At 44.7% G+C, this 576716-nt stretch overlaps 1 protein-coding gene across 1 annotated transcript; it reads right to left on the minus strand.

Moving 5' to 3' along the window:
- Nucleotides 1-19042: 19042 nt before the first annotated feature.
- Nucleotides 19043-484255, minus strand: ADRA1A (adrenoceptor alpha 1A). The gene is made up of 3 exons (XM_069618859.1): nt 483725-484255; nt 479701-481454; nt 19043-20558 (listed from the first exon to the last, which is right to left on the minus strand). Exons 2-3 carry the CDS (start codon nt 480692-480694, stop codon nt 20044-20046), a joined length of 1509 nt encoding a protein of 502 aa, XP_069474960.1. The 5' UTR covers nt 480695-481454; nt 483725-484255; the 3' UTR covers nt 19043-20043.
- Between the last annotated feature and the right edge of the window lie 92461 nt (nt 484256-576716).

Below are 576716 nucleotides of genomic sequence, written 5' to 3' on the forward strand. Positions count from 1 at the left end.
TCTTCCAAGTTACCTGAGACACTTTCCTGATTAGGAGCAAAGAGCAAAATTCTTAAGATTTTGCTTAAATTTGATCAACACTGGTGAAGCCAACATCACACGTAATACAAGACTTTTCCCTGAGAAAATATATTCATCCTTAGGAAGACTGATCCATCATCAAGTATCACTCATTAAATTCACAAGTTTGTATTGGTCCTGTGGCTGGTTTAGAGGGTGTGCAGGGATCTGGAGTGTACACCAACCGAGGACACTTTGTCTTGTTAGTAGGTCAATGACTTTTTGTGCCAGAGCTGTTTTTTCTCCCCCGCACCTTTGAATTCATTTACTATCTTTGAATCTATACTCAATCATCTTGAAATAAGGTGTGCGTTACCTGAGCCTGTTCTAGTTACATTGTCACAAGACATGGATTGTCAGCAGCAATCGCAGAGAACAAGAGGAGGGATAGAATATCTGGTCAGCAGACTAAATGATATAGAGTTGGAACGATTCTGAAATGTCTTCCTCTGCCACAGTTAAAACACTTGAGCAGACAGGCAAGGAGCTACAATTCAAATTTGAAGATTTGGAGAACTGCCTAAGACAGATAAAGTTAGGATAAAGAATCTAATTGAAGAATCTCTGAGACATGAAAGAATGCATGAGGGCCCTATTCACCTCAATATATGAACACCTGAATGGTCCACTGTCTTCTTGAATGATATTCAGATATTCAATGATATATCACTTATCCACAAGATCTCCGGTGAGTAGAAACCTTAATCCTTTGCATCCAACCCATTTTGAAGTAATTTAGTGCCCCAAGCCGTGTGTAGGCCTTGTTTGCTCGTGAAATCCCTGCATCCCTTCCTGGTTGTTTGTCCCTGCCACCTCCCTGCCCGCCCACTGTGTCGTGATTGGCTGGCTTTGCAGGGTCAACTAGAGTCCTACAGCCCGTTTCAGGCCCCAGCCCCCCACTTATCCACAAGATCTCCGGTGAGTAGAGACCTTAATCCTTTGCATCCGACCCATTTTGAAGTAATTTTAGTGCCCCAAGCCGTGTGTAGGCCTTGTTTTGCTCGTGAAATCCCTGCATCCCTTCCTGGTTGTTTGTCCCTCCCTCCTCCCGCCCCGCCCACTGTGTCGTGATTGGCTGGCTTTGCAGGGCTAACTAGAGTCCTACAGCCCGTTTCAGGCCCCAGCCCCCTACTTATCCACAAGAACTCCAGTGATTAAAGACCTTAATCCTTTGCAACCGACCAATTTTAAAATAATTTTAGTGCCCCAGGACTTTCCTGTTCCCATCCACACTCTATTCCTGACTCCCCTCCTTCCCGCCTCCCGCTCTGATTGGTCCTTACAAGAAGATCCCCACTCAATGCCAGCCCTGCAGGGCAGCCCTCTGCCCGGCAGCCCATCGGCTAAGGACCCAAGGCAAAGGACGGCTCCACTCTGACGGCTCCTGATCGTATCTGCAGGTATCTGCAGGAGAAGCAGGAAGCAGACAATAAGTAAGTGTGGGAAAGGCAGGGCCAGAAGCAATCACTTCACTCCATACTGCCCAACCACGCATCTAACAAGTCACCACCACTGTAGCCTCTCCGCGAATCTAGAAGTGTTCCCAATAGCCTCTCAGTGAATTTAGAAGTGTTCCCAATAGCCTCTCAGTGAATTTAGAAGTGTTCCCAATAGCCTCTCTGTGAATTTAGAAGTGTTCCCAATAGCCTCTCTGTGAATTTAGAAGTGTTCCCAATAGCCTCTCAGTGAATTTAGAAGTGTTCCCAATAGCCTCTCAGTGAATTTAGAAGTGTTCCCAATAGCCTCTCAGTGAATTTAGAAGTGTTCCCAATAGCTTTTCTGTGAAAGTCGCATTTAGAAGTGTTCCCTATGGTCTCTCTGTGAATCTAGAAGTGTTCCCAATAGCCTCTCTGTAAAAGTTGCATCTAGAAGTGTTCCCAATAGCCTCTCTGTGAAAGTGGTATTTAGAAGTATCCCCAATTGCCTCTCTGTGAAAGTACCTCTCTGTGAAAGTCGCATCTAGAAGTGTTCCCAATAGCCCCTCTGTGAATTTAGAAGTGTTCCCAATAGCCTCTCTGCGAATTTAGAAGTGTTCCCAATAGCCTCTCTGTGAATTTAGAAGTGTTCCCAATAGCCTTTCTGTGAAAGTTGCTTTTAGAAGTGTTTCCAATAGCCTCTCTGTGAAAGTGGTATTTAGAAGTATCCCCAATTGCCTCTCTGTGAAAGTACCTCTCTGTGAAAGTCGCATCTAGAAGTGTTCCCAATAGCCTCTCTGTGAATTTAGAAGTGTTCCCAATAGCCTCTCTGTGAATTTAGAAGTGTTCCCAATAGCCTCTCTGTGAATTTAGAAGTGTTCCCAATAGCCTTTCTGTGAAAGTTGCTTTTAGAAGTGTTCCCAATAGCCCTTCTGTGAAAGTTGCTTCTAGAAGTGTTCCCAGTAGCCTCTCTGTGAATTTAGAAGTGTTCCCAATAGCCTTTCTGTGAAAGTTGCTTTTAGAGGTGTTCCCAATAGCCTCTCAGTGAAAGTCGCATTTAGAAGTGTTCCCTATAGCCTCTCTGTGAATCTAGAAGTGTTCCCAATTGCCTCTCTGTGAATTTAGAAGTGTTCCCAATAGCCTTTCTGTGAAAGTTGATTTTAGAAGTGTTCCCAATAGTCCTTCTGTGAAGGTTGCTTCTAGAAGTGTTCCCAATAGCCTCTCTGTGAATTTAGAAGTGTTCCCAATATCCTTTCTGAGAAAGTTGCTTCTAGAAGTGTTCCCAATAGCCTCTCTGTGAATTTAGAAGTGTTCCCAATAGCCTTTCTGAGAAAGTTGCTTTTAGAAGTGTTCCCAATAGCCTCTCTATGAAAGTACCTATCTGTAAAAGTCGCATTTAGAAGTATTCCCAGTAGCCTCTCTATGAAGTACCTCTCTGTGAAAGTCGCATCTAGAAGTGTTCCCAATAGCCTCTCTGTGAATTTAGAAGTTTTCCCAATAGCCCTTCTGTAAAAGTTGCTTCTAGAAGTGTTCCCAATAGCCTCTCTGTGAATTTAGAAGTGTTCGCAATAGCCTTTCTGTGAAAGTTGCTTTTAGAAGTGTTCCCAATAGCCTCTCGGTGAAAGTCACATTTAGAAATGTTCCCTATCGCCTCTCTGTGAATCTAGAAGTGTTCCCAATTGCCTCTCTGTGAATTTATAAGTGTTCCCAATAGCCTTTCTGTGAAAGTTGCTTTTAGAAGTGTTCCCAATAGCCTCTCTGTGAATTTAGAAGTGTTCCCAATAGCCTCTCTGTGAATTTAGAAGTGTTCCCAATAGCCTTTCTGTGAAAGTTGCTTTTAGAAGTGTTCCCAATAGCCCTTCTGTGAAAGTTGCTTCTAGAAGTGTTCCCAGTAGCCTCTCTGTGAATTTAGAAGTGTTCCCAATAGCCTTTCTGTGAAAGTTGCTTTTAGAGGTGTTCCCAATAGCCTCTCAGTGAAAGTCGCATTTAGAAGTGTTCCCTATAGCCTCTCTGTGAATCTAGAAGTGTTTCCAATTGCCTCTCTGTGAATTTAGAAGTGTTCCCAATAGCCTTTCTGTGAAAGTTGATTTTAGAAGTGTTCCCAATAGTCCTTCTGTGAAGGTTGCTTCTAGAAGTGTTCCCAATAGCCTCTCTGTGAATTTAGAAGTGTTCCCAATAGCCTTTCTGAGAAAGTTGCTTCTAGAGTGTTCCCAATAGCCTCTCTGTGAATTTAGAAGTGTTCCCAATAGCCTTTCTGAGAAAGTTGCTTTTAGAAGTGTTCCCAATAGCCTCTCTATGAAAGTACCTCTCTGTAAAAGTCGCATTTAGAAGTATTCCCAATAGCCTCTCTATGAAGTACCTCTCTGTGAAAGTCGCATTTAGAAGTGTTCCCAATAGCCTCTCTGTGAATTTAGAAGTTTTCCCAATAGCCCTTCTGTGAAAGTTGCTTCTAGAAGTGTTCCCAATAGCCTCTCTGTGAATTTAGAAGTGTTTGCAATAGCCTTTCTGTGAAAGTTGCTTTTAGAAGTGTTCCCAATAGCCTCTCGGTGAAAGTCACATTTAGAAGTGTTCCCTATCGCCTCTCTGTGAATCTAGAAGTGTTCCCAATTGCCTCTCTGTGAATTTATAAGTGTTCCCAATAGCCTTTCTGTGAAAGTTGCTTTTAGAAGTGTTCCCAATAGCCTCTCTGTGAATCTAGAAGTGTTCCCAATAGCGTGTCTGTGAATTTAGAAGTTTTCCCAATAGCCTTTCTGTGAAAGTTGCTTTTAGAAGTGTTCCCAATAGCCCTTCTGTGAAAGTTGCTTCTAGAGGTGTTCCCAGTAGCCTCTCTATGAATTTAGAAGTGTTCCCAATAGCCTTTCTGTGAAAGTTGCTTTTAGAGGTGTTCCCAATAGCCTCTCAGTGAAAGTCGCATTTAGAAGTGTTCCCTATAGCCTCTCTGTGAATCTAGAAGTGTTCCCAATTGCCTCTCTGTGAATTTAGAAGTGTTCCCAATGGCCTTTCTGAGAAAGTTGCTTTTAGAAGTGTTCCCAATAGCCTCTCTATGAAAGTACCTCTCTGTAAAAGTCGCATTTAGAAGTATTCCCAATAGCCTCTCTATGAAGTACCTCTCTGTGAAAGTCGCATCTAGAAGTGTTCCCAATAGCCTCTCTGTGAATTTAGAAGTTTTCCCAATAGCCCTTCTGTGAAAGTTGCTTCTAGAAGTGTTCCCAATAGCCTCTCAGTGAATTTAGAAGTGTTCGCAATAGCCTTTCTGTGAAAGTTGCTTTTAGAAGTGTTCCCAATAGCCTCTCAGTGAAAGTCACATTTAGAAGTGTTCCCTATCGCCTCTCATTGAATCTAGAAGTGTTCCCAATTGCCTCTCTGTGAATTAATAAGTGTTCCCAATAGCCTTTATGTGAAAGTTGCTTTTAGAAGTGTTCCCAATAGCCTCTCTGTGAATCTAGAAGTGTTCCCAATAGCCTCTCTGTGAATTTAGAAGTGTTCCCAATAGCCCTTCTGTGAAAGTTGCTTCTAGAAGTGTTCCCTATAGCCTCTCTGTGAATTTAGAAGTGTTCCCAATAGCCTTTCTGAGAAAGTTGCTTCTAGAAGTGTTCCCAATAGCCTCTCTGTGAATTTAGAAGTGTTCCCAATAGCCTTTCTGAGTAAGTTGCTTTTAGAAGTGTTCCCAATAGCCTCTCTATGAAAGTACCTCTCTGTAAAAGTCGCATTTAGAAGTATTCCCAATAGCCTCTCTATGAAGTACCTCTCTGTGAAAGTCGCATCTAGAAGTGTTCCCAATTGCCTCTCTGTGAAAGTACCTATCTGAAAATCGCAATTAGAAGTGTTCCCAATTGCCTCTCTGTGAAAGTGGTATTTAGAAGTATCCTCAATAGCCTCTCTGTGAAAGTACCTCTCTGTGAAAGTCGCATTTAGAAGTGTTCCCAATAGCCTCTCTGTGAAAGTGGCATTTAGAAGTGTTCCCAATAGCCTCTCTATGAAAGTCGCATTTAGAAATGTTCCCAATAGCCACTCTCGAAAGTTTACAAGTGTGCTCAATTGCCTCTGTCTGAAGGTTGAATTTAATTGTTGGCCCAATAGACTCTCAGTGAAAATTAGAAGTGTGCCGAGCAGCTTCCATGTGAAATTTGAATGCACAAGTGTGCCAAATAGACTCTCCACGAGAGTAGATTCTAGAAGTGTGCCAATTATCCTAATAGTATAATACCATGCCGGACCGAACCGGCTAATCTCCCTAAGAACCTCCCTGTGCAAAGTTGATTAAGATTCATGCCTAATACCCTCCCTGTATAAAGCTGAATTAAAAGAAGTGCACCTATTAGCGTGCCCTAACTGAACTGACTAGTGTCCAGAATAGCCTCTCCGCACTTAGTCCAATGTAAAGTGTACACGACACCAGTGAGGTTAAGAAGTATACCTAATTATCCTAATTATTAGTATGCCTAAAAGTATATCTGTGTAAGGTAGAATTTAGAACTGTGCCTAAAAATCCAGTATCCCCTCTATGCAAAATTGAACCTAGAAGTAGACGTAATATCATCTCTATGTACAAGTGAACTTAGGAGTGCACCTAATAATACCAATAGCCAATATCATCTGTGTACAATCCTACTTTGAAGTGCACCTAATAGTCTAGTATCGTCTCTGTGCAAATTGAACTTGGAAGTGTGCCTAAAAGTGTTCCCCACTGAAATTAGTGCTACAATTAGAAAGCCCTGCTAAAATCCACCTAAAAGCGCGTACCAAGCATGAGTGCACCCGCTGCACCAGAGTTCGTCGGAAACGACCTCTGTGGACCGCCCCCACTTCCTGATCTGCCTTCCCTCCCATCCCCTCCCTTCCCAAACCACCCCTCCCTCCTTCGCACTCCCTGCCATTCCCCTCTCCAAACAAGCCAGAGGGGCACGATGGCGAGCCAACCACCCTAAGACCACTCTTTCCCTGAACCTCACCTCTGACCAGCCATCGTTAACCATGCCCGTTCCCCTCACTATCATACCTGGCACACCCTGCCCTGCAATCACCCACCCCCCACCTTGCCCTCACACCCCTACCACCTTCTCCTCCCGACCACACCGTTTCCCCTCCCTAAAAACTGCACGCCTAGCCCTTGCTAGAACCAAGGCTGCATCCGTCTCCCGCTCTGACCCCCCCTACCCTCTCTCACACCCCAATCGCAACAAGGAAACTAAAGAGGAAACGTTCCTGGTCCCCCTCAATCTCTCAGCACTCTTCGCCTCCACTGTCTCGTCCCACCACCTCATTCCCGCAATCTCCTCCTTCCCCCGTGGCTTCACCCTTCCTAAAACCCCTCTCCCTCCAGTTCTCATCAACTGCTACTGAAACACCTAACCGCACACACCCCACTTTCAAATCCCCCGAACCAAACCCATCTCTTCCACGCCACCCGAAACCTACCAATTTTTCTGCTCGCCCTCTATTCCCATCGAGCATCACCCTCCCTACCCCCCTCCCTCCTCCACTCTGTCTGCCCCCACCCCCTCCATCACCGAGACCAACCTCCCCTGCCGATGTGAACTGCATCCTATTTAATGCCAGATCAGTAGCAAAAAACAGACACTGCATCTTTGACCTCCTCGCCTCTGTCAAACCAGACCTAGTTTTCATCACCTAAACTTGGTTCTCTGACGACTTCGCCCCAATCGCTAACAAAGCCTCCCCCCCCGACTACTCCCTCATCCAACTGAACCGTCCCTCCAGAGGAGGGGGAATAGCATTTGTCTTCAAGTCTCTCTTCCACGCCTCAATCATTGCCAACCAACCTTGCATTCCTTCCTGCGAATCTCTCCTCGTTAAAATATCCATCTCCCCATCGCTCTCACGCAACTTCCTAATAATCTACAGGCCTCCTGGCTACGATGGACAATTTGCAAACAACCTCTGCGACTCTATTGCCACCCTTCAACTAAACCATCCCAACCTCACTCTTCTTGGAGACTTCAACATATGGCTCGACAACCCCACGAACCCTATGACACACTCTCTGGTTGACGGTTTGGACGCAAATAACCTCCAACCCCGCATAAATGGCCCGACTCACTATAAAGGTCACACTCTTGATGCCATTTTTACCTCCAACTCTCTGATTCATTTAAAGCCATCCACCCCTATCATCTGGTCCGATCACTTTATCCTCTCGTTCACCTTTCGCTCACCCAACCCCCTTCCCGTACTCGAATCTGACACTCCGAATCTAGGCAAATGCTGGAAAAAACTAATAATCACCCCCGACCTAGCCGAGCACTCCTCCAATCTCCACCACCTACCGACCCTCTCTCCAAACAACTAACCCCTGATGCCTTTGACTCATGGCTCAAAGCATCTCTGATGCGGCTCACACCCCCGTGCAAATTATCAGCCCGCCGTGGCCTCTTCCCCAAATGGTTCACTCCTGAGTTGAAGATCACTAAACAACTATATAAATACCTAGAATGCAAATGGCAGAAAGACAAAACCCAGGAGAACAAGGCCACCTTGGCCCGCCACCTCTATCAGTACAAGGCTGAAATCCGGAAAGCAAAATAAGCCCACTACAACTCCCGAATCCTAAACTGCAAAAACCCAAGCAAAGAACTCCACAAAATCATCTCCGAATTCACCAACCCGGCCTGCGTCACGACCATCCCGACCCCCTAACAATCACTGTGTGGCTCACTCTCCCTCCACTTTTACACCACAGCTCTCGAAAGAACAAAAACTCTAACCACCAAACAGGCTCTCTTACATCCACCAGGCAATTCTCTGCCCGTACTTCCAACCGTACTGGCCAGCCCACCAGCTGCGACCTCTACACAGCCAACATTCAAATCCTTTAGCCCAATATCACCAGAGCAATTTCTCAAACTTCTATCTGCCCGCAAACCATCTGGATCGCCGCTTGACCCTTGCCCAGCCACAGCCCTCAAACAAATTTTCGCATTCCACCGGCGCAGGAGAACACGCAAGATCCATCATACATGCCTCCCTTTCCTCTGGTATCTTTCCCGACGCATTCAAAACGGTTCACGTCAAACCTCTAATTAAAAAATCTTGGCTCGACCCTCTCGAGCCCAAAAACTATCGCCCCATCTCAAACACCAGATTCCTTGCCAAACTCATTGACCGAACCGCCTACTCCCAACTAAATGCCTTTGTCGAAGCCAACAATCTCCTAGACCCCGCCCAATCAGGTTTCAGAGCCCATCACGGAACAGAAACCACCCTAACCTCAATCTGGGAGGACCTTAAAATGACGGCAGACTCCGCGGGATGCGCCGCGCTAATCCTTCTCGACCTATCTGCCACCTTTGACACGATCAATCACTCAATCCTCCTAGACCGCCTCCACTCCCTAGGAATTTGTGGAACCACTCTTAAATGGATAGCTTCATTCCTCAAATAACAATACTCTCCACCTATACCTCCCAAGCCTGACCAGTCCATACGGGAGTCCCACAAGGAGCATGCCTATCTGCCCTCCTGTTCAATCTCTACCTGACCACCCTCGCCCCAATAATCCGTTCGCACAACATCCTGTGTTACAACTACGCCGACGACACCCAGCTAATTCTAAAACTCCTGAACTCAAAACTCAATCTCAGACCTGACCTGGCCTCCTGCCTCCTTGACATAGAACTCTGGATGACCCAAAGCCACCTCCTGTTAAACCCCTCCAAAACTGAATCATGGTATGTGGCAACTCAGAACTTCTTCCGCACCCACTACCATGGCCAGCCGCCATGGGCAACTCACTGATCGCCTCCAAATCAGTGAAAAATCTTGGGTGCACCCTTGACTCTGACCTAACTCTCTCGCGCCAAGTCAACAACGTCTCAAAGTCCTGCCATTTCAACCTTAAAACCCTTAGACGCATCTTTCCATATCTCTCCTTTCCCAACAGACTCTCTGCCGTCCATTCAATTGTTATATCAAGACTGGACTACGCAAACCCCCTATACCTCGGAATCCACACGTACCAACTGAATAAACTCCAAAGGGCACAAAACGCGGCAGCCAAATTGCTACTTGCGCTTGGCCCAAGAGACCACATCTCCCCAGCCCTTAAGACGCTGCACTGGCTTCCAGTAGCCCGGAGGGTGACTTTCAAAACCTTATGCATCTCCCATCGAGCACTGCATAAAACCGGACCTGAATATCTTCAAGAAAAACTAAAACCCTATCATCCCCAATGCACCCTAAGATCGAGCTCAGCCGGCCTACTAGTCATACCGAAGACTAACGCAGTCAGGCTAGGTGGAACATCATTCTCAGCCTTGGCCCCCACGCTTTGGAATTCACTCCCACCCCACATCCGCCTAACTGAAGATTTACCGTCTTTCCGTAAACTGCTGAAAACCTGGCTCTTCCCATAAAACCAACCCGTGCCATACTATCCCAAAACAGACTAACAAGAACTTCATGACACCAATCCAACAAACCACCGATGCGAGAAATTAACAGTTAATAACTCCTACTATAAATTAGAAGGACAAACAGAATTAAACAAATAAAGTAGATCAAAGCAGTACAAGGGTTAATAAGAGTAAATCATACGGAAAGAGTAAAGAAAGTTAAACTGCGGAAATGGACAGATTGCATGAGAAGTGAACAAAGTGAATGGCATGGATGATATAGTTTAAATTGATGAATCCGGTAGAACAGATGAATGCTCCGAGTCGAAGAATGCAGGAATGGAAGAACAGATAGCTATATAGCGAATGAGTGTGGAAATCAAAAGAATAAGTAAACCGGATGAGTGTATAGAATGGATGAACATGTAGAACGGAAGAGTGTGCAGAGCGGACGGGTATGTAGAGCGGACGAGCGTATAGCACGGATGTGCGCGTAATGTTAATGAATGGGATGAACAGATGAGTGTAAACTGGAGCGGAGGAGTGTATGGAGCGGAGGGGTGTATGGAGCGGAGGGGTGTATGGAGCGGAGGGGTGTATGGAGCGGAGTGATGTATGGAGCAGAGGGGTGTATGGAGCGCATAGGTGTATGGAGAGGATGAGTGCGCTGAGCAGATGAAGGTATAGAGCAGATGAGTGTGTGAGATTGAATAAATAGAATAGGATACCGCTGTTGGATGCGTGAAAAGAGTGCTTAAAACGGATGATTGCAGAGAGGGGATGAATCCATGGAACAGATGAGTCCGTGGAGCGGATGAGTGCGTTGGAGCGGATGAGTGCGTTGGAGCGGATGAGTGCGCTGGAGCGGATGAGTGCGTTGCGCGCTGGAGGGGGTGAGTGTGCAGAGGGGTGAGTGCGCAGAGGGGGTGAGTGCGCACAGGCGGAGAGGGTGCAGAGGGGCTGAATGCGTAGAATACAGAGTGCGTAGAGGGGGTGAATGCGTAACGCGGATGAGTGCGTAAACTTAGAGAAGCGAGTAGAATTCAAGAACGCGCAAACCGGATGAGTGTGCAGAATGGATAAGCAAAACACAGAATGAGTGTGTAGAACAGATGAGTATGTGAAACGGATGAGTATGTAGAGCCAACGAGTCTGGTTAGCTGATGAATGCGGAAGTGCGGAGAGTGTGTTTATTGCCGAGCGGACGATTCTACAGTCCTGGCGAATGTATGGAATGAATGACTGTAACTTGTGGATTGTTGCACAGGCCAACCAACGAATAGTGTACAAAACATCAATTTGACCATTGTGTTCTTATATATTTATGTAGAAGACACCTGCTATGTTTTGAGAAAAACAACAACTGTGTGTCCACACGATATTCATTTCACCAATGCAAATTGTGGCATTACACTGGTTTATTACCACTATTTTGTGATTGTTATACATGTATGTTTTTAAGTTGCATTGCTTTAGTATTTTTTTACATAATACATTTATTTTTATACTTTGCTGACAGACGTATAGGTTAGCTTTCAGCAGCTTGATCTGTCATTATCCTGTCTCTATCTCAATGTTAATTGTTAAGTCGACTTCCTGGAAATAGAGACCACACTTAGTTATTAGCTTTATAAGTGCCCACCGGGATTCCTTCAGTATCACAAATATTATGATAAAAGAGGACATATTGTTGAGGTAGGGAGAGGATGAAGAGTGTTATGACACATCTCATTAAACGTTTGCCAAAAAGAGCAACACTGGGCCAACCTGGTCTGTGGCTCAGTGGACTAGTGCATCCATTACAGGAGCCTGTGTTTGACCTCATGTTCACAGGTTTGCATCCTGGCAGGTCCTCTCAGCCCGGCATCCTTCTGAGGTAAATAAAATGAGTACCATTGAGTTGGGTAACAATAAACGTCCGTTATTAGCCCCATGATGCCTCTTTGGGCGTGAACATGCACTTTACAAATACACCTGTTATGTAACCTAACAATGTTTCATTATTTTCACACTCTAAGTCCTTTTTTTTATATGCACGTATGTGGATGCACATTTGTGTGTGCTCTGTGATCATGTGATTTTTATGTGTTGTTTGTCCATTTCCTTTAGCTAATATTTATGTTAAGTTCACAAACATTTTCACTTTCATCGAAAAATAATGAAACTTAATATCACCTTGGTTTATGATTTGAGTGTTACATGTGTTAAATGTTTTCCACTGAACTCATTCTGAAAGTAAGTGCATCATGGAGAAGCAAGGTGTAGAAGCTGCTGATTCATCATGTGGTACGGAAATGTAGACTGAAAAACTAAAGAGGTTTCTACCACTACTACTCTAAACTGACTTGTGTTCGCTTTGTTTTTGCTACACCTTTGATCTCATGCACAAACTCATCATTATAATTGGTGATATATAAAGCGCTTAATACCCATAGGTTTCTAAGCGCGGACCCGGGGATCGAACCCTGTGTTCCTCCAGTCGTCTTGTTTCCAAGGCGAGCACGTTGCCCCTGAACTGTCCTCCCGATACATAAAAGCACAGACACAGACAAAGTGGGACAGGATCCCCCATTACAGCGAGACCAGTTATTATATATGGGACCAACATTGAATCCTATGATGGAACCCCAGGTAGTTAACTGTACCTCATTGCAGTGCCAGCCTTGCTGAGCTTGCTTTGAGAACTGTTCTCTCAGCTGCTGGTTTCTGCAGGAATTACCAGTAATCAAGGCCCACTTTGTGATGTGGACTCTTTAAGCTCTTGTTTGGTTGGCTGGAAAATGATACTCGTTCTACTGTGCTTTATCCTACATTAGTGTGTGATACCAAGAGCAGGCATAAAGAATGAGACAAGCAGGGCATCGTGTGAGATTTTCTGTGTTGAAAATGTCTATGATATGATATGATAGGTTATTTATAACGCGCTTAATACCCAGAGGTTTCTAAGCGTGGACTCAGGGATCGAACCCGTGTTGCTCCTTGTTGTCTTGTTTCCAAGTCGGGCACGCTGCCGCTGAGCTATCCTCCTGGGACGAATGTTGTGCACCAGGCTGCCATTGCAAAAATGGAAGCAAGGGTGCAGCACATTTGGTGCAATTTGACAGTCTCAGTGAAGTTCAAGACTGGGCAACCAGCTAGCAAAAGGTACAGAGTCACTGGTGCTGAAGAGGGTTGAGGCAAACTAGAGGTAGTGCAAGCCAATGGGAATGGCTGTTACCGGTGGGCTCCCAAGCAGTGCTCACTCAGTTATGTTGTGTCTTGTGGTACTATAAAAGTGATCAATGGCCAGGAATGTGTGGTCTGGTCGGTGAGAAAGGTGACAGCTCCTGAAGGACAGGAAAAGATAGCTGCTGTCACGCTAATTCACCTACCGTGCACTTGCAGCCTGACAGCTGCGTCTCAGTATGTTTAAGGAACCTTTGCAAATAATACATGTATGTGGAGATGATTTGCCTATGTGTGATTATTTCCCGAAAACCCAAACAGATTGTACTATTCAGTGGAACAAGCTAAGCCCTACGATTCTATTGGTGCATTGGTGGCCAGCACTGGCAGATGGAAAGTTATGTGTACACTACTGGTGGTCAGAGTGTCCTGGGAGTGTTCGGGGGTCCCGCAAAAGGTTTCTTGTCAGCTCCACGAGAAGCTGAAGTGTTGCAGGAGACATGACAATAAAATGGGAAAAATTGGTAATTCCACTGAAATCCTCACTGAGTCCCATGGGATTAACACCGCCCTACCACCACTTGTAATCCTGCGGTAAAGCCGTGGGACCAGGTAGCGGTAACGGGAATCAAGCTTGTCAGTAATTCTGGGGATTTACCGCTGAATTAATACCAAACACGTAATGAGGCCCTGATTATTTTAACTGTCACTTATTTTGTTTAAACATCTAATCATGATTTGTGATCGTATGGGATAGTCACAAAACGGGAAACCTGGAAAAAACAGCATTATCAGATGCCATACTTTCTATGTGCTGCATGCACACTGTTGCTTCCAAGCTAAATTGGCGCTATAAAACCCCCAATCCAAATGCATGAAGTAAACATCCCAGGTGATTCCAAGTCAGGTGGTATTTTACAAATAGATCCTAAATATAACAGCTTTTTATTGACCATTGCAACTAAACACATAATGGGGCCCTCGGGATATGTGGTGGTCGGAGAGGGGTCGCCTTTTCAGAGGGGCTGCTTCTGTGACAGGCAGCTAGTCCTAGGCTACAGGGCACAGAACTGCAGTCAGTTCAGCATTCATTTGCTCATAAGTATGGCATCCTCTAAGTGTTTATAAAATCCATGTTAGTCAGAGGTCACAATTGATAAGTGGGCCTAGTACAATCGAGCACAAGCCTATCGATGGGCTGTATTGGCAACGTGAATGACTATGCCTAAAATAACCCTGCTATTTGAACGACATAATTGATGACCACTATGACAGGTCAGTTTTGCTTTTCATTTTAAATGCGATTTTACACGACTCCACTGAGCACAATCTACATTGATGCTGGCAGGCATTGTGCTTTATGCCTCGCATACAACCAAGCCGTGTCTGCACCACAGCCTTTTCAGCATACCAGCCCTAATTCACAGCCCCCCAGCCACCGAAGCAGGTTAGACCAGGTCTCATCCCAGTACACAGACCAGGCTGGAGCCTAGCCCAAATCTGATAACATATGTGCTCAGATCCGATAATCCCTGGCTAGGAGGCCTTCTTGCCCAGAATACAGGACTCGGCATGCCTTGGGACATGGAAAGAGTCTAGTCCAGCCTGGAGAGCAGAACATTCTCTAGAGCACAGCGTAGTCCGGAACCAAGCAAGACCAGAGCCAAGTGTCTTCCTGGGGAGATCTCCCATCAAAGCTAACCCCAGAGACCTGCTGGGGCGGGGCTTGTCCCATTATCTTAAGTACATGTCTTTGTCTGTGCAATGTGAGCAGCATCACCCTGCAAGCAAGCTCAGTCCATGGTGGATCCAACCACCACAAAGAACTGCTTTGATCCTGAGATGAGATAATACCGTTCTTAAGGATATATACAAATACTCGATCTGAATATAGATTCCCATGTTACAGACACAGGAGGGAGGAGTTTGCATACACACGATCACTGACGGATCCATAGGTACGGACCCAGTTAAGCTTCTCGGGATTCTCGCCGGCACTAGGTGCCTGGACCTGGGCACCAGGTAAGCTATTATGATTTCTTCCACCTTAATTCAGTGGATGTTTCGGTAGATATTATGGAAAGATTTGACACTTTCTATCCTCACGTTTGCATTTTCCATTTAGAATGATTAGATATCATGCTTTTGAACACATGTGACTGCGTGCATAGGGATGACCGCGGCAAACATTGAACATTAAACATAGAGGTGAGAACAGAACGCTATTGGCTTTATTCTTGTATTCGTGGTTACAACTTTGACGGGTAGTGACCCCCATCATTTACCTTTACAGACACTTTCCGGATAGAAGGACATTTTTGCACCACTATCACGTGGCTCGTTTAGCCGTTCTGAGAAGGAGGTAATTAATCAAACTTGAATCCACTGTATTGGAGATTTGATGTATTTAATGTTGCTTTGGATTTCTGTATATGGATAATGACTGATTGAGTTTTATTATTTGTTATACCATAGATATATGAAGATTTTTGGGAGATACTTTGATCCCCTGATGAAGAGCACTTTAGCTCGAAACGCATTGGGCATTTCAATAAAAAGGGAAATGATGGACATTACAGGACTCAATGCTGAGATATATAATAATAGTGGCTCTTTCTGATCACAATACGGAGTTGTTCACAAACCTGACCTTTTTGTCTTATCTTTTCATTGAATTTATCAATTTTCATTCAACTTTTGGCTACCGTAGCCGTTGACAGTGTGCAGGGGACGGCGGTTCCCCTATCGTTGGAACTGTGTGTGTTTAACCATGAGATAATACCGGACTTGGAAATCATGGTGATTAGAGATCTGAGTAAGAGTGGGCATTATCAGAACAAGAGCACTCTGATTGTTATCAGTAGCAGGACTCTGAGAGAGTGTGGTATTATCAGGAGCCGAGGTCTGAGTGACAATGGTTATTATCAAAGTTAGCAATATTCGTGAGTCTGTAGTGTCATGAACAGTGTCCAGAGTGGGACCTGCTTATTACCAGTCGCAGAGCGCTCTGTGAGTCTCAGTATTTTCTGGAGCAAAGCTCTTGTCATGATGCCTACTCCCAGAGAACAAGTCCAGGACCAGCGTCCCCGGAAGCAGACATCATGTTCCCGGGGAAAAGGCCAGCAACCCCTAGTAGGGGCCCTTTGGACACTGTCCTGGCGCCATTGGCGCCAGGCTCATAAAGGGAGTGTTTATGTGAACTTACCTGATGCAGACCGTGCTGCCAGATCCAGACTTCTTTGAGGCCTGAAGGGACTATTTTACCTGTGGGACTATTTTGCCACTCGGACGTGGCCGGGGAAGAATACGTACCTGGAACTAGTTTGAGGATATTTAAGCCACGCCCAGACAGCAGCTCACGCTTCCCGTTGTTCTGCACCTAGCAGCTGGATGCTCACCGTGTCTGCTCCTGCATCCTGACTCCAGCCATGCCCGCCTCCATCCTGGAACACCTGAAAGGAAAGAAGAGAAGGGAAAAGGTGAACAGAAGAACATTACCTGCTTCTACCCAGAGTCCGGAGTCATCACGCCGGCGATCCTAAGGGAAGACATTTATTTTAAAAACGCATCGCGTTGCTCGCTGCAGCGCCGCGTTCCACTCACCTGTTCACGAGGCATCTCCATGCTCCTTAGCGACCATCTGCACGATCCGCCGCATACCTGCACCTAAGGGGGAAGAGAAGAACAAAAGGTGAGCAAAAGGAACATATTGAGGAAAGCCAGATTTTCGCCATAAGACTTACCTGATTATTGTTGGGAGAATCTTTCCTCATCTCGGGTCGGCGCCGCTTCTTCGGCAGTACCGTACCCCGGTCCCTATGGGGAAAAAAGACACACGCATTAGTGGGTGAATATAAGGACATTAAAGGAACCACCCATCATAAACTCACCTGAGTTTACCTTCGGCGAATTGTTTCCACTACGCGAAATCTTCACTCAGCACCTGTGATAAAAGGGATAAGAGACGGACTACTGAATATAAAGGCAAATAGAAAAGGAGGCCAACTCTTGAACTTTTACAACAGTATACTTACGGCACCTTGCCAGGAAAGTCAAGTAAGCTTGGATCCTCACCAATCCGAACAGCAGTGAAGTACCTGGATATAATGGCACCCGTGCACCAGAAGCAGGATGGAGAGCTCGTCCTTTCAAACCTTAAGGTGAGAGTTAACAGGGAATTTCGGAGGTGGTCTGAGGAGACTGAAAGAGGGAAGTGGGAGGCCGACGCGCTACTCCGCAGGTAGTTAATCCCCTTTCTCCATCTGCAGAAGGATTCTCCTGCGAGTCAGACAAGCGAGATTTGAGGGTCCTGTCCAGTCGGTCTTCTGAGTTCTGCGCATCACCTTAGAAGAGGCCGCAGCAGTCCAGACCTGGTCAGCGTCTCCGTGGGAGTCAGGTGAGCGTTACAGCTCTGTTGGATTCTGCTAATGTTCACAGTGGGTCTGTGTGTTATCAAAGAAGGGCTAGGCATTTTTATGGGTAGAGCTGTGACTGGGTCTGATGTTATTAGGTCCAGGTCTCCGAATGAGTGTTGGACATTGGAGTAGAGCCCAGCATAAGTCTAGATGTTATCATGAGCAGATCTACGAATAGGTCTGCATTATTAGGATCAGATATCTAATTCAGCTTGGGTATCAATAGGAACAGAGCTCAGAGTGACAAAGGGATTAGGCAGCTTTCTATGTATTTTGGGAATTATCAGGAGTAGACCTCTGAGTGAGTCAGGGTATCATTAGGAATTAATCCCTGAGCACTGAGCGAGTCTTGGGTATAATCAGGTGTAGAGTTCCATGTGAGACTATGCACTACCAGGACAGAACTCAATTCTTCCTCCATTTAGATTTCTGTTCCTCATTTTCCCCCTATGGTCAATTATCCCCTCAGTACCTAGTTCTGCCCCCATTTTCATATTAGTGCTGATTTTTGTCCCCATTTGCCCTCAAGCACCCAGTTCTGGACCAACTTGCACCCTAGTACCCAGTCATGACCCTTTTATCCCTCATCCATTGCTGTCTGTATATGCACCTCAGCTACTGATTCTTGCCCCACCTGCCCCTCAGTGTCAATATCTTACCACATATGTCTGCCATTTCTCAGTTCTATCTCCTTTTGCCCTACAGAACCAAAGTCTCACTGTGTTTGCCCTTTAAGGCCCAGTTCTGCCCCAGTACTGCTCTCTGCACCCTCAACATTAATCTTTTTCTTTAATGTCTCCATTAACTATCTCTCTCTCTCTCTCTCTCTCTCTCTCTCTCACTCTCTCTCTCTCTCTCTCTCTCTCTCTTTCTCTCTCTCTCTCTCTCTCCAAATACCTGGTTTAATCAAGAAATGTAAATTCTTCCACCGGGTCCCTTGGCTGCACTCTCCTGCAGCTCCATTCCAGCCGACACAGAAAAAGCAAACCGTGAGGGAAGTTGATAGACAATTTCTCTTCCTGAGACTCTCCTCCAAAGGTCACGTGGAAAGCTTTGAGAGCTTAGATTCGGAGCCCCGGCAAGTGCTTTTCTGCGCATGCTGGAGAACCAGGGCGGACGTCCTTATGGCCTCCTCGGGCCAGTGCTAAACCGTGGTACCTTGTTCCTGCAGGGACAGAGGCCCCCACACTCCCTTCTAGGGGACTACGCCCGGTCACACATAGCGACCTTCAGGTGCGTCGCCATCTTCAGGCACGCAGTGGCATGTCGTGCAGAGCATTCACCTGTCAGGCTGTCAGGTTGACTGACGGGAGACTGCTCTGCATTATTGAACATTAGCAGCTGCTGGTGCATAAAGGAGGAGCGCCACCCCAGTGCCCATTATGCACGTGCCAACACTGATAGATGAACACTTCTCCATGGCAAAGCGCATTTGACATTGGTGCGCAAAGGTTCTCTCACAAGGCACATTTACAGTAGGTGTCTTGAACCTTTTTAGCCTTTATTTTCTTTATGTTTGACATGCACTAGTTTAAATTAACACTGATTGGTCGAGGCAACGCCCTCGCCTGGGCTTCACGTGAACACTTTACAGACACAAGCGTTTTCAATCACTAAGCTTGAAAAGGTGTTTTACCAACATATTTTTTTTATTACCAACATATATTCCTGAGAAACTCAACTGCAAGAACAAATCAGCCAATTTACATACACCATGTTTGCCAAGAATGATATTGCAGTCATGAAATAAGTATTTTAAATAGACACAAATATGCTTCCCCAACTTAACTACTGGCCCCAAGGTAAGACAGGGCTTTCGGATGAGAAAGGTGTGCTTACGCCATCCCGGGACCCCACCTCCACGAATATGAATGCACTGCACACAACCATGGAAGGACCCTAGAAATGGAGAATGTTATGGAGTGAGTATGTGCCCAGAGTAAAAAAAAAAAAAAATCACCTCATAGAATATTACTTTGCAGCAGAGAAAGACAATTGGATGTAAACTATAGCAATAAAATACATTTATTTTTTATTTGGGTGTAATACTGTTGTTTTTAAGGATGTTCCTGGAGAACAGTTGTGCATGGGTTCAACCCCATTTTCTGGGCCGTTATTCTCCTTGGTTAATCGGCTGTAGGGGGGCAAAATACCACCTGGGACATTTATCTTTTACCCTGCGCCAGAGTGACGTCACTAGCAAAGGAGGCACAAGGAATTGTTCTGAAATGTTCACAGAAAAGAGTGGAGGAACTGTTTTGTATGACATGATCCTTCAGAGGGTAGCAAAGCTTGTTCAACAACTCCATAACAAAATGGCGACGGGCAGTCAGCATGCATGATAGATTGGCCACTGCACTGAAAGGAGCTTCACATTCACAGCCGATGGCACGTTGATGAACCTAGAACCATAGTCGTAGAAAAGCCTGAGAGCTGTGGAGAGCGATGCTCTGCCAATCGTCTGCCACTGCCTTTTTTTGTGCCCTAGGATTGTTGTGGATTTCTGCTTTTTTTTCCTTCTGTAGTGCAGTGACGACCCCATGGGGTAGACTGAAGCACCTTTCTGCCAGACATGAGGTTACACTGCGAACACAAACAAGTGCATTGTTCACTTTTCACAGGACTCTACGATGCCTCCTACACAGCCTCCCCGTTCTCGCTCAGGGAGATGGTGTGGATCTTGAGTGAAGGCATGTGATGGCCACCTTGACTGTGGCTGCTGGCCAATCCAATGCAGCAGCACGTTTGCAGGAACGTCTTACTCCTCACGCGGGCCGCACCACCGTTTGGCCTGTCCTTTGAGATAGCATGTTTGGTTGAAGCGCTTGGCAAGAAGAACTTCCATTCACAGACCCCGTCTGACTTGGAGATCCGATAAAACGTTTCCCCGGATCCCACAGGAATGCGCACCATGTCCCGGTGGCCTGCAGGCCTGTGGTGAGCGGAGCTGTGGGCGTTGAACCCAGAGGAGTACTTGCTGCAGGCCTGCTTCCTTTGGGAGCACTGGGCCCGCAAGATGTTCTGGAAAGCTTTCTTGAACTCCTGGCTCGAGCATGGGTAGATGATTGGATTAATGCAGCTGTTGAAGTACCCCAGCCAAAATACTATTTTAAAAACTGTTTCGGAGGGCTTGATTGCTGGGAAGATGGATCCTAAAAAATAAAAAAAAGAATGCACTTTATTAGTTTTTCCTATGAACTATATTACATTTCACTCTGCATTGCTTGTATTTATATATGACAAAAATGTATATAACACATACTGAAAAAGAAACAGATTTGAAATGCCTTTAAGATTGGATGGCTGCCCGTTAGAAACTTACAACATTGCAAAATAACACAATAGAGCAAAGAAAAACAGCATGTTTGGATGCCACTGTGTGGCGTTCTGCAATTGTAATTGGTTATTTATAACGCGCTTAATACCCACCCAGAGGTTTCTAAGCGCGGACCCGGGGATCGAACTTGTGTTGCACTGCATTGTCTTGCTTCCAAGGCCAGCGCATAGCCCCTGAATAGTTTTATTGCAGTGTACATAATCAAATGAAGCACAGTTAGTGTTCCGCACTGTTCATTCTGATTGGCCGTTTTCAGGGAAAGCTAGGAGTAGCCATCGAGCCCTCACACCGCTCCTTACGCCCAGGTGGAGCTCCCTGTGAACAGTATGCCGCACATAGTCTGACCACTGATGGTTTGGGCAAGCATTATTTCCGAAGTCAGAGACTTCGCGAAAGCAGTCACGTGCAAACGTTGCCATTGAATTGTTTATATATAATTCCACGAAATGCAAGCAATAAAAGGAATTCTAAAAACAGATTAACAACCTCCGATAGTGGTGGACTGTCCTGACGCAGTCCTAAGCGGGCTTCTAATATAACACGCTGAATTGGCACAGTTTTCAATAATGACACAAGGCAACCAATCAGGCATTAAGACACTAGTCTCTTCCTCCAAGCAAAGCTTTCAAGATTGTTTCTGATTTTGTTCGAAAATTGAGGTTTACATTGAGAGCAGTCTCTTTCTCCAAGGATGGGTGCTAAGACTGTCGTTCTGATTTTGGGCAGACACCTGAAATGGATGTCTTTCTCCCTACAAGGGGGAGCACATGTACACATCCTCTCACTGTCTTACCCATGACCCCTGGTGGGTCACACAAGGAGTATTTGTGCCAACGTCTCTTGTGCCTGTATATCTGTACATATATACATGGATGCGACTTCTGTTCTGAGAGGCACTGTTTATGTCGTGTTCGGAGACAGGTCTAGATGCAGACTTTGCCTTAACCTCTGCATGCAGTCTGATGACCTTAAAAAATCATCTGCCGATATGTTTACGCATGGTTGCGTGATTTGTATTGGTCTATGCCGGGCTCTTGAACTTCAAATATTACTATATGGGAACTTCCTAACACCTGGATGTAATCTGTTGACCCAAAAATAGGTGCAAGTGCAGCTACACAACCATCTGCTTACAGGCACTCACATTGATGTGTTATCTGTCGTGCTCTATGCTGTGCACTTGAAATGCAAATATTATCACCATGCTACGAAATGATCTCTCCACACATCATCCAACAAACCGAGTTACCTGGCATCTACTATGAGCGCTAGTAGTAAGGGCCAACATATAGATAGAGGCCCAGAGCCTATACAAATATAACACCAGCAATGCAAATAGTTGTTTGTGTTCGAGCAATAACAGTTTAAAAATATTCCCGCCCCAAAATGTTCCTAAATTATAAAATACTTCTCTATGCACCATCAGAGTAAATTTCAAATCTTTACTATGCCATGGAGTGTGGAAATTGAGATCCACCACACAGTGTGTTCTACTGTTTCAGAAATGGGAATCGTGAACAGTTCAATATGGCCACCAGGAGCGCAATTTTCCCATCCTGGTCGGTCCCAATGGAAACTCCATTAAAATGTGCATGATGCCTCCCTTAGAAGCCCCCTGATTATGGTAGAACACTTTGCTAGCTCTGCGACATAGATTGTCTGAGTTTAGACGCTGTGGCCGCTGCAAATCAGTCACCATGGCAACTAGATTTACAAGTCACGCTGCAGACTTAAACATGAAACTGTCTGTACCATATAGACACTTGGTTTATTAGGCACGGCATGGCACCCATCTATTGTTACAGTGTGTATTCACAATGTATAGTCACAAAGATAGACAGTACTTAAACTGCAATTAAAGATTGAAAGACTGCTAGGGATGGCTCATGGCAGAGTGGGCACGCAGTTCTCAGGGACATGTTTGCAATAGAAACCACAAACTGCCCAATTTCATATAAAAGGCCTGGTTTCCATACACATTACCTCTGTTGACTTTTCAGTTAAAAGAAATTACAAAAGAAACAACACAAAATGGAGAAATGCGAACGGGTGATTCCGTGCTTGTGTTGATGCTATTAAAATGCCAGTGCATGGATCTTGCACAATAACGTTTGTCTCATCACACCATGACAGCCTGTACTTATACACAATTATTCCACGGGCCAACATTTCAGCTGGAGCCAGATACCAGTGAATACGAATATGACAATGAGAAAATAGGACACTCGAAGGATACTAAGGTAATCTTCTTCCGTATCCATTACATAAAATGTAGAATGAGAATGTCAGAGGGGATAGATTCCCCAACCTCAGACAAAATGCGTTGTTTTTCAGATATACAACCACACCGAGTGTGGACACCAATCTCATACCAATTTGCCAGACATGCACAAGGCTAAAGGAAAATGCAAGGAATGTGCCCCTTTGCATGTGACAAAAACAATTTTAGCTTGATTGCTAGAGATACAATATTCAGATAAGACCCACATTTTAATTTAAGACCCTTGTTTGTATTTGTATCTGTGCCATAGATATTTGAACACATGATTCACCTACGAAAGAGGTATGAGAGTAAACCATCCTGTCCTGATGAAGGCCGTTTCAACTGGAGCACTATCAAACAACTTTTGAGGCTGCAACACTGTTGTGTCAACAACCTGATAATACAGCATTGGAACACAGAAAACACTGCTCAGCCAGCCCAGCAAAGCAGGCAGATAGATTTTGATTGCCCTAGTGCAGTGAATGGGTCTAGAATTTGTGAATGAACAAAACTGTGCATCAGAAATTGAATGCACATGTAATGTACTATACTTTTATTCCTGTGTAACTCGGCATTGTTTATTGATTTGTTTGAATGTTTTTACATTCTTTGATACTCAATGTTTAATGAATAAACATTACTACTAATTGTATAGATGAAATGAGTGGGTCGCTATTTGTCCAAAATCGCCTTGATCATATTTACCTGGGTGTATCAGGGAATAACCAGGTGCCCCGTTTTTAATATTATAACAACCAGTGGTACATTTCTGCATTAATATCACTTCTTCATATCATTACGCTGCATCTCAAGGACTACAAATGACATTTCTCTGTAAAAAAAAACAGGGTTCAATGTTCATTCATCAACAGCGCTTTTTTCTATGGGAATTTTGCAGATTTGTTCTTTTTCTGTTAAACTCATTGACATATTTTGGGGGGTTTGCCCTAAACTCCTTCCCTATTAATTTTACACTATTCCCGATTCCCCACCCCATATATCCTTAACCACAATCCTCTATATTTTTAAATCAGCCAAAAAACTTCAAAAGCAACACTGTTGATGTCCCCATAACAGACCCTCATTTGAAATTCAGCAAAATATTTAATTGTCCTTTAACTTGAACTCTATTAACGAGGCTGAAATGAGCATAACAAAGTGGCTGGTTACCCATTATCAGATGGGCGAAAGGTAGTCCACTATACGAGTGAGAAGGAAGCGTGTTGAGATTAGAAAAGGGAACAAGTTTTGAGTTTTGTTGTTAAAGAGAATTGGGATAGCTGAATAAGAACACAAGGTCAGCAAGTGAAGTAATGAAAATTAAAAGAGGAAAGAAGTAGAGGAAGGAGGCCTCTCACAGGCAATGGGTCTCCAACCACAATGACCTGAACAAACCATTCACTGACCCTATATTTTTACTTCATTCAAGGGCATAGCACCTAGTATTTAAGCAAACAGTTTTCCTCAAATGAAATTGCTTGCCCATTGTCCGTCTCACCTTCTATATCTGTAAAGTGATCCCTATCCTTACTTATGGTGTGGATATTAATCCGGCAATTAAAACAATACATTGGGGTAGGTTAGAGGGATCCTGTGGAAAAATGTTCTTTCGTTCCAACAGTCATTTCCAATATCATGTGTAAGATATGAATTAGGCCTCCAATCTCTCTGCTCACATGTAGAGTGCAGACTACTGTCTGCATATAGGTTGATCTTGGAAACACGATTAAATACGCTTTATGAGGATGTGAAAGCAGAATTCGAAAACAATGATAATCCCTGTTTTAGGGGATTAGCTCAAAAATGCTCCCAAAATCCTACAATCTTGTGAGGGTGATATAAGTGACCTCTTAGATAATCCCATGTATGTAAAAAAGCACTTCAAAAGAAAGGATTGGATCTATACCATCATGGAAATGCGGACTAAAAGCATGTCCCAATCTCTTCCACAGGTTGAATTGACTGCTTGAGATTTTGGCTCAATATATTACTTATGAGGAAAATCCTCTTCTCTAGACATAAGGATATATATACTGACAATTTGTGCCAACGCTGCGACAATTTATGTACTGAAACAGTCAGACACATCCTGGTGGATTGTGAAGGTACGTATGCTGAGAGGGTAAACAAGTTCACAAGATTTGTTTCTTTCATTCCTTTTGTATTTTAATATTTATGGATAATGAATGAATGTATGTATTTTAATGTTTATCTTCTATTTTTCTGTACCTTGTGAAAAGTCGAATTTGTTGGACTATACCACAATATATATATTTTTTTTAAATGTAAAGAGAATGCAAGATTTTGTATTAAGAGGCAAACAGCATGATGGTGTTGTGCAGAGCAGGGGAAGGATTGGCAAAAGTTGGCGAGCATGTGAGTAACAAAGTTTAGGACTTTGACTAGTAGAGAGAAGCAGCATAGGTGGATACCAAGGGGTAGCCTTGGGCTGTAGTCGAGTTTATTTAGCACAAGAGTAAAGTTTAGCATTTTAGCCAGGTGGTGGGGGAGGAGGTGAAATGATTTTCTGTTCCTAAGAAGGTTGACTCTAGCAGATGTGGCAGTGGCTCTAATTAACTGTTGGAGTCTAAGGTCTCTGTCAGTGAGGAACCCAAGGTTTCAGCATTCAGGAGGATTTCTGGAATGCAGTAAAAAGGGGATGGGAAAGTGGGATTACCTTTTAAGGCAGGGAGAACTATGATTTCTATTTTGGAGGAGTTCACCATCAAGCAGAAAAGTGCTTTCCAGTTAGAGATATTTGTGATGCAGCTGGTGATGCTCTGCAACGTTGCAGGGGCTAAGGGTGAAAATGAGAAGAAGATCCGGGTGTCACAGGCAAAGAGATTTGAGTGAAAGCTAAAATATGATATCAGCTGTCCCATGGAGGTGGTGTAGAGTGAAAAAAGGGGTGGACCAGCGACAGATCCTTAGTGAATGCCCACATGAAGTGGTGTGGGGGAGTAGTTATTTGAGTTCCAAAAGAGGGAGAAGGAGTGGTTGGAGAGGATAGAGGCCACCCACTGATGTGCAGTTTCCTTGAAGTCAAGGGTGGTGAGGGCTTAAATGTGGGTGACATTGCTCACAGCGTCAAAGGCTGGAGAGAGATCGGGTAGGATTAAAATGGAGGAGAAGTGAGAGCAGTGTTCCCTGGTTAGGAAGTCAGAGACATGGGTAAATGCTGTTTCAGTTTATTGTTTTTTTCTGAATCCAGATTGAAGGGGGTGACAGAATGAGTGGTCCTCATAATACCAGATAATGTGGTTAAAGACAACTCTCTCAACCATTTTGGAATGGTAGGGCAGAAGAGAGACAGATTTGTAAAGGATAGCAGTGTGCTCCTTAATAATGGAGATGATGGTGGTTATTTATATGCAGCACCAAAAATGCCTGTGGATAGAGTGAGAGGTTGAAGAGGGAGGGGAGGTCAGAGGAGTTGGTTGGTTTGAGTTCTTCAATTGTTTGTGGTGCAAAGGGGTACATATGCTCAGAGGATGGGTTAGCAGACCAGAGGATTAGTAGAAGCTACGTGAGGAAGTGGGGAAATGTAGGGTAGAGAAGAGTGGGAGGGTGTGATAGGAAGTGTAAAGAAGGAGGATAATATATATAAGAAATTGAAGGATAAGTGGTCATGTTTTGAAGACAAAGGCATCAGGGGAGAGAGAAGAGGATAGAGAACCATTTTTTCAAGGTTAGAGAATAGTCTTTGGGATTGCCAAAGCCTTGTGAGGATTGGAGCAGAAAGATAAAATAAAGTCAGTATAGTAGGATGATTTTGCAGTGTAAAGAGTGGTCTTGAAGGCAAACAAAAAGTCTTGGTAGAGAGAGCAATGGGGGCTGGGGGTGATCTTTAAACCAGGTGCATGGATGGCTTCAGTTAGTGTATGGCAGGGGGATTTCCATGTTTGACAACAAGGGTGAAAGAGTGGGGAGGAGAAAGCAGGGCATTGATAGTTGAAGGCGGCGATGATTGGAGAAGAGAAAGATTGGAGTGAGGAATTGACTTGGTCAAGGTATGGAGCTATGGAGTCAGGCTTGAAGTTCGTCTTGCAATAGGTGAATAGGTGGAGGTCAGTGCAAATGGTGAGGTTAAGGCATGTGAAGGCAATGAGTAAGTTGTCAGAGGGAGAGGAATCAATGGAGAGGGCAGTGGTGTGATGGAAGAAGATATGGTCAAGCGAGTTCCCACACATGTCAAAAGGGAGGATGTGCAGGCGTACCAGGAAGTGGTCACAGAGAGTGTATTTGTATTTGTATTTGGCTTATTCATATTGCGCACCCGGCCCAGGGGCATCTCGGTGCATATCTTACAAAGATTATAGTTACACTGCCTCTGGGTACAATACTTGAGGTACAAAGTACAAGTAAAAACAGGAAAACAGGGGACATAAGAGGCATATATTATGAGAAGTACACAGGAAATTCACAAAACATACACAGATAATTATGACATGTAGGAAAGCTGTTGGCGTAAGATTGTGAAAAAAGCAGACATGACTAGGCATGACAGTATAAACAATTATACTCTAATGGTGGTGATTTCTTGCTTTGTGAGGCAAGATTTGGCTGAATTCTTGAATCTGGTGTATCTGGGTTCAGATCTCAGTGAATTGGGGAGTTTATTCCAGAGTTTGGAGGCAAGGACTCGGAAACTGGACCCTCCTGCGTACTGTAGTTTAAATCTGGGTATAGAAAGTGAGTGAGCTTGTGCAGATCTGAGTAGTCGTGTGCTGTGTGTGCTGTGAAGCGGTTGGCCAAATATTCAGGTGCTTGGTATGCTCGGCACTTATGTGTAAGTGCAAGGGTTTTGAGAGAAATTCTGAGTGTCACTTGGAACCAGTGGAGGTTTCGTCTAGTGTCAGAGATGTGCATATTTTGAGGGATATTGAGTGCCACTCTAATAGCATTATTCTGAGATACATGGAGCTTGTTAATATTCTTTTGGTAGGTACCCAGGTAAAGGGCATTGCAATAGTCAATTTTGGCCATTACTAGGGTTCTTGTCAGGATGATTCAATTAGGGGTGGAAATGAAAAGTCTGCAGACTGTCACCAGTTTGAAGGTGTAAGTTGAAGCTGAGACCACTGAGTTGATTTGTTTTGTGAGGGAGAGGGTTGAATCCAAATGGAAACCAAGAGATTTGGTGTTGTTAGACACTTAATAGTGTTACCGGTGATGTTAAAAGCTTTGAAAGCAGGGTCTAGTCTGTTGAGTTGTGGGAGGGAGCCTAGGGTGAGTAACTCAGTCTTATCGTCGTTTAAACATAGACCATGGTGTGCCATCCACGCTTGGATGACTGAGTAGACCTCATTAAGAGCCTTGGAGTCGGTTGTAAAGTCCCCGGTAAATGATTTTAATCTTTAAGGTTGTGATTTTATCCAAAAGTGCTTTTTGTATCCTAGTACACCAGGCAGCATTAGTATTGTACTTGTCTGTTGGGGTTATGGGAGATTCAAGCTCTTTGAAGATCTTAAAGAGCTCTTTAGTATTAGATTCTGTTGGAAAATCTGTTTGTTATAGGTGTCCTTTGTAGCTGTGAAAATTGCTTCCTTGTAGTTAACTGATGCAGTGATTAATATGTGCTTGTTAGAATCTATTGGATGGCTTTTCCAATGTGATTCTGCACTTCTTTTGGCTTTGCGTAATTCTCTCAACTGCAGTGTGAACCAAGAGTTGAGGTGCGCACACTGCTTGGGTTTACATAATTGTAAAGGAGCTATGTAATTTAAAGCTTTGAGTATAGTTTGGTTGTAAGTATCTACAAGGGCTGTTGGGTCAGAACAAGAGACTGCAGCTTTATTGAGAAGGGGAAGGATAATTGGTAGTAATTTCTCCTTAGTAATGTCCTTCTTGTTACGGGATTGAATAGAGGGTGCTATGCTGGATTTAGGATGAAGTGGCGATGCATTTTCATTGAAGGTTATCTTGTGATGGTCAGACCAAATACAAGGAGTGACTGATATCAGGTGGATGCTGCAATTCAAGTCAGCAGGCCAATCAAGGGTTCTCCGTTTGGTATGTGTGGGCTCATGAATGTGATGGTTGAATCCAAGGTCATTCAATGAGCTGGCCAAGTCAAGGACTTGGAATCCAAGGTTAAGGTGCCCCAGGAGTATTATTTTAGTGTTGGGCTTAGTATGAACAGTAAGGAGGGTAGAGATATCCTCTGCGAATGAAATGGGTCCTGGTGGACGATAGATGAGGCGCACAATGGCTGTTTGGTTAGGGATAACGCTAACTTGACTGATAGTAGCTCAGCAGAAGGGATCGGGTTATTAGGGATTTGTCTAAGCTCACAAGCATTTTTGAAGAGGAAAGCTACTCCCCCACCTTTTGATTTGTTAGTGTCCCAGTCACTTCTGATAATAGTATAGTTATCAGGTATTGCTAGTGTCAGAGAGGGTTCAGAGGCTGTGTGAAACCAGGTTTCAGTGACGGCTAAGAAGTCAAGGTCCTCAGTTGTAACGAAATTGGCAATATCGAGGGCATGCACTGGGAGTTATCTGGCGTTGATCAGAGCCCCTTTGATCAGGATGGTTTTTCTGCTGGGAAGCCGTTAGAATGAATAAAAGGCGCATTTTTAGTAAGGGCGTTAGCGTCATCGATACTACTAGAGGTAGTGGTAGGTGATGTGGTTTTGATTTTGGAAAAAATGGAGTGACAAATTGTTTTTGTGATTCTAGAGCCTAGTCTGTATTTTCTAAGGTTGGTATCGCAAGGTTGGTTAGGTGTTGGTTTACACGCAAAGTGTTCGAGCCAGAGAGCTGGGGAGTTCAAGTATGGATTAATACCTGACATGATATGGTTTGGTACAGAGCTATGCACTAAAGGTATATGTGTAATGCCAGTGGGACGTTCCCAAAGGGGGGTAGGAATGTGGTCGATGTTGTTATGCTTAATTAGGATTGGGAGGTAAGATTGGGCATAGTATACATGTATAAGGAGCGAGCTGATAATGAAGCCTATGGTTGCAAAGGACAGGAGGGATACCCCGTAAAAGTGGGAAGGCCAGTACATAGTTATGTGGGTACAAGCAACAGGTTAAAACCTCAGAGTCAGCTAGCACAATGGTTAACAATAGTTATATGGGTACAAGCAACAGGTTAAAACCTCCGAGTCAGCTAGCACAATGGTTAACAACAGATATGTGGGTGCAAGCAACATGTTAAAACCTCAATGTCAGCTAGCACAATGGTTAACATTAGTTATATGGGTACAAGCAATAGGTTAAAACCTCAGAGTCAGCTAGCACAATGGTTAACAATAGTTATATGGGTACACGCAACAGGTTAAAACCTCAGAGTCAGCTAGCTAACACAATGGTTAACAATAGACATATGGGTGCAAGCAACAAGTTAAAACCTCAAATTCGTTTAGTACAGCGGTTAACAGTAGCGACTGAGAAAAGTTTGTTAAACTTTACACTAAGCATTGAAAATGCATGTCAGCAAGCATGGGAGGCAACGTGTACCGATGCTACAAAATAGTTAAGGTAGGCGCAATGGGGTGATCGATGACCAGTCTGTTTTAACTGATGTCAGGTAGTATAGTTACTGGAGCGTGAGTTGGGCAAAGGTAGGTGGCTCACAGCAGACAAAAGCCACAGATAGCTGAGGGGGACAGACTTGTGCTGTTAATCAAATAGACGTATGCAGTTATAAGCCGTGCGTGATGCAGTGGCTGCAGTGGTACCGTGGCAACGTAGCTTAAGACGACACAATGGCGTATGTAGAACAAAGCTTGACAATACATGCACATTCGGAAATGATTAATGCCCTTACGTGGTGCTGAGTCCTGGGTAGATTTCCAGAGTATTCTGGCAAGGTTGGGAGGTAGAGAACAAATTACGAAGTCCACTACTTGAATGGAGTATGTCTTTGTAGTGTCTGGTGCTGAGTGTCCAGTGTAGTCACGGATAGGCACAGATAGGTGGCACAACAGTAGCCTTTGACTAGTGCCTTCGATGGATGTGCCGGCTCACGCCTTCCGGCAGTGTTCGGGGCCGGAAATGCAGAAGGGCGCCTAACCCAGAGGCAGGTCACTCACGGTTGCTTGGCAACCTACTACAACAACACTTTTTCAAACCACAACGCTTTTCAAACCACAACTCAGAGAGACGCGACACATCTTTTATTATTGGTAACTGTGATAATAAGCATCTTTTTCTTTCTAACATATTTTTGTCACCTTGACAAACCGTACCTACCAAGCCACAACACTTTTCTTCTTATGTTATTGGTATAGGTTTTCGGCAGACACACAAGTAAATCCTAATCTTTTTATTTTGAAGAAATATATTTTTTCTGATTTGGAAATGGCAGAATATCTAAAAAATCCTCAAGAGGAAACGGCGAACCTATTTACTCCAAAAGGCAATACGACTCATGCATTTTTTTATCCAGTAATTAAACAAGAAGATCTGAGAGCATTATTCTTTAAATTGGAGAGACTATCAAAAAAAGAAATAGATAAATACTGGGAAATTGTTTCATTGGAAAACTATATCAAAAGTGAACTCATTCCCAGAGGACTACACATTTTGATATTTCCCAACTTTAGTAATGATATGGACAATGATCTCGCGGACCTGTGGGAAAACAAATTGAATTGCAGTTCTAAAAAGATGATAGAATTATTAGTAGAACACGCCACAAGAGAACATAAAACAACAAATGAATTAATAGACAAGACCAAACAGGAAATCAAGGACAAGAAGTCGTTGGAAATGACAAAAGAGGAAAACTATAATACTATGCACGAAATTTTAAAGAATTATCAGGATGAAATAAAACTAAGGAAATTGCGGAAACATTACAGAGATGAAAGAGACTATACCGAAGACAGAGTATACACTTTTCAAATCAAATATAATCAATAAATAAAAACAAAACAAGTATACCTAAGAATTCTTCTGCAAGTTCTGATGCAGACGCTGAAGGTGAGACAACCTCTATTGACAGTGGAAACACAAAAGAATCGGCAAAAGAAATAAATTATTCAGGATACATGAACCAAATAAAAAAGTACAAAAGAGGTAACAGACATATTACACCTAAGCAGGTCCGTTTTCAGATTCCAATGGGTACGACATCAACAAGTTCTACACAAGGAGGAGAGGAAGGAGGGGGGGCTCAAGACCCCACAAATCAAGAACCACAAGAAAATACCAACAGAGATTCACCAGAGCCAGTACGAAAGACTTCTACAGGAAAAAATAGACAAAGACCTCATTATTAACTTATCGAAGAAAGCATTGACACAAATTGAAATTGATTTATTAAATAAGGGAATCTCATTCGCACCAACTACCAGGTTCAATGACATAGATATACATGTGGATCTTTTCAAATTTGTATGCAAATTAAAATTGAAGAAGTTTTTTGCAACTAAAGCACCAAGACAGTACCAGAAGGCCATAAGGCTTGAACAAAGTGACTTAACAATCAAAGAAATCGAAGAAATACATGTATTGAGATCGATTGGAGAACCCAAAAACATTGATATACCACAAGTACTTCGAGAATTAGACATCCCAACAGACACTTTGCCCAATAAAGAATTGAAACCTGTATCTAAATTTGTACCACAACTACCACCAGACAATGTGATTGACACGTTTTATAAAGCTGTCACAGAAGACTTCTATAATCTTAAGAAAGGGAACAAATCAAGAAGAATGACACACAACCTTTTAGTGGATGAACACAAGGCCTTACACGATCTAGCATTGGATGTATCCATTGTAATAAAGGAGGCTGACAAAGGGGGAAATATTGTCATCATGGACAGACCAGACTATTTGGAAATGGCAAGATGGCATTTGGAAACACCAGGATGTTATGAGAAAATAGCCACCAATCCTAAAAAAATCATTGTGAACAAACTAGAGCAAGCCATCTTAAATTGGCATAAAAAAGGATACGTAACAGATGGAGAAAAAAGCTTTTTGCTAATTAAGGAGCCAAGAATACCAACCATGTATTTTCTTCCAAAAGTGCATAAGGAATATGACAAGATACCTGAAGGCTGGCCCATCGTAAGTGGCATAGGGTGGGCAACAGAGAACATTGCTCAATATTTGGATAACATCTTAAGGCCAAGGGCAAGTGTACTTAAATCATATCTAAGAGACACAACAGATGTCATTTGGAAGCTAAAAACAATTAAATGGGAAGACAATTATAGACTAGGAAGCCTTGATGGTAACGAACTTTATACATCAATACAACATCATTGGGAAATTAAAACCATAGATCATGTCTTTAAAGATGATACTTCATCTGTGTACTATCAAGTGCAAATGATAAAGGACATATTAGAACTAACCTTTGAATGCAACATCTTCACCTTTGACAACTGTTATTACAAGCAAACCGAAGGTGTGGCAATGGGCCTAAATATGCCCCAGCACTTGCCAATGTCTTTTTGGGGTTTTTGGAAGAAAAAGTGATCTATCAAGACAAGGCATATCGGAAAGAGCTAATAAGATGGATGAGATTTATTGATGATGTCCTGATCATCTGGGCTGGCACCGAAATCGAATTCCTAGAGTTCACAAATCGGATCAATCAGAACCCATATGGAATTCAATTCACAGGAATCAGCAACGAACAGTCAATCAACTTTCTTGATCTTACCATATATATAGACAACAGGGAACTAAAAACATGTACCTTCAGGAAACCGACTGAAGCAAATTCAACTTTGCACGCCAGTAGTTGTCACCTTAGATCTACTATTAATAATATACCCTCCGGTGAGTTCATCCGAGCGAGAAGGAATTGCCAAACAAATGAATTATTTAAAAAAGAATGCACACTCCTAGAAAGCTGATTCTTAGCAAGGGGATACACAGAAGAATCTGTAAAACGAGCTAAAAACAAAAGCAAGCTATTAACACAAGAACAGACACTGGTACAAAAGACTAAATCACAAGAACAACCCACAGTAAGCTTTATTACAAATTAGTACCCGGCGAGAGCGAAGCAGAATGCAACACGCATTCTGATTGGCTCTCGCCGGGTCCTTACCTGGCTGGGAATCCCTCTGTCGGGATTCCACGGCCTTTGTCCCCAGCAGGGGGGGTTGGCAGCCCCGCAGCCAATGAGGAGGCCCGAAGCGGGGCCATCCCTGCTCCGAGCCTCCCCGCGGCTGAGAGGCTGCCTTCGCCCCCTGCCGGGGACTCAGGTAAGTCTTTTTTTTTCATTCCCTTCCCTCCCACCGCCCCCCCAACTTACCTTCTTGTTCCTGCATCCCCTGCGGGGGACGAGGGAAGCCTCCAGCCGTGTGGAGACTCGGAGCGGGGCCACCCCCGCTCTGCGCCTCCACACGGCTGGAGGCTTCCCTCGTCCCTCGCTGGGGACGCAGGTAGTTTTTTTAATTTTTTGTTTTCTCCTCCCCATCCCACTCCCACCCTGCCAACCCCACTTACCTTCTTTTTGATCCTTTTTCGGGAGTGGACGCGCTGGGAAGTCTTGTGTTTCCAGCGCGTCTGCTCCTGATGGCTGCCATGGAACGGGAAAACGGACTCTGTTGGCATTTTCTTTTTTTTTCTTCTCCCGAAATGCTGCAGCGTTTCGGGACAAAAAAAAACCTTTTAGTGCCCCGGTCACGCAATTTTTGCGGGCCGTGGTACTAATAGCAATATAACCCTAACGTTGGGGGCATTACCGACTCATGTAATGCCCTGGGGCCCATAGGTAAGGCCCCGGGCAACGCTCGGGTTATATTGCTTAAGTACAGCAGTAACCATAAAGTACTGAATAGGATTCTCTCAAAACACTGGTACCTATTAAGGTTAGATGAAAATATCAAGAACTATGTTAACGGAGAGTAATCTATAGACGGGCTGAAACACTGAGGAACAAATTAAACCCTTCATTATTGCCTGACATGGGAACACTGGAACATACTACCTGGTTACATTCTACCAATGATGGCTTCATAAAATGTGGAGGCTGCACAATGTGCAAATATGCACACGAGAAAGCAAATGTATTTAAGGACTCGCATAATAATGAGGTCAAGATACACCAATCAATTCATTGTAAAACAAAATGTATTGTGTATGGTATTATTTGTATATGCAAATTGGTATATATTGGAAGCACAATAAGAGAGCTAAGAACCAGGATTAGAGAACATTTGGCAAAATTGGAAGCCAAGCCCCAAGGCTCCCACTCTCCTGCCATTGGCAGAAACATCACATAATGGCAAATAAAGCAGAAATTAAATTTATAGGACTCCAAAAAATAACAATGGGCAAAAGAGAAGGAAACTACTGTCCTTGGTTTAAACTCAGACAAAGAAATGGTGTCATTCCTATAACATATTACCTTTCCAACATTATCGCAAAAATAAGGGGGGCCTTTCATTGCTGTCGTACGCTAACTTTAATAATTCTTTTGTGAAAACTGTATACATATCAGCAGTAATGAACTATGATTAGCTTTATTAATGTATCAACAATGCTTTTAATATGAACGTGATATATACAATTCCATCCTTAATTTAGAGGCTAACATCCTTGACAATCTGGCATAAGGAGCACATTTATGAGTCCTGTCCATTTCTTACGAATATTGCCATTAATATTTAAAATTTGATATGCAAATTTTGCTCTTATCATGGAGGATAGCACCTTAGATAATTAGGCAAAATGAGCACAATGTAACAAGCCTCATACAATGGCTTAGTATAATACCAATCACGCAAATCATATGAAAAGGAACAGGCAAAATTAAAAAGGACTCATGTCCTTAGCAGCTTACAGACAGTTCACATTGAGCTATAGGCACACACGGTTTCACCCACAACATGGCGCGCCTGTAGTACAAGGTGAATAAACACTAACAAAGGACTCTGGTGAGTCGGTAACCATGACGCCAGACGAGTAACAAGATATGAATTAGGCTTAATGGCGTCCAGCGTCTCTAGGAAACAGGAGCACGCGATCGAATGCATTTACTGTAGAGCAACAGGTAAGGGACTATCACCAACGTAAATACTTTCAAAGCATTCGCTGATCGGTGCATCAGGCACGATCTTTATCTTTACAATATAGAGCGGTAAATGAGTACAAGGGTGCACAAATTGAAAAATGGGCTATGTTGTGACTAATAAGTGATCCGAGCGTCACAGCTTGGAAACAAAATGCGCGAAAACCAATTAAGATAAGTTATCATGTTTAACGGAAAGACATAACTTGATAACTCAAAATTGTTAAATGAATATAATGTTATAATAACTAAGGAAATTCTAATGAGCAATTTACTATTCACAAACAGAACTAATATTAGTACTACAAGATCTGTTATAAAAAGGAGAATAAGGAATAACGATGTGTAGTAACAGCAAATCCCATTTGATATGCTTAAATGAATACATTTAATTTTGAAGGGATTGAACCCAACAATTGACAGAAGCTAACCTGATATTTTATAATATAATAAGACATTTGGATGTAACTTAAAAAAGCTCAACATCTCAAAAAAACGCAACTAACACTGTTTATATCTTTGTCTCTTTATTATTTTGTCTTTTATTATTTTTTTTCCTTTTATTATTTTATTTTTTCATATCTCATCTGATTTTAAAACGTGTTCTTCTACATGCATTATTCATTGTTATATGTCTATTGTTACGTTGTCAATGGATATAATTGATATTTTCTTTACAAAACCTTTGAATCCTCCCCTTCTCCAACCCTTTGACAATGGAAATTTACTTTCATTATGTTTTAAATTATCATTTGAATAATACAAATCAAATACAATGTTCTTTGTACTCACTGTAAATTTGGTTTTGATAATAGGAACAGTTATAATAACACCCTGATTTGAAAAAGGCTGGTTTTTAAGCCGAAACACGTGTTATCAACAAGGGCAACCTCTAAATAAAACCAACTCTTGGTTTTTGTAATCACTATTTGGTGCAGTCTCGTTTCTGAGTATCTTTTGCACTACTACAACAATGGAGCATCGGCCATTTTGGATTTTGAACGGCAGCATGCAAATTAGCAAAATCTTGCATTTCACTCCACAATGATCCTAAGGCTCCAGGAGGCCTTAATAATATGAATGCCCATGGCAGAGGCTCAGGGATGGCTGTAATGGTGCAGGGGGGTCTGGATGGCTTACCCTACACGATCGGCGGTGCTCGGCGTTGAGCAGCATCAAAGGGTGGTTGGGCGGTGGGCTGTGGGAGGGGCTCCTGCCCTCCTTCCTTTTCCTCAGCGACGATGGAGTGAGTGAGGCACAGATAGGCAGCACACCAGTAGCCTTTGGCCAGTGCCTTCGACGGATGTGCCAGCTTACGCCTTCCGGCAGTGGTCAGGAACAGAAATGCAGAAGGGCGCCCAATTCAGAGGTAGTTCGCTCACGGTTGCTTGGCAACCTACTACAACAAAGGAGCGTTGGCCATTTTGGATTTCGAACGGCTGCATGTAAATTAGCAAAATGTTGCGTTTCACTGCACAATGATCCTAAGGCTCCAGGAGGCCTTAATAATATGAATGCCCAGGGCAGAGGCCCAGGTATTGCTGTAATGGTGCAGAGGGGCCTGGATGGCTTACCCTACATGATAGGTGGTGCTCGGCATTGAGCAGCATCAATGGGTGGTCGGGCGGTGGGCTGTGGGTGGGGCTCCTGTCCACCTTCCTTTTCCTCAGCAATGAGAGAGTGAGTGAGGCACAGATAGGCGGCACAACAGTCACCTTTGACTAGTGCTTGCAACGGATGTGCCAGCTTATGCCTTCCGGCAGTGGTCAGGGCTGGAAATGCAGAAGGGTGCCCAATCCAGAGGCAGTTCGCTCACGGTTGCTTGGCAACCTTCAACAACAAAGGAGTGCCGGCCATTTTGGATTTTCGAACAGCCGCATGTAATTTAGTAAAATTTTGCGTTTCACTGCACAATGATCATAAGGCTCCAGGAAGCCTTAATAATATGAATGCCCAGGGCAGAGGCCCAGGGATGGCTGTAATGGTGCAGGGGGGCCTGGATGGCTTACCATACACGATCAGTGGTGCTCAGGGTTGAGCAGCATCAATGGGTGGTCAGGCGGCGGGCTGTGGGAGGGGCTCCTGCCCACCTTCCCTTTACTCTGTGACGACAGAGTGAGTATCAGGTTGTAATTCGTTATAACAGGAAGGTTAAGGTCACCCATTATTACAAGGTAGAAATCAGAAGGAACATACTTGAGCAGTAAGTCTAGGTCAGTAAAGAATAGATTAGGGGTGCCAGGAGGATGATAGATGAGAAGGATAATGAGGTGGTAGGATCAAGAAGTTAGACAGAGATTTGTTTGAAGGCGATGCAGATATTATGGCAGATAGTGTGCTCTGGCTAATCATGAGACCAAGGCAGCACCTTTCTTTGAGAGTCGAGGTGAGGTAGAGAAGGTAGCAAAGGCATTATTGAGGGCAGCAAGGCTTTATGTGCTGTTGGGGAAGTACAGGTTTCGGTGAGACCCATCACAAAGAGTTTGGGATGATAGGAATCAAAGTGGTGATTGATGAAAGGAGTGTTGTTGCATATGAATTGGGCATTCCAGAGGCCATGCGTGAGGGTGGAAGGAGTTGGACAGTCTCACTGAGATTGGAGTGGGTAGTGCATGAGAGGGAGGAGTTCCTAGGGTGCCATTTCGAGGGAGAGTGGAGGATTATATTTGGAGAGCAAGAGACAGGGGTTGGGAGAATGATGGACCAGAACAGTAGGATAGGCAGGGACCCTGTGAAGAGGGAGAAGGAAGAATGTGAATAGTAGGTTTAGAGCAGGATGGAGCTGGGAAGTACAGATTTCAATAGGCTAGTAGTGACCATAAAACGGATACAGGTTTAATTAGGTCAGTATCAATCAAAAAATGTATAGGTTTGAATAGGCTAGTAGTGACCAAAACATGTACAAGATTAACTAGACAGGTAGTGACAAAAAAAGATACTGGGTTAAATAGGTCAGCAGGGAGAGATACAATGACATAGGGCCTCATTACAACTCAGGCGTTAAGGGATAACGCCACCGTTAACCCTTAACGCCTGATTCTGATTTTAACGCCTGCTTTTAGCAGGCGTTAAAATCCATGGCGCTAACCTGCCATGGTGCTAATTACGCCGCCGTAATTTACGGCGGCGTAATTAGCGCCTTCCCCACTCCCATTATGCCCTATGGGGCAAAAATGGGAATGGGGAAGGGAAAATGGGAAATGGGGATTTACCGCCCCACTCACCTTGGAATGGGGCGGTAAATCTGCCATCCACCATGGTGTAAACGGAGTTTACACCATGGTGGTAAAGTTGGTGCACTTAGCACCAAGGTTGTAATGAGGCCCATATACTGATTGGGGTAGTGGTGATTGTTGGCATTAGTGTAAATCACTGGCGCCATCGTGGATCAAAGGGGGGAGGCCATGTGGAGTGGAGGGTGAGATCAACAAATAGGTGATATGCTACTCAAGTGTCAGGAATAATATCTCTATGAAGGGTGATCACATGACCCTATAGGCAGCCAGCTACATTGTGGGCCTGGTAAAACACAGCCCACATTTAGAAGGTGTGGAACTCATGATAGGCTGTGCTAGAGGACTGCCATCTTAGAAAAGGTCTCTAGCAAAGGTGTAAACCCTGGGGTGGCATGGGAAGGTCTCTTTGCTTCTGCTGAGGGGTGATCAAAGAAAGCACCCATGACCAGATGGTGAGGGGCAGAAGGGCAGTAAACAAAGTGGTCCAGGCAGGTGAGCTCCCTGAAGTCTGTGCAGGACATCCATGATTTGGCTCAGCTCTGTTGCTCCCTAACATGCTATCCCCTGAGCAGCCAATTGTACCTTATCAGACTAGTATCTACATTGATCCCATGACATTGCTTTAACAGTGGCATGCCAGTGAACCCCTGGTTAAGTCAATTGTCAAGATAATCTCCACATTTCCCATAAGATTGGTATGCCAGTTTCACTGAACCCCAGAAAATCCCCATGACTGTTTCACATTTCACATCACAGGTGGTGGTGCCGGTAGCGAGTTTGGCGGTAGCCGTGCCTGTAAAACAGACACGGCTACCGCCAACTCGTAATGAGGCACATTGCCTCCAAATAATGACTGTGCCAATTTCAATAGTGTCAATCCAATCTTGTCCTATCTTGCCTTATCAAATCATAATATCAAGAACATTTCCTCCATACTGTGCCCTAGGAATGACCACACCAGTTGTGCACTGCCTTTTGCACTGCCTGAGAAAAATTGGTATGCACGTCTCACACTGCCACCTGAATATTGCTTCTGCCATTTTCAAATGGTCACTTACAAATTACTAAACCAGTTTCAACAGAGTCGTGACAATGTTTCTCTAGTAACTCCCACTGATGTGCTAATTTGCACATTGCCCCAAAACAAAATGTGCACAGACAGTTTCAGAGCGCCTCTAGAAAATTGCCATGCTGATTCCATAGCCCCCAATCTTTCTCCCAATCCAGTACTCACAAATACTACTTGGCTTGTAGTGGGATCACTGTAAAGTCGGGTGACCTTCACCACATGGCAAACAGTGTGACACGCACAGCACAGATACATATACACACAGACAAAGACAAATTGCCAGAACACACATACACGTGTGCATGTATGCACCCCACATCCACACAATCAAACAGACACACATAACATAGGACCTCAAACTGCTACTTCCCTAATTGAGGGATGATCCATCACCCTTTAAAGACAGCTTCAGCTTGTTCTGGGGTCCACCAGTGGTTCATGCACCGAAAAAGAAGCAGGGATACTGGTGCTAGTCACCCCTCTGCCTAGTGCTGGCTTGTAAACTCCCAACCTTAAGTCCCAGGTCAGCCAACTCCACTGCAGGTTCACACGAATGTGCATCACATGCACCTGGAAGTGAATACACACACAGTTTTTCCGAAGGCTTCTATAGTTTGGGCACATTAAGTGCATGCCCATGCGTGGCTGAACATACACACGCAATTAGAGCATCCTGTTACATTGCTGTAAAAATACCCATTATTACAAAATATTTTGTGAGATATCTTTTAGCAGCAATTTCGCCATTAATATTAGAAATCGATTTATTCAGCCATAAATACACATACATCACGATACAAAATCAACCAGTGTGTGGCAATAAAATCATACATGTTCCATCATATATATTTAATTATATAAACTCAATCTCAACACTCATGCATACAACTCTTGCACACCAACACACGACAGTCAATAGACCACAGTGTATACAACATCCAATCAACTCAGACAATGTACAAAATATCAATTTGTGCAAAAATGTTACTTATTGTATAATCGATATAAATCACGTTTAGGCACTATGAGTAAAAACAACCATGTGTCACATATTTTAATGACTGGCGGCCAATTGCTCTGCGCCTAGGACCGACTGGTGTTCAGACAAAAACTGAAATGATACTAGGGTGCATCAACATTTTCTTCCTAGCCTATTCGAATTTTGGCCTAATGGGGGATGATTTCCAATGACCCAGCCTTCCTCAAGTCGTGACGATGGAGTCCTTTCACATACCTACAGAAAAAAAAAAACATAATAAAATAATATTGACTCATTTTACTACTAAACCCATGACACACAATGACAAAATGAATTCCAAGCAAACATGTACTAATGTAATCCGAAGATCGTAAACTCATTTTTGTTTGAGAAAATCAATTTACTTCAGTGGAAATCCAGTTAGTAAAATTAAAGTTTTCAGGAACAAGTAGACCTCATCACTCTCCCAGGTGCACCACTGTCAAACAAATAACACAAAGTGTACGCCAAAGTCAGTTCACCTCGTGTGTACAAATGAGTTGAACAATCAAAACAAAAAACATTTTAACCATACCCATATACATATGAAATACGCCTGGGGCTCCTTAAACGCCCACAAGAAGTACAACCAATTCCATCCAGCGTCCTAACCATGGGTGATATCTCGTAACCAGTTGCTGTTTCATTATTCCAAATGCCACAGCAGACCTATAGCTTAGAAATAGGGTCATGTAATTATAGATTTAAAACTGCCAAAAATCTAAGTTATAAACAGCGGAAGACATGTCCCTAGTCGGTATCAGGTCTTACCTCGATGTGGTCCAACAGTATACTGCTGCAACCGCTGCTGTAACCCCACTTCCAGAATCTACTATGACAGCGCTCAGCCATATTGATTTCTAACACTGACATCTGGCATGGTGGAACACATTGTCCCATTGTTCAGTATGCCACGATATGGGACGACAGCCATCTTAGTTGTATAAACCCCACTCACTACTATTTAATGCACCATGTTACCTATTTCTAAATATCCATGAGGATTAACGAAGGCTCACCACATTTATCAAGGATGCCCCTGTAGTACTACTGTAACCTTCAAAGAGTACTACACCCGGTCCATACTCAAGGCCAACAACATCTTATACGTACATCTAATGTGACTGAACCATTGTCACGTTGTCCCAAATGCCACGATATGGGGTGGTAATCCTCTCGGGTATAAAACTATACTTGCCATTGTTTCATCCACCATGCTTGATATGTCTAGATGTCCATGTGGATGAGCAAAAAGTCGCCTCATTGATCGAGGTTTCCCATACTGTGAAATTGCTGTTCCACTGCATGGTCAGGATTAAATGAATGCATGAAGCAATGCTCGAACCATGGACCTTGTTTTCATGTTGTTCATAGCAGTGCATATGCAAGGTGGATTCAACCCATTATCACTGCTCATTGCAAATCCTCATTCAGACCATTGATGTGCATTCTTAAATGATAGATCCAACTCTGTTCAAGCTTTAGCAATCGAAACACCATAGAAAAATGATTGTGGACCGTTTGCAAATGTCCTCATTAGGTGCATTATCCAAAGACTGGTGCCTTCTCTGGATGTCAACAGGGCATCCTTATTAGCACAGCGTGCTCTCTTAGTTGCATGTTTGACAACCTTTCAAGCAGAGGCGTTGCTAGGGGGTGGCTAAGGGGGCTGTAGCCCCTGGTCTTTTGGTTGTAGCCCCGGATAGAATCCCAGGAGCTACAACCAAAAGGCTAGCTAGCCCCGAGTCCCGACATTCCCGACATTAGCATAGCCCCGGGTCTTGTCCAGACCTAGCAACACCCCTGCTTTCAAGGATATCCCCTCTGGGACAATCTTGCCACCAGGCCCTGTGCCTGATCATCTAAATCCTCAAAGAAAGTACACTTTCTCTTCAGCTAGAGAAACTATCCATAAGGCAAGTTATCCTTAAGCAATTTTGGATTTTGACTCCCATGTAAAAACAGGGAATTATAATCTCTTGATTTTCTGTATAAATCGGTGTACAAATGACCATTCCTGTGTCCAATATTCAAGTCAAGAAAAGAAACATAGTCTTTGTAAAAGTGATGTGTAAATTTGAGATTACCATTACACTAGTTCAGCCAATTGACACATTCATGTAACAACTCAACAGACCCGTCCCAGATAGAAAAAAATATCATCTATATAATGTTTCCATTGGACTATTCTTGTGGTGTACGTATTATTCAAGAAGGGTGAGTGGGCACCACCTAGTCAATCTTATCAGTTAGTTATGTTCTTTAATCTGTTGAGTTATTGATGGGAACACACTGGAAATAGCTCTAAGCACAAGAGTGAACATGATGCATATGAAAACCCAAGATTGCACTTTGGGCAGCCGTGTGCTCACGCATCGCTAAATCTTAGCTGCAATATTCTGTGTTTTATACTTTCATTTAGCTAAATTCAATTAGTAATTGAGTTCTTACATGTACGTTGTGAATTTTCAAATAAACCTTTCATAAAACCAAATGTATTGTGAAGAAGCAGAGATTTGTATACATAAATTCATGAGGGTCAGTACAGCCAATGCATTTTGGATAGAAATGCCCATCTTCAGGACTGAAACCCCTGTGTATCATCAGAAAATAAGGGAAAAAGACAAAAAATAAAAATACATGTCTGAGTAACAACATTTGCTTCAACAAGTATCAATAAACAAAATCCATTTAGAGTACTGCAATACCTCTGTGTACTCCTTCTAGTAAAACCACTGTTGAAAAAGAACAAATAAGAAAAGGACTACTTAGTTCGCAAGAATCTTCAAAATATAAAATGTATATGCAAAACATTTGCAGAAAACACTGTTAAAGTCACATGTGTTTCTTCTATGTCTGCATGTAGCTGAAATATTGCGTGCCGTTCGCCTATTGGGAAAGGGGTGGAAGTATCTACTGTCAGTTTCTGTAATGTAAGGTCCTTCTTTGCTAAACCTTTACTCTCCTTAGTAAAAACATACTGTGTTGATCTTAACAATCTGCTAAAGACAGTTATTCTGGAGCAGCAGAATGGTGGCGGCCATTATCGCTCTTTGCTTACCTGTCTGAGTGTTATCTACAGTCCGCGTTATGTCATCCACATAACAGTGTCATCATATGTGACGTTGTTAACATGGTGACGTCATGCGCTATTGGGTAAACAAAGGTTACATCATATATCTTGATGCCATATGTTAGCATTCGTATACTGTTTCGTCAGCATCATTGTTAGTGTAAACAGGTCAAGTAAAGCTATCTGTTATGATCATCATAAGACATTCCATTTCGGTGTCCTCAGTCACTTGACAAAATCCTTGTGCCTAAAAGCTTGTGTACAGTGTAGAAATTTTTGACCATAGCACATAAAGTGGCCCTAGGTTGCATTGTGCCACAATTAATGCTTTGTTGTAATGTGTCTCTTAGCTATCTCCCTGGCATGCTGTTCAGTATGTTTGTTTGCATGTATGAGGTAACGAGTGCCCAGAGTACGGGTTGCCGTGTGAGTGCGCTGCTTTCCCTGCACTACTCTACATTCTTTAACACACAGTTATGAACCTTCCCAATGGTATGTATTTTGCCGACCTCTGAAGCCTAGCTGGCCTCCACTCCATCTGCCTCTGAAATACTCAGCACAACTGGAGGAAAACCCCAAAGCCTGACAGTAGCTCCCACATGAACGTCCGAATCGGGATCAGCAGGGACATTTACTGCTCAGTAACGACTACAAGGCTCTCACAGCAATCGATCCTGCATCTACCTGGCACGTGTTCCTCTAACAGCAATTAGTATTTCCGGAATGGAGACGTTCCTATCTACTTGTGAATTCATTTGTTCTAGAGCCCCTCCTATGCTGTTGATTCTCCCTACACTTTCCTTCCTCCCTTACCCCCCTCTTTCTTGGTGGGTCATGAAGAGAACTATTTTACATGCTGGCATGTAACAAATCACCCAAAAAATTAAGACATAAAAAAAAACATGATGCAATCTATGCTCTTGTAAACTTATTATAGTCTTGACGGCCCATGAGCTGTAATCATGCAAAGGACATCCTCAAAATGCTGAAGTAAGGAACTCTACCTCTGGTGACCCTCAAATGGTGTCTGATGTCTGCATAATATTACCCACAACTATGCCTTATATGTTGCCATTGCCAAATCATTCTGCCACTGTTTGTAAAATTAGGTTGCCCATGAATGGCCTATAATGATTAGCATAGTTGACACATAACAACATCATGGAACCCTGGTATGATCCTTACCTGAGCTACACCCCATACAGTATTCAGATGTATCACGATGCTTGTGGTATGAGTGCTGGGGCCCAGGGGACTTCTGTTTTCATCTGTCCTCTCTACTGCAGACTTAAGTTCACCCAAGAGGCTGATGCAGAGGTGATAGATCTCTCCAGTAATGTTCCAATCACTAGAAGCCAGGAAGCCAAGAGAGAATGCCAGACTAGATGCTGGTGGCTATCAAAAGTGGGATGACTGCTGCTCCAAACCTGTCCTGGTTCGTCTCATTGACATCTGATCTATAAAGTAGCCAAGGAAACAGTGAGCAAATGTCCCTGTTTATATGTCACCTTTGCATTATTATTGGTGATTCATATGTGCTTCCAGGCGCCGGTGCCCGAACCTACTCCATCTTGCACAGCATCGCCCTGATCCCAAGGGGCAGGCTCGGACTGGCCTATGGGGCAATAGGCCCATGGCCGAACCAAAAACACAAAATGCTGCTCTGGGCCAGTTTTTGTTTGTCAAAGTCGGCCCCTTTTTTTGGCTTGTGTGGACCAGTTTGATGAGTTATTTGACTATGCGGCTAGTAGTTTTGACCAGTGTTGCAGAATAAATATTCTTTAAAATGCACAATTTGTATCACATTTTATCAAAAAAACTCCCTCTTGGGTACTATTCAAACACTGTCGCAAAGGGAATGAATAGCCGCTTTTTCATTGGTGCCCAAGGCATTTTTATGGCCCACCCCGATCCTGCAAGGTGAGTGTTTCCCCCATGAGCTATCCATGTCGTTCACCTCCCCAGCAAGGTTACGTGCTTAATTTAAAATGGAGGCTGCACTTCCATTGATGCCGCCACAGCAGTATGCAGGCATTGCTGTACCTGATCTGCTTCCAGAGACAAGCTCCCAGTCCGCTTCCACTCTAAAGCACTTAAATTATATGCAATCATAGACAAGACAAGAACATAGCAAGTGACACATATTTGACAACACAGCCGAGAGCCATTTTGAAATGTCATCCCTGTCTTTATATTGCTTGGGCATCTGCATTTATTATAACAACTATAACCGATGTATTCCTGCAAACTGCGTGGGGAGCAATCTGTCCAAAAGATATCATTTGCGCTTTATGGCGGTATCCGCTTTCATATTAAATGAAGCTCCCACGTGCATCAAATCACTAAACCAAAATGCTAGCTGCAAAATACAAAAACCTCAGAAAACATGGCAGCAAGCGCTGCTTTTAGGCACCCCGGGAAAAAAAGCGCGAGGAGGCGCAGGATGATACAGTAAGCCTTGGAATGGGAACAAGCACCTCACACTACTCTAAGTGCAGTGGGACCTCTCGGCAAGCCTCGTGCACTGCAAAGAGGGGCCCGGATTGCATGTCAAATGGATGGAGAAGCGTCGAGTCGACGGCAAGGTGAAATCAGATGAGATTTATAAGATACTGCCCTCCATTCAAGATGCAGGAGAGCAGTGCCAGTCTGCAGGACGAAGACCGCCAAACAGCAGAGGAGTTTAGAGGCAGCTACGGTAGATGAGCGGTAAGTGTCAACTCTAGACTGTTGCGGAAGCCCGCGGAAGAGGTGACACAGTTCGTTTCTGTACAGGAAGGGGAACCACGAACTGGGAAACGCATTGCGAAAAGAAAAAGAAAACAGCAGTTTTGCAGTGTGTACAGGCATTATAAAGATATTTGCCAGGAACTGCTGTCGTATGCCCTGGTACTCAGGGCACATCATATCTCGTAGCATTTTATCCCTGGCACTTCAGTACAAGCAATGCTGGAGTACCTATAGCAACACTTGGCAAATGTGTGAGTACCGGGGAATGTTTAGGGTGTCTGCACCAGTCATATGTTGGCCTTTGCAGGCATGTTACCCTGCGCTGAAGCTATATTGGCAGAACCTTCACTATAGGGGTCTATGGGCATATGATCACATTATGGGGGCGTGCAAGGGTGCCCTTGGCATACGATGTAGCTATGAGGGCATGCCTTACATATGTTGACTACAGCAGAGGTATGATGACACTGTGTGTGGGTCTGAGGCTGCATGTGGCTTATGATGGAGACCCCTGCACATATGGGCTTATGCCTTAACATATGGTGACAATAATAACATTATCTGTGCCTGTGAAGTTCTGACTTTTGAAGGTTGTTGATAGAAAGCATATGATGCGATTGGTTGGGCATTTCCGGCTGCAGTTTGCATATGGTAGCAGGGGCTGCACATGTGAGGGGATACCTTTTACATGTTGATTTGACCAGCTGTGTGAGACCATTATTTTGGAATGTGAGTCTACATTTGGGATTTGATGGCAGTGCTTGCAAAGCTACACCTTGAACATGGTGACCTACCAGGTGCGCCACAACCGTTGACATTCGAACCATGAATGGTGCCTTGCCTAATGTTGCTAATGCCGGGTGTGCCCAAGAGTATGACTCTGCTATGCTTGCTGTGCCAAATGATAACACTCTTTACAAAATGTTGCCTATGTCACCTTATATCACTGCCATGCCTGTAAACAATGGAATGAATGTCTTACCTGGTAACAATGAAACTACACATACTACAGCCCTGACCACCCTTACCGATATAGCCTCGAATGATCATGATGGTGATTAGCTTGCCCTAATTTATACCCTGCCAAGCCTACTTACCTTTGTCACAGGTAAAACGCCCCCCTGCACGCACCTTCCACCCTCCTACCTCCAGCCACATTCCCATTATTACCCAATGCACTCTACTCTGTTACTCAGGACGCTGCCACATGTCCCCTCACTACTTCTCACATTTCACCAGGAAATATGCTCTCAGACCCGCATATCAGGCCATTGCCCATCTTGCCCAGCGCTACCTATCACAACTACCCCCTACCCAAGCTTTTAAGTAACCCAGTCCAGATACGCTGCCACCTAAGCACTTAAGCCCACAAGTGCCCTGCTAACTGCGCCACCTACGCCCATGTGTGCCCTGCCACCTGCGCTTCCTAAACCCATGAGTGCCCTGTCACCTAGGCTACCTAAACCCATGAATGCACTTCCATATGCGCTACCTAAACCCAAGAGTGCCCCGCCACCTGCACTACCTAAGCCAATGAGTACCCTGCCACCTGCACTACCTACGCCCACGAGTGGCTGCCACCTGCTTTACCCAAACCCATGAGTGCCCTGCCACCTGTGCTATCTAAGCCCATGAGTGCCGTGCCGTCTGCTCTACCTACGCCTACGAGTACCCTGCCACCTGCACTACCTATACCAATGAGTTCCCACTCCCCTGCTCTGACCCACACAAGCTTTGCACCCCCACAGGCCCAAACACACAAACACCACCTCCCTTTCCATAGAAGCTCAAAGACTATACATCCTGTGCGCTAGAACATTCTAGTATCCCCCTGACCTCCAACAACTCCTATACCCTATCACTGCTAACGTCAGACTGAATAGGTTACCCAGCCGGACCTTGCAACCCCCACCTCCTGAACACCTTCCTTCTACCACAAGTCTACCCGCCAACCCCACGCCTACCGCCCAGAACAAATAATTAACCGTGATTTTATCAACATCATATCTTTGGGCGCCCACGCAATAGAAGATCCAAACCTCATCATCGACAACCAAATTGGCATACTAGCCATTACATACTCCCTGCTACATAGTGCCTCAGGCCCTATGCTCAGCCTAGCCATCCCACCCAAATACTTGATCCACAAAACCGACCGTGTCAATGACATCAGTGGCAAAGTCGCAGTCATCTACAAATCCAACCTCCAGATCCACAGCCTTCCTCTACACCCCCATGGAGGAATACCAAACACTATTACTTAAGCTTAAGACAAATCCCCAGACATCATTAACCATTCTCTTGCTTTAAAGATACCTAAAGCCTTCCTCAAACCAGCTAGCAAATGCATACTATTAGGTGACTTCATTCTGGGTTTCAATGACCCCACCGATCATAAACCTACCTCTATGGTCGAAGCCTTCCATGATATGAATTGCTCAACAACTTGCCTCCACTCTTACTCACTTGAATAATACTTACAACCCACTGGACCATTGACATATCTCTCATCGGCCCAGTCCTGTGGTCGGATCACCATCTGATTGAGTTTAAATTACACCACTCGAACCGTGGGAGCAACCCCCGCCCTCCACCCACCCAAATCCTAGTGAGAATCACACAGAAGCTCACCTATGAATCTCTCAAACCCACCTTAGCCCCTCTCATTGAATCACAACCTCTCAACTGCAAGAGCTCCACGGCTCTTGTAAGCTACTACCATGCTAGCACCCTAGACATGTTAGACCAACATGTGCCCTTCAAAATCAAATCCCTGAAACCTTTCAAACCTCCTAACATCTGGTTCTCAGATTAATTGGTCCTGCTCCGTAGGCAGAAAAGAGCCATTGAGCATCTACATAAGAAACACCCTAAACCCAAGAATGCCACTCTCCTCGCCTCCACCTCTAAGACCTACATTGATACTATTTTCATGACTAAAGCTTCCTCCTATGATAACAGAATCAGCATGGCTAGTTCCAATACTAAGGAACTCTTTGCCATCCTGCGCGAACTAGAAAACCCGAGCGCCCCAACCACCTTAGTCCAACCCAACAAAGTATGGTGCACCATACAAACTACACTCACTCCCAACATCAATCTACTCTGCAACAAAATAAGAAAGCCCTACTAGCCATGAAACCTGTGCACCACTGCTCAACCATAGTCCTTCCACTTCCCCTCGGGAGCTAGTCCCAAGCTTCTACTTTCACCCTGTATCCGAAGACCATCCAGGCCCTCAAACCCTCCAATTGCAAAGGAGATATTCTTTAAGAATTCTTTAAGAATTCGATTGACTAGAGCTTCACTAGTGAATGTGTATATACACTAAGGGGGCACAAATGGAAAGTGTTGATATACTGTATTATTGAAGATTCCCATAGCATAAGGGTTACTTACCTTTGTGAAGATGTTGGTATAGACCAAACATGTTACATGTATGTATACTACTGGGACCTTGTTGATACATTGTGTGAATTTATAAATGAATAGAACCCTGATTGGCTTCTTTATGTATATTTTTACAGAACTAATTGCTGCTCAAGAAGGGGGTTATACCCCGAAAACCGTTCATCTCCAGATAACTGCACTACCAAGCTTCACACCGAGATTTATAGGGGTCATATGTTTTAGTGCATTTTTGTATACATTTTGTTTAGCTAGCAATAAACTGCATTGTATATCTATTGCCTGTGTATCTAGGCACAATAGAGAAATATATGGGTAACGAATACTAAGATTGTTTACAAAAAATGACTGTATTTTTTCAGTTTATGTGGTGTGCAGGGGACGGAAGTGTCTCAAGTGGTAGACACTTCGTTATTACTGTATGTTGATCAGACCCCGTGTCAGAGTCTGTATTCCTACCCTGCACCCTAAGTGCTTTCATATACTATTTATTCTAAGACATTACCTACCCTAAATTACATTGGGGTGTGCATATAGGCAGTTATTTTATTTTTATTTTATACCTGTGGGTCTGGGCATTACACAAATGTTAAATTGCAATTTAAATACAACAAATACTTTGTTTTGGCCAAAAGGAGGGCCTTTAGGTCAGCAATTAGTTTTAGCTTTTGCGTGGACCTTTACTACCAAATAGAGGGAGCTATGGATTTTGATAAAGATAAATGGCATGTGACATATAACAGAGAGTACTCACGTAATGTCACTGGGGAGGTGATTGGGGCTAGGGCAGTGTAGAAACACTACACACCTCTCGTGTGTCAGCGCTCCTTCTGCAATTCAGACGACCTCCCCCATTGCACTACTGGTACGACCAAGAGAGATCCATTTAGAAAAGGCAAAACTCTTGACTTTGGCAATGCTTGTTTTAAGGATGCTGTAGGTTTGTAAACTCTCCATGCTCAGGACATAACTGCATCCTGGTGGACATTTCTGTCACTACTGCCACTACAATACATCCCACACGTGTCAGATCACGTGACCAATCCAGCTTCCTGGTAGGAACTCCCGGATCCGTATGTATTCTGCATCTGTTCCCATGGGCTGCCAGCATTTTCATCGTGGCTTTGCTGCACCCGGCCCTGCCCTGTGCCCAGAAGCTACACTTATGATCTGCACCTTACGCTGCTCAGCCAACGTGGTTCATGTGATGGATCAAATGATCATCACTCGCCCCTTTTTATCATCCACATTAGGCGTTCTCGCCCGGGTGCACCATGCCCCCTCATGATTCTCTAACTCTCTGTGACTCATCATTGTTCGTACCAGAGCAGCACTGACATTCCGTCATGGGTAGTTTGTCAATTTTTTCTTGCTCTCCCATTTCTCTCCTAATCTCCCATCTCCTACAAGGTCTTCCCTATCTTGTCCTCACCTCGCTAAGGAACGGATTCATGGAATTTTTTGCATGGTTCAAAGTCATTTGCACTGTTGAAAAGTGAATTTGCACTGCCGACACAAACCCTGATTCATAAATGAGACACGCAGAATATTTTGTAAACATTTAGCAGAGAACATTAACAGGTGATATGGTTCCTGTCTTGCAACGGTTCCTGATCCAAAGCAACAGGTTCATGCGTTGCCCTCAACATTAGGATTGTCTGTCGCCAGGCAACGTGCGGTTTTTCCTCATCTCCCACACCTGTTAGCTGTGCCTGAATGACACCTTTCATGGATAGTTTGGATGATCAGGATGGCTTCGTTGGTAAGCAAACAGTCAGTTATACATTTGGACTTGCCTTGTAGTGCTGTTGCAAGTACTAATTTTATTATGACCACGATACATTTTACTTCTGCAGTTGTGTTCTCTCTCTAACTTCAGATGCACTTACTTGCAACATGTTATGTTAAGTCGATTTATACCGCAGCCCGCTGCCATTTCCATGGTCTCTTTGTATTGAATACATGTTGTGTGAATCATGTATTTTTTACTTATTCATCCACCTCCTTACACTGACATATTTTCAAAATATGCCTTCATCGTCTTAGTACCGGGTTGTCCAATACCAGGCTCCGAGGGCCGGAAACCTGACAGGTTTTCATGTGCATACATTTAGAATCATTGTATGCAAATTAATCTCATTAATATTAATGAGGGTTATCCAGAAAATACGACATGGATCTCGCCGTTGAGGCCGAGAGTTGGACAACCCTGTCTTAGTAGAACAGATGTCAGTGGAAGTTCACCTACCACCAGCATTTTCACATAGTACCAATTAACAGCATGTGCTTCAGCTCATCCCTCTGTACAACTTGTAAGATGGGGTCGTTGCTCGATTCCTTCACCAGTTCTCCATGCTCGATTTTCGGGGCATACTTAGGACACACAAAGCAGTCTTCCAGGCTACCCCTGATCCTGAACAGTTCTGTAGGTGCAAACCGTCGTTCAAATCCCGCAGCTATCAGCATAGATGTTCAGCCAGAGGCGTTTTAAGGGTGAGAAAGTAAAAGAAAAAGGCACAATAACAAAGACAACTACTGTAAACATGTGGCTGTTACAGTTTAGTGACATTTTTCCTAGGCAAACTACTATCATGAATTCATGTATCTAAAAACTATTTCCAGGCCCATCAGAACATGTTCCTACTTCTCGTAATGAAAGACGTTTACATGGCTGTTGCCCTGAGGACCAATCCCATGAAAACTGACATTTTATTCCTGATATTCATGCCATGAAATTATTTTGTTAATATTGAACGAGTGATTGAGGCAGGACAGCCACCGCTTTTTCATTTCAACCCTCTATGGGCAGTGCCAATGAAAATATTCCTCTACATTTTGTTCACCTGTGCATTCTTCTGTGCTTACTAACCTGGTATTATTGGTTCTACATTGAAAAGCTGAATAAAAATCTACGTTGAAAAGCTGAATAAAAACACAACGCGGACCAAAACAAAGAATTTATTTTGGTCGAATTTTGAAAATATGTGTTTTTCTTTGCACTTTCCTTACTTTTTTAATGTGGGGGAGACCCCCTAGTTCCCCATACCCTTTTTAATACCTTAACCCAACCCCCATCTATTATTGATTAAAAAGGTGAAAAGACAATTGAAAAATCCACCAAAAAATTTGCCATTTTTGTCCCTGTTTTTGTATTCTAAATTCAGGTTATCCTTTTCATAATCTTTAACTTTCTTTTTAAGAGCAAGGTTCATTTTCTGAACATGAATGATTTTTCAACCAATTTTCTGGCCCCAAAACAAATGATTTAGGAAGGAATCCGCATGGGTGAGTCCTTTCTTTGCAGGGCAAACTATATGGTGAAAATGGCCCCACTACAAGAGGTAGCGAATGGAAGGGACATTTCCTAGTAGAATATATTTAATTGAGTGACATCTGTTTAGGACAATTGAATAACCTGCTCCCAAACAATTGCACAACCACTGGTTTCGGATTCTTGAACTGCAAAGGACAACACCATTTTAATGATTCCAATATATAACAATCCGAACGCACACTCTGGAACATGAAACAAACATCTTTGTAAACGTGTTTTATTTCAGAATTGAGAATCCCATGATATACAGATTACATAGACCCAACATCTAAGGGTCAGACAGCCAGACAGTTTAGGCTGTCCAAGTGTCACACAATTACTTTTATCACATGTACAATTAAACACATAAATATACTCCTATTAATACAAATGTTGTCTAAGTGCCAGCACACGCTTCATGCCCATATGTGTGTTTTCAAGGCTGCCATACAAGTATAGACACAATCAAATGCAACGCTGCATGCCTAATGAAAGGACCCTCTACACGTCTCCCACCCATCCAAATGACATCATGCACATTGCTAGCTTGTCCTTTTAAAATGCAATGATGTAGACTTATGGAGGATTCACACAAACCAAGGCCAAAATCCAGGCTTTATATCACAAAGGCCCCCTCCAGCAAGCCCTGCATCCACACCACATTGCTAATTAATCTATTACACGGCAGTCTAAGGGTACATAAGGACATGGCATATCCTTTCACGTGTGTAGTGTCTATCGTGCCAACTTCGGTTGGGATGATTAATGTATGTATGTTCTCTGCACAGCGCTTTGGATTAAGGCGCTATATAAATAACATATCATTATCATTATCATTATTAACTGCCATATATTTTCCTTTATCGTAAATCTCATTTTATGAGATTTGTTAGAATGGGGTCCCACGTGGCTACAACAATATCTATTATTAGACATAGATACATAATCTCCACGATCTCACAGGGTCAATTTGAACCCCACATTTATTTGTATTTTTTTTAAAAGCTTATGTTAAATTCTATTAGAGAACTTACCATCCCTAATTTGGTCTGGGGCACATAATATGCTTTTGCAAAATCTAATGTGCCAGACTCTTTCCAATAGTTGTTTATCAAGGAAATATAGCGTGATGCGCAGAATAAAAACCTTTTTTTTATTTTTGTGCCAGCCCAGAGAATCACAGCCATGTCCTTTTTCTACAATCTGGGATGGTCAGTCATTTTCTATAACAGGGCTGGCACTTCTCATGGCCATACTATTTTAAATAAAGACACATGTCTTTGCATCTTAACACACATATATACTTCACCCAACAAGCATGGTGATGTACAACTCCGATTGCTTTTCACATGATGTGTCTATGTCAGAACAAATGGGCTGCATTGTTTCATAATATATGGTAATAATTACAGATTTCACGCGATACCTCACAGCTCAATGTCCACTCCTTTCTAAGGTTTCCATATGTTGTATTTTCTATCTTTTCGCAAAGGGTATCTGTAAGATGCTGTTTCACATGACATGTTGCAATTTAAAAATAAAAAGAGACCTGCAGCTGTATGTCAGCTACATGCATATTCAAATGGCTCCTTTTCACACATAAACATGTTTATGAACATATACAAGGCTTATGTGAACTGTTGCATGTTTATATAAAATGCTTACTATTTTTTTTAAAATAAAATATCCACATTAGCCAAGCAAGCACACATATGCAAAAATTGGACAATGCTTTCGCTCAATGGAATGAAACAGGCATTTGGGTTGAAAACATAATGCCCACAGGTTGTATACGTATACCCTGCAAAGTCTGCCTGAGTGTGCTCCGCTAGAAGTGTGCATACTAGGGAAGAGATTAGGCAGAAAGCCTATATTGCAAATACATGGGATGAGGTTGCACCCTGCCGACTCCATTGAAAAAGCTGAGGGGCAAATGTGCAACAGACAGATCTAGGAATGTGACTTTTGTTTATCTATCTATAGTTTTGCAGAATTTATTTTACTGACTTTGCCACTTTATTACATCAAAATGTAGGGGGAGAGTCCCAGCACCCCCTATTATTCCCTCCCACTCCCTACCTTACCGCAACTTACCAACTGCATGTTTTGGTTAAAAAAAAAAATTGCAAAAAGCTATTTGGCAAAAGTGTAGGTCAGCAAAAGTGAGTAACACCCAACAGACATCGGCATTGTGGGGTACATTTACCAGCCCAACAGAAATCCCCTGTATCACAAGACTGCATTTAGCAGTTACAAAAATAATGGCTGCGCTGTGTCTGCTGAGCACATATGGGGCGAGATGCAACACAGACACCCCAAGAATGGCTGCATTTTATTTTCTTCATGTGGATCCAAAGAGAAGAATTCAAAGGCAGAATGGCTCAGCGCTGCTGTGCTGTCATCTCAAAAACTTAAAATTGCACAAGAAAATGTCCTGCATTTAAAATGACTTTGCACTGGTGCTACTTTAATCTTTAAACATCACACAGTTTTGTTCTAGTAAAACTCAGCCACGTCCATCTATTTCAGGTTGAACACCATCAAATGAGGGCCATTCCTCCCTGAATGGCATTGTTTTGTCAAATAAAGTCTGTGAAGAGCAGGGAAGTTCATTTCAGTCTGCATGGCTTGAATTTACTTTTGGAAACAAATTAACCCACACAAAGTACTTCAAAAGAAAGCTCTCTCTCTCTCTTGCTATATGTCAATTACACAGAAACCATTTTCCAAGCATATCCCTGTGTACAAAAAATGACCTGATCTGTAAAAGCCTTTCAGAAAAATGAATGCCCAAAAAAACTGCGTTTTGTGAAATGTACATGAGCTAAGAAGCACACTTGTAAACCCTCTTTTGCAAAGCCGTGAAATGACATTTTGAAAGCTAAATGTAAAATCATCCCAAATACTCTCACAGAAACAATATTATATGTGCGGGACTGGAGTGGTTTACATGTATATTATATTTATTTACAAAAAGACTTTGGTTCTGGGAAAGAAAGAGTGATAAAGAAAAAAAATGTTTCAAAACAGCAGAACCAGTTTGGCAAGGCAGGCACTTCAGTACGGCCACACAAATTCCTGTCCCATCCATTCTACCGCAGATGTAAACTGACCTCTATCTAGTGAATTCGAGTGCCATTTTTCTCCTTTTTCAAGGGTTTTCATTATGTTTTGGCCTCCCATTCTGGGGCGGTAGGTCGAATTTCAAATCTGATTATTGCCTCTTATTTCTGACTCCTTGCTACTTGTTCCCACCCACACACAACATGGTCAGCAGGTGTTTGGGGGAGTGTTGCAGGGCGAATGCATAACAGTTGTGCCATCTAAAAGTATGACAAAGAGTGATCTTGCTTCTATCTCCATTTAAAACTCCTGTAAGTGATGCTATAAAGTTAAAGTAATTGCATCATAACATGTTGTTATGCATTATAACCACACTGGTGATTGCTGCCCTAAAAATGATTTGTTTGGTTTTGAATTAGAATTTTTACACACCGGCCTGGTTCATGGTCCATTGCGACATGGGGTGTTTGTCAAGGGGGTGAGGGGGTGAGACGGGTTGGCTGCCTTCTCAAAGCAGAATCTGAAATTCATAAAATTAAAAGCATTTTTATTGTGCGCCACAACCCTTGCCAGTGGAAAGAGTCCAGAGTGTGCCGTGTCTTTAAATCCTTTACAGCATCATTGATGAAGTGGAATGAGAAACACATTGGCCAGGCTGAGAGAGAGAGATTGATAACCACATGTTTGAAACAGATACAGGGCCTCATTACAACCCCAGTGGTAGCCGTGCCAGTAAAACCTGCCGTCATTTTTTCTGGCGCCTGGCTTCACAGAATAACTGGGGCATTACAGCCCTGGCAGTCTGTGACGTCAGGCGCTGGAAAATGCTACTCCCCATTCCCATTTGAGTCCAATAGGACTCAATGGTAATAGGGAGGACGGAAGCACTGGCACTGTGTGCAACAGTGCCAGTGATTCTGTCAAAGTCTGCCGTCGGGTGCCATCCCACACACCAGGTCGGACCTGGCGGGTGCAACGGCAGCCACCCACAGAACTCGGAGTGTGCCGGGCCAGTAACAACAGTGCCGGTGCGCTCACCGGCACCATTGCTACTGGACCGGCACACTCGTAATGATGCCCATAGTCTCTTCTACAGAACCTTCACATTTTATTCAAAATGGGGAAAGAGCCCTGGGAAATTGTGGCAGGTGCAGATTAGGTAGGGGACCTGCAACATATGACCTGCTCATGCTTAAGACTGGGAAATGTATGAACTGGATATCAGTGACTGTGACTGGGATACTTTGTTGCCTTTTGGATATGGAGGTCAAGCAAATACAGCTATACTTGTGGAGAAGGAAGAGAACCATTACCTGGTGGGGGGGGGAAGCAAACGTGACCACACCGAACACCATGCAGTATCGATTCAGGCTCACAAGAGTTAGGAAGAGAAGGGACAACTTTAAGCTCTGTGGAATCCAGAGGAGGGAGGTCCTTTGAAGCAGCGGAAAGGCATGCCATCTGGAGGGGCAGCGTAGGCCACATCGCTGAGGTGCCACCCGGGACTAGCAGAGAAGCTCAGGTTTCCGGCACAGTCCACTGGGGGCATGCATGCCGTGCATCTAGGAGATGCTGCAGCTGCCTCCTCCCATGCATGTAGCACCGGACTCACCATGGGAGGGCCCAACTTCCATCCCTAAACTTCAGACATGGTCAGACCAACATCCTGCCCATCATCTTGGATCCATGGCGGTTCCACATTTAGAAAGGGGCAAGGCTTAACCCACTCTTAAAATATTCCCCTTACCCATACACATCCCGGGAATGAAAGGAAGAACAAGATTGGGTAGGGACAGCTTCCCAATCCAACAGCAAGGAGGAAGATAAAAGGATCGAACCAGGAAGCGTGAGTTACCTTGGCGAGATCAGCAGAGGTCAAAAGAAAGAGAGATGGAGCAGCAGCAGGTGGAGGAGACTGGTGGAGAGATATTGGATTCAGAGGCTCTGCAGTTAAATGTGTGTGGGTCTGAGATGATTGAGTAGGAGAGGTACTGTAAGAAGTGAATGTGAGATAGCTAGCACTGAGTTTGAGGAGGGTGGCAGGAGTACTAGTAGTAGAGTGTCAGTGGGAGGTTTCTGCACAGAGCAGCAACTCTTTGTAGAACTGGCGGTAAGCACCATGTATCTTTGTTTGCCAGCATGGGGCGCAGCAGTAGAATAGTTCTATTAAAATGAACAAGAATAGCTTCCGGTTTAGTTGGGTACACATTCAAAGTATGTGTATCTTTATTATGCTTAATGTATTGCCTTGTATAGTCCACTTGCATTTTGTGGACGAGGTAGTTTTATGTTGGTTTGATTTTGTAACAAACAATGCCATTAATCTGTATGTTTTCAGGAATGTGTCAAATGTCTTTGTAATAACTATTAATAAATAAATAAATAAAATATTACATTAATATTTATAATATTCTATTATAATAATATAAATATAAATATTTGTAATAAATATCATCATCAATTTGTATGCCTTCTGTACAATTTCTATTCAAGAATTTGCTACACTTGACCTTCCTCCAGTGGTCCTGTATGCCCCAGATCACCACAATATAGCTGGCTAGGTGGGCACTCTGCAGCTGATGTGTGTTGTGCTCACACCCTTCTATTTGGATCTATTCATATTTTCTATGAAATAAGACATCAGATACCTCCTGGATTTATTTCCTGACCCATGTTTCAGTAACAAAGTGTCTACTTTTCAGAAGCATTGGGATGCTGAGAAACGAGAAGAACGAGACATAGTTAAGGTGTGCACAGATGCATGTGCGGAAATTAAATTGGATGATGAATAGAGTCCAGAAGAAATTGCATCAAGCCTCCTACTCCACACACCACCAGAGATGTCAAAACATTCTATTGCTCCTCATAAAGGTGTATATTGGTCATTTCACCCACACCACCTGCCTCAACGTCTGAGAGTGATAGAATAATACAGATATATGCTTGTACAGCCCTGGCTGTGGTTCAGGCATACAAAACAAAATGCCGTTTTATTAATAAACAAATTACAAAATAAAACATTACCGATTATCAAAAACTGTTTCATACTCTGATTAAAAATTAGTGAACAGATTTGGTGCAAAGTAGATGTAAAATAAAAGCAAATATTACATATTTAAACAAGGACAGAGGGTTATCCTGGGTGCACTGTATTTTGCAGAAATAAAAACGTAAGCAGGAATATTAAAACTGGTAAAGAAGTCAAAAACGTCATGCTTTAATAGAGCTATGGCAAAGCATGGGCTGTGTCACAGAATTCAACCCGCAAGGAATGACAGCTAGTTAATGAACCTAGGGCATCTATGCTTTCATTGCAATCAAATACAATCCCAGAAAGCATAGAGCAAACTTTCATTAAGTGCTGGAGGCTGGACAAATTAGGACGAATATACAGCCTTAGTCTGTGGTAAGTATTGAAATAACAGCAAAAGATGTCATCAACATGATAGGAACGATGACATTGTGTAGGATCTCTGGGGCTGACCCGACATGTAATCTTCAGACTGAACAAAAGTCAAATTACCTGCCATATTGTCTGTTCAATCCTTGCAGCACAATTTTGGTCCTTGCAGAGCAATTTTTATTACCGACCAGATTTCTTTGTTTTAGAGGAAACGTATACTAGCGTAGATTCACAAAAGATGAATCGCCATGAGCCGCGTAACTTAATTGACCTATTAGATTCAGCATCAGAAATCTTTGCCAGAATGCTGCTATGGAAACTGAACTGAACTGAACTTGCGAATAGAAGAGGCTTACATATTGTCAATCAGTCAAACTGGATTTAGGGCAGGTATGTCTATCGGTACACATATCGGAGTGCTGTAGAGGTGTGAAAAAACCACTGACACTGAAACAGCATCCTCTTTTTGCTGTATTTATAGATTTCTCCACTGCCTTCAATAGTGTGGAATGAAATATACTGTGGCCTAATCTCAAGAACTAGGGCATTAATCCATCTCTTTTTTATTTTATGGAAGTTCTGCATAACAGAAAATAAAGTGCAAGTCTGGCTGGATGAATGTGGTTGTGTAACCGGAGAGATCCATACTTATCATGGACTTAAACAGGGGTGTGTCTTGGTGCGTTTCCCTTTTTAATTTGTGCAGCCAATCTCTTAGATAATTTTAGGCCAGTGATATGGTTGGCATAAGATTTATTACATTTTACTGTTAGATTGGATTACAAAGACCACTCGACTCTTAATAGCTTCAATGCAATACTAAAAATGGGGAAAGGACTACTCCAACAAGAAAAAAATATGTGACTTTCACATGAATCAAACACATCTAGTTCTCAGTGGTATTTAAGAGGTCGTAATATAGAAGTTATTTCTGAATGTGTTTATTTGGGGGTTGATTTGAGATTACAATTTGCAATGGAACCACCTCAGGCCCAGGTTAGGTTGGAAGCCATGTGACTTCTAAATGCTAAGATCCCATTTGATAAAAACAGAAGCCTTTTCATTCGCGCCATTATTACAATTCATACAAATAAAATGTTTACCTTCAACATTGTATGGAACAAAGGTTTAAGTGTATAGTACATTGGTGTTGCTGACAGAATTAGAAGGTACATCATGCAGGAGAATAGTGGGATTATCCCAATAGACTTCTGTGTCAGCAATAAATGCTGAACTGGGCCAGACCACACAGAAGACCATAGAGAAGGGAAATAGAGAATAAAGCACTGATCTTAGACATAGAAATGGGAAATCTTAGAGGGGCTTTTAGATTACCAGACACAGTAAGTCACGGGGTTAGGTAGAACTAATGTCAGTAATAAAGGAACAGAACTAAACAACACTTAGAGAACATATAAAAATAAAGAAAACTCTAGTGGCGTATACAAATACTTACCCCAGATAACAGATCAGCAATGTGTTTGCTCCTATTTCTATCCCGTCCTGATTTGAGGCAATATACATTACTCAAACTCGATCAATAAGTCACATTAGAAATAACTGAAATCTGTTCACATTTTTAAAAAGACGATAGACATTGTTGTTAATGTCAGGAAGCACAGGCGGAAACCTTTTGTACACAGAATGTACTGAGCTTTATTTGATAGAAAATAGTATGTTTGGTCAATATATTGATAAGTGGATGGTACAATATGCCCCTGCCAAGGGAAGGAGGAACTCGAAACCAGCCCTAGTCACGAGGGCAGGGTCTAGTACAAGAGTCCTGAGTCCTGAACCCCCCTTCTCTGCCAGTATGCTAGTTCGCAAACCATTTTCTTCAGCCTTACCAATTGGCTATATAATTAGCAGTGTTTTTCATTTGTTGCAGGAAGCTTCGGAGCGTGGGATTAGAACGACATGAAAAACCAAAGAAGATCCTCAACGCCTTGTGTTTCATGCATCATCTAGTCAGATCGGAATGAAAAGAGCCACTAGAGCTGCAGGAGAAACTGACCACAATCGCACCGGGGAAGCTGGGAGACCTAGCAATCATGCACATTTCTAGAGCCAAGATCCGGCATAGCAACAGGAGAGAGAGTCCCGCACTAGCCCAGCACAGCTCCAGCGAAAAGGTCCATTCGGCAGAAATAAAAACACGTCCCGAAGGGCTTGCAAACACAGGCCCGTCCACTCTAATCCACCAGAAACAAGAACATAGTGAAAGTCCCTCACCTACTGGAAAGTAAACTGGGAAAACAAATGGGGCCAGTGAACATGCAACAGAACAAAGTAAAAGGGGAACGGCGAGAGCTGCTACAGCCACAGGAAACACTGACCACAGGTGCACCGGGGAAGCAAGGAGACCCAAGCAATCAAGTGCAGTTAACATTTATACATATGTCCATTGTTTTGTATACAGCATTACATATGCAGAACATTGGTAGCACAGGCAGCTTGTGAAGGAGAATTGCACGGCAGCTGAGCTATTGGTTTAGGAGTGAAAGTAGTTATGCATTGTGTGCATGTGCAATACAAGTGCATAGAGGAAGGACAGAGTAAGATGTGGATCTGAGAAGGCTGGTAGTGGGTGACAAGAGGCTGAGTATTAGAGGTGGCCAGTGGAGTAGTAGTGATGGAAGGAGGAGTCAAGCAGGCGGAGGAGGATTAGTACTAGTGGGATTATAAGTATCAGTGGTGGGAGGATGAGAGTATTATTGGCATGGAGGGCGGGTTAAGGAATAATGAAATGGTGTGGGAGAAGAATTCATTTCAAAGGGTGGAGGCATCAGGTAGGAGGAGTAAAATATCACAAGGACAGAGGATTGGTGGGAGGAGTAAAAAGGAGGGTGTGGAAGTAAGAGTAGAAGAGAAGAAGTGAGTGGGCATGACTGAGCTAGCCTCAACCTACAGTGTCAAATCAAAGCACTAGCCCAATTCCCCATTGGGAGACTAACAACTGGTTAGAGCAAGGACAGTTAAGCAGCCGCTTAGGGAGTTTCTAGATAGCTGGCATCGTAGGGTGACACTTGTGGGTAAAGGCAGACATTAGACAGTTTGGGTTATCATTCGGTAGCACTAACCAGGGCTACGGATGCCTGGATTAGGGAGGAATCACACAGAAGATGACAGAGAGGGACGGCCCAAAAGCCCACAAAAATAAAAACCCTTGAGCCGTCCTTGAGACTTTCAGTGGTTTGTGGGAGATGGAGATGTACATTTCATACATGTACACTGCCACACATATGACAACTCACATCAAAATCAGGACAGATTTTTAACACATTTTGTTATATGTATTTAAAGTGGATAGGAGCCTGAAACTGCATACATGCACGAACTGTGAACCTTTTACATGCTTCCTGAGCATTGTAAAACTCACATCAAAATGAAACCTCCATTTTATGAGTTTTCTACCAATAGGGGGCATATTGGTCATGTGTTTTTCATATTACTTCACACTAAACACTCATATGCTACTTACTTATTAGGTACACATGCCAGACGCTTACGCACCAACCACTCACCCGCTGTTAACAATTATTATGACACACGCTCTTATGACACAAGCATGTATGACGCACTCTTATGTCACCCAGTCACCTACGTATAAAAGGCTAGAAGACGTGCTAAATGAATGTCCATCTTGTAATCAAATTGGGCGTGTACATGTAAAAAATGCTACGTACATGTGCAGTACTACACGTACAAAAGCGTATTTCAAAATTAGGACTAAATTTGATATAAATGTTCATATGTATCTAAAGCATATACAAGATGTGAATTGCGTACATGTATGGAATACGCGCCATGTCTCATCCAGTGTTCGCTCATACAGAACACACTCATACTACATACAGTTATACGACATTCACTCACTCATTCACTCACTCATTAAGCCATGCACTCATTCATTCGCTATTTGTCACACTCCCCACAAAAAAAACAATATTGGATTTAGATAATAAGATATAACAACATTTTGTTTAAAAAGTGGCAAGCGTAATCTAACAAAAAATAAGCCCTAGAAAATGCGGGAATAACAATGTGAAAGTACAAACAGTCCAGTGAGATGTGCATACCACTACAAATGTAACCATGAAACTCCAAATGTATAACTCACTCTGCACCACTACAAATTCCGACCTTAATTCCCACCTCAAGTATGAGGCAGGCTACATCAGTACCATAGTTGAAGTGAGTGTTAAGATTTGATTTGTAGTGTTATGAAGTTTCATGGTTCAATTTGTAGTGGTATACAGTAAATGATTGCTACTTAATGTTGTTATTCAAACTAATTGTGGAAAATACTTTTGTCAGCTTAATATTAACACTTAAAAAACAAAAAAATGCCATACAAATATATATGCTGTAGGACAAGAGAATAAGGCAGGCCTGCCTGCTTCATCCCACCTTACAAATGGAATGGTGGTAAAAGCAGTCTCACTGCCAAATGTTGATTCTATCGTAGAAAGTAACCCATTTGATCTATTAAGTACAAAAAGCAGCATTATTAATGAATAGGCAGCTTGGTGGAGCCTTGAAAGGGCTGCAAGACAGTGCCAGTCTACTCAGTATATTTTATTGTGACTTTACACAAATATACGCTTAGCGCGGTGGGAAGTAATTTATGAATTAATTTCTTTGCGCAGAGCTTTAGTGGTTTTGTAAAGATATAAACATAATTTGCTGTGGCTCTTGGCTTACTTGGACCGGAATGTAATAGTCCTGCCAAGTATTTTATAAATAGCAAATAACCTATGTCAACGCCAGATTTGGGTATTCCCTCGGGAGTAGGAAATAGAGAAGCAACAATTGTGCACTGTGACTGGTTGTATATGTGTGATGAAGAAATACGAGAAGAGATTGCCTGTCCCCAGACAGCACAGCGCTAATTATAAGAGCACGCTGCCCAGTGGTCTAGTGCAGGGAACACTGGTCGGCCATTGCATGCATTAGGCTGATTTGCTCAAACTGATATTTGCCCTGTTGGATCTCATTTCTAGTGTGACCCATTATCTCACCGTTCTGGTGCTTTCATCATCACAGGCCTGCTGGGGGGCAATCCGAGAAGGGCAGAGGGTGCAACTGGATGGCAATCAACACTCAATCGCACATTCTGGACGCGGGGATCACTGATAACTCGAATCGGCTTCCAGTCTATGCATAGGAAATTGATGTCTGAATGTGCGAGGGGCCCTATTGCGCCTTCCCGCACAACCAGACTCAATGGGGCATTAGCAAAGTAGTGCTCTGGCTACTGTGCGCATGTGCACGAACCAGGAAGCACTTTGGGGTACTTCCAGGTTCCTGCTCTTGTACTGGGAGCTGGAGGGCCCCTGTCACAGGAGGCAGAGTCAGTGAGGAGCAGTATCCAGACCGGTGCTGAGGTAAATGTAAAATGGAATGTTGTTTGTGCATGTTGTTGGTGTGTGTGTGTGTATGTGTGTATGAATGAGCCTCGGGAGGATAGCTCAGCGGCAACGTGCTTGCCTTGGAAGTAAGATGACATGAAGCAACACAGGTTCGATCCCTGGGTCTGCACTTAGAAACCTCTGGGTATTTAAGCGTGTTATAAACATGCAACTAAGACAAACAACTACGCAACTAAAACAAACAATTCCTGTAACAGCGCCTCAAATCCCACAGGCTATGTGAGCGCTTTAAAAATGCAAAATAAATAAATATGATTTGTTGGTGGTTGAGATATGCACGTGTGAATAAGAAAATGAGCGACTGGATGCTGTGTGAAAAAAGGAGTCAGTGCTGCATGAATATGTGTTTTAATGAGCCAATGGATGCTGTTTGAAATGAATGCTGTGTGCATGAGCGAGTGAACTTGAATGAGTGAGTGAATGCTGTGTTAATACGTTTTTTAAGTTAATGCCGTCTGTGTGAATGCTGCGTGACTGTGTGTTTGAATGAGCAAGTACATGTGCGTGTGCTTCTGTTGGGTTTTTGACGGTCCCCGGGAGGCTCATTTGGGCAGGGGGAAGGGAGACGAGAGATTTTGTACTGGGCATTCATGATACTGTATTATAATTGGCCAGTAAAACATGTCATGCCGCAGTACGAAATGTCGAGACTGACTACATCAAATGCCATTCTAGCCCCTTAATAACCTTTAACAAGCTTGAGGGAATAGGCCGTTAACGCGAGCTCCCCTGAAATCCAAACTTTTTGTGTCAACCTCTAATAAGTATCATGTCCCCCTGTTATAAATTATTATCCATGGCCATTACCTCACAAAGTTTTTCCTCCCCTTCAAAAAGGGCAGTGGATTGCTACTCTCACCACGTACTGCCTTAGATCGTTCTCTTCTTTGCATTGAGCTGGGTCGACCCATTTCCAGTTCCCTTCTTTTGCCTCTTTCAATATCCTTGCCATATCCATCTTCAATCAACTTCACCTTCTCACCGCAGGATTGTTTTTCCTGTTCACGGGAAGGGACATTCACACATATGTTCTGGTGGAGAAGCATTCCAACCTGAAGCACCAGCTTGAGCACATCTCAAATCCATCACACAACCATGCATTGAATAATTCTAATACCAAGAAACCAATGTACTAGTAATAACCTTCCTTGATAATTGCTTAGCATCATGGGTGGGTATTATTCCCTCTTTTTCTGGCCAACCTTTACTTTTCTAACTACCAAGAACTACAGACACATTATGTATCTGCAGGCAACTATCCCCCAGGAACCTTCATCTGATGAGTTGCCATTGCGCCACCTCATCCAGTGCGCTATCTCTTACCAGAAATTCAGTGAAATGATGTGGCTGTACGGCAAGAAAAGGGTTGCCAACAAATTGTTCAGTAAATAAACATGTAAGCATTGTTATGAATTAATTCAGTGCAAAGTCAATTGAATTTCAAGTGCCAGATATATATGTTATTCCAAGACTGGAAATCAACCTTCTCTTTTTAGTTGTGGCTGTTAGGTTGGGTGCCCAATTAGAAGGCAACATTATTGCATTTGAGTGTCGCTAGGAGGGAGACAGGACCTGGGAATGGACACACACCCAGTGAGTGCTATTTGCTTATTTACCCACCCATTGACTGCCAATGGCCATGCTAATCCCTATTTCCATTTCCACCCAGTTCTGCCTCCTCAAACACATCCATCTAAGATTTTTTTTCAAGCAGTAATATCAATCTTCATGCTGCAAGTGCCTGCCATTGCTATGTAAAAGTAATCTCCCAAGAGGTGATGGCTTAATTGCAGTTGTACATGTGATACTGTTATAATAAACATGCCTTAACCAAGTGTGCTTCCCCCACTTGATTTATAAGCAGTATGTGTGTCCGGGCACTGAAGTCCTGTTAAAGCAAGCATTGGCAAGCCAGCAGTTTTGGTTTTTGTATAGATATTAGATTGGCATTTGCCAGGCACTGCTGTCACATCCCCATGTACTTGCACCATTTTGTGCTTGTGGTCTTATGGCCAGGTAGTACTATCATGGTCGTCCCTGGCAAATGCTTATCCCATAGCTCCACAAAGGCCAAAACTGTTGGCTTTGTCAATGCTTATATAACATTTGAGACTCAGGACAGATTATGAACAGAAAAACAAATTTCATATTTTAGCTGGAGAATGTTCTTTTCAGCGAGCCAGCCACGTTTGATGCTTGATGTTGCTTCTGTCTATATCGTCCAGAGGCAACGGTGTGACAAAAGTAGGTGGGCTCCTGTCCTTGATGCCTAATAGGTGGAAACATATTTTTTAAGAATTTGTGGGTATACTACAATATCTCTCACCACTTCACTTTCAGACATCTCTTCCAGGGGCCAAACAAAATGGCAGATACATTTGTTTCTTTTAAACCTTAACATTGTGTTCATGTGTCCAGTGTTTTAAACAAAGCATAACATTGGTAGTACATGTGACTTAGATGCAGGACCAGTGCTGCAAGAAGACACCCTGGTATCCTCCCTACGGTGCCCCCTGCACCATTATTACATAGAGTGGCATAAATCCTAGCCCCCACCGTGCTTAAATATGAAAGACGTGTGTGTTCCTTTGCAATTTCTGTTGACGAACAGTACAGTGTGGCAATCCTGGGCTGGCGCCATTTCACTCCCATTGATGTGAGATAAACAGGCCCAGTCCAGACAGTGGAAAGCACATTCTATGTTGCTGCACATTCGGATTGTCCATTAGTTTAGTTTAGTTTAGTTTATTATTTGATAATGCGCACAAAACCCAGGGGTAGCCGGGCGCAACAGTTACAAGAATACTTAAAATTAGGTTACATTAATAGGATACGTACGGAAAGTGCAGTGCATGTATTATTGATGAATTTGCAAACCAGGTATACAGAATGTACAAGCTATGTATACAAGAAACAGAATACGGGTCCCTTACAGGAGATAGTCTATCAGGTATCAGAGGTCTCGAGGTTGACTGTGATAGTCGATCCAGGCTAGCGCGCAGGCGCCGATTGTAGGTTATCATTGGTCAAAGACAACTTTTTACATTAGATCTAAATCTAGTGTAGGGTAGGTTGGCTCTCAGTGCGGTGGGGAGTGCATTCCAGGCGCGGGCAGCTCTCACAGGGAAGCTTGCCCCCCTGCTTTAGATAGTCTAAATCTAGGTATTTCCAGTAGGCGGTGGTTAGAGGCTCTAGTGTGGTGAGTAGAGGATTTTCTCGTCAGTTTGGCTGATATATAAGTGGGCGCAGTATTGTCCAGGCCTTTGTAAGTGAGTGATAGTGTCTTGAGGAGAACTCTGTCACTGATTTTTAGCCAGTGATGGTCTTTTCTGATATTGGATATGTGGGCTCTGCAGGGTATGTCCAGGGCTGCTCTAAGAGCATTGTTCTGCAGTATTTGCATTTTATTTGTGACAGTTTTGCTTGCGCCTGCATATAGGGCATTACATTAGTGTAATTTAGACATTACTGAGGCATTGGCTAGTGTTATGCAATTAGTTTTGGAGAGGTAAGGTCTGCAGGCCCTGATTAATTTGCAGGTGTAAGCTGTGGAGGATGGTAGGGAATTAACTTGTTTTTGAGAGATAATGTAGAGTCGAGGTAGAAACCTAATGTCTTCACCTCAGTTGCCACTTTGATTATATTGCCATCTATGTTGAAGGCGAAGTAATTCGGGCTAAGTTTTTTTAGGTTAGAGTCGGAACCCAGGATCAGTATCTCTGTTTTGTCATCATTCAGGCAGATGCCGTGGGAGGGCATCCATGCCTGAATGATGAGGTAAATCTTGTTTACTAGAGCTGTGTCTTCGACAAAGTTGCCAGATAGTTGTGTGAGGATCTGCGTGTCGTCCACATAATTAGTATAGGTTACCCCCAGTCTGTCCAGTTTGTCAAAGAGTGGCTTAGTGAAGATATTGTACATAGTAGGTGAGACACATTAACCTTGTGGGACGCCACAGGTGATTTGTATTGGGTCCGCTGAGGCTAAGGGGGAGAACACTCATCGTACGGTTGGCTAGGAAGGATTGTACCCAGGCTATAGCTTCACTTGAGAAATGGGCGGCAGACGCTAGGTGGTTACACAACACTGCATGGTCCACCAAGTCAAAGGCCGCCGATAAGTCAAGCAGGAGGAGCATAGCTGTTTTACCTTTATCCTTCAACTCATCGATTTGTGTCTTAAGATCAATAAGGGCTGTTTCAGTGCCATGTAATGGTCTGAATCCAGATTGGCGAGATCCTAATAGTTGGTTTGTCTCCAGATAGTTTTGGATCTGGAGGTAGGCTACTCTAGTAATGATTTAGAGTAGAAATGGGACTGTGGTGATAGGTCTATAATTAGTAGGGATAGCTGGGTCAAGAGTCTGTTTTTTAAGGAGGGGCAGTACCCATGATTATTTAAGGTTCGTGGGTACAGTGCTGGATCTAAAGGAAGCATTAATTTGTTTCGAGATAAAGGGTGCTAAATCTATTGCTGCGTCCTTAATGACTTGTGCTGGGCAGTTGTCGCCTTGGCAGTTAGAAGGCTTCAGTGATGAGATTAGCTTTTCAGTTTCCAGAATGGATATATTGGTGAAGCTGAAGGGTTTGCAGTTGCTTTGGGTAGGTGTTCTAGGTGTGTTGGTCAAGTGGGTGGTATGGGTTCTGGTAGGGCTCAGAGATGCTTTTTTCTCTGCAATTTTGGTTTGTAAAGTTGCAATTTTATTGGCTAAAGCATTTTGGATGCTAGTGCACCATTTTTTGCCCTTGGGGACGTTGTCTGCGGGGGCAATGGGGTTTTCCATTTCCCGAAGTATGGAAAGAAGTTCTTTTGAGTTAGAGTTAGCTTTGCTAATTCTCTCATTAAATGTGTCTTTTTTAGTTTGGATTATTTCCTTCTTATATTTTTTAACAAGGTTGTCAAGAAGGGTTTTTTCTCCGCCGAAGGTGTATGCCTCGAGATAGCTTGGAGTTTATGTTTTTGGATTCGTAATTCTTTGAGTAGCGGGGAGAACCATGAGTTAAGATGAGATTCTTGTTTACTTTTACTAAGTTTGATAGGGGCAATTATATCCAAGGCTTTGGACATAGCGTTGTTAAATGTCTTAACTAGCGTGTTAGGGTCTGGGTTAATATCGCTAACAGTGAGGGCTGGTAGGAGCAGTGGGAGCAGTTTTTCAGGCGTGATATCTTTTTTGCTTCTAGTTGGCATAGATGGTACTATTTCCTGATTATTTGGTTTGGGCGGCTCTATAGTTAATGAGAAGCAGATGAGGTGCTGTTCAGTCCACGTTTGTTGTAAAATGTTAGAAATAGTGGTGGTACAATTTCGGTTGACTATCCAGTTTAGTGTCCATCCTTTTATGTCGTAGGGGCTAGAACTTTCTGGGTGAGGCCATGATCAGTTAAGATTGATTGAATGGCATAAGCATGTTTGTCCTCATTATCATTAAAACCCAAATTGAAGTCACCTAATAGAAGGACCTGGGTAGAGTCTTTGATATTATTGTTGAGGAGGCTAGATAAATCTTCCTCAAAGTTACCTAATGGGCCTTGTGGTGTATACACCAGGAGGACAGTCAGTGTGCTGTTATTAGAGATAGGTATTTTGGCTGAGAGAAGTTCACAAGATGTTATTAAGTCTTACATCTAGCTTAGTTTTGGCAATGATGGCCAGGCCACCTCCCCTGGAGTTAGGCCGATCGACTCTTAGTATGTTGTAATTGTCAGGTATGGCAATCATGAGTGCAGGACCTGCGGCATCATGGAGCCATGTCTCAGTGATTGCGAGGAGATCTAGGTTGTCCATGGCAAGTATGTCAGCAATCTCGGTATTGTGTGCTATGAGGGACCTCGCATTGATGAGGGCTCCTAATAAGGTGGAGGTTGTAGTTTTTTCTAAGGTGAGTCTAGGATTGGGAATGTTGGGCCTCTTCTGGTTATGGAGGAGGTCAATTTGTGTTTTATGGCATCTTTCTGCCTTTAGGGCAAGAGAGTTAAGGTCGGACGCAGTTAGGGTTGAAGTCGAGCCTAGTGGTCTAATTCTTTTGTTTTTAAGGTCATAAAGGCATGGTAGTCTTGCTCTGAGTCGAGTATGTCTCTCTTGCAGGTTGTAAGGTGTGCAGTTGGTGTGGGCCATTGTTATGGTGATGGTTAAAAGGGCCCAGAGTAAGGTATAGAATATGTATGTTAGTTGGGTTTTAGCAGTGTACATGTTGGGAAACAGTTAGCAGGGGGGCATCTAAATTTGACAATCCCAGCAATGACTGAGATGCAAACAGCAGATCGTACCTAGCTTTGGTAATTCCCATCAGCGACTAAAATACGAGTATCAAATGGCACCTAGATTTGACAGTTCCCATCAGCGACTAAAAGGCATACATCAAATGGCACCTAGCTTTGGCAATTCCCATCAGCGACTAAAATGCGGGCATTAGAAGGCACCTAGATTTGACAATTCCCATCAGCGACTAAAATGCATACATCAAATGGCACCTAGATTTGACAGTTCCCATCAGCGACTAAAATGCATACATTAGAGGGCACCTAGATTTGACATTTCCCATCAGTGACTAAAATGCATACATCAGAGGGCACCTAGATTTGAGAATTCCCATCAGCGACTAAAATTCATACATCAAATGGCACCTAGATGTGACAGTCCCAGTAGTGACTGAGATGCAGACAGCAAGGTATACCTAGCTTTGACCGTCCTAACAACGATTTAGAATTAGATTTAGAACTAGCAGTTTGGTTATGTTTACCTAAAGTAAGGTTGGTACAAACATAGACACTGTTAGGCAAAATAGTACAGCTAAGGCAATTTAATCTGGTGATACTTAATGGCACTGCGTCTCTAGACTAGGTAGAAGAAAGTAGAGACCAGGTAGTTATGGACTACACCATGGTCAGTTAATGGCACAGTGGTAACATGATGGAGCAAAATCCTATGTGTTTATCTTAATGCAAAACATGTAGCGGTGCAAATATGGCACAAGGGTGCATTTACACTGCATTAGCATGTAAGTGGACGTCTGTGTATCACATTACACTAGATAGTACATCCCAATAGACTGTCTGTGTTGCCATCATATTCCGTTGCACTCGATGGTCTGCAATGAGTATAGGGTTTAAATCAATGATGGTTCACCATGACTCTAATGGCACATAGTTGTGCAGGCCAGGGTAAGCTTTCTCTGTCAATAATAGCAATAAGCTTGGCGACTTTGTTGCGGTGAGTGGATCTGGTATAGGGTTCAAGATAGTGAGCCGAGGACATAAGGAGTGCAAAGGTTTTGGAGATCAGGATCCAGGAAGTGGTGGAGAGTTTGTGTCGCCGCCAGAAACTGTTTAATGAAGTGGAGGAAATGTACTTACATCGCTTCGTGAACAAGTCGGGCAGGAAGTATGGCCGACGCCGCGTATAGCCGCGGACAGCCGCAGACAGGCCCTTAGAATCGCGGCCCTTCGATTAAGCGGCCGGCTTCCGCCTCCGGTTCGGGAGGTGTTGACAAATATGTGGCAAGAGCCAATTAGCAGCTCGTTAGTAGGCACAGCGATCTCCAGTGAGATCAAGCGAGTATGCTCGCCATTTTAGAATGGCCGGCATTAGTGTAAACAAAGCAGGCTGATAGCTCGGCAACAAAGCGCTCGCCTTGAAAACAAGCCAATGCTGTGTAGCATGGATTCTAGACATGCTTGGGAGCGCCATATCAATGCTCGGTAAAATAAAAGATGCCATCAGATACACAAATGAGGCCCATGGTGCTGTAACATTTGTTCTGATGCAAATGCAATTGCTTGAAGAAAGATAGTTCAGGCGCAGTGCGTTTGTCTTAGAAGCAAGACAACGCAGCCCACCACACTTAAAACCACTCACTATTAAGCGCATTATAAAAGAATAATTATATCAGTTCGCAGTCTGTTAGTGATCTTTTCCACGGTGCCCATGAGTTGTATTTGATTTTTTTTGGAACATAGATGACCCCCCCACCTCCAACACTGTCCAGCTTCTTTTCATAATTTCTCTTTGCCCGTTTTCATTCTCTTTGCATTTATTTTGTACATGTGTTAAGTTGTGCCCACTCACGTTTGCAGGGATGCAAAAAAGACTTGAACTGATGCACAGACACGTCACCATTGTAGCACAGCAATATTCTACAATGTTTGATGCTTGTCTAATAGGGAACAGAGCAAACAGGCTTTGCAACATTCTTAGGGCCTCATTTACAAAAGGTTTAGCGCAATGTAAAGTGACTTTGTGCCGCAAACGTACACTTTGCTCTGCGCTAAATGTCTTTGCCCAATTCACAAATCGGACTTTGCGTTGGCACTTCCTACTTTGTGCTGTGCTGGAGCGCTTTGGTGACACCAAGCTCAATGCCCGGGAAGGGCCAGCGCAAAGAACTAAATAGGGGGCAGAACATGCAAAAACCCATTAATGGAGGAACATGAGGAAGAACATGTGTGTGCGGAGGGAGGAACTGTAAAAACAACCACCACACCCCTATCAAACGCTAAGTAACCCTACTCACAGAAGCTATAATGCAATCATTCCAACTCCATAGGAAAACGATCTTTCTTACCGCCACCCTTCACCCATCTCAAAGCACAAAGTACAATGAAAGGCCTTTTATAAAATGTGCAATTTGTCGGATCTTGCATTGCTAGCACTGATCCTACTACATGGAATTGCGCCTACTACATGGAAGGAGGAGCAGAAGGGAGGGCCAGAAACTTCCTACAAAGAACAACACCATTTGGGATGCTTGCATGTAAGATACTGCTTCCCTCCCAATGTCATCTTAGACCTGGTCAGGGATGGAAGAATTACCTTGTATCACCACCATGTGCTCGCAGGCTGTGACACCAATCACAGCCCACACAATCAAGGTGCCTCCACCAGGTCACATCCTAGCACATGTGCATATGCACATACATATATGATATGATATGATATTTTTATTATATCGAGCCCATACACAGGTGTTTCAGAGCGCGACCAGGCAAAGGGAGGGGGAGCAGGGGAGAACACAAAAACAAACGATCTTACTAGGCCCAGTGACATTGAGAACACGCAAGTGCATGGGAAAGGGAAAGGGGGAAAGTGCAACAGAAAAAGGGAGGGGGGAAGAGAAGTGCAAGGCATAGGATAAATAATAAGTTAGTGGATAAATAAGTGCATAAATAATGTGATGAGAGCAGTGTTAGTGCAGCCAGTGAGGGGTACAGTGCAGGTCAAGTCAGATAGGGTAACATCTGATAAGTGCAGGAGAGGAGTGGGGGGACCTGTAAGGGTACAGATAACAGGCCCCGGTGCAGGGGTGGCCGGGAGGCACTGCCAGAGGATGTCCGGGTGGGCAGGTAACTGAGCCCAAGGGGCCTGTTGGCAGGTGAGGCAGTGCCGAGAAGAGAAGGCAGATCAACAGGGGAGGAGAGTGGCAAAGGCAGATGCGAAGAGGAAGGTCTTAAGGAGCTTCAGGAATCGTAGATGGTTTTTCTCGAGTTTCAGGGTGGCAGGGAGGACGTTCCAAAGGGAGGCTCCAGCTGAAGACAGAGATCTGCCCCATGAACGTTTTTCAAGTGCAACTCCTGGTATGACTCAGATCTCCTCACCCTTAAACGTAATTGCAGGGAGGCTGAGAGGAAATGGTGCGCTTCATTTACATCCTCTGACAAACTGGCCTGCCGCCTGCACCAAAGGCAATACCGCTCTCTGTCCTCACCAAGTAGAGAGCTCATATCCAAGCCTGCATCTCTACAGCATCTAACAACTCGGATGAACTGTTTAAAATCTGCAAGGAACTGGCCAATCCTGCCGCAGTCTCTACCTCTCCTGTCCCCTCCCAGGCCTTCTGCACAGCACTGGCCTCTCACTTCATCTCTATAACTTAGGACAGCCTGACCTCACTCTCCTCCTTTCAACTCCCCCCATACCCACTGCTCCTCCTCTAGCCCTTCTGCAGCTACCTCTTCTCCTCCCTTCTCTGCCTATCCCCTGTTCTCTGCAGACAAGGTTTCTAGTCAAGTCCGATCTATGAAAGTCTCATCCAAACAGGTTCACTCCTGTTCCTCCAAAACAATCAAGAAACACATCGACTCCCTGGCTCCTGCCCTGGCTGACTCCTGCAACCACTCCTTCACCACTGGAGTCTTCCCATCCACCCTCAAACACTCCCTTGTGGACCCTCTTCTTAAGAAACCCTCTGCCGACTCCTCCTGCCCTGCTAACTATCATCCAATTTCCATCACTCCCTTCCTGGGCAAACTCCTATAAAAGCTGGCCATCTCCCAGCTTAATCTCCACACTGAATCTGTTGGTTGTCTTCATGACCATCAGTCTGGCTTCAGAGCTGCTAGAAGCATGGAAACTGCTCTCCTGTACACGAAGACATGCTCGATAACCTTGATTCTATCACCCCGTGTCCTCATCTTGCTTGATCTCTCTTTCCACCTTTGACACGGTCAACCATGCCATCCTGCTCAAACGTCTCTGTGATAACCTGGGTATCACAGGGCAGGCCCTGGCGTGGCTGACTTCTTTCCTCTCTGACCGACCCTCCCAGGTCGAACTGGGGTCCTTCCTCTCCGCTATCTTTTTCTCTACCTGTGGTGTAACCCAGGGGTCTAACCTCTCTCCCTGGCTGTTCAACCAATACCTGGCACTTCTTGCCCACCGCATTGCCACTTTCTGCCCCAACTTTCAGTGCTATGCAGATGACACTTAGCTCATTTCCAGGCTACCTTCGGCCACCTCTTCTCCATCTCTCATCACCGACTGTCTGTCTGCTACCCACAAGTGGTGTGCTACCAATGACCTCTGCCTTAATGCCAGTAAGACTGAGATTCTCCTTATCGGCACACCCAATCCCTCCTTTCCTGTCTCTCTCTGGCCAGCCTCTCTTGGCCCTCTTCCTACTCCTACCTGCAAGGCTAAAAACCTCAGGGTCATCTTCGACTACACACTCTCCTACTCTCCTCACATCTCTGATGTCTCTAAGAAGTCACACTACCAGCTGCAGCTCCTCAGAGGTATTCTTCCTTTCTTCACCATCCCCCAGAAGCTCACTGTCACTAGAGATCCGGTTCTCTCTAGGCTGGACTACTGCAACAGCCTCTTTTTAAATCTGCCTGCCTCCACTCTCCGCCCTCTGCAAGTCATCCAGAACAGGACTGCGAGACTTGTCCTTGGCCTCAAGCCGAGGGATCGTATCTTTCCAGGACTGAAATCTCTGTACTGGCTCCCAGTGGCTGCAATGATTAAGTTCAAAACCCTCTTCATTGTCCACAAGGCCTTCTGGGGCCTGGGTCCTCAAAACCCTCACCTCTCTCTTCCTAAATATCTTCCTTCTCGATCTCTGCCCTCATCCGCCTCTAACTCCCTCAGGGTCAGTTGCTTCTCCAAGCAATGACTTGGTGGCAAATCTATTTCCTCGGCTGGGGCCTCCCTCTGGAACAGCTTCCTTGCCTCCTTGAAACTTGAGGCGAACCACTTCCGGATTCCGGAAGCACCTCAAAACCTTTATCTTTGCCTCTACTTTCTCTCCTCCACTCCCCTGCTGACCTCCTAGCTGAAATTGCACTGGTTATCTGACCACCCTCTGACCTCCCGCCCAGGTCTCTTCCCCACCAGTCATACGCACCTGCACTGCTTGCCTGGCAACCCCTGCACTTGGGACTGTTCCTGTAGCCCTACAGTCTCACCACCAGCACTTGCGCCTGACTTCTGCTCTTACTTTGCACTTGCCACCTGCTGGCCATTACTTATATTGTGGTTACGTATTCCCTTGTACTGCACTGTCCCCTCCCACACCCCCTCTGCACTTTCCCTTTCCCCAATCTCATGCACTTGCGTGATCTGAATGATACCTGGCCTAGTAGGATCGTTGCCTGTCCTCCCTTTGTTCCCCCTCCCTTGCCTCGTCACACCTTGAAACACTTGTGTATAGGCGCGTTATAAATGCCATATCATATCATATCATATCATATCAGTGACCATCACCCAATCATCACCAAACCACATCATCCATACAAACCCAATGAGTGTCACATCCTGCCACAATTGTGATGCATGTCACCTTCCATGTACATCTATGACAGTGTGCAACCTTACCTGGTGATGCAGCTGTGGTGCTGTAAATCCCTCAACACCTTCACCTTACAGTGGTCCTCCACATTGGTGCTAGGAGAGCCAGTGCCCAGTATAGCGAATGGGGACTTGGGTTCAAATATGATGCTGGGGGGTCCTCTAATATAATAATATAATATAATTGCTTATTTATAACACACTTAATACCCAGAGGTTTCTAAGCGAGAACCAGGGGATCAAAACTGTGTTGCTCTGTGCCGTCTTGCTTCCAAGGTGATCGTATTGCCCCTGAACTATCCTCCTGAGACAACGGGACTCTCAGGGAGCATGGGCACTGGATGAGGCAACAAACCTGAAATAATATTGGACATATGTTTGGACCAGCTAAAACAATCTGTCTGACAGACTGCACATTTACACAACAAGGTAGAATGGAATGTTCACTGGTGCGTGGGAGGCTGGAACAACCCACTACATCAGTTGGCTTCACTGAGCAGGGTTTCAGGTGCAGTCCCCATTCCGAAATGGTTCCCACTACTATGAGCAATTGACACACTGCCCTTGAAAAAACAATGGTTCTGAAATAAGGACCAACAAATAATGTAGTCCACCTTGGACAAGGACAAAAAGAGAAAATACAGTCCATCTTGAATGGGGGTAAAAATCAAATGCAGTCCACCGTGAACGGGAATGAAAATCAAGCACAGTCCACGTGGGACTGGGGGAATAGAAATTGTATAAAATCATGTGCACCCTGCAGAGAGGGTAGTACAAATCATAAAAGGTTTAAAGAAATACATGCACCCTCCACGGGCTCATGTACACAAGGGCGCATGAAGAAGGGTTGATGGTGGCAAGAGGCTAGGGTGGTGTGGGAACATGACCAATGACATCCTATGATGGTGGTCTCTGACCATGCAAAGTGAAAGCCTGGTCCTCATTGTCTACAGTCACTCGTATTTTCCTCAGGGTGTACAACTCCTGCTGCTGGTGGTCCCTTGAGGCAAACAACTCATCATGCAGGGATTGTCTCAACGCTGAACCATTATCAAAAATCACCTGCCTCAGTTGTTGCACATCTTCTCTCCTCTCCTGCTGCAATCGAGTTAAGCAGTGTGTGCAGAATTTTAGGAGATGGCATTTTCTACCAGGTGATGGATGTCCCTGGCCATCTCGTGAAGAACCTTTCCCTGTTGGGCACTTGCAAGCAGCAACTTCTCCCGCTCTGGGTGTCTGGCAGGCACACGTTCACCACGAGTTTGGGAACTCCCAAGCCGGGATGCCAAAGCCCGGGCCTGTCGCAGTGAATTGTCATTGGCTAGTGGTCTACCTGTGGACTACAACCCTCCATGTGTCCATGATGGGCAAAGGCAAACTTGCAGGCACTGAAGCCACCATTGATGTAGGGCTTTCCACTGCCAGGCCAAGGATCTCCTGGCTCCCCTCCCCCAACTCAGCAGCCTCAAGGAACTTAAGGAGCCCCATGCCATCCAGACTACTCGTGGTGTACCCTTCTGATGATGGCCTACAACATGGGCTGCATTGGTGGATGGTTGTGCCTCATCCTCCCCCTCCCCCTCTTCCTCTTCCACCACATCCGCTACATCATCACCTGCACAAAGTCAGACAACCATATTCAGAGGGCTACCTTCCTGGCTGAACATGCCCATGTAAATTCTAATGCATACAGACACAATAGGGCCAGCCATGCATACATCATCCATTGAAACTGTGTGCCCTGAAATGTTAAAAAAACAGATGACTGACATTCAATGTTCAGTCCCATCATGTTAGTGCATATCAGGCCCTATGTCATGATTGGAGGAGTAGGCGACCATACATGCATACAGATATGTATGAGAGCGGAAGGCCAAATAGTAGGCAGATGGAGGTCTGTGCCTCATTGCTATGCCCTTTTCTAATTCAACCATGCCGACTTGCATCATGTGGAAGTATAATGTTTAGTCCTGCTGACCAAACCTGCTTGCAGGCACTAGTGTTGCCAAAATCCACATCCCCCACATCCCCCCTTCACCACATTGTCCAAAGAGAAATTCATGGATATCCACGCTCACCTGCATCTCAACTATGAGTAAGGAGAGTGCAAAATGGACATGGCAAGTGTGCACTTGCATGACCACTGAACAATCGACACTCCAAATGTGGAATGGACATGACTCAAATCTCATTTCGCTAACCACTGCAACTCCTGCTTGGAACACAGCGTCATGCGACTTTGCACTGACATAATTGCACATCCCTGTCCACTGGCAGACAGGTCCAGTGAACGGATATCTCTGACGGTGTCCACAGCTTGGTGCAATTCCATGAGAATCATAATGGGCCTCATTACGACCCTGGCGCTAAGTGAAAAACGATGGCGGTAAATGGTTACCGCCATCGTTTTCCACCAGGTCTGATCATGACCCGTGACCGTTAACTACGATGCCATTAGCGGCATCGTAGTTAACGCTGTCGCTAACTGCGCTAAGGGTGCGCACACGCGACCGCCCACACCGTACTTAGCGCCATGGCGGAAAGGTACGCAAATGCCGACCCAAGCGGACATGCACCTAACGCCATCACCCAGCCCGTTAAGTACCTTACCGCCATGGTGCAAATAACGCCATCGCGAACCAACCGTAAAGGGCCATGTTAAGTGAATGCAGCTGCCACAGGTGCACAGAAACAGCACAGGTGAAGGCAATACAGACTCAGGGAAGTACAAAAAGAGCACACCCCACCCCTTCCCACACCCAGTCACACTCCACAATGATGCCAATACGACTAGCAATGTTGGGGCTGGAGGACCTGATAGCAATGCATGTGCTACAACAGCAACAACAACAACAGGCAGCACAGAGGAGACGCAGGAGGAGAAGGAGGGCAAGGCAGGCCCAGCAAGCCCCACCAGCACAGCCAGTGCCACCACGCAGGCAGCCCCCAATCCCACGCATCAGAGCCAATCCATTCAACCTCACTGCTGAGCAGATCCACACCCTGTACCGTTTGGACCGGGACACCATCACTGCCATCGTAGACATGACACACAACGACATCGTCAGCATGATAGAAAGTCCAACCGCCATCCCCCCCCTACTGAAGGTAGTGTCTGTACTCCACTTCCTGGCAACAGGCACCTACCAGCACACAGTGGGGCACCTGCATGGCATTTCACAACCATTATTCTCACGAACACTCATCCAAGTGCTCGATGCCCTCCTCAAGCACACAGACGACCACATCTCATTACCACGGACTGCCCAGGAGATTGCAAACACCAAAGTGGGTTTCCATGCACTAGCCGGCATACCCGGTTGCATTGGTGCCATCGACTGCACCCATGTGGAATTGGTGGTTCCACGTGCCATGGAGGTACCGTACCGCAACCGGAAACAGTTCCACTCAATCAACGTGCAAATGGTCTGTGACTCCAACAAGATCATCACATATTGTTGTGCCCGATTCCCCGGATCAACCCATGATTCTATGGTCCTGAGGAACTCCACAATACCACGCTACATGGAGCGACATGCAGGCCCAGGATCCTGGCTACTCGGTGAGTCCAATGTCATGGAAGTGGGCAGGTGAATGACGTACCGATGCATACTCCACCTGGCAGAAAGGGGGGGGGGATGATGCATACTCCACCTGGCAGAAAGGGGGGGGTGATGCATACTCCACCTGGCAGAAAGGGGGGGGGTGATGCATACTCCACCTGGCAGAAAGGGGGGGGGTGATGATGCATACTCCACCTGGCAGAAAGGGGGGGGGGTGATGCATACTCCACCTGGCAGAAAGGGGGGTGGATGATGCATACTCCACCTGGCAGAAAGGGGGGGGGTGATGCATACTCCACCTGGCAGAAAGGGGGGGGGATGATGCATACTCCACCTGGCAGAAAGGGGGGGGGGTGATGCATACTCCACCTGGCTGTGAGTAACACAGAGAACGGAGACAGAGGATGGGCTCTCACAATGCACACAACCCCTCTGCATACATTGGGTGATGGCATGCAAAACAGGCCATGGGAGCCATGAGCATATACTGGTTGCATTGTGTGAATCAATCAGTGCATGTAGAAGTGAGCCAAAGTAACAGTTGGATGCGAGCCATGGTGGAACATCATGTTCCTGATCAGACAACATGACTGACACATACATTCTCGCCTACATACAGGTGATGCAGGCTATCCCCTGAAGAGGTGGCTCCTTACACCAGTCCGGAACCCGCAGAACCAGCACGAGGAGGACTTCAACCGTGCACATACACGTACTCGTGTGGTCATAGAGCAGACATTCGGCCTATTGAAGGCACGGTTCCGAAGCCTCAGCAGGTCTGGTGGCGCACTCCTGTATGGCCATGAGAAGGTGGCAAAGATCGTCATGGCATGTGTCATGCTACACAATATGTGCGTCAGACGGAATGTGCCCCTGCCCCCTGACGCAGAACTGCAACCACCTGACGATGAGGATGAGGAGGGTGCAGATGGGGCGGCACCCCATGGAGGAGGCGATGCACAGGAGGGGCGTGCAATGCGCCAAAGTATCATCGACCACTGCTTCTAGCACACACGGCTGGTGTTTATCACATGGAGACTGCACTTGGGGCACTGTGTGTCTCTGGGACATGCACACTGTGGACTGTACACCAAGAAAGCACACATACGCAATGAAAATGTCCACACATTACTTTTTTTGAAAGAAAAAAGTGTATTGAAACTATGAAATGTCGTGTCACACCCCCTCCCACCTCCCCCCTGCACACCCCAACACACCCCCTCCTACCTCCCCCCTGCACACCCCAACACACCCCCTCCCACCTCCCCCCTGCACACCCCAGCACACCCCCTCCCACCTCCCCCCTGCACACCCCAACACACCCCCTCTAGGTGTCAACAGATGCCTGTGACAGTGGCCACAGGCTGTTACAAGCCCCCTCTCCCGGCCCCCCGGGCACCCCTGGCTGTGGAGCGCAGGTTATGTCCGGAACGTCGCACGGGGCTGCTCTGTGCAGAACTGGCAGTGGAGGATGTCCCTGGCTGCCCCTGTGCATGCACGTCCTGTAGGGTTTGGGTGTGCCCAGTGAGCGCACGACGCAAGGCGGCAAGTTCCGCACAGATGTCCCTGGACATGGCCTGCATGGCATCCCTCAGGGTGGCAGTGCTCTGTGCTACTTCGGCCCTTAGGGTCTCCGTGGCCTGTTCAATGGCAGACCTAGCCCCCACACATTCCGCGGCATGCTCATTCAGCATCGTGGACAGTTGATGCTGCCGTTCTGTGATGTCCTCGAGGGACTGCTGGCCCTGATGGCCCATGGCCAGTGCTGGTGGAGTGATGGAGGGGCTGCTCCCCTCCTGTGGAGTGTGGACAGGGCATGGGGTGGAAGGCCACTCCTCTACCTCTGTGTGCCCCTGTGTGTGATCCTCATGGGGGCTGGCGTCTGAGAAACAGGGGGAATGTAGTAGGTCAGTGGGGCTTCTGACCTCGTGCTCCATGTCTGAGTCTGAACATGCAGCTGTTGCAGCTGTCTCACCGATGTTGCTGCTGGCCGCTGACCCCGTGCCTTCTGTGGCAGGCAATGTCGGTGGAGGTGGAGCAGCTGCTGCTGGCCTGCTGCCTACAGGGGTGCTTGCCGGTGGGACGTCAGGTATGCTTGCAGTGGGACCTGCTTGTAGTGGGGTCTGCCTCACTGCAGCTGAGGTTGAGGGTGCAGGGACGTTATTGATGACCTTCTTGGCTCTCTTCGGCGCAGGGGTGTCCTGGTCCTCTGGGTGTGAATCTGTGCCTGTGGTGGAGCAAAGGAGGGAGGGCGTTATTGATGGGTCTGCGGACTTTGGAATGACAATGATTGACATTATTCTGGTCAGTAGATGAGGCAGATTTCAGGCAGTGCCATGCAGGTTGTCTCCTATTAGTGTGGAATGTGGATGCAGGTATGTGGGTGCCAGCAGTGTATACAGGGTGGTGCTTGCATGTGGCTATGGGCAGTGTTGATATGTGTTGCATTTACACTCTAGGGCAACCTTGTGCTACACATGATTGGACTGCAGTGACTATGGCATGTCTTGTTTGAGGCACCTACCTTCATCGCCTGATGTCGGAGCTCCCCTTTCCATCCCTCCGACGCCTTCAATGGATTCCATGCCAATCGTGGTAGCACAGATCTCCTCCCACGGTTGGAGTTTTAGGGGGGATTCCGACCCTCCACCGGTACCCAGGGCAAGGTTGCGGTTTGCAGAGATGACGGCTCTGACCCGTATGCGTAGGTCATCCCAGCGCTTCCTGCACTGCTGTGGGCTGCGGGGTACGGTCTCCACCGCGCTGACACGCTCAGCCACCAGGGCCCAGATGGCCTTCTTCTTCCCTATCGCTGTCCTGGTCATTTCCGGGGAGAAAACGACACCTGCGTTGTCTTGCAGGGTCTCCGTAAGCATGCAGAGTTCCTCCCGGCTGAATCTCTCCTGGCGCTGGTGGTCACATGCCTTTTTCACAGCTTTTGGCATTTTCGGGTACTTGGATGGGTGGGTGATAGGTTGGGACAGGTGTCAGGGTTGGGTCTGGTGTTGTTCGGTAGGATGGCTATGGATTGTGTTTTTAAAGATGGCCGATGGGCTGTTTCCCGTTCCGGCGCGATGACGCTATTTCCGGTTCTGCTTTTTACGGCCGCCGCAAATTACGGTGGCCGCTACTTACGGTGGCCGCTACTTACGGTGGCCGCTACTTACGGTGGCCGCTACTTACGGTGGCGGAAGTGCACCTTGCTCGCTTTACGATGCCGGTAGGGGCCTTTTCCGCCATGGCGTTAATTGCATTACCGCCATGGCGTAATGCTCGTGCGCGATGGGTCGTAATGTGGCGCTCTTTACGCCATTGGCCCACGGCGTAAACGCTCATTACGCCATGGCGGTAATGACGGACGATTACCGCCTGGGTCGTAATGAGGCCCAATGTGTGTTCACAATACACTATCCACAAGCATGACACTGTGAACTTGTCCAGTTACACATGTCTTGCAGGCCATTGCCACATGTAGGTGTATTGGCGTCACTAGAGAATTCTGCATACAGCAATTCAAGTGACCACCTCCTAGGATGTAATAGAAGTTACCATGGTAGTACTCATGGATGGGTGAGAAGGCTCCAAGCCAACTTTACCACAACATATGACAGGATATCATGTGTGGATGGCGGCATATATGACACTCACCTGATGAGGCTGCATAGGTGTCCATGCCTCCCATGCAACTACCCTGTAAGTGATTTCAATCCGGCATACACCCAAGTAATGCCCAGCGTGTAGTGCACAATTGAAACCCTTATTTATTTGTAACTATAAGTTCAATATTCTGAACGATATACCACTCTTATCACACCCTTCTCCTGGAACCCCCCGGTCACACTGAACCAGGAATCAGGCTAGTTTGCAAAGGTAAATATTTATTTATGTACTTAGAATTTAATGACAATATATTTTAATAGCTAAAAACAATCACCAATGGGGTGTCAGGACACTGAATAGTATCTTTAATACAGTAAGACTCAAATAATGAGCACAAAAAACAAATGCAGCACAGAACAGAATACTTTTGTGTTGGTTTGTGTTGGTTTGGACAGATGGTACTCTGGTTAGAGGTTCCCCCTGCAACCCCCCTCAACCCCCCAATAGGCAATTAAAGAGATGGGAGGATAGAGCAGATATTCAGGGATAACACAAATCAAACAGAATATCAGTCCCAACTTCCCCCTTCAAACACAAGAGAAAAACGGAATTGACTTTTCAGCTGTCAAAATGGCTTTGTAATTGTCTTTGGAATTGACTGAGCAAAAACACCAAATGTGGTCAAAATACTTAAATTGTTATAAATTTCTATGGGAGCTGCTTTGAACAGTTGCACACAATCACAAGCAATGATTTAGTCAGAAGAAAACAATGGAAATCTCAAAGTCCAAGTCGGAAACAATTTAAAGCTATTTCACACGTGTAAAATCTCTCAGAATGTAAAATTGCGGCAAACATTTCCTTATGCGATATTTGCTATAACAGGAGAATCGCACTGTTTTGCGGTTTTGGGTTCTATGGATAGCTAAGGATGTTAGGTACAAGTAGGAGTTGAAATTTCGTTTCTATTATAAAAACGGAGGGAGTTTCTATAAAGGTAATTTTTGTAAAATAGGCGCGAGAATGGAAAACAGAAATGCACTTTGAAACCGAAAGATGGGTTGAGTACAATAGATTATGACTATGAAAAAGCAAATGCCAAAGATGGATCTTACAGTCACGTGATCAGCGTAACCTGCCTGTTGTGGATACTCTACTTCTTCAGATGAGAAAAGAGTCAGCGCAAAGATAGTTCTAGCAACACTATGGTTCTGAATTAAAATGGGATGGGTTTGAGATAGGGATAATACAATGCAAATATACTGTGGGTCACAGGTCTTCCTATTAATACTCACAGGATAAGTTATTGAATTGGACTGTCAGTTCTGGTCATGGATTTGATCTGGTCTAGGAAGAACAGCACATCAGGCACGGGATCGGATCAGCTAGGCCGGTCACCGGATTTGCATGGAATCAGCCCTCCTACTCTATGGATATTTCAATCAGCTGGATTGCGAGTTGCTCAGGCAAGCCTAGTGGTAGCAAGCTGGAGAATTTCAGTATACTAGTTCAAAAGGCCTTCTCACATCACAGCGCTTCACTGGGTTGCAAGAATAAGTTTGAAGATTTAGGACTTGCAGAAAGTCAATAGTTCTCTACTGCTTGCAAGAGTCTTGGCATCTGGATCTGGAAGTATGTCAAAGCTGGATGTAGAATGCTGGATCAGAGTGCTTCGCCGGAATCAGGAAAGTGAATGGATCAGTGAGTCCCTATGTGTTGTCAACTGTCTCTATTTATCCTTTCAAATGACATCACAAAAAGGGTGTATGGGCCGGCTTAGCTAAGCTTGCCCATGTGAGCTGGGATTGGGTCAAAACCTTATCTCCGCCTTGCAAATGAGTGATTGGATTAAGGCCGAATGATGTCACATTTTATGAATTGCTTTACAGTTCTCAGAAACCTCCCTTTAGCTACTGGTCTCAAAATTGGATTTTATACTAAATACACATTTCTACATTGGTCACTTTTACAGAAATCACACACAAAGATGACATAGTTTCTGTAGCATCTGTTCCTCAAAATCCCACAGCTGTGGGGTCTTGTTTCAACTTTCTACAGAATTTTGCCATTTTTGCTATTAACACAATTTCCAAACTTTATGCAAATTTCCACAAATGTCTGTGTTTAACATAGGGATGTGTGTGTACATTTTCACAATTCTAATATTAATACATTTCACATAAAACCATATTGCCATTCCTGTCCAGAACATGTTACACGGTTCTGCCGCCTCTTAAAACATGCAGCCAACATTTAAACTAACAGATATGTCCTTGGTATATATTTCACCATTTTGAATCACAAGTTATGAGTCTTTTAAAAAATGTTCTTTGTTCATGCTTAACAGCAAATGGTACACCCCTTTTTCTCTCCCTGGAGTCTAGGAGCATCCCCCTCCTTGTTTGTTCCTTCCAGGAGCCATTTACAACCCTCTCACACCTCCGTTCCTGGGCTGAAGGGCCTGCTATTGTTCATTCTTTTTCTATAGACAAGAGTCTGGGTTAACCCACAATTAGCCCTTACCGTGCGTTTCTGCTGAGAGGATATACCTCCCCCGGGGAGAAACCTGTTTGTCCACTTCAAAAGGGTTGCAGCTCAGCCAAGCTAATTTATTCTTAATTAAAGATCCAGGAAAAACCAAAGTTGTTGCATCAAACCTAAATACATTACTTTCTTAGCTTTCCTCTGTGGGATAAAAAGCAACTGGGATTTGTATACTTTTTAGCCACAATCCTTTTTATGTTTGCTAATACGGCAGACTTTTTAGTTTAGATCACTTTGAAGTTTCATCAGTAACTCATCTGATAGCTGTCATTCAGGTAGCCCAGGGTACTGCACCCTAGGGGTGTCACGGTATTAGTTTTATGGCAGTACGATAACCTTCTTGCCAAATGACGGTATATCATGGTTATCGCGATATAGCTGGTGGAGTTAACTAATTTTAACAAATATTTTCTTAAAAATGTCATACATTGTCAGATTTATCATCACAAACAAAACCAGGCACCCAGGGCCAGAATTGGGCTTTTCAACATATTTTCTACTGAAATGCCACCCCTTGCTTCCACCAAACACAAACCCACGTCTGGAGAGGAGAAGGGGGGAGCCCTGCTGTGACAGGCAAAGCAAACTTAATAGCTTTTCTTAAGTGGTCATTAGGCGTTTAGCTCCCCCACTGGCTACTGGTGAAGGTGAACATGTTGCCATATTGATAATCTGTATGCCACAGATCAATGGAGGCTGATTGTTGCACTTGTGCGCATACACACACACACATACACACACACACACTCTCTCTCTCTCTCTCCCTCTCTCTCTCTCTCTCTCTCTCTTTACGTTACAGCCTTTAGTTTACTTGCTGGCCAAAAGATGTTCAGTAATCACTGACATGTCATGTTACCCTTTGGAATACCCACAGAAATTAGTGAATTTCTCGGTGTGACATATTGTATGTAAATTCAATGATAGAACCGGGGAAATCCCCCATTGTCCTATGTTTAGAAAACATTATCCATTATAAATATATAAACCCCAAAGCTGCAACCCAAAGTAAATCCTTTTCCTTCTTGGCACTGTATTTATTCTTCCTATTGCTAACATATTGATTTTTGTGTCAGGCACGTGTGGTTTACGGAATGGCATTAAAAACTGCTCCAACTGAAACTACTTTCCCTTTTTGCATTTGAAGTTCTTTAACTTACCATCAAGTCAATGCTTTTTTTAACTTACGAATACGCAGGCAAGATTTTCCAGCTGTATCTGAACTTGTCTCTGCACATATTTAGCTGATCCTCCAGGAATCTAAGGCGGCTGTAGAATTGGTCTTTCATGGCGCCCACTCGTTGATCGCCTTGAATGAAAGAGTGACTAGTGGAAGTGTTATAATGCACATTTTGAGCAATGAGCTTGCTGCTCAGTCACAGGTCATCATTTTGAAAATTGGCCTCGACTTGCATTTTTTTGGAACCGCATGGCACGGGCATCATGACCCCTCGCTGCGACAAAGTTTGTTTTGACAACTCTTTATCCCATTAAAGGGAGAAAAGTCACTTGTGTGGTCTGAAAGCTCATGTCATTGTTTTTCTTTTCTCAAAATGTCATAGCCAACACAGACACACCGAAAGGTTGCATAGTGATCTAATCACTATAGCTTGTTTACCATCTGTCTGGTGTATTATGAAGATCTGATGTTTGAGTCACCACTGACCATGTAATCCTAACGGGACATCGTTCAGTGGCCGCTGTTGATTTCTTTCTTGATTCTTGTAATACATGTTCATTTACCTTCTTAAAGATAGTGGCAAAAAAATAATAAACTTTGAAAATGACAACGTTAAAATGCATATCGGCACAAATATGGCCTAGAGCACCACCTCACCACAGCCCCATCATTACAGTTTTCCCCAGGTCTGACTGCATTAGGATCCGTGCGATGCGAGTTCAGAGGGATGAATGCTTTCATGCGTGGTGTCACAAATTGAGAATAGACCCAAGAAATATTTCACCCCCATTACTCTGGATACTTCAAATTGAATGTAGAATCTGTCCTGCCAGCTTGAGTCCAGTGCCATATGCAGAAGGCAGGTGGGTGAAGGATCAAGCGAAGCAACAACTCTAGTGCCAATGTGCAAATCTACATAGAGGACAGCAGGTATCAAGTTTATTTACTAGCAAAAAACACTGATAGGCCCAATGTTCACACAGTCTACAGCAGGGTCGGACTGGGGCATACAATTGCCTCGGGCACCAACATAAAAGTGGCCCACAGTTGCAAATGGGAATTCATTCCTTTTGGAACACTGTTTGAATAGTACCCAAGGGGGAGTTTTTGATAAAATGTGATGCAAATTGAACATTTAAAAGAATATGTATTCAGCAACAGTGGTCAGAACTATTAGCCGCATAGTGAAGTCACTCATCAAACTGGCCCACTTTGGCCAAAAAAGTACCCCACTTTGACCCAAAAACTGGTCCACAGAAGCATTTCACGTTTTTGGTTCGGCCATGGGCCTATTGCCCTAAAGGTCAGTCCATGCATCAGAAGGGCATCCAGTTAATTCCCCCCTTTCAATTCTTGGATGTGTAGTTCCCTATCTTTCAAATCGTTGGCAAAACTACAAATCCCAGAATTCTAAGCTAAAACAGAACTGGATGGTCATCTGATCCATGACCATGAGAAAGTTAAGTTCCTTGAATCTAAACCTTGGGGAGAGTAATTCGATATGCATGATTCACTGGCCGTCCCTTTTTTTAAAAAAATTCTTTAACAATTTGCACAGCCAGAGCAAGAGCTGTTCCAATGTGTGTTTGCTCAGTGCAGTAGGACCTTAACTTACTGAATTTATGGCACATGATGCCGGGCCAGGAAGAATGGATACATTTCTGCTCCTGCTGGCTGAGTGGTTGCTAAGCAAAGTGCTCCTGGCTCCGCTGTTTTGCATGTCACTGAACATTTTATTACATTTGTTTACATATGAACAAAAGGAAAAATAAAATGCTCACTTCAGTTCAGGCCCTCAGCTAACCCGTGTGATGTCCCTGTGGTCTTGCTAATTGCAAATTGAAAATCGGGACAATCGCCATAGAAGATCTGACCTGTAGAGCGGAGCAGCATGACTATGTGAAAATGTTAAAGATCTGTATGCTGCCTTTCAAATAAATAATGCCTGAAACAAAATAACTTGGTTCTAATTTGCCCATTAAATCCAGGTCTGGCAGAGTCTATGAACTGGAGTCTCCGGTATGCTTATAGAGACAGTTGGTCAGCTCATCGTTATCAGCTTTGCATGGGGAACACAAAGGTTCAGGCACTGGGCAGCTTTCAACGCAATTCGCACAAAGTCGGCTGATCTTTGACCCGACTCTACTGATCACAGAGAAAGAACGGTCACAGCAGCAAAGCTGCATTTACTAATGTGGCCTCACTTTCCCTATGCTCTTTTCTGCCAAACAAGGCCCCCCGTCAGACGGCACTTCCAACAGTGCAAGAACAAGACTGCACAGCACTTGCTTACTGCAGCCTTTCCAAATCAGATTGAAAAGCACACTTAACGGTATAAACGGTATACCGGTATAAACAATGTGACGGTTATTATTGTTCAATTAAGTTGGTCACGGTATCTTTAACGGTATACCGTTATACCGTTGCATCCCTACTGCACCCAGATTCTGACAGGGGCTGTCAGTTTACAGACAATCCAGTTTTTCTGATGAATGTTTTGCTCTTCACATTAGGACTTTGCTTCTTTAGATTACATGAATTGTAGCGCCAAGCAAGATTTTGAAGTTTGAGAGGTGTTGTGTTATGGGCATTTTGGCGTTTTTAGTACAAAGCAAATGTCATTTATAGGCACCTTTTGAAGTTTCCTTTGCAAAGCGCTGCTTCTTTCTCTGCACCCTGTTTGCTGGTCATGGAGCCCACAGGCACATTTTCTGCAGTGTGTGCTCTATTCCACCACACATGCACCATGGGTGGCAGCTTGTGCATCCCTGTTTTTGCCGTCATTGTTGCTGCTTCTTGCACCATAACTCTCAGACTGATGCTCCATAGCATAGTGGACTGGGTCAATACATCCCACAACTCGCTCACTGCTGATGAGTCTACTGGTGACCTCTTCAAATGGAGTCAGCTCACCCACATGTGTTGCTCCACCTCCGGTGGCCTGGGCAGAGGCCACATTGGTGCTGACCTTCTTCTTGTCCCGTTGCATGAGATCCCCCATAATCTTGTGGATCTATTCCAGATTGTGCATCTCCACACCACAGACATTGATGTGATATTTGACCTCATGCCACATCCACCACCTCTGGGTCACAGGAAGGGTACTGCCAGCCCAAGGGTAAAGGTCGACCTGTTGTTCATAGACATAATCAATGAGGATTTATAACTCTTCATCTGTAAAACACCTCTTCCTTCGTGGCACTTCTCCTTCACTTGTGCCTCTTCGTGGGGTGCTGCGTGTTCATGCGCCCTCTAGTGGGCTTTGGTGGGACAAGGGCACCTGTAGGCTCACCAAATTTAGCTGGTGCTCCCTTCTTCTGTCCTTTTCCCTATCCTCATCCTTTCCCTCTTCGCAAAGCTCTCCCACTCGTGCGTCAAGCAGTGTCCACGGAAAAGTACCCACAAAAGTAGGTGCAAAATCCACAGTATAACCCTTAAATGTCTCTGCCTCTGGGCACGCCATGAACTCTGTGATGTAACCTCTAAATATGGCTGCACCCATGCAAGCCAGGAACTCTGTGGTGTACCCCCTAAATGTCTCCACCTCTGCAAATGCAATGGAGGGTGTGTCATGTCTAGCATTACGCGCATAAGTTCGCTCCTTGTGACGTGCTAAGTGCAGAATGGAAAATACGCACATGGGGTCAGTCCTCTGACTTTGCCACTGCTGCGATGAGTGGAGATACCTGTGCCTTGCTGCTACTCCTGCCCTGTACCATATCTTGCCTCCTCCAGCCTTATTTTGCCTCCATACTTCAACATCTTCTGCTGCCTGTAAGTATGTCATTGGTTGCTCACCACTAGCACTGTCTTGGACTGCCTGGTATTCCTCCATAGCCTGTTCCCCTGTGGCTTGCCAGTCGGGCTCTTCTCAGCTACAGAAGCTGGCATCCTGGCTGAGCAGGTTCTGGTGAGCTTGAATGCCCACTTTCCATTTTGCTTTCACTTGTGAGACTGGAGTCAATGATTTGCCAGAGCATGGGCCTGTGTGCGTGAGATATTTGCTATTTGATTAATGCTGACAGCATGCCACTGATAAAATTGATGTGAGTATGAAGGCATTGGCACTAATGATTGATTACTTATTTCATTTCTTCCTCTTCCCACAGTTAAAGTGACGGAAGAAGAGGGTATCACCAGTGTTGTGGAGCTGCATCTCAGGGGCAAGGGCTTCCGGTACAGGTGCATACCCCAGGCATGCCCTCTTATTTCCACCTCCTCTGAGGGTGAGGTGTCTGTAAGGGTACCGCATTCTGATGTTACTGCTGCCAAGCAGGAGTCTCAGGGTCCCATTGTCGTGTGGACACCTTAGTAGCGGCGGGACAGGGTGATGGTGGTGAGGTTGACACACAGGGGCCCCATTGCATGGAAACCTCGCTGAAGGCCTCTAAGGTGATGAAGGCGGAGAAGGAGGCCATTGTAGGCCTGCTCACAGTGTCAGGTCGGGGTTCTGAGGGGGATGTGCAGGCTACACACCTGGCTCAGAGACAAGACGATTTGCAGTCCACTGTGGAGGGGCCAGCACACCTTTCTGTCCCAGAGCCATCTGCAGAAGCATTGTCCACCTTCAGTGATGCTTCCACCCAGAAAGATCCAGCAATTCTGGCCTATGTGGCCATTCGGGATGAAGTGCTGCCCCTGCTGATGGGTGGCTTGAGGCAGCAGGCTTCTATGCGTGGTGCTGTGCAAGCAACTCATGAGTTGCTTGTTAAGCATCACAGGCAGATGGCCCGCCTCTTGTCATGAATGCCAGCTGCACTGCTTTCTGGTGGCCACTTTGGACAGGCCACTGTACTCTAATGGCTCCCCCCTCCTCCTCCTCTGTGCCACAGAAGACCTCAACTGAGACTTCCATGCCAGCTATCACAATGGGCTCCTGTGCCCCTGTCCCACCATTGACCCATCTGGATGTGCATACACCCCTGGTGGCAGATGAGGTGGTCACTGAGCCAGTCCAAGAACATACAGGGTAACAGGCTGTGGAGGAACAACATGCACTTGATTTCAGTGAAGTTGCTGTACTTCCGAGATGCAGACTGTCATCCAGTCGGAGGGAGTATGTGCACCAAAGACACATTGACAGGCAGTAGAAGATGGTGATGTTAAGGAGGCAAGTAATGGATGGCATCACAACCAGGAGGAGGAAAGCAGGTGCACACATGGTGCAAGTGAGGCAGGAGGCAGAGCACTGACTACAGGCACTGGTGTGTTCACTGGTGTCATTTGTAAGGCAGCAGGAGGTGGAAGGGCAGCATCACATGAGGCGGCAATAGTCATGGTTGGGGTAGAAGAGAGGTTGGCATGGGCGCAGGCTGCTAACCTGGAGAAATCTTGCAGGGCAGTGGAGGAGATTGAATCTCAGATGAGGGAAGCCCTGCACGCCCTCCAGGAAACAACAGAGGCCTGCATGCAAGCAGTAGAGGTGGACAATGAATCAGCCTTGGCTGAGGCTTTGCCAGAGAGCTCCATAGACTAGCCCGCTGACCCTTGTATATAGTTCAGTAGTTGTAGGTTTCCTTTATTTATTTATTATTTTTTTCCTGGACAGATATTTCCTTTTCATGTTTGTACATAGTTTGTCTTCAATACATTTTAATTTCATTATTCAACCACATAGTGTGCCATCTCTTTCTCCATGTGCACCTTTTGTCTGAACATGTTCTCCGAGTAAGTATGCCCTATGGCTGTTATCTGGGTTTAGGGCACACTCTGTGGTTTAGCTGTTTTCTGGGGGACATGTGTGCATGTGTATTTGATGTTTGGTATGTTACGTTCATGGTCGATGAACATATGTGGTATATTGTCTATGTGGGGAGCTGATATGCTTTGGGAATCATGTGTTTCTCATCTTTGTCATGCACATCTGTTGCTTGCCTACTTCCATCCTTTGCAGTACAGGAATGTTGTCAATTTGTTTACATGGTGTGCATGGGTGTGTCAAACATGTATACTGTGGGTGGCATGGCACTTCCTTTCTAAATGTTTTCATGGGTGTTGATTTATAGTAGGGGTTGTTTGAGGTAGGCATTGTGGCATTAGTATGACTGACTTGCCCACATGGCCATATTGACATCTGTTTTGCCATAGGGAAGGAAGCATCACAAGCGTGCGGGTAGCAAACTATGGTTGACTGATGCCATTTATGGTGCAGGGTCATTGCATGTTTGCTTTCAGTGTCTCAGTGGTGATGGAGCATGATTTGAATTGTGGTTCTACTTGTGGCAATGCAGGTAGACATTTTGTGATGGGAGGTATTTTTCTGAAGGTGATTTTGGTCTCTTATTGTGGATGTTTACACATTTGTTTTGTTCTCCAGTGCAGGGATATTTGTGGAATCCTGAGACAGCTCATTCACCTCTGGCCATTGACTTCTCCTGATTAACAATTCATCTATGCATTGTTCCTTTATGCTATGTTTGCTACCACCGCAGTAGAGGGGGGCCTTTAGCACTTGCTTGTCCATTTGGATGTCCTTACACTTCCACAACAATTGGCATTGGGAATGACAAGGAGGGATGTGGTGAAAAAAGAGAGACCGAGGCTAGATAGCCTCCTGTGTGGCCTGCACTACCTACTTACCACTCAAGTGGTTTTCGTAAGTCTTGATGTCTTTGCTTATCATTTACTTGAGCTTAATAGCTCTCATGTGTTAACATCTGGTGAATCTCACCAAAATAAGTTATAAGTGATTTATTTGCAGATGCAGGTTTCTGCACACATTTAATTCCATGAATCGGCCCCCAGCACTATTCTTTGCGTTTACCCCCTGTACTTGTTTACACTAACTGCTTAGCACAGATGTAGCACTTTGTTTTGTAAATTAGGCCCTTAGTTTGGATCATATTCCATCATGCTACCCTCCAGTGCAAAAGATGGGCCGAACTGGTTTTGCACTATTTTATGAATTCCACATATTAAGTGATGGAGCAGACTCATTTGTCCAACCCTTGCAAATGTCCAAAATGGCACCAATTCCTATGCCAATTCAGCTTGTGTCATTTCTTTTTACACAAGCATCAAAACAGGTTCAAGGTAATTTTGTCTTTTTTTTACCAGTGCAAACTCCCCATGATACATGTGTTTGACGAATGTGATAGCCATTGCGATCACTTTGTATAGAAATTCATCAGGCGCCCATTTAACTGGAGCTGATTTCTAAAACTCCACAGTAGCAGTGCCACCTCCCCTGCGCTTCTCCTATCACAGGCATCAGAACATTCCCTGGCAATGCGGTTCTCCCTAAAAGGAGCCATTTTGCCCAAAATATGTTAAAGGGGAAGGTCCAAGGGCATGCTTATTATAATCTGTCTAATTCTGTATTTAAGATAGCGATCAATTAGTCTCGTGGCATTCTACTGACTTACTGGAGCGTCATAGGGGGAGAATGCTTCAGTGCAGGAGGCAGAGTGAAAACAGAGTAAATGATAATCATATTTGGGATGGTTTGAAAGCACTCCTCGACCCCTTTTTCAATGTTACTTATTTTATGGATCATAACGTTCTTGTGCAAAGTTACCCAACGTTGTACCCCATGTTATAGGCCGATTTAGGAACAAGATCCACACCGACACAAAATAGCTGTTTACAAAATAATCTCACTGTATCCATTTACAAAACCCCATTTGACAATGGCATTGACCTAGTTGCATAGAATTTTTGGGGCCAATTCTGTTTTCTCGTCTATGAGATTGAAAACAATTTTGTAAATCAGCCCCATTGACAAAGTCCATCAACTAACCCTGCTAGCCAGTTAAGGGGGTTCCATGTTTTTACAACGACACCCAAAATAACAATATACTTTTAAAATAATGGAAAAAAAGTAGATTTTATTTTTATTTTTCATTTGGGATGCCCCCCAAACTCCCTGCTTCTACTGCCTTTTTACACTCCCCCAACTACCCCCACCCCCTTTAATCCCTTACCCCACCCCCATATATACTTTTACTAAAAATAAATTGTTGTTATTTAGGTGTCGTTAAAAACATGTGTCGTTGCTTTTTTCCATTATAAAGAGTGCATACCTTTAAGGGACATCCTCTTCTCGCTGTATAAGTACCCTCACCCCAATCATTCTGCCACCATTACCTTAATACTCAACAATTGTAAACATGTAAATATGTTTTATGTAGCTATTGGCCCATTGCCCAAAGACACATTGGGCCTCATCACGAGTTGGGCGGTAACTAATAGCCCTACCGCCAAACCCCCGGCGCTATTAGCGCCGGATCACGGGGTCGGCGGAAGGGTTATTGCCCATTCCCCATTGGGCCATTCGGGAATTCCTCATTCCCCATTGGGCCCAATGGGGAAAATTTGCGCTATTACCGCCGGCGGATTTCCCGCCGCCGGTAAGCCCGCCGAAAATCAGCAATTGTGCCGCGGATTTCCCCCCAGCTCAGAGCCATGATCTGGCGGACCCTTAAATGCAGCGGTAATAGCGCTACCGCCACAGTTAAGGGTTACCGCCAGACTCGTGATGAGGCCCATTGTATTTATGTATGTCTCTCTGTCGCCAAGTGTACAGTTTTTATGCCAAAAGGCATTCATTACACCTGTACGACACGGCTTGCCTACAACAACTAAGGGCCTGATTCATTGAATATTTGCCTTGTTCAAAGTGAATTTGCACTGCTGAAAAGTGACTTTGCACTGCCGACACAAACCCTGATGCATTGAACTGCGCAAAGTGTATATGAATCTGGGTTTGTGTCGGCAGTGCAAAGTCACTTTTCAGCAGTGCAAATTCACTTTGAGCCGGGCAAATATTCCATGAATCGGTCCCATAGTCATTGAAAGTACTAAAGGCACTATGAAATGGCAGCCTCTGCTGTTTTTTCTGTATTTACGGCACATCTGGCGCCTGACCACTGAACCAAATAACTGCAAATACTATGAGCACTATCTAGGTAGGGTTTCACGACAACTGCAACGGGCCTGCTATTCCATTGTGACCAAGAAGAGGACAGAAGAGGTTCCCATTCTATGCACAACTGGGCATGAAGCTTTCTTCAATCCTCCTAGAAAACCTTCCCCAGAAATGAAAATGAAAAACACGTAGTACCTCTACACAGAAAACAGCATTGCTTTTTTATAACGATTTTGTTGAGAAAAAGAAAAAAAAAATAGGTGAAAGAATAAACCATGTGGGCATGAAGCAGAATAAATCATTAGCACATAAAATGCCACAGGAGCCTAACATTCCAATATAAAGTGATCATCGATCAATAAAGAGTGGAGATCGAACTGTAGTTCACACATGAACCTAATGGTAGAGAAGGCGGAAAGGGTACGGCATACTAGTAAGATGAATAAGGCCAAGTAGAGACCGAGCATGGGGTGGGGGCTAGCAGGAGCATTAAAAGGTACTAACACAATCCCCGGAAAGGTAAAATGGCATGCATTTCATATGCCAAACAGTCTTCAATGTACATCTACAATATGTAGATGTACATTGTTCTAAACGAGTCTTTCAAAGGGTCCTAGTTTCCCTATGTTGCCAACTAAGGGCCTGATGTACAAAACTATTTCAATGGGATTTTCCATGGTGTGTCCTGCTTTGCTTTTCAATTTCATAGGATATCCCTTTTGATAAAAACAATGGACCTTGTGAACCAGAGGGCATCAGACGTATTTTCCAAGTTGTACACGGGTGTTGCAAGAAGAGTAAAGGAGATGTAGTTGAACATAAACTGGATGTCTGCTTAATGAATCCTGTTTGCTAATACGTATCTTTGAATTGTTTCCCGTACTCACTTGAATACACAATTTCAAGAAGTCTTTTTCTGATCTTGAGGGTGACACGCTATTCTGTATTTCCAATATTATACGTAGCTTTCCTTGTACATATTGCTGACTGGCCATTGACCCTCTATGGGCTTTTGTCAAGAGACAGAACAATGTGTAATCTATAGCATTGCCCCCTCAACTATATACCACAGGAATGCATCTCCTATGGCGATTGTTACCTCACCACCACCGTATACGAGAAATGGTATTCACTGAGACAGCCATATCACCCGTATCCATCAGCGATGCTGGAAGAGATGAGCCTGCTTGAGGAGATGTGACGAAGACAAATATATCAAGCTAAGAATTGACGTACACACACTTATAATAGACATGAAGAAGACTGCACCCCCCATGAAGATACACAGACACAAGGTCAAAAGATGCATTTAGCCATGAAGAATACATACATTTCCATATAAGATGGCATATATAACATAGTGTAGTCGGTGAAAATGCAACATGAAGAAGATACATGTATAAGCTTGCTTAACAAAGAAATGCAATAAGGATAGGAACCCATTTTGGATCAAAAATGCTGATGAAGTTGCACTACACAGAAGGAGAGGTCAGGAGCTGCAGGAGACACGATGGACCGAATTAGCTGAAACAAGCAGAGCTGTGCTGAACGAACAGAAGCCGAGTGGCCCCCGTCAGAAGGTTACTGTGAAACTAGGGGAGGCTTGGATAGCTCTGAAGAAGAAAAGCGATAACAGTCCCTGGGCATCAGACATACTTCCTTTAACATTAAGAGGATAGCAGTTAGTCTTTGAAAGCCAGGTGCTGCAAACAAATAGCGTGTTACAAAACAGCAGATGGATTGACCTAGCCTCTAAAGGTCAGAAGAGGTAATGACACTCGCTTGTATATTAGTTAAAATCACAGCAAAACAGCTAAACTGTGGTCTCCTCACATGTGATCCATAACCTGAGCATTGTCTATTAATTCTAAATACAGACGTAGATAGGCCCCTGCTTGACTCCCTTAAATTCTCAGAAGTTGCAATGCTCGACAAGGCCAACTACAAAGGAGATCTCATGGCTCACAGCCTAGGTGATATGGGATTTTCTTTTCATATTTATGTGAAGCAGCTTCTGGGCCTCTCGCATCCCATTTCAATATCAGCTCATGCGTTTACGACCTGTGAGATGTCCAAGGTCGGTAAGACCAAATGCAACCAATTATTTCTGTTGACAATACTTTTCTGTTAAATATAGCACTGGATAATTATTTAGAATTACGATGATGCTTTCTTATTTTTAGTAATTGAGGGATGGTCTAAGGTGTGGCCATCAGATATATATAATCCAATGAACTGTTTGTCTCGAATATAATCTATATGTAGCCTACCTTACTAACCAATCCTGCCAGTACGTAGGTTTTGTAACCAAGAGTGTAATACGACATCCCTCATAACGAAGATTTATAACAAACATAGCTTGCAACCATGTAACCATTTAGTGCTAGCTGAGACCTTGTGCTTACTGTGATCCCTGCTTTATGTTTTTTTTTTTTAATTAAGCAGGTCCTTTTGCCATTTACTTTGACTATTTATGTTATTGGGTGCGAGATTTCCTAGACTGTCTGTTCTGCTTTGCTAGGGTTTCCCCACCACCTCAATACTTTCCCGGGGGAAGCTATATGTGTACCGCTAGCGCATTTATAGACTGAAATAGTCCAAGACAAATTGAGGACCTCTCTTCTGATGTATGTGAAAAGTAAGAGGTAGGCCACAAAAAGATCTGTAGCTGCTTTTAGTATGTATTCATTTTGAATAATGGTGATTTAGCGAGAGTGATGTGTCACTAGTGTGGCCAGTTTTAGGTGTGATATGTGTAACTAACCACACAAAGCATATTTATTAGGGATTATTTATTGAGGTGAACAAACTTGAAAAGGCTCATTAAATAATTTAGAACAAATGGGTGTGTTAAGTAAGGTTTTTAAAGGAATGCTCTTTAACACAAGTCAAAATTATTGATTGCATTCAGTTCAGAGCTGTTGGCTTAAAAATATATTGGAGGACTGAACAATACATACAAGCGCTGTATGTTGGCATTAATTTGCCGGTGCAGCGCGCCAATGGATTTGAGATGCATGCTTATTTAGCCATGTAGGATGCAATGGGTTAACAGCTTGTTAGGTTTTCTCTGATGTCCGAATGTGTTCAAGCTGGAGACCAGGGCAAGAGAAGGGGATTTTTCCCTATTGTGTTTTTTATGTGTGATGTTCTCTACATCATCGGTATGAGCCCTTTTATCATGGTTATCATATACAATTTTGTATTGTACGGCCGTTGACTGAATGCTTAATAACCATGAAAACTGAAAAGGATTTTGGCAGTGGAGTTTAGATATGGTGTTTAACGTCTTTGTATAATGTTAGTATACAGTGTTTATGCTGATGCAGGTGGGTTCCTATGTCTGAAAAAGTGGCTGGCTCTCTGTAGGTGTAAATTGACAATTCACTTGTAAAGAATCCTGTGGAGTACATTTCACTAAGGTCCTGATTGATTAGCTCCCTGCAACTAACAAGCTTCATGGAGACGTGATCAGCTTTGTGAGCACAATTAGCTGGTAACATGGCCAAGTCCAAGAAACAATGTGGGAGTGTGGGATGTGAGCAGACGTCTTTAGGTTATGCCCTTATGCCAGGGTTGGTGCTCAGTGTAAAGGGTGTTGGGAAATCAGCATTTGAAGTACTGCAGATAGTCGCACGTTGTGGGAGCAATGGGCTTTCCTCAGGTGAACATGAATGAATAGCTGAAGTGATTGAGGTTTTATAGGAAGTGGTGAGAGACGCGGGGCTTGCTATGAGTTCACTGCTTCACTTAGTATTGAGGGGTGCAGTTCGGCTACTCTTTCTCTCTAAACTCTCCCATCAGTGCAATCAATGCACCATGCCTCTGACAGTCGCCCATTAGGGCTTCCCTCCTCCCCTTCCTTCTTTACTTGCATGCCTGTGTACCATCCTGTGTGTGCTTTGGAACACGGGTTTACCCGTTCACAGGCAGTTCATGGGCTCTAGTTCTAGTCCATTCACTGCTCTCTTTATAAGAGCCGCTCTCTCACAAACAATCACCAGAACCTGGCAGGATGATTATGGGCTACCATATTACTGCAGTGCGCCACTCTTGCTTTGATGGAATTGCATGCACATTTCACACTTACCCACATCTAGCATATGTTAGAAGCTTCTGCTTGGCCAACATCCTCTCTAGTGTTCTCCATCAGTCAAACTCCCGGGAAAGGTATACATGAGAGAAAACCCCCAAATGGAAGATCCTTGAGCAGAACACCATAGAAACAACCAGCCCCAAATTGATTATGTAGTCCAGACCTGGAAATCTCCATTCTTGCCTACAATCTCTCAGGCATTGACTAATTGCAGCTGGACGCAGAGAATGATGATGTTTTGGACGTCACAGGGAAGTGATTCACCTTGAAACCAGCGGCCCGGATACTTAATGCAGCATTGTAAGCATAACATATGTACACCAGCGTATTACGCGAATCGCACACCTGAAGTGCATCACCTGAGTACAGTTGAATGCATTTGCGAGCAGGTGATGCTGGCGATTGCTGTTTAGAGTTTTTGGTGAGTGAAGTCTGAATTATATTGTTGTACATGTAACTTTGTTGGCAACTGACGTGCCAACAAATGGAATACAAGAATTTCCATAAAGGAGGTATAATCTGCATAGTAAGTCTACGCTGGCATCAGCATTATTGACAAACGTACCCTGAAGAGAATAACCAGCCAGATATTGATCCTTGTGGGAATACCCCATTAACTATAGACTTAATGAAAGGTGGCACAGTAAAGACTGTGTCCAAAGGATGAGCACAAGAATCACAGATTCTTATCATGTAAGTAATCTGATTTCAATCATCTTGATAAGACTCAACTGTTGATGATTTTTAGAGTTTCATTGACATGTTTTTAGAAGATTGTATTTTATGACTGCACAGGATCGTGTATGATATATCTTTGATTAATTTGATGATGTATATTGTATACAAGGTTTAATGTAAATCATATATACATGTTAAATACTTAAAAAAAATAATTCGCTGGTGATTAGAGCCGAGATACACTTGGACCTCTTCACACCACAGGAAGCTGGGTCATAGGCTGATGATGTAAGTAGCTCTGTGTGCCCACTGAGTGATTTTGATTACCCGACACAGGGGTGTGTGGCAAAATGAATCGCAGCAGTCCTTGTTGGACTGACCTTTGCTTTTTTTTTTAACAACTGTCAGCAAACTCATACCTTGGACAGACACAACAATCCAATAGTGTTCCACTTCCCTCGCTCCCTCTGCTGGACAGAACGTTGAAGGATTCCAATCTGAGCCAAACATTATTATCTGCGTTAACTTTGGTGCCAAAGACCCCCCTGCACAACAACATCAACTGTGAACTGAAGGATCATAAATCAATTCTAAATACTATTCATTTTAAATGTACACAATAATTGGTCAATTATTTGAAGCAGCTCCAAGGTTATGTCTGATAACTCATTTAGATAGGATGGTGCAGTTCACAATAGTTTAAACAAAAAAGTGCAAATGCAGAATCTTTGACCTCATGGGGAAACCTATGAGGACATTTTAAACTGCATCATATTGACTATGGAGCATTAGGTTATTGCAAAGACCCCTGAAAACACAGGTAGGTATAAACACATGGGGGAAAAACGACAGCAGGCTATGGACGAGCTCTCTAAAAAAAAAAACATTAAAAAATGGCTTCAAACTGATTTTTTTTTAACATAATTTAAGGATTGATAACATATTTGACAAAGAATTGCAAATTGATCATGTGGAGGGCACTGGTGTTGTGCTTGATAAAAAAAAAAAATATAAGAAATTGAAAGTGCAATCTAAGTTTAAAAAACAAGGGTCTAGAAACTGCCTCGCAAGATGGTGGCATGCTCCCTTTCTTGACCAGAAAAACTCATTTGAGATCTCAGGAAGAAATGCAAATAAACAGATCAAATATTTTATCATTATTTTATAATATTCCCCATTTAAGGAGGAGTAATTCTAATGATATCTATTTTAACTGATTTTGTTTTAATAATAACATTGATTCTATTATCAGACATGGTACGTGGAGTTTCAGCCCACACCTTTTCTAACAAAGATCATTACTTGCCAACACTGTGGTTAGGTTGAGTGACAGCTCACTCTCACACTCCCCACGAATCCCACCCCCATACACGAAATTCTGATACAAGTGAGTCAGGGAGTATGTATTTTTATAGTGCACTCACACCTCAGCAGTGGCTCCTAATTGCTCTGATCAAGAGATTTTGTCAGTGATGAATACTTACTTACAGGGTCCTAGGCTGTACTACTATCTCCGCAGGATAGCTCAGGGCCAACGTGCTCGCCTTGGTAGCAATACTACATGGAGCACCACAGGTTTGATCCCCGGGTCCGTGCTTAGAAACTTCTGGGTATTAAGCGCGTTATAAATAACCTATCATATCATATCATACTATGCTATTGAAACAAATACGTTTTCATCCCCCCACCCTTGAAGAAAATATTTGCACTCTTACAGGAGATGTGAAAGAATATTGTTCTATAGTCTCTGAACTTCATTAGAGAATGTGTGACCTTCCCATCTTAATAATTGGTCTCAGGGTATCTTAATCAGATTTTAACCTGCAAAGCATAACAACCTAGTGGGTTTATATAGAATAAAATGATAATAATGTGACTTTAGGACAAAACAAAAAGATTTAAAGATTACCTATGTTTCAACATGAAGCCAATGAAGTTGGCAAGGAGCCAGAGTGAGGAAGCTTCAAGAGAATTCTGGCAGCAAAGTTTTGAGCACTATCTTTATGTGGTATGTTTTGGACAGCTCAATATCCGAATTTGTGGTAGTCCAAAGGGAACCTAATGAGTGCATTTATCAAAGTAACTGGAATTGGAACAGCAAACTATATCAAAAGCATTCTTAAAGACTTTATGAGGCCAAAACAGTAAAGAACAACATTAATAATACTAAATTCATAGAGAGGTGTGAATCGATAGTAACACTCAGATTCTTTTGACCCTGTTTAGCTCGAGTCAGGCAAAGTCCTGAAATGGAGGGCCATGATTTACATTACATTTAAGATGATTTTGATTCATGCAGCTGTTACTTGCCATCATAAACTGTTCAAGTAAACATACCACAGACTGGAATCCATCACTCAAAATGTAGAGCACCATCTGCTTTGCACGAAAGTGCTTTTGAATTGCTTTTAAATTGCTTTTAGAATTTTACTTGCTTTAAAAAAATGTAGATTATTCTTTTTTAAATTTGATTTTAGTTATAGATACGATTGAACTCGCCTTTACATTGCACCTTGCACCTTCGTTTTGCTAGCTGTAAGCAGGGTTCCTCCTAAAACCGAATTAGTGCTGCCTTACTGACAAGAACTACATTTCCCAGCATAAATTGTATGGGAAGCCATTGTGTTTAAATATCTTCAGGGGTTTAGTTCCTGCTCTGGATTACTGGAACCTGATAAACTGATTCATCATGAAGGTACAAATAATAAAAATACTGATTATTCAGATGCACTCCCCCTTTGGATAGAAAATGAAAATGTACCACATGCCCAGTTTCTTATAAATACTTCAGATAATGTTAGCAACTGTCTCCTTGAAAATAATACTGATAACCAGATAAAGGAAACAACTAATTTGGAATATGAAAATTACATTAAAACCAAGATGTTTGACCAATTAAGTGAGAATCAAAACCAACATTTGTTTAAAATGGTCTTTCTAAACACAAGATCCCTTAATGCACATGCAATTGATGTGCATGATTTCATCTTAGAACATGACTTAGGGCCTCATCACAAGTTGGGTGGAGCAGTAAAATGTGGCCGTAACGCTATCACTGCCACATTTACCACTCCACCCAATCTCGAGTTGGGTGGAAAATGGGAGTTTTACCTCCAGCTTTTTGTTGGAGGTAAAAATCCCAATTTTCTGCCCGTTTTCAGTGCTAATATCGTGGCGCTAATTGTACCCGTGCTAATAGTGCCAAGGAACCCCCATTGGGTCCAATGGGAATGGCAATTTATCTCCCCACCACAGCTCAGGGTTTGGTTCAAATTGCACCGGACCGAGTTGTGGCAACACTAATAGCATTGGGCAGTATCCCAATTAGTGCCGGGATACCACCCAACCCCTGATGAGGCGCTTAGTCATGATATATCTCATAGAAACCTGGCTTCAAGACCCTTGTGGGCCCATCATGGAGGTAGCTGTACCTGCCAATTATATGTTTATTATAAATAACTGCACCAACACCAAAGGGAGTGTCCATCATTATAAACAAAGAATTACAATTTTAGCAGATCCCTATTACTTTGTCGAGGCTGTGAAATTTTACATTTAAAACTGAAACTTGATTGAACTTACTGTCTTATCCTTTTCCTGCTATAACGGCCACCAAAAGATATGCCCAATTTTAATGATGAACTAATTCAGCTGTTACAAACCTTAAATAAAACCAGAAGTGCCACCCTATTTTTGGGTGACTTCCTTCGCTGGCTCCAGGACATAACTGATCAGGAAGGACTGCAGATGGAGCACAATCTAACCAGTACAGAATGCTTATTCTTGACTGGGTAGCTACTAGAAAACTTCAAGCGTAGATTATGGTGACCAAGCCTTGTATTTGGTTGGACCACTGTACCATAACCATTGAGACTTTTTGTAAATGAAAACTGGCAATTGCACATGCTCCACTTAAGAAAATGCATGCCAGAAATTTAAAAAAATAGTTACTGCAACCGACCTGAACAAGGGGATCATGTTGGTAATGGAATTTACCACTGACGAGGATTAACCTGAGTTCTTAATTGACATGTTCAATTCAATCATGACTACAATGTTTCCTCTTAAAAACCTCAGTGGTGAGAGAGATACCCATCGTAACGATTGGTTAACCAATGAACTAAAGGAAATTAAGACATCCAAAAGACAGGCCAAACGCTTTTGGATGAAAACCAAGTCTGACATCCATAAAATAGCCTCGAAGAAACTCACAAAAACATGTAAGAGTGCCACATATAACACCAAGAAAGGCGCCTTTGAGAACCAAATTGCGAGGGCTAATATTGGAGTCAAAGCACTCTTTAACATACTGAAGAAGATTTAAAATCCTAGGCAACAGCCAATTCCTTTTATACCATCTAAAATTGACTGTATAAGAATCCAAAAAGCCTTTGCTGTCAAAGTTTTAGGGTCTGGAGACAAGATTAAGACCTCTGCCACTGCTGCTCCGGCCAACAACCCTGCAGTTGCGACAGAATGTAATGTCACTACTGACCCTATTGGGAACATTGAGGTTAAAGAACAGGACTTTGCATTTCAACACATAGGTATGGCAGAACTCTTGGAAATTATGAAGAGAATGCATCCCAGTTCTTGTTTAGGAGATATACTTTCTTCCAAGATTATCTTGGCAAATGGAAATAACTTTGTTCCTTTTCTTACCCGCTTCATAAACTCTTCTTTTAGATATGAGGAGGTTCTCAGAAACATGAAGCTAGTCACTGGTACCCCTCTTTATCAATAAAGTGAGTACATATCTTAATGAAATATCCAATTTAAGACCAAGCACTAACACCCCTTTTTCCTTGAACATTTTAGACAAAGTAGTCACAAAACAGTTCCAGGATTTCCTAGAAAACAAACATGTTCTTCACCACAAACAGTCAGGATTTAGGTCTTACTATAGTACAGAGAGTGCACTTCTGGGTTCGCAGTAAGATATGTTAGATATCACTGACTCGGGCAGATGTGGTCTGTTGGTCCTTTTGGACCTGTCAGTGGAATTTGATTTAATGGATCATGACACTCTTTTGGCAGCATTAGGTAAAATGGGGAAGTGCTCACCGAACACCATAAAGTGGAACCACTTTTTTTTTGTCCAACAGGGTTTCGGCCGTACACTGGGGCGATGCCCTCTCAGACTATTCCTCTATTACCTATGGAGGTCCACAGGGGGCTTGCTTGTCCCCAGCTATATTCAATCTCTATATTAAACCTCTGTGTGACTTGTGAGAGGACATAAACATCCATTTTACCAACTACGCTGATGATGCTCAGCTTTTGCTGAGACTGGAGGGTAATTATGATCAGGACACTGTTAGACTAAATGATACTTTTGAAATAGTAAAACAATGGATGGTAAAGCACTGGATGTGCCAACATGATTCTAAATCAGAACTGCTACTCTTCGGCTTTCCCCATCAGAGACTTAAATTAGATCACAGATACACAACTTCTTGCTTGATGGCTGTGTTATTAAAACACATATGAAGAGAAAAACCTTAGCACCTTCCTGCACAGCAATGTTAGTACTGACACACAAGTAACAAGCATCATACATAGTACACAATACAACCTGAAACTCTTGAGGAAAATGAGACTTTTAATCTTGGATAAGTACTGCAAAACATTGGCTAGGTCTAAGGTTCTATCAAGAATGGACTATTGCAATGCCCTGTTGGGTGGCACATCCAAAAATAACTTGTATGCCCTCCAAGTGGTTCAAAACAATGCTGTTCGCAATATAAAACAAGTGTCATGAGGTGAGCACATCACAGTATACCAAATTTCCATAGCGTGGCTCACAATAAGAGCTAGAATCCAATTTAAAATGGCTGTTTTTGTTCATAAGGACGTTTTTGGTGCAGTCCCAGAATACCTAAAGAGAAGAATAACTACTTATAAACCTGTTAAAATGTTGTGTTTAAGCACAACAATGTCACTATACTGTCCACGCCCAAAACGGCTGAAAGCAAATGGCAAATCCTTTTCCTACACTTCGTCCACTGCCAGGAATGCTTTCCCACCTAACCTGGTGTTGGAAAGTAACCTACTTTTGTTCCAAAATGGGCTGAAAGCCCATCTGTTTGAATAGAAATTCTATTTCTACTTTTGTTGCCCTTACTCAGGCCCTGTCTTGTGCTTTTTGTTACGTCCTGGGTGTTTTTGTGACCCATGCCCTGCCAGCCTGGTTTTTGGCGTAACATTTTTGTAATATTAAGTAGAATGTCTAATTCAGAAGGACCCTGCAATTCATCAAGGAAAAATATTGAGAAAAGGCAATGAAAGCGAAAGCTGCCATGGACCCTATTTCGGATGTGCAGTGATTGTGTGGCATGAGGGAGAGTGTGCATGAGTGGGAGCACAGTGACAGTGATGACATGGTTGCAGAGGTTAGCTGAGACAGAGGAGGAAGGGTGGAAGGTGGGGTCGGGGTGAGTCATTGGTGGTTTAGGGGGGTGTCTCCACAGGTTATGAAGTGAGGCAGAGGCGAGGACATGGGAGAAGGGGACAGGTGATGATGGGAGGTGGGGTGAGAGTGAGGATAGGTGAGTCAGTAAGGCGAGGGAGTTCACAGGGGAACTGGGGGAAGGAGGGGCCATCACAGCTACAGACTGGAGTTCTTGAAGGGGGAAAAGCATTCCATGAAGAGGGGAGGCAGTAGAATGCATTAAGGGAGATGTGCAATGCAACTTCCGCAATGATATTCTAATGAAAGGATCAAATAAGAGCGAAACAGACATTCCCAGGATGTTGATGGATGGACAGAATGGCTGTGTCATTAGTCACTACATTGGGAAAAAAGGCCATCTGGAGGCAATGTTTTCTTTCTCTATATAGAATTTTAGTGGGGTGTGAGAGTAAGGCTGGGCACATGCTCATTTCCAAATGAACAGACACCCTAGAATAATTATATATATATATATAGGTTTGGATACATTATTTTGGTTTGATTATTAATGTGCATAGAGTATTCCCCAGATAATGGAATGCATGTACCTTCTTTCTTATACATGTGAGAGGGGACTGACTCCACAGCCATGGCTCATCACCCAGAGACTGCCTAATTGTAACTCACTATCTGCAATTTTGCATGTTTAGCAAGCCGGATAGGGCAAATGTCTCTAGCAAAATGCGAGTCCGAGGTCAATTAATAAGACAAGAATTGGACGCATGGAATCTGGCTCCTCTTAATGGTATAGCGGAGGGAGATATTCCTCCCAAAAATTCTCTTGCCATAATAACCATTGGAGGTCAACTCTGGACTATGTTTTTGTATCTCCAAACCTGCTAGTTAGGGGTGAAAGTCAAGAGGTCTGACTTACAATCTTAAGTGATCACTGCATGGTGGTATGCACACCACCGATAACTAGACCTATAACAAATGTGGCTGTGAACTTAAATGTAGAGACAGACCTAGGGATCATATTGTGAGGTAGTGCCAGAAAATGCCATCATCATTTAATGATCTAATCATGGCACAGTTTAATCGCACTGACAATGGAATATGTACTCCTACTTAATGTGAAACTATTATTCAATCTATTTCAGGAGAATTACTGTCTGCTAGGATTTTGTCCAAAGGGTTAACTGAACGACCAAACATGCTTTTGACCACATGATTCAAAAGCGTAAGAGAGAACTATGCGCTAAGTTAACAGTATTGCAAAGAAAAAGTCTGCTCCCGGAGAGAGAGATATGTAATTTGAAAACTAACTTTAGAAACTGGACAAGAGGCCACACGTATTTGATGGCCATTCATGATGCAGAAAAGATGTTAAGCTGTGTTTTGGCAAACTGTAATGATAAGTTCAGGCATTTAATTAAATCAGATGCTATTGACTCCTTTTTACAAACTGAACATATAACACAGGAGGTTTGGAGTGATCATTTTAAGGAAAAATACACTGTTGATGAAGCTAAGGATCCAGTCGGTTACAATTGTCATATCTGGGCAGGGGAAATCTCCTGGGACAGGGATGGTATTGTAAACCTAAGTAAATGTAGTAAAAAATCAAATGCCCCAGGCCTGGATGGACTGTCAACCCTGACACTCAAATATTGTGACTTTTTATGGTCTAATGTCCTATCCTCACTATTTGGTAATGTTATATTCACCCAGGTGCTCCATTCATCTTACAAATTGGCAGTGCTGATTTTCATTTTTAAGGGGGAGGGGATAGATTCTCCCCCCTGAATTATAGACCAATTTCATTACTGGATGCAACAAATAAAATATTTGCCAATATGTTACTAAATGAATTACAAAACTGGGCTTTAAAAACAGGTAACCTGGATATTTACCAGGCATTTAAGAAGGGTGTTAGAACGGCTATAAACAGTTGTGTAATTTCTTTGTTGGACATACAGGTAAGGGAACAGGGAAGATCTGCGCACCTTGCCTTCCTTGATGTAAGTAAGGCTTTTGATTACGTTACCTGAGAAATCCTCTAGAAAGACATGTCTGATTGTGGTTGACCAATGCCCTTGATTAGTATATTAGTCGCCCTCCATAAGATACTAAAATAAAGGTGAGTTCAGACACTCAGGTAACTTACTAAATGGATAGAAGCAAATTGTGACTTTCGCCAAGTGTGTGTTCATGCCCCTTTTATTCAGTTGTTATATTAAAGATATGGGCCTATGTTGGGGTGCAATATGGACTAACCTGCAATTTATAGGACCAACTACAGTTCAGTATTTAAATTATGCTGACGATACCATTATTTGTGACATGACACCAATTGGTCTACAATGGCCCTTGACAGTATGAATTGAGCTTAATCTTAACATTTTAAAATAAAATGTTTTAATTTTGAATGCAGAGAAATCTAAGTACAAAATGTTTAGATGGAGTATATCAAATCAAGGTTTAGAGGTTGTTAATCATTTTAAATTCTTAGGAAGTTTTAAGTTTTATTTTTGCAAGTGTGACAAAATTGGCTCAATATAGGGATAAAAAAAAGCAATGTTTTCAGCATCCGCCTCATAGTTGTGCCAATTTGATTATAAATATGGTAGATTTTCAGTTCTACCCATTGTTAAGTTTTGTAGGCAAAACATACTTCCCAAACTGATCTATGGTGCAGACCACCTTAATGCAGGTACCCCATGGTCTAAACCCGAGACAATGATACGGAGGAAGGTGTTGAGTCTGCCTAGTTCTGTACCAATGGTTGGAATCAGGAATGACTTGGGTGTACATCCATTGCAAATGTTTGTAGATTGGGGGGTATTGCAAATATTCGCTTCCATTCTGTCACCCCGCAAGCATCTCTATACATTAAACTAAAGGAGCTAAATAGGAGATCAAGTAGGGTACTCTCGTGCCTAGAAACACTTGTCTACAGGCACGTTATAAATTACTTATATCATATACCATATCATTATCATGTCATAATGCAACAGTTAATTGGGTAGAGTCCTCTGCTGAGGAATTGAGGAGATCAGTGCTAATCCAAATAAAGTTAAAATAAAAATGTATCCAAACGAATGGATTAAGAACAGGGATGTTTTAATGAGCTATCTCTGTTTCATGGATCATTTTAATTGCTCTATAACAAATGTCAATAAATTGGCACCTTATTTATAAAGAAAACACCATTCTAGAGAGTTTAGATTTAGGGTACTAAGATTCAAGATGAATCTGCTCTTTACATTGGATGTATTTGGTGCGTGATTGAAGATCCCGAAGGAAAAAAGCTTATGTCGTCATTGTGTTATGAGAACTGAGACTCTAAAACACGTATGCATTGAATGCCCAGCACTTACGACAAAGCGGAATAAGAAATTGTGTAGATTTGTATATAACATAGAGGGGGTATTTGCAGAATTGTTATGGATTCGAATTTTAAATACAAATTACATTTTCGCTTAATTGCAATTTTAGAATTTGTGAATTAATTTTGGTTGATTAATTACAATGAAGAAGATTTTTGTAATGTTTTATAGTGTTTTTATTGTAATAATGGTGTTGTAATTTGTGTGAAAGGTTATGTTGAGGAACTAAAACGTGCAATAAATAAATATTTAGCACAGTGTGCACGGGTCAGCATTTTTACAGCATCTTATTATCCTTTGCAAATGTTATTTTGCTGTTTGGTACTGTGCGCCAGAGAGACTGAATAGGTGAAAGAGTGCAATGATGAAAGGAAAGGGGAGGTAGAGGGAGAGTATGGTACAAGGGTGGGTTTGACCGGAGGAAGAAACATGTGATCCATGTGGGTACCTGCTGCCACTTAGAAGGTGAGCATTGTGAAGAACTGTCGAGGTTGAGAGACTAGAAGAGTCAGAGTGAGGTGGCAAACCCACAGCATAGTGTATGCTCAGTAAGAGGTTTTAAGACCATTGAGGGAATATTTGACACCCAAGAATGCAGGTAACACTTCTATTATATTAGTTCCTTGACCTTTTCTCAAAATAGTCAATTGAAGTATGTCCTGCTATGAAGATTACACTGACAATGCAAACTACATGGCAATGGAACCATAGCATATTCTGTTAGAAAATCAACATTTTCAGGTCCGTCATTTGAAATTTTGAAAATGGAAACCCCAAAACATAACGCAATACCATGTTGCAATCTAGGTCACATAAAGTAAACATCTAGATCCTATGGTTGTGATCATAATTTGAGATTATATGTAGCTTTGAAGGTTACGGATCGATAAACTGATTTTAAGATATTATTACTAGCTTTGCACATTGTCATTTAATGCAGGATTATGCATGTAAGTATGAAAGTTATTGAACCATGATAACAATCAAACTGGCACCAAGCCAAAGCACTTCATGCACATACACAGTACATCCTCCATCATCACTTTTAGAAGGAACCACAAAACATATCTGTTTCCCCACATACAGCACTGCTCTCCTCCACTACTATCATTTGTCTATCCTAATCTCCCTATCCTTTCCTGAAAACATTTCGCAACTTCTTTTTGCATCTCTCACCATTTGAAATTTTGAACCGTGTAAGGTGCTCCAGGACCATCTGATAGGACAAGCGCTAAACAAAAATTAAAATAAAATATTTAAAATAAAAATACATAGAAATGTAACGGCAAAGGGAGAGAAGGATTACATAAAATAAATTGAACTCCATTCTGGATCTCGAAAGTGTGTGCAAAATGATTTGAAACACTTAGAAAAGGTCCAGATTCCATAAACATTTTTACCTATTATGCAGTGATACACATCTGTATCATATCTGTTTTCTGTTTTATGTTTTCAGGAATGGAATAATAAGTAATAATAATTTAATATTTATATAGCGCTACAAACCCTCTGGTATCTGAGCGCTGCTTATTATATTACCCACAGTGTGTGGTGCTCATTTATCGACCTCGGAAGGATGAAAGGCTGAGTTTGGCCCTGACGGGATTTGAACTTGCGTCAACAGGCTCTGCACAGATGTCAAAGTGAGCACTCTACTCTCCTTGCTATCAGACCAGACAATGCATCATTTTTGCTAAATGTTTTTTTGTGAAGATAGGTCGAATTCAATTAGTTATTCCACCTGTGAATATGAAACACATACACCATATTCACATGTGCAGTCACCAGATTAAATGCCACTAGGGCCGACTTGGTTTTTGATCATCACAGGATCTGTAAATTAAGCAATGCTTAATATGTCAATCGAAACATCTATCAACAAGGCTATCAGCCTGATGAAACTGTGCTGTGAAGATTATTGGTTATCAGTATTTAGAGATTCTCAAGGGAGATAACATTGGTAATGGAAACTGTGTAGATTTGCTGGGCCTTTGTCTGTTTTTCAACACATTCTACCATTACTTACTATTGGCAGGCTGTATTCTCATTGATAAATTGGGGTCTGTTAATGGTTTAGAACTTCCATGAGTAATCAGGCACAATGGGCTGGGAATGGACACTACAGATATACACCTGGTATCTCCAGGTACAGATGCAAATATATGAGGACCTTCTGTTTCACTGGATATGGATCTATGGGTGAACCTTTTGTTGTACACAGAGGAAAACAATTTGTTTCTGACATGGTGGAGATATTGATTCAAGAAATGCACACCCCTTGTAAATAGTATCATAAATTGGATAAGTAAGAGCTGGATTCTGCTTAACAAAGCTAAGACTCAAGTAAGGATCATCGGCCCAACATGTACCATCAATAAGAGCAGACCGCAGGAAGATCATCTTCTTCTCCAGGGTAGAGTTGATCCACAAGACAAGTTAAAAGTCTTGGTGTGATTAGACAAGGCCCCCACCCAATCATCCTAGATAAGTCATGGGTGACATGGACCTGTTTTTTGTAATCCAAAAAATCAGGGGTATTCTTCCATGTATCCCAAGTCCTAGTGCAGTCCGTGCTTTGTTTAACTCTTGGTTTGTCTACATCAGTGTGCTATATTTGCAGACCCATATAACACACACAGTGAAAACTCCTGCAGTGGATCTAGTTGTAGGGCTCAAAAAAATATTAGCACATGGAGATTGTTATTGACCACCTCTAGCCGAATGTTTAGAGTGCAGTCAATAACTATTGGTATTGACTGCATTCTGAACTTTCTGACTTCATAAGAAGAAAGGAAAACCACAATGCAATTTCCAGGCAAGGTTTCTTTTAACAAGGCAACTCTTTTCTGAGAGAATATTTTTTTTTGTTAAGCAACATCCTATTAAACTCACCAGAGAGAAAGCTAAACATTGGAATATGTGTTCACTTTCTTATAAACACAATTATTGTGACTCCTAAAGTATTCTTATGTCAAACCCACTCCAGTTTGCAATTCAAATATTTATGAAGGTAACTTCATTATTTAAACACTACAAAATAAAACCACATTTAATTTACTGAGTTTGTCTACTTATTTTACTCACTATTAAACTAACGTTTTTACTTAACCACCAAAACTCCAAACACATTTTGCTACTACCAATATGTGCTAATAGCCTTACAGACCTTGGGAGAGGTCATTACCACTTGGGATAATGACCCTTCCCCAATTTAGGGCCATTGGGTTTGCCTCAAGCATAACCTGGTGGTGGGTCATTACCCCACGGTAATGGCCCCTACCTCCGTCCATAGGGCTTTATGAACATATCACAATCTCCCTGACAAACATTTACTACAGGCTGCTTGTTATTGACAGGATTATCGTCAAGGACATGAATTAAATTTTCAGATGCATAGACAGAGAAGCCTCGAGTTACCTCATGCAGGCATTTGTGAAACATTCCCCAGGTAGAGTACTGAGATCAGTGGACAGTATTTTGTTATACTTAATTTGTTAAGAGACGGTATATGACGTTTTCAGTTTGGGCTGCCCACTTTTTAAACCAATCACCTGCCTCTTCATGAGAAAACTAAAAAAACAAATCGCTGAGACCGCAAATGGTATTTGAGAAAAACATAACTACTGTTAAACTCCGCCAAGACACTCTAATGAACAAAGTCCACGTTGTGTTAGGTTGTGTCATTAAAATTAATACTACACGCAGCTGCCACTTGCATGGTCACCAGGTGCTCTTGCGGCTCTGAAAGAGAGCAGCTGGAGGTTGGTTATTGAAGACGGACAACCTGGTCTCGATTGAGGCAATTCATTTTGCAAAGGCGCAATATAAATCTACGCACGTGCTCATTTGAAGAAATGATGCATGGTCAGTGTGATTTATGTTTACCCAACGTCATGGACCATGGGCCATTCTCCCGTGTTCACAAAGTGTGTGCTCCTAGAAAATGAAAGTAATAGGCAGAGCTCGAAGGGAAATGTTCATTCATATTATTCTAAAACATCAAACAATTTGTTACAAAAAAGAAGCTTGATTTGCATTCTCCTCTGTACGCGGATTTCTTTGTGGCTACGTACATTATTCTGCCTTCCAATATTGCGAAAAGCGTAAAACAATTAGGCAGAAACGTTTGGACGCCGGTCTTGCATGACAAGCCACTCTATTTATCTGTGTTGATTAAAAGTTTTCTCTCCATTGCCAAATAGGCCATTAAAAAGATTTTGATCTGACTTCATCAAAAACAATTGAAGTAAAGTACCTGGAAGGAGGACAAGAAGTGCCAGGTGCATACTCGGTAGTGAGCTTCAGTTCCACTAACATACATTTTCAGAGGAGTTAGTGTAAAACGAAGCTCATGAAAATATGCTTCCTTCATGGTACCCAAAGCAGCTACTAATGTGCAGACAACAGATACCCCAGCCAACATTGAAATAGTAAGTTTAATGGTATTACAAAGTATAAAAAGTCAACACACACGCGCACACACAGCTATATTCTTACAGCTGTCAACTTTCAAGCATAACAAGCCATCGTCAGACTACTGTGATGCAAAGACATGTGTGCCTGGGTTATGTTATGTTAGGTTAGATTTGTAGCGTGCACATACACCCAAGGGGCTCTTGGAGCGAGGAAAGATACAGCAAGGCTGCAGCCAGAGCGAAATCAGCATAAAAGAGTGGTTTTAAGTAGGCGACGGAAGTTCAGATGGTTCTCTATAGATTTTTAGATGGAAACTGTTCCAAAGCTTGCCAGCCACTATACAGAAGGCCTGACCAGCCTCTCTCTGAAGACGGAATCTGGGAACCACGACCAAACGATCACTACCAGAATGAAGAGTCCGGTGGGACATATATGGCTGGAACCAGTGGCATAACACAAAATGTGGGGGCCCCACTGCGAGCCATGCTGAGGGGGCCCCCCAACCTGGCAACAAATCACGGGTCATACTACGCTCTGGGCAGGCCTAGCTTATCACGCTTGCACAATACGCATGAACGTGCTGCTGAAAGGGTATGCCGCACACTGTACTAGGAGAAAGATATACATATGTGTTTTAATGCGATATACAGCACACTTTCTGAGAAAAATTGTCTTAAAAGCCAGAGTGATTGTAATTGTTTTGTAGGGTAACACCAATCCAATACATGGAAGTCACCAACAGTGCACAGGAACATGAATGCTTTGCTATTAAAAATGCCATGCCACATTGAAAACATGTCCCACTGGCTGCACAATGTAGACAAGTGTAGACACGTTATAACATTACAGTAAAGCATGCAAGGCCACATTTAAACATACCTAGACTGGTTGCACAAAAATGCCAGTCGAAGAAGAAGAGAGCACACATTGAAGCCCGGGTCTGTGCTGCCTCTAAATACACAGCCCAACTCTTTAAAATCTGCATGGAACTGGTCAATCTTGTCGCAGTCTCTACCTCTCATGTTCCCTCCCAGGCCCTCTCTATGGCTCTGGCCTCTCACTTCTCCGCTAAAACTCAGGACGTCCTGTCCAATATCTCCTCTTCCTCTCCCTCTTCCTCTCTCGGCCCCCCTTTGGCCATCTCTACCTCTCCTCCTCATTCTCTCTGACAAAACCTGACAAGGTTTCTAGACAAGTCCGATCCATGAATGTGTCGTCCAAACAGGTGCTCCCCTGCTCCTCCAGAACCATCAAGGACAATATTAACACCCTTGCTGCACCTTGGGGCCGATTTCTGTAATCACTCTTTCACCACTGGAACTTTCCCCTCTCACCTTAAGCACTCCCTTGTGCACCCACTCCTCAAGAAGCCGTCTGCCGATCCTACCTGTCTGGCAAACTATCGCCCAATCTCCATCACCCCTTTCATGGGCAAACTCTTGTAAAAGCCAGACATCTCCCATCTTACTCTCCACATTGAATCTGTTGGTTGCCTCCATGGCCATCAGTCTGGCTTCAGAGCTGCCAGAGGCACAGAAACTGCTCTCCTGAACACCTATGAAGATCTGCTCTCTAACCTGGATTCCAGCATTCCTTCTGTCCTAATCCTACTTGATCTTTCCTCTACTTTCAACACAGTCAAACACGCCATCCTGATCAATCGACTACGAGAGAACCTGGGTATCACGGATCAGGCCCTGGAGTGGCTGACCTCCTTCCTCTTTGACTGTCCCTCCCAGGTCCAACTTGGTCCCTTTCTTTCCACCACCTCTCTCTCTACCTGTGGCATTCCCGAGGGCTCTATCCTCTCACCCTGGTTTTTCAACCTCTACTTGGCCCCTTTGGCCCACCTGATCTCTACCTTCTCCTCTAACTTTCAGTGTTATGTGGATAGCAGTCAGCTTTCCTTCAGGCTCCTTTCATCTCTTGCTAATTCCTGGCTGTCTATCCGTGATTCAGTATCGGTGGACCTTCAACGATATCTACCTTACTGCCATTAAGATGGAGATCCTTCATATTGGGACCCCTGCCCCTGCTTTCCCTCTCTCACTCTGGCTGCCCACCTTGGGCCCTCTTCCTTCGCCTTCCTGCGAGGCAAAAAACCTTTTATATCATCTTCGACTCCACTCACTCTTTCTCTCCTCGCATCTTGGACATCACCAAGATGTCCCATTACCTACCAGCTGCTCCTCCTCAAAAGGGACTCTTCCCTTTCTCACTTTCCCCCAGAAGCTCACTGTCTCCAGAGCCCTGTTTCTCTCTAGGCTGGACTACTGCAACAGCCTCTTTCTCAAGCTGCCTTCCTCTACTCTCCGCCCTCTGCAACTAATCCAGAACAGGACAGAAAGACTTATCCTTGGCCACAAGTCCAGGGATCATTTCTCTACAGCCCTGAAATCTCTCCACTGACTCCCAGTGGTTGCAAGAATCAAGTTCAAGACCCTTTGCATTGTCCACAAGGCTTTCTGGGGTCAGGCCCACACTACATCCAACGCTCTCTTCCAAAATACCTTTTTTCTCGAGCGCTTCCCCCTGCTACCTCCAACTCTCTAAGGGCTAGACGCTTCTTCACGCAGAGTATGGGGCGTAGATCTCTCTCCTCTGCAGATGCCTCCCTCTGGAATGGCATCCGTGCCCCTGTCAAACTTTAGCGGACCATTTGGTGTCCGGAAGCAGCTCAAAATGTTCCTTTTCTCCTCTGCTTTGGCTCTCTCCCTCCCCTGCTGACCTACCTGTCTGCTGTATCAATCACGCACTTAGGGACTGTAACCCTACAGTCCCTTGCTCTCCTTGCACTAGTCAGTTCTGCACTGTCCTGGCTGCACTTACTCAGAGCATTACAGCCCTGTTTTCCCTTCTCCCTTCTTCCTTGCACTTCCCCTTGCATTTCTCATTCTCGCACTTGCACGATTTGAATGACACAAGGCCTAGTAAGATAATTCGTCTTGTCCACCCTCAATTATTCGCTCCATTGCTTGTCGCGCCAAGTACAGGCATATCATTTTTATCACAGATGCTCAAAAAAAAATATACAATTGCTGCAGTAAGAAATGGCTAGACTGGCAGCACCCAAAAGCCAATCTAGCCAGTTAATTAAACTTAGCAGGACTGTTTTATCAGAAATGTGCAGTTAAAAAAAGTCATACCAAACTGAGGAATAACTAGACTGGCTGCACCAAAATGCATCTCTGGCCACTAATACCACATAGCATGCCTGCTTAGCCTGGACATGGACAACCATTATGATTTATTGCACAATCCTAACGCCCACACATTCCCTCTCCCTTCCATGCCCTACCCCAACCTCCAAAATCCGCTCCTTGGCCCAGAATCACCTTCAAGTTGTTCGGTGTCCTGACCCACATTTGGACTATTATGCTGCAACATTTGGTGCTGTGGGCTTAGGAAATCCAAGAGGGCGGAAAAAGCCCACAGTTGCGCCAGAATCTGGGAAAACCGCGCAGTTTTGCGCACAACAAAGTGGTCCCCTGACCTGCCACCCACCAGTGCAAGCATGATGGGCCCGGGGTGCCATGAGTGGAATGTGTGCCAAAGGAAAAACAGCAGTGCCTGTTACCTTAAAAGCGCTTTAAAATCACCTTTGTTTCCCTGAATGCAAGCTAAAAATGCCTATTTTAAACATCACAAGATATTTAAAAATCTCAATGAACTCTAGCAGACATTTGGCAAAATGTATTCTTGTGTGCATACACAATCTGGAAAGATGAAGAGCCCAAAATAATGTTTATAACAAAACTGGCTGAGCTGTGGATGTCAGCAGCTTAAGTTAAATGGACAGAAAGCCACTAAAATTGAAATGTTTAAAATAAATGAGTGACCTACTTTTGAGTGTAACATAGGTTGCAACTGTTAAATGTCATAGTTATGAACTTAGAATCGGCATTCTAGCTGCATGTGCAAAAATTGTCAGTTTGATTTGAATGTAGAAAACTGGGAAATAACATGACATTTAGCTGAAGCTTGGCTTAAAGAGAGTGGATTCTGCCTGACAACTACCCCCGACAGGAGTTGAACTGGCTCAACAACTCTTCCCAGGCCTGGCTGCATCCTGCTGCCCCTGCCAAAAGGAGATGACACCTCTCTGATTGGATTAGGGGAGTGGAACCTGGGGACTACAGGAAACTAAACAAAGCACTGTCCCTGTCTCAGGCAAATGTTATATTGGGGGGGTCGTAAAATGGCTTCCTCTTGGGGGAAACTGGGAGGGGCAGTGCCTGTGAGAGCAAGCTGAGCTTGGGGGAAGTGGATAAACCAGAAATTCCACCATGTGCTTTGGAAAACCACACCCCTTTGGGGCCAGAGCATGATTTTAAAAAGATGGATAATTCACAGTGCGGACTTGTCAAAATTATATAAATAACATCATCATTCTTGTGATTTTTCTGTGCACATTTTAAGAGGTGTTAGGACCCTGTGGTATGTTCTTGGGGATAGTAGGAGAAAAATAAGGTTGTTACTCCAAATGTAGGCATGTTAAAAATCGGACACTTTATCATCTGAAACCCATATCCCTGGTGCTTGTTTGTGTAAAATCTGGAAAGGTTTGGAGGTCGTTGTCTGGATGAAAAGGGGAGAATTCTGTCATAAGTGGACACGACATCGTACAAAGACAGGGATCGGATGGTTTAGTGCTACAGAAAATATGTTAACTGGACCTATAATATTAGAAAAATGGTACATAGATAAATATGTATTTGGGTCAGAAATAGATTTGTGTGCAATTTGACAAGGGGAGGTTCTTCTGACCATAAAACCTACAGCATCACTCTGACACTCCATTTCTTTCCCCCAATCAAGGGAGAGAGGAAAGCTTGGCCAATGAGAAGTGAGAGGGGCAGGCTTAGCTAGGCCCAGGCACACACCCATTTTCAAAGCACATAAAAAGGAACATTGAAACCCAGGTAGGGACATTCACTTTCCACTTTCTTGTGGGATGCTTTGCCGGGAGACTTCACATCCAGAGATCCAGACTTCAAATCCATCAATCTCCAGAGACCAGAAATTAACTCCAGAATTTGTAGCAGAGAGGCCTGAATCCACAAGCTGAATCCTCTTCAGCAGGCCTCAAAACCAACCAAACTATTCAACAGCCGGGCGAGCTGTTTGAATTCTTTGCCAAGAACTTTTGCAAGAACCTGTAGCAGTATCCAGAAAGCAGTGCCATATCCGGAACCAGAGAGAACCAGAGACCAGATCGCTGTGAAGAACTGCTAGCAGAAGTCCAGCCAATCCTGACCCAATCGGTGATGAAGTCGCACTGTGCACTATGCCAAAACCAATCTCTTAGTTTAAAATAATCTAATCCAAACTATTTTAGCCTATTAGAACTGCCTCCTAAAATCGTGTCATTCTGTCATTTTTAAAACTGAAAACTGTCATCTGTCATTCTGAGCTTTAAATTTAAAATCCAAAAAACTACCTTTACTAAATCGGCCGTATCTCCGGAACCGTTAAAGCTAAGATTCTAGGCTTTCCAACAAGCCTAGAACGGACTTCCTACTCCTTATAGTGCCTCCGTAATTGCGCTCGACGCATGCGACTAAATTGCCGCGATTTGACATTTTGCTTAATTTCAGCCACGTGTACAAATATTTGTCTTTGCTTTCCATCCCTGAAATCCATTTTCAACCTAATAACCATCCCTGAATCATTGATAGGGCTGGCCTGAACTAATATAGAGTAGCCATCACCTACCCTGAACCTCCTAGAGGGAATTAAAAGCAATTTTAGCACATTTTTCAATTCATTGTTATTACATTCTAAGCATTTTGGGACCTGTGTTTAAAACTCCCACCTGTTTCCTCTAAGCTTGCTAGGGGGGAACTGAATTATATTGTTTGCATTCCTGAGAACTGTATCTACCTCTACCTCATCCCAGTGCTTGCGTATGAGGCATAGTGTCTCATACACAAGTAATGCCTCGTACACAAGTACAGGGACAAGGAAGAGTAGGGCTAGGAGTAATGACAATTACCATAAGTAATTAAGGCAGTAAACAGAAGTATGGGCTTAACTAAATTCAGTTTACTGGGTTGCAGCACTCACCCACAGAAATGTTGGGCTATGTTGACTCAACCTGGCTGACCTTCAGAGCAGTTGCCGGACAGAACGGGACACAGATGTTAAACGGCACCTGGGTTTCACTGTTAACAAGGGCCAAGCAGTTACTAACGTAAATCATTTCACTGTTAGTACCTGCATTCAAATGCCACATTTTTTAGGCAATTTAAATCGTGATGCGTGTTTAGTACTTGCATGCCAGGGAAGTGATTGGAAGGGTAGAAAGGGAACAGGCGACCGTTCATTCTCACAACAGTTCATAAGTGGGTGCTTTCACACTTGAAGGACAGAGTTAACTGCGTGTAACATTGAAGCTGCACTAGAATTCTCATTAAAATGCGTAAAGAAGTTAGATGCCCCCACACAAATAAGTTTGCCTCCCCCACCACCCGTGAAGTTAGCGCCTCTCCCAACATTTGAAGGATCAGCCTCCCGAAATGTAGGTTTTGTTGAGCCCCTGAACACAAGCACAAACACCATTCATCATTACATGCATGCACACCCAGCCATCCTTACATTTAAGTGTGCACTCTTTCACCATACAGGCACACCCAGGCAGCCATTCATACATTTAAGTGTGCACCCTTTCACCATGCAGCCACACCAAGGCAGCCACCCATACATTTAAGTGTGCACCCTTTCACCATGCAGCCACACCCAGGCAGCCACCCATACATTTAAGTGTGCACCCTTTCACCATGCAGCCACACCCAGGCAACCTCATGCAGCCACCCATACATTAAAGTGTGCACCCTTTCACCGCACATGCACACACGCACACCCAGTCACCCATACATTTGTGTGTACCCTTTCACTATACACTCACGCACACACACATGTCATGGGGTTGAGGGGAGCCCTATTACTTAAAAAAGAAATTGTGCGTCAGTGTAAGTTTGCCAGTCCGGTAACAACAGTACTAGTAAGCTTGCCGGTAGCGTTGTTACCAGACTGGCAAACTATGAGTTGTGCTTTCGGGTGCCTTCCCGCCCGCCAGGTCTAACCTGGCGGGCATACCAGCACCCAAGAGCAGAGCATGTTGGATGCACCGGCACCATTCTGAATGGTGCCGGTGCTTCCAAGTTCCCCATTCCAATTGAACCCTATTGGGATCAAACGGGAATGGGGAGCATTTTTTTCAGGCGCCCGCGAATGGCCAATTACCAGGTCCGGCGGGGCCGTAATAACCCAGTAATTGCCTATTCACGGGTGCTGGAAAAAAAGCAGGTTTGGCAGCAGCCTGCCGGTTGTACCGGCAAGACTACTGCCAAACTTGTAATGAGGCTGATTGTTTCTTTTTGAAATCACTCTGACTTCATAAAGAAATTATTACTGTTAAGGACCGAACCATAACGGATATAATTTCTTTATGAATGCAGAGTGACTTCAAAAATAAACTATTTCTTTTTGAAGTCTTAGGGCTCCCCACCCCATGACATGGAGGCCTCCAGCCTGGGGTCTTCCATGTCATGGGGTAGAGGGAGCCCTCAGACTTCAAAAACAAAGTTTATTTTTGTAGTCACTCTGTTTTCATAAAAACATTATTTCTGTTACATCTTTATGAAGATAAATAAAAAAAAAAGATTTTAAAAAAATAGATTTGTTTATTTTTTTCCCTGGTGGGGCCCCCTCCCAGGACATGTGCTAGCGGGCCCCCCCGCACCACAGGGGCTGCGGGGGCCGCTGTTACGCCAGTGGCTGGAACTTGTCCCGAAGGAATTCTGGTCCAACCTGATAGAAGGCTCAATGAACAAGACATAAAGATATAAAAGCAATCCGCTATTGTACTGGAAGCCAGTGTAGACGGCATAGTACTGGACTGACATGAGAACCATACGGGGTTGCAGTAGCGACCCGGCCAAATAGATTCTGAAGCTGTTGCAGCTGGTGGATGAGGCTGGGCTAGATAGAGGGCATTGCAGTACTCAATCCTACTATAAACGATAGCAGCCACCACCAGCAGACGAAGTGAGAATGGAAGAAAATGTAAAATCTTACAGAGAATCCACAACAAGAAATGATCAGACTGACATACTGCACTCACTTGTGTGGCCATGGACAGTGATGCAGACGGATAAACCCTCAGATTCTTTACCACCATCACCGGAGCAGGGAATACACCCAGTGAGGTAGGCCAGAAGGAAGAGGACCAAGAGTCTGAATTAATTGAAGTACCCACCACCAGGACTTTGTCTTGTCCCCGTTAAGCTTAAGCCAACTGGCGCTCATCTAGTCCCCCAGGGCTGATAGGCCGTCACACAAGCAAGACGACACTCCATCCCGGTCAAGATATAATCGGACCAGGATTTGTGTGTCATCCGCATAAGAGTAACACCTAAAGCCATGGGAGCGGATAAGAGCTACCAGGGAGCAAACATAGATGTTAAACAACATTGGGGACAGGGCAGAGACCTGGGGGACCTCACAAGAGGGACAATGAGAAGAAGAAAGAAAAGGAGGTAGAGATATCAACTTGCCACGATAGGTCACGAAAGAGATGAACCAAGCCAGTAAGGGACCAGAGATTCCGAGAGAGGCCAGGCGAGAGAGGAGGAGGGGGTGGTCAACTATATCAAAAGCTTCCGACACATCTAGCAGAATCAGGGCTCCCAAACCCCCACCATCAACAAACCTGGCAATATCATCCATGACCGATAATAAGACACTTTCAGTACCCCTTCTAGACTGAAAGCCAGACTGAAAAGTGTCAAGCACCACATAAGACTCCAGAAAAGAGGACAGAAGAAGAGAAATTATAGCTTCAAGCAGTTTTGTGAAGAAGGCAACTAAAGAAATGGGACAAAAGTTAGAAAGGATGGGCGCATTGAGGGATGGATTCTTTAGTAGAGGGACCAAAGTGGCCTGTTTCAAGTCAGTAGGAATAGAGCCTGAGCTACAGGAAAGATTGATAGCCTGGGTCACCAGAGGAATGACCCTAGGCAGCAGCTCCTTCAGAATAGACAAAGGGACTGGGTCGGACAGGGCTGCCGATTTAAGGTGAGAGATGGGAGTCAAGACAGCCTCGTCAGTGAATACCGGGAAGGTATCCCAGCTGGTGGTAACAGGCGGGCTGGTGTCAAATTCGATGTTGTCAAGAATACTAATGATTTTAGAATGAAAAACATCAGCTAGCACATCACAGCGAGACTGAGATGGAAGAGCAGTGGGACGGAAACGAGCAGTGGAGAACTATTTGACAACAGAGAAGAGCTCCCTAGACTGGTTGAGGGCAGCTTCAATACTGTGTGTAAAAAAAGACTGCTTGGCAGTTTTAATCAACAAGTGATACTTCCTAGGCAGAGAGGCGAACATAGCTTTGTCGGAAGAGCTGTAAGAAGAGCACCTTTTACGCTTGGCTTGGAGAACCCCAAGTTTAGCTACTTTAAGTTCAACAGAGAAACAGGGTTGAGAGGGACTACAGCAAACACTTGCACGCTTAAAGCGTGCAAGTTGATCAGCGGCTTTTAACAATGCTTAAGACTGAGCAGAGAAATCAATGGGGCTATTGTTAGGACAATTTGATATAACAGCAGATGCTAAGTGAGACATATCAAAATTACACCAATTTCTCCTGAAAATAATATGTTTGACAGGAGGCGAAAGGCGGGTCATGAGAGTCACCATGAAAGGGACCAAAAAATGGTCTGTCCAGAAGAGCGGGATAGCTGGAAAAACCTCTATTCCCGAGATAGCTGTGAGAACTAGATCCAGAATTCCCCCTAGCTGATGAGTAGGTTCGCCCAGGTATTGGTGAATACCTAAGTCTCGAAAACTATCCAGAAACTGAGCAAGATTTGGGGCTAAAGGCAAGTTAAATCTGATGTTAAAATCGCCGAGAACCAGTAAGTGAGAATATTTCAGCTTCAGGGAGGCGACTAATTGCAAAAAAGGATTTAGAAATAGTGAACAAGATCCTGGATGATGATAGACTAGGAGAAAATAAACTGACAGCAATGCAGAAATAGCCAAGCTTACTAATACTGACTCCATGCCCAGGGTATGAACAAGAGGCAGCAGGCTATCTTTTAGAAGTGAGTTAAAAATAAGGGCGACCCCACCACCAGGGTGGGAAGCAACTCTGTCCATGTGGAAGAGGTTATAGCCATCAGTTAAGACCTACAGAAACATGGGGGCCAAAGAATCGGTCAACCACGATTCAGTTAATCAAAGCAAGTCAAGACCGCCACTGCAGAGTAGACTGTAAATGTGGCTAGAATACACCACCAACGAGCGGGAGTTAAGTAACTTAACCTTTAAAACTGGTGTAGAATCGATCAAAGCCAACCTAGTTGTAGGAAGAGGTCGCACAAACCCAACCGGAAGTACCGTGTTAGCAGATGCCAGTTCCAGTAGTCCCAAGTGAGTATAATGGGCCCCATAGGGAGCCAGGACTGTGCCCCTGGGCCCGTACGAGTCCCTGAGTGGCCCAGACGGACTTAACGTTGGTGCAACTTTGGCACGCTGAAGGCGAGCCCGCTGCACATGACCGCTGCGCTGTCTGCGCATGCCATATTTAGGGCAACACATTAGTTACCTAGGCCAATCCCGACTCAGCACTGGTAAAACAGGAAGAAAGACTTCTGCCGAGCAATGCGTGCAAGTAAGAAAAAAAGTTATGATGCAGCCACCCTGAGCCGTGCCTCGGTAGCCAGGAGGGCAGGCACCCTCCAGTAACCAAGCGCTCACGAGCACAGTACAAGGAAAATATACAAATGCACTAATTAAAATAATAAATCAAAAAAATGAATGCAGAAATCATGAAAAGTGCAATTGAGGGGCGCCTAGTCACACGCCACAGCCCGTGAAACCCAGAGCCTAAAAGGAAAGCAAATAACAGTAAATAAAGAGCAAGTATTCATAAAAACATAAAATTGTAAACGGAAGCGGCAGCGCAACACAATACCCTGTGGGTTCACCGAGAGATCAGAGGCAAAGGCCCTTAGCTCCACAATGGCCGAGGTGGAATTTCCGGCCAGTAATTTCCCTCTAGCGCAGGGGTGCACAACTGATTTTGACAGAGGCCCGAAAGTACATTACATGATGGCTATAGTGGGCCTAAAAGTAAATGTGGGCGGGATGGAAGGCGGGGCCTGGCAGGAAGCTTTTTCAACCCCCAATTTGTATTAAACACATGGAAAAAGAATGTTTTTGAGGATTAACGATTTTTATTTGTATTTCAAACTTACATTTTGTACTACACATTTTCCATTGTTATATATAATTTAATTAAACAGATGATATATAATAACTAAATAGAAATACATTAGATGTTATTGACCCTTGATTGGACATTCCGTTATCTTGGACTGCTATAGTTTGCTGTTTGGGTTGCCCAAGATGAGTATGGCCTTCGTTGAGTCAGGTTTCCTCAAAAAGCAAAGGATGTACATCTCCTAACTGTCCCTGTTTTAGCTTTATTATTGGGTTCACTCTTGGAGTGCAACACTATGCCCCATGGCTCCCACCCCCAACCAAACACTATGCCCCATGTCCCTCACTCCCAACCAAATATTATTCCCCATGGCTCCCACCCCCAGCCAAACACTATGCCCCATGGCCCCCTCACCCCCAACCAAACACTATGCCCCATGTCCTCCTCACCCCCAACCAAACACTATGCCCCATGGCCCCCTCACCCCCAACCAAACACTATGCCCCATGGCCCCCTCACTCCCAACCAAGCACTATGCCCCATGGCTCCCTCACCCCCAACCAAACACTATGCCCCATGGCTCCCACTCCCAACCAAACACTATGCCCCATGGCTCCCACCCTCAAACAAACAGGATGCCCCATGTCCCTCACCCCCAACCAAACACTATGCCCCATGGCTCCCACCCCCAACCAAACACTATGCCCCATGGCTCCCACCCTCAAACAAACAGGATGCCCCATGTCCCTCACCCCCAACCAAACACTATGCCCCATGGCCCTCACCCCTCAAGCAAACACTATGCCCCATGCCCCTCACCCCAAACCAAACACTATGCCCCATGGCACCCACCCCCAACCAAACATTATGCCCCATGGCCCCCGAACCCTCAACCAAACACTATGCCCCATGGCCCCCACCCCTCAAGCAAACACTATGCCCCATGTCCCTCACCCCCAACCAAACGCTATGCCCGATGGCTCCCACCCCCAACCAAACACTAAGCCCCATGGCTCCCACCCCCAACCAAACACTATGCCCCATGTCCCTCACCCCCAACCAAACACTATGCCCCATGGCCCCCTCACCCCAACCAAACACTATGCCCCATGTCCCCCTCACCCCCAACCAAACACTATGCCCATGGACCCCACCCCTCAAGCAAACACTATGCCCCATGTCCCTCACCCCCAACCAAACACTGTGCCCCATTGCTCCCGCCCCCAACCAAACACTATGCCCCAAACCCCCCACGCCCCAACTCAGCATACCAACTCTGAAACATGCACCCATACAGAACCAAACCCCCACCCCCCAACAAAGCATCCAAACCCTCAAACATGCACCCATACAGACCCAAAACCCCCACCCCCAAATCAGCATACAAACTCTCAAACATGCACCCATACAGACCCAAACCCCCCAACCCCCCACCTCAGCATACAAACTCTCAAACATGCACCCATACAGACCCAAAACCCCCACCCCCCCAACTCAGCCTACAAACTCTCAAACATGAACCCATACAGACCCGAACCCCTCACACACCCAAATCAGCACACAAACTCTCAAACATGCACCCATACAGACCCAAAACCACCACCCCCCAACACAGCTTACAAACTCTCAAACATGCACCCATACAGACCCAAACCCACACCCCCCCAACTCAGGATACAAACTCTCAAAGATGCACCCATACAGACCTAAAACCCCCACCCCCCAACTCAGCACACAAACTCTCAAACATGCACCCATACAGACCCAAACCCCCCACCCCCCCACTCAGCACACAAACTCTCAAACATGCACCCATACAGACCCAAAACCCCCACCCCCCCAATTCAGCATACAAACTCTCAAACATGCACCCATACAGACCCAAAACCCCCACCCCACCAACTCAGCATACAAACTCTCAAACATGGACCCATACAGACCCGAACCCCCCAGCCCCCAAAAACAAAGCACACAAACTCTCAAACATGCACCCATACAGACCCAAACCCCCCACCCCCACAACTCAGCATACAAACTCTCAAACATGCACGCATACAGACCCAAACCCCCCACCCCCCCAACTCATCACACAAGCTCTTAAACATGCACCCATACAGACCCAAACCCCCCACTCCCCCAACTCAGCATACAAACTCTCAAACATGCACCCATACAGACCTAAAACCCCCTTCCCCCAACTCAGCATACAATCTCTCAAACATGCACCCATACAGCTCTGAACCCCCCACCACCCCAACTCAGCACACAAACTCTCAAACATGCACCCATACAGACCCAAAACCCCCACCCCCCAACCAGCATACAAACTCTCAAACATGCACCCATACAGACCCAAAACCCCCACCCCCCCAACTCAACATACAAACTCTCAAACAGGCACCCATACAGACCCGAACCCCCCCAACTGAGCACACAAACTCTCAAACATGCACCCATACAGACCCAAACCCCCCAGCCCCCAACTCGGCACACAAACTCTCAAACATGCACCCATACAGACCCAAACCCCCCACGCCCCCCCAACTCAGCATACAAACTCTCAAACATGCACCCATACAGACCCAAACCCCCCACCCCTCAACACAGCATACAAACTAGCAAGCATGCACCGAAACAGACCCTGCATCTCAACGTACACCGGACTTACACTCCAAAACATTCATGCACACCTGACACCCCCCTGACCCCCGCATCTCAAACACTGCACAAACATACAAAATCAAACATTCATGCACACCCGACGCCCCCTACCCTCACATCTCAACATGCACAACACAAACATACAAAAACAAACATTCATGCACACCCGACACGCCCCCCATCCCCGCATCTCAAACACTGCACAAACATACAAAAACAAATATTCATGCACACCCGACACCCCCCACCCCCGCAGCTCAATATGCACAACACAAACATACAAAAACAAACATTCATGCACACCCGACACCCCCCCTCACATCTCAAACACAGCACAAACATACAGCAGAACAGACCCGACACACAAACACAAACAAACAGACCACTTACCGGACGTGCTGGAAGGCAGGCTAGCTGGAAAGCTGGCGAGGTCTCTGGCACTACGGCTGGCATGGGCGGGGCAAGGCTGAAATGCCTTCTGGCATCAAGCCTTACTGGCCACGCCAGCCGTAGCGCTGGCCCTCCATTGGTGCAGCACACATGCACTACGTGACTCGTAGGAGCCACGTGGTGCGTGTGCCCTGTGCCAATGAGGGCCAGTGTTTCGTACGGCCCGGAAGACAACAAAGACTTTCCTGATGCAGGGCGGCCGATGCTGCTTGCGGGCCGCCCTCCATTAGGAAAGTGTTTGTGCCTCGCAGGGCGGACAAAAAGGCATGGCGGCCCGCAACTGGCCCGCGGGCCGTATGTTGTGCACCCATGCTCTAGCGTAAGGTGATTACGCCACTTCAAGTCAGTTGTGCCCCCCCCATACTCCCATGGCCATTATTGTTATTAGCACCCAGTATCACATTTGGGGTGTAAATAGTGTTTCTAAACTAATACATAGTTTGCTTAGATGGAAGAGTACGCAAACGCTCTTTTCATTAATGGGTAGCAGAGGCCAACTGAAGAGGGCCTCCAAAGAAACGTGAGTGGGGGACTTGGGAGCAAGCCTCTTCTTGCTTTCCATGGCAGTGCCAGCAGGCTCTGACGGGGCCTGGCATGGTTAGAGGAGCGAGGTGGCCAGAGATAAGTGCGTGTGATGGTGATGGGTGGGTGGGCGAGAGGGAGCAGGGAGGGTTGATAGGGGGATGGTTGGTAGAGGGATGCGTGGAGTGGGTCCTAGGAAGTGGAGGGTTGCAATGCACTGGTGGGCCTCCATAAGCGACTTTGAACAAGTAGACATTTATCACTGGAATCGGGCCATCATTTTAGGAAGTTAATAGGTTGGCTCTCTCGCTGCAGATGCTAATATAAAACATGTTTTAATTATCTGGTCATAATTCCATAGTACTTGTGGAGGGGAAGATACCTTTGAATGATCACAAGAAATCCTATGACAATCTTATTTTTGACCCGGATGGCAGACCTCAGATGACCCTTTCCATAGTAGAGGAGTCTTATGAGATGCAGAAGGTGTGCATCTACATAGCTGCACCATCTGTGCATTTCTGTCTACTTATTTATCTTTTTATTCAGCTTCTGCAGATACATTAATGCAGGAGAACCACTCCAGAGTGTGCGCAACATGGCGAAGAGGGGAAGAGAGTTAGAGGAAGGTGGGGAGAAGTAGGGAAGGAAAGACAGGTGGCAGAGTCCAGGTGGAAAGATGGTAAATTTGTTATATTTTTAGGCTTTTATACTTCACCAAATCACCACCCGTTTAGTATAGGAGCGCTTAGGATTGCTTGTGGAAGGGGTGCATTGTGCCCATGCCAGGGGTAGCCAGACCTTGGTCTGCACTAGGGAAACAGCAAGAGAATCGGTAATAGGATGGCAGAGAGGTAATGGGTGTGACAAACAAAAAAGAGGGAGGCACACAGAGGTAGGTAGGCAGAAATGTGTAAAGCTCGACAAATCGCCTCAAAGTATTCATCAAGTCGCTCTGATTACAAGGTCGGGATGCCCTAGAGGGCTGAGTGGGTATTTATCTTGGGAATAACAAGGTCTTCAGATGTGACCTCAACTCAAGAGGGTTCTCTATAGCTTGTTTATGTAACGGAAGTAGGTTCCACAGCTTTGGTGCCAGTACGCTGAAAGAACATCAGCATTTTCTGAAGATTGGCAGATACGGAGCTCAGCTGCCTGCTTGTGAGGTACTATGTAAGAAGGCTGCTAGAACGGAAATAGCTTTTTGATGAACAGCTCTATGGTTCATACATAGAGTTTGACATTCAAACTGTTTGAGCACAGGAAGCCGGTGTAAGTTTTGAAGGGCCGAATAAATATGGTCACGCCTGTATAGATGAAATAGCAATCTGGCAGCTGCATTTTGAATAAGTTGCAATTAGTAAGCTTTTTCTTTGATAAACCAAGATATATAGTATGACAATAGTCAAGAGACTAGATATAAAAACATTCTTAAGTTGAATCCTCATTGGAAAAGTAAAGAAGTCCAAGAACCTTTTTAGTGTTTTTAGATAGAAAAAGCAGCTGTTCGTAGGGCCAGATTCATAGACAGTTTAGGGCCTGAGTGGGCTAGCCCCACCCAAAATGTGTAAATGCCCTCTCACTGTGCAGTGCTCCGTGGGCATTTGCCGATCTCATCAGGAAAACTGAGCAGCAGCTGTCGCTCTCCCACTCCGGTGCTCTGCTTATGTTAGGAACCAGGAAGCTCTCCTTGCTTCCTGGTTCCTGTTTGCATGGAGTCTGTTAGCCGGAGCAGCTGAGGAGGAGGCTCAAGCAAGTCTGGAGGAAAACATCAGGTAAGGGGAAAAAAGCATTTTGGTTTTTGCATGCATTTGTGGTGTGTGAGAGTTATGTATGCATGTGCGTATGGGTGTGTGCAAGTGCGTGTTTGTATGTATGCATGTATGTATATATGCAAAGGTGTGTCTGTAAGTGCACACATATGAATGAATGTAGTGTGAATGATATACATGGGCCGAGCACACATGCGAATGTACTGTGTGCTTGTGTGAATGACAGAGAAGCTGTATGGATGCACAACTGGTGGGTGAATGTGCATGAATGTGTAGGTGTGTATCTCTGTGTGTATGTGTACCTATGTGTGTGCATATCTCTGTTTGCATGTGTATCTCTGCGTGTATACATCTGTGTGTTTGTTTGTCTGTGTATGTGTGTGTGTGTGTGTGTGTGTGTGTGTATATATAGCTGTAAATCTGCATGTATCTGTGTGAGTGTATTTATTTCTGTGTGTATCTCTGTGTGTGTCTATATCTGTCTGTGTGTATACCTCTGTATATCGAGTGATGTGTGTATCTGAGAGTGTGTTCATTCAGTGTATGTGTATGTATCTGTGTCTGTGTCTATCTCTGTTTATGTATGTGTATATCTCTGTGTATCTGTGCATGTGTGTGTATATATCTGTGTGTATATCTCTGTGTGCATATATCTCTGTATATCTGTAGTTGTGTGTGTGTGTGTGTGTATCTGTCTGTGTTTATCTGTGTGTGCATATGTGTGTGTATTTCTCTGTATATCTGTGTGTGTGTATTGTGTGTGTGTATCACAGTGTTACAGTGTTTGTATATCTCTGTATGTGTTTATGTGTGGATGTCTGTATATCTGTGTGTGTGTGCATATGTGTGTGTATATCTGTACCATATATATATCTATAAATCTCTGTATAGAGTATCTGTATGTACGTATGTATCTGACTGTGTGTATCTGTGTGTGTATATATCTGTGTGTGTATCTCTGTGTGTATATCTCTATGTATGTGGGTATGTTTGTGTATATCTGTGCATGTGTATATCTCTGTGAATCTGTGTATGTGTATATTTCTGTGAATGTTTTTCTCTGTGTATCAGGGTGTGTGTATCTCTGTTCATGTCTGTACGAATGTGTGTGTATTTCTCTGTGTATGTGTTTATCTCTGTGTATGTGTATATCACTGTTTATGTGTGCATGTTTCTATGGTGTCCAGTCATTATCTCGAAAACAAAATGTCGAATTACAATAATGTCGAAACAATAATGTCGAAAACAAAAATGTCGAATTGTTTTTTTTTTAATTTACATGTTTTTTTGGGGTTCCGGTGGTAAAAAAAAGGGGTAAAACATAAAAAAAAAATTAAAAAAGGGGGGTTGGGGGGGAAAAAAGAAATTCGACATTTTTGTTTTCGACTTTATTTTTTCGACATTATGACTTTCGACATATTTGTATTCGAGATTATGACTATAAACCTGTTTCTATGTGTGTGCATCTGTGTGTGTATCTGCATGTGTGCATCTGTGTGTGTATATCTCTGTATATCTGTGTGTGTGCATCTGTGTGTGTGTGCTTCTCCGCGTGTGTCCCTGCATGTGTATGTCTCTGCGTTTGTATCTCTTTGTGTGTATATCAGTGTGTGTAAATATCTCTCTGTATGTGTGTGTGTGTGTGTGTGTGTATGTGTACATCTCTGTGCATGTGTGTGTATATCTGTGTGTGTGGGTATATACCTCTCTGTGTGTGAAATATCTCTGTGTATGTGTGTGTCTCTCTCTATATCTGTGTGTGTGTGTGTGTATCTGTGTGTGTGAGTACCTGTGCGTGTGTATCTGTGTATGCCTGTGAGTGTTTGTGTGGATGTGTGTGTCTGTATGTGTATGCAAGGCCGGGGACCGGGCATGGACATTGGAGCATGACATTTATTTGACAGGGGCATGGCATTTACTGGTGTTTTTGAGCCAGGCCAACTTATTATGTGAAGGTGGGATTTGGGCTTGGTGAGTGTATCACAAAGGGAGTGTTTGGGTACTACTGTGGCATGGAATTGTGTACTCACATTAAGGGCAATCCCAAAATGATGAGAGTTCTTACATGGGGGACGGTGTAGCATATTTTCTTACTGTAGCATGGCATTGTTTTACATGTGAGAGGGCATTTGTGCAGCCACAAGGCAGTGTTTTCTTCCTGTGGCATGACATTGTTTACATGCGCTAGAGGGTGAAAACAGCATGATGAGTGTTTGCATATGTTTTCTTAATGTGGCATGGCTTTTTCTAACTGGCATTAAGGCAAAATCAACAGGAGTATGTTCTTACTTGAGGATACTGGTATATATTGGCAAACCCATGCTTTGTTATGGTATCATCACTGGCATTATGGTCAGAGCAAAAATGAGTATGTTCATATGTTCGCATACTTGTATCTGTAGGTGAACCAGAATGGGCACAATCAGTCTGAGAATGTTTTTTACACTTGCAGAGTACTGGCATATAGTGGGCAAAGGAATTATGAAAATGCTTTGGACAATTTTCCTAATGGGCTTTTTTACCTTACAAAACCAATTGTAAACTGTGTGTTTTTTTTAAATCACAGAATGTGATCTGTAAAATGCACTATTTTAACTCACAATTAAAATTACATTATCAGGGGTGAACCCCTGAATACCCCTGGATGGTTTTGCGTGCTCTCTCTCCATGCTTGGTTGCTCCTACACATTCTGCCAGGGGCAGAACAAGCCCCCTTCCCTCTGCAGGCTCCCCTTAGCGTTGGCCAACTACATTAGCTCTAGGCTCCACTTGCTATAAAATCCTGGCTACGTGTAGAGCGGGAAGAATGCACTGTGGTAGCTGGGTGCATGTCATACTTAGGATTGCCGAAGCACATCTCGTGCTCCTCATGCACCCAAACTTTACATACATATGCACAACACCACTCCTTTTTTCTACCACTTGATTAGGCATCCTTCCCTGTTTTAAATAAACATCTTTCCCAGCCACAACACACTCTATTATCTGTCCCTCATGTCACACTAGTTTACCGTCAATGCCTTCCAGAAAAGTAGGGTCTTCTGTTCATAGAAGGATCTGAATGCTCCTGTTATGCGCCTTGAGACCACTATGGTGTTGAACTGGTGCAGTATGCAATACCTAATAATAATTATTATTATTATAATTTCAGTCCAATTTTTGTGGAACTAGCTCAAAATGCAAAAAGAGCACAAGTCCTAAAATGTTGCAAAGTAGTATTGTTTCCAAAGATATTTATTTTATTTTATTGTTGTAGTTGCTTTTAGTTGAAAGAATTTATACAACAGTTACAATTGATTTTATACACAATTAACAATTAGATTAAAACATACCATCAAGTTCCAATACAAAATACAATACAAAGTTCAGTACAATCCAACGTTTTCCTCACAATTAACATTGCTTTTAGATCCTCTCTGGTTTATACACATACAATAATAAACAATGATTAAGAACACAGACCACCAAACACCCAATTATATCTAGAATCTTACTTATCGTACAGTTAACCCTACTCATGCTTCTGTAGCCATCATTCTACCTCAGTAATTGTAAATGAGTAATAAAACATTTGGTGAATCGCTAATTCTTTACAAACAGATAAATGGAATAACAAATCATTCCCACTGTAATGTGGGTAACTTTATGGTAGTTCAAAAGCTTCAAGCCAGACTCTATAAAGAGTAAGGTGCATAGATTCCGAGGTGGTATTAAGGCAAAGGTACCAGAAATGATCCATCTGAATAGTTGTATAATTATGCACATAACATCCATAATGAAGAATGTATGAATTAATTAATTCAGAGCAGCTAGTCATCACATGCCTTAGTGTTTTAAGGGTATTCAGCTTCTTACATATACAACAATAACGTTGAGTTCTCAATAGTTTCCATTGCGCCCCAAATGTAGCCCTTACTGGAAGTTGATTAGTTCTCATGAGTAAACAGAAACCCTGTACCAATGGATCAGGCCACTGTATCAAATAAAATTGAGAATGGAGAAAATGATGCACCATGCCCTCAATATAATTATAATTGTGGCGTTCACTCATACGATTGAAATTATTCTCCCACTCTTTTCTTTTCAATTCTTTTTAAAGACAAATTTGATGGATTTGTAATTCCCACAGCAATTACAGTCCAGTGACCACTCTAGATCTGCGTAAAGTTCCCGGCAGGCTATATAGCAAAGCAGATTTGGCGGTTAGAAGTTGGTAAAAAAAAAAAGGTCTGTGTTGAGTAGTTGTTTTAGTTTCCTTTGGAACAACACATGAACAGATTAACTTCTGATGGTGGCAGAGAGAGTATTTCAGAAGCTAGATATTTAAGCCTCAAACATGCAGGCTTGAAGACAATGTTTATAAAACCTGTGTGCTACTGCAAGTAAAGTGTAATGCAGTGTGACCAGCCTGGCAGAGGGCGAACCATTTTGTTCTGTCATGTAGGTAGATAGGATCAGTCCATTTCAGGGTTCTGTGGAGAGGATTTTCAATATGTCCCTAGACTTGATTGGGAGCCAATGGATGGCTTTTTAAGGTCGATTTATATGGCAAAAGTGTAGCTTGAATATTTAGGAGGAAGAAAGTCCGGTATAAAGAAAAGTTGAGTAACCAAGTCTTGAAATGACTATCGTTCAATTTAGAGAGGCCAGAAACTATGAGAGAATAAAGGCTGGGATTTCTTGGCTAAGTCGCTGTTGTGCTTGTTATATTGGACATGCTGGTTGATGTGCTTCAAGAGGGGAAGTTATGTGTCAAACTGGAAATCCTGGTTGCAAGTGGAATCTACAGATGAAAGGTCTGGTCCAGGGCAAAGAGACCACATTTGACTGTGGGGTGTCAATGTTCAGGATCTGACATATTTCACTGAGTATGCTCGTCCTTTTTGCATAGACTTGCCTAATAGCCTGGCACTTAAGGGGAATGATGTCCCCCAAATACATTTTCACTGATTCTACGCGTCACTAATATTTCATACTGCTTTGCTGTATCTCAGTACAGTTAATCTATTTCAATTTTTATCCAAACGACTTTCATAACAGATTCACAAAAAATGCCTTTTGAAAATAACGTTTTACTAGTTTTTCAGTATTACAATATATGCTACAAGTGCAGGATGAGATATTCTATGCAGGCTGAAAAGGATTAAGCATAATACAAAATCGCCCTTCTTCATACAAACTAGAACAAAATATAGAAAGATAAACTTGGACTTGTATACAAAATGTTCACAACATTTATTTATTTATTTTTCCATTTATAGAGCACACTAAACCCAAAGGCATTGAGGTGCTTGTTACAAAAGTTACATCATAATAAGCATCACATAGGGCAATGGTGTTTTGGTGCATCAAGGCGCTAGTTACAGAAGTCACATCAACTTGTGAAGTAATTAGGTTAATGATAGATTATAAGGGGCTAACAGTGAGACAAACTTTTATTTTACAAAGAGAGTCCCACAATGGACACATCCTGGGCAAATAGCAGAGTCTTGAGGTGCCTACGGAAGGCCCAGTAAGATTGTTTCGATCTTAGATCAAGTGATAAGGCATTCCAATTCTTAGAGGCAATGGCCGGGAAATGTAGCCCTCCAATCTCTGTAATCTGTATCTTGGAATGCTGAGACAGTAGGTGTTGGAGGGTTGTGCGAGTCTCACTGAGTGTGCTTTTGGGGGTTTTTAAGCAATAGATGACTTGAGGCAGTGTTCAAAAGGCATTTGTGGGGTGATGGGCAGTGTTTTAAAGATAATGCACTCACGAAATTGGGAGCTAGTGCGCACTTCTTCTGGTGGCTGAGATATGCTCTCATCTTGGGATGTTCATTGCAGTCCCAAGTGCATTATCTTGTATGACTTGCAGCTTGCTGATGTTTCACACAGATGTACCTGCAAACAGGACATTTCAGTAATTCAATCTGGGGCCGATGAGCACACCAGCAATGTTGAGACGGCTGTCAGTAGAAAGGAAGGGCCTGCATGCCTTGATTCATTTAGTAGTGTAGGCCGCATAGGAGGAGATGGCATTGATCTGCCTTGATGGCAACAATGTGGAGTCTAGGTGAACACCTAAAGTCGTGACATTCCCTGGGATGGTGACGGTGTCAATGGCAAAGGATTTGCAAACTCTTTCGAGACTATTTATTGAGATTTGCGACTCAACCAGGAGAATTTCCGTCTTATCATTGAGGCGTAGCATGTGGGAGGCCATCCAGACTTGGATAGTTTTGTAGACTGATTGCAAAGTGTTTGAGTCAGTGTCGTGGTTGCCAGTGATGTGCTTAATTAGTTGCTTATCATCAATGTAGTTTGTGTAAGAAATACCCTGCATCTAGGAAGTTATTTAGGTCTAATGATAGTGTATACGGTAGGTGACACACAAGAGCCTTGGGGGACTCTGCAGGTGACAGTGGCTGGGGGGGCAGAGGTAGTGGCTGAGAAAACTCTCATGGGTCTGTTTGTTAGGAAGGAGGAAATCCAGCCGATGGCTACAACCGAGAAGTGTGCCGTTGAGTGGAGGTGTTGAAACAAGTTTTGCTGGTCCACAAGATCAAAGGCGGCTGACAGATCCAACACGAGGAGGAGGGCTGTCTTGCCGGTATATTTTATTTCGTCCAGTTGTTTTTTTAAGTGTAATAATGTAGTTTCAGTACCATAGCCTGGTCTAAACCCAGAGTGCTGCAAACCCAGGAGGTTGTTGGATTCAAGTTGCAACTGTATCTGGAGGTATGCTACACGATCCAGGATTTTAAGGAGGAATGGGATGGTGGTGGTTGGGCAGTAATTCATAGGGGTGGCTGTGCAGAAGGTGTTTTGTTTTAGCAATGGTAGGACCCATGCGTTGGTACTGAGCTAGAGATGAATACGGCGTTAATAAATGTTGAGATAAAAGGTGCAAGTGCTTCCGAGCAGTCCTTAATGACTGTGGCGGGGCAGACATCTCCTTGGCATCAGGAAGGCTGACGCCCTTCATGATCTGGATGACCTCAGTTTCTGAGATTTTTCTTCAGCTGAATTTTCTTCTGAAGCGAGGTGATTTCATCTAGCAGAGTGTCTTGTATGTTGGTACACCAAGTGCTCTCCTTAATACAGTTAGCTACAGAGGGTGCGAGCAATTCTAGCTCCTGTAATATGACAAAGATCTCCCGGGAGCTTGAGTTGTCGGTGGTGATCCTTGTGTTATGGGTGGAGCATTTTGCTAAAAGTACCCACTGTTTGTAGGCCTTTGTTAGGGATGTGAAGAGGGCTTTATTGAATTCGGAAGGGTTGTTCCTCCATGTGGTTTCTGCTGCTCGTTTATTTGCATGAGGTGCTTTAAGGTTGGGGGTGATACAGGAATTGAGATAAGCAAAATGTTTATGTTTGTGTTAAGTAAGTGGGGCAACGGTATTGATGGCTGATGTGAGGATGGGTGGCAGGGTCACCGATAAACGTTTGTGTGTGGATGAGCTTGGCCAATAAAGGCAGAATGCGGGTGGATGTTATGCTACAGGAATTCTTTTTTAGTGACGAGGGTAAGGGCGCAGCCAGGGATGTGGCCGGATTTGACAATGGTAATTTAAAGAAAATAATGTAGTGATCAGTCTAGAGGCATGGCAAATTGGAGGTGACCGTGACGTTACAGTTCAAGTCGGCAAGCCAGTCCAGGATACGTCCTTTGGTGTGAGTGGGGCTGAAGCTAAGAAGCGATGGAGAGTACAGTGCTTTAAATGGGCAGTTACTTGCCTGTAAGGGGGAAGCGTGCAGTACATTAAATGGGCAGGTACTTGTCTGTAAGGGGGAAGTGTACAATGCTTTAAGTGGGCAGGGACGTCACTGTAAGGAGGACGTGTACAGTCATTTACATGGGCAGGTAATTGTCTGTAAGGGTGAAGTGAACAGGGGGTTAAACGGGCAGGTACTTGTCTGTGCTGAGTACCTGTGCTTCTCTAATTTGAAAGACATGGTACCTGCACTTTTCAGCAGGAAAGCTATACTTTTCATGTAGCAATACCGGCACTTTTCAACAGTAAGCAGGTGCATGAGCTGGGGGTGGGCAGGCAGCCTTGGGAGCAGAAGGACAGGGACAGCTGGTGAGGGACAGGCTGAGTAACGAGGTGGAGCGAGAATGCCGGGTTGTGCCAGAATGTAAAGCCCGTGTTTCTCATACCTGATCAGTGCCTGAGGGTGATAATAATGATTATATGTGTCACCTTTGGAAGTGAGGAATGAAAACACAAAGCTGCATGCACAGGAAAACATGTTTATACTCAAATAATACTTTCCACATTGCATTTTCTCTCATTTCCATACGTCGTCTGCATGTAATATAAAATGCATAACCAGTAAAGCACAATGTGGCCCAATAACGCCAACTAAGGTGTTTACAAGCAACTATGTTTTTAACCTTCAGGATAATTATACTATCAACAAAAAAAACATACATGGCATTATAGGCCCATATCCCATGTCTTCCCTTTGTACATCATTTTTATTGCACATAACATGTCCGTCCACAGAGAGTATGATATGATATGATATGATATGGCATTTGTAACGCGCCTATACACAGGTGTTTCAAGGCGCGACGAGGCAGGGAGGGGAGGAACAAGGGGAGACATGCAACGATCCTACTAGGCCAGGTGTCATTCAGATCGCGCAAGTGCAGGGGTGGGGGAGGGGGAAAAGTGCAAGGGGAAGGGGAGGGGGGAAGTGCAGTACAAGGTAAGTGGCGTAAAGTAATAAATAAATAGGGCCAGCTGGTGGCAAGTGCAAGGTAAGTGCAGAACAAGTGCTGGAAAAGGGGGGGGCTGTAGGGATACAGAGACAGTCCCGCAGTGCAGAGGGGTTCCAGGGCATCAGTGCAAGTGGAGAGTGGCTGGGCCCAGGACCGAGGCCGTTAAGAGTGGTCCAGTTGCAGAATCAGTGCAGTTTCAGTGAAGAATATTAGCTGTTCAGCAGGGGAGAGGGAGAGAGAAAGCAGAAGCAAAGAGGAAGGTTTTGAGGTGCTTCCGGAACCGGAGATGGTTCTCCTCAAGTTTCAGGGAGGCAGGAAGGCTGTTCCAGAGAGAGGCCCCTGCCGCGGAGAGAGATCTACCCCCAGCTCGTTGCTTCGAGAAGCGGCTGACCCTGAGGGAGTTGGAGGCGGATGAGCGAAGGGCTCGGGAAGGAAGATATTTGGGAAGAGAGAGTTGAAGGTATTTAGGACCAAGGCCCCAGAAGGCCTTGTGGACAATGCAGACGGTTTTGAACTTTATCCTCGCAGCCACTGGGAGCCAGTGTAGAGATTTCAGTCCTGGAGAGATACGGTCCCTGGGCTTGAGGCCAAGGACAAGTCTCGCAGTTCTGTTCTGGATGAGTTGCAGAGGGCGGAGAGTGGAGGCAGGCAGATTAAGATAGAGGCTGTTACAGTAATCCAGCTTCGAGAGAACCAGGGCTCGGGAGACAGTGAGCTTCTGGGGGAAGGAGAGGAAGGGAAGAATACCTCTGAGGAGGTGCAGCTGGTAGTGTGACTTCTTAGCGACGTCAGAAATATGAGGAGAGAAGGAGAGTGTGGAGTCGAAGATGACCCCAAGGTTTTTTGCATTGCAGGTAGGAGCAGGGAGGGGGCCAAGGGAGGCAGGCCAGAGAGCTGCAGGGAAGGAGGGAGTGGGTGTACCGATGAGTAGAATCTCAGTCTTACTGGCATTAAGGCAGAGGTCATTGGCGGCACACCATTCCTGGATAGCAGACAGACAGTCAGAGATGAGGGAAGGAGAGGGGGAGGCTGAGGGTAGCCTGAAAATGAGCTGGGTATCGTCCGCATAGCACTGGAAATTAGGGCAGAGAGCGGCGATGCGGTGGGCAAGGAGTGCCAGATACTGGTTGAACAGCCAGGGAGAGAGATTAGATCCCTGGGGGACACCACAGGTGGAGAAAAAGATGTCGGAGAGGAAGGACCCCAGTTGGACCTGGGAGGGTCGATTTGAAAGGAAAGAGGTCAGCCACGCCAGAGCCTGACCAGTGATACCCAGGTTTTCACGGAGACGGTTGAGCAGGATGGCATGGTTGACAGTGTCAAAGGCAGAGGAGAGATCGAGCAGAATGAGAACACACGGAGTGTTGGAATCGAGGTTCAAGAGCAGGTCTTCACGGATGTTCAGGAGAGCAGTTTCCGTGCTTCTGGCAGCTCTGAAACCAGATTGATGGTCATGAAGACTACCAACAGATTCAGCATGGAGGTTAAGCTGGGAGATGGCCAGTTTCTCCAGGAGCTTGCCCAGGAAGGAAGTGATGGAGATAGGGCGATAGTTAGCCGGGCAGGAGGGGTCGGAAGAGGGTTTCTTGAGAAGAGGGTGCACAAGGGAGTGCTTGAGGGGGGAAGGGAAGACTCCAGAGGCGAAGGAGTGGTTGCAAAAGTCAGCCAGGGCAGGAGCCAGGGAGTTGATGTGGTCCTTGATAGTTTTGGAGGAACAGGGGTGAACCTGTTTAGACGAGACTTTCATAGATCGGACTTGTCTGGAAACCTTGTCAGCAGAGAAAAGTGGAAAGGCAGAGAAAGAGGGAGGAGGGTTGACTGCAGAAGGGCCAGAGGAAGAGCAGGGAAGGGAGGGAGGGAGGTGAAAGGAGGAGACACACACTCCTTAATTTCCCCTCGGCCACTGCCAGCTAAATAACTATCTGTTTGTATGTTTAAACAAAACCTTATTTTTATATATAATGATGATGTTTCCACTAGTATCAGTCATCTTTCCAAGCTAAAACGACAGCCATTCCATTCTCAATAGCAACGGACATGCTTCACAACACTAGTCTCGTAGCACAATCGTTTTTTTGTGTGTTCCAGTTGTAGCAAACATTGCAGATTTATATAATGATTTTAATGATACACTACTATGTAATATTACTGTGCCGAATTACTGTGTATTACTCCTTGGCATAATGGGCAGTCTTGTATAATGCCATTTTACAAGGCGCTGACTAATGCACATTGCCACATTCGCAAACACCCAGAACTGTTCTTTGCCAAGAGTGTATGTCTGAGGTTACAGAACCTCGCTATGTGAATATGTGGGATAACATCATGGCCAAGCTTGCAAGTCGTATAGCCCAGTTGGTTGGCAGACAACTGTGAGTCTTTCTGTTTAAAATACCACAGGTCCGTACAGTGCCAACTCTATCTTGTGTCCCAGGTTAAATATCCAATGTACTGGACAAGTGTCATGCTATGATACAGTGTATGCAAAACACTTTATATCGGCCAACATTATTCCCCTCTTTCCATGGTGATGTCCAAATGAAGGTCAAATGTGTCATATTAAGTGACTCCGTGTAACTCTGAATGTGCATGTTAATATCCTCTTAATTTCAAAATATGCTGGGACATTTCAAAATGGTAGTCGGTTTCACCTTTCCTCTGGTGGTTGCAAGACACAATGGTCAGTCATATCAGGGTTAACTTGCTGGTTTGGGGCATGTTTAAGAAAGAGACAACTCTGTTCCTCCATCTTACTCTGTGTTGACAATAATGGAAGGCAGTGTATTGTGTCTCAGGCACGGTCACATCACTACCTCATGGATTGCCACCTGCCTGGGGGGAAAATGAATGCCACCAATTCCATGAGCTGTGATCACCTACCCTGTCGATAAAAACAAGTTATTCACTTGAACTCTTTTAAAGTCCTAATCGTTAGCAAGTTCATGGTTCATAGTTCAACCTACCTGCACTTATTTTATGGTCAGCCGTTTTGCTAACTACAACCAGAACATTCTTATGTATTAGGTATGATCAACTCGCTTTATGACATAATTAAAGTAGTTATCACAACACAAGTGCTTCACGTTTACTCTTTCCATTGAGAATATAGTAATATGTTCATTATCCTTTGACTCCACTCAAGATGTATATATTTCGCCCTATTTAAACTATTTAATTGTCACAACATTATTTTATGAGTCAGTTTTAAAAGTTATGAATGATTTTAGGGTACCAGACCCGATACTTTCATGACCAATCTGTCCCCCCACCCCCTCGTTGCACCCCAGGACCACACCTAGAATGACTTAATGCAGAACCAACCATATCTCTCGGTGAGCAGATGCAGAGTGCACATGTATAGCTCTTTCCAATAAGGAAATCAAAGGCTATGACTGGGAAACTAAAGAGAGCCCTGGTGCCTTTGCTGTGACTTCGTACATGTAGTAGGCCTGTGATGGAACTTGAACCTTCATGGGAAGGGGAACTTGAATTTACAATGGGAGTGTGTACAGACATTATGAGCGTGAACCTAACCTTCTCACTGTGTCCTACAAGGACCATCGGGCACTAGGAACAGCAATTCAGCTCAACCATTCTAACAAAAAGTGGTAAAGGAAGAAGGATTTGTGCAGAAAGTGGTTGTACTGTTTGGAGTTGAGAGAGTAGAAAACTGATTTAAAAATGATTATTGCCAAGCCAGTCCATGCCTTCCCACAGTTGTAAGGGTAGTTGTTGGTGGGTTTCAGACAATTTTTCAGTAGACTGTGCCAGTTGCTTTGAAAGACTAGAATGCACACAGGATACATCTGACACCATTCAAGTAAGTCCCAGCAAGGAGCGCAAGGATTGCTCGACACGGATTCTGAGGTACACTCCACTTGATGCTTGTTAGTGCGAAGCCTGTAACTGTGGTGGGGATTTCTGCCTCCACGTTTGACACCTTAAAACGAGAACTATTTGAATCTTGACGTTCACAAACATACAAAGCAGTACTCCACTTTTTAGGAGATATTTGCCCCCGCTTCCCCATTTGGTGTTACTAAGGTGTACTGTGAAACGTGGTACGGTACAGGTAACTTTCTAGGTGCTGCACATGTTTTGAACAGAAATGGGGGGACAGCCTGTAGGCACATAGTAAACAGTCTTTCTCTGTTCCACAGGGCTTCCTGTTTTATCATAACCACTTATTTTATTACCATTCCTCATCATCTGGAACCCCTAAAGCATGGAAGACTGTATTTTGCGGCATGTGTTGGTTATGCCGTATGCCGTGGTGGAGAGGCTACCTAGTGCCAAACATATAGCGCTGAGGACCTCCCCCACAAGTAGCATCCCCATAGATGGGCCACCCCCTGGAGCTGGATACCACTGTGGGTGAGACTGGAGCTGAGATGAGCAGGCTGACCATGACACCTTAAACCCCATGTCTGGATGTGTGTGCATTCATGCCGGCACCCTTACACTCATAACTTGAAACCTCAGCCACTGGCAGTGCAGAATGAATAGGGATCACGAGACTGGTCCAGTAGAGCAATCACCAATACTGTTACCTGATGACTTCTCCCCGAGATCATTGAGTACAGGGCGAACACTTTAAAGTCATTGAAGTTACCACTAGACCTGTTAGTGCTTTGCCAGTGTTACTGATCAATTCTACTTTGCTTTCCACAACAGACTTTACTAATTATGTCCTGTTTTTGGCTGTTCTTTAGTCCATCTCTGAGGGAGATACAGTGACAAGAGCCACAAACAGCACAGACTCTTGAAAAAAAAACCATGGCAGCGGACATGGACAGCTACCATATTCTGGGCACATTTGACTTGCACCTTGACTGCAGCGAATTGTGTTTTACCTGTGTGCCTTCACAGTGTACCAGAGAGGGCCTACCTGGGTACCCAGGAGTTGATGGCGAGGTTTCTTATTCTGCCAGAAGAGGTGTTCTTCAGATGTCTATGCAACAGCAGTCTCTGACCGGTTGCCATGCTGGGCAAAGCATATTCAAAGGGGATCATAAGCAATGAGATCATTCTATTGACTTCTCTGACGTGTGAGAAAAGGCAGTTGGAGCCGAGTCCTTCTTGCAACTGTTTAGTGGATACCGCATTGCGGGATAGCTTAAATCCACTCCTGCCCACAAGTAGGGGCTGCTGTCCAGGTGGCAACTGCAACTCGGAGCCCACAATGGGGCCCGTGGATGTCTATTAACAAAAGGTCAGTGCTTATCCTCAATGGTGCCCCAGCCCCCATTGAGTGGCAACCCCAAGGGCACAGAGGACTGATTTCTGACGCATTGCCAACTCATGACGTAAAGCTGAAGGCAAGATGGTCCCCAACAGACCTCCGATCAGTGACTTCATATTTGTGATGCTGCTTTTCTCTTTTTTTGTTTCTACCCTTTCAGGATGTTGAGTCAACTATTTGTATTTTAATTGTGATCCACAATACATATGCATAACAGGGTGTAATTAGTTCATAAATGCTTAAATCTGACGACGTGTTTCAGAATTATTGTCTGCATTGATGGCAAATGCAAGAGCAAATCATGAACATTAGTTTCCAGAAAGGAAGCACTATTTTAAGGCTAAACCCTGCTTCACCAATAAACACTAAAGGTACAGAGGTGCTATGAACCAGTGGAGAAGCCCACTTACATTAAACATTGAAAAAGTAGTGAAAAGAGTGAAAGTAAACAAAAATAAATAAATGAAGGGTAAAATGAGTTTAGGGAACCTAGAACAAGTGTATTTTTTCTATTTCAAAGGACTGGCTGCGGGTTCCTCTCCTGCCTTCAAGTATTTTTATATTGCTGTGATCAGGTGCCTGTCCCCCGAATCCCTAGTGAGATACCTTTCAAACTGGGTCAGTTGGCGACTTGTCGCTTGCAGCATAGTGGGATGGTGAAGCCAGTGCCTCAATAGGAAGTATCTGAACCTTTCCCTTTCGCCTACCGCAAAATCTGCTTTACATTGATCAAATTGTTTCATCTGGCCATCACTGAACATATCCAGTAGCAGCCTGCACCCCTCGTGTTGCCAAGTGTTGAAAAGCAGTTGTGTTGTACCCTGCAATTTAGTCTTACGTTTCTCCAGTAGAGGTGGATAGTTAGCCTGGTACAGTTGTTTGGTTGATTGGGCCAGTTTTACACCCATGTAAGTGATCGAGTACCCGACCCATCTGTAGGGGGAAGGTCCCTTTAAGGCCTCGGCGGCTTCCCTTGGGATGGTAAGGTTGAGAACTTCTGTCTTGGAAGCATTAATTTTAAGACCTGCCGCAGTTCCAAATTGCAGAAGCTCCCTTTCTACCGCTGGTAGGGCTGTATCTGGCTGGGTCAGGGACAATATCATTTCGTCCGTGAATGCTGCTATTTTATGAGTATCCCCGGCTAAAGGGACCCCCTTTATATTCTGGTTGGATCTCACCACTTCCAGAAAAGGCTTGAGGTGGAGAGCATGTAGTAGCGGGGATAGCGGGCATCCCTGTTTAGTCCCCCTCTCGACGGTCACTGGTTCCGTCAGTTGTCCGTTTACCGCTAACTGGAGTGTTGGGTGTCGGTAATTAGCCTTGACTCTGTCCAAGAATTTGGAGCCAAAGCCCATTTTCTGCATAGTTGCGAAGAGGAATGCCCACTCCGCCCAATTAAAAGCCTTCTCGGCGTCCACCGCCATGAAGAGAGCGGGGATTTGTCTTTTATTGACCTTCTCTATCAGATGCACCAATCTTATGACATTGGCCCCGGTCTGCCGGACCCTCACAAAGCCTGATTGGTCCGGGTGGACCAGTTTGGGGATTATATGCTCTAGCCTTGTTGCTAGTATTTTAGCGTGAATCTTTGAGTCCACGTTTTTCAAGACTATGGGTCAGTAGAAGCTGCATTACGTGGAGTCTTTCCCCTTTTTGTGGATAAGGATGACTTTCGCCGCCTTCATTGATCTTGTGATGAGACTGTCCCTGCCTATTTGGTTAAAAAGGGCAGTTAGCATCAGTATCAACAATTCCTTGTGGGTTTTATAAAATTCTGCTACAAACCCATCTGGGCCTGGAGATTTAATGGTAGGTAGAGATTTAATTGCAGCCCTAACTTCGTCCTCCGTAATGTCCCGTTCCAGGGTTTCCCTCTCCTCATCTGTTATGCAGGGTAGGTGGACTCTATTTAAGTATTCTAGCTGGCTTGTATGTGATGGGTTATCCGAAGCCTACAAGGAGGAGTACAATCTGGTGAACTCCCGTTTGATGTCGTCATTGTTGACGCTAACCCTCCCCTCCCTGACTTTAATTTTCAATATTGTTTTGTCTTTCTGCTCCTTTCTAAGCATTCTCGCCAGCAAGTGGTCCGCCTTATTGGCTTTGATGTAGTATTTTTGCCTGAGATGTAAGAGATTGTGTTCCGCCGCTCGGGTCTGGATTATATCTAGTTGTCCACGGACAGCCCTGTAGGCTCTTTTGGTGGCCGGAGTTTGAATAATCCCCATTTTGGCCACCATCCCTTTAAGCTCCTCCTCCAGTCGAGCCTCCTCTAATCTTATTTCTCGGTCCCTTCTCGCCTTGATTGCAATAATTGTGCCTCTCAAGGTAGCCTTAAAGGCATCCCACCTTACTTGGAGAGTCATGTGCCCCACTTTGTTATACACAAAAAAGCATTCTCCCAGATAAGAAGTTGGTCTTTGAAGAGGGGATTGGGGTAGCGCCATTTACACAGTCCCAGGGGTCTCCTATTCTCCTTCACGTTTAAAATCATTGGGGCGTGGTCAGATAGCATTGTAGTGGCGATGGTAATATCAAGCGCCTCTCCCAGTAGGTTTGAAGATAGCCAGATGTAATCTATTCTTTACTGGGAGCGGTGGGCATGCGAGTAAAAGCTGTACCCCTCATTGTCCCCATGTATCCCCCTCCATGCATCAACTAGGGCCAGATTGCTATATTTGTACCTCAGCTCATGTGTTGGTCCACTCTGTGTCCCAAGCGATAGTGAAATCGCCAGTAAGTATACTAGGGTAAGTAGGATAAGTATAATAGGGAATTTGGTGAACCCCTCGAGTTTGTCTAGGGTGTTTTGAATAAAGGGGTATTGCGCTGTATTAGGAGCGTAAAGGGTCCTGACAGTGATCGCCTCCCCACTCCCCTCCAGAGATACCGCCAGAAACCTTCCCTGATCATCCGAGTACTTCCCTGTAATATGCAAATCTAATCCGCCTTTCAAAGCTATTAGGACCACCGCGTTTTTGTTGGGTTGTGTGGCTTGTAGTAGTCGGGAGTAACCCCATATTTTAACTTGCTCTGTCTAGGGTGTGAATGTGGGTCTCTTGGAGCATAACAATTTCCGGGTGCTCACGTCTGATATAGCGTTCTAGTTTTTTCCGCCTAACTGGGGAGTTGAGGCCTTTAACGTTAAGGGAAAGAATCTTCAATGTACCCCTAGTTGGGATGTTGAGTTAGAGAATCTCGATTTTTAACAAATCTCTCAGATTGTGGCTTTGGGTGTTTTGCCCTGGTGCTCCCCCTCTACCCTAGGCCCCTCAACATGGTTGCCATCTTCTGAAAGTCGGACACCCTGGAACCTCCCCTCTCCCCTCTTCACCCCCCCCGGTGAGCCGGAACAACTGGCCAGTGGCCCCACTTGAATCTAAACCTGGAGAGTCTTTCCGCAGACTGTCCCCCAGTGTGTCCAACGTGGGATATCCCCATCCCATTCCAAGAATGAGGACCCTCCCGCCCGAGGCCCCTCGGTCTGGTACAGTGTATGATCTCATGCATGCTTCTCTTCGCTTTGCCATCCCCAGGCATTCTTGTGCTGATCCGGTGGACTCTCCCCCGTGAGCTGTTGATCGCGGTAGCTCTAGTCACCCCTGGGTCTCCTGTTCCTTCCTTGATGGCGGGCCTCGCAGGTATGGTTGAGTGTCACTCATCCTTGATTTTTTGGGCCAGACCATGGACCACTCCCATGATTTGCGCTCTGCCCGCGCTTCAAGACCGAGGAGGGCAATTCCCTGCTCACATGATGTGATTTTCTGAGGTTTCCCCAAAACCGTTGAACGTCAAGCTGAAACAGATGTGTCCATCTATAGCGTATGTCCTGGGACCGTAAGTGAGCCAGGACTGGTCCCATCCTTCTCCTTTTAGCTAAGGAGGCTAGAGCTAACTCTGGTTATATATCTCTGCTCCCTTGTGCGTGATCCGCCCGGCCTTCCGAGCTTTCGTCAGTATTTGTTCTTTTAGGGTGTAACTGTGCATTGCCGGCAAGCCGTCGCTAAGTCTGGTGCAAGGGTCTGACCTTCTGGGGCCCACCCTGTGGATTCTGTCAAACACCATGTCCACCAGAGCTGCAACGTCCAGGAGATCAGCAAAGATTTCCTTTACCACTTGGTGCAGATCTTGGTCTTGGGGGACCTCCATAAGCCCCTTGATTCGAATGTTCGAGTGCCTGGACCTGTTCTCCAAGTCCTACACCTGGAGCTCCAGGTTGTAGGTAGCTGTCGCCAGTGTTTCTAGTAGAGCGTCTGTCTTCCTTGCGCCCTCAGCTAGGTCCTGGATTGCTCTCTTGTTCGTGTCGACTGTTTCCTCTATCTTATTGATATCTCTCTTGATTTCCTGAAAACCCTCTTCCAAGTCCTCTCTGAGCGCGTCCATCTGCTTCTAGCCAGCTTAGGTTATATTTTCGACAATGTCGACCGGGAGGTGTTTCAAGGCAGCCTGTGTGACTGGTTGATCGCAGTCTTCTCGATTTGCTGAGGGTTCCTTGGTAGGCTACTCATTGGGTCGACTCCCCTGGGCCTCCTCCTGATCCTTGGCCCATATTTTGCCCAACGTGCCCTCCTGCACTTTCCTGGGGGTTTTTTGGGGTGGATGCGAGTCCTTGGCCTTGTTTTCCGACATGCCTCCAATTTGTTGTTCTGCTTTGGTCTGGTGGTCTGCCAGTGGGCCGCTACAGAGAGGCTATTCTTCTGAGGCCTCTAAGTGTTCCTGTGCGTCCTTCTTGTGGGGGGGAGTGCCTCCCAGATTTGGATATCTGTGATACCCAAGCGGGGTGGATGAGGGAAGGGAGGGAAAGGTTAACTTGTCGTAGCAGGTCGGATATGCGAATGGCCGCACGGTTCCCCTCCACTCCCCCATTGGCGTGCTGGTGCAGATTCTGTCCGCCCCATTCTTGCCCAGGCCCGTGCTCGAATTACCGGGGAGACAGCCCATGTCCTTGGGGCAGAGGGCCTAGGCGTGGTTCCCCCGTGCTGATGTTGCAAGTCTTGGGTACTGAAGAGGAGCACAGAACGGTTAGGCTGGTCCTGACAGAGCCGAACGGTGGGCAGACAGTTGTTGCAGCCTGACTAGAGCATCCTGCTCCAGAGGTGATCACTGGGGTCGGGCCCGGCGCATGTTCACCAATTTGTATGATTTCCCTTGTTGTGGGCACCAGGTTCTGGGTCCCTGTGCACGGGGCTGCAGGCTATGTCCCATGGTGGGCGCGGGTTGTGGTGGGATAGCCCCTCTATATGATGTGGAGATGATCCCGCAGCTTCCGTGAGTCCTGTGGTGCCGTGGCCTGCTGGGTGTCTCTTCAGAGGGGGAGCAGGGCCCGCAGCAAAAGGGGGAGTGCTGCACGTACCTTCATTGTGTGAGATCTTGCGATCTTGCAGCGGTCTCTCCCCACAGAGGTAGTCCGATGTATGGCGGCTGGGGGAGCTGTCTGGGGCCAGTATCCCCTCTGACGGAGCGTTCCCCGGCATGGCTCTGGCTACCCAAGTTAGCTGTGTTGTGTGAGTAGGGAGCACAGATAATGCGCAGCTCTGCCCTGTATCATGGTCCTCCCGCTGGAACGGGCCACTCCGGATACCCTCCGTTCCTGTTACAAGGCTGCGTTCCCTACACGGCCGGAGACCTCATTTAAGCATGGATGTGGGTCGCCATGATGAATTCCCTCCAGTGTCACCCAGATTGGTCCGAGGTCCAGCACAGCGCGCCCTGCCGGCCCCGGCCCGTGCTCCCCGCAGGTCCTTCAATATATTGCGGATGTCAGTGGGAAGAGTGGCAGGCTCTGCTTGTCTCCCCCGGTGGCTGGGATGCGCGGTGCTGCCGACTAAGTCCCCCTGGAGTGGGGGCTCGTCAATGCTTTGAGTGGAGTCGGTGCGGGCCCCACCGATCCTGGGTTGGGTATGCTGTCCCCGACTCTGCACCACCCGCAGCTTCGCAGATGCTCCTGTGTGAGGTAGCATTCGGCTCAGCGGAAATCAGCGTGGGGGTCCCCCAACGCCTCCGCCGTTCTCCGGGTGCTGGTGAGATCTTTTTCGTTGCCTGGGGAGGTCTTCTTAACACGTATGTGAGAGCTGGGGGGCCTCCGGGGTCGGGAGCTCAGTGGTCGCAATGTTTAGAGGATCGTGGCCATCTTGGAATCCTTGAGTGGGTTTTAAAGGGTAAAAAACAGGGGGTTTAGTTGCAAAAAATTTGATGGAAATGTCCCTCGATGCAAACGTTTTGATGGATAGACCATAAACCATGGTCTTGTATTTAGCCCACGCTTCCCAGGAGGAGTTAATGCCCAAAGAGGGCAGATGACAAATAGATGGATGGGAAACCAATTAAGAGGAATATAAAATAGAAAGTAGTCCACAAGACCCCAAGCTTAGTGATTCCATATAACGAAAGGTAGTGGGAAGAAAAGGGAAAGGGAATGGGGAGAAGGCGAGATATGGAAATAAGAGTAACGTGAAGACAACCCCTAATGCGTATTCCGCACACTAGGTGGTTGCAAATCACTCACTTTGATCCGAATGCAACTACCTGTTCCCCCTGCCCTGACTGTAAAACAGCTGGTTTGCTTTGTCTTGGTGTAGCACAGAGGCACCAGCCATCTAATAGTGAAGGAAAAGCTGGTAATCAGCTTGAGTAAGGGGAAGGTATGATTGAAAGTTAATCTCTTTAGCAACCACCATGCTTTATCTACAGAATGAAGCAGTAAACAGTAAAGCATTCTGTGACATAGCTGGAGTGAATGTACGTGATTATTTCGAATACGAACATTTCGAAGACGAAAATGTCGAATTTTAAATGTTGATGTTCGAAATAATCCCTCCACACAGCTAAATGGCCTTTGTAGACCCCGCTCTCCCCCAACCCCTTACTTATCCGAGTCACTGCAGCACCCGTTCCCTTCACCGGCGCCGCAGGGTCCTTTTCTTTTTTGCTGTTGAAATCTTTGTTGTTTTGGATGCGAGGGACACCCCCACAACCCCTGATTCCTTTATAGCGAACAAGGGTGCGGGCTTGTTCACTAAAATGAAAACCGAATGGTTGAAATGTTCTACATTTTCGACTGTACGTCATTTTGGTAAAGCCGAAATCTGGCAATTTCAACCATTCATTTTTTTTTAAATGATATTTTCGTGTAATCCCGCTGGAGTTAGAGTCCTTTCTGAGTAAAAGTGTATCTAGTAGTGCATAGTTAAATCTAGTGAGAAATACATACCACATGAAACCCTGTCCACCCTACAGTAGAGGTGGGGGCACTATAGTACATGGGACACCCAAAAACCGAGGACATCCATTACAACGGAAGAGAGGGAGAGATCAATTGGGGTTTAGGTGTGGGAGTCTAGGGGAGCATTCCTCCTTCAAGCCGTCTCCTGTTAACTGTTGCAGCTAGCACCTAGAAGCACAGCAGGAAGAGATTGCAGGTAGGTTGTGTATCCCTACCATAATAGTATTGTGACACTACTGCTCAGTGAGGGATGAAGAAAGAACTAGTTCCTCCAACAGAGTTGTACTGGATTTTCGTGAATGCACTTGCCAGAACCTTATAGAATAGGAGAATTATCTTTGCAGAATTATTATTTAGCAAACTAGATAGCTCATTAGTATCTATACATGGACATTTACGGTAGCTGTTCCTGCCTATGGAATCAAGCTATGCCGCATTAATGAAGACCTTACAGGCATGTTAGGAGTTGCTTGCTGTGCTATGCAGAAGCGGCGTTGCATAGCTGCTTGATATAGACTGCTCCCTTTTGAACTTTGTCACCATTGGACCTCTCGCTTAAAGGGGGACTGTCATTATTTATTTTATTTTAAAAGATTGAAGTAATTGGACACATAAAGACCTGCATTATCTGACTTCACCCCCTAGGTTATGTGACGGCCTCTGCACCCCCTAGGTCACCCTACACTCTTACACTTGCAGACCTTTCCTGCTATGTGCTGGCCTATGTACCCCCCCCCCCCCGGTCACCCTACACTGTTACACTTGCAGACCTGTCCTGCTATGTGCTGGCCTCTGTACCCCCCCCCCCCCCCCCCGGTCACCCTACACTGTTACACTTGCAGACCTGCCCTGCTATGTGCTGGCCTCTGTACCCCCCCCCCCCCGGTCACCCTACACGGTTACACTTGCAGACCTGGCCTGCTGTGTGATTGCTTATGCAACCCCCCAGGTCACCCTACACTCTTACACTTGCAGACCTGGCCTGCTATGGGATGGCATCTGAACCCCTTAGGTCATCATACACTCGTACCCTTGCAGACCTGCCCTGCTATGTGATTGCCTCTTCACCCCACCCCAGGTCACCCTACACTCTTACACTTGCACACCTGTCCTCCTGTGTGATGGCCTCTGCACCCCAGGTCACCCTACACTCTTACACTTGCACACCTGTCCTCCTGTGTGATGGCCTCTGCACTCCCTAGGTCACCGTACACTCTTACACTTGCAGACCTGTCCTGCTATGTGATGGCCTCTGCACTCATTAGGTCACCCTACACTCTTACACTTGCAGACCTGCCCTGCTATGTGATGGCCTCTGCACCCCCAGGTCACCCTACACTCTTACACTTGCATACCTTTCCTGCTGTGTGATGGCCCTTGGCACCCCCTAGGTCAGCCTACACTCTTACACTGCAGACCTGTCCTGCTTATTGATGGCCTCTGCACCCCCCCAGGTCACCCTATACTCTTACATTTGCAGACCTGCCCTGCTATGTGCTGGCCTCTGTCCCCCCAGGTCACCCTACACTCTTACACGTGCACACCTGTCCTCCTGTGTGATGGCCTCTGCACCCCCAGGTCACCCTACACTCTTACACTTGCAGACCTGTCCTGCTTTGTGCTGGCCTCTGCACCCCCTAGGTCACCCTACACTCTTACACTTGCACACCTGTTATGCTATGTGATGGCCTCTGCACCCCCAGGTCACCCTACACTCTTACACTTGCAGACCTGTCCTGCTATGTGATGGCCTCTGCACCCCCAGGTCACCCTGCACTCTTGCACTTGCAGACCTGTCCTGCTGTGTGATGGCCTCGGCACCTTTCAGGTCACCCTACACTCTTACACATGCAGACCTGGCCTGCTATGTCATTGCCTCTTCTCCCCAGCCCAGGTCACCCTACACTCTTACACTTGCAGACCTGTCCTGCTGTGTTTTGGCCCTTGGCACCCCCTAGGTCACCCTACACTCTTACACTTGCAGACCTGGCCTGCTGTGTGATGGACTTGCCACCCTCCGGGTCACCCTACACTCTTACACTTGCAGATCTGGCCAGGGGCACCCAGGTCCAATTACATGGTGTTTTCACTTGTTCTCTGTGTATTATCTGTAAGGACTGCACTTTTGTCCTACACTTCCTGTGCAGTAACCAGGTGGCCAATCCAAGCTGTGAAGATCAACTTCCTATTACACTCCCTTAGAACATGGGCCCTACGAAGATACCTTTTCACGAATCACACATTATAAAACACCAATTCATAATGCATACATACAGGGAAATCATCATCCTTCTTTTCCGTTCTTTGTTTTCCTTTCGATTTCCTTCATTCCTAACTCACAATCATTCTCTTTCGTTCTCTCCGTTCTGTTCCCACTTTACTTTAATGGTCTTTCTTTCTTTCTTTCTTTCTTTCTTTCTTTCTTTCTTTCTTTCTTTCTTTCTTTCTTTCTTTCTTTCTTTCTTTCTTTCTTTCTTTCTTTCTTTCTTTCTTTCTTTCTTTCTTTCTTTCTTTCTTTCTTTCTTTCTTTCTTTCTCTCATGCAATCAATCTTTTTCATTCCAACTTTATTATTTGACTTCATTCCAACTGCATCTTTCTTTGTTTCTGGCTTTCTTTCTGTTACTATTTTTTTTTAATTCCAACTTTTGTCTTTAGCACATTCATTTGATTCCTTGTTCTCTTCTTTTCTGTGTTCTCTCTTTTTTCTCTCTCCTTGTCTCACCCATATTCTTTTTCTTTCTTTCTTTCTTTCTTTCTTTCTTTCTTTCTTTCTTTCTTTCTTTCTTTCTTTCTTTCTTTCTTTCTTCGCTCTTTACAATTTTTATTTTCATGAATTCCTACCTTTTTCTTGAATTCATCTTCATTTGTTTCCCTTTCTTGTTTTCTTTTTTCTTTTTCTTTCCTTCCCTTTGCACATTCTCCCTCTCTTTTTCTCTCTACTCGTTTCAAACATGTTTATTTTCTTTCTTTCTTCTTCCTTTCTTTTTTCTCGTTTCCTTTTGTCTTCTTGCTTGCAATTAACTCTGCTGTTTCAGTATTTTCTTCTTTCCATCTTTTCTTTGTTCTGTTTCTTTCTTGCATTCATTCCTTCGATCTTTTTCTTTGTTTCTATCTTTTCTTTCATCTTTCTTTCAATTCCTACGTTTTCTTTAATTCATCTTCATTTGTTTATCCTTTCTAGTTTTCCTTGTTCTCTTTCTTGCTTTCCTTCTTCCTTAATCTCTTTCTGTTTCTCTCTTTGTGGCTCACCCATGTTTACTTTCTTTCTTTCTCTCTTCCTTCATTTTTCAATATTTTCTTCTTTCCATCTTTCTTTCATTCTACATGTATGTCTTGCCTTCACTCCACTTATCTTTCTTTGATTCAGTATTTCTTTTCCTCTTTATTTCTATTGTTATTTTCTTCAATTCCGATATCTTTCTTTAGTCCATCTTCGTTTGTTTATCTTTTCTTGTTTTGATTTTTCTCTTTCTCTCCTTCTTTCTTACTCTCTTTTTTCTTTCTTTCTCATACAGGCAATTGTTACCTATTATCACTGAACACCTACAACCTAAACTCTTCTCTACCTTAGACCTGAAATCAACATCATAGCGTCTCACCACCTTCATAACCATGGAGGAACTGTTCAAATGCATTATAATTACATTTGCTTTGTGTTCATTGTATCATTCTACCAGAGGACCATGTATCATCTGTTCCAAGATGAAAAGGGCATAGACTACTTCCAAGATGCTTTTTCAGTACATGGAAGGAATGCAGGAGAACATGACCAATGCTTACATCGTGCATGTTATATCGTAGCAAGACCTGGGATGACCTTGAGCAAGGATAAGTGCAAGATTATCAGAGAGTAGAGTATTTAGGCGACACCATTTCAGAAAGGAGAGTGGAACTAATAGGAATGGATGAATACTATGCCAAACGTATGTCCAACTTTGCAAATGCCACATGCAACAGGAACATGTAACAAACAGTCTACCTAAAAAGGAGGCTGACTTCTATTCAGAAAAAGCATGTGAGGAAGAATGTATGGAGGTAAAACGTGCTCTGGGAAGGCTGCAATCTTTGAAGAATTACATTCCGGGAAGGAAGACCATCATAAAAACAGATGCTGGCAACAAGGGTCTTGGAGCTGTTCTTATGCAAGAGGAAGCAAGAAAAGCACTTGTCATTGCCTTTGCTTCACTGGTCCTTAATGGGGCAGAAACAACAACTCCAATACTAAGAAGGAGCAACTAGTTATCAAGTGGACGGAGAACTCATTTTGTACGATGCCAGGCCTAGTATGATAGTTTATTGTTATGTATGTGCTTTTCCCTTTCCCCCCTTCTCTCCCCACTCTATGTCATGCACTTGCACTATCTGACAAGTTGTTAGGCATACTACAGTAGTTTATTGATTGTATTCTTTTTTCTTCTCCCCTCACACCTTCTCTCATTCCTTGCTGCATGCACTTGCAGTAGTGGAAATGCCTCTGGCCTACTATGCTAGTTATTTTTGTTAGATCATTCGAAATCTTCAAGGCTTAGAATGATAACTGTATTCCCTTGTTCCCTTCCCGCCTAAAGCGCTTTGAAGTACATCACTTGTGTATAAGTGCTCTACAAATAAACAATTACAATTACAACATTCACAGGGTGCCCCTGATCACAAACCGTTAAAGGACAACCCGACCACCAAAGAACTCTATAGTTTCCTCAGGCATCAGAAAGTGGGTTAAACCTTTACAAGAGTACACAATGAATGTGAACATCCATGAAGATCTGCTCTCCAACCTTGACTCTAACAGTCCCTCTGTCCTCATCCTACTCGATCTCTCTTCTGCCTTCGACACAGTCAACCATACAATCCTGCTCAACCGTCTACATGATAATCTGGGTATCACTTATCAGACTCTGGCCTGGCTGACCTCTTTCCTCTGTGATCGACCCTCCCAGGTCCAACTTGAGTCCTTCCTATCATCTATCTCCCTCTCTAGGTGTGGTGTTCCCCAGGGGTCTAACCTCTCACCCTTGCTTTTCAACCAATACCTGGCAACTCTCGCCCACTGCATTGCCATTTTCTGCTCAACATTCCAGTGCTACGCTGACAACATTCAACTCATTTTCAGGCTGCCCTCAGCCACCTCCTCTCCCTCTCTCACCTCTGATTGCCTAACTGCCATTCAAGATTGGTGTGCCGCCAATGATCTTTGTCTGAATCCCAGCAAGACAGAGATCCTCCTCATCGGCACACCTTCACCATCCTTTCCCCTCACACTCTGGCCGGCCTCTCTTGGCCCTCCTCCTACCCCCACCTGCGAGGCTAAGAACCTCACGGTCATCTTTGACTCCACACTTTCCTTCTCCACCCACATCGCTGATGTCTCTAAGAAGGCAAACTTCCTACTGCACCTCCTCAGAGGTACTATGCCTTTCCTCTCCTTCCCTCAGAAGCTCACTGCCCTACAAGCTCTGGTTCTCTCTAGGTTGCACTATTGTAACAGCCTCTTTCTAAATCTACCTGCCTCAGCTCTCCGCCCTCTGCAACTAATCCAGAACAGGACTGCGAGACTTGTCCTTGGCCTCAAAGCCCTGGGATCGTATCTCTCCAGCTCTGAAATCTCTCCATTGGCTCCCAGTGGATGCAAGGATTAAATTCAAAACCCTCTGCATTGTCCACAAGGCTTTCTGTGGCCTGGGTCCAAAATACCTTCAGCTACCCCTCTGCAAATACCTCCCCTCTCGAGGTCTTCGCTCCTCTACCACTAACTCCCTCATGGTCAGTTGTGTTTCAAAGAAACAAGCTGGGGGTAGATCTCTGTTTTTGGCTGGGCCTCCCTCTGGAACAGCCTCCCTGCCACTCTAAAACTTGAGTAGAACAATCTCTGGTTCTGGAAGCACCTCAAGACCTTCCTCTTTGCTTCTGCCTTCGCTCCTCCTCTCCTCTGCTGATCTGTTCTCTCTTGGCACCGTCCACCTGGCCACCCTCTGTCCTCTGGGCCCAGGTACCTGCTCACCCTGCCACCCTCCTGCACTGCCTCTGAGCCACCCCTTGCACTGGAGTCTGTATGTGTACCCATACATCCCCCCTTTTTCTTCCTGCACTTATCAGACCTACACTGTATGCTGCCTTAAACCCAGCACTTGCCACTTACCTGCCTGCACTACCATGGCGTGTTGCTTTTATTATTTATTTATTATTATTGATCTGTTTTTCCTTTGCTCAGCACTTTCCACTTCTCCCCCTTCCAAACAGTTTTCCCCTCCCCTCTCCCATGCACTTGCACGTTCTCAATGTCACTGGGCCTAGTAAGATTGTTGTTTTGTTCTCCCCTGTTCCTCTCCTGTGCCTTGTCGCGCTCTGAAACACTTGTGTATGAGTGCGATAAAAATAAAATATCAATTCAATTCAATTCAATATAGCTTCCAGATGCAGGAAATAAAGCTGTGAATTGCCTGTTACAATGACGGACTCTGGCGAACGGAGCAATGCTGAAGCAGAAGACCAAGTTCTGTCCACTGAACAATATTTGGCATCAAGGGAGGAGAGGGAAATGGCTATGAACCATGATGAATCTCTGTGTTAGGACAAGGGGTTTATAGTGATAATCTCGAAAGCAAAAATGTCGAAAGTCATTTTTGCGAAAAAATAATGTCGAAAAATAAAAAATCGAATTTCTTTTTAACTACGTTTTTTATTCGAAATGCAACAGACAGTGAGGAGTGTAGTAGGAAAGGATGTGCAGGGCGACAAAAAGTCAGAGATGAACTGTATATAGGACAGGCGTATTCATGAGGGAATATAAGATCATTCCACCATTAGGCATCTTCAAACACATCATAGTCGTGCCCCATGAGGGACACCAATGAAAGCAGTGAAAACTCATGTTCATAACTAACTAGGCCTAGGACTATAATGACTGTGACCAGTTCCCCTTCAGAAAGAACGGGTTTTGACATAATGGGACCAATATGCTATGGCACCACTAAAATATTTTTCATGGTTCTAATAGACTTATAGACAAGATAGGTAGAAGTATTGTTTGCCAGCTACATTTGCACCACAGGTGTTACCAGATTCCTTGAGGAGGTCTCCAGGAAAGAGGGGTACCCCACTTTAATCTTCACTATTATTGGAGTTCTGTTCGAGCCTCAGAAGATGAGCATCTTTCTAAAAAAACAATGGAAATGAGCTCTGAACATCTGCAGTGCATCAACCGCAAACACATTTTTATTTATTTATTCCATGTATGCAGTGCCCAAACCCAGAGGTATCACAGCGCTTGTACAAAAAGAAAGATGAGATAGAAAGATGCACGGCAGTAACAGCACAGTCAGCAGGGGAGACACTGGTTCACACTGCATCAGTCATATTTGTTGAACAGCCAACATTTTAGGAGTTTCCTGAAGATTCGGCACGACAGCTCACTTACTTTTGAATCCGGAGGTAAGGAGAGAAAGAGTGGAGGAGGACCGTAATTGGCAGGAAGTAGATTTTCTGGAAATACAGTGGTTGAGGTAGAAGGGTGCAGAGCTGTGAACACAGCCGTGACTGATAGACAGGATTGTGAAATCAATGCACACTTTGATGGGTAGCCAGTGGGCTTCACATCTGGCCTGGGAGATATGATCAGAGCGACTCAAACCCCAAGCAGCTCTGAGAGCATTGTTTTTTTGCAGTTGAAGTTTGAAGAGGCTCTTAGCAGAGGTGCCCATGAGTAGGGCGTTGCAATAGTCATGTTTGCTGCCTATGAAGGCGATAATGATAAAAATAATAATCGTTTTTTATAGCGCTAACTGGCCCGTAGGCATCAGAGCGCTGGATAACTGTTGATATTATCATCCCACAGCATGGTCCTCAATTTATCGACCTCAGAAGGATGAAAGTGTGAGTTGGCCCTGCCGGGATTCGAACCTGCATCAGCAGGCTACACACAGCTTTCACCAGCGAGCGCTCAGCTCGCTGCGCTATCTTACCGACTTGCTATGGTAAGTGTTAGGCAATTGTCAGGTGAAAGAAAGTGTCTGCTGAGGTTGATGAGTTTGATCGAGTAGGCTGTAGAAGACACAAGGACATTGACATGTTTGGACATGTTGAGCTCCGCATATAAGTAGACACAAAGAGTTTTGGGATGGTTGAAAGATTAATGTCATCAACAGGAGTACAGATGGGTCCCTCGTGATGGAAACAGTTTGGAAACAAGTGGTTCTGGAAACTGTGGAGACATGCCATTTCACACCTCATTCCACAATGGGAGTATCCCTATTTGAGTTATTAAAGGGCAGAAAATCCACTACCAGGGTGTTTCCACCTTGTTTTAAGAGGTTTGGTGTGTCTGGTGCGGTTTTCTGTGTATTTGAGGAGAAGATGCCCAGAGAAAGGAACAATGATTCTGTTTAAGATCATGGCAAGCCTGTATGAGCTAAATAAATAGAGGTAGGGGATTTTATACAGATGAAAATATTGCCCCCTTAGAGAGGACCTGCCCACATGTGGTCACTACACATCAGGGTCATGGGTATGTTGCACAGAGCTATTAGAACAGCAGATGGGAGAGTTTGGAATGTTGACAGGATATGTAAGTGTACTGAGCTCGGTCAAAATGGTAGGTGCACTTTGATGAAAAGACATTTGGGCCTAATTACAAGTTTGGTGTTATTCTGGTGCCAAACCTGCCAAAATTCTGCCAAACGGAATTACCATTACTGCCACTTGGTTCCACCGAGTTACCACAAGATTATAAGTGGTGGTAAATCCACATTTTTGGAGTCCATGGGCATTTTTGGTGAATTTGACCACTGGCAAAATGATTGCGTGGTAAATCTGCGGAATTTCAGATGCAAAGTGAAGGAGTTACCTCCAGCAAGAAGCTTTTTCTCCAATGATCGGTGCATTTACCACATGGCAATACTACCGGCAGTGAATACGCCTACAATTACAAATTGGTGCAGGAAAACTCGAAGTAGCAGAATTACCACAACTGTCTCCATGCACTGATGTACAAAAGACGTGCTGGGAACAAACTAGTAGTTCTACAGAAGGCTGCTTGGGTGTATGGATGCCCTGAGACAAGAATGGGTGTTAGGGAAATCTCAGAAGAAGCCTTTGTGAGAGGCACCAAGACAACCCTGGAGATGGCATAGCTCAGACCCAAAAGATTCTGCAACAGACTAAGTTAATGTAAGGATTAAATGGAATTGTTCAGATGTAACATTTTAGATCCATGAGGTCACCCTCCCGTCCCTTGGACTAGTCCCTGTCCTCTCCTCCCACTTCCCTTTCCCTTAGTTTGTGTTTCTGGCAGGTCCTCACCTCTCTCGCCTTGCAATCCCTTGATTCCCCATTGCAAGAAGGGAGGTGTGTAGTATCACAGCTCACCTCTGGAAGAATTAGGTTAACCTCACATAGAGTGGAACATTTGAGGTCAGAGGAAGAGAGCGAAGAGCGTGAGAGGCGTTTGGGTAAAGGTTGGATGTGGAGTGACTTTAGGGCTCGCTGTTCATTCATGAATCTACAATAAAAGATCTTTTCTTACCTAACCTCTATCCACTTCATGAGGCTATAGATGTTGGCTCTTAAACAGTGTTTTAATCAATTTTGATCATGCACCTGCGCAAACAAATTCTGCAAAATCAATTGACAAATGATTTTCATTGAGTATTTATAAAACCAAGCTTCTGCACTTTATGATTGTCTGCATATATTCATCCAGTTGTGTATGATAATGATTTGCTGTTTATATGGCGCTTTTGCCAAAGAGCTGTACATAGAACTTATTTGCATACAATTATCACCCAACCAAAGTTGGTACTCATTTAACAACCTCGGAAGGATGAAAGGCTGAGTTGGCCCTGCTGGTATTCAAACCTGCAGATCATGCTTAGATCATAGCAGCGAGTGCTCACCCTCGTGAGTTATCTTACAAGCTATCTTCAACCAGTGAGCTATCTTACTGTATGTGGCTGAATTCCGCATTCTAATGCTGTATTTGGCCCCCTGAGTATCCCGATAGCCTCATATACAGTTGTGTATCATTGGTGTGCATGATAATCCCAATCTACGACACTCACACGGTGTCATGCAATTGTTTAACTTGTTATTCCTGACACTGGGGTAAGTAAACATGTGACTCAATGAACCATGTTAAATAATCTATTGATAAAAAGGTAAGTGTAGTGTGTCCTGTGCAAAATCCCACAACACGTGAATAGTCTCACTGCAAGAGAGCACTGCAGTGCTGCATGGAAAGAGCGAATCATTTGAAGTAAATGAGACTATGATTCATTTTTTTAAATTAAGAGCTGTCTCTGAATGAGGCATGATCAGGTGGATGGTGACGTACATGAGATTTTCTAACCAAAACATTTGAAACATAGGGCCTCATTACGCGGATGGCGGTAAGGATTTACCGGTACCGGTATTTTACCAGTACCGGTAAATCCTTACCGCCTTACTACGAGGTCCCTTTGTGGGTTGGGGAATTTAACGCCTGCTTTTTGCCAACCCGCAAAGGGACCCAGGGACCCAGGGAGCTAATTATGGTACCAAAATTAGCACCTTCCCCATTCCCATTATGCCCTATGGGGCAAAAATGGGAATGGGGAAGGGCAATGGTGGAAGGGGGAATTACCGCCCCGCCAACCTTGGAATGGGGCGGTAATTCCCCTTTCCGCCAAGGCAGTGCCGGTATTTTACCGGCATGAACCATGGCGCTAATAGCGCCATGGTTCTCCGCCATCCGTGTAATGAGGCCCATAGTCATGATACCTCGTTACCATATTTTGCATCATAACTATTTCGGGACAAGGGTTAGAGTTTAATGGTACCAGCTCTGGAAAGTTACAAATGATTAGCTGTCTATTGCAGTGGGCAAACATGTGTATTTGTGTTTTATGAAGTGCAAACCTAGCTTGAGAGTCTGAGAGCAACAGAGTGCTGTGCAAGAATTCAAGGGGCAGGAGGGCAGTTTACAGCGGGTCCATAGTGGTGGCAGAAATGGGGACAGAGTTCATGTAGGCATTCCCTGAAAAGCAGGGTTTCCAGTTATTTCCTGAACTGCAGGAGCCGTGGCAGCAATCCTGCTTGCCATCAAGGTGGTGTCCAGAGTACACTGGGGAATGGCAGGAGAAGGACTATTTCCCAGTCCTTTGCCTGCTTGCGAGTTTAGTTTTCAGTCTAGCAAGGAAGGCAGGCGTGTATGCAGTGGTTGCCTTGTAGATGATGTAAGCACTTTTGAAAAGGATCCTTGCAGGGATAGGGTTCCAGGGAAGGTTGCGTAGAATGTGGTTGGTGTGGTCACATTTTTTAGAACAACTGATAAGCCTGGCTGCAGCATGATGGACAGCTTTGAGGGGAGCCAGTTGTACTGTGGGGAGTCTAACAAGGAGGGGGAAACTCCCATTAATGTGGGCATTCACAAGAGCCTATACCATGGTCAGGAGGTCCTGGAGAGGGGGGAAGGTGTTAATATTGCAGAGCTGCATGATCTGGCACCACACAACATGCACCTTTTCCCTGATGTGCCTCACATAACCTTTCATGGCCAATTGGGTGCACCTGTGGCTTCATTTGCATCATCTGAATGTATTTTCTTTCGCCTTTTAGGTGGAGGCAACTGCACTATATTTTTCGTTAAATTGGCTACTATTTTTGGCATTGTGTCATCCAGTATTTTAAGCTAAACATACAATGGAATTATCATTTTTGTTTAATGCGCTAATTCTGCCAGTGGATTTAGCCCTGGAGGAATTATCACTGGTTTTTATTGTTTATTCCTCCAGCACACATTTCTTCAGGGTTAATTCCACCCAAGGAATTAGCATCCATTCTCAATAACCCCTATATCTGCAGATTGGTCAAAGTGGTGGCAATTCCATTACTGCCACGTGTTCTTCTTACCGCCGAACCTGTAATGAGACCAAATTAGTATCAATTAAACATCAACCCTGTGAACATTTTTATATAATCAGACAACATTTTAAGCCAACATTCAATCAATTAACATATCAGTCTATAGACAAGATAACATCAGTGCTCACTATATGTTGTTCACAGTGTGGAATGCAATATAATCACAAACCACCCGTGTGGGGACTTCAACTAAATCATAGAAACATAAGGAAGTAAAGTAAGTCACATTTTGATTGTTTGTTACAAAACTAGCCAATGCTTAAACTGAATCTGCAAGTGTGTTGTGCAATGAGGGAAGATTTACGTTGAGTATTGATTATATACAATTATACACACACAATGCACATAAAACCGCTTCATTTAATTATTTTACAATTAAACACAAAGAGCAAAGGGTTCCGATCATTAAAAACACAATTGAATTTGTGTATACATGGCTCCCATGTATCTGCTGCCTAAGCATTTAGGGCATCCAATTTATGAAGTGTGTTTAAATTCCGACCAATGTGTTGAGGACTGCAATACCACATCTAACCTACAGGTGCAGAGCTGAGAAACAAATCAACACACCAAAATAAACACAGGTCCCCAGAAGGCAATATTTTCAAAAGTTATACAAATTGGCACAGATGACTTTTACGTTGTTTTAAGTCATTTGGGAAGCATTACCATGTGGGGACTTGGGTTTAGGTCCCCACAGTGAAATATAGTCCCCACAGAAGTCCCCACAAGGATAGTAACACACACACACGCACACATACACTTCTACTAAAACAAAGACTAACAAACAATTCCCCAACACATGGTCACTCACAGCTTCACATCAGCACAAATCCACAAGCAAGTAGGCAAGGCATGTACACACACATAACAACCTCATGTAACAGCTGTCTTACTCCAACATTCCCAGTGCTTAATTTGTAAGAAAATAAGTGCCAGGGCCCAAATAAATATTTTCTTGCACGTCACTTTCACATCGGGGCGGGTAGCTCCCAGCCCACTGACACCACCCATGCCTACTCCTTATAGTATCAACATAATTGGTGTAAAGGCTGAAAATACCACTGGTTCATTGAGGGTGATGGATGCATGGTGCGATTTACAGATGCCAATCGACATAACATACTGTGTCTAGAAAAAAATATAAATATTTAAGTGTTTCTTTAAAACACGTTATTGTTAATATTTTGCTCTGATCCTGTCAGTGGGAAGGGAACAACTTAAAAGATCTATCAATAGAAAATAAGAGCCAAGATGCTTTCGTTCTATGGTAAATAATTGAAGAAATGCAGGCAAAATCATACTGAACTGATGAATGTGCCTGTCAAACACTGCACCAATGTCATCTTCCTTGGTTTGGCACTCATGCTAGGCACTCCTCTTTGATATTGGCCATTTCACTGACATTGCCCCTGTGTTCAGGCTTCTGGCTGGTGACTGCCCTTTTGTTGTCAACCAATTTTGCTGGTTAATACAGAAGACAATTTGCAGCAATGTGAAGCAAGTTGATTGGAACAGTGTGCGGGCATGGACAGCATCAATGCCCAACATTGTCACCTTTCAATTAATTGTTATTTATGAATATGGATAACTAGCCATGCCCTGCCAACCTGGGTTATCAAGTTTGTGATTAACAATGAGCAAGCCCAGGATGAAGAGACCCAGGTCAGTGCACACTGTTGTTTTAATATTACTAGGCTTGACTGACAGGTAAAATAATAAAGTTGCCAACACCACAGCATAATCAAGCTAGGATTAGAAATAAGTGCTTGGGGGCTCGTAAATAAGTGCTGGAGCTTTAGCCCTGGCAAGCCCCCAATTCCCACAAATTAAGCAATGGTCATTCCACAGAGGAGGCTCACATGTGGACAGAGGCAGACAGATCAATTCAGGTAGGCCTAAGTCAATGAAATGGCATGCCCAAAAGTGGCCCTGGCGTTTAGGGGCACATGATCTGGAAGAGGAGAGCAAAGTGGTTATCTCTTGCAGTTACCTGTATCTTTCACAGTGCAAAGGCTGAACAAGGCTGAATTAGTCACTGGGTAGAACTCTGAGTTCCCAAGCCTTGCACAAATTAGGGAAACAGTAATGCATAACATGCATGAGAGGGGGCCACTCTTTTCTCCAAAAAAAGAGCAGCAATGCAACCCTCCATCGTCCTTCAGCCTAATTTTTTCTCTGGCACTTTATGACATAGTAACATATATTATATATGAAATACAAATACGACGCAGGACACCCATCTCCTTTCTGTTTGCTCTAACAGGATTGAGCATTTATTTTAATAATTTTATTTTTAAAGATAAAATCTATGCTTAGACTAAGGGCATAGGTATGGGGCCACGTTGCCCTTTAGCAATGCCAATCAAAATATGAAGATTATGAACACATCTATCTATAGCCTTTCAAATTTCAATCCATGCTAAAACAACATTTTATCTTTTTAGAGAAGGTACATAGAGTATTTGCCAATGATCTGGAAGAGGCCTCTTGGCAAATAAATATGCTTTCTCATTTTGGTAAACAGCAGCCTGACAGGGCTAGATGAGCTTAACATCGAAGAAAGTGATTACAGGTATGAGAAAGATTTGTGGGGTCTGCATGAAGATTTCAAAGGGGCCTGGTGAAACACTGCTGAAAGTCCCCACTGTGACAGGAAAGGGAACAATTGCTTTCATCTCAGGAGTGGGCAGAAAAATAGATTGATTTTCTATATATTTGTTTATTTGTTGCGTTTGTTTATGGCCCATACCGGGGGTATCACAGTGTGTATACAGTAGTACGAGGCAGTAGGTATATCAACTGATACATTCATTATATTTGTTAAACAGCCAGAGGTTTGCATGTTTTTTGAAGGTTGGATAGGAGCGCTCATTTCTGATGTGCGGCGGGAGAGAATTCCACAGGGAGGGCGCTGTGACACAAAAATGTAGGCCTCCTGATCTATTATCTTTGTGTCGTGGAGTGAGCAGGGAGAGGCTGGCAGATGATCTTACCGAGTGAATGTGATGTTTCGGGGCATTGCTGTTGTTGAGGTTGAGGGGGACCTCTTTGTAGATGCAGTGGTGTGCAATAGTCAGAGTTTGGAAGTCAATGCAGGCTTTGATGGGTAGCCAGTGGGCCTCTCGTCTGGTTGCTGAGATGTGGTCTGATCGGCGTAAGCCCAGAGCTGCATGCAGGTCTTTTATCTGAAGGAGGTGTAGTTTGGTAAGGTTAGTTGCTGACTGAGAAAAGAGAAATGTCTTGATGCCTTTTCAAGAGGCAAGGTGATTTTTCATTTTTCTGAACTACCCTGGTATATAATTCAAAAGCTTATATGACTGCTCAGAAAATAATTTGCTCCCAATGGAAAGAAAATGAATCTGAGAAACGTCAGGAATACATTTTCTGTGCAATGCAGAGGCTAGTTGGAGCATCATGCTCAAACACTGTGCTCTGAATTCCTTCTCCTGCAACTGCCAGGGGCCCTTCAAGAGCATAACAACTCTGTGCTTACGCATTTATGTAGTTGTCCACCTTAATAGTCTGAGTGTTTCTCTGAAAGATATTTTCGCCTGATTAAATCTAAGTAAATTGTATTGAACATCGAAGAAAGTTTGCAAAATTAGAAAAGTATAATTCTGCAGAGAAAGACAGAAAAAATAAGCCAAGAGTTGCTTTATAAAGGCAGTCACGTTGCCATAATGAAAGGTGGAAATAATGTGAAAGGTTGTTGCTTAACTAATTGCCGCCTTTGCATTCTTGTAGCTGGACCAAAAGGGATACAATGTACATCCCCTCTCATAGGTGATGGGGACAAGAGAGCGAGTCACTGTTGCAGAACCAGGGGCTCATCAGTTCAGTTAGGAAGGTCATTGCACTTTTCTTCTCCAGCCTCTACGGGGGCCTCCCCGACTACCTACAAGGCAGATTACAAAGTGTCACTATTGTGGCTTCAAAGCTCACTCTGGCACTCCAAAGATACAACCACATCACCCCATCCCTCTGAATACTCCAGATGCTGCCAATCAAACGTAAAATACAATTCAAAACCCTAGGCATTGGTCGCTGCACCTTCCATTGTATGGGCCCAGAATCCATCATGAAGAAATGAATCCACTAAAAGCCGAATATAACAGTGACAGTGCCTAATTTCAATCGGAAACCCCACAGAATATTGTCCTTCATGTTTATTTCAAACTAGCTCTGGAACTCTATTCCCAGATGTAGCAGCACAGAAGAAACCACCTAGCCTTCAGAAACTCTCCGAAAACCTAGCTATTCAAATGCCAGAGTAGATGGCACCAGAACAACTGAATCAAACCTAAGCAACGTGAACTACCTCAACAAAAAGCCATGCCAGGCTCTTAGACAGAGTGTTAATAATGAGAGATATGGGCACACAGCCACTTACATGTTTATGTCACTGGCCTGTTCACATCATGAATAAACCCCTCAGCCATCGATCATAAGACAACCTACTACAAAGAAAGACCAGAAGAGCAAACTTGCAAGGCAGGGCGCCACAAACAGAGGACCTTCTCTACTTACTCCCACCAACAAGTCACTCACCAGCTCTTAACACCTCAGCAAAGGCAATTAAGATGTTGGACTCAGTCATGTCAGTCTCCTTTCACCCCCCTCTCCCATTAAAAGCACAAACAGTAATGCAACACTCTCTGCTTTCTCTCACCAACATGCCACACACCTGCACACAGTGCCTCAACCAAGGAAGTTGGGAGATCAGACTCAGTATAGTTCCTTCCTACACCCTCCATTAAATGGAATCGGAACAGTGGGGATTCTTACAATAGGGACAATAGGTCGACAAAATTGCCACACCAGTTGAAATGCAGCATGAAAATAAAAAGGTTCATCCTAGCCCTGACACTCCTAATATGGGAATCCTTGCTAATCCATTATCCTCTCCTAATTCACTAACGGGCACTATGCACACAGTCAACCCTTTCACACTGTAGTGCTATGCCTGTTAGGCAGAATCATATGCACTACCCTTTGGGAACACAATACACAATTAAGACTACAAGTGGCAGTACAATTTCACCTTTGGTACAAGCCTGTACTACACAGTAATGTGGTAGCAGTGGCTGAGCAGCCAGACCTATCTCAAGAGTAAAGTGAGCAGTATCAATAGTTACACAAAGGACCAACAAATATAGTGATTCAAACAAACACTAACTCAAGGTTTCTTGGTAAAAGAATGTACATTTATTTACGCAGTCATTTGGAAAACATCACACTAGCAAGAGCAGCTCAATATCATATACTAATATACTACAAATACACAACCAATAAGTTACTGAACAAGTTCAGCTCCCCTGAGGTGGGAGCAAAATGGCACTTCAGTTACTTTAAAAAGAGGTAAAAAAGACAAGGTTATAAGAAATGAAGTTGCCCAAACTTTCACCGTGGCCGAAAGATTTCTGGACCACATTTGCACAGTACCTTTAAAGTGAAGAAGAGCTGTAACTGAGGCAGTTGTTCCTGGCAGTTCGAGCAGATCTCGCTGTTCCTGAGCTTCAGTCGTGGGGATAAGAAGGAGGACGTCGGGAGGTTCCTGCACTGCCCAGGGAAGAGGCCACAAGCTTGGCAAAACGTCAGTTTAAGGTGTGAGTGCCTTAAAGACCACAAACTGGTATCCTTCCCACTGGCTATCCGGTTTTCCACAGCACTCTGCAGAAATTAAATTCGACCAGGAGGGGACAGTGTCCAGGCAGCTTGCAAGTTGGTTGTTCCCACCAAACTCAAGGGAAGAAGTTAACCTTGAAAGGCTTATCTCTCAATGGAGTTTCAGGCAATTCGGACCTGCAGCAGTGCTTCACCGGTCGTCCAGGAGTTGCAGCAGTCGTCTTGCTTCAGCCTGTCTTTGTTTCTTTCGTTCCAGTGGTCGACTCTGATTTCCAAGTCCCAGAGACCTGCTTTTAAACAGTTTTCCCCCATTTATTCCAGCCTGGCTGTCACTCACACAGCAGGGTGGCTGTCCTTGCCAGACAGAGATCTGGCCAATCATGCCAGAGTGCATTCAGGTCTCCTAGAAGACTAAGCACAGGGAGTTTCGGGCACCTCCCTCACATCCTGTCCACACCAGACACTCAGGCGCCAGAGGAGGGCTTCAGCACTGAAGCCTGACGAAGGCCAACAAACAAAGGGACCACACTTGGTTTGGCACGCAGAGACAAACACAAGAAGGACCTTTCCAAAAAGAAATGGCAAAGAAAGTTGACCAGAGTCTGTTTGTACAGATACGTCTTGGGCGCCATTTTGAAAAATATGGCTGACCCGATTTTTAGCTACTGTTGTTCGCTGTCAGAAAAAAACATGCTAGTTTGAGCTAAACCACTGCCACCAGTCATTTCAAGTAGGAAAGGGTAACATTTGACTGTTACATGAGTGGTTTGACTCACGGGATGCTGGGCAACCCCTCCAGCACTCTACAGGAAGATAGTGTGTGCTGGGTCTGTACATTTAAAAAGACTAGAAAAGTCAATTTAACTTTACATGCTCTGGGAGACAGTAGTCAGAGAGAAGGTATTTAAACCTTGGGAAGTCTGAAAGACATCCCTGTGCCACTGCACTGAAGGTGCTGTGTGACACACAGAAAAAGATGATGCCTATGGAGTTGTTTTAAAACTCCATAATCAAATAACACAAAAGTAAAACACACATCAAAATACATTGAAGAGTGGGAAAAAGGCTCACACTCTTGCCAGGTGGAAAAATCAAATCCTAGAAATCCAGCAAAGTTACTGGGGGTCTCAAAGGGTAAGGGAAATTAGCAAATGTTTGAGAATTCTCCCTAACAATGCCTACAAAATAACAAATGAATGGAGGATCTCCACTGCTTGTATCTCTAGTTCTATCACACCCCATGCCCTCATGCCAGCATCTCCCAACACTGATTACCATTTGATTGCCCTTGGGGTCTCCCCTCTCGATGGAGCACATACCCAATTATAACCACCACAAACCACTTACAGCCATAGCAACAGCCAGGACTCAGGTGCTTCCTGCCTGCATGAATCAGCATTTCAGGATTTGCAAATGCTTTCCCTTCTGTCCCACTTACACCATGCTGCAGCTGTCTTTTCTTGCAGGGCCACATGCAAAGATGCAGTCAAAAAGGCAGAAGTGCTTTAGCAGACCACTTTACACTGCATTATAGTACATATCATGTGAAACTTCCAAAGTCTCCGGCCCATCTTTCTCCTTCCCTTCCTGATGAAGCTTCTGGAATTGATTGTCACTCCCCAACTCAAGAGACTATCTAGGATTAGCAGATGTTATCGATCTGTATCAGTTAAGCTTTCGCCCTCTTTTGGGCACTGAGTCTGTCTTGTTATCGGTAATCGATGATTTGACTATGATTCTGGACCATGGTGGGGTGCCCCACCTTTTTTTGTTGGAGTTCTCTGCAGCATTAGACACTATTGACCATCCCACTCTCCTTTTTAGAATGTGGGAGTCTGGTATTTCTGAGGCTGTGTTAGATTGGTTTGCTCTTTTTCACTCTTCCTGTTCTCAATCAGTTTCTCTAGCTACTTTTCGATCTGCCCATCTAGCTCTTGGCTGTGGAGTGCCCCATGGTTCTTGCCTCTCCTTTTTAAAATGTATATAAAACGTTTGGCTAAACTCATTCATTCCCATGCCGTCCACTTATACACATTTGCTGACAATACCCAGGTTCTTTTTAGGCTCGACCCGGAATGTGAAGGCACTGCTGTCTGGCTCAGGTCTTATCTAGAGACCATTGGTGAGGGGATGAGTTTAAATTGGTTCAAGCTGAATGGTGAAAAAACACAAGTGCTGATAGTGGGCCCGTCCTCTCCTACTTAGCCACAGTGGATGCTTGATTTCTGGCCAACATTACGTGACCCCACCCCCGTCCCTGTACCGGTGTTAAAAAATCTTGATATACAAATCTCATCCTCCCTTTCACCAGAGGACCAGGTTAGCGTTATCTGTAGCACCAGATTTTTTTTAAATTTAAGCGTAAGAAGGTGCTCCGTTACATCCCTTCTAATTATCATGTGCCCACCATTGCAGCTACCCTCAATGGCAGCTTGGATTATTGTAATGCAACTCTACTTGCCCAGCCATCTTACCATCTTAATAGGCACCACGTATTTTCTTACTTTTGTGGGCACTAGGGGAGGGAGACACATGTGAGACATGGTGGGGTGTTTTTTACGAGGCGAGTGAGCATGACACTGTTTTTCTCTTTGCGCCAGAGAGCTGTTGGATGAAGACAACGCACTAGGTATGCCTTTCCTTTAGGGTGGGTAGGGCAGTGGCAATAAGGGGTGAGGAAAGGAGGCAGGATGCCAGGCATATTATCACCCTTTCTTGTTCCCTATTGTTCCATGGTTCAATGCCTGTCTATCCCAGAAACTGCTGATCCGGCGGAGCAAAGCAGGGATTGTTGATGGGTGACGAGGGGGAATGCATAACTATCAACAATGTGGTGATTTTCAACTTGACAAAATGCACAGGTCAAGCTTTACTCTCGTTATCCATCAGATGTCACTCGGAGCCTGTCAGCGAAGTATGAACCCATGGTACTGCTGTAATTCCACATGTACTCGTTGGCTTACATAGTTCTCCTGCTGCTATTAATCTGTTTCTAAAAGGTGCTAGTTCTCCGGGGGCGGCAGGTTCCGAACAGAGGCTGGATCCTTCAGATACAGTTCATCAGGAAGAGTCCATAGTTGAAGTAACATTGGGGAATTCTCAAAGGACCTTAGAACTTCATGATATCTGTTTAAGGAACATGTGCCTTGGCAGAGAGCTAAAGAGTGCGGGACCTTGGACATTAAGGCGTCTTCTGTAAAATATTTGTACCTGAGCTGGCAAATAAAAAGCTGAAATTCTGAGGCCAATCTTAGACATCTGCTTGACAAGTAATCATGCAGCAGATTGTTGACAGTGCATGAGATTTTATTTTGCGTTTATTTACTGATGTTTTATAAGGTGCCAGCTACTTTTGAGTGCCAGGCTGATTAATGTGAAATTGACGCAGCACTGTAACTGGAGCCAGTGGGAGGAATTCATGGCTGGGATACGGGAGTATTGTTTGAGACCGAAAATGATATGCATTGCTTGGTTTGGGGGTTCATTGCTGGTTCTGTGGTTCAGTTGACTAGTGCAATCCCTAGTGGGATCTGAGTTTGAAATCATGCACACAGGTTTGAATCTTGGCAAGTCCACTCAGCCCTTAATCCTTACAAGATTAATACAAGGAGTGCCATTTAGTTGAGTACAAATAAACATCTGTTGTTAGTTCCCTAGTCTCTCTCGATGATTGATTAAAAGAGCAGTCACTCTAGCAACATACTTGTCAGGCTTTCAAATGGTTGTCTAGTATAGGCTATGCATTTGATATACAACCTGTTGAAGTAATTGAGGCTGAACATTGCAGCAGCAAATTCCAACCCGATGCAGTGAGACAGGAGCTGGCGGTGGGTGGATGCTTCTTCCAGAGACACAGATCAAAGACGGCCAACTTTGTGGCAGCATGGGGGAGCACCCAGACAACCCTTTAGAGTGAGCCATAGGCCAGAATTCCCAATGTAAAAGACAAGTGCGATTTTCTGTAAACAAGCAGCCTGTAAGGTTTCCCCTGAAAGGAGAATTGTATGTCAACACAACTTTTCTATCATTAACTTAACAATAGTGTGAAAAGGTTTGTTTGACAAGTCACAGGCAACATCCGGGTGCCAATCTTTCATAACAGGCTACCGTACTCCACTGACTATTCCAGCATTAGGAAAAAAAAGAGATTTCATCTTCTGTAGTGAAAACAGTACGTTTTAGGTACCTGGGAAAGAACACAAAGTCCCAGGTGCAGATTCTGCAATGTGATTGATCTCAGTTTTATTAGCATTTGCAGTAGACTTTGGATTTCCAAAAAGTTCTGGAATGTTTTGAACAAGCGCTGGTCGTAGCCATATGTTTTTTGTTCATTAATCTGCTTCGATCTTAGTCATTGTGAGCCGTGGAGAAAGTGCTATATGCCTGTGAGGTCTTTGGCTTTCTTGGTGAAATATGAGGTTGTAAACATTTGTGCCCGTCCTGCTTGATTTCTTTGCATCCCAGTTCCTGTCTAGTGCCTGGAGGTTGTGGCCAATGTTTTGGGGCACAGAGCCTTTAATTATATGGTGGTGTGGTGGGATCTGGTTTTGGGTAGGGTGGGAGTCTGAACGTTTAGTTGGTTATTATTATTGCCCCCATTTCAAATAATGGAGGTCTAGAGACACCCAGAAATAATTATTCACACCTGACCAGAGACAATTTGAGATCTCAGACTTAATGCTTAAAAAAACTCCAGTAGCCACACTTCATTTTTTTTCATCAGATGTACTAAACTGAGTTGTATGCTGACTCCAGGATAGGATTTATAGCAGGTCCCATACCTCAGTTAGATACACGCTGAAACCAGGCAGGGCCAACACAGACCTGCATTCTTCAGACGTTGCTAAAATGAGTCCCATCAGATGTGGTGATCTAGCAATGCACCTATTATGTATAGCGCTACTAAATCGCAAAAACTCTGGTCGCAAGCCCTATATAACGCACATATTGGCAAATACAAAACCGTTCACTGGCTTGCTGTAGGTGCAGCTGTTCAGTGTATATATGAGTGCATTCCGTGGGAATGCTTACATGTGTGGTTTAGGATGTGTTTTGTGTGTCAGTGTCTGGGTGTGTCATTCATACATGAGTGGGTGTGGATGTTTTTGTGGTTGGAGTACTGCACACATACATCATGCAGTAGATCACACCATATGCACAGTATTGCAATCATACTGCCAGGCAGCGCCATCATGTATGCCAATAGCGGGTATATGCCAGCAGTATATGGACGTTCAAAAGCGAGGTGGCGTGGTGGGAATGCCTGGCCATGAGATGGCAGCACCCGGCATAAGGTGAGAGTACCTTCATTCCTCCAGGTGTGCCAGCTACATAACTGGGATCAGCACCATATTCTCAGGCCTGAGTCCAGATATTATTTTGAAGTGGGGTATTTTACTCCATTCTTTTAGAAGTTCGGAGTAACATGAGAAAAACGTGTCATTACTAGTCTTTTCATAATGCAAACTTCATTGCACCTAGTAATTAATGCACACTAAAAGTTGCATTTTACCTTAATGTTCCTCTTTAAGTCCACAAAACCCAATCCATGCCATTGAGCCCTATACAATTCAGCAACACGCGCTATTTGAAGCATGAGGATCTGAAGCCATCTTTCCTCGTCTTGCTCAGAACCAATGCCCGATCTCAAACATACTATGCACATGACCCTGCCAATTAATTCCACGCTTGCCTGCTTCAGTCCCTTGATCTGCATGCAACGATCAAAACAAACATTTCCAAACCTCACAAACCTAATAACGCCTGGTTCTCAGAGGAACTAGTCCTCTTATGCAGGGAAAAACGAGCCCTAGAACACTTATGCAAAAAACACTAGAACCACTTGGCACTCGCCACAGCGGCCTGTACCTATAAGAAAGAGGGTTTCACCCGCAAATCAAATAGCTTCAATAAAAGAATTTCCAATGCAAGCTTGAACAGTAGAGAACTATTTCTGATCCCCAGGGAGCTCGAAACCTCCATCCCCCCTATCGCTGGTACACACTCTGACAAAGACTGGTGTACCGTGATACAAGAGGCCCTCAGTCACAAAATGGAGTCACTACTCACCAAGATCAGTGCCAAAAGGACTTGCTCGCTCGCAAACTGCCCATGCCTGACACTGATGCCCCCCCCAGCGAGGCCCACACCCCTAAGACCCCCCTTTTGCATTTAGCCAAGTCACAGAAGAGCAAGTAGCTGCCACTATTAGAGTGCTAAAAGCCTCTAACTGTAAAGGTGACTCTTGCCCAGCCCACATAGTGAAGCTCTGTGCTCCTAAACTTACTCCCATAATCACTGAGTTTGCCAACACATCCTGCTCGACTGGCTTAGTGCCCACCAACATCAAATGTGCCTGTGTCACATCCCTATTAAATAATAACATCCGTTGACCCCTCAATCTCCACCAACTACCACCCCATTGCCACAGTCCCATTCTTACTTTAAATTCTGGACCACCTTGCCAATGCTCAATTCCAACAGTTCCTGGAGCTAAACCATCAGCTCAGCAAAAGGCAATTTGGCTTCCGCCCTAAGCATAGCACAGAAACTGCCCTCCTGGACTTAAAAATACAAATGGTCTCCGTCTGTGACTCTGGAAAACGAGCTATCCTCCTCCTGCTAGATCTCTCTGCAGCATTCGATCTATACGACCATAACATCCTTTTCCACTAGCTCAGCCATGGATCAAATCCTTTCTCAGTGGTCGCAGCATGGGAGCATTCATTGGGGAATCAGCAGCTGATCCCATCTCTGCATCGCTAGGCGTAGGGTTGTGTCTCTCTCCCACTCTGCTGTACAACACTTAAACAAAACCCCTTTTTGATCTTCTTGATTCCAGGGAGATCATCTACATACATTTTGCAGATGACACACACATACTCATCCCTCTCACGGGTGATCACATCTATCACACTATCAATATCAACGCAGTATACAGCACAATCCAAAACTGGATGGCCACTCACAGCTTATGCATAAATGATGAAAGTACTGAGCTCCTCATCATTGGCTCTCCAGAACGGCTTAGACACCCAGATGCTACCTGTTCTGCCTTCTGTATTGATGGCACATCCATCCCTGTTCTGAAACAAATATAAATGCTCGGGGTATACCTTGAAGGTGTCCTAGCCATGACCAGGCCTATTAATGCCCTAGCATCATCTACTGCCTGTACTGTAAAACATATCTTTCTGCGCAAACAATTCCTCTCACTGAGCAACTGCTTAACATTCGCACAAGCGTTGATTCTTACGAAACTTGACTATTGCAATGTCCTACTTGTGGGCACTTCAACTGCCAACAAGTCCAAACTCCAACTACTCCAAAATAAAGCATTTAGCTCCACCCTTGGGGTCAAGCGTTCTGACGCATCTCAGCAATAAGACACAAATCCCATTGGCTCCCCATAAAAACTTGTGTGAAATTCGAAACTCTGTCCATCGTTCACCACTGCCTAAACAACTGAATTACCCAAATTGTTCCAGTGTGAGCGCTCAGATCCAGTACTAGCCTCTCACTGTTCACTCCCCGCTTTAAGAGCAAAAGAGCCGGTGGTGTCAGCTTCTGCATCACGGGACACCCTCGCTCTGGAACTCTCTGCCCACTCACATCAGAAATCAACAATCGTTTTCCACCTTCAAAAAACTTGGCAATTCCTTGTTGTTCGATAAATATGAGTAACAGTTGATTTCTGTTTCATGCCTATGCTGTTACTATGTACCTTGTTCTCATGCCTATGTACAGTACAAAATGCTGTGATACTCTTGGGTCTGGGTGTTTCAAAAATGTAACAAAAAATAAAAAATCAAATAAATAAGCATTAGTGAAAGATTCCCATGTCTCCCCACTGTCCGTACTCATCTTTAGTGAAAGTGTGCAGGCAGGGAAGTGGGGGCATTGAAATGGTGGTCAAAGGGGCCGTGCTCGGCATGGCACATTGGAGTGTTAATAAAGGCAATGGCCTCATTACAAGTTTGCAGGTCCTACAAGTTGTGCTCGCGGGTGCCTGTGTGCCAGTTAGGTCTGACCCGGTGGGTAGAGCGGCACCCGCGAGCACAGCATGTCGGATGCACCGGCACCATTCACGTATGGTGCCTATGCATCCGGCTTCCCCATTTCCATTGAGCCCTATAGGGCTCAATGGGAATGGGGAAGAATATTTTCCGACCCCGGGAATGGGCGATTACCGGGTCTGGCAAGGCCATAATGACCCGGTAATTGCCCATTCCTGGGTGCCTGAAAAATTCACAAGTTTGGCGACAAGGCTACCACCAAACTTGTAATGAGTCCCAAAGTTTGCTAATGATCCAAAGCAGACACAAATGGTAAACCGGGCAGTGAAGACTCGCTGGTTATGTTGCACCACTGGGAAAGAGATTCCTGCCCATTGCGTGGTCCTAAAAAGATGTAGACTTGATGGCTGGAGGAAAAAGAACAGGTTATTTGGTGTCATAACAAAGCTTCAAAAGCTTCCCTGACCTTAATCTGAGCAATATTTTATATTCAGGTTGTGGTGTTAGCACTTTTACATTTATTTTATATTCCTGCCTTAATTGAGTAATCTCAGGTTCATTATTAGTTGACTTTTTCAAAACTATCAGGAAGGAAATCTTACTTTAGCATTGTACATGCTGTTGTAAACCAACTTTGAGAGGTTGCAAATCTAAAAGGCCGAACCTTAGCCTCGAATGGATGTTTATTGATACCAATTAATATACAAACACATTTAAATGTCTTCTGAGTTGATTTGCTCTATTAGATAGCACTCAATGTCCTGCTGCATGAGCGAAACAATGAATTCCATAAAAAAATGTATTGATGTATTAATATTCTCACATTGAATTCTTGACCCATTATTGGCCACTAATGACTGACTTGATTCCATGAATCTTATTGCCTTGTGATTTGTCTCCTTATTTTCTACCCAGATATCTAAATTAAGAGGGGAATAATCATTATTTAATCTGGGGACAATTGACATATCATTCCCCTTGTTTCAGTGGCTCACCGTAGTTAGGCAATAATTGATCACAGTTGCCTCTTTACTCTTTCCTATTTTCCCAAGATGGCCAGACAAAATTCTTCCATTCCATTAAAAAAAAATAATGTTAAGCCTTCCTCATCAACTCTATAATCAATCATCTCTGGGGCGGTAATACCTAAGGAATCATCGGGCCTCATTACGAGTTTGGAGGCAGCCATGCCCTTAATAAGGGCATGGCTGCCTCCAAACTCGGGTCCGGGTCCGTGGTCCCTGAATGGGGATATACCAGGCCATTCCGACTTTGGAGGGCTTGGTATTTCCCCATTCAGGGAACTCGGACCATCACCATTCCCATTTGAGCCACCATAGGGCTCAATGTGAATGGGGATGATGCTAACAACGGGCCTGTTAATGATGGGCCCATTGTTAGCATGCTGGTCCCCTCGTGGCCTGGTCTAACCAGATGTCCAGAGCGGGTCCAGCAAGGGGACCTCGTAATGAAGCGGTACAGGGTTAACGGTGCCGACACCTTTACCGTCACTGTTAACCCCTTACCGCCTCACTTGTAATGAGGCCCATTGTCTGCAAAATCTTGAAGGCCTTTTTCACTCTGCACCCACTTGCTCCAGGTGAACTAAATAAGGGCAATGCCTTATGCCACTTAGGGAAGACTGACATTGGCAGGTTCTTGTAGTAGATGCCAATTTTAACATTGATTGATTTGTGGATAATTGATATTGAACCACTTTAGTTTATACCTATTGAGTACCCAGTGAACAATTCTGGCCAGTATAATAATTCCATTATGACACTAGTTTTCTTCCATTATTAAAAAAATAAATATAGAAGCCTGCGTGTTTTATCACAGGAAATGCCTTCTAATTTTGTTAATGCTGCTTTCATTTTATTGCTGATCACCATTCAGTGTTCCCTGCTCAATCAAGCATCTTCTGTCACTTTAGTTCCGGAGGCAAAAAGAGGGATTTCATAGTTGATGATTTAGAGTCACTGCAGGCCATAGCTGCCTGGTGACATGGGCCCAGTTTTATTTAAGCCAGTTGGTCTTTGGCTGGTGCAGTCCTTGCATATCTACGAGGCATCTGAAATGGGAGAGATTGGCCCAGCCCATGTTCCTGCAGCAAAATCTAACCTTTTGAAGCCAAGAGTCTTTCTCTATTCCTGCAGGGCCTCATGTTTCACAATGACTACCATTATTTGTGGAAAGGCTTTCTTAGGACTTCTCACCCTCAACTCAGGATCTTTACAGTCAAATGGCCTTTTTGTCATGTCTTAGATTGGCATCCATGTAGAATAGCTTTTGTTTTTGTGAAAGCTAATGATGCCAACTATTGATTCATTATTGCTGCAAATGTGGCTTGACCTTGATGTGCACTATCCTCATTTGTTTGACAGCATCAGCCGATAGTTAGATCCATCCACATACTATGAGTCACATTGACAAAGTATTCCTGTAGAACCATCCCTTATTGTATAATGGTGGCCAAGATAAAACAAAACAAAGGTAATGATTGCACATTTCGTGGTATCTAATCCATGCCAACATTATATGATATGATATTTTATATGTATCGCGCTCGTACACAAGTGTTTCATTGCGCGACTAGGCAAGGGAGGGGACAGGGGAGAACACAGGACAATATAAAAACGATCTTACTAGGCCCAGTGACATTGAGAACGCACACGTGCATGGGAAAGGGAAAAGGGAAAAAGTGCATGGAAGGGGGAGAGTGGAAAGTGCGGAGCAGAAGAGCACAGATAAATAAAATAAATAGAAAATGACGGCAATAAACAGTGGTAGTGCAGCCAGCAAGTGGCAAGTGCTGTGTTTAAGGCAGCAGACTTGGTAAGTCTGATAAGTGCAGAAAAAGAAGAAAAATGGGGGGGGGGTGTATGGGTACAGATACAGTCCCCAGTGCAAGGGGTGGCCAGGAGGCAGTGCAGAAAGTTGGCAGGGTGAGCAGGTACCTGGGCCCAGGGGACAGAGGGTGGACAGGTGCACAGTGCCAAAAGAGAGCAGATCAGCAGGAGAGAAGGGGAGCGAAGGCAGAAGCAAAGAGGAAGGTCTTGAGGTGCTTCCAGAACCAGGGATGGTTCTCGTCAGGTTTTAGAATGGCAGGGACGCTGTTCCAGAGGGAGGCCCCAGCTGAAGATAGAGATCTACCCCCAGTCCGTTTCTTTGAAAAACGATTGACCCGGAGGGAGTTAGAGGTAGAGGAGCGAAGAGCTCGAGAGGGGAGGTATTTGCGGAGGGATAGCTGAAGGTATTTTGGATCCAGTCCCCAGAAATCCTTGTCGACAAAGCAGAGGGTTTTGAATGTAATCCTTTCATCCACTGGGAGCCAATGGAGAGATTTCATAGCTGGAGAGATACGATGCCAGGGCGTAAGGCCAAGGACAAGTCTTGCAGTCCTGTTCTGGATAAGTTGTAGAGGGTGGAGAATAGAGGCAAGTAGATTTAGAAAGAGTCTGTTACAATAGTCCAACCTACAGAGAACCAGAGCTTGTTAGACAGTGAGCTTCTGAGGGAAGGAGGGGAAAGGCAGAGTACCTCTGAGGAGGTGCAGTAGGAAGTTTGACTTTTTAGTGACCTCAGAGAAATGGGGCGAGAAGGAACGTGTGGAGTCAAAGATGACCCCGAGGTTCTTAGCCTCACAGTAAGAGGTAGGGGGAGGGCCAAGGGAGGCCGACCAGAGAGTGAGGGAAAAGGATGGAGATGGTGTGCCGATGAGGCGGATCTCTGTCTTGCTGGCATTCAGACAAAGATCATTGGAGGCACAACAATCTTGAATGGCAGTTAGGCAGTCTGAGATGAGAGAGGGAGAGGAGGTGGCCGAGGGCAGCCGGAAAATGAGTTGAGTGTCATCAGCGTAGCACTGGAAATGTGAGCAGAAAATGGCAATGCAGGGAGCGAGAGTTGCCAGGTATTGGTTGAAGAGCCAGGGTGAGAGGTTAGACCCCTGGGGAACCCCACAGGTGGAGAAGAAGATAGATGATAAGAAGAACCCCAGTTGGACCTGAGAGGGTTGATCAGAGAGGAAAGAGGTCAGCCAGGCCAGAGCCTGATCAGTGATACCCAGGTTATCACGGAGACAGGTGAGCAGGATGGTATGGTTGACCGCGTTGAAGGCAGAAGAGAAATCAGGAAGGATGAGGACAGAGGGAATGTTAGAGTCCAGGTTGGAGAGCAAATTTTCATGGATATTGAGGAGAGCTTCTGGCCGCTCTGAAGCCAGACTGGTGGTAATGGAGACAACCACCAGAATCGAAATGAAGGTTAAGCTGAGAGATGGTCAGCTTTTCCAGGAGTTTGCCCAGAAAGGGGGTAATGGAAATTGGGCGATAGTTAGCCAGACAGGAAGGATCAGCTGTGGGTTTCTTGAGAAGAGGATGGACAAGGGAGTGCTTCAGAGGGGAGGGGAAGGATCCTGAGGCAAAGGAGTGGTTGCAAAAATCAGCAAGGGTCAGAGCGAAGGTGTCAATGTGGTCCTTGATGGTTTTGGAGGAACAGTGATGAACCTGTTTTGATGAGGCTTTCATAGATTGGACTTGTCTAACGACCTCGGCAGGGGAGAAAATAGAAAAGGAAGAGAAGGACGGTGTGGGGGTGTTTAAAGGGGGGTCTGCAAGCACAGACTGAGAGGGAATAGGAGGAGGAGGGGAGGAAAGGGTGGACAGGATGTCCTGGGTTTTAGAGATAAAGTGCAAGGCAAGGGCATTGCAGAGAGACTGGGAGGCAAGAGGAGTGGTGAGGACTGCTGCAGGGTTGGCAAGCTCCTTGCAGATTTTAAAGAGTTTGGCCGAGTTGTTGGATGCCGTAGAGGCGCAGGCTTGAATGTGGGCTCTCTTCTTAGTGCGGACAGAGACTCAGTATTTCCTTTGGAGCAGGCGACAGGCCAGTTTGTCAGAGGATGAGCAAGAAGACCTCCATTTTCTCTCAGCCGCCCTACACTTATGTTTAAGTGCAGCTAGGTCAGAGTCATACCAGGAATTGTACTTGGCTTTGGACTTCAAGCGGATCCTCATGACAGGGGCAAGAGCATCAAGAGTATCAGAGATAGAAGAGTAGAAAAGGGACAGGGTTGTGTCGGGGTGTGAGTCAGCCAGAGGAGGAGGAGGGGGAGAGAAGGTGGCAGCGAAAGCCTCAGCTGACACATGCTTCATAGGTCGGATGTCCGAGAAAGTAAGTGGCAATGTTGGGGTGGGGTTGGCTTGGGGGGAAGAGAGTGAGTCATGGGAGGAGAGAAAGCAGTGGTCACTCCAGGAGAGAGGAGTGTGCAGAGGAATAGAGAGGGGGAGGCCAGGGGAGATCAAGACATCAAGAATGTGTCCCGCAGAGTGCGTCGCGCCAGAGGGGAGGATAGAGAGGGAGAGGGAATCGAAGAGGTTGCAAATGAGCAGCGATGAGGGACAGGGAAAATGAAGGTGAATGTTGAGGTCACCAAGGAGGAGGAGTTGAGTGGTGAAGCCAGGAGCGAGGAGGAGAGGTCAGACCACTCAGAGAGAAAAGAGGTGATTTGCCCTGGTGGGCCGGTAGAGAGTAGCAACTGTAAGAGAGTGGCTAGGAGAGATTGAGAGCCTGCAGACAAGGCATTCAAAAGAGGAGTAAATCTGAATGGGAATGATAGTGGCAGCAAACCACTCAGGAAATATCAGGGCTACGGCCCCTGCAGGTCTAGTGGATCTGGGTGTGGAGAGGATCTTGTAGCCCTCAGGGAGTAGAGTGTCAAAGCTTGTGACAGAGCTAGCCGTGAACCATGTCTCCGTAAGACCAAGGACATCAAGGTCCAGTTCTTTAAGGAGGTGGCAGATATCAGAGGAGTGTTTGACAGCAGAGTGAGAGTTGAGAGTGGCAAGAAGAAGAAGGCACCTGGCCTTAAGGACCTTCCGGGCAGGGGTAAAAATCAGAGGTACGCCCTGTGGAGTTGGGGAGGTAGCCTGAAGAGTGGCAGAGGAGGAGTAAAAAGTGTGCAAGGTAGCCATGGAGTGAAAGGAGGGGACAGCTGAAGATGAGAGGAAGTTGATGAGGTGAGGAAAACACCTATCGAAGAGGAGGAGATTGGCCTGAGGACCTTGGACCATGACAGTGCCATTTAAAGAAGCCATGAGGACATCCCAGCGAGTGCCACCATTAATGGGAGAGGTGGAGACAGGACAAAGCACAGAGATCTTATGGGGGGTTCGATAGATTCGGCGAAGGAACAACAAAGAGGATGTCGGTGAGGGTCTGTCTGGAAGAGGTGCTGGTATATTTATCAGTGATAGGGAGACCAGCGTTGGTCTCCCTATCATGACAACATGACCCATTACATGTAGGATATCATTTACATTTAATTCTGGGACCTGCAGTTATGACTTTCCCTGTTTTAAATCCAAGATTAGTACTCAATAAGGGGACTGCGGGGGCCTCCAAGCCAATCAGGAGGCTCAGAATGGGGGCTTTACCACACCTTAAAACCCCTGCTCCGAGCCTCCTCGGAGCTGGAAACCACCATCTTCCCTCGTCGGGAATCAACCCAGCCCCAGCACCCTTTTCCACATCTCCAATTCCCCCCACCACTGCCCGACTTACCTGGCACTGCCTTGTCTCTCACCGGTGTCGGGAACACTAGTGTTCCCAGCACGGACCCTGTCACAGCAATGGCCACCATGGAAAGGGAGAATGGACTACATGTAGCTCCCGTCGCCCAGATCCATGGTGGCCATCTTGATTCGTAGTTGTTTCTCAATTTGAGAAAAACACTATTAGTACCCTGGTACAACATGCTGGGGTACTAATAGCAATATAACCCTTGCAGGTTGGGGCATTACCGGTCAGGTAATGCCGAGGCTAAGAGTAGAGCCCTTGCATCGCTGATGCTTCTAACTTATGCCCCACCCCCCCGCTTAGGTTATATTGCTTAATTAAAAAGCTCCAGAATCCAAAGAAAATAACAGGACTGGACAATCAACACTCGATTATGGGGCATGTTGACATATATGTAGAAGTTACATGCTCACCTTGTATTCAGAAATTGCACATCAGCAAGCAATATGGTGATTTCTGCTTGCATATCGTGATAAGGACCAGCCTCAGATGGCCTGTTTATGTGTATTCATTCCAGTATCAGCTTCTTGTCACACAAGCCTACATACTGCCCCTTGTCTGTGCATTCTGTGACCTCTTTCAGTATAATCTTGTAAATTTACTTGATGATGATTTAATCTGTTTTGCAAATGTAGTTAATCCAAATATTATCATTGGTTCTCGCAAATGTATTGGGTAGTTTGCACTAACAGAGTATGAAGAGAGAAGGTGTGGTTCTATCTCAGAATAATTTTTGTTAGGCCCAAGAAGAGGAAAGAGGTCTATAGAACAGTTGAGGAATAGACTTTAAACCAGGGAGAAGAAGGAATGGAATGAGTTGAGGAAGAGTTAGAAATTTAAAATAGGTAGTAGTTGGGAGACAGGTAGAACATTGAAATAGGGTTTAGTTGAGAAATAGGTAGGACATTGTAACAGGATAGGCCATCCTTTTGTCACTTATTACTATTGACTCTAGTACATCCCAGTGGCCAGTCCCCATTGCATAACATAAACACACATGACATGTTTTGTCAGTGTGAGGAAAAGGACTCCAAAGATTATTTGGAGGCAGTCAGAAGATTCAATTAAATTCAGTGGCTTTAAGTAGCGGTTCAGTCTGTTACTGGCCTTAGCAGTTCCAGATAAAAAGTTTTATAATACTTGGTTGACAAGAGGAGATTATAATCAGTGCTTGTAACTGCTTTAATTATCTGTTACTTGCAATAACAAACGTTGCAGGGAAAAAGCTTTACATTTATTGGTAGGCAAGCAGTAGGAGATTATATTTAGTGTTGTACCAGACAGCACTTCCTTTCAATGCGTAAGCTAAATACCAGTATTTAGTAGCCACTAAGAACATGTATTATAATTCTTGAAAGCTAGGAGGAGATTATATTCAGTGTCTATAATTGAGTTTGATGTCATTTAGTCTCTATACCAACTATTATTTGCAGAGAACAATTCTTATATTTCTTGTTAGACAGAGGGGGAGTACATTAAGTATCTGTAAGTGAGGGTGTTGTCTTTTAATTGCCATTCAAAATACTAGCTGCAGTGTTGTATTTCTTGGTAGGCAGGAGGATATTATAAGTGACCTCATTGTCTTCTAGTTGCCACCAAACATCAGTGGAAGAGAAAAAGTCTTAGATTTCCCGGTAGTCATGGGGAGATTATATCCAGTGGATTTTTAACTGAAAGTGTCGTCTTTTAGTTACCATACCAAATATTAATTTCAAGGATATATTTCTTGGTAGGCAGGAGAGATTATATTCGGTGGCTGTAAGTGACTACACTGACGTTTAGCTGTCCTACCAAATACTACTTGCAGAGAAAAGGTGTTACATGTTTTGGTAGAGGGGACAAGGTTCTAATTAGTTGATGCACGTGGCTGTGTTGTCTTTTAGTTGCCACCTCAATACCATTTGCAGAGAAAAGTCCTCAATTTCCTGGTAGGCAGAAGGACATTATAGTCAGTGTCTGTAACATAATGCTTTGTGGTTGTGATTGTGTTGTCTTTTAGATGCCATAATTTGTAGAACACCAGATATGAGTATATTCAGTGTTTGTAACGGGATGCACCAGTTCCTAATGGTACAAACAATTACTATGTATAAGTAGTTGCAGAGAAAATGTCTTAGAATTCTTGGTAGACAGGGGAGATTCTATTCAGAGTCTGTAACTGAGTGCCTTGCCTTTTATTTGTCATACCAAATATTAGTTCCAAGAAGAAGTCTTATATGTGTTGGTAGGCAGGATGAGATTATGTTTTGAAGCTATGACTGAGTAGATTGCCTTTTAGTTACCATACCAAATACTCAATGAAGACAATTTTATTTACAATGAGCAGGTCATATGCAGTGTATGTAACTGATTGTGATACATTTTAGTTTCCAAATTAAACATGACTTCACTAAAAAAAAGTTTTATATACCTTGGTAGGAAGGAGGACCTATTATTCAGTGGCGAGAACTAGTTTGATGTCTTGAAGTTGCCATACCCAATACGAGTTGCAGAGAACACTTGTTATATTTGATGGTAGGCAGGAGGAGGTTACATTCAGTGGCTGCATGTGGGTGCATTGACTTTTAGTGGCCATACCAAATACTCATTGATGAACCAAATGTCTTGCATTTCTTGGTAGACAGGAGATGATTATATTCAGTCGTCATTACAGAGTGAAGTGTCTTTTAGCTGCCGTCCCAAACAATAGTTTCAGGGTAAAAGGCTTACATTCCTTATTAGGCAGCGATGTATGTATTAAGTTGCTGTAAGTGACAACACCACATTTAGAGGCCATACTAAATTAGTTATTAGGAAAAGCAGAGAAGAAATCACAATTCTTGGCTGACATTACGAGATTATATTGAGTGGCTGTATTTGAGTCCACAAGTGCCATCTTCTTGTGGCTATGGAGAAGTGAACATTTTAAGAGCCAGTATGTCTAGAGCACCTAAATGTTACATGGGGAAATAGAGACATGTAGAGGAGGATCAGACTATCACCTATGGGGCAGAAGGGGATCAGAGTTACAGTTTGTACCCATCATGAGCTAGGAGAAACATGTGCAGAGGTGCAGGATGTGGAATGTTCCTGGTCCCCTCTGCCTCTACCCAAAGAGGATGAGGAGTCGGAGGATAATGATGATGAAGATAAAGGTGGTGACTTATCCGAGTTGAGGACCCTATGACAAATAATTTTGGAAACCAGTGATGCAGAGGTGGAGATGCAGGATGACATGTTACAGTGACAGAGCCATAAAGTGCCTGATTCACAGAAACATATTATTAACGTGCATCCCATAGGAACACGCTCTGTGAATCAGATCCAATATGAGGGAAAGGACAGAGCTACTCTTCAACAGCTGACCTTTCAAAAAAAGTCTGTCAGATCTAAGAGTGCACCAGGGACAAATCAGCTTCCAGGGCACTAGTGGTCCATGGATGAATATCAGTTTCTAAACCATCAATCAGCCCCAAACCTCTAGTAAACCAGAAGGTACTCGAACAGATTGGAAACACAAGGCACTTATAAACCTTTTTGTCCAATTTTGGTAACGTGGATGGAACAGCAAACTTATCTCCGCAAGGTCGTAGATCGCTGGTTAGTTGCAATACAGCGAAAATACAATTATTACCCAATGATAAAAGGGACTGGTATCAAAATATCTACTTTATTACAACAGGCAGTTGTAGAACACAACAGAATACAGCCCGCCCTGTAAAGTAACACAGAGGACAGACAGTTTCACAAAGGAAAGGGATGAACTCTGGATACTTACAGGAGGGTTGTCATTAAAGCAATCAGTCTTAACTGTTCAAGGTTATTTGTTTTCAGCACCAAGGGAGCAAGGGGCTGTAAATGTCACTACGGGCCTTCGGAGAAGGACCACGGGGACAGAATCACAATGTATCTGGTGCTTGAGACAATCTTGATGCTCAACAGCATCGAGTTGGTTCCAGGATGCTTTGCCACTCCTGTGACAGAATTTAAGATGGGAGACAGCTGTGCGTAACAGGCGGCAGGCAGTTTGGCAAGTGAGGCTGGACGGATAGCTGTGGAACTCCCCCTAGCTTGTTCGTAGAGCTGTGTCATCCTTTAAGGTGGACAGCCCAAAGCTGAGGAGAATGCTTGCAGGCAACGGCCTTGTCCTTTGTTCAAAGACTCTCTGGCACTTTCCACCTAAGAAGCTTGCTGGCAGAACCTAGCAGGGCATGTTGTGTGTGGGCTGGATACTAGTTCCCGGGGAGATGTTTAGGGGAGGGGTATTGCTTCCCTCTTGGAAATCATGGCTTTCCTTCACTGGTGAAACCTGTAAGGCACACTGTACCTTCAGCCAGGGACCAAATGAGTCCTTCTTCTTACTCATTCCAAAGACTTCAGATGATCTCTATGTGAGGGGCTTTGCCCTTTTTTAAAGCCAAATGGGCCCCAGTGATTGGTGCAGGCTAGGCCTACCTTAATGAACCAAACTTGGGTCCCCACCAACAATCTTCTGTTATGCGTGAGGTCATAATCAGAGTGCTAGGCAACAGGAAATGTAAAGGCTGACACCATGTGCTTCTAAGTCCCACCCATCTTCCTGCCTGTTGTGGATCAAATTGTCTCTCTAGTTACTTGAGGTGTCTGTGACTCTTGATCAAAGCACAGGTCTACCTTGAATTGTGTGCAGAGAACAGACTTTCTGTCTCCCTCAAATCACATACTTCTTTCCTCTGAAAGAGGGTCACCTTGCAACGGTTGCCTACTGTAAACAGTTGCCCCAGACATTACATTCACTGCCCTTCATACTGAGGAGTGGGAGCAAGCTTCAAGCTGATGCATTGTGTTAGGTTTTGACCTGCTCCCTGTCCATGGTATGTGTGCTTGGGTCATGACTGGAGTGTTGATGTAGAATGTTTAGACAAGTAAGTACATGAGGATAATAAGGTAGAGTACATACATGAGGATAATAAGGTAAAGTACATAGGCAGGGAGAGACATCCACCAGCCCCCTAGTCCATTAAGATACAGGTCCCAACTGTTTTTCTAGGAACACTCACACACAGCAGAACACTCATGCAAGGTCCAGTCTAAACATTCTAAATCAACACTCCAGTCATGACCCAAGCACACATAGCATGGACAGGGAGCAGGTCAAAACCTAACACATTGCATATCAAAAATGTTTTGGCATTTCCTACCCTTTGTTAGTTCTGTGAACAGGCCTCTTTGCAGGCCTGCTTCAATTACCTCTCATCAGTATGCGCTGCCACCACACAGAAATTAACAATAGGCAGGACAATCCATGGAGCCTTTGATCTTTTAACTAGGCTGGCCATGGCCGGAGGAAGGTGTTGCCTTCCCCCTTTTTGAGATGGTTTGATGTACCCGTGGCTGTCAGATTCCAGCTGAACATGACACGAGGACTGCGCTAGAAAGATGTGTACCCCAGAGTACACTTGACTATATGTTTGTTGTGCTGTGAGCATTGGGAAATGTGTGGGGATTATCCACACACATTTCCCGGAAGTTTATCTACCAAAAATATCAAAACAGCCCAGGCGAGTGCACACTGCCCGTGCGAATGGTCGAATTCCTCACAGCACAACTTCATTTTGTGGCAGTCACAGCATCACCTTCAACACCTTCAGAAGCACCATCAAACCACAAGCATGTATGAGGAAATACCATTTTGCTCGAGCAAGAAAACCCAAAGTGTAGAATGTCTTCATATTACAGGACAAAGAATGGTAGCATCTCACCACGGGCACTCTGTGTGATGAAACATCATGTTCGGGAAAGTATGCGACCAATTTGGTCAGCATATCTTTGTAGTGCCTTATGATGCAACATCATTCATTGGACTGGGAGGTACCCAGAACACCTGCAACCCTCTTATCATTAGTAGCCAATAACCATGCTGCCCCTATTCTTTTTGTTCACCCCCATCTTGACCTACTACATTCTTTTTTAGTCACAAGAGCACAAAGAACACGTGGAAAAGAATTCATTGAATGTTTGTCATCTGCAGATTTGATGGCAGTGTCCCAGAAATTTACACTTGCAAATCAGAACAATGTGGATCAGCATCTGGGCCAGTAATTGCATTTCAATCAGAGCTAGCTTCTTTATCTGGAATTAACTGCTTAATGGCTTCATCACGGTTTTTCATTGCCTTTTCAACTCCAGACAGTGCTACAACTATTGTTATTGTTAATAATAATAATAATAATAATAATAATAATAATAATACAGTATTTATTGAGCACAGACCTAGCTTTGGAAAGCAACAGAGTGCTTCTGTGACTCATTGTGACCCTCTTGCACACTTAAAGAGTCACTCCTCCAGTATTTGGGAACCATTATTCCTGCTTCAGGGGCAGTGACTTCATCTGGCCATCCCTAACCCTTTTGCCCAATAGCAAATCTGTCACCTAAAGAATGAACGGTGGTGTCGGGGAATATGAGCCTCCATCGCATTCACCACTGCTGTGTTATTTGGATCACATCAATTACGGTCTTCTGACAATTCAGGCAGTACATGCCAGCATGAGACATCATTTGATGTTTCTGTGCCAGCCCAAATAGTGGCATACCCACAAAGTTACAGTCAACACGATGTGATGGAGGTGATAATGGTGAGACCAAGGCCAGAGTATGCAAGGAGGCCACAGGTGCTTGAACCGGCTGATAGGGCTGGGGTCCTGATGACTGCTTGTGCTGGTGTGTTTGTGCATGGTGACGAGAGTGGCCATCCTCACCTCTGCTCCCACCACTCAGGGTGTGATCAGAGAGATGTCATTGAAAGCTGACCTGCATGCAAGATTAGTCAGGTCATTCTTCTTTTCCTTATTGTTGGGCATTGGGGTGGTCCGGAAGGAGTAGCCCCTTGTTTGTGTAACACACTTCACTGGTGTGTTGCAAAGGTTTCATCTGATGGTACAGTGCTTAATTTGTGGGGGTGTTTGCCAAGACTCAGCCAGCACTTATTTTTGAGCCATGGCATCTATTGCCTCAGACTCACTTTAAATATTAAGTGGTGGTAGTCAGTACGTCCATCAACCACAATGAGCAGGTGCGAGCTGTAGTGTAAACCCAAATATGTTGACAATGTGGGGAGCAGCTATGGGTGGTGGCAGCCGTTGTGGGGAAGTGCCCACCCACAGTATCACAGGAGTGCTAGAAAATATTCGGGCCCTGGCACCTATATGTTTTACAATTTAAGCAGTGTAGATGGTACCTTCCTACCCACTCTCTCTCTTACCCTCTGACAACGTACTGCATGTTATCCCAGACCAATGATGCGGTGGGAACTTTGTAGGCTTGTCATAAACACTGTCCCACCTGACACTTGACAAGAAATGCCTGAGGTGCCCCTCTGCACAAACAGTCTCAGGTGCAGATGTCTCATCCTGCTCCTCTTCCTGAGGCATGCGATGGGGGATATCGCTGGGACTTCCATGTCTTGCTCTTCTGTCTTGCCCTGCAACAAAGCCTATGCCCTCTCCTTGCAGGCCCCATTTAGCCCAACACCTCTGTTGCGCCCTACCTATCTCCTCTACAACTTAAACATTTGGTAGGCCATTTTCCTGGAATGCTTCAAGCGGACCTGCAACTTCAATGCCCTCTCCAACTTCATGACAACTATTGACTTAATTGTCAGTCTTTGTCCGTCATATCCAACACCTATTGCATAAGACACCCTGCACCGATCCTTCCTCCTCCACCTCCCCGTTCTCTGCCTCCTTCTATGGCAGTGGCAAAACCTTATTTTTTCTCAGTCCTACTTCTTCCACCTCCCCCTCAGATATTTCCTCATTTGGCAGAGGCAAACCGTCCAATGTGTCAGCCCTGACTTTTCCATCTTTTCTGCCTGTGGAAATGGAAAAACCTTCATTAGCCATGCCTCCTCTTCCTGAGCTATTTCCCAATGGCCCTCTCTCCTCTTTCAACACCTGATTAGGATGTGGGTCTCTGGCACATGCATGGCCCATAAGCATAAGGGGCACACCATTCTCCTCGGAAACCTCCACCTTGCAATTAATATCCACGTCCCACAACAAGCCAACTTCTTCCTCCTCCTCCCAATTCCTGCCTCCACTTCATCAGTTCATGTCCCTTCTTCTAATGAAGGACTAACACACAATGGGCCTCATTGCAAGTTTTCGGGTCCGGAAACAACGATGCTGGGAAAGCTTACCGGCACTGTTGTTTCTGGACCGGGAAACTACGAGTCTGCTGGCGGGTGCCATTTTGCCTGCCAGATCCGATGGGACTTGAATGGGAATGGGGAGTAACAATTGCTGCTGCCTGATTTACCGGACCGCTGGGGCTGTAATGCCCCTGTTATTCCGGCAGGTCAGGCGGCAGGAATTCATCACGAGTCTGGCGGCAGCCTGCCGGTTTTACCGGCATGGCTACCGCCGGACTCGTAATGACTGTCAATGACACTAAAGGCAAGTAGCTGACTGGGGTTCCGAGACACATAAAAGTGACAGTGACTAAAACAGGAAGGGTTTTCTTAATCACACGTTTTTGGGGGTTTTCACAAAGGAAAGTGTTAACAGCAATGTAAGGAAAAACGATGGAACATGTCACTTGTGGCCAAGTCAGACAGACAGCCACAAGGGATTACGAGTACACAATGAACACGCACTTTATTTTACTGTTTTCATTTATTTGGGCCCCAGAAAGAGGGAAAATAAGAGGTCTAATGACAGGGAAACCATTTTGGTTTTAGGGAAAGTCAGGATTAAAGGGAACGTTGACAGAGAGAGCGTAATAAGCACACAGGTCGAAACCATTGATCAAATAGAAGCCTAAAAGCTATCAAATATAATTCACTTTCAGAAAAGATAACCAACACCTCCAAAATATGACAAACCTCTCTAAAACGCAAGTTGTGGGCTTGCCCTTTAAGCTCCTACTCCAACAGCCCAGCAAAAACAACGAAGAAACAATTACATTCATTTGGTCCTAAACCTCCCAGAGCACAACAAATATCACTGGGTGACACAGAGCCCCATCCGTCAGCACCCACAGAACTGGTTCATGGACTATTTGTAGCTGCTGGTGGGTTCTGCATGCTCTCGCGGTATTGACGACCATCAAGGTGCATATTTACTTTGCGCCATTATCAAGGTCAGATGGATGTTCGCCTAGTCTTACTTGTGAATCATGTGCATAATGACATGTGTCTGAATACTGTGATAACTGTGAGCATATTGTGATCTGTGCTTGTACATGGAGATCTACAACACCTACCTTGTGATTACCTATGTGAGCATTTTGCGGCCCAAATGTACATATTTCAATCTATATCTGCATATTGATAAACTATATCTTCTGATATGTCTTTGTGCATGTGTGCATGTGTGTTTTTTTAAATCCTTTGTGCCAATATTCTGAACCATGTTTGCATTTTGTGATTTGTGCACACAACTCATGTCCCGTGTGCATGTTTTCTGGCCTATGTGCAAATCCTGTGCTGCTTGTGACTTTTTGCATTATCAAAACATGGCATAAATTTAGAAAGAACACATGTACCTAAACACACTTGCAGAACCATGTTAGGATGCCATATCATGCCTAACATCAGGGATGTCATTTAGGGTTTGCCAGGGGTCGTGCATGCAACCCCTGTGGTCTCCCTTGCTACGTGGTATCCCTTGCTACCCCTAAATGGAAGCTCCTGAGCCGGGGCCGTGGCCAGCACCATGTGGCTCTTTGTTTCTGGAGTGGCTGGCTTTCTTGTTCAGGCCTCCTAAAAAAAAGGGGGGTGGGGGGGTTCCACAAGTGTACTACTTTGAGCCATGACCCTAAATAAGAAAGAATAGGAAAAACAAATAATGTGTCTTTCTGGAATTCTATACAATAATTGCTTGACTCATTAAAGATTTCTTTCAGGCACACTTCAGGGGATGAGTCACTGATTTAGTCTGTCCTTGAACACCTCAAATTCACAATGCAGACAAAAACCTGCAAAAAGCATTTAGTAGAATAAGCACACATATCGGACTATGTATTTTGCTTTTCACAAGTTGCAGTTATAGCATGATCTTTTCTGCCGTTGTCTCTGTTAGGATCATCACAAGACATTCCATCTCGGTGTCCTCGGTCAAGTGACAAAATCCTTGTGCCTAAAAGCTTGTGTACAGTGTAGAAATGTTTCACCATAGCACATAAAGTGACCCTTGATTTCATTGTGCCTCCATGAATGCATTGTTGTAATGTGAATATCTTTCCTTTCTCCATGGCATGCCTTTCAGGATGTTTGTTTGCATGTATGAGGTAACGAGTGCCTAGACTACGGGATGCTGTGTGAAGCCAACCTCTGAAGCCTGAAAAGTAGATCCACGCAGACTTGACATGTGGCCAAATCTGCACCAGACCTGCAGATGAACTGGCCTGCTGTTAAATCTCAGTTACCAGTTTAATGGTATCCACTACAGAGTGTAATTTGGTAGTGGGCTGAGTGCTCGCTGCAGCGATGTGTGTGTGATCTGCAAGTTGCAGGTTTGAATCCCTGCTAGGTCAACTCAGCCTTTCATCCTTCTGAGGTTGATAAATCAGTACCAACAGAAGTTGGGTAATATTGCAGGTATATTTGTTCTATATAAAGCGCGTAAGTGTTATACAATAACACATCATTATCATTTGGCCTTGGACGTCTGCTTGAATTCGCAGTAATTTGGTAATATCGGCATATGCACACTGATAATAACGATACATATGGGGATCCATTCTTTTATGAAATGTATATCCCATTACAGTGATATCATAACCATATGTTTCGTAGTGTACTTAGGAACAATGCTATATGATGCCACTTCCTGTTTTGTCAGGGGGTGAAAAGTCGTGTTCCATCACTTCCTGTGATGTCACTTCAGGGTGGGTCAAATGACATCACTTCCTGTGATATCATCAGAGGTCAAGGATTGTGTGATGTCAATTCCGCTACCCCTGGCATTTTGGTGAAATGACGTTACCTGTCTAACATGTCAAACCCTATAGCATGCTGGGTTTCAGGCAGTGCACAGCAGGGTCTGGTTTCTGACCTGCTTGGAGTGCAGCTCCTGCAACAACACCTGCCTTAGCAGACTAGAAATTGTCCAAGTCGCCCCTTTCACTCTGCCCACCTATGGGAATGAGAGGAGGCTGAGACCACGGAATCGACAAAAGTGTATTCATTTTCCAAATTGCATATATTTCGAATATGGTTAAAAATAAGGTTATTCGAAACACAATGTTTTAAAAAATTAAATATAAAGTAATGTTGAGTTGTTTGGCTTCATTATAAAACTTTTGTAGATACTTTTTCAACTAAAATTCTGAAACAAATGGTACCACAAAGATAATGTAAAAGAGCTTTCAGCTCGTTAACTAAGTTCTCCAACTCCCCCTCCAACATATAGAGTAACCCTGTCCTCTAGATAATAACAGATCTTTCGCTGTGATGCATTCGGATATGCATCTCAGAGCAGCTGATTGGCACACACACCCTTCATATGTGTACGTGCAAGTGCTCTGGCAGAGAGCTAAAGCGCACCGTAGCCGGACCTAAGAAGAATTATCATTATCATTGTGAATATTTCAATATAATTCCTCCTGTCTTCTGAATCATATACAAAGCGTGTTTACAATCCGTAAATGATAACACCTGTTTTGAAACACGTACTGTCAAAGTCAACAGATCTGGCTTTGCATATATTTTAAGAGCATGGTTTGTATAATGCTTAGTGTGGCCTGGCAAATAGGAAGACTATAAACTATGCAGCATATATATCATGCACTTAATTTACCCAGACAGAGTGCAAACACTGCACAATTTGTTTCACGAGCTTGCCCTGCGTGTGTCATGGACTCAGTTTGGCCATACGGTGGACGGGTTGTAAACACTGTGCTGCTTGCATCATGCACTGTGCTGTTTCTATCATGCCTTTAGCAGCTACAGACACACATTAATAACAATCTACTGTTTGTCTTATTACACGTTTATTCCTGGTGCTGCCTATATTTTTTGCTTAAAGGGCTTGATTCAGAATGATTCACATGCAGGCTGTAATCCTTGGACTGTTTGTTTTTTGTGATTAGTGTAGGCAAACACAACGATTGTACATAAGGTACTTTTAAGCCTTTAGAAAATCTTCACTGCCTACTAATTCATGATCACAACCTCTCTGATGCCTCTTTCTGGCCATATTGAACAGCGTCTGAAAAGCCAAGATGAGGATCCCGAAACCTTTGGTGACGACCGAACCGCTGCAGGCCTAAAAAGGGTGGCAACAGCTTTCGAGCAGTAGCAACAAAACAAGAGTCCTCCCATTTGTGGTCAAACGACACTCTGACCATCTTCCAGTTTGGTGTCAGGCCAAAGCGGAGCACGAAAAACCCCTCTACTGAACATGAGAAAGAAGCTTCATCCACCGAGTGACCAAATTAAGGGGGGCTGCTTAAAAATTAACAATACCTCTCACTGGTGTGAAGACCATCAGCCAGAGTGTGCTGCTGGAACGTCTTGCAACATGGATGGGATTTGGAGCTACAACCATCACATGGTTTGGTTTCTTTTCTGACATTGCACCCACCAACTCAATGTGGAATCCCTTCTATCCAGACTTGCCAGCATCATATACTCCCCTTACTCTTCCCTTCTCTTCTTCCTCCCAGGCAGCGTTTTCAATGCAGGCCACGTGTTAAGCTGTCATTGTCCAGTAACCTCCCTCCCCTGACTCATATGAACTCCTATTCACAATTGGATGCAAGTGAACTTGTTGTGCCCCCAGTGACAAAAATCGAAGATGTTGTTCACTGGTCCTGCCGACCTCTTTGCATTACATTCAGCTTGTCCACCCCTCTGTGCTCACCTCGAACACTCATGCAAACACTGTGCAATATGGGAGTGACAATGAATTGTGGCTCTTTCAATGCTCAATTGAATATGGCCATAATGAATACATTCTACCACCTACACTAGTTCACAGGGAACCTCCCTATTCAGCTCCAAATAACATTGTCAAAATCCTCACAGTAGTTTCCTCCTGACTTTGGGTCCATAATTTACACTAAACACAACACAAAGGGTCCAAAACCATGTTTCTAATCTTACATCTGAGTTGTATATTCAAGACTATATTACACCAGCACAGAAGCCCCATCCATGGCTTGTTACATAGGTAAGAACACACATCAAGATCATGTATCTGTTTTCGAAATCTCTCCATGATGACAACTCTGCTTACCCCTCCAGGCTTTCCCTCCATACCACCTTTACAGATGCCAGAGAAAAGCAATACTGAAAATACACTTCAAAATCAATGCCTGATAAGGTGTAAGACGTTGAGCGGTACAATCTTAAATTACTAGGACTCCAGCCTCTGAGACAGTCCTCATGTACACCTGCCACTTGAGACTGACTTCATAAGATTACAGAAAAGTATGAAGATTCCCATCTGTCGGACAACATATGAGGGTAATATCCCAGCTGTAACCTGAACTTGGCGCGCAGGATCGATCCCTTGATGAAACAAACTCAACAAGGTATTGGAACCAGGCAGTTTTGAAATCAATCGGAGCACAAATCTTCAGCTAGCACGCGTGGGACAAGACATTATTTGATTTGAAGACATTGGGAGAATAAAAGCGAATATACAAATAGAGGAAAATTCACATGTTAAATTTGAAACACCAGCTTTTTAGGGATACCAACAATGCCTTGAGGACGACCCAGGGGGTTGAAACACATGTCGGCTGTGATCAATGCTACTTTTAGCAGTTTCAGAAACTTTAGATTCTTGCTTTCATCATTGGTTTACACACAAGTGCAATTATTGTAGAGTGGTAAAGCGCAAGTCATCAGCATTAGCCTATTTTCTGTACTAATATCCCAACATGACCTGCCTCTTGAGGTGTCCCCACTCACGCCTCTGGCACTGCTCCTCCTGATGAGTGATATGCCTAAGAGTGCCTCCAACACAATATGTGTGTTGACTGTCCATGGGATCCTCTCACATTAAGGTTGTATCACTGTTCTGATGTACACTTTGAGGATGCAATATGCCAGGGGACTGCATGCTGCCACTCTGTGGCATTCTAACTTAGTACATCCAGCTTGATGGTCTTCCCCCTTCCTTTGTGAAACCTCACCTTAAGCTGCAACAAGTTGGTATGTAGCACTGTGCAAATCCAAATAAATAAATACATATTTTTATCTCATGCTTTATGTAGGCTGAACCATAAACATATTGCAAACTCTAAAACTATGGCATCAATTGCTTGTTGTAGATAACCACACATACAGTCTGAATCGTGTATCACATGTGTGTATAAATTGCCATTTGAAACATTGCCCTTCCGGACTTAATCACATGTGGCATAAGCCACATTTTATTACCCTACCCTTAGATGTTATATATGTATTTATTTAGATGTATATAGCACTTTGGTCAAAGCGCTGAACAGGCAATTTACAATAACGGTAACATATTAATATGTAAAAAAGCAGATAGACAACATGAGGTTACATTTACTTTCAAGAGCTACAGGGAAGATGAATGTTAAGAGACAGGTGAAATGAGGTAGGAATGTGTAGATACAAGGAGAGCATTCCAAACAGCAAGGAGGGGCAGAGAGGAAGCATATGATTGGGTGTATAGACAGAACCCAGAGCAGAAAGATAGGAGAGAGCGCAACCATGGACGTACACTTTGAACATTCGAAAGATGCTGAACTGCAGCTGAGTAGGAAAAGAAAGCCACTGAAGCACAGCAAGAGAGGAGGAAATGTGGGGATGCAGAGGAAAAGGACAACACAGATGGATAGCAGGACTTAACATCGACTAAAGAGGGGTAAAGAACAGACAGGAATTCCTACAAGAGAAGAAGAATCACAAATCAAGATGACAAAAAAAGAAAGTAAGGATAGGGGTTTTAATGGCAGAGAAGGTTGTTTTAAAGGAGCTGGCAAGTCTTTTAGAAAGACCTAAAAAGGAGGAAGCTAACAAGCACACTGTCCTGTTGTTAAAACACAATGGTATTTATAGAAGTGGATCAGAAGAATACCAACAATGCTTGCTTGGCATTAGGATATGTAAAATCGTATCCAGAGAAAAAGTTGCCAACACAAAATGCCCCCATGATCATGTCTCCAGAAACAATATTACAAAAATGCTGCCATGTATTAAAAATAGTACTATCTTCCGAATATCCTAGGAGAGGAGTTGGAGTACGAAATTAACTAATTCCTCATTATTTGAGAAGTCCCTGTTGGCTAAGAAAACAGCAAGTTGGCTTGTAAACAATTTCCTCTGGAGAAATCATTTCATTGACAGCCTTTATGTTGAGACAATATTTTTGGGGAGACAGTTTTGAAGTACACCTTTTTACATATAATTTAAAAAAAAGTACACTTAAAGATTGCAGAGTATCTTTATTTGCTTCATGCTACAAGCATGTTTTTCATGAAAAAACACATTTCTCTCTTTTCTTTTTCTCTATGAACAAGTGTTGAATTGATGATAAAATTATAAAATTGTCATTTCACAAAACACAGTGATTTTCCGAATGTAGTGAACATTTGAGATGGAAATAGACCTTCTAAAAATAAAACGTATACATTTGTCAAGCTCGGAAATTAAAAGATAAAACCTAGATTTTCTCTGTAGTGCTTTCAGACACATTCCTGGTACTGCATATAACAGGAAGTACTGTAAAGCAACAATACATCACACATTTTTGATCAGCTTTGAAATATGGAAGTCTGAATCACCCTGCCTAGAATTCAAATCTCTGAACTGCAGATTGCACACAACTTTATGCACCAGGTGCATTAACCCACTGAACTATATTAAGCAGTCAAGCTTAATTGTTTTGCTCTGTAGTGGATTTTAACCATCATTTGTGTGCCACCATTCATGGGACAACGAACCAACTCTTGACTTTGTGGAATGTATTTCATTGTCATAACGTGCTTATTATCCTAGTTATACAATTCTCTATGGAAGTGTGCATTGGGGACTGGCCATGCACACATCTCAATACGCACACACAGTCCTACCCTGAGACCCAGCACCTTCTCTTCTTCCAGAAGCTGGATGGATCTCAGAGCCCAAACGAGTAACACATGTCACAGCCATATCATCCTTACCTCAAAGTCTTAGGGCTAGCCACATAATTACATAGGGTTCATGGTTTCTATTAGACAGAGGGGCTCATCACGAGTTGGGCGGTAACGCAGGCGCTAATAGCGCTGGCGCTATCTGCCCTACCACCAAACCCCCCGGCGCTATTAGCGCCGGATCACAGGTTTGGCGGTAATGGAAGTCCCCATTCCCCACTGAGCCCATTCGGGAATGCCCCATTCCCCATTGGGCTCAATGGGGAATTTTTGCGCTCATACCGCCGGCGGATTTCCTGCCGGCGTTATGAGCACGAATTTTCGGCGGATTTCCCCCCAGCTCAGAGCTGGGGAGAAATCCGCCGAAGCCCAGATTTGGCGGACCCTTAAATCCGGCGGTAATAGTGCTACCGCCGGATTTAAGGGTTACCGCCAAACTCGTGATGAGGCCCAGAGTGTTGTGAAAAATGAAATAAACACCAAGGGCCTCATCACGAGTTGGGCTGTATTCCCCGCTGTAATACCGCCGACTGTAATAGCCCTACCGCCGACCGGTCCGGCGGTATTACCACCGGATCACAGGTTGGGACTTAACGGTAAATCCCCATTCCTGAATGGGTCCATTCGATCCAATGGGAAAATCTGGAGGTAAAACAGCCAATTTAGCGCCCAACTCGTGATAGGGCCAGCCCTTAAATGCGGCGGTAATACCGTTACCACTGCATTTAAGGGCTACAGCCTAACTCGTGATGAGGCCCCAAGTCTGGAGCGCCTTGCTTACTTAAGGATTTAAACATACACACTTTTTATCACAGAGCTCTTACATATTTCCCTGCTAACATGTTCATTCTACTTTCTGCTATTTTACTGTAATGTTTGTTACCCAAGTCTGTTCCATTTCCTTCCTCTATTCTCCCCAAATGTACCCTTTTCGTCCTTGGATTTTCCTTTTCCGTCTCCTCCCAAAGACTACAGTCTGGTTTAACAACTTGGGCGGGGTCACAATTAGCGAACCCACGGACGTGGAATAAGCACTTTAAGAACACTAATGTGGTGAATCAGACAGTATAAAAGCTAAATAACGTAACAATACATAACATAGTTGTCAAACATATAGCTATGTGATCCTTCTTATGGTCCCAAAATGCTCTTTGATGTTACGCACATCAGCCAGGAACTCCTATTAGCGTTATTTGTCCTCTTCCTCTTTCTCGTTGTTTTCATTTTGTTTTGTCGAATAGGAGTGTACCAGATGGTCCATTTTAGAATGATAACCTTCTATAAGATAATATTTATATAGCTATTCTGGGTTTTGATAATGTGCTTTGCTCAGTAAGACAGTGCTTGTACAATGCACACCGTAGGTGATCATTAGATTTTAGCATTTGAGTTGAGTTACTGAGCTATTCCGGGAGGATAGCTCAGGGGCAACGTGCTCGCCTTGGAAACAAGACGACACGAAGCACCACAGGTTCAATCCCCTGGTCCACGCTTAGAAACCTCTGGGTATTAAGTGTGTTATAAATAACCTAACATGTCATATCAGCCCACCCTTCTGGCATCAATACAATGGGCCTCATTACGACCCTGGCGGAAATCGAAAAACGATGGCGGAAATGCAATACCGCCATCGAATAGCGCTCGGTGCGATCATGACCCGTCACCGCAAAGTACGATGCCATTAGCGACACCGTAGTGAACGCCAACGCTAACTGCACCAAGCACGCGCGCGCGCGCCATGCCAAACCGTAATTACCACCATGGCGCAACGGTACGTGAATTCCGACCCTAGCGGACATGCACCTAACGCCATCAAGCACGGCGGAAAGTACCATTCCGCCATGGTGAGAAGTACGGCATCGCGAACCAACCGTAAACGGCCCTACTGAGTGCTTGTACACCGCTCCCTGGCCACATTGTACAACCCCCCGTAGGTGCAATGAAGTCACACAATGCAACCAGTGAAATGTACTAGTCATCCATGCCTGCCAACGAACAAATGAATCTCAAGAGTGCCCAATGGGAGCTGCAGGGCACAGATGGCACGAATACAGAAGCTATACAAATGGACATGACCTCAGTCTCCCACCAAGAAACGCACGCAAACACAGGCACCTGTGACCAGCAAAATTCCGATAATCACATCATTCCACCAATCCAACTGGCTGACCGGCATCTGTTACACAAAAGCTAATCCCCCGCCCCTGAACATGACATCATCAAAACAGTCATAATGGCAGCCCTTATCCCTGACCTCACTGGGCTCCGTAGGCAAACGCGCCCAGCACAGTACCACGCAACTATACTCCGAAGCTGGAACCCAATGCAGATCTCCTCACAATACATCGCTCCACAAATAGGAATATGCCACATCACTCGCAAAGAAGAACGCTACACGGTTCATATCAGAATAGAAATTTAATGCACAACAAATTCACCAAGCCCATACAGCCATTAGGCCATGAACTCCAAAATATATTTCATTATCGTGGGCTGCATCCGCAATAAATGACCAGCTACTTCTTGTGTGACGCCCTGTTCCTTCATGGTACACAGGGGCTACATTCCCGTACGAAAAGGCAACATGGAAGCGCCTAGAACCGCAGGGCCGTCCCAATAGGGAGGCACTAGTCCAGCTGAAAGGCCGAAATGTTGCTCCTAGCCACTAGAACTGCGTAAGGGCATGTGGCCCATTGGCGATCGTCCCATAAGATCGTAATGCTGCTCCACTGATTAACACGAAGCAGCAGGTGTCGGGAGTAAAATCCATCTGCAGGAGTGGCATACAGATGGCAGTGGCAAAAGGGGAGGAGATACCTGTCAACCAAATGAAATGAAAAAGAATAGTATGGCCATCAGAACTACATTTGAATTAACCACTTCAATGATCACACCAAATCCACAGCCATATGCATGCTAGCCCACTCCAAAGGATCATCACCACCCACAAACCACTTGCGAATCATAACTATCTATATCGAGGTGAAAACACCATCACAAACGAGTGTACCTGTGCATGCGTCTGTTACAACTGAATCCATTTGATGGGATTGGTAACGTGCATAGACACAAGTGTCTGAAGGCGCGTCGAGACAGGGAGGGCTCAACAAGGCCAGATAGACGATGGCCCCACTATGGCAGCCCTGCATCACATAGCGCAGGGGAGGCGGATAGATTCCAAGAAGCCCTGTACATGGCAAACTCTGTATCAAATCATCTGTCCATGCATCCATACATCATTCCCTCATCCCGGTATGAAAACGCCTGTTTCCATACTCACATAACATGTGAAAATTCCATTGAGTCTGTGCGTTATGCAGCCTGCAAAATCCACCGTGCCCCAGCCCATTATTCAAATGTTGTGAAGTAACATGTATTTGGGAACGTCCGGCCTCATCGCCCACGTCGCTATTGCGCATCCCATACTATTCATATCAATCATTGCATCCTCACCATGGCCCCTGTCCCAAGGACATTGAACAATAGAACGTTATATTTGCAGTCAGACCTGTGGGCATCTCCTCGCCGCTAGCTGAAAACCGAAAGCGCCGCCCTTCGAATTCCTCATTTGCAACATCACGTCGAAAAGGCATCTGTGGCCGCTTGGAACCACAAATTAATCCATCTAGTGCGGCTGTGTGTGAAAATGGCAACTGCCTTCACTCACAAATGGAACGCCCCGCCCGTCGGTGAAGCTCGGTACAGTGTTGCATGAGGGTCCACCGTTACTCGAGTACTACGTTCCACTGACCCTTCACAAGTCTGTTCGCGACTGCAAAGATAGTATGTGAAACAATGGGACCATAGCCGAATGAACATATCAACCAATGTTACACTGCCATCGGGTACAAATACATGATTGCAATAGCAAGATGCCATTCGTCGAATTGCAGCGTTGTGTGCGGGACGTGCTCGCCCAAAGGGGAGTGCAGCTTGCACAGGTGGAATCAATCACCACAGGTGGAGGCCATACAGCCTGAAAACACATAAATTGCACACCCAGTCTCCTCCCACAACCACACCCACTCCGAAATGCTACCGGCAGGACTAGCGATGTTGGCCCTGGGGGACCTGATAGCACTGCAAGTACTCCAACTTCAAGAAGATGACGAACACCAACTACTACCGGCCGCACGGCGGAGACGCAGGAGGAGGAGGAGGAGGGCAAGGCAGGGCCAGCAAGGGCCGCCAGCACAGCCACTACCACCACGCAGGCAGCCCGCAATCCCACGCCTCCGAGCACATCCGTTCAACCTCACTGATGAGCAGATCCACACCCTCTACCGTTTGGACCGGGACACCATAACCGCCATTGTGGACATGACACACGCTGACCTTGTCAGCATGATAGATAGCCCAACCGCCATCCCACCCCTACTGAAGGTGGTGTCTGTACTACACTTCCTGGCCACAGGCACCAACCAGCACACAGTCGGACAGTTGCATGGCATTTCACAGCCACTGTTCTCACGGACACTATTGCAAGTGCTCGATGCCCTCCTGAAGCACGCAGACGACTTCATCTCTCTACCACGCTCGGAGCCGGAAATTACGAACACAAAAGTGGGATTCCATGCACTTGCCGGCATACCGGGTTGCATTGGTGCCATCGACTGCACCCATGTGGAATTGGTCGTCCCACATGCCATGGAGGCCCAGTACCGCAACCGAAAACAATTTCATTCCCTGAATGTACAAATGGTGTGTGACTCCAACAGGATCATTACACATTGTTGTGCCAGATTCCCTGGATCTACCCATGATTCTATGGTCTTGAGGAACTCCACTATACCACGCTACATGGAGCGACACGCAGGGAACAGATCCTGGCTACTCGGTGAGTCTCATTTCATGCATGATGATGTGGGGTATGTGATGCGGCAATGACCTGGCAGGAAGGGGGGGGGTGTGCGTACGTAGCAATGGCATTCCTCAAAATTCCTTTATTGTCCACATACAGGTGATGCCGGGTATCCACTGAAGAGATGGCTCCTCACACCAGTCCGGAACCCACGGGACCAGCATGAGGAGGACTACAACCATGCCCACTCACGTACCCGTGTAGTCATAGAACAGGCATTCGGCCTACTGAAGACTCGTTTCCGCTGCCTCAGCAGGTCTGGCGGGGCACTCCTGTACCGCCATGTGAAGGTTGCAAAGATGGTCATGGCATGTGTCATGCTCCACAACATGTGCGTACGTAGAAATGTGCCCATGCCCCCTGACGCAGAACTGCAAGCACCTGATGATGGTCATGATGAGGGTGGGGATGTGGCAGCACCTCAAGGAGTCTGCGAGGCACAGGAGGGCCGTGACATTCGTCAGCATCTCATAGATGCATGCTTCTAGCACTCACGCCTGGTGGCTGATACATGGACACGGGACTCGTGGCACTGTGTGTGTCTGGAACATGCACAATATGGACTGTACGCCTATAATGGCCTCGTACACAAAGATCAATGTCCACACATCTCATTGCATGATCGTGCATTGTTTATGGCATATGTGATATCATGTTGAACACCCTATCGACCCGCCACCCAAGTGAGCCCAACACACCCCCTCCACCCTCCTACCTCCCCCCCGAACACCAGTGTCCAAAGATGCTCATTGTCAGTGGGCTGTCGCTATTGCAAGCCCCCTCTGCGGGTATCAGGGGCACCCCTGCCTGTGGAGCGCAGGTTCCTCCCAGATCTACGTTGGGGGCTGCCCTGGACGGAACTTGCAACGGATGATGTCTCTGCCTGCTCACGTCCATGCATGTCCCTAAGGGTTTGTGAGAGCTCAGTGAGCACACGGCGCACTGCGGCAAGTTCGGCACATACGTCTTTGGACGTCGCATGCAGTTCCCCCCTCAGGCTCTCGGTGCATCTCTCCATTTGTACTCTCAGGCTCTCGGTGCTTCTCTCCATTTGTACTCTCAGGCTCTCGGTGCTTCTCTCCATTTGTACTCTCAGGCTCTCGGTGCTACTCTCCATTTGTGCCCTTAGTGTCTCTGTACTTCTCTCCATTTCTGCCCTCAGTGTCTCAGTTGATGTTTCTATGTCTGCCTTAGTGCCCCCACATTCATGGGCATGGTCCTTGAGGAGCGTGGCCAGTTGCTGCTGTTGCACGATTAACTGGTCGAGGGACTGTTGCCTCTGCTGTGTCATGGCCATTTGCGGTGGTGTCACAGAGGGGCTGATCACCTCATGTTGCCTTGCCACAGGGCTTGTGGGGGATGGCCAGTCGTCGTCTTGTGGGTGCCCCTGCGTGGTATCCTCATGGTGTACGGAATGGAACAGACAGGGGGATTGAGACAGGTCATGGATGGATCTAACTTCGACATCCCCGTTTTCTGTGTCGGAGCATGCTGCCATTAATGCAGTATCACCTATGGTGCTGCTGCCACCAGAAGCAGTGCCTACTGTGGCATCCATTGGGGGGACCTGTGGTGGTGGTGTTGTGGGCATGCTGGCTGCTGGGGTGCCTGTTGGAGTTCCCTCCTGTGTGCTGTCACTTGATTTGTGCTGCTGCCGTGTCTTGATGCGTGCAGCTGAGGTGGAGGGTCTTTGGCCGTTGGTCTTGGCCCTCTTTGCAGGTGTGCTGGTAGGGGTGTCCTGGAGCTCGTCGTTTGGATCGGACCCTGTGGTGGAGTAAAGGAGGGCGAGCGTTATTAATGGGTCTGTGGGAATTGGAATGGCAATGTATCACATGCATTGGGGTGGTACCTGAGGGTGATTTGGGTCGGGGCCTTGGAGGTGGTTTCATTTGTGTGTGGAGTGAGGGTGCAGTTGTTTGGCAGCCTGCAGTTAGGGTGTGCCTGCTGCACGTGTAGAGGGTGTTTTTAGGATTTTTAATTATTTATGTATTTGATGTGAGTTTTAAAGTGTGCTATCAGGCCTATGTATGTGGACGTTCTCCTGGACATGTGTTCCTGTTGCACTTTGTGGGCACGTGGTACTTCACATGATTGGACATTGTGGTTTTGGCATTGTTTCATTTGGGGCACCTACCTGAATCTTCGGATGTCTGCACTCCTTTCTCCATCCCTCCGACTCCCTCTATGCTCTCCATTCCAATGGTGGAGGCACAGATTTCTTCCCAGGGGGTCAACTTGATGGGTGATTCCGATCCTCCCCCGGTAGCTGTGGCAATGTTGCAGTTGGCAGAAAGTATGCTACGGACGCGTATCCGCAGGTCGTCCCATCGCTTTCTGCATTGCTGTGGGTTGCGGGGTGCGGTCCCCACCGCACTTACACGCTGTGCCACCAGGGCCCATATGGCCTTCTTGTTCGCAAGTGCCGTCCTGGTCATTTGCGTGGAGAAGACGACGGCAGCATTCTCCTGGAGGGTCTCTGTGAGCACGGTGAGTTCCTCACGGGAGAAGTGGACCTGCCGCTTGCGGTCGCACGCTTTCTTCGCTACTTTTCCCATTTTTCTTGGTTTCACTAGGGTGGATGACGGGTTGGGATGTGTCTCAGGGTAGTGTTTTTTATGGTTGTGTGGATTTTGTGGTTTTATAGGTGTACGGCGGGATGTTTCCCGTTCCGGAACCATGCTTTTACTTCCGTTTCCGTATATTTACGGTCACCGTACTTTCCGGTTGGCGCTCACTGCGGTGTCCGCTGTGATGGGTGGCGGTATTGCACCTAGGGCGCCGTACGGCGGCGGTGTGGGCCGTTTTGGGGTCATTTCCGCCATCGCGGACTTTGCACTTCCGCCATGGCGTGGTGCTCGTGCCCGATGGGTCGGAATGAGCCGCACTTTGCTCCATCGTGCAATGGCGGAAACGCTATTTACGCTATGGCGGTCCGGTCGGTTGATTTCCGCAAGGGTCGTAATGAGGGCCAATGAATATAGGTATATGGTCTGTCACATTCCCAGAGGATTCGCTTTCTCATTGCATTAGCCACGATATGGCTGAAATGTATATGTTGTAGGTACTGGTATACTCTGTTCATTATGTCCTCAAATTACCATTGTCAGAAATGAAATTGTTAGGCAGAATCCTGTGCAGTTCCCTTGGGGAACACTGCAAAAAGATTAAGACTACAGGAGTAAGCAGTAAACCCAATTGGTAGCAGTCCGCACCACCCAGATTTACCTGGTAGCTGTGGCTGAGCAGTCAGACCTCTCTCAAGATGAGTAGGGCAGTATACAGAGCATACACGATAGGGCCAAAAACACAGTGGAGCAAACAAACACTGACCAGAGCTTGGTATCAAAAGTATATAATTATTTCTTTAAAACACACTTTAGGAAATACACTAAGCACTCTAAATCAAAGCAAGTTCAAACACAGTCAGAAAAAGTATACACACCTCCCTTAATAATTATTAGACAAGTCTAGGTTAGAACACCACTATTTGTAAAAACAGATGTGAGCGCTTAACTCAGATGGCACTCCAATATTTAAGTTAGAGGGAGAGAAAAAGACAGGTCATGAAAATAAACAGTTCCCAACACTTTTCTAAGACCACAGCAAGTTAGTGAAGACAGAGTCTACTGTAGAGCCAACGTTCATAGGCCAGGGCCACTTTAAATGGAGCAAGGCGAAATGTGCCCACAATCACAAAGTTTAAAAATGCACTCAAGTCTTTGTAAAAATGTTTCAAAAGAGGTTGGTTTGATGTGAAAGATAAAGTTTAGGAGGTTTGGGGGCCAACCCAGTTGGAAAGGATTTACGGGTCACCTTTAGCGATCCGAAGAAAGGGAGGCCAGGCGGAACACAGTACCTTTAAAAGTGAGAAAGCTCCAGTGGTGGCAATTGTTCCTGGCAGCGGGTGCAGTTTGTGGTTTCGACCAGGGGAAAAGAAGATCTCGTCGAGGAGGAAACTTGGAATCATTGCACTGCGCAAGGATGAAACCATCCGCGGAGTTCGTTCGGTTAAAAGGTGCGCTCTTTTTATTTGCGGTCCCAGTGGACTGAAGCTTGGCTATCCAGCCGCCGGGATGCTTGGCACTGGTGATTCGACCAAGGGGCGTCCTGGAAGGTGAATGTCGAACTGGTTGTCCCCACCAGCACAGAGGGAGAAGACTCTTGCAGCTGCAGATCTTCTCTTGTCGTCGGGAAAGTGGTGAGGTCATTGCAGCTAGGGTCCACCGGTGGTGTCGTCGTTGCAGATGGCTCAGCTTCTCCCCTCTTCAGATTTCTTAGGTCCTGTGGCGACTTCCGAAGTTCCAGTCCCAAAAGCCCTGCGTTTATGCAGAAAAACCCCCATTCAACAGCCTAACTGTCACTCATACATGCTAAGTGGTGAGCTGGGCTGCTCACCACTGGGCCAATCAGAACAGAGTGTGACTTGGGTTGCTAAGGCAACACAGTCCAGGGTGCCAATTCCCCCACCCACACATCCTGTGAATCCCAGACAGAGTGGCACCAGTTGGAGGGCTTCTGTGTGGGAAGCCCGCCAAAAAATGGAACAAAGGGCCTGGCCTTGGTTGGAGTTACAGAGACGGACACGTACGCCATTTTGCGAAAGAGTTCTGGCAATAAGACCCAACTGGCAATTTTATATTAATTAAATAAACCAGCGGTATCTTTACAATGCACCAAAAAAGTGGTGCGTTTAAAATGAATACGAAAATCCCATAGGAAATATTTCGGTGGAGTTTTTCGCGTGGTAACCACTGCCACCAGCCAGAAACTCAACAAGGGGGACTGGACAGTGCCCCCTTGGAAACAGACCCAGGGGTAATCTAATTAACCCCTTCCAGTACTTCCACAATATGATGGTTTGTCCTGGTTCTGTTCACAATTTTGGACTAATAAAGCCAATGGTAACTTTACATGCCCTGGGAGACAGTAGTCAGTCACAGGGTATGGAGTCTATGTTTGGGGGTCACTATGACACCCCTGGGTTACTGCACTGAGGGTGCTGTGTAACACATATACAAAAAACAGATTATATCCTATGGAGTAAAAGAACCCATAGCCCATAAGCACATACCAAGTCAAAGACATATCTCAAACCATGCCTAAGAGTGGGAAGGAAAGAGTCTCACTCTTAGCAGAAGAAAAAAAACAAACCCCAAAAATCCTGCAAAGCTGCTGGGGGACTCACTAGGTTTGGGAAATTAGCCTTATAAGAGAATTCTCCCTAACAGAAATGATATATTGACCTCTCCCTTGAACTGTCTCCAGATATTGGCAGTGTTGTTGATCTCATTTGAAACGTGCCTCTCTTCGGTCTGATGGACTGTTGAGATTGTTTGAATGCACATTGTTCTATGGGCTGGGCATATAGAGTGGCTGTCGTAAGCAAGAAAGACACATACTTCACTGCATTGTGTTATAATACTTATCTAAATGATGCCATTTCGAAACAGGTAATTAACTGGGAGTTGGCATCGAGTTTGAAAGCCTTCAATGTGTTAGTTGCCAACAATGCATTGCAAGCCCATTACCTGATGCAGTTAAACAAGCTGCACACAGCATCATGGGACACGCTGTTCTGTGGCATTGCAGAGGCCCGCCACACAGGCCTGAGTGTCCGTACCTCATCTTTTATCCCCAGAGTTGCCCAGGGCATCTCCTTTGCACCCAGAACCGCAATGTCATATTATTTTGCCTGCAACAGATCCTTGCCATGCGTATTGCCTCCAGAACAGCCATTTCCATGTTTATGCCCCTGGAATTGTTCTTTTCTATGTTTCTATATGATGTGATTGCCCTGGAAATGCCAGGGTCACTTCCTTGCCCAAGATCTGTCCTGCCTCATGTCCACTTCCCTCAAAATTTCCCATATCAGGTCCAGTGCCCCAAACCCGTATGAGACATGTGCATATTCCACAGAATTGTCTCTTTCTATGTCTATTGCATATAATTGTCATCGTAACATCCTGTTCTCCAGAAGTGTCCCTTGCCATGTCCATTGCTATCCAGGTGCCCATGTCATGCCCCGAGCCCCCAAACATGTGCCCCGACTTGTTTACTGACCTCAGAATTGTCCTGCTATGCCATTGCTCCAGAAGCATAATGTGCCATGCTCCTTTGTCTCAGAACAGGCCGTGATATGGGTTCTAAGTGAAAATGTCCCCAGGAAATAGTAGTCATGTCAAAAAGTCATTTAAAAAAATGTAGTAATTCAATACAAGTAATGCAAAGTGTGTAAACGTTGCCTGTAATAAGGTGACCAAAAATCTATTTTTAAATAAGTGCAAGGCTATAACCCTAACAATGTCCCATACCTCTAACAGAACCCCTGCAGGCACCCGAGCTCAATTCCTAAATATTACTCAAAATCGAATTACAACCCATTGCCTAACACTAAACCTTCAGCATGCTGAAACATTTTTTTTCACATGTGACTCAATACAAAACACCAAATCAATAGAAAATGACGAGTAAACATAACTGCAACCCCATCACCAGCTTGCCACACTTTTCAGAGATCTTATCCTAAGCCAAACCCTTGCTCTAATCCTGATCTTAGCCTTACCCTAACCGAAACTCTACCACTTACCCTAATGCTTACTCCACCCTAACCCCTAGGGTTATCCTACCCTCTGTCCTACGCCAACATCACCAGCCCTCTCCAACCTACAAATCCCTTTCTTTAGCACTTAACCATACTATTACTCTATTACCAGTAGCCTTACCAAAACCCCTACCATAAAAAATTACCCTGACACTGAATAACCCATAAACACTAACCAAACACCAACATCACCAGGTCTCCCGCAACTAACCCTAACACTAACTCCTACCCTAATTCTAACCAAACTCTTTACTCTAATCCTGCATTACCCTAACATTCACCCTAGTATCACTGCACGCTTGGCTACTTTCCAGCTGCATTTCCTTGACTACTTTTTGCTTGGCAAACTTTGCACTGCAGAGGTATTTTCACAATGTTGTCACTGACTGCATTTTTGTTAGCAATGTTTTCACTTAATGCCATGCCGTGTCCTTTGCCTCAAATGAGCTCCATTCAGTTTTCATTGTTTCAAACCTTCTTGTGCTAGGTCCATTATCTGCCCTTGTCACATCCTTTCTGCCCCATAACTGCACATGCTATGCCTCTATCTTTCATCACTGTCCTTTCACTGATCTTCTGCCTTCAGAACTGCCCATGCCATGCCAATTAGTCTTGCCATGCCTTTACACCCAGAACTGCCGATGTCACATCGTTTGCCTCCAAAATGGACCCTTGTCCTGTCTTGTTGATTCCCCACAGAACTTCCATATCACATCCATTGCCCACGTAATTGCATCTTGCCAAATCCATTGCCCCCATAACATCCTATATACAAGAACTGTTCATGGCATGTCCATTGCTCATAGAATTTACCTTGTCATGGCTATTGCCCCAAAATAGTATACTGCATTTTCCTTTCACCCTAGAACTCCCTGTTTCATATCCGTTGCATCCAGAACTGCCCCTTTCCATTTCCTTTGCACCCAGAACTGCTCATGTCACATTGTTTGACCCCAAAATGTCCTCTCACTTACATTGCTCCAATCCATCCCCCATTGCATTTCCATTGTCCCAGCCATTGTTGTTAGAACGATCCATGTCACATCATGTGCCCACATTACAGCGTATATCACCATTGTACTTAGAATGTTCCCTAGTATGTTGTTTACTCCAGAACCTCCCCTAGCCATAACATTACACAATTACAACAGAGCATGCCACAACCATTGCCTCCAAAATAAAACCTTGCTCTATAGCACATATCAAGTCCTTTTCACCCAGAACTGTCTTCTGACATATCTATTGCCCTGAGCATTGTCCGTGTCAGTTCCATTGCCCCCAGGTAGTCCATGGCCATATGTATTATTTTCAGAACAGACTTAAGTTACATGCTTTAACCCGAGAATGTCTCATTGCCTTGTCGCATGTGCAGCCCAGCTTCCCCACACAGGCACCTGCATGAGATACTTGCACTGTGTACACATACTTGTTTGTTTGTTTATTTAATATAGCGCAAAACCAAACCCGCAGGTAGCCGGGCGCAAACATTACAAGGATACTTGGGAACTTAGTTACAGTGACAAGCAAAATAGGCAGTAGGACAGTTCAGCAGCGTTACAGTCTGAATATACGTATACAGTTAATGCCAGGTGTCGGAAGCATAAAGAGCTAAGTAACAATCAACCACAGTTTTTGTGTCCTGGTAGGATCCAGTGAAATTCCTAGATACTAGCAGTGGTAGTCGGAGGTCCCTATGGGGGGTCAAGTTAACAAAGGGCATGATATGATATGATATGATATGATATGGCATTTGTAACGCGCCTATACACAAGTGTTTCAAGGCGCGAGGAGGCAAGGGGGGGAAACAAAGGGAGACAGACAACGATCCTACTAGGCCAGGTGTCATTCAGATCGCGCAAGTGCAAGGGTAGAGGGGAAAGGGAGAAGTGCAAGGGGGAAAGGGAGAGGGGAAAGTGCATTACAGGGTCAATAGCATACAGGAAATAACAAGGGCCAACTAGTGGCATTGCGAGTAAGTGCAGATAAATGCTGGGAAGGGGGGGCTGTGGGATACAGACACAGTCCCGTAGTGCAGGAGGTGCCAGGGAGGCAGTGCAGGGAGAGTGACTGGGCCAAGGACCGAGAACGGCAAGTGGCCCAGTTGCAGATTCAGTGCAGTTTCAGTAACTTTAGCAGGGGAGAGGGGGAGAGAAAGCAGAGGCGAAGAGGAAGGTTTTGAGGTGCTTCCGGAACCGGAGATGGTTCTCCTCAAGTTTCATTGAGGCAGGAAGGCTGTTCCAGAGGGAGGCCCCTGCAGCGGAGAGAGATCTGCCACCAACTCGTTGTTTGGAGAAGCGGCTGACCCTGAGGGAGTTGGAGGCAGATGAGCGAAGAGCTTGAGAAGGAAGATATTTAGGAAGAGAGAGTTGAGGTATTTTGGCCCAAGGCCCCAGAAGGCCTTGTGGACAATGCAGAGGGTTTTGAACTTGATCCTCGCAGTCACTGGGAGCCAGTGTAGTGATTTCAGTCCTGGAGAGATAATGTCCCTGGGCTTGAGGCCAAGGACAAGTCTCGCAGTCCTGTTCTGGATGTGTTGCATAGGGCGGAGAGTAGAGGCAGGCAGATTTAGATAGAGGCTGTTACAGTAGTTCCAGCTTTGAGAGAACCAGGGCTCTAGAGACAGTGAGCTTCTGGGGGAAGGAGGTGTCGGGAGGTGTCACTCAGGACGAGTGGTTCTAGTAAAAGAGGGTGATCACATTAGATGTCATTAGATCGTATCCATGAAAGACATTTGCGCCTGAAACTTAGCTAGATTGGTCCTTTCTAAGTTCTAAGGGGAGTTTGTTCCAGGTTTGGGCAGCTATGACTGGAAAGCTAGCGCCGCCAGCTGTACTCTTTTTATATGTAGGCACCATCAAGGTATACGCGTTAGTCATTCTTGTGGGGCGATTTGAGATTCTCTTGTTGATTCTATTTGGTAGATAGGGAGAAGCTATATTGTTGAGGCATTTGGACATGAGTGAAAGAGTTTTGAGGGTGATCCTGTCTTTAATTTTTAGCCAGTGGATATTCCTTCTGGAGGTAGAGACATGGGCTCTGTTAGGAATGTTTAAGGCTACTCTAAGAGCGTTATTTTGGAGTGTTTGGAGTTTGTTGAGGATATACTTTTTAGATCCCGCATATAGGGCATTACAATAGTCCAATCTGGATATGATAAGTGCATTAGCTAAGGTGATACAGCTATCCTCTGTTAGGAATGGTCTACATGCTCGGATCAGTTTACAAGTATAGGCTGTGGAGGAAGCTAGAGAGTTAATTTGTTTCTTAAGAGTGAGTGCTGAGTCCAGATAGACCCCAAGGGTTTTGACTGCAGGCATCACTTTGATGACATTGTTGTCAATGTTAAACGAGGCATAGTTCAGGTCAAGTTTTTTAATCACTGTCTCAGAATCTCCATTTTGTTGTCATTCAGACAGAGGCCATGGGATGCCATCCATGCCTGAATGCGAAGATATATCTTGTTTACCAAAGCTGAGTCATCCAAGAAGTTACCCGAAAGGGGGATGAGGATCTGAGTGTCATCTGCGTAGTTAGTGTAGATGACACCCAGTCTATCCAACTTGTCAAACAAAGGTTTGGTAAAGATGTTTTACATGGTAGGAGACACACATGATCCCTGGGGGACACCGCAGAAGACTTGTATGGGATCAGCAGCTTCTAGGGTGGAGAAGACTCTCATTGTCCGGTTAGCAAGGAAGGATTGTACCCAGGTTATGGCATCGCTTGAAAAATGGGCAGCGGAGCCGAGGTGATTGCATAAGACTGCATGATCTAACAGGTCAAAGGTTGCCGAAAGGTCAAGGAGGAGCAGCATAGCTGATTTTCCATTATCCTTCAAGTCGTCGATTTGAGTCTTAAGATCAATCAGGCTGTTTCAGTGCCATGAAGGGGGCGGAAGCCGGATTGTCGTGAGCCTAGAAGGTTGTTAGTTTCAAGGTAATCCTGAATTTGCAGGTAGGCTACCCTGTCGATGATTTTGAGTAGGAATGGGACGGTGGTGATGGGTCTGTAATTTGTCGGGATGGAAGGGTTGAGAGTTTGTTTTTTTAACAAAGGTAGGACCCAAGACTGTTTAAGGTTATTGGGCACTAGGTTAGTCTTAAAGGAGGCGTTGATCAGTTTGGAGATGAAGGGAGCTAGGTCTCTCGCTGCATCTTTTATAATTTGAGCAGGGCAATTATCTCCTTTACAATTAGAAGGCTTTAGGGAGAGTATGTCTCTAGTATGGTTATTTGTTTGAAGCTAAAGGGGTGAGGAGTGTTATTGGACTGGTTTTGGGAAGGCTGTACCTTAGGAGTAGGCGCCGCTGGCAATAGCAAGGCAGCTTTTATGATTGCAATTTTGGTTTGAAGAAAGCAAATTTTTCCTGCAAGGGCATTTTGTATATTAGTGCACCAGAGCTTTTTGGGAGTATTATCAGTTTGCGGTATGGGTGATTCCATTTCACAGAGGATGGAGAATAATTCCTAGTGTCAGATTTGGCTTGAGCTATTCTGTCGTTGTAAGTGTTCTTTTTTGTGCTAATAATTTCTTTTTTGTACCGTTTGGCATGGGTGGCTAACTTGTGTACACACACACACACACACACACACACACACACACACACACCCCCCATCTCCCCTCCCCCATAGCATACCTGCGATCTGTGGCTGCCATCTACCACTCTCTTAGTCCTCAGCGTGGCACACAGTTGTACGAGCATGCCACAGTGTGGGTTCACTCAATGCTGTGGGAATAACCTTCTGGGCAGAGATGGAAGGCCAGGCTTGCTAACGAGGGCCGTCACCCAGGAATTGGTTCCTACCTTCACCCCAATCCATCCATGCTTTGGCATCATGCTGTAGGTCGGGTCAAGGAGATGATCCCACCCCAATGCAGTGACTAGCAGGGACAGGGAGGAGAGACGAATACTCTGTGTGCTCGTATGGGCGTCATATTATGCATTAGGGAGAGCATTGTGCTACAAATGTCATCTTTTGATAGTCGTCTGCCCCCTGAAACTCTAGCTTCTGCCGCAGAAGATTTAGTGAACTGCTTGTACTTTAGTGCACCCCATCCTATGCATAGAAGGCAGCAATGTCTCAGGGAGCCAAGGGCATTTGCATTATCAAAGATTATACATTTCTGCTCATCCTTTGATTATGCGAAGATAGCATACTTCAACAGAAGCTACATTATAGAGTGAGTGTCAGAAAGCCCCTCACTGTGAAATGCAATTTGAGTTGCAGTGTGCTATGACACGGGAGGGAAAACATAATAATTTACATTTGGGTGGTGGAACCCTCCCCCCAAAGTACCAACCACTGCCCTTTTGCAGAGCTCAACCTTTGTAAGTATCATTGCTTCACTGGTCTTTGTATACACATGTCAATGCAAAACCTGCAAGTCTGAGAAGAAATTTACCATTCGGACAATTCTTACGATACCGAAGAAACTGCACCACACTGCCGGATTATAACCAACAGTCAACAAGCCTGGCCAGAAAACTGACCAACAGGGGCTACCCCAAACGGATAGTCAAACAGGCACGCAAACGCGTGATGAACATCCCACGAGAAACCACCCTGGAACATCATGCCAAAGAGAGTGAATCCCAAGACAGCATCACAGCAGTCCTTAGTTTCTCGCCTCTGACCAATAAGATTAAGAAAGAGGTCCTCAAACTTTGGCCCATCCTGAACGTTGGCTCTCATAGTTTGGAAACTCCTAGGTTCGCCTTAAAAAGAAGGAAGAACCTACGAGACTCCTTCGTACACTCCTACAAAGAGAACGATTCTAAACAAAATACACTGTGGGGACTCAATCAAGCCACTGGCCACACTCCCTGTGGCACATGCAGTGCATGCTCCAGCACCAAGCGTTCCACCTCCATCGACATAGGGTGGCATTTTCCGTGGAGCCAAAAGACACTAACGAATTGCAACAGTTGCAATGTGATATACATTATCACATGCCCATGCAAAAAGCGATATGTAGGCATGACTACACGCCCGATAAAAACACGTCTTGCAGAACACAGATCCTGCATACGAACCAAGAAGATCACAGCACCCATGCTGGAACATTTTGTGGCATTAAAACACACCCCTACAGATTTCACATGGACAATAATCGGGAAAATGGCCACTTCAACAAGAGGAGGGAATATACACAACCTGCTCTTCAGACGAGAACAACTTTGGATTTTTCGCCTCCAAACTGATAAGTCTGGACTTAATGAAGCCACCAGCTGGCAAACGCTGGCCATGCTGTAACTCCAGTCATATTGAGCCCATGTGTTGTCCCACAGAACTATGAATCCACCTATTGTATGTGAAAAGATGGGGAGAATGCTTGAATTCCTTTGCTCCCCATACCGGACTAACAGTACCTGTGTTCCAACTGGCACACTGGGTACACTTGTTGACACTTGCTGGTACACGCTTCGCACACAGGGTGTTGGGGGGAACACTGGTGTACTCAGCCCTCAGTGCGCACCCGTTTCTGCACCAAGCGTACCAACCGGCATGTTTTGCTTCAACACATTATTCAAAGGTGTGGACTTCCACCCATACTCATATGGGGGGCCCTCATACCATGGCGCCTGGCTCGCGGCCCACGGCGCCTGGCCCCGTGATGGCCGCCTCCTCCTTTATTGGGGCGGCCATTTTGGGGTCAGGCGCACGTGACCGCGACACCCAGGGCGCCATGGTTACAATAACAGCAGGATGGCGCGGGTCGCGGCGAAACAACACTATGCGCGTGGCCCGCAGGACCACCCGAGACTCTTGCTCCAGGTAAGCGGCCCCACCGGGCGCTCCAGCGGCCAGCCACTCCCCCACACGTGGGGTCAAGAGGCAGGCACGCGGACCCTGGTACCTCTGAGGGGATTTTTCGATGTTGTAAATGTACTTTCTATAACTAAGCTGCAACGCGTTATGCGTGCACCTTAACAGTGTTATTAACACAATTTGGTTATCAATAGTTATAATTGCATTAAGAGCATTGTCGCTTTCAAGATGCACGCTGGCATCTATACATGACAGTAATTACGGCTGCCTCAACCCCCCCCCCGGTGGAGAGCATTTACACCACACGGAGAGGGTAAGCCTCTGGTTCATTGTTTATTACTAGTACTATGCAGTGTTCTAGTAACTAGCTACAGCTGAGGTGTAGAATTGGATATTTATCCATGCTTTATCTCTCTCCCCTCCCTCCTGTCATCCCTACAGGGAGAGATCTACAAGTATTGCAGACCACGCTGCTGTAGACGAATCACAGTGGGCACACATGTAGCTGCCCCCTACCTAGCCCTGATGAATGTGGCACACCCGCAGTGCTCCACAGAAACCGGTCGGCTACAGAACGACTAGACCTAGTGCACAGCACTAGCTGCACAGGTCCAACTCGTTCCGATAAAGGACCCCCAGACCACATACCTAGGGGTCCCTCTCATCTTTTAGGTGAACAATCTACAGAGAGAAACCCATTGAAGAAAGCTCTTTCTTGTTTTTAAACCTGCACCTGCCAATACAGAGAAGACCAATTAAAACTAGATATACCCTTCATCTGCACGGCAGCCAACACATGCACCGACCAAGATGGTCTAGCACGTGTTTTTTAGCACTACACAGTGCACCAGAGACGATTTGCAAGCGCAGTGAGAGCAACTGACTCTTTGAAATCCGTCCCAGTCAATAAAAAAGTGGTCCATTGTCAATGTCCATAATAAAAACATAATCCAAATAAAAAATAACCATTGATCCATGGGAATATAGAAAAAGAAAGTATTTACAAGTCTGCAACTATATACAATGGAAGTCCAAATGGTCCATGATCCACAAACAAAAGGAAACCTACAAAAAAGTCCTATGAAGAAAAAACTATATACATGAAGTGGAGCAATGTCCATTAACTCCAAAATAAAAGAAAAACAAAGGAAACCTAAGACTAATGAACTATATACAATGGTGGCGGGCAAGTCCTACGGCTCACTCTGTGATGTTCCGGGCCAGGGCATCATCAAACTCCACGTCGAAGTCACGGAGGCGGGCCTGTTCCCTGTCCTCGAGGTCTCGCAGGGTGGCAGTCATGGCCTGTTCCAACTCCCTGCAAGTTGCCTCGAGGCACTCAGCCCACCTCAGTGCCCTGCGCATGGAGTTCTCCTCCCTGACCATAGTGAGCCGTGCGTCCCCCGACCGCCGCCCACCACCGCTCCACATCTATCCGCTGGCCCAACCGCTGCCACAAGGAAGACACTCCCATTCCAGGGTCCTCCTGCCCTCTGGCCGATGCCTGCCCCTCTGATGTTGATGGCCCCGAGCCATGATGTCTCCCACGTTGAGCCTGCCGCTGCCTCCGACGCAACTGCCTCTGCCAGCACGACGTCATCCGGGCTGATGGAATCCACCGGCGCCGCCGTGCACGTGCCCTGCCCGATGATGCCGGCACATCCTCCATCTGCTGGGTGCAGTTGCTGGGGTGTCCACCCCTGCTGGACCTCCAACTCCTGACTGTGGTAGGGATGGGATCTCCACCAGACTGGCTGCGTTGGTCGGGGCAGGTCCACAGGGGGCCCTGGTGGCATCTGGGCCAGAAGACGGCATGGAGAACGGCTGGTGCATAGTCTGCACAGAGGAGGAGAGGGCCGCCAGAGTATCCGACACATGTAGGAAACCCAAGACCATGGCCCATCTCAACTGGGCCACGTTGGCACGCAGATCTTCGTGATGACGTGCGTGGTCCCCCCAGGAAGCATGCATGTCATCACGAATGTCACGGACGGTCTCCATACGGTCACAAGTCCCCTCGTCCACAGGTAGAGGAGTGCCAGATGACGTGGACCTGCCCCCTACCTGCAGACGGGCCTGGGATGGGGCATCCCTGCTGGTGCATGGTGTTGCAGTCACAGTGTCAGGGACAGTGACATGCACAGGCCCCTCCACAGCGGCCTGTGCTGCCTCCTGCCCCTGGACTGCACCACTTGCACCAGTGGTACCACCCCCACCAGGCCCCATGTGCGGCTCAGTAGCGGCCGCCTCCTCCTCTGTGCACACCACCAACCTGGATGGCTCCACACTGTCTTCCGCCGTCGCAAGCCCCTGTGGGGGCTCACCCGCCCCTTCCGCTGCAGCCGTAGTAGCAGACGTTGCACCAGTCCCCTCGCTCCCGGATGATTGTAATTCTTGGGAGGGTGACTGGGCCTTGTGTCGCCGGCCGGTGGAGGCATCTCCGCCGCTTTGCTCCACAGCGCCGTCTCCAGCCTCTTCTTCACTCGCCGCTGTGTAGAGGGAGACATAGAACACAAACCTCAGGGTACTGTACAATAGTCCCCTAGACAGGAAGCAATAGCACATGAGTGGCACTGTCAAAAGTCACTTCCATCATGTCCCTCCACGCAACACACATGTGGAAACAGGCATTGCGCAAGCAATGAACATTTGCATCCATGTCCAAGGAACTGTTGAAACATACAATGGTGGTTTGGAACTCACATGCATCATGAGTCATACTGATCACATGCACACACATCACTGTATTTCCGTGCAGTACTTCCCCAGTTACGTCTTCTTTTTCACACATTGTTCCCCATTCCGCGCGTTCCACCCCATGTTCCGCCCCATTTTTGGTGTGTGCGCTGACTTTGTGCACTTTCGCTGTTTCTCGTCGCGCACGGTGTTCTGGATGTTGCAATGACGTGTGCGCCTGTGTGCGCCACGCAAGGATTTGGCGCACATCCCGGGGCCAACACACGCAGGGCCTTCCATGGGCTTTTTCACGCTTGCGCCAGCTTGCGCCATGATTTTCGGCGCACATTTGTTCCATAAATCGGCCCCCAAGTGTGGCTCTCCTCCACAGTCCATGTATAGCAAATGAAGGAAATATGTAACCTATATACTTACCACATCAGGGTTCGAAATTGCCAGCAGCTGGGAGCTATTTGGCTCGTGGTTATAACCAAGGAGGGTCTGGTTAGCGTGAAACCAACAGCAACCAGAAGCTACCTTTGACTCATGAGTCAGGTAGTGGCATACAAACCTAGCTATGTGAATTTTAACTATGCATCTTCTGGAATATATATAAAGGCTGATAAAAACACATTTAAGGAACATTTAGAGAAAATTGGATAACATGAAATGGACAAAAGGTTAGAGTTTGCGTCTTCTGCAAAGTTAGATTTGCTGCTAACTCTGTACTAGCTCCGGCTTCCCTAGAGGTAGCTCCTGCCTAACTGGTTATGTCGGATACTCAGGAGCTGTTTTTTGCTCCTGGTCGACAAATCCCAATTTTGAACCCTGCCACATGTTGAGCAAATATATGATATATGTTGTTTAGATTCACGTGCACGTCCAGTGTGTGCTTCCTGTGCTTACCTAGGAGACTAAACAAATAATTCCTACCATAAACAACTCATTTGGGAGCAAGGAGGGTCTCATAAGGGTGCAAAACTATGTGTTTTGTTTTGGCATTCAAGAAACATGGGGATATATTGCACAGGTGTGTGTTTCTGGACTCCTGCTCCTCTCACAATGTTGCTATGGGTAACACAACCTGTCACTATCAAAGGCATGTGGTGTTCAGCAATCCAGACAAACCCTTCATTTGAGCCATGTTAATGATCTTTTCATATACAAATGCACTAACGTTGTGTGCAACACAATTAGAGTGCACAGGGTCATAATCAGAGCCCAAAAAAACCTTGCACAATTTCAGCCAGGTCATTTGTGCAAATGTTTTAAAATAATGATGCACCACAGGTTAAAATAGCATTCAGTGCTTGATGTTACTGATTTTAAGCACTGTAATGATTTTTGTTATTACCCAGTTTGATGACACTCAGATGTATCCACCTGAGAAACAGGAATGGATTTGCACTTAAGGTTGCAAGTCTGAAACACGTGATTAGTATGTTATCCTAACTAGGTTACAGCGCTTTCCCATCCCACCTCTGTGTGCGCATTTGTTCATGCTCATTTCTGCATGTCTAATTGCAGTCGCAAATGATGGCTGTTAATTTGAACAGTTCTGCAGAATTAGTGTGGGAACAACTGAAGGTATCAAATTCCACCTTTCTTTTCCACAATTGCTTAGTGCACCGTCCCAATATTTTTTGTTGTGAGGGCGTTTTAATGGTATTAGCATATTTAACCGAATATATTTGGCCGAATGGTACATTTGACCGAATTTGACCTGTACCATTTGACCGAATATATTCAGTCAAATTGGCTAATACATACTGAACGTGTGGAGCAGGGGTTGCGGGGGTGTTCCCCGCTCCCCATGTTCGGTGTGTATTGGCCTGGGTTGTCCCCCACTTCCTCGATATTGGAGGCGGGGGACTGAATACAAATTTAAAAAAGAAGAAGAAAAAGGGACCCTGCGTTGGATGTGACCCGCGTTAGAGGGACGGATCCAATGCGGCAGGGTTGATGTGGATCAGGCGGCGAGCCAGCGCAGGTAAGTAGGGGTGGGGGATGGTGTGTGATCATGGTGGGGGGTGGTGTTTGATCATATGAAAAGTGACCGCATGTGGGCTGTTTTTGTTCCGGTCAGTTTGCTGCGGTCACTTTTCCTACGATCAAACACCCCAAATCCGTTTTAATAGTATTGTTCCTTGTTCATAACATGGGGTTGTCAGAGGGCCCTCATTCATTCATTCATTCATTCATTCCTCATTTCATGAATTCATGAATTCATGAATTCATTCATTCATCATTAATTTATTCTGTCATCTGTATATCGCCTTTCACCATAATTATGGTCCCAAAGTGCTGTTTGGTTGAACGCCATCGGAACACCCTCGGAGGGACCAAAGTCCAAATTTACGAGAATTGGGAGGCACTATTATGCGTGTCTGAAATCTGCCCATTACAGTTATGTGAGGGTGGCCAAGAGCCTGCTAATCACCCATGTCTGAATGGCGTGTGGATGGACGCAGCAGAGGTAAACTATGAACTAAACAGGATGGATTGTGTTTAAGGAGATAGAGAATTATGTGGGAAGCTACAGTTCGCATTGTTGTCATTAAAAGTAGCTTCCTTCTTATGGCAGAAGTGTATTGCAATAGTGTTAGTGTTATATGTGAGTGTAGGGTGTGTGGAATTATCTTGTGCCTTCCGCTAAGTTTCAAAGGTGCAGGGTGGGAGGGGAGAAAATGGGTTAGCTGTACAAACAACAATCTTTACATCCTGGGTTCCATCTATGTACAAAGAGCGGAGCTACGTATCACCTATATTCAAAAGGAGGGCCAGGCCTAACATGCATAGAAAGAAATTTGACATCTGGTAAGTGCAAGTAAGGCTATGGGAGATAGGCCAGGTGAGACACGTGACACTTGGGAACTTGTGTGTTCCATGGTGACTTAGGCACATTCACATGGGGTTCTTTCAGCGCCCCATTGCTCAGCCCCATATAGAATACAGTTCTTGCCTTAATCACAGAAGTTACTACTTGAGGAGAGGTCCAGTTTGCATAACCTCTGGTTGGTCCTCACACACTTGTTGGTGATGTGGGCAACGTGATGTCATAAATAAGATATACAAAGCCATGCTGAAACAATATGAAAATACTTAAGAGTGATGATGTAACTGAAGTGAAAAGAGAAACATGTATGAGACGATAGAGTAATCATGAATGCAGAAGAAGATAAAGTAACCTGCTGACCAATAAGTGTAAATACGCAGTAACGCAAGGTAGAAAAGATACACAGAAGCTTGCTCTAGAGGAATATATTACATGGCAAGGACGGACATTATTGGGAAATGGACACCAGCGCGTGTAAATATTCAATTCAACTACCTCAGAAGCTGATCACGGTTGGAGAGTCAGGAGTCACTGGAAGAACAGCTTTGTGTGCAAAACAAAGAAAAGTCGATGTTGGCTTGGGATCAAGGATGCTATTTTTAAGGAATAGCTGCAAAGCACAAAGGGAGGCAGACGGATGAGTCATGGATATGAGAATTATGCAAGGTAGAGTGAGCAAGTCTCTAGAGGCCAAATGGAGCAATGACACCCAGTATAATTAAATCAAATAGCAGTAAATAAGAGGCTGAAATGGACAGATGTGTGGTTTCTTCACACATGATTCAGAAGTAGAAAACAATGGCCATTCATTAAGCCTCGAATGACGATAGTGATGTACTTTCACTCCTTTGAATGTCCTAGAGCAAAGAACAGGCTACAAGGTCAACTACAGATGGGAAACTTTGGCTCATGGCCGGACTGATGACAGATAGTGGACTAACTGGCAAAGTGTGGAGTAATCCGACGTGATTCGAGCACCTGGGTTTCAGTTTCCTTCCGTGCTGCTAGCTGAGTCGAAAATCCAAGCTTGGGTGGCAATGCCAACCAATCAGTGGGTCTATGGTGCAACCTGCTATATAAAGTTGCATAGACCAATCTGCTGCCATTTAGTTTGCAATAATCAGTATTATACATATGTAGAGGTAGTTTGAGGGTTGTTTTACAATTAAGAGACAGCCAATGAAGTATTAACCCGTATACCTTCTATAAATAGATATGTTCCCCTAATCCAATCCCTCCCGGTAATAGGTTTTATGTTTTGCCACGTAGGATGATGTCATAGATGACACATATTGGGGTATAAGACCCGTGTGTAATCAGGTTTGTGTGTGAGTGTGCAAGCATCAGTTCAATGTGTGCCAGGTGACCCTGCTTTATTCAATTGAGAATAAAGTAGTACTTTGCCATATTCCTTGAGTCAGTCCAGTTATTTTGTCTGAGATCTTTATTGGTAATTCCATCTAGCACTAGAGATACTTCAAGGTGCTAGAGCACAAAACACTCGTTTCTGACACTATTTCCCCTACTGCAAACCATGGAAGAGTTGGCCAGTCTGCATGTCCTCTAGCTGACCATTGCACACTTGATGGTGACACTATGACTAATGTGCATGCCTTTTGGCTGGCCACCACTCACTTATTGATGACACTGTTGCTCCTCATTTTTGTAAACTATGGATGAGCGGTACAGTCTTCATGGCCTCTGGCTTGGCCTTGAACACTCGTTGGTGTTGCTGTTGTTCTCACATTCCAGAGGCTAATATTTTTCCGTGGTGTATAGTTCTGAAGGACTATTTTTCACAATGTCCGTGTTCATAACATGATCACTCCCTGAATGGATTCTTTTACTGGAGTGTGTACAATTGCTCTTGCCCTGATTAAGTTTCTGTCCAACAAACAATATAGGGTTCCTTTGTAAGGTGCTTTGAAGCCCTTGACAGCCTAGCCCGTGTCATTGAAAACGGTTGCGGTCTGGCTATGGTCATTATTTATGAATGGAGTATTGTGGTGGTCGAGCTATTGGTATTGTCTATGAAGGGAGGTGTGTGGAGATATGACTGTGCTGAAAACTAGTGATGTCATGCGTGTGATGTCAGAAGCAGAATGTATGTAACATTGTGTGCTGTGTGTTCTACTAGTAGAAGTTGATGTGCCTGGGTGGTTGGCACCGGTGGTTTGTGTATGTTCTTAAGTCTTCCCCTTTGGAACTCGCGATAATAAACAAGACTTATTTTACACTTCTGACTTGGCATCTTACTTCTAGTGGCTCCTCCTCTTTACTAGTTATAACAAAAACCTTACCAATAACAAAAATGCGACCATGTTGTGCTCCTTCTAGCCCCAGTGCTTAATAGCTCATGGGCAATAAAATGGGGATTTATCTGCTTCTTGCATCTATTTTACCCTTGCAGGCCATGTGCCAGAGGTATGGGAAATTAGCACAGGTGCAGGGCGACAACAGGGAACAGCCATGGCGGCACCAAATTAACCTGTAGAATTATAGGGAGAACAATTAGCAGTCTGGAGAGAAATCACTAACTTAACCCCTACCTGCAACCTTTTACCATATCACTAGTTAGTGCTTAGCAAAGATGCCTATCACAGCAATTCAGGCTGGTCCATCAATAGGCACAGCTGTTGGTTTAAGTTCAATGATGAGGTAATATTAATTGCCCCCACCCGTCTGTAAAATGGTAAGAAGGGCCATTAACCATAATTCACTTCTAAGAGTAAAGCCAATAGAAACCAGGTCTTTAAGTCAAAGGAACTCAACGGATATGTTACAAAAGGTTACAGCACCCGCAGGGATGCCGCTATTCCTATATCCCTTCCTGCAAGTGATGGATCAGAGTGCAAGAAGGAGGAGGAGGAGGAAGAGGCAAGATGAGGATAGGAAGTAGGGCAGGTGGGAAGAGCAGAAACCTTACCATAGTGACTCCCAGATCAAAGGCTTTCAGTTTATTGTACAAGTAATGAGACGAGACATGATACTGACTGCTTATTGAGCATTTGAACTTTGACAGAGTTAAATGCACGCAATCCCAACTTGTGACCTATCAAAGAGATTAATAGGGAGAAGATGGACTGCTGAGAGAACATGACGTGTATTAAGTTGGCCCTTCTGGGACTTGTGAGTGGTAGCGTAACGACAATGGGAATACAGATCTCAGCATCAAGGACCTTACTCAGTGAGCTATCTCTCCTGCAAACGAACATGTATAGTTGTGGAGGGGTTAGTGACAAGCCACCTGTTTATAAAGAAGACTCTGGGAGGAACATGCCAGGTATGTAAGGTATGAAAATAACTCTTGATAGTATTGTTGTATCTCTGTTGAGGCAGCCTGTTGCTTGGTGAGGAAGAAAGGATTCAGTGATCACATGCAGCAAGACAAAAATAATTCCGGGGCCCAGCAGTGGAGCTTTAATATAATGCTCCAGGCCAGCCAGACGATAGCACAGGGCTTTTTCATGTACTCTATACTGGGCTTGTGAACAGCCTGTCACTGTGCACTGCTGCTTTTACGGGAGCAGTTCGGATTTCATTACTAATGTTATGTAAGCAGTGGCTGACTGATGGAAAGGTAAATGGGCAGAATCAGGTAGATCTCAGGAAGGTGTTTTAAATGACAGACTGACTCTGCCCCATCCGAGCCCGACTTTCAGTGGAAAGGTCTATCTAGAAATGTCCTAATTTGCCTTGTTCCCAGCATTCCCAGAAAGCACATTTTGAACGATAACATGATCAAATGAGTAAATGAAGCTTATGTGGCCCTTTAACGCTTTCATGGCTCCGAGTTTAGTGCGCTTTTAAAATGCAAAAATAAATAAATAAATGCATTTCGTAGCTCTTGCACGTTTAGAGGTTGATGGCCTTCCTTGACTATGTAAAAAATAGACTCGATGTGTTTTCCTGTCAAGGACATCTTAGTGTGTCCCCTTCCTGCTTTTCAAGCAAATTGGCATCATGATCACACCCTGGATTGCACAGAATACCAATGCATTAACCTGGCAGTGTCCCTGCATCTGCTGGCTGTCATTCATCCTACTTGTGCCCTTGGGAGGCTAATGCAGGGTCGGGGATAAAATAATGAGCTTTCATTCTATATTATGCAGAAAGCACTGCAGTGAACCTCCAGCACAGTCCCGCTCCTTTACCCGCACCCCCGAAATGATAACATGGAACAGTCTTAAAATAGTAAATGAAACATCTCTGTGAGAAAGAATTGAAGGTTAAGAATACACCCTGCCTTAACAATCTGCTCAGCGCGTGTGCGCCTATGGACTGCACATGCAAACTGCCTTAATCAGGTGAGAATAATGCTGAGAGCCAAGGGGCGGGAACAGATGTTTCTATGGAAACTGTTAGGAGACAGCCACGCTAATTCATAAACCTCGCAAAGACCTATGTCAAAACAAAATGATGCATCAAAGCAAACACAGCATGAAGCGTGCTAGTACACAGCACTGTCTGTTCAACGATACAAGCCATGGCAAAGCCAATACATGCGATTTTCTTTTAAACAGTGGAAAGAAAGCGTTTTTGTTAGTATGACCGTGAGTTAGGTCCGACGTACGTAACAGATATGGCAACATTAGCCACACATGCGAGAGGTCCTCTACTGAGGATGAAGAGGGATCAAATAGCATGTGCATAGGGGAAAGCTCCCTCTCTGGGGTCTTCAATGATGTATTAGCCCACTGTGCCTTATCAGTGGAGTAATGTCAATTTGGATATCCGTTCGGTCCCTGCCACAAAAACAGCCCATCACTGAAATGCTAGACAATGCCCCTCTGGACAAAGTAGCAACAGCAACCGCCAAACACGGGCTTAAGCCTTGTTGGGGGGTATCAGTGAGGCCAAGCCGAAAGTAAGGAGTCCATGTTTGGACTACCTTTTATAATTTAGGGTAAAAACTCCAAGCACTACAAGATTAGCCAAAAATGACCCTCTACTGAGGAAGACGCTTCTGAAATAGCCTGTTCTGGGGGAAGGTGCCCATGCAGAATGGCCTACAATCATGTTTAACCCACTGTGCCTTACCAGCGGAGGAGCATGGCAGAAGACCCACGGGGATCGCTCGGGGGCAGCATGTTTGTCTTGGAAGCAGATAGAGAAGAGGAGGACACTGAACCTCTCCCTGCCCTGCTCCGGGATAGCCCTTCTGATGGTTCCATTGAGGGTGTCAATTTGTCCACTCATCTCACTCCACAGCAGCAAGGTAAGGTGAAGACTTTGCTTAGGCAGTTTCCCCGCTTGTTTTCATTCAGTTCAGGCTTGACATCTCGGTGCAAGCTTGACTTTGACACTGGAGAGAGTGTGCCCACCAAAAGTAGGAGCTACAGAATGTTAGACAAAGTCAAATCCCACATAAAGTCTGAGGTCAACCAAATGTTGGACCTAGGGGTGATAGGGCCCTCCTGTAGTCCTTGGTCCAGTCCTACGGTTCTGGTACCAAAAGCAGGAAACTTCCGATCTGAGATTCTTGTGGATTACATATCTCTAAATGCTGTCACAAAGACAGATGCACACCCCTTCCATGAACTGATGAGTTGGTGGACAGAATATCCCTTGTCAGGCCTCTGTTCTCACAGCACCTGATTTCCAGAGACCTTTTATTGTGCAGACAGATGCTCTGACACTGGGATAGGTGCTGTCCTTTCACAGTTATTTATTTATTTTTATGTATCGAATATTTATAATTATAAGGCGCTTATACAAGACAGTGATGACAAAGGCAGAGAACATCCTGTATGTTTGTTAGTCATCAGCTTAAGGACAGAGAGCTCAGGTGGGCGACTGGGTAAACTGATTTTATTTCCATAGTGTGGGCTATTCGGAAGCTGAGACCCTACGTCTTTGGGACTCACTTCACTGTGCAGACTGACCATAAGCCAGGACCCAGATTTAATGTGTCTCACTGAAACTTGGTTTTCTGAAACCTCAGCACCGTCATTCTCACACCTTAGTGAGTGTGGCATGGGTGGGGAGAAGAGCAATTACTCTACTCCAAAAAACCCTGCCACTCCATATTACCCTACCTTTGAACTGTGATTGTTAATATGTGCCACACTTAAATGGAATTGTAAATGTCAGCATGTGCCACAATCTGTAATAGTGAACATTAGCCTGCACCGCATCTAGATAGGATTGTAAATGTTAGCATGTGCCAAACTTAGACAGAAGTTGTCCATTATTTAAAGATAATTTTGAATATTAGCTTGCACCAGACGCAGACATAATTGCGAATGTTAGCAATGCTGCACTTAAAGAGAACTCTGAACATTACCCTGCGCCAGTCCCAGACAGGATTGTGAATGTTGAGCTGTCCATCATTTGAGCCCCCTCTTGGCTCCGATACCGTTCCCCGCTCCCACTTCCTCCTTCCACCCTCCTCCCGCCCCAGGCCAGCACCCACAACCTGATTGGCCGAAATATCATTGGTGCTGAGGCCTATGACCCGCACATGACCATTAGTCTGCGTCACATCTAGATAGAATTGTGCTTGTTAGCATGTCCCAGCATGTCCCACAGTTAGATGAAACTGTGAATGGTAGCTTGTCCCACACTTCGATGGAATTGTGAATGGCAGCATGTACAACTCTTAGAAGGAATTGTAAATGTTAGCATGTGCCACACAGAGAAGGAATTGTAAATGTTAGCATGTGCCACACTTAGACGGAATTGTGAATAGTAGCATGTTCCACACTTAGATAGAACTGCAAATGTTAGCATGTGCCACACGTAGATGGAATTGTAATGGTAGCATGTCCCACACTTAGATGTAATTGTGAATGGTAGCATGGGCCATACTTAGATGACATTGTGAACATTAGTTTGAGTCGCATCTAGATAGAATGCAATTGTCAGCATTTCCCACACTTTGATGGACTTGTGAATGGTAGAATGTGCCTCATTTAGATGAAATCGTGAACATTAGCCTAAGTCGCATCTAGATATAAATGCAATCATCAACATGTCCCACACTTAGATGGAATTGTGAGAGGTAGCATGTACCACACTTAGACAGAATCATGACCATCAGTCTGCGTCGCATCTGGACGTTGTCATGTTATCCCAGCATGTCCCACACCTAGATGAAATTATGAATGGTAGCATGTGCCACACTTAGATGAAATCATGAGCATTGGCCTGAGTCGCATCTGGATAGAAATGTGAATGTTAGCATGTCCCAGCATGTCCCACACATGGATGAAATTGTGAATGCCACACCTGGTTGAAATTGTGAACATTGGCTTGAGTCGCATTTAGATAGAAAGGCAAATGTCAGCATGTCCCACACTTGGATGGACTTGTCGATGGAAGCATGTGCCTCACTTAGATGAAGTCACAAACATTAGCCTGAGTCCCATCTGGATAGAAATGCAAATGTTAACATGTCCCACACTTGGGTGGAGTTGTGAACTTTAGCCTGAATTGCATCTAGATAGAAATGCGAATGTAAATGTTAGCATGACCCACATGTGTGTCACTGTGTACCCTGCTTTCCTGCTACCCATGCTGTTGCTATATATCCGTATGCCCCCCTCCTGTCACTGTAATCCGAACCCTCTGTCACTGTGTGTCCGTGTGTCGCTGTGTTCCCTGCCATCCTGTTCACGTGCCTGGTCTCGGGCGCTATAACGATAACCATCATAACACATCACTATGCTTACTCTCTACTATACACCATCACACAACTAGAAAACAGCTATACCCCTGACAAATTCAGTCTAGCTCTTCACATACAAACACTACCCCACGAACACCTCATCACCCTAATAAAACACTGCTCGCCAATGAAATTCCGGCCTAGCTGCTCACATAATGCGTCCTTCAGGCCTAACGCAGCCAGAACCCAGTCTGGGTGTCCACCCACCAGACTGCACACATCCAACTGATATCTTCAGAACCATACCTAACGCTAGGATGCAGCTACCATCCAGCAATGACATCAGCTGCATACATATCTGGTGCACCTACGCACCCTACGACACTATCTCCCTCTACTGACCAGAACTACGGTTCCCGAGGGCGTTCAACCTACCAGCGCTTCGAGATCATACCAATGATATATAGAGCGCTATATAAATTCCCTATAACATAACATAACATAACATAACATAACATAACATAACATAACAGATGCTATCTAATGATTATAACACCATTCACCTGGATAGAGTGAATTTCCACCTGTGGATGGGGAGTTTGCAATTGTTTTTAAAGCATCATTTAATCTCTCCATGATTTCTCTGTGCCATGGTTTGGGCATGGAGGCAGCTTTGGTGCGTTTTCCCATTTCTGACTCACACTGCACACATTTTTTAATCATGTACCACCCCTCTGGATCTTATTCCGTTTCCATGATTCTTTTGTGGAATTAGCAGCGTCTCATCAGGTCAGCTATGGTAATCTGGTAGTACTGGGTGACTTTAACATCATGTATAATACAGCCCAGGTCCCACTGCTATGGCATTTTCTTGATTCACTCCTGGATTTAGGTTTTACTCAATTGGTTCTTGAGTCTACCCATCAGCAGGGGGGTATCTTAGATTGCATCTTGTCTGCAGACCCGATTATCCTGGTCTCACCTGTGAGGCAGGTTTGTGGTCAGACCACTGTTTAATTCCTTTTCCAGTGCTAAACACTGCTTTGGTGACTTTGGCACACCAGGCTGCTGTATTCAAACACAACTGGTGGGGATACATTCTGCAGAGATGCTGGCACTGGGTAATGCCAAATATGCCGTGGCCCCTTTATTGGACTTCACCAACCTGTCTCAGTTGCTTCTTGTGGATGTGGATCATGTGGCTCCTCTGAAACTTACCCACCTGTGTAAACATCCTTCCCAGCTGTGGTTCTCTGAGGAGCTGAGGGGAGCTCATTTGGAATTAAAACAGGCAGGACGTAAGTGGCGCTTGTCATATGGTTCAGCTGAAAAGGTGATCCTAGGTGAACTTTCTAGGAGCTTCCGCAAGGCCATTTGCCTAGCTAAGCAGGGTTTTTCATGCAGAACGTTGAGATTGCTCTTAACCAATCCAGGGAATTATTCAGTAAGGTTAAATCTTTCTCTTCTATGGCACGGTTTTTGCTTGTGGTGGACACGACTCAATCATTCTGTGACTTCGGCAGATTTATTTGTGACAGAAATTGAGGATATATGCAATCATATCCAATTGATTGGTCAGATTACCACCAATTCCACCCTGATCAATCTGTTGCAGGTACTAGATCCCAATGGGTCATCTTTCCCTGTGTTCGCTTATGATGATGTCTCTACTGTTTTATGTTAGATGAAATCTGCTGCTCCATCAGACTGGATGGAGCAGGACTGCTGCGTTGTCCTGAAGGACATTACGCCGGGCATGATTTCTTGGGTCACTCAAACGATCAACTTGTCATGTCAACCTGGTTGCATCCCTGGGGATCTCAAGCAAGCAATTGTGGTTCCTCTCCTTAAAAAGCCTTCGCTGGATGTTTCTGTTCTGGCTAACTTTCACCCTCACTCTCTTTTTCTTTTTTTAAATTTTTTAATGAAATTACTAGAAGCCTTGAAATCTCCCCTTCTTTCCTCCTTTTTAGAATCTTCCTCTTTGATTGACCTCTTCCAGTCTGGGTTCTGACTGGGGAGAGGTACAGAGAGTTTTCTGGTATCCACTGTTGATGATCTGGCCAGGTTAATTGATGGTGGGGGGGTGGGTGCCCTGATATTACTTGAACTGTCTGCGGCATTCAACACTGCCGACCGCTATATACTACTATCCTGCCTGGCCCCCACAGGCCTCTTGGGCCCCGCCCTGGCCTGGTTCACCTCAATTATCACTGATAGTGATCAATCATTGCCTCCTTTCTTTTCTGTCTACTTCTCACCTGCTTTCCTGTGGTGTTCCTCGGCGCTCTACTTTGTCCCAATGCTTTGTAACATCTATGTGCAGCCTCTGCTTTGTCTTGTCTGCTCCCACGGCATTAGGTGTTCCTCTTAGGCTGACGACACCCAGATTCTGGACCAGGCTGAGGTGTCGTCCCATTTGCATGACTGCCTGCTGGCTTGAGGAGCTGGATGTACAACAATTGGCTTAAGCTCAGCAGGGACAAAACTGAGGTTTTCGTGGTGGGAACCCCTTCTTACTCAGTCTCCTGGTCTTCTTCCTTTTGCCCACCTGCAGTGGGTGATTCCCCCATTCCAGTGATGGTAGTGAAGAATGATGGTGTGTATCTCTCCTTCTCACTCTCTATAACTCCCGAGGTGAGTGCAGGGTGTAAAACAGGTCACTTCCTGTTGAAGGTGCTCCGTAAGATTTCACCATTCTTACCTGTTCATCTGCACCCGGCAGTAGTAGCCTCGTTAGTCCCAAGCCACTTAGACTACAGCAATGCTCTGTATTTGGCCCAGCCCATTGGCCTGATTCATTGATTGCAGCTGTAGCAGAACCTTGCCGCACGTATAGCAACCTCCACCCCTTATGGCTCATATATCATCCTGGATCTACGACCCCTCCACTTGCTTCCAGTATCAAAAAGATCATATTTAAATCTCTCTGTCTAGTCCATCAGGCATACTATTGTCTGGGAGTGGACTTCCTTCAGGATGAGTTCTCAACCTATGTTCCAGGGACAGCCCTCCGTTCGGATCATACCTGTCTGGTCGCCATACCCAAATTTTGCCTTTGTGGGTCGGGGTTGGGCCTTTTCTGGTGCCGCCAATAAACTGTGGTGCAACCTCCCGGTTGCCCTTAGGCGTACTGAAAACAACTTACAGTTCAGCCACTTTCTTAAAAACGTGCTATTCTAAATTATGGTTTGGTCTATTGCCCTCTGAGTAATCCTCGCGCCAAGATGCCCTTGATTGAACAAGTGTGCTATAAGTTTAAATAACATAACATAACAAGCCCTTAAAGTGGCTAATGAACAACATGAAGGGAGAGAATCCCAATTTGCTCAGGTGGTCCATAAGCCTCCATGGCTTTGACTTCTCCATTGAGCATAAGCCAGGTACACACCATATCAATGCTGATGGACTGTCCAGGATGTACAACCGACAGGAACAGGAATCCTATCCAGGGGTGGATCAGATCCCCCTGTCCCTAGTATGCAGGGGTGGGGGGCAGTGTTAGGAAAGATGTCTCATTTGGCGACTTTCCTTCCATAGTTCTACGGGCCCCCAAATATTTTGCTTTTGTTTTTACAGGGATGTGGAACCTTCAGCTTCACTCCCCTGGCCATTTGTTCATTTGTTATGGGAATACTGATCAGTCCGTCAGACTATCAGTACTTTTTCCCTTTTTGTCTTTTACTTTTTGTAACTTTTTAACATTGTACACAGCCTCTTACAAAGTTTGTATTATTTCTAGTGTGCACATTCGTGTTTACCGCAAATGGCTATTAAACGTGGTTAGTGCCATAAATGGGCACGCCACAAGATTTTTGCTTGTATTTTGGCCATGTTGTTTTTTCTCCTTCTACCAGGTCAGTAAATCTCATATAAAGTCATGCACTTACCCTGGAAAGCTGCAGCCTTTGCAGGCTAGTGAAGCCTTTGTATTTGTTTGGTTCAGGAACTGGGTTTTGACCATCAGGTCCAACTCCACTTCCATGGTGCCAGTGAGTGTAGGTGTGGGGCATGAGTGAAACTAATAGTTGTTTCTGATTGGACAACTAGTGGCTTATTAAATGGTGCAGATCCTTACCATGACTTGCGTGCAGGTTGGATTTTGGCTGAGAAGAGGACTCCTTGAGATAGGTGTTGGAGCCAAAAAATTCCGTGTAGAAGAACAGCCAACTGAAGATCTGAAGAAGACCCCTGAATAGGCCCAGAATCCATTTCTGGTCTGGCCCAGTGAAGTCATATTGGACTGCTTGATCTGAGTAAGCCCTGTGCGGTGCATCAACTTCTGGACTGCTGAGACCAACTAGTCTCTATGGGCCTCATTACGACCCAGGCGGTAAGTTACCGCCTGGGCCGTGACTTTACCACCATGGCGTAAACTATGTTTACGCCATGGTGGTTGGCGGACTTACCGCCCCATTCCGAGGTTGGCGGGGCGGTAAGTCCCCAATCCCCATTTACCCTTCCCCATTCCCATTTTTGCCCCATAGGGCATAATGGGAGTGGGGAAGGCGTTAATTACGCCACCGTAAATTACGGTGGCGTAATTAACTCCATGGTCCCTTAGCGCCATGGATTTTAACACCTGCTAAAAGCAGGTGTTAAAAGCTCCATGGCGCTAAGGGACCTCGTACTCAGGCGGTAAGGGTCGGTGCTGTTTACGCTGCCGTAAACCCCTTACCGCCTGGGTCGTAATGAGGCCCTATGTGTTTTCAGGGATCCAGCCATCCTGAGCCATTGGAAGTGTCGTTGGACTGCCTGGTGGACTGCCCAGCTCTCGAGTGTGTTACCTCTCTAGAAATGTTGGAATAACACATTTGCAGCCAGATTTTTGGTGGTTGCCAGTTTGTGGTATAAGTCACTTTCCTGCCAAATTACTCCTACAACTGCAACTGGAAGTATGCCTGCCATCATCTGTGTTTGGTCACTGTAGCCCGAACTCACATTCCCCCATCCTGTGAAATGTCCTGAAGAGGGCTGCATTGGTGCTTCCTGCATTTCTCCATCACCAAGAATGCACCCAGCTCCTGGACCAGACCAGAACAATCCTTTGCTCCCGCAGCCCATGGGTGCCTCTCACCGGAACCAATGGTTGGAAAACCAACCTCCAGAAAGCCCCAGTCAACACAAACCATTCCCCTATGAAAATTAGAGTCAGGGGGTAAGTAAGCACAAAGCATTTATCTCACCCTGTCCTCCATACAATAACATTGAGAACAGTTCTCGTTGTATCTTTCCATTCCACTGTGTTTTGGTCATCTGACCTGAGCAGTTAAACCTGTAATATAGGACCACATCTCTTCTTTTGAACAATCACCAAACACAAGTAACTTACCTGCATCAGATACATTCTGGGGAGAAGCATTGTAACCTTTGGGCACAAGACCCCACTCTTCTTAGCGATTGGACCTATGAAGCTAGGGAATATCTCTTGTGACTGGTTGCATCTTCCTGCATCACCTTACCTCTTTTTTTATTTAAGTCATTAAATGCATGTTAAGAATGTGGGATATGTTGACCCACTCAGCTGTGCTATGCTACATTACTTTACTGCATTGGTGCAAGAAACAGCACGAAATGGCCACACTGTCTCCTGTGTGCACCAAGATCTGTAAACTACGTTTTTGTAATAACCAGAAAATGGCTGCACCCCCTGCAACACACATTTCAGGGGGGTGGAACAGATTGCTCACTGCAGGAGTATGCCAGTGTGCTCTCAACATTAAACATAGATTGAAGTGAAAGAGGCAGCATTCTTTTGCTGAAAACCCAAAATGCCTCTTTAAATTGACAATTTCCCAACCTTAAGGTGCTGCTTTGGGCTAAATTTATGAATTTGTCATGAACCACTGTGATTAAAAAGGCCCTGCAATGTCCAGGATCATTCATTGTGTCTCAGAGGAACCGGGCCTCATTTGAATGACAGCTCCTGTCAAATGTATCCTTGAAAAATCAACCAGGGGCTTTGTTTTCATTTTACACAGGAAACACGGCTATTTCTTTGCAACAGTATCAAGAATCAGCTGTCCAGATAAAGACTCTAAATAGATGCCTGCAACTGTATTTATGCTGCAAAACAACTCCAGCACTCAAGAAAAGAACTATAGCTGCACAAAGTGCATATTTGCTGGAGATGAAAACCGTATTTAAAGAAATACTAAATTGTTCTTTTTCCACACTGAAGTGGGAAAACCACCTATTTAAAAGTATATTGTTGTGTAAAAGCTGATTACTTACAAATATAAAAGGATTTGTTACTGTTAAAAGTACATTGTTGCCTAAAGGCTGATTACTCAGAAATGTAAAATGATTTGTTACTGTTAAAAATACACCTATAAACTGTTTTAATTCCATAGGTTTAAAGTTAAGATTTAAAAGAAGAAAATCAAAGCTAAAACCCAGGCTCAGTTGGTAAACTATATTTTAAAAAAAACTTGCTCTGCCAGTTGCTAGCCTTGAGAAAGGGTGACACCTCATAAACTTCTGGAACAGGAAAGTGGCTAATTGTTAGCTTGGAGGCTTTGAATACCCAGGACAAAGGGACTTCCCTAGTCGTCATCAGACATTCGTCTTTGCTCCAGGCTGGAACAATAGCAGGCTAAGACTCTCACCTGTCAAGTGTGAGGGGCAGTAAACTTCAATCAAAACAGAGCCCCCCTCATCCTGCTTCAAAGGAATTGACATTTGCTTGCAGTTGGGGAAAAGAAAAAATAAACGGGTTAAGTGACAATAGACTTCCTTTTGGTTTTAAAAAGCCTATTTTGTAACTGAACTTTCAAAACATTTAACTTTGCAGCAACAATGAGGAAAAATATGAAAAGTTGTAGTTTTAAATATAATTTTATGCTCTTTCTGTGAAAACTGGTAGATCTCATTACTGCATAAGGGACAGAAGTTGTAAAGAATGACAGATTGTGGGGAAAGTATTGATATTGCAAACACAACATTTTGTACACTCATTCCAGGGGTAAACGTGCATCTGTGTACAAAGTTGGGAAATTTGAGGCCAAATCTTTCAAGGTTAAAATTGCCAAAATGTAGCAGAAAGGCAAAACCAGGTCCCACAGACTTGGGGTTTGGATTGAAATATAACACACAACATATGTAACCTGTGTATCTGATTTTTTTCTCAGAGGTTATAACTGTATAAATATGTATTTGTGGTAAAATGAGATTTTGGTTCCAGTAGCTAGGGGAGGTTTAGTCATTGTATGAATCATCCCATAAACATGACATCCTTTTCTGTGATCCAATCAGCGAAGAGCAAGGCGGAAACTATGCTCTTGCCCAATCCTAGCATTATAGGTATGGGTAGTAAGCCTGTCCCTGCCATATAATGTAGTGATGTCATTTGGAATGATAAATAAGGGAACCTGAAAGCACACACACACACACTGATTCCTGACTTCCTGATTTCCTGCGTGGCGTCCTGTTCCTGATTTTTTCATGCTACTTGATCCTGATTCCAGATTCAATTGCAAAGACAAGGTCTATGCATTGCTGAGCCCTTTTCAGCTAGGCTTCAAATTCTAAAAATCCCCAAAACCCAAGGGAAGCATCCTGATCCGGTCTGGCTTGCTACTACTAGATGCATACCTTCTGTAAACTCGCCATCCCACTGATCTCCAGTAACCAGAAGGGCCAGTCCAGTGCAGTCCGGTGACCAGAATGGCCTAGATGATCCTGTCCCGCCTGATTTGCCCAGCTGTCGTTGGTTAGACCCGATCCGTGTGTTGACCAGAACCCTTGATGGTCCACAATCCTAAATTAAAGTGGACTGTAAGTATTAATAGAAATCATAGACAAACCATAGCATACCTTGCCTTGCCTTGTCTCATCCCAATCTTTAAACCATCCTCTGTTTACCTTAATAACTTGTAACAATGTCAGAATCCTTATTGCAATCCCGTTCTTGATTTATCTTGCTAAACACCATTTCCTTAGTCATTTTCATCTTGTGTAAATCCTAAACTATCAGCCCTACTTCAAGTGATCCAGCTGGTTCCGCCAGGGCGGACACTGGGGATCTGGTGTTGAAGTCATGAATCAACTCTAGAGCTCACTGTGTCCTTCCTTGGTATTCTGGCCGGAATGCTGTAGCATAGATTAAAACTATAGTAAATATTTTCTTGTCCAAACTGAGTTTCTTTTCTGTTTTCACTACCCGATTTTTCTAAAAACACCTCTCATTCAACCTTGCAAATCTCCATCAGTTATATAACTAGATACTTCATTTCAACTGTGGATTATACTCAAGACCTATAGCTACATCCCAACCCAAAAACACTCCAAATCAGTATATTTCACCAGTTTTCTTAAAAACCGTGTGGTTAATTTTAGGCGGGAATCCACAAATTTGCAAAGTTTTACATGTGTCATTTTTATTTTAAAATATTTTCAACCTTCCAATCAGATTCAAAGTGTTTACATTTGCTCAAACTATAGCTCATGATTGTTAGTATCTTTCCAATGTTGCTCCCATAGAGATTTGTATTGATTTAAGGATGCTTGCATATTAATTGTTTTACCTAGCCATTTCTGAATGTCATTTTAAAGTGTAAGATTTCAAATCCGTTTTTCTCTCTTGTTTGGGGAGGGAAGGTTGGATTTGAATTCTGTCTTTTATTCCTTATTCCTGATTACCTGCTAGTTCCTTATATCTCTTTAGAATTGTTTATTTGTGGGTTGAGGAATATTGCAGGGGGAAATCCTAACTTAAGTGCTATCTTTCCAAACAAGCCAAAAGTGTTATTTTCTCTGGTGTTTTATATTTGTGTTGCTAAAGAGTGAATTTAAGTGCATTAGGAACCTTCCTATCTGTTATTGTTACCATTGCTGCTCGCTATTAAAAGTATATGTTTGATTGGAATTTTAAATAAATAAATATTACCTTTACCAACCAGCCTGATTCCTGGTCCATCGTGGCCTGGGGTACTTGAGAAGGGATGTGATATGAGTGGTATATTGAACCTATAGATATAATAAAATAAGCATTTCAGCTGTGCGCTGCATACTAGGCTGAGACCAGGGTGTATCACCTGATTGAAATACTTAACAAGAACCCATGGTGACTGATTATGTTTATTATTGAGTGCTGTGTGATATTATCACCTGCCTGTTTAATTTATTTAGTGTGTGTTTAAGGCCTAGAATAAATGTAGTATTTTTTTATAAATTCACGTCTAAATTGAATTTTTGTGTGCTTCACTGTGTGGACTCATTGTGGACTCCTGACCCCACTCATATTCTCCTGAGAATAGGCTTGACTGATCTCCATTGCTACCTTGTGTGGGTTTTGGCTAACCTCTCAGAGTTCTCCTATGGCGGCCTTCTAAAATCTGTCCACCAGGCCAGATTCTGGAAATCCATCTTAACAGCGACGTGCAATTCTGATCAAATAATTCAAACTGTATTGTTATTGACTAAGGTATGCTTACGGTGTGATTTTGTATGCAGGGTCTGTTGTCCATGATTACCATGCTCAACTGTATTATGTACATTCCATTCAAATCATTTTGTCATGGTTCGACCTGTACTGTGAGTGCAGAAAGGAATTCTGTCGAATCCCGGGTAGAATCCACAGAGGAATTCTAGTTCTCTTGCAATGATTTGTTGACCATTTGGGAGAATCAGATCTCAGGTTGAATCTCAGGCTTCAGCTTTGGGTTTGTTCAGTCAATCAGAGCGCTCTCAGGCTGATTTATCAATTTTGTACAGTCAATAAGAGCACTCAAATCTCCTAAATTATCTCTCATCAAAGCCTCTTATAATTTCCTATTCCTTTGTGAGTTTTGCTAATCTGTGAGGGAATGAGTACATCCAACAGCGTCACATTAGGAGGGTGTTTGGAGAATGTTTTCAGTAGCTTAAGAGTATTTTGTTTAGTTAAATTAAGTGTTTGTCTAATTTGCTGGCATCTATTGTTTTTTATTGCCCATTTCTGTGATGCTTGGTTTTAGAGTTTGTTAAGTGTGTTGTTAATGTATTGTTAGTGCGCCCATAAAACAATCACTTTGTCCTTTCCTCTTGTGCCTTGTTCCATTTGTTCCCTTAATAAAACCTAGAAAACACAAAAGAAAATTGTCCTGTCCATAATTCTTTTTTAAATACTTTATTTAAATTTTGCAAACAGTAACAACTTATCAACACAGAGATCATCAGCTGAAACAATTATCAGAATACCAATAAATTAGCATAGACAAAAACAGAAACAATTTGAAGATTACCAACATGCAATCAACAATAATCTAAACATAATTCTACTCACAAAAGAATCACAAAGAACACCAACACAATCTGTTTGCCCTTTCCCAGTTTCCCTCCCCTTTGTGCTATTCTTATTGTCCCATTTCCCACTTGGAGATCTGTTGATTTGTCATGTAGTGTTGTTTGTCTTAGTAGGGAATGGGAGTTCACTTGTTCTAGTGGGGGGGGTTCTTCTAGGTTCTTGGAGGGGATTGTACAGTTTTAGGTTTTCAGGAAATAGGCAGTTACCGGGTCCGCCGGGTTGTAATACCCCAGTAATTGCCCATTCCCGAGCACCGGAAAAATTTGCAAGTTCGGTGGCAGCCTGCAGGTTTTACCGGCAAGGCTACTGCCAAACTTATAATGAGGCCCATTGAGTTTCTAGGGGAAGGTGAGGAAAGGGCGAATGTCTCTGAGGAGGTATAGCTGAAAATGGGCCTTCTTGGTCAGGTCCGTGATGTGAGGAGAGGAGAGAGAGGAGTTGAAGATGGCCCCAAAGTTTTTTGCTGCACAGGAGTGTGAGGGTGGAGGCCCATGGAGGGCATCCAGAGTGTGGGAGGGAAAGAGGGAGCAGGGGTCCCGATGAGAAGGATCTCTGTCCTACTGGCATTAAGGCAGTGATCATTAGTAGTGCACCATGCCTGAATAGCAGACATGCAGTCAGGAATAAGAGAGGAAGAGGAGGAGGCAGCGGAGTGTAGCTTGAAAGAGAGCTGCGTGTCCTCTGCATAACACTGGAAGTTAGGAGAGAAGGTGTATATAAAATGGGCTACGGGGTGCAGGTAGATATTGAAAAGCAAGAGTGAGAGTATAAAGCCCTGAGGCACACCAAAGGTGGAGAGTGACATGGTGGAGAGAAAAGGGCCCAGTGAAACCTGGGAAGGTCGGTCCAATGGGAAGGAGTTCAACCAGTCCAGAACCAGATCTGTGATGCCCAGGGTGTCACAGAGCTGCTTTATCAGGGTGGCATAATTGACCATTCAAGGGCAGTGGAAAGGTCAAGAAGGATGAGAATGGAAGGAGAGCTGGAGTCGAGATTAGTGAGCAAGTCCTCACAGGTGTTCAGGAGAGCAGTTTCCTTGCCTCTGGCAGTTCTGAAACCACATTGTGTTTGTGAAGCCAACCAACTGACTCGGCGTGGTGGATAAGCTGGGAGATGGACAGCTTCTTCAAGAGTTTGCCCAGGAAGGTGGTAATGGAGATTGGATGGTAGTGTGCGATACAGGAAGGGTCAGCTGAGAGTGTTCTGAAGAGAGCATGCACAAGGGAGTGCTTGAGGAGTGAGTGGAAGAATCCAATGGCAAAGCAGTGATTGCAGAAATCAGTCAAGGCTGGAGCAAGGGAGACAACATCGTCTTTGATAGTTCTGGAGGAGAAGGGGAGGACCTGTTTGTATGAGACTTTCATAGAGCAGACTTGTCTAGCAACTGCAGCAGGTGTTATGTGAGAAAAAGAGGTGAGTAGTAGGGGAGCGGGCCGACGGAGGTCTGAGAGAAGGTGAGGGAGAAGGTAAGAGGTGGAGGAGAGTGAGGAGAGGATGTCCTTGGTTTTGGAAGTGAAGTGAGAGGCCAGAGAAGTGCAGAGGGCCATGGAAGGCAGGGGAGAAGTGAAGACTGCAGTAGGATTAGAGAGGTCCTTGCAGAGTTTGAAAAGTTGTGTTGTGTTGTTAGCAGCTGCAGAGATGCAGGGCTGGCTATTGGCCTTCTTCTGAGAGCAGATGGAGAGTCTGTATTGCCTTTGGAGCAGGCAGCAGGTCAGTTTGTCAGAGGATGTGCTTGAAGCCTGCCACTTCGCTCAGCCACTCTTCACTTGTACTTCAGAGTGGCCATGTCAGTGTCATTCCACTTGGAGGCAGGTTTCATGCAGGTCTTCATAACAGGGACAAGGATGTCCAGAGTGTTGGAGATGAAGAGGTGAAGGTTAGCAAGTGCTGTTTCATAGTGAGAGTCAGTGGCAGGAGTAGGAGGGGGAGTGAAGGTGGCAGCAAAAGTGACAACTGACACTCGCTTCATCGGTTGAATGAAGGAGAAGGAGGTTGGCAATGCTGGTAGAGGCTTAGCCTTGGGACAAAGGAGGTCCAGTTTGGTCGACAGGGGAGCATGATCAGACCAGCAGAGAGGAGTAATGAGAGGGTTGGAAATGGGGAAGTCTGAGGAGATGAGAGCATCCAAGGTGTATCCAGCAGAGGGCGTCGGACCGGAGGGAAGAATGGAGAGGGGGAGAAAGTCGCAAAGGTTGTGGAAGAGCCCAGTGGCTGTGTCAGGGAAGTCGAGGTGAATAATGAAGTCTCTGAGGATGAAAATCTTGGAAGAGGAGGTCAGAAGAGAGGAGGTGAGGTCAGCCCAATCAGAGAGTAAGTGGGAGACCTTGCCCGGGGGACTGTAGACAGTGGCCAGAGTTAGAGAGAGGCCAGGAGAGCCAGCAAGCCTGCAGATAAGGCATTCGAAAGAGGAGTAGCAGGGACCCACTAACGGAAGCTGGGGCCACTCCCCTCCCAGGCCAGTTAGGCCTGGGTTTAGAGAGGATATTGTAACCCTCGGGAGGAGAGTGTCAAAACTCATGACAGAGCTTGCAGTGAACCATGTCTAGGAGAGAGCTAGGTCGAGGTCCTCAAGGAGGTGGCAGATGTCATATGAGTTTTTGATGGCAGAGAGTGAGTTGAGGGTAGCTAAGTGGAGCAGGTTTTCACTTTTGAACCTCTTCCAATGTAGGGTACAGGATAGAGGTACAACCGTCAGAGGTGGCAGAGGAACCAGAGGAATGACAGAAGGAGGGGAGGCAGGAGAGAGGAGGAAATTGACGAGAGACGAGAGACGCCTATCAAGAATGGGGAGGTTGGGCTGAGAGCCCTTGGCCATGATATTGCCATTCTGGTAGACATTAATGAAGATCCTGGAGGAAAGGAAGGATGCCAGGAGTACCTCCCAGCAGGTGTCCCCCTTAATGGGAGAGGAAGAGACAGGGTTGAGCACAGAGGCCATGTGGGGAATCTAAAGGTCTGGAGAAGGAACGACAAAGAGGATGTCGGTGAGAGTCTGCCTGGAAGAAACATTGACATTAGTGTCAGCGATGGGAAGGCCAGGGTTGGAGACGAGGAGATCCTTCTTGAACTTTTTCCTTTCAGACTTTGACAGAAGGATAGAATAGGTGAAAGAGTAGCAATTAAAGAAGATAGGGGAGATTGAGAGCACCATTTAGGAGAAAGTGGGGAGACGGATGGGGGGGACTGCCCTTACCACACAGCAATGCAATGTTGAGGCCAAGTGTGAGAGGATGAAGCAATAGGTTACAACATACAGCAGAAAAACATGACAATTAGAGGCGCGAATGATAAGAGGGGGAGGCCAAAACTGAAACAGCCACCAATTGTAAGAGCACACAGATTTGACTTTCCTAAAGAGGAACAAGCATACTTCTAAGGGTATACCGTGAGAATAACAGAAAAACATAACTAAAAGCTTTTTCAGTGAAACATAAATAACGAGAAACAAATTTCTTTTTGGGTAAAAATATATATGGGGGTGAGGGAATAAAAAGGTTGAGGGAGTTGGGGGGGAAATACAGCTGGGGAAATGGAGGGCTTGGTGGGGACCCCCAAATTAAAAAAGAGAATTAAAAAATCTAACTTTTTTCATCATTTTTATTTCACTGAAAAAGTTTTCGTTTTTTTGTATTTGTTATAAAGACATGGGACCACTTCTAAGCACAGCCATTGAATTGCAAAACAAGCAGATTTTAATTTCCTAGAGAAGAAGAAAAGGCATACTACTAAACATATCTAGCAAATTGCAAAACAAGCAGATTGGACGTTCCTAGACAAGTGGAAAAACATACTTTTAAGCACAGCCAGCAATTGTAAGAGCACACAAATGTTACTATCCCAGAGAGGAGGAAAAAAGCCTTCTTCTAAACACACCCAGCAATTGTAAGAGCATACCTCTAAACATAGCAAGTGCAAAACAAGCAGATTTTAATTTCCTAGAGAAGATGAAAAAGCATACTACTAAACACAGCCAGCAAATTGCAAAACAAGCAGATTGCACATTCCTAGGGAAGTGGAAAAAACATACTTTTGAGCACTGCCAGCAATTGTAAGAGAATACAGCAGACAGATTTAACCATCCTAGAGAGGAGGAAAAAAGCATGATTCTAAATGCAGCCAGCAATTGTAAGAGAATACCTCTAAACACAGCAAGCAAGTGCAAAACATACAGATTTGACTTTGCTAGAGAAGAGGAAAAAGAATACTTCTAACACAGCCGGTAGTTGCTGAATACACACAAATTCGCAATATGCTGGAATCAGTAACATGTTACAGTCTAATATGAGGAAGGTGAGTGGTGACTGCGGAGTGCAGGCAGTTAAATCCTAGATACAGATTAAGGTTGAAGGCCTGTGTGGAGGAGGGCAATATAAACTATGGAGGCCAGTATGTGTGGTCCATGGAAAAAGTGGCGAGGCAGGAAGTCAATAAAGGTATAGCCAGACAATAGGTAGGGGCGTAGAAGACAGGGGGAGCGAGGTTAGTCATTGAATGGTGCTAATGAGATGTTGCAAGAGGCAAACACAGTTGGGAGCACAAAGGGAGGGCCAAAGCAAGGAATGCAGTGAAGAGAAATGAAGAAGGGAGAGATGGAGGCAGTGCCAGGGACTCAGCAGGAGCGCAGAGGACTTGCAAGCCCGTATCAAGGGGGAGCGTTTTTTGCCAGGGAGTCAGGCAGATCAATGAAGGGGTCCCTGTGCAGAGGCTCACAAGAGTCAATGAGGTGGGTCAGAAGGAGGGAGGAGAGGAGTGCCTTACCAGCTCTGAGTGGCGTGCTGGGGATCACCACAGATATGTAATAGATTGGGATCAGCGAGCAGAAGGTGAGGGATCTCTCCAGGCTTATACCCAGGCTTAGGGTCATGGGCCATCATGGGTTAAGCAATATGCACTTTAAACTTCTCCTATTTTCAAAGTCTGTTATTGTAGAGGGCTCCAGCCAGATTAGTGTACCAGGTCAGGTGTGCCTAATAGGTTATCTGTGAGGGGTAGCAGCCACCCACTGTGATGCATGCCTCATGTCAAAAATGCCACATGTGTGCACAGCATCAATGACTAGGTGCTCTCTCTGCAATATGACCGCAGCAGAGGAGTGCCTGCCATGCCTTCATCCAGAGCCCCTCACCTGGGAGTTAACTTGTATTGTGCTGACTGCTGTGTGGATCAAGGGACTCCCGGCGTATCACGCTCCATGTTCCTCATGAAGGCAGCACTCTATGAGGTCTCAGGTAGCCCCCGGTTCACCTTACAGTCCCGCAGTGTCTATGGGCTCCTTCCAGGGCAGTCCACACCTCAAAGCAGCACAATGCTGCCTCCGCTATCTCAGTGCATTGGGCAGACCGACAGAGGGAGGAAGATGGGTCCGGGGCTCCGCCCGACAACCAGTCCAGAGGAGGTCCATCCTATCCAGCGAACAGCACTGCAGCGGGCGTTCACTTGGATCCTCCAGCACTGCTGGACACCATCGTGTGCTCAATCCCAGCCAGCCCGAAACCTTCACGTGTGTCGCTGCTCACCCAGCGCACTTGCCAGGATTGGGCAGGTAGAGAGCAGCTGATGTTCCGATGCCCAAATTCGTCTCTTGGAAAACAAAATCGCTTCGTTTTATCTGTGCATCAAGAACAGATCATGCAGGAGCTTGTGGTGGCTACCTCTCTACCACATGGCCGGAAGTCGCTGCACCCTGTAGTGGGTGGCTCTGACCTGTGAGAACGACAGAGAACTTGCTGCTGGCAGTGCCCCGTGAAGGATCCTGAGAACAGTAGAGCGAAACTGTGCCCTATTTGGGAATCAGATACATTAAAGGGCTGCATGACCCCTGTGAGAGAGCCAGGGAGGATTCCCTCTCTCTGAGCTCACACAAGACAGCACTTGTATGTTTGGCTACTTAAAATCATTGAATATGTCACAAAGGGCTACATAAGTAAAACCTCCCAAAATCAGCCTCCTCAAGCCCCCAGTCAGACACTACCTCTTGCCACCATTCTTCCGACTCAACTATTCGAACTCAGCTCCAGATTAGTCCGCCTTTCCCTAAATTTGGTAAGCCGGCTTCTGGCACCAACCTCCTGCCTCTCTGAAAGCTGCCTCAGACGGAATAACTCCAATTACACGTGCACCTTTAATCCATGAGCTTGCTTTTACTTAGGGCAAACTTTCAAACTTCAAAAAAGGTTTTTCCAAAGTTCTTCTGAGTCGAATCAGCTGAACATCGGGTGATTCGAGGTTCAAACAAGTACATTTGCGCAGACCTAGTCATCTTGTGCTCATAGCGTGGGCTCATATGCTGTGCCTTGCGCACGGCGTATAGCTATGGTGCTGATGTGTACTATGTGCATGTAATTTAGAGTGTATTATTCCGAGTGTATTGTTATTGTCAGGGTGTGGGCTTACATGCTATGCTATTCCCAACGTTAATGGCTATTGTGTTCAATTCCATTATTTGTGTGTTATTCCAAGAGAATTATTTCGGGCGTATTGTTCTCGTGAATAGTGTTGGTCATGGTGTTTAGTGCCTGTTGTATATGGCTATGTTTCTTAATTTTATTATGCTTATTTAATTTTGAGCATAATATTCCAGGCATATGACTACTGGCCATAGTGTGGGCTTCATAATTGTAATTGGTTATTTATATCGTGCTTAATACCCAGAGGTTTCTAAGCGCGTACGCAGGGATCGAACCCGTGTTGCTCTGCGTCATCTTGCTTCCAAGGCTTACATGCAGTTCCCCTATTTTGCAAAATCTTTTCATGCAGGTACCCTTATGACTGTGTTATTCTGGCGGTATTGTTGCTGGCTATGGTTTTTCACGAACATTATTGGTGAGTAAGGACTATTCTGTGTCCTAGTTGAGAAAAATTGTATTTCTGTTGTTAAAACAAAATTTGAAAAATGGCAAAAAAAACATTTATTAGGATAATTTTTGTGGTATTTTGAATAGTGAACAAATAAAGAGATTTATATTTTTTGAATAAAGGAATCAGGACCCATTTATTTATTTATTTATTTAATGCATTTGATTACACGGCCAAACCCTGAGGTATCACGGCGTGACAGGTTACAGACATCTTGGTTATCATACACTTGGTTACATACATCATAATTATCTTAGTCAGTTACATTACACATACAATAGTACTGTGTGTCGTCTTGAGGGGCACATAGGATATTTATTTATTTAATGCATTTGATTACACGCCCAAACCACGAGTTTGTGGTCAAAATGCCTCTGTGATACCTTGTTTTTTGGAACAAATAAGAAGTGGCCAAAAAAGGTTGAGCGATTAAGGTGACAGCCTAAAAAAGCAAGGGACTTTCTAAACATAGTTAATGTGCGATATTGTGTAAAATTAAGAGGGCTGTTTCGAGTGGTCCGAATACATATTCCCTCAAGTCTCTCAAAGGTGTTTGTTAAATGCGCAAATATATTAACATGTTCTATTAAAAAGTTTAATTATGGAGTTAGGTTGATCTGATTTTTTAAATGATTGCAGTGTCCACCAGTTTCAGTAACGGACGAGGCGTTTGCAAAACGTGTAGACAAAGGTAGTTTACATTTTCTAGATATACATCCCGAAATCATGATGTGAATAATTCAATGCAAAAAACCCCCACTTTTTGTCAACATGCTTTATCCACAAGAAAATATGTATTAAGCTTCATTAGTACCCGGCGAGGGCGCAATCAGAATGAAAGAGCCATTCTGATTGGCTCTCGCCAAGTTGTTACCAGGCCGGGAATCCCTCCGTTGGGATTCCACGGCCTTTGTACCCGGCGGGGAGCGTGGCAGCCCCTCAGCCAATGAGGAGGCTCGAAGCGGGGCCATCCCCGCTCCGAGCCTCCCCCAGGCTGAGAGGCTACCTTCGACCCCCGCCGGGGACAGAGGTAAGGCTTTTTTTTTTCCTTCCCTCGCTTCTCCCACCTCCCTGCCCTCCCCACCCCACTTACCTTCTATGCCTTGGTCCCCGGCGGGGGACGATGAAAGCCTCCAGCCGTGTGAAGACTCGGAGCAGGGCCATCCCCGCTCCGAGCCTCCCTGCACACGGCTGGAGACTTTTATCGTCCCCCGCCAGGGAGCCAGGTACGTTTTTTTTTTTCGTTTTTTTTTTCCCTTCCGCCCTCCCAACCCCACTTACCTTCTTTTTTTTCGGGAGCGGACGTGCTGGAAACGCTTCTGTTTCCAGCGCGTCCGCTCCCGATGGCTGCCATGGAAAGGGAAAACGGACTCCGTTTTCCCTTCCCATGGTGGCCATTTTCTTTGACGTCTTTCTTTTCTTTCCCAAAATGCTGCAGCGTTTCGGGAAAAAAAAAAGCTTTTAGTGCCCCGGTCACGCAGTTTTTGGGGGCCGGGGTACTAATAGCTATATGCCCCTCGCAGCGGGGGCATTACCGACTCAGGTAATGCCCCGGGACCTTCATTAAGACCCGTGCTTCGCTCAGGGCCTATAACTATGGGCCCTGGGGCATTACCTGAGTCGGTAATGCCCCCACCGCTGGGCGCATATTGCTGAATTAAATGTGGATATGAGGGTTCCGACCAGGCGGCAGCAGTTGCCTGACCCATTTGGTGAACATTCATGCATGAAAAGAAAAGTAACAGCAGAACATGCGTGTGATTGGTCTCGACAGCATGCTTTCATAAATGTAAGTCCATCCAGTCGTTTGTTTTAAATATGTGCAAAAGAGGCCAAAACCACGTTAGCAATATCATGGTTCACCTGGACTGTTGCACGTGGACAGAACCGTTTTCCAGCACCGGAAACAAACACTGATGTTCGTTTCTCGCAAAAAAGCCAACAACTTTTATTAGGGCGTCCTATAACCTCCACACTGCAAACATGTAAAAAGAGGCATTCTGCAACCCTCTGAAAAAGAACAAAAATACTCTCATCATAGGGGTCACAGACCTTCAGCAGGGCCCTATGACTGGGATCCGGAGGTCTAACAAACAAAGTGCTATGTTTTGCCCTCTGGGGACAAAGATAACCGTAAAACCAGGGGGCTTACTGTGGTTACGTGTAGATGGGATGGTTTGGATGTGAAGGTCCACGGGGGGCAGAACACCCAATTAAAATAATGGGACGGCATGCATTTAAACCAAACAATTTCACTTTGTTTTGTTTTTTGAGGACACAATACCTTGCAAGTGTATCATGTAGAACCATTGTCAAGGCATTCCAGAAGTTTTGCAGGCTATGAGAAGTTTGAGATGGGTCAGTGGCGGGCTCGGGCTCGGGCTACGAGGCCTATGGCCATCTGTGTAGGAGAAGCTTCATTTCTGTATTCTGGGGCAGATCCATTTAGAAGGCGGGGGTTAAAAGAGATGAAGATAGGCTGGATACAAGATGGCAGCGTTAATAAGTCAATGAAGGAGATGGGGTGTAGGGGCTGATGGGAGAGCCAGCCTTCCTGCTGATTCTAGCGGCTGTTTGCCGCTGCAGATGTGGGAGTGGAGCAGGTGCCAGTCTTAGTGAGTGAAGGGCTGGATGCAGTGGTGTACAGTTTGGGACTGGAAGTTGTGCAAGTTTGCAGGGTTGCTGGATAGTGGTGTCCTCGATTTCGGAGGGAAGGTTCATAGCTCTTCCGATGGGGTGATGTTGTTCATGAGTGCCTTCAGGTTTGGAAGTTGTGCAAGTTTGCAGGGTTGCTAGATAGTGATGGCCTTGATTTCAGAGGAAAGGTGCGTAGCTCTTCCGATGGGGTGATGTGTTTCATGAGTGCCTTCAGGTTTGGAAGTTGTGCAAGTTTGCAGGGTTGCTGGATAGTGGTGTCCTTGATTTCGGAGAAAAGGTGCATAGCACTTACCATGGGGTGATGTTGTTCATGAGTGCCTTTGGGTTTCTGAATCAATTAATGACCATGAAGAGTTCCTTCTTCAGTTGGTTGATGCGGTCAATTCTTTTGGAGTAATGGATTTTTTTGTCATTGCGCTCAGCCAGTCTGCAGTGTGGCAGGTGCTGCTGATATACCAGCTCGTCCTATTAGAAAGGGTGGCCTTTGTTTTCATTGCAGGAAGCATTGTATCTGTTGCACCTGGCACCACGCGGGATGATTGCTCTTTTCAGACTGGCAGTGTATTCTGATGTGCGACTCACCCTCTTGCCAGGCTAAATGAGCAATCTGAGTTTCCCCTTTGAAATGTCTGCCGGTGATATGCAGATCCGGCTATGCAAAGGAAAATACCCTGCTAACCGACTTATATTACCCAGTTTATCCAGGTTCAAAACTGTATGGGACAAAGCAGATCATGCTGTAAGTCAGAAGTCTTAGAGTCTAGGCCAGCGACCTGTCCCGTGCAGTCTTTTCTAGGAACCGCTCCATCACCTGGGATGTGGTGATTTTTTCACCTGTAATAGTTATCTGGATGGTTGCCATGTTATTCTAATTTGCTATGTCCTGTAAAGTGAAAACTATGACAACTGAAATGAATGGCTTCCAGGTGCTAATGAATGGGAACACAAATCCAGCCCTGCTTTGATTGGCAGAAAGAGGATGTCTTCAGAACTCTTCTGATTATAAAGTGATTCTTGTGGCTCTGACCTGCTGTGGCAATGTGCTCCATAGCTGGGGATGCAGGAGCGAGGAGGCTTTGCCTCCCATGCTCTGCTTGCTGAATTGTGACATGTAAACCAGGTATGCCCTAGGTGTGAACATAGAGCACGGATTCTCTAAAAGGAATCGCATCTCTTGGGACTCTGTTCATCTTGATGACATGAAGTGGCTGATAAGTGGCCTTGTATTGCCTACAATATCACTTATGCATAAAAAATAACAAAATATAAAAATGTTTTGAATCTTGAGCCTGGTTCAAGCAGTAACTTGTGCACCAAGATTTAGAGGGTTCACTAATCTCTGGAGCTTTCTAACTGATGGCAAATAAAGCAGGAAGAAACCTCTCACTAGAAGTTTCCTGTTATTTTATTCAGATGAGGAAAATCAGCTAAATGCAGGGCCAGACTTCTCCATGGAAATTTCGAAAAGCTGAAGGAATAGGAGACGTTCTAACTCTTCCCCATATCTCATCTAACTTGTGAAATAGGAGGTTGGAAGTGGTCTTTGAAACCGAAAGAAATCTCTTTTTCAAATTCCCACCAGAACTTCTCACACATAATGTGGGAATCTTTCAATGGTAAAAGGTTACTCCCATATTGAGAGGGTTCTCTTGGTCTCAGCAGTTTCTACTCAGTGAGTGCCAGTAGTTCCTGCAGAGGATGCAGGTCTGGTGCCGTATTTGGCTTGAGCTCAGCTACCTGAGGGGTGACCAGCTGATTCCTCCAAGCATTTCTCTGAGTACCACTGTCTACACCCAGGAAATGAAGGAAAGGCTCGCATCAGCCCATTCCAGGCACATGAACACAGTCCAGCATCCCACCTTATAACGTATGTTGTGATTAAAAGGACTGAGGCACAGGCACTAATGTAAATAGTCACAGATCACGCACATTTGCACAATTTAGGCTGAGACAGTTCAAATCTCCTCATTCCACAATGCTGCAATTTGGCCAACTGGCCACATATAATTAATTGAATGAGGAGCTGAGCATCTTGCATAATGGGTAAGGGAGGAACACTGGGGATCCTGATCAATGACCTCAGACCAAGGTCTACACAGTCATTAGTAGAGCTGCCAAGCACTTACCACTTCCAGAAAGACTATGGCCCTCACCTTGGTGACAAAACCTCTTGTAAGAAAAGCAATATATTTTTCAAACGCTTCAAAGGCTCTGGGAGAGTATGGGGATGATAAGATGTGCCTCTACACAGTTTCTAATGCTTAAGAAGGAGAACGTAATCACTTGTTAAATATCTCTCTCAGTGCTGATGAATTCTGTTTACCTAAGACTTACTGCAAATTATCTCCTGTGCACATCTGCTTGCCAAAGCTTTAGCTTAAGATGGGAATCCGGCAACTACACCCTAGTGCTCCCTAGGAATTCAAAGAGTACACAAAAGGGTTGAGTTTACACTATTGAGGTCTGCGTATTCATGGACATAGTGAAAGCTGGCTTTCCTGACTTACGCGTACCAAAGAAGACGCGTTGTTCCTGCACAAACGTGCATACAGAAATTTCTCTATCTGGTATTGTGGATTTTTCTCTGATGCTGAATTGAGAATCTAGAGTTTAGTGTTTAGTATTTTCATGGTTTAAAAAAAAATCAAAACTAAAGCAGACCACTCTCCCCATGTACCTCTGATCTCAGACATTTCCCTAGTTCATAGAAATCAGTGTCTACCCAGAACATTCACCTGCACAACTAACTGCATCCCTAGAACATTGTCTGGAATTAAATGGATGCAGGAAAGGAATCAAATCAGCACATTTTTAAAAACATGTTTGCTGTCCAGAGTTAGGATATTAAATCTTTGCTTGGTTATTAAACCAAAATGATAAAGCGTACACATACTTTGGGTAACCGAGAGGGTGAAAGACTTTCTCACAAAATGATGAGATTATTATTGTTTTTTTTGTGTTTAAATATTTTTTATTCAATACAGTAAATAAATAAGGTTCATATTATTGGTCTGTTTGAGTGTTGGTTGACACCTGCATGTATTGGTTTAGATACTGTGTCCTTTAAACGGTCCATTATCGAGCAAACCTAAACACTAAAGCAGTGTTATTTGCCTTAATCCTCACCAGATAATTTTTCTCAGGTTTACATTTGGAACAATCCACCTTTTCAACAAGTGCTGTCCTAGTTTGAGTTTGTGAAACAACAGCTTTTACATGAATGAAGCCTCATAGGGCAAGGGAGGGGGTAATTATCAAGTAATGTAGCCCTTTCTTCACTTCCAGATGCCATTATAAATGTCCTGGAGTGTAAAAGTAAGATGTAAGTGACTTACACCTTGGTTTTATGCTTACTGTTATACTCCGGTGCTTAGTATGTCGTCCCCAAAATGTTTGGGGACACGTGTCTATTTGGGTTCAGTTCACTCTGTATATGTTCTCCAGTTACATCACAAAACTTGTTCTATGAACTCTTTTTCATGTAGTTCTTGGTTGTTCCGTGTAAAGTTTACTTCATTCAATTTTTATCCCAAACATCAATTTTACAACACCTGATGTTCCTGAATATGTAACCTTTTTTCTATAGGGTTGCATTCTTGAACATGAGGTTGCCACGTGATGTATTTGATGGAGAGCGGTGTTGCTGTTTCCTTTTTGTGTGCTGTGTGTTCTGGGGGAGACGTGACACATCATGTGTGAGACTCCAGGTAGGAGGGTGCACCTGGTGGATGCATGAAAAGGTTTTGTAACAGCTGAGCATTTCCTGGTCGGATTCATTTTCCCCATTCATGCACTGCTGCTTTTTTAGGTTGGGCTATTAGGTGTTATTGCGACACTTATAAGCAAAAACTATTGCATTAGAGTACAGATGGGGAGAAATGGGATATGAGGAGGAGCACAACGTGTGTAGGTGTTGTTTGGTTATTTGCCCAGCCATTGACTGCCCATGGCCATGCTAATCCCTATGGCCATTCCCACCCAGGTCCTGCCCCTCCCCGCCCAAAACACCTCCTCATGGGAACTCTTTGAGCCAGTGCTTTTCAAAGCAGTCTAGTGACTTAATTGGAGTTATAAATGCACTACTGGTGTAATAAACATGTCTTAACCACGTGTGTCTTCAGCCACTCTATTTTTAAGCACTCTGTGTGCCCTTCACTAAAGTCCTAAAGTCCTGTTAAAATAAGCATTGGCAAAGCCAACTGTTTGGCTTGTGTACAATTAAACATTTGTCAGGCACTGCTATTAGATGTCCAGATACTCACGCCATTTAAAACCTGCTACCATCAATGCCCAGTTAATACCACTGCAGAAGTGCCTGGCATGTGCCTTTCCCATGCCTACACAAAAGCCCAAACTGTTGGCATTGCCAAAGCTTGTTTGATTTATGTGTGCGATGTACAGTAAATGTATACTCAGTAAATATGTAGATAAACACTTAGGACCAGATTCTCAAAACATTTTTGGGCGCATATGTACTAGCAGATCTCATCACTTTCACCAAAAACAGGAGCAGACCTATTCTCTAAACACACTACACTTTTCAATGTGCAGAAATGATGGCCATCCCCGTGCACCTGGTTTAAACCGTGGCTGTCACACATGCATTTCCAAACCCCAAACGGGGATAGAACAGTTCTTTCCCATAGCATTTTAGAGAAATAGGCCCTTGGTTAAATGCACTCCCAGCAACCATGTGGTTGATGGGTTCCTGGTATATATTAGTGTCAGGAGCGCATCCCCAAAACATTTTTTGCACTCGTGATTTAATCCAAATGAAATGAAACAGATAACAAAAACCTATGAAACCCCCGCGCACCACACTGAATTGCGAGACTCTATGATGGCATGTGAAAATATATATACAAAAATTAGTTTCTAGTACTTCAGACTGCGACTGAATGAGCGAGAGTGTAGAAGCAATAGGATACATTCTGGCAATAGGGTACCTGGCGAGTATGATTGAGATAAAATGTTATGCATTCAGGAGACCATAGACCAGTCCCGGTTTTAAATTTGCATTGTAGGACTTGTAGTTCTAGATTTATAATGGGGAGAAATCTAGGCCTTCAAGCCCAAAATGTAAATTTAAATCCAGGACTGGACTAGCATCTCCTGAATGGAATAGATAACGGTGGCATGTATGCCTATGGCTCATGATAGCGGAGTTCATCCCAATCTCATACATACCTGGCAAGTATCAGTTCTAGCTCAGTATGCATAGTTCTACACACTTCAAGATGAACCTTCCCAAGTAGTTATGGATTTGTGGATAAGTGAACATCATATGGCTAGTGTCAAAGTTAGATGCTTGGCATCTGGGGCACCTGCCTTGGTTGAGTCCTTTGGACTGATTTTGTTAAAACATTTTGGACTTCGGGGTTGACAGGGAAAAACATTGGTGTTATATATATATATGACACATTTTTCGATGGTAGAAACCAGATGAGTTGTTTTTAATGAGAAAACATTAAGAAAAGCCTTTGTTGGTGCAGCCTTTTCAGATGTTAATTTGCTGACACCCTTCCAATGGCACACTTTAAAGTTTTTGTAATCCCAACAAATCCTCCCCTTTTTGTTGAGCTCAAGTGGAAGAGGGAAGAGGTAGGACGATGGGACAGGAGGAAACTCTGTGGTAGTGAGGTGCTTGGAGGTGCCCCCCTCCAGTGAAGGAGATGTGGCGTGCTGGTGAGGGGCAGCAACATGCAGAAGGTAAGTTGGGTGGGAGTGTGGTATGGCAGACAGGGAGGGGAAAGGGAGTGGGGGTGTGCAGGGGAAAGGGGTTTCAAGTGTTGTATGGAAGTCATCCCTGTAGAAATGCATCGCAAAGGATGGAAGACAGGGCGGGCGGAAGGGGAAAACATTGGTGGGCAGACACAGGTCAAGTATGCTATCTGGTAATATTACCCCCACACAAATGGTCGCCATACATATAGTAGCTTGGAAAATGCTGTGATGACATAAAGTATAGTGACCATTTGCGAGGGGAGCAGGGCTGACCCTCGCTCGCTTTGGGGAAAATAAAGAAAGAGAAAAAAGTGTAAAGAGGGGGGTTGCAGAGGTGTCCCCCGCAGGTTGACAGTGATAACGTTGCCGCAAAACACAGCCTTTTTGCAGTGACCTTTTTGTTGCCACACAACCTTTATGTGGGGATATTATCACATGGAACCGGAAATATGCTGGGAGTTGGAGTTATGGGAACAATGTGATGAAAAACCGTCGGGAAGGAGCGGGGTAAGAAAGTGGAAGTCGGCACTACTAGCTACCATCGACAGATATTTTGATGCGCACCTTCAATGGGACGGACCAATTTTCAGCTTTTTTAAGCAGATAGTGTTTTTTGATGTCCTCTTACTGGTCGTACAACCATTAAATATGTATTTGGTCAAAATGAATTAATATGAGATATATATCAATTATGTAAAGCAGGAAGCTCCAGATTAAATTCTTTCACAAAATGATGACACATTTGAAGCTATCCGAAAAACGGGTGCGCAGCAATGTTATACTGTTCTTGACTTTGTGAGAAAGATTTTCATTGTCGAACCAGTCATTGGATCCCCAGTTTCTCTCAAACCATACCTGTCAGATTGAATTCTGGTCGATATAGAGCTTAGTCATGTTGACCCAGAGGGGAGCATGAAGAGACAGTTTTGGCTTATAGCAAACTGAGCAAACTGAGAAGATCTCTTGAAATGTGGATTTCCAACGTTGCAAGAGGTAGTGGGACCTAAATTGGGATTTACTGAGGGTGTGGCCCAGAAGTGTTTGTTTTGCTTGGTCTGGTTTGGTATCAAACAATACTACACAAGGGCATCTTCTGGAGAGTCAAAGAATGACTCCCTACTTATATCGAAGCTCCGCTTAACAAGGTCATAAGAAACAAATATATATATATATATATATATATATATATATATATATATATATATATATATATCATACGAGGACTGTGCATCTATGTTCACATGTTCACAGATATAAAAAGTGGGTCAGAACAAAATTCCAACAAAGGCAGTCATGTGACACAAAACTTATCCACAAAAACAATCCTGATTACATAATATGAAGCTGGAAGACCTGTTCAAGTCCATCACTTGACGTAGCTCCAGACACAGTTCTATCACTGGTATTCTACACTGTACAAGGGGGTTGATAATGTAGTCTCTATCATGCTGTGGCGCTCTACATCAGTGCATACTCAAAAGCCGAGTGTCATTCTATTGGGGCATTCAAGGATCTTCGTCAATGCAAAGGTGATATAATTTATAAACAGACTATAGGGGATAAGCATCAGAAGATTTCTTCAAATACTATAGGGGCATCTAAACTAATAGAAACAAGCAGGGAAAATGGTATCCTACCTGTCAGGAATAGATCCTGTGCAATCAACGGCAATCCGTGTCCTGTGTTGTTCATGAAGTTAATATGTGCTCCTAGAGTGCCTCAGTGTCTGATTTGCTGGGCATAACCTATGTACACCAAGACATAACAAACTTACATAGTCCTGTTATAGGATTCTTATTACATAATCATCGCACATTAATACTGGAAAAGACTGGTGTCACACTGACCTCTAGTGATCTCCAGTGATCCCAGACAGGCAAGATAGGTCCTGTCCTCGGAAAGAGTAGATCTTGTTCTTAGAAGAATAGGGCTACTTCCCAAAGAAAGTGTAGTAATGTAATGTAAGTAAACGTATAGAGCGCAGACAAATGGCCCAAAGGCACCAAGGCGCTAAGTGGACAAATTCACAATAGGAACTTACGTGTAAGAATGTCAATATACTAATCTACACTTTGAGGCCTTCAAAGGACGAGCAAAACACCTAAGCGTGTGATACCTTAATCTGCTTAGTGAAAAAGCTGCTCACTTCAATGTGGAAAGTAGTGACCAGATGAAGTGCCTGCTGCAATGTTAAATTGTGAACAAAAACTCATGACCGTTGAAGAAGTGGCCACGTATGACATCATCACGTCATTATGATGTAATGTCAAATGCGTAATTGATGCTGCAGATTCGTAAGAAAGTGGTAGACATGTCCATGTGTCCATGAGCACTTAAGAGTGAGATGTGCTAGGGTACAACTAAATATTTCTTAACTCGAAAGTTGTTGGATAGTGTGCAGGATATACAAAAGGGTGATGTCACACATCATTGTGAACTTATTTCAATGAGACTATACTTAAGTATGCCATTCTAAGTAGAACAGTACATTCATATGAGGTATTGTATCCAAGAGGTCTGGGGAGTGTAGGACTCAAATCCAAGATGACCTTGTGTAGTATTGTATGATACTTCCAGTGTTGTCATCTTGTGGTGCACTCCTTAAACCGCTTTAGGAGTGTCTGGATAATATATTTGGTAGACACACCCTCCTTGTTGTGAGTGGTATGCTATCGAAGACAACACCATATGACCCATTGTGAGAAGTAATACTGATAAAAAGAATAATATTAAACTCCGCCCTCTGCCCAATCATGCGTGAGGTGCTTAATTGCTCGCTGTGGTTTTCTATATCGCCAAATGTAACTAGATATTGCCATTTGCATTTGGGTTTAAAATCGCTGGGGAACATGATATGATATGATGAGGCATTTATAACGCACCTATACACAAGTGATTCAAGGCGTGACGAGGCAAGGGAGGGGGAACAGAGGGAAGCCAGAGACAACGATTTTACTAGGCCAAGTGTGGGGGAGGGAGGAGGGGAAAAGTACTGGTGGAAAGGGGAGGGGGACAGTGCTGTACATGGTATAACAATAACAAGAAGTGCGCCCAGCAGGTGGCAGGTGCAAGGGTAAGTGCGGACAGCAGGTGGCCAAAAGTGCAGGTTGGGGGACTGTAGGGTTAAAGATACAGACCCAGGTGTAAGGGTTGCCGGAGGTGGTGCAGGTGTGCAACTGGGCAGGCAGGGACCTGGGCCCGACATCAGAGGGTAGCCAGGTGACCAGTGCGGTTTCAGGCAGGAGATCAGCAGGGGAGAGGAGGAGAGAAGGCAGAAGCAAAGAGGGAGGTGAGTTCTTGAGGTGCTTCCAGAACCAGAGATGGTTCTCCTCAAGTTTCAGGGAGGCATGAAGGGGGAGAATTTTAAACAAATGCTAAAAGTGAGAGTGGGCTGTAATTTTAAAGGCATTGCAACTACTAATGATTGATAGTGGATATAAAAGAAATGGTAATGATACTGCCAACCAGATTTGCTTAATCAACTGTCACTATTCCTTCAAGGTCTTTTGAAAGGGAAAGACTGAGTTAATCAGCCCTAGCATGGCAGTCTGGTGATCCAAGCAATATGTGAGAGCAATAAGCTTTGTTTCAGTTTGACGAAAATTCCCAAACAAGTACATGTATGTCGGTTTTCATCACTAAGGTTAATTTCATGTGTGTACAAATGAGAAAAACCCCTTGAAAATGAAAAGCTTTTGGCATTCACACAGTGGGCATATCACAGTGGGTTATGGGTCACCGTCTTCTATCTACCACCATCCCCTTTGTAGTGCTCAGGCCTACTGGCTCAGGATACAGGTGTGGCTCTGTGCCCATTCAATCATGGAATCATGCCCTTAAAGGATTCCTGTACGGCTATTCATTACCGTGCGATATCCTGATCATCTGGACCTCAAATAGGGTAGCAAGCAAGGCCTTATAAGGCAATGGCCTGTCGTCAAGAAGGAGTTTGTCAAACAACAGCTTTTTTTTTTTTTATTAAATCATATGGTTGAAATCAATCAACCTTTAATTCATAATCAAAAGCCAAGTTCATACATTTCGTACATAAGCATTAAGATCTTAAGAACATCTAAAAAAGGTCAGAACATCACAATTTCTTTACATAAAAGATCAGACAAATCGAGTGAAATAATGGATCTAAATCTAAGCTCAATGCACTGATAAATCATGAAATCGCAATCACTGAGGAAGTAGTATGCCCTGCAAGGAGCAGAGACCAGATAAAATCATTTCTATCAACATCATTAATTTCATTACATATATAAAATCTCTTGAAATATTTGGCACGTAAATGAGATAGGGTACTACAATCAAGGACCCCATGTCGTAAAGTCGTGTCGTTTGCACAAAACATGCAACCAGCTTTGTGCAGAGTGATCAAACCAAATCGCACTAGAAGTCTCCTGGTGGGGAAGCACTGTATCGCCCATTCTCAAACTGAATTGAGTTCTGGGTATAGGTCAGTGGATTTCGATCACATTGAGGAAAAGCCAATACATTCTGAAACACTTCAATACATTGTGACTGAGTGCACACAGAGCTCACTAATTATAAGACGCTTAACACCAAGGGCCTTGGGTGCTCAGGTCGTCAATGTCTGTCAGAGCACTCGATCAAACAGAGAGCAAGAGGAACGTATCAACGCAACGTGAAGGATTTATAAGTGCCCGGATATTTGCATATTGCGTTACGAAGGTTTCAGAGGTAGATCATGGATGCACAGACTAGCAGGGTGGGATTTGCATATATCAGAGGAAGATGGTTCATTACACTGGCTCTGCTACCAACGCTTACAAATGCAGTGTGAAGGAAAGATAGACAGTGCCCAGGCAAACATTACCAATTGCAGGTGAAAGGAGACGTCGTTTTCAAGATTTAATTACAGCGGAGGGCTCCTTCCCTTCGTCGACATGAGGCAGACAGGCCTCCGAGATGGAAGGGGGATTTTGAGCTGATGGCTATAGCGGAGCAACCTCAATGTATTTTGTGCAATAGGCACAATGGCACCAAAAACAACGACGTCTTGGCTTGCCCATAGCATGTCGCAACATCTAGATTTCTTGAATAGGGCAATGACATGATTTTAGTCAGTCAGTTTCCAATCAGTTGCCCTACTGGATTATGATAATAGCTCGCCTTCAAACGCTCGGGATTATTGGAAGCCTTTGTGCACACTAGAGTGTGCGACTGGGTTGAAAAATAGAGGTGTCACTGCTGTGCATAAAGCATTAGCTGAGATGCATATGTGGCCGATTTTAATGTTTTTATTTCTGCTCATCCTTGCCGTTATCAATATCAATGTGTCTGGGAGATACTCAAGAGGGCTTCGCAGATCATTGGTGATGGCTTTAAGAGGTATTAATATGAAATACCATACAGTTATCGCCCCCACTCCAGAGGGCAGGGGGGTTGCAACAGCTCACAAGTCATTGATGCTGACTTTCAGGGCTATTGCTATATAAGGCATCTAGAAGAATGCTAAGTGACATTCCAGCAGAGGTTTATGGGAAAACAGATTCCCTGTAAAATGCGAGGAGAAGAAGCAGCAAGTCATTTCACATTATTGGGGTCTTACTGGAGAAGGCATGCCATTGACTGGCAAAAGAAAACGGCCTCCAAGGAATGCAGAACTGAGCTGCCCAGATGCCAGAGGTAAAGAGAAGTGGGCACATAGTTTGCAAGGCTATTTGCCCAGAGGAATATCTTGAATTGTATCTGAAACCTGCTTAGGTGGGATCAGGGGGATGCAGATCATGATGGGTGGGAGTAGTACGTGCGCTGGCCTCCCATGGCTTTCTAGAAAGGCATCCTTTTAGCAACCCCTCGCGATGCGCTCGCACATTGGGAGTTGCAAAAAGGATGTTGCTTCACTCCCGGGCACCTTGCCCTCCTTCCCGTCTCTCCGCTGCCTCTTCAGGGGACTCTCCATTCTCTTCCCTCCTACTTCCCCACTCACCTTATCTGGGGGGACATCCCCAGAACTCCTGCCACTCCCCCTCCCCCTTCCCGCATCCAGCCAGCCTCCACTCCAGAGGCGTAGACAGGGTATGGCCTAAGTGGGCAAGGCTCACCCAAATTCTGTAAATGCCCACTCAGCAGCAGCGTGTGGGCCCAACTACATCAGTGTCAGGCCTCACTTGCTAGACAATCCGGGATGCGCCTCTGCTCCACTCTCCTGTCTACCGGGCACCCTTACCAACACACCCCTCCTCACTTAGCCCACCTCCTGCTCTGCTGGCACGTTCCCACCCGTTCCCCTTTCACGCTCCACGTATTACACACAGGATGTTTTCCTCTGGGCAATGCATGGTGTGGAACTGCAGGTAGCTATGATATCTTCACTAATTGATGCTTCTTCCCAGACTAATGAGTACATTCACACTGTGGGCATTTCTGACACCTAACTTTGCCGAGATCAACGCATCGAACAATAGTTACAATTTTGTATTTGTATTTGTTTATTTGTAACACGCACCTTCAGGCCCAGAGGCATCCGGGCGCAACTTTAGACATGGTTACATAGGCATACATATATTCAGCTTTTGAGGAGAATAAAGAGATTAACATTACTAACCACAATGTATGAGTCGAAATTTCCCTTTCGTGTTCGAAATTCAAACTTGCGTCCTGTGCCTGCATGCTAAGGCAGAATGTAGAACAGAACTCCGGGGATGTATTTTTCAGAGACACAATGGGGGTCATTACGAGGTAGGTGGTAAGCGACTACCGGCACCGTTAAGGGCACCGGTGCTGGTAATCCCTTACCACCCTATTCCGAGGTCCCTTAGCGGGTCCCTTCCCTAACGCCTGGTTTTACCAGGCGTTAGGGAAGGGACCCGTTAAGGGACTTCAGAGCTAATAACGGGCCCGCTAATAGCAGGCCCGTTATTAGCTCCATCCCCATTCCCATTGAGCCCTATGGGGGCTCAAATGGGAATGGGGAATGGTTCCCAGAATGGGGACTTACCGGGTCCTCAAAGGTAGGAATGACCCGGTAAGTCCCTATTCCGGGAACACGGACCCGGAATGCGGTAAGGGGGTAGCCATGGTGCTAATAGCGCCATAGCTACCTCCAACCTTGTAATGACCCCCAATGTATTGCAAACTGGTGCACCAGAAAAGAGCACCCATGTTACATTTAGATGTTAGGTTGGTGAGATTGGCACGCCTTGCAATCTCAGAATGCATGTTTTTGCATTGTCATGTGACGGTACGCTTTGTAAATTCAGTAATGGTCCTGGCTTCTAGCCCATCGATGCATTGCTATCCCTAGACATTTTATTTCCCTAGGCAAAGCTCCCACGTATGCACCCGTAAGACTCCATGCACCTCGGAACATAGAGGTGTTCCTTTTTTCTTTCTTTCTTTCTTTCTTTCTTTCTTTCTTTCTTTCTTTCTTTCTTTCTTTCTTTCTTTCTTTCTTTCTTTCTTTCTTTCTTTCTTTCTTTCTTTCTTTCTTTCTTTCTTTCTTTCTTTCTTTCTTTCTTTCTTCTATCCCATCTCCTTTCACTTCACTCATGCATACATCTGTTCATCTAAGTGTTGCTCCTTTCCTTTACATCCATCCCTCACAATCCATTTACCCATTCTTCACATCCATCCATTCTCCATTTAACCATCAACCATTTTTCCCTTTATCCATTCATCCCTTCTGGTTCCTCAGTTCATCCAACCGTCTATGCAATTCACCCTGTCCCTTCCTTCTCATATCTCTTTACTTTGTTTCTGTCTACGTTTTTCCTTTCTTCCTTCCTTCTATTCTCCCTTTCCATGCTCTGCGTTTCTTTCTTGCTTCTTTTTCCTGTTCCTCTACTATGTCTTCCAATATGTTCTTCTTAACACATTATTTTTCTTTACCCCTGTTGCATTTTCCTTTCACCTTTATTATTTGTCCTCCTAACTTCATTGAGCACTTCTCCTTCCTCCCCTTTCTCTGAATTATCCTCAGATACCCCTCATTCATATATGCTTTTAATGTATTAACAAAGCTAGCTCAAGAGTAGCAGAGTGCTTTACATTGTGTCTGTTTTTAGACAGAAGCGCAGTACTGCTGGTAGGGGCAGGGGCTGGGATTTTTAGATGTCCAATATGTACTGTTGGAAGAGTCACATTTTCAATGTGTTGTGTTTCAGAAGAAGGATTGTTTGCATGTCTTCTCTCACGGCTCAAGTCGAGGTTACACGCGCTGGACAGAGTCCACCCACTTTTTTCAGAGGGTGGACTCAGTTCCCCCCCAGCTAAAATGAGGAACATTGAAAGTCTTCTTTGAATTTGTGAATTAAAGCAGACCTTGGGGATCGAACCGCAGTGTCAGGTTTGCAGGCCGGACACTTCACCACTGCACTATATAACCTGATGACAAATAACAGGCGACTAGAGGCAAAATGTCGGTACTGTAAGTACCAGGGAAAACATTTGTATTGGTTCATGGAGTTTAAAGCATGCACATCTTTTAACGTTATCAAAAACACTATTAACAGAAACAATCCTCTCTTGGTTTTGTGTGTGTTGATTTTATGAAAGGCAAACACAATTCGTTCTGGGCAATTTGGTTGGTTATGCAAAGCCAATTTAATGAAATGTACATATTTCACCTTGATATTTTAATTTCTGGCGACAACACAACCTATTGCGTTTGTTGATGAGTCCCCCCACTTTTATTTTGAGGCCTTGAGCCCGTCTTCTCTTTATGGGCTATCTTGGACTCCGACCTCTTGATGGTTTTGTTGAGGGAAGTGCAATAGCCTCTAGAGCTGGTTTTGCCACGAGGTATGTTGATGTGCTGAGCCAGGCTGCTTTGTATATGATACATGCAGTTTTGGAAAGGGTCCTGGTGGCCCTTTTGGGGATGGGGGGGGGTTTCCCCCATCAATGTTGGAAATCATGAGGACTGAAACCACTGTCTGGAAGACGTGTGGCGGAAATGGAGGGTTTGATTTTGCGGGGCATGGTCGTCTGTAGCAATGCCCTTTGGGCTTTTATGGCTATCTGCTTTTGAAAGATGAGGATGATGTTGATAAAGAAGCCCATGGATTTGGATGAGGCTGACAGTTGTTGGGTGAATTATTCAAGGCACATATCCTTGAGTCACTCTTGCATCAGTTGGTTTTATGGTTTGGTGTGAGGGGACGATGAGGAAAAACTCATTCTTCGTAGGGTTGTGCTTAAAGCGGCCAATTGACACACAGTTTTGAATAGTAGCCAAGAATTACAGAGGCAAGTAATGTCATGGGGCCCTATGACTTTGAGGAACTGCTGACCGTTATTAGAGTATTAATCGATGGGTATACTGGGGCCCTTTGGGAGATTTCCTAATGGCTCCATGTTTAGATTGAAGATGATTAGGGCAGAGGATGGAGTCTTGGTGGGCTCCGCCCATTACTGAGAGTCAATTGGATCTGAATGGTCCTATGTGTACAGCCTGTAGTTTGCTGGATAGGTGTAACTTGCTTGCCTTTTTTGGTAACATGGGCCGAGGGCAGGCTGTACTCTCCTGATATGTGTGGACCAAAACAAAAGCCTAGAAACAACAATAGTACAGTAAATGTCAAAATAAAAGAAATGGCAAAACAGGATTCTTATAACAAAATAGGTACTGTACTCAAACAAAGACAATTTATTAAAATACTAAACAATCACACCATTTCTAACAAACATATAGACATTCTGTTCTCACCGGGCATTTCATGACAGGATGGAAAAGGGCAGACAGTAATGCAGAAAAATGTTAGACATAAAATGATTACTTTTAAATGTCTTTTAGGAAAGGGAAAGCTGTCTCGACCACCTCCATGGACCAAGGTAGGGTCAGGGTTACGAACACAGAAGAGACTTGTTCAGGGGTGTACTGAACATTTGAACAACACCTTAGTCTCTTTGTTGTTGTATCAATAGCACTGGAAGAGTCATTTTGGCACTTTTCCAGTGGCTCAAGTCAGAGTTCAATGAGGCAAGTGTGAGAAACCTGAGGGTATCCTCACTCCTGTTCCCCTGGAATCCTCTGCGCAGGTGGCCAGGGAAAGGCCATTGCTTGTGTAGATACTAACCCTGGAGCGGAAAAGCGAGGGATGATCACCTGGGTGCAGGGTCCTTGAGGACTGGTAGTGGGGTGCTCAAGGCTGATACATAGTATCCCCTTTTCCTGTTAGTGACCAACCCCACCCCTCCCCATCTTCATTTGCTGTTATAAGCCAACTCACCTCAGTTTGTCCCATTCAACTACTACAGTATTGAGACGAGGAAGAGGAGACTGAGAGTAATGAACACCACACACTTTCACCACTCTAGTAATGGGATGAAGAAGAGATCTACAGAGCACTACCAGAGTCAGGCCTGTCCCTTTAATGTCTTTCCTCATTTCCAGTGTTATGCTAATGATAGCTTTCCTTAAACTTCCCTGAGCTAATTTGTTGTCTTCACTTGTTACTCCCGATTGTCTGACGAATATTGAGGCATTGTGTGTGGCTAATATCAGTCTCAATGCAATTAAGATGGAGATCTTTCTTATTATGACACCTGTACCCTGTTTTTCTCCTACCCTGTGGCTGCTGTCTTTGGCCCGTTTTATGCTTACCATTCTGTGAGGCCAAAAACATTGGGGTTATCTTTAAATCTTTTCTCCTTTTTAATAATTACATTTTGGAGCTTTTAAAGAAAGCCTATGGTTTGAGCTTATCCTCCTTACCGGCATTGTACTGTTCATTATCTTCCCAATACTCACCTTGTTAAATGCTTTTTGAAACAGAGAGCAGGAAGCAAGTCTCTGTCTTCGGCTTGTGCCTCTCTTTAGAACAGCCTTCCTGCTCCTTTTAAACTTGAGATGGACTTCCTTAAATTCCGGAAACATCTCAAAACTGTGCTTCTGTGTTCCTGTTTTACTTAATCCCTTCCTTGCTAACTCATACCACGGCCACTGACACCGGTGGCTTGCTCCCTCAGAAACCTCACATGTTCCAGGCCCTATATCTAGTTGACACCCTTCAGCACTTCCCTTGAGGGTGTACTGCCTGGCGGCTGTGTACCACACCCCTGGGACTCCTTTGCCCCAGCTGGTAGTTAGTGGCCTCCCACTTTGGCATGTATTGGTACTTTCCTTCTGGACTTCTATGATTATTTGGTAATTCTTACTCCTCTTTACTTTCATGCACTTTTTTTACTGCACAATGCATATGTGCATTTGTAGTGGCTTGGATAAGGGATAGGGAAATGCATATGGAAAAGATTTGTACAACATGTTTAAGTGGCAGGTGGTGTGTGGAAGTTTAATATGGTGAAAGGGGTATCTGCAGAGGTTTTTTTAAATTAATTGGTGAATATTTGTGTGGCTGTTTCATATCAGGCAATGAAGTACTGGTACAAACATACAACTAAAAAGGGGTAGAAGGGCTGTTTTTTGTAATGGTGTGCATGTGCAATCTGGATTTTTTAATAAAGTATTACATAGAGAGGGGACTGCAGAGACCGCAGATAGTCATAAAGGGTCATGGATTATGGTCCTTATTGTATGCTAGAGAAAACGATTTGGGACAGAAAATAGTTTCTGTGTTTTGTTCTTTTTGTCTAGTATAGTGTTGTTTATTATTTCCATTAGCATAGTAGAACATGTTAATGGGAACGTTGGAGAATTGTATTAAGTCTAACTACTTCATTGAAAAATATATATGTCTATAAGCTTATATTTTTTAACTATATTTTTTAACTATGAAAGGAACATTTTTTAAGTGTACAGAAGTGTTAAAAAGGTTGATAGGAGGTGGGGAATGCTATTTTTAAGTTAAAACTTTGTACATTGTTCGAAAATGCAGCTATATTGGGGGTAAGTATTATATCAGGAAGTTGTAGCAAATTAGGATGCACTGGTAAAAACCCATGCACTAATATAAACCTATGAAATTTAGTGAATAAACTTCATTAAAGAGACAATATGGTTAAGCTGTAGTAATAAAAAGCTATGAAATTCAGTGAAAAAACTTTGTTAAAAGGGACATTATGGTTAGGTTGCACTCATAAAAACCTATGAAATTCAGTGAAAAACATTGTTAAGGGGCAGGACACTTCACCACAAGTAAAACTGAAAACCCCCCAAAATTCACCAATTATGGTAAACTAAGCAACCATAACTTGTGCCACCATTGTGCACTGCTAACACTAACAACCAGGACATCAAAGATGACATCACAAATGTAATTTATGACATCATGTATGACATCACATATTAAATGAATTGTTATAAAAAGTTGCTACAAGGGGTTGTCTTCACAATGTTGGTAGCAACATGTTATATGTCATTGGGAGACCTATCATCAAATACTTAATGCATGAAAGAATGTACACATATAAACGACGACTTCTATAAAATCAATGAACACCTCTAAATCTAGATTACTTGGCTATTATATAAAATACTTTAATCTTTGCTAGACCTTACGTATAAGTAACAGCACAATTCCATGCATTTCCGGGATAGAGGTAAAAGGGTACTTATCTGCTGAAGAGCAGGTCAAAGAAGAGGAGGAGTCCAGGAACAGGGAGTGGGTCATGAGCTGGACTAACACTGACAGGACTACAGAAACTGTGGGATTTGTCGTTTGAAAGAAAGAAAAGAAAATGAGATAAGGGGAAGACCTTTTCAGTTTTCTTATGTTTTGTTGAAACTGTTGAGAAATAAATAAGAAGTTGAAGCATAATGCTCGCCTCCTAGTCTTTAACAGAATCAAGACTTCCTGCGCAACAAGCAGGGGTAATCTACCATTATAGTATATAATAGTAAGTATATGATGACTAGTCAGAGACTTATTACAACATACAACAGAGTGTAATTAACATAGTTTATGAACTGATTTGCAATGGTAACGTACTCGAGTGAGACGCATCACACGAGATACGATATATACAGTATCCAGTTAGAGCAATTCCAGGATGACCACTTCAGAAACCCAGAGATAACATCTTTCTATGGTTCACCTGACAACAGGTTGCCACTTTGTGATTACCTACAAGTGCATGCGAGAGTCAAGATGAACGCATAATCACACTCTGATCTTCTAACTAAGGTAAGCATTTTTTGCTGACACTCTCCCTTTCCTGATCATCTCGGGATGTAGATGGCAAAGAAAATAGTATCTGCTATGACCACAATCTGTATATTCTTTTTCAGATCCATGGCAGCAGAACAGGTTATCTTCATAGGAAACTTGTCAGTTTCATTTTCTCTGACTGTGGCAGCTTGCCTCGCGCACACCGGCACTGCCACAAGCCATTAACCTTTGAGGATCTGAGCCATAGTGCATATGGGAAGATGGATACTAAGAGGCGATCGCCACATCAATTATTATTGGTTTACAGTTAGCTCAATTGCAGATAGAAGAATGAACACCTGCTTTATTTCTTTTCTATCAGAGAATCCTTCAATTTGAAAGCACCGCCAGGTCAGCTAACGTTATAATTTCAGCCACTATTTCATTACGATCCAAACACAAATCATTCAGCTAATACTATTTTCTAATTTTTCTCTCTTTTTTCCTCTACCTTTTATGTTATGTGAATTTGTTGTATGTCTTGTTCAACGTTTGTGGCATGTGAAACATGGTACCAACATGCACATCCATAATGTTGTTTGTGCTTTACTGTTGTGATGAACTATATTGGGTGTACTAATGTGATGATTTGCAACTTACCACGATGATTATACAGGCCCCGAGGAAGGACCTTACAGCCCGAAATGCATAGGCCAAATGTACCTCTGCTTCGAATTCATTAACAATTCATTGTCTAAGCCTATCTGTCTTAGAGTATAAATGAACATTGATTCTCATCTCTTTGAGTTTTACTACTGTTCTTTACAATTACGAACATCAGAAAACACCAAGTGGATATTAGGGTGTGCCGCCCACCCCGCTGTCTGATCACCCAAGGTTATCTTGTTGTCACATTTTCGAGTAACCTTCACGGAGGCACCTTATATTGGGTTTGCACCCCACTCAGAGACTGAACTCTTTTCTAAATCAGAAGTCTAAGAATATACATATATAATAGCTGTGCACACTCACTGCTCTCAATTTAAATATAATACCATAATAATGTATTAACGCAAATCTCTTTGTAACCCCCTAGTGTGAGATGAGAACTGGATAGTATTTACATTCTCTAGTTGTGACTTCCAAGCTGACTGATTGCATCCACCAGTTGTAACATTGCACAGCAGGACAAATATATTAATGTCCTCTGGCTGGATTCCAATGAACATTTACTGACAGGAAACACACCTTGTTGCAGGTGCTACATTCATAAGAGATCCGTTTCCTCCACACTGAAGTATATAAGTTTGGTAGACATTTTCACTTTCCAAAAACAAAAATAGAAAAGAAAACGTTTTTTAACACTTCAAAAATATCCTAATTCAAGGAACCCACTGTTTCAAAAAGAGAACATTTATCATCATTTTGGTATTCTGTAGAATAATGTACCCCAAAGAAGCACATATTAAAGAAATGGCGTTAAATATTTACTTTAAATGTTTACTAATTTTATGCACTGAGACATATATTATTCCTTTTCACAAGAACTCTTACAGCAATCTTGGAAGTTTAAGGAAAAGGGTGAATTATTATTTTCAGGTTGAAAGGGAAGACCTAGGAGTTTGATCTCTTTGAACCCAGCGCCACTCCTCTGCCTGCACACAGATAGGGGAGAAAGTCTGAGCATTATCTCTACTTGGAATAAAACATGAATAACTCTGTACTTTGAGCCTGGTTTTCAGCTCAATTATCGTGCTTTCTGAATTCGTGTTTTTTAATTAAGTACACGAAGTTCAGTGCTTTGTTATTCAATTGGCATGGCCAATATTAGTATTCAAAGTGGCTGATTGATTTTCTTACCTATCAATCTTGAAAACTATTTCTTAGTGGTTGCTATATTTTTTTTAACACATTTTTAGAAATTCTTTCTAGCAACCATTGTGTTCCGAATATATGTGGTGCAGGGATCTGGCAAAGCAATATGTTGCTGTCTGTACCCATGAGCACTGGGCACGTGTGTTGCTTGTTGGACAAATATGGTGCCCCCTTCTGATGGCCAAAAGTATTGTTTTTCCACTGCATCAGCTATAATTATATGACAAGAGCTTCGTATCTTTTAACATTATGTCAATTTCAGTTTGAAAGGGGATAGCCTCAACTCACCACAACCAATGGTGAGAACTTGACATGCCTGTATGTTGAAGATAAAGAAGTCAATAACATATGGGAACGCTTGCACCTTCCATGTAGAAGGGTTGGTAGAGGTCAGAACAGTGGTCGAGGTGGGTGGGAGCGTTAGGGAGCGGTGCTCCTACATTTTTTAAAAATGATGTTTTATTGTTTCCGGGATGGTTTCGGAATGGTTTGGTTTTAGCATAAAAGTGTAGGAAGACATTGAAGCTCGCACTTTCAGTGCACTGCACTGAGCCTTCCCTTAAACAGCAGGCGCATTTGTTTGGGGTTGTGTACTGTGCATGTGAGGGGGCGTGGCAATGTTTTTTGTGGGGAGCGGGGGCAGGCCAGCAGGGAACATAGTTCCACTACTTCGTTTCGTACACTTCGACCACTGGGTCAGAGTGAAGAATGAGTGGTGGCGGGCATGAGAGGGGGAGAGGAAAGCTACACTAGATGATGGAGCCGAGTTATCTATCTATTCTCAGTTGCTGCCATGTCTGATAACTCTTTGCTGTGGTTTCAGTTCTCATAGATATAGACCATGCAGAATATGTGATCTACCACTTCTTACACAGAAAAGGGGGAACCCCAATATTACTACTCAAGTAGTAGCTCTACCTTTTATTGGGGGGGTAGAATTTTAGACGTTGGAGGTAGTTATGACGTGGGCATAGGATCGTTGTCTATTCGTGTCAGCAGAATTTCTTTCAGGGTTTCGATGGTTTTCTGTTGAGGTATGTTGGTATATAATGAAACGATATCTAAAGTTATCAAAAACTGATTATTGATATCGTAAGGATGGTATTCATATCGTTTAATCACCTCTTTGGTATCCTTGAGGTATGATTTCATTTGGGTCACGTAATTTTTCAGATAATGATCGGCGAATTTAGAGAGTGGTTCAAGAATTGAATTTATGCCCACCACTATAGGGCGTCCTGGAGGTTTAATTAGGGTCTTATGTATTTTGGGTAAACAGTAGAAGGTCGGGGTGGATGAATCTGAGTTTATGAGGAATTCACTTTCTTGTCGGCTTATCCATCCGCGCTCTTTAGCTTTTTCGGCTTTAAGTTCGATCATTTTCAGAAGTGCTTTTGTTGGGTTTTCAGGTAGTTTCTTGTAATATTTTGTATTATTCAACTGGTTTTGGCATTCATTAACATAGTCTTCCTTATCCAGGACCACGATTCCTCCTCCTTTGTCAGCTCTTTTAATTATAAAGCTGTCGTTTTTAGAAAGATTGTTTAAGGCGTTATGTTCTTGACGACTCAAATTCTGGAAGACAGAATGATTTTGCTTTTCTAGTTTTTCTATCTCTCTAAGGACTCGTTTTTCAAAAATTGAAGATTGTGGAGAGTGAGAAGAGCTCGAGGGACAAAAATGAGATGGATTTTTTAGACCTGTAGAGTTTTTAATTTGAGATGTAGTTACTTAGTTGGTGGTATCAGCGAAGAATTCTTGCCACTTGGATTACTACAACGCGAAGCCCTCGGTTCATGGACACAGCCAATGAAACTAAAACAAACTTTATTCAGGTAAGTCCTTGCTGTGACCATTTAAATAAGTACTGCCGCATAGAAATTGCTGAGAGTTAAGAGGTTCCCGCGTGCACTTTATATTAAATAATTATAGTGTAATACGAGCGAACGCTATTTTAAAACAATGACACGCGGCTTGAAACTTAATTTAAGTTACTGAATCTGCGGTCAAAATTAACATAAAAGGGACATGCCCCCCAAATTTATAAACTTCCCCCTCTTTTCTCTTCCAGTGCAACATATTCATGTAATTGCATTGATGGCCATCTCGGCACCATATGGAAGAAATAACCCGATTTAACACATTAAGAAATTCCACTTACTAGGCACACGCTTAGGAGTGCAAGGTAAGCCCTTTTATCAGCCTCTCTACGTACTACCAATAGCACTTTTTTCAACATAGCCACGTATCTATGGTACTACCCAGAATAGTCACTAATAAACCCTTCTTTGTGGTTTATTACAGGCATCACCTGGTGTCAGAGGTGAACTTAGACAGTTGATCCGGTATTCTTAAACACGCTTAAGAGTCCCCATGAGAACAGACTACTACCACAGGGATTTACTACCTTTAAACGAAAGGTAAGCTACTACCTGTGGATGTCATGCACTGTTATCGCTCGAGCCCAACCTCGAGATCAATATGTAAACTAATTAATGTAAATATAATTTGCAGGTCTTTTTGAAACTCTACCAGGAGTCCACTAAAGACCAAGAGGATTAACCCCTGCTATATTCAGGACCACTCCTCTTCAACGACTACTTGTTTTGACAAGACTAGGTAACTAATAAACCTAGAATTACCTTATAAAATCAAATTATTCGAGAAGTCCTTTTAGCATTTATAGCTTACCTTCTTCTTCTTTTTGTTTTTCTTGTCCCACTTCTACAGCTACAGATAAACCATCCAAGTGTGTCATTTTACACTCTCAACAGGAACTACCAACAAATGTTATATGTATTTAGAACACGTCCTGTTTGATTTTGATTTCTGCTGTTTTTTACAGTTTTTTACTGTAACTATTTAGATACAGTGACACTACTCCTGAAGAAAGTTCCGAGAACAATTAGAGAACTGAAACATGTCGAGTCTTCCCTAACTAGTTTAACATCTTCTAGTTAGTAGAAAATAACTACCCCCTAATAGGGCACAATAGATCAGGGCAAGGTAGCATAAGGCTCCTGCAAAGATCATAAAATCTATGTTCAGCCTGCTAGATATTTGCTATCAGTTCGTTTTATAATCTATGTGTCACAAACTAAATTGTCTGTTTTTAGACAGTGTGTAATTGTTTTACTATGTGAACTGTATGGGATTGTCCCATCAAAAAACTTTTTTATAAAAATGTGCAATGTATTTTTCTAAAATTCTAAAACTATTGAATATTAATAAATGATTAAATGTGTACTACCTACAGCATTGATTTAATGTATACTGACTATAGAATGTGTGATATGAGCTAACTACCTCCGATGTCTAAAAATCTCCCACTTCTTACCACTTACATTTATTGCAGGAGTTAAGTTGGCTCTAGCTCCTGTTCCATGCTTGTATATAGACACTGTTGGGCTTTTCTTTTAACCTTTTTGACTGCATACCCCCTCTCATGCTGGCAGTACACTATTTTTTCTTTTGGCGTTTTGTGAAGGGCCCACTTTTCTTGCTGTTCCAAGCCTGCCTTTGCTGTTCTCTTCCAGAGTGTAGATCCAGAGGTAATACATACATCATAAATGAGAATGATGCATGACGGGTAGAAATAATTCTGCACTGGATACATGATTTGCCATAATCATTTGAAATATCAGTGAACACACAATGCACCCTTTGTCCCAGTATGAGACCTGCCGTCTTGGTCAGCAAACTATTGTTGATTTATTTATTTTCTCCTCATTGCCGTTAGACACAAAGAGAAACTAATGCAGCCTCTCCATGATGTAGTACTAGAAGGAAAACACACTGCCCATGAGCACGTTTTAGCGGGAGTGCATGGTGCGGTACCCTGCTACAGGCTTCTTGCGAACAGCTTTGCTTGTGAAGCGGTCACAAAACTGGTCACTGAATGAGGAGCAGTTGTGAGAGATGGGTTCCAATACAACCTCTTTTAAACCCGTTTTAAATTTTGTTTACCAATTTACAAATGGGACAAACACACAAACGCTGTACACAGTATGGCTCAAAGATTATGTAATCTGGGTGCAGAAAAATGCCTCACAACATGGTAGCCTAGGGGATAATGTGGTGTGCCAGGTTAAGTTTCTACAGCAATCAAAGCTTTATTGGTTCAATCCCCTTCACATCCAACACTGTGCTTTAGATCCCTTTTTTCAAACAGTTAATGAGGGTGGTGTGTGACTGACTCTTCCCCAGCCAAATTACCCTCACAGCTTGGTATTTAATTATTACCAGGGTCGGGACAATTTCCCGATATTCAACAGTATAAAGTAGCTTTCGTGTGAATTTTGGGATGGGTTGTGGTGGGGCTGGGGCAGCTCCCTTATCATTTGCTTAGTAAATTAGTAAATTAGTAAATTAGTAAATTAGAATGTGATTGGTAGACGTAGTGTGCCAAGGTTTAGTTTGTTGAGGGAGTTATACATATTCTCTTAACTGAAATGTCTTTCATTTGAATTTTGGGATGGGGTTGTTTGCTGTGGAGTGCGGGAACCCCACTCATATGCAGGTGGTAACCTCCTGCAGGGTACCTGATACTGCCTCTGGCCTCTTGCAAGGGGTCGCACCTTTTCACAAGGGTGATCTTTATTTATCAATGACACAAATGTCAATAAGCCCGGAATAACGCGGCGGCATTGAGTTCCATGTGCTTTTACCCTTCATGTTCTATATTGCTGAATGTTTAGCAGTCTTTTTGTAACTGATTCTACCAATTAGTTTGCGAAATTGTAGCCACAAGGATATGCAGCCACTGTTGCCCCTCCACCCCGCTAAGCGCAATATACCCTCTATCAAACTAACCATGTATTTCTTTCATTTGCATATCTTCGGTGAATTTCTTTGCAATGAAAATCCTGCAATGACAAATATGTCCATTGAATATTTTGCAATGAAATCACTGGATACCCAACATTTATCAACGTACTTTAGATGGAAACATATCAAATAATGAAACTGCAGACTTTTACATCCTTCCTCCTCCTGTTCTACCCCATTTGAATGGACCCTTCCTGAAGATGACCATGCAGTCACTTCTAATGCACTGTTTCAGGTGCTCTACCTGCCCTACCAGCAGTGCCTGCAATAATTGGCCCAGAGGTAAGCATCAAGCTGAGTGAGCTTTCATTTTATTATTATTCCATGACAGAAACCAACTGTGGCCCTTCACTCTAAGGAGTTCCATCACACATTCGGCCATTTGCTATCACACCAGTGAGGAAGCACGCTCATAGAAGAGGATGAATAAGTGTCGTATAATATATTATAGCGGATGGGGGTGCTGTGGAATGGCGAACTATATTCCATAGACTCAACTCTACAACCATCAAAGTTATAGAGAATGATGGTAGCCTGAATGCCTGTGTGCCTGAAAGGATGCCTGTGCCACATTCTCCAACAAGTACCCAAACCCTTAAAACCTGGCACCCAACACTCTCTCAGATGTCAATGGGTGGCAGAGGGGAGAAAGACTATGTTAACGTCAGCTGGGGCCTGGGGTTCATCGAGATACGGAGATTGCTGATGTGCACAGTATGAGAGGTCTTCCCAAATGCCTCTGCAAGGTGCAGGTGCTTTTGTTGTGTTTGGTGCATACCAATATGCTCCATGTATCTTGGAACATGTCATCCTCTAATCATAAAAACTGAAATGCAGCTGTGAGAGACTGTAGCTCTCATAAAACTAACACAATAAACACACTAACAACAATGTGTGCTGTAAATGCAGAAGGGGCTGAATGCAACCAATCATAATCATCAAGTAACACTCCCTACTGAAAATATTTACAGATGCCACACGTTTATTCAAGGGACACTATGAATACAAAAGGAGGGGATATATAAAAACAATAAATAATAGCAAATATATAAATAACTGAAATGTTAACTGTAATGTTTACAGAACATGGAGCAGATCGAAGCTTGGGACCCTGTTGATTTAGGCATCATTTGGGTGATGAAGCATTCACGCAGTAGATGGGGAGCACACCATATTTGATCCCTGGTCCCCAATTTAGCAAGAGCAGACCAGATTGCCACTGAACCCCACAACCATCACTGTCACGAAGAGCCACTGATGTCAGAATGCCTACGTGCCCGAAAGGATGCCTATGTCCCAAAGGGCATTTGTGGAAAGGCCCAGTGCATGGGGCTGTGAGTATGTTGAGCACCTAGTGGTCGAATGATAGGCAGCATATCAGAACTGTGGCTTGCATTCATCGGAGATCAATCAGCTTGTCCCAAAAATGGCAGAGACGTGCTGGAGAGATGGTCGACTAATATGTTTGAATGTTGCTCTCAGTTTCAGTAGGTATTACCCTTTGAACCCTGATTAAGCTATTGCCCGATATCAAAGTTTGCCAAATCACCATAGACCACTAAGCCTTCTTCCCATGGTTTCAGGTTTAGCGGGGGGATCCTTCAGAGACTTTCACTGCTCTACAGTGCAGAAAGCAGGGTATAAAATACCTTTCACTGTCCAAAGAATGCAAACTCTTTTTATGACTTAAGATTCATCCAATTAAGGGACTTTTATTGTGAAACACTTACCAGGTCGAAACTACCTGCAGACAGAGATGTTCATCAAAGACAAACAGAAAAGTATGAACGCAAATTTGAACATTAAATAATACTATGTTACAAATGAGCGTGGGAGCCCCTCTACTGAGAATTAGCATGGGTCAAATACCCTGTTCTATGGAATTTCTTCCACTCACTGCACCCTTCACAGATGAAAAATGTTCATTTGCATATCAGTCTTTGACAGAATCTGTCCCACCCACAAGGGCAGTCCATCACCGAACTGCTAGACAATTCTCCTCTGAACAAGAGTACCATCAGCAACCCCAGACATGTGTTCTTTTGGCCTTGTTGGGCCTCCTCAGTGAGGTGAAGCTGAGCCTCTCTAAGGCACAGTGAGCAGGGGGGGCGCGTCTGGATTACCCTGGGTTACTTAGGGTGAAACCCCAAGCTTTACATAATTACAAAGGAGAGTGGGAGCCCCTCTACTGAGAACGTGCATGGGCCAAATACCCTGTTCTATGGAATTTCTTCCACTCAGGAGGGTCTACAACCATGTGTTAGCTCACTATAGCTTAGCCCTCACCTGAGAATTAGATACATTGGCTATTTAGAAATATCCAATAAGTCAAAGTTACAGATCGAAGTTGCAGGAGGGAAATACTTTTGGCAGGACATTTTTATGGAATTTTGTGATGTAATAGGTGTACTACCACCTCTTCCTCTATTCACCAAAGTGGTTAATGTAACAGGAGAACGTATGTCAAAACTCCACCATGGACTGGACAGAATCTATCATTCAGATCTGGACAACATTATACAAGTTTCTCACCTCGCACTTCCTCAACATTCAGAGGCCAAATGATTTTCCAGATCCAAAGCCAGCACTGAAGACTTGGAGGGATTGCCTCATGATATCCTACAATACGGAAACTGTACTCTTCCATCAAGAGGCATTGCCGATCCTCAGGGAAGGCAGGCAATCCCTGGCACAAGAAACTCGATTTTCAAAGTTGGTCAGTCAGTTTCTTTCGAGTGTGTGCTATTATTGGCTTCTAAGAATGACTAAAGGGACAGGACGCACCTCTGGGGGATGTTGCACTCATGTGGCAACTGTACACCATCCTAACACATTTCATAGGCAAACACTTTGGAACCACACACTGTTTATAATTCCTCATAAGTATTTGTTCATTGCACTATTAAAAATCAATACATATTCCACTTGTTTAACAAATGTCTTTTCTGATGTAAATGTAACTCACCCATAGGATTTATTTCATAACATGATTCTATTTGTTCCTATTTCCTTGAGTCAACTGGGCATGTGGGTAAGGAAAACACATTTATTTTGCATTCGGGCCAATTTATGAAATGAAAATGTGCAGTTAATAATGACTTTGTGCATGGATTTGGCTTAAGTACAAAATGTGTGCTTTTGGGAGTGTTTTAGGGTGTGGAGAGTGCTTCCCAGAGTGCATCGTAATTCTAAAAGCAATACATTCTTGCATGCACGCTCCCTGTGCACCATGCTACAGGACTTAGCCTGTCTAGTGACTGGGAAAGCACATGGTAAAATGGACAGAAGACAGAGGTCTATCCAAGCCTGTTCCTGTCCCGATCTGTCCACATTAGAAGCACTCATACATGACAGTGGCAATTTTAATTTTTACATTTCTACTTCTGAAATAGTGGTGGAATGGTATAAATGTAATTTTCAGATGATGGGTCATTTGAAGTCCATCCTCTGAAATTAGCAAACTCCACCCACATTAGTGGATGGCTGTGCCTAACCCTACACCCACCTGGCTGCAGAGGACCAATGTCTATGTAAGCATTGGTGTGCATGCTTAATATTTTAATATTCAATGGGGCACGGGTGCAAGGGCCGTGCCCTCAGTGCTGGCCCTCAGACTGAGCGCAGATTTATTTTTAATTTTCCCGCTGGTCACATGATGCAATGAACAGATTGCTAATTGCATCCAGCTAGCAGCAGGTTTTATGAAGCATCCTATTGCTCTTGGGTTTGTTTTGAGTCCTTCAACTCAGTAAAGCAAGCTGCACATACTCTGCTGCAATAGAGCGCTCTATTATTTTACTTGGATTGAACCCAAATGAGTAATAAAGCCCTAGCTGATCCTTTTTCTGTTAGCATTTCTTTCTAATCGTGAGAAAATAGTCATCTTAAAATGACGAGCAAATTAATCAAATTCTTCTGCAGTGTAACCATTTCTTTTAATGCCCAGATCTCATTCCGGGAGAGAGCATGCTGACACGGCAGAACTTCCAAGGAACATCCCTCTTGCAAAAACTTGCAAAGCAGCTTTGTGGAGTCCAGTTATCACCTTGTATAAAATTGGATATTTATTCCTTAGAAAACACCCTCATGTTCTAATCTGCTCTCAAAACCTCTTCAATTGCAAGCTCCATCGGAGGCCCAGCGCAAAAGGAAGTGGCCACCCCCAAAAATGTGGTGGGTGACTTGGAATTCCAGCCACCTATAGAAGTACACAGGACTTGGGGCAATCTGGATGCCCGGAACAACTGGGTGCCCATCACCGGGCCTCTGGGGTGTGTGTCTGTTATCTCTCTGTTCGCCATACTCAGCAGAATGCTATATAGTATCTTCAGACGGAAAATGGTTATACTTGCAGCAATGATTCTCCTCATTCAGTATTCTGTATAGAGCCACTCATCAGGCTTTACTCATCCTTCTAATAAAACACATTTTAGATTACTGTTGGCGCCTATTGATTTGATGGCCAAAATCTCATCTTCTTTATAAACAACAATGCAAAGCAATAATCCTCTACCTACCGCTGGGAGCGAGAATCAACAGTTACCTTCATACAGCAGCGGTGTTCAATGTGGTTCCATGTGTTAATACAAAAATATCAACATACCAAAATATCGCCATATTTTAGCGGTGATATAAAGGCATTTAACCTCCGGTGGACACCCCTGCAACCCCTGCATTATTTTTAAAAGAGCGGGGGACACCCCTGCAACCCCTGCTCCCAAAAACCCCAGAAATGATCTCACCAAAAATACTGCCTATGGCCATTCCAGACGACCATATATACGGCGATATTTTTGGTGGGCATAATATTTAGTGATACCGTTCAATGTGTACAGCACCAGCTGTAGAATCTGTCGAGTGGAGACTGACTTACAACATGGGAGTCCATACGTGTCATCAGCCTGATTTATTGTGCCTTCACCTCGTTACATTGTTCCTCTACTTTTGGGGGAGCTAGTTTCTCATTCTGCTGTCCCTGTGACTCTGGACTCTTTGTTATCCTTCCCCTTTCACTTCCTGTCGCCATTAAGATGAGAAATGGCGTCAGGTGTCCCAGGTGAGTGGCATGAAGGTCTCTGTGTTTATGGTGTCTTCACCCTGTTACATTTTTCCTCTACTTATGGGGGAGCTGGTCTCTCATGATGCTGTCCCTGTGACTCTGGACTCTGTATTATCCTTCCTCTTTCACGTCCTGCGGCCATTAAGATGAGAAATGGCGTACAGTGTCCAATGTGAGTGACATGAAGGTCTCTGTGTTTTATGGTGCCTTTCCCTTGTTACATTGTTCCTCTACTTCTGGTGGAGCTGGTGTCTCATGATGCTGTCCCGTGACTCTGGACTCTGTGCTATCCTTCCCCTTTCACTTTCTGCCGCGATTAAGACGAGAAATGGCGTCCAGTGTCCAAGGTGAGTGACATGAAGGTCTCTGTGTTTTATGGTGCCTTCCCCTTGTTACATTGTTCCTCTACTTCTGGTGGAGCTGGTGTCTCATGATGCTGTCCCGTGACTCTGGACTCTGTGCTATCCTTCCCCTTTCACTTTCTGCCGCGATTAAGACGAGAAATGGCGTCCAGTGTCCAAGGTGAGTGACAGGAAGGTCTCTGTGTTTATGGTGCCTTCACCCTGTTACATTGTTTCTCTCCTTCTGGGGGAGCTGGTCTCTCGTGATGCTGTCTCTATGAGTCTGGACTCTCTGCTGTCCTTCCCCTTTCACATCCTGCCTCCATTAAGACGTGAAGTGGTGAAGTGGCGCCCAGTCTCCAAAGTAGATGACGTGAAGGCCTCTTTGTTATAGGGTTTTATTGCCCTCTCCTATGACATGTCAGAAGCCAAAAGCAAGAGTTTTCACTGTGCTGGCTAATACCCAACACAAATAAGAACGAGCATTATCAAACCAAACAGTTTACGCATAGTGCATAGGCATCGGATAAGCATTTGCCAGGTATTGCCATCATGGTACTACCTAGCCATAGGATGGCCAAAGCTGGTAAATAGTGTGAGTACCTGGGCATATGAGAACAGAGCCTGGCATATTCCTGTCTAATAACTATACACAAGACCACACTATTGGTTTTGGCCATATTTGTTTTTAACAGGTGTCAGTGCTTATAAAACATGTGGCTGAAGGCACACTTGGCTAGGACAGTTTTATTAAATCAATAGCACATTTACAGCTGCAGTTAAGTCATGGACGTTCTGAAGACTGCTTAGAAATATCACTTGCAGCCCTTCACAGCTCAAACAGTTCTCAGGAGGATGTTTTGTGAGTGGGGAGGGAAGGGAAGGGTAGTGGGTGTGAATGGCCATTGGAATTAGCATGGCCATGGACAGTCCATGAGTGGGCAAATAACAAAGCCATACCCATAATCTGTCTATCCACCACACAGATCACATCTCCCACTCAGGGACGTCATTTCACCAAAATGCCAGGGGTAGCGGAAGTGACATCACACGACCCTTGGCCCCTGGTGACATCACAGGAAGTGATGTCATTTGACCCCACCCCGAAGTGATATCACTGGATGCGATGGAACGTGACCTTTCACCCGTTGACAAAACAGGAAGTGCTATCACTTGTACACTACAAAAAATATGGTTACTTTATCGCTATAATGTGATGTACATTTCATACAATCGCCATATGTATCGTTAAGATCAGTGTATATAGGCCCATATTACCAAATTACTGTGAATGCAAGCAGACGTCCATGACCAAATGATAATGATGTGTTATTATATAGCACTTACGCTTAAGCGCTTTATATAGAAAAAATATACACCCAATATCACCCAACCTGTGTTGGTACTCATTTATCGACCTCAGAAGGATGAAAGGCTGAGTTGAGGCGTTTAAGAACAGACTAAATCAGTGACTCACCCCCTGAAGTGTGCCTGAAATAAACCTTTAATGACTCTAGCAATTATTGTATAGAAATCCAGAAAGACACATTATTTGGTATTCCTAATCTTTCTTATTTAGGGTCAGTGCTGAAAGTATTAGACTTGTGTCACTCCTTTTCTTCTTTTTCTTCTTTTTTTTAAGGGGCTTTAACAAGAAAGCCAGCCACTCCAGAACTAACGAGCCACATGGTGCTGGCCACAGCCCATGAGTTTACATTACAAAAAAAAAAATACAAAAAAAAAAAACTTTTTTTTTTTCTCTTGTTTTTCCAGAGGTCGCAAGGGTGACCACAGAGGTCGCAAGGGAGACCTCAGAGGTCGCAGTTGCGACCTCTGGCGACCCCCAAATGACGTCCCTGCTCCCACTATCTGTACGGCAATGCAACAGTTCTGGCTTAAATATGGCATTTAAGTGCCACCTAATACCCACAAGTAACAACGAAAGTCAGGAACCAAACGGAATACAATTATGCATTGAAAAGAGGTGGCAGAGAAATACACGGCAAAACATCCTGCCAATACTAAAAAATAAATAACCTGGCTACTCTTAGCCATCACTATGATCAACTCGCACATGTACTTTTGAAATGTAGGAGAATTATTGCGGCAAGTTTCAGTTGCTTTTCATGTTAGCGTGTATATGTTCAGCTAAAACAGTCAGTTCATGTTTCAAGCATCTTATGCTTTTTCAAGGCTGAATAATATTTGGTCAAAACAACATTAGGTTTGAAAGGTTGAGAGCAAAGACATACAAGGAAAGAAACCTGACAATGCTAACACAATGTCAACCTGGCCACTGGTTAGTCCTAACTATAATCAATTTGCGATAGCACTATTCATGTGGAGGGGAATAATTACCCGGCACAGAGCTTGCTGCAAGTTTCAGATGTTTTTCCTGTTAGCACGTATGTCTAAGATAATAAAGAATACAATAAATATGCATATTGTAAATTATCGTATAACTACAACTATTATAACTGAAGCATGCAGTTGACAAACAATGGGCCTCATTACAACTTAGGTGGCTGAGGAATGAACGGTGCCGGTAAGGGACCGGCACCGTTCATTCCGGGTCGCCTCATTACGAGGTCTGCAGCGGGTCTCGCTCCGGATGCCTGACCAGACCAGACGTGCAGAGTTGGACCCTCTAGCAGTCCAGGAAGCTAACAACGGGCCTGTCGTTAACAGGCCCGTTGTTAGTATCCTCCCCATTCCCATTGAGCCCTATGGGGGCTCAAATGGGAATGGGAACATAACGGGTCCGGGTCCCGCAAAAGGGAATTACCGGCCCCTCCAAGGTCGGAATAGCCCAGTAATGCCCTACTTTCGGGACCCGGACCCGGTACCCGGTGCCCGGTTTGGGGGTAGCCATGCCGCTAAAACGGCATGGCTACCTCCAAACTCGTAATGAGGCCCAATGTTTTTGTTTAAACTATAATTGTTAAGCATCATTATGAAATATGCTTTTCATATCTGTCTGTTTATGGCTTCTTTTTTTAGAATGTTAATGTTTTCTGGTTGCATTAGCTAATGAGACTGTAGAGGGCAGAGGGCAAAACTCAAAAAACGTATTGCTTTATATTCTAACATGGTTTCAGTATTGATGAAGTTTAAACATGCTGATTTACCGGGTGTGTCAGGCTTAGACTTCCCTAGTATGGTTCACTGATCAAATGCAAGTCCCAGTGTGGCCAGTTTTTAAATGGTGGTGATTATACCCTGCGTCATGCATGAGGTTACCTTGACTCTGTCTGCCATTTTGAAATTCATACTTGGGCTCTTCAAATGTGTGTACTGGTTCATATTTGCCAGTCATACGTTGACACTTTTTTGTACTTGCAATTTCTTAATGGCATGTTTCTCAAAGCACAATGAGAGTGGGTTATGTTTGCCCTCAATTTCGTTTTTCCTGCTTGAAAATTGTTTATTTTCCGATTTAAAAAATGTGGGTGTTTTACTCCATGCGCCCTTCCCACTTTAACACCCTTTCACCCTTTCACCCCTTTTTTGTCACATCCTGACTTACACTCATATTCCTTTATCAACATTGTTTTTTCACAAGGAAATGTGGGATTCTGAGTAGAATTGGTGACCAAACACAAAAAAACGACATTCATGAATGATCCATTGATTCATTTTCCTCAGAGGGCGGCTGATCTTTGGGTCTGAGGTTCCTTACACTGTGGAGATGGTGGCAGGAGGGAAAAGGTCCAGTGCTTCCTTTTGACTGGACCCCAATCCTTGGATTCTTATCATATGTTCAGAGCTGGTAGTGGACTTCAGTGGTGGCTGAATGGCACCAGTGCGTGTTGGGTGTATGGTGGCTGTGGGGCTCCAAGTCCAATCCCTTGTGCTCCACAGTGTTGCACTAAATTGGGGATAAGAAGAGCTTGCCAAGCGTGTCGCCGGCCTGCTGGCCATCGGCCTTGTCTAACTCCTGCCAATTAATGCCACGTTTTGCCCCCAAACCAAAATAACATGTGATTCAGCAGTGCTCTGATGATGACAGATGATGGTGGGGTCTTTGTAGGCTGGTCCTCAGATGGAGGGACGTGGCTGGTTTGTGGGGCAGGGTGCACATGTTTCAGTGACGGATCGGTGGTGCATTTGGCTTTTTCCTCATGGAGGACTGAACAGTGAGTAGTACTGCTTGATCTGCTTGGGGAGAGTGGGAGGTGATGTGTGACTCTGGGGGTGATTGCAGGTGCCTTTCCTGCAGTGGATGCTGAATGGTGCATGAACTTTGCTTCTGCATCATCCTCCATGGTTCTTCTCTCTAGAGGAGTGTGAGGGGCAGTCATGCTGTATGTGGTAGAGTTTGCTCAACCATGGTCCAGATTTCTGTGGGTTGTTTTATGGATTCGGGTTTCTTTACCTAAATGTCTGCCAACTTGAACTTTTTATAAGACTCCCAAACGTAGGTGACCCTGTCCCCCAGGCCTCCACTTGTTTGTCTCTTCTCCTGGCACTCTAACTAGGGGTACTGCAACTTCCCAAAATGTGCCAAATTAGAAAATTGAACCTTTCTATATGGCTGAGACCAGCCACATAGGTTTCCCATGATTTTTCTAAGGGTTGGAACCGTCTGTTGGTCCCATGGCAGGAATTCAGGCTTGTTCGCCAATTGTAAAGCAGGTGACAGGGCAGTCTTACAAACTCAGTGGTTTGAGGCGTTTTTCAGGGATATTAGTGAGTTTTGGAATATTTTGGAGAGTTTGTTAGTTGTTAATAGTGCTTTTGCTGTTTCTTGATCCATGCTCTATCCCCTTTTTCCAGTTGCATGTGTTTTTAGTCTATCTCTAATTTTCCTGTTTTAACCTTACTTGCATCTAAAAACAAAAGAAAAAAAAGGAATAAAGTTCCTTTCCCTTCTTCACTGTGTGTCACCCAAAAATAAGAAAACACCTTTCCTGTGTTTGTAGAGAAACCATTTTGTGTCAGCCTGTGAAGTCTTGCTGTACTAATTCCGGTCACCTTCCCTACTGTTTTCATGTTTTGAAAACACTTTCCCATCTTGCGAGTCTTATGAAAATCCCTTTTATTTGTCTTTATCATTTGTTTTGTGTTTTGCACTTTGAAACCTTAGGCTTATTAGGCACTTCAGGGACACTTGTGTTTTGCACTTTGGGCCATTAGGCAACATTGTGGAAGTGGTAGCATATTACATCTATCCAGGTACGCCAATCGCCCTGACAATCATACCTATGCTGTTGCAGCATTTTGTCACTTTTATGGCTCTGAGCAGGTTTCAGCTGATCAAATCATTAACCCTGGTCAAGGGTGGCTACACAGTAGAAGGTATGCTATCTATATATATATAACTGGTATAGTCTTTGTATGGTATGGGAATCGACACAAACAATTACATTGGGTGAAAGTGCTAGAAGGGGAAGCTGTGGGGACACATTTTGGGGCTCCTCCAATCCCTCCCCATAGAGGCAATTCTCCTGGAACTTGGGCTGATCTCTCTGACAAAGCTAATAAAGGTAAAAAAAAGCATAATGCTAATGACAATTCTGACAGATAAGGGTCAAACACGGTTAAGCTGGCACATGAATACTGACATTTCAGGGGCACAGTCGCCAGCCTTCATGAAGGTGTTGTGGGCCTCTTGAGTAGACTTCCACAAGTTGATTGGTTGGAATATGGAGGATCTGTCCAGCAGTAGCATTGCCAGAAGAACCCTGGTTAGAAAGACAGACAGCTGAGAAAGAGCTGATAATGTAGATTATCTGCTTGGCAAAGAGTCACTAAAAGAGTTTGCTCTCCAATCTTTTCCCTATATGGCCACTATGAGTTACATCATACACACTACAGATTAGCAGATCTTGCGGCGATTCATTATGATGTCGCTTTTTAACTTGTTACCATTGTTTATGGTTACTGGAGCCAAAGAGTCTCTTGCGGAGGCAGAGCGGAAATGTAGGCTATGCAACAAGGACCTGGAAACCACCAGACATCCAACACAATAGGGGTCATTACAAGTTTGCAGGTCTCCCGGTGGTAATTTCGGCAGGATACCGGCAAACTGCCTTACCGTTTCCACGGCCTGATATCCCGGTATTACCAGGGTATTCCAGCTGGTGGAAAGGGCGGTGTAAATCCCCATTCCATGGAGTCCCAGAGGACTCCATGAAGGGGATTGCGGTATTACCAGCACTGGTTTTTACCAGTGCCTATAATATCATGTGTTTCTTGCTGGTGAGGATCTGAGTTACCTCCAGCTCTTGGCTGGAAATAAATCAGTGACCCCTACTGGCAAATCTGTACTTTGCCGGTGTGATAAAAGTGCTGGTAACTGATTTACCGGCACGTTTACTGTACTGCCAAACTTATAATGACCCCCAGATGTCCCAAGATGTTTGTGATATATGGTTAGCAATATCAGAAATATGTAAGTCGGTTCAAAGACATCCTGGGGATCAATTTTGGGCCACTGCAGTGGCCACAGAATTAAGGGTTATGTCTAATTCAGCATATCTGGTATGGAAATATGCTAGTATGGTTAGTGAGGAACTCGTTTAGGGTAAAGGTTCATTGTATTGATTATGTTTTCCTTTTATTTAGGGAAGTTTATGTGTTCTGTTAATGAAGCTTTGGTATATGAATATAGGTATTCTTTAATACATTCTTAACTTCTACTTTTACAGGGGGCTTGTTTGTTTTGATAACATTTAAGTGTTAAGGTTAATTTTATTAAGACAATACACTTTAATACAAAATAGGCAAGATTCCCTTTTATTTGGCCGCTCTTTAACCTCTGTGACAGATCTTGAGGGAGTCAGCCAGCACAGAGAGACAGTGCCGGAGGAGGGGTAGCAGAGGTCAAGATGAAGCATGAGGTTGTGGAGACAGTGGTTGATGAGGTGGAGACAGCGGTTTAGGATGGGATGGCTACCAATCTGGAAGGAGAATATGGTTAATACAGAGTCATGCCAAAAGTACTTGCAGAAGGTGGCCAAGTAGCTTCACTTTGTAGTTGGTAGGGAAGAGGAATTACCACGGGGGCAGCAGGGAGAGTAAGCCACAGAGGTTTGTTGGAAAAAAGGGCAGATTGGAGAGGAGCAGATGGTATCTTGTGAAATGCAAGAGCATCTGGCGGAGGAGCTAAGGATGGTTCACTAGCAGATGGATCATAAGGGGATTGGTGCCACTGTAGCATTGCCTGCCCATGTGTAGGGGGCAAAGTGGGCTCCGGGCTTCCACTAGAGGGTGAAGTCAGATCAGAAGACATCCACATACCTTACTTCACCGTCCGTCTGGTCATGGGTTGGAAGCAGCGTCATCTTGCTGGAAGGTATGATTGGCATGGGGGATGCAAGCAATGTAACATGCAACCTCTGCCAGAAGAGAGTTAATTGAAGTAGTCCAGGTAAGAGTGGCTTTGAGCACCTTCTCAATGCGCAAGCACTGTAGGTTATGGCACATTTATGTGTTCAAAGGGTGCACATCGCATGTCACAGCAAAGATAGTGCAACACCTTCCTAGAGTGGAGTAGGATCCATATGTGAGTGTAGGGTTACACTTCATCCCATCACCGGTCACACTCTAACAGCCCAACAATCTCCTCACCCCATATGTCTTTTCCAGCAAACTTGACCCAGTGGCACAAATTACTAGCATAGCAACTTTACTGCCACCAGTAATTCAGCCTCCTACTGGTGATGGTAGAATTCAGGGTATGCGGCCATTTGGGCAGAACAGGCGAGCTATAGGGATGATGAATGCAGGCACATACTGCTTGCATTGTGTGATTTCTTTTAGTCAGTAGTGTGAGTTAGATGACAAGCTCGTAGTGAATGGCATGGAGAAGAACATCCTCCTGCATCACCTACCTTCTTCTAGATGACTGAGCAAGAAGGTGGAAAAGGGATTACACTGTGCACGGAGAGAGTGCAGGCCAAATACCTTTGTGACTTTCCTGCTTGCTAGAGCCAAACACATGTAGGCGGACCCTCCATTTTGTGAGTGTGGTACTAGAATTCAGAGAGTGGCTCTGCTGGTTGATAGAGCCAAATAAATGGAGGCATAACTACTAACAAATTCAACGATAGGTTTAACCAAACTGAATAATTCAAAAATGTAACACTATGATGATATTTCTGGTGCTGCTGGTTGGTAGATCCAACTTTACTGTGTCAGGACATCCAGTCTGTGAGCATGGCAGTAAGACTTGGAGTGTGGCACCACTGGTAGGCAGAGCCAAGTAAAATGAAGCAGAATAATCAACAGTTCCATCGTTGGTGATAACCAGACTGACTACCTCGAGAATGACTGACTACCTCAAGAAGGTAACACTATTTAGAGGATTGTATGTGGCACCACTGGGTTCAAGAGCCAAATATGTTTAGACAGGATGTCCAGTGTGTGAGTGTGGTACTGGGATTTGGAATGTAGCTGCACCAGGTGGTAGAGCCAAATACATTGAGAATAAAGGGACATTTAAACATTTACTTTTTCAGTGCACTTAACCCCTCCTGTCAGAGTACAATTCTGCACCTCCTCTCCTCATGCCACTAAATTTGCCTGACTGTTGATGGCTCGGCACAAATCTTCATCAAATGAAGAATATTTTGTGTGGTTGTTGGCAATAAGATATTAATTTTTTTTCAGAGTGTGGCAAGTGCTGGTTTATGAAGTGGGTCACCACAAGGTGAAATACATGGACAAAGAAGGAAATGGGCATTGTGTTGGTATGCACATACAGCGTCCCAGCCAGGCAAGAATGTGTAGGTGGAGGAAACCTATTAGAGAGTAACATCATGGGAGCAGAGTGAAGGTTGTGCCACTGACAGTGCATACATTCCGTTAGTCAGGTCTGATACATATTAGATAATTACATATAGCAACACAGAAAGAGCAACACATGTAATAATGTTGTGGTTGCAGAGGCCATAGATAGGGCAGCATTATAGGTCAGTGTTAGATTGATGTATTGTAGTGATGTAGGATAACATGATGTGCGGGAAAATAAGCAGAAGATGGAGTCAGCAAGGCAGTGTGGTGGAAGTGAGGTTGGTGTATTAACTTGGCAGAAGTGTTGCCATTTTGAAGGTTCAGGCCTAGCACACAATCACCAGTGAGAACGCAGGCCTTGGTTTGGAGCTGCAGATCTGGTAATTCAACTCCAAAGACAAATCCCATTTCCAGATCCCCAGGAGAGAAGTCGAGGTCAGAGGTACCGTTGGTGTGCAGATAAGCACAAATTGTATCCAGCTGCAGGGCCTGAACATAGTGGGAATGGAATGTTAGTTGGTAAAAGAGCAGGAAGGGATGCACGCTTTGAAGGACAAACTCATGTGAATAGGGCACGAGGCTCTGTGATGCCAAAGAGCCAGGCAAAGATTTGGAACACTACTGCCCTCACCCCAGGGCGGGCACCCCATATGAGTTACATCTAGACACACAACTTAAGCAAACAAATCCTCGAAATTCAGACCCGAGAGTAGTGCCCTGGTCACATTATCCCTGAGCACCTGGGTTGGGGTGACGATAAAGGGGGGGGGGGGGCATGTCTGGAACATTTTGTGATTTGGGACAGATGCGCAGAGGTGATGCCAATAAATTGAGTACAAGGTCGGGGGGCAACCTGTGTGCACCATGACATCTGGGTTAATGAAGAAGCCTATTGTATAACAAAAGCAGAGCTGGTCTCGCCAAGTTACTTCAATCGCATCTTGAACAGGAGAATGTACATCACATAATGGTCCCAAATTTACAAACCTATAGATAAGCAATCATATACCTGGGTTTGACAGTGATGATATAGGGGACCACTTGTCTAGGGGAATGGGGGTAGTGTAGATGTGGCCAATCGGTCAAGGTTTTAACTAAGTATGTTCTATAGGTGGTAGTCAATTAGGTGGTGGGATTAGGCTGTACTCAATATTAAGCATAATATTGTTAACTTGTGGTCTGGTCACTATATAACCTGTAATCGTTTAGAAAGTCAGAGAGCTTATGCCCGTTTGGTTCTGCTGGACCATCTGAGAACTGTTTTGCATGTAATAAACCTTGTTTTCCCTTGCAAACAGGTGCAGTGATTATTTTGTCATTTGGATTCTTTTTATTCTCCGGTTATCGGGATGCCATCCTTCCAATTGTTTCATCCATTCTCAGGGCAGCTTCAATATTTGATCTGTTGTTAGCTGCCAAAAAGCCTACTTGAATACCATGAGAAGTGAGCCAATGTTCCACAATCTACTTTACTTTCTCTCAGAGTTCCACTCCTCTGTAGAACCTGATGTCAAACATTTCCATTCACAAGATGGCCTGCTCAATGACATTCAGTGACTACTGTCCTTTCTTTTGCTAATGAGAGGCGTGTGGGAATGTGACCCAGTGTCCAGTGAAGGCCATGACATCTGTGCCTTGAGCAATGGTACATGTGTACATTGTTAGGAGAACTTTCTTAACCTCATCGTGGTCCAAGGTCATGCAAATTAGTATCAAATTGTTTTCCCGGTCAGCCAGGAAGCCATCTAAATTCGTCCTTTTCTATAAAGGAATAGGGCAGTATGCCTATTTTCAAAATTTCACCAAGGTTGTCATTGAATAGACAGAGTTTTCCAAGTCTTTTGTGATGTTTGGTGACATGCTCAAAAGTCTCAACAGTGGGCTGCTGCATTGAGGGAGAAATAACAAATTGTCCCCATGTCATGGGATCTTCAAGCAAAGATGTCATTCTGATAGGCGATTCTCTAGTGTAGTTTTATGGGATGTTGAGCCAAATGTGCCCATCGCCTGTGCTTCAGGGGCACTGGGAGGCTGTGTTGTACCCATTTCTTTCAAGCATGTGGATGATGGCATCTCATGTAGGCCACAAGGAAGAGATGCCCAAATTGGTAGTCGTCTTCCCTCGCATCACATTTTTCAAGCCTATTTGGCAGATGATAAGGTGAGCTTGTTGCTTTTCTGATGTAAAATTACTTCACACTCCAGATGTTTCAGGAGGGCTGAGATTTACCCTTATCTGTCCTCATGCATGGGGTCTGCGGTGTGTATTTTGTGGTGGATGCTGTATGGATTCCCTTTAATGAAGAGCCATGGGTTTTGATGCAATGAATTGCAATATTATACTACAACTAGGATGTGTTTTTTTTATTACTGTTTTTGGAAAAGACTATACAATGGGGCACAGGAAATATCTGAAGTTTGTTCCTGTGCACAGTTCTTGAACTTGATGATTGCATAGGTTTGTTAATGCCTGTATCTTCTTTTTCTGTCTCTTTGTCTCCCTTGCTATGTGTGCTATCATCAAAGTAAAGGTGTCTGAGTCTCAATCTTGAATATAGAGCATAATCGTTGTCATGGTCTGCATTGCCATCTATTACCAAGAAAATTATGGGTAGGGATTTTTTTCGGAATCACTTGCTAATCCTTATCCATGCTCTCTTGCTTCTGAGCTGATGCCATATATTCACCCACTTACAAGTCAGTTCTTGGCTGCTCAATGTCCTTTTCTCCTCCTCCTTATCCGGAAATCCATTCTCTGGCAACAGATATATGTCCACTATCATTGCATGCACAATTCTATTTGTTCCCAATGCACCCGATGATGTTGGGATAGATTTCCCTATTCTTTGAAGAGGAAAAGATCTGTGGCTTATGAAGGACCAGTGTGATGCAGAAATCCACATACTAGCTGGTAATGTTCAATAAAAACACCTGTTACTGTAGCAGGTGAGAACTCCCCACTGATAAATGATTCCACCGACCCTTACTCTGTCCTGACCATGTTTGGGACATGCAGTAGATTCAGACAAGTACATTTAATTCACACTTCTGTTCTATAAATTCATCTGGTGTTCTCAGTGATTTGGTCTTCTGCCCCGTCAACAAAATGTAAATTGGATTCTCAGTGCTTTGGCTTTCTTCTATACCTAGTACATGCATATAGGGCTTTCCAATCTAACCTTCTCTGCTTAGTAAACGCAGGTGGGGCTTCTCATTACTTTAGTTTTCCACACCTAGAAAATATACACAGAGTTTTGAATGTGTTGGCTTTCTAATATGCCTATAAAATCCATGTGTTGTATTTCCACTCCACCCACAATTCCTACCCCTCACCCACACACAAATCATGTGTCCCCAACAACCCTCCAAGAAGTTTCAACCTAACTCTACCTATGTTCTAGTATATATTTAATTATAATCTAACCTAACTATCTTACAAATCTCTTTCCTAAGAAAACTGGGCTTTCCCTGCCTCTTCAAATGCCAACTATCCACTGTCCTGAGGCTGTATGCACTGCTTTCTGCATAGACATGTGATCTAACCCAGGAGAACCTCATACCTTGAACTTGAAGAAAAAGCTGCAGAGTTTGGCAAGATCAACCTTTGGAAATTCTTCAGCTTGATCGTTGCCTCAACTGTCCCACTCATGCTTATCTCCTACACCTCTGCTCATCCCTACTGCCGTGTCCACAAAACGCCTATCCTATGTTGACACCTCTCCCTGCTCTATTCACACACCCAACCATGACCTATTTTTTTCTTGCTGTTTAGGTTTCATCACTGTTATTCATTATTTTGTTGAAATATTGAGTAGTGAAAGGAGCAAAGTCCTCACTAGCAAGTCTATTCATCTCACATGCTGTAATAATACTTGCATGCTGAAATGCACCACAGCAACATATGCAGTATGTCAGGTTATCTGCTAAATATATTGATACCATTTTACTTATTTGGGATGGCACCCCTAAACAAATGAAGGAGTTTCATTGCTCAACTTGAAAGAATTTGAAGGCCAGCTTAGTCTCACCCATAGGTGTACTAACTTTCCTTTTCTGAATGTGGCACTTGATGTGCCATACAAACATTTGGCGAGAACCACACACTGCAAATGGGCACATGGTAAATTAAATTTTGCATACAAGCAGTGGGCACCATAAAACATAGGCTCAACCAGCCCTACTCTTAAGAATGAAAAACAATCTGCAGTGATATGTCTTTGTCGTCACTTACAAGTATTCAGAGACACAATGTTCACATCCCCAGCAATGGTGTATGTGTCAATATAGTTTTACCATATCTCATTGTCTTCGTATATTTGAATTAGTTATTATTATATTTTATTCCTGGAGACTGTCAGGAGAATATAATGAATGCTCAGAAAGCATTTCTTTCAATTTTCCAGAAGAATCCATGGGTCTGAGGTATAACAAATATCAAAATAAAATGTCAGTTTGATGTAATACAACAGCTGACAAAATAAAATTCCACGTCACGTTTTCAATGAACACAGGGATGATGCTTAGCAAAAGACAACTTTCTTTTTTTTCAGTCACAACACTAAATCCCATGTAATACTGAGTTTTGAAAAAAATACTGTAGTATAATTGTCTTTTAAATCGACAAGTACATTCATTGTACCCTCACACATGCCTTTAATTACAATCACTGCCTTTAAAAAAAAAAAAAGGCCCACACTGCATACTTCTCAATCTTGTGAGTCGCCACTGCAGGTGAAACCAGATGATTTTGTTTTTGGCAGATGAGAGCCTGTTGAAGTCTACAGATGGGTAAAGAGCTTGCCGCGTGACTCAACAGTGCTTGGCGCCTGCCAAAATTAAGGTGTATGTGTTAGGGAGAATTCTCATAAATGTGCTAATTCCCTTCACCTTAGAGACCTCCAGCAACTTTGCTGGATTTTGAGGACTTCATTTCTTTACCTGGAGAGAGTGTGAGCCTTTTTTACCACTCTCTCATGTATTTTGAATGTGTTCAGTCTTGTGTTTTCTTGGGTTATGGAGTTTTAGACAACTCCATAGTCATCATATTTTCATTTGTGTCACACAGCACCCTCAGTGCAGTGACACGGGAATCCTTTTTAGGCTGTCCCAAGGTTTAAATACCTTCTCTGTGATAAACTACTGTTTCCCAGAGAAAGTAAAGTGAAATTCACTTTACTAGTCTTTTCAAATTCCTAGTCCCAGCACACCCTATCTTACAATAGAGTGTTGGAGGGGTTACCTAGTATCCCCTGTGTATAGAACCTCATGTTGCAATCAAATGCTACCCTTTCCTCTCGAAATGGCTAGTGGCAGTGGTTTTACAACAAACTATCATGATTTTTCCCGACTGCAAACACCGGTAGCATTAATTCGCGGGAGCCATGTTTTTCAAGATGGCGCCTGAGCCCCCTTTGTTTAAACAGGTCCCGGTCTTTTTGGAAAGGTCCTTCTAGAGTTTGTCTCTGTGCGACAAACCAGGTTTGCTCCCTTTGTTCCTACGCCTTTGGCGGACTTCAGGACTGAAGACCGCCTCTGGTGCCCAATTGTCTGGGGGGGGGCAGGAAATGAGGGAAGTGGCCAAAACTCCCTGTGCTTAGTCTCTTAAGAGAACCAAATGCACTCTGGCGCGATTGGCTGGCTGGCTGTATGGCAAGGACAGACACCCTGCTGTGTGAGTGACAGCTAGGCTGGAATAAATGGGAGAGAACTGAATAAAAGGGGAGTCTCTTGGCTTGGAAGGCAGAGTCGATCATTGGAATGAAAGAACCGAAGACGAGCTTGAAGAGAACGGCTGCTGCAACTCCTGGACCGTTGGTTAGCCCGGGGAAGTCCTGCTGCAGGTACCGAATCACCAAGTTCATCTGGACAGAGAAGCCCCCACAAGGAAGACTTCTCCCTTTGAGTTGGTGGGACTAATCAACCCGACACTAAGCCACCTGGATACCATTCTGAGAGCTGGTTGTATTTTCCTCAGAGTGCTGCAGGAAACCGAATAACCAAGAAGAGGGACACCAGTTTGTGTGCTTCGCTACAGCTTCCAGAATTGAAGATTTGCCTTTTGCAAGCTTTTTGACCAGTCCCGGTGCAATGCAGGAGACCCCTAATGTCCTCCCTCTTGTCTCCACGAATGAGGCTAAGGAACAGCGAGATCTGCAGGAACTACCAGGAACAGAAGTCTTCAGCTGCATATTTTTCTTCATTGTAAGGTACTGTGAAAACCCGACCAAGAGAACTTACTTACTGCGAAAGTGCTTGAAACTTTGGCAACTTGCAGGCCTAGTCATCTTATGACCCAACATATGAATCTTTCTTTTACAAACTACTTCCAAGAACTTTGGCAAAGACTTTTCCGTTTAACTACCAGAACTGATTTATCCTATACAGGACTTTAGCCCATTGACTTTGGCCTAACCTATTGCATTGAATTGACTCCTCTGGTGTACTCAAAGTATTTGCACTATCTAAGAACAACTCTAAGCTTCTCTTTATTAACTTATGCCTTTTTGCTCCTACTTCAAAGCACTCTGAATGCCATTTTGCTCATCCTTCAAAGTAGTTTAAATGCCTCAGAAACGTACAGTGTAAAGTACTGAAGTATATTTGTGTGTGAGACATATTGCCTCCTTCTAGTGAATGTTTTATAACTGACTGTGAAATAAATTAATACGTGTTTTGCCAAGAAACCTTGAGTGTAAGTGTTTATTTGAATACTTGTGGTTGTAGACCTCTGTATAACATCATTATAGCTCACATTCCACTCTTGCGATAAGCCTGGCTGCTCAGCAACGCTCCCAAAACTGTGTAGTACAGACTTATACCAAAGGTTAATTTTGCTTACATCTGTAGTCCTAGTTGTGTTTAGTGGTCCCAAAGGTTACTGCATAAAAACTTTGCCTAACAGTATGCCACATTGTGACTAAGTCGATTGGCAAACTCTTCTAGGGAAACCCAAGCAAAACACACTAAACAGAAGAGCATTTTTCAAGCCACAACAACAAGAAAAACATTGTTGCAATATTAATCAAGAGGCTTACTGAGTTTTGCCATGTAGTCCTCTTCAGCACTGCAAGCTGATGAAATGAGAAAACAATGAGCTTCTAAAGAATTTTAATAAGTCATAAAAAAGCAGCTATGAAAAACATGTGTTATTTTGACACATAATTATGTAAAGCTTAAGCCTACTCATAACACATAGAATGTTATTCACTCTTGCAATTGGAATCAGCAATGAAAACATTTACTGTACACAATTTACACAATTTATTTTGTTTCTTGCAGAAATCTAAATGTTACTTTGTACAATGATATGTCAGCCTTAAAAAAGTGCCAGAAAAGTGAAACATGTGCGGCCTCCCCTGACTCCCGTAACTCCTGTTTCACCCCAGACCTCTTAGCGCTCCATTCCAAAAAATAGGAGCTGAGTCCAAATAGAGAAGATCACCATCTGACTCTCACAAATCACTGTACGCCACTTCAGCCAAAATATACAAAGAAGCGATTCCACTAGCGAAATCAACTTCTAACAACACCAAAATTGCCAACCCCAAGTCCAATACACGCATGAGCTTTACCATCCTTAGAGAATTGGAAACCCCTTTGCCCCCGCCCCCTGTTCAACCGCACCAAGAATGTGGCTTGGTGCACTTAGATTCAAAATGTCCTCCTATACAAAATCTTCACCCTCCATAACAAAATCCATCTTAAGCAAGCAACCATCAGCTCCCACATGCCCCCCCTCATGCCGCACTGTGTGACCTCACTCCTTTTCGCTTTAACTTGGTCACTGTAGCTGAAGTCACCACCATCCTGAATAATCTGAAACCATCCAGATGTAAAGGCAAAGCTTGCACAGCCTCCATTATCAAAGACTTTGCTGATGCCCTGGCCCCATTCATCTGCGCATTCATCAACGCCTCCTTCCCCACTTGTCTGGTCCCCACCAGTCTCATGGAAACCTGGGTACTTCCTTTGCTCAAAAAAGTCACTAGATCCTTCCACCCCAGATAACTACTGCCCAATCACTACAGTCCCATTCCTCTTTAAAATCCTGTATTGGACTGCTTACCTCCAAATCCAGAAATACTTGGAACCCACCCAAATCTTGAGAATGTGTCAATCAGGGTTCCACATGTGGTATGCCATTGAATCAGCCCTGCTTGACCTAAAAATCAGCTTGATGATGTTAAAGATAATGGAAACCCAGCCCTCCTGCTATATCTGAACATTTCAGCAGCATTCGACTAGGGAGACCAGAAAATCCTTTGCCAACACCTCACCTTTGCGTCAAACTTCTTGTCAGAAGCAATTACTTGGGTCTCTTCTTTTCTGGAGGATAGATCCATTACAGCATTCACTGAGAATGCTAGTGCCCTCCCAGCACCTATCTCCTGGGGTTTTCCTCAAGGGTTATGTGTCTCTTTTAGCCTCTACAACATTTTTACCAAACCATTTTTCGACCTCCTAGACTTAATCAGTATCTTCTATACTAATTACGCTTGTGACAACCAAATCCTCCTCCCCCTCTCAGATAACTACTCTGATGACTTTAAATGCTGTCTACCAGACCATTCAGGCCTGGATGGCCACACACCATCTATGTCTTAATTACTGAAACTGAAATCCTCCTTGCAGGTGGCACTGCGGTGCTCAAAATCCTCAACCGTCAATATGCTTCCTTCACTATTGATGGCATTGCGCTACCCGTCTCCCTGTCAGTGAAGACATTGGGAGTCTTCCTTGATGCTTCACTCTCCCTTACTCGCCAAGTGAATGCCATTGCCTCCTCTGCTGCCTACATGACAAAACTGATCAGCGCATGCAGACCCAAAAAAGATGTAACCATCAACCAACAAACAAATGTACTTAAAATCACAAATAATGTTTACAGCATGTAAGTATGCATTTTTGTACAAATACTCACGTTTAAAAATACTTTTTTTGAGGTAACACACATTTGAATGCAATACATCAATCCTAAATCATAACTATACAATTCATATAATCTCCCCAGTACAACTCCGGATACAGATTGAAAACAGCCGGTGCTTACTGGACACCACATTCTTTTTAAATAGTAAGTGCATTGCATTTATTTTTCTTTTATTAGCTTTCATTACATAAACATGTGTTGTGAAGTAGAAGCCCTTTTCTTTCTCACAGAAATGGCAAGACCACTAGTATGGTTCGAAGAGAACTTCCCAAGAGATGAAATGAGTGACAATAACATCTCCAATGATATGCAATATATATTTTACTGTCAACAAATAATGTACTTTGTACGCACCATACTAAAATAATTATTTCTATTTCTCTTACAGTACATAGTATTCATGACAAAAGCATGCCACAGGTTCATCATTTGAAGTCCCCAGAATCAGAACAGAAGTTGCATCCCCAAATGTAAATAGTCAAATCAAGAACTTGTCAACAAAATTGTAAACAATAACTAAGAATGTCAATGAACTTGTACAATACGTGAAAAACCACCAGATTAAACATTTTCCTTTTCACTGTCACATTTGCACCTATACCCCTTGTTACAAGCAGTCATCCCCAGCCAATACTGAACATCTTGTGCAAAAACAATTTGATGAAACCTGAGCCCCTTCTTTCCCTCATGGTTATCCTATACAATAGTTCTCCCATTTATGTTTCCGATTCTGCTACCCCATCCCTTTCTTAAATAAATATATTTTTTGTACTACAAATGTTTTCTTTATATTTGTGTGGTATTCCCTTGTTTTTTAAAAGCCCCATTATGAGTTTGTAGACCATGCGACTGTCTGAGACGTTTGAACTCAAAATGGAGATGCCACAGAACAGCACATATCCATGTTCATATGACGCACTTTTAAGCAGTCCACGGGCACCACCCATGTCCTACAATTAATACATTTCCCACCCAAAGCGTGTCCAGGGACGCAGGTCAGAGCCGTGGATGTCCAGGGACATCATGGGACCACACTCACGTGGCGTAACATAGTGGACAGTTTAAAAAGCTTTTCATGCCAATCTAGGGTGTTTCAAGCAGAAACATTACCCTTGCTCAGCTTGAAGGCCCATATCATGTCTATCTGGCAGCTTTTTACAACTTTCTAATGCCTATTTTCGACTCGGTAGTGCCCGAACAGCTCGACTGTCTGTGGACGGTTACTCTAAAGGGGCCCACCCATTACTTTTCCTCATTCTCAATCTGGCTATAAAGGAGAGAGCAGCAAGAGAACACCTGCTTTGCAGATCTCTGAAGACCTGCTGCAATGGCATCTCCTGTGGCCATCTTTGCTTCCCAAGCACCCCCACTACGACCACCACCATCTCAACAACCTGGAGGACCTCAAGAGGGGAACAGGCACATTGATAATGAGGAGGATCAAGAAGAAGAGGATCAAGTGGAGGAGGTCCCTGTCACCAGAACTCAGAGTGAGTCCTGGTGTGGCAGTTTTCCACCACCATTGGAAATGTTCCAAAGGCACATGCAAGCAAGGTTTGATGCACTCCACAGACAAACTAGAAGTGCATGGCATGACACATCCTATGTGTCAACAAGCAACAGCACGACTAAATAGCTTAGAAAAATGTATCTCCAACACAGCCAGAGTGGAGAAAATATTAACTTTGTGTCTAAACTGCAGACTAATCCTAAAACGTAACCTTGACATGGAGAAATTGGTACAGGTGTTGGTTTCCAGACATATCTGCATGACAACAACTTTCAATTTGTCAAAAGCCATTATGACAAACTTGAAGAAGTTAAACAAATTGGCTGAACAATAGGACATTTGCTTCTTTTCAAAGACATGTACAAACGCAGAGAGCAATTTTCTCTATCACCTGCATATGCTGTCACTATTCAGAAATCACAAGGTCCAATCGTAGTTCAAGCATTGATTGACATTGGCAGCACAGTCTTTAAAGAAGGTATGAGTTATGTAGCACTTTCACACCTGAGTACACTCAATGGTCTATTCCTAGTTAACTTTGATGCAAACAAAGTCAATGCTGAAATTCCTTGCATCCTAGAATGCAACAGGCTACGGGCAATATACAGCCCCATCTAAATATGTTGCCTGTATCTCAAAAAAAGAAACCTTTTAAAAGACAAATAATAGAAACAGAACCTATTGAAGATTTCCCAACAATACCACTAAAAAACAACAACCACCTCCTGCAGCAAATGATAGAACCACAAAACGATCGAGTACAAAGTCAAGTTCACATCCATCAGAAAGGAAAGACACAAATGTCTCTTCTCCACAGACATCTACAAGCCCATCTAACCAGCCACAAACAAAACTTCTGGTTCATTTAGATTCACAAACACAACTGGAGTAAATTGTTGTATTAATGTGACAATCAATCTTCTCTTTCAATTGCCACCAATTGTTCACAGCATTTAAAACGGCTCAGATAAGTTGTGTTTGCAAATGCTCATCCTTCATAGAAACGCCACAAATAATCCTGAGAACACTTAGAGTGTCTCAAGTATGAGGAAAGAATTGGACTACTGTGCAGGAATGGTAAAATGTACCATACACACACAAGAAGATCCACAATAATTCCTAATGTACTTACTAAAAGCATTGGAATTTAAAAACATCCCTATGAATTAAATCTTGCAGATTTCATACACATCGAAACATACATGCACTCTCTGCAATCGTGTTTCACAAGATGACATCCCTAATTAACAATTTCTATATGTATCAATACCAAATTGTGAATTCATTCCATTTCACCAGCTTCTTCAGAATGCAAATCATGGCATATTATGCCCTTTTTGCAATTCAGGCAATCGTTCCACCATACAAATAAACTCACATAGCCAATTTGTCATACGAATGCTTCTAAGGTACAATGCAAAGGGTATCAAAATAACTGTACGCTTACAGGTTTCAAATATGGCCAAGTATCTCTTGGAAAGAAAACCTTCACAAGAGTAGGTATAATATACCACGCTAATGCCACAACTACTTCAGGGCACTACACTGCATATGTGAGAAAAAAAGTTGTTGCGTTGATTATAACGACACCTCCATTACTTCAAAAAATAGGTTACCAGCAAACTTAACACATGCCTGCTTAATATTCCTTCAACCCAAATTGTGTCACTAAACTATAGCACAATTAACAGTTAGAATATGCCAGCAGGTCTCTTAATACATCCATAATACTGCAAAAACACTTTTCAAATTCAATCTAATCAGAATATGCCAATAGGTATTTAACTACTTCAAAAACACCCTTCATTGCAAACCACTTCAAATACGGTATCTGAATTGTTATATGACAAAACATCTTCTAACATCGAATGTAGTTAGAATACGCCAACAGGTATCTAACTATTTCATGCATTCCCTCAATTACAACATACTTCAAACAAACAGACTATAACCCTTAAACTCAGGTAACTGTAATCATTTTTTTTTTATATCCATAACGGATTTGGCATCCCAGTGACCCAATAATTATATAAAGTAAAAACAACAGCAGTGTGTCATACACAAATGCTGTAGCACACATAGTATTTAAAATGTACTGTTTAAGAGGGTCTAAAAAAGAAAATGTATATTGAAAAGTGTACACCAGTGCACCTTTTCAACTATCATGCTTAACCAATTGTACTTTTTTTCTCCCCAGAAAACAAACTATAGAAGGCAGCTGCGTGATGCTACAACACTAAGTAGCCACAGCAATCTTAACAAGCTGCATATTCTGTGAGCACTATCCTCAATTGCACTGCAATCATAAGTACCATATACAATTCAATTACATAATTGCTCCATATTACAAACACTTTGTACTCTCACTACATTGCGTACAATTACTGTACACATATTACTACTATGGTTATTCTGCCCATACTCCAAATACACACTGGCCACTGACCAATGACCACAACACAATTGACTTTAAAACAAGTATGTATCAGACACGGTCAACCAATAAAACTCACCCTCAAACCCCTGCAATCGAAATGATGTCCACGGTCACCGAAATTGAGCGCGGGACCGGCGGAAATTCCAAACCTTTTTTCCACCTATAAAAACAGCTCTACATTGCCTTCATTCCACTTCCCTACCATTTATATGCCCTCTTCTAACCATCAAATAACCCCAAATGTCTTTTCCAAGCTGTCCGTTCACTGCGCCGCTGACAACTATAGCACCTGCCCAGTCTTTTTCAACCTACAAAAACAGCCCTATATCATCTTTTTTCACTCCCCCACCCTTCCCAGCCCCTCTTTCCACCACCAAATGACCCAAAATATGTTTTCCAGACTTTTTCCCCACAGCGCTGTCCGCGGTCTGCTTCGACTGTCTGTGGATCCAACATTGCGGCCGTTTCCCAAAAATCTGACGCACCTCACACTCTTCAGCATCCAATCAGCTGGCACGCCCAATGTCTGCGGACATCACGTCAACCACTGGGCCAATCGGAGGCCTGTCTGCAGACTGAACAGGGAAGTGAATACATGGTTCGGACCAAGTAATCACTAATTTATTTGGCCCACTTTTTGGTTGTTTTAAAAAAAACTACTGGACAGATTTACACCAAAGTTACCACTCCTGCTGCAAATTTGGTGAAAAACATTCCAGTGGTTTGGGATGTAGACGTGAGCAACATTTTCTTTCCATTGCATCTATGGAAAAAAAAACACATTTTGTGGCTCCCTATAACTTTTCCCTCTTCACCAAACCTCACCAAACTTCTCAGGATTGATCTGACGGGGCCATATTCATTCTTTGCAAAGTTTTGTGAGGATATGTCTGGGGGGTGGGGCGGAGTGAAGTTATAAGGCGCCCCTAAAGTGCTCTTCCTATGGGATGAGCAACTTAGCCATAACTACAGGCCGCTACCGCAGGCCCTGTAATAACATAGAATTACTTTTTAGGCATGCAGTTGAATGGCTCCCTCTCTCAGGTGGTTAAAACGAGTGGGGTTAAACGAGACATACAACAAGTGGCCTTTCATTGCTATAGATGTTTGAAATACAACAGGGCTGTTATTACGTTAATGCTTGCCTAGCCGCGCCAGCCATGCAACTCCACCCTCGGCCTCGAGTTTGCCCTCCACCATTTATTTCCCTTTTGTCCAAGCGACCACACAGTGACTTGGTGTAAAATCCAGCAGCTGCTGTCACCCAACCACTCATTCCAACTCATAACTTCACTCCTTCAGTTTGCATTAAAAAAAGTACCATGATTCAAAAACCAAAAATGTGGCCTTTGCTGGTTTACTGTTTTTTTTTTAACAAAAGTAAAAGTACTTCCATGATAATTTTTTGAGAATGACCTGGATGCCAAAAAAATGAGCTATAATTGAGGAGGTATGGTGATCCCTCTATTTTATACACATTGTGCATTATTCCTTATTATATGGCTACCTTAATAAAAGACACACATTGTGCAATCTAGGACCACGTTCGCATACTTATCACATTGTGCACTGCACCGTGCATGGAAAGGAAAATAACGTGGTACACACGCGCTGGAGAACCTGTTTTAACATTTCATTGTCATTCAACAGCCTAATCTTTGTAATTAAAAACACCAATGTCTGATTGTATCTCTAAGATATGGCATACACCACAAACTAAACTGTTTATGCAACCATCTTCCCAATAACCAACTCAATGGCACTCACCAACTTGACTTAATAAGGAAGAAAGGCTGAGTTAGACTTAGGTACAGAGATCAGGTGCTTCTATCACTCAACTATCTCCATGTCTACAGTCTCTACAGGAGTCCCTTGAATGGTTGACTGGCGTACATCATTTTCCGACGCAGGACTGCCTGCACTTGCTCACACTTGCACTACCCTATTGGGAGTCATGTAGAAAATAGCTCCTAAACCATACAGTTATTGCGCCATTGTGTGTATGAGTGTTTTTTGTGCACTGTGGAAATGTATTGGCCTCTTCACCTCTGGCTGGACTCTGGGGCTGGAGAAATACCACTCATGCCCCTATTGCTCAAACACACATTTGTAACACCTATCACAGCGATTAGGAAATGCTGTGCCCCAATTAGCAGCATAACACCTCAAACTGCTTCAAGTTCCCAGCAGCTCTCCTTTCAGACTACATCATTAAAGCCTCTACTTAGGCCCCAAAAATGCCCGTCAGGCTCCTTGATGGTGAATATATGACATAGGCATTGATAAATAAATATGAATGCAGGCAAAGATAGCCAGTTTACTCTGTACTGTTCACTTTCCCATCCGCTGCATACCCCACACACCACGTATCTCAAGCTCTACCTTTGATCTTATGTTATGGATTTAGAGTTGCACCAACTGCACACATGTTTCACCACAGAGCACAGATGGGTGGTGTCAGACTTCATACATATGGAGGTAGAGCGACATGAAGTGCAAAGTCATGAGGCATCTCGCCCTTATGTCCTGCCATTGACCCCCATCAAATAGGCTTCTTGTATAGATGGGCATGGAATCTCCTGATCGCTTCCCTATCCATTGCACAATTCTCTTAGTGGAGGTGCTGGGTTTTAGAAGAATGCGCAAATTACATCTCGGATATGATTAACTTCTTATTTGATTGATTTAATAATGATTAAAAGCGGCTAACAAACTGAGCTGGATTGCCAACCCAACCGACCTTAGTTAGCAATTTCTGCTGGTCGGTTTTTGAAAAATAATTTGGTTAAGTTGGTTAATTGTATGGGTTCTCCACCACTTCACAGTTGCCACATCTCCATCCCCACTGCTTCTATGGCAACCACAATCTCTTATGTATCCTGTTTCGACCTTCACCTATAGCAGTTACGGGTGAAATGTTTATATGAAATAAATGCAGACAGATTCAATTGAATTATGTTACCGGGGACATTCACTCTTTGCACAATCATGTCCATGCCATGTCTATCAGGAAGTATCAGTACTAGTGATCCTCAAGCCTCTCACAGAAACACGTGAACACGTGTGTTTGTCAGAGACACATCCAGGTACAAATTGAACTGTGCATCAGAAAGCGACACCCACTCCCATAGAAAGGAATAGCACTTGAAAGACAGAACGTAAAAGGGTCATATCGCAAATCCCACCTAAACATCAGTTATTCCCCAACCCCCAGTGAACACTCAGGGGCATATGATGTGAGTAGCAGGAAACCCTGAAACACCTCCTGGATTCTGAACTATTAATTTTACATACCTCTTAATGCTAACGTAACTTATTTTTGAGTAATCCAAAATTCTTTATCTATATATCTGTGAATCAAAGTGCTTTAGAATTCTTCACAGTGTGGGTGGAGGGTGGGGTCGTGTGTATTTGAGGTGTGGTGGGATGGCACTCCAAATGCCGAACGGAAGTAAAGATGGGGATACAGGTTGTTGAGGGACTTTGATGGGTAGTTAAGTGGTAGAAAGCAGCGTCCAGATGAAACATGAAGGAATGCCGAATAGGTCAAGTTTGTGGGCAACAAAAGGATAGAATCTAAAACAAAAACTGTGGCTTAGAATGTGTAGTTACAGAAAGATTTGTAACATGGACAAAATAAAGGTTGGCTACTAATTATAGTCCGTGGGTGAAATAATAGGAAGTACACTGGGTAGGCTTGGGGTGTCTTGGGGTCCTCTCATTTAACTGGTGCTTTCTCTGAATCTACATACATTGTGAATGCATTTGTGTACATCTTATGCAAGTCCTTAATGACATGCCACAACTACACTCCTGACAGCTGATGCATAATCTGTTTGCTTAGATCGACTTCTTTTAACTGAATTTTGATACTGTTGTGTTCTGGCAATGTCCAGATCCCTGCACTGCCTATCATCATTTACATGTTTTAAAGAAATGTTATTAGTACCCTGGCAGATTATTACATGCAATCTGATTGGCCCTCGCCAGGGGTTTACCCGACCGGGATTTGTTCCCTTTGTTCCCAGAGGGGGCGTGGCAGCCCCTCAGACAATGAGGAGGGTCAAAACGGGGCCGCTCCGAGCCTCCACATGGCTGGAGGCAGCCTTCGTCCCCCGCTGGGGATTCAGGTAAGTGTTTTGTCCCTCTCCTCCCACCCCACCCTCCAAACAATCCCCTCCCTGCCCTCCCAAACCCACTTAGCTTCCTTTTGATCCTTTTTTGGGGGCAAATACGCTGTGAACATTTCTGTCCCCAGCGCGTATTCTGACTCTGTAGTGTTTCAGAACACAAAAACAATGCTATTAGTACCCCGGTCTTGCGGGCCTGGTTACTAATAGCAACAAGCCCCTCGCTTCGGGGTTGTTACCGGGTTTTCACTATGGGCCCCGGGGCATTACCTGACTCTGTAATGCCCCCGCAGCTCGGGGCTTATTGCTTAATTAGCACATGGAGATCATTACTGACACTCTCTCAGCCGATCAGAATGTTTAGAGTGGAGTCAATAACTGCTAGTATTGACTGCCTTCTGAACACTTTGTCTTTAGAAGCAGACACAGTAATAAGTACATTTCATCTCAAGATTTTTTCAACAAGAGTCTTCCACTCTGGGATGACCTTTTTTGCTGCAACATGACATTTAACACATGGAAGTGAAAGCTAAAACATTGGAAACCGCTTTAACTTTCTTGTAGAGAAACTGATTACATTTACATGACAGCTAATGTATGTTTATGTTAAACCTGTTTGAGTTCAACCAATCTGCAATTAAAATGCTTAACCTATGAAGACAACCATGTTATTTAAATGATACAAAATAAAACCACATTTGGAAATATATGGTCCTTTTTAAATAAGATTGTAACTCTCCCCCTTACACCCTACCCTGTTTGAAAGGTTTAATGGGATGGTACGATCTTGTTCCGGCAAGGCAATGAATTTTTTAAGGATTATTGCCTTAAAGTGCTAGATGATATTTGATTGACTATAGCAGACTTAAGAGACTCTCCACACAATGTAAAGATAGCACTGTTTGAATGGGACTGGTGTATCAAAGTGGATAGTTGATTGATTATTTAATTATTATGTGCTTATACACAAGTGTATCAAAGCGCAAGTCATAGGACCAAGACACCAAGACATAGTTGTCTCTATGAAACAAATTTTGCAAGAACACAAACAGCTAGGGTTATTGGCACCCCACTTTCTTCTTTTTCCTTGTCCAATGGCCAGATTCAATTTTTCCAGGTTAAGATGGAACCTATTACTGACGAAGGAGACTTTTTTGAGATATAAGAAGATCGCACCACAGGGTGCCTCCTGTAGGTTTTTCAGGGATGTAAAGGAATTGGAAACCGTTCAGCACATTGCCACCTCATGTCCTGCACTTTCAGAATTTGGATCTCTCCATTTGGGTCAATACATTAGCAAATTAGTGGTGCCCGATTCTGAGCTTTTTTGGAGGGCCGGTTTAGGTGGTGGTTCTACCTCACATGCCTTGGCAACTTTGTGCTTTATGAATTGATTGAATTTGGAAGAAATGTCATGTAATGGAATTTCTTAATTTTAACTTATGAATCATTTAATTCTTCTTAATGTGTATAACATTTGTTTTCCTTTTTTTCTCTCTTATCATGGGCATCTTGGTGCTAGAAAAACATTGGCAGAAGCACAGCCCCCAGGTCTCCAGGATAGACGCAGTGTTTATCGCCTGTCATTGCACAGGTTAGTTAATAATCAATAAATCCCAAGACTCTTGTCTTGGATTTAATTAGAAAAGAACTACAACTAGAATAATTGATGGATAATAGAGTTTTAATCAATGGGAAAGCATTGACTGCGCAGGAATCAATGTGCGAATGGATTGCGGGGTAATGGATTTCACTAAAGTAGCTGGATCCTGCTGGGCCATCTCACAGTGAGACCCCCAGGGTCCCGAATTATGCAAAGTTTGGATTTCATCGCTAAAGGTTATACACAAACATATTTACAAGGCAGCATTCTTGAGCACTCTTGGAATAGGCCTGGACTGGGCAGGATGTACAAGTCTGTTTCTCATCACTATATTGTTTTATTTATTCTTGGCTGCCTCCTCAGTCCTGTTCCATCAACATTACTCATGCCGTTTGATTGGAAAAGCAAGCCAGAACAAAAGGAAGTCTATCATCCTTCAGAAATGAGGCTGCACTGCCCAAGCTATCTAAAGCTGCGCACTCCTCAGGTACACTCGCTTTCCAACAGCATGCTTGACTTCTAGGCCCTGTTCTATGGAAGCAGATCCTGTGGCGAAAAATGAGGAATGTTGCATCGCAGATCCAACGCACTCTCAATTAGGGTGTGTTTGTACCGTGAATTGCCGTCTATGCATTGGTGGATAAGGGTAGTCCAAACTGCAGGTAATGCCTCCAAGTGAGATTGTATAGAGTGGCAGAAAAAGGGTGTTGTGAAGTGAGACTTGGCTCGACCACAGCTTATCATGTAGCCATCCTTCTAGCAAAAAATTTGACTGACAGCAAAACTCCAACAAAGATCATTTAACACCTTAAATAGTGTCATTTCCCCTGTGACATATCCATAACCTCTGTGCCCACTCTACTGATGTATGCAATAAAGGAAACCATTTCCTTATTAAAAAAATGTAGAAAGTAACAGAAGGAATCCAGGTGGGCACCTTTTTCACTGCAGGGGGTGCTTCTCCTCATGAAACCTTCCACGTCACTGGTCACATTGCCCCTCCATCTTGCTCCTCCGCATGAAGCCGTGCAGGTCCCTTTGCCTTCTGAAGTCTCGTGCCTCAAGGCAGTTGGTTTTGCAGCAGAATGCTTCATAAATGTCTTGACACACTCGCTCACTCGTTCAGTCATTCACCCATTCACAAACGCAGCCACTCGTTAGTCCACTACCCTCTAAATATTTTGACCCAGGAGCTCAACAAAACGCTCTCTAGTGAGGCTCTGTCAAGAAAAGAAAAGGACCAGGTGTTCATAATCACACAAAATCCATGGAACAAAGTTTAGGCAGCTGCCTGTGAGTCTTACCCGCATGATTTTGAGAAAGCCCCAATGGATAAGACACAATCTTCTCCACTAAATCCTGTCCCCAGTTGGATGTTAGTAGGGTTAGAAGAGAAGCTATCTAGTCCTACTTCTGCATCATCAATGTATTTTTAGTGGTGGGTGGACTATCCCATGCAGCCTGCAGAAGGAATAGATTACACCCCTGCTAAAAAGCAAATCTGGACCCATATGGGTGTTATGAAATGACTACTGCCCAGCAGGGTCACAAGGAGGAATAGGTGCTAGATCACCTACTCAGCCCTCAAGCCTCCACAAAACAATAGTTATCCCAATCATGAAGATAAAACAGACACAGATAAGAGATATACCTCCCTCACCTTTTTTGGCAACATGGGCTGAGGGCAGGCCACACTCTTAAGAGGGGGTGAATATGAGACAGTTGCAACCCAAAGAGCAATAATACAACAGTCCAAAATGAAGCAATGTCCAATCAAGGCTCAATTACAAATATATATACTTTCATTAACACACCAAAATTCAATATAAAATTTACTAGAACACACTACCAAAAAACCCAACCCTCTAAAGGAAGGCAGATACATGCAGAATATAGTGACACAAGCACTCTGGATACGTAGCAGGGAGGAGAAGGCATTATACCACTTCAATGTTGTTGAAAAGGATATACATTTAGGAAAAAGGTACAAAGGGGGCTTAACCATTCTCTGGGTTCCAACCAAATGGAGCTAGGGGCTGGGTACTTCAAAGAGTGCCATAAACAGTTGTTGGCTGTTTGACAACATCAAACCAGGCTTCTCAACATTGTTCAAGTGGGTACAAGCAGGTTCGGATGGGGCGATTCACATCAGAGATCCAGATATGGAGCAGGCATTGAGTCATGCTGAAGACGAAGCTTGCAGCAGTTTAATGCAGAATTCGAAGGATGTGAGTCGATGAGGCAGTCAGGGTCGGATCAGAATTCGATCAGGGGTCAGCGACAAAGATCCTGGTGGTTCAGGGTGCAGTTTAAGATGTGGAAATTTAAAGCTTCTGCAGTGGTGAGCTTATCTTTTGAGCTAGAGCAATGAACATGCTCAGATGGTGTGATGCAGTGGCACACCATTTCAAGGAGCAGCAAAATCAGTTCAAATAGGTTCAAAGAAGTACCAAAGGCAGCACCGGGTATCCTGCTGGTTCAAATGAATTAAACACAGTCGATGATTATTCAATGTGTTTCAATATGATAGAAATGCATGAGATCTGCTGCTTTTCTTGCTGTGAGTCCCAATAAAGGGGCTTGAGAACAAAATGAGTCCTTGTTCTCATTCTCCCAACGTGGGGGATGCTGACTAATACCTGTAGGAGTCCTTCACTTCCAGTGAGATCCCGGGTTCAGTGAAGCTGGCAGAGAAGCAGGTCTTGCTCCAGCAGCAGTGTCCCCTCAATTTTCCATAGGAGTGGGCAGGGAGCAAAGCCTGGCTCAGCCGCCGAGTACTCCTTCATCACCTCAATTGATGAGGGTTTTGGAAAGGTCATCCCTCCCAAAAGAGGTCCAAATGAATGCTTCTTGCAGTGCAGAGATGAATCAAAAAAGAGGGGGAGACTCCTTCCTTATAAAGGGCAACAAGCCACTGAGGATTGATCAAACGCAAGCTTGCTTTAAGCGGTCCAATCCTTTTTAAGATAACAAATGACTTGTGCCTTATTCCATCATACCCAAAGTGATTTGTTTGCAGGAAGTGCGGGATACAGGAAGGAAAGAAATGCAGTCAGAAAACTAAGATGGAGGAATCCTTTCTTCCTTGAGGTCTGCTTTGCCTGCCTATCTGAACTTGTCCCCTTCTCTAGCCCTGCACTTCAAAGACCCTTTGGTGTGCAACCCCCTATTGTGAGGCAGACCTTTAGGTAATGGAATTGCCCCTTTAATGCCATGCTCTCAGTCCATCTGAACGGAGGATAGCACAGGGGCAACATGCTGGTCTTGGTAGCAAGACCATGCAGAGTATCAGAGGTTTAAATCCCAGATCCGTGCTTAGAAACTGAACTCAGGTGTGGTATTAGGTGTGTTATAAAAATAAATAAATAAATAAATAAATAAATAAATAAATATATAAATAAATAAAGCTCAAGCTGAGAGATCCCAGGCCTGGCAAGTGACGATGTACCTAATCTCCCAGGATAGCAGCAGAAGCAGTACTTTGTTACATTCACTGGAATGCAGTGCCAACAATTCATATTGCCTCTCCTAGCTAGTCTGGGTCAACAGTTGCGACTCTGGTATGTTACAAATCTGAAATACCAAGCATCATACGAAACTAGTTATTGCTTATATTTTTCGATTATCTTGCCACCAGATGGGTAGTTTATTATAATTATGATGTTTTTGGAACAGAAGACTTAAATGCAACCTCTTCAATACTTTAGCAGCCGTCAACTAAGGCACCTTTGCCCCCGAAGATGTTCTGTGCCACGGGAGAGTGGGGGCTGCAGTTCAGGATACTGAGGCAGCAGGAGACAAGAGTATGCTCTGCTTTTGGCATGGAGTTAAATGAAAGGGGCTCTGGTTAGCAGACCATCCTTTTTGTGATAAACTTACACGCATCCTTTATTATTCATTATTATTTAATTCTTACTTTTTTTAACTGGGTTTCTGCACCCATGACGGATGGTAATTCCTCATAAGGGGTTACTATTCAGTGTCCCATAATCCTCCGGTCCTTTGTCGTTTCTGTATGACCCTGCACATTCCCTCCATTAGAATGCATAACCCAGTTCTGCATTCCTAATCAAATTCTACACAAAATAATGTAACTACAAAAGGGATGCAGAGCCTGAGCAAGGTAAATCCAGAGTAAGGCGGACTAATGGAAATTCCACAAACATTTGGGTAACAAATAATAAGACAAGCTACACGAAGACCATAGGTGTGATGTTGGACGGCAACGGAATGGCTTTTCTCTTATTAGAAACCAGAAGTTAAGATTTTACCATTAAGTTCTATGGGAAATATACAAAACAAAACGTATGTGGCCACGGACAATTTCATGAACTCTTAATCAGACTCTTGTAATACTCTATGGAGTGAACGACTCAAAAAGAGAATTTACAAACTCTAAATAGACATACATTTGCCAGCCTGAATGGTGGCATTGTTGGGAACATGCTTTCACTCCAGAGGATAGGAATAAGCTCCACCTTTTCCACTGCTGGACAGGACAGGATTCCTTATAAGGCTCTCAAGAAAACACAGGCCAAAACATCAAAGCATATGCCTCAAATAAGGTCTTCAGATTTGGAGAAGGGAATCCTACATAGCCTTTGCAAAGCAGTGGAACTACCCGCCTCTGCGACCTTTGAGGCAGGGGGTGAAAGGAAGTATGTTTCCTGCTCCCTATTGTTCCAGGAGGAAATGGTCCTTGATCCAAGTGTTGTATTTACTCAATTAGAAGCTAGGACACGCATCAGTGGAGAAGGTCGTCAAGGGCTCTCTCTCTTGAAAAAAAAAGGATTCAGTGACTTTTGCCCACTCTTTCTCTAGTTATTAACAACACTCTAAATGTGTATCGGATGAGATATATTTGATGATGACCACACCCAGAGAAGCAACACAAGACAAGAAAATGAGACTGCCATCAACCATTATAACATTATTGGAAATCATTTTGTACAGTACAGTCATCCATGCAAGGCCAAATAATAACCCTCTCTGTATATGGTAAACCACCTTTTGATCACAAGGCATGACTCCTTTCAATACTGAAACAAAGCATTCATTACACTTTAAGTGTGTGATGGTGGGTGAGAAGTGGCACGGAAAAGGCATGCCAATGGTCAGTGGCTCTCACTACCAGGTGAGGCTAGAGGTTTTTGGCACCACCCTCCCCACCCCCTGAAAATTGCCTGATGGTGATGATCCCACTCCGTTCAAGGAAATTGGAGTAGTGTGAATAAAAAGACATGGCAGGTGCTGCACTCGTGTTCTTAGTGGCTGACAATACATGTACTGCCAAGGACTGTGTATTCGTTCATGGCAGTGCTTTATAGTAGTTTGTTGAGCAGCAGGCAAGCCAAGCAATGAATGCCTCCGTTTCTAAGTCCTTGGAGTCGTGGCCATTTATACCTCAGTGTGCAATTGGTACCTTCCGAGCCTGCTAACGTTTCCTCACAGCTCTGCTCATCTGTGTATACAGACGTTATACCCTCCTTGTGATCTTGCGTCCCTCTTGTTAACAGGGGCCTTGGTAGGGGAGATTGTATCCACGTGAAAGACGTAGGCTCAATAGAAACTAAACCATGTTCCTAAAGCGGCAACCACCAATTGATTTCTTCACATTGCTGCATGTTTCGCTTTGTTAGATTCATATCATGTATTATGCATAATAATATAATGATTGCAGCAAGCAATGTCTAAGAGCTGGTGTGACACAGGAAGAAACCCAGAGGGATTACAGACCTCCTGAGTTGGACCATGTTCAGTGTGAAACGCTCTGCCAGTCCTAGCATTTAGACTACATCACAGTCCACTCTGGTACTTTTAGGTCTGCATTTATAGTGGCAAAATATTGGTACATGTTCTGTACAAGAATATGAAATGATGTGAGCTACAATTCAACATTTGTAAAAGAAAATCATATTTTACCCAGGACAAGTTGCAGGCTTAGTTTCTGTGTTTTGTTTAATTTAATTAGTGCAGACTGATAGGATGGAGGACACCAGAGCATTTCTATGTCCTGTGTAAAAAGAAACTAATTACAAGTCCCACTAGCTGTCCTACCCACTTAAACAGCTCTAATAATGTGTGTACTTATTCAGCACTTCGTATCAGATTCCTCCACGTTCAAAGCACTGGAATAATAGATGTTAATATTATACCACATAATGGCACTCAGCTTATCAAGCTCAGAAGAATGAAGGACTAACACATCCTTGCTGTGGGATTCAAACCTGTGAAGTGCAGACTGGCCCAGTTGAGGGGCGGCTGCTAACCTTGTCACCTTCCTGCTCGTTAGCTACCCATCCTTATGATATGATAGGTTATTTATAAAACGCTTAATACCCAGAGATTTGTAAGCGCGGACCCGGGGATCGAACCTTTGTTGCATCGTATCGTCTTATTTCCAAGGCGAGCACGTTGCTGCTGAGCTATCCTCCCAGGACATTCCCCCATTTACCTCTAGCTTTTGGGGGCAGAGCATCACTCCCTTTGACGTTACTACTGACATAACCAAAGGATGCAGTTTAGCATTGAGCCCTTAAAACAAAACAAATATAGAAATGGGCACCCATGGACAGAGTACTATTTAAAATCTTCCCAAGCTGTGTTGGTGCAAAACTAAAGATGCAACAGTAGATTATGCAGCCTGAAACCTACAAAATTACAAACAGTGCAAAAAGAATACCTGAACTCGCAGCTAGGCAGCCCCACTTGACTAATCAATGTGATCCTGGGTAAATCAGTCAAGCTAAAATGGACTTACGTTTTCTTTGGCTGCCAAACTGGGAACATCTGGAAGTGATTCTGTTAAGTATGCACTACACAAAAAGGCTCACTCTTACCTGTTTGCACCAACAGAATGCAGTGTTTGTTCTATATATAGTAACAGCAACAATAATAATAATAATAATAGTAATGATAATAATGCCAATAAAGGTTTATTAGACTACAGAACATGTTCTATATATGAAAATAATATGAATAATGTATATAATGCACACCACAGGCTGTGAAACATATCTTATCATGCTCATTGCACCAATGTTTTCTAGCCATTGTTCTCTCCTAACAGAAAAGGGAATACATTGTGTGCTACAGTGTTTTGTGGGTAAGGGTCTTACCTGGGGCATGGGCCTTAACTGTGCCAGGAGTCTGGGCAATGCCGCAGGGCCACCCAAGGTGAGGCAGGGTAACTGATGTTACCATGTGGCAGGCCTGGGAGAGGGACAGCCCCCACCCCCAAGCCTGCTCCTCTCCCCCCCACGGACACAGAGACACGCAGTCTCCAGCATACAAAAGCAAGGGAAGGGTGAGGTGTGAGCTAAGCACCAGGAAGGTAGCTATCAGGCAGGGCGCAGGGTCAAGGACCTGCCCCCCCTCCTGGGGGCATAGACAGTTGGCAACACCGGCCTGGGGGCTGGACTACAGCTCCCCCACTATGCACATCAAAGACCCAAGGCTCCCCTGGGTCTTATAAATAAGAGCAGCATGCTTGAAGAAAACACTACTTGCTTGTGGGCCCTGAACGGGGACCCAAACAAACAGGAGGTTCGCTGTGCACTCAGCGTCCTCCAATCTTTGTTTCTTTACTTTAACACATTTGATGTGCACTCAGCATTGTGTATTTCTTGACTTCTGGTGTTCGCCGTACACGCGGCATCACTTTCTCTCTTGAAACATTGTACTGTTTCAATAAATCCCTTACGGCTCCCCCGCTTCGCCGTAAGCGTGGATAAACAAACAAACGTGAGAGGCCCAGCTGAGTGATCCAGGGAGTCGTGAAGCTGCAGCAGGAGCGGTCTGAGGAAGCGCAAAGGAAGGAACCCGGCGCCACAGTGACTTTGCAACATTATTTCAAGTAAGTCGGCCGCGGCGCCGGGCAGAGGCAGCGGTGCCCGCCGCTCATGAAGAGCGGCTAAATGAAATAGACAAAACCTCTGTTTGGAGGCAAGGCAATAAAATAAACAGACCTGCTAGTACACGGCCACCCTATCTAGACAGGGGGGGCTCATACGCCACAATGAGGAGCTCCATTCATTTCGCTTCCAGTTGGAAGCAAGGCAACACATAGCAACATGGTCCACAATAACGTTGACTGATTAGTAAAATGCCAGAAAATAACATTTGTAGCCACCAGGTCATATAGTACAGAGGTGAAGCGTCCCGCCTACAAACCTGACAATGGGGTTTCCAGCCTCGCAGTCGGTGGCAAAGCATAATTTCACAGACGACACTCAATATTGCTCATCTATGGTACAAAAATATAACAAATCATAAAATTTAACAGGAGCATGACCCACATTGTCCACACCCGGTCAAGTGGCTCAGCGAGTAAAGTGCCAGCGTAGACAGCCGAGCAGAGCCTGTTGACGCAGGTTTGAATCTTGGTAGGGCCTAACTCAGCCTTTTAACCCTCCAAGGTCAATAAATAAGCACCACACGCCCTGGGCAATATTATTCACAATCCAATGAACGTTACAGAAGCCATTTGATATTTCTTGAAGGGGGTTTTCCATAATACTGAAACTGGATAGCAGACAAAGTTGGACAATACAGGCCCAACAACAGCCAGCTACCCAAAGCACGCAGCAGCATAGACAGGTTTCATGCATACAGAATTTTGTGACACAAACAAACAAATTGAATGGTGAATGATTAGTCACGTGTTCACAAAGACAGTTAGGTAACCACACAAAGTTCAAAAGGGAATAAAGTATTTCCAATTATTTTACGAAACTGGCAAAGTAATAATGGCTCCCAAGCGAAAACCACTAGAACCCACAACACCACCACAAAAGCCCAAATTACCCCACTTGTTGGCAGCAATAGAAGCAGCAGAGCATTATGGCTGGGCCTGGGTCAGGGAAAACATATACGGCCTACCTAAAGAAGGAGTAAACTTGCCACCAGGCCTGGAGAATGACCCACCCACAAAAAAGAAAAGAAAGCCGACAGAAGCCATGGGACAAGGTAACAAAAACAAAAATACTGTCTCAATTATGTGTAAACATGAGTGAAATGCAACAATTATTGCTTGAAATCAGCGGTCAACATCCACCTCACTCAGGCGGGACCGTTTCCCCAAGCCCCACCACTCCACTTGAACCCAACATCATTATAGACCCCCCGCCCACAACAATATTTACAAAACACATATGTCACCACCTTTAACAGCACCCCTGCCACTCACAATGACAACACCAACAGCAGCCGCTACAGGTCCACTTGCGCCAACAGCGGCATCACCAGATCCGACAGGTGCACTGAAAGCATGGGCAAACCCCAGTGCAAACACACCGGGGCAGACAGGGGAAAAAAGCAACAACCCAGCAGACATGTTAATGATCATCAGTGCCCAACTAGACCTAAAGCTGAAATCCTTCCAAACAGAAATCCTGAACAGATACAAAAGATGCCTGGCATGAAACATTGACATTACAAATAAAGAAGTCATATGGGCAAAAGACTTCATTGAAATCTTTTCACTTATAGAAGCCCAAAGCAAAGGGAGAGATGCTTTCAGGGATCCCAAAAAGATAGAGGAAAAATACATAGCTAGGAATGCCCAGGTAGAATAGAACTGGGACAACTGGTTACAATCTTTTGCCATCCTAGCAACCATCTATGAGGAAGAATTCCCCAGGGATGGTAGAAAACTATGGGCATACATGGACAAGATCAGAGAAGTAAAAATAGCACAAAGGGGAAAATCCAAGCTAGCATATGATATTAGATTCAGGCAGAGCATGTCAGAAAGGCCAGCCATAGAATGGGACGAGGTACAGAATGATCTATACATGCTAAACGCCGACCCTCCATCAGAGGAAGAGGCCAACCAGGCAATACCCAAAAACAACAGAAATTCACAGGGCCCCAGAAATTCTGAAAATGAAAAATACAAGAAGGGAGAGCAGCCCTTTCAGAAGAACCAGCCATGGGCGGCTAAGTCTAATGCCCACAAACAGAACAAAAAACACCCCGCCAAAGCCAATATCCCATGCAGGAATTTAGGGAAAATTCAGTGCAACTGGGGGAAGGAATGCTGGTACAAACACGCATGCACCAACTGCAACTGTGACCATGCGGCAAGCAATTGCACCAAACTCCCAGCCAAAAATGCAAAAGCCTAGCAGCAACACCTGCCCCCCCCCCCCACCAATCCCATTTCTAGAACCAGGGCAAACGCCCATCAATCCTAACAACGTTAGAGATGCGCTGAGGAACTACCCAGGTAAAGAAACCAGCAGGGCTATCCTGCAAGGTTTCACCAATGGTTTCATCATCCCTTTCAAAGGGACAGGGACACAAAAAATCCCCCCCCAAAAATAAAAGAAAACCTGAAATCAGCCAAGGACACCCCAGAAATGGTAGAGACCAAAATTGAGAAGGAACTACTGTTAGGCAGGATTGCAGGACACTGGGACTACATGCCCTTCGTGGAGTTCATAGTCTCCCCACTAGGCTTGGTCCCCAAAAACAAAAAAGAACCTGGCAAAATGAGACTAATCCACCACCTGTCCTACCCAAAAGGTCAATCACTGAACGATGGCATCCCGCACACAGAATCTGTGGTATCCTACACTCACTTCCAAGAAGCAGTGAGACTAACACAGGAGTGTGGTACGAACACCCTTATGGCCAAATTGGACATAGAATTTGCTTTCAGATTACTTCCAGTCCACCCAGACTCTCAGCAATGGCTAGGGTTCACTTTCAAAAACAAATTGTATATAGACAGATGCCTCCCCATGGGATGCGCAGTATCCTGCGCCCTATTTGAACAGTTCAGCTCTTTTTTCCAATGGGCATTCCATAAACAAAGACCAGGAGCCAAAAGAATCACTACCTTGATGACTTCATGGCAATGGGACCAGAAATTCTAAAGAATGCAGTAGAGCTCTGGCCAAGTTAGAGGAAATAGCTGCACAGTGGGGCATCCCCCTGGCAACAGAGAAAATGACCAAACCAGCCACCAACATAATCTTTCTGGATATTGAAATAGATTCTGCACGGGGCCTATGCAGAATTCCAAAAATTAAGATAGCACAACTACTGGAAGGCCTGACAACAAAAGACAAGGCCACAGTAAAATAATTCCAGTCACTGGCTGGAAGCCCCAACTTTGCAGCCAGAATAATTCCCCAGGGGAAGATATTCTCCAAATGTCTGGAACTAAAATGAAATCATACACCAAACCCCATTTACACATCCGGCTAGGCAAAGAAGTAAAACAAGATCTGGAAGTTTGGGGGAATTTCCTCAGAAACTTCAACGGGACCCCTCTTTGGCGCGCGCCCTTGAATACATGGACAAAAAGGGTCCTTTTTACTGATGCAGCCGGGAGCAGGGGGTTTGGAGCCATACTTGACGCAGAATGGGTGACAGGACACTGCCCCAATTCATGGCAAATGGCAGGGTGGACAAAAAACATCACCCTCCTAGAGATATTTCCCATTTGGCTAACCATACACATCTGGGGCAGGCAGCTAGCTAACACGGAACTCTTGGTCTGGTGTGACAAAATGTCGGCGGTAGGCTCCACAAACAGGAAATCCACCAAATGACATTTAGTGCTGAAAGTACTACGAGCCATTACAGCAGTCACACTGCAGGAAAAAATTGTGGTCAAAGCAAAACACATCGCTGGAGCAGACAATAATATTGCAGATGCTTTAGCTCGCTTTCAGTGGCCAAGGTTCCGGGAGCTAGCACCACATGCCTGAAAAAAGAAATGCTGGTCAATAATGGGAAACTAAGAAAAACGGGATCAACGCCGGCACCAGAGAGCCCATGCCAGGATGTCCAACAAGAAGCAGGCACCTCAAAAACAGGTGCCAACATCACGCTATCCACAGAGAACAGGAACCCTGGCACGGGGTTTCTAACAGAAATGGCAGAGAAGTCACTGGCAGGCACTACCGCAGTTCAATACAGTAAGTGCCTGCCAACAGTATTCAAAGCTACAGGTTTAAACAATGTACAATTAATAATGATTAAAGACATAGAAATATTTTTTTAAATGGGCTCACAACCAGGTTTCAAGTGGGACTGGGCAAAAAGACACCTGGTAGCAATTTCATATTTTTCCAAAATACGAGGAGACTCAGACCGCACTCAGAACACTCTGATCTCCTACGCCATGAAAGGCTGGGGCAGAACAGAGGGACCCCAGGTAGACACCCGCCACCCCTTAGATTTCAGCAAATTAGTAAAAATAGCGGAGCAACTGGAGGCCATATGCTGGCACCCTTATGAGACCATGCTAGTTAAAACAGCATTTTTTTCTAGCGTACTTTGGGGCCTTCCGGGTCGGGGAACTCATCGCCTCCAGCACAAAAGCCAACAATGTGTTAGGCATCATGGAGGCCAGGGTCAGACAAGACAGCATCAGCATAGACATCCAACAGTCCAAAACAGGGGCCAAAAGAACCATCAATATCTGCTGCATCGACGATGCAGTAAACTGCCCGGTGTGTATCACCAACCTTTACTACGCTCAAAGGCCAAAAGTGGGGGGGGGGGGTTCTTAATCCACAGGGGTGCCTCAGCACTAAGCCGCCACCAATTTAAAGGGGTGCTGATTAAAGCAATCAGCAAAGCAGGATGGGACCCTAAAGATGTTGGCACCCATACCTTTAGTATCGGGGCCACCACCGCAGCATGGCAAAGATGACTGGCACCAGAACAACTAAAAAACATAGAGGGATGGAAGACAGATTGCTCCAAAAGATACATCAGACCACAGCTAATATAGCCCTTCCCCTCTACCCCCACCTTTTTTCTCTTTCTCTCCACCTCTCGAGAAACAACTGCTGGGGAGAGGACACCACCCTGATCAGCATGGATAGTTGGCCACTCATTCATCTTCAGGACAGGCCGATGAAGAAACTAAAGAGGGTCCACCCTTTAGGAACATCATAGCTTCCTGGTGGAGATACAGAGGTCTTCTCTGGGCCGACATCCACGACACACTAGCAGAGCTGGTCGCATACAGAGACCCGCCAGAATTCCTGATAGTACATCTAGGGGGCAACAACCTAGTGTCTGCAGGAAGGAGAAAACCACTGGAAGAAATTTGCCCCTCCTTAGTTGTCATTTCGCACAACTGGAGGGACACAGAAATCTACTTCTCGCCCATCCTGCCCAGAAAGAAATGGCAAGGGGCCAATTGTTACAAATCAATAGACATTTCTAGATGAAAACTGAACAGGGGGCTGGAAATGTTTTGTATAGCACAAGGCCTCGGTTTCATAAAACACCCGGCCATCACGTTAGGTGACCCAGGTTTTCTTAAAGAAGGCACCCACCTATCAAACCAGGACATAGAACATTTCTTTCGAGAAAACACAGCTACCCTAGCCTCCAGGGGTTGCCAGTAGAGATACTTTTGGGGGAACACGGTCAGCTGGCAACCTGCCCGTGTGTGGTGGCACGGGCCAGAGGGGGTAACCTCTGGACCCGGTGCCCAAAAGTATGATGATATTATATGTGATTATTGTTATTCCATAGCCATATCGGCACAATAAAATCCTGCAGCCTTTTATTGCCAACACTTGACAAATGTGTGTTCTTGCTTATTACTGGTGAGGGTAAGGGTTCGGCTCATACAATTTGCATGCATATGGGTTCAGCAGTTATGGGCAATGCCGCAGGGCCGCCCAAGGTGAGGCAGGGTAACTGATGTTACCATGTGGCAGGCCTGGGAGTGGGGCAGCCCCCAACCCCAAGCCTGCTCCTCTCCCCCCCACGGACAGGGAGACACGCATTCTCCAGCATACAAAAGCAAGGGAAGGGTGAGGTGTGAACAATCACCTCACTCTTCCACCAAGCAACAAGGTGCTAAGCACCAGAAAGGTAGCTATCAGGCAGGGCGCAGGGTCAAGGACCTGCCCCCCCCCCTCCTGGGTGAATATACAGTCAGCTACACTGGCCTGGGGGCTGGACTACTGCTCCCCCACTATGCACATCAAAGACCCCGGGCTCCTGTGGGTCTTATAAATGAGAGCAGCATGCTCGAAGAAAACACTACTTGTTTGTGGACCCTGAACGGGGACCCAAACAAACATGAGGTTTGATGTGCACTCAGCATCCTCCAATCTTTGTTTCTTTACCACAAAACCCACCCACCCTACAAAAGAAGGGAGAAGAACAAAGAAAAAACGAAGAAGGACACTGTACGGTGACCACTACAAGTCGTGGGACAATAAGGAGGCACGGGCCAGAGGGGGTAACCTCTGGACCCGGTGCCCAAAGGTATGATGATATTATGATATGTGATTATTGTTATTCCATAACCATATCTGCACAATAAAATCCTACAGCCTTTTATTGCCAACAGTTGACAAATGTGTGCTCTTGCTTATTACTGCTGAGGGTAAGGGTTTGACCCATACAATTTGCATGCATATGGGTTCAGCAGTCATGATAGTTCATTTTGTGAGTGGGCCTATAGGCGGTACCCTGGACATCTGCATGGGCATGGGGTGGTTTTCTAGAGCTGATGCCTGCCCCCTGCCACAGATAGCTTATGTTCTTCTTGCCTCTCTCCCACCATTCATGGCTTGTGGGTGGCAGCTCCTGCTCCCAGTTGTGGGATTAGGGAGAGGGCCACTAGGTGCTCTACCCCTTACCCTTCCCAGCTATGACGGCAGGATCCAAATCAAGGTTACTGATTTCATCAGCCTAAGAAGGATGTAATGCTTTGCTGGCTCACCCAGGATACAAACTTGTGTCATGCAGCTTGCTCACTGATCTCTGCAGCAGATGCAGCAAGCAATTGAGTTATCTTACAAATGATATATAAAAGTCTTGTTATATGTGTTTTTCTACTTAAAGATACGTGAAAAATAACAATTGGTAAATACATGGGAAATGAGGATAACATCAAAAAGTGAGGGATCAAGGGTTTGAATTAATCATAACCCCTACCAGTGGGTGGGCAGACTTTCCATAGCATACATTTTTAACCCACGTGCATCATTACATAGAGGGACCATCTATATACAAATGGCATTTGGTCATGTCAACAAAGGGAGCAGTCCAGTATGAACTGCTAGGACATGTGCCCTCTGAACAAGAACTCCAGCAACCCCAGCCATGTTTCAGCCTTGTGATCTACCCGCACAATGCTATAGAAAGCTACTCTGAGCAATGCCAGTGGTCATGGGCACTACACATCCCTGCATCTATCACTCTCTGGTGCTAGATTGTCTCCCTAAGAGAGAGTGTGCATGCTCATATGTGGGTACCTTGCTCCTGTGGAATCCAGCTTCTCCTCCCTGATTACGTCCAACAAGCCTGGAACATGTCCCTGAGGTTGCTTGTGTATCTGAGCAGAGGGCACATGACTTAGCAGCTCTGACTGAAGGGGCTGTTTTGCAAATGGGTGGCCCCCTCATGTAATGGCAGCAACCAACAAACATAATTATGATGCAGAAGTTTGCAGATAGCAATCCCATTGGATATGATTGGTTATGATTCTTGTAAAACCTTCAACCCATAGACTTCTTAGTTTTGGTGGAATGTGGAAGGCCATTAAAAAAACACGGCCTAGATAGTGGGTCTCCCACTGGCATGTGATGCCATTCCCTGTGATGCCACTTTCCATGACATCATCTGGGTCAAATGTTGAACCCTCCCCTGGGTGAATTTAAAAGTTGGAATCCCTGCCAATAGTGTCAAATTTCAGGACAAATGTATTCCATGGTGTAAAGTTAGATAGGATCATGCCAGATTACTTGGCTGGAAAGGAGATGGAGAGATAAGGCTGGTGTACTTGTTTTTTTAACTAAAAATAGATGGCAAATGTCTCGCAACTGGACCATGAATGATCAGAAAATAAATCTTGCATAGCTACTTTAGATATGCTTTCAGACGACAGCAATTTTATTATAATATTCCTATCATTTGTGTATAGTATTTATTTTGTTTATTTTATAATGCACCATAGCTGAGTTCAGTTTCTAAGCGCGGATCCGTGATGCGATCCTAGGTTGCTCTGTTCAAACCGCTATTGCTCTGTGTGGTCTTGCTCCCAAGACCAGCACGTTGCCCCTGTGCTATCCTCCTCGTAGCATGCTTGATGTAGTGCTTTCTACCACATTTATATTATTTGGCTTACATACTAAAGTGCCTAAACGCCAAGGTTTCTGCACCAATGTATGCCCCAAATAATAACAAAGTGCTCCACTTACATATCCTCATTGATGAAAGCGTCTGCAAGCGCCATAGAATAGCTTTAGGGAATCAAGCGCGCTATGCGCATAGCTGATAGCGTAACTAGCATTTCTGGAGAATGTGTTGCACACTCTGGTCACCTGTCTATGCACTTTCCCAAAAAGAACATTAAAGCTTCTTCTCTCACATATGCTCCCTCTGGGAAAAGGATTGGCACCCTTTTTCGGGAGCCCTATAGATGTGTAAGCGCTGCATTAAACCTATGACATAACTAGCAATGCTGGACTCTCTAGACCCACACTGGCTCAAATTAAATGGCAAAGCTACTTCTCTGCCCTATCTTGGTGGTGAGGTCCATTGGGGAAGCATAAGGACTGTCTAAATAACCTATTACCTGTTTCCATCCACATACTGTTATAAAGATTGCCACCGTAAGCAAAGCATAAATAAACTAGAACATAACTAGCATTGCTGGACTCTCTAATGCACATTGGACCACATGAACCCATGCTCCCTCAAATAGAACAGTGAAGGTCATCACTGTCAAAGCAAGCATTGGCAAAGTCAAGAGGTTGGAGTTTTGTTTAGGTATGGGATTGGCATTTGCTGAGCACTGATGTAAATGCACTACCTGGCCATACGATCACACCAGCTGGAAAATGAAATAATTACCTCGGCATACGATGCCAGTAACTGGCAAATACCTATCTAATACCACAAGCCAGAACTGTTGGCTTTGTCGCTGCATGTTTCTAACAGGACTTCATTGCATGGAAGAGATGTACATCAAGTGGCTGAAGGCACACTTGGGTAAGACATTGTAATTGCAGTCATTTACAGCTGCAATTAAGATATTAACTCTCAACACAGGCTGCTTAGAAAAGCACTACATGACCAAAGTTTGATGTCACTGTCTGAAAGAGTGAGCTCAAAGAGATCCCAGTATGATGTGTTTAGGGCAGGGAGAGACAGGGGGTGAGTGGGATTGGCCATAGGCATTAGCATGGCCATGGACCGTCAATGGGTGGGCAAACACCCACAAACTACCATCCTCACGTGTCCTCGCCCTCCTACCTGTATTCCAATGCAATAGTTTCAGCTTACAGGTGGTGCTTAAGCACCACCTAATAGTCCAAACTAAAAAAACCTTGAAATGATTTTGAAGCAGCCCTAGAGAGGCAGGAGTGCTATACATTAAACCCATAACATAGCAAGCAGCGCTCGAGTCTGCTGCATACTTTATCACTTAGCTCCGCGCTGCTCTACAAAGGACAGTGATACTGTTTTCTCCCTTATTCTCACAGTTTAAAAGAATTGCTTGCACAGTGACAGCCTCAGAGACATATAGACGCTATATTATGCATACAACACAACTAGCAACGCTGCCCCCTGTGGCAACCTCCTTCACACTGCACCGCACACCAGACAGTAGATGCTTTTCCCCCTTCTGTGCTCTATTTTGAAGGATTGCTAGTCTTTTGATGTAGCACTATAGAAGCCATAGCGCTTTGGCTTAAAGAGCTTTATAAATCCCAAATAAAATTCACAAAATAAATAATAAATAATAAACCTATGACATGAAAAGCACTAGTGGAATCTGCTGTGTAATCCATCGCTTATGCTCATGGCGCACCACAGAGAGCCGGGAAGCTGCTTCTTTCCGTTATCCATCCCGTGAAGTGGCCTCATTGAAGCCCAGGTGCTATATTAAACCAATTTTCACTTGGCTTTGAGGGAGGCTGGCATAGAGCCTAGCACTTGGTGGGAGGCATTGTAGCCGGGTTTATTCGGTTTCTGGTGATTTTGGGAGCTCTTTGGCCTTTTCAAACACAAACAAGCCAATCAGCTGCAGATGTAGCGTAGACTGCAGTGTACTCACACTTGGAGCCTGGAGCACCCCCACAGAACTGCAGACCCTTCCTTTGCTGTAGTTGTCCTTGTTTGATGGACTCTCCTTTTCCCCCAATCTACCCTCTCCTTGCCCCCTATCACCACTAATATCGTGGAGATTTTCAAGGAGCTTGGTCCTACCGAACTAGCAAATATAGCAAAGAAGCTGTCTTCTTTCAGCAAAAGCGTGTGTGAACTATGCTTAAATATGTATAACATTTTGAGGCCAATTGATAGAGTCTAAGCCAACAACAACTGAACAGTGTACAGTGTTATTGACGAAGAGACACTTGTCAGTCCTTAAAAACAGATCTGATTAGGACATCATGAATTAATTCAATACTTAAATTCATTCCCCATGCAATAGTCCTCTGTTACTAGCGACAGAATATGTATATCCTTTATACGTTTTCGCTTGCATATGTGAGTATAAAAGATGAGTGTGGATGGACAGAAACGTGTACACTGGAGTGAGGCTGTTTTGCATGGTTGCATGCCTGCCTCTGCAGGAGTGCCTGTATGCTGGGGTTTGCTTGAATGTGTACCCACGCATATGTGTGGGTGTGTGGATGTACAGTGGTGAGTTTGTAAGTGATCCTCAGCGCGCCAGTTCACATGGCGTGAGAATGAATGTGCTTTAAGTACCTGGCCGATTAATGGCAACACCTAGCATATGGTTGAAATACCTTACATTTTGCAATATCTTACATGTTATGAGACCATTGTATATGTTGGCAATACATGAACTGTAAATGGACCAACTGGACAAATAATGAGACTAGTAGGCACAGTGTGTGAGAAAAGTAACATGTGATATCGATTTATAGCATGTTGTGAGTGTAAGCAGTCTACAACCTGGCCTGTGGCTCTGCAAATGTTTTGGACTACACATCCATTCCATGATTCCAACTCATTGAATACGGTTGCAATGGTTCATGGGAGTTGTAGTCCAAAACTTCAGGGGAGCTAGAAATTGCAGAGACATTTGGTAGCAGTAACATTGCTTTACTTGACAGTACCTGTATATTATAGTAACACCTGACCCTTAATGGCAATACATCTGCATATGACAGCACTACCTGGCCAAGTGTGCTAGTAACTGTGGAGATATACCAATAGCTGCCATGTTATTGGAGAGTTTAGGCATCTGATTGCCCTTCCTTGGAATGTGATGCCATTAGGTGGTTCTGTGTTAACACTTAGTTTTATTTGGCAGTAGGAATCTGCATCTAGGCCTAATGGACCTGTAGCTGGGTGTTGGTCTAACACAACGTTCATCTTTGTTGGATTTCATGCTTGCTAGTGAGTGGTAACAGAGGAGGCAGAGTAGAGGTGTCCAATGTATTGTGTGAGGTAGATCTGAAGTTACAATTGCCTCTCTAAAGGTATGCAGGTTGTGTGTGTGGTGTGTTTTTGAGTTTTTGTTTAGTGCTCATTATAGGCAGGCTCAAGCTAATCACTTGCTTGGCGGTGGACTTAGGGATAGGATGAATTGTCAAGCATTGGTGACAGCGGTCAGGAGAATGCTTAATTTGTATTATGCATTCTACATGAGTTCAGGCAGGTAAATGGTGCAAGTGTACTCGTGTGGCGGTGTCTCTTAGGGTACAAGGTTGAGAGTAAGATGATCCTGAAACTAGAGGTGCATAAGGACTCTTATAGTTAGTGGCCATGTGAAGTCACTCGTGGTTGAATGAGTTCACTCATCTAGGTCCTCCATCCCTGTGTCCTTCCCTAAAGCTTCGCTCACTGTAGCCATCCTCATGCACCCTCCTTCTCAAGCCCTCATTCCTTTCCAGTGTTCCATCCAGTGTGCTTCTTCACCCTATGCGCTTTCTCTCATCAGCACTCAGCCCTGTGAACCTAATAGAGATTCTCATTTCAAAGTCCAGCATATTGGCATTGTCAATGATTGTATTTATCTAGGAGGGGTGGGGGGTTAAAATAGGAGGTCTCTCTGAGGTTGTCCTCTCTGGGCATATGAAGAGCTATGGTTCTTTCCTGCCTTTATTCTATATCTTTCCTCTTGGTAGTGCCTAAAGCAGCATTCTTCAACCATTGGCTTTTCAGTTGTTTTGGACTACAACTTCCATCAGCCCAAGGCAGCATAGTCAATGGTGAGGGATCGCGGCACTCACTGTTGAAAACATCTGGATAGGTGCTGACTGCAGACCACTAGCCTAGAGTGACCCAGTGCTCTGACATTTGATAGTCAATCAATACTAAATCTACTCTACTTAGTAGACACTATTTATTGGTCTGCTGTTAATAATACTTAAACTCACCCAGAATTCATTCTCCTCTTAATACTTACACTTTGAAGGTGCCCCAGTAATGGGATCACTGGCCATACTCATGCTCGCTGATAGGTATACTCCTGACGATATCCAGATTCTCTTAGGCTATGATACTAAAGATAACCATAGTTACTCAGATCTTAAGTTTTTATAATCATTCACTGTTAATTCCTGAAAAAAAACCTGAAGCACAGATGCCTGACTATTGTAAAACCCAGATTCCTTCTTACCCAGCAGTATTACAAGTAAATCCGTTGTAATGCTGAATTAATAAAATAAACAAATAACAAATTGTTTTAGCCAGTGTCTCAGAGGGCGTTGTCTGTCTCAATAAATGCTAATTATTGGCCAGGAAAGAGACAACTTGTAATGGTAAATTGAGAGGCCACCCTCAACACAGGTTCCTTCCCTCCCCAGGCTGTCACACAATAAACTGTTAATGTCAGTTCTTTCATACAGCCCTATTTCAGCCTCCCATCATGCCCCTTGGATCCCTCCACCTGAGCTATCAATGAGCCAAGAACCAGACAGGTAAGGAAATATATATGTATTTATTTGAATTATAGGTAATCAAAATCAAACTAAACTACACACGCCACCTTCTTCGTTGCTCACAATTAACTTCTTGTTACACAAATAATACACACAAATGGGTTGGGAAAAACACAAATTACAAAACCTTTCTTTCTAAAGAGTTCACTTCCAGAAAAATCATCACAGATCAAAGACCGAATTCCATTTACATATGCAATGCTGTCCAATTCAGATTTCCCTGCGTGCTTAAAAGGCTACTAGCAGTTTAGTTTTACAAATTTGTGCAAATGCATATGGCGATGATTATTTCACCCACACTTTTGCTTTAAAATAAACACAGGGTGATTCAGCAGTTTGTTTTTCAGACCCCCCTAATTAGGTTTGTATTGTAATTACCCACATTAATGTGTGACTCAAGGAAACTAACACAGGAAAACCTTATGTCACTACTGAATAAACTAATCAACACGCAGCAACCAGCAGACTTTAATCCAGAGGCCATCACTCTGCACCACCATACCTGTCTAAAGACAGCTATAGATGAAATAGCCCCACTCAAAACTAAACAACCTAAACCCAAAAGAAGTGAAATCTGGTTTAACAATCACCTTACAGAAATCAGAAAAATTAAAAGACCACTGGAACATCTCTACAAAAACAAAGACCACCAACGACACCATAAATGAAGTTCAGTGTATCTCTAAATTATGCAAGGATGAAGTATATACCCAAAAAGCAAATTCATTAAACATGCGCATCACCAATGCCACCTCAAATAGCAAAACATTATTTGCAATCATTAAGGAACTAGAAACCCCCATGTCCCCTCTGAGTATAACCAAAGATAATAAAGCTTGGTGTACCAATATTCAGGATGGGTTGGCCACCAGAATAACCACCCTGCAAAATAAAATCAACTCACAAAAAGAAATACTAGCTACCACTGTGAAGCTATCTGCCCTGCCCACAGCAGATACCAACTCAGACACTCCTGAATTCCACTTAATTACGGTCACCACAGAGCAAGTACTAAAAACTATAGCCTCATTAAAACCTTCTAATTGTAAAGGAGACCCATTCCCTGCCAAATTAGTCAAGGAGTGTGTCCCCACCCTAGCAACTACCATTACCAATTTTGTGAATGCCTCCTTTAACTCCAACACCATCCCTCCTAAAAGTAAAGAAGCGTGGGTCACCCCTCTCCTTAAAAAACCCACACTAGACCCCACCATCCCCACCAATTACCGACCCCTCACCACTGTCCACTTCCTTCTCAAAATCATAGACAAAATTGCATATTCTCAAGTACAATCCCACCTCGAAAATAACCATTTGCTAGGAGAAAGACAGTTGGGCTTCCGCCAGGCCATAGCACTGAGACAGCATTACTAGACCTCAAAAATCAGATGGACACTGTCAGGGAATCAGGTCAACTATGCATACTGCTATTACTTCACCTGTCTGCGGCATTTGATTTAGTAGACCATCAAAAACTCTGTTAAACGCTTGCAAGAAACTTCTGTTTTTCTAAGGATGCCACTACCTGGATCAAATCATTCCTCTCGGACCGCACTTCCAGAGTTGCCATAGGTGATGTAGCAGCAGACCCCATCTCAGTCCCACTCAGAGTTCCCAAAGACTCCTGCCCCTCCCCAACACTTTATAACACATACACTAAATTACTCTTTTCAGCATAAGATGCAATGGGAGTAATTTATACAAATTTTGTCGACGATACACAAATACTCCTTCCCATATCAGGAAACCTTGAACAGGATACCATTGATGTAAACAAAATGTATTCCATCATCCAGAACTGGATGGCAGCAAACAGCCTTTGTCTAAATGGAGAAAAAACTGAGAAATAAACATTTATGGTACCCCTATCACTATCTCTAAACAAGTAAAAACATTAGGCGCCTATCCTAATTCCAGCCCTAATAATGAGTATACACATAAACGCCCTTGCTTCTTCCTCAGCTTACACGGCTAAACGTATCACTCTAAGTAGACCATTTCTCACACAACAAAATTGTATTACTCTAGCCAGAGCCCTTATACTATCTAAGATAGATTATTGTAACATACTGCTACTAGGCACCTCAAAACAAAACCTAAATAAAATACAACTAATCCAAAATAAAGCTTTGAGAGCAGCACTGGGCATAAAGAAAAGAGATCACATATCACAACGTAGAAGAGAAGCACACTGGTTTCCTATCGAAGCAAGAATATTTCACGACACTCTCACACTAACTCATAAATGCATCGCAGGTGCTGCACCCAGCTACCTCAACCAAATCCTAAGCCAGAAAAACACCACCAGAACACTTAGATCTATGTGCACCTACATCTGTTCATCCCACGATTCATGAACTCTAGATCAGGCAGATCCAGCTTCCCCAAAGCGGCCCTTAGAATCTGGAACACACTCCCAGCCAACATCACAAATAAACCCTCATTGAACAAATTCAAGAAACTCATCAAAACCTGGCTTTTCGACAAATACTAACCATATGCTTGACCCTTGTCCATTCTAATAATGACAACTGCTAATGGACCCACTGCTCCCTACCTTTTTACCTGCCTTGTGTAATGATAGCTACTTTATCTGCCTGTAAACTTGCTATGTACACCTTGGTGACTGTCATAAGTGTAACTCAAAACCAAACTGTAAGCCTTACTGCTCTATTGATGTAACTGTAACGACCAAGACTATGTATTCAATTGCAAACCGTACTGCTTTATTAATGTAATGTAACAACCAAGACTAAGTATTCTGTAATGTACGCTGTGGTACCTCTGGGTTTGGGCGTAAAATAAATGTAATAAATAAATAAAAAAAGGGGGAAGTCGGACAGAATAAATTGGGCTGATTTGAGATGTCATACCCTCCCTGCACTAAAAGGTGGTTTTGGGGAAGCTGGACAGCAAAAATTGGGATGATTGAAGAATTTTGGATTTCAGACCCCTCCCCCCCTTCCTCTTAAAAGACTCTGTTGGGGAATCTGGATAGCAAACATTAGAATGATTTAGGTATTTTGGATTTCAGACCCTTCCCCGTCTACACTTAAAGGCATTTGTTAGGAAAGCTGGGTGGTAAAATGGGGAGGATTTTTTTTTTAAATTTTAATTTAGGAACAAAGGCATCCCTATTAAAAATGAAGTCAGGTTAACAGTCAAAATAGGATTACCCAATTAAATTACAGTCTATAGTTTTCACCACACCCTGGTAATGAGCTTTGTTAATTTCAAATTTTAACATAAATCACCCTGTATTTTTCTACCTAGGGGAATTAATTAAAATGATTTTTTATGAGTTAAATGGGCTAAGAATCTACATATGTTTGCCCCGGCCCACTATAAAGGGAAATGATTTAAGGCCAGTAGATCTCCCCAACTTTTGGTTACAAAGGGCTCAAGTCTTCTTACATTGAAAACCTCTGTTTAAAGTTCAGGACAGCCAGTTGCATTTCAGGACCCTCTGGAAAGGAAGGTAAGGGGCCTGGTCAATCCATTCTCAAGGTGGCCCCCAGCAATTCACCATAGGGGTCAGTCAGCTTTTTTCAGGCCTCCCCTACAATAGACCGCTTCACCCAGATGCAATGCTCAGCAGTCTCATCTGGTGTTTCCTTGCAGCTGTCAGATGGTACATTTCAGCAGCTCTCTCTGATGGTAATTTTAGCAGCTCTCATTCCTTCCTCATAGTGCATCCACTTTATATAGCAGTGATGACTCCTTCAAGTTTTCAATCTTGGGGAGATCTCTGCAAGAGTTGTGGCCCCTAGGATTGGACAGTTATCTTTCTCTCTCCTCCCAAAGCCAGCCCCTCTCTGAGGATTGGTCTAAGAGTCTAGAACAGACATATGGCAACTTCCCTTCGAAATCCCCTTTTGTTTCTATGTCTGCTTTTGGCCAAAATGTAGGTTTGTAGGAGAACCTCATCATTTTACTAGTAACTGCCATGATGAACACATATTCCACTTTAGCTGTTCATGGGGAATTTAATAAAATGACAGCCATTTCTGCATCATGTTGCATGGCCGTGTGGCAATTTTCTGCCGTTTATACAACACGCATAACAATTATGAACATGCAATTTTGCTCCCGACATTACTAACTTTACCCTCCACCAGTTCAACAACTCTTAAATTTAGGACATATTCAGATCATCCAGAAACACATTTTAGCTGGTCATTACAGTTCCCTATGTCACAGGTCGATGATTTTTATTTCCACAAAATCGGCCTGGAAAGTATCTAGAAAATGACACATAAATCAATGCAGTATGACTTGTGGTTGCTGAGATAAAGGCCTAAGTTATAATAGTCCTTTTAAATTAATTGTAAGTCATTTTGTTTAGCAAATGGGAGCTCTGCTTCCTCCAGGCCATTTGTCATTCTTAGCAAGCCTGTGACCATAGATTTTTATTAGTCTCTTTGTTGTTTGAAATTGGTTGTTTGAATCAGTTCCTGAATATCAAAAATGGGGGATGCATTTGCTACACATAGATCTCCCACTGCAGATAATGAGCTAGGCTGGCCCTGTGATGCACAAGGCCGGTCCTCTTATCTGAAAGGGACCATCATTCCAATCTGAACGACCTTTAAATCTTGTATTTCTTTCAAAGTTTCAGCTTCCCTTGATTGTAGCCCCTGTTTTCACACCTCCCTACCTATGTTCCGGTCATGCATCAGCCAGGGCCAATTATCCTGCCCAGAGCCCAGACTTTCAACACCTTTCAGGGAGGGCACATTTTATTGCCGTTGTAAACAGCTGGGATGCACAAACCAGGCTGGCAGTGGGATAAAGCACTTGTGAATGTTGCTCATTGTCCTTGGCTGAAATTAATTCAAATACTGCATTTTCTAACATCAACCTTCATTCTTATACACATGCTGTGTTTTACTGATCAGTGGTCACTTTGCTTTTGTGCTGAAAGTGCAGGGCTGTTTCTTTCAGTCATTAACAAAATAGACTTTTAATTACTCGCTGTTCATTTTTCTGCTGAAAAGTGGACATGAATGGTCACAGTGCACCCCCTTTTGATGGGTGACAGTTTCAGTGAAAAGAATTGCTGCATTTATTTCTTAGCCCACAACGTGATGTGCTTTTTCAATCTGCACTCGGATTGCATTTTTATTTTAGCCTTCTCTGGATTTCCACTGCAGAAAGACACCTGCATAGTCTGCCTAAATAGGCCCAATTTTTCTGCGTGCAGGTTTCTGAATGTTGGCAGGTCCGTTTACCAGTGGGCAATTCCGTTCCATTGGTTTGGGGCCTTTGATTACACCCCACACCCATGTTTTACAAGGCTTTGCTCTCTTTTTTTTTTAGATAAGATGACACATGATGGCAGTACAAATGTAGTCTGGAATGCCTATCCAATATTGTTGGATTCTCAATTCAAATTCGATATCCAATGTCATTTCCACCCAAATTCTTCTTTCCAAGGAGGACCCACATGTCATTTTATTCTCGTTCTGTGCTGTACATGGGGCACAGTTTTAAGCATACGGCACAATCTTAAACAGAGCATGTTGTATACTTACTGCGTGTATGAATGGTGATTTAAAATATTTGCTATTATATTTCAAAAAATATAGAATTAAAGTGCATCACCATGGCCTGGAAATGCATCTCTTGAAGAAGATCAATGTGGATCCTGCACCAATGGCAATCATCAGATCTATTGGATAAATGAGTGGTTTCACATCTGGAAACCTGTCTACATGGGAGGAACTCTTAGATGAGTGCCAGTCAGGTATCTGCTCCTGTGATGGGATGGAAATTGCATTTCCAGATACCTGGGATACCCTTTTTTGTAGATTGTGGGTAAACGGAAGACAAGTCTCTTGGTTCTTTGGCATATATCAACCATCAATGGGTGAACTGTTATATTATATTGCATAGGATGTCTCCTTCAGAAAGCTAGTAGGGACATCATGAAGATGGTTTCAGAATTTCTAATCACAAAGGTCTCACATTATTACAGTAAGCACATTCAGGCTGATGTAGTGTGTGGAGTTCTGTAGGGGTGGACCTTTAATCACCTGAACCCCAGTTAAGAAGAGAGGACATGGTTGTACATTAAGCAAGTTTAATGTACATAAGCTCTGGGGAGCGGTTAGATGGTGTTGCAGGACCAAACAAACACATGTCTCAACAATGCAACATCAGTTGCCAGTTTAAATACGTTCTGCAATAATTTTAAACACTCCCAGATACTTTTATTACCCTCAACCCTCCAAATACGATTGAACAAAACCGCTTCAAAAAAAATCCCATCTTTCCCCAATTCTTCCATTTTCATTAGTCACGCTTATCTTCATTATTGTCTTCAGATCATATTAAAAACACATGTCTTCTTAGGATTCGTTATAATAGTTCCTGACATTGGTGCATGGTTTAAACATTAGCATTGAAAACATAATGCATTGCTAGCAATAACTGGCCTAAGACCTTTTACTTTACGTATGATTGCACATGGTTGGTCTCGCTGACATATTTTAGCAAATAGCGGAAGGTCTGATTAAACCTGATTTTCCTTTTAAAATAAATAGCCATCTCCATTCTACAGACCTCTGGTGCCTTAATCTAATTTATGCAGCCACACACAACCTCTAGAAAAATACTTAACCATCAGACCCTGGCCTCAGGCCTTGTTTACTACCACCAAACAAATGACTAATCCCCTCTAAAGATTTTAAAATAAAGGTCTAGATAACATCTGTTCCGTTGCAAGCACTGTGAAACTTGCCTCAGTCGTACAACCTTATAATTAGGTAACCAGTTCGCTTTCCTGTCAAGAATGTTCTTGATACTTTTAGAATGCCTGTGCAACAACTAATCGCGGAGAGAAAAAAAAAGCACTCCATTGTATGGATTTGTGTTTGTGTTATATTCACAGCTTTAAAATTGTGTCTTTCGATGTGCATGAAGATCTAATATTTATAAACTCTAAATTATTGATCCCACCCACAATTAACTCCACTTGACACATGGATTTGCAACATTGCCCTAGTTCTGCTGTCATCCTCCTCCTGCCATCTGTATGGTGTGCGTAACATGAATCCCTCGCAATAAAGGGCACCCTCCTTCACCACCCTGGCAGTTCCAAAGAGAGTTTCCCTCTCCCGAGTTATTATCAATATATATTTTACTAAGGCATTTAGCAGTCTTATTTGAACCATTTGGAGTCCAGACAAAACTATTGTTGCATGTGTTTCGTGAACTCGCTTTGGGACTTCCTTCAATCATGAGCAGGCAACACATTCATCAATGGATGAAGGACAGTCCTCTCGAGTGAAATGCTCGGAAGACAAGGATCTTCTTCTGTAGCACCAGGGCAGACCCACTTATACTATGAAATGCTGTCTTTTCTAGTAGTGTCTCCCTGTTTAATGAAAAGTGAAATCTGGGTGTAAACAGGGATGCTGATAGGTTCCTTCAAACCCAAGCTCTGATGGTATAATGTGATGTGTCCCATCTCTTTGCCTAGCCATTTTTTTCTGACTTTTTTGGGGGCTTTTTTATGGGGGCAAGACCCCCCAACTCCCTTTCAAACATCCCCAACCCCACTAACACATGTTAAAAAAATGTTCCCTACTCCGGATAACCCCTTCACATATTCTGTGAAAAAGCTGCAAAATAAGCCTTTTTAGAAAATGGGGTGGAACAGCCGCAACAAGGTGGGCGGGTACTGGTTTAAAATACTCGCTCATATTAATGTTCTTGTTTGAAATCAGTTTTCATCCTGGTGGTGTTATAGCATGGAAGCATCGTAGAAGGAGTGGGTATTAAATTGCACCGTGACTACTGCAAGTTATTTAAGCGTACACTGCGGTTATGTCTTACCACTGTAGTCTCACTGCCACATCACAGAATAACGGGCTTTGTCTGGTTTGGTGCTTGATAAAACGGTCATGCGCCTAAAGGCTGCCGTAATATAGAAGGGAGTTAAACCCTGGAATGATTTATTCTAACATCTGCAAGAAGTTGAGACCAGTTGTAGATATATGTGCCCCAGTAGCCTGAGCAGGATTCCTGCACGGCTGAAGCAGTGGCAGGCATTGCCCGGTATTGAAGAGGGCAGGGGGATACTTGGGGCGGTGCGTGTGCAGAAAATAAAGAAACCATGCAGAGAGTCATTGTACTGTCCCAATAATGTATAGAGCTGCTGCTGAGAGGTAACGGTTATGCAGATACAAAGTATTGCCAATGTTCTAAAAACTGCTGATAGTGTCAAATTAAAAGAATTTCAACCGCGCCAAGTAGTGATGTATAGTCTTATTAAAACAAAGGCCTTCTGAGCAGTGTTAGTACTGTTCCATTATACGTGTAAGAGCTCTGCTGAAAAAGTACATGTATAGTGTCATTAAAAATACAGCATCACAGCTCAGGTGTTTCAATTGCACCCCTTTAAATAATCTATTCCTGCTTCTCTGAGAAGAGATTCTAAAGTGCTCCTATGCAGCAGTTAAATGGTGTTTAGTGCCGTATAAAAATCAATACATTAAAATAAGCAGCGATCCCAATGAATGTATACGGGCGCTGCTGAGGTCTAAGTACTATCGCCCTGTTAAAGGAATTGCAAACCCTTTACGAGGCCAAGCTTATTTAAGCAGTGCTAGAAGTGTACCAAACAAGTAGTGGAACTGTGACTCCGACGGCAGACAGAGTAGGATGGAAGGGAGCAATGTGCAACACATTTTCCAAGGGTTGCATCCATACTGGTTGACAGCCAATTGAGTTGAAACAGATTTCGCTTTACCTGTAACTGATATCAGGTGGTAAAATGGAGGCGTGTGCCTTAACTTCGCAAAGAACAGCTCCGGATTGGTGAAAATGGTTGCAAAAAGTAGTGCAGCCGTTAACAGTAAAAAATAAAAGTCGTGGAACACCACTCCCGACCGTTCCTGCTCACTTCGACCACTGTATTTAAGCCAATTAGCTATGAAACTCATGCATTTGCACACATTTCTCTGCAGCAGCCATATTAATTCACTCAGCTATTTCACCAGGTTTGGCTTATCATACGTGCAGGTGTATCATAGATATGATATGATACGATACGTAATTTATAACGTGCCTGTACACAAGTGTTTCTAGGTGTGAAATCTATGTAGTAGGGGCATTAACATACTACACTTAATTTGGTGACAGGATGGCGCCTTTGCAAGGCCCTCTTGTGCAGACCAAGTCACGTGTATGGTGTACACGACTTGTGAATGGCTCTCAAATGCCTACAAGTGCTTGTAAAGCCTAAATGGAACAAGCAGACCAGTGCCCCTGAAGAGCTTGCAGGGTAGGGGCAGCACAGTCATTTGTCTGGAATTGGAGAGGACTGCGTTACGAAAGGTGCCATGGTGAGATAACTATGTCTGAATTCACCCACAGCAACGCAAGCCTCTCACACTGCTCACAGTGTGCATCATACCTGCCCAGGATTTTTTTTTAATTATTATTTATTTAATCTATATAAAGCGCCAACTTCGCCCATAGGCCTTAGAGCGCTACAATATAACAAACAATGATAAATAAAACATAAACACAGACAAGACAGAAAACAGAATTTAGCGAAACAATCAATTACAGGTCTTAGATTCGTATTAGGTAAAGGTGTTCCCAACTTGTTACAAATATGAAGGAAGGAAGGTTACTCTGGCCACAACCAATGATGATTCAATGTGGCCCATTAATTGAGGCCCATTCCTTGATTTGGACTCTTCTCTAGAATCTTATGTTCATAGTTCTAAAACAACTTTCGCCAATTGTCAATCGTAACCAAGCCAGGACTTGGCATAGCAAAGTTTCTCTCGGCTCTGGTTTATCCAATGTGTGAATGTGAGGTGTGATCTAAAAAATTATGCCCATTGAGACTGTGCTTGTTAGCTCTCTGCTTGTTGGGACAGACAGGAAGTAGCGGTACTATGCCAATAAAAGTCTAGGAGTATTTCTAAAAAGTGCACTTACTGCCCAAATAGAAAGCATGGCAATATTGTGGAGAAAAGATGGTGATCCTGGCGATGTGCCAGATAAACTAGATCAGATTAGGGGGAAATGTGATGGGACTGCCCCATTAGAAAAGTATGGGATATTGTACTTGAAAATCGCTCTGCTGGATGAGTAAACATATTGCAGTCTTCTAAGAAGTCCACCCTACACACAAGTGTACTTCATGTGCCATTGATTACATAGCCTTGCTGAGAAGAGGTAGGTTTTCAGAGTGTTCACTAATAGCCATTACAGCTGCTCAGAAAGTATTGTGCATGTAGATTTTCAAGCACACATTTCTTTAAAATTATAGAAGTAACATATCCTCATACACAACATTGGCTTCCTACACTCTGTTTAATTACTGCTAAATTCTGGCTGTTTTACGCACTTGACAATAAAAAAATACCTCACTTCAGTATTGTTTGTTACTCTGGCACTGACCTCAACCAGGAGGTGCAGCAGCTCCCCCAGTAACTTTAGTTGCAGCACCGCTCCGTAACACCTTGCCTTTTCAGAACCCTATCTTAGAACTCTATCTTTACCGCTTTCCTTTCATCAACTTTCACTCATATCCCTCTTTTAACATCTTTATTCCCCCCCATTTCTTTCTTTACCTCCCATCGACGTCTGCAGCTCCACTTTGGTTGTAGGTTCTGGTTCTTCTCCCTCCCACTTCCAACTTCCCCACTTCAACTACCTCTAGCTAATCGCCTTTAGCTCCTCAAGGGCTAACCCTCCCCCAGGCACCAGCTAATGAGTCTTCCACTCTTACTCAAACCTGTCGAATTGGGGTTACATTTCTTCATGGAAGCACCTTTCACACCTCCACCCCACTCTAGTCTCTCAAGGCAAGCTCTATATGCCTACCACTGTGCTGTGTGAAAGCCTTCCCCCTCTTTGGCCATCTAGTGCATCTAGCTTACCGCAGACTCCTTGTTCAACCCTCCCCCATTGACAGTCCCACACCCCATTCCACAAACCTAAAAATTAATGAATACATTAATTGATGGACAAATCTTCCCTTTTCAACCAAAGCCTGTGCTTAAAACCTCCCGTCATCTCCACCAATCAGTATCTTCATCACTCCCAAACATCCATAGGATTTCTTCTCTATAGAGCTCCTTCTGGTGTTTATATACCTTCTAGCATCTCTTTACCCACCAGCCCATTGTCTTCCAACCCCATAACAACCAAGAAGACGCCAAGGTCAAACTGGCACTCTCCTAAATGCATGCTCTCTGTCCGAAAACCTCTTCACCACACACAACATTGTAAGAGGATTCAATTCAAAACTACAGCTAAGTCAATGCCTAGTCTGGGATACTGAATGGAAACCCTTATTGATATATCTTTACGTCCAGTTCATTCGTTCTGGATGACTACCCCTATATAACATCCCCCTCTGGGAATCCTCCTGACCCCACTGAGCCAAGAAGTAGTTCTGTTTTGCAAGTTTAAAAGGTTTATTTGATAATTTAAACAATAGATATATATATCACACTTTATAATAAATTGATAATTGGATATCACACTTAATCTGATATGATAAAGATTAACAACGGAGAATCTGGCACTAGCACACTTGTGAATAGGAACAGAAGAAGAAGGTGGTAGAGAATACTTTATATAAGTTCAGATGGATGTAATGTTGAATGAAAATGCAATACAGAAAGTACTCAATATGATTTCAACAAAACAATGTAATCACTTTTCTCTGGCAATCCCCTTCCCCCTTTATGCAATGCAAGCAAATGGAAGGAAAGCACACAGTTCTCAGAAATGCAATCAACTGTAATTCAGTTCACCCCAGCAAGCTTAGACTACAGAAGTTGGAAACACAGGCCCAAAATGCTTTTATATGTGCTGGCAATGAAGTGAAAAATACGCTAAAATGCTTTTAATTCCCTCTAGAGGTTCAGGGTGAGTGGTATCAAGTTAATATTAGTCCAGGCTCACTTTAGCAAGGATCTAGGAGTAACTAGCAGGTTAAACGAATTTTTGAAAGCAAGAAAACTGCTGTTTTCACACGTTGAGAAATTTGCAAATCGCGGCAAAATTCGCGAGTGCGTTTTTCGCGATTACAGAGGAACTACAAGGACTAGCACTATCACTTTGGGGTCCTAGGACAGCCTAGGATCCCAGCTTCCAGATGAAAGTTACTGCAAGTCTCTAGGACAAACGGTCATGGAGATATGAGCGATTAAATAAAGGTCGTTTTTCAGATTTGAAATTTTAAAGTTCTAAAAGACAAGTGCAGCTTGCAACTAGAAAATGACAGGTGACAGCTTTACAAATGACAGGTGACAGTTAGGAGGCAGTTCTACTTAGATTAAATAGCTTGGATTAGATTATTTTAACTAAGAGATTGGTTCTGCACAGTCTGCTAGGTACTCACACTATATTCTTGAATTAAATGGGCCTCGCCACGGATCTGGTCAGGTTTTAGACTGGACTCTGGTCTGGTCTCTGCACTTCACAGTGATCTGGGTCAGCTCTCTGGTTCTGCTAACAGTGGTCTGGGTCAGCTCTCTCTCTTTCTGGATTCTGGAGATTGATGGATTTGAAGTCTGGATCTTTCTGCACAGCTTTCTCTAGAGATTGATGGAGGTAAAGTATGGATTTTCCCAGCAGAGCGTCCCGCAGCAAATGGATTTGAAGGTCCCTATCTGTCCTGACTGTCTGCTTTTATGTGTTTTGAAAATGGGTGTGTGTGCAGCATCACTAGGCTCTACCCCTCTCCACTCGTCATTGGCCACTTCATCCTCTTCCACTTGATTGGGGGAATGAAATGAAGTGTCATCATGATGAGGTCTGTTTATGATACAGAGAACCCACCCCTGTCAAATTACACACAATCTATATTTTCACCCAAAAGACATATTTCATAGCTACACAGTGGTTTGAAATTACATGCACCCATCATGCTTCACAGGAGGTATACCCTGTCCAAATCTGCTCTTCCTGGGAGCTTGCATTCAGAAATGGCGACATTTGCACTTTTTAACTGGTTTCGCAATATCGGACATTAACCCAAATTTACACACATGTGCGCAAGGAGTATGGACATTAATTGATGAAGTGTCAGATTTTTAACATGCATACATTTTAAGTAATACCCTCTTAACTGCTAGTTTGCCCCCAGATCATGCCACCGGTTCTAAAAACCTCTTAAAATGTGGGCAGAAAAATCACAAGAATTATGGTATCATTTAAATAATTATGACAAGTCCGTGCTATGAGTTATTCATCTTTTTCTAAAACCATATTCTGGCTACAGGGGTGTGGTTTCCCCCCAGCACAAGGTTGAATTTCTGGTTTTTCCAGTTCTGCCAAGCCAGCTTGCTCTCACAGGCAGTGCTCCTCCCCTTTGCTTCAGGAGGAAGCCACTTTTTACAGCCCCCATAATAAAACATTTGCCTGAGTCAGGACAGGGCTTTGTTCAATTTCCTGCAGAGCCCAGGTAATTCAATCAGGGAAGTGTCATATCCCTTTTGGTGGGAGCAGCAAAAGGCAGATAGGCCTGGGAACACAGCTGTTGTGCAAGTCTCAACTCCTGTCGGGGGTAGCTGGTGGGCAGAATTCAGTTCCTTAAGCCAGGCCCCAGCTAATGTCACTTTTGTTCCCCAGTTTAAGTCAAGGCAATTTTTTACATATGCAGCTAGGATGCTGATTCTAAGTTTAAAACTATGACATTTAAACAATTGCAACCTATGTGACACTCAAAAGTAGGTCACTCATTTCTTTTAAACATTTAGATTTTTAGTGTCTTTCAGTCCAAATTTACTTAAACTGCTGAAATCCACAGCTCAGCCAGTCTTGTTATAAACCTTCAAGTCACTTCAGAATATAACTTTACATTGTATCCACCTCTCAGTAAGTCTTTCTTTGGCATGGTTTGGGTTCATTTATTCAGTTTTAAACAAAACAAAAAAAATCTGGTGGTTTTAAAACGCCGGCTTTCTGATAGTGGTGAGTACTGGTACTGCACCCATTTTTGAAATTTAAGAAAATGAATTCCCCACAATTCTAGGTTGCTTTTGGCAATCAGCATTGCCATTCCCAATGGTTTCAGACTACTGTGTGGGTAGTCCAATGGTGGTTTTAGGCAGTGCCCTCCTGTGCCCATAACATCGGCAAAAATGAGCGGCAGCCTATTCTTCATGCATTTCCCTGTGCATTTTCTGGGAAGCTCTGGCCATCATGATGTTTTCCATGTCAGTACTGTACAGTTTTTTGAGGTAGGGCTCGGATGCATGGGTAAAAACATCCCACAAGCCCCCCTCTTGCGATGGCCATTCTGTTTCACTGATGGGACTCGCAAGACCTGGGATGTTTCCTCATCTTCTTCCAATAGATGGCACAGTTCAGCATCTTTTCCTCCATCCGGTCGGATCGATCGGTTCTCCTCGCCAGTCCTGATGGGAATATAGGGCGGTACCCCGGGTCCTTGCGTCTCTGCTCCCGGTCTCCAGATCGTCCTCCTTGGCCCGTCTTCAGGTTTTCTTTCTCCTAGGACGACAAAGGAAGAGCGGCAATACCTATTCATGGACATTTCTCCCCCACCATTGATATAGTGGGGTGGCATATAAATTTATAGTCACAACATATGAACATGCACATTTCTTTTTGCATTCAAAAACGAAAACACCCACATTGAGAAACTCAGAATTTGATAGGCGATATGTAGGATATTTTAAGTTAGAACTGAATTAATCTGAGACAGTACCCTCTAGGATTCCAGAGGATTCCTCCAGTTGTTGCAGAGTGTGCCTGGGATGGCAACACTTCAACTGGTTAATGTGCACCCACTTGTCTTCCCCCTCTGCCAAACCGTCTTTGGGGATGCGGATCTTGTAGGCCACAGGGGAGATTTTATCTATAATCTCAAAGGGTCCCTTCCATGTAGGCAAATATTTTCGCTGTTTGGCCTGGTTCCTTTGGAAATTGTATAGATAGACCCGGTCCCCCACCTGATATTCCTTCCTGGAAGTCTTCAGGTCATAGTGGGTCTTCAAGCTATCAGCTGATCTTTCTAGATTCCGCTGAGTATAAGCAAAAGCATGTTGAAGGTGTTTCCTTAAATTCTCCACATACTCATGAGTTGTGGAGGCATTTATCAGTGTCTGCTCTTGGGTCCTGTAGAGCAAATGCTGAGGAAGCACCATCTTGCGCCCAGTCATCAACTCAAATGGTGACATTTTGGTTGCAGATGAAGGGATAGATCTGATGGCCATTAGGACCAGAGGTAATCGGATATCCCAACTTGGCCCAGAATCTGCCACAAACTTCTTTAATATGCTCACAATGGTTCGGTTATATCTCTCTACTGCCCCAGAAGAAGCTGGCCTGTAAGCAATATGCAACTTCCTTTTGACCCCCAGTATCTCCCACATCTTTGTCATTACTTCACTGGTGAAGTGGCTACCCCTGTCTGACTCAATCCTTTGAGGTAGACCAAAACGGGAAAGGATGTGGTTAATCATCAGGGCAGCTGCAGTTTCTGCCTTGCAATTTGGGGCTGGGAGACATTCCACCCACTTGGTAAATAAGCATGTCACAGTCAACATGTACTTATTCCCCCTAGCAGAGCGAATCACGGGGCCTACAAAGTCGATTTGTAAATCTGACCATGGCAGTGTCATCCCGCGCTTTTGGAGAGGCGCACGGTGCGTGAGGGATGATGGCTGAAATTGTGCACACACAAGACACTCCTTCAAGTATTGGTCGAGGTCCTGCCCCATGTGTGGCCAGTATGCAACCTCTCTTAAGATTTCCAGTGTTGTGTGAAACCCCCTATGACCGGCGGTGGCCGCATCATGGGCGTGACTTAACATCAGGCTTCGGAATGAGGTAGGAACCACCCACTGATCGTGGCCAGCTTTGGATTTCCTTACCAGCAGACCGTCTTGGATTCGGAACATTTTTGGACATTTCATCAACACTCTTAGGTCCTCTTTCCCAATGTAATCGGTATCCGTCAGGGGAAAGTTCTCAGGGTCCTCAAGGTGCTGGTAAAATTTACCAATTATTGGATCCCCCTTCTGAGCGGTAATCAAATCAGCATCAGGGGTCTCCTTGCTCCATTGTGCAATTGAAAGGTCATTGTGAGCATTTGTCTGGGACCTAGTGATAGCAGTGACCTGGATTTCCCCCAACAGGGACTCAATCTCAATTAGATCCCCATGGATGGCCCCGGTTTTGGCCAGCTGATCAGCTAAGTCATTTCCAGTTTTGTCTGGTCCCTCTACTTTGGAATGACCCTTGATCTTTCTCCAATAGATGGTCATCTCATTCGAGGTGACCAGATCATCAATGTTTTGGATCAACTTCCCATGTTTCAAGGGTTTGTTGTTAGCACATAACATGCCTCTGGTTTTCCAATTAACCAGGTGCTCCACGAACCCGTTCCGTACATAATCCCAATCTGTGATTATGACCAGTTCGTGGAGTTGATGCTGGACAGCAGTGAGGATGACCTGATGCACAGCCATCAATTCTGCCACCTGACTACTTCGGGGACCAATTTTGTATCCAGCGGAGGGTTCTGGGGACTCATTCACCCATGCATTCCCTACGCCGGCCACCAGTTCTTTCTCCCCGTCGTTGTCAACATGGTAAGAGCATCCATCCACATAGACAGTGGGCATTCCCTCACACTTGTCCTCTTCAAAGACTTTGTGGGGGGAATTAAGGTATGCCTCCATGTTGTCCTTTATTTTTAGACTTTCGTCCTCGAGACAGTTTTCTCTGGCACAATCATGCAAGTCAGCCAGACCTTGCGCGAGGGGACTCTTCTTGTTTTGGCCATATCTGACCTCCACAGGAAAGCCTTGCATTGACAGAATCCAGGAAGTAATTCGGGAATTACTCACATTTCCGGCCCGGATTCTGTCACTTTGGAGATATTGCAGAGGCTGGTGTGGAGTCTCCACTATGATGTGTTCCCCCTGGATAAACAGGCGGTAATTCTTCAATGCCCACACCGTTGCCAGGAGTGCCTTCTCACAATCGTTGAATTTTTCCTCCACAGAGGATAAAGTTTTGCTCGCATAAGAGATTACTTTATTGGCCTTGTCATGCTTTTGGTATAATACTGCCGTCAAGCACGTATTAGAGAACCCCGTCTCCAGGAAGAACTCCTTGTTTCTGACAGGTTAAGCTAGGCAAGGCGCTTGTGAGAGGCTTCTTTTGAGTTGTTTTACTGCCTCGGCTTGTTCTGGACCCCATTCCCACTTGACCCCCCCCCTTCAGGAGATGAATCAGGGGTCTGGTGATCTCTGCGTAGCCCTCAATGAACTTTCTGCTGTAATTAGTCAGTCCAAGGAGGCTCCTTAGTACCCGCAGAGTTGTGGGGTCTTTCAGTTTTTGAAGTGCTTCCACTTTCTTTTCCTGGGGACAGAGACCCTGAGGAGTAATCTCATGCCCCAAGAAATTAACACGGGTTCTACACCACTGTGCTTTCTGAAAGGAAAGTTTTGCTCCGGCGGCCCTCAACTGCGTCAGAACATAACGGATCTCCGCTATGTGTTCCTCCACAGATGAACTTTGATGAGGACATCATCTACATAAGCCAGGTTACCCCTCGCACCCAGGTCGGGCATGGCCTTATGTAGGAAAATGTTGAACTCATTACCGGAGTTAAGGTATCCGAAGGGAGTCCGGGTCCATGTGTACTGCTGGCCCCCAAAGGTAAAAGCCAGTTTGTATTGGTCCTCCCTGCTGACAGGCACGGTCCAGTATCCATTGGTCAGGTCTATTGCAGTGAATACCTGTGACCCCTGGATCTGGGCCAGCCCTTGGTCAATGTAGGGCAGAGGCCATCGGGAAGTATGGACCCGTTTGTTGAGCTCCCTAAGGTCAGCGCAGAGTCTCCACTGGCCGTTTGGCTTCAATATTCCCAGCACCGGATTATTGAAGGTGCTGTGGACTGGACGGATTATTCCCCTGGACTCAAGGTTCTTAATTATTTCAGTAAGGGACTCCATGGATGCGAGAGGCAAACGATGTTGTTTCACAAACACTGGAGTCATGCCCGGGTCCGTGGGGATTGTTGTTGTGTGGATGTCGGTGCAACCACAGTCATATGAGTCTACCGCAAAGAGATCTTGGAAATCCAAGAAAACTTGTTTCAACTTTTGCTTTTGTTCCAGAGTCACACAGGCATCAGCTAGGTTGACTCTCTCTTCCACCATCTGCCTGAAGCCTGGAAAGACTTCTGGTTTGGCTATTTCAGCGGCCTCCTCCAGCTGGGTGGAGAAGTCCCTGGTCAGAGTGCTGATTTGGACTGGGGGCTTCAGGTGGGAAAGGCAGCCCTCATGGACTTGGAAAATCACCTCATCCCTCCTGAAGTCACAAGTCACATCTTCCTTACGATAAGGGCAAGAGGTGTACACCAGGAAGTTCCCCCCATGCCGGGGAAAAATCCTGTCTGGTGTTGTATTGTCATCACTGTCACTGTCAAAGCAGTCCTTGGGGATTGGCCCTAACAGTTCATTACCTAAATCTATGGAAAAATGTCGGTCATCAACCGCCATTCCAATAATGGTGCCTGCGGCTAGAGTAATACTCTTTAAGTCGCTGATATCCACCTCTATTGGAATGGTGTCATGTTCTATGTTGACTAATGGAGTTGGGTTTACCCCCAACCCTTGCTGTTGGAGAGAAGCGTTTAGATGTATGTAAGCATCAGGGTTTTTCAAATGTTGTCCTCTTTTAACTTTCACTTCCAGGGAGAATTGTTGGGTCCTTTCTGGGATGGTGACTTCCTCTTTGATCTGAATTTCAACTGCATAAGGTAGCAATTGAGCTGACCTAAATGCTTTTTCTGGATCATCAAAGCCCATGGGATTATCCGCTAATCGGGACCAAGCTTTGAAGTTTATTAGGTCCAAACTAATGGCAAAGCGATTGAGAATGTCACTGCCTAAGTAAAAGGCGGCAGTGACGACTCGCACGACCCAACAATTATGGACTATGCTCTTGTTGCCAATGGAGATTTTGAACATACACCTGCTTGGCAGGAGATGTTTGGAATTGGGTGCTTCCAGGTCCATTTCCCATTTGTCTATCAGTTTGAATGTGGGAATGGCTGGATCTTTTGAGAGTTGGCGGAACATGGCTTCGCTGATGAAGCTCTTACCGTTGTTCACACACACTCGAGCGAGAACAGAGTCCTTCCCATCATTTAACTGAACAGGGATGAACAACTGCTCTCCAATTTGCTGAATATCAGCCAGGCTCTGAGCTGATTTCACATCTCTCTGGACTATAAGAGTGGGAGTTTCTGATTGTGGATTAGTATAGAATCTCAGAGTGTTTCCTTCCAGCGTGGAGTACCACCTTAAACTGGAAGGAAGGTTGATTTTCAGTAATAGAGAGGACCCCCCAACACCAGTCTGTTGTCCTACTGCTATTACTGTCATGTCTGGAATTTGGCTATTCTGGAAGTGAAATTCTACTTGGTCAGATTTTTGTTCAACCATGTGGCATGTGCCGTTTAAACTAACATGGTTGACACTCTGTTCTAATTTTATTGGTCGGCTAGTCTAGGTCCAGAGGACCTTGTTTACACAATCTATTAGAGGTGACAACCTTCTCAGGAGGTCATTCCCTAGTAAACAAGGGGTGCCCTCTGGAGTCACAACTATGACTGGGTGTTTCAACTTGTGTCGCCCAATTTTAATGTCCAAGTCTGCCGTCCCCTCGACGGGAATTTCCTTCCCGTCAAAGTTCTGGAGTTGTCCAGGAAGTGAGGTGAGAGGAATTTGGTAATTCCCTCCCCTTCCTGCATTCAGTTCATCAAAGGCCCTTCTGGACAGAAGGGCAGCTTGAGATCCAGTGTCCACCATTGCCAAAATTGTACCCTGCCCCTGTACTTGTACCGGGGCATAATATCTTCCCTCCTTCTCCTCAAGGGGGCACAGATAATGCACATTTTTGGACAACTGGTGGGCTAACTTTCTGGTTTTGGACATCGCTAGCGAAGAGATTTGGGCAGAATTCTGTGGAGAGCCTTGGGAATCTGAAAGAAAAAATTGGCAACTGGAGATCAGAGCCATTGTGGGTTCCCCTGGCTCCGGTTCCGGGCCGCCCCCCCCTTTTTGGAGGAAGTCATCAGGATGGGTTTGAACCAGGGGATTTTCTTGCTGTTGGTTCTGGGATGAGATGGTGGGCGGCGGTAGCTCAGTCTCCACATCTCCCCAGTCTGGATTGGCATCCCCAGGGACCCATTTTTCTTTGGGAGGAGTTCCCCCCTCTCTGAAGGAGAAGATCCTTTTCCCAGGATCCTCTGAGGATCCCTCTCCCTCAAATTGGAAGATCTGTACCTCCTCCTCAAACTGTGTCTGTTTGGGTCTTTTGTTTCCCCTACCCCCCCTCTGCTCCTTAGGAGGCAGACTTTCAGGGGAAAGAGATTTTGTTTCCGGTTCCTGGGTTTCCAGGGGCTGTTTACAAGTGAGGAAGGAAGCTTCCTCCAAGGCTTTACACCCCCCTTCCCTTTGTGCCTCCTCCCTTTGGAACCGGTGAGTTATCGGGGTGCTGCCCCCGTCATTGTTCTGGAGCACCAGGTCCAGAGTTTGGGGCATTCTGTGCCGGCATGCCCATCTGAGGGTTCTGCTGAGCCCTCAGTATGTGACCCTGATCCCGCGCCATGTTTTGAACCTGGCGCTCTAACTGGGAAACCCGCTCAGGCTGATACGGGGCCCTGTTTTCTCCCCTGGGCTGATCCCGGGAAGGGTAGCTATCCCTTCTTTGGTAGTACCCCTGGTTAGGAAGATTTGGATACCCCTCCACCCTTGGCCTCCCCTCTCCCGGATTCGGTTGTCTGGGCTCAGGGAATTGGGGAAAGAAGGGTGGAGGATTTTGGGGCTGGAAGTTGGGTGGATACCTGGGGAAGAAGTTCTGCCCAGGGTTTGGTGAGTTTCTGCCCTCCGGTGGGAAGTTAGGAGGGAAGTTCCCTGGGTTAGGTGCTTGGCTGGATCCCCCCCCTTTGGCTGGAGGAGTCCACACATAACCCAGGATGGGTCTGTTTCCCTTGTAACTGGGGCTTACATAATCAGGAGAGCGAGGGACCCCATTTGTGGGGCTGCCTCCCTGGCTCCCTGTCTTGCGAGCCTCTTGGGGATTTCTGTGAACAGAAAAATGTTTTAATATGGCCGCCCTATAGGTGGACCACCTGGAATGATTTTGGTCCTCCAGCCCTGCAAAGAAACTGGAGTACTCTGGGGAGAATGTCCACTTTACATATTGGATACAGCTTTGGCTGTCCTTCAAATGAAAAGTCTCCATCATTTGCTCATAGAGCTCCAAGTGTTCCCAAACAGAGTACTTGGCGTTCTTATGATAAGGCGTGATGACACTCCTGATTGCCTTAATCTGTTTCAATGGGTCCTTAATCAAGGCCCTTTTTGCCTTATTGGCCTTTTTGGTTCGGGTAACCCTGGTCCATTCATCTTCTGACTCAGAGGCACTGCTCCCAGAGGTTCCCGTCTGTTCTTCCAGGTTTTCCCGGATTCTGCGAGCCTGGGAATGGCTGGCAGAATGTGGGGACCTGGTCTCCTGTGTCCTGTACCGCTCAGAGGAGTCTTCAGATCCCTCCTTGCTGCCAGGATTTGATGGGTACCCCCCCCCACTGACCTAACTGGGCAGAGGTTTTCAGGATGCCCTTAATGGGCCTACTCTCCTGGGGTTCCCCATCAAATTGCACTGTGCTTGGGTGCCCATACCCGGATGCCCGCCCCTCCATTCCTGGGTGGTACTGGCCTATAGGCTCCATGCTTCTGGCTGGATAGTAATCTGCCATCCCTGTGGCCCTGTGCTCATGTGCGCCAGGGGACATGGGGGTGGCAGAGTCCAGGGACTGAGAGAAATAAAGGCCTCTGGTACTAGGGCTCCTGGAGTTATGCTCAGGAGTTTCTCTTTCCCAGCGAACCTCATCTCTATCCGCCCCTGCCCCCTGTTGCAATGCAAGAGCCTGTGCCTTCAGTTCCTCAGTTAAGGCCTTACTAGACTCTATCAGTCTCCCTTGCATCGCTACCTGTTGTTGGAGCCTATCATTGTGCTGGCAGAGAGCCTCATTCTCTCTCTGCGTTTCCTGATTGGTCCTGGAGCACTGGGCCAGTCTTTGCTGCAGGAGGGTTACCTCCTGAGCTGTGTCCCTATTGGCCTGCTCCTTTCTTGCCAGAGCATCCTCCACCTTCCTGGTGTGCTCTAACAAGTTATGGTGTTCTTTTTGGAGGTCACCCAGTCCCTGGAGGGCCAGGTGATTTTCTTCCATTTTCCTTTTTAAGTGGCAGACTTCCTGGCCTAAGGTATCCCTTTCCTGACTAAGAGCCTGCATCTGTGCCACCAGGTCGTCCCTTTGCCTTTGGAAGGCACCAGCTTTCTGGCGCTCCTGGTCAAATTCTGCCTGGGTATCCAGGTCTTTCAAAATCAGTTTATTGCTCTCTGCCTTCTCCCTATCTAGGTGGCTTTGCAGGGTGACTACCTGCTCAGCACATGCCCTATTGAAGTCTAACTGTTGCTCCAGCTTTTTCTGGCTCTGCAGTAGGGAGTCCAAACCTTCTTGGTACTCCTTCTGCAAGGCCAGAAATCTGGTATCCTGGTCAGCCTTTTCCTGTTGCAGGATGTCCATATCCCTCTTTATTTTAATGATGTGCTGTCTACTCTCATTTTCTGACTCCTGGCTCCCCTGCAGCCTCTGCTCAGAAGAGACCAGGTCAGATTGGACCTTCTCTAACGCCATCTGTCGCTTATTCGCCAGATCTTGGCTTTCAGTACATTTATCCTGCATGTCTCCCATATATAGGTACAGGTATGCCGCTATCCTAACCATCTTGTCTTGTTCATCCTTAGCTTTAGGAGCCATGTATAGTTCACTCAGGGCCACATGTAGGGGACCCTGATCTCCCCATATATCTGACCCTGTTTCAGTGACCTGTTGCGTGATGGCCTGCAACCAGACCATGCGGTCCTGGTGAGTCCACTCACCTCTCACAAATAACTTATGTAAGAAGTGCTCTCTGGCTATTTTCATGTCTACTAAGGTCGTCATTCTAGAGATTTAAGTTCCTTCCTGACTTACAGAAGTTTGTATTTTATTTTTGCAAAACAGACCTTTTCCTTAGAGCGTTCCTTTGAGGAGTGCTTTACAGCGTAACACAGCGTGTGATCCGACCGGATATGTGTATCTGATCAGCTGGCACACTGTATTAATCTGCACAAGTGATAGATCTAACCCAAACGTCCGGCACGAGCCCCCAATTTGTAAGAGGATTCAATTCAACACTACAGCTAAGTCAATGCCTAGTCTGGGATACTGAATGGAAACCCTTATTGATATATCTTTACGTCCAGTTCATTCGTTCTGGATGACTACCCCTATATAACACCCCTCTCTGGGAATCCTCCTGACCCCACTGAGCCAAGAAGTAGTTCTGTTTTGCAAGTTTAAAAGGTTTATTTGATAATTTAAACAATAGATATATATATCACACTTTATAATAAATTGATAATTGGATATCACACTTAATCTGATATGATAAAGATTAACAACGGAGAATCTGGCACTAGCACACTTGTGAATAGGAACAGAAGAAGAAGGTGGTAGAGAATACTTTATATAAATTCAGATGGATGTAATGTTGAATGAAAATGCAATACAGAAAGTACTCAATATGATTTCAACAAAACAATGTAATCACTTTTCTCTGGCAATCCCCTTCCCCCTTTATGCAATGCAAGGAAATGGAAGGAAAGCACACAGTTCTCAGAAATGCAATCAACTGTAATTCAGTTCACCCCAGCAAGCTTAGACTACAGAAGTTGGAAACACAGGCCCAAAATGCTTTTATATGTGCTGGCAACGAAGTGAAAAATACGCTAAAATGCTTTTAATTCCCTCTAGAGGTTCAGGGTGAGTGGTATCAAGTTAATATTAGTCCAGGCTCACTTTAGCAAGGATCTAGGAGTAACTAGCAGGTTAAACAAATTTTTGGCAACTGAAAGCAAGAAAACTGCTGTTTTCACACGTTGAGAAATTTGCAAATCGTGGCAAAATTCGTGAGTACATTTTTCGCGAATACAGAGGAACTACAAGGACTAGCACTATCACTTTGGGGTCCTAGGACAGCCTAGGATCTCAGCTTCCAGATGAAAGTTACTGCAAGTCTCTAGGACAAACGGTCATGGAGATATGAGCGATTAAATAAAGGTCGTTTTTCAGATTTGAAATTTTAAAGTTCAAAAAGACAAGTGCAGCTTGCAACTAGAAAATGACAGGTGACAGCTTTACAAATGACAGGTGACAGTTAGGAGGCAGTTCTACTTAGATTAAATAGCTTGGATTAGATTATTTTAACTAAGAGATTGGTTCTGCACAGTCTGCTAGGTACTCACACTATATTCTTGAATTAAATGGGCCTCGCCACGGATCTGGTCAGGTTTTAGACTGGACTCTGGTCTGGTCTCTGCACTTCACAGTGATCTGGGTCAGCTCTCTGGTTCTGCTAACAGTGGTCTGGGTCAGCTCTCTCTCTCTCTGGATTCTGGAGATTGATGGATTTGAAGTCTGGATCTTTCTGCACAGCTTTCTCTAGAGATTGATGGAGGTAAAGTATGGATTTTCCCGGCAGAGCGTCCCGCAGCAAATGGATTTGAAGGTCCCTATCTGTCCTGACTGTCTGCTTTTATGTGTTTTGAAAATGGGTGTGTGTGCAGCATCACTAGGCTCTACCCCTCTCCACTCGTCATTGGCCACTTCATCCTCTTCCACTTGATTGGGGGAATGAAATGAAGTGTCATCATGATGAGGTCTGTTTATGATACAGAGAACCCACCCCTGTCAAATTACACACAATCTATATTTTCACCCAAAAGACATATTTCATAGCTACACAGTGGTTTGAAATTACATGCACCCATCAAGCTTCACTGGAGGTATTCCCTGTCCAAATCTGCTCTTCCTGGGAGCTTGCATTCAGAAATGGCGACATTTGCACTTTTTAACTGGTTTCGCAATATCGGACATTAACCCAAATTTACACACATGTGCGCAAGGAGTATGGACATTAATTGATGAAGTGTCAGATTTTTAACATGCATACATTTTAAGTAATACCCTCTTAACTGCTAGTTTGCCCCCAGATCATGCCACCGGTTCTAAAAACCTCTTAAAATGTGGGCAGAAAAATCACAAGAATTATGGTATCATTTAAATAATTATGACAAGTCCGTGCTATGAGTTATTCATCTTTTTCTAAAACCATATTCTGGCTACAGGGGTGTGGTTTCCCCCCAGCACAAGGTTGAATTTCTGGTTTTTCCAGTTCTGCCAAGCCAGCTTGCTCTCACAGGCAGTGCTCCTCCCCTTTGCTTCAGGAGGAAGCCACTTTTTACAGCCCCCATAATAAAACATTTGCCTGAGTCAGGACAGGGCTTTGTTCAATTTCCTGCAGAGCCCAGGTAATTCAATCAGGGAAGTGTCATATCCCTTTTGGTGGGAGCAGCAAAAGGCAGATAGGCCTGGGAACACAGCTGTTGTGCAAGTCTCAACTCCTGTCGGGGGTAGCTGGTGGGCAGAATTCAGTTCCTTAAGCCAGGCCCCAGCTAATGTCACTTTTGTTCCCCAGTTTAAGTCAAGACAATTTTTTACATATGCAGCTAGGATGCTGATTCTAAGTTTAAAACTATGACATTTAAACAATTGCAACCTATGTGACACTCAAAAGTAGGTCACTCATTTCTTTTAAACATTTAGATTTTTAGTGTCTTTCAGTCCAAATTTACTTAAACTGCTGAAATCCACAGCTCAGCCAGTCTTGTTATAAACCTTCAAGTCAAATCAGAATATAACTTTACATTGTATCCACCTCTCAGTAAGTCTTTCTTTGGCAGGGTTTGGGTTCATTTATTCAGTTTTAAACAAAACAAAAAAAATCTGGTGGTTTTAAAACGCCGGCTTTCTGATAGTGGTGAGTACTGGTACTGCACCCATTTTTGAAATTTAAGAAAATGAATTCCCCACAATTCTAGGTTGCTTTTGGCAATCAGCATTGCCATTCCCAATGGTTTCAGACTACTGTGTGGGTAGTCCAATGGTGGTTTTAGGCAGTGCCCTCCTGTGCCCATAACATCGGCAAAAATGAGCGGCAGCCTATTCTTCATGCATTTCCCTGTGCATTTTCTGGGAAGCTCTGGCCATCATGATGTTTTCCATGTCAGTACTGTACAGTTTTTTGAGGTAGGGCTCGGATGCATGGGTAAAAACATCCCACACCATCCTGCTGGTCAGCAAACCTGATTTTCTAATTAGCACTCTGACTTGGTTAACAGCTGTCTCTCGGCCAAACATGCACAGAGGAATTACCTTTAATTACAAATAGCTCTAAAGATTGGAAATTCAAAAGAGCTGAAAGGGTAATCACTGTATGCAAAGACAGAATCAACACTTCCCCATGCATACCTGACTGTGAATACCTCCTTGTGAAGAGCAGCCACACTCCAGAATCTACTCTCCCACTAGTTCCTTCTGATCTACAGGAGCCATTCAGTCTTTTATGACTCATTCACGGAAGCTGTTTGTTCAATCAGTCTCAATAACCCTAGAACAGGGGTCTGCAACCTTTGCCTTGCGGTCGTTTTGAACTTTGACTCCCATGATCATTCACTATTGACTATGCTGGCTAGGACTGATGGGAGTTGAAGTTGAGAACATCTGGAGAGCCAGAGATTGGAGACCCTTAACCTAGAATGATCGCCATTGAGAGACGTTTAGTTCGATGCACTTGACGCTCCTACTCATGGATGTCTTATCATCAACTTGAAGAACTTCCCCTTATACCAATTAGTCAGAGGCACTGCTGATTGGCAAACAATAGATTTACTATATTCTCCACCTATCCCTGCTAGGGATTTTAGATACAATTCCTCCCCCACAAAGTCACCACCACAACATCAGCTTCAAGATCTTGGCCTCCGATACTTTCATACCCTACATCTTCCCCTCTATCCATCTACTATTGCAACTGGAAAAGAATAACACACCTGCCCTCATTCACCCGTCCTACCCATTTTGACATTGACATCTTATATTTCAGCCATCAGCCTCTGGCTTACCAGCCTACTTGAAAATTTAGGGTCACAGAAGCTCCTCTCTTTGAGCAGGAAACAGAAGAAGAAAGCCATGTAGTTTAACCAAGTGTTCAACATCCTCAAAGTCAACACATTCCTGGAAAAAACATCGAGCATCAGCTTGGTTCCAGCTGGAAAGCTGATTACAATGTGTCCTCCAAGATACTACAAAGCAGTAATTGGGAAAGGTGTGAAACTTTATCAGAGCATCTTACCACTCTAGTGACCACTTCAACAAGCAGAGCTGGGTGCATTCCTGGCCTTCAGGAAGCTACTTCTCCATAACCTCTCACCTGCTTTATCTTCTTCCGGACTATCTGAAAATGTATCCATGATTAATTTCTTCATTCTGCCTATCCCCTACCAGCTGCCAAGACCTGTTCACCAATAACTGGAAATTCGAATCCTCAGCAGACTCTTCTCTATTTGTATTGTTTTCTGGAAATCCCTCAATACATCAAGGCAGTCGAAATTAATCTTGCAATCCTGAACCCTTTCATCTATTCTGGTTCCCTCCTATGAGAATTCCAAATCCCCTTCCCCAAAAGTCTTCTGAAGAATCCAGATAGTGACCCTGATTACCCCAAAAGGTAGAGACTGGTAGAACATGTCCACATACTCACAACGATCCTCAGGAGAGCAGCATAACTACAGCAGCTGTAGTTCACAGAAGCAGATCACATCTTGAATAATGCCCAATGAGTTATTTACCCACTCAGGACATAAAACCAGCACTCATCACCATTTTGATGGCCTCGAAGAACCAAACCGACACAGACAGAGTATCATACCTCATCCTTCTGGACCCTTTCCCTGACACAATGAGTGCAACTCTCACAGATCGGCATACATGGGGATTCAAGATTGAGCACTTGGAATGAATCTCCTCTTTCTCCCTGATTGAGTCCAAATACTTTCTCTTCCATCTTTTCTCTCCAAATCTCTGATAAACTCACGAAGGGTTAGGCACAAGGGCCTCACCCACTCTCTCCTCTTCTGTTATCTCTTGCAGATGCAGAGAGAACACATAAATAATTGTCAAACTTCTCAATTCATTGAACTCTGAACTCAGCAAACTCCGCCAATGCAGTCAAAATAAACACATGGCTGATTGTCAACTACCTTAAAAGAAATGCAGGAAAGGCTGTTTGATCTGTGGCAAATGGGCAGCTTTTCAGGCTTCCCTGTTCATCTCTGCAGAGCCAAGCACCTCAACGGCACCATCCACGGTGATGAGAAATCAAGGCATCTTCCTGCACTCAAATCTCTCTGGCCCCCTCAACCAATTCAGTAGCCAAGTCCCAATATCATCTTCTCAGGATTATGAGGCATCACTTTCCTTTTCTGGGCTTCTCTTGCAGTCAGACCATTCACTTATCGTATCTCACCTTGACTTCCAACACCATGGGGGTCATTACGACCCAGGCGTTAAGGGGTTAACGGCGCCGTAAAAGGTTGCGGCGCCGTTAACCCCTTAACGCCTTACTACGAGGTCCCTTTGCGGCTCCCGACCTTAACGGCTGGTCTGGACCAGCTGTTAAGGTAGGGACCCGCAAAGGGACCTTGAAGATAATTACGGTACCGCAATTTGCGGTACCATAATTACTGCCTTCCCCATTCCCATTGAGCCCTATGGGGCAAAAATGGGAATGAGGAAGGGCCAATGGTAAATGGGGAATTACTGCCCCGTCAACCTTGGAATGGGGTGGTAATTCCCCATTTCACCATGGCGGATTCGGTAAGTTACCGGCGTTAACCATGACGCTAATAATGCCATTGGTTAACACCAGGGTCGTAATTGCGCAGGGAACTTTCAGGCATGCAGTCTGCTGTAACTTCAAGGCCCTGGATAAGGACCGCAAGTGGTCGCCACTCGCCAGCCCTGATGTGCTCCATAAACTATTATTTGCCCACAGTAGCATCTTCAAGGCCTCTGTGTTGCCCACCAGAGGCACAGGGCATTCAACCCATGTTTTTATTCAAAGAGAATTAGGCAGCTGATGACGGAGAGAGAGCCTCTGCTCTCACACCCTGCTAGAGATTAAAAATAAATGTTTGACTTAATCTCGCTTTGGCAGCTCTTTTTTCTCAGTCCAAACGCCCAAGCTCTGAAAATCACTTCTGTGTGTCGGCAACATCAAGGATCACCTTACCAGCAGGAAATCAACTACGCATTCACAATCTGTCTAATTTACTCCTCTCCGACCCCAGGACACCATACACGTACCCACGTCACTGTTAAAAGAGACAGTTGGTGCTATGAAGCGGCATGCAAATAAAGTACTGTATTGCTGGAAGGTCTGTTTGAAATATGTGAAAAGTAGAGCACACAAGTCAACAAGAGGCATAACGCCTCAGAAAGCACTGGATCATTGCCCTAGAACTCTATGATGCCTTTTAAATCATCACGACCATCATTTCTTTCATAAACAGCGATCAAGTGAAAGAAACATGAGCAGAGCACGGTGACAGTTCATTAGACGTGACACTGGCATGCATGTACCCCACATCTCCAGTGTTATCGCATGTGTGTAAACCAGAGCCCATTCAAAGGCGCCCCCGTGCTCAGTGCTTCTCCTTGACGAAATCCAAAAGACAGCTGCTGCATGCCAAGTGCGCCGCAGATACCCATCGCCTCCCAACTGCAGGCGGCAAGCAGGCCTCCTCTCAGCCGTTATCAACACACAGCAGCGGCAGCGAGACCACGCCGAACAGCACAGCGGGGCAAGTCAAGCAGCGAGTGTGGCGTGAGAGATGCAGGCATCTCGGGGGCGGGGGGGTCGAGCTGATGGAAAATGAGATTACTCTTTCCGAAAGGTTAGGCCTGCCTGTGTCTGTGTCCTCCTCGATCTCAGATGTGGTGCAGAGCAAGGTGGACGTGAAAGCCAAACAATTGCTACACCGATCTAGGGAGGGGGGAGGGGCGTGTGCCGTGTTGCAGCGGTGTACGGATGCACAAGGGGAGTTCATTTACGCGCGACAAAGGGTACCCCTCTTTCACAGGCATTTCATACTGGAAGAATACTATATATTATTATTGAATGTGCGTACTTTATATAGTTTGCATGGAACATGTATTTTATTGACAGCTTCTATAATGCATTTTTTGATCATTTTGTTCGCACGTATATAATGTTTATATGGATTACAAGTAACCGAAATAAACAGAATACTAAAAATACTAGTCTAAGCAGACACATAATACAAATGCTATCGAAAAGGAATGAAACATTATTCATGCCTTAGTAATGTAGTTTTTAGTTCCTGTGCATTGGCAGTGAAATGAACTGCATATGTTTGCATATTTATAATCGCAGCACAGTGCCACTGGAAGGCGCAGCTAGATGGAGCATACTGAAACCATACATGGTATGGGTGGAAGGTTTTGAATTAATCTGAGCCACTGGCATTGCTCTGGGCAACCTTCCAAACCAGCGTTTTTAGCCCGACTGTGCCATTGCAAAAGGGGTCCAGCCGTATGCAAATCAGTCGGGTACTGCCACTAATGGGAGCAGCCCTTCCAGAACTGCTAGGCCAGGTCCCCTCTGCATGGAAGCACAAGCAACTGCAGACATGTTTCGGCCTTGTTGGGCCTCCTCACTGAGGTGCAGCTTGATTCCCTGTGGCGCAGCGAGCAAGGGACCCACGTCTGGGCATATACCCTCTCTCACATAAGGAGACAAACTGAATCCAAAAAACTGAAGGGTGGAAGGTTTTGAATTAATCTGAACCACTGGGGTTGCTTGTGTTTCCGTGCAGAGGGGACCTGGCCTAGCAGTTCGGGCAGGGCTGCTCCCATTATTGGCAGTACCTGACCGATTTGCATATGGCTGGACCCCTTTTGCAATGGCACAGACGGGCTAAAAAAGGGTGGTGTGGAAGGATGCCCAGAGCAATGCCAGTGGGTCAGATTAATTCAAAATCTTCCAACCAGTCAATGGGTAGTAATTAGCAGTAGAAGTAGGTAGGCCCTTCTAATTGAAGGAACTGGCTGGTATGTAGAAGGTCTTTATCAGGCTTTTCCAATCACTGGAGGAGAGATCAGTCCTGGTAAAACCGGACAATATAACTGCTGTCTCCTACATGAATAGACTAGTGGTGTAGTACAAAATGTGGAGGCCCCCTGCATGCTATGCTGACCCACCCACCAATCTTGTAATCAAAGCATGGGCTGAGACACATTCCATGCTGGCCAGCCTGGACCACCATGCATGTGCAATGTGCAATGTGCATGATGATCATGCGGTGGCAGGGTCGCGCTGCACCCTGCACTATGAGAAAGATACAAATATATGTTTTAACAAAACCTTAAATCTTTCACCGAGCACAGAAAAAAAGTGGTAAAAACAGAAGAAAAACATTGCAAAGTTGCATTCGGCAAAATAAATCAAAAACAACTCATATATCCAAAATGATACCAAGCTGCAATGACGTCAGTGGGATGACTTGAAGAGCAAGCTGTTGAATCCACTTGAATTTCATGGTTTTCAGGCAACATCAATGGGACTTGATGAAAGAAGGATACTAGGGCTCTCGATGTACCGTATTAATGTTAATGTTGTGAGGTCTTGGACGGTCAATTGATCCACTTGTGGGTTTTCACATGAAAAAGGCCCTGGGAAACATTTGTTGTGGTTTAAAGTTGAATATGAGCAAAATGTGCTGTGGCTGACACCTGTGATTTCTGATGTAGGGTAGACATACTATGAAAGCATGTGAGCTGAGGCTATTTGAGGAGGGAATTTGTTTGGCAGTGATGAGGGGGACTATGATGCATGAGTAGAGAATATTGTGTGGCAAGCTTCAGCCCGAAGCACCATCCTTCCCACAACCTTATGTCCCTATGCCGCCAATTCCCCACTTTTATTCTCACCTAATAAATCACCAGGGTCCCCCTTCTCTTCCACCCTCTCAGCTCATGTAAAGATGATATGTCCCTAAGGGGACGCGAATGATCACTAATGGCATGGAAACCCATACAGCCATTTTGAGACACTGATAAAACTTCAGACTGATGTCAGGGGCCACTGAAGGAGCAGCCTTCCCCTGAACTTTCCCAGTCAAACTAGTAGACTCTGCCATGCTCTGCAATGTGCCTCCCACAGCAACGCGCACACAGCCATCCAACAGCTGGAGGATGCATAGTCCTTTATGCTGACACCGCACTTCCCCATGACCAGTGCTCCTTCAGGAGATCACTTGCAATGAAATGATCCAGTTGGTGGTTGTCTTCAGCACCCAGCGTGCGAGAAGAAGAGCCTAACTGTAGAGGAGGGTGTGTGCGTGTGTGTGTGTGTGTGTTTTCAGGTGCATATGTGAGTACCCTCTGTGATGGGGTGTAGAACCTGTCTAAATTATATATGATCACATATTAAAAGCCAGCAGACGTCCCCTTTATTTGTATTTAGTTATCTGGCAGGTGCGGCACTAGCAAAGCGTACAGTCGCTCGTCGTGGGTCGGTAAACAGCGAAAGGGTCCGACAGGCGCTGTTGAACTTTTATGTCTCTAATTACGGCCTGCCAGAATATCGCCTCTATCTGAATGCACTAATTAGCCATTTTCAACCCGTCTAGGAACGTGTCTCCAAGGCTTTGATGTTGTGAACGCAGACTGCAGTGCTGCACAGAACATTTTACACTCCCCGACTCAGTATATCCCATTGTTGAGGGACCTGCTTTAACGGAGGCGCGGGCAATGACAGTTCTTGCAGGAGGTGGATGTTCAGAGAGAGTGTGGAGCCGGGAGGCAGAATGTGAGCCACCCATGGAGACGTGCTAGTTGTGTGTAATGTGAAGAGGTAGTGCGTTTAAAGGCAAACTGCTTTACAACTCAGGCGAATATTGGAGTAACATCTGATTATATATATATTTTTTATTTGAGAGAATTCCAGACACTGTTGTCTTTCTACAAACTATCAGCCAGATTATTTTATGCTCCCTGAAATATCAGTGTGTTTCCAGATCTGAAATAACAATTGAAGAGAAGAAAACGAAGACTGGCAAATCCAACAGTTTGAGCTTTTTATGGGCTTTTGGTGACATATGGCAGCCCCTTCCACATTATGACCAGGTTGTACATTTGGCATGCATTGCCATGCTATGCACAGGTACACATCAGACACCAGATATTGCTATTGTACACTAGGCATTGCCATTATATGCTAAGATACTACCATTGTTGTCAGTTATTGGCATTGAAAGTCAAATAGCATCTGGTTCTCTAGAATAACTACATCACCATTTTACATTTGAGGCAATGAGGGGAAGCTCGAGTTTAAGGGTTGGGAAGGGGGATGACTGTAATATGTAACATGAAACGAATGCCATGCTGGAAGTAATCGCGACAGTCGGGTGTGTTGGTTATGTTGTGTATGTTGTAAAAACCAATAAAATATGTTTGAAAAAAAACTATATCACCATTTTATATAGGGTTGTCCCTTAAGTCCTTATTAATACATTCACTCGACACACTACACCGCCAAAACATTCAAAGTCAACAAAAGGGTTCAAACCGAATGTTCACCAGGGAAGAAAGTGAGGCACAGTTTTCAGTTTCATGGCAGCAAAAATCGCTGAAACTTGCTAACACGATTGACCATCTCATCTTTCGCAGACGCCTTAAAACATGAGGTGTTCCCCAGAAAACATCTTCCACAGCTGCTTAAAAAGAATCCTGAAAGGGCCCACACTGCCCTTAGAATTTACTGTTGGCTAGAATAAAATTAAATAGTCTTTGATAACCCCACCTTCGAAAACAGCGTTCAGAGGACACTCTGGTGGTATTCAAGCACTGTATGAACAGCAATCAACCAAGGAGAGCCCTTAAGGTGTATTTGGATTAGCACGAAAAATTGATCCTGTGTTGGTGTAACAACATTCTATTGGACCAGAGCAAATGTAAAGATTGAAAATTCATGATTAACTTTCAGGTCCATTCCTTCAAATGAAATCATCTTTATACAACCTGTTATTTTTTTAATTATTTATTTTGAATTGGTTTATCCTAGTAAACAATGTACATAAAAATGTACATTTGTAGTAAAATGACAATATTTTAGCATATAGAAGACAAACATTTATTACATTATTTGACAGGATCCAACATTGTTAATGTGTAAAATGCCTGTTTTCTATCACCGAATAAAGATCACATTAATTTGGTATGAAAATGTAAGCACAGCAATCGTGAGTAGTACTGCATTACCACTAGCCAGCCAGATCCAAAACTCATGAGAAAAAGTCTAGATTTATAATCTACAAAGTGATTTAAAATTTAGATGCAGTCTTTGTGTGTACAGTATGAACTGTAATTTGTAACAACGTTATTCTTAGAGCACAAAAGACGGATTTCACCTGTTGGGATACCATTTAGCCTAAAGCGTAAAAATGGCATCCTCCAGCATACATTGGGAAGTTTTCTCAGGTATAGCGTGGCAGAAATTCCATTGGCTAATCAATTATAGACAAATATTTATATATTAAATACTGTTGAATTATGTTAGTAGTATCGCACCAGTTTTTCAATAAGAGAGATTTTCTTTAACTTGAAACAGGTTATCAATGAACGTTTCTGCAGTTTGTTGAATGTTCACATTTATAATTTCACTTTTATACATATAATTCATAATTGTACTGGTTTCCGCTCTATCCTGACTTATTCGGGCAGCACGCTCAGAATTCATTTATAAAAGCACAACATTTTCCAGTTTATCCAGCGATTCCGTGAAATTAAGCTGAATATTTTGCAAATGGCCGCTATCAGAATACAATTGAGGACGGATACATGTTACTTCCATATGTTACTCTCAATTGTTTCCAGGGAAGTATCTAAACCCAAGTGGCATATCACCTGACCATAAAGCAGGGCTGGATTTAGCTTCATCTCATAGAAATGAATAAGAAGAATAAATGAGAATCTTCAGTACATTTATGTATTCACTTCCTTTGAGAGGCAAAAGTAATTTCTTCATAATGATTTGATTTGTTGTTTATATAGCGATTACGCCTGAGCTCTGTACATAGAACATATTTACATATATTTGTCATCCCAACCAAAGTTGAACTCATTTATCGACCTCGGAAGAACGAAAGGCTGAGTTTGCCTTGCTGGGATTCGAACCTGCGACCAGCAGATCACACGTAGATTGCAGCAACGAGAGCTCAACCCTCTGAGCTATCATACCAGATGTATCACTTAATCTAGCTGCAATTCATTTTTTATTTGAAACCGCCTCAAGGTTAAATCTTAAATAAATTAGGTGAGCTTCTGGGAGGAGCGGAGTAATAGCAATTGTCCAATTACAATCATATGGTTTCCTGGTGCTTTTGTAATTTTTGTTTTATTTGGATTGATTACTAAGTCATTTTTCATGGCATGAAGATGGGTACAAGTAGACAGGCGCTGGAGACCCAATTGGGTGCCGTCTAATAGAATAACAGTGTCTGCATATTTTATCCAATAGATCATTACATTGTTTATGCCAGGAGCTACAAAGGATGAGGCTTCAAGGTACTCCTGCATGTTGGACACATAGAAATTAAACAAAGCTGGGGTAAGGGCACATCCCCGCCTAAGACCTCTAAACATGGGAAACTATTGTGTCAGAGCACCTTGCCTATTCAGTCTAATTTGCAGGTAGGTGTTTGAGTGGACATATATTCGAAAAGTGTTTTCAAAACATTCCAGCTGCTTAGTTTTTCCCATAAGACTGATCTATTTACTTTGCCAAAGACCTATGAAAAAGTCAATGCATGCAGCAAAGATGGGCGCTCTGTTTGCAGTCCAGTCACTCTGTTGAAGGCCATTCATAATAAAGCCATTTAGAGTAGTGTCCATAGCCTTTCTAAATCCAGTTTGAAATTTGTTCATCTGACCTGATGATTCCACCCATTGACTCAATTCCTGTAAAATGACTCATGCAAAGATCTTACTTGCCACATCTATAAGGGATATAGGCTGGTAGGTAATCGTGTTGAAGCGTTCACTTTTCTTACAAATAGTTACGAAAGTTGATAATTTTCAAGATTTAGAGGTTCACTTTGATGTGATAATATACACAAAGAACTGCTGCCCGTAACTCAGGGTTATTTTTAAAGATACAGTTTCTTAAACCATTGGGACATTAGGCCTCATTACACGGCAGGTGGTAAGGGTTTACCGGTACCGGTAAGGGCACCAGTACCAGTAAACCCTTACCACCTTACTATGAGGTCCCTTTGCGGGTCCCGACCTTAACGGCTGGTGTAGACCAGCCGTTAAAGTTGGGACCCGCAAAGGAACCTTGGTGCTAACTACGGTACTGCAATTTGCGGTACCGTAATTAGCCCCTTCCCCATTCCCTTTGAGCCCTATGAGGCAAAAATGGGAATGGGGAAGGGCCATGGAGAAAGGGGGAATTACCACCCAACCAACCTTGGAAGGGTGGTAATTCCCCTTTTTTCCATGGTGGTACCGGTATGCTACCGGCGGCAACCGCATTCCATGTAATGAGGTCCATTGTGTTGTTTGGTTCGATAGTTTTTTGACGAGGAGTTCAACATCCTCAATATAAAACTTTAGTCCTTAATTCCCTTAATTCACCATTGACTCAGGAAGAGTATAAAGTGCAGAGAAGTGCTAAATCCAATCCTCTTCAGAGATAGGATTGCATTGTAGATTCTCCTGATTTTCATTAATTCCATTAATTAAGGACCAAACGTTTTGATACATTTTCTTTCTGTGTGATTTTTTTAGCGATATAACCAGTGAAATGGTCTGAGGTTAAATCATTCAATTCTTTTTCAAATATTGTCTGGTTGAAAAATCGTCACATTTTCCTGTTGAACAATGCTGGATTCTGTATTTTCAATACAATCCTATTTCTCATTGGACATGCTGCCAAGTTAGTTAAATTCACACACACTTAATTATTCATTTTTACCTTAAAGGTTGCCGTTAAAAAAAAACATGGTCATTCAAATTTGTTTCCTGGACTACACATTTTTCACACACATCAAATACATATGGTGATAGAAATATATAATCAATGCACGTTGCCGTATTACTAATCCTCCAAGTATACTTGCTTGGGATATCACCAGAGACATTTCGATTAGTCATTTGCAAGTCTCAGTCATCAAATCAATCAGCTTTTTACCAATTTCAGACTTATTGAAATTATGAATCTGGGATAGAATTGTAGTAGAAAATGTGTCATCCAATATATTTTTGTAAAATCTCCACAATCACATTCATGAAAACATCTACAGTGAAGTTCGAGGTGTACCAATAGATATTTAAAATCTTTTTCCTTACTCTAGGGGCTGCCTGTCTGTGTGTTTGGAGGCACCTATTCATCGGACCGGCGAGGGCCTTTCAACATGGCCACCCCACGCTGTCCACGGAGCAGCTGTTCTATTTTTCCGGGACCCTGCATCCCTGATTGGCTGTGTCTGCATTGAAGAACTCCAGCCCCCAGGAGCCGGTAGGTGATCGCGTGCCCCTCTAGGGCCGACCTACAGAAGCAGAAAATCACCAACTGGAGCCCTTCTTATTCGATACTCCAGGGCTGCCTGGCTGTGTGTTTGGAGGCACCTGCACTCCATATTTACATTGTGGGGCTTCATTCATCAGCACAAAAAGAGACTTTCAACCTGGCTGCCCGCGTGGTACACAGAGCAGATGTTCCTGCTTTCCAGGAGCCCTCATCCCTGATTGAAAGGGCCTGCATTGAAAAACTCCAGCTCACGGAGTCGGCAGGCCATCGCCCCCCCACAAAGGGCCTCCCTCTAAGGGCCTGATCCCTCCCTGTCTGGCCATGTCTGGTCCTGGGAGGGACGTGGAGGGGCCCCCTGCAGTTTCCTCGTGACCCGTCTGCAACTTACTTTGTCTCTGCAGAGCCGGGTAAGTTCTTTTTCATTCTCCTTTTCACTTGCAGCAACACCCACTGCCTCTGTTCCCCCAGCATCTCCAATGGGCCTCCTGGCCATACGCACCAAGTGCTGCTGGTTCTCTGTTCCCCTGCCAGCAGCACCCTTCCATTTTGGGACCACCCATGTGCATGAAACTACAGTTTCACCTTCTCACTGCTGATTTTGTAACTGAGATCCACTGCTTCCGATGATTGGCAGTTGCACAAGTCTTCTAAATGTGTGCATGACTTTGAAATCTAGGTGTTGTCTCACTTATTCTGCTCCTTTTCCTCCTCCCTGGAACCAACTTCTGTGGCCCTTTGTTCATCCCTGTAGTCTCTGCACCCCTGTAACATTAACCTTGATGTGCCTTTAGACGATGTAATCTATGTTTTCTGCTGCATTTTAGTGCTTGCTCTAGGTAGGTGTGCATTTGTACCAGTGCATTGATTGTTTTTGCTGCATTTTAGTGCTTGCTGTAAAGGTCAAAGCTAGGTGTGCATTTGTACCAGTGCATTATTTGGTTTTGCTGTGCTCCAGATCTCCCCTAGTCTGGGTTGATTAAAAATCTCTGCTGCCCTAGCATTCTTGCGTAAAGCACCTCCTTCATCTGGGACTGCTTGGCTGCTAGGCCGCCTGGTGAGTTTATTTGTTCACTGGGCAGCCCCTCTGTCTCCATCCCTCACCCCTCTGGCACACCACATGGCTCTCGCCATATCCCTATCTACTCTAACCGCTACTCTATCAGTTATCCTATATTACTCACTAGGTCTGGAATAAAACAGCTTAATATAGATCTACTGGACTCTAATCCAGTCCTACCTATTGCTGACACCTACGTCAATGCTACTTCCAGGCAATCACCGACATCCTCCTCTCTGTCCCTTACCCTGACCTACGGACACCCACCTGGTCTCCAATCTCTCCCCTTTCTCCTCTTCTCCCATTAATGGTGGAACCAGATGGGAAGAGTTCTTGGCATACTTCTCAACATCTAGATGCATCATTAATGTCTATCACAATGGCACTATCATGGCCCAAGGTTCTCAACCTACTCTTCTCCTCTTTGACCAGCGTCTGCCCTCTCTCATCAACTTCCTCCCCTCTCCTGCGACCCCTCCTTCCTCCTTTCCTCTAACCTTCTCACCACCACCGGCGGGACTACCAAGCCCTGTATCCCCCTCAGAAAACCTACAAAGGTGGTAACCAGCTTCACTTAGCTGCTCTGAATCTGCGCTCTGCTGTAAAACACTCCTCTGACATCTGTCTCCTTCTTGAAGACTTTGACCTTGACATCCTCGCCCTTACCAAGACGTGGTTCAATGCCAGCTCTGTCACTGCTCTTGACACTCTCCTACCTGAGGGCTACAGAATCCTCTCCTAACCTAGACCCAATAGGCCTGGAGGTGGAGTGGCCCTGAGTGGGTCCCTGCTACTATCATACCTACTCAATCCTACTCCATTTTTGAATGCCTCATCTGTAGGCTTGGAGTCTCACCTACCCTCTCTCTCTCTCACCCTCGCTACCATCTACAGGCCCACTGGCCCTATTTCTTTCTTTGTCTCTGAATGGCCCGACTTTACCTCCTCCTTCTCCACCTCCTCTTTCAAACTCCTCCTTCTTCGTGACTCACTTAAATCAGCCACCTCACAATACTGTATCCTCTGTGACTCCCTTTCTCTCACTATTCTTCCTTCTGGTCTGACCCACTCAGATGGACACACTTTCGATGCCCTAATCTCTGGCGACATCCCTATTTCTAACACGGTCACCACCACCCTCTCCAGGTCTGACCACTCTCTCCTCTCCTCCTGCTTGGCCCTCTTTCTGAGCCACCCCTAGCACTGTCAGCCTCCTTTGCCGTCATTTGACCGATAAAGCAAGTGTCAGTCACTGCCTTTGCTTTCACTTTCATCCCCCTCCTACCCTTGCCTCTCACAAACCCTCTGACTCTATCCTTGCTAATCTGCACCTCTCCATCTCTAACACCCTCAATATCCTTGCGGCTGTCATGAGGATCCCTTTGAAACCTGCCTCCAAGTGCAATGGCTGGTATGGCTCCATATCTAGCATCTCAAAAATGTACGTGCCGAGTTGCTGAATGGACGTGACAGACCTCAGGCTCATCCTCTGACAAACTGGCCTGTCGCCTGCTCCAAAGGCAATATCACTTCTCTATCTGCTTCAAGAAGAGGGCCCACATCCAAGCCCACCTCTCTGGATCCACTAACAACACGGCGGAACTTTTCAAAATCTGCAAGGAACTTGCCAACCCAACTGCAGTCTCTACCTCTCCCCTTCCCTCCCAGGTTCTCTGCACTGCTTTCTTCTCCCACTTCACAAAGGCAACTCAGGACACCGGTCCTCACTCTCTTCCACCCCCATCTCTACTCCTGCACACTTGCTCCTGCCCCCTCCTTCACCCCCATCTGTCCTCCCTACTGCCCATAGCACCGGATGAGGTCTCTAAAGCTGTCTGCTCTATGAAGGTCTCTTCCAAACATGTGCCTCCCTGCTCCTCTAGAACCATTAGGGACACAATCACCTCTCTCACCCAGGCTCTTGCTGACTTCAGCAACCATTCCTTCACCACTGGCTCTTTCCTTCTATCCCTCAAGCACTCCCTTGTGCAGCGTCTCTTCAAAAAGCCAGCTGCTTACCATTCCTGCCCAGCAGATTATCACCCTATCTCCACTACCCCTTCCTGGGCAAACCCTTGGAGAAACTGGTCCCCCCCCAACTGACCCTTCACACTGAACTTGTTGGCTGCCTCCATTACCATCAATCTGGAGGCATGGAAACTGATCTCCTGAACACCTGTGAAGACATGCTCTTAAATCTTGCTTTTAATTTTCCTGCTGTTCCCAATCTCCCAGATCTCTCCTTGACACAGTTAACCACTCTATCCTCATAAAATGACTCTGTGATACCCTTGGCATCACAGACTGGGCACTGGATTGGTTGACCTCTTTCCTCATGAACTGCCCCTCCCAGTGGCAACTGGGCCCTCTCTCCTCCACCACCACACTATCTACCTGCAGCATCCCCCAGGGCTCTATGCTATTGCTGTGGCTCTTCAATATCTATCTTGCTGCTCTTGCTCACCTGATCTCCTCCTTCTCTCCTCATGTCCAGTGTTATACTGATGACACACAGCTTTCCTTCAAACTTCCCTCTACTACCTCTTCCTCCTTTCTCATTCCCGAGTGTTTGACCGCCATCCAGGCTTGGTGTGCAGCTAATGCTCTATGCCTTAATACCAGTAAGATGGTAATCCTTCTCATTTGGACACCCGAGCCCTGTTTCCCCCCTACCCTCTGGCCACCCTCCTTGGGCACCCTCCCGTCACCATCCTGTGAGGCCAAAAACATTGGGATCATTTTCGACTCCACTCTTTCCTTCACCCCACAGATCTTGGACCTTGCAAAGAAGCCCCACTTCCAGCTTCACCTCCTTTAGAAATATTCTTCCTTTCCTCACCTTCCCCCAGAATCTCAATATCTACAGAGCTCTGGCCCTCTCTAGGCTGGACAAATGCAACAGCCTCTTCCTCAATCTCCCAATTTCCTCCCTATGCCCGCTTCGACTTATCCAGAATAGTGCTGCAAGACTTATCCTTGGCCTCAAGCCCAGGGAATGTATCTATGCAGCATTAAAATCTCTCCAATGGCTCCCGGTGGCTGCAAGGATCAAATTCAAGAACTTCTGCATCATCCACAAGGCTTTCTGGGGCCATGGACAACGCTATCTCCAACTCTCCCTTCGTAAATACTCCCATGCTAGAGTCCTCTTCTCTTATTCCAATTGGTCTTTGTTAGCTGAGGAAGGGTGTTTCCTCCAAGTCATATCTGCAGCATGTTTCAGAGTGCGCGAAGAAAGGAGCTCAGGGGTAAACCAGTAGTTTTTCTTTAGAGCGGGTTTGACTTTGCGTTCCCTGAAATGGTCATGTCACAAGATTTTCACTTGTCCTTTGATCATATTGGAGTTTGCCCTTCTTCCTGGCCATGCACTTGATTGGGAAAGCTGCTGCTTTTGCGGGCTAGTGACACTGTATTTGTATGGGGCCCAGCAAGGGGGTTGGCGGGCTGGGTTGTTGAATCCCAGTCCACATCACTGGTGCCAGAAAGTCTGCTACTGGGGCAGATGTAAAACCAGTAGTTGTCCCGGTTTGGCCAACTACTGGCTGTTTGAATGGTGAGATCCTTACCATTGGTGGGCTTCGACTTGCTTTCGACTTGGATTTTGGATAAGAGGAGGACTCCTGCAGCCATTCTTCAGATCTGTGTTGGAGCCAAGAATCCTTTGAAGTAGAGCAGCCCATTGGGGACCCAAGGATAACTTCTGCTGTGGACCAGTATCCCCTCCAGCGAGTGACCCTGTGAAGCCCTAGTCCTCTGCCTATCTCTGAAGTCCCTTGTCAGTGCTTCAGCCCTTGGGCTATTGGGACCAACTATTCTTGATGTGCCTTCTCAAGGATCCAGCCCCTCAGAGCCATCAGATGTGCCCCTGGACTGCCTGGTAGACTGACCAGCTACATCGTGGACTACGTCATGAGAATCGTTGCCATTCCGCGTTCAAGCCTGGAAAATGTGATGCTCATCAGCTTGTGCCATAAGTCGCCTCCTCCTGAAAGTTCAGCTTCTTAACATCAAGGAAACCAGGTCTGGAGCTACTTCTTTGAATGTGACTGGAAGGACACCTGTCATGACTTTCAAATGGTGATCGTCCCTGGAACTTGCCATTCCGTCATCCAGTGAAGTGGCCAGAAGAGGTCTGCACCATTGAAGTCTGGATAGTTATTTGATGATGTATTGTGAATGAACATACTGGTGACTGTGTATATATGTATAAAAGTGTATTGTGTGATATTACTACCAGCTAGTTTCATTTTTCGGTGTGTTCTAAAGGCCTAAATAAATAATTGTATTTTTATAACTTACTGTCTAAGCTGATTTATTGTGTGTTTTTTCTGTGTGACCTCATTGCGACCCCACTCACACTCTCTTGAGACTAAGCCTTGACTCCTCTCCATTGCTAACTTGATTGGGTTTAGGCTAAACTCGACTTGGAAGAATGGTTAAAATACCATGCCTGTTTCAGATCCTGAGGGACCTTTAAAAACCATCTGCTATGCTACAAAAATCTACTTCTACTAATGTTGACTGCAAAAACATCCAAGCTGCCTTTGAAGCAAACATATCGACAGCCCAAGCTAATATCCAGACTAATTTGCCTGCTGCCACTGATCAATCTCCTTCTTTGGGGTTTGCATTTAAGAGCATAACTAAGGATGCTTTGGCTAACATCATGGCTAGCATGAGGCCAACTACTTGTGCAGGAGAGCTTTTGCCGTCAAGAATTACATTGAATTACAGGACCCTGTTTCTTCCTTTTGGTACCCGTCTTATTGACGCCAGCTTCCGGGAAGGTTGTGTCCCTGAAGCCTTGAAGAGGGTTTCTGTTAACCTTTATTTAAAAAAACGGCCTCGACCCCAAAGACTATACTAACTTTAGACCTATAACTAACGTCCCATTATTTTGAGGATCTAGGACAAAGTGGCCACTACACAGCTCCAGGAACACCTGGAAAAATCTAGAGCTTTTCACCCAAAACAATCAGGTTTCCACACTAATTATGGGACAGAGAGTGCATTGTTACACATGAAGTCTAAGATGCTTCAAGTCACTGATCAAGGCAAGGTCGGGCTGCTGATGATGACCATGACATACTGTTGGGCGGATTGAGGGTGTTGGGGGGAATGTCAGGAAATGCCCTGGCATGGATCAAGTCTTTTCTGAAAGGTCGTCTGTCACGGATTGTCTGGGCTAACAATGCTTGGTCTCCTAACGAGCTCCTGAAATGGGGGTTCCTCAGGGTGCATGCATGTCCCCATGCCTCTTTAATGTGTGTTGCCGCTCACTGTGCAACTTGTTGGCCGGGGCTTGGTGTCTATTTCTTGAATTATGCTGATGACACCCAGCTCGTGTTTGAATTGAGCGGCATGTACAGTGAGGATCTGGATACTGTTTACAAACTTTACAAAGCTATACAAGAGTGGATGACTGAAAATGGCATGTGCTTAAATGAAAAAAAACAGAGATGATGTTCTTTGACTCATCTCAGGCTAGATCCAAGCTGGACTCAGAATACGCAGCTTTTTGTGTGCAAGACCACGATATTCCCACTGTGGAGAAAGTTAGGACACTGGGAATAATTTTGGAGTCATCTCTAAATATCAATGTGAACACTGAAAGTGTAGTGAACAAGGAACAGTATACACTATGGCTCTGAAGGTTAATTAAACCATATGTCTCTGAATGTAAATTGTGGCACTCCGGTACGTGCTCTCGTGATGCCCCGGCAGGACTATTGTAACGTCCTTATGCTGGGCGCTAGCACAAACAATCTTAGATGACTTCAAGTCCTTCAGAACAATGCGGTACTCATCTTGAAGTATGACCCGACACATGAGCCTATCTCTCTCCACAGGAGAAGTCTTCATTGGCTCCCTGTTGTGGCTCGAATCCAGTTTAAGGCTCTGACATTGGTGCATAAATGCAAAAATGGCCACGCCCCTAGCTATCTTAAAGAAATTGTTAACATCTGTACTCCGATCAGGTCTACTAGATCTAGCCACGGAACCCGTCTCTCAGCCCCCAGGAGTAAGTGAGCTAGAGGGCTGCGAAGGTCCTTTGTTTCACAGGTTGCTCCTCTGTGGAACATGCTGCCATTGTCTCTTTGTGCCAAAGCAGATCTCCTGAAATTTCGAAGGGGAGTTAAAACTGTTGTTTTCGGTTGAATCGCCTCTAGTGCCGTTTCTTTTTCTTCTCTGTCATCTGATCTCCTTCCCTTTTTGCAGTGATGCCTGCGGGCTCCCGGCACACTATAAGTGCACATAATAATAATAATAATAATAATAATAATAATAATAATAATAATAATAATAATAATAATAATAATAATAATAATAATAATGCTCTTTATAACAGAGAATCTACTGAGCGAAATCTGCAGTCCAACTGAAGAAATATGATTATTGTCCAAAATAAAACTCAGGACTATCTTCTTTGGAGCAATCGACTGGCAGGTATACACTCGATCACTAGACTTGTTTTAATTGTTTACAGCTGAAGGAGTACAAGGAGCAGTGGTGGAAGGAAGATCAGACACAAAAGAAAGAGCAGAGGCAGAAGTTAGATGAGCAGAGGGGAAAAGAGGAGCAGATGGAAGAGTGAAACATCTGAGGGGTGTACGTAAAGAAAGGAGAGAAGGAGAAGAACGTTTAGGAGGGTAACAGTAGCATGAAGGTAAAAGAAAAACAAGGACAGTAGAGGTGAAGAGAGGTGTGGAATTCAAGAAGAGAACCACCAGACTGGAGGCAGGGAAGACACAAGGAGGTGGTGGAGAAAGAGAAGGGGTATGAAGGAAAATAAAGTAAAGGGCACGGAGGAGGAGGATAAGGAGGTTAACAAGAGAGAGAGAGAGAGAGAGCGAGAGAGAGAGAGAGAGAGATGGACATTAAAGAGTAGAAGGCTAGAGAGTTAAAGTGAAGGAATGAGCTGTGGGGCAACACAAAGGCCGTATAGCTCTGGTAACTCCAACAATCAGATTTTTCCCCACATATGTACTTATTAGAGGTAGAAGGTTACTACTGGTTTTAAGAAGGCTAGGCTTAGATCAATACCACCCAGCACTATTGAATTTATTAAAAGTGAAAACATCACTGGTAGTATGGACTCTATTTTATTATATTCAACAATCTTAGCAGTTGCAGGGTTTGGTGATTACATCCTTGGATTATGAACAATTTTCCAAAAGATTAAGCAAGGAGATGAGATGATGAATTCTACTCACTAAACTTTTTCAATGTTTTAAGTCAGAATTAAATGTATCTTTATGGAATATGTTTGATGAATTGTCAGTTGTGAGCATGGATCATGTCATCCTTTTAAATGTGCTATTATATTTGTGTTTATTGTGCAACGTCGGAGTGCATGTGTCAGTGCTGTACCTGCTGGTTCCCCCGTTCCCTGTTTGTGTCTCTTCGTCCTATGGTCTGAAATATATTGCAAGAACTCTAACTCAGTATCATCTGGATATTACTAGTAGGCCCTTTTTCACTTATTAGTGGATATAATCTTGCAACCTTATAGCAAACGTCCCTGCTAAGAACACTATTTTCATTTACAGCCATAATTGAGGCTCCGCCCACTGACTTTACAAAAACTGGTCGATGTGTGCAATGCGTACGCAGTGAGCACATGTGAGTGCTGTACGTGCTGGTTCACCTGTTGCCTCTTTGTGTCTCTTCATCCTACGGACTGAAATATATTGCAAGAACGCTAACTCAGTAGCATCTGGATTACACTGGTATGCCCTTTTTACTTATTAGTGGATATAATCTTGCAACCTTATAACAAATGTCCCTGCTAAGAACACTATTTTCTTTTACAGCAGTAATTTAGGCTCCACCCACTGACCTTAAAAAAACTGGCCGCTGCGCGCAACGCACGTGTGCAAGGTCAGAGTACACGTGTGAGTGCTGTTCGACTGTTCAGGTGCACAGCTGACCAGCCAACCAGCCCCTGTCACTCCCGCACCCTTTTTATCTCTCTGATACTAATCTAATCTAATCCAATCTAGTGAGTAGTGACTGAAATCGGTATCACGAAACATTGGATCTGAATCCCTTATGTCCTTTTATACACGCATAGTCGCTGTTTACAAAACAGGATTCTACATCACAGAAAGAGAAATTGGAGGTTGCATGCACCTCTTCTAGAAAGAATGGCAAAATATGTACAGCTAAAGGAACACCATCTAAATCAATCACCATAGGTTACGCAATTACTGCCTACCCAAACCAGCGGTATCAACCAACTTTATGACGCCATCCCAATTAACAAAAGCCTTTGACATCTCTATCGACAATGACCGCTGACAATCATCCACAGCTCCCTATAAATCACAGATACACAACTACTAGCGGTACCCTCGCAAATTGGTACATCAACCAAAACTGACAGATTTCACCAATGTTGAAAACAGATTATGCTGCCCTCGTTTGAGCATCAACAACTGTGTCCGGCACAAGTAAATAATGGTGCAAGCTCAAACTTCTCGCTTTTATACTCACAAGAAACCCATGAATGCCTGCCTGCCTCAAGGAGCATTCTGTGATCAAGAAAAGGCAAACAGCCAACTGAACTCACAATCAGAACAAACATATGCCCAAAAAACTAACAATTTGATTTCGATCTCACCTCGTGATGTAGTCCCAAAAACACTGCATGAGGAGTAAAGCGACCAAGCCCTAGCAAGCCTGAACAATCTTTCAAATGCATCAATTCTCTAACCCAAGTCCCAAAATCCAGCATCAATCTTGTCAGTAGCATCAGGAGTTTTGCTTGCCAAAACAACCCCGCAACCATCCTTTGGTTTCAACCAACACCCATTTTTTTCACTTGAACTTGAACTGACTTTATGAAGCTTTAACTTTCAAAATTGATAGCAACACAAAATTACTTGCTTTGCAAAATAGAAAAACAGATTGGATCTCATGTCAACTACAATCCATAATTAATCTGATATCTAAAATCGAAAAAGAAAAGCTGCATATATCTCTAGTAGAAAAGGTACCATCCCACTCAAACTTACAAGAGATGAATGACATAGTCGAAGTAGATCTGACTTCACAAGTATCCTCAAAAAACCTGATGGCTGATGATTTAAACACGGAAAAACCAACACAAGAGGAGCAACTGATAGAGAATTCACCGGCTTGTTGGGTGTCCTGACCCACGTTTAAGCTATCATGCCACAACATTTGGTGCTGTGGGCTTAGAAAATTCAAGATGGCGGAAAACCCACATGTGCGCCGAAATCCAGGAAAGCTGCGCAGTTTGTGCGCACACTAAAATGGTTGCCTCACTTGCCACCCACCAGTGCGAGAATGAAAGGCCGGGTTGCCATGAGGGAAATGGGTTGCCAAAGGAAAAACAGTAGCGCCGGTTAGCTTCAAAGCGCTTTAAAACCACCATTGGACTACCCGCACAGTAGTCTGAAACCATTGGGAATGGAAATGCTGATTGCCAAATGCAACCTAGAATTGTGGGGAATTCATTTCTTAAATCCCAAAAATGGGTGCAGTACCAGTACTCACCATTATCCAAAAGCCGGCGTTTTAAAACCACTCTGTTTCCCTGAAGGCAAGTCAAAATGCCTATTTTCAAACATTGCAATATGTGCAAAATATTTACTGAACACCAGCAGACATTTGGCAGAATGGAGTTTTGTGTGCCTACAAAATCTGGGAAATGAAGATCATAAGACAAGGTTTATAACAAGACTGGCTGCGCTGTGGATTTCAGCAGTTTAAGTAAATTTGGACTGAAAGACACTACAAATCTAAATGTTCAAATTGACTGAGTGACCTACTTTTGAGTGTCACATAGGTTGAAATTGTTTAAATGTCATAGTTTTAAACTTAGAATCAGCATTCTAGCTGCATATGTAAAAATGTTTAGTTTTATTTGAATGCAGAAACTGGGGAACAGAAATGACAGCTTAAAGAGATTCCAATTTGCCTGGCAACCACCCCCATCAGGAGTGAAACTTGAGTCACAGCTGTGTTCCCAGGCCTAGCTGCCCTTTTGCTGCTCACACTAAGGATATGCCATCTATCTGATAATTGAATTACCTGTGCTCTGCAGGAAAGTGAACAAAGCCCTGTCCTTGCTCAGGCAAAGGTTTTATTGGCAGGAGTCGTAAATGGTCGTAAAAAGTGGCTTCCTCCTGAGGAAAGGGGAGGGGCACTGCCTGTGAGAGCAAGCTGGCTTGGCAGAACTGGAAAAACCAGTATTCTACCTTGTGCTGAGAGGAAACCACACCCCTTTGGAGCCAGAACATAACTCTAAAAAGATGAATAACTCATAGAGCGGACATGTGAAAATTTTATAAATGATACCATAATTCTTGTGATTTTTCTGCCCACATTTTAAGAGGTTTTTCGACCCGGTGGCGTGTTCAGGGGGGTGTCAGCGGAAAAGTGGATATTACTCTAAAGGTGTGCATGTTAAAAATCTGAAACTTCATCAGTTAATGTCCCTACTCCCTGCACACATGTATGTAAAGTTGAGTCCATGTCAGAAATTGAAAAATCAGTTAAAAAGTCCATTATGTGCCATCTCTGAATGCAAGCTCCTAGAAAGAGCAGATTTGGACAGAGACATGGCTAAATTCAGCCACACCATGTATATGTAATTTCAAGCAACTGTGTAACTGTGAAATATGTCTTTTATTATCAAATATAGAATGTGTGCAATCTGACAAGGGAGTGCCCTCTTGGCAAGCCATAAAATGACATCACTCTGACTCACAGTTCATTCCCCAATCAAGGGGAGGAATGAAAGCTGGACCAATGACAAGTGAGAGGGGCAAGTCTAGTGATGCAACACACACACCCACTCTCAAAAACACATAAAAGCAGAGAGTCAGGACAGATAGGGACCTTCAAAATCCATCTGCCGCTGGAAGCTCTGCCGGAAAAATCCATACTTTACCTCCATCAAACCTCCAGAGAGCCAAACTAGAGACTTCAATCTATCCAGAACTAGAGACCAGACCAGAGGGAGAAAGCAGTGCTGTACCCAGAGAGAAAGCAGTGCTGTGCCCAGAGAGAGACCAGAGCCCAGTCCAAAACCCTGACCAGATCCATGGCGAGGCCCATTTCACTCAAGAATATAGTGTGAGTACATAGCAAACTGTGCAGAACCAATCTCTTAGTTAAAATAATATAATTCAATCCTATTTTAATCTAAGTAGAACTGTCTCCTAACTGTCACCTGTCATTTGTAAAGCTGTCACTTGTTCTTTCCTAGTTGCAAGCTGCACTTGTCTTTTCGAATTTTAAAATTTCAAATCTGAAAAACGACCTTTATTCAATCGCTCATATCTCCGTAACCGTTTGTGCTAGAGACTTGCAGTAACTTTCATTTTGAAGCTGAGATCCTAGGCTTTCCTAGGACCCCAAAACGATAGAGATAGTCCTTGTGGTTCCTCTGTAATAGCGCTCGGCGCATCCGCGAATTTTGCCGCGATTTGCAAATTTCTTCACGTGTAAAAAGACAGCAGTTTTGCCTTCCATTTGCGAGAACTTCGTTTAACCTGCTAACTATCCCTGCATCATTGCTAGTGTGAGCCTGGACTAATATTAACTAGATACCACTCACCCTGAACCTCTGAAAGGGAATTAAAAAGCATTTCCAGCATATTTCTCATCCATTGCTAGCACATATCAAAGCATTTGGGCCTGTGTTTTTAAACTTCTGTTGTCTAAGCTTGCTGGGGTGAACTGAATCACATTTGATTGCATTTCTGAGAACTGTGTGTTTTCCTTCCATTTCCTTGCCTTGCATCAAGGGGGGGAGGGGATTGCCAGAGAAAAGTGATTACATTGTTTTGTTGAAATCATATTGAGTATTTCTATACTGCATTTCATTCATTCAACCTTGCATCCATTTGAACTCTATAAAGCATTCTCTACCACATTATACTTCTGTTCCTATTTACCAGTGTGCTACCTTATCCATTTCATGTCAACTCATTAGTGATTATAAGAAGTGTGCTAGTGCCAGATTCTCCGTTGTTGGTCTTTATCATATCAGATTAAGTGTGCTATTCAATTATTAATTTATTATAAAGTGTGATCTATATATCTATTGTTAAATTATCAAATAAACCTTTAACTTGCAAAACAGAACTACTTCTTGGCTCAGTGGGGTCAGGGGGATTCCAAGAGAGGGGTGTTATATAGGGGTAGTCATCCAGAACGCATGAACTGGACATAAAGATATATCAATAAGGGTTTTCATTCAGTATTCTAGACTAGGTGTTAACTTAGCTGTAGTGCTGAATTGAATCCTCTTACAAATTGGGGGCTCGAGCCGAGACGTTGGGTTAGATTTACCACTTGTGCAGCTTAATACAGTGTGCTAACTGACGGGATACATACATCCGGTCGGATCACCACGCTGCATTACGCTGTGAAGCATTCCTCAAAAGGGACACTCCAAGAAAAGTTCTGTTCTGCAAAAATAAAATACAAACTTCTGTAAGTCAGGACAGAGACCAATCTCTAGAATGACGACCTTAGTAGACATGAAAATAGCCAGAGAGCACCTCTTGCATAAGCTATTTGTGAGAGGTGAATGGACCGAACAGGGCCAGGATGTGTGGTTGCAGGCCATCACACAACAGGTCACTGAAACAGGGTCAGATATATATAGAGATCAGGGTCCCTTACATGTGGCCCTGAGTGAACTATATATGGCTCCTAAAGCCAAAGAGGAACACAATAAGATTGCCAGGATAGCAGCATACCTGTACCTATATATGGGAGACATGCAGGATAGATGTGCTGAAAGCCAAAATCTGGCAAATAGGCAACAGATGGCGTTAGAGAAGGTCCAATCTGACCTGGTCTCTTCTGAGCAGAGGCTGCAGAGGAGCCAGGAGTCAGAAGATGATAGTAGGCAGCACATCATTAAAATAAAGAAGGATATGGATGTGCTGCAACAGGAAAAGGTAGAACAGGATACCAGATTTCTGGCCTTGCAGAAGGAATACCAAGAAGGTTTGGACTCCCTACTGCAAAACCAGAAAAAGCTGGAGCAACAACTGGACTTCAACAGGGTATGTGCTGAGCAGGTAGTCACCCTGCAAGGCCACCTAGATAGAGTGAAGGCAGAGAGCAACAAACTAATTCTGAAAGACCTGGATACCCAGGCAGAGTTTGATCAGGAGCGCCAGAATGCTGGTGCCTTCCAAAGGCAGAGGGACGACCTGGCGGCACGAATGCAGGCTCTTAGTCAGGAAAGAGACGCCATAGGCCAGGAAGTCTGCCATTTAAAAAGGAAAATGGAAGAAAATCACCTGTCCCTCCAGGGGCTGGGTGACCTCCAAAAAGAAAATCAGAACTTGTTAGAGCACACCAGGAGGGTGGAAGAGGCTTTGGCAAGAAAGGAGCAGGCCAATAGGGACATTGCCCAGGAGGTAACCATCCTGCAGCAAAGACTGGCCCAGTACTCCAGGACCAATCAGGAAGCACAGAGAGAGAATGAGGCTCTCTGCCAACACAATGATAGGCTCCAACAACAGGTAGCGATGCAGGAGAGACTGATAGAGTCGAGTAAGGCCTTAACAGAGGAACTGAAAGCACAAATGCAGGCTCTTGCATTGCAACAGGGAGCAGGGGCGGATAGAGATGAGGTTCGCTGGGAAAGGGAAACTCCGGAGCATAACCTCAGGAGCACTAGTACCAGAGGCCCTCATACCTCTCAGTCCCTGGACTCTGCCACCCCCATGTCCCCTGGCGCACATAAGCACAGGGCTGCAGGGATGGCAGATTACTATCCAGCTAAGAGTATGGGGCTCATAGGCCAGTACCACTCAGGAATGGAGGGGTGGGCATCCGGGTATGGGCACCCAAGTACAGTACAGTTCAATGGGGAACCCCAGGAGAGTAGGCCCATTAAGGGCATCCTGAAAACCTCTGCCCAGTTAGGTCAGTGGAGGGGGTACCCATCAAATCCTGGCAGCAAGGAGGAATCTGAAGACTCCTCTGAACTGCGCAGGACACAGGAGACCAGGTCCCCACATTCTGCCAGCCATTCCCAGGCTCGCAGAATCCGGGAAAACCTGGAAGAACAGACGGGAACCTCTGGGAGCAGTGCCTCTGAGTCCGAGGAAGAATGGACAAGGGTTACCCGAACCAAAAAGGCCAATAAGGCAAAAAGGGCCTTGCTTAAGGACCCCTTAAAGCAGATTAAGGCGATCAGGAGCGTCATCACGCCTTACCATAAGAACGCTAAGTATTCTGTTTGGGAGCACTTAGAGTTGTTTGAACAAATGATGGAGACTTTCCATTTGAAGAACAGCCAAAGCTGCATTCAATATGTAAAGTGGACCTTCTCCCCGGAATACTCCAGTTTCTTTGCGGGGCTGGAGGACCAAAATCATTTAAGATGGTCCACCTATAAGGCGGCCATCCTGAAACATTTTTCTGTTCACAGAAATCCTCAAGAGGCTCGCAAGGCAGCCTACAATTTGCAATGTGGGGAGGATCAGGCCCCACAAGAATTTGTGCAGGAGTTAAAGCGTGCTTTTGCACAGACCACAAGAAGGGTGCGCACAGATAGTAGAGAGTTTATAAATACGTTTTTCCATGCCTTGCCCAAATATATCATGACCCAGCTCGTGAGGGATTTTCATGAGAAAAGATCTTTAGACTGGGTCATTGAACAGGCTACCCGGATCTATGAGGTGCAGAAGCCCATAGAAAATAAAAGCAATGCCCAGAAAAACCCCAAAGCCAACAGCACCCCTGCTGCTGCCAAGGTGGCAGAGGTAAAGGTCACCCCCGTTTTGGATTTGGAGATGGGGGGGCCTAAAAACCTACCTGCACCTAATAATGCTAGGCCCAGAAGGTCCTCGGGCCAGTCACAGACAGGGAGCCAGGGAGGCAGCCCCACAAATGGGGTCCCTCGCTCTCCTGACTATGTAAGTCCTCGCTACAAGGGAAATCGACCCATCCTGGGTTATGTGTGGACTCCTCCAGCCCAGGGGGGGGATCCAGCCAAGCACCTAACCCAGGGAACTTCCCTCCAAACTTCCCACAGGAGGGCAGAAATTTACCAAACCCTGGGCAGAACTTTTTCCCCAGATATCCACCCGACTTCCAACCCCAAAATCATCCATCCTTCTTTCCCCAATTCCCCGAGCCCAGACCACTGAATCCGGGAGAGGGGAGGCCAAGGGTGGAGGGGTACCCAAATCTTCCCAACCAGGGGTACTACCAAAGAAGGGACAGCTACCCTTCCCGGGATCAGCCCAGGGGAGAAAACAGGGCCCCGTATCAGCCTGAGCGGGTTTCCCAGTTAGAGCGCCAGGTTCAAAACATGGCGCGGGATCTGGGTCACATACTGAGGGCTCAGCAGAACCCTCAGATGGGCGTGCCGGCGCAGAACGCACCCAACTCTGGACCTGGTGCTCCAGAACAATGACGGGGGCAGCACCCCGATAACTCACCGGTTCCCAGGGAGGAGGCACAAAGGGAAGGGGGGTGTAAAGCCTTGGAGGAAGCTTCCTTCCTCACTTGTAAACAGCCCCTGGAAACCCAGGAACCGGAAACAAAATCTCTTGCCCCTAAAAGTCTGCCTCCTAAGGAGCAGAGGTGGGGTAGGAGAAACAAAAGACCCAAACAGACTCAGTTTGAGGAGGAGGTACAGATCTTCCAATTTGAGGGAGAGGGATCCTCAGAGGATCCTGAGAAAAGGATCTTCTCCTTCAGAGAGGGGGGAACTCCTCCCAAAGAAAAATGGGTCCCTAGGGATGCAAATCCAGACTGGGGAGATGTGGAGACTGAGCTACCGCCGCCCACCATCTCATCCCAGAACCAACCGCAAGAAAATCCCCTGGTTCAAACCCATCCTGGTGACTGCCTCCAAAAAGGGGGGGGCGGCCCAGAACCGGAGCCAGGGGAACCCACAATGGCTCTGATCTCCAGTTGCCAAATTTTTCTTTCAGATTCCCAAGGCTCTCCACAGAATTCTGTCCAAATTTCTTCTCTAGCAATGTCCAAAACCAGAAAGTTAGCCCACCAGTTGTCCAAAAATGTGCCCCCTTGAGGAGAAGGAGGGAAGATATTATGCCCCGGTACAAGTACAGGGGCAGGGTACAATCTCGGCACTGGTGGACACTGGATCTCAAGCTACCCTTCTGTCCAGAAGGGCCTTTGATGAACTGAATGCAGGAAGGGGAGAGAATTACCAAATTCCTCTCACCTCTCTTCCTGGACAACTGCAGAACTTTGACGGGAAGGAAATTCCCGTCGAGGGGACGGCAGACTTGGACATTAAGATCGGGCGACACAAGTTGAAACACCCGGTCATAGTTGTGACCCCGGAGGGCACCCCTTGTTTACTAGGGAATGACCTCCTGAGAAGGTTGTCACCCCTAATAGATTGTGTAAACAAGGTCCTCTGGACCCAGACTAGCCGACCAATAAAATTAAAACAGAGTGTCAACCATGTTAGTTTAAACGGCACCTGCCACATGGTTGAACAAAAATCTGACCAAGTAGAATTTCACTTCCAGAACAACCAGATTCCAGACGTGACAGTAATAGCAGTAGGACAACAGACTAGTGATGGGGGGTCCTCTCTATTTCTGAAAATCAACCTTCCTTCCAGTTTAAGGTGGTATTCCACGCTGGAAGGAAACACTCTGAAATTCTATACCAATCCACAATCTGAAACTCCCACTCCTATGGTCCAGAAAGATGTGAAATCAGCTCAGAGCCTGGCTGATATTCAGCAAATTGGAGAGCAGTTGTTCATCCCTGTTCAGTTAAATGATGGGAAGGACTCTGTTCTCGCTCGAGTGTGTGTGAGCAACGGTAAGAGCTTCATCAGCGAAGCCAGGTTTCGCCAACTCCCAAAAGATCCAGCCATTCCCACCTTCAAACTGATAGACAAATGGGAAATGGACCTGGAAGCACCTAATTCCAAACATCTCCTGCCAAGCAGGTGTATGCTCAAAATCTCCATTGGCAACAAGAGCATAGTCCACAATTGTTGGGTCGTGCGAGACGTCCCTGCCGCCTTTTACTTAGGCAGTGACATTCTCAATCGCTTTGCCATTAGTTTGGACCTAATAAACTTCAAAGCTTGGTCCCGATTAGTGGATAATCCCATGGGCTTTGATGATCCAGAAAAAGCATTTAGGTCAGCTCAATTGCTACCTTATGCAGTTGAAATTCAGGTTAAAGAGGAAGTCACCATCCCAGAAAGGACCCGACAATTCTCCCTGGAAGTGAAAGTTAAAAGGGGACAAGAGTTGAAAAACCCTGATGCTTACATACATCTAAATGCTTCTCTCCAACAGCAAGGGTTAGGGGTAAACCCAACACCATTAGTCAACATAGAACATGACACCATTCCAATAGAGGTGGATAACAGCGACTTAAAGAGTATTACTCTAGCCGCAGGCACCATTATTGGAATGGCGGTTGATGACCGACATTTTTCCATAGATTTAGGAAATGAACTGTTAGGGCCAATCCCCAAGGACTGTGTTGACAGTGACAGTGAGGACAATACAACACCAGACAGGATTTTTACCCGGCATGGGGGGAACTTCCTGGTGTACACTTCCTGCCCGTATGGTAAGGAAGATGTGACGTGTGACTTCAGGAGGGATGAGGTGATTTTCCAGGTTCATGAAGGCTGCCTTTCCCACCTGAAGCCTCCGGTCCAAATCAGCACTCTGACCAGGGACTTCTCCACCCAGCTGGAGGAGGCCGCTGAAATAGCCAAACCAGAAGTCTTTCCAGGCTTCAGGCAGATGGTGGAAGAGAGAGTCAACCTAGCTGATGCCTGTGTGACTCTGGAACAAAAGCAAAAGTTGAAACAAGTTTTCTTGGATTTCCAAGATCTCTTTGCGGTAGACTCATATGACTGTGGTCGCACTGACATCCACACAACAACAATCCCCACGGACCCTGGCATGACTCCTGTGTTTGTGAAGCAATATCGCTTGCCTCTCGCATCAATGGAGTCCCTTACTGAAATAATTAAGAACCTTGAGTCCCGGGGAATAATCCGTCCAGTCCACAGCACCTTCAATAATCCGGTGCTGGGAATATTGAAGCCAAACGGCCAGTGGAGACTCTGCGCCGACCTTAGGGAGCTCAACAAACGGGTCCATACTTCCCGATGGCCTCTGCCCTACATTGACCAAGGGCTGGCCCAGATCCAGGGGTCACAGGTATTCACTGCAATAGACCTGACCAATGGATACTGGACTGTGCCTGTCAGTAGGGAGGACCAATACAAACTGGCTTTTACCTTTGGGGGCCAGCAGTACACATGGACCCGGACTCCCTTCGGATACCTCAACTCCGGCAATGAATTCAACATTTTTCTACACAAGGCCATGCCCGACTTGGGTGCAAGGGGTAACCTGGCTTATGTAGATGATGTCCTCATCAAAAGTTCATCTGTGGAGGAACACATAGCGGAGATCCGTTATGTTCTGACACAGTTGAGGACCGCCGGGGCAAAACTTTCCTTTCAGAAAGCACAGTGGTGTAGAACCCGTGTTAATTTCTTGGGGCATGAGATTACTCCTCAGGGCCTCTGTCCCCAGGAAAAGAAAGTGGAAGCACTTCAGAAACTGAAAGACCCCACAACTCTGCGGGAACTAAGGAGCCTCCTTGGACTGACTAATTACAGCAGAAAGTTCATTGAGGGCTACGCAGAGATCACCAGACCCCTGATTCATCTCCTGAAGGGGGGGGTCAAGTGGGAATGGGGTCCAGAACAAGCCGAGGCAGTAAGACAACTCAAGAGAAGCCTCTCACAAGCGCCTTGCCTAGCTTACCCTGTCAGAAACAAGGAGTTCTTCCTGGAGACAGGGTTCTCTAATACGTGCTTGACGGCAGTATTATACCAGAAGCATGACAAGGTCAATAAAGTAATCTCCTATGCGAGCAAAACTTTATCCTCTGTGGAGGAAAAATTCAACGATTGTGAGAAGGCACTCCTGGCAACGGTGTGGGCATTGAAGAATTACCGCCCGTTTATCCAGGGGGAACACATCATAGTGGAGACTCCACACCAGCCTCTGCAATACCTCCAAAGTGACAGAATCCGGGCCGGAAATGTGAGTAATTCCCGAATTACTTCCTGGATTCTGTCAATGCAAGGCTTTCCTGTGGAGGTCAGATATGGCCAAAACAAGAAGAGTCCCCTCGCGCAAGGTCTGGCTGACTTGCATGATTGTGCCAGAGAAAACTGTCTCGAGGACGAAAGTCTAAAAATAAAGGACAACATGGAGGCATACCTTAATTCCCCACACAAAGTCTTTGAAGAAGACAAGTGTGAGGGAATGCCCACTGTCTATGTGGATGGATGCTCTTACCATGTTGACAACGACGGGGAGAAAGAACTGGTGGCCGGCGTAGGGAATGCATGGGTGAATGAGTCCCCAGAACCCTCCGCTGGATACAAAATTGGTCCCCGAAGTAGTCAGGTGGCAGAATTGATGGCTGTGCATCAGGCCATCCTCACTGCTGTCCAGCATCAACTCCACGAACTGGTCATAATCACAGATTCGGATTATGTACGGAACGGGTTCGTGGAGCACCTGGTTAATTGGAAAACCAGAGGCATGTTATGTGCTAACAACAAACCCTTGAAACATGGGAAGTTGATCCAAAACATTGATGATCTGGTCACATCGAATGAGATGACCATCTATTGGAAAAAGATTAAGGGTCATTCCAAAGTAGAGGGACCAGACAAAACTGGAAATGACTTAGCTGATCAGCTGGCCAAAACCGGAGCCATCCAAGGGGATCTAATTGAGATCGAGTCCCTGTTGGGGGAAATCCAGGTCACTGCCATCACTAGGTCCCAGACAAATGCTCACAACGACCTTTCAATTGCACAATGGAGTAAGGAGACCCCTGATGCTGATTTGATTACCGCTCAGAAGGGGGATCCAATAATTGGTAAATTTTACCAGCACCTTGAGGACCCTGAGAACTTTCCCCTGACGGATACCGATTACATTGGGAAAGAGGACCTAAGAGTGTTGATGAAATGTCCAAAAATGTTCCGAATCCAAGACGGTTTGCTGGTAAGGAAATCCAAAGCTGGCCACGATCAGTGGGTGGTTCCTACCTCATTCCGAAGCCTGATGTTAAGTCACGCCCATGATGCGGCCACTGCCGGTCACAGGGGGTTTCACACAACATTGGAAATCTTAAGAGAGGTTGCATACTGGCCACACATGGGGCAGGACTTCGACCAATACTTGAAGGGGTGTCTTGTGTGTGCACAATTTCAGCCATCATCCCTCACGCACCGGGCACCTTTACAAAAGAGGGGAATGACACTCCCATGGTCAGATTTACAAATCGACTTTGTAGGCCCTGTGATTCGCTCGGCTAGGGGGAATAAGTACATGTTGACTGTGACATGCTTGTTTACCAAGTGGGTGGAATGTCTCCCAGCCCCAAACTGCAAGGCAGAAACTGCAGCTGCCTTGATGATTAACCACATCTTTTCCCGTTTTGGTCTGCCTCAAAGGATTGCGTCAGACAGAGGTAGCCACTTCACCAGTGAAGTAATGACAAAGATGTGGGAGATACTGGGGGTCAAGAGAAAGCTGCATATTGCTTATAGACCAGCTTCTTCTGGGACAGTAGAGAGATATAACCGGACAATTGTGAGCATCTTAAAAAAGTTTGTGGCAGATTCTGGGCCAAGTTGGGATATCCGATTACCTCTGGTCCTAATGGCCATCAGATCTACCCCTTCATCTGCAACCAAAATGTCACCATTTGAGTTGATGACTGGGCGCAAGATGGTGCTTCCTCAGCATTTGCTCTACAGGACCCAAGAGCAGACACTGATAAATGCCTCCACTACTCATGAGTATGTAGAGAATCTAAGGAAACACCTCCAACATGCTTTTGCTTATGCTCAGCGGAATCTAGAAAGATCGGCTGATAGCATGAAGACCCATTATGACCTGAAAACTTCCAGGAAGGAATATCAGGTGGGAGACCGGGTCTATCTATACCACTTCCAAAGGAACCAGGCAAAGCAGCGCAAATTTTTGCCTACATGGAAGGGACCCTTTGAGATCATCGACAAGATCTCCCCTGTGGCCTACAAGATCCGCATCCCCAAAGGCGGTTCGGCAGAGGGGGAAGACAAGTGGGTCCACATAAACCAGTTGAAATGTTGCCATCCCAGGCACACTCTGCAACAACTGGAGGAATCCTCTGGAATCCTAGCGGGTACTGTCTCAGACTAATTCAGTTCCAACCATAAAACATACCACATCTAGTCTCTAAAATATTGTGATTTGCATGAAACTGTCTCTTAGTTATACTGTTTTTATTTTTTCAAAATAAGAATGTAATGTTTCGTGATGATGAAATGCATATGCTGCCCCACTATCTCAACAGTGGTGGAAAAAGTCTATGAGTAGGTATTGCCGCTCTTCCTTTGTCGTCCTAGGAGAAAGAAAACCTGAAGACGGGCCAAGGAGGATGATACGGAGACCGGGAACGAAGATCCGATGGGCCCCGGGGTACCGCCCAATATTCCCATCAGGACCGGCGAGGAGAACCGATCGATCAGTACCGGATGGAGAAGAAGATGCTGAACTGTGCCATCTACAGAAGAGGAAGAAGATTATGCGGACAGACCGGTGCATGGGTCAAAACCCTTGTGCACGCGACTCCCCATCGACTCAAATTCAAGGGGCAGTCACGTGGGGGGGGCTTGTTGGGTGTCCTGACCCACGTTTAAGCTATCATGCCACAACATTTGGTGCTGTGGGCTTAGAAAATTCAAGATGGCGGAAAACCCACATGTGCGCCGAAATCCAGGAAAGCTGCGCAGTTTGTGCGCACACTAAAATGGTTGCCTCACTTGCCACCCACCAGTGCGAGAATGAAAGGCCGGGTTGCCATGAGGGAAATGGGTTGCCAAAGGAAAAACAGTAGCGCCGGTTAGCTTCAAAGCACTTTAAAACCACCATTGGACTACCCGCACAGTAGTCTGAAACCATTGGGAATGGAAATGCTGATTGCCAAATGCAACCTAGAATTGTGGGGAATTCATTTCTTAAATCCCAAAAATGGGTGCAGTACCAGTACTCACCACTATCCAAAAGCCGGCGTTTTAAAACCACTCTGTTTCCCTGAAGGCAAGTCAAAATGCCTATTTTCAAACATTGCAATATGTGCAAAATATTTACTGAACACCAGCAGACATTTGGCAGAATGGAGTTTTGTGTGCCTACAAAATCTGGGAAATGAAGATCATAAGACAAGGTTTATAACAAGACTGGCTGCGCTGTGGATTTCAGCAGTTTAAGTAAATTTGGACTGAAAGACACTACAAATCTAAATGTTCAAATTGACTGAGTGACCTACTTTTGAGTGTCACATAGGTTGAAATTGTTTAAATGTCATAGTTTTAAACTTAAAATCAGCATTCTAGCTGCATATGTAAAAATGTTTAGTTTTATTTGAATGCAGAAACTGGGGAACAGAAATGACAGCTTAAAGAGATTCCAATTTGCCTGGCAACCACCCCCATCAGGAGTGAAACTTGAGTCACAGCTGTGTTCCCAGGCCTAGCTGCCCTTTTGCTGCTCACACTAAGGATATGCCATCTATCTGATAATTGAATTACCTGTGCTCTGCAGGAAAGTGAACAAAGCCCTGTCCTTGCTCAGGCAAAGGTTTTATTGGCAGGAGTCGTAAATGGTCGTAAAAAGTGGCTTCCTCCTGAGGAAAGGGGAGGGGCACTGCCTGTGAGAGCAAGCTGGCTTGGCAGAACTGGAAAAACCAGTATTCTACCTTGTGCTGAGAGGAAACCACACCCCTTTGGAGCCAGAACATAACTCTAAAAAGATGAATAACTCATAGAGCGGACATGTGAAAATTTTATAAATGATACCATAATTCTTGTGATTTTTCTGCCCACATTTTAAGAGGTTTTTCGACCCGGTGGCGTGTTCAGGGGGGTGTCAGCGGAAAAGTGGATATTACTCTAAAGGTGTGCATGTTAAAAATCTGAAACTTCATCAGTTAATGTCCCTACTCCCTGCACACATGTTTGTAAAGTTGGGTCCATGTCAGAAATTGAAAAATCAGTTAAAAAGTCCATTATGTGCCATCTCTGAATGCAAGCTCCTAGAAAGAGCAGATTTGGACAGAGACATGGCTAAATTCAGCCACACCATGTATATGTAATTTCAAGCAACTGTGTAACTGTGAAATATGTCTTTTATTATCAAATATAGAATGTGTGCAATCTGACAAGGGAGTGCCCTCTTGGCAAGCCATAAAATGACATCACTCTGACTCACAGTTCATTCCCCAATCAAGGGGAGGAATGAAAGCTGGACCAATGACAAGTGAGAGGGGCAAGTCTAGTGATGCAACACACACACCCACTCTCAAAAACACATAAAAGCAGAGAGTCAGGACAGATAGGGACCTTCAAAATCCATCTGCCGCTGGAAGCTCTGCCGGAAAAATCCATACTTTACCTCCATCAAACCTCCAGAGAGCCAAACTAGAGACTTCAATCTATCCAGAACTAGAGACCAGACCAGAGGGAGAAAGCAGTGCTGTACCCAGAGAGAAAGCAGTGCTGTGCCCAGAGAGAGACCAGAGCCCAGTCCAAAACCCTGACCGGATCCATGGCGAGGCCCATTTCACTCAAGAATATAGTGTGAGTACATAGCAAACTGTGCAGAACCAATCTCTTAGTTAAAATAATATAATATAAAATAATATAATTCAATCCTATTTTAATCTAAGTAGAACTGTCTCCTAACTGTCACCTGTCATTTGTAAAGCTGTCACTTGTTCTTTCCTAGTTGCAAGCTGCACTTGTCTTTTCGAATTTTAAAATTTCAAATCTGAAAAACGACCTTTATTCAATCGCTCATATCTCCGCAACCGACTTGCAGTAACTTTCATTTTGAAGCTGAGATCCTAGGCTTTCCTAGGACCCCAAAACGATAGAGATAGTCCTTGTGGTTCCTCTGTAATAGCGCTCGGCGCATCCGCGAATTTTGCCGCGATTTGCAAATTTCTTCACGTGTAAAAAGACAGCAGTTTTGCCTTCCATTTGCCAGAACTTCGTTTAACCTGCTAACTATCCCTGCATCATTGCTAGTGTGAGCCTGGACTAATATTAACTAGATACCACTCACCCTGAACCTCTGAAAGGGAATTAAAAAGCATTTCCAGCATATTTCTCATCCATTGCTAGCACATATCAAAGCATTTGGGCCTGTGTTTTTAAACTTCTGTTGTCTAAGCTTGCTGGGGTGAACTGAATCACATTTGATTGCATTTCTGAGAACTGTGTGTTTTCCTTCCATTTCCTTGCCTTGCATCAAGGGGGGGAGGGGATTGCCAGAGAAAAGTGATTACATTGTTTTGTTGAAATCATATTGAGTATTTCTATACTGCATTTCATTCATTCAACCTTGCATCCATTTGAACTCTATAAAGCATTCTCTACCACATTATACTTCTGTTCCTATTTACCAGTGTGCTACCTTATCCATTTCATGTCAACTCATTAGTGATTATAAGAAGTGTGCTAGTGCCAGATTCTCCGTTGTTGATCTTTATCATATCAGATTAAGTGTGCTATTCAATTATTAATTTATTATAAAGTGTGATCTATATATCTATTGTTAAATTATCAAATAAACCTTTAACTTGCAAAACAGAACTACTTCTTGGCTCAGTGGGGTCAGGGGGATTCCAAGAGAGGGGTGTTATATAGGGGTAGTCATCCAGAACGCATGAACTGGACATAAAGATATATCAATAAGGGTTTTCATTCAGTATTCTAGACTAGGCGTTAACTTAGCTGTAGTGCTGAATTGAATCCTCTTACAAGCCCTAACTGCAACTCAAGAACAAGTATTCGAAAGGATTCAAAATAAAAACAAAAAAGAGCATCCAGTCAATTTAATATGAAGAAATCAAATAATCAGACAACTTAAACAAAAGCGCTGAACAGCAAAGCGAAAAAATGTATTGAGACGCTAACAACAATCTCTAAAAATGAACCACAACCAGTAAAGCCCAAGCAGAAACAAAAATCACTTGTTAAGCAACAAAACATAAATACAATAAATGGATGTAACATCAGACCAACGCAAGAACTAGATACCAGTCACTTTGAAATCAATGAAGGCCAGTATGGTGATGACGACATATTAGCAGACCTCTCAACATACTCAATCTCCATGATGCCAATGGAGAAACTGGCACAGAGAAACTTAGATCCACTAGAGGAAACTATATCTCTCTCTATTCATGGTCAAAATGCACAAAATAATGGGAACAAGTTCACAACATTGGAACAAAAAAGAGCCAAGTTAGCTCTCCAACTGCAAACTAACGGCAAAATGCAAGGCTATAAGGAATCTAAAACTGACCTACAAATGGACATTGAAATCCCCGAACATAAGCAAAAAAACAAAGCCACAATTCTACTATCCGAGAGCATGACACATTGGGGAAAAATCACAGCAATAGACCTCACTGGATCAAATGTACCCGAAATAAATAGACATAACCACGACAAACCCCACAAGTCAAATCAAGATGATGAGCGACTTTGTCATGATGACATGATAAACATAACAATGCAAGATAGGCGAAGGAACGACCCCTATCCCAATAGAAAGACCTTAATAACGATCATGTCAAATATACCCAAACTAAAGCGAAAAGACTCAAATGACATTCAATGTGTCCATCTTCTAAGATCCTCGAAAATGAACAGTACTGATCTATTCATTCAATCGCAACTACCCCAGAGATTCCACCAAGAAAATACGATACCAAATCCCAAAAGATAAAGCTCCCCATCATCAGAAGACCCAGAATCCTTAATCATAAACCTCAAAGGAATAACAGGTAATCTAACATGTGTGGTATACCAGGACAATCCCATCTCTCCTCCGCATAAGCCTTCATGGAATTGGCTAACTAAAGCGCTAAACCAAACCATTCACAACGGAAATCATTGATGCCATAAGAGAAGCGTTTCAATGCCATTAAATATAGTAATATGGAATACCGCAGGCTTCTCCCACCTTATCAACCCATTAACAAATAGTCATCTAAGAGCTTATGATGTGATTATTCCCCAAGAGACATGGATTGCAAATAACCCCACCTGGCCATCTTTCTACATCATAGCAATCCCAGCAATCAAACAAGGATAAGGACGACCCATGGCCGATCTAATAATTGGTGCAAAACTACACCTAAATGCCATATTAGTCCCATGGGCAAACCTGCATCGATGTATTCAGCTTGCAAAACGAATCCTGCTCAACCCACCTGATCCCTTGACTTCACATATAGCCATATTAAACATATACTGGAACCCTGCCCTAATCAAAAACAATGTATTTTTTTAACTAAAAGTAAAAATGCTAGACACAATTGCAAATTAACCTAATCAGTACACAGTATTAGTTGCAGGAGACTTAAACATTTCGTGTTTCAAGGAAAAGGAGAATGTAACCAAACACAAAGCCAAGAGATGGCTAGCTCTAATGGGAGAAAGGAATCTAACCATGCTGAATGGAACCTTCAAAAAAGATTGTCCACCAAAGCCTACATGGAAAAGAAGCAACGTAACGTCAATTATTGACTACGCTTTTATATCATCTAAGGTGATAACATCAATAAATCAATTTGAAATCATTCTGACAACCCTTAGTGATCATAATATTCTAACCATTGAATGGCAACATGCTCTGCAAACTGAGAAATATTATTATACACCAATGCTCACCGTAACTGAGCAACAAAACAAAATCAAGTGGACAGTACCTAAATTAAACAAACAAATGCCTTCCCACTGTTCTCGTCCCATCTTTCGTCATAAATACCCCTTTCATCTGACAATCAAAAAAGCAACTAAAAAAAGAGAATAGAACTAAAATTGATAAATTATACCAACACGAAAGAAAATAGGAAGAAATCATCAAACATTCGCACCAAGAATAAAAATGTCATGAAAAATCAAAAAGCCCTAAAACATCAAGAGGGAAATGAACAAATGATATCAGCCTTAGCTTGCAAGTCAAGTACAAGAATTTGGAAATTATGAAATGAGGCTACAAACTCCGGAACATCAACAGTATTATTAAACATAAATATCAGAAGATACACGAGCATCTCATATATCAAAGCTTTTTGCAGAACTCCCAACTGATCAACCTAAGAGTATAATCGATCAAGTAGATCTCGAGACATTCAAATTCGATTGGTTGGACATCCTATTTCAAACCAAAAGATTAAGCTCATCCAGTGCTCTAGGCCCTGATGGCCTCTCGCACATGACCTTAAAGAAATACCCAGAGGAATGGGCTGCCATGCTTTACAAAATACTCAATGAAATAAGAAAAACAGGCAGAATTCCTAAAACATGGAAACATTCAATCTTAATTCCAATCTCCAAAAAAGGTAATCAAAATTCACCCGAAAGTCACAGATCGATCGAATTACTCGATACGTCCAGTAAAATCTTTGCGAGACTAATCTTAAAAGATCTTACGGCTTAGTTACATAACAAGAGACTGATGGACTCTTTTCATTCTGGCTTTGTAGAGGTTTTAGGAACAGCAGTCAACCTTCTAGTCATAAAAGCTCTAAGAAATCAAGCATGGTCGACTAACCAACCCCTGTATATGGCATTCATAGACTTTCAGTTAGCTTTCGATTCAGTATCTCGAGAATTCTTGTGGAAAAAAACTTTTAAATGAAGGATGTCCCAGTTACATCCTGCAAACAATATACCAACTATACACAGTCACTACTGTCCAAGTGAAGCTAACCCAAGATGTTCTCCTAACTAAAAAGATATCAACAACCAGGGGATTAAAACAAGGATGTGTCTTAGCAGCGACCCTCTTCAATTATTACATCCGAGAAATAAACAAATACATATATGCTGCAACAGCCTTTCCACCGAAGCTCGACAAACTGCCAATTTCTCATCTATTATATGCAGATGATTTAGCTTTATTCGATCAAACCCCCATAGGTCTTCATAGACAGCTAGAAGGCCTAAAACAATTTTCACTTCACAATAAGCTGACCATTAACATAGTCAAATCAAACATTTTAAGATTATTACCCAATCATCGACCAAACAAATCTCACTCTTTCAACAAGGTTATTGGAACCCAAAAGGTAGACATAATTAATGACTACAAATACTTAGGGATTAACGTAAATGACAGCAAAGGAGAGCTCCCATACAAAAACATGGTGAAATATAAGATCCAATCTCTATGCTCGCAAGCCAAAATAATTCACAAAAAGTACGGTACCTACTCCTGCTTACCGCTCATCAAATACTATAAAGAAAAGGTAGTTGCAACTGTAACCTATGGAGCTCAAACCAAACCACCTGAAAACCATCCGAACTAGAACTACATTGAAGGCCTGTTCTGGAAATCCATTCTACCAATTCCAACAAGCTTCCCAATACAAATTGTATGTTATTATGAACTGGGCTTATTATCAATGCAAGGGATAGTCGCATAGAATGCGATAAGTCTGTTTAATAAATGTACTAATACGGATACATTTATAAATACAATCATACCATGTTTAGCTAACCTACTGAGAGCAAATCTTCCCGCACCATTATCAATGTTGGAACAATTTTGCACAACCAATATGAATAAAGCAAATATCGATCAATCTCTGATAACCACAAACCCTGCCCGAGCAAAACAAAACATGCTGGTTCGTAGAATGGAACTCAAATTGGGAAGAATGCAAAAAATGGAAGAACTTTACCTCTGGTCATTTTCTCCCCAAAAGGGCCAATCAAATACCTACTTATCTGACCAAATTCCCAAACCAAGAATACCGAGCAACGATAATGAGATTACGCTTTAACCTATGGCCAACACACGTAGTATTAGCAACAAGAGCTAAAGATAAAACAGCCAATGTGTGTTGCTTCTGCAAATTACTGACCAAACCAAACACTGAAATGTCTCATAACAGTATGTGAAAAAATAGTCTCTCTTCAATGTGAATATTTCCATACGTTTTTATAAGGACTATCATCTTCTAAATCAGCACCAAAGCTGGGTAATGATCTTCAATGCAGCAAACATCTTGATGAACCTTGCTACAATAAGATTTCTAACAAGACTAAAAATATATCCAAAGTATTAAGTAGTCTGATCTCTCGATGAACTGTTGCACGTAATTACCCAAAATAACACATAAGCTCTCTCATTTGCCAGCCTATCAGTTATTCCCAATCAACAAGATAACAAAATCTGAAAAAACTATTCTGATCCATTCCATCGACAAGTTGTGCAGAAATCTATCACAAATCATTTACCCAAAATGATACAGGAGACAAGGGATCTGCGCATCCACAGAATCATCTGTTACACCTCTCAAGAAGATCTGAAACAACTATTGGGACACATCAAATGAACAATTATTGAGAAATCAATCTCCAATCGACGCTATAGACGAACTTGAATAGCATGCTGTACCTATGTTCACAATCGCTATAATATTGATAGTCATTCCTTCCCTTTCCGTTCTTGTTTTGTTTTTCCTTCCCACTGACAGTCCTCCTTCTTCAGACATGATATCAGTTTAACTTTTTTATTCACTGTCTAAGTTACTACAACTGTTAATCGGAACAAGCACTTAAGTGCTGATTTGTAAAATTACATGCTAAATAAACCAAATCAACATATAAAATAAAAAGTAAAAAGTGTATTGCTGTTTTATGAAATTCTTGTATTCCGAATAAACTTCATATTGATTGAGTGATCATTTAAAAAGAAGATCAGTCAAAAGTTTTAACTTTGCAGCTTCACATGTTTTACACATTTTAACTTATTTTCACAACTTTGGACATTCAGAAACCATGCTCAATTTATGGCCGGAAGTAAAACTATGCATAGCCCTCCTAAAGCATGCCTTGCAACTAAATATTTTCTGCCAAAGGCCCCAAATACTGTCCTGGAAAATGAACCAGCACAATGGCACTGGAGCAAAAGGAGTACATGACAATGGGTATGGGCACAGACGAGCAATTTCATACACAAAACAAGTGTAATGCTGGAGACCACCTAAGGTCAGAGGATGGAGAATTCAGGGAAATGTCTTATGTTTACATACATGTATAAACTGCTGATGTGATAATGTTAAAACATAATAATGTATCCCAAATTGCTGGGCGTTTTTTTTGTTGACTGCCCGGCCATTGCCATAGCATATTCCCTGAGCACGGTGTGTATTGGGCAGGCATGCAGGTGCCTGGGTGCTGGCAGAAGGGTATGCAATGGGCACAGCATCTCGACACTCTTTTAATTCGGCCTCTTTGTGGTGCCCCGGACATGACACAGTCGATTCCCAAGGGGCATTGGCAGTGTTTGGGGTGCGCAGGAATGCCGCAGGCATTGAACTGTGGGCATGTTAGTTCATTTCATTAACAAAGATTAACTGAAACATCTTCATTGAGTACAGTTAGGATTCACCTTCCAGATTAAAAACATCAGATTCACTGAAAGAACCTTAGTTGAAGGGACGCTATGGCTGCTGCGTAAAACCTACAAACCACAGAAATTCACAACGTCCCATGATGGCATGCACAATGTCATGTGCAGTGCTCAGTTTTGGTTGCTTTGGTAACAGTAATTCGTAAATTATTTGGTTTTAGGTTTTTCATTGCACCCATAACACCCATTCAATGTACATTTATATATTCATATGATGTTGGTTAATGTATGGAACTTCATAGAATTTGAGAAGTTTTACATCAATCCGTATGGGCTTTGAACAGCTTGAACCACTTGTGTATAGGCGCGTTATAAATACCATATCATATCATATCATAAGACTCACAATATTTCACAACACTAGCTGGGAGGTGTCTCATGCCGAATGTCATAGTTTGATCAGAGGATGTTCTATAAATGAGTAATCGTTGCACTAGTGTAACATGGTGCAACATGTTGTTTGTCTGTAAGGGAGCTCGGTATTTCCATCGCCTTCTGCAGAACTGTATGGCTACTCTACATGTTGGAGGCCTGCAATCTGTTAGAATTAGCTCTACCCAACACCCTTCCATGTCAAATCATTGAGTGCCAAAACATTTGGTAATAAAATCTATTATTACAGTGCTTAGAAAACAGACATGCTGAGCATACACAGATAGTAACATACATAGAGTAATACAAGTGTTTCTTATCGTTAACTATCATTGTAAATAACTTACAATACACTTTTCAAACCTTACTACCCAAAAGCAAACTGCCGCAAAACCTACGGAAAGCACATTTTATATCCCAAAAACATAGTTTATGCCACAAAAAAAAAAAACTATTTATGTTCTCAATTACATATTGGGGGTCATTACGAGTTTGGAGGTAGCCATGGTGCTATTAGCGCCATGGCTGCCTCCAAACTCGTGTACAGGTTCTTTGAATGGGGACTTACCGGGTCATTCCAACCCAGTAAGTCCCCATTCAAAATACCCATACCCAATAACAGGCCTGTTATTAGTTCCCCGGTCCCTTTGCGGGACCCACAAAGGACGTCTGGTCTGACCAGACGTTCTGAGCGGGTCCCACGAAGAAACCTCGTAATGCGGTGGTAAGGGGTTAATGGCACCGGCATCTTTCCTGCGCTGTTAACCCCTTACCGCCGTACTCATAATGACCCCCATTGACTCCAAAAATAATACTTTAATTTCACTGTTTATGAGCACTTAATTTCATAATTCACCATCACCTGTTCGTCACAAGAACAGAGACACACCATTGCCTTGGCTTTGCGAACACTTGGTTTTCGTTCCAGTGTACTGGGACATTTCTCCTCTTTGTATCAGACAGATGTATGACTTTCATAGCTCTTACTGCCCCAAGCAAAGTAAACTGTTTATCCCACGTGTGCAGACCATGGCCTTGCAACAAATACATATGATGTGGTGGGGGTTACAAAGAGAAGATAAACCACCACCAAAACCTGACTTCCTTTTCTACTAACACAAACACCAGTTTTAAAGATTTAAGAAATGTAGTAATCCTCTGTACTGTGTAAAATAGCTCAATCGGTGACAAAAAAAAGCAGCCAGTGAAAGCTGCCACACACACAGCTATCAGCAGATGACCATGCCAGGCAAGTAGTGAGGATGGATGAAATGCAAGCTGCCCTCACTGTACTCGAAATCAATAGTGTTGGCACACTAGGATATGCTAAGTGCCATTCAAAAGCCAAAACTAAAAAAGAGGCTTCTGGGAACATTACATTATTTGGCCTCATCAGGTAATGAAGGAAATTGGAGACCCTGGTTGTATTACCCGTCTGCTTCACAAAGATATGCCACAAGAGTTCTCACTGGGCCTCATTACGACCCAGGCGGTAAGTTCCCGCCTGGGCCGTGACTTTACCACCATGGCGTAAACTATGTTTACGCCATGGTGGTTGGCGGACTTACCGCCCCATTCCGACCTTGGCGGGGCGGTAAGTCCCCAATCCCCATTTACCCTTCCCCATTCCCATTTTTGCCCCATAGGGCATAATGGGAGTGGGGAAGGCGTTAATTACGCCACCGTAAATTACGGTGGCGTAATTAACTCCTTGGTCCCTTAGCGCCATGGATTTTAACACCTGCTAAAAGCAGGTGTTAAATCCGCCATGGCGCTAAGGGACCTCGTACTCAGGCGGTAAGGGTCGGCGCTGTTTACGCTGCCGTAAACCCCTTACCGCCTGGGTCGTAATGACTGTCTCTAATCTCTCCCTCAAATCACCCAGCTAGGGCAGGGGGGAGTAACTCTGCTAAGTGAATCCCTAATAGACGTCTATACTGGACTATAGGTTCCGAATTACCTGTCCATGGCATTAACAGTACAACATAGCATGTTGTATGTCTATAGAACACTGTATACAAAGTGGCAATAAAGGACAATAAAGGACAGTAGATACTGAGACTAACGTGTGAACATTTACTTCTAATTCTAATAATGCTTTACACAATATTTGTTTCTTGAAATAAATAATTCTTCAAAAAGGACTCCCTCAAAAGCATGTGCCTCCATTGAACCGCAGAGGGAATGTCGACGGGTTGGGGGATGGAAGCCCTCTCTCTAAAAACATAACAAAATATAGAACAAAATTGAAAAGCCTGAAAAAAAGAACAAAGAACAAAGGTACTTATTGTAACAGATAGTAATGAAAAAGAAAGGCATGCAACAGAAAGTAAAAAAATAATTTCAAAATCAATGCGTAACACACAAAAAGGAACTTTTCAGAGATTCACATGAGAAGTAATAATTGAGATTGATATTTAAAAATGAAATGATTATATGAGAATGGTGTAAAGGTACAGATATGTTCAAGCTGGACAAAAAGGATGTCCCCAAGACACCCGAGTAGGTTTGAACATGTAGAGGCTGCTGTGTTTGAGAGCGACATTTGGATGTATTGCTGTTTATTCCTGCTTGGAACGACTTTTTGAATGACAAATATCACCACTATTCTTGCCCTAAAATATCCGTGTCATGGGCAATGTGACATTTGAGGCACTATCAGACGCCTCCTTGTCATCTAACAGAGCCTATGTATGCATTTCATCTCCACAATATATGCCACCGCCTCCTAGGTAGGGTAGTTTGGCACCTATCATTGGTAGAGCATTGGTGGATGGCATGAAAGTCAACAACACTCTTCTACCTCGCTGTATGTTTAGGCTAAGTCCATGCGTGCATGTGTGTAAGCGACACTGCATGCTTTTCAACGCAGTTTTTTAGAATCTCTGAGCTGCCTTTGTGGTATGAAGAGAAAGTTCAGTTCAATTTCCTCAAACAAGTTAATGATTCAGATTGATGAGTTAATGATTGTGTTCCTAAACTAGCAACTGAGCCATGATAAACATAAACTATGCCCTGAGAGAAACGAGAAAACCCAAAGCGAACATACAAAAAAGAACTCATGTATTGACAATTTATCTTATCACAGTTTCTCTATGAGACACTTGGATTTGCATATGACTCCTCTTAATCGTATTATGAGCTACTACAAAGCGTGCAACTGCCAATCCATGGTCTATTGGTGCTGTGTTAAATCTGTCCAGCAAAGTTCAGAGGGTATGGATGCACTCTGACATTATTGTTTAAGCAATCCTTCCTCTTTTTTTGCCATGAAAATCAGAATTGGCAAGCGAGCTCTTTCAGCTCTACCTGGAGTCTGCAATATAATGAAGTGGTCAGAAGAGCAGTCCATGCTCGGTCGCCCATGTACAAACGTGTGCATTTTGGAATTCTCAAAATGACATAGGAGTAGAGAGAAAACGTTCAATAAAGTAAGAATTTGTCTACCAGAAAGGATGGGCCATTGCAGGGGGTATCACTGTGGATAGGTTTATAAACTGTATTGGAAGTTGCTTGCTCATTGGGAGCAAATGTAATTCTCTGATTACTCCTAGTCCCACTCTTCCTCATCACAGTACCTACCTCATGAGGCCCCTGCCTTCGACACAGGACCTTCTTTTATTTCTTTTTATCCCTATAACTCCTCCCCCATAGCCATGTCACTCAGTTTCATATTACAAAGCCGGAGCATGAGATCTTCCCCGCAGGGAGGGTGAGGAGGGTCGTCAGTACTGTAACGAGGAAGACTAGGAGTAATGAAGATTACTGGTAAGGAATCAGAGCATTACCTCCATGTCCACTCTTCCTCGTCCGAGTACTTAACTCATGAGGTATACCAAAGCAGCAACAGGGAAAAAGGTCCCAATGAGACAGAGCCAAAAACAGTGCAGAAAAACACACACCTTAAGAACTACAATTTCCATCCCCACAGACAAAAGTCCAACCCCGAAGGAACCAACCCCTGAGTGGGCGACATTCAACCTATAGTGGTTGATGAAAATGTTTTGATCAGCCCAGGTGGCAGCCCTACAAATCTCCTGCAGAGAACCCCTCTGTGTATCGGCCCAGGACTGCCCCTGAATGTACGCAGGCACAGGCAGACCAGAAGCAACATAGGCCATGGAGACCACAACATGGATCCATCGGCTAACGGACACCACCGATGCCTCACGCCCAGCACCAGCTGGGCCAAAAGTAATCAGAAGATCGGAGTGGCGGAAAGGGGAAGTCCTAGCTAAATACTCCAACACCGCCCACCGAACATTAATGTTATGCCAAACCACCTCCTCTGTCATTTGCGGATCCTGAAAAAAGGCAGGAAGAACCAGATCCTGAGAGGTGTGAAACCAAGAAACAACCATAGGGAGAAACTTCAGATCACCCCTCAGCACCACCGAGTCCGGCAGCACCCCCAGGAAAGGGGGGGGGGCATAACAGAGCCCCAGTCTCCCCAAGTCTACGGACAAAAGTGATGGCAATGAGAAAGGCAGTCTTTAGTGCCCGATGTTTTATATCAATCTCGGAATTGGGCTCAAAGGGAGCCCCAAGAAGGAACCGTAATACAAGAGGGAGAACCCAAGGGAGAAGCCCTTTATAAGTACAAGGATGGGAAGAAGAAACAACCCCGGAGCAACTTCCCCACCAACACCTCCCCATCCAAGTGACCATCAAATGGAGGCCCACTGAGAGCGAAGCGTGGAAACTGCCAGGCCCTTGTCAAACCCCTCCTGGAGGAATTGAAGGATAGCGGGGAGGCCAGAACGTAGGCGAGGGATCCCAGAATGCCCATACCAGCCCCGGCAAAGGCTCCAATGCCTGCCAAACTCCTACAGAGTGGAGGGACTTAGAGTGTTCATTATGGACTCAACTACAGGACCAGAGAGCCCCTGAGATATCGGCCTAGCCTGTGCAATAGCCATAGCTGGAGCTATAGCTGGAGCCCTGCCCTCTGCCCTCCAGCACCCTCCATCTGCGCTGGACTGACAATCACACGGCGCTATGCTGGGGGTAAGGTATCTGGAGACATTATCATTGACTTTGCGTGGCAATGCGAGTGACTTTTCATCTTGGTCGGAATGCTCACGAATCGATCGTGAATTTGAAACATATGGCTGCTGTGTCCAGCATGATGCGTCCATCTCACTAGTTGCTGCCTACACCTTTTGTTTCATGTGTTGCCCTGCTAAATGCCACCTTGCCGAGGCCCTCCAAGATGGCCGTTCTTTCGTTTTGTTTGCCATTTTGAGGAATAGGTGATTTGTTTCCTGCTTTGGTGGGCCAGCCCCTGCCTCTCTCCCATTGGTTGCAATTGGCCCCTTTAGCCAATGGCTGCAACCGGGAGGCGGGAGCCGGCCGCACCACCTAAGGCCCACAACGGGGCCCAGCCTCCATCCCCTCTTCCTCTCCCACTCTTCACCTCGAGCTAGAGCCCTGCCCTCTGCCCTCCAGCACCCTCCATCTGCGCTGGACTGACAATCACACGGCGCTATGCTGGGGGTAAGGTATCTGGAGACATTATCATTGACTTTGCGTGGCAATGCGAGTGACTTTTCATCTTGGTCGGAATGCTCACGAATCGATCGTGAATTTGAAACATATGGCTGCTGTGTCCAGCATGATGCGTCCATCTCACTAGTTGCTGCCTGCACCTTTTGTTTCATGTGTTGCCCTGCTAAATGCCACCTTGCCGAGGCCCTCCAAGATGGCCGTTCTTTCGTTTTGTTTGCCATTTTGAGGAATATGTGATTTGTTTCCTGCTTTGGTGGGCCAGCCCCTGCCCCCTCTCCCATTAGTTGCAATTGGCCCCTTTAGCCAATGACTGCAACCGGGAGGCGGGAGCCGGCCGCACCACCTAAGGCCCACAACGGGGCCCAGCCTCCATCCCCTCTTCCTCTCCCACTCTTTACCTCGAGCTGGAGCCCTGCCCTCTGCCCTCCAGCACCCTCCATCTGCGCTGGACTGACAATCACACGGCGCTATGCTGGGGGTAAGGTATCTGGAGACATTATCATTGACTTTGCGTGGCAATGCCAGTGACTTTTCATCTTGGTCGGAATGCTCACGAATCGATCGTGAATTTGAAACATATGGCTGCTGTGTCCAGCATGATGCGTCCATCTCACTAGTTGCTGCCTGCACCTTTTGTTCCATGTGTTGCCCTGCTAAATGCCACCTTGCCGAGGCCCTCCAAGATGGCTGTTCTTTCGTTTTGTTTGCCATTTTGAGGAATAAGTGATTTGTTTCCTGCTTTGGTGGCCCAGCCCCTGCCCCCTCTCCCATTGGTTGCAATTGGCCCCTTTAGCCAATGGCTGCAACCGGGAGGCGGGAGCCGGCCGCACCACCTAAGGCCCACAATGAAGGCCCTGTCTACCGCTGTCCACCGCGGTACGCCGGATCGCAGGCCCCTCCGTGAGTGCCTGTGTGCCCCCCCGCCCCTCCGTGAGTGCCTGTGTGCCCCCCCGCCCCTCCGTGAGCGCCTGTGTGCCCCCCTTCCCCCCTGAGTGCCTGCTCCCCCTCTTTGCTCTGCGTTCCACCCCCCTTCCTGCCTCCTTCCCTTCCCACCTCCTCACATCCATCTTCTTCTACTACCTTTCCTACTCCCCACTCCTTCTCCCTCTCAGACTTCCCCCTCCTAGCACTTACTCCTATCTTTTGTTCCGTGACTCTCGATAGCAGTTTGTATGTCCCCCCTCCTCCCCCCTTGTTCTCTTCCTCCCCCCTCCTCTACTTTCAAATTTGTCACCGACATTTTTGTTCAGTATCATGCCTTGTTCTCCTTTCCCCTCCGTACCCTTGCCCACCTCCCACCCCTCCTCTTGTTACCACCTGCACTGCGTAAATTGTCGTCAGACATAGTAATGTTACTGCTTGCTTTGTTCTCCTCCTATCCATTACCTCTTGCCTTACTTGTTCTATGCACTTGCACTATCAGAAATGTCGACAGGCCTATTATGATAGTTATTTTTTACATTCTGTACTGTTTCAAGGACTTTTGCTGAATGTAACTGTATTTCCTTTGTTCCCCTCCCTCCTTGAAGCGCTTTCAAACACATTGTGTATAGGCGCTATATAAATAAACTATCATATCATATCATATCATACTGCCCATTGTATCTGGTGGATCCCGAACCGCAGATCCCCTTGAAGTGGACAAGGCCACTTCGGGACAGCCAAGGCTCCTGCGACCGAAGCACCAACAGGGAGGGGAACCAACTCCAGGGGAGGCCAGAACAGAGCCAACAACAATACAGTCACCCAGGACACAATCTGATGCGCTGAACCACCCGGGGCAGAAGGGGAATAGGTGGCATAAAGGAGACCCCGCGGCCACTACAAGAAGATCTTGCTGAATATTGACCACCCCCCTGAAATGTGAGGCCACCAGGGACACCAGATGCAATTACCCCCAGGCGCCTATCTGAGTAGCTAAGGCATTCAAGGAGCAGCTGGAACCCCCTTGGTGGTTGATATATGCCAAGGCTGTTGTATCGTCCGTCCAGACAAAAATCAGCCAGCCTACCAGCAACCTCTTGAAGTACACCAGAGCTGGGAGAATGGCACACAACTCACGCCAATGGGATGATCGATGGCTCTCCTCTAGATCTCACAACCCCTGAGCAGAGAGGACCCCTAAAATAGCACCCCCAACCCTTTCTGCAGGAGTTGGTAGTAAGAGTGGTCACAGGAGGAAGGACCATGGACACCCCATCCCGAAGATTCAGAACCCCAAACCACTACAGCCGGCAGACCTGCAGATCTAGTGATACCGGAATCAAAGCCTCGAAAGCTTCAGTTGTCGGGAGCCAGTGGGAGAGAAGACAAGACAAGACACCAGGTCGTAGATGAAGATGGGCCCAGGGAACTCGAAACACGCAAGAAGCCATGTGCCCCTGCAATTTCAGAAATATGCGAGCTGTGACATACTGCCTCCTGAGAACCCTGCCCAGAACAGCCAGCAAGCAACAGACCCTCTCTAGGGGTAGGAACACCCTCCCCATCCTGGTGCAAACCTGTGCCCCAATGAAAACTAGATCCTGAGAAGGCTCCAGGTGAGACTTCTGCCAGTACACCAGAAAACCTCAGTCCTTCAACGCCTTCCAAGCCACTCGTAGCGTTTAGGAGGAAAACATCACCAACAGAGGGAGGAGCCGGCCATCTCCCGCGTCAGCCGCCAGAGTCCCCTCCCCAAAACTCCTTAGCAGCACCCAGGCCTGCTTCTCCAGGACCCAGGCCGGAAAACCCTGCGCTGGCCATAGCCCCGCTGAAGCCAGGCGAGGCATCCAACTCCACCGAATCCCAAACCCTGCAGGGAACCCAGGAGTATCACCGCACCTGAGGAAGCTGAAGGCCCCACCACGCAGCCCCACCAGGGGGCCAACGATCGTCACTCCCCAGCACCCTGTGCCGGGAAATAAAAGCCCAACCTGCCGGAGGCAGGAAAAATTAAACTGAGTAACATGGCTATGGGGGAGGAGTTATAGGGGTAAAAATAAATAAAAGAAGGTCCTGTGTTGGAGGCAGGGGCCTCATGAGGTAAGTACTGTGATGAGGAAGAGTGGACGTGGAGGTAATGAGTAACTTGCTAGGGAAATGTGAGGATGCTTGTGACGGTGAAGAAGAAGGCTATGCAGCAACACTGTAGATGAGAGGACTGAAACTTGAAAGTCTCCAGGTGTTTTGCACTATGTTATTCATGATCCATCACCATTGACTATGCTGGCACAGCCTGATGGGAGTTGTAGACTGAAACACTGGAACAGTCAGAGGTTGCAGATGCTTGCTGAAGATCCTATAACAAGCTGCCTGGAAGTGAGTTTGGATAAGAAGTGTCTATTTTCAAGAACAAAGTCTAAACAACTATTTTACACAATGTATCCAGGTAACATGTTTGGACATAAGAGGCCCGCATTCATCTGACTTCATGTACGGCATGTGATTTGCTGTTTTTTTTTCAAATTAACCAACGGGACGGTTTCTGGGGCTGTGTGCTGTATGCACAAGCAGGTTCCTTAGAATACGAGGATGGTGTAGCTGCCGATATCCTGGACCTGCCTGCAGGAAAAACAGGTTACATTTCTGAACTTGTACAATCCTTAGGTTTGATTTGATTTATTGTGCATTTGTAAGGTGCTTATACAGCAAGTAAATTGTGTTTCAAAGCGCCCACAGAGCAGCAGGGACCAAAGATGGGAATGAAAAAAAGACAGATCTAACAATGTAAGATCGAGGCAGACCTACTAGTCCTTGTGAGCCTTCAGAACGTGCAAGCACAGGGATAGAGAGAAGGGATGAGGGGTTGGGGGATAAATGCAAGTTGTACCAGGAGGTAAGTGCTGGGGGTGAGCAGCTGTACGTGCCTAGGTGAGTGGAGAGCTGCTTATAAAGTGCAAGTCTATGGTGGCATAATCCAGTGGGTGCCATGGCAAGTGCTGCTAGTGGGGGGAGGCTGAAGGCGATTGAGTGTGGGAGGCCAGGGACCAAGCGGACACATAAGGGCCATGGTCAACAATGTCAGCAACTGTGGGGTTTAGTAGAGGAGGGATAATGGGAACAAAAAGGGGAAAAGGAAAGCCTTGAAGAGCTTCCGGAATTTGAAGAGATCCTGCTTAAGACGAAGATGAAGGGGGAGGCTGTTCCATAGGAATGAGCCTGCTGAGGAAAGTAATCAGCCAACAGCCCACTGTTTAGCAAAGTGCTTGACACACAGAAAGCTGGTTTAGCATGGTGCTCGGCCCCAGACAGCCTTATGGATGATGCAGAGGGATTTGAATTTGATCCTTGGAGCAAAAGTGATCCAGTGGAGAGTTTTAAAGGAAGGAGAGATGAGGTCCCTGCCTTAAGGCCAATCAATTTAATCAATTGTTTTGGATGGCAGCCCTGGGTTTTGCAAAGGAAATGTCGTGCATGGGGCAACTATTCGATGTTGCTGGAGAGGAAACATCATTTTGCTTTTATGTCATTTACAGGACAGGAAGCTCTGCAGTTTATGTGACTGTTGCTGAGATGTTTTGTTTCATGCTCAATGTTGACTTTATAAATTCATGAGTCTGATGCAGAAAGCTCAAAGGAAAGTAAAGATGGTTGGGTTACTGGGTGTGCATTTTGTAATTCACATTTAAAGGTCTACTGGGGATGAAAGACCATAATGCAGTTATGTTGACCAGACAAAACAAAAGAGGGGGTGACTGGAAAGTGTTTAGATGGTGTCCTGCACAAGGGATGAGACCAAGCAGTTTGGGCTGGGCTGCCCCTTTTTGGGTGGGACCAAGCCTAATTAGCATGTTAATCCTTGCCAGGATGAAGGACAATTGCGTGGGGGGTTGCCCAGAGGCATGCCAAAGGTTATTATTAATTCCATGGGTGTGCCTAGACATGGGTTCCTAGCCCGCTAGGCCTAAAGTCCCAAGATACACCTCACTGATTACACCCAATGAGGGTGAAACGTGTCTGAGGTTGCTTGTGGTCTTGTGCAGAAGGGATGTGACAAAGCACTTCGGGCTGGACTGCCTCCTTTGTGGTAGGACCAAAACTGATTTGCATATGGCTTATCAGGCTGAGGAATGGTGGGCTGGAGAGTTTCCCAAAGCTATTCCAGAGGTTAGGATTAACTCCAAAACTTCCAGGATCACCTATATTGTTTTGTGATTTTGACCAGACTCCTGAAATGTTATGTGCTGTTCATTTTTCTGAAAGTGGAGTGATGAGTCTTGCGTCACAAACCTGAGAAAGCAAATCAGAAGGTTGAGTGACTGTGGCTGATATCACTTGCGTGACTGCCTGTAAATCCTATAGCTTTATTAGATTTCTTTCTGAAAAGTATGCTTTAAGATTCTTCACTCTGATGCATTAGTCAAACAATAATTATTGGCGGGAGAATTGTCCCCCACCCAAACCCTCTTGGAGAGGTCATGCTCCCTTGCTTCACTCAGTCTCCTGGTTACATTCAGGAGGGGGCAGGTAGATATCTGCCTCTGTAGTGACAACCAAAAGCTGGCACCCATGCTGGACAGAGCTATAGTGATTAGGTTTTGAGGGCAAGGTCACTGGGTCTGGGCTTTAGGGCAATATGGTGAATGTGAATGGCGGCTATGGTGCCTGAGACTGGTGGGGACTATGTGGATTTGGTCGCATGGGGTGGCACCATTGTAAATGGGTCTGTGAAGCGAGGGGCAGGCTGACTGGGTCTAGAACAGTGGTATCCACATTTTTGGCTAGGCCCACATTGAGTTAAAATAATATTGGCAACCCCAAATACTGCTTATATTGTATATATTTAAAGTACTCACCATCCACCATTTTTAAAATAGATGAATGCTCCCCAGACATCCTTAGCAGTCCAGGGTGGCTCAGCCCCACAGTTTGAAGACCACTGGTATGGAGTTCTAGGTTGATTAGGTCTAGGGATTTGTGTCTATTGGAATTAGTTTGGCATGGCATACCTCCTGCCTCCCCCTTCCTTGCCTCCTTCCCTCTATCTGGTCTTCGTGTTGCCCCACTGCTCATTTCTTCAATGTAACTCTTTAGCCTTCTACTCTTTATTGTCCTCTTTAATGTCCATCTCTCTCTCTCTCTCTCTCTCTCTCTCCCTCTCGTTAATCTCCTTATCCTTGTTTCTACCTTCATGCTACTGTGTCCCTCCTAAACGTTGTTCTCCTTCTCTACTTTTTTTACTAACACCCCTCAGTTGTTTCTCTCTTCCTTGTGCTCCTCTTTTCATCTCTGCTCGTCTAACTTCTGCCTCTGCTCTTTCTTTTGCATCTGCTCTTCCTTCCACCACTGCTGATCTTACTTCATCCTATCACCTACATTCCTCTTTCTAAATCCTCCTTTTCCTTTCACCTTGACTCCCCTTACTCCCTCCTCCATTCACCTCAGCTTCCCCTTTCACCACTGCTTGTCCACCTTCACCTCTCTCTTGCTCTCCTTCCCATTCCTCTTCACTTTCCCTCCATGTTCCAAAGTCATTCTCTCTATCCACATTCCTAAATCGTGGGGTGCGGCCCATGGACATAAAGGGGTGAGTGTATTCAGATGCAACTACAGAATGTGCGTGCTGTGTTTGACAATACTTGTGTAGGCTGCAGAAGCACCCGCTTGGCTTGTGGACCACACCCCCATGAGCCAACTTATTAAAACCTCTGAACTCCATCTTTGCTTTACTTTGCGTGTGCATGTGAGGACCACTGTGTTTGAGATCCAGAGTTGCTTGGTCGTGTTCAAGGTTGAATGCATCCAGACTTCTCGAATGTTTGGCAGACATGGTTGCCAGACCTCTAGGCAAACTGTGCTTGTACGCTGCTGTCTTTCCATTAACCAGGCTTTGGTCCTAGAAAACTGCCCAAGCTGGTGCTTCTGTGAACTTCTTGGGTTTTGTCTTTATTCTTAATTGCCCAACATTACACAGGCATGGGTAGCTGATGATAGCATGATGTTGAAGGGCTACGGATCGGCTGGAAAACCTAGGGGATCTCCTGTACACCCTCCTGCAGGGTCTTCATCATGTAGCGGGTGGAAGCCCGTGGCACCTACAACCACCCCAGTCAGTTCAACTAGCCCTAAGCATGGAACTTCATAACAGAGGCAATGGGATTGTAGTCTGGTCTGGGTGCTTTGAGAATTGTGTCGAAGTGGCTTTCTTGATTGGGTCTGTGGGCTATAGTGATTGGTTCTGGGGGACTACAGTGATTGGGTCTGGGGCTATGGTGAAGGTGTCTGGATTGGCACAGTGAGGAGCCCTGTAGGTCTATGGTAACTATGTCTAGGTACAAAGGGGTCCACATAGAGCTATGGATATTGCAACTGGAGGTGCCTACAAAGAGGGGTTTCAAATAGGGCCATCCTGATTGTGTATAGATGGGCCTACAAAGTGGGCTCTGCATAGGGCTATGGTGATTGTGTCTGGATAGGCCAGCAAAGAGGAGACTACATGGCTGCTTTGGTCTGGGCAGCAACTAAAATGATTGGTTCTGGACATGAGCATATAAAGGGGGGCTCTGCAGGGGTACACGATGGGGTGATCTACAGGTATACAAAGGGACAGTTTGGATGGGGCTATGACGTGCTTGTCTGAAGGTGGCAATGAGTGGGTCAGGAAGGGGACATTGGAGAGTGGGTCTCAATGTCATGCCATCTTAAATAGCACCATGCTTCTGTCATTATAAAATCATAAAATTCTTGAAGACTGCACACCACGAAATGATTGCTGGGTACTCAGATGAATCAACAGGCAGCATGGTAACAAATTGAGAGGATGGGGATTTGGGTTGTGTGTAACAGGGCAGGATCATGAGGTGTGGTTGAATAGCTGGCATTGTTTCCACATTAAAACACATGATCATGCTGCCTCATTAATTATCATGCTGGAATCTATGTTGCCCCCAGAATGGTATCACAGTGGCATAATACTTTTTGAGGGGCAATGTAGAAAGGTCTGCTTTTGCCCAGGACATTTTGATGGCAGCCTAAACAAAGCAATGCCAGTGTTCTGCCAGTGAAACACATGATCATGCTAGTGCGATCATGGGTTTCACTGAGACAACACTGGCACCTCATCAAAAAAAGGAAACATTTCAAAACCCTCTTCATTGCACACCACAGTTACAATGGGAAGGGCCCAGCTTGTTTCAAAAGAATGTAATAACACTGCACAGCCACAAGGGCTCTCAACTCAAGTTACGTTGCTCTAGTCCTTGTCCCAGATTTCAAGAGGAAATGACAATGGGCCACATCACGAGTCTGGCGGTAACCCTTAAATCTGGCGCTAGCACTGTTACCACCAGATTTAAGAGTCTGCCAAATCAGCGCTTTGGCGGATTACTCCCCAGCTCTGATCTGGGGGGAAATCCACCGAAAATACGCGTTCATACCGCCGGCGGGAAATCCGCCGGCAGTATGAGCGCAAAATTTCCCCATTGAGCCCAATGGGGAATGGGGCATTCCCGAATGGGCTCAATGGGGAATGGGGATTTCCAAATCCACCAAACCTGTGATCCGGCGCTAATAGCGCTGGTGGGTTTGGCAGTAGGGCAGATAGCGCCAGCGCTATTAGCGCCAGCATTACCGCCCAACTCGTGATGAGGCCCAATGTCTTTCTCATTTTTAACTACCAAACTTTGGAATTCTCTACCCAAACATCTCTGAATTTAAGCAAACCACCAGAAATTCAGGAAACACCTGAAAACATGACTCTTGAGCACACACAAACTGGATATACAGCAAGTAATTCAGACTACAACGAAGATTCTCGACGGCTTCCACAAACTGCAACTCTTAAAAGTTGCATGTGCCCAGATGTCCATATAAATAGAATCCCTGACAATGCATCACTGTTATGAAAAAAGCAAACATGCCACAGACGCCTAGGTAATCCCCCAGGGGTGTTGCTAGATCTGGAAAAGATCTGGGGCTACACTAATGTTGGGACTGTCGCGACGCGGGCTAGCTAGTCTTTTGCTTCTAGCCCCTGAGCTTCTATCCGGGGCTTCCACCAGAAGACCCACGGCTATAGCCCTCGTAACCCCCCACCCCCAGCAACTCGTCTGACAATCATCTAACCCAAACCCCATTCCTACTTCTAGCGGACCCATTACGCACTGCTAAACCCACCAACGTGTAAACCACATTCACTGACGGCAGATGACCCACATGGTCTGGCACACAATACACATATTTATACCCTGCCAACCACCTTTCAGCAGCTCACATAACACCAATGAATACAGCCAGGACTAGCAGCTTAACACTGGGATCACCTTTCCAACTATCGCCTTAACATGACCTCCCCAACCTCTTTTCTATAGATTACTAGCATAAGAGCAATACACACGACCACTTTACAATACCTTGCCTTACCCTCCTGCAGGAACTGTCCACCACATCCCTTTATCCACTAAATTGTCCTGTGGCACTCACATTGCCCTGGAACTGCCCCATTGCAAATAGTATTGCCCACCTAATTGCCCCAGGTTATCTTCCATTGGCTTGTCAATTGATCCATGTCACTCCCTCTTGTTTGCTCCAGGAATTTACCCATGGAACATCATTTTATAATATGAAATGCACTGATGCACTCACATTGCCCCAGAACAGTCCCATCTCTCTTCCTATTACCCCTTGAATTACTTTATGACCCTCATATTTCTTTAATAACTCCTACATAGCATGTCCTTTTGAGCAGAAGTGTTTTGTGGTGCTACAATTGTCTCCCCGACTTTCCCATGTCGCTCTCTTTGCCCCAAGGATTGCGCCATGCCACGCCCACCGCTCTATGAAACCTACATTGCCCTTAGAACTGCGACATGGCAGGTCCCACGCCCCCTGAATTGTCGAATGGAACTTACTTCTGCCCCAAAATGTCCAAAAGTCATATCCCATTTCCCCAATAACTGATCCATGTCACGTGACATTGACCCAAGAACTGTCCCATATCACCCTCATGGCTCTCTGTTAAATTCCTCACTCATTGCCCTCTCTTCCAGAGTTTCTCACACCCACACTTCTGTCCCTGAGCCCTGCCTCCTTACGAGCCACATGAGGCATTCTGGGGACTAAACGTGAACTGTAATGCACTTGAACGAGGCCGTGTAACTCTGTCGCCCCGTTGACCCCTCTTGTGCGCCTATGGCTAGGGTGTGACAGCGCCACTCTGTGCCTGCAGGCTTCCTTTCTATGGTTGTACGAGCTTGACATCCGCCCAAACATGGACCCTTCCTACGGCAGGGAAGTCATTTCACCAAAATGCCTCGGGTAGCGGAAGTGACATCACATGACCCTTGACCTCTGATGACCTCTGATGACATCATGGGAAGTGATGCCATTTGACCCCACCCCACAGTGACATCACAGGAAGCAATGGATCATGACCGTTAACCACTGGACAAAACAGGAAGTGACATCACATAACATTGTTTCTAAGTACACTATGAAAAATATGGTTACAATATTACTGTAACATTTTATACAGGAATGGGCAGAATGGCCAAGTTTAACAACAGTACGAATTCATGCTGTTCCTCATGTGGATCTGAAGGTGCAGAGATGATGTACATGTTTTGGGTGTGCCTGAGAGTTGGCTGCTTTTGGGGAAAAATAGAGCAAGCTTTTAGAAAGGCTGTGGTGATTAGATAAGACTGGTCACCCAAAGAGTGCCTCCTGGGAGCATACCCGAGCATACTCGAGGATCAAGAAACTCAGGCATGTAATCATATTCATGGATATGGTGTGTTTGCTGGCTAAAAGGGCTATTGTGATGGCATGGAAAAAAGCTGGGGGCCCGCAATACTTCAAATGGCTCAAAGAGCTAGAACACTGGTCTAACGTAGAGACGAGGGTATGGGAAGAGGGGGTGGTTAGGGCTGGAGAAGAGGCAGGACCACGTTTGAAGCCTGGAAAGCACTGAACTGGGACATGTTCCACCCGTCAGACTATAAACCACCATGAACTGATTGCCCACAAGCCTAAGAGGGTATGAAATATTGCGGGTCAGCCACTTGACAGAGAACCCTTGGAGAGTTCCCCCCTACTCCCAGCAGGGAAAAGAAACCACGCTCTGTGAGGCAAACTCCCCCCACGCAGAGAATGCTGCACTCTAATTATGAAGCAGATGCTGAAGACCTTGGTTTCATTTGTTTGGTTTATTTGTATGTTTAAAGTTAACTTTTAGCATTTTAGCATTCTCTGCGTGGGGCAAACTCCCCCCACGCAGAGAATGCTGCACTCTAATTATGAAGCAGATGCTGAAGACCTTGGTTTCATTTGTTTGGTTTATTTGCATGTTTAAAGTTAAATGTTGATTTGGTAAAATACGTGCGCTTATGAATCAGCGGCAATGCAATGTGATGCAAATTGTCCATGTATGTTTTAAATGCCAATAAAAACATTTTAAAATAAATAAACAAGAATGGATCACCATATGTATCAGCAAAACATGCTACAACTGCAACTTGCAAAAAGCAAAATACATAGTCCAAAATGGATGCTTATTCGACTCTAAATGCTTTTTTGGAGGATTTTGTCTGCATTGTGAATTTGAGGTGTTTAAGAACAGATTAATTCAGTGACTCACCCCCTGAAGTGTGCTAGAAATAAACCTTTAATGAGTCTAGCAATTATTGTATGGAATTCCAGAAAGATAAATAGCTCAAATAGCCACATGGCATTGGCCACAGCCCAGGTGCTTCAATTTGTAAAATAAAAGGTTAGGGGTAGCAAGGGAGACCTCGGGGGTCGCAAGTGCGACCACTGGCAACCAATAAATGACGTCCCTTTCCTACAGGCAGGTGGCTGCTGCCTGCCAGAGCGCACAGCTCAGCTAGCCTAAAAACTGCTCATTTCAGCAGCAGTGCTCTACCTTTCCCACTCTCCCTCTCCATAATAGCTTATAGGGCGTTACTGCACAGTCTATTAAGGAGAAGCTACCAATGCCCCCAGACAGCCATTAAGCAGCTCAGTAATGTAATTCCAGGTTTATGGGCCTCTTTGCTGTGAAGGCTGTCACTGCATTGGTCCTGACATTATCACATCCTCTATCACATGCATTATTTGTCCTGCATACATACACTTGGAGTACACCTTTTCCTTCGAAGAATGAAGCAGGCAGATTACATTTTGATCGTGTATGTGACATCAGCAGCAGCGTTTGCTGTCTCGCTTTCTTTAGACTGCTCTTCGAGACATCTTTAATTGTTCACTGCCAGTCCGTGTACCATTGACGCCCTGGTCACTAGGCAACCCTGCAAACGTGGAGAAGCTTCAAGCCTGCACCTGATGGCGAGACTGCCAACTGGCACATGAACCCATAAGCAAACCATGACATTATGAGGCAGGCGGAGGCAGCCACGGTATCCTAGAAATGTACTACTCAAAATGAGGTGCATTCCAAGGGAAATGCACAGGAGCTTCTCCACAGCTGATAATCAAGGAGCACTGAGCTTCCGAGACATCAACAGGCATTCTACAGGGCTCTCCCGCGTGTAAAAGATACGTGCCAATGTGTGCATTTGCTCTGATCACGCCAGTGCTCCAATCAGAATTGCAAAACGTGGCAGTAGTTACTCTGTTTATCCCACTTTCCTGCCCGTACTGCTAGTTTTGATTCAATCAATCAGTCAATCAATGGACCAATAACTGTATTGGTTTATCACACAGTATACAAAAATACAATAAAATGTTATTACATCAATTACACAGTTTAAACAATTCACAATCAAGTTTGTAATTACACAAAAGAGAATGTAAATGTAAAGTGCAGATGTGGTACAGGTGTTCCTCCTGTAAGACCAAGCCCGCACGAGATATTGGCTTACTGCAAATGAAGCAGCCACCATTTCCGTGAAGCTAAAAAACGCGTAGCCATGTTTACTTCTCGCATTTCTTCATCATGTGAAAGTGGCTACAACCAGCGCAGCCTAATAGCTTGATAATGCGGACATTGGAATGTAAAGTGAGTTGCTGACTCAAGATAACTCAAAGTAACCAAACATAACAAGGGCGAAGCCTCCAGTGACTTCAACGTAGACCGTAGAGCATCCGGAGTCAAATGTCGCAATACCTTGCCCTCAGGGTACATTATACCTAGACTAGTGTGAAAGCCTGCATACGAGCCAAAGTGCAGGTTATTATTTATACAGTAGGACCACTATATATCCTAAGGCAACAGCTCCCTTGAGTGGTGACAACAGGCAGAACGTCTCTACTCCGCATTACTTAATCGGACATCGGACAAACATACATCTGAGATAGTCGGTGGCCAAGTTTGTCACAAGCTCGAACTTCCAGAAATTCCCAGTCAACCATTGTGACTCGATCCCTGTCTAAATCGGGATAAGACCAAACATGGCACAGGCCGAGTCGACTGAAACATGATGTCATGAGCTTAAACCAGGGTACACCAATAGCCCTACCCACGACAGTAATCTCTTTCGCCAATAGCCTTAAAGTGTCATCAACTTGCTACTACCAGACCACTCTCGCTAACCACTCCTACTGCCCCACCTTGTCTAACTAGAAACAAAAAATATATAACTAGGGAGAAAGTGATCCCAGCGATCATCCCTACCCACTACCTGCTTGGAGACCACCTTGACCCAGGCTCATTTGTCAAAGAGTATGACAAAATCATGCTAACTACACTTGACACCATTGCTCCAAGCAAACTCAGACCTAGTAAGCCCAAAGCGCATCTGAACAAAGCGCCTCAACTCAAAGACCTCAGAAACCTAAAGAGTAGTTGTGAACCCACTTGGAGACTACTCCCAACCTCATCTAACAAAACAAAACTTACCAAAATCTCAACCCACTACAAAAGGAAATTATCCTTGCCAAACGCAACTCCTACAACAAACGTATCTCTAGCGCTAACTCTAGCAGTAAAGAATTATTCTCCATCCTCAAGGAACTTGAATCCCCCTTTAGCACTCCTGATATCTGCACCAAGGACAAAACATGGTGCACTGATATACAACAGGCCCCTCCAACATAATAACTACCCTTTAAAATAAAATATCCCCAAAAAAACAATCCCTTAACCATCCTCCTCTCAACATCACTCCAAGTGTCCCTTCGAAGGATACACTGGCTAACTTGACCCCCGATTTAATTTCAACACCATTTCTACCCTTGAGGCAGAGAAAGTAATTCTGTCACTCAAGCCCTCTAACTGGCAGGGAGATCTCTGTACCTGCTCAGCTCATAAAAGACACGGCAAGAGACCTGGCCCCTTTCATAGCCAAACACATCAATGCCTCATTTACATCTGGCACCGTCCCATCCAATCTCAAACAATCCTGGGTGCTCCCGTTACTAAAGAAACAAACTCTAGTTCCACTTATACCTACTAACTACCGCCCTATTACAACTGTCCCCTTTCTGCTTAAGATCCTTGATAAAGTTGCTTATCTCCAAATTCAAAAATACTTGGAGCAACATAAACTCCTTGGAGCAAATATATCAGGCTTCTGCCCCCAACATGGAACTGAGACTGCCCTTATCGACCTGAAGGCACAGGTAGACGAGTTGAGAGACAAGGGGAAATCAGCCCTACTCCTACTACATGACCTCTTGTGGATCACAAGGTCGTATGCAGACACCTGGATTCAGCTGCCCACTTCTCTAAAGATTCTATTACCTGGATCGAGTCCTTCTTAAGTGACAGAACCATGAGGGTCTTCTCTCCCTCAGCAGCAGCAGACCCCATTCCCATCACCAGTGGTGTGCCTCATGGGTCCTATGTCGCCCCCACCTTATACAACATATTTACCAAGCCCCTCTTTGATGATTTGGACCTTCTCGGTATCACCTACACTAACTATGCAGATAATACCCAGATTCTCCTCCCACTTTCCGGGGATTACAAAGAGGATTTGGCCTGGGTGAATAGGGTGTATCTCATCATCCAGGCATGGATGGCCACTCAAGGTTTATGCCTGAATGTTGACAAAACAGAGCTTATAATTCTGGGCACCCACACTAACCTGAAGAAATTAGGACAGGATTACTCATCTTTCATCATAGATGGTAACCTTATTAAGGTGGCCAAGGAAGTAAAAACGCTCGGCTTCTACCTTGATTCCACCCTCTCCCTAGCCAAACAAGTAAGCTCCATTGCCTCTGCCACAGCCTACAGATGTAAGTTGATCAGAACCGGCAAAGCCTTTCTCTCAGATGACAATTGCATCACCTTGGCAAGAGCCTTGATCCTATCACTGCTCGACTATTGCAATGCATTATACATTGGGGCCAACAAATCTATCATCAATGCATTAAGAGCAGCCCTTGGAGTGCCCAAAAGGTCACATATATTGGTGATAAGGCGCCAAAATAACTGGCTCTCTACCCTCAACCAAATTCAATTAAAAACAGCCTCCCTGACTCACAAGGCATTGAACAACGCTGCCCCTAGCTATCTCATGAACAGACTGCAAAGAAAAATCTCCAATAGCCTTATTAACACCAACTGCATCACCATCCCTAGATTCAAACTATTTAAGGTTGTTGGAAACAGCTTCCACGTCAAAGCTGCTCAACTGTGGAACTCCTTACCACACCCCATTAGAGAAGATCAATCCTACCCTAAGTTCAGACTAAGTTACATCAACTGGCTTAAGTCGAACGACATCTAATGTGCGTACATACACATCTATCACTCAGGACTACACTCTCGCATCACTGTACCCCCTCTGGCATATTTGCCTGTACGCCACCGTATCCAAGTTGCTCCAACCTTGCCTCTGTATCTTGTCTATATTGTAATGATTGTCTATGCATATTCCATTGCGCTGTCCTTTCCTCTCTGTGTTTCTGTAACCTGTTAACTAAGCTTCGCATTATCTGTAACTGCTGCGCCCTGATACCCCTGGGTCTGGTGTGCATTATAAATGAATAAACTAAACTAAACTAAATGATCATGCCCGAGGATTCACCCAGAAAAGTTGGGTTTAAGGGCAATGCAAAAATTCAGACCATTGACTACTTTATCAATGGTTTTAAAAAGTGTTTTTCCCCTAAAAATGGTGATTGCAGATTTGAAAAGCCTTAAAGCTCCCCTCCATATGGCGCGTTTTGCGTTGCCGGAGTGGTCGTACTTCCTCTTTTTTTTCTGCGCTCTTATCTGTGTACACTTTAATGCGTGGTGAAATAGCACTCGGGTGGCCACTAAGGGATGTGTCTCACAATAAATAATCTCTGTCTTTATGATACTGCAATATGTAGTTTGCACATTTTACTGGAGGCCGTTTGAGCCCATAAGAATGTTACCCTATGGGGCAAGAGAGCTTCCTTGCGAGAGAGGGGGCCTCTAGGAGCTTCTAACGGGCAAGACGAGTAAAAGCAGTAGCTGATCCTGGATCAGTCGTTCTGCCTCATTGTAGCTATGGGGTTAGGGCAGGCTAGCTCCCTGCTGGCATTCTCGCAGGAGTTAGCCGAAGGGTCCTCCGAGGAATGAGAGCCTCTAGGAATGTAAACCGAGCAGGAGGCCATACACGTAGACCTTTCCTGACATCTCTGCTGATATATCTTTTAGGAAAGTACACTTTCCTGGAGCATCTTTGCTGATTCCAAGGTCTCCTTGTTGACACGTCACATTGAATTGAAAGGGTCTGTCGTCTTGTACTAATACCTATGTGCTTCCTTATCTCCTGGGACATCCCCTGGCCTTAATGAACATGAACGGACATGTAAGATCTGCTTAGTTTTAAAAGAATTGCTTATTCGACACATGTGCTGCATTCATGTAGTTCTGTCTGTCACACTTCGTATTCTTTCTTCTTTGTCGCTAGATGCTACTTCTACCCCTCTTATCATGACTAATGGCATCTCTGTTTACATTGATCAAAAAAACAACGGGAATTAATAGCACAATGCACTTACAACCATAGAGTGGGATCAGAGGAAATAATGAATATGTGCTCATTCATGACAGCTGCATACCTTTGAATCGTTTCGACGATAAATGAACTTCACAGGGTGAGTTGGAAGGGTACAGAATGAGATGATTTTGCATTTATAGACACACATTAACTCATAAACGTTTTCGTGTGCAATCGTATTAAGTTTGACTTGTGTTCTTTTTGTGATATTGGAAGTTGTTGCCTTAATAAGGAAGTCGTGGCAAAGCTAATATGTCTAATTGTATTAAGTATACATGTGCATTGTGGAAATGGGTGTATTGATGGTGATTGAATGGGTGTATGGCTTGGGATTTATTTGTAGTAATGTGTGTTTTGGTGTTTGATGTGTATGTGGAATGAATGTGTTTCTGATTGGAGTGTTGTATATTGTATGTATGATTTTTGCAGAGTACAATATCAGATTATCTCCAGGTCATTCCATTGTATGTCTAGGTGTTAAGCTTAGATCGCAAGCATACGGATATCATTGCCATGTTCTGGAGGTACTTGCATCATATGCCATCCTCTGAATAGGTATTCTTACCAGGGACGTCATTTCATGTCATTTCACCAAAATCACAGGGTTAGTGGAAGCAACATCACATGACCCTTGACCTGTGATGACATCACAGGAAGTGATGTAATTTGACCCAGCCCCCAAGTTACATCACCGTTTTTGCATTTGTTTCAGTTAATTTACTGTTCTAAGGCAATATCGAACACAGATTTGCGTATACTCAAGATACCTTCTAGCTCAGACACCTGGATCAACATGACTTGCTCTCTTACATTTGGGTCGAGATTGATGTTGAGTTGCACCAGACCAAGACTGGGTTGCCATGCTTGGCTATGTTCACTCTGCTTGATAATGATCTGCTCTTGAACTCTTCACATTTTATGTAGCCCACTAGAATGATGACTTGACTATCATCACTGAAGGACCTTTTCCCCTTCCGGTGTATTGTCTGATATTTTTCTTGCCACAAGTCTCCATATGTTCTCTTCACTATGATGGCATAGTAAGAGCTGGATAACAATAGAATGTTATGCCCCAAGTGAGCCTATGGGGCATGAACCTGGTCACTCTACTCGAGAAAAATCTCTTCTTCTTATTAGAACAAAGTAAACAATATTTCTACATTTTCAATCAAAATTTTCAGAAAAAAGAAAATACACAGTATATATCTTTTTTTTTAAAACGTTAATTGTATTCTTAACTCATACAATTTGTTAAAAAAAACCCTTAAATTACACCATTCATTCAAAAAAATATTTCTTTTGCTTTTTCTTTCTGCAAAATAACAGGCTAGATAGTCCTAATAACAAAAAAATGACTTTCAGAGAAACATCCCATAAAGACTTCTGTGTTCATAAATATTAATGTCAACTCAACCAAAAAATTAAGGTATTTAAACACAATCACATGCTATTGATTCACTACGCGTTTCGGGGTTATCCTGACCCCTTCTTCAGGTGATGATGTAGATTGCGTACATATTTTAATTTCCTACAACAAATTTCAAAGAATTTTTTTTTTTACTAAGTTTGTCTCTACGTGAAGGTGAACACCACTGTGTCAAGAACAAATTAAAAAAGATATCAATGACAATTTAACTGACCTTGGAAATATCCAGGGTCTATGAAATCTTCAAACACTGTTTGTGACTCGTAACAGTTGCCAATGGTTAAAGTCGTCCTGTGTTTATATTTCAGAAGTTAACTGTTATCATCAGTAGAATCAATGATCCTGTCCCAATGGCCAAACAGAATGCTGCACCCTCTCTAAAGAAAGAAAGACGAAACTCCAGATAATCAGAATTAGTGTCTCATACCCCGTCCCTAGTGACAATCCTTGCTCATTCAAATGAACGTGCCGTATTCTAAAAGCTCACCTTCAATTAGAAATCTTCTTAAACGCAATGCGGCAATGGTGAAACGGCTGCAGACACAGCCTCCCGTCCCGCAGTGCGTTTATATTCCTTACATAGAGTGTCACGTGATCGCAATAGGATCACGTGACATCCTCCGTAAATTTCGTAACTACTTTCTAACTTTAAACATCAAAGAACTAACTTGGAAATCGTCCTAAACACAATGCGGGAACGGTGAAATGGCTGCAAACACAGCCTCCCGTCCCGCAGAGCGTTTATGTTAGTAAGAGCTGGAGTCACCTAGCACCCTGACATTTTCTTGACACAGCTGTATTCCGCACATAGGTTTCGTTACTTTTGATTTTTGTTTGGCGTCTCATTGGATGACCCCTCTGTTTTGACCCTCTGGCGATCTCAATCTGTGGGAACTTTCTTCGCTCTGGGACACCAGCCACACATTCAACATTGAACACCAATCACAATTTGCCCTATTGCAATTGTGACAGTGACAGAGGACACTGGAATATTATAATCATTAACACTAGCGATTAGGACTAGGAACTAGTTGAATTATGGTTCTAACCAATTTATGAACCTGATAAATTGCAGACAACTGTTGTTTTGTCTTTGCTGTGTCTTACTCTTTCCAAACTTTGTTATAATGATGTTCAGTTTTTGGGTGGTTTTGTTTAGTTTTTCTTCTTGCGTTTGAAGGTATGGTATGTGTGTGATATATATGAGATAGGATTTGCAGAGGAATGAAAGAAAAGAGGGGGTGGGAGCAAGTTTAGTGCTCCTGTGTGATGAATTTATTGGTTGTTTTATAGTAACATGTGATGATTAGATGTTGAGGTAGTTTATTTCTGTATATATTTAAAAATAAATGTATTTGACAATAAAAATGTAATTTATCATAATAGTACATGATACATTTTGGGTCTGAACTTGACTACAAATGCAATAGGGCACATTGTTTTTGGTGTTGTATGTTTGACTCCTTTTTGGTTTCTCATTGTGCCTTGCCAGATAAAAGCTTTAGCTATACCTCCTCTTATTTGTATGACACATTCAACATTGTGCAACACCTGGCAACATGACTGCATTACGAACCTTTGGTGAATTTAGCTTCCTTGGCAGGGCAGTGTTCATCATTGGCCATATGTTTGTACCCACATCAGTAGCATTCTCTTTCCATTCTGCTGCTTCATCTCTTTGGTTTTTGCCATCTACCCATACAGTCTCTTTCTGTCTGGTGGTTTGGTGTCACACGACATTTGTCGCTCTCGGTTTTGGTTCTTGTTTTCTGGTTTTCTCGATCGCTGCATACCTCGCTGTTTCCTCCAAGCTTTGGTGATGTACATAGCCTTCTCCCGTGTTGGGTTTCTGCTTTGTACCAACTTTTCTTGAATGTGAGGGTTCTTGCAATAGACCAGCACCATGTCCATAAGTGCCTCATCTTGGTTGGCTCCAGGACTACAGGAGGGCACCACTTTGCACAAAGTTGTTAGGCAGTCAATCTATGAGTTCCACAGTGCTTTAATCCATATAATAGAATATCTGCTATGCTTTATAATATTTTCCTCAGTTTGAAAACATGTGCTGCCTTGCCAATACATCTTCATACTGGCATTATATGTACCATCTGGGTTCTTCTCTGATGCTAGTGTATTGAATAATCTCTGGTTCTCTGTTCCTAGGGCATTTGACAGCAAGGGTTAGCTCCCACCCTCTCCATGTATGCTTTGCATTTTTTTGGGCCATTTATAAACATCAGTAAGAAGCGAAGGAAGCAGTAATCGTTGTGTGACAGGAGCTTCTGTTTTTTACAGGGTTAGCAAGGGAGGCCACAGGGGATGCAGCTGCGACCTCTAGCGACCCTCAAATGACATCGCTGACTCTCACCATCTCACAGGTATTGCCATTATAAAGGCAAATAAAATATAAAATGTTTCAAGTATCCTGTGTACATGATTAGAGATAGCCTGCCTGTGACAATCTCACTAGCAATCTATGCAAACATTTAGTCACACCATGTAGCTATTGAATAAATTTCTAAGATTTCTAATCCTAGATAATACAATGCACTACTAATCAGCATGCACATTCGAGGACAATCGTGCTGCTTATCATTCAGTAAAGTAAATCTTTCTTCAATTATTATTGACATAACGTTAGTTTCTGTTAATACATAACAGATTAAAACTTTATTTTCGTCAATATCAAAAACAAATATTGGTATAAGAGAAAAGTTGCATACAAAAATGACATTCATGTAGACACATTTATATGAATTCACCCCCCCTAATCTAGGAAAACTGTGCTATAAATTTAGAACGCATATTAATTTATCTACTATATATATCCACCATAGATTCAAATTTTCTAGACTATTTAGTTAGGTGACTCTTTCCGCAACACAAAATCACTGATGAAATCATAGCTCTTATTCAGAACTGCACTTTTTCTATAGGGATACAAATGATAAACTCCCTTCCATTTCAACCTGTTTTTAAAAAAATATGTATGGCTTTCACATGTTTCAATTTATCAATTAACTATTTAGGCTATAAAGCATGTCTGCCAATTCACAGACTAAAGTGATTGACTGTATCTGTGAATACTGCAGAATTCAGTTTATTCAGGCTATCATTTACAAAAGTCTGCATTTGCAGCACTGGCAAGTGTTTCCTGTTATATAAAGCACACAGAGAAAGCATATGTGTTTCTTATTTACATGTAATGCAACTTACCTTTAAGTACAGTGAAAGAAGGATATAAACATTCTAACACGCTACAATATTGTATTCTCATTCTTTTAGTAATAACTTATCAGCCACTGCACACTGTGCACCCACAAATGCTGTTTTCTACATGAAGTGAAATCTGACTTGGCCTTACATATAGCGAGTAAGGAAAGTGCATTTTCTACTTTAAAATCAAAGTATTTTATTTGAAATTGGATCCCGCTTTTGGCATCATTTTCAGTTCCCTTCCACTGTGCAGGGGAATGATCCTTGAGGACGTATCTAATTACATTTGGGGGAATTTATATACTCACATTGGAAGGATATTTTAAGGCACTGAGCCAGCATGGACACTCATGGGTTTTCAAGACATTCATAGTCATCCTCTCCTCCCTCTTAGGAACAGGTCTGCTCCAGGTAATAATCTCTTCATGGATATGTCCCAATCCGGCAGGTGATATCCAGGCCCAGTTCTGATCCATTTGAAACAGGTGATATCGGCTTCTGTGCAGCCTTTAAATCTAGAGAGAGAGCTTTATTCCCAAAAATTATAATGGGTCATATTCTAACTCTGCCATGTTGAGTTATATGTGCTATTACCGAAGCAAAATACAGAGTGGTACATTTCACTGCAAACAAAATAATGAAAAAATCCCTAATTGTTTTATTTTTTATTTGGGGGTTCCTGCCCCAAGCCCCCTGTGTTTCTATTCCTATAACCCCACCCAACCCCATCCAGACCCATTTTAACCCGTTACTCCACTACAATATATACATTTATTTACAATGTTCTGTATTTTTTGGTATTTTTTACTTCAGTAAAATGCACCACTCTGATATTTTCAGTAAAATGACTGGATACACTATGTTGGTATCACACTTTTGGATTGGTCACATTTTTGTATTGGCTTGCTTAGTAGTCAGATGCCCCCAGAGAATACACTCTTCCAATCTACAGTGGTGGATCATATTTTGACTTATGTGAAAAGGGTGGGGGATGTATGCTCTTAACACCTTTGAATGAAAACAAAAATCCTTTGTATTCCACGGTTAATTGTAGCAATATGCCACATTGATGAAATATGGATTTATATGAACCTCCAGCCGAGACGGACATAGAGACATGGGACACCACTTTGTAAGATATCATTTTGAGACGGTAATAATACAACTAATCTTTAAATATTTAAGAAATGTGTGGAATTCTGATTTGGAGTCCTACGATACAGGAGTATGTTATGGACATGACAGACTTTAACATTTATTTCTAGGTCACGTGGTTGTGTATTTATATCAAAAATATTTCTTCAGCATAATAAGTCATTTAAACAGCTCTCAGAGGTACCTTTCTCTATGTCCTATTACTGGGTATTTGGTTGGCTTTATTACATTAACTGATGTCAAAGGTGACACTCTGTTTAAGTGGAATAATGTCTCTTTAAAGCTTGACATTATAACAGGCGTGTTTGTCATGCGAGCAATTCTGATTGTTATCAGGTCAGGAGATTGTAGCCTTGGTGTAATTTTAAGATGTATGTGTTAGAAAAGTCACTTGAAATGAACTCACAAGGGCCGGGGCACCTCATTAACTCAGGATTCTTGGTGGAGGTGTCCCTTTGTTCTGTGAACCAAATGTGTTTTTCATGCTTAAGAGCAAATAAATCTTATTCACGCCAGATGGCCCAGCCAGATCTCTTGGGACATTTAAACGCCCCACCCCCCCTTCATTGAAACATGTAAATGTGGCTGAAATGGAGTTTATCTGATTGTCAAGTTAGCAAGAAAACAGCATTGGTCAAGCCATCTGAGAACATCATATGGTGCTAAAAGCCTGAAAGGGCCATTCAAGATACCGTATTCACTTAGATTGTATTGATGTGATGTAATCCATTGTTTATGAATACTTTACAATGACTTCACTTTTTGTTCAACATATCCTATGCAAAGTACACATTGAAAATTAAAACAAAATCATCTTTGTACAGCCTATCCGCTGCTCCCCTTAGCCCCTTCATTTGTGGAGAAGAAATATGAAACCAGAAGTGGTTGGAAAGTGCAGCAGAGAAGACGCTAAGAGGGGCAGCAGCGGAGGGATACTTCCCCTGCTTAAACATTCGCTACACTTTTCCAGCTGCTCCACCCAGCCTCACCACTGCTACCCAGGAGCAGATGGGATGTTATCCCCTCTGTTCCCTCTATTAGCTCCTCTACAAATCGTTCCAACTGCTTCTGGTTCTCCAGGACCCTTCCATTTGTAGAGGAGGAGCCAAAAGCCTCCACCGGAAGTCCTGCCCCTAAATTGCCTATCTGTTGGGAACCAGAGATAGTGACAAAGGCAGCACCTGTAATGATGCCTATAACACGAGCAGCCTTTGAAGCAAAGTATCCATTAATGAAACCATTCTTTATGTACCCTTGAAAAGCTGACAGCCTCTTGGGAAGGATCCCTGAAGAGCATGTAAAAACGGATGAGGGAAGAGACTGGTGACATCACATGAGGAAAGTGACACACCTTAGAAGAGATGACAAAAGAGAAGGTAGATAGACCATATAGAATCTGGTGATGAAGTTAAGAATCAATTAAACTTTCATATGCGGAATAAAGATTGTACGTGTAGTGCACAGAAGAAAATGACAGTCATTTTATAATTGTACATATGCAGTAACGCAAGTAGATGAAGTAATCATAAGGCTGGCTATATGTAGTGAGTAGTGCAGGCATTGCCGCCAAGGTACATATATGCATAGGAATTTGGAAATTCCACATCGTACTTTAGCAAACTGAAAACCCTGTGAATAAAAGGACCTGAAGTGTAGCACTGCAGAATAAGCATGGCTGGAGATGGAAGGAAAATCAAGCAGGTTTGCCTGGCCCAGTGTCAAGGATTGGGGCAGCCAAGAAACTGGTTATCTATCATGGAAAGATACAATGAACAAGAAGGCGAGAGCCGAACTCCTGTTAAGGTGCAGCTGAAGGACAATGTGTGCCAAGTTTTATCCATTAATTGATATTAAAAACAACGAAGGAGCTCCAAATGTGGTCTCCAGTCACATGGTCAGATGAAAATAGACTTTGAGCAAGCTACGCTGAGTCCGGAAGATAGCGTCATGCTCACACTACCTTTTATTCCCAGGACCAGTGATACTTGCAAGGCCAAGTTCAAAGGACTATTCTCATGGCAGACAGCTTGTGTGATGATAGATGATGGACTAATGGGATGGGGAGGCATGGTCAAGTCCGTCCCACTGGCACCTGGTTTACCAGCTTGCATGCTGCTAACGAGTGGAAATATTCCAGAAGGGTACAAGCGTTCTAACCAATTATAAGGGGCCACATACCAAAGAGCCCTTTAATTTAGAGATCCAATGAGACGTTGCATATTTTATGATGCTCACAATTACTTAAACTGGCGTTGGGCAGAGTTGTCCACCTGACTGTAGAGCCCCAATCACAACACCAATCCCCATAGAAAGTATACCTAGATGTTCCCTGTTACCCAATCACAGTCCCAAATACGTTTTTTTTAGTTTGCCACATAGTGTGACATCAATGATGATGGGTTTTTAGTGTATAAGTGTGTTTTTTATGAAATATTCTGAGATCATACTGCCAGATATCCAATGATGTACGTTATACTCCCTGTTTTAGATAATTGTTATTAAAACACACCAAGACTTTGCCAACTTCCTGAGTGAGTTTTATTATTTATGTCCGAATAATTCTACATCCCCATCAACCCTGTAGAGTGTTACCTCATCTTAAAGGGAATACGGGTTCACATTGGTGCTACTCATTTCCCCTATGCACCTATGAGCTCTAATATCCCTATAGTGCTTCTCCACAAATGAATGGGCTGGAAGGACCAGCAGATGGCCGAAGTTAGCAAGAAATGGAGTGGCAGGTGAGAGTTATGGAGAGACTAGTTAGCAGTGAAGAGGCTAGGAAGCGCAGCAAGGTTGCAGTGCCTTTCTATGTGCAGTTGGAGGCTGAAAGTAGAGTGTAGGAAGGGGTACAGTGGGGAGCATGGGGCAGATGTGGAGGGCCTAGAAGAAGGAGCATCAGCAGGACAGCTAGGGTCAGTAGAAAGACCTGTGAAAAGTGGGGAAGCTTGAGTGGCAGCTGTGATGCACAGTGTCAGTGGGGAGGCTGAGTATTAGTGAAGATTCTGAGGTGGGAGTGGGGAGGTTGGATGATTAGCAAGCAGGAGACTTGCGATGGAGGGAATACATGTGTGAAGTTAGACACTCAAATAGGAGCAGCACTTCGAATGCAATAGATTGTTGTAAGGCTTACGCAATGCTCAGGTGACTAAGACAGTGGGAATGGTAGTATCTGGCGGCAGAGGCCGTTTTTTCTAGGGCTCAATGACATGTGTGAGACTGACATCTTTGTATGAAAAGACAATAAGGGTTTACAATTTACAGTAGAGGGAGAGCAGCACTGCCTTGATAGTGAGATGTCCCTGATGTGGGAAGTCCACACTCACCTTTCCAGGAGTATCACTGATTTCAGGCTTTATGAGGCTACACGGCAATGGGAACTGGCACTCTAACTGTGGTTCCAAAGTCACGGGCACTGTAACTGTGGTTCCAAGGACACACAAAATGGTGCAGACTGTAGCACACCTGTGGAGAACCTACAGCCATCAAGAGCTGAAGTCTTTCACAGAATTAATGTGCATTCTATGAAGGACTTAAATAAAGGATGACACATGGATGTAGGTTGAAGATGGAAACAAACGGCCATTCTCAATGACAAAATGCCATAGACTGATACAGGAGACATTAATGTAAAAGACAATGTTGTGCATTTTGATTGAATAAGAGATTTCGTTTTTTAAAAAAAAAAAAATATCAGCAAGTGTAAAAATAATCAATAAAACACTTCCATTACATAATCTCAAACTGAACAATTAAAAATCCTATTTGGGTTTGGGACCAGGAGTCAAAGTTTGCACCTGTTGGATAAGGAGTTCTTCCCCATAGGGAGCCGCTGCATGTAAATAGCTACTTCTCCACACCCTCGTCTCCCTGCACGAGTTGAATGGAGGTTCTTCTTGCTTCTCTCTGCCCCCCATCCTCCTGTGCTAGGGGGAGTGAGACGGGGCCGTTTAGAAAGGCAAAACAAACATTTCTTGTTGTGATTGTAATCACTGGACATAGGTACCGCATTTAATTCTTTCTGCTTGCAGTTGCACATATCATGTGACATTCAGGGTCCAATCAGAAGCCAAGAAGCAATGCCCAAAGTTATGCTACACAAGTTTGTTGCCTGACAGAAGAGCCCCAGCAGAATAGCCCCTGTACGATAAATATGCATTAGGTCTGACAAAGAAGAAATCCCTTTCCAATCTTACCTAAGGCAGTGCATTTTTGGCAGTTTAAAGTACACCAATTTAGTTTAGATTCTAATTTCCATGAGCACAACACAGATAAGGCCTAGGTGGATAAATTTGGCCAAACCTTGAAAGTCCCGAATTCTCACTATATTCGGTTGAATTGGGTTGGCAGATCCTTTTTAAAGCTTATGAAATGTCAAGTTGATGAAATGTAGCTTCAAACATTGGGTTGAAGAGGTGAGACCTTTTTCTGCCAGCACGTGCTTAAAGTAAAAAAGTTGATGGAATAGGACAACAGTTTAGAACCTTTCCTGGCAGGGATTCTCAAGCAAGAACAGTGTCTAAATGAATAATGGCTGGATGTTCCTCTGATATGGCAGCCAGAATGAAGTCTTTGTTTGCAGCTGACAAAAAAGTATTTTTTTTTAATACTTTGCACCAAAGTCCCAAAAGATAATGCAGTATAACAACTGCATGCATAGAGGATTCATTCTTTCTTTACAGTACTTTTAGAAATGCACAGGCAACCTTATTCACATAGATGGATTGTGCATTTCCAGGAGGCTGTGCTCACCACAAAAATTGTGCTGGCCAGCTCCCTTGCATACATTAGTGTCAGAAGCATGGATGCAATCCGTGCACCCATAGGCCTCTTGCTGTAGATGTATGTTTTTTGTTTCACATGGCCAGACCTTTGCAATTCATTCCTGAATAGATGGTATTCCTCTAATGAACGTCAGAGTTACCATCATGCATGCTTCACATGTGACTGACTCTGGCTCAGAGCTACTGGCCTTCCTTAGGTCATTGCCCTACAGCCAAGGGCTCTCCCTACAGTAAATAAATGACCTCAGTAGTCCTTGTGGAAATGTACTCAGCAGGATGAAACTTCATGCACCCCTAATGCATGACTAAATCTTTCCCATCCCCACAGGCTTGTGAGAGGTCCACCTCTGTTACAAATGTCCTATATTTTAATATTATAGACCTCAATAATACACAGGACATCCTCTCCATAGTCAAATCAAGAAATTCAGCAGGTTACCCAGAAGATCAGTGAGCTTCAACCTCCAACATCAACAAAAACACAACAAAACAACACGGATTAGCACTGAATTGAGAACCCCTGCTCAATGCCCTCATCAGCAAAGGGTCTTGCCTCTTAGGTTTGCAAAACATCACCTTAAAGAGCCCACAACTGACCCAAAAGACCCAGCTAACCACCACCCGATCTCAAATTTGTGGCTTCACACCACCCAACCCCATACCAACCCCCTGGCCAAATGTAATGGGCTCATCCCCACTACCCACTTCAAATGTGAGTAAACCTGGGCATCACAAAGGACTGCAAACTTAAACCAAAACAACAGGTTAAAGCCTTTGTGGGAAGCAAATGCTTCCAACACTGTACTATCCAAAGCATGATTTCCTGATTGATCTGTTTCCTGCCATAGCGGTTTCAACGCTGGCATTATCAAGACTACATTTCCCTGATAGTCTGAACCTTGGACTCCTGACCTATCCATTCAACTGACTTCAAAGAGTGCAAAATGCAGCAGCCAAATTGCTCCTAAGGCTGAAAAGACACACATGCATCTCTACAGTACTCTGTACTCCCCATCGGCTCCTGATCAAAAAGAGGATACACATCAAACTCTATACATCAGTTGCACACCAGGGAACTGGAATCAATTGAACTGAAATTCAAACACTATCTACCACGAAGAACACTTAGATCCAGCAACAGTGCACTAATAACTGTGCCAGCCATTAACCAGAAGAAGCACAGAAGATACCCTTTTCATTACTGGCAACTGAACTGTGTCTCTCTATTCCCAAACACCTGTGCCCAGAATACAACCTCCTGACCTTCAGAAATCAACTGAAAACCTGGCTATTCAACTAATCACTTGCATGCGAAAAACACTGGAATCAGTTTATTTTACACAAGCACGAGACCAGCATCATAACCTCAACCAGCCACACCTCTCTACATCTTGTGTAGGATGTGATGAGCATCTTAACTGTATGCCCCCCATTGATGAACCTCACACCACCATGATGTCATTTTATGTGCCAAGGTGAATACCTTAGATGATATATATATGCTCACGGGCTTTACAATGGGGGGTAGGGTGTCGAGTTAAGATGGTCATCACTTCCTACACCAAAGGAATTCCTAGGTTTTTGTTGTGATACATCTGATCACCTTACCTTTTTTAACTTATGTTTTTTCACTGATTTAGGGCTATTGCTATAAAATTGTTACTTCAAGGCTCACTAGCCATGGCCTTGCGTGGCCACAGTACGTGACGCACCAATGATTTTAAAATCAGGAAATGCAACCAGACACAGGGGTGGCTGGTCTCCCGGGTGAGAGCTATAACCCCTAGCTCCCTCATGATCCATTGTCCTTCTAGCCATGACTGATGGCCTGAGGGCTCACTTGGCACGACTGCTTGGCACGACTGCTTCTATTGTATTTCACTGGCCTCGTCTTTGTCCATTGTAGAGGTTGCACCAATTATTCCCAAAGACTCATTGCGCCCTATCTAGTAAATACGATCTGTGTCGGTGTAAAAGACTAGCATGAAAGATTAACTGAGTGACTATTTATCTCTTCCTATTTCCGAGTAAATCATTCCCGAGTATGCTGATTCTAGTAGTAACATAATCGCTGCTGATTCCCACTGTAACGCTCGCACTCAACATGTGTCTGCCTCCTATTTTCTTGTTCCCCCCACTCCTCCCGCCATGGCCCTCTCCCATTACCCCCTTATCCCTCTTGGTTTCATGTGACACATTTTCTTTTCTGATCCCATCTTCTGACGTTGCCATGGTAATGTCGCCAGATTCCTTCAGGATTCCCTTTATAATGCTGGAAAATTCAACGGTCTTCTCCATGCTCACTGGCACTTACCATGTGTCCCCTTCCTCTTTTCTTGGTCCTTCCACTTACCTCCATTGTGTTTCCCTCCCTGACCCTTTACCAATACCCCCTTTCACTCTTCAGTTCATGTGACACATTTTCTTTTCCGAGCACGTCTTGTGTCCTTATCGCGGTAATCTCGCAAGATTCCCCAAGTACCCGCCTATACCCCAAATGTACTCAACAGCCCAAACTTCCTCATTTCACATGTTGTCTGTCCTCTTTCCCACTCCCCGCCTGTAGCCTGACGTGAATACATCCCTTTTCCTCTCGCAAACAGCATTTTGTGTGTTTTTCCGTCTCGGCTTCTCTTGGTAGTACAGCGGGCATCGCGTGCATCGACAAAAATAAAATGGCAGCTTTTCATTTCTGAAATGTTTCTCTGCTGCAAAGGACCTTGGGAGTTATATACACGTTTTTCGGGAGCAGGAGGCCCCCTCTTTCTCCATCGAATATTTTAAAACCTTTCCACAACACAAACACACACAGTGCCTGCTCACACTGGACTGACACTGCTCACACTGCATTTATACCGTGCTGTTCTTGAAGCCCACCTCAGTTTGCGGTAAGATTCAAAGCTTAAATCATCCACGTTGCCTCTTAACAATGGGCTCGCACTGCTCACATTTCAAGGCTCACTGTGTACTCACACTGTCCTGCTCTCATGGCAATCAGATTTCTCTGTTTTCCTCTCATTCACATTGCTCACCTCACGCACATTTCACAGCTAATATACGCTACTAACAAAGCACTAAAACGGTGCACAGTTCATGGTTGACCCACAATGGCCGCTTACACTGGATTCACAATTCACTGCACTTCACAAACTACTCACCATACACTGCTCTGCCATGCACGTAGTGCCGTCATAATGCACGGCTCACCTTTCACTCACACATCACTTACACTGCACACTAACTCACTCAGATCTTAGCAACCGCCCACCCTTCTCCCCTCAGCACTTCTCTAATCACTCTGTCCTGTCAATCATAGCCTGGACCTGGCAAAACGCCACTCCGACTCCTGATGTACAGCTTTGGTCAATCACTAAGCAATGTGTGGGGCATTGTGTAAGCTTGGCAATGTGCGCTTGGCTCATTGTGAAAATGCCACTGTGCATTTTTATTCTTATTTTAAAGACTTCTTTAATATGTGCCGCTATTTCCCTTTCTATTTCTTCTTTCTGGTAATATGTATTATACGCCAGTCATTTTAAAAACAGAATTTGTGGATTAGAACCACAGCATCCTTATCAGAACGGGCCTTCAATGACGCATAGACCTAAATAGATCTAAACATCATATATAAATAATATACATAATACATAATAATCTACATATATAAAAAATAAATAAATCAGTACATTAACATGAACAAGCTCTAAAGGTCTAATAAAAACTACTCATTGGGAAGCCTAGAAATGCTCAAAGGGCACTACAGCGCTTTAAAAAGTGAAAGAAAAGGCACTTAACTAGTCAGACCTACTGCTTATTAGGAACCATGTAAATTCTAGACAGGGCACTAGATCTGTGCAACAAACAGGTATTTCACAAGCCGGCTTCCGCACACGCTCTTACCCAAAGGATACTTTAGATTTACTGAAACTGCCCACAAACTCATCATCCCGTTCACTCACTCACTCACTCACTCACTCACTCACTCACTCACTCACTCACTCACTCACTCACTCACTCACCTATCCATGCACGCAAACAGCCAGCCATTCAGTCTTCCACCCACCCAAGCCCCCATCAATCCACCCCACCCACGCCATTCTACAGATCCCTACCTCCCTCTCATCAACACCCACACCAACTCTCTAATATACACAAACTACTTCATTCACCAATACACAAAATCACTCTGGCATCAAACCTTGTATACTCACAATCCTCACAAAGACTCGCCAACCCACCAGGTCACCTACACAGCTCACATCACTCACCAATAAACACAATAATAAAAAAAAAACCAGACCTTTAGCTTAATCAATGTTTTTATTTGTATTGTATTTTTCCCTAAAGATTGAATTGACCCAGGAGTTCAAACCGTTTTAATCCCTTTCTTTAGTATTGAGCCTTCCAGCACCTTTCCTCCAGGATCTGCTTCTGTAATGTAAAAACATTATCCTGCTGGGTGCTGCACATCCTATGTGAAAAGAGGACCGAGTGGCGATCTGGTTACTCTGTATAGGGATCTAAATAGATCACATCAGGATTTAGTGGGGTGCCTGTTCACTCACTAATTGAAGCTTGAAAGCAGAAGACTTATTTCGCTGTCATAAAAATGTTCATTTTACTCAGCGAACAGTTACACAATGGGATAGTCTCCTCTGTAAATGTAGTGTTTACAGCCTTGGCAAGTGTTTTAAAAGGCGCATTAGTAGATACAACAGACGTATAGAAGTGCACACATGCCACTCCTCCCCAACCTCCACTCGACCCCCCCTTCCCATTTCGTAGGGGCACTCAGGTTTCTTTAGATGCAAAATGTTGCCATTTTTCATAGATGTTTACTTTCTCCATCCTAAAATATCCCCCACTCCAATGCAAGTCAAGGGGAGAATTACATGCTCTCTCTCATTCTGTCCCGGAATTTCATTTTTGCTTGATCTCAAAAGCTGCCATCTACGGAATTGGCAGCAGTGCAGTAATGCAAGACATATTTGAAAGGTCTGACGACAGGAATGCTCTCTGTGTAGTATTTGGAGGCAGGTCCTGCTGTCAGACTCCCTTCTTTGGAAAACACATCTACAACAGTGCTTCAGGTTTGCCTCGGGCACATCCCTGTAAGTGTGCTGAGAAGATTGGAATTCGAATCAAAATGAACTTTCTTTCTATACTTACAGCATTCCTGAATATGTGCCAGGCACTAAAATCCTGTGACAGCGCACGATTAAAGGAAACTGACTATGCGGCACACACTGCTTCAGCGAACACCTGCAACCACACACTGTGCATTCATTCACTCACAACCGAGGGACCAGCGTGGTGGCATGGATGATGTAAATTATGCAGGTGTAATTGTCATCATACCGTGCACATGTCAAACAACTCATGGATACAATCACACACAATACCTGGCGTGTTTCTTGAAAAGCAGCGGCAATATGTGAACATCTTTGAATAATAGAGCAAGGCGTAAGTGGCACAAAGTGGCATGCGCATTAATTGAAGCAGCGGAGCGGCGGAAGTGCATTAAAGACAGCCGGCAATCTGGCACCTTTCCTCAGGGAATACAGACACGCTGCATCAAAGAACTCTAAATTGCAATTGAAGAAAATCACAGACACAAAAAAAGGAAGAGCAAATAACGAAGTGGCTAACTCAATTGTATGACATCACTGATTCCACGGAAACCTAGGTTGTGTCTTTGGAAATGCTGGTGGCCGCACCCTGCAGGGAGGCCTTGGCAGCTACCCCGCCATGCACTGGCACAACATTACCCTTGGCTGATTGGGTTTCGAGGCCAGTAACAGGACTCCCCATTTCGAGGGAGTTCGGGGGGTTGCCTTGGGGAGTGGAACCCCCTGGTAGACAGTAGGGGCTTTGTTGGGCGGAACCGTCAGGATTCCACATCACAGGAAAGGATCGGGTGCCTATGGGGATATTTAAGGAGCGCAGTAACTTTCCCACTCCTTGTTCAGCTACTCAGTGATGTAGTTTAGCGAGGGTTGTTCTTTGCTTTGTTATGTTATGTTAGGAAAACGTGTAAAGCGCACGGTCACCCGAAAGTATCATGGCGCTGAGAGGGAGGAAGAATCGACTGACCAATCCCATCTTAAATGAGTAGGTCTTCAAGGATTTTCTGACCGCAAGATGGTTAGACACATTTTTTAATGGGCACGGCAGGTCGTTCCACAATTGAGCTGCGGCCGCAGAAATGCGAGTGCAGCAAAAAGACGGCACGCAGAGCAGGCCGGCAGAAGTAGCGGGTGAATTTGGGCCACAAATATTCCACTCCTAGGTCTTGGTAGGTACGTTGAACCAGCCAGGGAAGAGATTGCAAGACTGGCGGAATATGTGCCCCACAGGGGGGTCCAGTGGCCACTAGATTTTGTAAGCGCTGCAGCCGCTGGATGAGGCCCTTAGGCTAGGCCAGTTATAATGAATTACAATAGTCCAGGTGGCTCAAAACCAGAGCCGCTACCACCAGCGGCCTAAAATTCAAGGTTTGAAAAGGGAGTACCTTTTGCAGGATTTTAAGATGAAAGTGACCAGATTTACATGCAGCGGACACCTGTGCCTCCATAGTGAGAGTGGAGGAAACACCCAATCTCACATTTTTAACTGAAGCAACCAGAACAGAAAGCGGACCAGGAGAGGACGGCCAGAAAGAGGACACTCAAAGTCCAGGGTCATGGGGAGATCCCACCACCAACACCATCGTCTTGTCTCCATTTAACGTCAGTCAATTGCGGTTCATCCAATCACCCACGGCAGACAGGCACCGGTGGCCTGCTCAAGATCTAACCAAATCAGGATCTGAGTGTTTATTCTGCAGGTTGCTGTGGTGGAGTTACATGGTGCCTGAGTGCCACAGCACTAAACATGCCTGTCCCCTGGGCCCCACAGCACTAAACACATACAGGCAATCAAAGTGATTATGTGTGTATGCAAGGCGCTAGGGAGTCATGGGGGCAGGTACTGTATTTTTTACTAGACATCTTTGAAAGATGTCCAGTACAATAATACCATGCCTGTCCCCTGGGCCTCACAGCACCAAACACACAGACACAATCAAAGTGAATATGTGTTTATGCGAGGTGCAGGAGGCTTAGGGGGGCAGGTATGGCATTTTTTACCAGACATCTATCATAGATGTCCAGTAAAAAAATACCATGCCTGTCCCCTGGGTCTCACAGCTCCAAACACACACACACACACAATCAAATTAATTATGTGTGTATTCCAGGCTCTGGGGGGGGGGGGGGCGTCAGAGGGGCAGATATCATATTTTTTACTGTCCAGTAAAATAATACCATCCTTATCCCCTGGGCCCCACATCACCTCAGACAGAGAGCTGATTCTGGACGGTATGGAGGGGGTTTGTGCAACAAAGGCATTTTTAAAATGCCTTTGTTGTACAAAACTCCTACCCCACTCGCCTACATTTTCTGGGCCCAGCACAAACACAACATAAACAACATACAGACAGCAAGCACTGGCTGTCTCATTCACAAGCACCCATCATGCACTCACTCATAACACAAGCATACATGCATCGATACACATATTTAAATAAGAAATAAACATGCAAGCACACACATTTATACAACATACACACACAACATACACACAGCAAGAACTCTTTCATTCACACAAACATCCATCATGCACTCACTCAAAACACAAGCATGCACACATCCATACACATATTTAAATAATAAACATACAAACAAACACATTTACACAACATACACACAGCAAGCACTCTTTCATTCACACAATCATGCACCCACTCAAAACACAAGCATACACACATCCATACACATATTTAAATAAATAAATGTACATACAAACACACACATGTAGACACCAGATGCAGTGCAAGAACTCTTTCATTCACACAAACACCCACCATTCACTCTCATAACAAAAGCATACACGCATCCATACACATACCTAAATAATAAATAAATGAGCATACAAACACACATTACACAACACATAGGTAGTGAACACTGTTTCATTCACACGAGCATCCATCATGCACTCACTCATAACGCAAGCATACACGCATCCATATACATAGTTTAATACTAAATAAACACACATACAAAAACACACATTTACACAGCATAAACACAGAAAGCACTTACACCAGAATCCATCATTATACATTCACCTAACAACACAAACATGCATGCACCCATACACATCATTTAAATTTAAAAACAATGAACATAAACAAACGTACCTTCTGCCGCAAGTCTGGAGGTTCCAGTGCTCCAGCCCCCTGCAAGCATGAACAGGAATCAGGAAGTGTCCTGGTTCCTGCACATGTGTGCAAGGGGCCTGAGCGTGGGTCTAGAGATGCCCAGCTCCATCCTGCTCTGTCTGAATGTATGAGGAGGCACAGAAGCGCCCCCTTACACATACAGATGTGCAGTTCACATGCCAGCATTTCAAACAGAGTTTCCCTATAACAGTTAAGACCACTCCCTCAGCTGAAAAGAACTGCTGAGGGAGTGCTCGTATTTTAATCGCCTGGCTCCTCCATAATGTGTTATGTGTGAGTGTATGATGATGCATGCTCATGTGAATGATAGAGTGCTTGCTGTGTGAAGGTGTGTTTGTGTTGGTCCGTGGAGCTGATTTTTATTTAGGATACGTTAACATAAACGTGTCGAGGAATTAACGAATGTGACAGATGGCAGAAACGCAGACAAGGAATCTAACTAGGCACTCACCATTAGAAATTTCAACCAGGTGTCAGCAAATGAGGTGGGCGACAATGGAATGGCACCCAAGGGGACACCAATTAGGAGTAGCGAGCCATCAATAAGCATTGGCAGGGTCATCAGATGTGGTGCTTGTGTGGCATGGAAAAGGAACTCACCAGGCATAGCCGTACTGGTATTAACTGGCCAATGAGGGTAGCAGGTGCAACGCTGGGTAACAGAGTAAACAGGGGGAATGGATTTCAGTGAAGGTCTTGCAGAATAAGGGAAGATGGAGTGGGGAAAGGCAAACATGTAAGTAGCGGGTAAAACTTCAATAATTTTCAGAGGGCGGTCTTGGTAAACCACTGGCGGCAGTTCTTGGCACTGATGCCTAATAATTGGGGCATTTAGAGGTCCAGGAATGGACATTCATAGGCAGCAAGCCCTTGAGGGAAGGTAGAAGATTGTGCCAGTCGATACATAGGGGTAGGAAATTGACGGCAATAGTGGGATATGCTTGCTTAAAGTCTGTTCAAGTGTATGCATGGACGTTACTAACAAGGGAGGGTTTAGCAGGCCCACAAATTTGGGCCAGTAAGGAACAAGCAGACAGACGCTTTTTGTCAGGGTAGCACAGTATCCACATGGTACAGAGGACATAAACTTTGTTGCAAGTAACTTCCACAGGCACTCACTCTTAAAAGGACGCCTCGAGGTAGGCTTGCCGGGTTTGAGATTGGAAAGGGAGGGAGATTGAATGGGCTCCACTAGCATCTCAATCAACAGGTTGGGCAGGAAGGACATTTCAGGTTATGTTAGAAGGCAGGATCCAAGGCCCAGCTCTGAGTGGCACCAGGACACCCAGAACAGGGCAGGGCAATGACAGGGACAGGGGATGACGGAAAGGGCAGTTGCATGCGATTGAGAAGGAGGAAAGTGGGGGACGGGTTATCAGGCGGGTAACAGTGACATACGAGCGCAGGAAGCCACAAGAATTTCAGGACTACATAAGAGGTTCATAGGGACCTCATGGTTGCGGGACTTGTAGCTATATTCTCACATGTGTGTATGGTTTCTCATGGTTGCAGGATCTAAGTTGTAGAAACGCCAAGGTGGTCGGTGCACTTTTTAAGGGCAGATCGACGAGCTCAGCATGAAGGTACAGTGAGGTGCTGGGTGAACAAAGGTTCACCATGAAGGGATTGGGGGGTGGGGGGCGTATTGCAAAAGGGATATGTTGGGTAGTAGCCCATGACCTCTTCTCGCATTTTCAACAGATGTCATTATGTCTGAGCCAGGAAGTCCAGGCCTCCAGGTAGTGGATGATAGGTAGAAGATGTAGGAAAAGAGGAGGTTGTAGGGGCAGTGCCAGCAACCGGCTGGATGATGACACACAATTGTGGGCTCAGTTTGCTTCTTTGGCTAGAAACGTGGAATGGGAAACAGCGATACAGAAGCTACTCCCGTGGCTGGCTTGGTACCCCCTAGTACACAAGAGAGAGGTTTTGACAAGGGGGTTCACTATGGGGTTTGTGATACCATAAAAGGGTCCATGGGGGGGCACGATCAGCTGAGGACCTGAAATTAACCTGGGTTTCCCGGATGTGGTAAGGGACAAGATCAATCTCGAGAGGATATTGGGCAGGGTGGCAGGTCTATACCGGGCTCCACCGATGGACAACCTAATAATCTCCCATTTGGGGATGGTTCAAAAGGATGAGGAGGGGAAATACTGCTTGATGCACAATTTATCACATCCAAAAGGTGGCTTGGTAAATGATTAGTTAGATGAAGGGGTGAGCTCAGTGACATAAGCGTCCTTCTGTCAGGATCCATCCCTGGAAGATATGGCAGAAGTGGAAGTTTTCGCCGCGGAGAACCTGCACTTAGCAGTCCAGTCCTCATCCAACATGGCTGCCGTTATTATTTAAGCAAGCTCCGCCCACCTCCCGGCGCGTTGTATCTGTATTGCTACTCCTAGTTGATACCAGCGCTCAGCCAAATTACTCTGTTTCGCTCTCTCTGAGTCCCTCCTGTTGTGCTACTCATACCCGCTCGTCTTACCTCTGTTTTTTTTGCCTTTCACTACTCCCTTGTTCCGTTCTCGGCACTTCTCCGCCACTCCTTTTCAGACTTTCCCTTTTACTTAGGCATCTTGCCTTTCGTACTAGCGGTTCGCCGCCTACCTCGCGTATCTTCGTGTTCCTCCCTGTGCCTTCGTGGATCCAACCGTTTCTGGTAAGTAGGGACTTCTTTACTTCTCCCTCTTTTCCTACCTTTCCCTCTCGGCTCGGTCCGATTCCCCTTTCCGGACTCTTCCTCCTTTCTCTCTTCCTCCATTACTGCTCATTGCTGCTACCTCGCCTCTTCGGATTGGTGCCGGCCTCCTTTTCCTCGAGACACCTTCTCTTCGGAGGATTGAACCAACTTGCTCGAACCACTCATATCTTGGCTTCGTTCCGGATCTCTCGATACCACATAAATCATTGGAGTCGCCCCATTAATACCATCTCGGAAAGGCTACACAGGGTTTTTTCACCGTCCATCGTTTTTTTCCCTGTCGCGGGGCTTTGGCTCCTCGGGGCCCCCCAAGACAGGTTCCACCTCCTGTCGAGGTGGCCTCCGAGGGAGCCAGACCCTACTTGCATGACAGGAGGTCCAGAGACAAGTCTACAAGGGAAGATACCAGAACCCTTCGAAGATCCTCCAAACACGCCAAGGACAAGCAAGAGGAAGCCTCAGGTGAGGAGAAGGGTGGTAACGGTGAACATTCTGACAGAATACAACGCCCAGACAGAATCATGGCTTCCCTTGAACAATATCAGGAACTGGTGGCAGCATTGCAGGGACTAACTCTAGAAGTCCAATCCTTGAAAACTGAAAATGCCGCCCTACGCCAACAAGTGGTCCTACATAGGGATGACCAAGGAGACCTACCACCCATGCCTTTATCCTTCGGAAAGTATGATGGCTATCCAGGCGGTCTAAAGGAGTACCTAGACGCCTGCCACGTATATTTTGCCTTTCGTCCCCACGCCTTTGAAACAGCCAGAGCGAAAGTGGGGTTTCTCATAGCTAATCTCACCGGAAATGCATTGGCCTGGGCCACCCCGTTGGTAACAATAAATGATCCTGCACTGGCTAATTATGACTCTTTTGTGGACCTTTTCAAGGCCAGATTTGATCGTCCAGAGGTTTTGTACACCTCTTTCGAAGCTATACTAGATGTAGAACAAGGTAACACCGATGTACAGACCTACATTTCTCGTTTCCTGAGACTGGTGGCGAAAACAGATTGGCCAGAATCCGCCAAACAGACGATCTTTCGGAGGGGACTTAAGGATGAGTTGAAGGATGAGTTAGCCCGAGTAGCTCGACCTCCGTCCTTTCAAGATCTCATGTCACTCACTCTCCAATTAGAGTATCGTCTTAACGAACGCCGCCTGGAAAGGAGAAGACCTCGTCTTAGTCAGCCTTCATCCAGCCCAGCTCCTCACCCTTTGAGGGAACCGTCCACCCGAGAGGAACCTATGCAGATAGGAGCAACCCGAGGCCCTCTCACACCTGCAGAACGCAAGAGACGCAGGGATTCAGGTCTCTGTATGTATTGCGGCTCTTCAAAACACCTGCTCAGAGATTGTCCAGAAGTACCTCCAAGAAGGAAGGAAAACTTCCACCCTCGGTCCTTTGCAAGGGAGGTCTCGGGGGGACAAGATACAGTCCTTGCAACCTTACCAGACCAACAGAATTAAGTGAGGATAATAGCCTGATGGTATTTCGAGTCAAACTTTGGACATCCAAGACTTCATGTGTGGAAGTCTTAGCCATGCTGGACTGCGGTGCCGCAGGGAACTTTATGGACGAAGGATGGGCCCGAGAACAACAGATCCCCTTTAAGCAGAAGGATAAGCCCATTCCAGTAGAAGGAGTGGATGGGACCCCCCTGTCCTCAGGCCCAATCCAATCCGAGACGATACCTTTACGTTTGGATTTGGGTGAGCATCAGGAACTGCTAGTATTCGATCTTATTAGAGCAGCCCACTTTCCCTTAGTGATAGGAATACCCTGGCTAAGAAGACATAATCCCCAAATAAACTGGACTACCAACTGTGTGCGTTTTGATTCTTCCTACTGTGAACAGCACTGTCAATCTGCCATTCGGGTCAAAGGAAAGGACAGGAACAACGGATCCCCTCTACTTAAGGTGGTCTCATCTGTTCCCCGTCAGTACCAAGAATATGCTGAGGTCTTTGAAGACACTACACCCAAACTCCTACCACCTCATCGGCCAGAGGATTGTGCCATAGAACTCACCCCGGAGTCGGCTGTCCCATTTGGCAGGATGTTTCCCCTATCTCTTTCCGAAAGACAGGCCTTAAGAAAATATCTAGATGACAACCTGCAGAATGGTCTAGTACAGGAATCAAGGTCTTCAGGGGGGGCTTCACTGTTTTTCATTCCAAAAAAGGACACCACCGAACTACGTCCCTGCATAGACTATAGAGGGTTGAATCGGATCACAATCCGTGATCGCTACCCTATGCCACTCATAAGGGACATCCTGGAAGCAGTGAGAGGATCCTCTTACTTCACCAAATTGGACCTCAGGGGAGCCTACCATCTCCTCAGAGTAAGGAGAGGTGACGAGTGGAAGACCGCATTTCGGACCCCATTCGGATTATATGAATACAGAGTTATGCCCTTCGGTCTGGTGAATGCCCCTGCAGTCTTTCAGAGGTTTATCGACAAGATTTTCTCCGACATGTTGTTTGTCTCGGTGGTTGTTTATTTAGACGACATATTGATCTATTCTCAAGAACTACTGGAACATCGTGAACAAGTCAAAAAGGTGTTACATCGACTCCGAGCAAATCACCTCCTGGTAAAACCAGAAAAGTGCCAGTTTGAGGTAACCTCTGTCTCTTATCTAGGTTATGTCCTCTCGAAGGAAGGGATCAGGATGGAACCCGGAAAGATAAAGGCGATCCTAGACTGGAAGGAGCCAAGAAGTGTCAAAGAGATCCAATCTTTCTTAGGTTTGGCAAATTTCTATCGCCAATTTATCCCCAACTTTTCTAACTTGATGCTACCCATTACAGGTCTCCTTAAAAAAGGGGTCCAGTACGCCTTTGGAGCAGAACAGAAAGGAGCCTTCTTACAGCTCAAGGAACTGTTTACCTCCGCTCCCATACTGGTACAACCAGATCAAACAAGACCATTTATAATGGAAACTGATGCCTCGGGGGGAGCAGTGGGAGCCATTCTGTTGCAAAAGGCAGAAGACGGTCTCACGCATCCAGTAGCGTATTATTCTAAGACCTTGACAAAGAGCGAACGAAATTACTCTGTCTTAGAAAGAGAATTACTGGCCATCAAACTGGCATGCCAAGAGTGGAGACACTTATTACAAGGAGCAGCACACCCATTTCAGGTACGAACTGATCATCGTAACCTTAGAGTTTTACAGCAGATGGAGTGTACCAATGCCCGACATGCTCGGTGGGCATATTTCTTCTCCCAATATGACTTCAACATCACCTATTTACCAGGATCAGAGAATAAGATGGCAGATGCCCTCTCCAGATGTCCAGGAGAAGAAACTGACCACAATCAAGAGCATGATCTCTTATTTCCCAACCTAAAGATCACGGCAGGTGTCTCTCTCTTTTTGCAAGAACTTACCTCCCAATACGGTGCGCTATCAACCATACCAACCACTGTCAATCTGGCTGATGACGGTTTGTACTACCATGGTACTGGGTTGTTTCTCCCATCCAAAGGACTTCAGGAGCAGATCCTCTCCTGGTGTCATGATACCCCCCTGGCTGGACACCCCGGTATCAAGAAGACTCAAGATCTCATAGGTCGAAGGTTTTGGTGGCCAGAACTCCACAAGGATGTGGAGAGATATGTCTCGTCCTGCCCGATTTGTGCTACCAATAAATACCAAACAGGCAAACCGTTGGGCGAACTGCAACAACCTACCTTACCCACCCAACCTTGGGAACATGTGTCTACGGATTTTATTGTCGATCTCCCAAAATCAGAAGGAATGACCGCAATCATGGTAACTATTGACTCATACAGTAAACTGGCCCACTTCTCGGCATTGGAAGGTCTTCCGTCAGCTCCAAAGACTGCTTCAGTCTTCCTCCGGGATATTGTACGTTTGCATGGCCTACCTCGTACCATAGTTTCAGACAGAGGTACCCAATTTACCTCTAGATTCTGGACTTTGTTATGTCAACAGTTGGGGATTCACAGAGCACTATCGTCAGGATTTCATCCACAGAGTAATGGGCAGACAGAGAGACTTAATGCCGGACTTGAGCAGTACTTAAGATGTTTTTGCAGCAACAGACAGGAGAACTGGTCTTCCTACCTCGCGCAAGCCGAGTTCGCCTATAACAACAACTACCATACCTCGACTAAGATGAGCCCTTTCTATTGCACTTATGGTTACCATCCTCAGCAGATGCCTTGGTCTGGAATGCAGTCCACCAAATCTCCTGCCATAGATGACCGGTTATCAGAACTAAAGAAGGTACATAAGTTGGCAAAAGAAGCATTAGAGGATAGCCGACTAGCACAAAAGAAGTGGGCCGACAGAAGCAGAAGACCCAACCCAGATTGGAAGTCCGGACAGAGGGTCTGGTTGTCCACAAGATATTTACCCAAGTGGATACACACCGGCAAATTCGCTCCACGATATCTGGATCCTTATCCTATTGTGAGACAAATAAACCCAGTCGCCTACGAAATCCGCATGCCAAAGAAACTCCAGAGAGTACACCCTGTTTTCCACACATCACTGCTTAAAGAATATAAGGTGGATCCTTTCTCACGAAAGTTTCAGAAGACCAGGACTCCGTCCACAGTAGAACCACAAGAATATGAAGTGGAATACCTAGTGGATTCCCGGTATTATCAAGGCCGTCTCCAATATCTTGTCCATTGGAAGGGTTTCTCCACTGAAGAAAGAACCTGGGAACCCAGACACCACCTGCATGCTCCAAGATTACTGAGAGAGTTTCACCTGAGATACCCGGGAAAACCTGGGGGCTTTCGGAGGGAGAAGGGTTATACTGTCAGGATCCATCCCTGGAAGATATGGCAGAAGTGGAAGTTTTCGCCGCGGAGAACCTGCACTTAGCAGTCCAGTCCTCATCCAACATGGCTGCCGTTATTATTTAAGCAAGCTCCGCCCACCTCCCGGCGCGTTGTATCTGTATTGCTACTCCTAGTTGATACCAGCGCTCAGCCAAATTACTCTGTTTCGCTCTCTCTGAGTCCCTCCTGTTGTGCTACTCATACCCGCTCGTCTTACCTCTGTTTTTTTTGCCTTTCACTACTCCCTTGTTCCGTTCTCGGCACTTCTCCGCCACTCCTTTTCAGACTTTCCCTTTTACTTAGGCATCTTGCCTTTCGTACTAGCGGTTCGCCGCCTACCTCGCGTATCTTCGTGTTCCTCCCTGTGCCTTCGTGGATCCAACCGTTTCTGGTAAGTAGGGACTTCTTTACTTCTCCCTCTTTTCCTACCTTTCCCTCTCGGCTCGGTCCGATTCCCCTTTCCGGACTCTTCCTCCTTTCTCTCTTCCTCCATTACTGCTCATTGCTGCTACCTCGCCTCTTCGGATTGGTGCCGGCCTCCTTTTCCTCGAGACACCTTCTCTTCGGAGGATTGAACCAACTTGCTCGAACCACTCATATCTTGGCTTCGTTCCGGATCTCTCGATACCACATAAATCATTGGAGTCGCCCCATTAATACCATCTCGGAAAGGCTACACAGGGTTTTTTCACCGTCCATCGGTTTTTTCCCTGTCGCGGGGCTTTGGCTCCTCGGGGCCACCCAAGACAGGTTCCACCTCCTGTCGAGGTGGCCTCCGAGGGAGCCAGACCCTACTTGCATGACAGGAGGTCCAGAGACAAGTCTACAAGGGAAGATACCAGAACCCTTCGAAGATCCTCCAAACACGCCAAGGACAAGCAAGAGGAAGCCTCAGGTGAGGAGAAGGGTGGTAACGGTGAACATTCTGACACCTTCGACCAAGCCATCAGCCTGGCTAGAAAGGTGGGAAAGGGGACTCTGCAGGCAAAAGTGGACATTGAGGCGGCCTTTAGATTGCTCCTGGTACACCCAGCTAGCTTTCACCTGTTGGGGTTTCAGTTCATGGTGGAGATATATGTGGATAGATGTATGCCTATGGGTTGCAGCATACCTTGCACTTACTTCAAATCCTTCAGCCCCTTCTTAGAATGGGCCTTGAATGAATTAAAGGGCAAGGGGAGGGAAACACATTACCTGGATCACTTCCTGTTTATATGGGAACGGGGAGCAGACGTCTGCGGCGTGCTACTCAGCAAATTCCTCAATCTGACAACAGACTTGAGTATACCATTAGTAGTGGAAAAAAACACAGGGCCCCTACACAAGATTGACTTATTTGGGCATTGAGATTGATACAGTTAAAGGGATCTGCCGCTTGTCACAGGTAAAGACACTAGAGTGCACGTCCACCATCAATGCAGTATAAGCATGTACCAGGGCACCTTGGAGGATTCAGTCATTAATGGGTCAGTTGAACTCTGCAGGCAGGGTCATTTCGGCGGTGAGGTTATTTGCGAGGAGGTTCGCCTTTGAGAGGCCGGGTGCTACAAAGGGTTGGCATTTGGTGTGTTTAAGCGCAGGACTAAAAGAGGATCTACATGTGTGGGTGAGCTTCTTGGAATACTTTAATGGGGTTCAACTATGGCAAGCTCCTTGGGTGCCTTGTTCTCAGGTATGGCTTTTCACTGATGCATCTGGGAGACATGCGTTTGGGGTCATCCTGGGGAGGGAATTGTGCAGTGGGGACTGGCCTAATGCATGGAACAGGAAGGGCTGGTGTAAGTATATAAATGTGCTGGAGTTGTTCCCAATACTGGTGGCCTTGAACTTGTGGCCCAAAGAATTGTCCAACTAATGCCTGGTATTGTGGTCTGATAACCTGGCAGTGGTGCAGGTGGTTAACATTCACTTAGCATGCTGCCCGGCAACCTTGAGCTTGCTTCAACACCAAGTAAAGATATGCTTGATGATAAATACAAAGATAAAGTCCAGACACATCAGTGGGGTGGTTAACATTGCAGCAGATTAACTTTCTTGTTCACAGATGGAGAGGTTTCGGAAGGCCTATCCAGGGGCACAAGATATGATGACCATTTTCAATGTTAATCTGTGGAACTTAGTGCACTGTGGAAGGGTATGAGGGAACTGGCAGCACAGGCACTATCCGTGCATATGAGGGAGAGATACAGTAGGAGCTTCAACACCTTTTTGCAGGTAAAGAATGATATGGGAACATACCATTGGGGGGATGAAGTACAGTATTTTCTTTTGTGGGGATGGGACATACAAAAAACAAGCCAGCTAGCCGGGTTGGGAGACCCCACTAAGAGCTTTTGTGTGAGGGCAACCTTGAGTCATTGAGATAGAGGCAGTCCAGCAAGCAAGGATAACAGAATGCCTATCGATTTCGGCCTGTTGAAAAGAATGCTTTGTTGGCTTGGGGCAGGTTGTAATTCATCCTACGAATTCGTCCTTTTCAAAGTCTGTTTCACATTGGCCTTTTTTGGGGCCTTGTGTATCAGCGAATTGATTCCACTATCAAGGGCAGACTTGGAGGGCAGGGCACTGCTGAAGGAGGATGTACAGAAGGATACATTTATCAAGGAATGACCAAAGTGGCAATGGAAAATCACTGGAACTAAGAAGGCTGGGGGAGGACAAATGGTGCCTGGTGGTGGCCATGCGTGAATTTCTCAGTTTAAGGCTAAAGAGGTAGCAGACATCTTCTCGCATGGCGACAGTTCTTCCCTCGTGCAATTTCAGTTCAAGAAGGTAATGGCGGCGACTCAGGGTGCTCCCCGGGCCATTACACGCCTCATTCATCACACAGGAGGGGTGACTCAGGTGGCTTCAGCACAGGAGTGGTTTGGAACGGGGCCTAGGTGAAGGTGGAACGAAAAGGGGAAGGAGAGGCTGCTCAATATTGATTGGCCTATGAGCCTTGTCAGGAGTAACAAGTGCTCATTTCTTCACAGATTACACTTTGGTATGTGTCTTCAGCGATTCTTTCATTGCAAAAACAGCAGAGGGAGGAAGGAAGTGAAATGGGAAAATGGAAGAGCACCCTCCCCCATTCTCATCCAAACCATGGCCCAGGGGATCCCGGCCCAAGCACCCCCCGCGAGTGGAGTTTGATCAATTCATCCCATCACCAGATGCCCAGGTCCCCTGTGTCCATGGCCCACACGCCCGAGGAGCCAGCCCACTAGCACGTCCTGGTCAAGCCGACGCCTGCCTCATGGACCTGATCGATTAGACAGCAACCACGAAACCCATCATCGTTAGAGATGCCATGACGACATAGCCAACAGACAAGAACACATGTGCCACCATGCACACCGGTCACCCACACATCAACCTACACGAAGAACATACTCACTGCGATGATGTAGCGGACTGGCACACCCACGGACATAAATCGTTGTTATTTTTCACATAGGTCTTCTACAGCACTTCAGAAACGCAAGATGCCTGAAGAGCTCATGTATACGCTTGCAGATGCTTTCTCGCTACCCTATCCCTATAGAGATGTCATCATATATATATATATATATATATATATATATATATATATATATATATATATATATATATATATATACTGCTGCTTGTGACACTCTGTCGTCCCGCGACACCCATATTATGGATTATGTACCGCCACCCAGAAACTAGGCCCAAGTAGGCCGCAAGCAAGAGTCCCCAAGCAGGAGCCTCTCAGACGAAAATCCTCCCAAGACGAAAAAGCAAAGCCCTGACCACGCAGAACGAGCCCAACGAGAGCCCACAGCCAAGGCTGCGATGTTGCAACCCACATGCCGCTCTCCCAGCGCCAAGGTTACACCTGCCACCGCCAAGCGCCCCTCAGAGCCAAAATACAAATCAAATGCTCATAATTCTGCTCCAGCTACGGTGTCTACACACGTTACCAAGCCGAACTGACAAAATGCCAAGCTCATGAGACAGAGAGTCACCGGGGTCCCCCGTCTGGGACACAGGTTGCAACAACGAAGCGACAAGTTGGACACCTACAACGGTGGGAAAGGCATGATCATCAGCCACTAGCAAGACCTGTCCATTGTCCACCACTAACACCTAGTTGCACATTGTTGCCAGCACCAGGTACATCGCGAGCTGGGAACGGCGATGGTCCCAGGCTTGGGGGCTCGCGAGGGAACCAATCAGAGTATGAGGGGCTCCTCACTGACGCCATTTTAGTTAGCCAATCACCAAGTGTCCCCTTGTAACTAATTTGTTGTAGCAAGTGTTAGGGACAGCCGAAGTGTACCACCTGACCCGTCCTCATCCACTAATATTCCCTCCTATAGGTAACTATACTAACCCTACCACTCGGGGAGTTAGGTTTTGTGACAATTTTCCCAGGTGACGTGAATAGCGCATCATACTACGGTAAAAAGGTCCTGTGAGCCCCTCCAACAGCGAGAGTGTCTCCCCGGATGCATACGGGCCGAGAACAATCCCAGCCGTTACTATAATAAACAGCAGTAATTACTTTTCTCTTGTGTGTGCCTCATACTCCTTTTGGGATGCGGGAGGAGTTGGGGCCTCCCCAGCCCCAGAGGTCCGCGGACGGCTCTGCCGGCCCCCGGGAAATCACCCCGACAACTTGGAGGCACTGCTGAGATCTGTTTGAGGTCTACCTAACCTAAGGGCATCATTACCAGGCCTCTTGCAACGAGGCAACCCGGCAGCGCGGCCCCCTCTGCCGTTGCCCCCTTTTGAGGACTACAGGACCATTGCGGAAGTGCGAGAAGATCGGACAGCGCAATCCGGACATTGGCCATCGGGAGCCGACTTGAGAAGTATCCCGCCCGCGGTTGGCGAGTGTCCAGACGTGGTCCAGACGAGGGGAGGTGGCGAGCCGCTTTGGAGGGGTGCCTGCGGTCGAGCGGCCTCGGCTCACGAGGACTTGGTGAGTATGGCACACCCAACCAGCAATGTAATGTGCATGGACGGGGGGGAGGAATTGTAAAGAGGGAGGCGGGCGGTTGTAGCAGTGTTTGGAAATTGATTTTGACTGATCAGCAGCGATAGAGGTGTGAGGTGTAGTGGGACAGGCACAAGGGCCGTCCCCTACAGCGTTACGAGGTGAATTGGGTGGGGCCCCGGGGCACCCACGTATGACTGTTAGAGGGCGCAGATTGGTTCAAGATCGCGGACACCTGTGTAAGAGGGGGGTGTGGCTTTTCTATGAGTTGACGTTGTAGATCAATGAGTAGATGAGGATCCTACTAATTGAGTGTTGAAGCTTGTTAAGCAGATGACGTTTTCCCGCAGGGTGTAGGTAGATTGTTTACCAAGTGCGGAAGATAATTGGCTGGTTAAGCTCCTCTGAAGAGGGGGCATGTCATACCCGAGGCGACGCAGTAGGCGCAGTCCGATTATACGTAAATTGATTGTTGATTTCTCCACTCCAGACGAAGTGGGAAGACAGCTGTGGGGTTAAAAGTGTAAAAAGAGAGGGCGCGTTCATAAGGTTCTAAAATTGTACATACTTACAGTATCTTGTAGAGGTGGGTGACGTCACCCATAGGGCTTGTATAGGACACCGCGACCAGCTCGTGTCCACCCAGGGGTGGTTGGGGATAGGGGGTACGAAAGGGTAGCGACAAAGGGGGAAAGGCAGCCGCGCACGGAGAACGCTGGCCACGCTCGATGGGGGAGGAGCCAAGGGGGGAGAGGCGGCCGCGTACGGAGAACGCCGGCCGCGCTCAACAAGGGGGTTGCACAAGAAGAGGAAGCGGGCTGAGCAGACAGCGAGGACGGGGAGGAGGAGCTAAATTGAAGGTGTGCCAAGTACAGGCGGCACAGGAAGGTGGGGCAGTCCAGAGGCGTGCCGCACAGGACACATAGCCGCAGGGGGCTTTGTGCGCCACGGCCTAAGGGGGCCATAGTTGTAGTATCGGGAAGAAATGAATAACAAAACTAAATAATAGTGTAAAATAAAAATTGCTTTCACCTTTCAGCGGGCAGTCGAAAGTTCCCAGTTTACGGGGCCAGGTAAAAGGTTGGCATTGAGAAAGGTAAAATTGTAACATGGCCACGTACTATGGATCGGGGACAGGAGCAGAGTGGAGATACATGGGAAGCGCTTTAACTACACCACTCCAGAACATCGGTACGATATTGTCACCACACATTGAGAAAATAATAAAGTATAGTATTGAATGGACACAAGGAACGGACAATAAAATAAGGGTACCGTGGCCGCCCAACGGCAGCTTCTATACGTTTACTCAACACTATTTGCTAACATATCTTCACAATACATACAAGGGGAAGAAGTTAGCAAACCACTTAGAAGTTTTTGATCTTTGGAAGATGTTCCAGGGAACTAAACCAGGAGACCCAGGTATGTTCACAGTACAGGGCGTAAAAGAGGAGAAGGGGATAAGGGAGAAAAAACAGGTAAAAGAAGAGAAGGAGAACAGAGGGGATGGGGGTAAGACAACCAAGAATTCGCCCAGCACTGAAGAAAGTGATGAGGAGGCAGAAGGATCATTTGCGGTAGCAGAGGCAAAGGTTAAAAAAGAAGGGGCAGAGGACATGCCGATGGCTAAGGTAGTGAAGGAGGAGGAAGGGGGGTTATATCCAGTAACAGAATTTAGAGAAGCTGCCCGACAACAACTAATGGCTGCTGAGGGATACTCCAACCCCACATACAGCCCCCCACCATATGCACCCCCAGACGATTGTCAAAAAAGGATGGGGGCGGCAGGTACGGTAGATTCCTCCACAACACCAACAGGAAAGGTGGGTGGCAGGAGGGCCCTGGGGAGTTTTGCAAACGTAGGACCAGATGAGTGGGTAGCAGCACAAGTGCTTCTGAAGCTCTGGGGAAAACTAACTGAAGAAGAGGAGGACGCAGTGAGAAAGGTAAATAAGGAAAAGATGGATAGCACACAAATGGGGCACGAGGTAAGTAAGAGGAGAGAAGGGCGACTTTCACAAGAGGAGGAAGAGATATTGGAGGAAAGGTTGGTGGAATTGAGGAACGTACGAAGCACGCTGATTAGGCAGTTTGAGAAGGAAACACAGAAGAGACAGGAGGAAAAGAAGGCACATAAGGAAGAGATGGCGAGAATGAAGGAACAGGCGGAAGAAAGGAAGAAGAGCGCATAAGGGCAATGGCAGAAAGAATGGCATGCACAGAAAACAGAGAGATGAGAAGGAAGGGGGAAGAGAGGGAAGAGAATGATAGGGAAATGGAAATGTGGAAAACGAAGATTATATCGGAAAGCGCCCGGAAGTATGAAGAAGGGAAGGTTATAGAAAGCATACTAAAGAGGGAAGGGGGAATATGGGGAAGAAAGGAAGACGAGGAGAGGATATTAGCAAAGGTGAGTGCAGAGGTATTGGAAGAACTGTACAGGAAATGAGCGGAAATAGGTGGTGAAGTACTGGAGGAGAAGCAAGGAAAGGATAAACTCCTGTAACATTGACAGATTTGAAGAGTTACCAGATATGGAGGAAGATGATGAATATACTCCCATAACCACACACAGGCGGACTAAGGGAGAGGAGAGGGAGTACAATCTAATGCCCCTATTAGAAAGGGGAGGAGCCAGACCACAATATATCCCCTGGAAACACGCCGATAAGGAAAATATAAAATGCAGACTTCCATCCCTAAGTGGAGGAGCTGGGAAGTGGATATATGAGATAGAAAAACAAACAGTGGGGCAAACATTAGCGGTAGGAGACGTGAAGGGGCTCCTAATTTCCATACTAGGGGATGCCGCTGATGACATCTGGAAGAGGGCGGGATTCCCAGGGATAACAATAAATGACACGTCCCATGATGAAGCACCATTCGCCAACTGCAGACATGCGCTCTGGCAAGCATTGACAGTCCAATACCCAGACACATCAGAAATAGGAGCAATAACCTCATGCAAGATGTGTGCGAATAAAGATCCTGTTGATTACATCCAGGAGATTCAGGTGAAGTGGCGCTTGGAAACGTGGGAACCGTGGGACAAAACACTAGCAATTTTCTATCACATACTAATACAAGGGCTCCCGGAGCAAGTACAAAGACAGTTGAAGAAGTTGGTGGGGATGGAAGCAAAAGCATGGCCAGAAATACAACTGACAATAGTGCACTACTGCAGGATGTGGCAGGAAAAGATGAAACAGAAGGGGGAAGATAGAAAGACAGAGGAAGCGAAATTGGTCCAAAAGAATTTATCAAAATATGTCATGGAGGGAACACTGATAACAGCACCCACACGCACACAGACCACAGTGACTCAAGACAGAACACACAACAGGTATTGCCAATGCAGCAAGCACAGGTAATAACATAACAAATGCCTCCACCCCCACTGTACACAGCACACGCGCAAGGGGGTTCTATGCAAATGGGAAACGGGTACTGGAATAACTAGAGATGGAGGGGCGGACAAATGAGAGGGAGAGGATATGGCCCACCCACACAACAACAAGGGGGAGGGTTCCGGGGTTACAATCAACAAGGACAGCAGGAACACCAAGACAGCATGGGGGGGACTTCAATGGCAAGCACGGGAACCACCGACATGCTGGATATGTGGGATGGTGGGACACATGTCATGCACATGCAGAATGAGACCAGCACAGGCAGCTTGGGGGGAGCAAGGACATCAAGGGCCTATGGGGGAACAGCAAGTTTACCGACAGCAAGCAACACAGCAACACCTACGACAACAACAAGCACCGCAAAAACAACAACCCCGGCTACAAACACAAGTGTACACACAACCACCACAAATGCAACAACCGGCAACACTACAACAACAACTACAGACACAAACATACACACCTCAACAACAGATACCACACTCACCACAGCAACAGGCAACAGCAACACAACAACGAGCACAGACAATACATCAGCTCACAAAAATAGAGGGCAAGGAAGTGTCACCCTCTGACTCACCTCTACAACAGACGCAGCTGGGGAAGGTAACAACTTTGGGCCACAACCCCTACACGGGAAGTGGACAGTCACTATACCCACAGATGTCTTCGATGTCGCCCATCCGATCAGTAACACCTAACCCTGCGGAGGAACCATGCATACAGGTGACGATAGGTGACAAAAAATTCTCCTTCCTAGTTGACACAGGGGCCACTAGGTCATGCATAAGGGAGGGAAAGTTTTAACTGTCAGGCGAAGCTATGAACACTCAAGGATTCTCTGGGGCTCAAGGGTTGGTTCCCTTCACTGATAACGTCTCCTTATCTGTAGGAGATCACAATATGTCTCGTCCACTGCTATACTCAAAACAGTCACCAGTAAACATACTAGGTAGAGACATCATGAGTAGATTGAATATGACCATCTCCTTTACTGAAAAGGGAATAATATGCTCCACACCAGGCATCAATATGCTCACAGCACGACAAATACTATAGGCTTATTGCGGCGAAACAGTAGCCAGAGCAGAACCAGTAGATGGAGACCTCTTCCAATATGGGACAGACCTGGCAATAGCATGGCTACCAGGAAATAAAGGGAAAATTTGGAGGAGGCCAGTGGCTTACCTTTTCAGACCCAAAACACCAGCCAGCGAGAAGGAAGGGACAAGGATATCACTGAGCATTGAGAGCATTGTAGCAACGTAGAACTACATTGCAGTACATGCCCAAGACAGGGAAGGGAGAGCATGGAGAGCAGTAATAGAGCTAGCAGAGGGGTGCCAACTAACCCAGGTATCTGATGAGGAGCATAATCATCTGTAGCACCAAAGAAGAGAAGTTCAGGAGATACTCCATCAAATTGCTCACAGTGTTAGCAGAAAAAGGGTACAAAGTAGCCAAGGAAAAGCTGCAGTACTGCCAAGAACAAGTGCTCTACATAGGCCAGCTCATTTCACAAAATGGAAGGAACATTGCACCACAAAGGGAACAGGCCATAACCAACACACCACAGCCACAGACAGTGAGAGAACTGCAGCAGTTCTTGTGCCTATGCAACTACTGCAGGGCCTGGGTTTTTGATTACAGCTCATACATAGAACCACTGCTTGAGGCCCTCAGAGAAGCGCAGAGGGGGGAGACGAAGTTGAGGTGGACCACAGAAATGACAGAGACATTTCAGGAACTAAAACATGCCATATCCACAGCACCAGTACTGGCCACCGCAAATTATGAAGCACAGTTTTTCATCTTTTCACATTGTAGCTCAGCAGTAATGAGGGCAGTGCTGACACAAAAAACGAGCATGGGACACAAACCAGTAGCATTCTAATGTGGACAACTGGCCCTTGTAATGTTAGGCCACTTCCCGTGCAAACAGAGCTTGGCCGCCACAGCTTTTGCGGTAGAAAAATCATCCCCAATAACAATGGGCTTCCCAACCACACTGTACGTGGAACATGCCCTTTTTGCAATACTGAACAAACCAAAATCAACTTTGACAACTCAAAGGGCATCAGGGTACGAAGTAATTTTGTCCAGGCCAGAGTTAACAATTGTAAGGTGCAGCAACGTGAACCTAGCGAGGTTTATAGCAGATGTAGTAGAAGGCGGCAACTACACTCATGATTGCATACAGGCCATGGACACCTACTCTAGCACAAGAAAGGTTGAGGAAAACACCCTAGAGGTGGGAGAAATAATGTACATTGATGGGTCCTCAACAATTGACCAGAGTGATGGGGTACGCAGAACAGGAGCAGCAGTGGTGAGGCTGACAGAGGATTGGACGTATGTCCCAGTGAAATGCGTCCAGTTACCACAACACTACTCTGCCCAAGCAGCAGAATTAGTGGCCCTAATTTTAGCACTGAAAGAAAGCAATGGCAAAAGAGTAACAATATATTCTGATAGTGCATACGTCACATCAACTGTACATTCTGGATTAATTAAGTGGCAGCAAAGAGAGAGGATTCAGAAGAGCAGACGGCACCCCAGTGCAACATTCCCTACTACTTGCTGAACTAATTGAAGTAATTGAAGACCCCAAAGAAATAGCCTTGGTAAAGTGTCAGGCCCATACAAACGGGGATGATCCAATTTCCAAAGGTAACAAAACAGCAGACGCACATGCTAAACATGCTGTGTATTTCGGTGAGATCTGAACTCCCACAGAAAAAGAAAAAGATAAGGGGAAGGGGGGGCAAGACAAATGTTGATGAAGGATGGGTACACCCACATCCCTGAAAATCAAATAATGGAATTACAGGCAGCAGCACCCATGGCAGAGAAGGAGCTATGGGTCAAAAGAGGATGCACAATGTCCCCCACAGACGCATTATGGCGACAGAACAATACAAGCAAAAAAGTGATGCCCCTGGCCCTATTGAAAACAGCCCTGGCCCAACTACATCATCCCGCACACACAGGGAAAGAAGTGATTGCAGCACGGATAAAAGAGGGGTGGTTCTGTCCCAAGCTAAATTCACATGTTGCAAACTTAATTAGCAATTGTCTCACTTGTCAACAATTCACGGCCAGTCACACGCTGCAAGTGATCGAAGGTATTGTACCTCGGCCGGAAGGACCCTTCCTGCACCTTCATATTGACTGCGTTGACATGATCAATGTATGTCAAGGGTACAGATACATGATTGTGGTAGTGTGCCCATTTTCAAGGTGGATTGAGGCCGGTCCATGCTCCCATGCTGACGCCTTCAGAGCAGCAAAGGTCCTGGTGAGGGAGGTGTTCCCGAGGTAGGGGGTGTGCGAAGTGTTGCGGTCTGACAATGGCCCACACTTTGCCAATGAAATGTTCCAACACATCACTGCCCTCCTTGGTATCAAGCACAAGTTTGCATGCGCGTACCACCCACAGGCGAATGGCGTTTGTGAATGCCTCAACGGCCTCCTAATCGAGCCCAGATCGAGCGAACGGGGGGGCGGGTCGAAGAACACCCAACAAGAAGAGAGTCCAAACGAAGAGCAGGAACAAGCAGCACAGTGGACATTAAGTGATGGGGACCACGTCCTCCTGCGCAACTTTGACCGCCGGTGGAACAGCCCTCGTTTCACCGGGCCCCACCTGGTGGAAAAAAACAGCTCATAGAGCCGTGAAAGAACGTGTAGACGCATTTGCGCGACATCAAGCCCTACAAAGATCAGACCTGCCCTTGCATCGATGACAGGGCCAACGCAGCAGCAACAGCAACCAACGACAACGGCAACACAGCCCCTGACCCCTTCCAAACTCAAAGCTCCCCCAAGGACTCAAGTGAACAATTGCCCATAGCCCACCCCATGGTAACGAGATCCCAAAGTAAGAAAACCACAGCCCCAACAAGCCCCGACCAGACAAGCCCTGTCCCAGCCACTACCTAAATAAAGAACATTGTCAAAATATCTGCAATTTCACACAACACTGTGTAGACACATGCATGTTCTCTTTTTGTCTCGCACATGCAGGAACCGCGCAGTACTGTTTTACATAGAAGACGTTGAATAAAGGTACTAACACATACGTTTTGCCCAGGGGTAAATGCTGCCCACGGATGACAATACCCAAGAAGAACTGTCACACCAATTTGTAAACGCTATAAAAAGACCAAAATATCTAAAGAAAAGAAGAATACGTGTGTATTACAACGTGTTCATTTTGATCATAGAGCAATCATTCCCACATCTCCAGGAGCACTTGCCAGCCCTGAGAGATAGGACGCTAAGGAAAGCGTGGGAACAGCTTTTCGCCTGGGCATTAAACGACTACATGATAGGGAGAGCTTGAATAAACAAAACTAACAAAATTAATGCTTATTTTTAGAAATTTTCAGGCGGGCATTTATATCGTCAAAGGTAAAAAGCTGCAGGACCGCAGCAAAGGTAAGAGGAAAATGCCAGTGATATTAGCTATTGTAATAAAAATTATAGGCCTGTTGTTTATCACTGGTCTACTTGCTGCCACTGTCCGGCAGGCACACTATGCTTCCTATGTTATGGCTGCACCTCCTACTAATGTACCCCCCACCACGGCTGCAACAGGTACCGTGTCAGGTGGTACAAGTAACCCAAGAGTAAACGGGAAGAGGATTAAACATAGTATGTCTATTGATAACAACAGGGTAGACACATAACTTACAAAGTCCGCACACATCTCAAACAATATGTTGTACCAGCACATGTCCAAAATTGGTAAGCGGACAACTAAGGACAACTGCTACGTGTGCTCATTGATCCCATATGCCATGAGCGTGTTAAGAACATTTGTGGCTACTGAGGTACCTGCAGCATCAGTAGAGTGCCTGATATACCTGGCTCTGTTCCAAACAAGAGGACGATTCCAAGGGAGACTAGCAATACTGCAGTGGAAGACAAGGGGCGCATACCCGTATGAAAATAACTTCATCAAAACACTTCCCATGTACAATAACTACTGGCAACATACACAAGGGCTCCAATATGTGACAGATGGACCAGACATAGGGGAAACAAAGGAAGTAACATTGAATTACCTACCATGTGAATGGCGTGCAAGAGAAGTTCCTGGAATACTAGGGTGCTGGGAAAGACAGCTGATAGTAATATATGGAAAGGTGTACACCAAAGAAGGATGGACAGATGGGATTGTGGGAAGCAAAATTGGTAACATTGACAAGAGCAACTGTGGCAAAAATGGATGAAGAGAACAATAAATGTTACAACGGATGGATAAGGAGCGCAGCACTGGAAACATGGCTGGAGAAGGACGAAGATCCAATAACAATACTCCCACTAACTGCACCTACACTTGGTTATCAACATGAGACATTGATGTTGGAAGGAACAGCAACTGCAAAAGAAGAGTAATTATAAATGAGGAGGGTGTTGGTACAGCAGTTTTAATGGCCCACTATTGGGCCTGTGGAGAAAAGGCATACCAGAGCTTGCCGCCATCTTGGAATGGAATATGCACTATGGTACACATAAACGTACCATCCCTAGTAGTGCCACTGAAACATGTCAACCTGGGGAACTTCCCTAAGATGGACAAAGGGAATAAAAGGAAGAAAAGATCATTGACGACAGGAGGAGGGCAGGAAAAGAATGGCACAGCAACATTGTCAAGAGTAAAAAGACAACTAGAACCACTGACTGGGAACTATCTGTGGGGAAGATCAGAAACAGCCTTTAGTGACTTCCCACCAGAACACAGACTATTCAGCAGAGAGGCATGTTGTTTTCCTCTATAATACATCCAGGAATGCAGGCGTATGCAAATAAGAAGTGGCTCCAAATAACGAGATGGGAGCTGATGATGACAATAAACTCCACCGTCAATGTATTCAATGCGATAAAAGAAGAACTAAAGGCAGTACAAATGGTAGCACTCCAGAATAGATATGTGTTGGATCTCCTAACAGCAATGGAAGGAGGAGTTTGTGCAAAAATTGGAAGTTCGTGTTGCACGTTTATCCCTGCCAACGACGCTGACAATGGCATGCTTTCTGAGGCAGTATCACAACTTGCCAAGATGCTCGTCGCCAAGATGGAAGAAGAAGCAAAGGGAGTGAAGAGAGATGGCAGCTGGTTTTCTTATTTATGGTCATGGATGCCATCGTGGCTGTCAGACGGTCTTAAAATAGTAGCTGGATGCATCGTATTGGGGATGGCCGCCCTGTTAGGGCTGAGATTATGGAAAGCAAGAACATCACGCACAACTGATGAAATGTTGAAAATGATCAGCATGCACGCCCTAATGCCAGCCGAAGATGACAAACACACAGATATCATCATAAAAGAACGAGAGAGGTTGCGCAAGCAAATATTAGAAGCAGACCTACACCCGCCATCAGTGAAGGTAGAGAACCCAAGGAACCAGAAGAATTATGTTGGAAAGTGGGTATATTGCAAACCCGGTGGTGGATGCGTGTACATGTACTGGTCATTTGAAGATCATGTGAACCAGTATGGACATCTAGCTGGAATAACAAAGGTATGGAGAGTACGCGGAGAGAAGAGAGCAGATAATTTTGTGGTCAACAAGTCAACCAGAGGGGGGCCTGAAGTGGGAAAATGGGAGAGCACCCTCCCCCCATTCTCATCCAAACCATGGCCCATGGGATCACGGCCCAAGCACCCCCCGCGAGATGAGTTCGACCAATTCATCCCCTCGCCAGATGCCCAAGTCCCCTGTGTCCACGGCCCACATGCCTGAGGAGCCTGCCCACTAGCACGTCCTGGTTAAGTCGACGCCTGCCTCATTGACCAGCTCGATTAAACTGCAACCACGATACCCATCATCGTTAGAGATGCTATGACGACATAGCCAACAGACAAGAACACATGTGCCACCATGCACACCGGTCACCCACACATCAACCAACAAGAAGAACATACTCAGTGCTATGACGTAGCGGACTGGTACACCCACAGACATACATCTTTGTTATTTTTCACATAGGTCTTCTACAGCACCGCAGAAACGCAAGATGCCTGAAGAGCTCGTGTATACGCTTGCAGATGCTTTCTCACTACCCTATCCCTATAGAGATGTCATCATATATATATATACTGCTGCTTGTGACACTCTGTCGTCCCACGACACCCATATTATGGATTATGTACCGCCACCCAGAAATAAGGCCCAAGTAGGCCGCAAGCAAGAGTCCCCAAGCAGGAGCCTCTCAGAAGAAAATCCTCCCAAGTCGAAAAAGCAAAGCACTGACCATGCAGAACGAGCCCCAATGAGAGCCCACAGCCAAGGCCGCCATGTTGCAACCCACATGCCGCACTCCCAGCGCCAAGGTTACACCTGCCACCGCCAAGTGCCCCTCAGAGCTGAAATACAAATCAAATGCTCATAATTCTGCTCCAGTTACGGTCTCTCCACACGTGACCAAGCCGAACTGACAAAATGTCAAACTCATAAGACAGAGAGTCGCCGGGGTCCCACGTCTGGGACACAGGTTGCAACAACGACAAGTTGGACACCTACAACGGTGGGAAAGGCAGGATCATCAGCCACTAGCAAGACCTGTCCATTGTTCACCACTAACACATAGTTGCACATTGTTGCCAGCACCAGGTACATCGTGAGCTGGGAACAGCGATGGTCCCAGGCTTGGGGGCTCATGAGGGAACCAATCAGAGTACGAGGGGCTCCTCACTGACACCATTTTAGTTAGCCAATCACCAAGTATCCCCTTGTAACTAATTTGTTGTAGCAAGAGTTAGGGACAGCCCAAGTGTACCACCTGACCCGTCCTCATCCACTAATATTCCCTTCTATAGATAACTATACTAAACCTACCACTCAGGGAGCTGGCGTTAGGTTTTGTGACAATTTTCCCAGGTGACGTGAATAGCGCGTCATACTACAGTAAAAAGGGCATGCGAGCCCCTCTGACAGCGAGAGCGTCTCCCCGGATGCATATGGGCCAAGAACATTCCCTGCCGTTACTATAATAAACAGCAGTAATTACTTTGCTCTTGTGTGTGCCTCATACTCCTTTTGGGACGTGGGAGGAGTTGGGGCCTCCCCAGCCCCGGAGGTCCGCCGACAGCTTTGCTGGCCCCTGGGAAATCACCCTGACAGAAGGAAAGACAGGACGGCAATCTGGGTTTTGCGTGGACACAGATATGGTGGATTGCAAAGGGGCGGATGCAATGAGAAGGATTGTGGGGTGTCTTGAACACGAGTATGCATCGCCATGAACACCCAGATGTGCTCATCATATATTTGGGGGGAAACGGCTTGGTAACACTGGCGGAGAGGGAGCTTCTGTGTAGAATGTGGGGTACGCTGATGCAAATGGGAAATTGTTTTCAGGGCGCGGAGCTACTTTGGTCCAAAAAAATACCCAGACAATCATTGCAGGGGGCATACTCCCACAAAAAGATAGAGGAGCCTAGGAGGAAGAAGAACTTAAAAAACTGGAACATTTTTGAAAAGTATGGGCATGCGTTGCATCAAGCACCCTTGATTATGGTGAAAATGCCAGGGTACTCTGGGGGGATAGGGTGCACCTGTCAGACGTGGGGGTGGCCATAATGATCATGGAGGTACGGGACGGTTTGGAAGGAGTGGGTTGTAGTTGAAGGGGCACAGACATTGGAGCACGAGGACGATTAGTGAGTGAATAACCGCGACAGAGACACTTAACTGGGGTAGGGCGGTGGCCGGGGACTGGTGTCCCTCCCACAGTTCATCACGCCACCGTCCACAGATGGGGTCACTCCTGTTAAGGAGCCAGCTTGGGAAGATGACTAAAACTGAGATGCCTTCACACAGGGGTGAAGGTCATGGAACTGCTGAAATGTCGGGGTGGGCGAACCAAAGGTCATTATTGGTAAACACTACAGGAACAAGATAGAAGTGAGGAGACGAAGAAAGGATTGGGAAGGGTCGGTAGAATAAGACATGAGGGGAATGAGAGCAGAAACAAGAGAGGGAGGCAATTCAACAGGAGGGGGTTAGATTACCAGGCGAGGGGGAGGGTCAAACGACAAGCAATGGGGTCCCAAAGGAACAAGTAACCTTGGGGAATTTACAGGGGAGTTGGTATTCAGCCATGGGATGGGGGCACCTGCCAGCTGTTCAGCCGAGCTTCGGGGGCGGAGGGGGGGTTTAGGGACACTGAGGAGAGGACCAAGTGCAAGAGAAGGGAGGGTAGTGATGGCAAGGTGACTAAGGGGGATGTTTAAGGGATGCCTTTGGAAGAGGAAGAGTGACAAGGGGGACGCTGAAGGTACGAAACGGATTGGGGCCAAGCAGTACAGAGAGAGGGGGCAAAGGTGGCTGAGGAGGGTGCCGTCACATAGGGTCGAGGGGAGCTCACGGGGCGGGAATGCAAAATGGGTACCACAGGCACGACAACACGGGGAAACATATATATTAGAGTTTGCAAATCAAGTCTGGGCGGGTCATCGATGGAACAAAGGGGGAATCAAAAGGGGAAAGAAATCAAATCTGAAGAAAAAGAATGGAAAATCGGAAATAAAAGAAAAAAAGAATGGCCATGGGTAGAGGGGAAGCTCCATGCAAGGAACGTGGTGATCCAACTCGATCTTCAGGACCCGGAGGGAAGGGGAGGGAGGAAGGAAGCCACACCCAGCGCAGAATCCTGAGGTGTGCTGGAGAAACAGAACACCTGTAAGATAACTCTTGGCTCAATAAAGCTTGCTGCACCGAATTTTATTTCCACCTTGACAACTGGTCCTGGCTCTTTTCTTTCAGAGGGGGGAGGGGAGACTTCAGGTGGGGTGGGGTGGTTTAGGGGGTGGAGGGTACAAGATGTGGTGTGATTGTGTGGTTCGAGTTGGCAGTTTCGGGGAGGAAGAAGGGGTGCAAGTGTGGGCTGTCAACGCTATGTGTGAGAGGAAGCATCTCTCAGAGAAAGAGACCCTGCAGTGGCTTGGAGTTTGGGGTGCTTCGCGAGGTTCCAAGCAGGTCATGAGCCATATCGTCTCGCGAGAACTGTCCTGCCAAGCACCTCCGCTTCCAAGAAGAACCATCATCAGGGCAGGTGGAAGCATCTCTGCTGTTAGTTGCAGTCTGAGGAATGGCCGAATGGTTGTGCTTTTCCAGATTCGTTTCACGAGCCGTGGGATCTATCACCTGTGATCTGAGCTTGTTATTGGGAAAGCAAAACAAAACTGCTTTATTTGACCCAAAAATACATTTACTGTGATTTATCAGTTTACATCTTGGGACCATTAAAGCTTCAACAGAAGCCTTTTAAACACTGAGAAATGTGTATATTTATTTCAGCAGAGAAGCATGCTCGTACACATTGTATCTGAACAGTTACAGAGGCAGAGCAAATATTGATTTACAATTTGTGTTCTACAGGTTTAGGTTGTCCGTGGCCAGGATTTAAAGGATATGCTACATTTTTATGTTATCTTCTGCTGCAGAATGTCAGAATGGTTGTCTGTCACTGTGTTAGTCTAAGGCAGACTTCGCCCTATTGTTGGTTTCAATGTGTTTTTCCTGGCTCAGCAGCAGTGGTTTTGGGACCACAGCGTTGTAGGCCCTGCCCTGGGTAATAGCAGGGCCAGGGAAGCACACAAATGGCTGTAGCTCGTTACATAGGTATCTCTTCATGGATATTGGCAGGCGCCGGTTACCAGCTTGAAATGCCATCACTCAATTGAGTGGACTAATTCAGGAATGACACATTGAAGAACATGGATCACCGTGTGGGGACACACCATGCAAGAGAGAACTCTCTAACAAAGAGTGAGACAAGTGTTACAATGCCAAGTCACCTGGCAGGTGTACTGAGCCAAACTGTTAGATTTAAAAAAAAATGGACTGGTGGCAGCTTCAAGGTTCATCCAAGTTCCTTTATTCAAGCTGACACAGGCATATGGTAATGCTGAGGGGCTAGGCTCCAAAGGGGTCAGGTCCCCAGGGGAGAACCTCACTGGCACCCACCAACCAGGCAGGCTGTCACCAAGTGACACAAAGAGAACCTTCACTCAGACCCAAACATTCCATGCACACTAACATTCTCCCGCTGATCTCACTCACTCAGGGAACACCAGGCAGACACTGAGATGCGGATATAACACACACGCAATGTGCATGGGCAGTACAGTGGAGAAGGGGGTCAGCAACCTTTGGCTCTTCAGATTTTATGGACTACAACTCCCATCGACTCTAGCAAGCATAGTCAGTGGTGAGGGATTATGGGAGTAGTAGTCTGAAACATGTAGAGAGCTGCAGTTTGCAGACTCCCGCAACCGAAGAGGGTGCTAAGAACAGCGGGAACATGGGGAACGAAAGATCACAGATCAAGGGTTTGCCGTGGCACATCGAGTCCATGGTAGGAGTGTGGAATAGGGGATCGGGATCAAGAGACACTGTGGAAAATGTTTCATTTGTCACTTCTACAGTAAAATGTTACTGTGGATAATTTTGGATTTAGTGCAACACAATGGGTTTTCCTGTCAGTGGCTTATTTAGATCTCGATTTAACACCTCTCTCTCCTTGACACCAGGTACCTATAACCTGTATAAAAACTCAAGGTAAAGGTCCTTTTCAATGCCTCATGTATAAACAGGTCGTTTCTGCCATCCTTCCGCCTGAAAATGAGTTTCCATTCACTGGGGTCCCAGCGGGACCCTGCTTGCCAAGTCTTTGAACCATAATATAAAACCGCCTTTCCAAATTGTGTAACCCGTGGTAAAGCTAAGCGTGGTGGCATCGACTTGCCGCTGCTTTCATCGAATGAAAGCACCTGTGTGGGCTTGGCAGTTAGGGCTTCGTTTTATGAAAGCAAAGAAAAACAAGTGATATTTTAAATGCCTACATTTTTTAAAGCAATCGCCTAAACATGAATTGGACTTGCATGGGGTGTTCACAGCACAGGGCACATAGAATGTGTGACATGGAGTAAAGGGCACCAGCACAGGGCACATAAAGTGTGCCACATGTAGTAAAGGGTGCCAGCACAGGGCACATAGAATGTGCAACATGGTGGAAAGGACACCAGCACAGGGCACATAAAGTGTGCCACATGGAGTAAAGGGCGCCAGCACAGGGCACATAGAATGCGTGACATGGAGGAAAGGGCGCCAGCACAGGCACATAAAGTGTGCCACATGGAGTAAAGGGCACCAGCACAGGGCACTTAGAATGTGCGACAAGGAGGAAAGGGCGCCAGCACAAAGCACATAGAATGTGCCACATGGAGTAAAGGATGCCAGCACAGGGCACATATAATGTGCACCATGGAATAAAGGGCGCCAGCACAGGGCACACAGAATGTGCAACATGGAGTAAAGGGTGCCAGCACAGGGCACATAGAATGTGCAACATGGAGGAAAGGGCGCCAGCACAGGGCACATAGAATGTGCAACATGGAGTAAAGGGCGCCAGCACAGGGCACATAAAATGTGCAACATGGAGTAAAGGGTGCCAGCACAGGGCACAAAAAATGTGCAACATGGAGGAAAGGGCGCCAGCACAGGGCACATAGAATGTGCAACATGGAGGAAAGGGCACCAGCACAGGGCACATAAAGTGTGCCACATGTAGTAAAGGGTGCCAGCACAGGGCACATAGAATGTGCAACATGGAGGAAAGGGCACCAGCACAGGGCACTTAGAATGTCCAACAAGGAGGAAAGGGCGCCAGCACAGGGCACATAGAATGTGCCACATGGAGTAAAGGGTGCCAGCATAGGGCACATAGAATGTGCAACATGGAGTAAAGGGCGCCAGCACAGGGCACATAGAATGTGCAACATGGAGTAAAGGGCGCCAGCAGAGGGCACATAAAATGTGCAACATGGAGTAAAGGGCACCGGCACAGGGCACATAAAATGTGCAACATGGAGGAAAGGGCGCCAGCACAGGGCACATAGAATGTGCAACATGGAGGAAAGGGCGCCAGCACAGGGCACATAAAGTGTGCCACATGGAGTAAAGGGTGCCAGCACAGGGCACATAAAGTGTGCCACAAGGAGTAAAGGGTGCCAGCACAGGGCACTTAGAATGTGCAACATGGAGGAAAGGGCACCAGCACAGGGCACTTAAAATGTGCAACAAGGAGGAAAGGGCGCCAGCACAGGGCACATAGAATGTGCCACATGGAATAAAGGGTGCCAACACAGGGCACATAGAATGTGCAACATGGAGTAAAGAGCGCCAGCACAGGACGCACAGAATGTGCAACGTGAGGAAAGGGCGCCAGCACAGGTCACATAGAATGTGCAACATGGAGTAAAGGGCGCCAGCAGAGGGCACATAAAATGTCCAACATGGAGTAAAGGGCACCAGCACAGGGCACTTAGAATGTGCAACAAGGAGGAAAGGGCACCAGCACAGGGCACATAGAATGTGCCACATGGAGTAAAGGGTGCCAGCACAGGGCACATAGAATGTGCAACATGGACTAAAGGGCGCCAGCACAGGGCACACAGAATGTGCAACATGGAGGAAAGGGCGCCAGCACAGGGCACATAGATTGTGCAACATGGAGTAAAGGGCGCCAGCACAGGGCACATAAAATGTGCAACATGGAGTAAAGGGCACCAGCACAGGGCACATAGGGCGCCAGGTCATTCTTATCAAGCATACTTTGCAGTGGATACAAAAGGAGGGTGGCGGGGGCCTTCCGCATGAAATCAAAGCCCCTACAAAAAAAGATATATATATACTATCTGAGGAGGAATCACACATAGGCCAGGCACCAGGTGCAACAAGGAGGTAACAGAAATGCTGCTGGAAAATGATCACAACCCCGGGCAAACATGCAGTTCTTTGTACGTACCCCTTGCCGTAAATGCACGATGCAATACCATATGATAATAAGTGGTATTATTAAAAAAGGGGGTATGTAAAATAGCACATGTTCACCATTAGCACTACGCTCATGGTTAGGCCCCAGACCAGAATCAGTTCTTGAATTGCCCTGTTTGCCAGGCTTCCTTCCTTTCCTGGTGTTCTTCTCTCCGGTTTAGGTGACTTTTCTGTTCCATTCTGCGAACTCTGCCCTCAGAAAAGGCCAGGGTTGTGCCAGGACCTTGCTGCTTCCCGCGTGAATGTGGCATCCTGTCTGAAGGTGGAATGCTGAGGGCCTGGTGTGTGCATGGAGTCTGGCAGCTGGTGGAGGGTTCCAGGAGAAGCCGGCATTCAGAGAATGGCCCGAGGAGTGGATAGTTCTGCTGCAGTGGGTATTACACCTAGGCATGTTCTTGGAAGTGAAACATAAGATGAGCAAACTGGCTGTGCATGGTTCGCAATTATTTCCATTTCTGAATGCTGTATTGTCCTGCTGTGATGTCATGACAGAGGATTATGGGATGTGTAATGAACAGGTCATCACTGCAGTGGGATAAAGCATTATTTTCTGTTAGGTATTTTTTTTTTCATTTGTGGGTCACTGAGGAGGGAGGGAATTTGGTATTCTTTATTGTTCCCTCAAGCCCCCACTCTACAACCCCAGCAATCCTGCAATTCTGGTCCATTGAAAATGGGATTGAGGGATCAGTGTATGACACACGGTCAAAGACAGGTATCGTTCAACTATGGGGTATATTCCGCCTCTCAAGATAAGTGACATCATAGATAACCTGTCATACACCTGACCAAGGACTGCTTCTGTCCAGCGAGCTATGTCATTAAAGGAAGCTTAATGATCTTCAGTGAGGTTTATTCTGAAAAACTGCCGCAATGCAACCATCCTGGTCTACAACATATAGAGATGCCGGGGCAAATAACCCACCAAACCTCTAGGATTTTACCAAGCACCCTCCCAAGCCACTCGTGCATCCAACATCATGCTTTGTAAGCAAATCTAACTGCATCTTATTTTAAATCTACAGATTTGCGTCACCGTTTCATTGAGTGTTTCCCTCGCCCTCTTTATGGTTTTCTTTTTATTCCTCCTGCCTGAAACTCAATTTGAATGCCTTGTCTAAAGGGAGTGTTGCTCATTGTTCTTTTTTACTCCCTAAGAATGTGATCACCGTTTCATTTTTGTGACATGATGCCGACTTGTTCTCCTAGCTGTTTAGGTCACATTATGTTAGGTTATAGCACAACATGTTGTATTATGCCATTTCACATTAGGGAGCACGCCCACAAACACCCAAACACACAAACAATACACAGGAGCGGCACTCCGTTTATGATAAAAGCCCACGACACACTACTTGGACCTGAAAATATAAGCTGCTCCAGAAATTCTACACCCATTTGGACCAAGATCTGCATGATGAACTCTATTAACAGGAAAAGGTAATAGCAGCCCCAGTCGATGCAGAGAGACAAGGCTGTATTAAGCAGATACACTCCCAGAAAAGCCCACCCTCAGACAAGAGGAGACCTGCTTCACACATTACTATACCCATCCAGATAAGGTTCCTAGCAGGACTCAAGACGTCCCAAAAAGCCCGGTGCAGCAGGGCTTTGCTCAGGTGGGCCCCATTCCATCAGCCACCCTCATTTAAACGTACCCATACTCCCTTTCTGTGGTACCTGGCCATGTGTGGCTGTTGCTGGTTTACGGGAGAAAACAGAAGGGTAAGTAGAAAGGTATTGCTCTCCTGTTATCTCCTGCCTGGTTTTAACATGCTCGGCCTCACAACAACACCCCAGTAGTGTGGCAGGCTTAAAAGCAAGACCCCTGCTGGGCCAAAGGAAATGCATAGGCCCTCTGACACTAGCACAGTGGGTCTCTAGCACGGTAAGACCACTTTGGCAAATTGAAAACTAAAAATGTTGCTCATTTTTCAGGGAGTCACAGAAATGGTAAATTAGCATTTCTGACATACAACTGTGATTAAAGAGGTGTCCAAGTGTACGAGCTGCCCGAATCACTATTTTCTCCTGCCTGTGAGCCTGTTTGGAAGCACGTTCACTTCTGTTACACGCACGTTGTCTTCATTGGGCTTTCTGGCTGCTGTGCCCGGCATTGCTGATCTCTGGATGCACTGGTGTTCACGTAGCTTGCTTAGTGCCTGAAAGATGGCATCCTTGTTACTCAGTCCTGTGAGGTGGCCCCACTATGGCATACCCCACTGGACAAGCAATGAAGTGTGCCATAGCCTTATGTTAACGGTCAAAGCATAGTCGCATAACTTAACATAAGACTGTCCCTGTACACAGGACAGACATCTTGCCATTTGCTCTTTACCTGTCGCACCCCCACCTTTCAGACCATCTCATGCACACAGCCTGCATAAGAGGCTTGGAGGATATTTTCTCACCATAGCCGGATATGCATTATACTTAGATACCGTGATCCCAAGTAAAGCCTCTCTCTGTCGCGGTGTGAACTAAAAGAAATTCTAGCATGACATGGAACAAACTCTTATTAATAACCGTTTTATCGTGAAGGTGCCAGGCTTTTTAAATTGTACTGTACAAGCTTGACCACTTCATCACCGTAGCTTTTGTTATCAACAACGTTCACCTGTATGCACAGTCTATTCTTGACTGCAAAACTCTTGACTCAGGCTTGGCAGTCCCAGAATAAACATTCTGGAGTACAAGCAGTGCTTTAAGTGGGCCGGGGCCTGCCAGGGCCGGACCCTGGCAGTCTCCAGAAAGTGGGGCTGAGCCGGGGCCCTGCCGGGGCCCCCCGGGTCCCACACAACATTGGCGGGATGCATTATCCCGCCGCGGCCGTAGCCGCGACGGGAGATGCGCCCGTCATTATGTTGGGCAAGCTGACAGAAGTGCCATACAGCCACAGCGAAGCTGAGGCTGGCTGCCACTTCTGTTAGTCAGTGTTGCAATTTCCTCTGATGACCCCTCATCAGGGTCATCAGAGGAAGTTACTGTCCCTTTATTTGCCCTCCCCAGGTCACTGACCCTCACTGGCTCCCGGATCTAATATACAGATTAGATCATGGAGCCTGCGGGTTTGCAGAGGGTGAAAGGCGCCTCGGGCTCAGTGATCTCCGCTTAGAGCAGATAGATCACAGAGCCTGAGGGGTCTATCTCCATCGACAAAGCTTTATAAAAGATGCCTTGAATTGTGTACGTTTCAAGCCATCTTTTATAAACGTAGAAATATTTCTATGTTTATAAAAGACGGCTTGAAACGTACATAATTCAAGGCATCTTTTATAAAGCTTTGTCGATGGACAAAGCCAGCTTGGGTTTTGTCCATCCTCAACGCTTTATAAAAGATGCCTTGAATTGTTTACGTGTCAAGCCGTCTTTTAGAAACATAGAAATATGTTACAAATGTCTATGTTTATAAAAGGTGGCTTGAAAAGTACACAAACCATAGTAAGGTAAGCTCACAAGTGTGTGTAACTTACTATGGCTTGCGCACTTTCAAGCCACCTTTTAACAACATAGAAATATGTAACATTGCTACGTTCATAAAAGAAGGCTTGAAAAGTAAACAAACCATAGTAGTATGCATACAGACATATAAATGCTCACATACATTTATATATTTGTTTGCGCACCTTATTATGATTTGTGCACTTTTAGGCCACCCCCACAATGAAAGCCACACCCCCAAACGAGGGCCACCCTCAATTTCTTACCCCACTTAAAGCACTGAGTACAAGGTATAGAGAGGGCTGGAAAAATAAGCCCACAAACATCCAGGATTGCCCAAGAATACCCTCAAGCCCCTTATGCATCCAACATTACATTGTTTTCTAATTTACATGTTTCCAATTCTGCTCTGGAAACACAGCCAGGTTATCACAGCACTTTAAGGCATACCTGCCTTCCCGCGTTGGCAGATCTACCGCCCACCTAACAGGACTGACGTGCACCCATTCCATAACAACACTTTCTCTCGCTGCATCTCTCCCTCCCTGTGTATGTGCCATGTATTTCCTACTTCCCCATCCTCTTATCTTCCCTTGGTCAGTTTCTTTCCTCGAGCTGGCTAAGGTATATTGACCTATGATGACATCACAGAACGTGATGTCATTTGACCCCACCCCAAAGTGACATCACAGGAAGCGATGGAACACAACCGTTCACCCTTGACAAAACAGGAAGGGGCCTCACATAGCATTGTTCCTAAGTGCACTATGAAACATATGGTTATGATATCACTGACATGTGATATACATTCCATACAAGAATGCATCACCATATGTATCATTGATATCAGTGTGTATAGGCCCATATTACCAAATGATTGTGAATACAAGCAGACGTCCATGACCAAATGATAATGATGTTATTATATAGCACTTACGCTTAAGCGCTTTACATAGAACAAATATGCAAACACTATCACCCAACCTGTGTTGGTACTCATTTATCGACCTCAGAAGGATGAAAGGCTGAGTTGAGGCGTTTAAGAACAGACTAAATCAGTGACTCACTCCCTGAAGTGTGCCTGAAATAAACCTTTAATGAGTCTAGCAATTATTGTATAGAATTCCAGAAAGACAAATTATGTGGTATTCCCATTCTTTCTTGTTTAGGGCCACTGCTCAAAGTTTTACACTTGTGGAACCCCGTGTTGTTTTGAGAGGCTTGAACAAGAAAGGCAGCCACTCCAGAAACAGAGAGCCACACGCCGCTGGCCACTACCCAGGAGTTTACATTTGTTTTAAATCCGTTTTGTTTTTACATTCTTTTTTAGGGTAGCAAGGGCGAGCACGTGGTGAGCAAGGGAGATCGCGTGTGTAGCAGGCAACCCTCGGTGCTCGGAAACCACTAGGGTGGTGATTTGGCGCAGAATGAAAGCGTATTCACGTAAAGGTAACCGACCCAGCATTCCCCTTTGCTGCATACTACAGGTGGGATATTGCAAATGTCGGCAAAGCCCGGCTGCAATGACTCTTCTTCGCCCTCCTAGCCTTGCCTGGGTAATCGCCAGCAATGCCCTGCCACTTACCATGCGGCCTGCACTGCATTGCGCCTGCAGGGTGCACATCATAACTGCTTTCACCTGTTTGTCCTGCACCTACCCGCAGCACCATTTACCACCTCTTCCCGTGGGTGCGGATTTAGGAATCGTGGCCGAATTTATTTTCGCCGAACTCCATTTTTGCAGAATTTCTTTATGCCGATCACCACTTTTTTTTTACCTCAAAATGCAACCCTCACTTACACCCCCAAAACTCCCGTCTATGCACTTTACCCCAACTTGCCTTCTCAATTTCGCAGTAACAAAAAAGTGGTAAAAAAATGTGGCCAAAACATATTCGGCGAAAGTGTATGTCGGCCCAAGTGGAGTATGGAGTGTATCCACCGTTTGGACCCGTCAGGCTTCCAACACTAGCAACCGAGCTAGCCATGCTCACAGCACCCAGCTCACCAAGGCATTGGATCTGATGCCGCCGTAAGTAGCAGTCGTGTCCTGGGCAATGCAGCCTTTATGCCAGTTATGGACGGTTGCAAGGCACTGTTATGTTACGCCATGTCACACTATGATTTACTGGAGTGCTCATTCTGTGCATGAATCCACTTCCAGGCAACCTTCAGTGCCAGAAGCCCGCCCTATGGCCGTCTTCCACTTTAGAAATCCCAAGGCCACACAACATAACATATCATAACATCAAAAAAATAACATGACTGGCTTCTCGATACCAACTTGTGTCGGGTAAAGACCAGTATTTAGACGCTTTGTATCCTCGTTAAAACCAACTGACCCTACACGTTGCCCTGCTGCTGTAAGATCTCTGCATGGGTCGGTGTGCATAATTAGCACGCATCCCTATTGAGAGATGTCATGCATATCACACAATCATTCAATAAAAAAGCTCCTTAAAGCAAAGGGTCAGGCGAGAAAAGAAGTAGCCTGCCTTCACTCCTAAAATAAATGTGTGAAAGTGGAGGGTACATGAATGCCTAGGTTTATATTCATACAAACTACAGCGTGCCTGTATCCAAATTATGCACATTTTGATCAAGAAGAGTTCTGATGCATAGGGAGGCAAGTTGATATGCCCAGGATCACACAATTCAGTCAAGTTTGGACACACAAATAGAACAGAGGTCTCTTTGTTGTACATTCAGCACTGTAATATCTCAAGATAGCACCCACTTTTGCTCCCTCCGTAAAACAAATATAGATATTAGAGGTGATAAGCAATTCAAGAATAAAGCTAAAACACCAGGCAGTGCATTGCCATCATTTTTAGGAGAAATCCCCTCCTCCATTCTGATATCCTCCAAATGTCAAAAGTACTTAATGAGTTGATCATAATCAAAATATAGCTTAGGAGATATATGGATTAACAGTTTGAAATCAAAGTTTACTCTCCACTTACCAATTGGCATAACTAGAAAGAAAGGCAGCCAGCAGAGGATGAAGCATCCTACCACGATCCCCAGGGTCTTGGCCGCTTTCTTCTCCCTGGAGAACTTCAGAAGCCGCACCGAGAAGTGGGTCTTGTTCTTGGAGCTGGATGTGGAGTCGCATGTTTCTGAGGTGTACTTGCGATGGATGCGGAGGGTGACCTCCTCTGAGTCGGACTTGTCCGTCTTCATTCCCAAGGCTAGGTTTTTGCTCTCCCGCTTGGCCACGATGTACACTCGACAATACATGACCAAGATGATGGTCAAGGGGATATAGAAGGAGCCAAATGCTGAGAAGATGGCGTAGCCAGGCTCCTCTGTAATTTTGCATATGGTTTCGTCCTCTGGGGCGGGCTCCTTCCAGCCGAACAAAGGTCCAATGGATATGACCAGCGACAGGGCCCATATGCAGAGCAAGACTATGATCCCTCTCTTATCGGTCATTATGGTTGGGTACCTTAACGGGTAGCTTACACCAATGTACCGGTCTATGGATATGGCACACAAGCTCATAATTGATGCGGTGCAGCAGAGAACATCCACGGCTGCCCAGATGTTGCAAAAGATCCTCCCGAACACCCAGTATCCTAGGATCTCAAAAGTCGCCGAGAAGGGCAGCACCGTGGAGGTCAACAAGAGGTCCGCCACGGCTAGGTTGACGATGAAGTAGTGGGTCACAGTCTGAAGATGTCTATGGCAAGCTACGGAAAGTATGACCAAAATATTCCCCAGCACCCCGAAAAAGATGAAGCCACCTAGTATGATCCCGACCGCGATGGCCCTGGAGAGGTTGATGCCCCCCGCGGTCTGGGTGCAGTTGATGCAGTCTGGGGGGATCTGAAGTGTCCTGTTTTCAAGAAGCAGAACCATTGTCATGCGGGTGACACTTTCAGGTTTTATCTTGTACAAGGGTGGCTTGGCTGATGCTGCTGGGGTGGAATTCAAATTCTGGATCAGAGCATTCATCCCGCCGTAGAGACACAACTGGATATCATTGTAAAAAAATATATATACATAATAGTAATAAACTTCACTCCTTGATTAGAAGTCGGTGTTTTGGCTTCTTCGGGGGTGGCCTTCAAACTCACTTTTGGAATCAGTAAAAGACAAGCTAAATGCAAAGTTTCCAGTTTCCATCCTTAGGCCCCTCGGATATTTCGACGTCCATTCGCCGTGTTTTGTGCCCCTCCCTCTTCAGGACACAGACCGGCTGTGTGAGATGGATGACATATGTCGGCATTGCTGCGTTACCCAAATAGTTTGGGTGGACAGGCTGGGTCGTGCTCGCGGCCGCGTGCCCCCACGCTTTTCTTTCGCTTCCCAGGCTTGTCTTCGCCGAATGATTTATAAGACGCGCGGCAGAGTCCTGCTCTCTGGGGCGCCATGGTCACAGAGCCTTGTCATTTCTGTGGCGCGGCTTTTGCTGGCGAGGTATAAATCCGCGACATGTGTGACCGCCGGTGGCTTTGCCCTTTTCAGAGCCGCGTGGTGGCGGGGTGGGCGGGGGGCGCGGGGGGTGAAGGCGGCTCAGGGGAGTTCCCCGGCACCGGCGTCCGCTCCCTTTGCTGCCCAGGTCCTCGTGCTACTGCAGCTCTGTCTTGCGGATGGACGGGGTCTTCGCGAAGCTGTGCTGCTCTTAGGGGCGGGCGCTGGGGGCGGTGGGCTTGGTATGGCTTCCAGTTTTCTATACCTGCCAGTCAGCCCCTTGAGTTCTGTGCTCTGTCTCCTAGAGGTCCCAAAGAAATACAGATTTAAATTAGCTTTACATGCCCTTCACATTCTCGTCATCAATGTGTAAAATGGCCATCATGCCGTTTTTTACTGATTCGTCGGTTGTTGTCTATTCTGAGCCTGGACCAAATCCCAGTAATCCTCTAATCCAGGGGTCAGCCAACCTGGCTGGAAATTAAAGCAGAGGGGCCGCCCCTGGTTGCTGTGCACGGTGTGCAATCGGGTAAACGCACACCCTTGTACCTGTGTTGGCTGCAGGGGAGATTAAGTGTAAGAAAAATACCAGTACGTATGCGATATTACTGCGGGGGGATTCTTTTGAGGGCGCGCTTCGATTTTAGACTAACTTTGTGGGCGCTATCTTTATAAGGACGTCGCGGGAACGCAAGGTAGAGAAACTGTCTAGATGTTTTGGGTTGGGGTGCAGCCTCCAGATACCGGCCAGCAGAGCACAGCGCCCGCACGCTGTCCATGGTGGACGCCAGAGCGAGCCATGCATGTGCTCTTGCATATGTTTAGAACTATGCATAGGCAGTCGTTTTGGCCTCCGCGGCTAAGGCGTTCAGAAGCCAGAAGGCGGATGCATCTTCGGCCAGCCGGTAGCACGTGCCCTTACACAGAGGTGACCCCAGGCAAACATTTGGGGTAGTGGGAGGTGGGGGGGAGGGGGTCGGCAGGCTAACACTTAAAATGTTGGGAGTGGCACTTACTTCAGAGACTGTGAGAGAGGGGCAACGGTACTTGTTTGGACTCAGCTAACTTCTTTATGCATTCTAATGAGTCTGGTGTGGCTCCAATGTTACAATCAATTAACTCTCTCCTTTAAGTCTGAATCCACACACTTAAAGACTGCTGTGAGCATGTGCTGTCCCACCCACCACTCCAATCCCACCCCTGGCATGCAAGTACTAACCCCACATCACCGTTTCAATTGCCTCTAAATGTGTTCCTATGAATGCAAGTGCTACAGTGAAATGCTTTAAGTTAGTAATTGCAGGGCGTGTGTTAACAGCGAAGCACAGGCACCGTTTAAACTCGGTGCCCTATCCTGTCCGAGTCGACATAGCCCAACATTTCAGGAGAGGGGGAGCGAGGGCAGAGCCCATCTGATGCCCTCACATGTTAGCAGTCCCTTTCATGATGCCGTGTACATTCATTCACGAACCACTGATTTACCATTTAGGAAGCACCAGGCGCTACCCTGCAAAGGAAGGGGCATAAGATTCAAACACTAGAAGCGTCCGGAGACTGGGTAGAGGCTGAGAGCATGGAATGCTCCGCTGCAGCCCCCGCACAGAGCCCCCGTGAGTCACAGTACCAGCGTCCTCCCTTGGCCACCCCTGGACGGGCGATCTCAGGGCAGGCTTTGCAGAGGTTGCACAACCCTGTGTTGCATGGGACACTGACGTCACGTCTGGGGTCTATATCCCGGCAACACGCAGTCTGAGTAAGTGTTGGGGGGCGGGGGAAGGGGAGGATTGGGCATGGTCAGCGGAGGTGGCCAAACCAAATCTGGCTTCTTCGTAATATCAGAGCCCATGGTCTTCTACATCAACTCTCTTCCCTTTTCGTCTCTTGGTAAAACACCTTAAACATGATACCTGAATGGCCACAATGCATACCCCCCCACAGATTCAGCCAACATTTCAGCAGATGGCGAAAGGAGCATTTGGAAGCAGGGAGTTAACCAGAGGTTGGTCTAGAAGTGGCTTAAATGTTGAATGTGGAACCAGAAACATCAGGGTTCTAATCCCAGCACCCCCCTGCGTCTTGATCGTGTGATGGTGAGCACATTCCTGCATTTTCTTGTACTTTCGCTTTAAATTGTGGCCCTAACTATTTTGCTTGGGGGCAGGATGCAAGTAGCCCCCTTATGGCACAGGAGCACACGGAACACGCCAAAACCCCCAAAACAACGTGGATGCACGTTTTTTAGATTGAACAGACGCTGCCCGCTAGTTTATGGAACAATATAGCAACGCGATGTGCATACGAACATGCTTTCACGACTTTTTACGTAGTTGTAGGGCGCACTATTCCGTTAAAAACTAAAATATGATCACAGAAATGGAAGCCTTGGTCAGAACCGGCGAAGTGTCGGAAGCATTTAAAAGAAACCTTACTCAGCCCGAATTGCACCTAATATTCACACAGACTGCAAGGAAACGCTGCGAATCCTGTGTCTAGAACAGAGGGAGCATACTGCCACCGACCAAGAGAAGCCATAAACTGCCCACTGCAGGTTGGGTGCAGAGGGGCACTTACCTCTCCTGGCGCGCGCCCAGGGCGTCCCCCAAGATCTGACAGGGTGGCCTGCTTCGCCAGCCGGCCCATTGCAGGAATCTCTCGTCTTTCCGCTCAGCCCGCCTCGTTGTGAGCCCTGTTACTTGGTCACGCGCGGGGTGGGGGCGGTAGTTGTCTTTCTCCGGCACCCCGTCCCGCAGGCTGCTGCTCTACAGGCTCTCTGTCAGTTTCTGAGTGGGGAGCGCGGATCCCGTGCCGCCGCGCCGCTCCAACACAACTTTACTGCTGTTCCAATGGACCGCAGAGCGGGAGCGCCTGCCGCCTACCGTAATGCGCCGTGAAGCTGGGCGGCGGGGCTGCCATCCAAGATCCAGCCCTCGCTGCAACACCATGACACACTCTGATGATCGCTGCGGGGAGCGGTGTGATAGGGGCGGCGGACAGGCATCGTTCGGTTGCGATTGGCAGCCGCGGAAGTCTATATAGCGCCCTGCTCATTCGTCTGGGGCGCCGCCATGGGTTCTGCAGCGGGCAGGTTTATAGCATCAGTTCAGATATGACAGCTGGCAAGTGGATCCTTGCCTCGTTGCTTTGCTTGTGAACTGGCACCATTCTGCGGCATCGGCTGGCATCCTGCTCGTCCGCAATGGTCCCGAGGAACATGTGTGGTTGTGTTGTCTCTATGCCCCGGACACACCGGGAAATGAAATGGACGGCGGGCAGGAGAGATCCTAGCGCTTGGTGCATAGCTGCTAAGGAGCCGAAAGGGCAGTAGGTAATCACCTACCAGGAAGACACAGCAGTTCGCATGCATCGGCAGGCGCATGGGGCTGGCAGAGGTTAGCATTGCGATGCCAAGGTGCCCCAAAACAGGTCTTCAAAGGAAATAATGACCTTTGTTAAAACATGTACCTTTAACATTTTCTACAAAAAGCCATTTTTTTTCCCTCCAAAATCCTCAGGTTCATGCAGTTGTGCATTCATTTAAGGAGCTACAGGGTCCACACGTTATTAAACACAAGCAAGCAACAGGTCAAGCAACCTCTCCAGGGAAACGCTTGCTCACAGTTATGAAGGAATGGTATTAGCAGGAGGGCAAACGTTGCCTTGGGGCAAAAATGCATCGAACCAATGCGTTTTTTTTTCTCCATTTGAGCGATTCTTGCCCTATTGCCAGGCCGTTCAATATTTCACTTTCAGCGGTGCAGCCCTCTTGCCTTGCGGCCACAGGTTGGGCCCTTACCGGTGGGCACTGCTTTACATGGAAAACAAGAAGTGCCGGTACTCACCAAGCTTCGAAGCGCCAGTCATTTCGGTGTGGCAGCCAGGGCACAGGTCACTTTTAGGCACAACCTGTTGTTTGCAGGCCCCGTGAGCTAAATTGATGTGACCAAGAGCACACACTCTGGTAAAGCGGTGTATCTGAGATCCTTTCACACAGACTTCCTGTTTGTTGTTCTGCATTGTGTTAAGCAAGTTTGAATAACTATATTAAATGAGACTTTTTTTGCGTATCAAACTAGGAGATATAGCTGTAAACTAAGCTTTAGAAGCGGACTTTAATGAGTGTTCGCTTTCATTGCCTCATAAGAAATGTGTTAGGTAACTGGAGCTGTGTGCGAGTTTTCAGTTTAAAACGTTCCATCAATACTCCAATTACTTAAACATTACACATTAGAATAGGCTCTGCTAATAAAGAAACATCTTAGAAAAGTAATTTCCTAGGCTTCCCGAATCAATCCCTGCTCCATGAAGGGACACCATTAGTAACAGGTGCAGCCCACTTGTTGCGCACCTTTTGTGCTGAGAGGACAGCAGATGTGTGTTTGTCTCTCCTTTTGTTCAGGCAGGGTTGACCCGGAAGGAGACATATCAAGCACTGTAGGTGCTGGAGGGAGGAGGTGCTGCTAACATGGACAGTCGGGTGCTGTTCGCCCCCCAACTGGCAAGATACATACCAGCCCGCTGAAGCCCACCTTGGCTAAATACCAGAGGCCAGGCTAGCTCCTTTTATTTGTGGCACAACACGGCACAACATTAAACATTTGACACTTTCACTTCAAACCAAACAATAACATGTTCAGTACTTTTTACAACCCCAGACGATCGGCAGCACATTTCTGTTTAATATTCTTATTCCTTGTCACCCCCTTTCCCATTCTCTCTTTCTTTATTTACAGACAGCTTTCTTTTTCCTTATCCATTCATTTTCCAACATACGTATGTATCACTCACCAAACCTCCCCGAGCCTCCCGGTCTGGGTGAAACACATTGGCAGTCGCCGCTCATGGGCTGCAGGGAGCACCGTTATGCTTTCCTTTCTCCACCAGCCCAAGCTGGAAGATGACGACCACGGGGGGTGCCCTACCTCATTTTACCATGCCCTCACTGTGCGCTGTGCTAACAGGGGGCCGTTTACTCTTGGTCCGCTTTACATTCCATGAGGAGGTTTGTTTTGGCACTGTTCGATCACCTGGGTTACCGCCACAGCAAAAAGGGGTTTTAACCCCTTTGTCACCCCAACTAGTGCAAAAACTGGCATACCATTCACAGCCTCGCCCACTTAGGGCGTCCTCCAAGTTCAGAAAAAAAAGGTACCAGCCCATCTCCGACAGGTGAATCCCGTCCTTCTCGTAATACCCAGGCACTCCTAGGTTTATGAGCCCATACCTGAATGTTGAGAAACCAGCCCTCCTACAAAATGTTGCCATTGCCATGTTCAGCTTTTTTCTAGACTTCTCAACAGCTGAGTTTGACTTGGCCTCTCGCCACATGAACCTAGGAATCATTTCTGACCATATCAATTTGCAAGCGTCCAAGGCCTTGCTCAGTGACCAGACTGTGCAGCACATTTCATGCAGCAGATGACGTCTGCACAATTGGTTCAGGACATTCCACTCTATGTGGATTATTACTACGGCGGGGGGGGGGGCTCCTCTTTGATCAATGCTGCCACTGTTTTCTCCTGTTCATCCCATCTCATTCCTTCCTTACCAAACCAAAGGATCACATCTGGCGTCCTAATGTATTTTTTATAGGCCCTTGGTTTCCATCGCCCGATCTGCTTAATCCCCTGGATGCTGCGTCAGCTCCTGCTGCTGTGGTGGCTGCTACTATTCTAAACGAGGGGGTGCTGTTATGAAAGATTTCATAATTGTATGTAATTTTCCCTCCATGTGTCAACCCCCAAACTTTTTGCTGCTGTTTTAACATCATTTACTGACTTTGCCAGAGAAGCACCGCCTTCAGCTGCACTCCTCTGGGCTGTCACTCACTTTTTATGGGGAAACTGGCATGCCTTTAAGACAGCCAGTACTGGGATACTTTGTTTCCCTTAGTCCTTTCCTCATTTTGCAGCTTTTGTGCAACATGTAACAAGTGTGCAATGTATGTTACAATACAGCACCCTTGGGTCTATAGTCATTTCCAAAGGCCTAGATACTCTCACTGGACTTTTTATGAACTGTGTAGATGTGCCATGGACAGGACTGGTTGCAGCTATATTTTCACATTATCTTTAAACCTTTCCTGCCATGTTAACCACAATAACCACATTTGGCACAAATAGGTGGCCTGGCTTCAAAATGGCCATGCCACAAGGTTCTTTGTCCTGTCCTTTGGCCATCTTGCCACCCTTCACCTTCTCCAGGCCAAGCTGACCCAGATCGGTCCTTATTTGGTCATGCACTTTCCCGCGAATCCCAATGCTTTCGCGGGCTTCTGCATGCCTTGTGTGTGTGCCTCCAGGATGTGGGCTGGAATGTCTGATTCCAATACACATCCTTGGTGCCAGAGAGTCTAGAGTGCCACGAATGCCTGGGACCACCATGGTCCGTGATTGGTACACGTATGGAGTGTGTGTTTGTGAGCAGAACTCCCATTGGGTCCTCTCTGTTTTGTCACAAAGGGAACCTTGGATAAGAGGAGGCTGAAAACACCACTACCATGTCAATCTCCTGAGTTCACACCAAACCAAGGATAGGATTCAAGTATCCTGCAACACGAAGCCGAGTCGAGGAACCGCTGGTGACCCACTGGAAGGTTTGGCACCCTGAGCCCGCTGTCATCCCGTGGGACCCCTCTGCATCTGGTCATCCTAGAAGGTCTGCGAAGATGCTTCGACCCATTGGAATAGTGGGACCAATTATTCTCGGCACCTACATCAAACCCTGCAAGTAAGCTTTCTCGGAAGTGCCCCTGGGCCAACCAGCAGACTGACCAGCTTACCCAGTTGCTTTGCTCTGTCACAGCCGTCATTTTGAGGAGGCCCTCGAAACTTGGTATACTGCTAGCTCTGTGTCCCCGGCACATTTTGGACACTTGACGTTCCCAGGTCTGAAGTGAGACGAGTGCGCCAGGACCGGAGTAAACGCGGTTACCGTGTTGCCCTGCCACAGCAACGTCCTTTGCAAGTTTGCTGCATTTGTGACCCTCTTGCCTCTGAAGCCTGCTGCAGTGAAACTGGGTTAATTCATCCACCCAGAGTGGAGAAATCGCCACTGTCCCATTTGGGAATCATCGCTGTATCTCAGGAACTGAAAGGTGCCAAGACATCATTTTTGCTGCATTCAAACCTGCCAGCGAAGTGGACTGAACTGGCAAAGTTTGGGTCTGCTTGCATCAGGGACCGGTGAGTACTCCATACCCCAACCAGTGGCCCCTAGCGCAAGAGCCCATTTTTACGCCCGAGTGGCCCCTGAGGGCCCCTCTCCTTTCCACCGCTATTGTGAAATAGCGATTCCATCCCACACTCTCAAACTGCCTCTGCCTTCAAGTGGAGGTCCTTCTTGAATAGTGGGAACTTGTTCTGCATGGCCTCATCCACCTTCCTGAGCTGCTAGAGACCCTGGAAGAGACCCTTGTCTGCCCATTGGCACAAACGCGTGCACCTGCATAACATGTACCATTGAGCAAAAGGTTCCTCTCTCTTCGTAGGGCTTGAGCTGCCTCTTAGTTAGGTGTATTGTTGATGTTGAACTGGGCCTGAAGACTATCTGCAATGTCTGTTTCCTTCCCCTCAAGGTTGTCGACATATTCCGTGCATTTAACCCTTTAGACCCCATTGGTATATTGTATATATATTGTATTGATTGTGATGTGTTGGTTTATTTAGTGTTGCTGTGATTCTTTTGCTATGGTCTATGTTACAAAGGCCTTGTAATAAATGTGTCTATATTTTTAATATAACACCTGTCTGGAGTAATTTGAAGGGGTCCTTGCTTTGTGTGCTCATTGAGGTCTTTCAGTCACCCTCACGCCTCCTGAGACTTAGTCTTGACCTCCTGCCAAAGCTACCTTGATTGGTCTGGCTTGTCCAGAGGTTACCCTGTTCCAAGAAACTAGGCTGGCCTTCTGAACCTCTGCACACTAGGTCAGAGTTCAGAAATCCTTCTTAACAGGTGCCATGCTGTTTTGTGTTCCTACCCACTCTTCTCAACACCATGCCGAAAACCGCCCTGAACTGAAACACTGTAAGTGGAAGATTTTCCATGTGAACCAACAGATTCCTTGCGCTTCTGGGTCTCAGGGCCAGGAAAATGCTTAGCAGACACACTGGGCAGCAGCTGCCTTCTCTAATGCAGCGCAGCCAGAAGCATTGCCCTTTCCCTTCCTGATCTATCTTTGACCTTCTCAGAAAATGGCCACCTCGTGCACCTGCAGCTTCACGTCAGCCTCCCTGAGGCCGACCTTGCCATCACCTGCCTTGTTTGCCACAGCCAGCTCTCTAACCCTAGATGCCCTGAAAAAGGCTAAGCTGAAAGCTGCTCCGATGAGTTTGATCTCATAACCCCCTTTGCATACCACTGTGGCCTCGCTCATTATACACATCAGATCCTGGAAGGAGATGGGGTGCCTGTGAGCTGGCTCCCTACCTTCCACACCCAGCCCTTCATAGCTGCCCTTATAACCTCGCTTATTGTGGGGTCTGATTCTCCTCTGGTCCTGCTGAAGAAAGCCATGGCTGCTAAGGTGGTTGCTGCCATTGCCTGCTTCTCTTAGCCCTGCAGACCCCTGTTACTAACTTTACAATGGCCTGCTCTCCAATTACTACACTGGACTTTTTTATTGCCAGAAACTCTTCCAATGCCCATTGTACTGCTGCAACGTACCTGGGTCCACCAAATTGTCCACAAGTGTCCTTAAAACGTCCTCGCTATCCCCCAGAGCATCTACAGCATTTCTGACATCTCTTCTGCCCGCAGTGCGAGCTGCCTGAATCTCTGCCACTGCAAACAAGACAATGCATCAGCCATGCTGTTCTGCATGCCTGGAACATGCCTCAACCTCATCTCCGTATTCAGACTCCTACATGTAAGTGTCAAGAACTTCAGCAGGGCAAGCACTAATGGGCAGCTCGCTGCACCTCTCTTCACTACCTGTACTACTGCTTGGTTATCTCACCACAGTGTGATCTTCTTATCGACCAACATCTCCTGCCATTTGTGGAAGTTGACTGCAATGGGGAACAGCTCCAGGAATGTTATGTTCCCTGTCAACCTCTCCTCATTCCATGCCCCTGGCCAAGCGCTCCCGCACCAGCTCCCTGCCAGGAGCACTCTGAATCCCACACCTCCTGAAGCATCTGTGAATAGCTCTATCCCCTCGCTAGACTGCCATGGCTCCATCAGTACTTACACCCCATTGTAGGATTTCAGGAATCTCTCCCATACTTGGAGGTCTGTCTTCAATCTCATCCCCAGACACATGCAGTGGTGTGCATGCGCCAACCCACCACGTTTTTTGGCCAAGCCTTCTTGCAAAAACCCTGCCAGCTGGCATCACCCAGCCTGCAAAGTTGCGTTGCCCCATTAGCTTCTGCAACTCGGCTAAGGTTGCTTTTTCTTTCCTCCCACACTCTTGCATTGCCTCTCTGAACAGCTCTATGGATGGGAGCCAGCGCAGCCCCTCAATGGTATCAATCTCCATAGCCAGGAAAGTCATGTTTATGGTTGGCCTAACCGTTTTCTTTCCCCAGCCAGTGGGATGTCCAAGTGCTCTGCCAGTTGTTCGAAAGCGCTTAGGGTAACCTCACAATCTTTTTACCTTTCCACCCTACAAACAGGAAATCGTCCAGGTAATCTACCACTTTAGCCCTTGAACATCTTTTCCTCAATGCCCACTCCAAGAAGGTGCTCAACAGCTCGAAGTAGTGACACGAGATAGCACAGCCCATACACATGCACTTGTCAAAATAGCGCTTTTCTTGAAACTGGAGCCCCAGCAAAATTAAGCTCTCAGGGTAGACTGGCAATAGTCAACATGCAGGCTCAATGTCCACTTTTGCCAACAGCGATCGTCTGACCGCTTCCTTCACCAAATCGAGTGACTCATCAAAGGAAGTGTACTCCACTGAACACTGATCCGGATCTAGACCGCTGTTTACGGATGCTCCCCTAAGGTAAGAGAGATGGTGGATTAGTGTGAATTTCCCCTCTTTCCTCTTTGGGACCAGCCCTAGGTGGGAAACCTCAAATTCCTCAAGGGGGCACTGTGAATGGCCCCTTTATCCTAACTAGCTTTATCTCCTTTTTTTATTTTCAAATCCACTATCTCCGGTTTAATGACTGCTGACGTCAAGTTTTTTGGGACCACCCCGCTCAGAACATTGTGGCTTGGTATCTTAAAACCCTCTGAGAAACCCTTTAAAAGTTTCTCAGCTGCTATTCTGTCATGATACGAGCTCAGCAGCGGCCATAGAGCCTCGAGTTTGATGGGGGTTGGGGCTGTTTCCCTCAACCTAGGTTCCATCTCCCTTCTGCCTTGATTTCTCCCTCTGCTTGGGGCCGTGTGGCTCCTTACTTCCGCACCGGGCAGCCACGTGGTCTCTGCTGCCTTTGCTGTACGTGTGCCTGAACTTGCAGTTGGCTCCCCAAGTTCAGTTCCGTTTTTTCAGTTTTTCTTCAGGTGGTATTCTTCCCCGATCCATTGCCCCTGGACCAGGCAACACCCCTGCCCAAACAGGGCCGCCTTGTTCCCTTGCTACTCTGATAAGTCGTGTCCCTCCAATTCGGGTAATTCCTCTTCCTAACTGGCTCTGCTCCCCAACTTACATGCTCTTGTGCCCATTTCTAAATATCATCTTGTGAATGTACCCCGACACATCATCACCATCCCAGTTCATGCACGGAAACATTTGAATCTTTAACCTGAAGCCCTCATCATTTTTGAGCTAAGCACCCCCTATTTACCTCAGGGCCTTGACAATGCGCTGCTCATACGTTATTGGCGCAGCAGCATCACCTGGGTACTCCACCATTATGAAGGTGTACCTCCTGAAGTCATACAGCAAATTCATGATGTTCCTCACTCTCTTCCTGCTTTCCTTCCTGTCATCCTCCTTCTTGGTCTACTTCACTATGCCAAAACTACCTGCTCCAGCTCGAGTAAGGTAAACATGTAAATAAAGACCTTGCTCCAAATTATTTCTTTTACTTCCAAGGGTCGTGCCAGACTAGGCCCGCTGCCCTTGTGGCCATGGGTGTGCAGTGCACCCTGGGTCCCTTCTGACCACTACTGCTGAAGCAAGTGTGTCTCCTTGCCTTTCCGCCCCTTGGTTGCCCCTCCTTTTGAGCCCCCATGCTTCCTCTGAAAGCCCACTGTAAGAGGACAGGCTACATCCTTAGTCCCAAGAGCTCGCCAGCTTGGTTCGATAGCTGTGCACCTCCCCTGTGGCAATTGACTAGGTGCCACTCCGTCCTTCGCCTTCACTCCCCCCCACAAAGTGGCTGCATAATTTCATCCTATAGGGACCCTCCTTTGTTCCACCAGTGCTATGTTTGTGCTTTCTTCCACGATTAAATTTCAATTATTGACCCGCCAGTTCTCATTCAATCCTTCCAATGCTCTTTCAACGTGCATTTCTACCATCTTTGCAATTTTCTCAGCCAAAGCGTCCTGTTCTGCGGCCGCCTTTAAGGTCCCTAGCAGCTTCTTAGCTCTGGCATTCGCCTGCTGTCTATGCTTTGGTGATTCCCTCTCGCCATTAGCTTTTTCCGCCTTCACGTACGCCTTCCTCGCTCTTTGAGGTCTCTTGGCACCTGGAGGGTCATTATCTTCTTCTATGCCTTTCCTTTTTTAGCACCACCTCCAGTCTGTCTGGCATTTTTCCATCATCATCTCATTCTCCTTCTCTGTGGGCTCTGACCACCCACTCTCTGGGGGCGTGTCTGGGATGTAGTCTTCCCCTCTGGATCTTGCAGCACCACCAACCCTTCCTGCTCCTTCACTTCCTTTCCTGCTGTTTGCGCTATGCGCCAGTCTGCGCCTCTGTCTCTTGTGGCTGCTCTGATTCTCCTCAGCAGGTCTGCTATCTGGTCGGAAGTGTCTCTTCTTCCTTCTACCATTATTTCTTACGTGCCCCAGCCACCGCCTGGCTCTGAGGATCTCCTGGGCTGGGTCACTCTCCACCTTTCTCAGCACGTTGCCCATCTTGATTTGGCCCCCCAATCAGTGGCATAACACAAAATGTGGGGGCCCCCCTGTGAGCCATTCTGAGGGCCCCTCCAACTTTGTAACAAATTACGAGTCGTGCTACACTCTGGGCCGGCCTAGATTATCACGCTTGCACAATACGCACAAACGTGCTGCTTAAGGGGTGTTAGTGACTTTTGGACAAAAAACATATTTTGCTTTAGATATACATTTTTTTTTTCTGTCCTTTATTTATGTTGTTACGATGTCCTTTTACAAAAAATAGTACAATATTGTGTATAATTTCTAAACAAGAAAAATACGTACGATTAATAATTTGAATTGCTTAATTACTTTTCTACAAATAAGGGATTTGTGCCTTATTTTTCCAAACAATGTGACAATGTACTTATTAAGATACTAGGCTTACTATTTGAAGCCAGAACCTGCAAATTATTCGAATTAAACTTATTAGACACCCCAATTCAAGGGAAGTGTCACCAAATGTACCTGTGGTTGGAACACCCCTCTTTGGTTCGCTTAAGGGGTATGCCACACACAGCACTAGGAGAAAGATATACATATGTGTTTTAATGCAATATACACCACACATTCTGAGAAAAAATGGCTAAAAAGCCAGAGTGTTTGAAATTGTTTTGTAGGGTAACACCAATCCACTACATGCAAGTCACCAACAGTGCACAGGAACATTAATGCTTTGCTATTAAAGATACCATGCCACATTGAAAATATGTCTCACTGGCTGCACAATGTAGACCAGTGTAGAGACGTGATAACATTACAGTAAAGCATGCTAGGCCACATTTAGACATACCTAGACTGGTTGCACCAAAATGCCAGTCGAAGCAATAACACTCATCAAGAAGAGAGCACACATTCAAGCCCAGGTCCCTGCGGCCTCTAACAACACGGCCGAAACTCTTTAAAATCTGCAAGGAACTGGTCAATCCTGTTGCAGTTTCTACCTCTCCTGTTCCCTCCCAGGCCCTTTGTGAGGCTGTGGCCTCTCACTTCTCAGGACATCCTGTTCTCCATCTCCTCTTCCTCTCCCTCTTCCTTTCTCATTTCTCCTCTCCTTTGGCCATCTCTACCTCTCCTCCTCATTTCTCCTCTTTCTCTCTGACAACACCTGATGAGGTTTATAGACACATCCGATCTATGAAAGTGTCATCCAAAATGGTGCTCCCCTGCTCCTCTAGAACCATTAAGCACCATATTGACACCCTTGTTCCAGCCTTGGCCAATTTCTGTAATGACTCTTTCACCACTGGAAGGTTCCCCTCTTCCTTTAAGCACTCCCTTGTGCACCAACTCCTCAAGAAGCCGCCCGCCGATCCTACCTGCCCGGCAAGCTATCACCCAATCTCTATCACCCCTTTCCTGGGCAAACTCTTGGACAAGCTGGCCATCTCCCAGCATACTCTCCACACTAAATCTGTTAGTTGTCTCCATGTTCATCAGTCTGGCTTCAGAGCTGCCAGAGGCACGGAAACTGCTCTCCTGAACACCCGTGAAGATCTGCCCTCTAACCTTGATTCCAGCATTCCTTCTTTCCTAATCCTCCTTGATCTTTCCTCTACTTTCGACACAGTCAACCACGCCATCCTGATCAATCGCCTACGCAAGAAACTGGGAATCATGGATCAGTCCCTGGAGTGGCTGATCTCCTTCCTCTTGGATGCCCCTCCCAGGTCCAATTTGGTCCCTTTCTCTCCACACCTCTCTCTCTACCTGTGGCGTTGCCCAGGGCTCTATCCTGTCAGTCTGGTTTTTCAACCTCTACTTGGCCACTTTGGCACTCCTGATCTCTACCTTCTCCTTTAACTTTCAGTGTTATGCGGATAACACTCAGCTTTCCTTCAGTCTCCTCTCCTCTCTTGCTCATTCTATCCACGATTCAGGATTGGTGCACCTCTAACGATCTCTGCCTTAATGCCGGTAAGATGGAGATCCTTTTCATTGGGGCCCCTACCCCTCCTTTCCCTCTCTCACTCTGGCTGCCCACCTTGGGCCCTCTTCTTTTGCCTTCCTGCGAGGCAAAAAACCTTGGTGTCATCTCTGACACCACTCTCTCTTTCTCTCCTCACATCTCAGACGTCGCCAAGAAGTCCCTCTATTCCTCAAAGAGACTCTTCCCTTTCTCACTTTCCCCCAGTAGCTAACTGTCTCTAGAGCCCTGTTTCTTTCTAGGCTGGGCTATTGCGTCAACCTCTTTCTAAATCTGCTTCCTCTACTCTCCGCCCTCTGCAACTAATCCAGAACAGGACTGCAAGACTTATCCTTGGCCTCAAGCCCAGGGATCATATCTCTCCAGCCCTGAAATCTCTCCACTCGCTCCTGGTGGCTGCAAGGATCAAGTTCAAGACCCTTTGCATTGTCCACAAGCTTTATGGGTCAGGGCCCACACTACATCCAATGCTCTCTTCCAAAATACCTTCCTTCTCGAGCCCTTCCGCTAGCTTCCTCCAACTCTCGAAGGGTAGATGCTTCTCCAGGCAGAGAGTGGGGGTAGATCTCTCTCCTCTGCAGGTGACTCCCTCTGGAATGGCCTTCCTGCCCCTCTCAAATGTGAGCTGACTACTTGAAGTTCCGAAGCAGCTCAAAACATTCCTCTTCTCCTCTGCTTTCTCTCTCTCCCTCCCCTGCTGACCTACCTGACCTACCTGTCTGCTGTACCGAAATTATTGCTCGGCTAACCTTAGAGTCTCACTGAGTCCAGGATCTTTCTTGATCAGTAACCCTTGCACTACCTCCTGGCCTACCACATTGGGTCTGTAACTGTAACCCTACTGTCCCTTGTTCTCCTTGCACTACCCAGAGCCGTGCTGCACTGGGTGCTCTTACTCAGAGCGTTACTGCCCTGTTTTCCCCTCCACTCTTCCTTGCACTTCCCCCTCCATTTCCCCTTGCATTTCTCGTTCTCGCAATTGCACAATCTGAATGGCACAAGGCCTAGTAAGATAGTTTGTCTTGTCCTCCCTCTATCTTCCCTCCCATGTCTTGTCGCGCCTAGAAATACAGGCATGTTATAATTGACCTATATCATATCATATAATTTCATCACAGATGCCCAGAAAAATATACAATGCCGCAGTAAGAATCTGCTAGACTGGCAGCACCCAAACGCCAGTCTAGCCAGGTAATTACAACTACCAGGACTGCTTTATCAGAAATGTGCAGTAAAAAAAAAGTCCTACCAAACTGAGGAATGACTAGACTGGCTTCACCAAAATGCCTCTCTAACCACTAATACCACATTTCATGCCTGCTTAGCCTGGACATGGACAACCATTATGATTTATCGCACAAACCTGCCCCCCACACATCCCCAAAACCCTCCTACCCCCTACCCTAACCTCCAAAATCAGCTCCTTGGCCCAGAATTACCTTAATGTCCTGCTTCCTTGTCCCAGAGCTTACGTATGAGGCTCCTTGCCTCACAGGTAAGTACTGGGATGCCAAAGAGTGGGACTAGGTGTAATAAAGATTACAGGTAGCTAAATCGGGAATTACCTCCATGTACCTCTACCTCATCCCAGTACTTGCGTATTAGGCAGAGTGCCTCATACACAAGTAATGCCCAATACACAAGTACAGGGACGAGGAAGAATAGGGCTAGAAGTAATGATGATTACCAATAAGTAATCAAGGTATTAAACACAAGCAGTGGTGCAACACCATTGTGTTGACTGGGCTTCAGCACTCCCCCCACCCTGAAATTTTGGGCTATGTTGACTCAACCTGGTTGACCTTCACAGCAGTTGCTTGACAGAACAGGACAAAGATGTTAAACAGCACCCAGGTTTCGCTCTTACAAGGGCCCAGCAATTACTAATGTAAAGCATTTCACTGTTAGTACCTGCATTCAAATGGCAAATGTTTTAGGCAATTTAATTCGTGATGTGGGTTTAGTACTTGCATGCCAGGGGAGTGATTGGAAGGGTAGAGAGGGAACAGGAGACCGCTCATTCTCACAGCAGTCCATAAGAGGATGTTTTCAGACTTAAAGGAGAGTTAACTGCTTGTTACATCGAAGCTGCACTAGAATAGTCTCATTAAAATGTGTAAAGGAGTTAGATACCCCAACACAAATAAGTTTGCCTCTCCCCCATCGCCCGTGAATTTAGCACCTCTCCCAACATTTAAAGGATTAGCCCTCCAAAATGTAGGTTTTGTTGCACCCCTGAACACAAGCACACACACCATTCACCATATACACAAACGCACACCCAGCCATCCATACATTTAAGTGTGTACTCTTTCACCATACAGGCACACACAACCAGGCACCCACCCATACATTTAAGTGTGCACCCTTTCACCAAACACTCACACATGCAGCAAGCTATACATTTAAGTGTGCACCTTTTCACTGTACACACACACATGAACAACCAGCCACCCATACATTTGTGTGCACCCTTTCAAAATACACTCACAGATGCACACGTCATGGGGTTGAGGTGAGCCCTATTACTTCAAAAAAAGAAATTGTTTCCTTTTAAAGTCACTCTGACTTCATAAAGAAATTATTTCCACTAAGGGCCGAACCATAATGGAAATCATTTCTTTATGAAGGCAGAGTGAATTCAAAAATAAATGATTTCTTTTTGAAGCCACAGGGTTCCTCCACCCCATGACATGGAGGACTCCAGCCTGGAGTATTCCATGTCATGGGGTCGGGGGAGCCTTCAGACTTCAAAAATAAAGTTTCTTTTTGTAGTCACTCTGCCTTCATCAAGATATTTAAGAAATGTTTTCTGTTGCAGAAATAATGCAGTGAATTAAAAAAGAAACACTAAAAAAATAAAGAATGTGGTAAAGTAATTGTTTTCTTTTTTTTCTCTTCAAGTTGGGCCCCCTGCCAGGACATGTGCTAGCAGGGCCCCACGCCGCCCCATTACGCCAGTGCCCCCAATGCTGCTGTCCTTCAATATGTCTTAATGCCCGGTGTCGTGCTGGCAAGCCACACAATCCTGCTTCCAGATTTTTTTTTAAGTACTGTGATGAGTAAGATGAGTCACTTCAGTCCTTTTGCCAGCTGCACCGAAGAAAATGGTGCTCAATGCAGTCCCTTATGCTTCTTTCTGAGTAACAATGGCTGCCACACTTCTGGAATGCTTGTATGTTTTTTTTTTATCATATGTGTGTTTTTTTTTAATACTGTGACAAAGAAGCTGCTGGTTGCCTTGAGGTGGGCCCAGTTTTACTGCCCTACCCAAAATGGGCACCACACTTCCCTGATGTTTTAGGTCCTTTCTTCTAATTCACCATTGCAACGTTCTGTGTCTTTTGATGCAGTCCTTCAAATGGCTTTGCCTCACTGACTTTGTCTCACTCTCCCAATGCCGGCTTGGAGGTCCCCGATCAGGTTACAGGCTTGTGTGGGGCGGAATGGGCAGGACTCACAGGTGTTTCCTCTGCTTTACCAAATTCAGTTGCACATGGCCCCTTTTGTTTTTTCGGTCGCCATTTGCTAATAATGAATCTTTGCGCCTGTTTCATCTTCACTAAGGAGCACCGTCCGTGTCTGCAGATGGATGAACGGGGCACTTCACACTGGCCACTCGACCAGCCTGCACTCCTGCTGGATTGCAGGATCTTTCCCTGTGCAGCAAGACCCTTCTGCCAGGGCTCCTGCCTGCATGTATCAACTTTCTCAGTTGCTGGATAGATGGCTGCTCGCTCTCTGATCCAGTGCTCCTGTGCTGATGCACACTCCTATTATTCCCAGGAAGCTGCGCCTCAATACCATAGATGTTTGATGGTCCGTAACGGTGATCCTGCTGTAGGGGGAGCAGAAATGCAAAGAGACCGTTCCCCCTGGCAGGTACTACATATAGGGGCCATACTTTTTGGCCTCACTTCCTTTTCCTGCACCTCCTTACTGAGGCAGCAGGTGGGGTAGGCATACTCAGCCCTTCCACCATGTTATGCCTTCAAGCCTGGCAAAGACTGCAGAAGCTTAGTCCTTTAAATTGTGATAAAGTGAAATGAAAAACTTTAATTTTCACCTCGCCACATAGTAGAGTGCTGGTGCTCTCTTTCAGGTGTTGAGAAGTGCAGGTACTCAAAAATTAAAAAATAAGAAGTGCAGGTACTGAGGGCCAGCCCATTTGAAGCACTGCTTGTGGGTTAAGACTTGAATGCGAGAAATATGATCAGTGCACCCTTTTCCCTACTGCTAATACTGTGCAATTTATTTACTGGTAAACTTTATTACTCAGAGTCCGCTCTTTGTCCCAGTCAAAATCCCACAGTTTGCTGAAAATCGTTAGATGCTAATAGTGCCATGTCTTCATGCCTTCAGATAAAATCAAATAAAAACAAAAAGTGAAGGTCTGTGGAGAGAAAACATGATAAGTAAACTTGTGGAAGAGGAGAACATGGTGGAGCTAGAAACAAGAGTTTTCTGTTTTAAGAATCGATTGCCACCTCCGAAAGAAAAATGAATCAAACCAAAAAGCAGTTTGACAATATTTTTTAGAACCTTCTAGACTTGAGACCGAAAAAGATCATTTGATAGAGAGATTGAAAAGAGGATATTACTTCTTGTTCAGATTGTTCTAGATACCACAATCCAAGCAGGGGAAGTGACTTGGAAAATGGGAGGGAAATGGTGGGTTCCTGTTCCATTTGTAATTTCAAAATGTATGTTTATTCCCACAAAATTCTTAACCAACCTACCTGAACTTGAGCTTGAGGAAAATGCGCACATGGTGGTCATCCACGGTCACGTTCATGAAACCCCAAACATGAGAAAGATACATTCAGATATTTCCATCAATTCACACTTTCTCTCCAAGTTGGAAATGAAAGATGAAAAGTTTTTCATGTCGATCCAAGTTCAGGCACAGTGTGACTTATTGGCTCTCATAGATACAATACAGGGTCTTGGGTAAACTTTATCTCCCGCTCGAGGAACCAACCATGAACCAAGGAAGAGTTGAACATCATTACATTACCATCAAACCTCAAACCTCTTCATAGGGAACTGCACAATTTAGCTAGAAAGGACATTTCAGTAGATGAAATTACCAAAGTAGAACTCAAAATTGGGTGACATTGACTAGCCCATCCAGTGACGGTCATGTCTCCTCAGGGCACATCCTTTTAGGGAACAATGTATTACAAAAGCTTTCACCATTGATAGATTGTATGATGTAGGTCCTCTGGACCCAAACTCACTGCCCAATCAAGTTAAAAAGAAGTGGCAATTATGTCACTTTGAATTGTACTTTTCATCTGATTGAAAAGCATCCAGAATGAGAAGAAGTCAATTTATAAATACACAACTCCCTGACATAACTATCATGTAAGTGGTGGGACAAAATGATTGCAATTGGACTTCCACTTACCTTTAAAAATAAATATTCAGTCAATTGATGAGTGACTTTCTACTCTGGATGGAAATGCATTGATGTTAGTTCCATGGCGGATTTCTAGTGAGGGTCTAGGTGAACCCACTGATAACCCAGGATATCAAATAAGCAGTCAAGCTACTATACGAAGGAAAGGAGAGCTACTAGTATTTCCCATTCAAATAAAGGAGGCAAGGATCCTGTTCTCTTAAAAGTCTGTTTGCCTCAATTAAGAAGCTTTATCAGTGAAAAACAGCTTACATGATGACAAAAAGATGCAAAGATTCCCACATTTAATCTGCTTGATAAATGGGAATATGGCCTTCATACTGTTGATTCAAAACACATGCTTACTAACAGATGTATGCTGAAGAACAGTTGGAACAAAAATATTAAATCATAATTGCTGGGTCATAAGAAATGTTTTTTGTTTTTATTTATAGAGCGCAACAAGCCAAAGCACTGAACAATGTTGAATCAAAAACAGTACATTAACTCAAAAATTGACTTGTCTAAATAAAATAAAATTAAGAGGACAGAAGGTGGTCATTTAAGAGGGAGCAAAACAAAGGATAAGAAGAAAGGGAATTGTGGAATATTTTTTATCCACGCCAATGCGCCACACTGCACCCCTTTGCCAATGGGGAAAGAAAACTGCAAAAAATGGAGGCGATAACCCCTGTGCGTACTAAATCTGCAAAATTGTACATGGTTCACAAACCACAAAAGAGCTGCACACCCTGCCACACACACAGGCAAAGTTGGTGTAAAAACAGGAATCACCACTGTCACCTGTCATCTGTCACCTGAAACAAGGCTACAGAAGGCAAAATCTGAAAATGCCCTTAAAAAAATCAGTCAATTTCCCAGAGAATTATGGAAAGGAAAGTGTGCTGAAATCATGGATTGTTCAGGCAGTCAGGGGAATCCAGGCATCACTGCCTGACAGCTGCCTAAGGAAATTGGCTGTCAAACCCAATTTAAAAGTGTTTTCTTTTTCCCGAGGAAGTGAAAAATCTGTGTGTTTAAAGCATTTTTCTGTGAAGGGGTTAAATCCTTTAAAATGTCAAAATCGAGTATAAACTCTGTCCATTTTATATCTTTTAAATAAAAGGTTGTAGGTGAATTTTACAGAAACTCAGTCTGGAGCTAATCAGCTATTTAATTCTGATCTGACAGTACCTGGCATGGCAAAGTTGACATCTTAGCTTGACACTCTGTTGCTACAGGAAGGCTTAAGTGATGGTAATGGTTCCCGCATAATGACAACATGCAGCACAATGGGACCTCAGTAGATTTTCGTCTGGGGCTGAACCGAGGACAATGGCAAGCCGCCCAACTGATCTCTACAGGGGAGCTTCCCTCCAGGAAGAGGGACACACCTCCCTAATCAAAAGGACTGGACAGCTGCTACTTGAGAAGGGGAGGTTACCAAGGAGAACTTTGATTTTAAATCCTTATGTTTGATTCAAGTTTAGAACTCTTTAACTGAGCAACCTAAAGAGGAACACATCTGAAATTTGATAGACATTAAACTAATTTCAGCCTTGTGATTTGAAGACATTGATGAAAGTTGTACCATTTATGGAACCAAAGTTATGAAAAATGTCTTACTGTAGCAGAGCGATCAATGTTGCAAACCTAAAATTGTATGTACATGATCCACTGATCAGCGCCGAGAGATGTACTGAAGTAGAAATGATTAATCCAAACCGTTGTAGTTGAAATTGATAAAAATCCGTAGACTAACCAAGACAACTCGCACAAGGATGCGGAGTGAATGTGAATGTAGACAATCGAATAAAAAATATATGTGTCCAATTCTATTAGGGTACATAATGTTAGAAATGTACATTTGTGCAAAAGTATGTTTTGATAAAAATCAAGGTGGGAGTTCCTAGATCCTCTCATAAGGATGACAGCTCTGTTCAGACCACCAACCAGGACAAAGCACATGCCTGTAGCCACTCACAGACATGGGGATGTGTTTTTGAAGTTCTGCCCACACCATAAACATTGCAATGGATAAATATACGAGTTTCACTACACATTGGACACACTGCTTCCAGAAACCATCCAGATTTACGCGCAGCACCTTGATCCAGAACTCTTCATCTTGTAGCTGACTCCAGAACATTTTGAAGACCCAGATTTCTTTGCAGAATCCAGACTTTAGCATTGCAGAACTCTTGCTAGCTAGACCCAATTGCAAACCTCCAGAACTTAAAAGGATAATTCTGATTCAGCTTGGCTTGCTACCATTAAGGCTGGCCTGCTGAAACTTGCATCCTGTCATCTACCGTGTCCAGTAACCAGAAGGGGACCTTCCTTATCCAGTCTGAGGTGCAGTGCAAAATTGACCAGAACCGCGCCGCTGATCCAAATCCCTCCAGTGGGGCCCTGCTGCCGGTAGACCTGATCTACCCTATGGCCAGAGCTGACGGTCCAATTTAATTTCAAAGGACTGTAAGTATGAATAGGAAGAACAGTGACCCATAGTATATCTGCACTGTATTATCCAAATCTCAGCCCATCCCATCTTTAAATTCAGAACCCTAGTATTGTTAGAATCCTTCTTGCTCTGACTTTTTTCTCGCCTGTGTCACAAAAACATATCTCCCTAGTGATTTTGAATAACTAGAGTAAACCCCAGAAATCGAGTATCCACCACGGAATGGTTGCGCTGACCACGTAGCTGTGAAGTTTCATGTGTGGCATCCTCTTTTCATAGTCTTAATATAGAATAAGTAAACCTATCTGTCATTTTTAAATTCGAATTTCCGTCTCCATTTTCGCGCCTATTTTGCAAAAACGCCTTTTACTAAAACCTCTATAACTTCTTCAATTTTAAAGATAGAAATGAAATTTCAACTCTCACTGATACCTAAGACCCTTAGCTACATCAAAGTGAACAATGTATTCGACCTGTTTTTCTCCAATATCGCATAGGAAAAGTTTGCCACAAATTTGCAATTTTAGTCAAATTTACATGTATCTTTTGCCCATTTCAAAGTGCTTCTTCCATCCCATCCTGATCTGAAGTGTGTATTGTTGTTTATATTATACCCCATGTGTGTTAGGACTTGTTTAGAGTTTCTTTCTTTAGAAGTGTTCTCCATTTAAGTATTTTGGACCATTTTGCAGCATTTCAGAAAGCCATTTTTCACCTGTCATTTTAAAAGAGTCCATTTCCAAAAACGGTTTTCTCTCTTGTTTGGGGAGGGAAGATTGCCTATAAACTATAGACCTTGGGCCTCATTACGACCCTGGCACTGACGGAATGAAGGGGGCCGGTACGGGACCGGCCCCCTTTATTCCGTCAGGGCCGATTGAGAGGTTCCCTTTACAGGACCCGGATCAGACGTCTGGTAAAACTAGGTGTCTTTTCCGGGTCCCGCGAGGGGAAGAGGCAGGTAACAACAGGACACTTGTAATGTGCCTGTTGTTACCTCGATCCCCATTCCCACTGAGCCCTATGGGGGCTCAAATGGGAATGGGGAATGGTTCCTGCAAGGAGGAATTACCGGGTCCTCCTATGTCGGAATGACCCGGTTAAACCCTGAATTACTGGCAGGAAAAATGTCTTCTTTTCTGTTTCCTTGTACCCCGATTCACAACATACAAGACACACAAGGATTCTGGAAGCCAAAAAGGCCTTCTGTGATGCTCAAATTGAAAAGGCTGGACATAATACAAGAACATATTTTGAGCTATACAGATCCTGGGAAAAGCCCACTGCACTCACTCAAAGCATAAACCCCAATAAGGAAGATTGTGAACAAGTTCAAAAAGCTTTTCAAAACAAGGTCTTACAAGCCTGTCATGAAAATCCAGAACTCCCAAAGCATCATAAATACTTTTTTCAATAAAAGAGAAGGCAACCCGTATTAAGAACACTAACCTCATGCCCAATTTTGACTTCCAAACGATGACAATTGCTCACAACATTCAACTTCTAGATAATATCAGGCCTACTTCCTGTATCGGGGATCTCTTACCATACAAGATCATACTTAAAAATACCAGCACTTTCACACCTTTTCTTTTGTTTACAAGATTCATAAATGCTTCATTCTTACACAAGAAAGTTCCCCCTCCATTAAAGAAGTAGCAGTTACACCTATTGCTAAGAAGGCAGGACTTAGTTGTAAAGACCCTGCAAACCTGCAGCCTATAACAAATACTCCTTTCCTGCTGAAAATACTGCACAAGGCAGCTACCATCCAATTTCAGGCTCATTTTGAATCTGGGGTCCTTTTCCACCGTGAACAATCTGGTTTCCGCAGAAATTACATTGCAGAAAGTGCATTACTAGACCTGCAGACACAAATGCTAAAAAGTATAGATGAAGATAAATCAAGCATGCTCATTTTATTAGATCTCTCGGTGGCATTCGACCTCCTAGACCATGCCAGACTACCGGAAACTCTGGCTGACATTGGTAAATGCTCAAACCACATCATAGAATGGGCCAATCCTTTCTGAGCAAAAGAACATTGTTGCCATCAAATACGGAGTACCACAATGGGCCTGTATCTCCCCAATCCTATTTAACATTTACATAAGGCTCTTATGTGACAAACTAGAAAAGACTGGATTTCATTTCACCTACTATGCCAATGATTTCCAGCTTATTATGGACCTTAGTCTTGACCACGCTGAAGACACAAAAACCCTCAACCATGTATACTCAATCATCCAGAAATGGATGACTGAAAGCCGGATGTGCCTCAATAGCTCTAAGACAGAGCTTATGATATTTGGAACCAGTCAGGCTATAATGAAATTAGATCAAGCCTATACAAAATGTACTATAGACATGTGTACCATCAAGGTGGGTGAAAAAGTAAAAACCCTGGGCACAATATTTGAGGCATCCCTCAATTCGATGTGCATTTCAACAACGTGACGAAAAATGCACACTACCACTTACAATTCCTGAGACAGATAAACCCCTTGGTATCAAGAAAAAACTGTGAGACCCTGGTTCAAGTCATAATCATGCCCCGGAGCAAGTAAAAAGACTATCCAAAAACATCAGATTGTTCAAAATGACGCCATCGGGATAATCTACAATGCTACCAGGAAGGAACAAATCTCACACCACAGGAAGGAGCTTCATTGGCTGCCTGTGGAGAAACAAATTCAGTTTAAGACACTGGCCCTGGCCCACAGATGCCTATATGGAGAGGCTCCAGTTTACTTAAAACAAACACTAAGAAAATACACCCCAAGTAGGACTATGCGCTCAAGCGCCACTTACCTTCTGGTTATTCCACAAGCTAAAAGAGCTCCAGGAAATGACATATCCTTTCGTACTAAAGCAGCAACAAGTTGTAATAAACTTCCTATATCCCTGCGATCAGAGTAAAGTTATACCATTGTCCCAAAAAATCTGAAAACAACTCTGTTTGAGTAAAATAGTCCTCTCAGCCACCTAGTTCTCCCTCCAGTTTTTATGTTGTATGTTTTGCACCCTGATGCCTGTGGGCTATGATGGGGTAGAAATGAATAAATAAATAAATACATAAAAATAAGATTGATTCAGGGGTACTTCGAATACCCCAGCATTTACAAAAGAATATTGCGTGATGATTTAGGCAATATTCATGCGACTGGTACTATTATTCAATATGTTGAGCACTTGCTGGTATGCAGTACCAGTGAAAACCAATGCAGGAAAGACTCTATAATGATCCTACAACTCATGGCCTGCAACGGATACATGGTTGATAAGGCTAAATTGCAGAACTGCCTCCAGGAGGTACTCTATTTAGGTCAATTGATCTCTGTATATGGCAAAATAATAATTCCTGATCACGCTGCATCTGTGCATGCCACCCAACAGCCCAAGACAGTAAAGGAAATGCAAATGTTCTTTTGGCTATGCAATTACTGTAGGATGTGGATACCTGACTATGCAGCAAACACCAGGCCTCTCTTACAGGGCCTCGAGGAAACACACAAAGATAACAACAAAATAGTATGGACAGGGAGGTCCAAAGAGGTCATATCCACCTCACCAGTATTGGCAACCCCAGACTACACAGAAGAGTTCTATTTATTCTCCCACTCCAAAGGGCAACTGATGACTGCGGTGCTGACACAGAAGGCCTATTACAGTGGTATTCTAGATTCAGTATTGCAGGGCCAGTTTGCATGTGAACAGCACTTGCAGCTGCAGATTTGCCATCGATAAGAGTTCCACTATCGTTATGGGATGCTCCGTAATGTTGTACATCGAGCATTCGATTTTTGACATTTTAAAGCGTTCTAAATCCACACAGAGCACGTGGCGAGCATCTGCGTACACAGTTATTCTATCAAGCCGAAACATCCACATAGTGCAATGCAAATCTGCCAAGCCTGCCACCTTTTTGACTGACATTTGCTCTGATGAAGACTTGGCCAATCATGACTGTGTGACTTTTGAGGGAGAGGAAGATGAAATTCCAACGGCCTATGATAAGCCACTTGAGGGGGTCCTCTTTTTTGGCAGTCAGCCATGATTGATCAGGAAACTGGTTTATAGCACACTGGAACAGCAGTGGTTAGTCTGGTAGAAGGGGAGCAGGAGACAGTAGTACAGAAGAGATTACCACTACATTTTTTCAGCTCAAGCAGCTGAACTCATAGCACTAATTGAAGCACTACAAGCGTCCCAGGGATGCCACATGACCATTTATTCAGAATCAGAATATGTTACTACCACAGTGCATGCAGGCCTTGCAAGGTGAAAGAGGAGAGGATTCAGGAGAGCTGATGGGTCTCCAGTTCAACATGCTGCATTATTAGACAAATGTATTTATGCACTATCCCAACCATCTGTAGTGGCAGCTGTAAATTGCTCCACCCGGCAGCGAAAACCATAGCATATCTTCCAGTGCCACAGGTAGCTGAGTATCCAGTGTTGACAAAAAACACTGAACAATTGCCTACACTGTATACTGCATTATGAATCACACAGCTAATTGAGTTACAGGGACAAGCACCACAAGAAGACAAGGAGAGTTCATTGAAAAGGGATGTAAACAGTCCTCTACCGATTTGTTGTGGAGGTAAGATATATCAGGGAAAGTGGTTATGCCACTTGAGCTGCTACTGGTCGCATTTGACTAGCTACAGCATCCATCACACGTTTCCAAATAGCATATTGTAGTAGACAGATAGGAGGACTGGTTTATCCCCAACGTACAGGAAAACGTAACTAAAATAGCTGTGCCTTGCACTACCTATCAAAGTTACAACACAGGACTCACATTGATAACTATAAGAGGCACCTTGCCCCACCCCACTGGGCAGTTCCGCGAACTGCACATTGGTTATGCGGACATGGGTGAAAGATGTAATGGATCTCGTTAACCTATTGTGGTTGTGTGTCTCTTCTCATGATGACTGGAGGTGGGACCTTGTGCACACCCGGATGCTAAGTGTGCTGCCAAATATTTAGTGTGGGAGGTTTTTCCTTGATGGGACCTGTGTGATGTACTCAGATCAGATAATGGCATGCACATCTTTAATTAACCCTTTAAAGAGATTCTGCCATTACTGGGCATCAAGTGTAGAGGAGAAGCTGAATGCCTCTGTAGGAAGTCCTGCCCCATCCTTAATATATGCTAGAAGCCAGAAATCGCAACATGCACAGCACCAGTGATCGTGCCTATTCCACAGAGAGCCTTTGAGAAAAGTTATCCATTGAGAAGACCCTATATGCTGTATCCCAGTAGAGATGACAATCCCTTGGAGGAGATCATCGAAGGAATATGAAGATGAGAGAACGAGAAGTTGGTGACATCACTAGAAGCAAGCATGATGCACTGAGAAGAGTGGCTGTAGAAAAGGATGTATATGACTGTATAGAATCTGATGACGAAATAAAGAATCGAGAAAACTTTCATATGCGGAATGAAGATTGCACGTGTGAAGAGCACTGCAGAAAATGCAAGCCGTTTTATAACTGTATAGATGCAGCAACGCAAGTAGACTTAGTGATCTTAAAGGCTAGCTATATTTAGTGAATAGACTGCAGGCGGTGCCGCCATTATATAGAAGCTGTATATCAGTATCATGTATTTAGTAAGCTAGGACCCACAAAGAAGGAAAGATCAGAAAGCTGTGTCGCAGCAATATGAAGCCGAGAGCATGGAAAGGCTTGGAAGTGCTGTCTGGCCTGGTGTCAAAGGATGAAGTAGCAAAGAACTGGTTATCTATGCTTGAAGAACAGTAACCATGAGACGCTGAATCATCTTGTGTTAAGGTACAATGAAAGAACACCAGGAGTGCCAAGTTTATAAATTGAAGACATTTAAATGCTGTAAAACAGGCCAAAATATGGTCTCTTGTCATGTGGACTATGGATAGAAATAAAAGGTGGGCATGCTGCTCTGGACTGCTCACACTCCCTTATATTCCCAGGAGTAAGGGTACTTTGCAAGGCAAGTTCAAAGACAATCTGAATGGCAGAAGGCATGAGCGATGAGAGATAATAGGCTAATTGGGTGGGAAGACATGGTCAAAGTTCACCCACTGACACCTGGGGTACCAGCTTACATTCTGCTAGTCTGCTGAATGTTCCAGAAGGGTACAAGCGTGCCAACCAATTATAGAGGGCCATATACTGAAGGGCCGTATATTTTGAGAGCCAATGATATACCGTGTACCTAATAACTGATGAAGATGACTTGCACTAGGGGTGGGCATACGTTGTCCACCTGACTGTATACCCCAATCACAACCCATCCCAATATCGAAAGTATACTTAGATGTTCCCTTCAAATGTATCACAAAACCCTGTAGGTTTTTATTATTTGCGACGTAGTATGACGAGTATTTACTATAAAAGTTTTGTTTTTTATTAAATGCTTTGAGAGAACTTAAGCGAACGTCCATTAATGTCCATTGTAACTCCCTATTTTAGACAATTGATATTAAAAAAGTCAGAGGAGACTTTTTGCCAACTGCCTGAGTCGGTCTTATTATTTGGTGTAAGAGTTATTCTGCATCTCATCCATGCATGATGTGTTACTGGCTTAAGGACCCCGGTGGGTTCACGTGGTATCATTGTCGGATGGTTGAAAAAGACCCATCAACCTGTTACAACTCTATTTACTATGGAATGCAGCGGAATATAAAACTTGCAAGAAATTCGAGATGGTAGGCAGGGTCCCTGTTTGATGAAATCCCTACCTGGTTTCCACAGGCGCTTTGCGGACGGAAGGCGGAAGTGGTCGATTGGAGGAGGAGATGATAGCGAAGGCCTTGAGCCAAACAATTAAATGGTGAGTAGACTGAGGGGAATGGCAAACTAAGGGGACATAGTTGTGATCATTTAAAAAGTATCAAAAGTAACGAAAGTAACAGGAGTAACAGGAAATATTGTGTAAAGAGAAAGAGAGATATAGTGCCCAAAATAGTCCTAGCCCAAGGCGTTTAGAAGAGGTTGTCTCACACTCCAATCGGGACAGGTCCGCATGAAGTGACAACCTAAACTCTGTGATCATAGTATTAAGTAGGGGCAAGAGGAGCACGGGTAGTCACAGAGGTTTTAAAGGAAAGTGTTGACTAGTTTGTCTGTTTATATATTTGTGTTGCATTAAGGTGTCAAGGAGCGAGACAAACAGTTGTGTAAGAAATGAGAAAAGGTCAAGAAGTATACTATCTATCTAGGGAAGGGTTTGCCCAAGATCATACAGTGCATCAAGCACAGATGCCGCAAATGCAACAGGCACAGCAACCACAGCAATTGCAAATGAATCCACCGCAAGGGCAGTCACAGCACGCCTCTATGCAAACACAGCAGTATGCAAACATGGGACATCTATTGACACCTAGAATAGGGGGTGTCAATGTGGTGGGAGGAAATCCTTTCATGGGTACATGAGTATGCCTATATCCACAATAGGACAGCTCACAGGGTGACTTGATGTGTTCAGTACAATCTGTGACACCAGACCCCCAAGAGGAAACAAGGGTCGATGTAACAGTAGGAGGCAAATCTTTTTCCTTTTTAGTAGAGTTCATGTGTACAAAAAGGAATCCTTCATTGGGGAAGAGGGAGGAGGTGCATGTGCCCCTAAGGGAAGCCTGCAGGCAGACAATGAATTAAGATGGTCTGATCCAGAGCAACCTAAGGATTGGACACCAGATCCCATAGCATACCCAGAGCGTCCCAGAGGACGATTATATAGTGGGAAGGGATGATCACTGTCATATATGAGCAGGTTAAGATCGTTGCCAGGGAGGAGGTGGTCAGGGACTATTTTCACCACCATGGGTAGGCAGATGATTGGAGCTGATTGTGGATTGCGGTTTACCCAGTTTCCCTTATTGGGAAAAGGGGGAGCAAGACCACAGTACATTCCATGGGCACAGTTGGATAAGGATAATTTAAGATACAAACTCCCGAGTTTGACATTGGGTGTGGGAAAATGGATTTATGAACTCGAAAAATTGACCGGAGGAGACACACTAGACATAGAGGACATCAAGGGTCTCTTGGCAGCTATTCTTGGGGAAAGAGCTGATGATATATGGAGGAGAGCAGGCTATTCAAGTGTGATGGAACAGAACACAGCCCACGATAGAGCGCCTTTTAATAATTGGAGAGCAGATGTTTGGAAGGCTCTTAGTGTACAGTATCCCGATACATCGGACATGGGTGCAATAATGACACGTAAGATGAAGGAAGATGAAGACCAACTTGCTTACATTCAGGATATTCAAGAGTGTTGGACTCTTGAAACAAGGGAACCATGGGAAAAAGCGGTGGCATTATTTTACAACATTTTATTTCGGGAATTGCCCAAGCAAGTACAGAGACAGATGAAAAAGCAAGTGGGTATGGAAGCAAACCAATGGGCTGAAATACAGTTGCCGATAGGGCATCACTGTCGACTATTACAGGAGAAAAATAAGAAGAAAGATGGGGCTAGGAAACTTGAGGAAGCTAAATTAGTTCTGAGGAAATTGTCGAAATATGCCATAGAAGGGGCAGTATTTACAAGCGGAGAAGGGCTGGGAGTACAGCAAGAAGCGAGTACATTGCAGGCAAATAATCAATGTCTGATGGACCAAGGAGGAAATGGGTTTATGCCACGAGGTAGAGGCATGGGCTATAGATGAAGTGGTGGATTCCAAAATAATCAAGGTGAGTTTCAGAATGCACAGAATGAGAATGAGAGTGTGCAAGGAAGATTTAACCAAGGGGGACTAATCAGACGGGCTCCTCTTGTGTGTTGGTCGTGTGGGATTACAGGACACATTGCACGCATATGTGGGAGTCAAGGGAATGAACAGAATGGCCAATTCTCAAGATGGCTGACAGACGATCCATATAGAATTAGATGCAGCGATAGTACAAGGGGAAATGGCAATGTTCAAAGGAACGGATGACCAGGGTAGACCATGGAAAACAGTGATCGCTATTGGGGAAGGGTACAGGTTGAATGACATTACTGATGATGACATGTTTAGCGATGGCCCAACAGATGATGAAGTATTGCTCTTTATGAGCATTACATATTGCATAAAAATAGAGAAAAAGGAAATCCTGCAGAGCATGGCAATACTATGGCAGCATCCAGCATTTTTTGACAAAGACCTGGAAAAGGTGCCAAGCGTCTTATGGACCACAGACAATTAGGACATAGGACTTTTAAAAGGTGCAGGGGAAGTCAAGATAAATCTGAAACCAGGAGCAATTTTACCTTGAAGAAGACAGAACCCCATGTCTCGAGAGGCTGATGAGGGTACTTTTAAGACTATTTCAGCACTGATGGAACAAGGTATTCCGGTACCGTCAGAATCATTATGTAACACTGTGGTGTTTCCTGTGAAAAAATCAAAGGGAGGGTCATGGAGATTAATACAGGACATGAGACCGATTAACCAGATTTTAGAGGCAGAGTTTCCTTTAGTTCCTAACCCGGTGACGATACTACGCAGTATCCCAGTAGAAGCACAATATTGCATGGTGATTGATTTGAAAAATGCATTTTTCTCAATCCCGTTGCACAAGGATTCAAAAGACTTGACTTCATTTACATTCTGCCAGACTAGTCTGAAACACACTAGGCTGCCCCAAGGGTACTGTGAGTCTCCATAGATCTATAATACAGTCCTCCAGGTGGATTTAGCTAATCTTGATTTGAAAAGCACAATAATTCAGTAAGTAGATGACATTTGAAATTTTAGCACCACAGAAGATGAGTGCAGGCCGGTCTCGATTCAGTTGATGACTATCCTAGCAGACAAGTGATACAAGGTAGACATGGAAATGTTGTATTGTCAAGAAGAGGTGTTATACATAGGGCTGTTGATTTCACATGCGGGAAAGAAGGAGACACCTAAAAGGGCTGAGGTGATTATGAAAACTGCAAAATCGCAGACAGTGAAACAGATGCAAATGTTTTTGGGATTATGTCATTATGTAAGAGCGTGGGTGTTTAATTACAGTAGATGCACAAGACCCTTTTTTCAGACTTTGAAGAAAGGATAGGTAAAGTCACAATAGAATGGACTGAGGAAATGGAGGAAGGATTTGAAGAGTTTAAAAAAGAAGCAATCTGTACAGCTCCTGTTTTAGGAATTCCCAATCATAAGTGGGACAGTTATGACAGCAGTGCTTACACAGAGGACCACATTGGGGTACACACCTCTAGTGTATTACAGTGGGATTGTAGACCCAGTTATGACCCAGTTATGAAAGGACACTTTCCTTATGAACAGTCATTGGTAGCGGCCACGTTTGCAATTGAGAAAGTATTGTAATTGGCTGCTCTAGGTCTCTTTTTGTGGAACATGCTTTGTTTGCCGTTTTAGAGAAACCTAAAGGTACATTGACATCTCAGAGAGCTTCTGCTTATAAAGTGATGATTTCAATTCCAGCGATGAAAATGGTCAGATGTAAAATAGAGAACCCTCAACTAACACACAGGGATTTTACTCAAATGCACATTACCTCTAACGACGGGTATGCGTCCTTTCTGTTATCAGAAATACACTATAACAAACAAAACAGAGTAAGGAACAAAAGCTTCACCGAAGCTGTTTATTTTATTGTGCTATTAATGCAACCCTAACTCTTTCCCTACATGGGGCACACTATTCTAACCCTGCATGATGTTTCTGACCCTAGGAAGCGCTGATGCGCCAACTGCAGTCAGGGAATACATGGGGACTGTTCTCGCCCTATATCAAACGATGGAAACATTTCCACAATAACATTCCACAATAAATTTTATACATACAAATTTCATACAGCTATGGGTAGTTAGCCCAAACAGTTAAAACCAAAGCAGTTGCAGGAAAACCATTTCCCGACTGCACCCTTGGATGAAACAGGCAGGTCACGTGGGACTCGGCGTCAGAGAATCTGACAATTTAAATGCCCTCCGTGAAGTGTGTCTGGTTGATCCAGGAGTAATTTCTAAAACATTTTTCAAGGGTATAAGTGTCGCACAAGTTCTCGTCACAACATGCACTCAATACTGAGCTCTTTTTTTGGGGGGGTGCATAGACCATTCTCCTGTGCGAGAATACATGACACATCTATAAAAGAAAACATAAATTCTGTAACATTAATTCAAACAATTTTTGTCTAAAAATGCATAAGTCCACTTGTGTCACTCTAAATGAGGTGACATCTATATGTCTGGTCGCATCATGCAGGGTTATAATAGTGTGCCCCATGTAGGGAAAGAGTTAGGGTTGCATTAATAGCACAATAAAATAAATAGAGAACCCTGCCATGTTTATAGCTTAGCCAGTGAAAGTGATTGACCATGTGCTTGATTGTGCAAACTACATTGAATTATGTGATGATGTAGGACGCGTAAAAGAGAATGCACTGCCAGGAGGGGAAATTCTTTTTATTGATGGTTCTTTGAAAATCAATCAAATTAGTGGAGAAAGGCATTCTGGCACAGCTGTAGTGAGGCACAGAGCAAATGGTGAGTTTGAAGTTGTAGCAAGTGCAAGACTACCATCTCACCTTTCTGCGCAAGTGGCAGAATTGTTAGAGCTTATTGTCATGCTTGAGAATCAAGAAGGGCAGGAACTGACGGTGTACAGTGACTTAGCCTATGTGATGTCAACCGTACACTTAGGGCTAGCACGTTGGAAAAGGAGGGGCTACCTCCATGCGGATGGCGCTCTAGTGCAGAACACATTCTCATTTCATAGGCTTATTAAGCCACTACAGCTCCTAGTAGCCGTATTGGTCGTTAAATCTGCTGCTGACAATAAGCATGCAGACTTCCTGTGGGAACGAAGCCACAGAAGCAGAAGCCAAAAGGGTTGCACATTCCCCAGATATTTCAAGCTTTGATACTCCAGATGTCAAGGAGATGGTAGTCATGATTATGGTAGTAAAAGAAGGATTTAATCATTTGCCAAAAACCCAATTAATGGAGATTCAAGGAAGTGCACCATAGGAAGAGCAGGAATTATTAAGCAAAGGGGGTGTTCTTTATCCCCCGCTGAAGCATTATGGTGACAAGATAGCACTGGAAAGCCGGTGATGTAAGTCGCATTGTTAAAGGTAGCACTTGACCAGCTGCACTACCCTACGCATGTAACTAACTAGGGAAAGTCTTGCTGCAACAATTGCAGAATACTGGTTTGTTCCAAACTTGTTAGAACACATTGCATTTTATGTAGTAAACTGCATTGTATGTCAAAAGTTTACCACTGGGCATACACTTTGAATGATTTGAGTAGAAATTCTTTGACTGAATGGTCTTTTTCAGCATTTACATATTGACTATGTTGATATGCTGCAGGTGTGTAGTCGATACAGGTATTTGATAGTGGTGGTGTGTCCCTTCTCCAGGCGGATCAAAGCAGGTCTGTGTACACACCCTGACACCACTTGTGCAGCAACATTTTTAGTAGGAGAAGTCTTTCCTAGATGGGGAGTGTGTGAAGTGCTGAGATACGATAATGGGCCACATTTTGTTAATGAATTACTTGAACAGATGGCACTATTATTGAATGTTAAGCACACATTTATTTCTGCTTATCCCCCGCATTTAAACAGGATATGTGAAAGACTCAATGGCCTCCTTAAAGAAAGGATTGCCAAACTTAAATTGAGGTTGAAAAAGGGATGGCTATATTGCCTGCCCTTTGCTTTATATGCGCTAAGGAAACAGCCTGGTTCAGACGATCACCTCAGACCCCACAAACTAGTAACTGGGAGGCGAATAAGAATGGCTTTCACTCTTCCATCCAGGAGTAGAAATGATGCCCAGAGTACAGCAAATATGTTAGGAAATGAGTTATGTGATTATTTTACATATATGACCGCTAGTATTTCTCTCATTTCAGATCAACTCAAGAGCTCAGGGGGTCGGTCTCAGAACACAGATGAAAACCATTCAGCAACTGGATCAAGTGAACTATTATCAGCATCTAGACTATTTGTGGGTGACACCATGCTAATTAAAAACTCCACTAGGAAGTGGCACGAGCCAAGATTTAGCGGTCCCTTTTTTTGTAGAAAATGTTACCCCTTCAGCAGTGCAAGTCCAAGGCAGATGAGTGTGGATACATCTGAACGTTGTCAAGCTATACGCCGGCGAGACCACAGCCCCCCCAGCTATCAGTCCAGAAGCAAGACAAGAAGAAGAATTTCAGCGTGTTCAGACTCAATCGACGACAATGAAGAAGGATGATAAGGCTACAAACTAATAAATGCAGATTTGGAATTTGGACTGTGACTCCCCTTGGACACTCCTAACAGATATTATAGCAGGCATGCAATTATTTGATTGATTCACAGGAATCTTTGAAAATAAACATTAGAGAAATGTTGATGTATCATGATTATGCCTAAACGAGAACACTTGCTTAAGAACTGGAAAAGTGAGCAGTTCCCTGACTTGTTTCTAACTGAGCATTTATTTGACATTTAAAAGTGTTGTTTTTTATGAAATACTATGAGAGAACTAAAGTGAACACGTTGTAGCTCCCTGTTTTAGACAATTGATATTAAAAAAGTCGGAGGACACTTTTTGCCAACTTCCTGAATCGGTCTTATTATTTGATGTAATAGTTATTCTGCATCCCATCCATGCATGACGAGTTACTGATTTAAGGTCCCCCGTGGGTTCACAAGCATCGGATGTGCACTATTTGCCACCTCAGGCCAACGGAGCCATAGAACAGTTCAATGGCTTATTGAAAAGCAAGCTGTAGAAGCTGTGCACCACATTAAAGAAACATTGTGTGCACTGTTTGCCACTTGCATTATTCAGTGTGCGCACACAGCCCTGCAAGGATCACCACTTATAACCCCACAAGGTGGTAAAGGGGCGACGCATGCACACACCTCTCTCATCAGCTGCTCACAGGACTGCATCCATTTTGAGGGAGGGGTTTCACAACTATCTGTCTGCCCTAACAAAGGGCATACAATGTGTCTCCCAAGAGATTGCACCTCCCTGGACTGAGGAAGCAACCAGCATCGCAATGGGCATGCCAGCAATGTCACCACCTCTGCAGTTGCTCCCCGGTGATTGGATCTATGTTAAAAATGTTGTGTCCTGGTGGAGCGAGCCCAGATATATTGGCCCTTTCCAAGTAATTTCCGCCACTTCCCTTGCTGTTAAGAATAAGGAGCTGCATTATTGGGTGCATTTGTCTAATGTTCACAAAGCACCCCATGGTCCTGAGCAGGCATTAACACACTAAGCCCTACCCCCCAAGACCTACGCCCATATACCCCTTTTAAACGTGTGAGAAAATATACTCCAATATCCCCTCATGTGTCCTACACAAATCTGCTATCCATTACAGCTGCACAGAGCATGTCCTCTTGTACTCTTGCATACTCTTTTCTATTTCTCTTTCTTTTCATCTATATATATGCCTATATGTATCTCTCTCTCTATCTCTCTTTCCCTCTCCATCTCCCTCTCTCTCTCGCTCTTTCTATAATTGTATATCACTCTCTCTTGTTTTAAACGCATTTCTTTTCAGCTATTTTTCACAATGGACCCAACTATTTCTGATCATTCTATTTATAATAAGAAATGTAAAACGTATGGTATCTTGTCCAAGTTTTCTTATTCATATTTATGTGCTGTGCATTATATTGCTGTTTTGTTTGCTATGTCTAAGTTTGGATTCAGAATTTATCTGGGATGCACTTTCATATGTGGAGGGCATATAAACGGGGGGGAGTGTAAATATGGGTGCTACTATTAACAGTTCTGTTAACTATCACCAAGAGAATAACCTAAATGGGTCCCCGTTATCTCTAACACACAACACAGTGACCACCGATCCCCATATCAATGTCCAAGTCAAAAGTAAAAACACTGTCAATACTATCTATGAACCAACTGCTTTTATTAGTACATGTTTTGATTCCACCAGCTTTTTTAATAATGTATACAACAATATTCTAGCATATAGGAAGAGGCAAGTTAAAAGGCCCAAGTATGATGAGTACCGTGAACTTGGTTCAGATACAATAGAAGACGTGCACCATCCAGAACTCTCAAATAGTTGGTATGCAGACATGAGCTCGGTTTGAAGGAAGAGGGTGAACGGTAGTTGATATGTGTGTTCATTGATACCACATGTGTCAGGAGCCCCCAAAGTCTCAATAGTACAAGAATTACCAATTTTGGAGGCTAAATGTCTAGTTTATCTGGCACTGTGTAGGCTGCGAGGCACCTTCCAGGTGCAGAGTTTATGGCCAGAAGTTATGGACCCTGATCAGCTGCAATGCACCTAAAACCCTAAAAGCATCTGGCGTTTGCAGAGACCATACCTAAAACGGAAAGGAGTAAAGTACGTGGCGAGCAAGTGGCAAGAAACATCAATGAGCTGCCTGGCAGTAGGGCTAGTGGGGTTCAGAGATGAAGTGCTTGCCCAAGTGAATAGAGCATTTGCACCATTCTGGAATGAACACATTGCAAAATTGACATGGATTGAAGCAATGGAAAAGCCAGTGAAAGTTGAAAAAGCAAGAGACTTATTAACTGTGTTTTTACAGTGAAGGAACTGTGTTCTGAGAAGCCAACCAACAATTCAATAAAACCTTGCTCATTCCAGAACTCAAAAAAGGCAATACTGCAGTAATGGACTACTACTGGGTATGTGGACAGCAGGCATTCTTGCACCTCCCACCATCATGGAGGGGCTACTACTACTGCTCACTGGCCAAGTGGCACTCAGTACTTTTCATGATCCCTGAAGACCACCTAGCAGTGGGATCGACCCAACCCCAGGTCCAACAATAGGGGGGCCAACCACAAGCCGTTGCAGCCCCCCATTTTCTGCATCTTACCTGGTAAAGAAAAGAACAAGAAGTTGCGCAGGAAAAGAAAATTGAATTACCTGTCTCAAGACTCCTCTGAACTGCTCAAATAAATACCCAATGAATATAGACTGTTCAGCAAAGAAGAGACCTTTTTTGCATCATTCAGACGGCTGCAAATGCCAAGTGGCTGCAAATTGTGCATTAGGAGGTCATACAGCTGGCAAATGAAACGGAGCAAGGATCTAACGCAATCAGGGTCAAGATGCGTGCAATAAGACTAATGACCATCCAAATCTGATATGTCCTCGACCTGCTCATGGTGATGGATGGAAGGGTTTGGCACAAGATTATAGATTTGAGCTCCCAAACGACACAGAGAATGGCTCCCTGACATGCAAACTGAAGCTGGCATACAAAAGAATAACTAGTTTGTTGACCTTTTCTCATGGGCACCATCCTGAATGGGGGCTATCGTGAAACTACTGGTACCAGTGATAGTGTTCGTGTTGGTACTTTTCTGCACTTGCCAGCTGGGACACCTATGTTGTGTCAAAGCAGTACCTAGCAGTGCCATGATGATGATTTCAATTGGGGGATCGAGTGCACCTCGCGGTACAAAAGACATTGCTGCCCAAACAGATGACCCAAATAAACCATGCATAGTTGTCATAGAGCAGCGCTTGCACCCCCTGGCACTATCACTACACCCCAACCTGACCCTGAGTATTATAGAGATCATTGGGTTGATTTAGCACAGGATGGGGGATGTATATATGACCTGCACTCCTGAGGAGTATGCCAAATCTGGCCAAAGCTTGCAGCATGGATGTAGAGCAAGGGTTCCAAAGGAGGGATCACCAGGTTACTTAAAGGCTGAGAGGTCGGAGGAGGAACATTGCCTGGGGACAAATAATGATGGGCGTGGTGGGGAATTTGTTAATGTAGAATTAACAAAAGGGTGGAATGTTGGGAAGGGGAGATGACCATCCCGAACTCCAAAGCAGTTTAGGATAAGGCACAGACCATGAGAAGCAATTTAAGACACCAGGGGAAGGAGGGTGCTCTTAATGTCCCTCACTCAATTATGTTATTGCATGCTTTTTTTTAAATTTTATTGTGATGTGGTTTACAAAGAAAAACCTTACACAAAGTATAAAAGAAATATCAGAATTTAAAAAAAAGAAATGTAAATATAACAAGATTTCATGACAAGTAACAATTACTCAAGACAAGTTAAAACATGACTTAAAAAGTGACACAACCCAATTATTAGACACACATCGTCCCACCACCCGCCCCTACATAAATCTGGACCGCAAGAGTTCAACAGAAAGGTCCATATCAATACTTTCAGGATATCTATGACGTCTGACTCCTGCCTACGGGGAAAATGGACATTCCATAACCCAATGACGTAAAGTCTCCACAGGACCTGATAGGTTGCAGAAACAGCAATATAATGCTGAACCCTTGGTTTCAGGGCATCCCCAGTATTTAATCCGTTCTCTGGTAGGCAGCTGGTTGAGTCCAAATCGCATGTATAATGCTCTGTGTTTATTACATGGGAAGTAAGTCAAATAATGAGCAAATGATCCCTTCTTCCCGCAAACTTTGCATACTCATTATATGTAGAAAAGAAGTTGATGGTATCTATTGTCTGAAGGCAGTCATGTCTAGAAAGTTTCATTTTCACCCCACCAGGGCAATTTAGAAGTTCCTCCTAAATGAGCCAATAGAGAAAATCAATTCCTGCGTCCTTTTAACATAGGAATTAATACAATACGAGGATTTATCCCTAGCAACCTAGCCTAAATCACAATACAATGAATTCACTGCTGGCCTCATAAACTTCGAATAATTGGATAATTGTCTCCACAGATAGCGAGTTTATAATGATGTAAGGGCAAGCTTGTGGTGGATTACTGCATTGGGAACTGACGGGTAAAGGCTAAGGACCTCCTATGACAAATGCTCCTATATGACATTCAAGTTATTGCCTAAGTCCAGGAAGGCTCTAACCCATATAGCAGGACTGGCTCAATCTTCATTAAATAATAGTGAAGAGCAGGAAGAAGAGAACATCTGCAGACACGAGACAGTAGGCATTTCATGTGCGAGATAAGAGGATATAGCTTGACCCTCAAGCAGTTCCTCCACATAAGAAATTAGGAGGGAGAGGGATTTGATAGATTGTAGCCCAGGTACTTGATAGATGGAACACGCTCTATCCTTTCATCTCCCAAAACCCACATCATCACCTTAGGTCTAATAGCTTTGGAGAATATAAAAAATTTGGATTTGTTACCATTCGAATGAAGATTGATCTTGCCTGCATATTGGAAAAATAAAGCCAGTGACAGATACAGGTTAAATAGTGTGGGAGCTAAAATGCAACCCTGTTTAGGTCCAACCCGAGAAGGGATATATCTTGAAAGTGTACCCTCCCGGTTTAGACAACAGATCATTAAAGAAGTATTCCTATGTAATAAGGCCATAAACTGGGCCAGTTTTAAGGGGACATTGCTTTTAGCAGTTTAATCCAAAGGATTTCATGGACCACTTTGTCGAAACCTGAGGTCATGTCCAATGATGCCAAGTAGACCAGACCGATATTACTATACTTGATATTATGGATCAGAGGCTCTAGCACAGTCATATTCAAAGATGTACCCATATTCTGTCGAAAGCCCACTTGGTATTTTGACAAGACAGAAAATGTACCCACAATCAGGTTCACATCTCTCAATAGGAGAATAGAGAAGACCTTGCTAATTGAATCAGTAAGAGCAATGGGCCTATAGTTTGTTGGTAAAATTGATAACCCCGTTTTGTAAACTGGAATTATAATCGACTCGCACCAGGATGTGAGTCTCAAAAATACAGTTGAATGAAGTGTGCCCTCCAGAGTGATGAAGCATTTTTTAAAGCAAAAGGTGGTATGCCATCCGGGCCAGAGGCCCTGGATGGTTTAAGCTTTGAAATGGCCCATTCAACATCCTCCTCTGTCTGAGGACAGGAACCAGAGATAAAATGTAGGGTCCTGAAGATCTCTGTAACATGGCATTTGAAATGTTTCCGTACAAATATAAACACATATCTCCTCTGGTATACAACAGTTTGTAGAGGAACAAGCTTCACCGATGTTGTTATTGATCTTCACCCAACATTGACTATTAATAGACTGCACTAGATGTTTAAGCATATATTCATTATCCTCCATATATAGGTCCATTTTAAAAGATTTGACCAGATTCCTATGGTGTTGACAGATGGTATTCTTTTCTTTATGATACTCCATCGGGGACAGCCCCCTATCACAGAGTCCTTTTATATTTTTTCATTTTGCCCTCTTGGAGGCTGACATTGTTTCATCAATTTGGTCCAAGTATTTGGTCTTATTACCCCCCTTAATAGTTGATATTGGGTAATCTGTTTGAGGCAGATGTTTAAGATGTCATTACATGTTGCCACCATCCCAGTATCTGATAGACATGGATGTTGACACAGTCCCACTTTTACCACCATCTCTGACACAGAAGTAACACATTTCTCATGCCGTTTCTTGTTCAACGTAAGTCTATGACCTCCCCGCTGAAGTGTGACACATGCCAGAATCGGAAACTGTTCATAAGTATCATGGAAAAAGCCAACTGTAAAATATAGGACACAGTGATCCCCCACTTTGGGATCCAAAAGTATTGATACTCTCATTTGCAGATTGGATTTTTACATTTTGGGCATTCAACTTGTAGCCCTCAGCACAATTGGAGTTACAATCCCCTCCTAAGAAAATGGAGTGAGCACTTTCCTTTTACCAATTTTCACAAGGCAGTGTCAATACCAAATGTACCCCTTATATATCATAGAAGAATAGTTTTTTCTCCTGGATATCTTGCTTGGATTTGCTGTAATGATTAGTTCAAACACTCTTGTAGATACGAAACAATTCGTTTTTTATTGGTGATTTTCTTGGGTGGCTTTTGTTAGTACAATTGTTAGTGTTTCCGAAACGCTGTTAGGACTTATGTACCTATTCGGTCAGCCGACACGTGTTTCAACCCTGGGGGTCTTTCTCAAGGCATGTGTGAAATTGCTGTGAGCCCTCATTGGGGTCCTGGTTCCGTTGCTTGAAGGCTGACCTTTTTCCTGTACTTAACAGGAGCCGCATAGAGCACCCAGGACGCTCTCCACTGACTCCAGGGCCCAACAGGAGCCAAGACTGCCAAAAAGGACAGCCTTCAAACAACGGAACCAGGACCCCAATGAGAGCTCACAGCAATTTCACACATGCCTTGAGAAAGACCCCCAGGGTCGAAGCACGTGTCGGCTGACCGAATAGGTACATAAGTCCTAACAGTGTTTCGGAAACACTAACAATTGTACTAACAAAAGCCACCCAAGAAAATCACCAATAAAAAACGAATTGTTTCGTATCTACAAGAGTGTTTGAACTAATCATTACAGCAAATCCAAGCAAGATATCCAGGAGAAAAAAACTCTTCTTCTATCAAACAAACTGGGGTCCAGGCTAAACCCCAAACCACTCTTGTGATCTTGGAAAACTCCCAAAACCTTAAAATTAAATGGGGCTTAGCAAAGGCAGGTTCCACTCCTACAGCCTAACCTCACCCTCCCTTGTATATCATGCCTAGCAGGGTTCCAGTGCAAGTTTATTAAAAGTATCTTGGAACTTGATAGTTTGGATGATATTCCCACTGCCAAAAGAACATCTGTAGAATAGATCAGGTCCATTGACACATTAAGAGAATTATCTACAGCTATTGCCAATCCACCACTAGGCCGACCCAAGCCAGCTCGGGTAACCAGACTGGTATACATCTGATAACCCTGAAGATCAAAGTGGTTAGCATTAATCATTTCCTGCATCATAATTATATTAGCTTCTCTCAATAGTTCTGAGGTGCAAAACAACGTAGTGAGATTGGCCTGCCCACAGGCTTTCCACAAGAGAACGTTCATTTGTGGAGGGTTATGGTAGCTGCGGCCCGGGCGTATAACAGTCAGGGATTTTATTGCCATTTCCACCCAGGACAATCATGTGGAGTCAATTTCGGATCATATTTCTCATTGGCCAACGGAATAATACTAGTATCAGTCCACCCCAAGGACTTCCCTTGTATAGAAATAGAGAGAAATTACTTGGCATGCTCTACTGTCTCAATAACAAACAACTCATACCACAGGGAGTGTAGATTTGTATGCTGGTCCCAAATAATTTTTCACACAATATCTGGATGGAGATAACAGACCATTTGTTTAGTGTTTACAAGTGGAAGATATATTTTGTCAATATCATCTGAGTGAAGATATCTTAGCAGGGGGATCTGCTGAAATATTTCCAGTGCCTTGGTTCTATTCCATCGTGTCATACCATTTCTTATAGGATTGCTTTCCCATTCCACAATTTTAGACATTATACTATTTCCTTGTACATTATCAGCGCCCATCCTTTTACCATTTCCTCCCTGACTCCTCAGAGTCTGGTGAGTGGCAGAGTTCTGTCTAGAATCTTCTATTGTAACTTCTAGAATTTATTTTGGGTCACTAGTTGTTCTGTATTGAGTGATAGCCTCCAATGTACGGTCTGCTAGGAACATGTAAGTAGGACGTGATTTTTGCTTGTTGACCCCTAGGTTGTCTTAAAATAGCAAATGAATCCAAAACAAGAAGGCAGGTCATAACATTATGGTCCTTCGTCACAGCTCCATACATCAAAGAAAGCATGCATCAGTCCTAACCTCCAAAGATTTGGAGGTATTAGCTGCTTAATGTTCAAGTGAATGCAAATTTGCCTCCCCACTCCTGAATGTCTCATAGTAGAAGGAAGTGAACAAACTGCCCCTTCAGCATTTTCTTGGAGTCTATGATGATATCTGTCATTGGCGCATGATGGAAGTCATTTATTGAAGACCTGCAACAAGCTTATTTTGCTGTCGGCATGTTTTTATATTCTTTTTGTTCATGTTCATTTTACTTTTATTAGTTGTTCATTGGTGGTTTACCTGGATTATAGGATTGAATGCGGATTGATCTATATTGGTATCAATCCCTACATGTTGTTCAGTTACAAGAGAGACTGTTTAAATCCACCCCATAAAGAGCAGCAACACCGCATTCAGGGGAGTTGAAAAGAACTGATGAACCCCCTGGAACAGCAACAAAGCAAAGTCAATCAAAGGTTAGGGTACATTGGGAGCCTGGGAAATAAGAATGGGGGTCGCCGCCCAATCAGTATGCTGTGTCACCCCCCACCCCCTGTTGATTAATTTTCCATTATTGGCCGAATCGCTCAGCTTTTGTATGAACTTTTCCAAAGATGTTAGTTTTTGAGCGTTTGGTTAAATGATTGACTTAATATCATCATAGAGTCTCAGCATTGACTCCAGGACCAAATGAAGGGCAGAAATAGAGGCCAATCCCCAAAAGACGGTTCTAGGAAAAATATTACATTTAATTAGTTTGGGATCAATATGACTCTGAAAAAAAAAGGTTCCTGTGGTTTCCCCCTTTTATTACAGGGGACATTTCCCAACCCTTGTGCACCAGACACTGTTGTCTTATCCAAAGAGGCAAGATTGGTGACCTCCATGTCCCTGCACAATTGTATAAACGATGCATCCAAGATGACTGAGTGGTCCAACCTTGATGGGAACCTTTGGTCAAAATGGACAATCGTCCCAGTGATGGGGTGTATAATTGTTGTCACCATATCCCTTTCAGGATTTAAATCCTGAGCCATCATAGTTCCATCTGTAATGGGGTCCTCTGTGGCAATAACCTGTGCAACAAGCTGTGCACCCGAAAACCCCTCCATGTTGGTTCCCATAGTAAGCAAGCCACGCACATTATGCGCTGTTCCAGAACTAATTTCAGGACACACAGCAGGAGAAGGCATTAGGCTAGTATCTTTGGAGGGGTCAACTTTAAATTCTTGTTGTGTCGACTCTCCACCAGTATGACCCATTCGTGACTTAAAGCATCAATCGCCTGCATTTTGCTGCAAAGGTCTGACGCCATAATTAAAATTGCCTCTCCCAGCAAGTACCAACAAGTATGTTGGCAAGGATTTCAAAAAGAAAAAAGAAAGAAAATGTCACAATATCAGGGAGTGAGCTATGAACCAATATCCAATTCGGATTCACAATCCCAACTCTCCTGAAAACGATGGATGTCTTGAGTGTCTAAAGGATAAGGGCTATGGGCATATATCATTCACCCACACTCCTGAGCCAACCACAAGGCAAATCTAGGCTATGCGCTCTGCAGTGCTGCATATCGCTGACCAGCTCTGCGATAAAGCCGCAATAAAGCTAATGCTGAGAATGAGATAATAAAAAATTAATCAATTGGCACTCTGCCCGTGGCTGATGCTTTAGAGCTCAGACCTCAAAACTCAGTCATGGTCCACAGTCCATGGTCCACGGGCCCGGCCGTACCACAGAAACTGCAAGAACCTGCACCATGCATTTTCCCGGTCCTTCGGTCTTACGAACTTCGACTTCCACCAGAAACTAGAGGAGAGGACCTAGGCACATCAAGCCATGCTGCTCACTAACTCGCAAATGCTCAATGTAGACGCTTCCAAAATGCTATTTGTTTGGCATTCCTTAGTCCACTTACAACACTGCTCACATGTTTCTCATTATTGCATACTTTGTAGATGTAGTGCACATGCAGGGACAGGCACCATCTTAGATATTAGCAACCATATTGAAATGTAAGGCCTAAAATCAGAGCAGCAGCAAGCATCACATGCTGGGAGCAAGAGGAAAGGACAGGTTGTATCCTGGGCAATGCTGAGAAAGGCCAGAGATCCATAAACCCTCCATTGTCTTAACAGTTGCCAGTCTTTGTGCTGTGGAATGAATGTGCCCAGCAAGGCCAAAGGGGGAGGGCTGAGTGTCTCTGTACGATACAAGGATTGTACAGGCATCCATCTCCCACCAGTTCCAATTCTAAGTTATAGCACCCAAAGGCCCGGGCCTAGAGACCTCTGAATTCCAAGGTACCAGCATCCCCATGCCCCTTATCATAAAGCTGTTAGACCCCTGATCGATCAAGAAAGATCAGAAAGCAGGGCTTTCTTGCCTCCACTTATGGGTCACATAATTTGTGCTGCGATGTGCAAGGAGGGATACAATTATAGCCCAAAATGAGGGTGGAAGACCTCGGAGAGGTGCCGGTCTGTCAGGGATGAGTGAATACTGTGAGTTAGTATGACCTGTGCTTTTTCCCTCGGGCCCTAGTCTGCTCGTACCAGGCGGACTGCTACATAGATAAAGATGTATTGTTTACTAATTGCCAATTAGCTACCATCTAATGACCCATGATGAATGTAGCATTGCCCAAGTGGAAGAAGATGGACAGATGATGCAGGGACCAATGACCTGGCATTCCTTATGGAGCAGGCAGCATATGAATAGGGTCTCACCAACCAGCTGCGCAGGTTTCTACTATATGTAATGATGTCACTGATGAATATATGTACCGTCTTAATGTGCGGCTCAAGCATATTTTGGCAGAACGTTCAGCGGCAGCAGAGCAACAGTGCATTCCCATTATTTAGGAATCAAATACTTGTTATCCTTGCAAGTGGTGTCTTGGGCTTTCCTAGCGTTGTATTTTTTCTGGTGTGAGCGTTCAGGGGCATTCCTATAATAGTTACAAAGTCTTTTAGTACAGAACCACTACAGTACTTAATGCATAGAGAATTATGCAGAGATCACTCAGCCCTTAGTCCATGGGGCAACTTGCAAAGAGAGTCTGAAACAACTGAAAATAAGTCTATCCCAAGATTTCAACTTGGCTTATTCTATCAAAAATAAGGAGTTTCTTTCTGGACATGGGATTTCCCAAACACATGTTCAACTGCTGTCTTGAATAAGAACTATGACCAGGTTAACCTAGATAATTTCATTTGCAAATAAGCCATTATGACCTGCCAGATTTAAGTTTAATAAATGCAAAAAAATCCCTTCTGGCAATGGGATGAGCATGAAAAACTATGATCTCTTGATCTATTGGGGACATATTAGAATACAATGTGGGAATGCCTATGTAAGGCTACCCTGTCAAAATCAAAAGAGCCCAATTGATCAAGGATTAGCAGACCTGCGCCATTCTGTTGATTATAACTGTTTAGATGCAGATGGAAATGCAACTGACAGTACGGGGGAATGTCTAGCTTCTCATAAGGTCCATGAAGAAAAGACCTGTCAGGAAATGCCCATGGTTTATGTAGATGGATGTTCCTACCATATCGCTGAGAATCATGCAAAGGAATTAGTAGCTGGCATTAGAAATACTTGGGTGAGTGACACCACTGATCCCTCAGGTGGTTATAAATGTAGTACAGTAGTTAGGTGGCAAAGCTGAAGATCATATATCAAACTCTCCTTAGTGATGAAAATCATCAACTCCTCGAAGTAATGATGATTACAAAATCAGGTTATGCCTAAGTGCATTTGTTAAACAACTGATACATTGGAAGCATAAACAGATGTGCTAAGCCAAAGAGATTTTGTGATATCAAATAGTATAATAATATTCTGGTATTCTGGAAATGGATTAAAGATCACTCTACGATAGAAGGTCTTTTTTTTTTTTAACTTTTATTTTTGTTGGCAGAGGCATATAGCAAACACATACATCTGAGTAGGCAATACATTCAATCCATACATTAATCAAAGCAGTGGTCACAAAGCAATGATAGAACAGCAAGTGAGAAGTAAAGGCATCACAGTATATCAAGATGGTACCATGCATTAATGTGAGGTCTGGGAGGACACCTCCCCTGAGGAGGTCTCTTCTAGGCCATGGAGGTAACTGTTGAAGGCAGTCCAAATGTTCTTGGGGCGAGATCGCGCTGGGATCATATTAAGAAACTCCTCTTCACAATTGCGGGACCAGGTAAGTAGGTTTAGCCATTTCTGGAATGAGGGGGGAGAGGGGCTCTTCCAGTTCTGTAGAATACACTTTTTAGCCACAATGCAGCCCATGTTCAGAAATTTGGCCATACATTTAGCCCCATCGGTCTGTCACACCCCAAACAGAACTCCCATTGGGTCAGGGTCAACAGTAGTGTCACAGATCTCAGTCAGTGTCTCCAAGATCTTACCCCAGAATTCCATAAGCATCGGCACACCCAGAACATATGTAAATGATGAGCGTCTTCTGCACCACAGCGAGGGCAGGGTTGTGGGTTGGTTCGAGCGAACCTGGAGATCCTGTATGGAGTATAGTACAGCCTGTTAAGTAATTTGTACTGTATGGTGCGATAGCGGAAGTTGAGGGAGACTCTACTAGTGTGTGAACACATCTTCCCCCACAGGTGGTCCGTGAACTCCAGCTCCAGTTCAGTCACCCAGTCATCCCGGGCCTTGAGGGATTGGGGCGGGGCACCCAGTAGCAAAATCTTGTATTGTGAGGAGACCACCCCACGAGCGCCGCCTGAGTCGGCAATATAGGCAATCCTGGGGGAATCCAGGGGTTCGTTGGGGAAGCCAGGCCAGGCGGTGCAGAAGGCAGCACGAAGCCTATAATATTGCAGGAGTTCCAGAGGTGAACCAGAAAGGCCCGACCTCCAAGACTGTGGCGTAATAAACTGCCCATCTGGGTAAAAATCTGTTAGGGCAAGGTACCCCAGAGTTTCCCAATGATGTGCCAGGGCCGTATCATGTGCAGGTTCCAGCCCGGGGAATCGCCAAGCGGAGAGCCACTTATATACCGATGGTGATCGGCACATGGCATAACATTGATGCTCACAGACGCCAGAGTTTCCAATTTAACAGGGGGCGAGGAGGAGGCCCCGGGTACCAATAAGAGGCGAATTATGCCTGAGCTGCAATCCTCTATCGTATGGGTGTGTCATGTCAGACCATTTTTTTAGGTACCGCGCCAGAGTGCCATAAGAACTGCGCGCACGCCTTGTGCAGTCTTGTAAAGTATTTTTTCCCGGGCCAGATGGGAACATTACAAAATATGTACAGTAGCTTGGGAAGTAGCATGATCTGCTAAGTAGTTGTCTGCTAGTAGTGTTTCTTTGTTCAGGGATACCTGGACCCCCAAGTACCTAACCCCTTCGGGCGACCATCGCAGCGGGTATTCAGTGACAGGTTGTGGAGTGGACCTGGTGAGGGGGAAGAGCTCAGATTTAGTGTAATTTATGGTGAAACCAGAGTGTGTGCCTATACGGGTGATGTCGCATAGTATTGGATCAAGGTGAATAGCGGGGTCTCTAATGAACAGTAATACATCATCGACATAGAGTGAAATGATTTCAGAAGCATCTTTCAGCCGTATCCCTTTGCACAAGTGGCGTGCCCTAACGTGATCCACCACTCGCTCTATTGCCAGGGCGAAAAGAATTGGGGAGAACAGGCAGCCCTGTCGGGTGCCTCTGAAGAGTGGGATCAGGCCAGACCTCTGGGAGTTGACTTGAACCCTGGCTACTGGAGAGGTGTACAGTAATTTAATATATCCGATCATGTTAGGTCCAATGCCCATAGTTTCAAGTACCAACCACATATACTTCCAGGACACCATGTCGAACGCCTTCTAGGCATCGAGCGTGACCGCAACTGCATTGGCGCCTTGGCCAATTCGCGACATGACATTGAGAAGTCTTCTAATATTGTGGGACGTGGATCTCCCAGGTACAACGCCTGATTGATCATCATGGACCATATAAGTCATGACTGGGAGGAAGTGGTTGCCAATTACTTTAGCGAAAATGTTGGTGTCTAAATTCATCAGCGAGAGGGGTCTATATGACCCGCATTCATCGCTGGGTTTACCGGGTTTGAGTAATACTGTGATGGCAGCCTCGCGCAATGTGGGAGGGAGAGTTTCCAGCCGGAGTGCCTCGTCCCACACCTCACGCAGCTTAGGGGCCAGTACGGCAACATGCTCTTGATAAAATTCTGCCCTAAGCCCGTTGGGGCCTGGCACCTTGCCCTTTGGGAGATTGGATATGGCCTCAACAATCTCAGCTAATAGATTTGGAGAGTCTAGTTGGTCTCTGGTTGCGGGGGAGACACAGGTTGTGGGAATTTACTCAAGGAGGTCTCTCATATGGGATTCACTGTGTTCAGGGGTTTAGGAGTATAGTTCAGTGTAGAAGTCTGTGAAGACGTCTAATATCTGTTGGTCAGACCATTGTATTGCCCCCCGACTATCCTTAACACAAGTGATCTGGGTTTGGCCCCACTCTCCCCTTGTCAAAGCGGTTAGCGTTTTGCCGGGTCTATCACCTTCTCCATACTTCCGAGCCGCCTGAGGGTGGCTAAAGTACTGGACCTCCCTTGTGGCAAGTTCATTAAATAATTGCAACTCTTCACTAATCTGAGAAAGGACAGCAGGGTCAACTGATGCCGGGTGCGCCTGTTCTAGTTCGTGTAATCTAGCTTCCGAGTGGCTGAGGGCCGCTCTGATAATTTTGAGGACTCCCGCCTCCCTGGAAATGGTCATTCCCCTGATAAAGGCCTTGAAGGCGTCCCATCGGATTCCCATAGTGGTGGATTGGGGTGTATTGTGTTCGAAGTAGGACTGGATGTCAGCAAGGATGTCTGCCTTGAATAAAATATCCTGCAGGGCAGCTGACTTAAATCACCACATATTGATCGTAGGTGTAGGGGCTCCCAGGTCCAGAGAAAGCAGGACTGGAGCATGGTCCGACAGCGTGCGGGCAAGTATACGTGGGTCCACTACTCTACCCATCATTCCGCTTGACAATAGGAACATGTCTATTCTAGAGGAGCTGTCGTGAACTGAGGAGTAGTATGTATATTCTTGTGCCTGTGGGTGCAGTGTCCTCCATACATCACGAATATCGAGTGTTGTGCAATGAGTTAGCAATCTACGTGACGCACCAGACAGCGGTCTAGGGGCTGTGCCAGTTCTGTCCAAGGCAATGTGTAATATGAAATTCATATCCCCGCCCCAAATAATCTGTACCCCCACATAGCCCAGGAGGATGGATGCCACCAGATCCATAAAATCGGGTGAGTCTACATTAGGACCATAGGTGTTCAACAGGAGGTACTCCCTATTGGTTATTGTGCAGTGCAGTATGACATATCTACCTTCTGTGTCAATGTAACTCCTTTGCAGCACAAACTTGAGCGACTTGTGGATCATTGTCAGGATCCCCCTGGCCCGCGTGGAGTATGAAGTGGAATATCTGTTGGGGCCCCAGGATGGTGCCATACACTTCGTGAGAGGGCCCTTAGCATGTGTCTCCTGTAAGAATAGTATTTTGCATCCATGTCTGTTGGCGTAGGCCATGATTCTATGGGCCTTAGTGTCATAGCTCAGGCCCCGAACATTCCAGGACATCACTCTAGTAGGCATTCTAGGGGTCTATGGAACATCCCAGCACTGTCGCCGTATAACCTGTTCACAGCGTGAGTCGCCACTATGCATGTGCCCCGATGTAGTGTAGTCTGCCAGACTGCCTCTGCCTTTTCCAATAACATTTCCCAACCCATGGCCACCCCACACCCGCACCACCCCTTCCTTGTGGGTAGTGTAATCACCCATCTCCATATAGAACCAGAATTCCCCATGGAACGGGGGTCAGCGGTGGATTCCCAACATGGGTCCAGCTTGCTAGTGGCCCAACCGGGGCCAACCCCCGCCAACAGTTTAACAAAAATGAACATTGCATTTGCTGTAGGTCCACCACACGGCAGCACTGTTGCCATGTGGTGGACCTAGAACAAATGCAGATCACATAGAGTATCAAGCAGTACATGAAACAATAGAACGCATAGTAATCACATTGTCCCACACCAGTCTATTTAGACAGAAAGCAGAGTGCCCACATCCTGGGTGGCATATGCCCAAGGGAGTAGGGGCAGTTGAGCAAATACAAGATCCGATGTGGGTGAACGAGGGCAGACAGGTGGAAACTGGGGAGGGACCGCAGGCGGCCTCAGGTGTGGTTGTTTTGAGTATCAAATGTGTATGCATAATTGAGTCAGTGGAGTGTAGTTACCATCAGCACATTGAAAGACAAGCAATAAAGATTAGGCTACATGATTTCTGGAAAAGTGGGGCTCAGTCATTGACGTAGGATGTTCATTCACGTTGTGGAGTGGTATCTGAGACTCTATGAATTTCATGGCTTCCTCCAGAAAGGTGAAAAAGTACAGTTTTTCCCTGAAGGTGATCTTGAGCCGGGCCAGGAAAAGAATTGCATAGGGGACATTTCGTTCTCGAAGTAATTTCTTGACTCCTAGGAACTGGCGTCTCTCCTGTTGTACCCCAACAGAAAAGTCAGGGAATATATGAATGGTATGTGAGTCAAGGCGTAGGTCCCCTTTCTCACGGGACAGGCGGAGAATAAGGTCCCTATCTCTGTAACTGATAATTCTGGTGATGATAGGCCTGGGGAAGTCTCCCGGCTTGGGGCACGGTGCTAGGGCCCGGTGATCTAGCTCGACCGTGAAGTATGAGGACAGGGCTGGTTCACCCAGTAGGTCTTTGAGAAGAGTCTTGACAGCCAGCTTCATACGCCCCTTGAGGGCATTCTCGGGCACCCCAACAATACGAAGGTTGTTCCTGCACGAGCGGGATTCGAGATCATCACATTCCGCCTTCACAGTTTTCATATCTCGGGTCAAAGTGGCCACCGTATCGTGCAGCGAGTGTCGACCGTCTTCATTTGCCCCAATACGATTTTCGGCCTCCATGATTCTGGTCCCCGCCTGGTCACCCCGCGACTTGAGGGATGCCACTTTGGCATTAATGTCGTCTAGTTTTTGGTGGAAGGAAGCACAATTCTTGGCCATAGATTCCATCATTGCGGTAAGGTCGGGGGTGAGTGCACTGGAGGAAAGCTCGTGTTCAGGGTCCTCCTGAGTGGATGCTCTGGGCTCAGATTCTGCTCGAGGGGTGGCTTTCCCAAATTTGGCCATGGTGCCCACCTTATTGGCCCCTCTAGATGTATTAAACATTGCAGTTGTGGTTGGGGGAGCCAGGCCATATACAGGGGGGCAGTGTGGTGGCCACTGGGTGAATTAGTAGTGGCCAAAGTGTCACGGGTGACCAGGCGATCCTGAGAGGAGTGAGAGGGTCCTGGCGGGAGGCCACCGCCACGCAGATAAGATCAGGCTGAAGTGTTGGTTGGAGCCTCAGAAACAAACGTGCTGATGTAAACAGTTCAGGCTAGGCAGGGGGGGCACCCGCGATGGAAAGGCACCCACTTTGGTGCTATATGCAGGAGAAATCAGCCCCATCCTTTTCCATCTCCTCACCTGCTCCGAAAGCACACAGATCCCAGCCCGTGGGGCATGTCATCCAGCCTCAGGGCCGCGCACGTCCAGCACCCGAGTCCCCGGTGCAGCTCCAGCCCACAACGTGCAGTCAGTGAGTTATGGAGAAGCCGCGGCTGCTCCACAAGCACTGCGGCCAGGTCAGACCGCAGCACCGCAGCTCAGGTAGGAGGGGCGGCCTCAGATGTCGGGTAGAGGGGGGCCCGGTCTCCGGCACCGTGCGGCCAGATGAAGGAGGCGCCATGGCCCTCGGGGAAGGGGCAAGACTCGCTCCCCGCTGCTCGCAAGGACCAAGCAGCTTGGCGCCAAGGGCAGGCGCAGACGGGCGAGCAAGCACAGTGAAGCCCAACGTTGAAGCAGAGCAGGGGTTCCCACCAGAGAGGTCCGCCGTCAGGCTCACGGCAGCGCCGGGAGCGCCCGCGCGGCCAGGCCGCAAACTTAAGTGAGACGTGGAAAAGTTCCCAGAGCCCGATTGCAGCCGGGGCTCGGACAGGGCAGACAGCGAGGGTTAGGCAGCAGTCTAGTAGGTTTTTAGGCGATGGCTGCAGGGTAAACCGCTGATGAGGCCAGATTAAAGTCCACACTTCACGGAGCTCTGCAGCGAGGCAGCCATTTTCGGGCTGCTCAACAGCGCCCCTACGATAGAAGGTCTTGACAAAGCAGGACATTATTTTGGTTGATCAATTACCCTAAAATGGAGTTCAAATGGACAGTTTGACAAGACCCAGCAACCCTTTCGGTATAAATGAAACTTCAGAGGATTATCCAAATTCAACATGGACTGTTGTTTAGGAAACCTCATTCTGCTTATTATCAGTGGGTAGTAACAACCACATTCTGAAGCATAATATTAAACCCTTCCTATGATGAGGCTGCGGCCAGTCATAGCAGCTTTAAAAAGACAATGGAGATCATACTAGGATTTGCTTTTTGGCCACACATGGTTCAAGACCTTATCATATATTTAAAAGGTGTATGATATTTGCTCAGTTCCATCTGAGTTCCCCCATTGTCCAAGCTCCTCTACGGAGAAGAGAAATAAAATGACTGTCATTTGGCCTAATGACCAATTTCACTGGGCTGCCTGTTCACTATGACCATGCTGGTAAATATATGGTGATCATTTATTGTCTATTTAGTGGAATGAATGTCTATAAGATCCAAATGATAACACAGATAATGATGCCATTCACATATTTTCTAATTTTAGCTTTCCTCAAAGGATTGAGCCTAAATGGGGTAGTCACTTTAAAAGTGAGGTGATGAAAAAGATGTGGGAAGTTCTAGGAGTGAAGAGGCATCTTCATGCAGATTACGTCTGATTACGGTCTGACCTCTACCAGGGCAGGGGTTAGAGTGATATAACAAGACAATTGTGAGAACTCTAAAGAAGTTTGTGATTAATTTACGACCCAGTTGGGTCTTTGAATTACTATTTCTGGTGGTTCTGAGATCTACTTTTACTTTAACCATTCAAATTTCACCTTTGAACATTTGACAGGTAGAAACATTGGATTACCTGAGCACCTGTTATACTGAACACAGGAAAATACCTTGATTAATGCCTCTGCTACTTTGAACATTAAGAATCTTCAAAAATGCCTTCAATCTACATATGCCCAATGAATCCATAGAAAACTCTGGTCTGTATGAAAACATGCTATGACCATAAGACGTGATAATGGGAATATGAAATAGGTGACTATGGGCCTCATTCCGAGTTTGGCGGTAAGTATTGGTTTTTACCGGCATGGCGGAAAGACAGAGTCCGATCTGGTACCACGCCGCTATTTACAGGCTATTCTGACTTCGCGGGCACGAGCTTTCCGCCATGCCGGTAAATCCCCTAGCGGCATACTGCTAAAGGGCCCGTCAAACCCCCTAGCGGCATGAAGCCAGACGTTCTTTACAACACCGCCATCGAAGCTTCGCCGTCCATAATTAGCGGTGACCGTAATTTACGGATACCGTAAATTACGGTCACCGCTAATTAACGGATACGGAAATTACGTCATCGCACAGGAACGGGAAGGCTGCGCAGCGGCCATCTTTAAAAACACAATCCATTGCCATCCTCTTCATACAGGACCCGGAGGTATATTTGGACCACGAAAATAGCCATTAGAGACCAGCATCATGCCGAAAGCACTGAAAAAAGGTGCCACCCGCATAAGGAAGGAGCGCTTTACGCAGGACGAGCTCCAGGTCCTGGTGGACACTCTGCACGAACATGCTGAGATAGTGTTCAGCAGTGACCTGCGTAGGCCCACCGTTGTCAGGAAGAAGGAGATCTGGGACTTGGTTGCCCAGAGGGTGAGCGCCATAGGAAACACCCCCCGCACCACGAAGGACTGCAGGAAACGGTGGGATGACCTCCGTCTCAGGGTGCGGGCCGTCCTATCGGCCAACCGAACCCAGGCCCTCGAGACAGGAGGAGGCCCAGCTTCTCCCATCAAGATGATGCCCTGGGAGCAAACGTGTGTGGACATGATGGGCACAGAAGCCATAGAAGGGGTTGGCGAAATGGAGTGCGGTGCTCCGTCATCTGCTGATGGAGGTGAGTGTCATGAGTCAAGACAGTAAATGCATTCCCAATGTAAGGCACCGCCAAGGGCTGGGCAAGCTGTCACATCACGTATGGGAACCCCCCCCCCCAATGAAATCATGCTGTAACAAGTGGGACCCAGGCTGATGTCAGGTGCAAGGCTCCAACCCATATTGGCCATAGCACACAAGGAGGCAGTCAATGTGAGTCAGCACAGTACTCCGCCAACATGAGTGACCCAGACATCTGCATGCATTTTCTATCTAAGCCCAGATCACCGTCCCACTCACCACCCAAATGTCAACAAAACGCTGCAATCCCATTGTTATACCATAGGCTTGAAGAAATGCTGACCCCCAAATCATTGCTCATGCCATCTCTCTCTTCCCCCCCACAGGCAGCGGGCATGAAAGTGAGAACCAGGAAGCCAGCCAGCCCTGTACCTCCAGGGGCACAGCCAGGGGACACCGTATACCTGCAAGAAGGAAGAAAACACAGGCAACACCACCTGCTCCAGCAACCCCCATGGAGGGAGCACAACCCCCACCCGCAACCCCTACCCATGCCTGCAGTGCCGCCGGAGACATGCCCCACGGTGCACTCTGAGGAGTCCAGTGTGGCAGGGGAGAATGCTGCCATGTGCCTACTCGATGTGCAAGATAACCCCACATTAATTTCCGTTTCCAACGTGGAGGACCCCAATGACATTGGACATAGCCCAGACACCCCATCCTACAGCCAGGTGGCACACAGCGACTCCGGGGAGAGTGACACCCCATGGCTCACAGGCCAAGGAGTACCACCTGCCTGTCATGGATCCACCTCCCCTGCAGAAAGTCCCGAAAGGGCTGCAGGCTCTACACCAATCCTGCCAAGCACATCGGCCACACCGGCCATGGATGCAGTGCGCTCCCAGCACCTCACGGGCCTGATTGAGGACTTTATACGGGACAACCGTGAATCTAGGTCGGAGTGGCACAATGACCTTCAGGCTCTGGGTGAGGTGATCACTGCCAGCACAAACCGGCTCTGTGAGGTGCTGGGCCGGATCGCAGATGCCCTGCAGGCAGAACCCCCCAGACCACAGCACCAGTGGGAGTACCCACCCTCCCAAAGCTCCTCCACGCAGACCAGCCCTGTCCGTCGGTCACTGCGTACATTGCGCCGCCACAACATGGATCCCCCTGGCTCTGGAAGTACACATTGACCAAGCTGCCACACACATGTGGCCTATGTTGCACTGATGGGACTATTGTGGGGTTGTTGTGGTGGGAGGTGAAGGGGGGTGAGGGTGTGTGTGGGAGTTGGGTGGGGAGGGGGAGGGGGGTGAGGGTGGAGGTTTTGTCATACATGTTTCTACATTATTGTTAAATACACTGGTTGATTATCCCTAAAAAACAGAGTGGACATTGATCATTGTGCATGTGTCTTTTAATGTCGCACAGTGCATGGTGTACATGTATCCCCACACCCAGTGCCCAATGTCCTGTCATCCTCACACCCTCAGCTGACTTGTGAGTCAGAAATATTGTCCAATCAATGCCTGCCGCACGGCACATCCCTCCTGTGCATCGGCACCGTGATGCTGTCCTGCCATTCCTTCCTCCTCCCCCTCATCATCATCTGGTGGTAGCAGTTCCACGTCAGGGGGCAGTGGCACGTTCCGTCGGATGCACATGTTGTGCAGCATTACACATGCCATGGTGATCTTGGACACCTTCTCGTGGCTGTAGATGAGTGCCCCACCCGACCGGCTGAGGCAACGAAATCGTGCCTTCAACAGGCCGAAGGTCTGCTCTATCACCACCCGTGTACGGGTATGTGATCTATTGTAGTCCTCCTCATGCCTGTTCTGTGGGTTGCAGACCGGGGTCATGAGCCACGGCTTCAAAGGGTAGCCAGCAACACCTGCATGAGAGTGGAATGAAGGTAAGTGTTTGTGCATTCATGGTGGAGAATTGTACTAGTCTTACATGGCCGCAGGTGATTACTGGTCATACACACATGTCCCAGGATACAGTCACCCCATTACTGGACCGGCTATGTGTCATGTGCAATGGAATGATGGAGGGGGTACCTTCTCACTGATGGTTCATGGCGTGCACTCACGTCGTGTTGCATGTGCATCGTATATGCATGCAGCAGTGTTGGACTGCATTCATTGATGCCTTGCGTGAGGCTTGGTGAAAGGGGGTGTTGGCTGTATTTGGTAGCATACTCGTCACTCTGCACGGATCCCTACCATGGTGACTTGCAGCAATCCTATGGGGGTGCAGGACCAGTGACACGCTGTAGGATCTCTGTTAGACTGTCCTGTGTGTTGCGATGCAGGAGTCAGCGACATTGTACTGCATGGTGCAGGATGCCACTACGGTGTGTAAGATCTGCCGATGAGTGGTGCATGTGTTGTGGTATCTGGCCAGGTTTCCTGTTACTCATGTAGTGTTAGGTGCCGGCTCTAATTCATCACTGGGTGGTTATGTGGTCATGTGCCGTGTCACTTGCCTTGGGGCACAGTGTGCTGTGAGGTGAACATCGTGCACTGGCGTGGACATTTCCACCCAGGTGGAGTATGCATCCCCCCCCCTTTCCCACCCAGGTGGAGTATGCACCCCTCCCTTTCCCACCCAGGTGGAGTATGCATCCCCCCTTTCCCACCCAGGTGGAGTATGCATCCCCCCCCTTTCCCACCCAGGTGGATTATGCATCCCCCCCCTTTTCCACCCAGGTGGATTATGCAGGCAACCTACTCACAGCCCCAATGCACTGCCATGGCCCATTCAGGTTACTCACCAAGCAGCCAGGCACGTCGTCCAGCATGTTGCTCCATGTAGCATGGTAGTGTTGAGTTCCGCAGGACCAAGGAGTCATGAGTTGATCCGGGGTATCGGGCATTGCAATGTGTGATGGCTTTACTGGCATTACACACCATCTGGACATTGATGGAGTGGTATTGCTTGCGGTTGCGATACGGCACCTCCATGGCATGCGGGACCACCAATTCAACGTGCGTGCAGTCGAGGGCACCTATGCAATTTGGCATGCCTGCCAGTGCATGGAAGGCAACTTTGGTGTAATATATCTCCTGGGGAGTCTGGGGTAGGGATATGTAGTCCCTTGTGTGGGTGAGGAGGGCATCCAGCACTTGGTTGAGTATCCGGGAAAATATGGGCTGTGAAATGCCATGCATGTGCCCCACTGTATGCTGGTAGGTGCCTGTGGCAAGGAAGTGGAGCACAGACACTACCTTCAGTAGAGGGGGGATGGCAGTGCTGATTTCTATGCGGCTCACTATATCGTCATATATCAGGTCCACTATGGTGGTAATGGTGTCCCAGTCAAGCCGGTACAGGGTGTGGATCTGCTCTGGTGTGAGGTTGAAGGGGGTGGCTCTGATGCGGGGGATTGGGGGCTGCCGGCGTGGTAATGGTGGCTGCGCCGGTAGGGCATGCTGGGCCTGTCTCACCCTCCTTCTCCTCCTGTGTATCCTCTGTGGTGGGGGCTGTGGTTGTTGTTGTTGCTGTTGTTGTAGTTGCTGCCTTGCAAGCAGGGCCTCCAGCTCCAGTAATGCTGCTACAATTGGTATCATCTTGGTGTGGGAGGGGGTGTGGTGTGTGGGTGTGCTCATTTTGTGCTGTGCCAGACTCCATTGACTCCCCCTGTGTTGATTGAGTGCACCTGTTCCTCTTGGAAACACTGCTCTGGGTTCTTTACACCTTCTCGGCGATGCCGGTATTTACTCCATGGCGGTAAGGTACTTTGCGGTCTTGTGGAGGCCGTTTTTTCCATGTCCGCTTTACTTGGGATCAGCTCAGGTTTACGCCATGCCGCTAATTCCGGCATGGCGTGTCGGGCGCGCGCCACTAAACCGCTATTTACGGCATCGTAATGTACGAAGGCGTAAATAACGGTCTGGTGGGTCAGAATGGGCCGTAACGGGAAACGATGCCGGTAGTCCTTTACCGGCATCGTTTTTCCCTTACCACCCAACTCGGAATGACCCCCTATGAGTCTACCTCAAAACTTTTCAAAGGAACCAATTTAAGGAGCATACGTTTCTACCTTCTTGAAAAGGAGCCTTTGAAATCATAGATAAAGTATCTCTGGTTGCCAACAAAATAAAAGTACTGAAAGCGCATCAGGCCGAGTAAAGCTTGGTACATATCAACGAGCTACTAAAGACCTGTCATCTCCATTTAATTCTCAGATTAAAGAGGAATCATCTGAACCCATAACTGAGACAGCCTCCGAATAAGAGTAGAATATGTTTTAAAAGGATAAGTAAGGATCTTTAGATGAAAGGATGAATGATTTGATCATATTTTTAAAACTGTAGTGCTAAAAAGTATACATGAATACATATGTAAAATGGAAAGTAGGAAGCAAAACATACTATGAATATATGCCATTGTCAAGATCCTACCCACCTACCACCCAAAACCGCTACATGGGCACATTCGGAGACTTTTGTTATGGCATAATTGCGAATTCTACGAAATGCCTCTGCATTCATTTACTTGTTTTACCTCTGCAGTTTTTGACCAATCTAATATCATGTTCCACCCCGGATTTTGGGTTAAACTAGCAGATGCATTCTGGTACATCTATGTTGTCCAAGAGGCAGAGGGCTGGAGGAGGCATACTTAGTACATTTGTTTGCAGCAAGCTACTAATAGTGGGAGAGGCCCTGTTTGTATTCACCTGATCTAAGTTACTGCAGGCTAGGCTGCTGAGAGCTAAAGAGACTTTAATTACAATCCACTGCTGCAGGCTACTGAAGCCGGGGCTGGGCTTGATTGAAAACAGCTGCCTGAGGGTGCAATCAGCTCCACCCTGTTGAACTGCTGGCTGGGAGTGCCTTTATAAGCTCATTTTGAACTGAAGCAGTTGTTCAGTCAACTGCTTCCACTGGGAGTTTGTGCTATTGTGCTCCTGTGACCAGTTTTTAACCCTTTCCTGATTTTGGCTTTTGAATCCTGTTAGTTGTTGCTACTTTGCAGCACTCTTTCCAGTCTGCTTTTGCAGTCTGCCTGTTTATAACCTTTCCTTGATTTCCAGCTTTTTACGTCTGAAACCATGTCCTGTTTTGCTGTTAAAGACATTCAGTTCTTCACTGATATCTTTTCTGCCTTTCTGACTTTAAGTAAACACTGTTTTCCGTAAGTGTTTCTGCTTCACAGACATATCCTGTTTCTGCTTAGCTTTTCTCTCTTTTGCTCTGCAATCCTAATCTCTTGAAGTTTTCCTGTGTGTTCCTTACCTGCGATATTACCAGTCTTCAGTCCATAGTTCCCGTTAAGTACTCTTGAGTTTTCTGAACCCCTCGTATTTGCTGTGTTGGCAGCAACCTATCTTGTCGAAGTCCTTTGCCTTGCGTATTCTGATATTCAAGTCTCTGCTTTGTACTTTTTTCTCTATCCTGTCCTGTACCTGGTTATTTCTTTCAAAGCTGCTTTCCGTCTGTATTACATCTTGGTGCACTGTTGTGCCCATGTATCAGTTTACAGTGCAACCCCTGGGTTGGTCTCCATTCAGATCAGATAAGGGAAAGATGTCTGTTGCCTTTGTCTAGTCAACTGTAGTCTTACCTGCCTCAGTATATGGTCTCCAGATTTACCCTTACGCTGAGTACAACATACTCTTTGGCACACCAATCTCATGATGCCGCTATATGGCAGTTGTTAAAACTAATCTGCTGGTACCAATCCCAAGGGCTTTTCCAAATCCGTGGAGATCCCATATCAAAATCCAGTACATCATTTATTCTGATCAATCCGTGTTGCCCAGTATATTTGCTTGTCTTTGCTTTCTCTCTTTCTCTTTACCTGAAGCAAACTCCTACCCCTGCAGTTCCTGCCTGTTTCAACTCATATCAGTTTGTCATGTACCCTGTTTATATTATATGATGACATTGCCTTAGGAATGTTCCCTAATCTACAGTGCATACTCTGAGATATAGCTTGTGCTCTGTGCTCTCAGGCCAGACTCCTGACAGCCCTATACTATGTAAGAAGATTAAATTCAACACTACAGCTAAGTCAATGCCTAGTCTGGGATACTGAATGGAAACCCTTATTGATACATCTTTATGTCCAGTTCATGAGTTCTGGATGACTACCCCTATATAACACCCCTCTCTTAGAATCCCCCTGACCCCACTGAGCCAAGAAGGAGTTCTGTTTTGCAAGTTTAAAAGGTTTATTTGAGAAATAAAACAAAATATAGATACCACGCTTTTATAATAAATGAATAATCAATATCGCCCTTATAAATATAATGTTAATCAACAATAGGTAATCTGACACTAGCACACTTCTTTATAATCAATGAGGAGTTAGTATAGGATGGATCAAGTAGCAAAAATACTTTTATGATTTCAAGGGAAAAGCAATGAGGAATAAAATGCAGTACAGAAATACTTGAGATGATTTTAGCAAAAGATAATATAATCACTTTTTCTCTGGCAATTCAGCCCCCTCCCCTATGCAATGTAAGAAATGGAAGTAGATGGAAAGAGGTACACACAGTTCTCAGGAATGCAATCAAATACAATACGAAATTCAGTTCCCCCCCAGCAAGCTTAGAGAAAACCGGTATGAGTTTTAAAACACAGGCCCAAGTGCTTTGAATGTGGTGGCAATGAAGTGAGAAATATGCTGAAAATGCTTTTAATTCCCTTTAGGAGGTTCAGGGTGAGTGAGAGATACTTGGGATGAGTTCAGGCTCACTTTAGCAATGATTCAGAGATGGTGATTAAGAGGCAAACGAATTTTTAGCAAGGAAAGAAATGACTGCTGATGGTTACACGTGGCTGGATTTTTAACCAAATCGCAAATCGCGGTAAAATTTGCGAGTGCGTGAATCGTGATTATGGCAAAAGTATAAGGAAGCAAGTCGGTTCTAGGTTTGTTGGAAAGCTTAGATTCTAAGCTTTCAGAGGAAAGTTAAACCAAGTTCGTAGCCCAAACAGTTCCAGAGATATGAACGAGTTTGTAACGGTTGTTTTTTGGATTTAAAGTAAACTCAAAATGACAGGTGACAGCTTGCAGCTTCCGAATTGACAAGTGGCAGTGGTGCAGCTTTACAAAATGAAAAGTGACAACTTCTCGGAGGCAGTTCTGGTTAGATTAAAATAGTTTGGACTAGATTATTTTAAATTAAGAGCTTATTTCTGTCACAATCTGACCTAAGTACTCACAATATATTTTGGAAGGACTGGACCTCGTCACGGATCTGATCAATCAGGCTAGCGGCACTTCACAGCGATCTGGTCTCTGGGTCTACGGTTCTGCACGGTCTGGTCTGGTCTGGTCTGGCACTGGTCTGGTCTGTCCAGATACAGCGGTCTCTGCACGGCTCCTGGATCTCTGCACTGGTCCTGGCAAAAGTTCTTGGCAAGGGATTCAAGCAGCTCGCCCGGCTGTGAGTAGCTTGCAATGATTTGAGGCCTGCTGCAGAGAACTCAGCTTGTGGCTTTAGGCCTCTGATTTAGGTTCTAAAGTATAAGTTCTAGGTTCTGGAGTATGTAGCTGGAGTCAGTCTGGAACTGGTATCTTCTGGATGTTGTGTGGTCCGGCAAAACGCTCCGCAGCAACTGGATTTGAGTAACTCTCTAGCTTCCAGTGGCTCTTTTTATGTCTTTTGAAAGTGGGTGTGTGCGCAGCATCACTAAACCAGCCCCTCTCTCAACTGATCATTGGTCAAGCTTTTCTCTCTTCCTTGATAGGGAAAAGGAAATGTGAGTCATGGTGATGCTGTTTTATGGCCTGCAGAAAGGACACTCCTCTGTCAAATTGCACATGAATCTATATTTGACCCAAATACATATTGCACAGATACGCAGTTATTTAAAATTACATGCACCCATCACATATCACATGAGGTATACTCTGTTCAAACTCTGCTCTTCCTGGGGGCTTGCATTCAGAAATGGCAACATTTTGCGCTTTTTAATAGCTTTCCCCATATCGGATTTTTCTCCAAATTTATACAATTGTGTGCAAGGCATGTGGGCATTTAGATAAGGAAGTGTCAGATTTTTAACCTGCATACATTCAGAGTAACAACCTCTTTTCCGCTCGTAAACCCCCAGATCATACCACCGGGTCCTAAACCTCTTAAAATGTGGGCAGAAAAATCCAAGAATTATGGTATCATTTAGATAATTTTGACAAGTCTGCACCATGAGTTATACATCTTTCTTAAAATCATATTCTGGCCAACAGGGGTGTGTCTTCCCAGCTCACATGGTTAAGAAACCAGTTTGCCCACTTTCTTTAAGCTCAGCCTATCCTCAGAGGGGGCTGCCCCTCCCCGTTTCTGCCAAGAGGAAGCCACTTTACGACCTCCCCTATAAACCATCTGCCTGAGTCAAGGAAGGGCTTTGTTCAAAAGGAAGCCATTTATGAACACCCCAATAAACCATCTGACTGGGCCCTTTGTTTAGTTTCTTGCAATCCCCTGGTAATTCAATCAGAGAGTGTGTGACATCCTTTTGGCAGGAGCAACAGAATGCAGCCAGGCCTGGGAATGCATTTGTTGGGCAAGCCCCCACTCCTGTCGGGCAGAATTGGAATCCCTTTAAGCCAGTTTTTAGTTACATGTCATTTTTTGTTCCCCAGTTTCAGTCAATACAATTTTTACATATGCAGCTAGAATGCTGATTCTAAGTTCAAAACGATGACATTTTAACAGTTACAAACTATTTGACACTCAAAAGTAGGTCACTCAGTTAATTTAAACATTTCGATTTTGGTGGTTTTAATCCAGTTTCAGTTAGGCTGCTGACATGCATAGGTCAGCCAGTTTTGTTATGAACATTGTTTTGGGCTCTTCATCTTCCCAGATTTTGTATGCACACATACTTCATTCTGCCAGATGTCCGCTGGTGTTCAGTGAGATTTTTGGATGTGTTGCAATGTTTGAAAATAGGCATTTTGAGCTGGCATTCAGAGAAACCAAAGGTAATTTTAAAGCGTTTTTGAGCTAACAGGCGCTGCTGTTTTACCTTTGGCACCCATTCCACTCATGGCACCCTGGCCCATCATGCTCGCACTGGTGGGTGGCAAGTTAGGCAGCCATTTTGGTCTACGCACAAACTGCGTGGTTCTCCTGGATTCTGGCGCACATGTGGGCTTTTTGACCATCTTGGATTTTCTAAGCCCACAGCACCAAATGTTGCAGCATGATAGCTCAAACGTGGGTCAGGACACCCAACAAGGCCCCCCCCAAGCGACTGCACTTTGAATTTGAGTCGATGGGGAGTCGGGTGCACAGAAGGTTTTGACCCACGCGCTGGTATGTCCGCAAAATCTTCTTCCAATTCTGCAAATGGCACAGTTCAGCATCTTTTCCTCCATCCGGTACTGATCGATCGGTTCTCCTCACCGGTCCTGATGGGAATATTGGGCGGTACCCCGGGCCCCTTGGGTCTCTGCTCCCGGTCTCCGGATCGTCCTCCTTGGCCAGTCTCCAGGTTTTCTTTCTCCTAGGACGACAAAGGAAAAGCGGCAATACCTATTCATGGACATTTCTCCCCCACCATTGATATAGTGGGGTGGCATATATATATATATTTTTTTAAATTAAGCGACAGGAATACATAAACTTGAGAAACACAGAATTTGATAGGCGATATGTAGGATATTTTAGGGTTGGAATTGAATTCTGGAGCGGTACCCTCTGGGATTACAGAGGACTCCTCCAGTTGCTGCAAAGTGTGCCTGGGATGGCAACACTTCAACTGGTTTATGTGGACCCACTTGTCTTCCCCCTCTGCCAAACCGCCTTTGGGGATGCGGATCTTGTAGGCCACAGGGGAGATCTTGTCTATAATCTCAAAGGGTCCCTTCCATGTAGGCAAAAATTTGCGCTGTCTTGCCTGGTTTCTTTGGAAGTTGTATAAATAGACCCGGTCCCCCACCTGATATTCCTTCCTGGAAGTTTTCAAGTCATAGTGGGTCTTCATACTCTCGGCTGATCTTTCTAGATTCCGCTGAGCATAGGCAAAAGCATGTTGAAGGTGTTTCCTTAAATTCTCCACATACTCATGAGTTGTGGAGGCATTTATCAGTGTCTGCTCTTGGGTTCTGTAGAGCAAATGCTGGGGAAGCACCATCTTGCGTCCAGTCATCAACTCAAATGGTGACATTTTGGTTGCAGATGAAGGGGTAGATCTGATGGCCATTAGGACCAGAGGTAATCGGATATCCCAACTTGGCCCAGAATCTGCCACAAACTTCTTTAATATGCTCACAATGGTTCGGTTGTATCTCTCTACTGCTCCAGAAGAAGCTGGCCTGTAAGCAATGTGTAGCTTCCTTTTAACCCCCAGTGTCTCCCACTTCTTTGTCATTACTTCACTGGTGAAGTGGCTATCCCTGTCTGACTCAATCCTTTGAGGTAGACCAAAACGGGTAAAGATGTGGTTAATCATCAGGGCAGCTGCTGTTTCTGCCTTGCAGTTTGGGGCTGGGAGACATTCCACCCACTTTGTAAACAAGCATGTCACCGTCAACATGTACTTATTCCCCCTAGCAGAGCGAATCACGGGGCCTACAAAGTCAATTTGCAAATCTGACCATGGGAGTGTCATTCCCCTTTTTTGGAGAGGTGCCCAGTGTGTGAGGGATGTTGGCTGAAATTGTGCACACACAAGACAACCCTTCAAATATTGGTTGAGGTCCTGGCCCATGTATGCAACCTCTCTCAAGATTTCCAGTGTTGTGTGAAACCCCCTATGACCGGCGGTGGCCGCATCATGGGCGTGACTTAACATCAGGCTTCGGAATGATTTAGGAACCACCCACTGATCATGGCCAACTTGGGATTTCCTTACCAACAAACCGTCTTGGATTCGGAACATTTTTGGATATTTCATCAACACTCTTAGGTCCTCTTTCCCAATGTAATCGGTATCCGTCAGGGGAAAGTTCTCAGGGTCCTCAAGGTGTTGGTAAAACTTACCAATAATTGGATCCCCCTTCTGAGCTGTAATTAAATCAGCATCAGGGGTCTCCTTACTCCATTGTGCAGTCGAAAGATAATTGTGCGCACCTGTCTGGGACTTAGTGATAGCGGTGACCTGGATTTCCCCCAACAGGGACTCTATTTCGATTAGATCCCCTTGGATGGCCCTGGTTTTGGCCAGTTGATCAGCTAAGTAATTTCCAGTTTTGTCTGGTCCCTCTACTTTGGAATGACCCTTGATCTTTTTCCAGTAGATGGTCATCCCATTCGATGTGACCAGATCATCAATGTTTTGGATTAACTTCCCATGTTTCAGGGGTTTGTTATTAGCGCATAACATGCCTCTGGTTTTCCAGTTGACCAGGTGCTCCACGAACCGGTTCCGTACATAATCCGAATCTGTGATTATGACCAGTTTGTGCAGTTGATGCTGGACAGCAGTGAGGATGGCCTGATGCACAGCCATCAATTCTGCCACCTGACTACTTAGGGGACCAATTTTGTATCCAGCGGAGGGTTCTGGGAACTCCTTCACCCATGCATTCCCTACGCCAGCCACCAGTTCTTTCTCCCCGTCGTTGTCAACATGGTAAGAGCATCCATCCACATAGACAGTGGGCATTCCCTCACACTTGTCTTCTTCAAACACTTTGTGTGGGGAATTAAGGTATGCCTCCATGTTGTCCTTGATTTTTAGACTTTCGTCCTTGAGACAGTTTTCTCTGGCACAATCATTCAAGTCAGCCAGAACTTGCGCGAGGGGACTCTTCTTGTTTTGGTCATATCTGACCTCCACAGGAAAGCCTTGCATTGACAGAATCCAGGAAGTAATTCGGGAATTACTCACATTTCCGGCCCGGATTCTGTCACTTTGGAGATATTGCAGAGGCTGGTGTGGAGTCTCCACTATGATGTGTTCCCCCTGGATAAACGGGCTGTAATTCTTCAATGCCCACACCGTAGCCAGGAGTGCCTTCTCACAATCGTTGAATTTTTCCTCCACAGGGATAAAGTTTTGCTCGCATAGGAGATTACTTTATTGACCTTGTCATGCTTTTGGTATAATACTGGCGTCAAGCACATATTAGAGAACCCCGTCTCCAGAAAGAACTCCTTGTTTCTGACAGGGTAAGCTAGGCAAGGCGCTTGTGAGAGGCTTCTTTTGAGTTGTCTTACCGCCTCGGATTGTTCTGGACCCCATTCCCACTTGATCCCCCCTTCAAGAGATGAATCAGGGGTCTAGTGATCTCTGCGTAGCCTTCAATGAACTTTCTGCTGTAATTAGTCAGTCCAAGGAGGCTCCTTAGTTCCCGCAGAGTTGTGGGGTCTTTCAGTTTCTGGAGTGCTTCCACTTTCTTTTCTTGGGGACAGAGACCCTGAGGAGTAATCTCATGCCCCAAGAAATTAACACGGGTTCTTCACCACTGTGCTTTCTGAAAGGAAATTTTTGCTCCGGCGGCCCTCAACTGGGTCAGAACATAACGGATCTCCGCTATGTGTTCCTCCACAGATGAACTTTTGATGAGGACATCATCTACATAAGCCAGGTTACCCCTTGCACCCAGGTCGGGCATGGCCTTGTGTAGGAAAATGTTGAATTCATTGCCGGAGTTGAGGTATCCAAAGGGAGTCCGGGTCCAGGTGTACTGCTGGCCCCCAAAGCTAAAAGCCAGTTTGTATTGGTCCTCCCTACTGACAGGCACGGTCCAGTATCCATTGGTCAGGTCTGTTGCAGTGAATACTTGTGATCCTTGAATCTGGCCAGCCCTTGGTCAATGTAGGGCAGAGGCCATCGGGAAGTATGGACCCGTTTGTTGAGCTCCCTAAGGTCGGCGCAGAGTCTCCACTGGCCGTTTGGCTTCAATATTCCCAGCACCGGATTATTGAAGGTGCTGTGTACTGGACGTATTATTCCCCGGGACTCAAGGTTCTTAATTATTTCAGTAAGGGACTCCATGGAGGCGAGAGGCAAACAATATTGCTTCACAAACACTGGAGTCATTCCAGGTTCCGTGGGAATTGTTGTTGTGTGGATGTCGGTGCAGCCACAGTCATATGAGTCTACCGCAAAGAGATCTTGGAAATCCAAGAAAACTTGTTTCAACTTTTGCTTTTGTTCCAGAGTCACACAGGCATCAGCTAGGTTGACTCTCTCTTCCACCATCTGCCTGAAGCCTGGAAAGACTTCTGGTTTGGCTATCTCAGCGGCCTCCTCCAGCTGGGTGGAGAAGTCCGTGGTCAGAGTGCTGATTTGGACTGGAGGCCTCAGGTGGGAAAGGCAACCCTCATGGACCTGGAAAATCACCTCATCCCTCCTGAAGTCACAAGTCACATCTTCCTTACCATACGGGCAGGAAGTGTACACCAGGAGGTTCCCCCCATGCCGGATAAAAATCCTGTCTGGTGTTGTATTGTCATCACTGTCACTGTCAAAACAGTCCTTGGGGATTGGTCCTAACAGTTCATTTCCTAAATTGATGGAAAAATGTTGGTCATCAACCGCCATTCCAATAATGGTTCCTGCGGCTAGAGTAATACTCTTTAAGTCGCTGTTATCCACCTCTATTAGAATGGTGTCATGTTCTATGTTGACTAATGGAGTTGGGTTTACCCCCAACCCTTGCTGTTGGAGAGAAGCGTTTAGATGTATGTAAGCATCAGGGTTTTTCAAATGTTGTCCTCTTTTAACTTTCACTCCCAGGGAGAATTGTCGGGTCCTTTCTGGGATGGTGACTTCCTCTTTGATCTGAATTTCAACTGCACAAGGTAGAAATTGAGCTGACCTAAATGCTTTTTCTGGATCATCAAAGCCCATGGGATTATCCGCTAATCGGGACCAAGCTTTGAAGTTCATTAGGTCCAAACTAATGGCAAAGCGATTGAGAATGTCACTGCCTAAGTAAAAGGTGGCAGTGACGTCCCGCACGACCCAACAATTATGGACTATGCTCTTGTTGCCAATGGAGATTTTGAGCATACACCTGCTTGGCAGGAGATGTTTGGAATTAGGTGCTTCCAGGTCCATTTCCCATTTGTCTATCAGTTTGAATGTGGGAATGGCTGGATCTTTTGGGAGTTGGCGGAACATGGCTTCGCTGATGAAGCTCTTACCATTGTTCACACACACTCGAGCGAGAACAGAGTCCTTCCCATCATTTAACTGAACAGGGATGAACAACTGCTATCCAATTTGCTGAATATCAGCCATGCTCTGAGCTGATTTCACATCTTTCTGGACGATAGGAGTGGGAGTTTCTGATTGTGGATTAGTAAAGAATTTCAGGGTGTTTCCTTCCAGCGTGGAATACCACCTTAAACTGGAAGGAAGGTTGATTTTCGGAAATAGAGAGGACCCCCCACCACCAGTCTGTTGTCCTACTGCTATTACTGTCACGTCTGGAATTTGGTTGTTCTGGAAGTGAAATTCTACTTGGTCAGATTTTTGTTCAACCATGTGGCAAGTGCCGTTCAAACTAACATGGTTGACACTCTGTTTTAATTTTATTGGTCGGCTAGTCTGGGTCCAGAGGACCTTGTTTACACAATCTATTAGGGGTGACAACCTTCTCAGGAGGTCATTCCCTAGTAAACAAGGGGTGCCCTTTGGAGTCAATACTATGACCGGGTGTTTCACCTTGTGTCGCCCAATTTTGCTGTCCAAATCTGCAGTCCCCTCGACAGGAATTTCCTTCCCGTCAAAGTTCTGCAGTTGTCCAGGAAGAGAGGTGAGAGGAATTCGGTAATTGTCCCCCCTTCCTACATTTAATTCCTCAAAGGCCCTTTTGGACAGAAGGGTAGCTTGGGATCCAGTGTCCACCAGTGCCAAAATTGTACCCTGCCCCTGTACTTGTACCGGGGCATAGTATCTTCCCTCCTTCTCCTCAAGGGGGCACAGATAATGCACATTTTTGGACAACTGGTGGGCTAACCTTCTGGTTTTGGACATTGCTAGCGAAGAGATTTGGGCAGAATTCTGTGGAGAGCCTTGGGAATCTGAAAGAAAAAGTTGGCAACTGGAGATCAGAGCCATTGTGGGTTCCCCTGGTTCCAGTTCTGGGCCGCCCCCCCTTTTTGGAGGCAGTCACCAGGATGGGTTTGACCCAGGGGATTTCGGTATTGTGGGTTCTGGGATGAGATGATGGGCGGCGGTAGCTCAATCTCCATATCTCCCCAGTCTGGATTGGAATCCCTTTGGACCCATTTTTCTTTGGGAGGAGTTCCCCCATCTCTGAAGGAGAAGATCCTTTTCCCAGGATCTTGTGAGGATCCCTCTCCCTCAAATTGGAAGACCTGTACCTCCCACACAAAGTGGGTCTGTTTGGGTCCTTTGTTTCTCCTACCCCCCCTCTGCTCCTTGGGAGGCAGGCTTTCAGGGGCAGGAGATTTTGTTTCCGGTTCCTGGTTTTCCAGGGGCTGTTTACAAGTTGGGAAGGAAGCTTCCTCCAAGGCTTTACACCCCCCTTCCCCTTGTGCCTCCTCCCTGGGAACCGGTGGGTTATCGGGGTGCTGCCCCCGTCATTGTTCTGGAGCACCAGGTCCCGAGTTTGGGCATTCTGCGGTGGCATGCTTATCTGAGGGTTCTGTTGAGCCCTCAGTATGTGACCCAGATCTCGTGCCATATTTTGGACCTGGCGCTCAAGTTGTGAAACCCGCTCAGGCTGATACGGGGCTCTATTTTCTCCCCTGGGCTGATCCCGGGAAGGGTAGCTATCCCTTCTCTGGTAGTACCCCTGGTTGGGAAGATTTTGGTACCCCTCCACCCTTGGCCTCCCCTCTCCCGGATTAGGTTGTCTGGGCTCAGGGAATTGGGGAAAGAAGGATGGATGATTTTGGAGCTGGAAATAGGGTGGATACCTGGGGAAAAAGTTCTGCCCAGGATTTGGAGAATTTCTGCCCTCCTGTGGGAAGTTGGGAGGGAAGTTCCCTGGGTTAGGTGCTTGGCCGGATCCCCCCCTTGGGTTGGAGGAGTCCACACATAACCCAGGATTGGTCGGTTTCCCTTTTAGCGGGGACTTTCATAGTCAGGGAAGCGGGGGACCCCATTTGTGGGACTACCTCCTCGACTCCCTGTCTGTGACTGGCCCGTGGGCCTTCTGGGCTGTGAATTATTTGGTGCAGGCAGGTTTTTAGCCCCCCCATCTCCAAATCTAAAACGGGGCAACCTTTACCTCTGCCACCTTGGCAGCAGCAGGGGTGCTGTTGGTTTTGGGGTTTTTCGGCGCGTTATTTTTATTTTCAATAGGCTTCTGCACCTCATAGATCCGGGTAGCCTGTTCAATGACCCAGTCTAAAGATCTTTTCTCATGAAAATCTCTCACGAGCTGGGTCATTATGTATTTGGGTAGAGCATGGAAAAACGTATTGATGAACTCTCTGCTGTCCGTGCGCACCCTTCTGGTGGTCTGCGCAAAAGCACGTTCTAATTCTTGCACAAACTCGTGTGGGGCCTGATCCTCCCCACATTGTAAATTGTAGGCTGCCTTGTGAGCCTCTTGGGGATTTCTGTGAACAGAAAAATGTTTCAAGATGGCCACCCTGTAGGTGGACCATCTTGAATGGTTTTGGTCCTCTAGCCCCGCAAAGAAACTGGAGTATTCTGGTGAGAATGTCCACTTTACATATTGAATACAGCTTTGGCTGTCCTTCAAATGGAAAGTCTCCATCATTTGCTCGTAAAGCTCCAAGTGTTCCCAAACAGAATACTTGGCGTTCTTGTGATAAGGCGTGATGACACTCCTTATTGCCTTTATTTGTTTCAATGGGTCCTTAAGCAAGGCCCTTTTTGCCTTATTTACCTTTTTGGTTCGGGTCACCCTGGTCCATTCATCCTCTGACTCCGAAGCACTGCTCCCAGAGGTGCCCGTCTGATCTTCCAGGTTTTCCCGGATTCTGCGAGCCTGGGAATGGCTGGCAGAATGTGGGGACCTGGTCTCCTGTTTCCTGTACCGCTCAGAGGAGTCTTCAGATCCCTCCTTGCTGCCAAGAATTGCTGGGTATCCCCGCACTGACCTAACTGGGCAGAGGTTTTCAGGATGCCCTTAGTGGGCATACTCTCCTGGGGTTCCCCACTAAATTGCACTGTGCTTGGGTGCCCATACCCGGATGCCCGCCCCTCCATTCCTGGGTGGTACTGGCCTATGAGCCCCATACTTTTAGCTGGATAGTAATGTGCCATCTCTGTGGCCCCGTGCTCATGTGTGCCAGGCAGCATGAGGGTGGCAGAGTCCAGGGACTGGTAGAGGTGAAGGCCTCTGGCACTAGGGCTCCTGAGGTTATGCTCAGGAGTTTCTCTTTCCCAGTGAACCTCATCTCTATCCGCCCCTGTTCCCTGTTGCAATGCAAGAGCCTGCGCTTTCAGTTCCTCAGTTAAGGCCTTACTAGACTCTATCAGTCTCTCCTGCATCGCTACCTGTTGCTGGAGCCTATCATTGTGCTGACAGAGAGCCTCATTCTCTCTCTGTGCCTCCTGATTGGTCCTGGAGCACTGGGCCAGTCTTTGCTGCAGGAGGCTTACCTCCTGAGCTGTGTCCCTATTGGCCTGCTCCTTTCCTGCCAGAGCATCCTCCACCCTCCTGGTGTGCTCTAACAAGTTCTGGTGTTCTTTTTGGAGGTCACCCAGTCCCTGGAGGGCCAGGTGATTTTCTTCCATTTTCCTTTTTAAGTGGCAGACTTCCTGGCCTAAGGTATCTCTTTCCCAAGAGCCTGCATTTGTGACGCCAGGTCGTCCCTCTGCCTTTGAAAGGCACCAGCTTTCTGGCGTTCTTCATCAAACTCTGCCTAGGTATCCAGGTCTTTCAGAATCAATTTATTGCTCTCCTCTTTTTCTCTGTCTAGTTGGATTTGCAGGGTGGCTACCTGCTCTGTGCATGCCCTGTTGAAATTGATCTGTTGCTCCAGCTTTTTCTGGCACTGCAGTAAGGAGTCCAAACTGTCTTGGTGCTCCTTCTGCAAAGCCAGAATTCTGGTATCCTGGTCGGCCTTTTCCTGTTGCAGGATATCCATATCCTTCTTTATTTTAATGATGTACTGTCTACTCTCATTTTCAGACTCCTGGCTTCTGTGCAGCCTCTGCTCAGAAGAGTCCAGATCAGATTGGGCCTTCTGTAATGCCAGCAGTTGCCTACTCGCCAGATCTTGGCCTTTAGCACATTTGTCCTGCATGGCTCCCATATGTAAATATAAATATGCCGCTACCCTGGCAATCTTGTTGTGCTCATCCTTGGCCTTAGGGGCCATATATAGTTCACTCAGGGCCACATGTAGGGGACCCTGATCTCCCCATTTTTCTGACCCTGTTTCAGTGACCTGTTGCGCGATTGCCTGCAACCAGACCGTTTGGTCCTGATGAGTCCACTCACCTCTCACAAATAGCTTATGTAAGAAGTGATCTCTGGCTATTTTGATGTCTACCAGTGTCGTCATTCTGGAATTTGAGTTCCTTCCTGACTTACAGAAGTTTGTATTTTATTTTTGCAAAACAGACCTTTCCCTTAGAGCGTCCTTTTGAGGAGTGCTTTACAGCGTAACACAGCGTGGTGATCCGACCGGATGTATGTATCTTGTCAGTTAGCACACTGTATTAATCTGCACAAGTGATAGTTCTAATCCGGAATCCCCGGCTACGAGCCCCCAATTTGTAAGAAGATTCAATTCAACACTACAGCTAAGTCAATGCAGGGGTCTGGGATACTGAATGGAAACCCTTATTGATATATCTTTATGTCCAGTTCATGAGTTCTGGATGACTACCCCTATATAACACCCCTCTCTTAGAATCCCCCTGACCCCACTGAGCCAAGAAGGAGTTCTGTTTTGCAAGTTTAAAAGGTTTATTTGAGAAATAAAACAAAATATAGATACCACGCTTTTATAATACATTAATAATCAATATCGCCCTTATAAATATAATGTTAATCAACAATGGGTAATCTGACACTAGCACACTTCTTTATAATCAATGAGGAGTTAGTATAGGATGGATCAAGTAGCAAAAATACTTTTATGATTTCAAGGGAAACGCAATGAGGAATAAAATGCAGCACAGAAATACTTGAGATGATTTTAGCAAAAGATAATATAATCACTTTTTCTCTGGCAATTCACCCCCCTCCCCTATGCAATGTAAGACATGGAAGTAGATGGAAAGAGGAGCACACAGTTCTCAGGAATGCAATCAAATACAATACGAAATTCAGTTCCCCCCCAGCAAGCTTAGAGAAAACCGGTATGAGTTTTAAAACACAGGCCCAAGTGCTTTGAATGTGGTGGCAATGAAGTGAGAAATATGCTGAAAATGCTTTTAATTCCCTTTAGGAGGTTCAGGGTGAGTGAGAGATACTTGGGATGAGTTCAGGCTCACTTTAGCAATGATTCAGAGATGGTGATTAAGAGGCAAACACATTTTTAGCAAGGAAAGAAATGACTGCTGATGGTTACACGTGGCTGGATTTTTAACCAAATCGCAAATCGCGGTAAAATCCGCGAGTGCGTGAATCGTGATTACGGCAAATGTAGGTTTCTTGGGTAGCTTAGATTCTAAGCTATCAGAGGAAAGTTAAACCAAGTTCGTAGCCCAAACGGTTCCAGAGATATGAACGATTTTGTAAAGGTCGTTTTTCGGATTTAACGTAAACTCAAAATGACAGGTGACAGCTTGCAGCTTCAGAATTCACAAGTGACAGTGGTGCAGCTTTACAAAATGACAAGGGACAACTTCTCGGAGGCAGTTCTGGTTAGATTAAAATAGTTTGGACTAGATTATTTTAAACTAAGAGCTTATTTCTGTCACAATCTGACCTAAGTACTCACAATATATTTTGGAAGGACTGGACCTCGTCACGGATCTGATCAATCAGGCTAGCGGCACTTCACAGCGATCTGGTCTCTGGGTCTGCGGTTCTGCACGGTCTGGTCTGGTCTGGCACTGGTCTGGTCTGTCCGGATACAGCAGTCTCTGCACGGCTCCTGGATCTCTGCACTGGTCCTGGCAAAAGTTCTTGGCAAGGGATTCAAGCAGCTCGCCCGGCTGTGAGTAGCTTGCAATGATTTGAGGCCTGCTGCAGAGAATTCAGCTTGTGGTTTTAGGCCTCTGATTTAGGTTCTAAAATATAAGTTCTAGGTTCTGGAGTATGTAGCTGGAGTCAGTCTGGAACTGGTATCTTCTGGATGTTGTGTGGTCCGGCAAAACGCTCCGCAGCAACTGGATTTGAGTCCCTCTCTAGCTTCCAGTGGCTCTTTTTATGTCTTTTGAAAGTGGGTGTGTGTGCAGCATCACTAAGCCAGCCCCTATCTCAACTGATCATTGGTTAAGCTTTTCTCTCTTCCTTGATAGGGAAAAGGAAATGTGAGTCATGGTGATGCTGTTTTATGGCCTGCAGAAAGGACACTCCCCTGTCAAATTGCACATAAATCTATATTTGACCCAAATACATATTGCACAGATACGCAGTTGTTTAAAATTACATGCACCCATCACATATCACATCTTCCTGGGGGCTTGCATTCAGAAATGGCAACATTTTGCGCTTTTTAATAGCTTTCCCCATATCGGATTTTTCTCCAAATTTATACAATTCTGTGCAAGGCATGTGGGCATTTAGATAAGGAAGTGTCAGATTTTTAACCTGCATACATTTAGAGTAACAACCTCTTTTCCGCTCGTAAACCCCCAGATCATACCACCGGGTCCTAAAACCTCTTAAAATGTGGGCAGAAAAATCCAAGAATTATGGTATCATTTAGATAATTTTGACAAGTCTACACCATGAGTTATACATCTTTCTTAAAATCATATTCTGGCCAACAGGGGTGTGTCTTCCCAGCTCACATGGTTGAGAAACCAGTTTGCCCACTTTCTTTAAGCTCAGCCTGTCCGCAGAGGGGGCTGCCCCTCCTCGTTTCTGCCAAGAGGAAGCCACTTTACGACCTCCCCTATAAACCATCTGCCTGAGTCAAGGAAGGGCTTTGTTCAAAAGGAAGCCATTCACGACCACCCCAATAAACCATCTGCCTGGGCCCTTTGTTTAGTTTCTTGCAATCCCCTGGTAATTCAATCAGAGAGTGTGTGACCTCCTTTTGGCAGGAGCAACAGAATGCAGCCAGGCCTGGGAATGCATTTGTTGGGCAAGCCCCCACTCCTGTCGGGCAGAATTGGAATCTCTTTAAGCCAGTTTTTAGCTACATGTCATTTTTTGTTCCCCTGTTTAAGTCAATACAATTTTTACATATGCAGCTAGAATGCTGATTCTAAGTTCAAAACTATGACATTTTAACAGTTACAAACTATGTGACGCTCAAAAGTAGGTCGCTCAGTTAATTTAATCATTTCGATTTTGGTGGTTTTAATCCAGTTTCAGTTAGGCTGCTGACATGCATAGCTCAGCCAGTTTTGTTATGAACATTGTTTTGGGCTCTTCATCTTCCTAGATTTTGTATGCACACATACTTCATTCTGCCAGATGTCCGCTGGTGTTCAGTGAGATTTTTGGATGTGTTGCATTGTTTGAAAATAGGCATTTTGAGCTGGCATTCAGAGAAACCAAAGGTAATTTTAAAGCCTTTTTGAGCTAACAGGCGCTGCTGTTTTACCTTTGGCACTCATTCCACTCATGGCACCCTGGCCCATCATGCTCGCACTGGTGGGTGGCAAGTTAGGCAGCCATTTTGGTGTACGCACAAACTGCGTGGTTCTCCTGGATTCTGGCGCACATGTGGGCTTTTTGACCATCTTGGATTTTCTAAGCCCACAGCACCAAATGTTGCAGCATGATAGCTCAAACGTGGGTCAGGACACCCAACAACTAAACCAGCCTTTCAACCCATCTGAAATACCAGAATAATACCATATTTGTCCAGTAGGGTGAATAGATTGCTTGCTATGGACAGTGGTTGGAAAACCCCATCCCTAAAGAAAAAGCCAGTGCTGCCCCACAAAGAGGGATTAATGTAAAGAAGCTAAAATTCCAGATTCTGATAAGTAACAGTAAAAAGAACCTAAACACAAAAAAACAATACAAAGAGGACCTAGGATGAAAAACTCCAGTCCAGAAGAAAATACTGCACCATTGCCTCCACAAAAGTCTATTGTATTGAGAAAAAACTATTATTATTATTAACAAAAAAATGGTTAAAGAAATCCAGTTGTTAACCCTTGTTCAACTGGGATGCATAACAAAATAAACAAAGAACTCTGAAAGTCTAATGTCCCTAAAGTGCTTTCCTCTCGAAACGTTGGCACTGGCGCGTGCTGGATCTAAAAGAAATTATCTGATGGAACTGAATAAATAAACCAGACACAGAATGACTTTACACTGAAATATCCTGTAATTAATGTTAAACATAAGAAAACCAAATGTTTTACTGAAAAGGAAAATTGACTTATGCAAAGGGGCTTCTGTATTAATGTTGCAATGTGAAAGAGAAATATAACAAACCATGCAACTTGCATTTTAGTATTCTTTAGGGAAATGATATACAGACTGTTAATTGAAAATCACAGTGTACTTATGAACTGAACGTTTTATTATTTGAGCATTATTGCAAATAAAGACAATGAAATTAGCACAGTTCTTTACCCGGGACAAAATATATCTCAAAGACAACTATGAGTCACACTATGTTTGTAACTGAAATTTATAAAATGCATGATGAGTATGTATGTGTTTTGGTGTGTCGTGTTTCATGTACCTGCACTCAGTTCTATAAGATAAACATACATAGTACCATAAAAAACCATTTGATGAATAGACAACACAATCTCCCAAGGAAAAGCCTGTAATCAGTTACTTAACTGGTATTCATCTTGTTTATGAAATTATCTAAACATATAATGTCCAAAAGTAAATTTGAGGTCAATCAAACATAAAATTATTCTTTACATTGCATAGACCTGATAACTAAAATGCATAATTTTTCTGAATTATCTTTTGTAAATGAAAATGTTCTGTAGTGTCTGAAACAATATCTGCTGATACCAATAGCCTCAATTGTATACCTCAGGCAGTTTTTCCATATTGTGAGCTTAAGATGTGAGCTTTGGTTCACCTAACAAACATGTTTGTCCAAGTGTTAGTTTTCTTACAAAATGAATTTCTAAAGGTCCCATCATGATGTACATTCATAAATGCCTTTAATTTATTATTTTTAATAAAACATAATATTCTCATACAAGACAGCATGTTTTCCCCCAGATTGCTGTGGAGGAAAGTATTACATCTGAATAATTATCTGCAATTAATACATTATTAGAAAACAAAATATATTCTAATATGCGTCATTGCAAGATACATAAAAGAGATGCACTCTGGTTGTTACTCACCGGACGGAGAGTGCCAAAAGACAGGATGCCTGGATTTCTCGGGGACTTGCTTGAAAGAGCCCGGTTGGGGCCTCTAACCAAGCCTCCTCTCTGCGAGGGAAAGAAAGACCTTTTCTGCGATATGACCCTCTGTAGTACTGTATTACTAACAGAGAGAATGATCACATAAAAGAGCGGGGAGAACTGCACCGCCACGGACCCAGCTGCAAAGAAAGGAATAGTGGTGAGTCACCAAGGATGTAGAGCACTTTCCTAATTATTAATAATCGACTACAATTACCTTTAAGTCTCTCCCCACTATCCTATACTGATCAAAGAGGAACTGGACCACAGCCACCCCCTAGGAACAGAGATCAGAATCAGATAAGAAACCCCTTAAAGAACTGGAGATAAGTAAGATGGTGTTTTTCTCTTACCACTGTTGGAGCATAAGAATGACGAAAATCCAAGAGGAAAACAACGAAAGTATAAAATAAAAAAAAAGGGAATGTTAGTAGGGTAGCTTTTGCCCGGGCGACACGAGGAGCGCACTAGGGACGGGATGGTGCACTTCAGCAGTGCGTCCCAATGTGCACTGAAAGGTAGGAAGTCCAGGTAATGAAGAGGAATCCCCAAACAGGACAAAGGATCGCTGAAAGTAATCAGCTCGAGGGGTTGATGCTTGTAATCCAAGAACAGTTCAGGGTTGTGGTGCAGGGTTTGGAACACAGGGTACCAATGAGTTGAAAATCAAAATTCAAAGGCAGTCTGTACGATGAGCAGGGTCTGGTACACACGAAGCAAAAATGGGACAGAATCGAAAACAAAAGCAGTCCGTACGTGAAAGGCAGGGTTTGGTACACACGAAGCAAAACTGAACAGAATCGAATCCAAAAGCCGTCCGTACGTGAAAGGCAGGGTTTGGTACACACGAAGTAACTTTGAAAAGGAGGTTGACACGGAGGTCAAAATAGCGCCGGTAGCAACTACAAACAGAAGCAGCGTTCAGTAAGCTGCCATTCACTATATCAGGAAGGAGGAGTGACCCGGCGAAAACGAGGCTCAGGTGTCTGCCTACACAGGACTACACCTAGCCCCCCTAAATGCAGGCCGTAGTGTAACACTGGTGACAGTCAGCTGCCCAGACTAACTTAAACAGTTAATCTTGCTTAAGGCTCTGTTGGAGCCGTATTCATTTCGTAAGGACCACTAGAGGTGTTTGAATTGGTGAGAGATTTGCTTAATGTTGCTTTAAAGTGCTTAAGTTTGATATATGCCACCAAACGACGTTTTGTCTCTGTTCTGTTTCACACTATTGGCTCATTACAGGGTTGCAGGTCTGGTAGCAACAGTACCGGTAAGCTTGCTGGTACCGTTGTTACCGGACCGGCAAACTACGAGTTCTGCTCACAGGTGCCTTCATGCCCACCAGGACTGACCTGCCATGCGGACGGCACACGCGAGCACACCATGTCAGATGCACCGGAACCATTCATGAATGGTACCGGTGCATCCGGCCTCCCATTCCCATTGAGCCCTATCGGGCTGAAATGGGAATGGGGATTAATTATTAGCAGCACCCGGCAATGGGGAAATACAGGGTCCATCAGGGCTGTAAAGCCCTTGTATTTGCCAGGAGCCGGAATAATTCGAAAGTTCGGCAGCAGCCTGCCGGTTTTATCGACAAGGCTACCGCCGAACTTGTAATGAGGCCCAATGAGATATTGGGCCTGATTCACAGAAGCGTTTTATAATGGTGCAATCCCATAGGAAAGCATTCTGTGAATTAAGCCCATTGTGTTGTGAGTCTTTTCTTCTTTATTTGTCACTGGCTGTAACACCAATCTGATGCAGTGTTTATTCATTGAAAAATAATTGATGTGTTCTTTGTGTTGCTATATAAGAACGGGTTTGGAAAACAGAAAACAAGTGTTCCTATATTTGCACATGCAAACACATACAACCTTCTCCTATTTGTTACTCGTCTCACCTCTGTCATGGTACTGACATATTTTTGCACATGCAATGGCCACTACACCCACATTTATATCATAGAAAACAAAGGTCGATTCCTTAAGCACTTGTGTTGCTGTGTCCATTTAGCCAAGGGGTATTGCAATGACAGTCACAAAGCAGGAGCAGAGGAGACACACACATTCTGGGGAGACGGATGAGCAAGGCAACGCTAGGGGATTTGCCACCCGCGCATCACATTTTAACACAAACCAAATGGCAGTTCTTCTGTGTGCCTTCAAGAAGGACCCTTGCTACATTTGTTGGGTAAATATATAGTATGATGGGATTACAAATATATATATATATATATATATATAGGAAGCCTCTGAATTGCCATTTATTCACATAATGTTCAATCTGTAATGACAATTTTAAACATGTGTTTCCAGCTGGTATCTTTTCTTTTACTAATGCCATCACAGTTACCACTCTATTTAATCATTATGCATTAGGGGGTATTATCACCACCCCATGCATGAAGAATACGAGAAGCAGGTGGTTTACTGTGGAGAGGTTCTTACCTGCCAGTTTGAAAATAGTATTTTAACAGAGCATTTCGTGCAGATCAATGTGCAAATTCCAAAAAACCCTGCTGCATCCTTCTCACTCATAATAGGGTATCTGCTTATTGGCAAGGAAGTACATGAATAGCCTTTGTATTTCAATGGTTGTAGGAGCTGACTTCAAATATTTCAGTTGATCTGTGTCTTGGTTCAGCAATTGATTAAATTAATCCCTGTGTGCCCTTTTGCCGTCCATTCTGTGCTCAAGAAAGGGGTAGATAAGTCCTTGTCTAGCCCCATACTCTGGAAAGTCGGGGGATATGTCCTCTTTAGTCCATCAGGTCCCTACACACCTACTGTAATGTCATTTGAGCATGTCAGGAAGGAAACATAGTAACTTAAGATGGTACAGACAAGATTTGTGCTGTGTTCAAATCAAGTTCTCAATAGTGGGGTATCCTGCTGGCTGATATATTCCCAAATGCCCTTAAGCTGAAAGGAGTCCTCGAATTCCATGATGCTACTTTTTGAAAACAAGCATTAGCAAAGCCAATTTGCGAAGCCAGTCCTATTGGATTTGCTGATGCCTGCTTTGTTTAGGGAATCATTTTGCTCCATTTGTGTATGCTGTGATGAATCAAGAGATTGAGTCACTTCTCCAAAGAGGGGAGCCCCTTCCAATAAGGCTAGGGAGGTGAGCCCACTATGCAACATTCCCCCCAGGGGTGGCAGTAAGTGGGGCCTCACAGGGAGAAACTCCCCTTTTGGGGATAAGGACTCCTTTTCCCATAAGGAGATCCCTTATGACCATCCCCCAAAACCCAGTACCACAGGTGTAACTGACAGACCACTAAATGCCTCTTGCATGTGTTATAGTAATGTAATACCAGAGGAACAACATCAACCTGGTATGATCTCCTTTTGCCGACAGTAGTTTTTTCAATGGAATATTTACTGCAACAATTCCATTGAAAAAAAACTCATCTAAATATATACTCTGTGTTAAAAGGGGTTGGGAGGGGGTCAGGTGGGGTTAATAACATAGGTAAATGGGGAGCTTGGTAAAAAATCCATCAAAAAAACTACTGTTGGTAAAATGACATAGGACCCTGCAAAGAGTAAGAATATGAGAGTAATGAAGAGTGCTTGTCTGTCAAGTACTGACATGAAGAAGCCAACAGGAGGCATGGTGAATGAGGCCGATACAAAGGAAGGACTGTCCCTGGAACCCTTGAAGCCCCAGCAATATGGCATAAAAAGAGGAGCGCCAAGAGATCAAGGCAGTGAGACCCTTGAGTTTCAAATCAGCTAGATCAAGGAGGCTGGAAAACCAGGGGAGACGCAGCCCTCCTCATCGCAAAGCAGAAATGGAGAAGGTACAGCAGCACCCTGCCCAACTAGAACAGAGGAAACCTGTAAGAGTTCCTGAAGGAATGCTCAGGAAGGGCCAGTGAAGAAGAGCCCTGCTGTTGGCATGCCGGGTAGGCAATATGACACTAACAGATTCAAAGAGGTCTGTTTATTGATAGAGTACCCAACCAACATCCCAAAGGAGAAAGGCAGTGGCGTGGAAAGGAGCTTATGGAAAAACCCTTCCAGCGCCGAAACCGCCAGAGAAGAAAAAAGCATGCAGAGAGACGGGAGAAACCGGAGAATCATCCTGACCAAACACAGAGAAAAGAAAGAGGACGCAGATCTGGTGATGTAGAACCCCTTCAATATAGGTACAGGGAAGAGAGGGAGACCTGGGGAGCGAGGCGTAAGGAGTACAGATCACTTGAGGAGCCTGCATACTTATCCCAGTAATTGTCAAAAATATATGAAGAGTGAAGATCACTTGGGAATCCTGTACCCTCGTCCCAGTAATTGTCAAAACTATATAAAGAGTGAAGATCACTTGGGCACCATACATACTCTGCCCTGTAATTTGCAACACTTTAAAAGAGTCAAGATCTTTCGAGGACCCTGCATCATCCCCCCAGTGATTGGCAAAAGTGTATGGAGACCGAAGATCATCGGCCAAAGTGTAGTAACCACTTAGGAATAAGCAATATGTACTATCGTGAACGGCAAGACTGTGAGAGGAATCAGAATCAACAGAGACTTTGTTTATACATCCTGAGAAGAAGAAACATATTTTTAGAACCAGGGGAACAATTACCCAAATGCTTGGAAAGAGCCACTGAAATAGTTAAAGGAGCTATTGCAAGGAATAGGGAGAGACTTTTTGAAGACATCCTATTGAAGAGACATTTGCTGAGATTAATCCCCCACTAGAAAGGAGTCATTCTCCGGGACTTTGTTTTGTACTAATAGTGTTGTGAATGGCAAGACTGTGAGAGGAATAATAATCAAAGAAAGACTTTGTTTATACATCCTGAGAAGAAGAAAAATATTTGGAGAACCAGGGGGAACAAAACCCCAAACGTCTAGAAAAACCCATTGAATGAGTTGAAGGAGCTTTTACAAGGAATAGCATGAGACTATTTGAAGATGTCCTTTTGAAGAGACTTGCGCTGAGAAGCATCCTCCAGGAGAAGGGAATCAGTGCCCTGGCTTTTGGATTTGTATTAATAGTGGTAGGCTCAGCGTAGGCCAGTTCTGACAGAGGACAGACTATTCAGTTTGGACTTCCCACCTGGTGACAAGCACTGTAGTTATGTGGCATTTGCATTATTATATAATAAAAGTGAGTTGAACATGGCACATGATAGTCCATCTCCTCCTTCTGACCTACCACAATGCATTGTAGTGGTCTGCCTCATTTGAATATCCGTGTTAGTAGTACTTCTGCAGACACACCCATCTGACATGAGCAAGGTCAATTTTTCATTGTTTTGTCAATCAGGTGCAATTTGCACTGGGTGCATTTTGTTGGGACTGTATGCACATTAGGAGTGCACATTGCTTTGTGAATCCATCCTAAATTGCTATTTTAAGTTTCTGTTGCTGGACTGCATGGCGTGTACCCTTGTAATGGGTCTGACATCTCACTTTTACACTGCCTCTCCATTTGCTGTGTCTGTGCCCAAACTGTGCTTTGCCCATGTCTTTGTTCCCTACCTTTTCTCTCCTCTGTGTGTATACTGTTAATCGAAATTCATTTTTTAGATGTGCTGTAATCAAATCAACGAGTTTTGTAAGACAGGGTTCCGCTCTAGCATTCCAGGTACACATTTGGGAAAACATCAGAAACTATATCCAGCAGATTGGCACTAACAAAAAACAAGTTACCCTTTAACAGGCTCGATATCCGAAAGATCAGACAGTTTTCGGTTTCAACTGTACCAGGCGCCCAGACATCTAAGCATCATCTTTGAGATGTTGTTCCAATTTGAGACACTGGTAAACTAGAAGTGAAATAAATAAATATAGTTTTTTGTGAGGAACTAAAGGGGAACATCGCCTTAAACAATGCAGACAATTTAAAATATGAGACACACAACCTGGGTTTGGTCGCTTCTGCTATAATGAACAGAGAAGGAGATGCACTTAAAGTCTCTTAAAACAATGCTGATGAAGAACTTTCAACTCCACTTTCCCTGCATTGTGATGAAAATTACTGAAATCCCTCAAATTAGAGCTAAAACAATGGTTGATTACACTGGTGAGCTGCACAGGTGCAAACACCCAATAATCTGCCTGTTTCACTAGTACAGTGAAACCTAGAGTGACATTTGTTTTGCTGATAACACAGTTCACAGTCACCCAAGTCTGCTCTATGTGCACTTCTTTCCTGCCCCATGCTTGATATAGAACATCCTAAAACACAACAAGGATTCCAGCTCACCCACTGAACTTATCCTGCTTGACATTTTAACTACCATCAACACCATCAGCCACAAGATCCTAATAAAACAGCTAGAGGACATTAGAATAAAAGGAATAGCTCCATGGTTGATCACCTTATTCCTGCTCAAGAGTACCAAAACAAAATTCATGTCTTCTTTTAGGTCACACCTCAGTAGGATGGTCTGCGGAGTACCCCAAGGATTCATTCTCTCACCTCTACTCTTTGACATCTACAGGACTCCACTATTGAAAAGTATGAACTACTCAGGCTTCACATTCTTTAACTATGTAGATGAATGCAAATCACCCACAAGCTCACAAATGCATAGGCTGCAAACGCATTGGATCCCAGCACATTTTTTGTGTATATGGACTCCAGTAAGACATAAGCTCAACCTGTACAAAAACATATTTTGTGATATGCGGCATAACATCACCAAACGCAATGCTAATCACTGAGCTTGATGAAATGAGATCCTGCCGCCACACAAGATAAGTGTCGGAACCATTACAGTTGAGATGGATAGGGAATTTACCAACGAACGACAGGTTAAAGTCACTGTGAGGAGCTGCTTCTTTCTGTATCATACAATCCAAAGAATCTGGCTGTTCCTGAGCTTCATTCACAAGAGCCTGGAAGTTATCACCCTTGTACTCTCAAGGCTTCGCTACTCCAATAGTCTCTGCCTTGTATCCCAGAATACTAATGCAACAGACTACAAAGATTACAGACTGCCCATGAGCCTGAAAAGATATTAACACATCACTCGAGCCTTCAGTGTACTGCACTGGCTCTCAAGAAAACAGAGTATTTACTTCAGCACATGTTGCATCACTCGTTGCACATCCATGGCTGGAGTCCTGAATTCATCACAAGAAAATTCCCCCACTACCAACCATCGACAGTGCTTCGATCCAGCAGGAATGCCTGACTAACAGGGACACGTTTCAACCTGAAATGACACTCAGTTTATTCCTTGTACTTTTTCTCAACCAAACTATTTAACTTTCTTCCCAAACATCATCACATAGCAGAAGATCACCTGAACTTCAGAAAACAGCTAAACACCTGGCTTTTCAACTAACACCAGTATGTGACTAGCAATGAAAACTCATCCAAGAAACACCTACTCATGCCAAACCTGATGCAAGGGAATCATCTTCCCAAATGATACGAACATACTAGGAACCTAAATACTACTCACCAACAAATGACTAATGGAGAATTGACCCATTTGGTTTGGACTTAACTCAACCTAAATATAATCAAATGAATACTGACACTCACGCATCAGACATCCCTAATCATCTCCCATGATTGTGCTCAATGATCTTGGTAGCGGTTGGTGCTCAATTCAATTTTTTTCCCCACTTCATGTACCCCTTGTGTGTCTACTCCCTAACTAATGGGCTCCCCCTGAAATCTCCAACCACCTTACACTACATACAAAATTACCCCCAAACACATGGCCAACTCAGGCCTATCCGTTTCCAAATCCACATTAATTGTACTATGAAGAAGCTCACTTATTTATCACTGCCTACCCTATATCAAAGGCTAACTCAGACAAAGAGCGCTGTACATTTTCCGGTTACAAGACTCTCCCCTCCAGATAAGCATATTGACAATAGTCACCACCGAAACCTATAGACACAAAGCTCAGGATTCAGGTACTTCTACCTGCACACATCAACATCACAAGCTTCGTATCTGCCTCTACCTCGATCCCCCTTCTCTTACAGGCCATTTGCTGTGAGAAATCTGAAGTTAAATCACATTTGAAAAGAATATGAAATCTGGTATGACAAGGAAATGCCTTTAATAAATGTTGCTTGTGAAAAGGAGAAAAACGGCTAGGTGTCTTACTTGTGATATGTTTGCAACTGGAGGATCAACACAGGATGTAACACACTCAGTGTCACTATGGCCACCAAAATAGCAGAAGGGCCCTATGCAAGACAACTTTACATACTATTACATTACATTAATTCCCTCAGTCTAAATTAACGTGAATCACAATGCTACTGCATACATATCAATCTTTGATAAACATCAGTCTGTTTTAATGAGTCATGTTAATATGTAAGACTTTAGTTTTTTATATCTTTTTGTCATACAGAAAGACAAACAATTTTTCAATATAATGTAAAATGCAATTCTGTTAAAAGTCACAGTCACAGAATATAATTTCTGGATCTTGGTACCTCCTGAGACTATCTGTCACAATAAAAACATAATTGCTAAACATTTTCAAAACCCACATTTGGCTTTTGCCAAATGAGTAGAACAATGGTTAATGCAGTTGCCTTCTCTTCTTACTAACCTCAGTCAGCCCCCTCTCTTACCGATCCACCATAGTGCTCAAAGACAAAGTAGATGACAGCAGAGCATTGTATAAATCATATTAACATAACATTCAAAAGGTTTTTCAAATACTGGCACCTTTGAGGAACCCCTTAATTTGTAATGTGCCTACCGACGTATCAGATCCTAAGTCTCTGCAGGAACTCCGGTTTGGATGTACAGTGGCTTAACCATGCATTTCTAGGTTTTTGGGGGCCAACAGACTTCTTCTCCAGAGTCGTGAGTGTGTCGATGGCAGGGGTCGGGGAACATCTCCCCCAGTGTCAAATGGAGATCATTGTGCACCTCCCGCCCCACCACAGCAGTTGCGAGACCCAGGACCTACATTAAACTACATGAAACCATGTTCATAATATGTGGCAAGCATTCCAGTCACTTGATATCATGTGAAGATTTGAGAATATATACATGTGAACGATTTAGGGAGGAAGAACTTCATTGATAGGTCCAATGCAGTGCTATATGATGGCAAATGCCATACCATAAAGTAAATTAGATCACAAATACACAAATAAAGGAAGTCTTTAATTTGGTATTTAAATGAGAATTGATTTATGGCTTTGCAAAAACAAAAAATCCATTGGATAGAAACATAGAGGTCAACATTTATACCATGTCCACCATTTCTTTAACACAATTTCAGTGGAATGCTAAGCTGGCTGAAACGTAGCCTTACTCTGTGTGGTAGAAAAAAAAGAAATACAAAATAGGAGCATATAGTCCGAAAATGTATCTAGAGGAAGAGTCAGGTGCACAACCTTGAAATCTAAAGGGTACAAAACATGAAACGGTGTGGAAAATCCATTGTGTAAAATAAACCAATAGCGAGGTATCCAGGATATTCCCAGATGATACTATTTGACTACAAACAAAAATATTGTGGTTGGACGGTTTTGAATACATCTGAACCACTGGCAATGCTCTGGGCAACCTTACACACCACTGTTTTTAGCCCATCTGCACCATTGCAAATGGGGTCTAGCCATATGCAAATTAGTCAGGTACTGTCATAAATGGTGGCAGCTCAGCCCTAACTGCTAAGCCAGGTCCCCTCTGTAAGGAAACACAAGCAACCCCAGACATGTTTCAGCCTTGTTGGTCCTCCTCAGTGAGGTGCAGCTTGGTTCCCAATGGCGCAGCAAGAAAAGGACCCACGTCTGGGCATACCATTGCACACATAAGGAGACACACTACAACCAAAAACGTGATGGGTGGAAGGTTTTGAATACATTGTAACTGCCAATGCACTGGGCAACCTTCAACACCACCATTTTTTAGCCCGTCTGGGCCATTGCGAAAGGAGTCCAGCCATATGCACATCAGTCAGGTACTGCCACCAATGGTAGCAGCCCAGCCCGAACTGCTAGGCCAGGTTCCCTCTGCATGGAAGCAAAGCAACCCCAGTCATGTGTCTGCCTTGTTGGGCCTCCTCATTGAGGTGCAGCTTGGTTCCCGATGGTGCAGTGAGAAAGGGACCCACATCTGGGCATACCCTCTCTCGCATATGGAAACAAACTACAACCAAAAAAGTGATGGGTGCAAGGTGTTGAAAAATCTGAACCACTGGCAATGCTCTGGGCAACCTTCGACACCATTGTTTTTTAGCCCGTCTGTGTCATTGCAACAGGGGTCCAGCTGTATGCAAATCAGTCACTGTACTGCCACCAATGGTAGCAGCGCAGCCTGAACTGCTAGACCAGGCCCCCTTGCACGGAAACACAAGCAACACAGACATGTTTCAACCTACTATTTGACTAAAACAAATATCCAAGAATATGGCAGACCTTAAAGGGCAACTCTCAATCTAAAAACTGCTCTACTCTCAAGCAATGGGTTTGATTACAAGAACAGATATGCCAAGGTTCTATGTTGTTATTTTAACAATATTGTGGTGGACTGCTTGACATTGGCAACGTAATAATTGGCTTTAAAATCATGGTCTTCTTTCTTCTGATCTGTGGGGGCCCCACACTCCTCTTCCCCCATTCCTCTGTGGGGTAAAATATAGCCCCCGAATTTCAGAAATAAAAGACGAGGTCAGGCCCGTATTTAAGAGTGAAGCTGACTGGTGCTATCCATTGGAAAATGCAGGCCAGTCCAAAACATGTTTTTCTGACTTAAGGACAAGTGACATGAACAGAAATGTGCCTCTTTCAACTTTACAAAAATGAACAGGCGCTCAAGTTAAGGAAAATGTACCTGAATTGCTAGATGTGCCCAATGCACGGCAAAATACATATGTGGCTGAAAATGCTGTTTTAATAAAATATGAAAAGCTACAATTTTACTTAAAGTGACAGATAGCAGCATGTTACATCAACTTCAACACAGCATAATTTGTGATCCAGAAATCTAAAGTGAAGCCAAGCACTTTGCATTTGGCATGAATAAAAACACTTACTTTTAAACATTTAAATACCATCATTTAAAAGGAGAGGTCTACTTGGAGCATTGCGATACTCATGTTATTTCAACTGCTACATTAAAGAAAGACATTACACATGGAAAGATTTAAAACCGAAGCTGTACTTTGAAAAGCATGGATGCAGAGGGGCATTTCCACTGAAACGAAACTGTGACCCATGACCTGTTGGTTTGGGCTCTCTAGGAGAAAGACGTCTGGTTTTCAATTTAAAGAGAAAAAAATTACAAAGATATTATGAAGGCGAGATTTCAATTATGGTGAATTGTTGATATCAAAGCCTACAGATACAACCTGTAAGGTCAGGGTTCCCATAAAAAAAGTGCAATTAGTTCTGAACAAAGACCCTTTGAAATCTGAACTCCAGGCTTTTTGGAGCTGCTGGGCCTACCAAGAAGAATGTCTGGTTAACAATTAGTTGCTGATAACATGTTCAGCAGAAGTAACCTTGAGGTCAAGCTTCCCATGAAACTGTACATTAAGCTTAAAACAGAGTCCTTTGAAGCTTTTGAGGAGAGCTAGAATCTACATGGGCTAAAAACCACATGCCCTGTAAGTATATTTGGGAATCAAAACCTAAGGAAAAAGGTGGGGGCTATGAAAGTGTGTGAGGCTTGTGACACAGGGGTTTAATTAATAGAATACATGTTGTTGCATAAAAAGTGCATCATACATGCATAAAGCTCATTTAAGACTTTTATTAAAGGTGACAGAAATCTCCTTTGAACCATGCTAAAACAATTTTTGTGTGATAAACATAACAGAAGTTATTAAGAAAAATGTATTTTGGACCTTGCCATGATTCCGAGATATTTTAAAGTTGGTGTGAGAGTGAAGGACAAAATTAACATTTAAATGAAGTGTCATATTTTTCACTAATACGGTCCATGAGGAAATCAAGAAAAACTGTAGCTCGGCCCAGGAAGGGCATGCTGACTTCAAATTAGTATAATCTGATTCGACTTCAAATGTAGTTCTAAAAAATATATCCCTATGCAATTCTCTGAAAAATGAGGGCAGTTGCCATGTTGATAGATCTGCAGAGCTGAAAAATGTAACTTCACCTGTCATTTTGAAATGATGTATCACTCTCCTCCATGAGTTTACATAATACATCCCTCTCAATTTCTGGTCCTATAAGTAGCCTGTGGGCATCTTGGTGGGGGGTGAAGGGAACAAGGTAGCCAATTCTGACTGCGGGAATCATGACAAGGTTGCAATGTCACTAGCCCTAGAAAGGGCAGGTTTGCATCAGAATTATTCTGGGGGAGAGCTGCTGCTGGACTTTTGTGAGGAAAAACTAGGAGAGAGGTCTCAATCCTTGCATTGGAGACAGTGGCTGGGAACTAAAGAAGCTAGCTGGGTCCCAAACCAGAGGAGCAGAAGGAGTCTGGGTGCAGGAGGAAATCCTTAACTGAGAGCCCTTGACCAGACTTGTACTTTCCTCAGAGGAGCCCAGCTGTTTTCCCTAACCGCAGCCTTCCTTCTAAGTAGACCCATCCAATAGCCATCAATTGTGCGGGGAGCTACCTGACTTATCCCTTTCCATTAGTGGGAAGAGGGGGGTGAAACTGGGTAGGCCCTTCACACACATTATTTTTGAATCTCACTCAAACTTATTTCCCCATTGTCAGTCTAGAAAAATGGATACCTCTCATATTTTACGGCAAACGTATTTTAAAAATAGAAACGCCCTAGGTAAGGTTGATTAACCACGGGGAAGGTTGAAACATGCCTGGGCTATTGTCCACCCTAGCGGGGTTTTTCCGCTGTGGTAGACAATCTCTGGAAGATGGCCAAATTGCACCACCTGGGGGAACGCCGGCATATGAGATGTATGTGAAGTATGGAGTGGGTGCAATAATATTCTGTGAGACTTAGCATAGGCAAACCAGAAAGCAACAAGACCATTAGTGGCCGATTAATGGTAGTTTTGAGATAGCGAGAATAGATAACTTGGAAAGGGTGTTGATAAGAAAGAAAGCGCGTCCTGCAGCATTTGATATCGTTAAGGACTGGAGAAGGGAAGCAATGCTCCGATTTAGAAGTATAGCGAAGCATGCACGCAGGCATAAATCGAAAGCTGAAGTAGCGAAAGAAAAGGAAGAGGAGGAGTGGACTGAGAGTCTAAGGAGGTCAGGTAGACGTGACCAGTTGAATATAGAAAAAATATACCCACAACGAGAATTGCACATAGCAGATGAATTGATAGAAAACAGATTGATCCATACAAAACAAGGCCCAAGATCAGAAGCGAGGCCAAACACGTCAGTAACTAGTGCCCAAACCCACCGCCCGTAGCCCAAACTCTCCCTCCTGTAGCTCAAGCCCGCCCACAGCCACAGACCACGCACATAACACTTCCTATTAGCCAACCAGGCCTACAGCAGACACTCCCTTTTCCCATTGTCCCATCCGCACCTCCCGCCTTAGATACAGACTCAGTACTGTCCGTCCCTCCCGGGGTAGAAGTTGAAACCACGGGGCGAGAGGTGGGACTGAACAACGTGGATGCACGAGGGTAACTCGCAGTGCGATCAGCAAAGAAAGGAAGGTGGAATTGCAGCAACAGGCAGAGATGTATATAGACGGGAATGATGGGACGACAACATTGGCTTCAATATATGACTTCCGAAGAGGCAACGAAAGACAGGTAGTGCTGGAATGCATGGGTGAATATTTGGTGGAGAGATGGAAACAGTTAATTGGGAAATTACCACTGCAGCGATTGTTGGATTGGAATGCATTAGCACGCTGTAGGGAAAGGGATGAAGAAGTAAGAGAACATGTTTATCGACTTTTTGAACTTAAAGATGAATTAGATAATGATTATGCCTAAATGTTTACTGCTCCTGGGTACAGGGGTAAGGATATCAGGAGACATCAGAAGGGAATGCAGGGGTCACATAATGGACGGCAGCAGTTATCATCGCCGGGGCAGAAGGAAATGGTGGATGAATTATCGTTGTTAAAACAGATGGGGGCAGACTTGAAAGCATGCCTACTGAAAACACAGGTACTACTGCAGCAAGTATTAGGACATAATAGAGGGAGAGGGAATGCACAAGGAAGGAGTAATTCGAATATGTATGGGGGAGCAGTGGGACCAAATCAGTGTGCGTATTGTAAGGAGGAAGGACACTGGCGAGCGCAATGTCCACATCTGCAGAATAGAAATGAGTCTGGTCAGAGGAGACAGCTTAGAGGGCAACAAGGAGCGAATGGACCAAATAGGAATAGTATGCAGCAGCACCACAATAATGGAGGTAATCAAAACCAAGCCCAAAACCAAAGTGCCCATAACCAGAGTCAGGGACAGCAAAACCAACAGTATGGAAACCAGAGTAGGGGAAATAGAGGGAAGAGTGGGAAAGTTTTCGATACACAGCCAAACACGTATTACAGTAATAGTAATGATTACACATCTGACGATGTGTTATTTCCCCAATAGGACAGCCCAGGACAGGGGTCGGAACCAGTGTCTATTCCCGTGAATCAGAGAGGACCCTACGTAGAAATGAGAGTCGGAATGAGGAGCACCGCTTCCTTGTAGATACAGGAGCACAAAAGTGTTTAATAGACCAGTACTTGGTTCCGGATATACCACTGTCAGGGCAAAAGAATGTTTCCGTAGGGTTCGCAGGTACACAGTCATAAACCCAGTGTCCCAACTAGTCCCAGTTACTATAGGACCATTCACTGAACATTGTCCTTTCCTTTTAACAGAAAATTGTGGGGAGAACCTGTTGGGATTAAATTTGTTGAAAAAATTAGGTTCCGTTATACATTGCATGGCAGACGGGGTGTTCCTAACGGTTTGGCCACAAGATGCCCCTGTATCAGAATTCATGTCTGAAACTTTACCAGGAGAACTAAGTAAAGTGCCAACCTGTATATGGGCAATGCATGACAACGATGTAGGATGCTTTAAAATAGAGCCAGTAAAGATAATTTTGAAAGAGGGTGTTACACTACAGCGAATTCCCCAATACAGAATTTCGGCTGAAGGTGAGAAAGGATTGAAGAGTATTGTTACAGATTTGGTGAAATTAGGGGTAATTGAAGAAATTACAGGCAGTACATGCAACAGCCAATTCTTTCAGTTTATAAAAAAGGAGGCAATGAAGTACCATACCATTTCATAATTGACGTGCGCGCGCTAAACAAAGTAGTAGATCCACAATTTCCTTTAGTGCCAGATGTCACTACAATATTGACAATGATACATGTTTCAGCAGAATACTTTAGTGTAGTTGATCTAAAAAATGCGTTCTTTAGCATTCCGGTGGACAAGGACAGCAGATATTTGTTCACGTTCACATTAGGAGGACGATCATTTACATTCACGCGGATTCCGCAAGGTTACACGGAAAGTGCAAGTATTTACAGTAGAGCACTGAAAGAGCATCTAGACATGCTAGACTTACCAGTGGGTTGTGTACTCTTGCAATACATAGACGATCTATTATTAGCTGCTCACAGAGAGGAGATTTGTAAAGAAAGCACTGTATTACTACTGTCACACCTAGCGGCACATGGCCATAAAGCTAGTTTGATGAAATTTCAATATAATCGAAAGGAGGTGGCTTATTTGGGCTACCTACTTTCGAAAGAAGGGAGAAGGCTAACCCCAGAACGCATAGAAAGTATTTCTTTTATGCCTATTCCAAAGACACAGAAAGGAGTCAGAGCCATAATAGGCATGGCTTCATATTGCCGACAATGGATCAGTCATTTTGCGGTAATTGTGAAACCGATGGTGAATTTGACTAGAAAGGATGCGGTTATGCCTCTACAGTGGGATGAGGAATGTCAGAGAGAATTTGATCAATTGAAAACTGCATTATGTTCTGCTCCAGTTTTGGGCACACCAAATTAGGAGAAGGTTTTTAGACTGTTTGGGCCTCATTACGACGCTGGCGGTAAGGGGTTTACGCCAGCGTTAGCTGCGCCGACCCCTTACCGCCAATTACGAGGTCCCCTAGCGCCATGGTGCTTTTAACACCTGCTTTTAGCAGGTGTTAAAATCCATGGCGCTAAGGGACCATGGAGTTAATTACGCCACCGTAATTTTTGGTGGCGTAATTAACGCCTTCCCCACTCCCATTATGCCCTATGGGGCAAAAATGGGAATGGGGAAGTGTAAATGGGGATTGGGGACTTACCGCCCCGCCAAGGTCGGAATGGGGCGGTAAGTCCGCCAACCACCATGGCGTAAACGTAGTTTACGCCATGGTGGTAAAGTCACGGCCCAGGCGGTAACTTACCGCCTGGGTCGTAATGAGGCCCTTTGTGTGTGAAAGTGAAGGATGTGCATTGGCGGTTTTGACACAGGAACAAGGTGGAAGAAATAGGCCATGCGGCTATTTTTCTTCTGCGCTGGACCCTGTAGCGCGCACTACCACGATGTTTGCGATCTGTCGCGGCGGCTGCTGTGTCAGTGAAACAAATGCAAGGGATTGTACTGGGGCATACTTTAATTCTGATGGTGCCACATGCCATAGACGTTCTATTAAATAGAACACAGACGCAACACCTCACCTCTGCTAGATTGACAAGATATGAGATTATCTTGTTCGCGCCCCATATCCAAATTATGAGGTGTAGCGCTTTGAATCCTGCAGAATTAATGCCACTACCCATAAAAGAAATTGGTGAGAATGAATCACCGCCCCATGATTGCTTAATGGTCACCGAGGAAGAAACGAAGGGGAGAGTTGATTTAAGTGATACCCCACAGAAAGAG

The sequence above is a fragment of the Ambystoma mexicanum genome, chromosome 10, assembly GCF_040938575.1.
Source record: "Ambystoma mexicanum isolate Mex_15411 chromosome 10, UKY_AmexF1_1, whole genome shotgun sequence".
Classification (NCBI taxonomy): domain Eukaryota; kingdom Metazoa; phylum Chordata; class Amphibia; order Caudata; family Ambystomatidae; genus Ambystoma; species Ambystoma mexicanum.

What these genes read in the sequence shown, in the direction of transcription:
- ADRA1A (XM_069618859.1), bottom strand. Translation starts at nt 480,694, where the DNA reads ATGAATGCTCTGATCCAGAATTTGAATTCCACCCCAGCAGCATCAGCC. An exon ending in CTTTCTAGTTATGCCAATTG is followed by an intron (nt 20,559 to 479,700) that starts GTAAGTGGAGAG and finishes TTTATTTTTTAG; the next exon opens with GATCCATCTTCCCAGCAATC.